The 576716-nt window shown below is 37.9% G+C and overlaps 2 protein-coding genes, 3 long non-coding RNA genes, 1 other non-coding gene and 2 pseudogenes across 9 annotated transcripts; 3 read left to right on the top strand and 5 right to left on the bottom strand.

Moving 5' to 3' along the window:
- Positions 1 to 47848: 47848 nt before the first annotated feature.
- On the bottom strand, positions 47849 to 79955 carry Txnl1 (thioredoxin like 1). Of its 2 annotated transcripts, XM_058571349.1 has the most exons (9): positions 79675 to 79955; positions 71391 to 71487; positions 66390 to 66563; positions 59909 to 60031; positions 57973 to 58042; positions 56424 to 56596; positions 53492 to 53596; positions 49477 to 49519; positions 47849 to 48083 (listed from the first exon to the last, which is right to left on the bottom strand). In XM_058571349.1, the coding sequence occupies exons 1-8, from the start codon at positions 79770 to 79772 to the stop codon at positions 49481 to 49483; spliced, it is 879 nt and encodes a 292-aa protein (XP_058427332.1). In that variant the 5' UTR covers positions 79773 to 79955; the 3' UTR covers positions 47849 to 48083; positions 49477 to 49480. The 2 variants fall into 2 exon arrangements, with proteins under 2 accessions (XP_058427332.1, XP_046275414.1); XM_046419458.2 differs by lacking the exon at positions 49477 to 49519 and having other exon boundaries at positions 79675 to 79954.
- LOC131423246 (large ribosomal subunit protein uL22-like) lies at positions 71496 to 79666 on the bottom strand (annotated as a pseudogene).
- Positions 79956 to 92580: 12625 nt separating the features above from the next.
- Wdr7 (WD repeat domain 7) lies at positions 92581 to 426342 on the top strand. 3 transcript variants are annotated; one of them, XM_046419459.2, is made up of 28 exons: positions 92581 to 92828; positions 112893 to 113064; positions 118429 to 118535; positions 120234 to 120312; positions 133449 to 133623; positions 136656 to 136732; positions 137625 to 137744; positions 140813 to 140958; positions 141528 to 141630; positions 143968 to 144109; positions 144319 to 144567; positions 145319 to 145539; positions 159779 to 159974; positions 169586 to 169800; positions 191773 to 192542; positions 193831 to 193919; positions 207176 to 207274; positions 209689 to 209807; positions 211761 to 211884; positions 253767 to 253880; positions 293382 to 293603; positions 327929 to 328115; positions 342804 to 342921; positions 345004 to 345153; positions 345763 to 345845; positions 363367 to 363466; positions 417822 to 417926; positions 423548 to 426342. In XM_046419459.2, exons 2-28 carry the CDS (start codon positions 112906 to 112908, stop codon positions 423749 to 423751), a joined length of 4473 nt encoding a protein of 1490 aa, XP_046275415.1. In that variant the 5' UTR covers positions 92581 to 92828; positions 112893 to 112905; the 3' UTR covers positions 423752 to 426342. The 3 variants fall into 3 exon arrangements, with proteins under 3 accessions (XP_046275415.1, XP_046275416.1, XP_046275417.1); XM_046419460.2 differs by lacking the exon at positions 207176 to 207274 and adding an exon at positions 200804 to 200836 and having other exon boundaries at positions 92582 to 92828; XM_046419461.2 differs by lacking the exon at positions 207176 to 207274 and having other exon boundaries at positions 92583 to 92828.
- Positions 130645 to 130755, bottom strand: LOC124075869 (U6 spliceosomal RNA). Its single transcript, XR_006846198.1, has one exon. It is a non-coding gene; the product is annotated as a U6 spliceosomal RNA (small nuclear RNA).
- A 30525-nt stretch (positions 426343 to 456867) lies between the features above and the next one.
- On the bottom strand, positions 456868 to 458772 carry LOC124075867 (uncharacterized). The gene is made up of 3 exons (XR_006846196.1): positions 458400 to 458772; positions 457993 to 458096; positions 456868 to 457069 (listed from the first exon to the last, which is right to left on the bottom strand). It is a non-coding gene; the product is annotated as an uncharacterized LOC124075867 (long non-coding RNA).
- A 9996-nt stretch (positions 458773 to 468768) lies between these two features.
- LOC124075866 (E3 ubiquitin-protein ligase Topors-like) lies at positions 468769 to 470279 on the top strand (annotated as a pseudogene).
- A 19390-nt stretch (positions 470280 to 489669) lies between these two features.
- Positions 489670 to 499962, bottom strand: LOC124075812 (uncharacterized). Its single transcript, XR_006846177.2, has 3 exons — positions 499859 to 499962; positions 494915 to 495514; positions 489670 to 490718 (listed from the first exon to the last, which is right to left on the bottom strand). It is a non-coding gene; the product is annotated as an uncharacterized LOC124075812 (long non-coding RNA).
- On the top strand, positions 495900 to 499996 carry LOC124075811 (uncharacterized). The gene is made up of 3 exons (XR_006846176.2): positions 495900 to 495939; positions 496710 to 496846; positions 499883 to 499996. It is a non-coding gene; the product is annotated as an uncharacterized LOC124075811 (long non-coding RNA).
- The last annotated feature ends 76720 nt before the right edge of the window (positions 499997 to 576716 follow it).

Here is a 576716-nt window from a genome sequence, read left to right on the forward strand (position 1 = left end):
GACTCAGTGTCACTGAGATACCTGAAGGAGGGGTGAAGTTGGTCTGACAACATAGAGAAGATATTAGCACTGAGAAAGGAGGGTCCAGGGTTCCAAGCAGAAATACTGTGGGCTGATCTGATATAGGGGAGGAAAAAAATAGTGGAGAGACACCCCGCATGACTCCCAAGTCAGTAGACCCCAAGGACAACTCAGACTTCCATGTTCTTACAGAGCTAAATTGCGAGGTCTGATTCCTGAAGGCATTTTCCCCTTTCCTACAAACAAGGGCCTCCGTATCATCCTGGACACACCCATGTTTGAAAGAAGAAAGGGAAATAACAAACAACTGGAAGATTTCATTAGATGATCAGTAGGGCCTGGTTTTGAACATTGGTTGGGTACCTCAAGAATGCTAGCAGGGCGGGGGCAGGGGTGCACACCTGTAATCCCAGCAGTTTGGGAGGCTGAGGCAGGAGGATCAGGAGTTCAAAGCCAGCCTCAGCAATAGTGAAGCACTAAACAACTCAGTTAGACCCTATCTTTAAATAAAATTCAAAATAGGGCTAGGGATGTGGCTCAGTGGCCAAGCACCCTGAGTTCAATCCCCAGTACCCCTCATCCCCCCAAAAAAGGATGCTGGCAGGGCTGAGTGCCTAGGTTCACATCCCAGCTCCATCACATCCTACTGTGTATCCTTGGGAATGTCATCCACCTGAGTCGCAGCGCACTTAGTTATAAAATAACAGGAATAACAACCTCCCCATTGAAAGAATGGGAGGTGTATGTGAGAGATGGTGAACAAAGCTCTTGTATGTGCACTGGGCAAATCCAAGGCTCCTTTATCAGTGCTGGCTGCCTGGCATCCACTCCTCTGCCCACACACACTGTCCTTATGATTTAATGGACCTGACTCTACTCCCAACTCCAGGGCAGGCCTATGACCCCCCTCTAAGCCAATCAGCACATTCCATTCTCCTGGCTGAAGGAAGAGCACATGAACCAATTCAGACCCAGGAAAAAATTAAGTCCAAGATTTCTTGGTTCAGACGGTTAGAGAAAAATAAGCTAATTTTGTTTCCCAGCAGTCAGGAATCAGGATGATATTGTCCTGGAGGAATAGGCAGCCATCGTACTAACATGTCAAGTTGAAGAATACAGCAATCATGGAGTACAGAGTGGATGGAAAAATCCATACCTAGAACCTAGCTCCAGATGCAGCCATCCCTGTAGTCAGAACTGCCCCTGGGCCTTTCTGTAAACAATAAATTCTATTTTTTAAAATCAGTTTGGGTTGGATTTTTCTGGCATTTTCTGCTCAATGAGCCCCACATTGATATTTTTCTCTCCTATCCGTGCTATTAGGTCACTACCATTTAAGTTCTTCTGTGGGAAAAGAAAAGGAGATTTTGTCTTCCATCTTCCCAGCAATAGAGCAACGCAAAGGAACAGCTTGCTGATTGCTCTGTCTCACCTTCCCCAAGGAGCACCTCAAGGAGCACCCGTTGGAGACAAGTCCACCTAGAGTCCAAAATAACCACCTGCTTTTCTCTTTTGTCATCTTGGACTGGGGAGCCATGTTTCTCATCTTCTCATCACTTTCTTCTATGGCACCCCTCCCCCACCGTGTCCCCAGTCACTGGGGCCCCCATATGGACCCACCGCATCTTCTCTCCCTCTGCAGTCTTTTCCTACGGCAGACTATGGCCTCCGTTGTTTCTACCATACGTTTCCTCTCCCCCTCCATATTACAGGGCCGGAAAAACACTTGTTAAACATTTGCTCCCAACACCTACCAGTGGATCTTCTTTATTAAGAAGGGAGCTCTGTGTGGTGGTGAGATGGTTTCAGTCAACCTTGAATTTATAAATAGCTAACACTCCAATTGGTGGTGAGCCTGGCAGAACGGGTAACATATGCATGCCCCCCATTTGAGTGGGCCTAGCTTATGTTATGTTGAGCAATTTTTTTTTCAAGAAAGGAATAAAAATTAAATTATGACAAAATGCCATAGTTCTCTATTATTCATCTCAGATGCTAGGCTTTAATCACGTATTCCATAACTTTAATTGAAATCCCCCTTATTTGAAGACAAATAGCAACTCTCTTTCTAAAGAAGGGAGCAGCAAAATATACTTGTGTGCCCTATAATTTGTTGCAACATATTAAATTGTAGGTTGGGCTTGCTTTTCCCCTCAAACCCTGAAATAAAAACAAAAATGTCAAAACATAAAGCAAAATGAACCCTCAAGAACTGAGAAAATGTTAACCAAATTTATTTTCTCTTTACCTTCCTTAAAAACATCATAAATCCTTTTGAAAGTCCAGCCAATCTTGCAGTAATCTCTGGTAAATAGGAACAGAAAGAGGCTGAACAAAAAAGATTCACCAATCCACCTCACCTTATCTGTCAATTTTAACCTCCTCTCAGACAAAAATTCATTAACTCCTGGGGGTAGCCAAATAGACTCACACTGGCTTTTTTCCTCCACTTCCAGCCTTTTGATAGAAGCAGTGGCATCAGAGAAGCAAAGAAAGTATGAACATATTGTGGGCACAGGCCTGGATAACTCACGAGTCTTCAAACTGAAAAATTGGTTCTGGGGTGGGTAACCTAGCTAAACTGAGTAGCTGATAAATCCAAACAAGAACATACATTCAAACTAGAGAGAAGCCACTGGCAAATCAAAAAGGTCCCATACCAATAGAGGGAAAAGTCACCACTCAGGGGAAAAAAATTATCTCTTCCTTTTTTTAAACAATTGCTCTACTCACAGAGAACTTTATACTTGTCCATGTGTTTTTATAACTACCTGAAAGTTAGCTATTCCTAAAATCAAGAGATGTTACGTGCCTGGAATCACCCGCTGGTTAGAGGCCAAGCCAAGTGTCTGGTCTCCAGAGCCTTTGCCAGTGGACCCCCTCCATTATCTGCTCTCTCCATGAAACACTGGCAATGTTTCCAGAGGTTATGTCTTGGGTATTGGGTAGAGCCATTCAAATATCTCTTTCAGGGAAGCCTCAGATTCGATGAAATTGACAAAAGGGAGAGAACTTCATGTTCTGGGGAGAGCACTGGCTCAGGAGTTGGAGGCCCCGGCTCCATCATGGTACCCCGGGGCTGGCTGAGCATCACCTTCTCATTGCTCTTCTTTGCTAGTCTTTAAAAGTGGCACTCTACCGTGTCAGCCCTATCTCATGAGAATGCCCAAGGACAAAGGACACAACCTTAGTAGACATTCCCAAAGCCATTCTTTAACTAATATTAAATATATGATTTAATAACTGGAAACTTAAGCCAAAGGGTAGTCTTTATATTCCAGAGCATAAGAATAAAGTTCACATGTAGGCTTACAGTATAACTCCTTATGAAAAGAAAAACTGCACGTCCTGCAATTATCAACACCCAGTCATATTTTAGGTTCATATATTTTAATGCTAAAACTATCAGTGTCCTTGTAAGATGATATATCCCCTAATTATGCTTAACAGGACTTCTGTTTACTTTCGTTCTCATTACTAATCATTTGCTTAATTAAGGCTCCTATCTCAGAGGTTTTAACACAAATGCAAAATTTGTGAAATTGAAATATATGCAGGAACTGTAATCACTCTTCAATGTATGGCTAAGTAATGACCAAGTAATGGAATAAATCTTCAAACAATTGACTTTAAAAATAATCATAAGTTTAAAAAATGTATATGTTGGGATGCAATTTGTGAATGTGCCAGGTTGTAAAAATTAGTGATATTCAGATTTTGGCCATAAGAATAAAATTTAAGAAATTAAGATGTTAAATCTAAACTACTTCAAATCCATTTGAAAAACAGACTATAAATAAGTACATAGAATGAGTTTAATATATCAAAACTAATTCCCTTAGAACTTGCCTGTTTCCATCCATTCTTTATTTATAATCATCCCTAATTACAATCTTCTCGCCTCTCCCACCTAACTCCCACCTACCACTTTATGTCCCCTCACCTCTTCACCTCCAAGTGTGCCGCAGTGCCTAACAGCATGTATTCTGGAGTCACATCACACTCATCGAGATTCTAATTCTGGCCCTTCTTTGGTGTGGCTTTGGTCAAAGTTAAATAGCTTTTCCAATCTCCATGTCAAGTGGAGTTGATGAGTATCTACCCCACAAGATCTTTGTAAGCAAATGTAAAGAACGTATTGCAGTACCTGATGTTAAGAAAGCATCCAAAAGTCATTATTTTTGTCATTGTGGAGGTCAGCCTCTGTCTATTCCAATATCTATGGGGCCTTTGGAGGGGGAAGGGGTACCAGGGATTGAACTCAGGGGCACTCAACCCCTGAGCTATATCCCCAGCTCTATTTTGTATTTTATTTAGAGACAGGGTCTCGCTGAGTTGCTTAGCGCCTCCCTGTTGCTGAGGCTGGCTTTGAACTCGCAATCCCTCCTGTCTCAGCCTCCAGAGCCGCTGGGATTATAGGCATGCTGCACCGAGCCTAGCTTCTATGGAGCATTCTTTTTTTTTTTTTTTTCAGAGTAGAAATTAGAAGTTTATTAAAGACTGCAGAAAAGACTTCTCCCCGAGGAAGAAGGGGACCCAAAAGGTGGAATCCGTGGAAGGGATGTTGTCTCCCCTTTTTATAGTTCTTTCAGTGATGGAATGTAGGTGGGAAGGACAGAGGGGTGGGACACAGGTGGGCCAAAGAAGTAATCTGGTCAGGAAGGACTTGAGTCAGCACCTTTTTGCTGGGGGCTGTTCATTAACATTTCTTTGAGGTGGACTTTGGCCTAGGGCCTTTTCGGGACTTCATTAACATTCCATGAGTTGTCCTGTGTTTTCCCTGAGTCATTCTCCGCACGGCCTCCATTTTAGATTTCACTCGATATTAGACCCGATTTATCTAACTACACTGACTACCTAACTTTAAATCTGGCTTCATTCCCCCCTCTAAGTTGGGAACTCCTTACTGCTGTAAGGAAGGGGGGCGAAGAAGATCTTTCTGGCTTCTTCAGGCTGAAAAGGGACGATGTGGGGCAAGCAGTTTGGAGTCCCCCTTTAAAAATCGGGTCTATCGAGTGGTCCATGATAGAAGTCTGATTGAGAAGTAATAGGCTGGAGGGCCATTTGAGTGATGGATGGTCTATAAGAGAAATAAGAATTCATTAGTACTGGAACCATATTGATGCAGCAATAAATGCCATAGCACAGGAATATGCCAATGAGTATGATGGCAAAGACAAAGACTAACAATGTTTTCCACCAGGAAGTACCAAGAACCAGGAGCTAAGATATTGTTTCCATGACAAAGTTGCTGAGGATGTGGCTTCTATCTGAGCACGTAAATCTTTAAGGATATTTGTCACATTGCGAGAAATGTCAGGGATGTAAACACAACATTTAACTTTTAGGGTTACAGATGTCCTTTTCCTTAAGATACAGTTTAATAATTTAATGTCATCTGGTCTTGCAAAATCCTTTTACTAGTATGACCTCTGTGTCTAATAGAGAAATCTTTAATTCTGTTACTTAGGGCTGGATAACCATACTAGCAAACATTAAGCCTACCTGTGTAGGTTAGAAATAAAGGCCTTACACTAAAAACTACTCTGGCAGTCCCTTTTGATAGTTATCAGGCATTCCTGTCTGAGAATCTCTTTTGTTAGGGTTAGGGTTAGGGTACATTTAACTATTATTATTATTTAAAATGCCCAGGGATAGCTGCATTTTGGCTTTGACTGTCTTTGCTAAGTGTTTAAGATGAAGCAAGTCAAACTGACTTGTTTCTATCTATTGTTAACAGTCAGCTGAGTTTCCCTGGGAGTCCTCGGGGAACTTACAGCAGCTTCTCAGTTCCGCTAGTGCCATTTGCGCTGCTAGTGCCATTTGCGCTAGGATGGGTCCAGGCCTTGCTTGACCATGTGGCTTTCCTTGGAAGCATCAGGGATGTCTCCCTTTTCTGATGACCCTCCTCTTCACAGCAAATGCACTGATTGGCTTTCTGTCCTCCACTGGTCTCATTAATCTCCCTGCTCAGGAGGTTATGTGGCCTAGAGTTGCAAAGCTCTTTGGAGAAGTCCCCTATTCCCTGATTCAGACTGACTCAGAGGGCAAGAGCCAAATTTTTAATTTTAAAACTTAATCTTAAACATCCAGCAAATAAGTTAACAGCCTTATATTAAGAGCACTGGGCTTTAATGTCTATCTCTCTATCCTGTAGGTGATAACTCCTTATCTTATGTTGACCCAGGTTGTGTTCTTAAAGCAGTACCTCTTTAAAACATTAACAGGCAATCCTTAAACCATCTATAAGCAAACTACAAAACAAAACTAACTAGGGTAAAAACATATTTAGCTTATATAATAGCTACCTTGAATTCTGGCAGGGTTATACATCATAATTCCCTGTTTGAGATCCTAGTAACCTTGGCAAAAAACTACTTTTGGACACAACTTTAACTGTACTGAAATCTGGCCTACTTCTTTCATAGTCACTTTCACATGTAGTGAGATGGGACAGAGCCTTATCTCAAGTAAGGCAGGGCTCCTCATAAATCTTAAGTACTGTAGTTCTGAAACTGATCTTTGCTTTTTAAACATCATTTTACAAAGCCTACATAAATTGTTGCTCAAGTTCACATGAATATTAGCTAACACAATATAATATCACACCTCAAACATGAATTAAAGAAAAGCTGAAAGCTTTTAACCTTTTGTAGAAAAGTAGTAATGTACTTTTGTGTTTTGCAATAAAACCTTCACACAGATTAGGCTCTCATTAACTTAAAAATACATTTAAATTGTATCTCAGTGTAAAAAGTAACATAGAACTTTACATATCTTATTGATAACAAGTCCAGTTATAGAACACAAATGATATAAATAAATCTCCAACATGTTTTTCTTTTTAAGCCTAAAATTACCATACAACTTTAGAACACCAGCTTGATATAATGCTCTTTTAAAACTTCTACCTTACAGACTTGTATACCTGGAAGATATGGACACATTAACACCACAATTACATTGATGTTTTTATATTAACCAAGTTTAGCTTTTAAAGAAATAACATAGCACAATTCTCTAAAACAACAGCACTTGTTTGACCAGCTGTTTAATTTCTTTAAGATTACTTGCTCAAAAACTTACACTTATAAGCAACTTACACAGACCTTTTTTATGTCATTTACTTAAACCCTCTTAATCATATCTAGAACCTTCTAGTTTCTCTTTTTTATCTGTTAACCTCCTTCTGTTCACATTTTGAAACAATACTTGTAAATTTTTGAATTTAAGCAGATTTAACATTTTATTAGGGCCTTTTTGAACATCTAGAAAAACTTATAAGCTTAATTTTAAAGACATCTTTACTTTCATCTGTTTACCAAATTTAAATTGAGCCATTTGAATCACATGAATCAAAGATATTTGGATCCATTTTTTAAAAATTTTTCATGAGCGCTCCTCATCTGTCAATTGTCATATCACTGCACAATATATGGACATACACACAGACATACCGACATACAACACGTAACACAAGTGTAACACAACACAATAGTAAAGGCCTTGTAGCTTTCTCAGGTGAAATCTCATTGCAATGTTTAAAAAAACTCCAGTTGATCAAAAATAGAACTTATCAGAAAAACATTAACTTGTCTGTAGGATCAAAATCACGAGCTCAAAAAAAAAAAAATACAGAATCTAAGAAAAAAGCAAAAGTCCTAGAAAAAATTGACCGGCCAGTAATTAGTAAATGCCATACAACTTACTCTTTGGTTTAATCTAGTTTGAGTGCCCATAAAAAGACACCTTTACTCTTTTTTTTTTCTTGGGCCTCAGATCTGTCTCCTACTGATTGCTCCAGGCTTCTTCTATTTGCATATCAACTTAAGTCCTGGCTGAGGTCTGGAAGGAACTGGGGAAACTGGAATTCTGAGCAGAAACCTCATGCCTAAGGCATTTTAACCATAAGTCACAATTTTCAGGTTTGGATGTTGAAAATTATGATACAAGTTTAAGATACAATTTACAAAATTTCATATCTTTACATTTTCCTACACTAGAAAAACTTGCTTACACAAAACTGAAAATAGGATCTCTACCATCAGAAGAAATTTCTTTAGGATCATTAAGTCACTTCCTTTGTTCTGAAGTTCCTAAAGTAGTATTAAGTTACATTAAATCACCTGAAAAAAAATCTTAAGAAAGAACCACACACTACCATGTATATCCAAAATTAAGCTTTAAAAATTTAAGACTGTTGCTATTCAATGTTATTTCAATAAGCCAGACCAACGTTCCAATTCAACATTTTCCCTAAATCTTACACACTGAGGGGAACAGATACCATATCATAATTTACTATCCTTGCCCAAGTTAATGCACTGGTACACCTAGTGAAATCTTCTCAGGCTACCCAGTTCAAAATAAAACTAAATGATTGGGAGTTACTTGCCAACTTGGAAGTAGAGTTCTTTTAATTTTCTATCCTAAGTATTTAAGTTCTCCGGCATGAATTATCTGGAATCACAAACTAAACAATTACCTAACCCCAACTTTTAACTGCAAGATTATGCAATGCTTCAAACTCATTTAGATACCAGATGTTACAATAAAAAAAATCATCTTTTAGACACACATTTAGCCAAGATCATCCCCAAGAAACAATCTATAATAACCTTTAAAATAGAGAGACCAGATAAGAGAAAAATCTCTCCAGGTTTTTAACTTCCATTTAATTATGACTCCTATCAGTGGCACCATAGATTTCCCATGAGTGGACCAGATGTTTTCACAGAGGGGCAACTATAGGTGTAAAATCAAGGGTCTCAGTGTGACTGACTTTACTGCATTCAGTGTCCCTTCTTTTTAAGTGGACAGAGATGGAGCAATCCTTACAGTGCAGGGAAGAATGAGGAAATTCCCCAAAGCGAAAATGGCTCTGGAAGCTGCTGGGAATCCTCAGTTTCCCTTTTACTTACAGGATTAGCTCCTTTGGATAGATCCAATCCCAGGCAATCTGGCATATCTCCTAACTTTCCAGTAGAGTCAGTTTTTATCTGCCTTAGGTCTTGAAGGGGGAAGGGGGTATGTACTTTGATCGGCCCAAATTTTTCTCTTGATTCTTTTTTCCTCAGTGAGTCCAAGATTTTCTCTCTTCATGGCAGATATCATAGCTAAGTCTACTTTACACTGTTGGCATAATTTAGTATTTTCCCTTAGAGCAAAGAAAAATCTGAACATACAGCACCTCACACCATTTCCTTTTTTGTAAATTTTATCAAACTGTAAAAATGTATTAAAATTGATATTTCCCTCTGGTGGCCAGGTTTCTTCATCAGAGAGTTTGTATTGAGGCCAGGCCAAGAAAATGAGGCGCTTTTTCTTGAGCATCTGAGGTTCAAATTTATCCCAATTTTTCAATACGCAGGCTAGTGCTGCACCTGGCGTATTGGAGAGAGAGAAGCTCCCGTCTGAGTGAGAACAGGACTCAGGCGCCCACGCCGCGCCAGAGAAAACTGTTCTCATTAGGGACGTCTCCCTAAGTTTGAGCTTCCTAAACGGTCCAGAAAACCCGTCTCTCACCTTGCTTTGCCAAGGGGTTTCTGGTACCCTTTAGCAAAGTGCTAGGGTCTCAGTTTGCCCTGTGTCAGAGACCCTGGGAGGATTCAGACTTAAGGGCATTACTGCTTATCCTCCCGGCCACTAAAAACCCATTGCAAAAGAGAAACATGCGCTCTTTGTTGCCTTTGCTCTGTAGACTAAAGGAGCCGCCTAAGTGTTAAGGGATATCTACTGGTTGTAAGGTAGCAGATTACCGGAGGAGTTGATTCTAAAAATGCCTCTCTAGTAGCTTAAAGAGAGCACAGCTCATTTTAAACATTGGGGGAGTAAAACAGACTAGTGAAATTTACCTATGCATCTTAGGGAACCTGGGCAGATTTTACTAATTATCTCATGCCTTTCTCAGTCCTACAACCTGAATTGCTAACTTTTCTGACCTGCGAAGGAAGGGGAGCATCCAGGAGGGAATGGATGCGGGGTTGGGAGTGGTGCATAGCCCATACGGAGGCAAATGTGATTGGGGCTTTCCCTCAGTGCCATTCATCTACCGATCACCCTAGATACCCCTGAGGGCTGTCGGAAGGGGGCTCAAGAGAAAGGAACCTTAGGAATCATCTGAGTGTAGCCCAGACCGGAATTCCGCAGTTGTTCCAAACTCCTTCCTCCACCTCCACGCATCCGAGGAAGATCAGGATTCGGGACACTGTGTACTCATGCCAATTGCTCTCCAAGCCCAGACAGAAAAGTTGGAAGCGGCTTTGGCAGAACCCAACATGCCTGCTCTGTATTGAACAGGTGATTGAGAGCTGCCTAGGCCTGGAAACCTCTCACCCGAGTCTTGAAGAGTGGCGGCTGCACTAATTGCGTTTAAGTAGCCGTCGGGTGCCCACCTTACCCTCCAGAAAGAAAGAGAGAGAAAGATGCACCTCAAACAGACATGGGGTGCGTGCACTCACCTCGGTGTAGAATCTCGGTCTGGGACCTCCAATATGTTACCGCTGTTGACCGGTGACGAGTCCTTGCTTCCCCAATGTTGAAGAATAACACCAAAGAAGCACGCCGAGGCAAGGTCAGAGTAGAAATTAGAAGTTTATTAAAGGACAGCAGAAAAGACTTCTCCCGGAGGAAGAAGGGGACCCAAAAGGTGGAATCCCTATGGAGCATTCTTGACATACTCTTTACCTTAAAAAACCTATGTTTCTTATCTCTTGGGCATCAGTAGGAACAAAGGGGATAACAATGGAACATCTTTGGTTCATCTCATGTCCCTGGAAGCAGAGCCAGTGAATTACAGATGACCTCAAGCTGCAAAGAATGCTGGGGCAGAAGCTGTCAAGGTAAACCTGAACCACCACTTCATTCCTCAGCCCACCTCTGCCCCGTGCTTCTCCAGCCCTATCTCAGGTCCCCAAGGACCTGTATCCTTCAGTTAGCTTCACAGCAATCAGCACAGCCTGTCACACCAGTATGAACTCGCTTTTAATAGAGAAGAGCTTATAAATAGTCATTTTAGGTTTGGCTTAGAACAGGAGGCATTCCAATCAGAAGTCTAAACTCTATGCATTTACAGCACTTTCTGAGTCTGTTTCTTTCTAACTACATCTGTGCCTCTGAACTATACCATTTCCCCAAAGGACAGTGTCACAGATTGAAAGGGTCACAATGCTAGAGTAGACCTCTTCTGGCCTTGTGTTTTAGGGATTAGAGGACTAATGCTGTGCTCTATGATTATGATTCTCTGGAGGTCATGGTAATTAGTCCAGGAAAAGTTCTTGATGGTCTCACACAAAAGACAGGTAGTTTCCATGTTGGTCATCCCCAGGAAGTGAGTATCTTGTATAAAAATTCTCTTTATTTTATAAAATAGTAATTATAGAATAAGGATCAGAATCCTTATCTTTTAGCTCTGTATTCTCTTTTGTTGTTGTTTTAATAGATTCATAGGGTCTAGCAGATTCTCCACCATTTTATTTACTGGTTATTATAGTATCTTTCTAATATTGCTACTTTCTCATTCTTAAAGTTTTAAGAGGTGCAGCTATGTTCATCAAACAAACTCTTCTCAAGTTCAAGAGTCTAATAGACCACCATACAATAATCATGGGAGACTTCAACACACCTCTCTCACCACTGGACAGATCTTCCAAACAAAAGTTGAATAAGGAAACTATAGAACTCAATAACACAATTAATAACCTAGACTTAATTGACATATATAGAATATACCACCCAACATCAAGCAGTTACACTTTTTTCTCAGCAGCACATGTTTCCTTCTCAAAAATAGATCATATATTATGTCACAGGGCAACTCTTAGACAATATAAAGGAGTAGAGATAATACCATGCATCTTATCTGATCATAATGGAATGAAACTGAAAATCAATGATAAAAGAAGGAAGGAAAAAGCATACATCACTTGGAGAATGAACAATAGGTTACTGAATGATCAATGGGTTATAGAAGACATCAATGAGGAAATTAAAAAATTCTTAGAGATAAATGAAAACACAGACACAACATATCGGAATCTATGGGACACATTGAAAGCAGTTCTAAGAGGAAAATTCATTGCTTGGAGTTCATTCCTTAAAAAAAGAAAAAACCAACAAATAAATGATCTCATACTTCATCTCAAAATCCTAGAAAAAGAAGAGCAAAACAACAGCAAAAGAAGTAGAAGGCAAGAAATAATGAAAATCAGAGCTGAAATTAATGAAATCGAAACAAAAGAAACAATTGAAAAAATTGACAAAACTAAAAGTTGGTTCTTTGAAAAAATAAACAAAATCGACAGACCCTTAGCCTTGCTAGCGAAGAGAAGAAGAGAGAGAACTCAAATTACTAGCATACGGGATGAAAAAGGCAATATCACAACAGACACTTCGGAAATACAGAAGATAATCAAAAATTATTTTGAATCCTTATACTCCAATAAATTAGAAGATAGTGAAGGCATAGATAAATTTCTTAAGTCATATGATCTGCCCAGATTGAGTCAGGAGGATATAGACAACCTAAACAGACCAATATCAATTGAGGAAATAGAAGAAACCATCAAAAGACTACCAACTAAGAAAAGCCCAGGACCGGATGGGTATACAGCAGAGTTTTACAAAACCTTTAAAGAGGAACTAATACCAATACTTTTCAAGCTACTTCAGGAAATAGAAAAAGAGGGAGAACTTCCAAATTCATTCTACGAGGCCAACATCACCCTGATACCTAAACCAGATAAAGACACTTCAAAGAAAGAAAACTACAGACCAATATCTCTAATGAACCTAGATGCAAAAATCCTCAATAAAATTCTGGCGAATCGGATACAAAAACATATCAAAAAAATTGTGCACCATGATCAAGTAGGATTCATCCCTGGGATGCAAGGCTGGTTCAATATACGGAAATCAATAAATGTTATTCACCACATCAATAGACTTAAAAATAAGAACCATATGATCATCTCGATAGATGCGGAAAAAGCATTCGACAAAGTACAGCATCCCTTTATGTTCAAAACTCTAGAAAAACTAGGGATAACAGGAACATACCTCAATATTGTAAAAGCAATCTATGCTAAGCCTCAGGCTAGCATCATTCTGAATGGAGAAAAACTGAAGGCATTCCCTCTAAAATCTGGAACAAGACAGGGATGCCCTCTCTCTCCACTTCTCTTCAACATAGTTCTCGAAACACTGGCCAGAGCAATTAGACAGACGAAAGAAATTAAAGGCATAAAAATAGGAAAAGAAGAACTTAAATTATCACTATTTGCAGGTGACATGATTCTATACCTAGCAGACCCAAAAGGGTCTACAAAGAAACTATTAGAGCTAATAAATGAATTCAGCAAAGTGGCAGGATATAAAATCAACACGCATAAATCAAAGGCATTCCTGTACATCAGCGACAAATCCTCTGAAATGGAAATGAGGACAACCACTCCATTCACAATATCTTCAAAAAAAATAAAATACTTGGGAATCAACCTAACAAAAGAGGTGAAAGACTTATACAATGAAAACTACAGAACCCTAAAGAGAGAAATAGAAGAAGATCTTAGAAGATGGAAAAATATACCCTGTTCATGGATAGGCAGAACTAACATCATCAAAATGGCGATATTACCAATAGTTCTCTATAGGTTTAAGGCAATGCCAATCAAAATCCCAACGGCATTTCTTATAGAAATAGAGAAAGCAATCATGAAATTCATATGGAAAAATAAAAGACCCAGAATAGCAAAAACAATGCTAAGCAGGAAGTGTGAATCAGGCGGTATAGCGATACCAGACTTCAAACTATACTACAGAGCAATAGTAACAAAAACAGCATGGTACTGGTACCAAAACAGGCGGGTGGACCAATGGTACAGAATAGAGGACACAGAAACCAATCCACAAAACTACAACTATCTTATATTTGATAAAGGGGCTAAAAGCATGCAATGGAGGAAGGATAGCATCTTCAACAAATGGTGCTGGGAAAACTGGAAATCCATATGCAACAAAATGAAACTGAATCCCTTTCTCTCGCCATGCACAAAAGTGAATTCAAAATGGATCAAGGAGCTTGATATCAAATCAGAGACACGCCGTCTGATAGAAGAAATAGTTGGCTACGATCTACATACGGTGGGGTCGGGCTCCAAATTCCTCAATAGGACACCCATAGCACAAAAGTTAATAACTAGAATCAACAAATGGGACTTACTCAAACTAAAAAGTTTTTTCTCAGCAAAAGAAACAATAAGAGAGGTAAATAGGGAGCCTACATCCTGGGAACAAATCTCTACTCCTCACACTTCAGATAGAGCCCTAATATCCAGAGTATACAAAGAACGCAAAAAATTAGACAATAAGATAATAAACAACCCAATCAACAAATGGGCCAAGGACCTGAACAGACACTTCTCAGAGGAGGACATACAGTCAATCAACAAGTACATGAAAAAATGCTCACCATCTCTAGCAGTCAGAGAAATGCAAATCAAAACCACCCTAAGATACCATCTCACTCCAGTAAGATTGGCAGCCATTATGAAGTCAAACAACAACAAGTGCTGGCGAGGATGTGGGGAAAAGGGTACACTTGTACATTGCTGGTGGGACTGCAAATTGGTGCAGCCAATTTGGAAAGCAGTATGGAGATTTCTTGGAAAGCTGGGAATGGAGCCACCATTTGACCCAGCTATTCCCCTTCTCGGTCTATTCCCTAAAGACCTAAAAAGAGCATGCTACAGGGACACTGCTACATCGATGGTCATAGCAGCTCAATTCACAATAGCAAGACTGTGGAACCAACTTAGATGCCCTTCAATAGACGAATGGATAAAAAAAAATGTGGCATTTATACACAATGGAGTATTACTCTGCATTAAAAAATGACAAAATCATAGAATTTGCAGGGAAATGGATGGCATTAGAGCAGATTATGCTAAGTGAAGCCAGCCAATCCCTAAAAAACAAATGCCAAGTGTCTTCTTTGATATAAGGAGAGTAACTAAGAACAGAGTAGGGACGAAGAGCAGGAGAAGAAGATTAACATTAAACAGGGATGAGAGGTGGGAGGGAAAGGGAGAGAGAAGGGAAATTGCATGGAAATGGAAGGAGACCCTCATGGTTATACAAAAGTACATACAAGAGGAAGTGAGGGGAAAGGGAAAAATAATACAAGGGGGAGAAATGAATGACAGTAGAGGGGGTAGAGAGAGAAGAGGGAAGGGGAGGGGATGGGAGGGGGGATAGTAGAGGATAGGAAAGGCAGCAGAACACAACAGACACTAGTATGGCAATATGTAAATCAATGGATGTGTAACTGATGTGATTCTGCAATCTGTATATGGGGTAAAAATGGGAGTTCATAACCCACTTGAATCAAAGTGTGAAATATGATATGTCAAGAACTATGTAATGTTTTGAACAACCAACAATAAAAAATTTTAAAAAAAAAGTTTTAAGAATGTTAATTGTGCCTTTACAAATATGTATATTAAAACATTTTAAAATCACCTGTGTATATTTTTGACACAGGAAGATATTCACACTACAATGCTAAAACAAGTCTATAAAATGAGATATATAGTTTGATCCTATATTCATTTGCTTTTGCATATTGTAAAATCTGAGAGAGTAATCATCAGAATGTCAACAGTGGATATTTCTCATAGGGTAAGATTACAGGAGATATTTTTTATATATTATATATTGGAGAGTTTGCCCAGCCAGAAAGAGACTGCCTACTAGTGAGTTCCCCGCTGGTGTGTAGACAGAAGAAGGCTCTCTGTGGTCAGATCCCGATACCAGCTTTAAGAAGCTGAAAGTATCCCCATACTCCAAACCAGAAAGGTAAGAGGATCTTGGTCCCATAGCCCTGAGGCACTATATTTGATCACCAACCTGAATCAGCTTGCAACCAGGTCTTTGACCCTGGAGATCACCTATGAGATCCTGTGAAGAGGAAATAGTCCTTTGAAGCAGCAGGACTTCCGACCTATGAACTAATCTGCAATCGCCCATCAGCCCAATCTCATGCATCTGCCTTGTCTCCATGGACCAAGCCTGTACATTATCCATAGGTGGGCAGACAAGTGTGTCCCCTGAGATGCCTTGGGGCCCTGGGGCCAACAAAACCCACAGAATTTCTATGTGGACTCAGAATAACCCAAGGACCAGTCAGGATGTCTCAGATGTATGCGCAAGTGAAAGGAAGACCCCAGAAGAAACCCCTCCACTGAAGTCCAAGCATTCAAGGGAGGCTGTTCAGAGGTTCAAGTCCAAGCGTCAGATCACAGAAAAAGTTATGTTTTAGCTTACACTTACAGAGAAAGGCCTGGCCACGAGATCAGTTTGGGTTCCAGTCTTCCTATGACAGGAGACTGTCTGCTGGGGCTTCCATATCTCAGTTCACCCTGGACTTAACAACGGTTGGGACATCCTTCTCAAACTTTGCCATTGGTCTCACCTTCATGAAGGCAGCAGCCTGTTTCACAGTCACTGTAACTAAGCATATGAACCTCTTAGGGCATGTCAAGGCATTTTTTCCTGTGCTTCCTAGCTGGGAGAAGAAAGGTACCTAGGTCTCGAGCACCCTGTAGACACGGAGCAGCTTTCAGAGAGAAACTCCCTCCAAGAACCTGTGACAGTTTCACTAAGTTGCTGAAGACCTGGGTATTTTGCCTATGTTTGGTCTTCAGAGAAGACACTGGCAGAAATGTTGTGCTCATAATGCCCCGGGGTTTCCAGGAGCCCAGGAACAGTTGTCCTTATACACATTTAAGATTCTCCCACAGATTTTCTTGTGTGCTCGTGAAACTATTGAACAACTTGTGGATATAAAAACATAATAACCAGGCATTCTTTACTCTAAAATGACTGGAGTTTTGTTTTGTTTTGGTTTGGTTTTGTACCAGGGATTGAACCCAGGGTTGCTTAACCACTGAGCTATAGCCCCAACCCCCTTTTATTTTATTTTTTTAAATTTTGAGACAGGGTCTCACTAATTTGCTTAGGCCCTCACTAAGTTGCTGAGGCTGGTTTTGAACTCATGATCCTCCTGCCTCAGCCTCCCAAATCACTGGTTTTACAGGGGTACACCACTGCACCAAGCTTAAAATGGCTATTTTGATTTTCTCATTGATAATGTTCTGTGTGAATGAGTAATCTTTGATGAATTCAGGAAGGTTGCATAGGCTAGAAGACTCTTATTAGACTAGAGAGGAAAACAAACCCCAGAGAAAGTGTCCATTCTCCATACTAATTTCCATGCCCTTTCATCCACTGAATTTTGCCCTAATTCAAACATTTTATGCCTTATGCCTGAAATTATTAATCTCCCTTGTGCCTCTCTGAAACAGAAATACATATAATAAACAACATTTTTACAATAGCTTCAGTATATAATATATAAAAATAAATTCCTGCAACGATAGATTTTAAGGTTTAAATATTTTCTTGAAAATTGAGTAAATTTATATTTACCCCAAACCATAATTGATCAAAATGACATAAATCTAAAAGTAAAAAGTACACAGTAAAACTGAGATGAACTTTCTAGTTTTCTGGCAGGTAAGGAACTTAAATGCTGTCACTCTGTCCTAACAGCAAGTGAAAAGCTGAATAAAGTGGAAGGCCAACATCTCTTCCTATCCTTTCAATTGTCGCAGTCCCAGGACATGGGGTGGACACAGTTACCAGCTCAGGAGATGCTGGGGATTGGAAAGGAGGGATAATTGGAGAGGCTGAGCACAGAGGATTTTGAGAGAGGTGACGCTGTCCATTTTGTTACCGTAACAGTGGATCGCTGTCTTTACACATTTCTCCAAATGCACAGAATGAACCCTAAAAATAACCTGTAGACTGTGCATGATGCTGATGTGTCTATGGTTCAGTGATTACAGCAAACACACTCTAGGTTGGGCTGTGGGCAGTTTGGGGATGTGAAGGAGGCTATGCACATTTAGGGGTAGTTGACACATGAAAACTGTATATCTGCCCAACTTTGCTGTAAAATATTGCTGAAAACTAAACTCCCATTTTGATTGTTATTTTGGCACCAGAGGCCCTTAACCACAGAGCCATAACTCCAGTTCTTTTTATTTTTTATTTTGAGACAGATAATGAGTTGCTGAGGCTGGCTTTGAACTTGTGATCCTCCTGCCTCAGCCTCTAGGGTTGTTGGGATTACAGGGGTGTACCATCACACCCAGCCAAAAACTCCATTTTTGAAAATGAGGACAAGTAAATTTACATGTATTATTTGATTAGTTATATAATTGAATACATATGTATTCTAATTTTTAAATAAACAAAAAGAATATTCCTAAAGCATGTTTCATATCACTACTTTACTTTCTCATTAATCTCTTTTATTTTTTTAATTGACAAATGAAAAATTATAAATATTTATGGTGTACAGCATGATGTCTTGATATATGTATACATTGTGGAATGATTAAATCAAGTTAATTAACATATCCATCACCTCACATACTTATCATTTTTGGTAATGAGAACATCAAAAATCTTCTCTCTTAGCAACTTTCAAGTACACAATACATTAATCTCTTTTTAAAGTCAGTTTGGAAGTATGAGTTTTGCCTACTAGAGAGAAGACCTCTGCAAACCCAGTGTTGTCAAGGAACCTGTAATAAAACCCTGTCACTGAGAATACCACCTTCTTTTCAAGTCCCTTAAAATGAAACTTGGTAATGGATTTGTCTGACTCAATTACTTCATGCTTTACGCCTGTAGGCACTTACCTGCAATGCTTTTCTCTGAAGAAGAAAAATATTTTCTAGCTCTAATTGGCAGTGATGCTCATTCACCCTGCACGCAGCAACTTCCCTGCCCTCTGCCACTGCTCCTGGCGCCGGCAGAAGTCACAGCTCTACTCAGCACTCACTTCAAAATTCTAGTGACATATTTAGCACAACTTGACTGTTTGTGTCCCTCATTCAAAAATAAGCCCCTTGAGGACAAGGCCTGGGTTGCTTAGATTGAGTCATTCTGTATCCTCCTACCCTGCTGGAGGTGTGACATGTGGCCACTCAGAGCTTCCCGGCTAAATGAATGAACTAGATGAATGAATCGATCCAGCAGAGCTTGATCAGCTCCCCAAGAAAACCTAGATACAGGAGGGAGGAGATTTAGATTCATTAAAGCTAGAATCATTAATCGTTAAAGTCACCCTTCAAAAATCCCTAAAATCTCCCCTAAAATCTAGTAATATGGCTTTGTGAGTAAAATTTTTAATACATATAATATACATATGAAAATACAGTTGTCTGGCATGTTGAAGAAGAGAGTGTACACTGTGCACAGATTGAGCCCCTGCTGAATGCCACATCCAAATCCCCGTACCTTTGTCAACACCTGGAGCCCGATTCTGTTGAGGCATGTTACAATACTTTATAATTGTCTACTTGCCTATCACCCCCATGAGACTCAGTGGAAGGAACCCGCTTCCCTTTTTGTCCTCAGGAGCTTAGCACAGACCCACCACAGCTCAATAATGACACCTAAAGCTTACTGAGGGTTTACTGAGTCAGGCACGGTACTAGATGTGGTCATGCACTTTGTCTCATGTTCTGCTTCAACAACCCTAAGAGGATCATTACCCTAATTTTACAGAGAGATTAATTAAATAGCCTAAGGTGACCCACATAATCTGAGCAAAGCCAGGATTCCTGTCCAGGTCTTATCAAACCTGCAGATCCTACTCTCATGACCATCATGTGATTCTGACTCTTCATCATAAAGAATTAGATTTAATGAACATTACTGCTTTATAATTACTTAACAGAGAAATTGGGAGTGGGGACACAGATAGACACATTAATAACAAAGGTGATCACTTTGACTAGAGGTAGAAGACATATGGAAGTCCAATCACAAATAAGAGTAATAGCAAAAATATAACCATGAGAAGACAATCAATTTAGAAAAAGGAAAAACACTGCTCACAATCCTTGGAAGGAGGTAAGATTTGTGTATATAAACAGCTAGTGTATAAAAAAAACCACACACACACACACACACACACAATTCTAAATATGTGTAAAATGCTAAGGTATGTTGGGCATGGCTGAGTGGTACAGCTATGCTGTATGTCTCACCACAACAGGAACGTGGGCAGTAGTGTCCGTCAAGACAGAGAGGAGCTGGGTGCTGTGGCACACGCCTATAATCCCAGTGGCTTGGGAAGCTGAGGCAGGAGGATTGCCAGTTCAAAGCCAGTCTCAGCAATTTAGCGAGACCCTAAGCAACTCAGAGAGAACTTGTCTCTAATAAAATATTTCAAAAGGGCTGGGCATATGACTCAGTGGTTAAGCACCTGGGTTCAATTCCTAGTACCAAATAAAAAAGAGAGGAAAGCATGAGGATACGCTATTAATGAGTTTTATTTTCCTACAGGGAAAGGCCCAGCCAGGAACTGGAAGTCAGACCCCTAGGGGCCCTTTCTGTTTCTCAAAAGCTAACTCCAAGACCTTGGGCACATCCCTGAAGCCAGGGTTACCCATCTGTGAAGCTGGGATAAATTAAAAGGTACAGGATGGTTTGTCAACAGCTACACGCTTCCTTTCTCATGTGCGTCTCGAATGGTCCTATCACAGGAACCACCGTCCAGTGCAGAGCACAGTGAACCGCAGCTGGGCTCCTTGGGCTCGGCTCACTGAGTGAAATCTATGCAGGCGTAATTGAGTTTTCCGGGAGTCAGACGTTGGCTAGCCAGGCCACCGTGGTTGCTGACTCCCATGCAAAGAGGGTGCATTGCACGAGCAAGCAAAAGTGAAGCCCCTTTAAAACAAGTATCCATATACTATGTGTGCTACCCCATTTGTTAAATATTTATGTTAAAAGTACATACAAGAGGAAGTGAGGGGAAAGGGAAAAATAATACAAGGGGGAGAAATGAATGACAGTAGAGGGGGTAGAGAGAGAAGAGGGGAGGGGAGGGGAGGGGAGGGGAGGGGAGGGGAGGGGAGGGGGGATAGTAGAGGATAGGAAAGGCAGCAGAACACAACAGACACTAGTATGGCAATATGTAAATCAAAATGGATGTGTAACTGATGTAATTCTGCAATCTGTATATGGGGTAAAAATGGGAGTTCATAACCCACTTGAATCAAAGTGTGAAATATGATATATCAAGAAATTTGTAATGTTTTGAACAACCAACAATAAAAAATTTAAATAAATAAATAAATAAATAAATGTTAAATAAAAACACACTTAACTTTTTAAAAAAATTAAAAATAAATAAATAAATATTTATGTTATAAGTAACACCCCTCGATGCTCTGAAGTACAAAATTTGCAGCTTCTTGTATTTTATACTTTGTATTTAAGGGAATTTGAAAATTCCTCAAAAGTAGCTTCTGGATCCACTGGAAAGGCGCTGGAGGTTTATAGTTGCCCAGGGCAGTGACTAGAAGACAGAAGTCTTTTTAGGGAGTCAATTAAGGAGCAGCAAGGACAGGGAAGTACTCCTCCATGTCAGGGTCAACCTGAGACTGCAAATCCAGTCTCCGAGTGTCTATTTGCATCAGTTTCTTTTGCCAGCTGCAGTCTCTGTCCTTGACTACTGGACTTCTCAGCATGACAGGAAGAGGGAAAAGAAACAAATTGAAAACCACATCGATCAGTGTTGCTTCTTGTTGGCAGTTGTGAACATTACTGATTTACATTTAAGAGCAGGAAAAAGAAGTTGACAGTTCTAAAAAAAATTACATGGATGTACATTCATATACATATAACCATATGTGTATATGATTAGAAGGCAGTTGAAGATTTTATGCTGCTATTACACTGTTGGTCCAGACTGCAAAATGGTAACTGAGACATCAAGGTTCCATGGACCCCATGACATTTGCTAAACATGTGATGGTTTAGTGTCACCTGTTTCAGGTAGACTAGCAAATGAATTGGAGGTATCTGAACACGTGACAGTTAAGAACATCTGTGAATGGGCCAATTTAAACTAGGAATTCTACAGATGTTTCTGGAGAGCTGACAAGACTCAGCTCCAGGTCTGTGGATTTGAGATCAGCCATTCATTCAGGCCTTGGATTTTTTTTTTTTTAACCAGCAAGCACATTGTGCCAGGCAGTGTGCTGGCACCACCTCATAGTGGCTTCCACCAGAGACACACCAGCTAAAGAGAAGCATAGAAAGCAGGCAACTTCCCAGTGACTCCTTATCCCAAAACTAGACGAGAAAACAAAATGGGCCCCAACAGCTGGAGCTCAAAGGGTCTTCAGGACTGGGAGAATTAGGCCAACCTGGGGACCATCCTGATCCCTGGGAATAGTTTACTGGAGCCTTGAAAAAACTGGGTCACTTTTCTAGCTTAGCTTCTTTATCTATAGAATTAGAGGACTCTTTTTATATATTTTATTTGTATTGAATACCTTGTAAGTACTAAGAACAAAGATTTCTGTTGGTTGATGGCAGAGATTCTAGAAAATGTATGTGAAAGCACTCAGAGAAGTGTACAAAGGTACTATCATTATGGGTAAATATTTTGACAGTTGGTTTCCAGACATTCTGTGCAATCTGAAGATATAAAGAAGAGACTTTGTGGCAGGGGAAACATCGTCAAAGCACAGAATCAGTGAAAAATATGAGGAATTTTACTGTTGATGACTTAAAGAGATGCTGACTAAGTTATCTCAGTTGGGATTCACAAAGCAGGGGACAAGAGAAGAGGACAAAGCTCAGAAGCTGGTAAGGGAAAGGAAAATAGAACCTCAATTGTCTTTGCACAGAAACCCTTACAACAGTCCAGCACCACCCTGAAACCACATGGAAACTTTTCTAGAGCTATGCAATTTCAATTATCAAATAGTCCAATTCCCTTACTTAATAGATAAGGAAACTGGAGGTCAGAAAACTAAAGTGACTGGCCCCGAGGACTGGTGGCAGAAACAGGCCTAGAATTCAATCATGTGTCCTGCTTCTCAGGCATCCTCTGCTCACCCTCCAATAAAAACTTGATACTCTTAGGGAGCTGATTATCATTTTACTATACACTACATTGCTAAGCCAGGATTATTGCCTAACCCAAGAAGGCACTTGTCTTCAAGTTTTAGAATAGAGAGAAAGAGAGCAAACTGTAAAATGATGACTACAGCCACACAAATTGTACAGATGACTAAAGAAAAGTTTTAAATTATTGAAATCTCTTAAAAAGTCACTTAGATGAAAGCAGGAAGCTTTCTGGCAGTTAAGAAGAAAAACTGGTATTGTAAATGCCACTGCTGTAGTTTTTCTTAGAAAAAAAATTGAGATGCTAAAATCTGGAATTTGGATTTTCTAATCTAACAGCAATCATTTTGTGATGCACCTTGGAGAAAGTGTGGTAACAAAAATGGAAACTGGAGAAAGCAGTCAGATGCTCAAAGATAAAATGGAAAGTACATCCGGAGCCATCAGTAAAAATGAGGGGGAAAGTACAAGGTACAAAGTACAAGTACTACCAGCCTTGATCGTGACCCTGCTGCCTGCTGGCCTGGCCAGAGGCAAGAGAGCAGATCCCTGCAGTCTTCCTCTTGCACCCAGGAGTCCCTGCCAGGTGCACAGGGTCCTCTTGTTTGAGAGAGTTTTCAGTACAGGCTCCTGCATCCAGATCCCAGCTCTGCTGCCTCTGCTGTGGGACTTCAGGCAAATCAGCTGCTTTTCCTCAACTGTGGAATGAAGATAATGATATTGCAAGCAAGAAAAGTTGTGTTGAGGGTTTTGTCCCTTAATGTGGATAAAACACTTGAACAGGGAACTTGGCATATAGAAAACATTCAATTAATGGTAGTTACAATTATTGCCTTTTGCCCTGTTCTGAGCATTTCTGCTACAAACAATAACAAGTTACAGTTCTTAAACCAGAATTAATTACATTATAGAATAAGGATACAACCATAGTTACATTGCACTTAGTGAAATTGAACATAGACAGTGAATTAAAGGATTCTCTACAGAAACCCATATTCTTATGGGTTGAATCACGAGTCCCAATTCCTCTTGGCAAAATAAGAGGCTCATGCCACATACTGCATCATTGCTTCCCACACGCATGCGCGGGCCTCTTTTTGCAGCCACTCAGTGGGCTGCTGAGCGCATCTTACTGTTGAGGCTCCGTGCTCCAGAGGAGCCTCCACAAATCTCTCCATCCCCACCCTCCACCCTCCATCCTCACGAGGAAGGACTGATTGCCTTCCTCGTGAATGCCTGTGCCTTCGCTTTCTGCTGTTACCCGCCCTCCCTCCTGCTGCCACTGCCGATAATTTCCACAACCACATCAGAAAAAAAGAATTGTTCCTGAGCCTTTCATTCTCCATCCCAAGGAACAAAATCTTGGAGAGAAGGAAGGTGGTGGAGGAGTTTCCGAGTTTCCCCACTAGACTGCGAGGTTTTGTGAGATTGTGGAGAGTTGGACGCCCTCCATACAATGCCATGATCAGAACCCCAGAAAGGAATGGCTTTGTGATCATCCCAGAGGAATAGGGGCTGAGAAGCCTGGGGTGAGCCAAGTTAGGCAAGAATGTCCAGTGAAACTGCCTCCCCTTGAGGGACCAGGGGCATAAATCTGGAAAGTCGTCCCCGACACATTGATACCACTTTCTAGCTACCTCAGATCCCAAATGTCTGGGATCATTCATGCACCTTAGGGTCCTGGGACCAACAGGATGGGTTCCTGCCCTCCTGAGTTTATGGACTTGTTTGGGGTAGAGTAGAGTAAACACACCCTGAAAGTCCTAAATGCTGCATAGGCTGGGGGAGACTTAGGGACTGGGGGAGGGTTTCCAGAGGAGGTGATTACTAAGCTGAGATTGAAAATAATGGATCTCCCTCAGCCAGCCCACCAACTTCTGTCCTTCTCTTTCTGGCTGAATGCATACCCCTGGCTTTTTGCATGTTATTTGGGCAGAAAAGATCTGGCTGGATTCAGGACAACTCAGAGGGAATTTCATGAGTGAAAAGGTGTTCCTGGACCTCCCTGACCTGTCCTGTTTAATGGTTCTTTTCCTGCTCTACTATAAGCAAAGTACCTGAATCAGGCTGTAACCAGAGCAGGCCCAGTGCTGATTTTGCACCAAGGACCACAGCTGCCCATGGATGGGAGCAGTAGGGTAACATGACTGATGGGGAGTTGGGTGCATGTGAGCACCGACAGATTGGGCTCAGTTCCCCTTGTGGCCTCACGTGGCTCCCTGGGCTTCTTCAGCCCAGTGGCCCCCTGTGGCTCCTACCAGAGTCCCACATCCCCCATGTGGGGCCCCAGATGTTCCTGTTCTATTTTTGACTATGGCATGAGAAAATGAAGGGGGACCAATGGGTTTCACCCTCAGGGTACAAGGACCTTGGCTGCTTCTGCCCCTGTTTCAGGATTTGAGGAAGCGTCCTTGAAACACTATAGAGCACTTTACAGTTTATAAGGCACTTATAAACTGTGACTCTCTTGCTGACTGCAAAGCTGGGTGCGTTGAGACCAAAGTGACCTGCCAAAGATCATAGAGCTGGTTGGTGGGTGCATATCAGGACTCAAACCCATGCTCTATCTCTCTTGGGTCCACTGCAGAACACTCCCCTGCCAGCTGAGCTTGAGGGCAAATGCTTTAGCAATCCATTTTAAAGGACGAAACTTTCGAAAGGTGTGGTTTCAAAAACAAAATGTTCATGTTACGTGTTATAGTTAAAGCTTTGTCCCAGGGTTTCATGAACTGACTTCCAGACTACTCACGTACAATCGAATCAAGCCTTTATTGAAGCACACTGGTGGCGGCTGACCAGAACATAAAGCTGTTCCCCTGATCAGCCCCGAACAGTTGCAAGGGCACTCCTTATAAGCCTGAAAACCGCAAAAGGGATGTTCAGGGGGTCTAGCCAATGCAAGCAAGCCAGGTTACAGAAGCAGGACAGTGCAGTCAAGCGGAGGGAAGCCTAACCAATCACAGTTAGCCCAGTCACCCCAGTTACAGAAACAGAGCCCCGTTACCCTAGTTACAGAAACAATACCCCATTAGGTAGTTCCGTGTTCTTAAAGGTTTCTATAGCAAAAGGAAAAGAACATCTTGCTCCAGTCATGACTCTTCTACTTGGCATGGTTGTTTTACAGGATGAAGTCATAAAACAAAATGGAGTCACATTTGCTCCTACTATATTCACAATGTATATATTACAATTACATTTTTTTCAGATCCTTAGGAATTTGTGGGGTAGAGACAGAGAAATAACAAAGAATGGTTAAGAAAGTAAAAATCCTACCATTTATTTGATGCTGAATGAGAGGTGTATCTACCACCCCCTCCCATGCTTGGTACATCATTGACACTCAGTAAATTTTGTTGAATGAATAAATGCATTCAACACATGCTGCATGCAGTTGTAGAACTAGCATATAGACTTTAGCATTTCTCTGGTCGTACGTGATGCAGAGTCACCATTTGTGCAGTCACACACGTACATTGGGTAATAATGTCTGTGCATATAGACATTTTGACCCAAGGCTACAAGGTAATGATGACCACAGGACAAATAGTCAATAAACTCAATTTATTGAGTTTATATAAAACAGCAATTTTCTACTTCTGGTTTTACAGTTCAGCTCCAAAAGACAGGGTATTTATATTTCACTCTACTCCCTCATCTACTCTTTTCATTTGAATTTTATTCAAATTTGAAAGTATCAGCTATGTTAGGCCACCTAGTTGAAACACATGACCCAAGAATCAAATATTCTTACTAATTACAAATATATTTATTCTCACTAATTATAAATATATTTTGATACATTAATGATCACTTTCAGTCAATAATCAAGACAGCTCTTTTTTGTTGAACAAAAAAAAATTTCCCTTTTCTTGAGGTCTAAGTGTAGGCTAACAAACAAATTTATTGTTTGTTCTCTGCTACTATCAGCATTTGGTCTTTAACTCTGGTGTATATTATAAGCTATTGTGTGAATGGTGTGTGTGTGTGTGTGTGTGTGTGTGTGAATATATACAGCTCAGATATTCATTACAGAGGTGCATACAAAAGCACAGAGCAAATTTTTAGATTCTGAGATCAGTATCATACCATATTCTTACACAGCTACTGACATGAAACACACATACACTAAAAATTTGTGCAGCTTCTCAGTGGGGGAAAGCTCCTGAAGCAGCATGAAAAGTCACTCCAGCTGCTGAAGGGAAGCTGTCTGGGCCTGGAAACTCGCTGCAACTCGGCTAATGTCTACTGATGTGAGGCTCTTAATAAAAATCCATCATCCCAACCTTATGTATCTGAGTCTCGTTTTTAAAGTGTGTTTTTATTTTTGTCCTCAGACTAATCTATATCTTGCAAATCTTGCTTAATTCTGGGTAAAAAGGAGAGAAGAAATGGGTCACTCCCCTGCTACCCATGGCTCTGAAACTTTTGGCCATTTTGTCTGGTTGAAAATACAGGCACTGGGGCCAATTGAGGAAAAGACTGCAGTGTGGCAGATCATAGCACATGAGAACACTTGGTAAATTATAAAAAAGACAAAGAAACAGGAAAACCAAAGAATCTCATCAGACCAGGTTTTGATGTGTGCAGTTTACTCTTCTTTTATTGGCAGCTAAAACTCATCTTGCATTTAGGACCATTTTGAAATTTGTCCCTGTAATGTTTTCAATTAGCTTTCATGAATGTGATGCATCGAGGGAAAAACAACACTTAGAGTTAGAACCAAGGTACTCCCAGAGACAAATATGATTAATGGGATAATCTTGTAGATTACAATAGTTAGAGGCAGTTCCTGCCATTCCCCGCTCTCCAAGGGCTGGGACTACTCACTCCAATACAAACAGCTGCACATTCCTCAATACCATTATTATCCAATGCAAGGCCGCGTTCAGCATGTTAAAATTCCTATAATATCCACATTTGGCAATTTCCTATTGTGCAACTTCAGTTTCAGAAGTTAAATCTTCAAGTTCCATGTGATTACTTGATAGAGTTTACAAACGGAATTGATTTTCTAAAGCACCATTAAAGGTTGCTCAGCAAGGAACCAAACAAAGAGTGCCCAACAAGCAAACCAGCTTTTATGTGGCACATTGAAAACATAAAGGGCAGTACTGTCATCTGCCAGTCAGGCCCCCAGCCTCCCCCTGAGGGCCGGGTGAATGTTTTTATTTCTGGTTTATAGGGAAGGAACAGCCACAGAGAAGTTAAGAGACTTGCCCAGGGCTTGTCTGAACCTACGCTGGAGTTAGGATTAAGCAAGCCAGCTCCCAAGTCTCTGAAGTTCCTGTTCAGCCCACCTGCAAGTCCTCTCCTTCTAAGACAATTGCCAGGCTCCATAGTGGCAATTTTTGATGAGGAAGATAAAAATTCCCCCCTGTCTCCAAAGCTCATGCAAGCTATATTGCTATTGGTTGAAACTCAGTTGTAACCTTTATTTTCTTTCCATGGTAAAGAAAGCCTTTGAAGAATTCATAGTAAACCCTGGACAATTAATTCTCCCTTATTTGTGTCTCACTCTATTTTCCATGTTAGGACATTTTCCTGGTTAATAACATTTGGGGGAAGCACTAACTCATCTACCATTTTTCCTCTCTATGCAGAGACTCCCCCTTGTTTAATATGTTGGATCCTTACTTTTTTTTTGCTGTTTGCCCCAAAGTTTTGAACCTTTTCATATTCCTCTGCAAATTGTCTCAAATGACCAAGATACAAAGCTTTCTCCACAACATTGTAACCCCAAAAGGGTGTTTAGTTAGTATCACACTCTCTTCTGGGTGCACCATATTCTTCTCAAAAGCCCACCTGAAGGTCAGTATCTTGAATCAGTTTTTCCAATAAAATCAGAAAAAAACGCTAAACTGTTCACACCAAGATATAATTGATGACAGCATAAAGTGCTTCTAGGCATTTGTCTTTTAAGATCCAAAGCTTTAAACAATAAAGAAGACGTTTCTCTGTGAAAAGTTCAGGTGTGTAACAGGTGGAAGGATGTGGCGTAATGGTGTGAGGGTCCAGTAGGAGGAGCTCCCCTGGTCCCTGAAATCATTCCTGTCATGGTTCCTAGCAGCTACTAGTGTCACATGGGGGGCTTGTTAAAACACAGATGGCTGGCCCTACCCCTAGACTTTCTGGTTCATCTCATGCAGGGTGGGGCCCAAGTATTGGCCTAATTAACAATCTCCAGAGGGATGCAGCTGGTTGGAGGACCATACTTTGAGTAACCCTGCCTTCAGCACTGTCTATGGACACAAACAGTCCCAGCAAGAACTAGTCATGATGCCCAGAAGTGAGTAAATTAAATTTTAAAGAAAGAGTTAGTCCCCCACCTGAAATGGTGCACTGACCTATAGGAAGCAGGTGGGTCAGATGGAGATTTTCGTTAAGTGGGTTTGCTTTGTGATCCTTTCTGACCCAGGCCAAATAGGAAAGGAGACTCTTGAGCTGGGGGCAGTTTATCAAGGACACCTTTTCAAAGTGTTTAGATTTGAGGATTGTTAGCCAGCACTCTAATTGACCTCAGCTGTCACAATGGTACACAAAGAGATGTCACTCGGTACCCAGGGACCAACCATCGGGGGTTTATAGATCAATATCCACACCTTGAACTGCACTTGAAAGCAAATTAAAAGCCAGTGCAGACTGCACAGTGTACAAGCCAAAGTGTAGGCAATGATTTGCAAAAATTCTTTAATTAGAGTCAATAGAAGCTGTCTCTTGCTTTTTTATTTTTTTTCCTTCCTTTTTACCTAGCATGCTAGTGATTTTCTTTTTCTTTCAGACATCTCAGCTGTTTGCTTGGGGGATGGTACAACACTTGACAATATAAAAACCCAAACTTTTACAACTATATATAAACCAGAACTTAGAACCACATGGAAAATATATGAGTTAACTTATGTATCCATAAAACTTAAACAGAAGAAACAGTTTCTAAAATCCAACTTCAACCTGGGCTTCAACATGGGAGTTTTGATGTCATTCAACATCAGTATGTAAAAGTATGTGTGTGTGTGTGTGGGGGGGGGGGCTAAATAGTGAGAATACATATACAGAGTGCCTCCATACTCTCACCTGTAAAAACAATAAAGAGCACATTTCTTCCATTGTGTGAAAAAAATGAAGAACCACGAGATTAACTTTCAATGTCTATATGATGTCCTTTGATATAAAATACAGGACAGCTGAATTAACTTTTTGTCTCCCCTGGACTTTGACTTTCTGATTTGGAAGAATACCTTCTCCCTACCCCTCCCCCTTCAAGAGAAAACTCCCTAAGAAACTTGAAAGCCAGGCTGGGTTATAACTGCTATTTAAATACACATGTAGACTTTCAAATGAAGGTAAACATCTTCATTACATTTTGTTTTCCTCTTTTATTCTAGTTACTTCAGCTGTGGTTTTAGACTTCTTGATGCCAAATTGTGGGCAATCATTTTCTAAGTGAGTTAAAAGGCCTTTAGGTTAAGCAGTAATTTAGACCATAATAGTTGTAGTCTGTGAGGTGGTTTCTGATATAGTCCTGCAGGAAAAAAGACACTTCTCTAAAAATTGGCTTCTCTGTTCAAGCACATTTTAGGCACTGTAAGCCATGAATGTCCCAGAATGATACAATTGGGTATAAAATTAGATGAATTCCTTTTTTACATATTGTTTGAAGTTCTGGAAACGATTAACTTCCTTTTTCTAAACTGGAAAGGGTACAAAATTGAGTGGATATGTTAGTGTGTTTGGGGTTAAAGTGTTAAAGTTTCCTGAAACTTGTAGATGTATAAATAAGAGTCAAAATCACCACCAGCAATTCGTTCTTATAGAAGTCCTTAAATGGAATCTCTTCCCCACCAGCTTCCCTAATCTAATATTCATTTCCTTTTGGAAGAGTAGGAACAGGATTTGACATGACTTGCAGGTCTAGACTTTCCAGAATGGTCATGTAGCAGCTTAACAGCATTTAGGAAACTGAACTCATTTAACCAAACAATTAATTGAGGACCCATCCCCAAAACAAGTCAAGGTTGTTTAGAGAAGCAAGATTGATACAAACACAAAGACCAGAGAATGATGAAAAATGGTATTTGATTAGGTACTATGTAGTGAGATGCTGATTGGAAGAAAATGACAGCTTCATCTTGTAAAAATTTCAGATTTTGTTTTAAGAATTCAGAATTTTTCTCTCTTATTTGGCTGAGAATGAATGAAAAGGAACTTCTCAGGAAAAGGGACAGTTGCATCCCCATCACCAAGCTGTCTGAACTTGGCTGAATTCCTTAACTTCTTGATCCGACTTTACAGATGAGCATCAGTATTTTGATCTACAAAACAGAGATCACAAAATCTCACTCATGGTGAGGTGAAGATTAAACAACCCAGCTAAACTCATAGTATAGATTTTAAAATAGGAAGTAACTTAAATGGTAGCTCTTGCCACTATCATACATGATCTGATCCTTCTCACCATTTGGCCTAACTTTTTTTGGTAAAAAAGTATTTTACCTCCCCAGGCACTACTGTGGGTTTCACAGCCATGTGGGTCAGAAATCTCAGCTCTCAACTTCCTCTTCTTCTAAATTATCTCTGTTTCTGGTTGTACCAGCAGAGTTTCATGCTTCTGTTCCCTTACTCCTTTCTCGATTTTTCCCTCAGTGCTTTCTACTCTGAATAAGCATTTTATCTTGGAATGAAGAATAACCCATGACATTTGAATGTCTAGCTCTTCAGAGTGCTCATATGCCTCACCTCATTGTTTTAGTCTTTTAAACTTTCTGAGAGCCAAAAGACCAACAGCCATTTTGCTTCTGTATAGTAGGACAAGAAAACACATCTGGTCAAAGGTGACGGTGTATGAGACTTAAACAGAGCCCAGATGACCACCCAGCGCTTCCCCAACCCCCTGTGGTTCTGGGTGATTGCCACTGAAACACTGCACCTGGAGCTTATCACGTATTTCATGACTTTGCTGAGGAAGCCCTGAGATCTTAGCCTGGTGTTGTGAGAAACCATGAGCTAGCTGACATCCACTCATCTATTCCCTGAGTGACTATGGAGTGCTAACTATGTGGGAAACACTCTTAGGCTCAAAATGCAAAAGTAAAAAAAACAGAGTAATTTCTATCCTCATGAACTTCACATTCTACGGGGGAAAGACAGAAAATAAATAAGTAAGATATTCGCATTCTTAGGTATTGATTTAAAAAAACAATTGAGAAAAATCAAGCAGAGAAGAGGTATGGAAAGTCCAGGGGGTGGGAGTGTTGATGACTTTGGGATGGTGATAGGAGTGTTGCAACTTTAGATGGGTTTGGCTGGGAAGAGGAGGCAGTAAGAAGATGACATTGGGTGAAGACTGAAGGAGATGAGGGAGCTAGACATTGGGACAACTGGAGGAAGAAAGTTGTAGGGAGCAGCTGCAGCCAGTGTGGGATAAGAGCTGGGCTGTTCTTGAACTGACTGAGAGGCAACAGGCTGTGGTGTAGTTCAGCCCCGGGAGCAGAACAGAGAAATAAGAGATAATCAGAAGAGTTGGGAGGGGTGGGTCAGGCCTCTGGGAATCATTGTAAGAACTTTGTTTTTGCTTTGAGTGAAATGTGGAGTCACTGCAGGGGTTGGAGCATGGAGAGTGTTCAATAACCCTAAGAGTTGCTCTTTTGAGCATGGACTCAAGAGAGATGGAGCAGGGTGGAAGCAATAAGATAGACAGTGAGGCAGCCGCCATGATCCCAGTGGAAAGCACCATTGCCTCACACACTTTCCACAGTGAGCCAACTGAACTCAAACATCAAGGCTGAGGAATCTTGTGAGTACACCTTGGTCAAATGGCCTGGAAGCCAACATGAGCTTCCAGACCGTTGAAATCAGCAGCTGGTTCCTGTAGTCAATATTCCTGAAGTAAATCTTGTGGAAGATGGCTTGGGTTAAAACATCGAGTTTCTTTGTTGTAGGCTAGACCAATATCAGTTCAAAAAGAACTTGGCTTTCTGTGCCCAAAGGTTGGGATTGATAGGAATACACATTTAGAACTTTTTTTCATTAGGGAATTGAATGCATAACAAAGGGAGTTTGTTTTTGTATATCTGATCTTTAAAACATGTCAGTCCTTACTGGTAAAATAGTAAGAACCAACCATTGAGAGAGATGATAGCAATAGATCTTATATTCACTCTTACTAGACTTCTTATTCTTGATTTCCTTCAGGGGCAGATAGGATGTGTACCAGGGACAGTGTAAAATAAACTTCTCTATGTCTCAAGCACACTGCCTTTAGGAAGGAGACAGTGTGGTGGAGGGACAATAAGCTGCCAGTCATGAAAAGCCGCTTTGGGCCTCAGTTTCTTCATCTGTGGAATTAAGAGATTTTTTGAATGATTCATGTGATCCACTATGGATCACTCCAGCTGTGAACATCAATGATACAGTAGGTGGTGAAGAATGGAGGAGAATGATTTCCTTTAATATCTGGTCAAGAACCCAGGTAATCAGTCCAGTTCCTAACTCTTTTGCACAGCTAGATTATGTGATCATGTGTAAATCCTTTCATTCTTGGCATCAGAACAATATATTAAACCCATCTTAAAAGCTACCCATGTGATAATTTATCAAACTCTAGTTTAGAAAAATATAATAAAACCTGGTTTTTACAGAAGGTATTTGGATAGAATTTACCCACTGATACATTAAGCTCATAGACTCTATCTCAAGGTCTTGGGGTGCGCTTATGCCATATCTTGGCTGTAGTACTCTTTCTAAGAGCACAAAGTATGTGGAAATGTTTTGTTTTGTTTTTATCAGTCTCTGAATTCACGTGATGTGCTTCAAGAGCCAGCCATACTCTGGGGCTTATCATCTTGGCAGCAAAGGCCACAGCTAGAAGGTCAAACAAGGGCCCATTTCCTCCCTTCCAGGCCAGCTGGGACCTTCCATTCCCAAACTGAGTCAGTTCCTTTAGTTTAGCTTTAAGGTTTCGTCCTCCAATAAACTGCAACATATTGTAAAGGTCTTCACTTAAAAAGTTACCCTTAGGTTTACTTTTTAAGGATTTAGTTGAGGTCAACTTTTGATTAGCAGAGGAGGGGCCGGTAAACATATCCCTTGGAAGTGAGGAGATATGCTCCTGGGTGGGGAGCATTTGGGAAGAGGAGAAGAGAAATCCTGAAGCCAACTGGTCTCTTCTCACCAGTTGTTCCCAGGCAGAGTCCCACATATAGCACAATCTCCCCAAGAGGCTTCTTTCAGAGCCTTATCTACATTCCTTGGTCTTCCTAACCTCAAATGTTTCACTTGTATTTACCTAGCACCAATCCCCAACTCTTTTCTTGCTGCCTTCTTGGTTGGTTGAATGATTGTCATCATGGAGTATAAAATTGTGAATCTGAGGATATTAGAGGTCACTTAGTCCACATTTCTACTCTTAGTATAGATTCTTTCTAGGATATCTCCCCACCAAGGGCCCCTCTACATAAGCCTCTCAGTAAGGCATTGTGTTAAATGGTGAACTATTTTCTTTTAGGAAGTTCTTCCTTTTATTGTACCAAATTCTAGTTCTCCAAGCTTCAATCCATCATGTCTAGTCTCCCAGAATCACTTTGACTAGTGAATTTCAAAGTCTAAATACAACCAGACATGGATGCCTACACCTGTAATCCCAGCAGCTTGGGAGGCTGAGGCAGGAGGATCATGAGTTCAAACACAGCCTCAGCAACTTAGTGAGGCACTTAGCAACTCAGGGAGTCCCTGTCTCTAAATAAAATATTAAAAAGGGGCTGGGGATCTGGCTCAGTGTTTAAGTGCCCCAGGTTCAATTCCCAGGACCAAAAATAAATCTAAATACAAACATTCTCACCTGGCCATTTAAATCCCCTCTCCCTTTTGTTGGTTATTTCACTGGTCTACTTTTATGAAAATTTCTATGAAGTCTTGGTGACCCCACATCTGACAAGTCCATGCCTATTTTAAAAGGAAAGAAAGGGGCAGTGTCCCAAGCTAAGGGCTTCAGAGCAGACCTTAGTACAGCTCTGACACTCAACTCAGCCCTGGACCTTCTCCTTAGAGAAAATTCCAATGCCTACGAGGTTCCTTTCCCAGCATTTGACAAGTGATCACATTTTCTAAGAGCTTCTAATATCCTGCTTAAAATTAATCCACAGTGAATATTTTGACACAAAATCCCAAAGGAAATAGCTTCCTATCCAAATTAACTACAAAATCAGGAAAAACTTTAAAAGTTTCTCTACTAGACTATGCACAAGCTTGCCTCTGGTATTTAACTGGGCTCTTCATGACATCTAGTGGTGAAACCTGGGAGAGCTTCTTATATTCTCAAAGCCAGTGGGAAGATGGGGGCGGAAATCTTAATCCTCTTTGATATTTGTTCTTTGAATATTTTATTTTGTCAAATTGCAAATTGAAATCATTTTTCAATCCATTATAATTATATACTCATATTTATTTTAGGCACCCTTGTTATTTTATTTTATATCTTTTATATTTGGATTTACTTTCAAATCAAGCACATCTATTTTTTCACAGATGTCATAGAGAAATAGCCCCCTCTTTTAGGGAAAAAAAAAACAAAACATTTTAGATGAGCATAAGTAACTGTGTTTTGATCTAGAAGCAGACCACAATTTCTTTTGCACAAATGTATTCATCTTCAAATGTGGTTTTAAGTTTTTCGAGTGCTGTGAAAGCTGAGTCATTTATAGCTAACCTTGAATGTATTGTTATTCACAATTAGAAGTAGATAAATTTCACAGGCAGAGAAGCTGACAAGTCTTTAAGACTTCACACTTAGTTTTGCAGGAAGAGCTGAAGTTAATTAGAAGTGATTATACATACATTGCCTGTGTGCGTGTGTATTTGTGTTGTTGCACGCAGACACCACAAAGGCCCTGGGAAGGTTGCATTTTTTTATGTTTTAAAAATAAACATAATCTCCTTCCCATGTGTTGCTATAAGCCCAGTAAATCTAGGAAGCTCAGCAGGGTTGAACAAGGTCATTTCTTGTCAGGACTCCAAGGGGGAGCAGGAAGAACCCTGAGCATCAGATGCTGGCATCCTAATCCCTGCTCAGCACGAGCTTCCCTGGTATGTGGGATGGTCGTGCCAGCACAGACACACTGGCAGACTGAGGCTCTGACGCCAGCCACCATCCGTCTCTGCACTGTAGCTCTACCTACAGTGCCCCTGTGTGACGGAAATACATCCTCACCCTCTAACAGAGGCAGAATTCCAACTGAGTTTGCTCATATCTTGGTCCTGGTAAACAGGAAAGTAGTCTTAAAACCATGTATCTAATCGCTCTCTCAAAATCCAGGAGGTTTTATCAATTTGCTTTGCTTTTTGTTGAATTTAAAGATACAAATTAACATACATGCACAAATAAATTTGGATATATTATTATGTTCAACTTTACATAACAAATGTATAAATACATACAAATATATTTGAATTCAACAAAAAATAACTATATATAGTATGTGTAATATATATATATATATATATATATATATATATATATATATATATATGTATATAGTGATCTACTGCTATAGAGATGAAACAGAACACATACTAAAAGACATTATTAACATGTAGGTAAACAATTTCTCCAGAAGGGCTCATGAAAGAAAAGAAGTGGTGGTTCCCTGTGGGAGAAGCCTGGAGACTGGGAGAGAGAGGTAGACAAATGGAGATGAGGAAATTATTCATATTCTTTGAAAACTACCTTTACCTATCTAGTAAGAAATGCATTTTAACTTTACGATACTATAAATAATTGTTTTCCAAAAGAGTTTGAAAACTGTGAGTCTTCACCTTGCTGTAAGGTGATGTAAACTTTGGATTTATGATCAGAAAATGAATGTGGTGACTTCAGGTTTCCCGTCTACAATGTAAGGTACCTGGGAATCACCACTCTGTGAGCTACAAGTGAAAACACTCAGTAAACTGAAAAATCAACAATTCTTCTTGGCTCCATCAGAGAAGCGAAATAACCTGGCAAAACATGGCTCCCAAAATTGGAGAGGCAGGTAATACAGAGAATTACAACTTATGAGGGAAGAAAACTCTTCAGGACCCAATGCCAAGATGAGAGCTTCTAAAATGTAATTGATAGTTGACAGAGGCTCACTGTGGGCAAGAGATAAAAACTTGGTGGGACCCAGTCACAGGAGGTCCCCATACTTTTTTTTTTTTTTTTTGTAGTTGTAGATTGACAGCATGCCTTTATTTTATTTTTGTATGCGGTGCTAATGACTGAACCCAGTGCCTCACACATGCTAGGCAAGCACTCTGCCACTGAGCCCCAGCCCCAGCCCCAGCCCTGGTCCACACACTTTTGTGAGTTTACTTCCCAGAGCTCTGCTGAGTTCTCAGAGAAGAATCCCTTTGTGATTCCTGCAGTAGGGAAAACTAACCATACTGAAACTTGCCACAGCATTTTGTTCTTAAGGTCTGCTTTAAGTAGAATCTATTTTAACCAGAGCTTAACCAGCAGAGGTTTTACCTGACCTGGAGAGGGAAATACCCGAACTGGGGCCCACTCTATCCAACCTCCCCCACCTAATCAGGTGAGCACTGAGAAGTATCTGTGAAGTTCACAGTCATAGACTCATTGAGACTGAGACCTAACCATGCAACTATAGGACAGGTCTCCTCCCCCTACATCTTACCATGACATTACCAAAAGCATATGTCCACGTGTCCTTGTACCCAGTACATCATGCCCACCTTCAATAAAATGTTACAAGTTGTAGTAAAAGGCAAAAAAAAAAAAAAAAATTTTTTTTGAAGAGACTGGATGAGCATCAGAACCACAGTCAGATATGGCAGAATTGCTAAAATTATCAGAGCAGGACCTTTTTTAAAAAAAAACACTATGATTTATATGCCAAAAGCTTTAATAGAAAAAGAAGTCATGCAAAAATAGATGAAGAATGTAAGCAAAAATATGGAAATTCAAAGAATCTAAAAGAAATGCTAGAGATCAAAAACACTAACAGAGCTGAGCAAGGTGACTCATACCTATAGTCCTAGAGGCTGGGGAAGCTGAGACAGGAGGATAGCAAGTTCAAAGCCAGCCTCAGCAACTTAGTGACCTTAAGCAACTTAGTGAGACTCTGTCTCTAAATAAATATTAAAGGGGTTGGGGATGTGGCTCAGTGGTTAAGTGGTCCTGGGTTCAATCCCCAGAGAACCAAACCAAACCAAATCAAACCAAACAAAATCCACTAGTAGAAATGAAGAGTGCCTTTGATGGGCTCATTAGTAGACTAGAAATGGGTAAGAAAAGAATCTCTGAGCTTGAGGATATAGGTTAGAATCTAAATAAACTGAAAAGCAAAGAGAAAAAGACCAAAAAAAAAAAAAAACCCAAAACAGAATATTTGAGAACAATGGAGCCACTACAAAATGTGTAACGTATGTGGATGGGAATGTCAGAAGAATAAAGAGAGAAAGGAACAGAAGCAATATTTGAAAAAATAATGACTGAGGATTTCCCTCAAATTAGTGTAAGACACCATAAACAGATGCAGGAAGCTCAGAGAGTTTGGTGGCTTTGGTAAGATAAATACCAAAAATTTTTTGGTATTTATATAAACTATGTCCAGCCTAATCAAACTTCAGAATGTCAGAGATAAATCTTGAAAGAAGTCAGAGGGAAAAAACAGCTGACCTACAGAAATACACCTGGCTTCTCAGAAATCATGCAAGCAAGGCTGTGGAGTGACACTAACCTAGACTTCTGTACCTTGTGAACTTAATCTTTAAAAGTTAAGGATAAAGAAAGGCTTTCTTAGACAAAAAAAAAAAAAAAAAAACAGAGGAATTTGTTGCCTGTAGATCTTGCCTACCAAGAATTTTAAAAATTTATTTAAAGAAAAAAAAATGAGCTAGGCACAGCGGTGCACACCTGTAATCCCAGCTACTTGGGAGGCTGCAGCAGGAGGATTCCAAGTTCAAGGCCTGCCCAGGGAAACTTAAGTGAGATTCTGTCTCAAAATGAAATAAAAAGGTCTGGGAATATAACTTAGAGGTAGAACATTTGCCTACCGTATACTAAGCCCTGGGTTTCAGTCCCAGGACCACAAAACTAACAAATAAATTTCAGTCATGAAAACAGAAAGATCACAAAGAAAGGAATATGTGAAGGCAAAATAAAAACTTTCATTTTTCTTATTACTAATTGATCTGTAATATTTTGTTCAAAATAATATCAGCTATAAAGGATTTTACATATACATGCTTATTTGTGTATGCTTATGTGTAAGTTAATGAATGGATAATGATATAAGGACAAGAAGAAGGAATTAGGATTATTTTATTTTACAAAGTACTTGTACTGTCTGTGAAGGAATATAGTGTTATTTGAAAGTAGACTTGCAAAATCAAGCACAACCACTAAAAGAGTAGAAAGAGCAGGGCGTGGTGGTGCACACCTGTAATCCCAGTCACTTGGGAGGCAGAGGCAGGAGGATCACAAGTTCAAAACCAGCCTCAGCAATTTAGCAAGGCCCTAAGCAATTTGGTGAAATCCTGTCTCAAAATAAAAAATAAAAAGGACTAGGGATGTGGCTCAGTTGTTAAGCACTCCTAGATTCAATTCCAATCCCCTCTTCTCCCCCAATAAAAGAATAGAAAGAAAATACACTTGATATGCTGAGAGAAAATGGAATAATATAAAAGACTCAATTAAAACCAGAAAAGAAAAAAAAAGTGTGAAAGACCAAAAAAAACAAAGATTAAGGACAACAAATGAAATATAGTAACAACTAATGGTAAATATTAATTCAATTTCAATACTCATTTTAAATATCAGTGGTCTAAACACATCAATTAAAAGCAGAGATTATCAGAGTGGATCAAAAATCAAGAACAACTATGTGTTGTCTATCAGATACATGAGAATTAAAGACACATGTAGATTAAAAGTAAAGGGATAGGCAACGATTGAGCATGCTAACACTAATCCAAAGAAAGCAGAGTAACAATATTAATTTCAGACAGAGCTGACTTCAGAGCAAGAAAAGCTATCAGAGATAGAGGGCCATTACAATATGAAAAAGGGGTCAGTTCTCCAAGAAAACATGACTAACCTTAATGTACATGCATCTAATAACAGATTAGCAAAACACATGAGGCAAAAACTGACATAACAACAAGAAGAAATAGATGAACCCACTATTACAGAGACTAACACCCTGGTATCAGAAATAAACATATCCAGCAGCCACAAAAGTGAGGACATTGTTGAATTCTACAGCACCATCAATCAACTGGATATGACTGGCATCTATAAACTACTTCATCCAATAGCAGCAGAGCACACAGTCTACTCAAGCTCACGTGGAACATATACCAAGTTGCATAATTTCTGTTACATCAACATTGGTATTGTATCTAAGAATCCTTCATCAAACCCAAGGACATGGTTTCCCCCTGTCAATCATAAAACACACCCTAACAAACTAAAAAGAATAAAAATCATACTATGTTAAGGTACTAGAGTATGGATTTTAGTATCAACGGGTGTACCAGAACAAATCGCCTGCAGATACTGAGGGACTACTATAATTTACAAATATTTTCCCCCATCTCTTTTACTTTCTTGATGGTGTCCTTCAGAGCACAAAAGTTTTTAAATTTTATGAAATTCCAATTTACCTGGGGTTTTTTGTTTGTTTGCTCATACTTTTGGTGCTATACCTTTATAATCCTTCGCCAAATTCAAGGATGTGGCTAATCCCTGTTTTCTTATGAGAGTTTTATAGTTTCAATATCACACTGTTTTGATTGCTGTTACTGTACAGCAAGTTTTGAAATCAGGAAGTGTGAATTGTCCTCCTTTGTTCTTCTTTTCTAGGATTGCTTTGGATATTTTGGATTCTTTGCAATTTCATATGCATTTTTAAATCAGCTTGTCAATTTCTACTTAGAATTCAGCTGAGCTTCTGATATGGATTGCATCAAATTTGTAGATTAGTTGGAATATGATGCCATGTTGACAATGTTTAAGTTTTCTAATTGGTGAATATGTGATTTTTTTCATTTATTTTCATGTTCCTTAATTTCTTTTAACTGTTTTATGATTTTCAGAAAGTTTTGCTTCTTTTGTTAAAAATATTCCTGTTTTATTCTTTTGATGTTATCATGAGTGGAACTTAATCTCCTTCCCAGGGTATTTATTTAAATGTGTAGAAATCAATTGGTTTTTGGATGTTGATCTTTTTATCCTGCAAACTTGCTGAACTTTTTTTTACTAATTCTAATAGTTTGTTAGATTCCTTTAGGATAGTCTGCATTTGAGATCACAACTTCTGTGAATGTACTTTCACTTCCAATCTACTTTATTTTATTTTCTTGGCTTATTAACCTGACTGAAACTTCCTGTACAATGTTGAAGTGGTAAGAGTGGAGTTCTTTGAGGGGGGCAAGTACCCAATCTTTCAAATTAAGTATGATATTAGCTGTGAGTTTTGTAAAATCCCTCTATCAGGCTGAGAAACTTTACTGTTCCTCAATTGTCTTTTTATTGTACTGTATTTAAACCTTATACATGTGCACACATACTGTTTATCAAGACCACATACTTTGGACTTATACCATTCTAAGGCAATTGATGATGTTTTTATCTAAATATATCTGAGATATTTTTTAAGGTGAGAACTGCTATAGAGAATGTTTTGTAAACCATCTAAAGGGGTCTATTCTAGTCTATCAAATTAACCACCTGTTTTCTTTACAATAAAATTGTATGTTCATAAAAATAACTAATGCCTGATATGACAGGCATATATTAAAAAGAATCCTGATAACAATTGCTTTAGGGCACTCTGTAAAATGAATACATTGGAAAAAAGATTTTTAGCATTATCCAAATTCAATGGATTTCATATTTTGATTGGTAAGAAAAAGAAAAAAAATTCATACAATGTAGGTTAAAAAAAATGTTGCTGGGTACTTATAATTCTAGCTGCCTGGGAGGCTGAGGCAGGAGGATCACAAGTTTAAAGCCAGCCTGGATAACATAGCAAGACCCTGTCTCAAAAAAAGAAAAAAAAAGTTGTTTTTTTGGTTGTTGTTGTTGTTATTGTTTTGTGGGATGTAGCTTGTTGGTAGAATGCTTGTCTAGCTCATGTGAGGTCCTGGGTTTAATATTCAGCACTGAGAGAAAAAATAAATAAATTTTAAATTCCAGGAAAAAAAATCTTCAAGTTAAAAAAATAAAAATGTGAACACCCTAATGTCTACCCCTTGGCATTGCTAGATTCGAAGAGACAACAAAAGAGGAGACATTTCTTTTTTCCGATAAAAGAAGGCTGATTCATAGTGGGCTGGGGAGGGGGAGCAAGAGAGGATTAGAGGAATTCTAGATAGGGCAAAAGGTGTGAAGAGAAGGGAGGAGGAATGGGAGTAGGAAAGACGGTGGAATGAGACGGACATCATTACCTTAAGTACATGTATGAAGACACAAATGATGTGAATATACTTTGTGTACAACCAGAGATGTGAAAAATTGTGCTCTATATGTGTAATATGATTTGTAATGCATTCTGCTGTCATATATAACAAATTATAATAATAAAAAAAAGAGGAGACATTTCAATGGACACCTTATCAGTTCTGCACAAGTTTATCCCAGTGGTTCCATTCGGCCTGATTTTGTGCCCAGGCCCCCTGACACTGTGCATTTTGAGTTATATATTCATTTTTAAACAAAAAAGTCACCTGGTCAAATCCATGGTGCACCATCCTTATGCTATCAGTGTGTCGACCCCTTTAATAGGATCCAGTGGTCAGAAAAATGAAACGGTGGTAATGTGTCTATTATTCTTGGTCACTGGGAGATGAAGTTTCTCGTTACTTAAAACCTCTAAAGAGTTGGGCTTTTTTTTTTTTTTAAACTTAGGCATTTGATGCTATCCTATAAAGTTTATTACTAAAGAAACTAAATGGCACATCTAGGACTCTGACACAAGAAATTCTTTGTGAAAGTATCATTTAAGAGAGCCAAAGCAGTCTTGAAAAAATGTTCTAGAATGACAGAATAAAAGTTATGATCATAAACAAAATAGGAGTAGCAGAATACAACAGTTACTAATATGGCATTATGTAAAAATGTGGATGTGTAACCGATGTGATTCTGCAATCTGTATTTGGGGTAAAAATGGGAGTTCATAACCCACTTGAATCTAATGTATGAAATATGATATGTCGAGCTTTGTAATGTTTTGAACAACCAATAAAAAAAGGAAAAAAAAACAAACAAAATAGGAGGAAAACAAAATCTGATAATAAAACTAAAGGCTTAAAATTAAATCTTCAAAGCAGTGTTTTACATTTTCTTATGGAATGTTGCCATCAATCTCCAAGCCTTGCTAATTGTCCTGTAAAACTGTTCAATTTGTAGACTATTAAAACTTTCAAAATTCTTTGCTGGAAGGGTTTCAGAATCATTCTATCTGCTGACAATTCCTTCAACCCAAAGATTATTAATACAATCAATGGTTCTCATAATTAAACACAAGACTGTTTTCACAATTTAATGGGCTGACAAGTGCACATCCCTGATCATTTCAATGTTCTTCATTTCTGATATGAGGGCTATTATTTCCTCATCACTACCAGATCATTCTTCCTCTACCTTACTGTTCCACAGTATTCCCTAATGTGGGCTCCTTCAGTTCATTCTGCCCCCTAAAAAACCCTCTCTGGAAGCCTCCATTCATATTCCCACTGTATCTCCAAATAACTCAGTTCCCTATGTCTAGCCCCAAATCATTTCTGCCTGTGTGCCTACTAGACATCTCCACCTGAAGGCCAAAAATGTGTTTTACACACTGCCCGAGACCTTATATCCAAAATCATGTTCATCTTCCCCTCCAAACTTTGTTGTTTCCCCAAATAATTTATTTCTCCACTCAATTGTACAAGTGAGAAACTGAAACTATCCTTGTCGACCCCACCTCACCCCCAATAAATTAAGGATAGTCCAATCTCTTTCACATGGCAAGAAGAGCCTCATATCATGGTTTCTACTTGTCTGCCAGCTTCATCTTTTTCCTCAACTCCTTGAATATTTTACACCTAATTCTCAATTTATGAACACACCACACACTTTTCCTTTCTTTGGCTAAATTCTCTTCCTTACCTTGCTTAACTGCAAGCATCTCAAGCAATTTCCTCCTGAAAATGTGTTCAACACTAACAATAACAGAGATCAAAGAAACCAGTTTGGTATTAGGCACAAAATCCTTGTATTACTGTTCATAGTCTAATAGGACAAATAAGACTAACAAATGATTGTAAGTTGTTGGATAAAAACCAAGATGGTATCACTGGATGGTGCTTTGACAGCAGAAGATGTGCACACGGTTGTTATGAGTGTTTGCTGTGTCTATTTTGCTTGGACTGAGTCTTGTAGATAAGTAGTAATTTGTCAGATGGACAAGTTAGGACAGAGGAAGGCATAAGATACCAGGGTATATTCCAGTAATTGCAAGTGGGATGCAGCATACAGAAGAAATGGGTGTTAGCCAGAGGCTGGCAGAGGGATCATTTTGAAAACCATGTAAAGGAAAGATAACCAGCAATCATATGGAAGATACATGAGGAAAGACCAAGTCAGAAGCCAGGAGACAATTAGGAGCCTATTGCTGTATGCTAAGCAAAAAATGATAGTCTAAAGACAATGGCATTGAGACAAGAAATCAGGGTATAGAAGATTACTATTTTCCAAGATACAAAGTAAGGTGCATTTAATCTTCAAAACAAGCCTAAGAGGTAAATGTTTCTATTTTCACACAAAAGGCAATTCAAGCTCTGAAGGAGATTACTTGCTCATGAGGCAGTTAACTAGTGCAGGAAGAGATTCAAACTTCAGAGATTTGCTCCTGAGTAGCATAATGAGCCAGTTTCTCCAAACACATGTCCAAGTATAAACCAAGAAATAATGTTTTCACAAATAATCCTGGAGCAGTAACTCCTAAGTAACTGAATTTCCTCCTCCCATAGAGAAGCATAGCAAGTATAGAGGAAGGAGAAATAATCTAGCAGTTTTAAGTTTGTATATTGTAAGACTTTAATATTACCCAAGTTGTGTACAATTTCAGTAACATATCCAAATTCTGGTTATCTCTTTTATCTTACAAAATTATCTGATTTAGTCACATTTTTCAATTAATGATTTTACATAGTGCATAAAGTTTAAAAGTGATCTTAATAGCCTATAAAATATCCAGTATGTCCACATACCTCTATGGTGCTGGGCATATAAAAAAAATTATTGATCTAAAAATAAACAAATTTAAATTTAAAAGCATGCTTAAAATGATATCAAGATTGCTCTTTAGGCAATATGGGCATAACTAGGGAATGGCCAGTATTTTTAAACTTATCTACCTACCAAACATGCTACATTTACATCATAAAGCACAGATAACTTGTGTTTAGAAAATTTTGCAGAATGCATTACTACACCTCTAATAATGAAGAATTAAAGGCTAAATGAATTCAATATGCCTGTTAAATTTCTTCAGTGGTTCACTTAATTTTCTAGTACAAATTACTTGTCTTAAAAAATTATTTAAAATTAGAAATGACCAATTACAAAAAGTAATTACCTTCATAAGAATTAACCTACTTAACTCATCTATATAAATATCAATATAAGCCATATATGTAAGCCCAAAATGTCATTTTTTGAAATTTTACAGGAGAGATATAACTAACTTAATCAGCCCTGGCACTTTACTGTTATTACAGTCTTAAATATTTTAGACATTAAAAGAAACATGGGAAGACCCTGTCTTTATTTATGACAGCCATAAATAAAAGACTATAGCCAAATGTACATTAACAACCGTTCCTGCAAACACTGCAAAAACTTTGTCCTCAAATATTAGGACAAGGATGGCAGAGTTTTCAACTCACTTATTAACTGCTAATGAATTGCTAAGTGCTTGTCTCTAATACTACATTGAGACTGGCAACAACTTGAGGTTTAATGACAAAGAGGGCCAAAATGGATTATAAAGACTTATCACCGACATAAAGTATGGTATCCTGTGCTATTCTTGTCCTTAGCCATCTGCTGATGAACTTTGTACTGCAATTCTTCACTTTTGCTTCTGTTGGACAGGGTATTTCACTGTTGCTTCTCAATCCGATGTGTACCCCAATGTAAAATACAACAAGGTATGCAAACAAAATACTCATTTTGCTATATGTGACAAAACAAGCAATAAACAATATTGGTTTTCTAGAAAGTACTATCTAATGGGTAGCTTTGGTTGAAATGAGGGGTACCTTTGTCTCAAACGTTTATTCATCTAGAAAATTCAGTTATTTATAAATGTTATACACATATATAAATATACTATTTTAGGAGAAAACAGCATTTCATCTTGATATTTTAAATGAGGTCAGTTAAGCATGTTTATTTGTAATAGTAAAACTCCCCATAAGTGAAACACATTACAGTTACCTATAAACATTTTCACTATTTACAATTTGAATTATTATGGAATGTCTGTATATTGCAACCAACTGAGTTATAGAAAAGTCACATAAACAATATAAACCTGATGCCCAATCCTTTACAAATATGAAATCATTTTTATGGGTTTTTAAACTGTCAAGTATAAATAGGATGAGGTCAGTGATACTTAAGATGAGGCACTTTAACAATTACCCAAAAAAGTTAAGTATACAAAAATGTAAAACAAAATCCTTGGTATTAATCTTATCTCTAATTTCAGGCGTGATTAATCTGAGATGGTCTATATTAGGAATGATATAAACTTTTATTTTTTGCCTTTCTGCCTCCACTTGACCCAAGGCAACAAAACTGTAAAATACATAAACTATAGACATCACCACACCACCAGGTACTGTACTCACATACAAATGAACTGAACATTAACTAGTAACACTTGGGTTTCAGAAAGTGACCACTTCAACATTAAAACTTCCACATAATTTTTCATAATCATATATAAACGTTAGCCTCCCAAGGGCAAACAGCATCTCTACCATACTTTTAGACAAGACTGCCTTCAAATGCATTTGCTGAATCACACTTTATGTCTTGGTATTCTTAAAACATTAAGTTTTAAAAATACTTACTTAAAAATTAAATTTATCACTATTTTCCAGATTACAATTTTAAGATTAAAAAAAATAATAACAAAGAACAGATGCTATATTTAACCAACCTTTTGTTAAAGATCTTTTAAACACAAACATTTGACCAACTAATTTTCAACCTTAAATCATGTTGTCTACATACCTATGTTGCATGTTTTAGTAATTCGGATAATTACTGGTTTACAAAGAATTCCTATTGTTTCAAAATTTATTGTACTGTATTTTTCCCAGCTGTCTGAATTTGACATTCCTTTATTACTACAGAAAATGAGTATCAAAATTTAAAGTTTATGCAGAATGGATTAAAATTTGGCATGGAAAAGGATTTGGAGACCCATCAACTGTTTTAGGTAAGAGTAATTAAATCTCCTTAAGCCTGTTTATTTCTGGCAGTTTATAATTTGAATAATTTCTAGCCCAGATACCAAATACCCAAATATCTTAAAAAAAAAAAAAAAACAGGAGTCAATACTCATTTGAACATGGTTAGCTATTCCAAGTCCATTCTCAAAACTGAGTGCTCTATGTGCATGTGTATACCTGTACTCCTTGATTCCCTACAACAGTTTTGATCCTCTAAAAAGAGAAATTAGGCTTCAGTCAATATGCTACCAGACATTTAAGTCTCTTCTAAAATCAGAAGCTGGCTAATTTTAAAATAAAAGGAAAGAAGAAATACTTATGTAGACTGACAAAATTTAAGCTTGGCAAAAGTAGTGACTTTTATTTACAATTGCATGTATCAAGATTACAACAGAAAGACTAGTGATACCATCTGAACAAAAGCAATGATTTATTGGTAATGGCAATGAATGAAACATTGACAGTCTCTGGAGAGAATCAAGCAATTATCCAGGAGCTGCAAATCTGATTGCAATAGGTCTTCCAGTATCTTTTGTACCTCAGTGGCTTTCTCCTTTTTTGCCCACTACCTAGAAAAACAAAAATAAAAAGTTCATATTTGTAACTTACTGATTTAGAAATATGTGGGTATTTTTCAAAAATACTAATGTGGTAGGTATTTTTGCACCTGGTATTAATTTTTATTCTTGAATTTCTGCGCATGCAGTGTACTTTCACTGTGGAAGCAAACTGTGACACCCCTTCCCCAGGCCACAAGGAATTAAAAATTAAACACATGCAGGCTATTTTTGGTTTCCCACCCTGTTTTAAGAAAAAGTAATATAATTTACTCAAACAAGGTTGACAGTTTAGAGAAGTTAATAAAAAAAGATGATGCTATATGAGTAAAACACATTTGGCATACTATTTTTAGGCAATTAGAAATCAAATGTCGATCACAAAATAATCTAAAATTAAAAGAGTAGCTAAATTCATGTCTTCATGCCCAAGATGACAGGTTTCTAGACTTTTCCTTCAATATGAGACATGCAATGAAAACAGATTAAAAATGACTACTTTTTCCCAGTTTCAAAAATCAAACACACACACACATCTTGGTTGCTACAAATTATTATAACCAAACAAAGAATAAACTTTGTGTCTGTCAATGATTAGAAAACTCTTCTATTGTGGGTTTTAAAACATGTCCTGATTGGTATAAATTTAGCATCATAAAAATGTAAAGAAAAAACTTGCCTACCAACCATTCTAGAAAACAAATTCTCTGTGGTAGAGTTCTAGGTTCTAATAGTAATTTACCTCAAATGTAGAGTTTATCATTAATTAATATATTCTCACAGACGAAATGCCTTTAAAGAAACCCACTTGCCAGATATTACATGTCATGTTTGTATAGAAAAAGACCTTATATATATTTATAAATGTAATTTTCATATTTTAAATCGAGTCTGTTCCAAGTCATAGTATATATACAAAGCAAAACTCATAAAGGTCATCAATACATGTCTGATCTAAAACAAAATAGCTGGGTCAATGTCTTTCAAGAGAAGATTTTAAAATTCTTTCCACTGAATTCCCAATCACATAATGCTGTTAATGTAGTCAGTCTAAAAAAAAGCAGTCTTATTATTTTGAAGGAATTTTCTCTGATTAAAAAAAAAGGTTAGAAAAGCTCAACAAGCCAGAAATATGATTAAAAAGATAGTGTCATAAACAAATGTAGATAAGAGTAAGAAAACTAGGATTAAAGAGACACTAACACTAGAAGGAAGGGGAGATGATACTATCTGTATCATAAATGAATTTAAGCTGATAAACACTGAAAGCATTATTGATCATTATATTATTTGGGAAATGCAAAACACTGAGCTATTAGATTAAGCAAAAGAAAACAAAAACAACTAATATTAAAAATTAAAAATTCAGCTGATGTGATACAGTTGAAGACGCAAATCTGCATACTGTTTCACAGGTTGATAACTCTCAACTTGCCAATATGTATTCTCTGTAAAAAAGAAAAAATTCAGCATTCCAATATGGATTTTTACCCCAAATATAAAGCTCTTTTATTATTCTTAAGTCTATATTAAACCTCAAACAAAAGTCTAGGTACATCAAAATTAGGTGTCAAAGACATTTATTCAGTAAAGAATCCACTGATCTTCTATGTTAATATTTCAGCCCCACCTATCATTTAGTCCGTAAGTCCTTCTACTGGCCTTGAGCTCACTTAGGTGGGCATAAACAGAGGATCACTACAAAATCAATCAACAAAAAGACTTTGGGGCCAATGTTCCAATGAGAAAAGAAAAGCTATTATTCTCAACTAAAGCGTTGATATACTAGCTCAAGTATAACAGAATTTATATTTAAGTGGCTCTTTAAAAATAAAGCTTAAAAAATTTAGAATAGATTAAAACATTATCCAACTAATTTAATCTAAAAACATTTATAACAACTTTAGTTTTATTTCAATATTACTTCTCAAAATGAAGAACAAAATTAAAAATGAAACAGTAGAAAGCAAAAACAAAAAGTTCAGTGAGCAACACAGTATGGTAATTAAATTAAAGCACCTAGTTGCAAGCCCAAAACAAAAAGGCCAATTGAGAAACATGGCTAGGATGAGATTTGAAGGAAGAGATGGTTGAGGAAATCTAGGTAACAAGAAGGCTGATCCAGATGACAGAAGCTGTAGAAGTCTTGCAGCAACAATGGAGAGAATATGGGAAGGGTGAGAGCGGGTAGGTGCTAGATGAGCAGAGAAGCAAGGAGGGGAGTAGAGTGAGACAAGGTCAGTCTGTATATTACTTCATTTTTAAAAAATCTTCTGGTTTTAGTTCATTTGAGTTGGATTAAAAAAGCTGAAAAATAAACAGATAGAAATGTTACAAAAATAGCTGATATGGTGAATGGCCAGTTTAGAAAATTCTATTTTTATTACAGTGATAAAAATCTGCTCAGCTTTTCACATGCGCCTCAATTCTGAAGAAGCAGAAGCCTCTACAATTTTCTCATTTTTATACACTTATATTTTAATATTAAAATAAAGCAATCTGTGTAAAGAGCATATTTTAGCAAAGAAAACATCTACTTCCAATTAAAATGGAAAGCTTTTCATGCTGCAACACAAAAGACACATTTACAACAAATAGCCAAAGTATATATCATATTTTGTGTATGATGCCTTTAAAAGCCTAAAGCAGACAAGTGGAAGATGTATTCTAGTCTATATATCTTAAATGTATAACCTCATAAAGTTGTGATAGCATGCAAGGTAGTCTAAGATTTCTATCCACATCCAAGATTCATCAGCATTACCTTAGCTTCTATCATCTTAGTGACATAAGGGGAACATCAGTGACATTTCTCTGAAAACTAAAATTATCTACAAATAACTCACACACATAAAAATGTAAACTGAAAATGCTAAACACTTCTTTATCATTCATTAAACCATTTTGTATAGTTTTTTTCACTACAAAGAGGATATCAAAACTTTCTTCCCTGTGCCTATAAAATACATACCAAATCTATTTTAAATTTTAATTACAATGCATAATCTCTTTTAATTTCAGACTGACTGAAAAGTAAAGGGAAAGAAGAGTCATACTTGACTTGTCCTTGAATGACTCCTGCACCTTCCTATTTTCATGTCCAATTCTCTACTTTTTCACTCTTAAGTGCCCATTACTATCTTCTCCACCCAAATTCTATTTCTGAACTTTATTTCAAATCCCTCTTTCTTCATAAAGTATTTTCACACTTTCTCAGTGATTGTTTGGAAGAAAAATACATCAGGAGACTGAAAACATATGAGAATATTTTATGAAGGAAGAGACCCTTGAATAAAATTTTGATTAATTTTCCATATGTCTGAATTATCCTACAAGAAGATAATCTCTGTGTAGACAGGAATCATGATTGAACTAGCATAGTACTACAGGGTCAAAAAGTACTAAACTGCTTATTATTTCCTTCACTGAAATCCAAACTCATTTATAATTTTTAATAAGCATCTCCATACAAGGACCAAATAGACCAATTTCAATTAAACTTTAAACTCTCTAATTTTTTACTTCATTGAAGTTGTGGCTTCACATAATATAAAAACAATGAAATACTAGCTTACTTTTGAGGAATAACCCTACAAGACAATGAATGACTATATGCATAACAAATCTCATCCAGAAACTATTTTTTTTACAAGGAAATGTAATATAATATTAAGAATTAAGAAAAACCACTCTACATTCATCAGACTTTAAAAGGAAAGAGCTAAGAAGCGCAGAATATCTATGAAGGAGAAACCTAAGAGTATTCAAAGTACTCTCATACCAGTTATCAAAATGTGGCCCAGCCTGGGGTCCCTGATACTCTTTCAGAAAGTCTGTGAGGTCAAAACTACTTTCAGAATAAGGCTAAACAGTCATTTGCCTATTTAATTCTCATTCTCACAAGGATACAGAAGAGGTTTCCAAGGGTTACAAAAGACTGAATGCAGAAGCAGAAATGAGAATAAGAAAACTCTATTAGGAGGGTAGACAGTGAAGAAATTCAAAATAAATTATAAAATGCTCTTTCTTATTATTAAATTTGGTTTTCTTTTGGAAAAATATATTCATTTGAATTAAAATATATTATTTAATTAATATGATGAGTTTATTGGTTAGAAATAAATATTTTTTAAGTTTCCAGTTTTAACTTCTAACAGATAAAAATACTGCCTATATAAACAAAAGTTCTTGGTCTTTGATCATATTTCATAGCTTAAAGGGAATCTGAAACCAAAAAGTTTGAGACCTGCTACTCTACAACTTTATAACAACTTTAGTTTTATTCTACAGTAATTTAAACAATATCAAAAAGGTTAAATTGACCAATGACTGTTATAAACACAAATACTCTCAAGCAAAAGAAATCCAATCCCTGTGCTAACTAATGACAGCCCTCAAAAGGGAATTTTGGCAGTCAAAAAAGAGAAAAGACTAGGCTAGAAGTGATATGAGGAAGTATATAAAAACAAAAAGGCAGAGTTAGATACTTAGATAAACAATGATTAATGCAAATCAGAAAAACTTTAATTAATGGCAAGCTGGCAAGAAGACAGAACGGTAACTATTTATAGGAGAAAAAAATGGAAGCCAAATACATGAGCTGAGGTGAAAAAGAGGAAACTAGATCCAAATTAATGGTAGGAAAAATAATGCTTACTGTAATAGGCCCCAGAAAAGAACAAAGCTAATGAAAAACTATGCAAGTCACAGTTAAAGCAAGTCCAATAGCATTTAACTCAAATAGGCAAAGCAGCAAAACAGCAAGCCCAAATGTCTTTGTTGCTCACACATTTCCCCAGGAAAACATTTCTCTTATAGTAAAAATGTAGATGATTAATCTCTGCTGCTTCTGATCTGGTATTATACATATCTTATAAATCCACACATGACAGATCTATGTACATAATTGTATAATTGTCCCGATAGCTTCCATAAGTTAATAAGTTATAAGAAAGAGAGTAGTTAAAAAAACGACCAGTTAAGATATCTACTGCAGAGGTTTTCAGTTTTGTAAAAACAATAATTTTATTATAAGACCATGCAGTATTACATAATTCAATTACTTCTTCTGTACCTGAATTAAAATCAGATAAGCAGATACCCCCCACAAAACATTACAGCTCCAATTCCCCAACACATCTCATTCTTCAGGAATGCACAGCCCTAGGACAACTCTTTTTCTCATGTCCTAGTGTGGCTGCCAGATAACAGCCGCAAGAAACACTGTGACACATCTCCTGTGCTGCTACACTCCTTTTAGATGGATATTTCAAAATGTGATTAAACTGTTCTACTTTAACTTTATGAAATTCCAGGAAATACGATTTTGGGTCTTTATGGTCAAAAAAGTATGACTACTGATAAACATGAAATTATTCCTATAAAACTATATTCTTCTAATTACATTTAAACAAACTTACTCGTTTGAAGTCATTCATATTTGTTGCCTGGACTGGAGTACCAATAAAAGTAAAATACGAAATTCTTGTTGTTTCTTCTTCACCTTGATTAGACTGAACAAATATCTGCCAAAAATTAACAAAAAAAAATTATCACACTTATAATTATAATCTTTTTTTTTTGATAAAGATGCTTTAGGTTTAATAGGTTTCCTTAGATTATTAATAAAAGTACCCTCCATTCTTTTTAAGGATTAATCTAAATTACATAACATTTAAACTAACACTCCTAAAGGTCTGTTAATTCCATTGTTTGCTCTGCTATTCTCACCTTCTCCAGGGGTATCATGGCAAGACACCCACATACACAATTTCATGGTAATTTAGTGTGATGGTATGGAGGAGTCATAATTAAATTCTTTACAGAGAATGTTGAAAGAGTATGAGATTCATGATTATAATAGGATAGACTGCTGTTGATTATTTTATTAAAATCATGGTTTGTCACTGAGGAAAATTCTGCAGTTATATTCTTTGTGATATTCATGCATCCATTCTATTCCTAGAATATTAAAAGAAAAAATAGTATTGGAAATCAGCTCCTAAAACTATACTATGCCCTCCATACTTTTAAGCTTCACATTTTGCATTTTAAAACTCTGCTCAGCATATGTTTTTGTTTCTGTAGTGCTGAAGATTAAACTCAGGGTCCTCACACATTCCAGGTAAACACTCTGTCACTGTACTACATTCCCAGCCCTACTTGCCCCATCTTTAAAACACAATACTCTGGATACTGTCTACTTGAAAATACTGCCTTTCTTGATCTGGATGACATATTTCTTTCATTCCATGATAGTACTCATTTGCTGGATTTTATTGTTGTTTTTATAGGCAAACATAGATTGATTTCAAACTGAGTTTACCATCAATTTAAAGACTATTACCAGTACACAGCTTATTTATACATAATGTATTTGGTTTTTGAATATAGCACAATTATTTCTTGCTTTTAAAATTCATTTGCTTTCTTTGAATAGACTCCAATCAAAACTATTATTTTGATTCCAGTTTCATAAAAAAAAAAGTGGTAGGCATGTCTTTTGTGTCTTCATTTAAGTCATTAAAATTTTGATTAAGAGAGTACATAAAAAGTCTTGAACCTATTACAAGATAACTATCTTCAGTGACTCCCAATGACCAATTACTCCAGAATCTCTGAGTCAAAGGACTTTTTCCAATAAACAAATATCTCCTCCCCACTGCTATTGTTCTGCTTGATCATGTCTTCACATTATGACTATGTAAACTGTAATACTTTTTGAAAATATGCTTAAAAAAAATTCATACTTGGGGCTGGGGATGTGGCTCAAGCGGTAGTGTGCTCACCTGGCATGTGCGGGGCGCTGAGTTCGATCCTCAGCACCCCATAAAAATAAAATAAAGATGTGTGTCCACCGAAAACTAAAAATAAATATTAAAAATTCTCTCTCTTTAAAAAAAAAAAAAATCATACTAGAGCATTCTTCTTTAAAAAAAAAAAGTGAACCCAAAGTGCTAGTCCTTTTAATTTTGAGACAGTGTCTTGCTAAGTTGTTAAAGACCTTGTACTTGCCATCCTTCTGCCTCAGCCTCCAGAGTTGCCAGGATTACAGGCCTGTGCTACTATGCCACTACAGTCTAATTTTTGCAGAGTTTGGTTTAAGTGTCGGCAAGTGAGCCAATGAAATTTGAGAAAAGGATGTCATTTCTTGATGCTACAACAAAAGACTGGGTAATTTATAAAGAACATATGCTTAACGCTCTCAGTTACAGAGGCAGGAAAATCCAAAATCAAGATACTAACAGCTTTGTTGTCTAGTGAGGATCTAGTCTATACCTCCAAGTTGACACCTTGTTATTGCATCTCACAGAGGGAAGGAACAAGTGTTCCCACAAAGTAGAAGATACAGAAAAGCAAAAAACTATAAGCATTCTTCCAATGAACCAGAACAGAATTAATCCATTAAATCTAGCATACCAGACTGATAAATTTGTCATAAATTTATCATAAATGGTATGCCTAGTTCTCAATGACCTTGTGCTGGTTTCTTTCTTTTTCTAAATATCCTTCTGCTTTCATTTCTAACCTCCTCTCCTCTGAAGGATGGGGAGGGACTGGTGGAAGTGAATGTGGTTGGTTTCAATACTAAATTCTCAAAAGCAATTAACAACTGCTAAAAAGCATCTGAACTTTTGTAACAGGTATGCATGTTCTTTAAAATCAACATTTAGAATATATCACTTAAAATTATCTCTGGTACTATATAATATTCAGCTGTACCTTAGGTCATTTTATAAAATGTAAGATAATGTTTTCAAATCGATATTTTTAGACAGAGAGTGGTGCACACCTGTAATTCCAGCAACTTGAGAGGTTGAGGCAGGAGGATTGATTGAAAGTTTGAGGTCAGCCTGGGCAGCTTAGCAAGATTGTGTCTCAAAATTAAAAATATAAAGGATATGGCTCAGTGGTAAAGTACCCTGTGTTCAATTCCCAGTACCCCCACTCAAAAAAAAAACAAAAAAGTTATTTTTACTGATACCATGACCACCACACTATTAAAATTCTGTATTCTAGAAAAGTAAATAGGATTCTAGAATTATATTATAACTCATTACCAGGTTAAGAAAGATAAAGCACAAATTTAAGTATAAATGTTGTAGAATAAACTTTTTAACAGAAGTTGATGTATATATGCACACATAATTAAACTGACAAACCCACAAATATTTAAAACTCAACCTGTCCTTCCTCTTTAGGGTACATAGTTACATTAAAAAGAAGAAATTTTATTAACCCATTTTTACTCATTTCAAATTGCTGGACAAACAATACTTTAAAGGATCATTTAAATCATCTAGCATTGTTACCACAAACCCATTAAATATATCTCACTGAAATACTACTTACAGTTACACTGTTAACATTCTGAAACTTAACATAACGAAGTGGAACAATGCCATCTTCTTTGATATCATCCTCTGTCAGTTCCAGAGCTTGAGTTGGTTCACTTCTTTCTGCCTCTTCAAAATCCATAGATCGGGGTAGGTTGATAAAAATTTTTACATATTTAGGACCCTGACCTATAAAATGGTAGAATAAAGTAAAATGCTAAAAATTATGAACATACTATACTTTCTTTTATCAGTATACTCACAATATACATAGACACACACACACACACACAAACGGGCACATGCATCTATGCACATACCCACATGTACATTTATTAGAACTCCACCATCACGAGTTATATAAGTCTGAGTATTTTGACAATCCCTCCCTCCCCAGTACATATTTACTGGTACCTTCCTGGCACAGCTAGCACTACTACAGTAAATATTAGGGATATAAGATTAAAATACACACATGAATGTGCATATATGTGTACACATACAAGTCAGTGTCCTTAACTACAAAAGACATGCTATGATAAAAGTAATAGCACTAATGAGGAGGTATAAGGAAGGTAGCAATGGATTCTGACAGTATATGCAGGTTAACAAATCTTCATAAAAGAAACAGCATTTGAGGTAGGTCTTGAGTTACCAACAAGTGATACATTTTGTCATTTAGGAGTAAAGTATTATCAAGTGATACCATTTAGCCAAAAGGGAATGAATCATAAAAAGTGTCAAATTCCACCTTAAGGACTAGATTGGAATGTGCTCATAGTAAGATCACAAGTGGGTCTTAATCTTTTTAACTTTAGGGTACAACTTAAGGTCCATATTTTGTGGCCAACTAAGGAATATTAAGATACATTTCTACAATATATACTTATATAAATATTCATAATAAAAGTATAATTTTACGAATGACAAATTATTAACATTCGAAAATTTAGAATAATACATGATAAGGAAATGCTATCTAATAAATGGGGGCCTTGGCTATTTCTCCCAATCAAGTAAATAAATCAACCAACCAACCTTAGATTCCCATTTCCCTAGGTTCCCCCTTCCCCGACTCAAAAAAAAAAAAAAAAAAATCAGTAATAGAAAAAAAAGGAAAGGGTGGGCAAGGAAAATGCTTTATTTTACAAAAGTGAAACAGCAAGTCTATACAACTACGTCAATGTACACAGACACTACTGACAGGGCACAAATAGGAAGATCTGAAGCCAAATTTTAGGAAGGGTTTAAAATCAATCTCATCTAGTTTTGACTCTAAAAAACAGCTGCTAAGAATATAAAGTTGGAAAGAAGGGTTCAGTAGTTTGTACACTAACGGGAAACAAATTTTAAAATAAAAGTTTAGAAATAAAAGTTCTATTTATTTATAATTCCAATTCCTAATAATTCCACATTTTTTGTCTATTCATTTATATTCTTCCAAAAACAATTCCACTCTTTCCCAAGACAAGGAATATCTATCTCAATGTAATAAAAAGTTTTAAATATGTGCTAGCAAGTCTAGGAAAGCAGGTTAATTTGAAGAAAAGCTGTCCTTTACTCACCATTATCTGGCCCTTGAAATTTCATGGAATAAAGTTTAACAGGTTGATTGAATGCCACAGTAATAAGTAGCTGTGGGGAAAATAGTTTCATTATAAAAGGGCTCTTGAACACCTTGAATACACAAAATACCTAAGCAGAATAAAAATAACAGACACAGAAAACACCAAGTTCATCTAACAAAACCTATGCAATATGGAAAATCAGTAAGTTGAAAGAAACTTGATTAGATTGACATTTGAGAAATACCACCATAAATTATTTATGTAAGTGAACGGTGAAAAACAAAATTAATGACGTAAATTTACTAAAATTATGCATTAGAACCTATGGTCTTGTAAACTAAAAACTGGCAGGCAATTTACTTCCCAACAAATCAAACAAAATCCACCCCCAAATTAAAATAAAATTTAAACTACACATGTTAATATGTAGTATACAGCTTTTATGGGATGATAATTTAGAGGCAATGAATAGATTACACAGAGAAACTAGCCCTTATATGGACTCCTACCCCAAACTCAAAAGAAAGAATAGGGCTCAAGGACTAGGGCATGTACTTGGCATGCATGAGACCCTGAGTCCAATCCCCAGAACAGAACTTCTATAGCTCAACAGTATACCTTCAAACTTCCATCTTAAAGTTATTTAACTAAATCTGGAAGGCCACATAAGAGAACTAGGGTACAAAACACTGCCAGGATGCCTATGTCTCAGAATGTGTGAGTCATTCATTCAACACTCTTTCCAGCCATAATTGTTTTTGACATAAGTACCTATGTTTCTAACCTGTAAGAAAGATTTCAGGGAGGCTGTAGGCAGTCCTGCTAATATATATCATGTTACTGTACCATTCACGAGGAACAAAATATGAATGACACTCTCAAAGCTATAATAAGGTGTCCCTCATTAATGAAAGGTTTATATTTAAGATTTGAATTTATAATTTCAGAATCATTTTGTGGTCTAAGAAAATGACTAGGCCAATTCCTTTGGTTATACCAACACTTTTTAAATTTTATCCATAATAATGTATCAAAAAATAGAAAGCATTACAAGTTTAGAGAACTGAGCTAATCTGTATTTGGGGTAAAATTGGGAGTTCATAACCAACTTGAATCTAATGTATGAAATATGATATGTGAAGAGCTTTATAATGTTTTGAACAACCAATAAAAAAAAATTAAAAAAAAAAAAAAAAAAGAAAAAAAAAAAAAAAAAAAAAAAAAAGAAGGATAAGAGACCAAAAAGCCAGAAACACATTAAGCCAGCAAGATATCTTCTTGAAGCCAGTGAACAATCATGTAATACTTTAAACACAGAGAAATATGCAGATCTGTACTTCAAAAAAATAACTTTTGTGAGCATATACAAGATGAACTAGAATGAGGACAAATCAGAGACAATGGCATAGAAAGTAAAGAAAATAATACCCAGGTGAAGTTAAAAAATGGCCCAATGAAGTTTGTTGTGTCCTACTTCTTCTGGATGAGGGTGTTGCAGGGAAGCAAAGAAAAAAACCAGTACAGGTTTATATGCGGAAATGAGGAGCTAGCCACATAGGGAGTGTTCATCTAATTAGTCTCTATTCCTCAGACACAAACTCATCTGTGTGGGAAAAATGTATAGAAGGGAAATGAAGGATTAAAAAAAGGACAAAAGAGCGGTGATGTCCCAACTGAACAGTGGGAGCAATCCAAGAGTTCTCCAATTTTTCTTAATAAGTCTGGCAGCTTATACAGAAGAAAAAAGTGAATCTGGATGGTCAAAGGATCAGAGTCAAAGAAACTAAAAGCTATAAAAAGGAAAGGAAGAACTGATCATCTGGAGGGGAGAGAGAGAGAGAGAGAGAGATGAACCACGAGATGGGAACATGATAAAGAAATAAATAGTAGGGATAAATAGTGACAATCCCTATACCTTCAGTCAAGCAATTACCTGTTCATCACAGTCAGATTCCAAGAAGGTCATGTCTTTTCGTAAACAGTTGTCAAAACCATGTTCATCGCTTTCATTGAGACATTCACAACCAGCCTTGTTAATAAAAGGCATTAAATCCATCTGAAAAAAATTGAAATCAAAACTTAAAAAGTATTTGCATTTGGTAGAGATATGTTAAAATTTTAAATCTCTGATTCTTTCTAGACTAAGCAATCTTAAAGAAAACATTTGTTGTAAATAGTTACTAAAGCTTTTATAATGGTCTTTTTATTTGAATTTCTGATTGAGAGCTACCACTAATTATTAAAGCCAAATGTGGGTTTTCAACTAAGTAAGATCTCAGAAACTAAGTCTTTAACACTAGAATTATAAAATAATTGACTTACACTTTTTAAATAATTGCTTTACAGTAGAGATTATACAAATTAAAATACCTGTGAGATCCAAAGAAAGTCTATCTTCCTATTAAACCCTGGACTCTTTAAACCTACACCTATAAAAAGTTAACTTTAGAATAAGTAACAAATAGGGACTTAATAATATTTTTATTATAGAAAACTTTCAATGTACAGAAATAGAATATAATGAACTTCACGTATCTATCATTTCCAGCTATAAAAATCACCAACTCATGGCAACTCGTTTCACCTCTACCCCACCCCGACAACTTACATGGCCTCCCAATTATTTTGAAGCAAATCCTAGAAATCTTTTCATTTCATTCTTGAACATTTCAGTATTTCTGAAGAGATAAATATTTCTAAGAGATAAGTACTATTTAAAAACACATTAATATCATTACCGCCACTAAACCCATAATAATACTTTAGTATTAAGTATCAGTTTTATAATTTCCTGGGCTGTTTATAAAATATTCTAGAATTGAAGTATTAAACTCAGAATATAGATTCCAAAAAGTATAAACATGGTCTTTGGTTAATGTCTCTTAAGTCTCTTTTAATCTATAGTCATTAAGCCTGTAGATCTCTTACTACAATGTATTCTGCTGCTTGGTTCCTGTGGTGTCAGTCACCATATTCCTGTCTCATGGATATTATGTTGACCAACACTTTCATATTTCCACCACAACACCAAAGAGTTGAATGCTTGAAATAAACCCAATTTTGTTCACGATAGTATTTTAAAATTCTACTAATAGATTAAAAGTTTGATTTTTGTTTACCAACATTTAAAATTTTTACAATACTCATCACTGAAGCTGATCTGTGGCTTTTCTTTTTGTCATATACTTTACTAGATTCTGGGATATTATATTTACTTCAAGAAGAAATTTGAAAGTTTTCTCTTTACCGTCTTAAAAAACAGTTGTAACATCAGATTACCTGATTTTTAAAGATTTGGAAACATTCATTTGTGAAGTTATATGGACCTTTATAGAAGAGCTATTTTACTGTTTCCTTTATTTCTCTATGCTAATTGGTCTATTTAGGTGTTCTGTTAAATAGTGGAGCTGGTTTTGGTAAACTATGCCTTTTTAGATATGTATCCATTTCACTTACCACAAGAACTATTTTTAAAGTGTACCAAGTAGTATAGATTATCAATCACTTGTTCAGCTTTCCATCACAAAGGACTTTCTTCATATTGTGAGTTTGAGTGTGTATGAATATATATTTGAAAGACTACATACATATAAATGTGTATTTATACATATATATACTATATAGTTTTGAAAAACTGAAAAAATATTTTTCATAGATTAAATAAAAATCAAAATGATAGTAATTCACTTGTATAAATCCCTATTTATTCATCAAATACCCTAAATGCTTTCAAGGTCAAAATGTTACATTAAATGTTTTACTCAGGGTAACATAGCCAATTCAAAAAGATGGTAAGAAGAAAAGGAAGGCTACAGAGCAAAGTTTTACCATAGTAAAATTATTCTGAACTTCATGAACATTTGTCTTGAAAGGGTAGTCCTGGCAAAATCTTTTAAATGCTGTCCATATCTACCTACATACCACTAGGATTAAAACCCTACATATGAAGACAACGTTGCAATCATACTTTTAATATCTTAATGGTGAACATTAACTAAATGAGTAAATCATTTAATATAACTTTTATTTTGATTTACTGTGGGGTACACACACAAAAAATACCACATGTAAATACTTGCTTTAGGGCTGAGGATGTGGCTCAATCGTACAGTGCTATGCTTAGCATACATGGGGCACTGGGTTTGATCCGCAGAACAAAAAAAAAAAAAGTAAACACCTGCACTGAAGTGTTTTCTTATATAATACTATAAGATATAATTATACTAGCACTTATGACATAACTGCAAAATGATACTCTAAAAATATGCAATAAAAAAGAAATATCTAACTATATGATCAACTTGCCAATAATGAGGACATATAAGAAAATCATATAAATTCAGATTATGGAATAGTCTAGCTACATGTGACAATTTAAAATTAGATAAAATTAAAAATTCATTTACTCAGTCACATAAATGAATGTTAGATCTACCCATGTGCCTAGTAGTTTCCATATTATTAGAATGATGTTGATTTAGAATTTTAAAATATAGTCATGAAAGGAAAAAAAGACAGGGAAAGGTTTCTAGACTGAAGAACACCAGAGAAATAACAAATGCAATTCATGATCTTTAATTTGATCCTAGATTGGGAAAAAGGACATTTTGGGGATTATTAAGGAAATATGAATGTAAGAAATTAGAGATGTTGGGTCAATATTAAATGTATTAGAAGTAATTATGGTACCATGGTTATACAGGAAAATGTGCTTGTCCTTAGTAGCTACATATTAAAATATTAAGAGATGAACCATCAAGCTTTCTATAACTTAACTTATACAGAATTCTGCAAAAACTGAAAGTGGGCAGTGAGGTAACACACAGGAAAGTCATACAAACCTTTCTATATTTTTGGCTCAACAAAGGTTTGTCTACTTACTACATAAATTAGGGTTACATAAATTTGATTTCATTTTGACGACTATGACAAATTTGTATGTCAAAATCCCTGAACAAGTTAAGTAATCAAAAGTTCCACAGTACTGAAATACACTAATATACCTAAAGATTCAGAACACAAGGCAGCACAAGCTCCATTCAAAAGTGCCTAGCATTCGAACTTCTGAAGAGAGGAAGCCCTAGCAAAGAGCATGAAGGGGATTATCTGAAGCTATACTGTCTACTACCTACTCTTTTAGCAAATGCAAGAGAAACAAGATACAATGCTTTAAATTTTTCCCAACCTTAAAAACCAATTTTAAGAACTAAAAGTCTTTTTCAGAAAAACATTTTCTTATATCTGATTAAGAATCTATTAAGATTTTTAGCTTTGGGGTATCATACTTACATCTTTGCAATATCTCCATACCCCAAAAGAGACACATGTAATTTCTCTTAAAAATTATAGTGAATTATATTTGTTCAGTCAGTTTTTAAAGAAATTCCTCATATCCTTTTAACTCTGGCACCTGTAAAATTAAGTTTCAAAATAGCTGGGGAGGTAGCTCAGTTGTTAATGCACTGGCCTAGCATGTACAAAGTTCTGGGTTCAATCCCCAATACCACATATAATAAATAATTAAGCACCACATGTAATAAATACTTAAATAAATGTTTTTTGAAAAGTTTCACAATAGAATTATAAAACCAATAACTGCAAAGCTTCTGAGTCTTAGAGCATAATGATTAAAACTCTTTAATCCAAGAAACCCACATTTTTATCAAAAAACTACTTAAGATACAGGTTTTCATTCAGTGACAATTATCCCTATTAATTATCTATTTGTATGGTAAGAATATTCCTAGGAACATATTACTAGCTTTAAATATTTAATAAACTTATAGGACCTAAATAGTTCAAAACTTTAATGTCCTGAGTGATACCTGATAGAAAAAATATGCATACATTTTAATAGCTTTGCACATTTTGTATACAATATTTGCATGAAAACTAAATTTTTATTCCTTAAAACTCATTCCACCACCCCCTACCTTAGATCCTACCTGAGACCAAAACACTGATATCACACTTGGTTGATGTAAACAAGTATCACTGTAGCTAAATAGCAGGACTGTCATATTCTTAAGACTTTTTTCATGCAAACACACTGAGCAATAAAGGAAAAAATAATCATATAAAAATACAAACACAACAGTTTACAAGTTAAGTGATTTCCAAAATTTTTTAAACAGTGTCACTGAAACCAAGTTCAACAGGCTACAACCTTCTGTTAAGCATTTACTAAAAAGGGCTTACAAATGTAAACATGTACCTCTTGCAGAATTACCTGAAACACAATCCCCAAAATGAAAGCATCAAAAGAATTAAGACCTCTCTTCTAACTTAAAACTGCCAGCTAACAAAGAAGCTGGCCTAATCTCATTTACACTAACCAATCCTTTATACTTTTTACTTCTGATTCTAATTTGCTCCTTTCTAACTGTTGTGTAAGATGTTTTACAGAACATGGACTCTGAGATACCACTAATTCTGCCCTAGGGAGGATCCCAAGCTGTATAAAACTAAAAGTCTCAGGCCAAGATAATCTTAGATAAAGGACATGAGCTACAAGGACTAAAATAAAAAATGAGAGGTGCTGATGATGAAATCAAAATATATTGTTAGACTATTTAACTTTGCTAGAGATAAAACCTCTGTAACGTGGATCAGGATAGTAACAGTTGCCTAAGTTGTTTTTCAGGAACTTGGAGGCAGCTTTTATCTAGCTTAGACCAATTTAAACCACTGAGCCTTCACTTGGTCCGGTGCAACTGTCCAACAGGTGATTTATTTCTCTGTCCTGAGATCACATTAACTTCTCTACTTTCCAAACATACACACTTTAGAAAGCCACAAAGTTACCTACACTTTTTCTCAAGTCTTAGACCACCCTGCTTGCTTGTTTGCTTTTCTTTCTTTCTCTCTCTCTCTCTCTCTCTCTCTCTCCCTACCTCCCTCCCTCCCTCCCTCCCTCCCTCCTTGGTGGGGGGTAGTACTGGGAACCTAACCCAGGGGTGCTTTACCACCAAGTCACATCCCCATAAATATCCCTAAATCCTATCTCTGACTGGCAGATTTGAGACTTACACTCCATATCCACACTTGGCTGCCTTGTGAATAAACTTTCTCTTTTACAAAACTTGTCATTTCAGTGATTGGCATGCTACATGACAGGCAAAATGGGCCCAGCTCAGTAATTATCAGCCCTGACTTCAACAACATGTTCATACTTTCTAATTGGATGTTACAACTTCAAATTACAGTTCTATTTTAAATAAACACTTACTGTACTTCCCGAACTTAAAATCATTAATGCCAGTATCACACGTTACAGACATTGTTTGACACTCCTTAAACACACACAAAGAATCTCTCCTATTTACCTGACTACACTTTCTCCTTACTCAGCATGAACTAAAAGATTTTTGAAAGGACTTACAGATAACTCTATCATATAGATCTGCTTTAATTTATCTGATATACATTTTAAAATATATTAGCTTTAACTTAAGGTAACATTTTTAAAAATTCATTGTTTGATCTACCAATACAGTAATACTGTGAAAAACATATACAAAAAAATTATGAAATTAATAAAACATATTAGTATGCAGAATTTACAAATTTGTATAAACAAATCTGCTACCTTGAAATACTTCTGAATTTTACTTCCTTTATGAATAGCTCTCAAACTATAAAAATACTGCATTACAGTTATTTAGACTAGTTTTCAAACACTATTCGTTAAGTTATTATGTAAAAAACGTTTTAACTTACTCTATCATTTAAAAAATTTTTTTTAGTTTTAGATGGACTTAATACTTTTATTTTATTTATTTTTATGTGGTGCTGAGGATCAAATCCAGGTGCCTCACACGTGCTAGGAAAGTGCTCTACTACTGAGCTATAACCCCAGCTCTTAACTTGCTCTTAAAACTTAGGAAAACATGATACTACAGTCACATTTGATTCTAAGACAAAATTAAACCAAAAACTAAAGAAAAGAAAAAAATGAATGCCAGAAAAGAGGTAATAATACATTTAAAAAGATAGAGAAAACTATAAGAAGTGGTGGCAAAGGGAGTTCAGAAGGTAATAGTCACATGTTAAAATTCACAAATTATTTTACATAATTATAAAAATGTGGAATACTTTCCAATACATATTTCTTCACTTCTGTGGGGATAAAGTATAAAACAAGTATTAGAATGTGGCTATTTAAATAGTTCAGGGAACAGATAAAACAAGTAGGAAAGAAATTTAGCTGGAGAAATTTAGGAAAAAGTAGTTTATGATGTAGTCTTAAGGTTATAACACAGACATACAGCCAACACTCAATAGTCAACTTCAGTTTCAAAGTTCTTACATGAAAATATTCTGAATTAGTAAGAGAAAAAATATGAACACATAGTCAATTTCATTTCATTTCAACCAAATAATGATATTATTATTTCATTTTTCTATCTACATACATAGCCTTTTGGAATATCTGTGTCCTCATTGCTTCCAGGGTCATTTTCTAAGTGTTGCTTGATTTTTTCTTCTAATCCAACAGCATCTGCTCCTTGATATTGATCAATTCTCACTTTGTTTCGAAAAAACAAAAACGTAGGTGTTGCTGATATATTGTTTGTGGCAGCAGTTCCCTAGAATTGGCAAATTAAACACTGTTATTAAAAAAAAATTAATCTTAACCATTTTATACCTTTATGAAAGTTAAATATCACAAGCTTTAACTAAAAAAATATGTAAGACAACATATTCCTAATTGTTAAAAAGAAGCAGACCTATTTCTAAGAGAGTTCCTACTGAGGCATAGCAATGTTACCTTTACCCACAAAAAAGAACAACCCTATTTTTTAAGTTTTACTGTAAAAATACTTCATCCAATAGAATAATTAGCTTGCAATACAGAAATTGTGCTTTATACCCGACAGTTAACTCATAATTACATAGTATGTATTTCTCAGAATGAGCAGCCACAAAGGGTATTGCTAAGTTAACACAAACCAATGCTACTAAGAAAAAGTACATATCTGAAAAATGTTGCCTATTTACCCATAAAAAGGAGGCAATGTCTTTTGTATTGCAACCCTCACTCAATTTCTACTTTTATAGAAACAGAGAATTCCAGTCATCCACAAATGTGCAAGTTATCTTTTAAAATTCTGCCCTAACTCAATTTTATACCACAAATAAATTAGCCATTAATAACTAGTAAGAAATATGATTCAAACTTTTTGTGGATAAGTATTAGAAAGTAGTTGGGGACTGGGGGTATAGCTCAGTGCTACAGCACTTGTCTAGCATGTGAGAGGCCCTGGGTTTAATCCCCAGCACCACAAAAAAAAAAAAAAAAAAGTAGTAAAGCAAATGTATTACTTTATATGTTCAAATACTATGAAAAGGTACCAGTAGATTGTTTAAAGAAAAAAACCTACAAAGAGAGCCTAGGGATATCTTCTTAGCCATGTAAGTGAAAAAAACAATTACTAACATTAGAACAGTGCTATCCAAAATAAATATACTAGTGTCTGTTACTAGTATGGCAATATGTAAATCAATGGATGTGTAACTGATGTGATTCTGCAATCTGTATACGGGGTAATAATGGGAGTTCATAACCCACTTGAATCAAAGTGTGAAATATGATATATCAAGAACTATGTAATGTTTTGAACAACCAACAATAAAAATTTAAATATATATATATATATATATATATATATATATATATATATCATGACCTATGAGTTATGCATGTAATTTTGAATTTTCTAGCATCCACAATAAAAAAGTAAGAAGAAACAGGTAAAATCAAATTTGCCACATTTCAAGCACTCAAAAACCACATGTACTAGTGATTACCACACCAGACAGCAGAGTTCCAAAGGAAAGCACTTTCAGATTAGAGATAGTGAATACTGTACTTAAAATAAGGGCTAGTAAAGTGATACAGTCCAATAACATATGACTTAAGTACAAAAACACAGATGTGTAATGCAGGACTTACGCCAAATCCCCAAACTTCTAACTATATGATATTCTAAAAATTTTCCATACTCAGAAATGTAGCAAATACAAAGTCTCAAAAAAAAAAAAAAAAAAAAAAAAATGAAGTGCTGCAAAGTTGTTCCTTAGAACTAAAAATTCTATAATTAGTATATGGAAGAACCTTCCAAAATTCTTTTTTTCCTTAAGAGTTCTACATATTTCTAAATATGCAAATACAGAACTGTCATACAGCCATTTCAATAAGTCATCAGGGCAATTTACCTACCTACAACACTGTGTATCAATCAAGAGTAATCAGTATTTTAAAATTTCTGCTGAATATATAGTTTCAGAGATAAGATTACTAACTGATCAATTCAAATCAAATATAAGAATTCTCTGTTATGACTTTATAGTCAATCAATGCCTTAGTAGAATAAATAAATCTAGATATTGAAAATATTTTTTTAAAAATGTAAAATATGGAACTAACTACCAGGTGATCTGTTACCCTTTTTTTCCCTTTTTTTAATTGGTACATTATAGTTGTACTTATTGGTGAGATCTGCTGTTATATATGTGTACATGCACACAACATAACAATATAATTTCGCCAATATCACTCCCTAGCACTTTCCCCATCCCTCCCCACATCTCTCACATATTGGTTCCTTTATTGATATCCCTTTGATTTTTAGGAAATCCACTCCCATCTTTGTTTTCCTTTCTCCTGTCTAGCTTTGTTTTCCTTTCTCCTGTCTAGCTTTGGCATATGAGAGAAAACATGACCCTTAAACTGAGTTTAACTGATTTCACTTCACATGATGGTCACTAATTACATCCATTTTCCTGCAAATACCATAATTTTATTTTTCTTTATGGAAGACTAAAACTCCATTGTGCATATATACCATGTTTTCTTTATCCATTCATCCACTGATGGATACCTAAGCTGATTCTATAGTTTGGCAATTGTGAAATATATTGCTATAAACATGGGATGCAGGGATTAGTGCAGTAAGATGACTTTAATTCTTCAGGATAAATACTCAGAAGTGGTATAGCTGGGTTATAAGGTAATTCCATGCCTATTCTCTTGAGGAGCCTCCATACAGATTTCTATTGTGGTTGTACTAATTTAGTCCCACCAACAGTGTAGAAGTGTTCCTTTTTCTCCACATCCTCTCCAGCATTTATTATAATTATTTGTATTCTTAATGACTGCCATTCTGACTGGAGTGAGATAAATTCTCAGTGTACTTTGATTTGCATTTTCCTAATTACTAATGATGTTGGACAATTTTTCATACATTTTTTTGGCCACTTGCATGTTTTCCTTTGAGAAGTATCTGTTTAGTTCCTTTGACCATGTATTAATTGGGTTCTTTGATTTTTTTGGTGTAAAGTTTTTTGAGCTCATTATGTATTCTAGATATTAATTCTCTATCAGAAAAGTAGCTAACAAAGATTTTCTCCTGTTCCATGGGTTCTTTCTTTACAATGTTAATTGTTTCCTTTGCTGTGCAGACACTTTTTAATTTGATGCTGTCTCATTTATTAACTATCAGCATTATTTCCTGAGCTTCAGGAATCCTACTGAAAAAGTTGTTAGCTGTGCCTAAAAGCTAGAGTTTTGACCCTACATTTTCTTCTTGAAGTTGCATAGTTTCTGATCTAATTGAGTTCTTAATCCATTTTGAGTTGATTTTTGTACAGGGTCAGAAATAAGGGTCTAGTTTCATTCTTCCTACAAATGGAATACCAGTTGTCCCAACACCATTTGTTTAAAAGGCTGTCTTTCTCCAATGTATGTTTTTGCCACCTTTATCAAGGATCAGTTGACTATACCTGTGTGAGTTTGTTTCTGTGTCATCTATTCTGTACCACTGGTCCGTGTATCTGTTTTAATGCCAGTATCTTATAGTTTTTGTTACTGTAGCTCTGTAGTATAATTTGAAGATGGTATTTATGAGGCATCCAGCATTGCTTTTTTGGCTTAAAATTGCTTTGGCTATTCTTAATTCATATGGCTATTATTCTTCTAAATGAATTTTAAGACTGTTTTTTCTAGTTCTGTGAAGAATGTCATTGGTATTTTGATCAGGACTGCACTGAATCTATATATTGCTTTTGGTAGTACAGTCATTTGAACAATATAAATTCTGCCTATCCATGAACATGGGATCTTCTGAGGTCTTCTTCAATTTCTTTCTCCAATGTTCTACAGTTTTTATTGTAGAGGGTCTTTCATCTCCTTGGTTAGACTGACTCCTTGGATTTTATTTTATTTTATTTTTGAGGCTACTGTAAATGGAATTGCTTTCCTAATTTCTTTCTCACCAGATTCACTGTTGGTATTCGTGTGTGTGTGTGTGTGTGTTTTAAGTTGTAGATGGACACAATACCTTTATGTTATTTATTTATTTTTATTTGGCACTGAGGATCCAACCCAGGGCCTCATACTTGCGAGGCAAATGCTCCGCCACTGAGCCACAATCCCAACCCAAGCTATGGGTTTCTTTTCTTTTTTAAAAATATCTTTATTTTATTTTTATGTGGTGCTGAGGGTCAAACCCAGTGCCTCACCCATGCTAGGCCAGTGCTCTACCTCTGAGCCACAACCCCAAGTTATTGGTTTTTTAATGTTGATTTTGTAACCAGCTACTTTATCACATTTGTTTATTAGCTCTAGCAGTCTTTTTGGTAGTTTTTTTGGGATCTTCTGGGAATAGGATCATATCATCTACAAAGAGTAATAATTTGACTTCTTCCGTTCCTATTTTTATCCTTTTATTTCCTTATTTTTCCTAATAGCTTTGGCTAGAATTTCTAGTACCATATTAAATAGGAGTAGTCTGAGTAGACAATCTTGTCTTCTCCCAGATTTTAAAGAAAATGCTTTTAGTTTTTCCCCCATTTACTATAAGGTTGGCTTTGGGTTTTCCATACATAGTCTTATGATGTTGAGGTAGTTTCTTTCTATCCTTAGTTTCTCTAGAGTTTTTATCATGAATGGGTGCTGAATTTTGTTGAAGGCCTTCTCTGTATCAATTGAGATTACTTAATGATTCTTAATTAATTCTGTTAATGTGATGAATTACATTTATTGATGTGCATATATTAAAACATCTTGCATCTCTGGAATAAAACCAATATGCAATCTTCTAAATATGTTGTTGAACACAATTTGCTAATTTTTTAAAAATATTTTTGCATCTAAGTTCATCAGGAATATTGGCCTAATCTGTTACTGTAACCATATCGTATTAATTTTACATCTGGAAAAAAATACAAATCCCAAACAAATAATGTGCTACCTTTCATAACTAATGTAGCCAGAATGACATTCATAAAAATGATAACATTTTCCTACCTGCTAAAGGACAAAGTACTATGTGCATAAAGATAAACAAAAGATATTCACATTGGATTTCAAACTTATTCAAAAGTAAAAGAAAACAAGGACTCCTCTCCCTTACCTGACACTGATGTACATCTACTTCCAAGAAAACAGCTTGTGGATATTTATTACTCATAGAACTGAAAGCTGGGGCAATCCTCAAACATGGTCCACATCTGTGGAAAAGAAAAAAACAGACATTTACTAAAATAACACCAAAGATTGTACTAATTTATATCTTAAAAGCACTTGGCAATTTGAAACATAAAATAAAAACAAACTAATATTCCTGGCTTTGGACACATTAGTCTTTTCCACTGGGCTACTTACATATACTTGTACCAATGCCACACTGTCTTAATACAAATATTTTATTAGTTCTCAGGTTTAATATTGCTAGGTCTTCCAACAGCATGGAAAGAAATTAAACAAAAACCTAAATAAATGGAGGGATATACTAAGTTCATGAACTGGAAAACTCGGTGTTTTCAAGATGTTAGTTTTCCTTTTCTTGATCTTTAGAATTAATGTAAAATTCCAGAAGTTTTCTTGTAGAAATTACCAAATTTAAATTCTAAAATTAATTTGAAAATACCAAAGACAAACTGAGCCATTTGGAGATTCAAAATTGAAGAAGTTACATTACCACATATTAAGAACTACTATAAAATTTATTAATTAAGAGTACACAGTACTGAGCCTATAGCTTAGCAAACAGGCTGAGAATCTTTAATTTTCATATTTTGGGCTGGGGATATGTCTCAATGTTGAAGTGTTTGCATGGCATACAAAGGACTCTGGGTTCGATTCTCAACATTGCAAAAAGTAATAATAATAATAAAGTTTTATAGTTTGAAATATTGTAGATTTTAGATTTTCAGATTAGTGATAACTAAATGGTAAAATCTATGCAAATATTCCAAAGTCCTGAAATTTGAAACCCATGTATTTTAAACAGAGGGTAGTCAACCCGTACAATGATAAACAAACTCATCAAAGTAAGAATGAGGTCCAGAAACAGATACCTCCTACATCTGATTGATAAAAAGTTGACTCAGTCGTACAGTGGGGAAAGGATGGTGTTTTCAGTAAGTAGTGCTGATCAACTGGCTATTCAGATGGGGGAGGGGGAATGAATCTGAACTCCTTACCTCACATCATATGCAAAAACCAATTCCAGATGGGAAGTATTAGAATATATTTGATAAAATATAAACATATATTTTTTGATACCAGGGATTGAACCCAAAGGCACTTAATCACACCTCCAAATTCTTTTTATTTTTTATTTTAATAGGGTTTCACTAAATTGCTTAGGATCTTGTATGTTGCTGAGGCTGCAGCTGGCCTCAAACTTGAAATTTTCCTGCCTCAGCCTCCTGAGCTGCCATGGGGATTACAGGTGTGCACCACCATGCTCCTGTATGTGAAAATACTAAGGTTAAGAACTTTCATTCATTAAAAGACACCGTTAAAAAAGTGAGAAGGCCAGAAGGGCAAGACGAGAAGGGAGGGGCCAGGGGGTTAGCAATGATGGTGGAATGTGATAGACATCATTATCCAAAGTACATGTATGAAGACATGAATTGGTGTGAACATACTTTATATGCAAACAGTGATATGAAAAAATGTGCTCTATACGTGTAATAAGAATTGTAATGCATTCCACTGTTATGTATTTAAAAAATAAAATCAATTAAATATTAAAATAAATAAATAAAAGTGAGAAGGCAATTCAGATTGAGAAAAAATACTCGTAAAACATATCTAATATGTAAAGAACTCTAATACATCAAAAAGAACAATAATGGCATCCAGAAAAAAAACTGTAACTTCTTGAGCAGTAACTTGCCAAATGAAATTATCAAAACAGTCAATAAAAATAAAAAAGGTATTCAACTTCAGGAGTTAGTAGGGAAATGCAAGTTAAAACTGCCTCCACCAAAATAAGTAAAACAAGAAAGAATGAACTGTTTTTAAGAATGTGGAGCAACTGAACTTTCATATACTGTTTGTGACAGTGCAAATTAGAATAAGCATCTTTTGGGGTTAAAAAAAAAAAAAGGAATTGGCATTATTTCCTAAGCTAGACATATACCTACCTACCAATGACCATTCCCAGAGTATATCACCAACAAAAATGTTAATCTTAAGGCACATGAGAAAAAAATTAATGATAGTAATATTCTTAGCAGTAAATAACAAGAAATCTACTCACATTCTTATCAGTATTAGAATGAGTAAATTAATTATAGTCATTTATACAATACAATACTATGCAACAATGAAAATAACTGATGTAAAATCTCAAGAGAAAGAAGAAATTTCACAAAAATAAAAACTACACAGCATATACTCTTATGGATCCCATTTACACACACTTCAAAATAGGCAAAATAATTCAATGATTTATAAATCAGGACAATGGTTACCATTGTGAGATTTAGTGACAGGAGGGAGATTTCTGGAAGCTAGTAATGTTTTGTTTGTCTGGGAGGTGATTACACACGTGTGTTCAGTTTGTAAAAATTCACTGAATTATACCTTTATAATTGGGCACTGTGCACATTGTAACTCAATAAACATGAGAAAAACCTTGGTTTTAGCAGACAGGGATGTTAGAAAAAGCAAATTCTACAGCACAAAATGAAAACAAATACTAACTCAAGTCACGATCAACCCCATTCTTAACATATTCAGCATTTTTGTCCTGTGTCATCATAAAGCCTCACATCAAAAAGCTAAGAAAATAACTATTCAATTCTTAAGCACTAAATTTATTGTTTCTGAAAAAAAGAATTTTTTGATCTAAGAATCCTCAGGCTCAGAAACACATATACAGAAACATGTACAGTCAACCAAAACTATCTCTATGATCATATTTTGATACTATATATGTATGAAAATGCAAACTATATATGTAAATACGTAGAAAAAATTAGGCAAGACATAACAAATAGTTAACACTAATTACTTCTGCAATGTGGAACTTGAAAAGAGAATTTAGATATGAATTTTTTTCAAATATCCATAATTCTGTTTCCTTCTTTTTAATGATAAAATGGCATTTTTATTTTTAAAAAAATTAAATGAGTTTAATGTTAAATTGAGAATTTAACATTAACTGAATTTAAACACATATTCATACTATGACACAATATATCCGTTTCTGAAAACTGCCATACTGCAAAACCATGCACTCAAAATATGAGGATTTATGAAAAAAAGAAACTTGAAGCAAAGCACTTGAAACTATGTAACTAGATCACCAAGAAAAACAGTAATAACTTGGACTCAGGAAATAGGTGGACATCCCAGCAGGTAGGCTACCTCAGAGGATATTTTAAATGAACAAAACAGTCAAGTGGAAATGATACTTACAGGTGTTGTGATAGTACAGGTGGAAATAGGGCTCTAAACCAGTGGGACTGCCACTGAGAGGAACAGAAGGAAATGCAACCCTTCTGGAGAACAAGTGCTCAGTATAGGTGCTCATATTTAATTTTATTAACTTTCTCAAGTTAAAGCTGAATGGGAAACTGCCTGTATGGCTGAGGGCTTTTCTTCTTTTAACCAAGTTTTATTTTTATTTCTGCTCTTCACTATTTAGGAAAAAAATCATACAGAAAACCAACACAATTTCCACATTATATACATATCACCTCTCAACTATTGATCAATCATCAATGAGCTAACCGTTGTTGAAGAAACATCCTGTAGCTGAACTGACTGTACTAAAACATTACCATTCAAATAATTATTTCAAGAATTAACCTGATTTAAATACTTTGTTTAATTTTACTTAGCCATCTTGGGTTACAACTTCAGTCAAAATTCAAAATAAGTAACAAAACAGAGAAGCACAAATATATACAAAAGTATACATGTATATGGCAGCATGTTTTCATGACAGTCATTCAAATAAATTGATTCTAAATAAGATGTTTGCCTTCTCTAACATGAGCATTCAAGAGTAAACAAATTTCAGGGTTGAGGAGCAAATTTCTGTAGTAGAACATGTGTTCAGCATGAGCAAGGCTCAGATTCAATTCCTAGCACCAACCTTCCCCGCCGCCAAAAAAAAAAAAAGGAAAAAAGAAATAAATTTCCATTATAGCTGAGTTCAGGAACAAGTATAAAATAAAGATTTGATTTTCCAAAAACATTTCCTAGTTCTAAACTATTGTATACCAGTAGGTTTGAATTTCAAAATTAAATTGCTCTCTTAACAACCTTGATTAGCAGCCCCGCTCATGGGTTAGGAGTTTTGACCTTGTTGCAAAAGGGTCCAGAGAGCAATCACCTAGGCCAGAGATTTACAAATGAAAAAAAAAAAAAAAAAAAAAAAGCTTATGTTTAGTCTGATACATAAAATGGATATGTAAGAAGGATTTTAATTTTAAATTATGCTTTTAGAGGGGAGAATACAGAAAATGAACTTCTAGCCTTCTGCAATATACAAAGAACAAATTCAAAAAACTAAAATTTTTAAAACTAATGTAACTTATAAGAACTTACAATCTTTTAAGAACTGAAGACCAGAAAAAGTTAAATATCTTACCAAGGATCCAACACCCTAGTTAGTGGCAGGGACACAATCAGAGCAGTCAATTCCTAAATCCAATCCAACATCAGCTTTCTTTGAAAGCACTATATTAGGTTCTTATTAATAAAGCTTTTCTTTACAACTATAATTCTATTTTATGAACTTGTTAACTATTCTTCCCTATTTGTTACAATAGCCCATGCTCTATCTTTAGCAATACAGCTTGTATAAACATACAGATAGAAATGGATAAAGGAAACTTACGTGCTTTCTAAAGTCATATTTAAAAGTATTATTTTTTGTCCTGGGTGTGGTGGCACAGGCCTATAATCCCAGCAGCAACCAGAAACTCAGGAGGCTGAGGCAGGAGGATTGCAAGTTCAAAGGCAGCCTCAACAATTTAGCGTGGGCTTATGTAACTCACTATCTCTAAATAAAATATAAAAAAGGGCTGGGGATATGGCTCAGTAGTTAAGCACTCCTGGGTTCAATCTCCAGTACAAAAAAAAAAAAAAGGTATTATTTATCTGGAGCATATAACTTCAAAATAAGCAATTTATAAATGTACCAAAACTAAGGGTTGCTATTAATTACATAAAATAGGTAACATTCATTGGGCACTTAACTATATTACAAAACTCACAAGATTCCTAAACTGCTATCACTTAATTTAAGATTTTCAACTCTCAAGACCATTGAAATATTGAGCCAAAATTTGATCCCAGATCCCAACTGTTAACCATTATTCCCAAAACTCCAAAATAGCAAAGTACAGGACGGCTTTCACTGTTACTTATAAATCAATTGCTAAGATCAAACTATTTATATGCTACTAAAAGGAAGCCACACTACAATACTGTATTTTTCATTTCTTATAAAGTTTAAATGCAGCAAAACTAATATAAAGTGTTAAAATTCAGGGGTGTAGGGATTTTGACTTGCTGATAATTATCTATATTTCATCTAACTGTTGGTTAGATAGGTGTGATCACTTGAAATGTCATCAAACTGTGTACTTTAATAAGTGGTACACATTTTTATATATACTTTAATTAAATTTTTCAGAAAAAATAAACCTTCAATTAAAAAGTTTACTTAAAGGCCTCAATATGTCTTTAAAGATTAGTCTTAGAACTTACCTACTTCACTCACTAACATTATGGGCCTGGTTCCTACAAACTGTCAAGCCTGCTAACATTTTCTTTTAGTTAACTACCTTCAGTTCTCAGCAATTTGAAAATATGCAGTATTTTATATTATATGTAACTTATACATGTGTGTGTCTGTCTCTCTCTCTCTCTCTCTCTCATTTGGACAAACTACATGACCACTACATCCTTCTTCCACAGTGACAATGATACCTAACTACAAAGTAAAGCCTGCTTTAAGAAAATTGAAACATTGTCTACAAAAGTGATACATCTACCATTTCAAGATAAATATCATACAAGATAAATATCATACATACATATCCACAAACTATAACAAAAATAGCACTGCTTATAATAATTTTCATTCCACTAAAATACTGTTTTTAAATATAACAGGTTTTGAACAACCAATGTTTTATAATTATGCTTACATAATGCCATTCTGGTAATGGAAGTTTCCTTAATAGATATGTTTCTCCACTTTTCTCACTCCAATTAATAAGTATTTATTACTTTCTCACCTCTTCCTCTGCTATGGTAAGGGGGAAAATATCACTTAGGACAAAAGTATAAAAATTCCAACTAACCAGAATTAGAAAAGTAAGACTCCTTGATGGAATCTTCTCTTCTTTTTTCTACCATGGCCTCTACACTTTAAAAATGTACAGGTATTCCCTTATTATAAGACAAAGGAATTACAAAATTGTTACAGCTAAGAAGACACATTTATAGAATTTAGACATTTCTTTTAGACATGTCTTAGAAATCATCTAACCATCATGAATCATCTAACTTCTTCAATTTAATAAAATGAAAGTTCACATATCATATGAGTAATATATACCACCCTAATAAATCCAACCTGCTATCCTTTTTTAACTCTGTGTGAGGCTGGTCCAAAAATATGTCCTAACTCGTTTGTTGCTGTTGTTTCACTTTTATTTGCATTTATTTTATGCTGCTGTGCCAATTGTTTTTATTTCTTCATTTTCTTTTGGGGTATCTTTTTCTTCTGTGCAACCTCCTCTTCTTGTTTAGGAACAATTTGTTCCTTTTCAGTGAGGATCATCTCAATGCGACAGAGGGAACTCACGTATGGGTTAATTGGACCATGAACTCTCTAAGTATAGCAATATATCCTGGGTGCTTTGTTCACCTGGATATTTTCAATGACCAGAGAATCTACATCTAAACCCTTAAGTTCAGCCATTACTTCGCATTTTTAAACATGTGCAGCAAAAATTCAGCACTCTTTTTGGGCCACTGGACCCTACGTTCAGCCCTTATGTTTGGCCTAGGCACACATCCCAACTCCATCACTGTAACTCTGGAATAGCACACATTGGTTCTTTAAAGTGATATCTTTCAGATGTTTGCTGGCTTTTTGGCTATGCATAGACTGTGATGGCCTTCACAGATTCCCGGGTGTCCTTAAAATGAATGTGAAGACTTGAACCTCTTGATTCGCATGATTTTGTGGAGTTTTTGGGTCAAGAGAATAACAAACCATTTTCACAGATCATCTCAGGCTGCTAATAGGAAGAGCTAACTTTTTTTTTTTTAAATCTATATGCAATGCTCATTCCCCTAAAACTGTCTAATCCTAATGTTACCATTTATATATTCAACAGTTGAACATTTTTGACATTCAAAATACTGCTTTATATTCATAAAATTACTTGGTTGAGAAAACATGTTACATAAACTGATACCAGGAGTAGACTTCTCCAGGCTAACATATGTATAAATAATGCCAGAGGTCAAGAGGAAACCTCTAAATACTGACATTCACGGTGTGTGGGGGGGCGGGAATCTATCAGTAAATATGAACACTAGCTGAATCTTGGTTCTCAATGCCTAGTTACAACCTGTCATTTTCACAGTACAACATTATCATACACCCAAAATAACAGATTCATCAGCTCTGTTACCTATACATTTTGTTGAGATCTACCAAAGACAGTTAACATCTTTCAAGATCCTTGTCATCCTAAATTATAAATTCCCAAAACGGAATTTGATCAAACTAGATGTCTGGTCACTCGTCTATCTGTAATATATATATTTCGAACTATAATTTATGTATCAATTATAAATCCAACGTAGTCAGAGGAGCCTAAGGCACAACCAAACAAGGAACAAAACGATAAGGACATTAAAAAGCATCTTAATCCAACATTAACTTAATGTAAAATGCACTACCGGAGCCTTAAAACCACGCATTAGTAAGATCAGTTGGAGAGCCCCATCTGAATCTGCCAAAGGCTTCACAAAGATGCAGGTGATGGAGGAAACGAAAGTGTTTGGAAAATTAAACTTCTAGAGAGTTGCTAAGATGCAAATGACAGCTTGCTCTCCTGGACAGGAGCAAATACCGAAGGCTGGAAGGCGTCGCGGGCCGAACTCTACTGAGGGTCTCTGCTCAGGGCAGGGATCTCCGGAGCTGAGGGAGATGGCCAGCCAGGGCTCCGGGCAGGCCTGGGAGGCCCCGGTGCATAAACAGAGGCTCCTATCCTAGGGCTGAGGCCTAATCCTGACAGGGGCCTGGGGCTGCGGCCATCATCGGACCCTCCAGAGCAAAGGACAAGGAAACTTGCGCCCGGGAAGAGCGAAAGGAAAGCACAGGCCGATAGACGCAGGCCCACGGTGCTCCCACCCGGTCTCACCCTCTCATGGTGAACTTGACCACGGCGAGTCTGGAGCCCGCGCCGCTCAGCTCCGGCTGGAAATCAGGGTCGCTCCCGACCGGCTTCACTCCCACCATCCTCACAGAGAGCTTGGCAGGGCAGCCGAGACGCCTCCGGCTTCAAAACTGAATGAGAAGACAACCCGGGAGAGGAAGGAGAGAGGTTCAGGAAGGCTGAGGCCTGGACAGTGGAGCTGACGACAGCGGAGTCTCCTCCCGGGGATCTCAGTGCCGAGTCACGCCAAGGAGCGGAGCGGCCGGGGGGGGGGGGGGGGGGGGGCGGGGACGGGAAGGGGGAGGGGAGAGGCGCGGAAAGGAGAGGCTGCGGCACCCAGAAGCCACCGCGTGGCCCGGCCGCGGGCCCTTGCGCCCTTGACGTCATTTCCGTTTAGGCGTCCATCGCCCAATCCTAAAACGCAAAGTATGGCCCCACCCTCGACTGAGGAGCCGCACGCTCTCCGAAAGGGGCAGGCGCAGGCGCGTAGCAGTCACGCACCTACCGCAGACTGCGAGTTAAAGAAGTTTGTGTTCCTACTTTTCCAGACGAGGAGATTTTATTTGGGTTTTGCGTGGAGTGGAACAGGAAAAGTATTGCCCCATTTTCTTTGGAATTTTCGTGGCAGCTGCCTAAGATCATAAGGCGTACTGAGGGTGTAACTGGGTGGCAGAGCATTTACGTAGCATGATCAAGGCGCTGTTTGATCCCCAGTACCAAAAGGAAGAGGGGAAAGCTCTTAAGGCCACATCGGGAAGAACTTTGAGGATGGTTCTTTCCTGTCGCGGGGCAGGTCACTACACACAAGACAGGTCAATTTACGGATCTCATTACTTAATGGCGCTCTCCCTGAAGTCATTCAGAAAGTGCGCCAGAAGGACGAAGACCTGTCAAATCTAGTGGGACAAACAATAGTTAACTAACAATATCGAGGACATTGAAGAGAACCGGTGGAGATAAATGAGATGGGGGGAGGGACTAGGTAAGCACTAGGAGACATGAGTTGAGTCTTTTTTTTTTTTTAATATTTATTTAGTTGTATATGAACAACTAAATCTATTTATTTTTACGTGGTGCTGAGGGTTGAACCCACTGCCTCACACATGCAAGGCAAACACTTTAGCACTGATCTACAGCCTCAACCCCAAGTTGAGTCTTGAAAAAAGGGTTTAATTAAGATATCAAGAGACTATAGGAATATGCAAGCAAAAGGGACCAACCAATGCAAATGTGTTGCTTGATTACAATAGATAATATTTAACACATGGACAGGCAAGATACAAGTTCTCTGTACTTACTAGCTCATTTAATTTTCATAGGATATCAGCACAGTATAATGACGTTAATAGACAAATTGGCAGAAATTTTCTTAATATATGCAACAGCACTATTTTATGGGTATGAACAATCCATTAACTTCTCCGAACCTCAACTTTCTTGTCTGTGAGAATTGTATTAACACCTGCTTTCTAGGATTGTGAGAATTGATGATTATAATTATGCACAGAAAAAGTGAAATATGAGATAGTAAAAAAATGTTCATAAACAATGGTGTTTTGTCAGCTAGAACTGTCATAGCATAGAATGAGTGGCTGAGTGGCTTAAACTTCAGAAATTTATTTCTCACAATTCTGGAGACTAGAAGTACAAAATCAAGGTGCTGCTAGGGTTGGTTTCTCCCGAGTTCTCTCTGGTTTATTTTTTGGGTGTGCGCACACTTGTTCATGTCATTGCGGGGATCAAACCCAAGGCCCTATGCATACTATGCAAGTGCTCTACCACAGAGCTACAGCCCCATCCCTTCTCATTGACATTCCATTTGCGGGGGCGGGGACTGGGGATTGAACCCAGGGGTGCTTTGCCACTGAACTGTATTCCCAATCCTTTTTATTTTATTTTGAAACAAGTTCTTACTAAATTGCTGAGGTTGGTCTCAGACTTGTGATCCTCCTACCTCAGCTGTCTTGAGTCCCTGGGATTACAGACACCGTGCTCAGCCTTATTAATGTTATATGGCTACCTTCTCGTTGGGTCTTCACATGATTCTTTTTCTGTGTGTGCTTATATACATAGTATTGGTCTCTTTCTCTTATAAGGGTACCAGTCCTATTAGATTAGAACCCTACCCTCATGACCTCATTTTAACCACAATGACCTCCTTAAAGAGGCATTTCCAAATACAGTACAGTACATTAGAATTAGGATTTCAACCTATGTTTTGGGAGGTTACCCAGTTTATAACAGGTGGATTATTATTGTTCTCAACTGTCCTTCCAGTTGTGTCTAAAAAACAAAAAGTGTCTAAAATAACAGTTATAGCAGATTTATGAAGGGGAAAACATAACTTATGAAATCAAAGCCTTAACAACCTATGGATTATTGAGAACAAATGTGAAAAGAAGCATTAAAAAAGGTATGACTGGGCTGGGGATGTGGCTCAAGTGGTAGCGCGCTCGCCTGGCGTGCATGCGGCCCGGGTTCGATCCTCAGCACCACATACAAACAAAGATATTGTGTCCGCCGAAAACTAAAAAAATAAATATTAAAAAAATTCTCTCTCTCTCTCTCTCGAAAAAAAAAAAAAAAAAAAAGATATGACTGGGGCTGGGTTGTGGCTCAGCAGTAGAGCACCTGCCTAGCACATGAGAGGCCCTGGGTTCGATCCTCAGCACCACATAAAAATAAATAAATAAAATTAAGCTACATTTAAAAAAAAAAGGGGGTTTGACTGAGGCATTACAATGTTTATTTTCCCTGTGTCCCACCAGATGTACTCTCAACTTTTCTCCACTCTGCTCTCCACCCTAGGAAGCTGACCTATATGGAGTGAACAGGATTTCTTTTTAAAGCTTCTTGTTAGAGGTTGGATGGTGGAAGAGAGTGAGATCCAGTTATTTATTTTCTCAACCCTGTTCCTGTTGTGTTGCCGCTGTTTTGCTGTTTTTCCACCAAAACGATATAGCTCCATACCATGTTTAGATTCCTATAGCCATGATCTTCTGTCTCTTCAGGCCTGGGAAGGAATCACTCCTGGCTGTTGGTAGCACCAAGGTAATTGAGAAATCTTGGCCTAGCCACCAGGGCTGCTGATGCTAGAATAGAACTGATTAAACCAGAGAATCCTGAATTGAACACCTCACACAAATATCAGAGACTATGGCCGCTATAATCCCAAGGTATTTATCCATACAAAGCAGAAGTACCTGGAAGCTGTGATTCCGGGATGGGCTTATAGCATGACCCACCTCTAGTCACCTAGCACTAACCTAAATAACTGGTCAGCCCAGATACTACCACTAATCAGCAACACTCAGAGACTTTACTCTCCTAATACCAAAAGAAGACATTGGGTTTAAAATAACTATCATTTTTTCCTCCCTTATTCTCACCTTCACTGAGCCTACTTGTGTGGTGGATCCTGTCCCTATCTTGACAAACTTCCACCCCGACTCCATCCTTGATGTCTTTATATTTTCTTTTTAAAAACATCATAGCCTTTTCATTCTCCAAAACTCTTTCTACAGATTTGTTAATAAATCTCTTACTAAATTATCCTCAATTACTCATTTTGATGTGTTTTTTTCTTTTTGTGACTCTACCTTGTATAAAAAATTTAAATGGTTAAATGCCATTTGGAAGCTAGAAGATTAAATAGCAAGCTGAAGACAAATATATGAGAGTTGCCAGCCTAGAAATCATGTTTGATATAACTAACATAGATAAGTTCATCAGGAAATATACAGAAAAGCAAAGGATTACAGTGTAAATTTGAGGAAAACTGTCCAGATTAAAATGATAAGTTATCAAAGAAACTGAGAGAAGGAAAAATCACAAAAGCCAAGGGTCAAAGACCAAGAAGGTGAAGGCTGGGAAAAACCTTTGAATATATCAAGGGAATAATTGGTTATCACCTACACCAACCACTGTGGGTCAGCAAATTAGAATCAGTTTAATGACAACCATAACACATTCATCAGGGCCTGAATCCTCAGAAATTAAAGATGAATATTGAGTGCACATTCTGGTGAAAGCTTTTCATAGCAATCCAAATATACAAGCAGAATGGTGGTTGTTATCCTTACTTCATTAATGAAAAGGTTGACATTCAGATATGTGTGCAATTGATTCAGAGTTATATAATTAAGTAGTTGTGTAGCTTTCTCTGGGTGTCACTCAGCATTATATAGAGACGGACTATGTATGTGCATGGAAACATTTAGCAGATGTTATTCTGAGGTAATGCTGTTCTAAATGTTTTTTTTCTTGTCTATATTTTCTAAGTTTCTTCAATAATTATAAAGCACATGTATAATAATAAAAAGAAGGGACAGCTGCAACAACAAAAGCAAAAAAGACCTACAAAAGAATTCTACAAAGATAATCTGAGTAGCAAAGCAAAAATGATATTCACAGTTAATTAGGCTCCCCATTTCACTTAATTACTGTTTAATATCATTAAATAAAAATAAACATTTAGTGAGTGGAATTTTCCCCCAGTTAATATTTTTCTTTGAAATTCTTGTATGCCACCCTGAAAATTCCATTTCCTGAAATTTCCATGAAAATTATAGAAAAATCTTGAAGACTCAAAAACCTCTGCAAAGATGGCTTGTGATTATTCTTAGACAGATGTGGAACACTTTCCCCATTCCCGAGAGTAACATTCAGAGGTGCCAAATGTGCTGCACATAAACTGGCCCCTCCCCGTTCCCTTGGCTTGTCCCTGGTGGATCTTTGAAGCCAAATTTCCCATGGAATCTTGCTTCAGACTCAGAATACATTCAGTGGATCCACTACCAGAGTCAACATTGTAGCTGAAACCTATTTGCATTCCCACACTTTACCATAAACGCAATATCCTGAAATTCATATTCTTGTCAGTTCACTAAAATGTAGGTTCCCAGTTGCATACCTAGAGATTCCAATTCATTAGAACTGGAGTTGATCCGGGACTCTGCATTTTAATAATCGCCCAGGGTACTGATGCAAGAAGTCTATATTTTGGGGAACATTTGGTAGTAATTTGTCTACCATACACATAACATTTTCAATGCACTTACTATATACATGGTATCGTGAAAATACTTTGAAACAACCTTCTTCATAGGAGTATTGAAAGAAAGACCAGAAACTTTAACAAAAGCTAGTTAAAATAAGTGCCATAGCAAAAGTATAGATAATGTACCATAGCAGCTCCAAAAAAGGAGAGATGATTTCCTGCTGGAATGAGTGGAGAAAGCCTATGAAGGAACATGTTTTAGAGAAACATAGGAAAGAAAAGCATTAATGACTTCACTTCAAAGAAGTGACTCCTGACTGTCTTCTCGACTTATCAAGAATATAATTTGCTGCAAAGTCACCCATTCTTATCAGGTTCAGCCAGTCACTAGAGCAAGGCCTTCTATCAGTTCATTATTACCATGGGTTCACTGTGCTAAGTGAGATATGTTGTACATGTATCTCTCTCCTATAGTCTTATGTACATAATAGGTCCAAAATACTGGTTGAATAAATGAATGACCAGTAAGCATAATAAGAGTATCAGTTCTCAAAATCATGAGTACAAGAAATAGTACTTTGTTTTCTGTCATTCAATTTTATTTTGACCCTGAATCTCCATTGTCCTGCTACATCTAATTAGAACAAAACCTCAACTGGCCTCTTCCTCTCCCTGATTCAGATATTGTGCCAATTTTCTGTGGTTGGGGTTAAGAGCAGGACATTAGAGTGCAGTTTTTAGGATTATCATCTGTCTCCTCTTGGAACATACTACAGAAGCTCACTGACAATTTCAAGAGTCAAGTAAGGTATTTCCCAGATATATAAAAGAGTGTTTCTTCTGAAATTTGTATCTGAGGTGAAAAAGTCATTAAACTGGAGTTTCTATTAGGAAGCCCAAATATTTAGAAATATATTTCAGAACACTTCAACCTCTGCAATAAAATGTATAATTTTATTTATTTTAATTTTTTGCAGTGAGGATTAAAATCCAGGGGAGCTTTAACTGAGCTGCCGCAGTCGGGCTGGCTGCAGCAAAATAAGGGGGGGGGGGGGTGTGACCAATAACTTGTGTATGTTGATACAGCAGGAGTGGCAGCCGTTTATTGCAGGACAGGAGCAGTATTTATACATTCCACAGAGCTTATCTAATTAGCATAAACTAGATACATCAGCCAACCAATCAGGAATCTCCACACTTAATGGCTTGCTTTTGTTACTTCTCAAACCACTCCCTCTGGCATTTTGCCAGGCACCATCCAGACTTGTTTACGAACTCTAACATTCCCCTGGCAAAATGCCAGGTGTTATTTTGACTTGTTTACAGACTCTAACACTGAGCTACATCACCAGCTCTTTTTTATTTTGAGACAATGTCTTGCTTAGTTGCTGAGCCTCCAACTTGCAATCCTCTTGCCTCAGCTCCCAAGTTAAAGGCGTGTATCACTGCACCTGGCTTCTGTGAATTTTTTAAGAGTATGTTCTGGATTTGCCTTAGCCAGTTCCCACTGTTGTAACAGAATATCTTAGACCTGGTGCTTAAAAACCAAACATATATTTCTTGCTGAACTGAGGACTAGCAGATCCAGCATGTGGCTCTGTTGCTGTTTCGCAGATGACTATCTTCTTTTATCCTCCCATGATGGGAAGAAAGAGAGGAAAAGCAAGCTTTCTCTGGTCTTTTCTAATTCCATGATGAGAGTTCCTCATGATGCCATTTGGGTACCTCCCAAACACCTCACACCCAAATGGCATCACATTGTGGGGTAGATTTTTAACATATGAATGGGGGCACAAAATTTAGTCTATTGTTGAAATTAACTCTTTAGAAGTAAAATCTCTACATAACTAACAATCCATGTTTCACTTGGAGAGCAGTTTTTGCTTGTGGCAGCAGCACAGTTATTGTCTAGCTAGAAAAGACTGACAGCAAAAGAAATGATTAAAATCTTAGTAAAGATTTTTATTATGTTCAAAGCCCTCTCTCAGGCTTGTCTTGGAGCAAATCCTTGTGTGTGCATATGTGCACACACCCCCTCATCATTCAGTCCATTCTTAAGTTACTTATCTATACGTCCAAAGGCTAGATACTGAAGAAATTCAATAAAAATAAAATTTTATCTTAATGGCTTTTCTACAATAAGAAGTGATTATTTACACAATGTTAAAAACAATATTTCCTACCCAAATTCAGAATATTAATATTGGAAGGGAAGTAGGAGGATCACACCCACAACTGGCAGAAAGTTCCAAGATAATCAGTTCTCACAATGGTGGTTGTATCTATGTCCCCACCAAAATGTGAGCAAATTGGCCACAAGAACCAGGTTTTTGTATTTCCTGCATAGTGCCTAAGCAGTGCCTAAGCAGATTGTCTATTGGTGTTGAATAAGTAACCCATTTCATCTTCGTGAATTACATTTAGGATAAGCAAAGTAAAATAAAAATTTTATGAAGATGGAAGTAAAGTTAACATGCTATTGTCACTATCCACTTTACCTCATATTACTGTGGCATAAATGCCAAGCATCATATAATTTCATCCGTAAGTATTTCAACCAGCATGTGTAGAAGGGATCCTTTTTAAAAATCATAATCAAAATGCCATTACTACATCTAATATATTTTAAAAACTTATTTTATATTATTACATTTTATATTTATATTAGTGTTAAAATTTCCTGTCTTTCTCCTGATTTACTTTGTAACTTATTTGAATCAATATCTAAATGAGGTATCTCATGTCTCTTTCCTTTCTTATGCCTCTTAAATCTCTCTTTCATTAAAATTTTGTTTAGTCTTTACTTTTGTCCAGTTTTTTAGGTGAAAAAAATGAAACTGAAAGAAAGGTTGCAAAAGGAAGTACAACGAAGACTGCAGATTTATCAGTTGTTAAGATTGCTCCATGGAACAACTTGGGAAGCAGACTCTGAGATGCAATGATGAGTCCAGAAGGTTTATTGGGGAATAACAACCCGAGAGGAAAGAGGGAGAAGCAGGATTGATCAGAGAGAGGCTATGGCAGACTCCACTAACCCAAGAGTGTGCTCCAGGGCAGATTGTTTATAAAAAGACTCCTTCTTGGGACAGAAAGAGCCAATAAGCCTTAATACTCTTCCCTTGCATATTGACCAGGGTTCCCCAGGAGAAGCATGCCTCTGGCCACCTTCTCTTGCTTCATTTATTCATTAACCTGCTTCTCAAAGTAAGGTGACCAGCTGAGGCAACACCAAAGAAAGAACAGTGACCAAAGTAGGTGGGAAGTGGCTCTTCCTTGACTGGGAATCTGGATAGTGCATCTCTGTGTTTCCCATGATCCTCTGTCTGCACTGTGTGGATCCCCTTCTCCATACAGATTTGGGATGTAGCTCTTCCAGGGTTCTACAGGTTCTCTCTTCCTGAAGGGAAACCTTGAAGAGCAGGGTGAATAGGACGGTCTCAAGCCCCTGTTGCTGCATTGGTGATGGACACTCATCACCTCCTTTACTATCCTAATTTCCCCTTGCAGATCCTGGAAGTTTGTTGAGGTAATTCCAAATTTTCTTTGGCTAGGACTTTTAGCACCCCCAATCTTCCCTCCTTCTACAAAGAAGGCCTGAATATGGAGCAACTAGAGATATTTCTAGAAAAAGGCAACATGTTACTTGGAAAGAAATGGTTTGATTCAGTAGAAGTCATGAGATAGGGAGAAAAAGAGAAGTCTTACCAGTGGATTTTCACATCATGTGAGAAAGTTCAAAGGGAAGCTCTTAATTACACAAGGGAGTTTAAATTACACAAAAATCACACAAAGAACATTTGTTAAACTCCTCTACTGCAACGTGATAAAGTGTGAGGACTCTCAGAGAGAGCATGAGCCCCTAACTGATGTGACTTTTAGGAGAATGGATAACCTAAGAAAAAGATACTATTAGCAAAGTGTGAAGCACTTTGGGGCACAGCAAATTAATTACAGTCTAGATGAGGAAGAAAAAGAACAGCATTGTGAAATAATCAGAAAATGACAGTAACAATGAGATCATTGTCACATTGCTGGGCCATGTGATCACCTCTCTTTTTTGAAATTTATAAGTGGAGGAACAAGTCTCTGCCTTTGGGAGAGCTAATTTGGAACCCAAGAAGTCCAGAAAGGCTTGGTGTGTTGTAGGGTGATTTGCTACTAAATTCTAAAGACAAAGTGATTCCTGCATTTTATTTAATGCCTCTAGTGTGATCAAAGCCCTATCCCTTACCTTATGGGTTCTATTTATTGTTCTCTTTCAGTGACAACTATACATTTTTGGTTAAAATGACAACGACAATAGGGGCTGGGGATGTGGCTCAAGTGGTAACACGTTCGCCTGCCATGCGCGGGACGCTGGGTTAGATCCTCAGCACCACATACAAATAAAATAAAGATGTTGTGTCCACCGAAAAACTGAAATATAAATATTAAAATTTTTTTTTAAAAATGACAAAACAATATCTCCCTTTCCTCCTTACCCCCCTGTGTTTCCCATTTAACTTACATGGTACATTGCTGCCAAATTAATATTTGTGGCAGGCATACCGTAAGATGACATACCCCTGACCCCAATAAGTCACATCTTTGTATGAACCTCTCTTCTGGAGAGTAGGTGAAACCTATTGCTTGCTTACCAGTAGAATATGGCAGAGCTACCAGGCTGCCCCTCTCTTATTTAGGTTACTATCTATATGTACGTTTATATATCCATATCGCTATCTGTACCTATGTCAGTATGACTCCTTCTTTCTTGGGTTCACTTCATTCTCCTTGCTGGCTTTGAAGAAGTAAGCTGCCATGTTGCAAGAAGGCTTTTGATAAGGTCATGTGTTAAGGAACTGTGGCCTCCAGGACCTGATGGCCACTTCCAGCTGATTTGTCAGTAAGAAGCCAGAGACCTTAGTCACTTAGCAACAAGGAAGAGAAGGAGACAGTATGAGTTTGGAATTAGATTCTTCTCCAGTTAAGTCTCCAGATGAGACTGTGGTGGTACCCTTGTGAAAGCATGAGGACAGGAGTTGTGCCTGAACTCTTTTTCTTGGAAGTGGAGGCAATAAATTTGTGTAGCTGTAAGTCACTGAGATTGTGGCAATTTATTATAAAGCAATCAAAAATGAATATAACATTATTAGGAAAAGTATTGCTCTATATATTGGTTGAAATTATCCAATTTTTTTTAGTGTCTTTGGAATAAAGTACAAAAAGCTTAAATCACTTTTTAAATTATTATTGGGTCTGGGCCCAACCTGATAAAGTCCCTACCAACCCAAAAGAGCATCAAGGCAAAGGTTGCCTGTTAGAGGAGTCCCCCACAGGGTGGAAATAGCTAGACCCTAGATCTACATTTTCCCATATGTCTACTTCATTCCCTGTACTACCCTCAAATTTAATTGTTGAGCATTTATAGCCATGTGTTACATTTCAATATTGGTGCCAAAGATTTCTTCTTTTACCAGTTTATCCTATCCTAAATCATTTCCATTTTTCTAGACCTTCATAAAATCTAATGTGATTACACTTCCTTACTCCCACCTAGGAGTATTTCATCACCTTTCTTCCCTATTCCTTACTTGTGCATTTTTCGTACTGTAGCGTAGTATAGCTTATACATCTTGGTGGACGTTTGTCATTCTTTTTAGCTGCCCAGCATCCAATATGCTTCCCAATGTTTAGGAAATTCCCTACCTCCTGAGTCTCAGAGAGAAGCAGGGCCTGATTCCGAATACGCCAGATTTTTGTTTTCTCAGTAAGATTTTTATATAATCCCTCTGGATTGAGAAGAATAAATGTTTTATCCAAATAAATATATTCAGGATCAGCTTACTGAATATACAAATCTTATTTTTCAGGAAGGTTATATTTAAAACTCATGTATGTATTTGTATGTGTAATTTTTCTGAACCAGAAATGTTTTAGTCATTAATATATGAATATTTATGTTAGCCCTGTAGCTCATTAGATTTTATATAAATATAGGTGGTGGTGATAAGTTTTGTAAACTTGGTAGAGAAGGATCAGAGTGATAATAATACAAAAACTTTTCATTAATCTTTAAATTATGGAGGATTATGAACTTAATGTTATAAATGTACTCATCAAAACAATAGAGGAAATGTGTGTACTGAAGCCAGCGGGCTTAGGAATTAACTTATTCTATTTAACATCATTTTTTCTCCTACAACTAAATGGTTGTAAAGCATTTAGTCAAAAGCAGAAGAAAATCACAGAATTCCAATTTTCAGCACAAGACAACTTCAGAATTATTGATTTTCAAGTACTTTATTAACTTCCCAGGTCAACAGTATGGCAGCAGATTTGGTCTCTAGAAATAAACAGAAGCAGCATATAAGAAAAAGGATACCTAAGACCTAAAGTACAGTGCAGAAGTTAGATGCTAAATGGTCTGGTGAAGGAACAAGGGTTATGACACCCAGGACACCGATGGGGCTCTAATGTGTTTTTGGGGAGAAGCTGTCTGCCTGGGGGGAAAGGGGAGGGACGATTTGCCATTAGCTGAAATAACAAACTGTAACAGGAAACTTTTTTCCCTCAGCATTGGGGACTGAACCCAGGTGCACCCTACCACTAAGCTACATCCCCAGCCCTTTTTATTTTTTATTTTGAGACAGGGTCTCACTAAGTTGCCCAGGCTGGTCTGGAATTTGACTGAAAGCCTTTTGACCAAAGCAACAGTCAGCACCCTTTGGCAAATTACTAAAAAAACTACCTGTGATTGTTCCTGCTCTGGTCCCCTAGTTCCATTCTCCAGGCCCTGTATCCAATAGGATTTTGCAAGTTAAAGTGTGATCCCAGGAGTGGCAGCGAGGGATATCACCTGGGAGCTTGTTGGAAGTGCAGAATCCCAGAACCCACCTCAGACCTACTGAATCAGAAACTTACCATAACAAGATCCTAAGGTGATTCATATATACAGGACCTTTTGAGGACTGCAATAGGATTCTTACTTATCCCATAAATCCACTAGTAAGCGTATACAGACAACAAAACAAAACAAACAACAATGACACCATCAAAAACCATATACTGAATCTCTTCCTTCTTTCTTTCTTTCTTTCCTTCTTCTCTCTCTCTCTCTCTCTCTCTCTCTCTCTCTCTTTAAAACAACAACAACAACAAACGGAATTGACCATTGGTCACCAGCATGCCACTAGTTTTCAACTTGGCTGTCATCCATTCATTCATTCAATCAACCAGTCAATATTTGGGAGGAAGATAGAGAAGCACAGTGTCATTAACATACATTGAACTCCTTTAATTCCCTATAGATTCACGAGGTTATTATCCTAGTTTTGTAAGTGGGAAAAATGAAAAGAGAATGCAGAGAAGCAACTCGCTCAAGATGACACTAACAATGTGCAGTGGAGGAAGTGAGATCCAAACACATGCCAGACTGCAGACTTCATGCTCCACTAAGTAGTTCACACAGAAAACATATATTCATTCCCTATTCTCTAAAAGAGTGTTGCACAAGGTCGGGCTTCCTCTAGTTGCAAAGGAGAGTTCCTTCTGCCTCGTGGGCAACAGCCAAGTTCTGAAGCCCACAGGAAAAGAGTAACATTTCCCAGCCCTCTGAACTGAGTCGTAGTGGAGCAAGAACAAACTCTCAATATCCGGGCCCCAGGGAAGACCTAGAGTTGCCACTCAGCCTCCTCTCAGCTCGGTCCTCCCAACGAGCAGTGGGAGGCGAGAGGACAGCCTAGAGCAGCCTTCCCACAACCATCATGGCGGCAGTTAGCTCCTAGCTCACAGCTGACCCTCGCGCCGCCTTCCGGTCTCCACGGTAACAGGCCGGCTCCTACGCGCTGACTTAGGCACGGCTTGTTGGGAAATGGTGAGCACTTCCCTCCCCCTCATTTTTGCGACAGTTGCAGCGAAAGTCACGGCAGTTGAGCCTGGTGTCAGCTGATTTACTGCGGCGGCGGCGGCAGCGGCACCTTGCAACCTCAGTGGGGAGAGGGCGATCCGCCGGCGCTTGCAGCTCCTGAGGATTTCCCACTTGGATTTGCGCACCCCAGCTTCTCCTTAGATACGCCCTCGCCTTGTCCTCTCTTGTTGGGGCTCCCACGGCTGATTGATCTGACAGACCACATCGCGGCATGTGATGAAGCTGTGACAGGTAGGAGGGCTGGGAGCCTCTCCCGGGTAAACCCCCGCACGCGGTTTGCCCGCACTGTCGAGGGTCAAGGGTCACAAGCCCGCCTCAACCCGGGCGGCGCCAGCTGTCAGATCGCTGCTGCTGAAAGCTCTGTTGGGTGCTTAGTCTGTAGGTTCAGGCCCGCGGCCAGGAGCCTTTATCAGGATCGTGGGGGGTCCCGCCAGGGGTCTGTGGGGCCCCATGCCTGGTGAGTGACATATGCGCTTGTGACAGTGGCTTTGGTTTTGAGATGCAACTACTTTGCCTCCAGGGACAATCTAAATGGGATGCGGTGATAGTGATGATCATGGATGGTTATTGACAGTGCTTTCAGGTAATGTGTTTGCTTCTGGGGTACAAATGATCTGCCTTTACCTGTTGGTACTGCTCTTTAGTTTGCCCTTGCCGGCGGTACTGAGGCGTCTGTTAGTTTCACCTTTTAGATGCCACTTGCCTGTTCCTATTCCTTTGCCCTAGGAGCTGGTCTGAGAGGATATCTGCAACTTCACTTACTAATGGGTCCTCGCGTTTTGAAGCTATGTTTGGAGTCACCACTACCTTTGTTTCGATTTAAAAATCATATTGTATCTTTTGTTCTGTACTTTATTGTGTGTTTGACCCACTTGCTGTGTCTCTGTTAGGTTCAATGCAGAATTTGCCTGTTCTTATACTGTGAAACTATGGCATCTTCAGTTGCACCGTGGGCTGCATTGGCATCTTGATGCTGCTGAGTTTCGGGTTTAGTCAGTCACAGCTACAGATTCTTTCTCCCTGACATTTGCCATGAAATCAAAAAGGCAAACTAACCTTTCCTAATGTTTGTTTCTTGGGATAGTGTGGACAAGATGGCAAGAATCTCCTGTTGTATGAAAGAAATGGAACTATTTTTGACATTTTGTTACATAAAAATTGGGATCTTTTTGCTTTATAAGAAAACTTGTGATAGTGGGGAGGTGGATGGCAGCTCAAAAATGAAAATAATCTATCGAAAATGTCTTATTTTGAAGAATTAAAGATGTCCTATTTCATCCAAAATAGCAGATCTTAGTTACTTTAGGTTGGGGATTGGTTTTTACTTGTTTGAGTATCACTGTGGGAACTTAAATTTGGGGGTAGTGACTCTTGTATCTAACAATTTTCTTTTATATTGGATGTTTTATTTTGAAATTCAAGGAAATCGGGTGGTTTCTTCATGTAATAAGTTTAGCACTGAAAACTTTTGAAATAGTGGTCTGTTTTTTGCATGCATATCTTGAGAAGAATAGGATAATATTTAGGTATAGAAGAGAGTCCTTAAAGACTGTTTTGAACCTCAGATGCAAGGAATTGAGTTAGTCTTATTCAATTCAGTCATCATCACTGGGCTGTTTAAGTCCTCTCCTCTTTTTTTTTTTTTTTTTTAATCATGCAATGACTTTTATTTCCAAATCTCACTCCGTTCTCTTGCTCATCCACCAGTGGCAACCATTCTAATGTGTGTGACATGCATTCTTCTGTTTGTGTGATTAAATGTGTGTGACTTTGGTATCCACATTTTAAATTTATACAGATGAGGGGCTGGGGTTGTGGCTCAGCAGTAGAGCACTCGCCTAGCAAGTGTGAGGCCCTGGGTTCAATCCTCAGCACCACATAAAAATAAATAAAATGAAGGTATTGTGTCCAACTACAACTAAAAAAGAAATTATACAGATGATGTCCTGCTATATAGCATATTAATTTCTTTCTTTTCCCGTTGTGTTTTAAAGACCTATTTGAATTGTTGTCCATTGCTTCTCTGCTGCACAGTATTTCAGAATGTACATCTACTTCCATTCATTTGCCTATTTGTGGATGCTCACATTGCCTTCATTTTCCTAGCACAGTGATGAATACAATACTGTGATAAATATATCACTTAGATTTCTGTGATGATATCTTTGAGACATACATCTAGGAATGTGATTATTGATAATACAACATTCGTGTATTTAATTGAAGCACTGCCAGATTATGTTCCAGAACAAACTTTAGTTGTCTCTACTCCTAGGTACTTCATGCAGATCTCTCTATCTTTATATCCCCTCCAATATTTGATGTTATACAGTGCCTTAATTTTTCCAGAATAATAGATAGAAAACAAAATGTGATTTAAAATGACGTTCCGCTATTAGTAATAAATTTGAGCATTTCTTTTTTTTTTAGAGTAGTCCCAATAGAGGGTTGCCACTCCAATTTATTTTTATTTTATTTTATTTATCTTTTATTTTTTATTTTTATGTGGTGCTGAGGATTGAACCCCGTGCCTCATGCATAGTAGGCAAGTGCTCTACCTCTGAGCCACAACCCCAGCCCTTGAGCATTTCTTCATGTACAATTTACCTTTTGGGGTTTTTTCTTTTGTAAAATTGCCTTTTCTTCCTTTTACCTATTTTTATTTTAACATTTTAGTTTGAGTGAGTTTATTTTCTGTTGAGTTAGCATAGTACCACAGATTGGATGAGTTGTAGCACAGAGTTTTATTTTGGCTCATGGAGGTGCAAGTTTGAGGGGATGCACCTAGTGATAACCACCACTTTTTTTTTTTTTTGTTTTTTTGTTTTCTTTTCAATACTGAGGATTGAACCCATGGGCACTCTTATCACTGAACTACATCCCAGCCCCTTTTATTTTTTCATGTGAGGCAAGGTCTTGCTAAATTGCTTAGGTGGACTCATGATTGTGATCCTTCGGCCACAGCCTCCGGAGTTGCTGGGATTATTGGTGTGTACTATCACCACAGGTATGGTGATAACCTTCTCTCTGGCTCTGTCCTGGGGCAGTGCAAGGCATCACGTGGCCAGAGACAGGAAATGCACACATGTGTATGTAGGTATCTTCTGGTTTGTCTCCCTGTTCTCATAAGGCCACTGATTTTCAGTCCTGGGGGCTGTATTCTGATGACATTATGTATTCTTCATCACCTCCTGAAGGTCCCACCTCTAAACATTATTATGAGATTAAATTTCCTCTCCCTAAATACATCACATAGGGATTAAATTTCAACACGGGAACTCTTGGGGAATACACTCAAACCCTGTCCAAACCAAAGGTCTCTCAAACCGGAGACCTTTCTTGATTTGCAGAAGTCCTGGTATTTCTTAGATGATAATCCTTTAAATATTACAAGTATATTTGTTGCCAATAAGCAATTTGTTGATAATCTTTTTAAAGTATACCTTTCATTGAACAGGCATCTTCAATATTTAAAGAAATTTTTTTTGCAGTTGTAGATGGACAGCATACCTTTATTTCATTTGTTTATTTTTATGTGGTGCCGAGGATCAAACCCAATGCCTCACTCATGCTGGGCAAGTGCTCTGCCACTGAGCTACAGCCCCAGCCCCAGACATCTTCAATTTTGACAAAAAACTTCTTCCCCATATGGTTTATATTTTAGAGGTTTTGTTTCAGAAGTTTCCCCTCAGTTCTATTACAGAGTTAGTCTCCTGTGTTATTTTTCACTAACTTCACAGTTTTCTTTTAAACTTACAGATTTTTAATGCATCGGGAGTCTGTCTTTCCACAGGTCACAAGTTTGTGATTCAGTTTCTTTTCCGTAGAATGTTTCCTAGTGGGCTTCTCCTTTTCCCATAGGTAGTGGTACTGTGTTCACTGTGTTGAGTTCTCACGTGTACCCCGAACACTGGATCCTCCTCCTTCTGTTTGACTGCTCTTGCTCTAATACCACGCTGTTGCTTTATAGTATATTTTTCCTCTATATTAATAATTCTTTCCATTTATTTTACTTTAGCTTTATGGTGATATAGATTCACAGGAAGTTTCAAAAATAGTGAAAAGATCTGGTTTTCCCTGATGGTTACATTTTATATAATTTCATTCAACTTTCTTCAGTGGTTACATTTTATGTAACTATAGGTACAGTATCAAAACCAAGAAATTGATGGTTGTTCAAGGCCTATGTACAGTTCTGTGCTATTTTATCTGTGTAGGTTTTTGTAACCACTGCCACAATCAAGATAGAGAACTATTCCATTTCCACAAAGATCTCCTTTGTGTTACCCCTTTCTAGTCTAGTGATTACTAATCAGTATTCTGTCTTTATAATTTTGTTATTACAGGTCTGATAAATAAATGGAACCTTATCACATGTAATCTTTTCTAATTAATTGACAAATTGTTGAATGAAACAATTCTTGAGATGCATCCAAAATGTTGCATGTATCCATAGTTCTTTCTTTTTAGAATTGTTGAATAGTATTCCACAGTATGTATGCTCCATAGTTTAAGCATTCACCTGAACATCTGTGCTGTTTCCCATTTGTGGCTATTGCAAATAAGGCTGCTAAGAATATTTTTGTACAGTTTTTTTTTGTAGGGACATAACTTTTCTCTTTTTCTGGGATAAATGCCCAGCAATATGATTGCTGGATGGTATGATAACTGTATGTTTAGTGTTTGAAGAAACTGCTAAAGTGTTTCCCAGACAGGCTGTACCATTTTACTTTTTAAACAGCAGTACATGAAATATTCAGTCTCTTGGCATCCTTACCAGCATTTAGTAATTGTCACTATTTTTTTTTTTAATTTTAGCTGTTCTATTAGATATGTAGTAATGGTCTGGTGGACTGTTATCCTAACTAATATAGTATGGATCTTGAAGTAATTTTAAAAGTTGCAAAGTTAGACCTAGAACTATGAAGTGTGTTTATTCCTGATTATCCATTTTACATCTCCCCCATCCTTTCTCCTCTTTGTGGTGCTGGGGATCAAACCCAGGGCCTTGAGCATGCCAGGCAAGTGCTCTACCACTGAGCTATGGCTGTCCTCCCAACCCCACTGCACCCCGACCTTATCTATTACATCTCAATATAATATTTATTGTTTGTTTGTTGGGACACATAAACTCAGTGGTTAGAGTATGGAGCTAGTGTGGTTTATAGATTTTGTTCCTATTTGTCCATTTAATTGTAGTACTTTATAAAGAATCAACACTTTACAAATGTGCAGACCAATATCATGGGCTGAATCAAATAAGAGGAAGGATGACATAGTGAAATTCTGCCATGCATAAGAATACTACTTATGTTTCCACTTATATATCCTATAATATAATATTAAATTAGAATTTGAATTCCATATAGATGGTTCATTTTTCTTGATCTATACCTTGTACTTAAAGCTAAATGGCTGAACCAAAAATACTTCTTTGAAAGGAAAAAACCTGCATCATTATTACATTCAGTAAATCCTAAGGGTCCAAGTGGAGTTTTTATTTCCTTCTATTAAAGAATGTATGTATGTATATTATATTCATATTAACTCTTAAGTAAGATTAGATTTCTAATCTTATTTAAATCTGGGTATGTTAACTTCAATGTGTTAGTGATGTTTAATGAAATTGCAGGGGTTTTTGGCTCATGGTTGCTTTGGTTAGTGGGAGCCATAAAATGATGGAACAATAAAATTTTAGGGCAGTGGTTAGTTCAGGGCAGAAAAATTTCTAAAACGTGGGGCTTATTCCTGGGCACTTTTGGAATAGAAAATTTCCAAAACATATGACTTTTAAACGATTATCTCCATTCAGCCTAGCAGTTGTAATTTATGGCTCTTCACTCTCACTGAAGATATTTTATGCATGCATATTTCTCTCTGAATGTTGATAGTATATGTCAGTGATAACAGAATGATAGAATGAGCTAGTTACCTTCTGTTCTTGTATTTAAGTTTATTTATTTGGCTACCTTCCTTAAAGGATCTTTTTTTCCTAACTATTTCAAAAAGAAACAAATAAACCACCACTTGTGGGACTGAAAACTTCATGTAAATGAATTATGACTCTATTTACTTTAAGAAACAGTTTTGAAATTCATTAACTGTGCTTAATTATGTCAGCTTATTTACTTCATAGGTCCTAAGATCTGTTTTATTGGTTATATGTCACATACAGAATAGAAAAGGTAAAGAAGGTAGACAAAACTCGTAGCTGGGGGAAAAACCAAGTAGTATGTTAAAAGGAATTTGATTAAGGAGACCTATAATGATCGATGAGATTATCATAGAGAAATTATTTGATGGGACAGTTCTATAAACTCAAGATATACTTTGCATGTAAAATCAAGATATGCTTTATTTATTTGTTTTTGTGGTACTGGGGATCGAACTTAGGGTGCTTTACCACCGAGTGACATTCCCGGTCCTTTTTATTTTTTGTTTTGAGAAAGGGTCTCCATAAGTTGTGCAGGTTGGCCTTGGACTTGAAATCGTCTTGCCTCAGGGTAGCTGGTATTACAAGCGTTACCTGCTTGCGTACAATTCTTTTTTAAAACAAGGCAAACATATATCATGTATTAGTTCATGTCTTCAACAAGTATTTGAATGTGTCTGATATGGCGGAAGTTTTAGGCACTGGTAATGCAGTAGAGAAAATGCAAAATTTCACCTTCATGTGCTTATGTTATAGCAGGAGAGACAGGTGATAAATAAATAAAACGTGGTGTGTTAAATGGTTGAAGTGCTTGTTTGGGTAGTGGATTTGATCCTGATAGGGAAAGCTTCACCAAAAAGGTGATGTTATAGCAGAGACGTGAAGTAGGTGAATGAATGTGCCATGAGGAAATCTAGGGTTCATTGTTCTGAAGTGAGATCCTCCTTGGTGTCTTTGAGGAACATCAAGGAATCAGAGCATGTGGAAAATAATAATCAAGGAGGAGGACAGCCAGCTCACTTACGAAGCATAGGTTGTTATGTAGGTGGCTTTTATTCAGCTTTAGATGAGAAGCTAAGAAAGAATTTGAGATGTGATCACAATGTATTTTTTTTTTTTTTTTTACATTAGCATCACTTCACCTACTGTGTTGAGACTGCAGGGTACTAGGATGGGAGGTGCTGGTGGTTCTGAATAGAGTGGTTGTAGTGAGGGTGTTGAGGAGGCTTTGGATTCTGAATACACTTTGAGGTATAGCCAGTAGCATTTGTTGAGGGATTGGAATGTGAAATGTGTGTATGAGAGAGGAATTAAAGATGATTGTAGGATTTTGGCCTTGGTAGGTAGCTATAAAAACAGAGTTGCTATTATTAACTGAGGTGGGAAAGACTGTAGGAGAACACACTCTTTGGGCAAGAAAACAGGGGTTCACTTTTGGACCTGTCGTCAAGTTGGAGAATCTTATTAGGTTATGTTGGTTGGGAGCTGGATATGTGAGTTTGAAGTTCAGAAGAGAGCCCTAAGGGAGAAGTTGGGAAATTGTCAATGTGTAGATGGTCTTTAAAGCTGAAAGACTTGAGATCAGTGAGGGAAGGAATGTTACTGGGGGAAAGGAGTGCAAGGACTAACTCAGCTCTGGGTATGTTAACATTTAAAGTTTAAAAAAAAAAAAAGAGGAAGAAGAAAAATAAAGCCAGTGAAGTAGAAGAAAAGTCAGGAAAGTATGAAGACTTGGAGGCCAAGTAAAGAAGTATTTCAAGGAGGAAGTATAAAGTTTGCTAAATGCTGCTGATGATTCCAAGAATATGAAGATTAGGAATTGACACTTGGTTTAGCAATGGGGAGATTATTGATGACCTGTCAAGAACAGTTTGTGAGGTACCTAGAACACTTTTCTATAGAATATAGGGACATAGGTAATGCTATAAATAAGAACACTCTTAACTGGGAGAGATTATATATTTCTTCAAAATTTACAGCCAGTAAATGGGAGAGCTGGGTCCTTCCTTAGTGTGACTCTCAAACCTTCACACTTTACCTAGCATATTTTACTGTTCCCCTGATTAATTTTGAGAGTTCAATTTCTAGTTTGGGAAATCATGTTTGTTTCTTCTTCTTTTAGGTAGTTTAATTCAGTTTATACACAGACATTTCACTGTCCAGTGTAGAATTTTGTGTGAGGGGAAAAGAAGAGAAATGTTTGGAGGTGCAGGTGAAATGAGAGGTGGGTCGCAGGAGAAAGTCACAGTTGATTGTGTCCTCAATAAAGTCTTGGAAGGCATAGTTTACTTTGAGCTTAATAACTGTTGAAATCCTTGTCGATTGGTAATGGATAGAGCTTAAGTGGAAGAGCTCAGACATCCTAATGGCAGCTGCAGAAGTTTAAAACATGATTTTTATGTCTCAAAATCTATGAATCACTTTGAAAATTGTGATTTATTTTTGACCAGCTAGCTCTGCAGTTCTTCAAATCCTGTAACTTATGTGCTCGGGGCTGTTTTAGCGATAAGAAATAAGTGTAGTCTCCTGTTACCATCTGCTCATTCCACATGTTCTTCTGAAACTGAATACTGGAACTTCCTTTAACAAAGCAGTTCTAAAGTGTCAGGTTCATTGAGAATGTATTATTTGCCACCCAAATAAGAAAGTATAATCCATTTTAGCTGCTTAAGTGTTCAGAAGGTTGTGTCCCTGACAACTGTTTAATTCCAGAAACCCTTCTTTCTTCAAGTAAGCAGCTGAATACTGTAATTTCTTCAGTACCATAACTGTGTTATGGTTTAAATGTGAGGTGTCCCTCTGAAGCTCCTGTGTTAATGCAGGAACATTCAGAGGGGAAATGATTGGATTGCGAGAGCTGTAACTGAATAAGTCCATCCTAGTTTGAGTGGGCTGACTGGGTAGTAATGTAGGCAGGTGAAAGTAGGTCACTAGGGACATGGCCCAGAAAGGTGCATGTTTCCTGAGGTCCCTTCCCCTTCCTCTCTCTCTGCTTGCAAGCTGCTATGAGGTGAGCATTGCTCCTCCACCATGCCCTTCTGCCTCATCTTGGGCCCAGAGCAATGGAATTGGTGGACCAGGGATTGAACTCTGAAACTGTCATCCAAAATAAACTTTCTTCTTCTAAGTTGTCCTTGTTAGGTATTTTGGTCACAGCAACAAAAAGCTGAATGAGACAGCATGTTTTATGGTCTAACTCATTGCACTGTAATAAACAAAGTCTTCATTATCGTTTCAGTTTTTTTTTTCACCAAATCTTCAATAAATTGGTGCCAAATGCATGAGCAAAACAAAAATTAGTAATCTTAATGACCACTTCCTTTATCACATCATACTGTGATCTTGACTTGGACATGTTGTTTTGACAAATGATGTTGGAATGCTCTCTGACCATTTGAATAAAGCTTTGCAAGCTTTTCTTCCTTCATTGCTGCTGTGGCAAGAACATGTAGCTATTTTGTTTAGTCTCTGCTTCTCTTATTCCCCAGTGGTAAGAGGGTAATTGAGGCCTACTCGTGGGAGAGGGTTTGAGTTTGTTTTTTTTCACAAGTCACAGGGGCCTGCCTGGTGCAGAGGAAGTACACAGACTGGGAAAATATCGATATTCCCATGAAAATGCTATGAACTTAGGATAGAAATATATCTTACTTTGCATTTGAAAGTTTGAAAAACAATGTGGAAAAATTAACATTGATCTGACACTGGATTTTTTAAATATAATCTTAAGTATTTTGTAGATTTTAGAAATCATATGAGATACCAATATCATGTGGGATATTGTGTAACAGAATAATCTTATCAGAATATTACTCCTTAGGTTATTGATAGTTTCAAAGGGAAAAACACTGAGTTACAGTGGAAATATCTGATAGCCACTACTTAAACAATGGTCAAGCTGGCATCACTGATATTAGGGCAGTGTGACATTATATGCTTCCCGTGGTGATACAGTGCGAAGCGTGTATCACCTGTGGAGTGTTCTTGCTAGAATGTTGACTTAGGCTTAATGAAGCCTTTACATTCAATTTTCAGTTTATAAGAAAAACAGATGATCATCATAAAAAGTCAGAAAAGTCTAAAATTTGGAAGATTGGACAAGCATTTGGCTTTGTATTCTTTTTTAAAGCTAATATTAAAGGCAGGCGTGGTGGCACACACCTGTAATCCCAGTGACTTAGAAGGCTGAGGCAGGAGGATTGCAAGCTCAAAGCCATCCTCAGCAATTTCGGGAGGCATGTCTCAAAAATAAAAAGCACTGGGGATGTTCCTCAGTGGTTAAGCACCTCCTGGTATGAATAAATAAATAGTTTTTTTCTGGAACTAAAGGGACATAACAACTGTTTTAGTGTGTTTGGGCTTCCATAACAAAATGCCATAGAATGTATGGCTTAAACAACAGTTTATTTTCTCATAGTTCTGAGGCTGAAGTCCCATATAAAGTTTTTTTTTTTTTTTTTTTTTCCTGGTGAGGGCTGTTCTCTTGGCTTGCAGATGACTGCCTTCTTACTGTGTCCTATGATGGTGGGGAGCTAGAGACCTCTTGTGTCTTTTTCTCTTATAAGAGCCCTGGCCCTATCACCTTAGAGTGCTGCCCTTTTGACCCATTTAACCTTATAACCTCCTGTCTCCAACTACAGTCATATTGGGGTTAGGCTTCAAAGTATGAATTTTGGGAGGACACAGACATCAAGTTTATAACAACCAACAAGTACCTAAAACCTGAGAATTTAAAGGTCTGGGAAAAAAAGTTAGAAAAGATATTTTGTAGATAATCTAAGGAATTTGAATACAGACTCAATTGTAGATGCTCTTAGAGAATTATTATAGTGTTGATGATGGGGACTGTGACACTTGTATTGTGTTTTTGAAGGAGAATGCCCTGTTCTTAAGTTCTGCATTTAAAGTATTTAGGGGTGAATTGTCATGCTATTTGTTGGTTATTTTCAAATGATTCAGTGAAAATAAATAAGTAAATCAAATGTCCGTATATACATGTGTGTATAAATATCCACATGCATGTCTGTCTACAAAGCATATATGTAGATGTTCACATTGACAAGGGAAATATGAAAATATATTTGTTGAATAATCTTTATACTATTCTTTGCACACTTTGTATAGTTGAGATTTCTCAGTAAAAATATGGGAGAGGGGAGTCGGAAAAAAGTAAAGTTTGTTTTATGCTTTTTTAAATGGCACAACTGGAAAAAAAAACAAACGTAAGGACAGATCAGAGTAAAAGATCTTTGTTTTGAATTTTTCTTAACGATTTTTAGGCATTCATGTATGTAGTGAAGAAAACTGAAAAAATAAGAGGAGGATAATTGGGAAATTACACTGAATCAGAAAAAAAAAAAAAAAAAGAGTGTTCAGGATGCACAGATAATCACCAGAGTCAAATTAGCACCTGCCTAGGCCACAAAAGATGAGTGAATGTGGGGAGAATAGATGTTAATAGTCAAGGGCAAAGCATCCTCTTTCCTCACTTCTTCTGTAAGGCATAGGGTCTCTACAATGTTGGAAAACTCTGTCCTGGAGTAAGTATCATTACAGAGAAACCGTTGATCTCTTCATGTAGTGGTGTATCTTGAGTGTCCTTAAATGATGTCTGTTTGAGGGTAGGAACTCTAGAGCATGGGAGGCTTTCTGTGGTAAAGAAATGGAAGCACTAGGTTAAAGATCACAAGTTTCAAGATGTGCATTGTACTAGAGAATGAATTATCCATGAGCAGGAGCAAGCGAAGGCAAATAACAGGTGCAAGTGTGTTGGACAAAAATGAGATGTCAATATTTTTGAAAGACAAAGACTCACTTAATAGAAATGGATTGAAATGATAATGAAAGCATGATTAAGGGAATAAGAGCCTTGACAGAGTCTTGGGGGGATTAGGTTTAGCAAACAAGAGGAGATGATTTTTCCTCTAAAGAATTAAACTAAAAATGTATGTTAAACCTTTAATATAGTTCTTGGCGCACAGTGGGAGCTTAATAAATGTTAGGTACTCTTCTTTTCTGTTTGTTCATTCAATAAATAATACATATTGACCCTTTTAAGTCAATAAAAATTTTGAGGTGCTATAATTACCTCATATTCTGGTGGAATGCAGTTTGCTTGATAATTAAATAACAAAGACTCTGGCCTTATATTTTATCCTGGAGGAACACAGGCTGGTGAAACAGATGAATTTGTAAACAGATAACTACACACGGGATGATAAGTATTTTGAATTAAACCTTTGGAAGGTGGAATAAAAATATGGTCGCTGGATGGGCTGGGGTTGTGGCTCAGCGGTAGAGTGCTCGCCTAGCATGTTCAAGGCCTTAGGTTCGATCCTCAGCACCATATACAAATAAACAAAATAAAAAACTATTGTGTCCAACTAAAAAATAAGTATTTTAAAAAAATATGGTCGCTGGAGTAGTGAAGCCCTGGGTTCACCAGGGGTACACACAACACCAGCGCTGGACATGGGATTTGTCAAAGCATCCACAGCACAGGGGCTTGCCGTGGGGTTTGCCAGGGTCCCCACAGCAGAGGGGCTAGCCTTTGCAAAGATTATAGACCTAAGATAATTCTTGCTAAAGTTAAATATATTTTGAAAACCTTATGGTGGGGGGTGTAGCTCAGAATAGAGCACTTGTCTCGCATGCCCAAGGCCTTGAATTCCATCTGCACTGCCAAAAACAGAAAATGAAAAACAAAAAAAGAAGACTCTACGTTGTGGCCATGTGTATAATTTTAAAACAGAATAAAGGAACCTGGTGAATCAGGGCCACTTTATTAACTGCATTTTAATAGAAAACACAAAGGCAGGGGAAAAACCAACAGGATCCAAGAATTCATCTTGGAAATTAAGACTTCATTCAACCCAGATCCTTCCTTCTATTCTCCCTCTTCAGAGATGGTCCTCATTACTGTTTTATGTTTGATGTTATTCAGAATTATTTGAAGTGTGCACTCGGGCATGGGCATACATCTGAATGTGTGTGTGTGTGTGTGTGTGTGTGTGTGCATGCACGCATACCCACTGTGTTTTGGAGATTGTCTTATATGGCAGTATTCCATTGTAGAACTTTACCATAATTTATTTAATTCATTCCTCATTGATGGATGTTGAGGTTCTTTTCTATGTGTCTTTTAAGAATTATAGGGGGCTGGGGTTGTGGCTTAGTGATAGAGCACTGCCTAGCATGCGTGAGGCACTGGGTTTAAAAATAAAACAAAATACAATAAAGGTATTATGTCTATCTTCTATCTATCTATCTATCTATCTTTCTATCTATGAAGAATTATAGAATCCTTAAACACACAAAAATAGAAAAGATAATGTAATGAACACTCTTGCACTAAAAGAGCTCCAGTATTTATTTTCACAGTTTAGGTTCATGGGTGAGTAAGTAGATTCTGAGATGGAGATTAGTACTTGGTTTAATAGGGAGTTCTCTTGGGATCAACACTCAGAGAAAGGAAGCAGGTTTGGCCCAGGGTGAAAGTTGTGTTTTTATAAGTTTCAAAGAAATCTCAGTTGACCCTAGGGGCAGTTCTGAATGTAGAATGAGCCTTCAGAGATATCCTGAATTGGTGAGGAGACTGGGCCTTTGTATTTCTGCATCAGTCCTTGGATGTGGGATGTGTCCTGAGGAAGGGGCAAGAGCTTGGGCAAGTCATCTCTGGTTGGCTGAGGCCATCGATTCATTGTGGGTGCTGATGACCCATACCTATATGCCAGGAGCTCTCTTCCTAGGTGGGTGGTAAGTCCTTCATTCCTGAAGAAGGATGTGTTTCATTTCCCTCCCCTCCAACAACTCTTGCCCCAGATTCTCTTCCCTCTCTCAAGTGCCACTGATTCCAGCCAGCATGTGACTTTATACTGTAAGCACTACAGTTCCACTTATATTTCAGTGAGCAATGTGTTTTGGTAAATTCTTGATTAACCAGATTGCCAGGATAATGAAATTTCTTGTAAATGGAATTTTGTGGCAAACAAAGACAATGTGGACTAGTGAGGAGATTTTCATTTTAGGAATCAGACGATCTGTATGCACCTCTGAACTCTGGCAGCAGTTTGCTGTGTGAGCTCAAAAGAGATTCTAATGGACCTAAATCCTAAATACCACCTGAATAAAAGTCTGCAGGATGGAAATGAGCTATACTTTTCTCCATTCGAGATTGGGAAACTGGATTTTTTTTTTATTCCAACTACAAAAGGCTTTCTTTTTCAAACAATTAAACATAAAAAACAAAAGCAAAACAGCACTGACCCATCTCATAAACTTTTGAAATGACTGGTTTGGCAAAGGCTAATTGCATTCCTGCCAGTCACATGGGACACTTGTTATTGAGATCTCTTGTGCCATGTTGGGACCAGATTTTCTAAGGTATAATTTCTTTGAGACTCTTGCCTCCTTCCATTCTCACTCTCCTTTCTCTTTCTGCTTCTGCTTCCCTCCTTTCTCTTCTCACTCATCTTGGAAGGCTCATTCTTGTCCGTGACCTTACATACTTCATCAGCCCCTGGAATTTATTGTTCTTTCTTTATGTCTTATTTTTTCTTTTACTGTCTTAGCTCTCATCATTTTAGTTAAGCTTCTTATCATTCTGCACCCAGGCTTATTACAGTAGCATTATATCTGGTGTCTCAGCAATTTTGCGTTAACCTAAGCTTTATACTGTCTTAAAAACAACATATTACTACTCTGTTTACATATATACTTATTGGACCATTAAATATCACAATTTGGCTTAGTTGAAAATCAATATGAATCTTTGTGGTATTCTCACCTTTCACAAACCTTATAGTTAGTAAATTCTGGTTAAGTATAGAATAATTTATCTTAGTATTAAGGTAAATTCAGGTATTAGAATCTGAATTTATTGAGGACTTCTATGGGAATTAGTATCATGATCATAGTACCCACCCATTTTTTTACTTAGAGTTGTTAGTATTTAAAAATACTTTTTCTTTTCTTTGATTCTGAGAGTACCATTGTATAAAACCTGTATCAAAACTCATATTGCATCCTTATCAACCTGATGTGTTAAACACCAAGTCTGTTGTATCTCTGAAATTATTTTCATGTTCATATTATTGTTCTCATTCTCACCAACAAACTTTATAATATATTTATTAAAGACATCCTATATGGCTGACACTATGTTAAGAATCATATGGTTGTGAATATATAGATTGTAGTTCTTGTTCTTAAGAAGCTTAAAGAGCAATATGGGAGAGAGCTCTTAAACAGAGAGGCTGGAATTAAGTAGTGAGAAGTCAGGTAAAATCCAGCCTCTTTAAACTGGCTTAGCCTGCACGTTATGTTCTGATGCATAAATAAGACACTGCCCTGTGGGTTCTTCTCTCCTCATTCTGCCTGTTCATTCCTATTGTGAGCCCTACTATTTTTTGTCAAGAAGGAATAGAAATCTTAACTCTGGGGCTTTCAACATATGATTCCTTGAGCTTCTTCCTTGATTCATTTCTACTCATTCTATTCATTTCTTTCTTTCTTTTTTTTTAATGGATCTTTCTTTTAATTTATTTATCATGTGGTGCTGAGTATAGAACCCAGGGCCTCACACTTTCCAGGTAAGTGCTCTACCACTGAGCCACAACTCCAGCCCTCATTCCATTCATTTCTTTTTTTAGACTTCCCATTTTGTTTATTTATTTACTCATTTATTCTAATTTGTTTTATATGACAACAAAATGCATTACATTTCAGATTACAAATATAGAACACAATTTTTCATATTTCTGGTTGTACATCAATTATAGTCACACCATTCGTGTCTTCATACATGTACTTAGGGTGATGATGTCTATCTCATTCTACTGTCTTTTCTACCCCCATGTCCCTCCTTCCTCTCCTACCTCTTTCCCTATCTAAAGTTTGTCTAATCCTCCCATGCTCCCTGGCCCCAACCCTATTATAAATCAGCATCCTTATATAAGAGAAAACATCTGGCATTTGGTTTTTTGGGATTGGCGAACTTCACTTAGCATTATATTCTTTAACTCTACCCATTTACCTGAAAATGCCATAATTTTATTCTGCTTTAATAATATTATTAAATTAAATAATAATAATATTGAATAATATTCCATTGTGTGCTTCCTTTATCCATTCATCGACTGAAGGGCATCTAGGTTAGTTCCACAGTTTAGCTATTGTGAATTGTGCTGCTATAAACATTGATGTGGCTGTGTCCCTGTAGTATGCAGTTTTTAAGTCCTTTGAGTATACACTGAGGAGTAGGATAGCTGGGTCAAAAATCTTAACACCAAAAAAACCCCAAATAACCCAATCAATAAATGGGCCAACGAACTGAACAGACACTTCTCAGAAGATGATGTACAATCAATCAACAAATATATGAACAAATGTTCAACATCTCTAGCAATTAGAGAAATGCAAATCAAAACTACTTTAAGATGTCATCTCATTCCATTTATTTCTTAGGGAAATCCTTCCTGGACACCTGAAATCTTGGTTAGGGAATCCATCTTTTGTGCTTTCATGTCTTAAGACGATGGTAGTTGTTAGTTTGCATGTTGTGTAAGCCACATTGGATTTTGTGTCACTTTTTATTCCTTGTAATATTCTACACCTACCACCATGTAGGCTTACAATGGAAACTTGGGAAATGCTGCTCTAAAATATATATGAATTATTGTTATTTTAAGATCAGAACTTAATTTGAAAGTTATTTTAGTATTGAGATGAAAGTTTGTAATATTTCTAATAAATCATGCAGAACAAATTGCCATATTTGCACTGTAAATTTCCATAATTTGAATTGCATTATTCAGCAGTACTTTTATGTTGTGGCAGAAAGTGAATGAAAGATGTTGACCTGTTGAAAAGTCCAACCTTACTAAATGTTAAGTGATAGTGCTGGAAGAAACCAGTAGATGTGCAAGCAGGGTGTAAACTAGCAAAATCTGTTTTTTAAAAAAATAATCTTTACTGAGCATCTGCCATGTGCTGGGTGTTATGCTAGTTGCATTTCATCTGTGGTCCCTAAATCTTCATCTTTATGAAAGCTTTCTGAGAGGAGCTGTTATTATCCTTCCTTGTGGGAAAATGAGTACTTCAGAGAGAATTTTGCTGAAATCACATTGAAGAGCCAAAAATTGAATATAGGTCTTCTGATTGTCAGTCTAATGTTTTTTAGTTATTATTTTTGTTGTTGACTGAAGTACAATTTTATTATTTCTATAAAGAACTAAGAAATATACCTGAAATTAAAGTCATCAAGAGATGACCAACATTTTCTCCCTTAAGATCCCTTTTTTTGATTTGATTTTTTTGACTTAAAATTTTTATTAGTTATAGTCTTGATGAGAAAACTAAGCCTTAGAAATAAGATGGTGTGATCAAAGACTACAGAATTAGTGGCAGAAGGAGAAAGTAGGATCTAGAACTCTTGATGTTTGACTTCGGAACTTTATCTTTTAAACATTTTTGGTAGACATCTCTAAGTGTAACATGATCCAGATTTTGATATGAACACAAATGCAAATGGAATGTTCATAGTATTCATCTGTTTTTAAGAAGCATTTAGTCTTAGAATATATCAAATTTGTTAGATAATGCTAAAATTTGAAATACAGCATTTCCCTGAATGTCTTAGTTATAAAATATAATAAAATATAGATTTATTACATGTGTGATTTTGTTTTGGAGTTTCTGTTAAAGTTAATACCATACATATTGTTTAGATTTTGGCTTGCTCATTTTTGCTTTTGTCTTTTTCCATGAAAATAGTTTTTTTTTTTTTTTAATTTCAGTGAATACTGTTCTGTGACTTATTTAATATAAAATTTTTTTGGGATATATCCAGTTTTCTTCAAACAATAGATGATAATGTTGGAAACATTGAGAATGGATTATTAACAAATAAATAGAAAAGTTGAATGTTGACATCTGAAAAACTACATGCTCCACATTTTCACTGACCTTTTTTCCCTTTAGGAAAAACTCTCTTACGGTGCCAATTTAGAATGTCTTGGCTTATTGGTTATTGAGAGAAATTCAAATTTAAATATCTATGCTCTAATCAATGATTAGATCCTGTCTAATTTGCCCATTTTGGGGTTACATTAGTTGCTTAGACCTAGGTTTAAGGGGCTGCTGCTTCACTGGTAGTCTTGTTTAATCCTTCTTGAAGCATTTATGCTGTCGTCATAAACTCTGTTATCCTTTATTTCACATTATTTCATTGTTGCTTCTGTGGATTTTCTAGTTTCAATTTTATTTTGTTATAAGGTTTTTAAAGTTTAAGAAAAAAATATTGTAGACATTTAGTGCCATATGCAGCTTGGTCCTGGATCCCTTGATTTCTCTTTCATCCAGGCAGAATGCCCTCCCTTCCAGTCCTCAGGAGCCTGGAGAAATGGTGTTCTTTGCAGAGCTCCCCAGGAGGTGTTCAATGCCTTGGGCTTGTTTATTTACAGGAGAGAAACCTTCTTTGGTGATGTAATTGAAAGCTGAGGGTTGTCACCATGGAAAAATGAGCTCCTTCCAGATTCTCTTTTCCAGAAAGTCATTGTTGGATGTGCTTCACAGCCAAAAAACATGCTGTTCCAAATTTATTAAAATTGGCTCATAGCTTAGTTCTGTTTTCTAATATCAAATAGAAATATGGAAATGCTTATTAGTGTGATGGTAGTTTATGAAACTGTCATGACACAAATAGGGCAAGTAGCGTTTTCTTAATAGGAAGTGGTTATTTTGAATAATAATAATAATAATAATAATTATTATTATTATTATTATTATTTGGCAGTATTGGGGATTGAACTCAGGGTTGCTCTACCTGTGAGCTACATCCCCAACCCTTTTAATTTTTTTAAAATTTTGATATAGAGTCTCACTAAGTTGCTGGTTTCAAACTTGGGATCCTTCTGCTTAGCCTCCTGAGGCACTGGGGTAACAGGCATGTGCCACTGTGCCAGGTGTATTTTGAATGTTTTCTTTAAATGTGTACCTTGTACTTGAGCAAAAATGATGAGTTGTTTTTTGGGGGGGATAGGTGGGAACCAAATTGATGAAAGCTATGCTTTTAACAATAGCAAAAAAGGATATAATATGGGTGGTTTTGGGTAAGCATTCCAGTGTTCTTCATATTTTTTTACTTGATTCATTTTCTTTTTCATGATCTTTTCTTTGGATTGACCATCTGTCAGACTGTAGGTGACTCCCAATAAGATCTGTCAGAGTCCACTTTTCTGTGGAGCCCTCTTTGTCTATTCTAGTCTTTCTAACTTCTCTGAACTTGTCTATTATTTTTTCCTTAATCACATAATTTATAACAATTAAATGTTGTTTTACCAATTAAATTTTAATTTTGTTAATGAAGGAATAATTCTTTCTGTTTGTACTCTTCTTTAAGAGGTATATTCTAGTATATGCTGGTTAATTATCTCAAATCTAAATCCTCTTATATTATGGAGATAAGAGTCTGAAAAGAAATTCTTTCCCCTAAGATTTAGGACTTAACATGGAAGATGTCTGTGACCTTTGGACATAACAGGTTTGGAATAAATGTGTCCAAATGAGTTTCTCACTGAGCATACTCTGTTGAATGTTTAGCACACTATAAAATGTCCTGAGTTCTTGGGCATTGCTATTTACTACTTTTTGGAAACATGGACTCCATCTCTTGTCACTTCATGACACTTTGCCTCAGTGACTCTGTGGAAGAAGAAGTGATCATAGTACTTATCTTATGATTTTTTGAAGGAATAATTGAAATCATTTTTATTTATATATATATACAATGCTTGGAAGAATTCCTGGCATTTCTAAAATTCTTGATAATTCTGGTCTGGCGGTGGGGATATAATTAATCTGTGTGGACTTGCTGAGCACTGTTTTTGTATTTGATTTGAATTATTTGAGGAGGCAGATGATTTGGGGTTAGAGGGCAGGATTTGCACTTGGGCTCCTTGACTTGCTGCTTCTGGGTTTTAGGGTGAATATGTTTATGCCTCATTTTCTACCCTGCCAGCCTGGAAAGACTATTTTGAGATTTAAAATGAAATATATATATATACACAAAAGTGTATCATCTATATAGTACTAAATATGAGTATTGAATCATTGACTTTTCACTAGCAAATTTTAAAAATCGTGAATGCCTACAGTGAAGATTTGTGTCTAATTTTTTAATTAAAGAATCTAGGATGTGATAAATTAGTCATATTTGTTTGGAAATAACACATTTTTAAGTGGTCAGAATATACTACCAGGAATATATGCTTATTTTCAAACTGTACAACTTGGCTTTGTAATAAAGATATATAACGTGTTTTAGAGGCTAATATTGTAATATCATATTATTCTTATAACATTTTCAGGTTTGAAAACACAATGGCAGGAAACAGCCTTGTTCTACCCATTGTGCTTTGGGGACGCAAAGCACCAACACATTGTGTCTCTGCTGTGCTTTTAACAGATGATGGGGCCACAATTGTAACTGGATGCCATGATGGACAAATATGTCTCTGGGATCTTTCAGTAGAATTAGAAGTGAGTATTGAATTGTCTGTTGTACATCCTAAATTCAAGAAGCTACTTATTAGAAAATTACACAGTACTGGAATTATACTTGAATTCGTAATACTTTTCTGCAAAATATGTTATGGTTAAATTACTTGTATGCAGATTATCTGTTTACATTATTATAATTGATGTCTGCTGGTTTTTAGCAATTTTTGAATATAATGTCTACTGTAAGTCACTTAATATTTATTATATTTAGGATATTTTAAAAGATTATAATACATAAAGAAAGAGATTTCTGGATGTATTGACAAACAGTATAAGGGGATGTGGCTTAGTGATAGAGCACTTGCCTTGCATATGTAAGGTTCCGGGTTCAGTCCTCAGCACTGTAGAAAACAACAGACAGACAAAAAACAGTTCGAAACATACCTTCTAAAGTAAATGTTTTGAAGATGGCATAACTTTTTTATAAAAATCACATAGGGATTTCTAAAATCACTATGTATTGTTATTCCTTTGCCCATTTAGAAAAAAAAATTAAGGCTTTTTCTTTGCTTATGTTTTAATATTGGTTATTTTTTGATTATTGGTTTATAGAATTTCTTTTTCTTTTTCTTCTGTTTTCAATGTTGCTAGGGATTGAACACAGGACTTCATGCATGGTAGGCAAGCACTCTACCACTGAGATATGTCCCCAGCACTGAACTGTAGGAATTCTCTATATGTTCGCGGTACAGATCCAGTAACAGATATTTAACTTGCAAATATCTTTTCCCATTTTGTGCATTATTTTTCACTTTCTGGATGTTATTTCTTTCTTTTCTTTTTTAAAAATATTTTTTAGTTGTGAGTGGATCTTTTATTTATTTATAGGGTGCTAAGGATCAAACTCAGGGCCTCAAATATGTCAGGCAAGCGCTGTACCACTGAACCACGACTCCAGCCCCTTGATGTTGTTTTTTAAAGCACAAAATATTTTAATATTGATGAAGTCTAAATTATCTAGTTTCCTTTTATTTTGTTTTTGTTAAGGAGATTATTCTCTCATTGAATGGTGTTGGTACTCTTGTGAAAAATAAGTTGAGTATAGATGCATGGATCTTTATCTGAGTCTCAATTCTATTCCATTGTTTTCTATGTCTGTTCCTATACCATGTAATACTGTCTTGATTATTATTGCTTTATATTAAATTTTGAAATTGAAATATATGAATTCTTCAATATTGCTCTTATTTTTTACGATTGTTTTGGCTATATAAGGGTCACTTGAATTTTCATACAGATTTTAGGATCAACTTGTCAATATCTATAAAGAAATCATTTGGGGTTTTGATAGGGAATATATTGAATTTATGTATCAGTGTGGGGAATATTGCCATATTAAGTTTTATGATGTGTGAACATAGGGTACCTTTCCATTTATTTAGATATTAATTTTTTCCGACATTATTTTGTAGTTTTCAGAGTATAAATTTTATACTTCTTTAATGACATTTATTTCTCAGAATTTAGTTTCTAATCTGTTACAAATAGAATCATTTTATTTTCTGTTGTTCATTGATAAGGTATAGAAATGCGATTGAATTTGATATTGATGATTGATGATTTTTATGAGAGAGGTGACAGTTGAAATGAAGTGCACAGCACTCAGGTTGATAAGAGCAAGAAACCATTCACAGTGATAGGGAACCTTAAGTGTATGAATGCAGGTAGGTTGGTTGCTCTTTATGTAGAAATGTGGAAATTTCTTCATGCTTCTATAATTTTTTTTTTCAGAAAAATAAACAAGGTCCTCAGTTGACAGTGAGGACAGGGGAGTTCCCGCTGGAGGTTTAAGGAGAGATAAGTTGCTTACCTGGGAGGTTTGGGAGTATGAATAGACTAGAGAAATTAGGCAGGACTGCTGGATAGCACTCAAGGATTCTGAAAAATTAGATGTCATCAATTGCATATGAAAACAGATGGTGGTGTAGTGTTTCCACCCACCTTCAGTTTCTTGGGTATAAGTCCCAGCCAAAGAGAGAGCCAGGTTTAACTAGGATAAAGTTTTCCTAGCAAGCTTAACAGGGGAGAGATTGCACTTAAGGCTTGATTGTTTTATGCAGGGTAGTAATTATGATGTACCGTGGACTTCTAAGTTGGGTAGTGGGGTTGAAGGATAATGGATAGTGCAGTTGTGGTAGAATGAGATGGAATTGAGGTTTTAGGGGGACTGAAGAATTGTTGGGACTTGAAATGGAGGGAATTAAAATGGCAGGAGGTAGTGATTAGAAGGAGAGGTGCCAAATAAAATTCTAGAGTAGTTCATTTATTAATGATCAGGGAACTTGAAGGCAGTACAGTGGGTATTACCAAGATCATTGGAGGTAAGGAGGTTAGAAGTGAGGCCTGAGTACTACTACAAACCTTTTCTGATAGTAAAACACCTAGAAGTAAGATACCAGAAGCAATGGAGAGTGAAATGGTGAGCCAAGTGTTAGAGGCCTCAAGAGATGAGGGTGAGTAACTGTTATTTGCAATGAATATAATACGGTAGGTGCTGATTAGTATAAGAAATCTTTTGCGTTTCTACATAAAGAGCAACCAACCTACCTGCATTCATACAAAAGTGCTAAGGGTTGGAGGAGGAAAAACCAGAAGTTCTGGAGCTTAGAATGAGGGGCAAAGAAGACAGTCTTCTTTCAGGCATTGTAGTACACGTGATAGAGGAAAAAATCACCACCAGTTGAGAGGGTTTCAGTGGAGGCTGTCCTCGGGGGAATTCCAGGTTTTGATTAGAACAAGGAGTTTGAAAGCTATATTCAGAAGTGCCGTTGACACTATAGGGAATTTTGCTGACCGTTGATTGTTCTTGTGTTTGGAGAGGCCAGGAAGGAGGAATTTGGGGAAACATGACTGGATCACATTGGCGAGCATACAGAACATGTGAGGATTAATATTGACAAGTAATATTCAGAAAGTAATCAGTTAAATCCAAACTTATTAGTTTAACAATAATTGGCATTTAAAATTCTAGGCACTTGGATACAAAAATAATATTATAAACCACATTTCTTGCACTTAGAAAGCTTGGCCTAATTGTTTTGGGAGGTTGCGTTGTATTTTCTGCTCTTGACTCATGAGAGAGGATATCAAGCAATACACCAGGTGTGGTAAAAGTATACTTTATAAAGGGTCTTGCCTATTTAACACAAGGTTGGGGTAAGGTTTGGGTGAGGGAATGTGAATTAAGCTGTTGTCATTAATCAATACGAAGGATTGATTAATGATTAATGAATGATAATCATAGCATCTCAGGTAGTAGGGAAAAAAAGCTAAAGGGAATTTAAAAAAAGAGAAGTGCAGAATGTTGGCTGAGTAGCCTCAAAACCTCTGACTGGAATATCAGTGTTATAATTTATGTTTAAGATCTGGCATGGCATATCCCATCTTTTTATTCTTGCCTTGCCAGTGATAACTTGATAACTTTTGCTTCTGAACTGTGTCGTCATTGAGGATGAATGAATAATCTTTATGGATTGGTCAAACATTATTTTATGATATTTCTTTGGTCTGATTAAGTGTGAAATATTTCATTAATAACTATGATGTAACAAATTTTTGTAGAACATGCTAGGATATAAATAAAAGGTACAAATGTAATAATCTAACATATTTTTTTCTCTAATAATGCTTATTTCCTCTGGAATTTTTGTTTTTTATTTTATATTGTTTTGTTTACTGGAGACAAGGTTTCACTATATGGCCCAGGCTGGTCCTGAACTCCTGGGCTCAAGTGATCCTCTTGTCTCAGCCTCCCCAATATCTGGACTCAAGGTGCAGGCTACTGCACTCAGCTCCTGGAAGTGTCTGGATGTTTGACCAAAGTAGTTGCGATCTAGCACTGATATTAGGCACAGATGTATTTTGGGGTGGTTATCTCCTTATCATGATTATTCTTCCTTTCTTTGCTATTTAGTGGTCGTTCAGAATAGTTTCTTAAAATCTTTTCTTTTTAATGCCCCAGAAAACTTTTGTTTAATAAATGAATTTTTGTTCTTTAAAGACACATTGATTTATGAAAATATTATATCGATGTTTTCTATTTTTTGGCTAACACTGTACTTACGAAAGTATGGTCAGATTATAGTTACATTTATATAACTTTTTGTTTTTATCTGATGATAGTAGAGCCATATGCTTTTGTTTTAGTGTACAATGATCTATTTTCAATTTTTAGCAATATGGTTGCTTTTTGGTATTTTTACCTTATGTATTATGACCATGCTATATTTTTAGAAGGATTTTCTTTATATCTGATTATGTTGTCTATGAATAAAGGTAGTTTTACTTTTTCCTTTATAGCATGTATGCCTTTTTAAATCCTTTTTATTGCCCCCATTGATAGACAATTACAAAATGGATACTATGGAGGATATTTAAATGGAGGGAATTTAAAGATATTGGTCATATTCTGTTTTTTAAACTGTGTGTTGGATGTTGCTATTCAGTTTATTCTTTGTATCCAATGTATGTTGTAAATATTATTTGCATGTAATAAATATTTAATAAAAATACATTCTGAAGTAACCTGAACAACTTATGACATTTGGTACAAATTTATGTCAATTTTGTATGACACATAAAAATTGTACATATTTATGGGTTATCATGTGATGTTATATTTTCTTTTTTTCTAATGTATTTATAACTAATAGCAGAATACATAGTAATCAGGGAGTTTTTTCTTTTGGAATATTTTCTTCCATTGTCTAAACTTATCGGAAGATATTTGAATTATGGTTTTAAGATGTGAATTTTATACTATTAGTGATTTTATAATACTTTTATTATAAATTTGGGAGCTGATTGCCCGACTGTTTTAGAATAGTAATATTAAGCCAGCCTTTCCACTAGACACTGTCTCTACACCAGTGCTTCATCAAGGTTCTTCTTCCTGACAGTTAATATTACTAGTAGCTTTTAGAAGGGTACCTGCCTTCTGTGTTGGGGGTTATGAATCCAGAGACTCTTAAAGCTTTTTCAGATCAGTGATATTTAAAAATAAGTGAGGCCAGATTATCCTGTTTTATATATTAATTTAGATTCTTAACCTCCTTTCCCAGCATTCTGCCTTAGTTTGAATCTTCGCTGTCTTTCTTCATCTGATCACATAGTATTATAGCCTCTTGTCATTCCAACTTTGACTTCAGAACTACTGTGAAAGGATGATTGTGAGCATTATATGGATTAGAGTTCACTGTTTACTCCTAGTTTTTAGTGTTTTGAGCAAATTTTTTCAAATCTGTATCTGTATGTGTATATCAAATATTTAACATGATTACTAATCAAAAGGTTGGTTTTTTTTTTAAATGTGATATTTACACCAGCAAATTTTTGCATTTCTAGGTTAATCCTCGAGCACTGTTATTTGGTCACACAGCAGCAATCACTTGTTTGTCTAAAGCTTGTGCTTTTAGTGACAAACAGTATATTGTGAGTGCATCTGCAAGTGGGTAAGTATTCTGTTTTTTGGTTTTGGTCAGCTTTCTCTTTTTTCTAAAATTTTACATATTTTTAAAAACTTGTTTTTTAATTTGCACAAAAGAATTGTACAATTTATGGGTTGCTATGTGATATTTATATTTTTTACTTATGTCTTTAGAACTAGTATTGTGTGTTAGTAAATAGGGAATTATTTTGTTTGCTTATTTGTTTGTTGTTTGTTTCTTTTGGAGTTATCTTCTTCCATTGTTTAAACATAAAGGAAGATATTTGAATGATGGTTTTAAGGATGTGAATTTTATACTATTAATTATTTTGGAATACTTCCATTGTAATTTATGATTCTTTCTTTGCCTTGATTTTGAGAAACTCAGAATACTATAAAAGTTAAAGTATGATCTCCATGGCATTGTTATTGAGTCAATAGACAACTTCAAGAATTTTTAAAAAATCCTCAATGATGCTAGACTGGAATATATTTGGGAGATGAAGCTATGATAAAGCTTATGAAGTTATATATAGCTATGATAAAGTTTATGAAGTTTATAATGTTTATGAAGTTATATATACATTAACTGTGTGTTCCTAAGTCTTAGAACATAACTTGCTTTTGGAGAAGTAGGTCATTAAATAATAATAGCATTAGGGCTCAGAGTTTGAGGAATTTAAGAAATATTTTTGGTACTTTGAAAATTGTATATTGATCCCATGTACTATTGAAGCAGGTTAGGGAATTTGAAGAAAATTAGACATTATTCTCCCTCTTTCCCCATAGTTTATGGATTAGAAGAGAACCTTGTGTAATTTTTTGGAACAAGAAGAGAAAATGTCAGACAACAATGTAGAACCTTTGGTCAATGAAAGGATAATTTACAGTAGAATGCTTGTTATAAATTGAGTGTTCTTTGAAAAATTATGTCAGGTGAGATGTAAGAAAATTATACTGTAAGGATATCCTGGTAATATCAGGATCATTGCATTTTATTAATACTTTCTTCTTTAACTCTTATTTCTTCAAAATAAAAAGCATATTGACATTTCTAATTTTCAACATTACATCTTTATTTTGTGATATAAATTTTGTGTGTGTGTGTGTGTATGTGTAGTGTGTGTGCACTTAATAAATTTGCAATTAATTCAGTATCAAAACTGGAATATTATATTTAATTTGCAAAGGTTGGAATTCAGTTGCCTTCAACTTTGCCTTGTTTTCTGTAGTGCTGCATTTCAAGCTGCATTTAACAAATGGCAGTGCTCAGTAGTTTAAATTAAAAGTCCATGTCTTGTTTTTGTCACTTACTTGTCATGTGAAGGCTGTGCCTGGCTTCATCATTGTCCTTAGTTTAGGTTGATGTCATAGCCATTATCTATAGCAGAGGCAGAGGAAAAACAGTTCTGAAGGGCCTTGCAGTAGTTCTGGCCAGAAATGCTCCCAAGACTCTGCCAACTAATAGGGAACCAGGAAGTGCATTCCTACTGTAGAGAGGATGTGGACTGAGGTGGGGTGGACAGGTTGGAAGGGGGATTGCGATGGTGAATGGGAGCACTGGAAATTTTGGCCAACAGCAATAATGAGTATTAGCTATAATCTGTAATAGATTAGTGTTATTACTTCTAATAACACTAATTAATTTTAAACCACTATAACAAATTGAAACAGTGCTTTTGGCAAATCAAATTTAAAGTTAGCTATTTGTTTTGTTTTATAGAGAGATGTGCCTCTGGGATGTGAATGATGGCAGATGCATTGAGTTTACAAAATTAGCCTGCACACATACTGGCATACAGGTTAGTATATATTTCTGTGACTAAGTCAGTACAATTTACAACAAATATGTAATTTAATAATGTTTGAAATATTGATCATGTATTTTTGTGTGGAAAATGCTGGGAAGGAATAAGACTAGAATTGTAGAAAAGTATTCCTCATAAGATGCTAGAGTTGGGTGGTAATGGTAATTTGCTTATCCTAAACCCAATGAAGACCACTTTTGTTTTAGGCATTCTTAGTTACCCAAATGAGATCTTGTGTTAGTCGCCTTCCTGATACTATAGCAAATACCTGAGATAATCAATTTATTATATCAAAGGCTTATTTTTTATTATGGCTTTATAAGTTCTAGTCCATAATTAGGAAGGCTCATTGCTTTTGGGCCTTTGGTGGGGATATCAGATGGTAATGGCGGGGAGTGTGTGGTGGAGCAAAACTGCTCACCTCATGGCCAGGAAGCAAATGGGAGGAAGAGACCGGGGCTCTACAATACTCTTCAAGTGCATGCCTGAAATGACCCAAAGACCTCCTACTGGGCCCTACATGCTAAAGAATCCACCACCTACCTGTAGCACCACCCTGGGGACCAACCCTTTATTGACCTTTGGGAGACACTTAGAATCCAAATTATAACAGAACGTCTTTACTACTTGGGCAAGTGCCCCAGATTTTAAAGAATGGAATTAATTCCTGCCAAAGCTGTTCCATTTGTGATTAAGGTAAGTTGATCCCCTTTTTGGGTCATGTCTCCTTTTTTGAAGTCAAAATATCATTTTTATTTTTTCCATATTTTTTTTATTGGTACACAATGGTGAAATTCATTGTTACGTATTTGTACATGCACACAATATAAGCATGTAATTTAGCCAATATCCTCTTTACCTCTCTTACTCCCTCTTCCTGGTTCATTTCTTCTGCTTTTCTGATACCTTTCAGTTTTCATGAGATTTCCCCACCCTTGACCTTTATTTTCCATTTTCCTCTCTAGCTTACACATATGAGAGAAAACATGCAACCTTTGATTTTCTGATACTGTGGCTTGTTTGCTTAACATGATATTCTCAAGTTCCATCTATTTTCCTGCAAATGACATAATTTCATTTTTCTTTATGGCTTAATAAAACTCTATTTTTATATATACCACATTTTCTTTAAGCATTCATCCATTGACAGATATCTAGGCTGGTTTCATAGTTGGGCTATGGCAAATTGTGCTGCTATGAACATGGGTATGCATATAATGCTAAAGTGTGATGACTGTAATTCTTCAGGATAAATACTGAGGAGTGGTATAGCTAGCTGGGTCATATGGTGGTTCCATTCCTACTTTTTTGAGGAACCTCCATGCTGATTTCAATAGTGTTTTATTTATTTACAATCCTGCCAATTGTGTAAAAGTGTTTCTTTTTCTTCGAATCCTTACAAGCATTTATTATTGTTTATATTCTTGATGGCTGTCATCTCACTGGAGTGAGATGAAATCTGTGTAGTTTTGATTTACATTTTCTTAATTGTTTACAGTGTTGAATTTTGATCTATTTTGAGTTGACTTTTGTGCAGGGTATCAGATAAAGATCTAGTGTTATTTTTCTATATATGGATAACCAATTTCCCTAGCACCATTTCTTAAGAAAGCTGTCTTTTCTCCAGTATATGATTATGGCACCTTTAACAAGGGTTGGATCATTGTCTCAGTGTGGGTTTGTCTCTGTGTCTTCTACTCTGTACCATTGGTAGCCTGTTTTTATGCCAGTGCTATACAGTTTTTATTAATATAGCTGTACAGTGTAATTTGAAGTCAGGTATTGTTATGCCTTCAGCATTGTTTTATTGGCTTAAAATTGCTCTGGTTATTCTGGGTCTTTTATTCATATCCCAAAATGAATTTTAGGACTGTTATTTTCCTAGTTCTGTGAAGAATGTCATTGGTATTTTGATGGGGATTACCTTGAATCTCTATGTTGCTTTTGGTAGTATGGCCATTTTATAATATTAAAATTTGCCTATCCATGAACATGGGGGGTGTCTTTACATCTTCTTGTGTCTTCTTCAATTTCTTTCTTTTTTCAGTATCCCAGTAATTTTCATTGTAGAGGTCATTCACTCCTTGATTAGATTTATTGTGAGCTTTGTTTTTTGAGGCCTTTGTGAATGGACTTGCTTTCCTGATTTCTTTCTAAGCAGATTCATATAAAAGCTATTGATTTTTGTATGTTGATTGTGTAACTTGTTACTTTGCTGAATTTGTTTATTAACCATAGCAATCTTCTGGTGGAGCTTCTTAGAGCTTTTAACTATAGGTGCATTCATTCACATTGATAAATTAATGTGAATTAATTTATCTTCTTTCCTATTTTTATTCATTTTATTTCCTTTTCTTGCTTAGTTTCTCTGGCTAGAATTTCTAGTACCATATTGAATAGAAGTGGTAAAAGTGGGCATTCTTGTTGTGTTCTGAATTTTATAGGAAATGCTTTCATTTTTTTCCCCCACTCACCACAATGTTGGTGTTGGGTTTGTTTTATATAGCTTTTATGTAGCTGAGGTTCTTCTATCCTTACTTTACTATTTTCAGTGGGTACTGAATTTTGTTTGAAGGGTTTCTTTGCATCCATTTAGATTACTGTGATTTTTGTGCTTGCTTCTATTTAAGTGATGAATTGACATTTTTAAAATTTGCATATGTCAAAACATCCTTGCATCTCTGGGATAAAACCAACTTGGTCATGAGGTATAGTCTTCTTTATATGCTGTTGAATATGACTTGCTAATATTTTATTAGGGATTTTTGCATCTAACTTCATCAGGGATAGCAGTCTAGTTTTCTTTCTTTGATGTGTTCTTACCTGGTTTTGGAATGGGTGATACTGGTTTAATAAAATAAATTTGTAGGTATTCCATCCCTTTCTAGTTCATAGAATAATTTGAGGAGTATTGGCATTAGTTCTTCTTTAAAGGTCTGGGAGAATTAGCTGAAAATCCATCTTTTATCACTGCTTCCTTCTCATTGTGAGTCTGTTTAGGTTTCCTCAGACCTCTTGATTCAATTTAGACAGGTCATAGGTATCTAGAAATGTATTCATTTCTTTTAAGTTTTGCAGTTTATTGGAGTATAAGTTTTCAAAATTGTCTCTAATGATCCTATGGATTTCTGTGATGGCTCTGGTGATTTCTCCTTTTTTACCTCTTATTTTATTAATTTGGCTCTTTTCTTTTGGTTAGTTTGACGAAGGGCTTATCAATCTTTTTTATCTTTTCAAAGAAATAACTCTTTGTTTCATTGATCTTTTGTCCTATTTTTTTAAAATTCTCTGTTGATTTGGCTTTGGTCTTGTTATTTTCTTCCTTCTATTGTTTTTGAATTAGTTTGTTTTTGTTTTTCAAGGGCCTTCATATGAATCATTGGTTATTTGGGATCTTTCTGATTTATTTATGTAGGCACTCATAGCTATAAACTTTTCTTTTAGAACTGCCTTTATAGTACTCCAAAGGTTTTGGTAGTTTGTATCACTATTCTCACTTGATTTTAAGAATTCTCCTGATTTCTTCTATCACCCATTCATCATTCAAAAGAGTACAGTTCAGTCTCCATGTGTTCACATAGTTTCTTTAGGGTATTTTGGTGTTGATTTCTAATATCATTCCATTTTGGTCAGATAAGATGAAAGGAATTGCATCAATTTTCTCATATTTGCTTAGAGTTGCTTTATGATTTAAAATATGGTCTTTTGGGAGAAGTTCCATGAGCAGCTGAGAAGAAAGTGTATTCAGCTGTTGTTAGATGAAATAGTCTATAGATGTTCATTAAATCCATTTATTTTTATTTTTTTGCTTCTGAAGAGCCTTTACTGAGTTTATGTATGAATGAACTGTACATATTGGTGAGAAAGTTGTGTTGAAATCTCACAGTATTATTGTACTAGAGACTGAGTCTTTAATTTGAGTAGTGTCTCTTAAATGATTGGTTGCACCAATATTTGGGGCATAAATATTTACTGTCATTATAATTTCTTGTTGGATTGTTCTTTTCATCATATGAAGTGACCTTCTTTGTCTTTTCTGATTAATTTTGGCTTGGAGTGTGCTTTTGTCAGATATGAGTCATTACTCCTGCTTGTTTGGGAGCTCCATTTGCATGGGATCCCAGTCTCCATCATTTCACTTTCAGGAGGCTGTCTCTGCCTGTAAGGTGAATCTCTTGCTAACAACATATCGTCGAGTCTTGTTTTTTATCTATTCTGCCAGCGTATGTTTTACAATTGGAGAGTTGAGACCATTTACATTCAGTGTTGTTATGGAGAGAGGTTTATTAATTCCTGCCATTTAAATTTATTTCTGATGTTTAATTTTGTCCTATTTCTCGTTTGATTAGCTATTCTTCAAGTGAGATTTGTCCATTTGTGAGTTCTGGGGTTTGTTTTTGATTTTGTTCTGTGTGAAATAGTTCTTTAAGTATTTTCTGTAATGCCAGCTTAAAAGTCTTGAATTCTTTTAGTTTCTACTTATTTAGAAAGGTTTTTATTTTCTTATCAATTCCAAAGGATAGCTTTGTTAGATGTAGCAATCTTGGCTGATAGTTATTTTTTTTTTCAGGTCTTGGAAAACACCATTCCAAGTCCTTGTGGATGTTAACAGTTTGTGTTGAGAAATCAGACTTAATTCCAATTACTTTGCCTCTAAATGTGACCTGATGTTTATCTCTTGAGACTTTAAAGTTGTATCCTAGTTCTGTATGTTAGGAATTTTAATTATAATGTGTCAGAGAGAGCTTCTTTTTTCATCTCATCTATTTGGGGTTCTGAATGCCTCCTGAATCTAGATGTCTTTCTCATTCTGAAGGTTTGGATTATTTTCATGAAGAGATTATCCATTGCCATTAACCTGAATCTTAGAATCCTCTTTAATTCCAATGATTCTTAAATTTGGTGTCTTAATGTTTCAGAGTTCTTGTATATTCTGATCATGTTTGTTTGTTTGTTTGTTTGTTTACTTATTTTTGAGGTACCAGGGATCCTCCTGCCTCAGCCTCCTGGGCTGCTGAGATTACAGGTGTGCACTGTGCCCAGCCAGGTTTACTTATTTTCTTTGCTTTAATACTATGTGAATGTTCAAGCCTGGCCACTTCATCTGCCAGCTCTGAAATTCTGTCTTCAGTTTGGTCAACTCTATTAGAGAGTCTTTTAACTTAACATTAAAAAAAAAAAAGATTATTGTTTTTTTCCCCAAGATTTCTATTTAGTTCTTTTTCAATATCTCTGTCTCCATTGCTGGGTGTGATGGTGTATACCTATAATCCCAGTGACTTTGGAGTCGTGACATAAGAGGATTATGAATTCAAAGCTGCTTTAGGAACTTATCGAGACCCTAAGCAACTTAATGAGACCCTGTCACAAAATAAGAAATAAAAAGGGCTGGGTATGTAACTTAGTGGTTAAGTTCCCCTCGGTTCAATCCCTGATACCAAGAAAAAAAACATCTCTATCATTTAATTTCTCACTTTTCAGTTGTTTTTTTTTTCCTGTGTTCTCTTGGAATTCTTTAATCATTTTTTATTGGTTCTTTTTATTTATATGTGACAGTAGAATTCATTTTGATGAACTTTACAGGCATGGAATATATCTTATTCTAATTAGGACCCCATTCTTTTGGATGTGCACAATGGTGGGATTTACTATGGTATATTTTATGTATGTAAATAGGAAAATTATTCTGAATTAATTCTTTTCTTTTCTTTTCTTTTCCTATACCCTTTCCCTTCCTTTCTTTCCATTTTGTTTAATCTACTGAATATCTAGTCCTCTTTCCCCTTTCTTGTGAGTTAGCTTCCACATATCAATGGAAACATTTGACCTTTGGCTTCTTGGGACTGGCTTATTTCGCTTAGCTTGATAGTCTCCAGATCCAGCCATTTACTGGCAAATGTCATAAAGTCATTCTTCTTTATGGCTGAGTAATATTCCTTTGTGTATATATATCAAATTTTCTTTATCCATTCATTTGTTGAAGGGCACCTAGGTTGACTCCATAGCTTAGCTATTATGAATTGAGCTGCTATAAACATTGATGTGGTTGCGACACTGTAGAATGCTGATTTTATTTTATTTTATTTTTTTAAATTTTTATTGTTGGTTGTTCAAAACATTACATAGTTCTTGACATATCATATTTCATACTTTGATTCAAGTGGGTTATGAACTCCCATTTTTACCCCGTATACAGATTGCAGAATCACATCGGTTACACATCCACTGATTTACATATTGCCATACTAGTGTCTGTTGTATTCTTCTGCCTTTCCTATCCTCTACTATCCCCCCTCCCCTCCCCTCCCCCCAATCTTCTCTCTCTACCCCATCTACTGTAATTCATTTCTCCCCCCATTTTTTTTCCCTTTCCCCTCACTTCCTCTTGTATATAATTTTGTATAGCCATGAGGGTCTCCTTCTATTTCCATGCAATTTCCCTTCTCTCTCCCTTTCCCTCTCACCTCTCTTCCCTGTTTAATGTTAGTCTTCTTCTCATGCTCTTCCTCCCTACTCTGTTCTTAGTTACTCTCCTTATATCAAAGAAGACATTTGGCATTTGTTTTTTAGGGATTGGCTGGCTTCACTTAGCATAATCTGCTCTAATGCCATCCATTTCCCTGCAAATTCCATGATTTTGTCATTTTTAAATGCAGAGTAATACTCCATTGTGTATAAATGCCACATTTTTTTTTTTTTATCCATTCATCTATTGAAGGGCATCTAGGTTGGTTCCACAGTCTTGCTATTGTGAATTGTGCTGCTATGAACATCGATGTAGCAGTGTCCCTGTAGTATGCTCTTTTTAGGTCTTTAGGGAATAGACCGAGAAGGGGAATAGCTGGGTCAAATGGTGGTTCCATTCCCAGCTTTCCAAGAAATCTCCATACTGCTTTCCAAATTGGCCGCACCAATTTGCAGTAGAATGCTGATTTTAAATCCTTTGGATATATACTAAGGGGTGGATAGCTGGATCAAATTGTTTTTCCATTCCTAGCATTTTGAGGAATCTCCATATTGCTTTCCAGAGTGGTTGCACCAAAAATTTGCAGACCCACCAGCAATGTATGAGTGTACCTTTTCTCCTTAACCTCACCAACATTTTGTTGTTACATGTATTTTTGATAATTGCCATTCCGACTGGAGTGGGATGAAATCTCAGTGTAGTTTTAATTTGCATTTCTTTAATTGCTAGAGGTGTTGAACTTTTCTTCATATATTTGTCAACCATTTGTATTTCTTATTCTGAGAAGTATCTGTTCACTTCTTTTTCTTTTATTGATTGAGTTTTTTTTTTAAGTTAAGTTTTTTTTTTTTTTACTTCTTTATATATCCTGGGAATTAATGTCCTATCTGAGGTGCAGGTGACAAAGATTTTCTCCCATTCTGTAGGTTCTCTCTTCATGCTCTTGTTTCCTTTGCTGTGAAGAAGCTTTTAGTTTGATACCATGCCATTTATCGATTATTGATTTTGCTTTTTGAGATCTACACTTTCACCACTTCTATTCAGCATAGTTCTTGAAACTGTTGCCAGAGCATTAGGGAAAGACATTAAGGGAATGTGAATAGAAAAAGAAGAGCTCAAACTTTCTCTGTTTGCCAATGACATGATTCTGTATTTAGAAGACCCAAAAAACTCCACTAGAAAACTTCTAGAACTTATAAGTTAATTCAGCAAAGTAGCAAGATAAAAAATTGACACCTATAAATCAGTTGCATTTCTATACTCCATCAACAAACCAGCTGAATGAGAAATTATGAATTCTTTGATCATTTTTATAAGTATGCTTTTGAATTCTTTATCTGATATTTCACTCACTTCAATGTCTTTGGAGTTAGTTGCTGTTGAATTATGAACTTTAGGTGGCATCATATTACCTTGCTTTTTCTTGTTTTCCTGTGTTGGGTTTTATACTTGTATTGGGATAGATTAGTCTTTCACTCTTACGTGTGGATCTTTCTAGGGCCTAGCCTCCTCTTGCCAAAGTGTTCTAGAGTTATGTAGATTAAGACCCCACTGCAGATGTGATGTCCACCACCTTTGTTTTAATTCTGTTTTTGTTGTAGGAATGAATGTCCAGGAGTAGAACCTGACACCTTCCCTTGCTGGCTGTTCCTATTTGGGGCCTCATCGTTAGTTTGGGGTTATGTTTCTTCTGTTCTTTCTATTAAAGTACAATTGACATTTGAGTGAGGCAAATTTGTATGTAGAACAAGGTGCACAGTCTTTTGGCTGGGTTTAGTTTAGCAGCAGAGTCTATACCCTGTGAACTTGTAGTATCCCTGCAGATTGCCAGCACTGCACAGAAAAAGGAGAAAGCAACAACAGCAGCAATCAAGGCAAACAATATACAGCATTAAAATAAATACCGGGTTCCCAACAGTGATTACCATGAAAATAGGAATGGAGGGTTTACCAATTGTTAGCAAAAAACAATAAATAGCCACGAACCAAATCTGGTAGTTAAATGCACAGCAGATGTCAACTGTGTCATCCACAGCACTAATAACTGCAACAACATGAGTGGGTGGGGTGGAGTAACATAGACCTAATAGTTCTAACAGATGATAAAATGAGTTTATTAAGAGAAAAGAAAATGTGATAGGAAGGTAGAAGAGAGTTTAGAGTGTTCAAAATATGAACAGAGATAATGCAGAAGAGATGTATCTGGTGTGGTTATAGAGAAGGAGGAGGGATAATAGAAAAACCAAAGTAAAGGAGAGAGAAATAGGAAATGAGAGAACTCGGGTGTTAGCAGAATAGTGGAGAAACAAAAAACAAGAGAAACAAAAAAACCAAACAAAAATGAAACAGAGTCAAAATAAATAAACCAAAAGCCCTAATCCTTAAAAGACAAGGAAAAATAGCTATTGTAAAAAACAAAACACAAAAAAATACTAAAACTGAGAAAGGAAAAAAAATAAATATGTATATACCTACAAACAAATCAACACAGCAAGAACACAAAAAGAAAAAGAGGAAAAAAAGGGATAAAAGATTATTATTATTTTTAAAAAAAAATTTTTTAGTTGTAGGTGGGCACGGTATCTTTATTTATTTATTTATTTATTATGTGGTGCTGAGGATCGAACCCAGTGAGTGCCTCACACATGCTAGGCAAGCGCTGTACCATTGAGCCACAATCCCAGCTTGGATAAAAAATTTTTGAGGAAAGAACTTTGTCCATTGCCCCGTGGTAGTCAAAACAGTTAATAAGGGTGGAGGGTCCCTGCTTATGCCTCTCCGTCCTTTCCATTTCTTCTTGGGCTATGTACAGAGAGAGGGAACGCAAGGGCTGAGGGTTGTTAATCCCTTCCTCTTCCTCTTTTTGTGTTGTTCTCTGAGCTGCTAGCTTGAGTGGCCTAAAACTGAAGCTGGTTGAAATGGCTCTCAGCTTCTCTTCTCACCAGTATAAGGTAGGACAGAATGGGAAGTCCTGTTGGTTGGAGTTTTGTCTCGACAGTTTAGACAGATGCGTTCCCAGGGTGGGCTGCTGCAGAGTTCTAAGAGAGAAGTTAAAACAGCTAGGACTTAGATCTATCAGGCTTAACTTTTTTTTTTTTTTTTTTTTTTTAATTTTTGGCTGGAGTGATGAGGGAGCCTAGCTCTGGAGAGATTAAATCAACATACCCCAGGGCCAGGCTGATGCCAATGTCTGTAGGGATTCTGGAACTCAAGAGCCTCCCAAGAATTCTACTTGCTCACAAATTCACCCCTGTTCTGACCTCCTGACTCTTCAGCAGGTCATGGGAGCCACCAGACTCAAAGGGAAAGTGAGTTGCACTCCCCTGTCTTTCTGGCTTGAATCCCCATAGGTACAATCTGGTGTATGCTTATTTCACTCATATTCCAGGTACACCCCAGGCCTCCTGTGAGGTGCTTGCAGGGGCAACATGGTAATGCTTGATGTGATGCAGTGTTGCTCCTGCAGCAAGAGCTGCACAGTGGCCACCTCAAGATGGCTCCCTCCTCAGCTCTCCACTTGCCAGTTGAAAAATGCAGAGCACTTTTCAGACACCACTTTGTTTTGCAGCTTGTGGATCCGCTAAGTTCAGGCTGCGTTTCTGATCTAAAGTGTTTTCCATGTCAAATTTGTCTGTTGTGTTTCTCTGTTATCCCTCCCGTCTGCGGTGAACCAGCATCATGGCCAGGGCCACTGTCGATTTGGCTCCAATGTACTTTCTTGTTCCTTGTTCAATGAAACTATATTTCTGAGTCTCCAAGAAACACTGACTGCCTGATACTGAATTCCAGTAAATTTTCCCTCTTACACCCACCTTGCTGAGAAGCAGTCCTCCCACTGCTTGAATCCCAAGCCTGGAGCAAAACATATGGAGTGCTTCAGGATTTCACGTGTCATCTTTGTGTAGGGGCTATGCTAATCTTCTCAGTATCATTCCAATTTTAGTATATGTGCTGGTTTGGCCTTTGAGCTCATTTTAAATACTTCCCAACTCTGTCAAAAGAAATGACTATTTCGTATACCTGGCTCAATTTGTAGAGTATTACACAGGAACTTGTAACTTCTGACATGCATTCCTGGTATTCTTTTTCATAATTGTAATATCTCTCTGCTTCAGTTTCCTTGTTGTTTACTATATTGAGTGTTGGGAATATTATGAGGTATATAGGAAATATGATCAATCATTTTCTCATTGGGGAAGGAAAGGAAGGAGAAGAGAACTCATTTCTTGAGGTAATACTTAGAGGAGTTTCCTTATTGGGTTTCATTTAATCTTCTCTGCATCCTTAAAAATTAAATTTGGAATGTATCATTTTATGTAAAAGGATGCTGAAGCCTAGAGATATAAAATGACTTGCCCACGCGTAACAGTGAGTCATTCCTGGCACTAAGATTCCACATCAGATTTGTCTGACTCTGGACACTGTGTCCTGCCCTTGCATCACATTGCCTCCCTTAAAACAAACTAACAAAATTAATCCTGAAGGTGCTCCAACAAAATTTAAAAGTAAAGGAAAATGTTTGTAGGGAGGTGGTGATCAGTGTGATATGGGGTCTTCCATGGCTATTTATTGCCCTGGCAAATTTAAGAAATAGCTTCATCAATGTTTTTAGGGTATGTGCTTTTTATTTAAAAGGCATATATTTATTTTTATCCTGTGAGGAATCGATAAGGTATGTAGACAGAAAAGTGGAAATAAAATGATGTAGATTCATTGATTTTATAATTTAGTTTAATTTTAACAATTATCTTGACTGTTGTACAGTTTTGATTTATGTTTTAAAAACTTTCATCTTACATATTATGGAAAATTATGTTTTGTTCAACATATTTTCAGTGCCTGCTATTTTTCAAATCCCATATTAGCCCTTCTATATTTAGATTGGCTGCCATCTCTAAATAGAAGACGCTTTGTGGAAAATTTACTAGTGTGGTAGCAGTTTCCTTTGCAATTCAGAAGAGAGTACTTTTTTTTATATCCTCAGAGATGATAAACTTTGGTGACATTGACACTTAACTGAACTCACAAGGCATTGCCAATTTATTAGATTACCATGTGGGATATTCTCTCTCTCTTTTTTTTTTAATGTGTGAAAAACTTGCTTCTCCATTTAGGATACTTTCTTTGCTAGTATCAAAGTGTTCTGGAAGTTGAATTAGAAGATCGAGTGTTTGAATTTGACTTTACAGCAAAAGGTGGGAGTTGTTTAGCCAGGCAATTCTAATAAAATATCCCACCCTCAGGAGGGAGTCCCTCTCTGGTGGCTGTAGTGACATCTCTCCTTGCTGGTGGTGGATGAATACTGACAGATTGCCTCACTGCACCTTGCCTTTCCACCTTGCTACTCCTCCCCTTATGGAGTTCAAGGCTAATTACTGTGGCATTTTTCTTTCTTTCTTTTCTTTTCTTTTTTTCTACTGTGGCATTTTTCTGTTGTACTGCTTGGCAGTCCCTGGGAATCTCCTTTGCTGTGTTGTATTTTGGATTGAACTTCTGAGATCTAGAGCTGCCTACTGTGGTAATCTGCATTTGATTAGCCACCACACCTCCATAACCTTACCCCTGTTTTAGAGATGCTACCTTACATTTAGTTGATTTGTTCCAGGATCAATGTTTACTCTTTTGTACAACGTCAGAGTTGTATTCCTTTGCATACAGGTACTCCACAATTAAGATAAGAGTGTATTCCTTTATATACAAGGTCAAGTTCTGAGAATAGGATTAAAGAGTGTGAGGCAGACTGGACCCAGGATTTCATAGTGTGGAGTAGTTACAACATTGGCCTCTGTGCTTTGCCTTGCTTGTGCTCCTGTTATTCATTTAGTAGTCCAGAAATGTCTTCACCCTCTAAAAATCCTCTAGGAGATTGAGTCCACTAAAGAGTCGCCTTTTTTTTGAGGCTGAGGGAAGACAGGTCCTTTGATATGTTTTGGTCTTGTTTTGATAGATATTCTTCCTCTACTCTGTGGTTGGTGGAAAACCATCTAGCCTCTTGAGTAGTTATTGCTAGTTATTGGTATTAGTGGAACATGGATCAGGATTATATTGGTTCTTCTGCTATTTTTTCTTCTACAAAGTGTAAGTGCATGCTGTATTTATACAGTTTTCTTATACACTTATCTGAAATAACACTTCGTCTAAATTGGAATCTAATTCTGATTATTAGCATGTCAATTATCCTTTACTTTAGATTTATTTAGTTATACTTAGTAATTATAAGCCTGTACTCACCTCTTACCATTCATTTAGAATTTGTGTTTTGCTTTTGTGACCCACCTGAGCTACTCTTGATTTGATTTGTGAAGCTGGAGTTATTCAGGTGCTTTGCAAGTTCACTCAAAAATTCTGTTTTAGATGCTGTATATGGGAATAAAAGAAAGAATTATCATGAATTCTGCCCCCAAACAGTTCAAAACAGAGGATACAAGGCTAGGAAAAGAATAAGTTTTGTTATATGTTTAAAATTATTAATAGAAATTGATGTATTTGTATGTGTGTACTACATACATTTAATATGAACTATATTGTACTTACATGAAAATGTTACTGGAAGAGTTTAGCATTTAGGAAAATATCATAGTAAGCTTGATGAATGCTATTAATTTAAGTATCTGAGCTAAAAAGGGACCTTTAAAAATCCTTTTTCCTTTTAACATGAATATAGTTTTACCAATTCTCTGCTGGAAATCAGCGAGAAGGAAGACTTTTATGCCACGGACATTACCCTGAAATCCTTGTGGTGGATGCTACCAGCCTTGAGGTGTTATACTCCTTAGTATCAAAGATATCACCAGACTGGATTAGCTCCATGAGTATTATTCGATCCCATCGGACACAAGGTCAGTGTGTTCCCTTTAGAGGTCTGCTTTATGACTTACTGCTTGGTTTACTGTCAAGTTCTATAATTTGTTAAAATTAATAATTTTGATTATATTATGTAAGAAAAAAGAAGAAAATTAAGAAATAATAGCTTTAATAATTTGTGGTCTGTTTCCTGCTTCATAAAGGAGAATTTGGTTTAATTAAGATTTAACATGTTACATTGTCTTCATTCTATGGGAGGAATCACTAGCTGTGGGCCTTAGCCACATGTGATTTTCTGACGTGGAGGAGGGGTATTGTAACCCTTTTTTTGGGTATGGTGGGAGAAACTGTGACTTAACCTGTATATTTATGGATTGTGGTTTTGTCACTTGCTAAGAGACACAGGAAGTATTTCTGTTTCATATGGAGAAATTGAAAAGGGAGGAGATTAATCAAAGCTCCTGGTAAAGACAAATGAGAAGTTATACTCCATTTATGTATGATGTGTCAAAATGCATTCTGCTGTCATGCATAACTTAGTAGAACAAATAAATATATTTTGAAAAAAGATCCTGTCTGGTACATACTTGACGTAAATATTACTGTCTTTTGTTCATTTGTTTTGAATTAAAAACCTTTCAGTAACAACCTTGAGAGCAAATATAAATTATTTAAGAAAAGAACATTGATAAATGCTGAATGTTGAGTGTATGTTATTTTAAGCCTATTGAGGAGCACTCTTTTTCTCCCAGTGGCTACATAGTTAGGTGTTTTTCTATAGAGATTGACTGTTAGCTCCTACCACCACAGGGACTTTATTTATTGAGTGCTTACAGTATCAGGTATAATATGCTAAACAGTTGTATTTGACCAAGTTTCACAGTACCCCTTGGGGTACTTGCTGTTGTTATTTCTCATATAAATGAGGAGACTGATGAGGTTTAGGGTGGCAGAGTCTTTGCCTAAGAACCCAGAGGTTCTTAGGTCTGGCTGACTGGTGGCCAGACGGACTCCAGATTTGTTACTGTGTTCCGTTGCTTATATGAAGGAAGTGTCTTCAACTCTGTGGGAGCTTGCCTTTGCTACCTCTTGAGTGGGCTGGAGTTGATCCATGCACTGTAGCTTGCTGGCTCCCACTCTAGATGATGAATAGTCTCTGCTAAGAATGCCCGAAGCGACGTGGGTTGTGATGTGTAGTGGAGAATTACAGCTATCTTCCTGAGCATAATAGTGAAATGAGATTTGATTTAATATTCCAGGCAATAGGGAACTCAGTTTTTGGATGCTTACCTCCAATCTTAGTTACAATCAATGACTTCTTTAAAAAGGGACTATTTTTGTGACCAAGCAGTTTGCATATTTTGAATTTTTACACTCTGTATGCATGTACAACTTTGGTCTAAATGGAATACAATGTAACTTTAATGGAAAATTTTTTGGAGTCCATGCAATTCTAGATGTTATCTGTTTATAATGTTACAAACATGCAGTTTTTAATCAGCAGTTTTCTAGTCTATGGGTATTTCAGAGTTTTAGATATATTGTTGTGTTACAGCTTTACTGTATAGGGGTCATGAATTGTGATCAGTGCATTCCAGTACCTTCTGTTGCCTAGGGAACCACTGCATGTGATATGATGAGGTTTTTTACTTAAAGATACAAACAATTATTTTAGCAAAAGCAGTGACTAACCTTTATTAAGGATTGGTATATACCAATGTTATACCTAAGGTGTATCTTAATTTTGATAACAGCCTATTAGGATAGGCCCTGTGGTTATCCATTTCTATTTGCTTTTAGGTAAGTATACCAAATTTAAGATAGGTTCGTTAAGTTATCCATAGTTCATTGGTTAATTAGTAAAGAAAAAAGCGATTTTGATTTTACCATACATCTCCCTAATTCTGAAGCCTTGTCCTCTCAAAAGTTTACATATATTTACTATGCTGTTGTGACTGGTCCCTGAACTGAGACTTATGTATTGAGGTGACCTCAAAAGGTTTGGGGATTTGACCCCACCAGCACGCACACCATCAGACCTGTAGAGGACATCAGCCAGCAGTCCTTTCAGTTCTGACACTGGCTGGGCATAGCATCGGATCCCATATGTTAAGGGCTCAGATGCAAGACTTCTTCCCTGCCCCAGTTTTGATGCCAGTCACAGGTCCCCGGGTTTTTTACCTGTGCTTTGTGTTGTGATTGACCAGCTACAAATAGGAGATTCCACACCTTCCTCTTCAGGTTCAGTTAATTTCGCTTGAGTGGCTCGAAGAACTTAGGAAAACTCTTATGTTTATTGGCTTATTATTAAGGTTATTACAAAGGGTACAGATGAAGAAATGCATAGGATGAGTAAAGAGAAGGGAGCATGGAACTTCCAGGCCCTCTCAAGGAGTAACACTTTACAGGATTCTCTGTGTGTTCAGCTGTTCCAAAACTCTCTCAACCCTTTCCTTGGGATGTCTATGGGGCAAGACACCTAATGGAATAAAGTCTTGTGATCTACTATCAGACAGCGTAGGTCAGAGAATTTCTTCCTGGCTGCCACCTGCCTTGGGGAAACATAATCTATTTGGTCTGCCCTGGGGAGGCAGTAAGAGCCAGGAGCCATGGATGACAACCATATAGTGTCACACATGTTTTTCTTTTGATCACAGCCTGTGGGTACTGTGCAGAAAAGTGACTGGAAGGCAGGCCAGTAGTAGAGGAAGGGGGAAGAATATGAGTGCCTTGCTTATCTGTGATAGCTAAATGAAAGTTGTGAATTTTGAATAATAAAATTTCTTTGTTAATCTATTAATCAAGAACAGTTGATATCATTAAGAACTTGGTGATTGGAAACAAAAAATTAAGTAACTAGAAACAATTTTCCTCGAATTATGAATTGTTGGTGATTTTTAATTAACCTATGTTTCAAAAGCTTATTTCTATTTCATGAAAGAGAATTATGTTTTTCTGCCAATTATGAAACTGCTATTGTTAATTTCATTAAAACAAACTGTTTTAACATTTAGAGAGAAAGCATGCTATGTTTGTAACCCGGATTTCTTGTCGCTTCTTGATTTAGACGACACTGTGGTCGCACTTTCAGTGACAGGCATCTTGAAGGTGTGGATCGTCACCTCTGAAATAAGTGGCATGCAGGTGAGACAAATGAGACTGGGATTGGTTTCTCTGGTCTTATTCTGACATCTAAAGTTTCAGTGGACACACTCCTTCCTTCCCTCCTTTTTTAAAAAGGGAAGGAAAAGGCTATTTCTTTTTTGTGGTTCTAGGGACATAGTATAAAAGATCTCTAGGGTGCTGCATGTGTGAGTGAATTATTTCTTTCTCTTTGCTGATGACATCTGCACCACCAAGATTAGGAAATAGAGAAACATATTGCACAGAACGTGAAGTAGAGGAATAGAAGAGGTAGAGTTTTCCTCTGTGGCTTTTGCTTAAATTAAGTTAAAAGGTAGTTTGCTTGAGGGAAAAGATAAAGCAATGCACTGTGAAAAGTACATGAAGTCAATTTTAGTCTCTGTCTCAGTATGATGGGCATGGATTCTTAGTTCTTTTTCTTTTCTTCTCTCTCTCTCTCTTTTTTATCATAAGAAGGGCAGATCAATTTTCTGACAGTATTGATGCTATTCCCTGGAGCTAGGGAAATTTTAGGCATGGGAGATCCTAGAAGAACTGATTGTTTTTTTTTGTCTCTCTCCTCCCTCCCTCCCTCTCTTCCTTCCCTAAAACATATATACTTACAGAAATTAGGATCAAGGCAAAATTTTATCATCTGCCTTTCTAGAGTGATGACACACTGTCTCATCAGGACACAAATCCTGGGTAGCTTTGTAGCCAAGATGTTTGTGCCCAGCTGTGTTTCAGAGTATATTTTTGCTGTTTTTTAATTACCTTTCTCCTAACCGCGGGGCTAAAATGATGAACGTATCAAGCAATGCCTTTATTTTATGTTGGTGTCTTTAGCGTTGGGTGATAATTTTAACTGACAACAAAACTATTCCTGAAGTTTTACAAATGTTTTTCTTTTCAGGATACTGAGCCAATATTTGAGGAGGAATCCAAACCAATTTATTGTCAGAATTGTCAAAGCATCTCTTTTTGTGCATTCACGCAAAGGTCACTTTTGGTTGTGTGCTCCAAATATTGGAGGGTAAGATGACTACATAAGTAAGAAACTCTATTTTTATCTTTTAAGATATTGGTTTATCAGACTTACAGAGATAGTCATAAAGAGTTGCTTGGTGAAAGACTTCTTTAGAATTTATGTCTGGTTTGATTTTTTTTGGGGGGGTACTGGGGATTGAACCCACATGTACTTAACTACTGATCTACACCCCCAGCCCTTTTTAAATATTTTATTTAGAGACAGGGTCTTGCTGACTTGCTTAGGACCTCGCTAACTTGCTGAGGCTGGCTTTGAACTTGCAGTCAGTCCTCCTGCCTCAGCTTCCTAAGCCTGTGGGCTTAGAGGTATGCGTCACTGTGCCTGGCTTGGTTTGATACTTTTGAGAAATACTTGGGACTTGGCTTTAGTTGTATTGTTTTGTTTTCATTCATGGAATAATTCGGTTAGTGATTTTATTGATCTTAATTCCTACATTTTGCTACTATTTTAGTTATTGTCTCATCTATACATAAAAGCAGTATGAGCACATGTTCTTCAGGACATATATTTCTTTGTAGGGTGTTGTTAGACCCAAATGCCATTTTTTTTTCCTGGCTTCTTGGAGTTGTGAAGGTCTTCTTCCAGCACCTCAGAGTTAATGATGGAGGGAGTATATTATTTCCATGTTTCCAGAATTTAATATTTCTGTAATAGAAAAGTGGTCATCAACATGTTTTGAGAACTTTTTTCTTGTGTAGCACTTTTTTGAAAGCTTTCTGTGTATTTTTTCTTTTAATCCTCAGAACTCTCTAAGGGTAGGCGTATTAGGTAAGTTATTTAGTCCTGCTTAATAAATTACTCTAGAATGTAGCATATTAGAATAACACAAAAGCATTATAACCCATCTTATCATGGGTTAGTAATAAACCATCTTATTAGTAATGAAAGAACTATGCAAGAGGATAAAGTGAAAAGCGAGTCTGCTTCATACCCTTTCCCTGGTGCTTCCTTTCCCCTCTCCAGAGGCAATATCTAGTAGCAGTTTCTTTTGTGACTATTATAAGCATTTTATAATTAAATGAAACAGACACTTTTCTTTTTAAAAATGCATACATAAGTGAAAAGGCAACACACATGAGAGAAGATAGAGCATTCGCGTATGATGAAGAACTTATTCAGTATTTATAGAAAGCCCGGTCCTACAAATCAAGAAGAAAAACACAGACAACCTAGCAGGAAAATAGACAAAATATTTCGCCAAAGAGGAAAGCCAGATGGCCAATAAATGTATAGAAAGGTGTTCAGCTTCATTAACATCAGAGAAATTATGTATTATTACAGACACTGAGATAGTACAACAACATGCCAGAATGGTATTTTTAGATATTGATTTCCATAAAGCAGTTTTTCATTTTAATGTAGTCCAATATCATCTTTTATGGTTTCTAGAACAATTGTGACATGTTTTTAAAGGGCTTACTATAAGTTGAGATTAAAAAATACTCAATTTACTTAATATTCTTATGGATTTACTTTACAGACATCTGATTCTTTTATCTTGAAATTATTTTGTATAAATGGTGATATATAAATACAACTCTATTTTCATTGCAGAAGGATGCCCTGTTGTTCCTGATGCCATATGTTGAACAATCCATTTACTTTTCCATTGTGCCTTGAAAATATGCCATTTTGCATGTTCCTAGACTGCTTAATTTGTCCATGCATTCATGCACCAATACAGTGCTGTATTATTTTAACTTTTATAGCTATATCGTTTGTTTTAATAGATCATAGTGCTGGAAGGCGGGTCTCCCTTCATTATTTTTTTTGGATTCTTCTTGGCTATTATTGTATTCCTAATGTTATATACTCATAAAAACTATTGCAAAACATTGGAAATTCAGCTAGGTTTATTCTAATTTCACGGGTTTGCACAGCCAACCTCTTATTTATTTATTTATTTTTTTAAGAGAAAAGTAAAACCTCTGGGCCATCAAGGCATGAGGAATTTTCATTTCTCCTGGGAAAGATTTGTAACAAAACAAAATGTACTTTCATTAAATATTGAAAGTGGTGGAAAGAATGATGCTGCTAGGAATTATAAGACCAGGGTTTTTAGTCTTAGCTATTTCATTTATTGGAACTGTGACCTTGAGTAAGTGATGTTACCCTTATTTGTGTCAGTAAACTGAGGTAGCAATAGTTGCTTGCATTTCTCCTGCAGTGATTTGAAGATTCCTGGGAAATTACCCTTGTAAAGGCACTTTGTAAAGTCTGATGTGCCTTATTTTACTGATGGAAGGCAGTGTAAAGTCAGTAACCTCTGTTGCTGGTGAAATTATAGTGACTTGATTTTACATGTAAGATTTACTAAATAAGCTGGGTGTGGTGGCACACACCTATAATCCCAGTGACTCTGGAGAGAGGCCGAGGAAGGAGGATTTTGAGTTCAAAGCCTGCCTCAGCAGTTTAGCAAGGTCCTAAGCAACTCAGCGAGACTCTGTCTCTAAATAAAATATAAAAAAGGTCTGGGACGGTAGCTTAGTGGTTAAGTGCCCCTGGGTTCAATTCCCAGTGCAAACAAACAAACAAACAACCAAAAAACCCAATTTACTAAATAATGAAACATACAAGTATGTTGACTTGTATTTATAATATTTTAGAACATTGGTAATCTAAGTTAAACAAGGAAATGCTCCAATGTCAGAGTTGTGGTTAGAAATGTTACCAGAAATACGCTAAAACAGGAGCCAGAGGCTGCATTGCAAAGGGTCCTCCCTACAACTTGCTGTTCTTTATGGAAAGGTAAGGGTTCCTGTTCCTGTGTAGAGAACACTCCTGCTCTATGGGTCCTACTCTATTGCCTGATGGCCTAGAAGCTGCACACAGCTGGAAGCCAACTTGTTTTTTTCCCTCTTAAAGGTGACCCAGCCACAGAGGGCTCACTGACAAGATGTCTTCATCTGAGTTATCAAACTTGAAAGGCCTGAGTTTACTAAACATATTTATAGAAGTTTGTTAGTACTTTTTGAAATGTTGCTGTATCTTAGCTATATCTTACTTAAATCATCAGAACATGGACTAGATGGTGAATTTCTTGTTCCTTGTAGGTATTTGATGCTGGAGATTATTCCCTGTTGTGTTCAGGTCCTAGTGAAAATGGACAGACTTGGACTGGAGGGGACTTTATATCAGCAGATAAAGTAATCATTTGGACTGAAAATGGGCAAAGTTATATTTACAAACTACCTGCCAGGTATGCAGTAAATAAGAGGTTAGGATTTGAATCAAAGTAAAAGATCAGAATTTGGGGTGTAACTGGAAAGTATGAAAACATATGTAGTATAATATTTAATTTAGGCCCAAAACTTCAGAGCTTTTTAAGTTAGATTTTTAATCCTGATTTAACTTTGGAGTATAAAAATTACATGGATTTTTTTATTTGAAGAAGGATATTTTTATTATTTATTTATTTAATTTTGTGCTGAGGATTGAACCCAGAGATGCTTTACCACTGAGTTACACTCCAGCCCTTTTTATTTTTTATTTTGAGACAAGGTCTTGTTAAGTTGCTGACAGTCTCACTAAATTGCTGAGGCTGGCCTCAAACTTGCAATGCCTTTGCCTCAACTTCTCAAGTCATGGGGATTACAGGTGTGTACCACTGTGCCCAGCTTGAAGGAGGATATTTTTGTAATGTTAATTTTAAAAATCTCTTTTTTGTTCATTGTTTAAAAAGAAAGAAAAACCCTTGTTATCACATGTAATGATAAAATAGCTAATGTCAGTATTTTAAGTGAATATTGTTCTTTTTCCAATTTTCAGTTGCCTTCCAGCTAGTGATTCATTCCGCAGTGATGTGGGGAAAGCAGTTGAAAATTTAATTCCTCCTGTACAACATAGCCTCTTGGATCGAAAAGATAAAGAGGTAAAATTCTTCAGGTATCATTTATAATTGATGGTTATATTGCAAAATTTTTACAGCTGTATTTTGGTAGCTAAGCATTTGAAAGATTTTTTTTTTTTTAATACAGTATCTTTATTTTATTTATTTATTTTTTGTATGAGGTGCTGAGGATTGAACCCAGTACCTCACTGCATGCGAGGCAAGTGTTCAACCACTGAGCCACAGCCCTGGCCCTGAAAGATTTAATATAATTCAAGGCACTGTGTTAAATATTATAAAACATTTTGATATGGTTAGTTACAAGCACATTCAAAATTTGCTTATTTTACAATACATAATGTGCCTATAAAATAGCATTCACTTTTCTCTAAGTGCATATGATCTTATGCTGATTACATATTGAAACTGAGCTTTTGATAAAATTCAGATATATATATTTATTTTACATTCTCATACAGTTAAAACACATGCTCAGAAGAGGTATACTGACTATCTACAGAGGTCTAAGGTGTTTTGAGAATTCTGTTACTCTGATGCTGAAGGTGTCTCTACACTGGTTTAACAAATATAATTGATTAGCGTAGTTGTTAGTGTACTATGTAAATTTAATGTGCAGGTAATAAAATATTGTGTCTATTGTTTGAATAAATATTGTGTAATGATTATAAATAAATATTTAGTTTTATCTCTTTGATATATATTGGTAGTTTCATTTTATAATTTTAAAAGGGCAAAGGTCCTTATGTAATGATTCTGATTAGTAACAGTTCATCACTTGACCAGTCATTGCAGTGCCTCCCCAAAGCCATGTAAAGATTTAACTCATTAGATATCAGACATAAAGAATAAAATATTTTTTTCTCCATAAAAATAAAAGCTTATTGTATTTTCTAAAATCCTGCTTAATTTTATCCATTAGCAGTTGAAATACAATAGCTTTTAGTACTAGATTCTTGACTCTGTTCTGTGTGCAGTAAGAAAGAAACTTTGGTTTTGGAATTAAAGTTTTCTATGATGATGTTCTGGGTCTCCACAATTCATGGTTCTGAAGAGTATGTTCAGTCTTTATGTGGTGGGGTAGTGAGGGGTAGGGAATTGTTTTTGTTTTTCAGGAATATTTTGGATATACAGAATGTATACACATAGGCACAATTAAAATACTCTATATCCTATCCATTCTTCACATAACATAAACTTCTGCTTACTGCTCTCTAACCTAGTTAGACAGTCACTACCAGTTAAATAAAGGGGTAGTGACTTGAATAAAAAATGCTGCACAAAACAAAACAACATATCATTTTTCTTTAAATATCAGTTCCCTAATACATTTTAAAATCAAATATGTATTGTGTGGTACGAGAGGTGCATATGTTGAAATATGGCATATGAGTATTTTTGCTGTTGTAGCAACTTTTTCAGTGTGTAGTTTTCAATTAAAATTCTCAATATTTAAGGAAAGTCAAATAATTGATTATGCTTAATATATCTAGTTTGTATAAGTTAGTGCTTTTTATGAAACAACTAATACCAAATACAGTAACTAGATTATTTGTTAACTGTAATTGTCAAAATGGAAGTGTATTTCTTATTGCTCTTCAGGCTAAGATTCTATTTGTGAATGTTCCAGTATTTGTAAATGAATACTCCAAATTTTAATTTAGTATTTAATTACTTATAAATAAGTGATTCACTAAAGACATAAAATCGTATGCTGAAAATTTGTTTGAAAAAGGAAAATGTACATATGACCCAGTGAATGGTTTTTGTTCCTAGTAGTCTGTAGCTAACATTTCAGGCTAGGTTCAGATTAATTATGTTAATATGACTCAGGTAAAATTACACTGCTTGTTGAAAAAATATACTCATTGAAAAAAATGGGGACCCATAGTTACACAAGACTGATGCTTTAATGTCATTCTTATTTTTGGTGACTTATCAGGAGTGAGCAAAAAAGGCAGGATTAGTGAGCTTTCTTTTTGACTTTTTAAGTAGAGACTTTTCTTTTTGGTAGAGTGGCATACCTCTGTATTAATTATTTAATAACAGGCAATTAGACAAACTGACTTATTGTGACTAGTAACCGTATTTTATAAAATAAAGAGTATAATTATTTATTTTAGAGAAAGACTGTATAGTTTGTTTCCTTGAACATTTATTTTATCCTGATTTGAATATTGGTCGACATACATATTAATGCTACAAAATTATATTAAAATACTGTTAAATAATCATGCTGCTGATACTTTTTTATCTTGTGTACTTAGGCAAGGTATTTAACATCTTTATTTGAAAAAAGGGTAATGTGTGAAATATTTTGATTAAAATATGATTAAAGATATTTGAATGATTTTTTGGCAGCTGCTAATTTGTCCTCCTGTTACTCGGTTCTTCTATGGATGCAAGGAATATTTCCATAAACTATTAATTCAGGGTGATTCCTCTGGAAGATTAAATATTTGGAACATATCAGACACTCCTGATAAACAGGAAGGTGACGAAGGTAATAGTAGCAATTTCCTCATTCTCTTAATTTAGCATGTTAAATCTTAAGCACTAAGAAATAAATTCAGAATGTTCATATATAATTTTCTTGTAAGAATTATATTTGGTGAATGTGATCTTTATTGATATATTACAGAATCAACTAATGATGTAATGTTTTTAACATGCATAAATATTTTTCTTTTATGCAAAATTAAATCTCTACAGGGCTGAAAATGACAACCTCTATCAGCTTGCAAGAGGCCTTTGATAAACTGAATCCTTGTCCTGCTGGAATTATAGATCAGCTGAGTGTGATTCCTAATAGTAATGAGCCTCTGAAAGTGACTGCAAGTGTGTACATACCAGCACATGGACGGCTTGTTTGCGGCCGTGAGGATGGAAGCATAATTATTGTACCTGCCACACAGACTGCCATAGTACAGCTGTTGCAAGGGGAACACATGCTCAGAAGAGGTATACTGACCATCTACAGAGGTCTAAAGTGTTTTGAGAACTCTGTTACTCTGATGCTGAAAGTGTCTCTACACTGGTTTTAACAAATATAATTGATTAGTGAAGTTGTTATAGTGTACTATGTAAATTTAATGTGCAGGTAATAAAATATTGTGTCTGTTGTTTGAATAAATATGGTGTAATGATTATAAATAAATATTCAGTTTTATCTCTTTGATATATATTGGTAGTTTCATTATTTATTTATATGGATTACCAACTATATTATCTGTAATAATGTAATCTTCTAGAACAGTGCTGTCCAGTGGAAACCTAACGTAAACTATATATTTAATTTGCTAATAGTCATGTTAGAAAGTAAAATGAAACAGATGAAATTAACTATAATATTGTATTTTATGTAACCCAATATAGCAAAACTATCAGTTCAACTCATAATCTGATATGAAAATTATTATTGAACTATTTAAAATTATTTCCTGAATTATTTTAAATTATTTTTGTGCTAATTGTTTAAAATCTCCTCTCTGTTTGATAGTCATAGACATATGAACCAAAACTAGCCCCATTTTAGGGGTTCAGTAATCTCATGTAGTCACTGAATTTGGACAGACCAGTTTTATATGATAAAATTGGAACCTTTTTATGTGATAAGACTTATAGCTCTTCTGACATTTCATGTTTACTTTCACTTGTTGAAACTTTCTAAGACTTTAATTTTTGCATTTTAAATCCAAAACCTCATTCACAGGTTGGCCACCTCACAGAACACTCCGTGGTCATCGGAACAAAGTCACATGTTTGCTATATCCTCATCAGGTCTCAGCTCGCTATGATCAAAGATACCTGATATCTGGAGGTGTGGATTTTTCGGTCATAATTTGGGACATATTTTCTGGAGAAATGAAACATATCTTCTGTGTTCATGGTGGTGAGATTACTCAACTTCTAGTTCCACCTGAAAACTGTAGTGTAAGTTGGTTTTTGTATTGATATCCTTGCATGGAGCCCTCTATATATTCTCATTTGACTTTAGTTGTAGGTGACTGGGTTTAGACATATAGCCTATGATATGGAACCTTCGTATGTATAAAAAAATATGATGCCATTCACTTACATTTAGAAGCATACAAATTGATTCCGCATACTTATACATGTGTAAGTAGTACAGGTGTTAAAATTGAATTGGAAAGATAAGTGCCAAATTGAGATAATGGTTTGATTTTGGGAGTGAATGGAATCAGTATGGACGAGAACAAAAAATAACTCCTGGAAGGGTCATGTTTATTTACTTTTAGTTAGTATGTATTTAATATTTCTTTCACATTGATAACTAAATTATCAGAGCTGTTTTTATATTGTTGGAACGACTTAGAACAAGATTTTTGAAAGAAAGTATTTTAAAATAAATTATTTAGTACTAAAATTATGCTTATGTATGTAGCATATTGGCTAAGTTATTTAATATATTAGCTAAAAAATGATAACTTTTCATTTAGTGTGTTTAAATTTTTACTGTCCCATACACTCCAAAAATATCCAGAAGGGGGCAGCATAGATTTGTGAAAACAGAATGTCAGGCATCTGTCCTAAGTATTAGATTGTGCTTTCATTTAACAATATTAGATTCCTAGATCTAGAGACAGGTGTGATGATATAAATGGTTTATTTGGTTAAGTGTGTGCTAGCATGACTAAGTTTCACAGCCAGTAAGAGCAATTAACAAATTAATTTTTCTTTTTAATAATTGTGCTTTTAGTCTGAAGAAATATTGAATACTTTTGCTCGAATTAGCTCTGATCTCACATTTTTGAGTCTGGGGTTTTCTTATTAACTTGTATTCTACATTTCAAAAGCAGTGTCTATAATTATACCATAGTCTCTGAAGCCAAGCAGAATAAACTCTGTTAATACAAATTAAACAAAAGCAGGAAACAGCTATATTTATTTTTCTAAAATATAATTTTTTTCTCTTAACACTTAATGATCTTAGATTTCGAGAGCATTTACATTTGTTTTTATTGTACTAGCAACATCTTTTTGAAATTAATTTCATTAAAAAAATTAAGAAATACATAGTAACAGAAAATACAGGCATTTTAAAAAGATGATTTGGTTGTTCTTCAGTGTCACTAAGTAAATTATGAGATCATTATTTTTAGTGATATTCTGTAACCTATTTAATTTTACTGGACATTTTAGAATGTTGCTTTTTAAAACTGTTTTCTTTCCTACCAGTGTGGGGGCAAGAATTACTGTAGCTAAGTATTTTTGTAGTTCCAGAATAGTTTCTTTGGATAAATTCTTAAGTTTGAAATTGATATAAAAAAAGAACATATTGATATAAAAGAGAGTACTTGCCTAGCATGTGTGAGGCACTAGGTTCGATCCATAGTACCACATAAAAACAAATAAATAAAATAAAGGTATTGTGTCCATCTACAACTAAAAAAGTTAAAAAAAAGAGAAGAACATGTTATTTTTTAAAGGTATTGAATAAATATTATGAAATTGCCTTCAAAAGATTAGAAATAATTTTGTGTAGCTACCATTGTACTTTCATAATTCTCTATCCTGTTTATAATCTTCCAAACTTTAATGATTTTCTAGACTTGTAGGTAGCTATATATAGAATGTAAGTAAGTATAGTTCTCATCTTATTTGGAAAGCACAGAAGTATTAAGATTGCAATACTATATTGGTTGTGCATTCTGATTAGTTTATATTCTTTATAATTTTATGTTTCCAGGATTTAAGCTACTATCAAAAACTAATGTATTCAAGATGAAAATTACTTTCCCGCTATATTATCTCTATGTTAAAATTTTATGATGCATCCTGTCTTATGTAGTAAGCTGAAAAAAAACTCAGTAGTGTGCCAAGGGACTGTCTGTGAAGGTCCTTTTTGTAGTAATGAGAAAGATGCATTCTTATTCTGGCCATGCTGATATTGTACAACATTTAAGAAATTTTAGAAATTCCTCTATTTGGGGAGGGTTTGTTTAGTTCTTACATTTAGATCTTATTATCTTTGGTAGTAAAATTCCATTGGGTATGAAATTTATTTTTTAGTAACAAGTGATTTGGTGTTAAATATTGCAAATAAAGTAGTTGCTTAAAGTTTATGTTTTAGTTTAGGGTGAAAGTATGACACAAAACAAACAAGTGATTTGGTGTTAAATATTGCAAATAAAGTAGTTGCTTAAAGTTTATGTTTTAGTTTAGGGTGAAAGTATGACACAAAACAAAGGCTAGTTTTTCTTGAGAACTTAATAATATGGCATTTTTCAACAGAAAGTATAATTTCTTTTAAAATGGCAAAAAAATTGTTAGTTAAAAGAAATTTTTTTCTAAGAATATTGTTCAGTTAGGTGCATCAACATAGTTTTGATTAGGATCAGGGATATCCTCATGGGTAAGCTAGTCTGTATTTGATAGAGTTTAGTCTATGAGTGACCCAGACTAGCACATAGGTGATTATTATGCAGCATGATTAATATTATGAAAAAGTGTTTTTCAGGGCCTTTTGGGAATAAATAGAAGGTTCACTTTGGAGATCAGCTTTGGATGGTTTTGGAAGACTTCCAAGAAGGGCAATATCTATTGTATTGGGGGATATTAATTTTGTGGGTGTATATAAAATTATACATGGTTTATGAACAACCTCTGTTTGCAGAGGCACTTAGTTTTATGTATATTCTGTAAAGGGATACTTGATGAGTTTTTCTGACTAACATCTGATAGATCTGTCTATAATAGATAAAGGCTTGCTTTTAGGCAAATGCTGGCAGGAATTTGACATATATACATTACTTTGAAAATAGCAGCTACGAGATCAGAGTAAAGGTTTTATATGTCTTGCAGACTAGCAGTATATGAGTATTAGGACACTTTATTTCATCCTACTGAGGAAGGATGTTTGAAAGATAAAAGTTAAGATAATAAAATATGAAACTGTATTGAAAGGTGAAATATTTAAATTTGTCTAAAGAAAGACTTGACAAGTTAGGAAAGTAAAAAGAAAGTGGAATGATACAAAGTTAGAAAGAAAGAATGTATATTAATACTAACAAGCATAGTTTTTATGATTGTTTTGAGTTATTATGAATGGTTTCTTTAGCCACTGGTAAAGACTTTCAAAATAAGTTGGAGAAGGGCTGGGGTTGTAGCTAGGTGGCAGAGTGGTTGCCTAGCACACGTGAGGCACTGGGGTAGATCCTCAGCACCACATAAAAATAAATAAATAAAATAAAGGTATTAAAAAAAAGAAGTTGGAGAAAACATTCTGCTATTAATCTATGGACAGGGAAATAACAGGGCTCCTGGTTAGTCAGGCTAGTGAAAAGGAACCCTTTAGAATCAGATAGACCTGGGTTTGTGTCTTCATCTTGATCAGTAAGTTACTTATCGTCTTTGAGCTCTAGCACCAGTTTCGGTGAAGGGTTTTTTCATATTTACAAATAAAGCCTCCTATAATGGGAACTCAGTAAATCATTACTATTGTTATTATTTGTTTTTTTGATTTGACTACATTCTTGTTTGGATGATAAAGGCCTGAATCTGGGCAGTATGTTCATTCATTTTCAGTTCCAGAATGACTTAATCATAGATGTGCTTTGTTCTTATGTCAGGAGCTGCTATTCATTTCCTTGTTTCCCAACTATGGCCAGTTGGTTTTAGAAAGTGTTTTAGAGATGGATCTGTTTTCTCTATCAGTCTGACTTTGAATCTTTTTTGGGGAGAAGGGGGATTTAATATTATTAAAAATTAATATACATTTTAATTGACACATAATAATTGTAATTTTCTGGGTACAATGTGGCATTTCAATAATTTTGTATCTTATTATCACATGAAATAAAAAGTTTTGGGGGCTGGGGTTATGGCTCAGCGGCAGAGTGCTCGCCTCGCATGTGCAATGTCCTGGGTTCAATCCTCAGCACCACATATAAATAAATAGTTATGTGTTCAACTACAAATATAAAAATAAATATTTTAATTAAAAAAAGAAATAAAAATTTTAAGTTAACAAGAGACAACAACTGGATAAAAGGATTTTACTCTCTCTTAATTCCTTGGAAACTATATTGCCAAGTACTGTGTCTTTCTGCTCATTTCCTGAAAATTGGAGTTTTTAGCTGTCTGAGAGGCCCAGACTAGCTCATTTCCTCTGTACGTTTGTGGGTGGGTTTTAGAGGGGCAAGCCTTTGCCAGTATGACCCCAGATGATGAATGGGGTGTTTGACTTCAGGTGTTTTTTTTTCTTAAGGCATAAATTACTTGCTTAATTATGGACTCTAAAGGTTAAGTTTCACTCTATTCTTTGATATAGCTTTAAAAAATAAGCAGACATTCTTTCAAAACAAAGAGATACTTTAGCATATATGTTCTGTTATTTACTACTGGAAAGAGACACATGGGTCCTTTCAGTGTCTCAAGTACTAACAATGAGGTCAGTATCTGTTTCCATGAGAAAGGAAAGCAAAGGTTTTCCATGGTTCAAGGAGATTTATGTAAGTTCAGTGTTTATTTCTTGTAAGGAAGCAGGTATAATGATAAATAGGTTAAGGTAAGGCAAGCAGATTTTAAATGGCTAGGAATGATATAGTACTATTCATGTTCTAAGTTGAGGAAGCAGAAAGTAGAGGATAGTCCCAACACACAGCCCTCTGGAATCTAAATGCACTTTTTTCCAAGAACTAAAGCCCTGTGTCTTGGAAGGTGATGATTCCTGCCATGTGTCAGGTCAAGGTTCTGGGACCAGGCAGATAAGAGACATTTGACTGGTGTGCAGAGTGAAAACGGACAAAACTTTTGAACTGCTTAAAAATAAAAACCTTAGAATATGTTCAGAGTCTGTAGATTTGGCCATCTTGTCCTTAAAACCCATAAATACATAATTTGAAATTAAAGATAGCATTTTTACATTTTAAGGTGTGAACTGAAAAGTAATAAAGTTCAGTAGAAAAAAAACATATAAAGAAATACTCAGAAAACAGTGGAAGGAATTTATTAAGTTGTTGGAATGAGTATTTTCATTGATTTATTATTAAAAATGTTATAAATTCATTAACCTAGTGTTAAGATAATATGCAAGTGGTATTGGTGAATATGATGATGGAATTATTCAGATTAAATTAAAGCAGATATTAATATAAGAAGAAAATATTGAAAAGGGAAAGTAATGTTTTTGAAGAATTATGGATGGTTTAGGTAGATACCTAAATGTTGGCAACACTTAACAACTTCTTCATAAAATAAATATAGTTATATTTTGAAAGAATTTATTGTATATAATGACAAAATGATGATGGAAGTCATATTAACTACTATCATATTTTGTATTCATGATGTGTTAGTCACTATGCTAGATTGTTTCTGTACATTATCACACAGCAGTTCTACAAGATATGATTCTTGTTGTTAACCACATTATACAGAGAAATGGGGCTCAGAGAAGTTAAATAACACGTTTAAGTCACACAGATAGCAAGTGACAGGGATGGAATTTGATCCTCAGTTGTCTGACTTGATGACCTGTACTGATCAACCATGCATATTACCTACTGGCATATTCAATAGTCTTTAAAATTGCATTTCTCTATTTTTTGACATTCTCAGCATTGATTTATGTAAGTGAATATTATTTTGATGCATACTTAAATATTCAGTCAATTAAAAACTAAAATTGTTCTTCAGTTTGTTGAACACCACCATTCTTTTCAGTTCCCAAATTTCTGTTTCCTTTAGAGAACTGCATTGCTCAATTTTCTTGTAATTTATCTTTTAGTTTTCCTTGGGTTATTCAAGTTTGGAGTCTTTTAATTTTAGCTTCCTGTCGGTATAGTTTTAACTCCCATTTAATTAATACATACACAACATTAAAAATTTTGAAAATAGAGGTAACTAAGAAGGTAAAAATTCAGCTGGTATCTTTGTACATATAAGAAAACCACCATTAATATATTTTGATATATTTTCCTCTGACCTTTTAAAATACATTTATTGTATACTTATGATTATACTATAGATATGTAGATAAGGTTATCTGTGCATACTGTATCTTCATTTAATATTACAACACATTTTTCAAAGTTTTGCTTATTCAGGAAAATAATTTTTAATGATTGCATAACATTTCATTGAGTAAACATAATATATTTACTTAGCCATTCCACTCTCTTGATATTTAATTGTTCCCACTTTTCACTATTATAAATAATACAATATTGAATATCTTTGTGTGTAAAATTTTCTTGCATTTAAGATTATTCGTTTGGATGGATTCCTTGAATTCTTTTTATATTAGAACCTCAGAATTTTTCTGTGGTGGGTTAGTAATATTTTTAAGCCTACCAAGCTATTTTCTGCTCACAGTTCCTATTGCATTGCCCCTCTCTTAAAAGATGTTATTTGCTTAAGTTTCCACAGTATAAGGGAAATAAAAGTAATACCTATTTCAGAAGGTTGTTGTGAGACTGTAATGGATTCCTGTCAAGCATTAAGAATATACTTACCATAAAGTCAGAAACCATCAAATGTTGATTGCTGTTTTTGGCTAAGTTGACAGGGGAAAATTGTATCGTATTGTTTGAATTTGCTTTTCTTTGGTTACTAAATATATTGAAAATTTTCTATGAGAATTTAGGCAATTTTTTAAGTTTTAATTTTTCTTGTCCTTTGATATATTAGTGCCCCCCACCTTGGGGGGGGGTGCAGATATTAGTCAATGAACGTGCTCTTACCTAAAATACTAAGTGTATGTGGTTTCTGTTGTTGGAACATTTTCTAGTTTGTTATTTATTTTTGGATTTTTAACATACAGATATTTTTGTTTTTTATGTTAATCCAATTTATATTTTTTTCTCTGTAGCCTCCATATTTTTGAAGCTTCAAATCTTGCTTTCTTCCCCCCAGAAATTTGGTAAAACTTGATTAAAAACAATGATTACATTAAAAACAAATGTAAAATTCTTTATCAGAAATTTGTTTATGTTGTGGGATGAGGTAAGGATTAAAATTGTTTGTTTTTTCCTAAGCTGACAAAAATAATCACAGTGTTATTTGTTAAATAAATCTTGTTTCTCTGATAGGCAGCAACTTCTTAATCATGTATTATATTTACTTGCTGTTTTATAATTAAGAAATAGTAGAAGAAAGGAGTTCTAATTAGCCCACTTTTTATTGTTATCTTTTGTATATAGTGAACAAAGGAAAATGTTAGAACAGTAAGACCAAAGACTTATTGTTCATACATAATATAATTATCCAATTAGTTGGTTAGTCAGTTGTTTTGGTTGGATTACATGGTCTTATTTTCTAAAGTAAATATTAAATAGCCCTTTACCTTTTCTTTTTTTAAAAGAAGATTGGATTTCTGAAACTTAAAATTTCATTGTAATCTAATTTTGTGGAAGTGTGGAAATGAAATTAACATTTAATTTTGTAGGCTCATTTTTCCCTTCAGGTAGAATATTTAAAAATGATAAATGATGCCTCTTAACGGCACATTTATGTTCCATAGAAAGAGTTCTGGGAAGTACAAGAAATAATGATTAAGAGAATAGTGGGATTGATTTATGAGCAAAAGAAGCTGGTCATTTATAGCTTGTCTAATGATGGGCATATTTAAAAGGAGAGACAAAAGAGTGTTCAGATATTTAGAAGATATTCACACAAAGGGAAAGATTGTTTGGGGTAAATATGAGATTGCTCCTCAAGTGATACGAAAAGAAAGAGCAATATAGTTTAGAAAACAAATTACAGAAGTAGAACATAAAAAATATATATTATTTACACTGGGAATTGTTGGAAAGTGGAAGCATTTCCCTGGAGAGCTAGGGGATGGGATAAACTAGCTGTCTCTAATTTCTGTAATTCATGGCAGATGCTTAGGAACAGGTTACATAAGAGGTTTCTGGGAATGGTTTAAAATGAAGTCTTGTAAAATGCGCAAGGTCAGACTGGATGACCTAGGTGGTATATTCTGACTCTATCAGATGCTATGATAGCTTGTGGCATTCTGCTGTTCAGCCTAATGTACTGTGAAGATTATTTACTGGCAAATTCAATGAGTCTTTATTTGGTTTAGGATTAGAATTCTTTGAAAAATAAAAATTGGCCTTGGAATGTACTTGTCTGAGTCCAGTATCCTCCTTCAACGTCTTGCCCTAGTTGTCTTAATTTTTTCATTTTAAAAAATAGACTTTTCACTTGATTCAATATTTTGTTCAGTTGCTTATGTTTAGACTTTTAGTTAGCATTTTGTGTCATTTCTATATGTTGTTTCTAGGACACGATTAATTTAATGAGTAATATTCACCTATAAAATACTAGTGAAGTTAATAGAATGCTCATTTCATGCTGCACGGTTCTCTACAACTATAAAAATTTTTAATAGGATTGTGTTTACACTCATAAGTCAGTTGATAGCAGTGGTTGCTGAAGTGGACATCGTGAGACAATCAGTGGGGGTATGAAGAGAAAATATTAGAACTCTAATTTATTGGATCTTTTAATCTGAGGAAATGGAGCTTTCTGAACATTTGCTAGATGGGTGGACACTGGTGTGCCCACTCCTATCATGCTCTGATGGGCATGTACTGCCGTGAGCAAAAGTGGGTGAGCCCCCAGGAGGTGCCAGTGACATTTATACCCCATGTGCTTCCAGTTAAAAGGTGTTGACTTAAGGAATCTGCAAATTATATTGTATAGTTCTTAACCTTGCTATCACAAAATATTAATGGAAGATATTTCTGATGAAAAATAAACATTTTTCATCAGCCACATTGAATTTCAAACAATGATGATCATTTGATAATTAAGGCAATAAGGCAGCCAAAATCATTTCGAATTATATAAAGTTTTTGTTTTTTTTTAGACTAACTTTGACTCATCCTTTTAAAATATACATGTCTATGTTTACAATGTCCGAGATATATAAGCAGTTAAGTACATATACAGAAGTATAAACACATGGAATACATTTTAAAATCTCTTAAATGAGTAAATGAGTGATCAAGAAAATTTGGAGCAAAAATACATTTCAAGTAAGTTCATTTGAAGATGTGAGGGTCACATTTTTTTTAGTTGTTGTATTACCATTTTAATTACACAATTAAGTGTTTTACACATTATCTTGTTATAATGACCTTGGTGTTTAAATCATCTTTAGGTGACTTTTTCAGGTTGGAGTAGAAAAAAGTGAAAAGTAATGGAATTAATCAAATTGTGGAATTAGTCATTGTAGATGAATTAGATGTTCACTAACTCAGATCTCTAGAATTTATTAATAAGGGAATTGTGCTAATTCAACCCATTTGTGGAGAAACTTGATCTAAATCAGTAAGAAATATGAATTATAAAATATTCTTTAAGAAGTGCTTCTTAAATAATTTTGAGGACAGATAAGAGAATACCAGGTTAATTGTGTTTTAGCAAATCTTTTAAGTGCTTCCATTTAACAGATGGCTGAGATTTATTTATCATTACTCTATTTATTGTTTGAATTAAAATTAATACCAAAGTGTGCTTGAATTGTCTTTTTTCCTTTTACTTTTAAATAGGCTAGACATTTGTTTTGCTTATACCATTAATGTGTTTTCACACAAGCTGCAAAGGTAACCATCAACTCAGAATTAATTAGTGGAATCAAAATTAATGAGGTTTTACTGCACTGGTTCATTTCCACTTTAGGCCAGTTCTCTTTATATGAGTTGGAGTAGCACTTTGTTGAAAGAAGAAAAATTAGACTTATTTTAATCCATATTTAAAAAGCAGAGAACCATCTTTTCTTGTGAGTTAAGTACCTCTAATAACTATGCTTTCTTGGGCTTAGTAATATTGATTTTTTTTTGTTTTCATTCTTGATTATTTTGGCTATTTCAATATGTTCTTATTACAGTAAAGCTAAAGTTAACTCTTCAGATACATATTATTATTTACAGAATAGTATGTGATTTTTATAAGTGACCAAACAAGCCATGCATGGTGGTGCATGCCTGTAATTCCAGCGACTTGGGAGACCGAGGTAGGTAGGAGGATTGCAAGTTCAAGACCAGCCTCAGTAACTTATCAAGACCCTGTCAGTAAATACATACATATGTACATACATACATACATACATACATACATACGTTATCTGACTTTTTTTTTGTGGGCAGAGCATGTTACTTGCGAGTTTCATCATTATTGCACTCTGAAAAGGAATAAAACCATTATTTAAAATGTATTTAGGTAAATATATATGTAAAGAGAGTGCATCTTGTGGAAATGAAAAGCTAGAGTTTTTGGAATTATATCTCTCTTTTTTTTAAACCTTTAGGAAATTATACCCTGTAATCTATTTTTTTAAAGCTGATCCTATGCTATTATTTTATGTTTGTTGTATGTATTTTTAATTTTTACAATAAAGAGTAATATGACAAAGAGCTTTTAAATATTCTTATGAAGATGGATTGCATTTCCTCTAATCTTTGAAATGATTCCGTGCCTATAAAGGGAAGGGTGAAAGTTCTGACAACAGAACTTTTCAGGACGGGTTGATCATGTTAAAGTTCAGGTTCCTCATAGGAATGGAAAAAAGCCTTTCTTGTTTGTTTAATGGCTCTTGTCCTCTCTCCACTAGAATATAAACTATGATAAGGAGATGTGTGCACAGCTCTGTGGTTGTCAGTAGCTTCAGTTCTTGAGAGCTACAACAGATTGTAATTTTAGAAACACCTAACATGATGAAGAATATTTGCAAAACTTCATATTGACTTGTGCTTCTTTTCTCTACTTTTTGAAAAATGAATGAATTGCATGCATATGAACATTAATGAAATGAATTTGGACTTGGGGACTAGCAAGTAGGCCAGTTGGGAGTGAGGTGCTATTTAAGGATTAGCTCTTTTTAAAGAGGAGTTTGGGGGGCTGGGGATGTGGCTCAAGCGGTAGCGCGCTCGCCTGGCATGCGTGCGGCCCGGGTTCGATCCTCAGCACCACATACAAACAAAGATGTTGTGTCCGCCAAATACTAAAAAATAAATATTAAAAAATTCTCTCTCTCTCTACCTCTATCTCTCTCACTCTCTCTTTAAAAAAAAAAAAAAAAAAGAAGTAATGAGCAAGTGCATGCTCTGAGCAAGGGCATGCTTCCTCTTCTATAAAGAGGAGTTTGGAGAGCTTATGAGTCGAAGTAGTAGAATCAAAATTAGAGAAGCATGTTTGAGTGTTGTAGTGGACCAGTGCCTGGTGAAAGGATATGAGTAGTTTGAAGAAAATGCTGTTTAGGAATCCCTTTTTTTTTTTAATTTATTATACCCAGAGACCCCTGGACACAGAGGTGGCACATGACTGTAACCTTGGCTACTCCTGAGACTGAGGCAGTGGGATTGAAAGTTGGAGGCCAGTCTTATCAACTTGGTTAGACCCTATCTCAAAGTAAAATAAATAAAACATGAAAAGTGCTGGGGATGTAGCTCAGTGGTAGAGTACCCCTGGTTCAATTCTAGTAATGGGGGAAAAAATCATATAAGAGAAAAAGATCACTGTTTCTCTCATGAAAGATATGAATGAAATGACCTCTTTTTAGTGATGCAAAATAGAAAACAGTAGTTAACCATTAAGGCTTCAGTCTTCCCTTTTTATAAAGTGAATAATAGATAATATTTGATAAATACAAAGACAGCACTAGTGACAATCTGTAGAAAATCAAAGCATCCATTGTATTAAATATCTAAAGTTAGCAATGCATGTTTTGTGTAGCTAATACTTTATGTTATGAAATAATTGAGAATAAAGATATCATAGGATACAAATGTGTGTTCTTGTGCATTTGTATATATATTTACTCAGTTGTATTCTGTAGTGCTTTAATTTAAATGATGTTAAATACTTTTCCACTTTTTTACATCTTTCTGCTAATTAAAAAAGTAATATTTGGGTGCCAGAATTCATCTGCCCCACAGTTCTTTGTACATCCTTTTAAAGAAAGAAATCATATTTTATATTTCAATTGAGTGTGTATCAAGATAAATGAAATAGCTTAACAAATGTTTAAGGAAGTTGTAATGTTTTAATAGAGGTTTGTAATATCTTTCTAAAGTTAGTTATCTTTCTTTCTTTTTTAAAATACCTTTTTAAAAAAAATTTTATTTTTTAGGTGTAGATGGACACAACACAATACCTTTATTTTTATGTGGTGCTGAGGATAGAACCCGGGCTCTGCCCATGCTAGGCAAGCACTCTACCACTGAGCCACAATCCTAGTCCCCCGCTACCCGGCTTTTTTTTTTTTTTTTTTTTTGCAGAACTGGGGATTGAACCCAGGGGCACCCTACCACTGAGCTCCATCCGAAGCCATTTTTATTTTGAGACAGGTTTTCCCTAAATTGCTCAGTTTGGCCTTTAACTTGAGATCCTCTTACCTTAGCTTCCTGAGTAGCTAGGATACAGGTGTGCACCACTGAGCCAGGCTTGAACATAGTTTTCTTAACTTTTAAATTAGTAAACCAACTGCTGTGCTCACTTTTTTGTCTAAATGACCATAAAACATAAAAAAGCTAACAAAGAATAAAATGATAAAACACTTGAATTTGAGAACAAATTAGATAGTTTAATCTCATATCTTTGTTTTATTAATGCCTTGTGTTATTCAAAATTGATTTTAAGTTGTTTATAAAAATAAACATTAAGGGACTGGGATTGTGACTCAGTAGTAGAGTGCTTGCCTAGTATGGTTCAATCCTCAGCACTGCATAAAAATAAAAAAAAATAAATAAAATAAAGGTATTGTGTCCATTTGTAACTAAAAATATATATAAAAAATTAAGTAAAATAAAGATAAAGCTAAATCATGATGAAGAGAAAATGAGAGAAGTGAATGAGACCATTGAGAATCCATGTTCAAATATGTATGTCCCAGGATCCTGCACTGGTATAGGAAAATTTAGTCTTAAGTTTGTTAGCAGCCACGATATAAAAGGAACCAGTTGCACCAGCTTTCCCTAAAATGTGACCTTTAAAAACTAGGTGTCATAGATAACATGGTCAAGCAAATTTAGAGATGAATTATATTTTATTTCCTTATAGGAATAATTATATTCACATCAGCATGCTAAATCATCCTGGAAATTCTATGGTTAAAAACATCAACAACTGCATAGGTTCAGTGTTTTTCATGCACATTCAGCCACCTCCCCCACCTTTTCACCTAATATCTTTCAACATTCCCACTTGGGGAATCAGTGAGATATTGATCTCTGGCTAAAACAGTCTGTTTGCTCAGAAGTTCAGCAGGCTGAGGTTTGACAAGTCCCTTCCGTTAGATCTCACTGAAAGGAGAGTATATGTACGAACTGCAGGGGACCTCATCCTTTAGAAATAGTCCCAATACGTGGAGTAATTCAGATGGTTGTTTTCATATGCTTTCCCTCAGTATGACCTGAGATCATCATCTATGTCAGCAAAGAGTTAAGTTTTAAATTGCTTAGGAATTGTATTATAGAAATTTAAAAACTTCAGTTTTTAAGTTTTCTCTGTTGTAGATTGAGTTCTTTGTTACTGGTGAAAATCCTTACAGTCCTTGATTATTTACATCTCATCTTGTTCTAAAAGGGAATTGAAAGGCAAAAACTAGATATGAGCAGAAAATGTTTAATTGGCTTATTGTGTGGTTAGCTAAGGTAATGCACCTGCTGGCATTATAGACAGAAGCTGGGAAGGAAGTAGGGATGTGAATCTATAGATAACATGAAATATACTTGACTCCAAAGGATGACTGGCAGGGGGACTGTGAGGGTATTGTTTCTGAGCAGGGAGGAGCAGGGGTTTAAAATGACAGAGTCACAAACAGAAGGAAGGACTGCAGAAAGCAGCTCTCATGGCAAACAAAGGAAAGTTCATACTGTGGAACGGGAACACAGAAGAACAGATCAATTTTTTTCCACCTTTGCCTACTTAGATATAGCAACCATTTCAGGGAGCGGGCATCTGCAAATTTGAACAGCAGATTTTCCAAGGCTTCCTTTCCTGTTTAGTAAAAGTGTTTTGATGGTTGAACTGAGTGTTTTATGTATAATATAAAGGAATAAATTGTTCAACATTTAGTTGTAGTTGATTTTTGGTGGTAGTGAATGTATGAATAACTTTCATTTCAGTTATTTGAGAACAGAATCTGTTTTACTCTAAATTTAATCTAAATGTAATGAAGGTGCATTCTTCTTTTCAGGCAAGAGTGCAGCACTGTATCTGCTCTGTAGCCAGTGACCACTCAGTAGGACTTCTAAGTTTGCGAGAGAAAAAATGCATCATGTTGGCATCTCGGCACCTTTTCCCTATTCAGATAATCAAGTGGAGACCCTCTGATGATTACCTGGTCGTGGGTTGTTCAGATGGCTCTGTGTATGTCTGGCAAATGGATACTGGTAAGAATTAGCTTGAAAAGAAACTAGAAAATTAATGGGTATATTTGGTTTCCTAAAAATTAAGTTTTGCAATGTATAAAAATTGCTATTTTTTTCCTCATCACTGCTTTTCCTAAATATTCTCGTTGTTATCAATAAAGAAATATTTCAGTGTCCTCTTATTTGTTGTACTATGCCAAATACTTGTGGATCAGTTCACCAGTCTTTAAAAGCATATAATTGAAAGTAACGTACAGATGAGGACAGATTTACAGATGACAAAGTATACGTGATTTCTGTATAATTCATGAGATAAATTGTGAGTGGGATGAAGGAACCATGTTTGTCTCAGGTCAGAAACAGCAGAAAAAAATAAAATCATCTTTTATTGAATAGCAGAAAGGCAGTGCTGGGCAGAAAATCGTAGGAAGTAATCTACATCAAGGTTTCAGGTTCTAGTGGGGCACGTAAAATTCCAAGTTTCAAAAATGTGATGTATGGAGTTTATAATGTGGACAAGTAATGCTTAACTTAAAAGCACAGGTAAAGATATACAGTGTTCATACACACACTACCATGTGTTTCCCTGGGAAATACTTAAGCATGCAACAATGTTTTGCATTAATCTGGCTTTTTTGTGATAACATTGGATTCAACTTTTACGTTGTTAGGTTTTTAATCACTGATAGATAATCACTTATCTTTAGACTCCTACTTGAACTACATAATATTTCTACCAAATATTTTCTTTTTCTTCACCTTTTGTTGTTTGTTTTAGTCTTTTTAAAATCAGACTATATACAGCTGCTTGCACAGTTATCGGATGGGAGTTCCCATAAGCCTTTTTGGGATAAGTAGCTATCATCTTCAGTAGCCTTATTGATCATCCTCAGTTTAACTGTAACATAGGCAATTTTGACAAGAGGAACCTTCTGGAAGTCTGTCAGATTTCTTTACTTTTGCATGTACCTTTTTTTTTTTCTCTTGTCTGGTTGTAAAAGAAATTAATACTTTTGGTCAAATTTTAAAAGCACAAACATTAGAAGAGAAGAAAGGCAAAACCAGAGCTCATTACCCAGTTGTAAATATTAACATTTTGGCATATTTCTTTCTTATTTGTTCCCGGACATTTTTAAAAACAGAATTACTGCCATCCTATATATGCAATTTTGTATTTTACTTTTGTGTTCCTTAATGTTATAGTCTACCTGCTTATCATGGTCTTGCTTGTTGGTTTGATCCACTTCACACACTAAAGATACCATCTGTGGCTGGAATCAGATTGTTTGGTTTGAACTTAGGATCGACAATAACTTGGAAGCACTGTGATTTATCTTAGCTCATCAGACTTTTGCCCTTTGGTGTTTTCATCTGTCAAATTAGGATAGTATTTCCTATTTTACAACAGTATTTTATAGTGTTGTAGGAGTAAAATGAGATAGTTCCCTGATGTGATAAATAGAATGTATGTATAATGTATGTGTGTGTATACTTTTTAGTTTGTGTGTATATGCAGAAATGTGTATTTCCTATAATTATTAAAGAAACATTTTGCTGCTTAACTTATTACCTCGTGGAATTTGGCAGAATGACTTTACCTACATTTGGAAATATTTTCTTTGGGAATAAGTATTGAAGAAAGTTCTTAGAACAATAGAACTATATTAAAATATTGTAAATACTGTAAAATTAATTGGTATGTCTTAAAATAGAAGATATGATAAACTTGTCTAGGCCTTTTTAAATAAATAAAGGAAAAGAGTATCATTGTCTTGAAAGATTGAAATTTTTAAATGTGTGGTGCTTGAATATTTAAGAATATTTAATCTTAAATATTAAGATTAATATTTAAATGTTTGTAAATAATACAGAGTAAAATATGAAATTCTTTCTAGATGAGATCTTACTGAAAAACAAGGTAACTTTCATAGTGATTTTTTTAAAGGGAAACAGTAAATTGCCCCTAACTATAGGGATATTGGAGGATGTTCTGCTTGAAATGAATTTAGTATAATTTAACCCGATTTAGATTAAACACAATATGTAATATTAAAATTTTAGTTATGCTCTGACCTTCAGGAGGACCTGAGTAAATAATCAGTTACTGACATTCTTAATTAAGGTACAAATAGAGAAACAAAATTTGTTTTGGATTTCAGCTATAATAGGAGGTATATGTTCTTTTTCTCTCTTAGCAGTATGTGCTGTAGCTAGTGATATATAGGTCTCTGGGGAGTCCGTAAGGTACATCCTGAAGGTATTGACATTATTTATTTATTAAATTTATTTATTTATTAAATAAATTAAAAATGAAGCTAGATAAATCTGATGCAGCCAGGGTTTGATGTATGAAATGTATTTAAACTCTGAGGAGATACTTGATCTTCGTGTTTTGGGAATGTATTTTCACAGATGAAGCTGTGCCATATAAAACCTGCTTATACGTATCGGGCATAGTTTGGTATTTTGAGTTTTACTGATGATTTCTAGGTTAAAATACTTAAATTTTCTTTATTTTGTACTTTTATGTGTCATTTGTTTTAGTTTTTTTTTTTTTTCTTTTCACATGGATAGATTTTTGTCTTCAGTGTTTATTGTGTAATGAAATTAAAGCTAGGTAATATAAATATAATTAGGGAATTTGAAGTCCAGAATCTGTTATTCTTTTATCAGGACATTTTATTAGATGAACTAGCCACTTCATAGTGATGAACAGGCCATGAAGATATTCTGGTTAAACAGTCAAACACTAGCAACAAGAATGGGCCAGATGAACCTTTTGACTCCCATTCATGAACTTATTAAAGGTTAGCCACTGATGTAGATGGTGACTGCTTCCACCTGGAGCTCTTTATGTGCTTCAGGGGTCAACTGTCTCATTCTTCACATTTGATATTCCAGTAACTGTGCTTGTCATTCCCACAGGCCTTTGACAAGGTCAGAATCCTATTTGGCCCACAGTGGCATGCTTTAAGCCATAACTGGTGCCATAAAGTGTTCTTATGTAATCATTATCAAGCCTAAATAACATTCTCATTTGCTCATTTTTATCATCTTTGCTACTTGGCAAAAGTGATTCCCACATCATATTCCTATTTTAATAGGTTTAATTAGGTCGCCTTGTACAAATGCAAATATCATTAATGCTTGCCGAACATTATTAGAAATTAGCATATGAGTTCTTGTCATTTACTTTGTTGTGTTGCCTTTTTTCTTTTTATTCATTTTCTGCCCCTCTGAGTTTTTTAAAATTCCAATTTTTACATTGACTTAATTAAATATATTCATCTTTTTGAACTGAATTACCTAATCAAACATAGCATAAAATTATGAGTTAATGTATATTCAGGTGTCTGCTGAAAATGTCTATAAATTATGGATAACCAAAAATATGTCAAGGATCAGATTTTTATACAAGTAAAGTCTAGTGTCATTCTTAAGACTAATTTCAAAAATATTCCTGGGCTTTTGTTTTCATTTATTTAAATTTATGTTTCTGAACTTTTACTAAAATTGCTGTTGAGAGGTTTTAGTGGCAAATATTTTCTTCACATATTTGACCTTTTTCCAGCAGTATCTGACATACTAGAGATTTGACCTTACCTTTCTGTTTTATAATATATTGCCACTACATTATTGACTCTCTATGTCTTTTACATTTTTTTACTTTTTTTTTAGATGTTGATGGACTTTATTTTATTCATTTATTTATATGTGGTGCTGAGAATGGAACCCAGTACCTCACACATGCTAGACAAGAGCTCTACCACTGAGCCACAACCCCAGCCCACATTTTTACTTTTTTTTTTTTTTTACCCTTTATTTTGTTTATTTATTTTTATGTGGTGCTGAGGATTGATCTCAGTGCCTCACATATGCAAGGCAAGCGATCTACCTCTGAGCCACAACCCCAGCCCCAGATTTTTACTTTTTATTGTGTTACAAGCATGGAATAGAATAGGGGGGAACACAAAGAATGAATTTAAAAAGGTACTTGGTAAAATCAAGTATAATTAGAGAGTATCTTTTATCCCTTTTGATGAATGACTATAAAATATGAAATCTTACTTACCTATGTAGTTAACATAGGTAACTATAGTTAACATAGGTAACATTGCTTCCCTCTTGGAAGGAAGAGGTATCAGAGCAGAGATGTGATTGACTTTACCACTACCTCCTCACAACCCCTCATGCTGTTAATTACTAAGTCTTTCCCATTAGATTTCCCCCAGCTCCTCTTTTTTTCCGGTGTATTATTCTAATTTAGGGTTTTATTTCCCCTTACCTAAGCTATCTTTATTGGTTACTCTGCCTGCTCTTTCCCTTCTAATCTATCCTGTACTCTGCTTGTTAATTAATCCTAGGATAGAAGACAGCAGTAACATTTGGTTCATGCTACTGTTCAATGAATGAACTCTGAACAATGTCAGTTCACAATACCTTCAAAACAAAATCTTCCTACCTTTCTGTCTTTACTTCTTATTATTCTTTTGTTGTTGTTGTTGTTGTTGTTTTTGGTGGTGCTGGGGATTGAACCCAGGGCCTGTGCATGCAAAGCAAGCACTCCACCAACTGAGCTATATCCCCATCCTTCTTATTATTCTTTTACATGACCATTTGCTGTAGTTAAGAATAATAGACTCGCTCACTATCACTTCTTTTAACTTGCATCATCTATATTCTCATGATTTTCACTTACTCAGGACATTTTTTTTTCTTTTTGTTTTTTGAAAAGTCTATTGTATTTTAAGGAAATTGGAATAATTTGAATGAAGTAATATATTTACCTACGCATAGTTATCATTTCTATTATTCTTCATTGCTTTGTGTAGGTGCAGATTTCCACCTGAAATCACTTTTCTTTTTCTAATATTTAATTTTTCTTGTAGGTCTGAGGCAATGAATTCCTTCAGCTTTTCCTTGTCCGAAAAAAAATTCTTTATTTCACCTCCTTTAAATTTTTTTTGTTTGTTTTAAATTTTATTTTAGCTGTGTCTATTTGCCCAGGCTGATTTTCAACTCATGAGCTTAAGTGATCCTCCCACTTCTGCCTCCCGAGTAGCTGGGACTAGAGGCATGTGCAGCTAAGCCCAACTTCACCTTTATTTTTAAAAGATATTTTCTATGAGTGTAAAGTTCTAGGTTCACAGTTTTTTCTTTCTTTCAATTCTTTACTATCTTCTTACTTCGTTGTATCCAGAGGGAAGTCTGCTGTAGTCTTTAACTTTCTTCTGTATATAACATGTTTGTTTTCTTGGGCTGCTTTAAAACTTTTTTTTTCCTGGTACTGAGGACTGAATTCTGGGCCTCATACATGCCAGGCAAGTGTCTAACATCAAGCTAGATCCCTAGCCCTAAAACACTTTTATTACTTGTTTTGATTGTTATTTTCTTCATTTTGCTTGGGCTTGGGAATCTGTGAGTATGGATTTCTATCAGGTTTGGAAAATTTATGGCTATAATTTATTCAAATATGTTTTCTGTCCTCCATTCTCTTTTCTTTCTTTGGAGACTCCAATTATATATGTTAGGCCATTTGATATTGTCCCACAGCTCACTAATAATCTTAATTTTTTTTCTTTTTTAATTTTTTATAGTTTCTATTACTGTGTCTTCAAGTTTACTGTTCTTTCCTTCCACAATGACTAATCTGCATTATTCACATTTAAATGTAAGTTTCATGACCTATGTTGTAGTTTTCATTTAGTAATTTTTTATTGGACAGCAGATGTTATGAATTTTATTTTCCTGGATGTTGGATATTTTTGTGTTCCCACAAATCTTTTTGAGATTTATTAAGGGACATAGTTGATCCCCCTTGGGTCTTGCCTTTAAGACTTGTTAGGTAGGGATGGGAAGTGATAATTCTGGAGCTAATATTACCCGTGGTTGAGGCAATACCTTATAGAGTACTCTGCCCAATCAATTTTTCCCTGTGAGTTAGGAGACTACCTTCTAACTGGTGAGAACAGGCACTATTCACAGTAGCATCTGCACCCCGAACTCCTTCCACGTGGTTCTTTCTTGAGCTTTTCGTGGATTCCTCACAATCATGAACTTCTCAGTCTTCTGGCAAAGATGTGAGGAACTTCTGCAGATTTCTATGTGGGTTACTCCACTCTGGTATTCTGTCCTGCAAACTCTAGCAGCTTTGGTCTCCTGGCCTCTCAGCCTTTGCTCTTCAACTTATGGAATCTGTTAGTCTCTACTTGGCTTCCCTCTTCTTGTGCTGTGGTCCTAGAGACTCATCTTGAGGGATGAGCTGGAGTAATTGAAGACTGAACCTTGTTTGTTTCCATCTTTCAAGCATCACTGTCCTTAAGTGCCCAATGTCCATTGTCTGGAAAATCGTTGTTTTCATATATTGTGTCTTTTAAACACACACGAGCGTGCACACACACACAAGCACACATACACACACATACATGTGAATGTGAAGGGTGAATTTAGTACCTGTTACCCCATATTGACTGGAAGCAGAAGTCCTTTCTGCTTATTTGAATTTTAAAAATCATTAAAGATACAAGCAGAATATACTCTCCTTCTAAATTGATTGTTTTTAAATAGATTTTCTTTGGACTGAATTTTTTTTCTCTTGAGTCTTTTCAGTATTTCCTTTTGGCTTGTGTTGATTACTTTTTTGTGTGCAAATGTTTTGAATCTTGCCATGTCATATAAATTTTCCTCCACCTTGAAGTTTATTACCATTGATATATTGCTACCATCTAATCTTTAGACCCTATTCAAATTTCTCCAGTTGTTCCACTAAAGTCTTTTATTGCAAAAACATCTACACTGGAATTGTGCATGGTATTTAGTTCTATGACTCTTTCAATTGGGAATAGTTCCTTAGTTTTTATTTTCCTTCAACAACTGAAACTTTGGAATCTGATTGGTCAGTTGTTTTGTAAAGTGTTTCCCAAGTGATGTTTTCTCATGATTTATTTTCAGAGTATGTATTACAGAGTCACATCCCCAGCCCTTGTTTTTATTTTGAGCCAGGGTCTTGTAAGTAGCGTAAGGCCTCACTAAGTTGCTAAGGCTGGCTTTGATTTTGCAATCTTCCTGCCTCAGCCTCCCAAACAGCTGGGATTACAGGAGTGCTCCATTATGCCTGGACTGAATATATATCTTTGGCAAGAATATCACAGATATTTTTCTCATTGTATCCTGTCACATGATAAATGATTTTAATTTGTTTCATCACTGATATATACTTATATCTTATATCTTATTTAGGTGGTGTTTTTTTGGCTTCTTCACTGGAAAATTATTCTTTATTTGGGGGGGGCAAGGTACTTTGAAACCATGTAAACATCTGTTTTCAAATTTTTAATTTAGTCATTTATGTCATAAAGAACTTTTGGATTCCCATTTTATTTAGTGGATTATAATCTTAAACTCTTAATATGATGTCCTAGGAATCCCTTCAAGCTGGACATGGTTTTTGTTGTTGGTGGTGATGGTTTTGATTACCATTTTGCTGTCCAGCACAAACACATAGTATTGCACGGGCATCTTTTGCATTCTGCCTGGTTCTGATATACTATTCCTGGCCTGTCTTATGCCCAGTGTGGACATCTGCTCTTCCTTCTAGGGATCACATATCTGTGCAAAGCTACCTGCTTATACAGATGCTCTCCTCACCTCTCTCACACCTCAGACCATTCCTGCAGAGCATGTGGATGCTCTTCTCATACCTGTCAACACCCTGTGCCAGATCGCCTTCATGCCTAGACTTCATCCGCCCTCCCTCTATGGGTTCTATGCTGGGGTGCCTCTCTGGGTGAACTCCCTTCTCTCTCTTCCAGGGCTCCAACAATATCTTTATGCTAATGCTTCTGAGACTTTAGCCCCTGCACCAAGTTGTTACCTCCACCTTCCTCTTGTTAAGCTGCTTTTTGACCCTCTCAGCCTCGAACCTCCTGGCTCTGAGCCATTGCAGGCCCTTTCATCACCACCATGGCTCACACCTACCATGGACACATACCTTTGCTCGTTCCCACTTAATGACTTTGGAAATAGTTGTCAAAAGCAAGTAGTAAGTATAAACTTGACAAAAAGAGGCAAATTAGATATTTGGTGCTTGGCTTATAGTGTATGTTTATTTTGTTGATTAATAATTCTGTTTGGGATAACAATAACTGTCACTTAAGTCTTTTCTATTATAACTACAGATAACATTTAATAAAGAACTGAGGGCTAGAAAAGTAAATTCTAAATTCATTCCTGTTAAACTTTAAGACATTTGAAAAAATATAAGTATTTTTTTCAAAATCTAATTTTAACTTATTTAAGTAATCTTACTCTTCCCATGATATTTAAAAACATAATAAAATATCAATATATTACAAATGATCATATAGAAGAACCTGAAATTCCTAGTAATTCAGCTATGTAAATATACCCTGTTAATCACTTTTTACTGTAACTATAGGATTCCTTCTCCCCCTTTAAATTATGAAAATTGTTCTCAACCTTGTTTTTTTTAATTAACAATATATTGTGGCTTTTATTCCATGTTGACACAGCTGAACTTCATTTTCTTATTGTTTCTGCAGATTCATGTGTACAAACATGCATGTACATATAAACACACATGCTCTCACACATATACACTCTCTACTTCTAGTGGAGTTTACAGTTCTGGGTAGGTAGAAGCAAATCAGAAATTTTAAATAAACAGTGTGTTAATTGGCATTAGTGTTATAGAAAAAATAAAGCAGAAAAGGGAGAAATTAAAACAATCAGAGAACAGCTGATTGGAAATGTGACATTATGTGAAGGTTCAGAGGGCTTTGGTGAAAGAGGTGACAACCCTGCATTATCTAGGAAGGAGAGGTCTGTGTGCTAACTTATATAAGAATTGCATAAATGGAGGTAAGTGGAAAGGAAGGCCAAATGAAGATTCTGAAGTAGTTATAAGTAGTAATTATTTTCAGAAATGTTTGGGAAACATTTGGGTGGTGAGAGTAAGAATCAAAAAATTTCAGAGGCTGGGTTTTAGCTCAGCGGCAGAGTGAGGGCATTGGATTTGATTCTCAGCACCACATACAAATAAATAAAACAAAGATTCATCAATGACTAAAAAAATATTTTTTAAAAAAATTTAGACTGGGGGCTGGGAGTATTGCTCAGTGGTAGAGCACTTGCCAAGCATGCATGTCTGGATTTGATCCCCAATACTGAAAAACAAGAATCAAATGAACAAACAAACAAAAAAGAAAAAGAAAAGACAAAACAAGGAAATTTGCAAACTGGTTTGCAAAAGTATGCATTTTAGTAAGATATTTTTGTTTAATATTGATGTACAACTTGGGGGACATTCAGGTCATCTTATTTAATGTTTATAATAGTGTAATGATGTGGGAGTAATCAGGGAAACCTGGGAAATAGGAATAGAGTGGAAAAAGCCTGAAGGAGGTTGTCAAAATCTTGGCTCTGAACTTGACCTTGTTGGGAAGTTGTGTTAGACTGAGGTAATCTGCATGGAAGATTATTAAAGAAAAGAAAAGCAAGAAGATATTTCTAGAATTCACTGCTACTACATATCTCTACATATAAATTTTTCTTAAAAAATAAAAAAAAAAATTTACAGTCTTGTGTGACATGTGAACGTATTTGCCTCCCAGGTGCTTTGGATCGTTGTGTGATGGGGATAACAGCAGTAGAGATACTGAATGCTTGTGATGAAGCAGTTCCTGCTGCAGTAGATTCACTTAGTCACCCAGCAGTCAACCTCAAACAAGCTATGACAAGACGTAGTCTTGCTGCCCTTAAAAATATAGCCCATCACAAACTACAAACCCTTGCAACTAACCTCTTGGCTTCTGAGGCATCTGACAAGGTGAGTTTTGTTGTGTGTTCATCAAGTATGTAGACCCCATTTAACTGCATTTAATAACATAGCTATAGTATGTCTTAGAGAATAATTTTTGAGAGATAATATTAATGGAAAATAAACTTCTGATTTTTTAAGTTTGTCCAGCAAAATTTTGGAATGATTCAACTATTTTACATTTTGAAAAAGTAAATGATTTTTACTCTGTAAATATTTAAAAATTATTTCTGCTGAGTGAAGTAACTTGGATTTCTGAAATTAGAGCAAACATTATATGTATCATCTGTCTTATTTTCTAATAGTCTTTGATGAAAGGTTGAGCACTAGTTAATGTCTCCAGTGAGAAGAAACAATGGGTACAACTAAGACGTATATAACTGTGATGTATCATTTCTTTTAAAATTACAGTTGGATTTTAGTAAGGTTTTGGTCATTAGAAACGATTTAAGAAAATGTTTGATAATAAGTATGACAGAGTTGCACAAGTCTAGAAGTTTTTTTTTTCCTCAGACCCAAGCTCAATCACACTTTACCAACTGACATTTTAAGTACTTACAAAGCAGAAGTTTCTACTTCACCTAGCAGAAGATTGTCCTATTAAAAAACAATAAACAATCCCAGCTCATTAATTGCATACCTGTCTTTAGCTTTCTAGAAACTAGCCACTATTTGGTTTGTGGGATTTGTGTTCTGTGGTATTATTAGAATGAGTTTGTCTCTAGTAATGGATAAGTGAAACTTACAGTATTTCATCTGAATCACCACTTGAAATTCTAATCCCATCTAAATATTCATTGGAATTATTTATGGATGGTACAAATATGTTTAATTGTTACTTTTTCTTTTTTCCCTGGGGGTGGTGGGTGGTAACAGGGATTGAACTCAGGGGCACTTAACCACTGAGCCACATCCCCATCCCATTTTTGTGTTTTACTTAGAGACAGGGTCTCACTGAGTTGTTTAGCACCTTGCTGTTGCTGAGGCTGGCTTTGATTTCGTGGTCCTCCTGCTTCAGCCTTCTGAGCCGCTGGGATTACAGGCATGTGCCATCACACCCAGCTAATTCTATCTTATTCATGATTCTCATTTTTTAAATGGTTAGACAAGTGAGTCAATAGTGAAGGGTTGAAAGGCTCATCAGCAAACTTGACAGGCACACGGAGTAGTGGACAGTTCCACTGATCCGCATCCTCCAGTAACTTCCAGTAATATCACCCTTTGATCATTCTTTTCTTCCCCAGGAAATAAATGTTTTTTTGGTTCTGTTGTATTCTATATTTCATAGATCGGATTGTGAGATCCATCTATTTGTTCTTCATGCTTTCAGCTCTGTGCTCTAGAGTTTGAGGAGAAATCACAGGTTAAATGCATTTGTTGTGCCCCTCATTTCTTTCAAGGAACTACATATCTGTCCCTAGGAACTCAGGGGTTGTAGCATATTGTCTGGCATGCTATATGATTTTAATTTTGAGCAAATGTATAAAACAATGTATTCAAGAGCATGTGTGTATGTTAGGAAGTTCCAAAATATATTCTTTTTCCTGATGGTGTTCCTAGAAATAAAAATTCAGAAAAATAATTGTATAACTGGAAAGTTAAAGAAAAGAGAGTGGTACAGTAACATTCATGAATGCCTTTTGTAAGTGGTCATGGTCCATTATGTGATTTTTACAATCTTGTTTGTCCCTGTTTTAATAGCGCATTTTATAGTGCAATTAGTGATAAAAGCACCAGATATCAGAGACATTACACTTATGTATTGTAAAATATATTGCTTGTGAATCTCCTCAGTTTTGTAGCAGTGATAATTGTTGCCTGGCCTACCAGGAAAACAATTATGGAAGGGGGAAAAGGCTTAGGAAGCTGAGGCTGCAGGAGGATAATCACTTTATGAAAAATGTATGTTGACTGGACCATTAGGGATTTCTTTAACTATTTTCTCATGTTGAGTTTGAGACTCCCTCTGAGGGGAATATTTAAAGAGCTGTCCTCTGGATGGCTTTCTAACCTCAGGAGAAAAAACCCACCCAATTTAAAAACAAACAAACAAACAAACAAATCATCACCAAGAGCCCTAGAAAAATTTACTCTGTGATATTGGATCTTATTTTTTATGTGTTTTTTTCAGTGGAAAGTAAAGACTTTATTGGGAAACCCTATAGAAAACATCCTGCTTTTGCCTTGTTAGAATACTGTTAGCAATCAGGCCTATTTAAAAGTAACAAATATTTATTTTGCTAATTATGTTGATTATACTGGTCGTACAAAACTTTGTAACCAGGAATGAATAATTTGCAATATTATGATTTTTTTTCTCACCAGAAGACCAAAAGGGTATTATGTTATTTTTATTACTGCATTGAATCCTTGCAAGATTGTGTACGTTTGAACTCCTATCTATCTTTCTTAAGACTGGACAGAATTAAGTGTTTCTTCTTATTATTTTCAGTGCTTAATGCATTATAACTACCTAACATTAGTGTTACTACATGTCTAATTACATACAATACTGTATATACTAGAGAAGCATGGGAAGGGCTCAGGAAATTTAGTGGAAGGTCTGTTTGGAGGTGTAGATTGGAATCATATTGTGGAAGAACTTCATGGCAGAGCTGAGGATGTATCATTGGGTGATGATAGGATGTTGAATAGTTTGAAAGGAGTGTTTTGTTGTTGTTTAAGAAGTATTTTGTCATGTCTAATATCTTTAAGAAATAAATGTTGATATGGGAAATTAAATGGAATTATATGGAGAGAAGTAATGGGACTGGAAATATGATTCAACGGTTGAAGTGCAAAAGAGCGAATGGCTTATAAGGTATTGTGTAAGTTGAATGAATATGTCTCCACAAATGGGCAGCAGAAGATCTTGACATTCAACATGATTTCAGAGATGCAAGCTGGGCTGAAAGGAGAATGGCTGATATCAGAAATGTGCACACTGTGGAACAGACTTTGAGGATGATTATAATAGGAAACACCCTACTTCTTCTAGGTCAGGATTGGGAGGTGGTGTGTGTTCTGGGGGAGCAAAATGCCTCCAAGAAAGAAGTGACACGATGGTGAGATAGAGCAGGGACAAGATTATTTTTTCATAGAAAAATGCTGGAGTGCAGAGCATTTATTAGACTGCAGCTTACATTTTGAAGTACCGGCTGTCATGAGAGTTTCCCAGATATACTCTCTTCCTTAACCTCCCTGTAAATATGTGAGTTATTGCTGTCCCCAATTTCTAGAAAATGAACCTAAAAACAGCTGGATAGAGCAAGGATTGACCTACACTTTCTATAAAGTAAATGTTTTAAGTTTTGTGGGTTATCTCTGTCACAGCAACTTAATTCTGCATGAGAGTGTGAAAGTAGCCTTAGACAATATGTGAACAAATGCTTATGGCTGGCTTTTCCCGTAAAGTTCTTCATAAAGGCAAGGAGGTGGGCTGGACTTGGCTCATGGGCCATAGTTTGCTGACCCCTGCATCTGAAGACGACATTATTAACTTCAGAATTGTGGGTATAGTTTTCCTGTGGAATGGCCTTAGCTTCATTTTTGGAAAGCAGTTAAAAGGAGTGGTTAAGAGCTTGGGTTTTGGTGAGGGGTATGTTTGTGTTATGTAACTTGCTGGCTATGAGGGAACTTGGGAAAATAACCTACTAAGACCTCCTGTCACCTTTAAAACAAAACCCAAACTTCTTACATGGGCCTATAAGACTCTCTGTTCAGATGTATACCTCCCTTATTTTATTTCATTCTTTATCCCTTGATTATTCTATTAGCCAACTGAATGCTTTTAAATAGATGTTTGTTGAATAGATTAATGAATGAAAAGAAATGAATGAATAAATTTAATTTAGTATATTTTTACTATTGCTAACACATTGCAAAGCCTTGGGAAAAGTTACAGGATAAAGAGTGTAAGTTATATGTAAATTAACTTTTAAGAGTTACTTTAAAAAAGCTGAGTGTGATGGAACACACCTGTAATTTCAGCTACTCAAAGACTGAGGCAGGAGGTTGTAAAGTTTCAGGTTAGCCTTGGCAACATGTTGGGGGTGTTGCTCAGTGATAGAGTACACCTGTGTTCAATTCCAGTACCACAAACACACACAGAAACCCCTGTCAGAAATGCTTTTTGTGTCCTGTGTTCTGATGATTATATCACTGAGGAACACACGATGGAAGGTGAATAAATTTGAATATGGTATATTTGTTTTGGTGGCAGGAAAATGAGCCTGTGAGAGGTAGAGAAAGAAAAATTACAAAATTCTAGATTGCACATATAATCGAAAACAAACCTTTGTAAAGGTAGTAAAGTCAGTAGTTGAGCAGAGAACTGAAATAATATTAAGAATTGGCGGGGCTGGGATGTGGCTCAAGCGGTAGCACGCTTGCCTGGCATGCGTGCGGCCCGGGTTCGATCCTCAGCACCACATACAAAGATGTTGTGTCCGCCGATAACTAAAAAATAAAATATTAAAATTCTTTCTCTCTCTCTCTCCCTCTCTCTAAAAAAAAAAAAAAAAAAGAATTGGGAACCACACAGGGTATGGTAGTGCATATCTGTAATTCCAGTGACTAGGGAGGCTGAGGCAGGAGGATCACAAGTTCAAAGCCAGCATCAGCAACTTAGTGAGACCCTGTCAATAAAAGAAAAAAAGGAGTATGCTGGAGATGTGGCTCAGTGGTTAAGTGCCTCTGGGATTGATGCCTGGTATCCACCCCCCTCCAAAAAAAAAAATTAAGAACTACAAAAAGAGTGTTTAGATTTAGTAATTAGGAAAACCATTGGTGATCATTGGGAGAGCTGTTTTGGTAGAGTTGGTTGGGTCAGAAATCGTGAGTCTCAAGTGAAGGGAAGTAGACTGAAAGAAATTTCCTTTTGGTGGACAAAGACAGGGTGGTAGCTTCAGTGAAGGTTAGAAATACAGTTTATATTTTGTCAAGGAGGCCACTGAACATCTTTGTTTCTAGAGACATAACTGGTAGAACATTGTACAAGCACTTGGTGTGGTTGGGGAGTTCACCCTAACTGGAGCGTGTTTCCTTGAGGTTGGTAATGATGAGAAAGGGAGGTGACCATACTAAGTTATTTTCAGTGGAAGAGGATAGAAGCAGGCAGTGATGTCTGCTAAAAGGAAGGAAGTGGCTGTTATCTCTTGAAGGCAGAGCCATCTTCTTTTCTTAATCCTCACAACATCTGGCCTAAATAGTGCACTGGATTGGGAGAGAGAAGATTTTAAAAGAGAAATAACTACATAACCATAGGTTACACATGGTAGTATTTGATGACTATATAACTGAATAGAATAAGAGGACGGTCTGGGTATATCAAGTGATCTTTTTGACAAGTCTTCTCATGAAACACTTGCCACAGACACTGGTTCTTGGGAGGAGATATTGGGAAATGTCTGGGTCAGAAGGTTTAACAGTGAAGCTAGAAAGCCCTACTGCTGTGGAAACTCATTTCTTAGCCCAGGTGTGTGTGATTTTCTGTTCATCACCTTTATATCTTGGGCATCGTTGTACTAATCAGAATCACCCTAGTTGTATGGAAAAATGACAAGATTGAAGAAATTGAAAAATGACTAGGATTTTTTCTCTTTCACCTTACATTTCTTTCTCTGTTGTCTAATTAGTCAAAAGCCTGAAAAAAATGAATGGGCTATATTTTCAAAGGTCAGTAGCTTTGTATTCTATGTAACTAGGTGAGAGAATGGAATTTAGAAGTCAAATGTAACCTACTAAGAACATACTTTGTGTTTTATGCTTGCAAAATTCATTTTGTAAAAAAATTTTTACTGATGGAATTGACTTTTTGATTCACTGTGAAAAGGGCACTGTAAGGTACAGACAGGGACAAGGCAAACGACATTGTGTATAGGATCCCAGGCCTTGTCTACTGAACTGTTTTTGTCCTTAGTAGAATTCTTATGATACGCATGACCTTTGAAGAATCAATTAAACTTGCTTAACATTCTACCCCCAAACTTTAATGAATATTTTAATAGAAATATGAGTGTGTTGATCATATATGCATTATAGGCTTTTTAGTATATATAAATTCAGTTTTGGTTGCTCCAAATGGTTACTAGGACAAAATTTTATATTATAGTAATCATTGTCTAATCTTTAATAAAGTTAGGAGACTTGACTAACCAGTCTTGAGAAAACATCTATGACTGTAAGAGAAGAAATACATTTCTTCTGTCAAATCATTTATCACCTTCCATTCTGTGAGAAATATTGAGAGATATTAGAATATTCCAGTAATAAAATTATCATGCTCTTCTAACATGCAGGATATTTATTGTTAGCTTAGGTGATTATTTGATATAGAGATGCTTAAAAATTCTGTTAACCTCTGACATAACAACAGATATGACACCCCAAAAGAGAAATATTGTGTGGGTCTTTATAATTAGAACTTGGATTACTTTCTGAATGCTTGCATCTTTAACCTGAGAATGGCAACCAGAGATTTTTGTCTTTTCTGTTATTATTAGCCTATGAAAGTATGTGTATTTCTTGAAATGTCCAGACCATGTAGATAGTATTAAATTATTTTTGTGGGGTGGGGAGGAGACAATGTTTTTAAAGTTCAACTTATAAATGGGAAACTTTGCATTTAAGGATATATTTAATGTTAATCAACTCTACTGTGTTTTTAGATTTAGCTGTAAATAAAACATTGTATGCACATCTTCTTCCTTACTAAGCTACTGATTTTTTTTTTTCTAAATTGTTTCTTATAAGCCTCTTGTCTCTGCTATTCTTTGGCTAACTGCTGTGGCCACTGCCAATCTCTGCTATCCTTTCTATATTTCTCTTAAAATTAATATATTTGGGTTTAAATCTACCATCTTGGCATTTGATTTTTTTTTTTTTTAAGGTGATGGTGCCAGGGATCAAACCCAGGACCTCAAACATGTTTGGCAAACATTCTATAGCTTTTGAGTTCTCAACTGTTTTTGTATCTCTCTCTCTCTCTCTCTCTCTCTCTCTCTCTCTCTCTCTCTCTCTTTTGTGGTGCTGGGGATTGAACACAGGGCCTCACTCATGCTAGGCAAATGCTCTACCCCTGAGCCACATCCCTAGGCCTCTATTTTTTATCTAACCCTTTTTTATATTAAAAAAATTAAGTTTTTAATTTTATTTTCTCCTTGCTAATTATTTCTAGTTACTCTGGGAGCAGTTTACCTGGTGAGCTTGAATCAAATTGTGTCTACTGCTATTTTCAGGACTTTTTTATTTTTTTGGTGCCAGGGATCGAACCCAGGGCCTTAGTGCATACAAGGCAGGCACTCTACCAACTGAGCTATAATCCCAGCTCTCAGGACTTTTTTAAAGAAGCTTATCTGGTGGCTGGAGCAAGAATTGATGGGATTTCTAATAGGACTGTTGCTATAGCCATCAAATCCCTTATCCTCTGTCACGCTAGTTATCACAAACACAGACTAATAAAGTAATATACAAAAACTCATTAAAAATTACATTAAACCACAACACATCTTCTGGTTTAACTCAGAGCAGATATCCCGAAGAGGAGAGCCCATATGTTGGGTGCTGCCTGGCAAATTAAGAAGAATAAATTATGAATATGAATTACATATTTAAAAAATTTGCCTTAGCTTGGTATCTACTATGGGCTTTTACCCCAGATGCCCACTCAGGGGTTTCCTTCTTTCCCACTTTCTGGATGAGATAAGTGTGATGAGATCCAGCTGGTCAAGGTTATCCAGAGGTAAGAAATATTTTAATGAGAAGTTTGAAAGTTTTTAGAAGACCATTGCAAAGGATGAGAGGAAGCCATTGTTTGAGACAAAAGAAAGTGCAAGGAAGAGAGACACAAACAAAGGACATCATATAAATCCGCTCTACCAGAGAACTGCAGTCTGTTCCCACTGGGGTTCCTCTCACCTTTCCTGGAGTCCTGGGTTAGGCTCCTTATTCCAGATGTAAACTTGCAGTCAGGTTCTTCTCTCAACCATTTCTGGAGCTCTAGGTCAGCCTTCCAGGGTGAAACCAGTGTGAGTATACTGGCTCCTCACCCTCTTCCACAGGTGCTTCCTGTCATGGCAACTGGTAGGTGTGTCACTAGTTTGGAAGTTGGGTTACAATGAAGTTGCTTATTGTCTGGCTGTCACTCTGGTAGCCATCTCTAGATCCATCTGGTTTTGGCTAGCCTGCCTGAAGAGGAACTTCTAGCCTTCTGCTCCTGTCCTCAAAGATAACTTCATTGGGATTGAACTCTTAATTTTTGGATCCTTCCATTCCACATTGTTCTGCAGTATCTAGAGTCTGCAAATAGTAGTTTACAAGTCAGTGGGGCCCTTGAGCTTAGGATAGTGTTTACATTTTAAGTCAAAAAAAACTGAGTATAGGGCTGGGGTTGTGGCTCAGTGGTAGAACACTCGCCTAGCACGGGTAAGGCCCTGGGTTCGATCCTCAGTACCACATAAAAATAAATAAATAAATTAATGATATTGTATCCAACTACAACTAAAAAATAAATATATATATAAAAAAACCAGAGTTATGTGACAGAAACCTTGTATGACCCTCAATCTTTATTTGGCATGTGACTCTACAGAAAAAGTTTGCTGGCACTTTCTCTGTCCCAGTAAATGTCACCGTTTGTTCCATTGTAGATGTTAATAATCATAGGTGTTATCTGATCCTTTTCCTTTGGAAATCAATCCAAAGTGAACTTTTATCATTTTTATCTGCTTCTGAAAGCAGTCTTCTCTTTGCCTTTACCATCCTAATTCATAATCTTTTTCTCAGATGATACCTTGTAACTGATCTTTCAGCATTCATTTGGCCCTCCCTCCACTCATCCAAGTCAGACACCTGCTCCAAATTCTCCATTAAATACAAATTCACTTTTATAGAACTCTCACACACATAGAAAAGTATGCTGCACACAGGCTGCTAGAGTGCTTGTGCTCATTTACATGTGTTTGCTCATCATTTGTGTATATTTCTTAGAATTAGGGATGAGTACTTTGAAAATTTCCAACTCAAGTTAACTGTCCACCAACTTTTTCTTTAGTTTGAAGGTAATGAGTTTTAGGTTACTATGAATGTAAAACCAGTTATTCTACTAAGCAATAAAACTAAATTCTCAAAACTAATTAAATTTTTAATTTGTATTGGGGGGGGCTAATTCCAGGGGGTTTTAAAGGATCCTTGAATTAGACATAACTGGATTTATTATGATGATTGAAAAACACCACCAAATATCCAAGATGACTATCCTTTCTGAAACTTAATAAACCCCATAATTGTAGTGCTATATTGGCCCATGACTTGGACATAATAGTTGTTTGTAGTTCATATTAAGTATAATTTTCTGTGTTTTGAGCCAAGGAAAAGTGGTCTTCTGCGATGGTTTTAAATTCAGATCAGTTCTGCTCTTCCTCGGAAATTCATTATTAATAGAAACACACTATACTATGAAGAAATTTAGATCGTTGTAGAATGTATGTGAGACACAGCACAGAAATTTCTCTCACCATCTCACCTTATAAATCAAATAGTAGATTGCTTTGAGAATGGGAATACAGGTAGATTAAACCTTGTGACCTTACCTAAGCAGCTGGGTCTTTCTAGCCCTGATGTATAACACTTTAACTCCTATTTAGGAATTTGAAGGTATTATTAACTAATCTGATTGAAATACAAAGATTTGTGACTAAATGTTAATGTTTTAGTACTTTGAGGAGAAAGCAATTTCTTCTCTTTTAATGTACTTGAAAATCTGCTCTGTATTAAACCATATAAAAGATTTTGAAACTTCTTGACTTTTATAGTCTCTGTTAGAAAATAATTGAATCAGTCTAGTTCAGTAAACATTCATTGACTCCTGGGTACTGTGTTAAGGCCTGGAGAGCCAAATGGGTATGATATGACACTACTCTCAGGAAGTATGAACAGGCACACACAGTGCACTACAGGAAGTGGGGTGGCTGTAGGATGCAGAGAGTATTGCAGAAACCCGTCTTGGCTGGAGGTGATCAGAACTGGCTTCTGGGAGGAGAGAACATTAAAGAATGAGTAGAATATAGTCAGGTGGCTGATGGAGATGGGTTGCAGTGTGTTCTGGGAGGCATGGGCAGCATAAGCAGAGAGGGAAGTGGAAAAGTGTAACTAGTGTTGCTGGAGGGCTGGCTGGAAGGCAGGTGTGGGGAATGAGGCAGGGTCCCTATACCATCGGAGGATACTGAAACTTGATCTTTCACCCCATTGGCCTTCAAGCTATTTTAAAAATTAGCTTTACAATTCTGTTCTCACAAGGAATTTTATATGAAAATCAGTATATAAAGCTGATAAGAGGGAACATAGAAGAGAGATTAAATTCAAGAGTTATTTATGAGTCACATTCCAAGGGACCTAATGATTGATTGGGTATAGAGGTAAGGTCGGTAGATTCACAGGTTTTGAGTGATTTTGAATGCCAGAGGCTTCTGTGTGGGATAGTGATGAGTGGGTTAGAATATGATGAATATGAGGTTCCTCTGTACTATCTGTGTCAACATGTCTGTCAGGCAGTTTAAAAGTGCAACTTGAATAGAGGGTTATGATAGGAGATATGGATGTCCTTATCAACATACAGATGATACTTAAAAAACTGTAGAGGTGGACAAGATCATTCAGAGATAAACTCTCAGGAACACAAGTTTAAAGGGAAACAGTGGGAGTCAAATCTGCCAACAAGGAATCAAAAGTTGCAGAAAATGTAGAGAATCACTGTGTCAAATGTAGTAGATGTTGATTGAGTCTTCCAAGGGTTGAAATGTGTTTTTCAATGAGGTCATTAGTGTTCCCTTTTGGAACTATCTTCCCAGGACATTGGTAGCAGAAGCTTAATTGTAAAGGGCTAAAGAGTGAATGGGAAGAATGTAAATAGAAATGACAAGTGTAGGATGCTTGTGAAAAGTCTGTTTGACAAGAGAAGAAGGGAGAAAGAGAGCAGCTAGTGCTAAATGCAGTTCTGAAGAAGTTGAGGAAGTGTGCTGGGTGTTAGGGCCAGTAGAGAAGGAAGGTTAGGATCAGAGCTGAGCCATCCAGGGAGGTATGAGGGTCACTATGGCTCAGTCTCAAGTGGTACAAAGCCCTATCAGCCTATTCTTCCAGTCTTTTCTCCTTGCCATGGGGTGAAGAGCTTGGGATGAAAATGTAGTGTCATTTGGTGGACTGATTCAGGAACAGTGATTGAGCATATGGTCTAACTCTAGGGCTTGAACATGCCTGTTCAAGTGTTTTGGAAAATATAGTTTAAAATATTGTTGATGCAATCTGGATGTGGTGGCACATGCCTGTAATCCAGGGGCTGGAAAGGCTGAGGCAGGAGGATTGTGAGTTCTAAGCCAGCCTCAGCAATGGCGAGGTGCTAAGCAACTCAGTGAGACCCTGTCTCTAAATAAAGTACAAAAATGGGCTGGGGATGTGGCTCTGTGGTTGAGTGTCCCTGAGTTCAATCCCTGATACCCCACCTCCCAAATAAACAAACAAATAAAATATTGTTGATACAAATAAAAAACCCAAACTGCATGATGAAACTAATAGCAGCGTATAATTTAAAAGCAAGAATAGCAGCATTTAAAGTTCATTGGATTAGACAAAAGGGAATAAAGGGAAGGGAGGTGGATGGGAATAGGAAAGACAGTAGAATGAATAGGACATAACTTTCCTCTGTTCATATATGAATACACCACCAGTGTGACTCCACGTCATGTTCAACCACAATGATGGAAAGTCATCTTCATGTAGGTAAAGTATGTCAAAATACACTCTACTGTCACATGTATCTAAAAAGAACAAATTTAAAAAGGTGGGTGGGCGCTGAGGCTGTGGCTCAGTGGTATAGATTGGATTAGACAAAATGGAATGAAGGGTAGGCACATGTGAGGCACTGGGTTTGAGCCTCAGCACCACATGAAAATAAATAAATAAGATAAAGGAATTGTGTCCATCTGCAACTTAAAAAAAAAAAAAGCAGCATTTGAAAGCCAGCACTTGAATGCACTGATATCAAAACATTGCATCCATGGGATATTCATATGTTCATGTGCAATAAAACCTTTGTACCATTACTCTGCATTTCAAATAGCATGACATTTAATTAGAATACTGAAAGTCTGCATAAAACTAGTCATATGCTAATTTACAGTTATAAATAGCAAAATACAAAAATAGTACCTCTAGCATAATTAGCAAATTTAACCTTAGCAACTCCCTTTGTTACTGATTCGGTGTTTAAATTGCACCATTTGCCCTCCTACTTTGATTCCTTTTATAAGCAGCTCCCCTGATGAGCAAGGACCTCAGACCTGAACTTGAAAATCACTGGACTCTATGAATGGTGAAATTTTCTAGAATGATGGATGGCCAGGAAGACTTTGAGCCAGTGGCAATGATTGTGAAGTTTTAAAATTTTTCCAATGTGAAGATGGTTTGATGATTTATATGACATAGTACTATAGACCCTAAAATTAACCTTGGAGGGAAATGTATTAGTCAGTCATCCCAGGGAGACACTTTATTGCAGTATTCAAGTAGAGGTAGTATAATTCGTATGTAGTGGTTGTGCTTAAAATTCTATATTGTGTCCTCAGTAGGTTGGAATAGGCAAAATATTCGAAGATCTTTCCACTAATATCTCCACTCATTTGTCTCTTTTTATTTAGTGTAAAAATACCTATTTTTCTTAATCATATTCAAACCTTGGTCACAATCACACTAGGTAGCAATCAGTCTTGGTGAGAGTGATATCATATCAGGCAGGATGGGTGGAAAGGAAGAGGAAGGAAAAACAAAAGGGGATTTGTCAGCACAAACAGGATTTTAGTTTTTTTTTTATAGTGAAACAACTTGGTTCTCCAGTCTCCTTCACACGTATTTTCAGAGAACATAGAACTTGCTGTTTGGTGCATCTGGAGTGCCATGTCCCCTTCCTTCACTTGCCTAATTATCTCATGAATCTGACTTTGGTGACCATTGTCCCTATTAATAAAGCCGAGTCAGGCAGGGTCCAAGGATGTTCCTCTCTGATTCTCTGGCACTTGGTTTATGTTTCTGTCCTAGTGTTTATTCTGTTGTACCAATAAATGTAAGTGAGTCAATGTGTGTTTTCATGTCTGTCTATATCAGGTGTTTCAACCTCAGCGCTGTTGACATTTTGGGCTAGGTAATTCATTGTTGTGGGGACCATCCTGTGCACTGTAGGATTTTTAGCAGCATCACTAGTCTCTTTCCACAAGATGCTATTAGTACCCCCTCCCAGTTGTAACCAACAATGATACCTCCAGACATTGCCAAATGTCCCTGGAGTGTGTCAGAATCACCCTGGCAAGAACCTTCACTCTGTATTTCACTAAGAGCTTCTCAAAGGACTATGGGATATTCCTCTTGGTATTTCCAGTGCTCAGCACAAGGTGTGCATTGACTTTCCATAAATAACCCAGTATTTGAGGGCTGACTAATGTGGAGTGCATTCGCCCTTTCTCTTTCCACCTTCTGGGTCTCAAATCTCTGTAGAACTCAGGCTGAGAACCTCTTGATATTAAAAACATGGGAAATATGAGGCAGACATAGGGGGAACCTGATTTCTCCCATATTGTCACCATTGACTTGCTGTGTTACCCTGAGTGACTGACTTGCCTTTTAGTTTCAATTTGATTTTAGCTTTAAAATTGGAATAATTGTGTTGTAATGAAGTAAAATAGGATGTTTGAAAACATTTACCACAATCGGTGTTCATCACATACTAGTTTTAATACTCTTGATTGGTTGATTCATGCATTTGTTCCACACAGATTGAGTGCATACCATAAGCTAGGCCCCAAGCTAGAACCAGTTGCAGAATGCATTAATCATATCCACACCCAGCAGGCCCTGGCACTGAGGAATTCCTGCTCTGTGTGGGACACAGGTGTGCAATTCATCCTGGTGAACCTTAAGGTATGAACCACATGGGACACAACCATGAGGACATGAACTAACCTCAGGAGTTGTTGGGAAGGCCTTTCTTAAGAAACAAGGCTTGACAGCAGGAGGAAAAGTGTGGACGGATGTCTTAGGCAAAGGTGGCACCATGTGCAGATGTGAGTGGGCATGGTGAACTGGCATACTGAGAAGAGTGAGATGTGGGCCAATGGGGCAGGGAGAAGAGGAGAAAATTAAAAGTGATTTAAATCCATGGAGTGTCAATATTTCTGAAGTTAGGGGTTGTTCAACAGTGACCAGGGTAGATTAGAGCTGTATTTTTTTTTTTTTTTTTCATTTTAGTCTTATACTTTTCCTTACCAAGTGAGATTCCCAGAATCTCACCTTGTTACCATTTACAGATTCCTTTACAGATGCATGCAGGGATTTGGCATACCCAAGAAGGTATTTTATAATAGACCTTTGGGATTTTACAAAATCAATCTCTTCTATGCTACTGTTTTACAATTTCTATTGTAAATGAATTTCAGTTGGTTTAACACTATTTTCATGTGTACTTTTAACACATTCAAGATAAAATGAGCCAGGTTTTATTATCTCCCTCCAACCAGTGAAAAGAATACTGCTTGCATTATCTATTATCTATTTGTAAAACCTCTCTGAGGTAGGTAGCTTTTTTTATTGGAAGATAGAGGAATTGATGCTAGGGAAGTGAGCCGATTCATATGAAAGTCCATGGAGTAGAGAATGGCTCCTAGCCTTGTTGCTTTGGTAACTTGGCTCTTTGGGAAGAATTGAAATCAGGCTGGGCACTGTGGCGCACGCCTGTAATCCCAGTGGCTTGGGAGGCTGAAACAGAGAATTGCCTCAGCAGTTGTGAGGTGCTAAGCAACTCAGTGAGACCTTGTCTCTAAATAAAATACAAAATAGGGCTGGGGATGTGGTTCAGTGGTCAAGTACCCCTGAGTTCAATACCAGTACCAAAAAAAAAAAAGAAGAAAGAAAGAAAGAAAAAGAAAATCAATCTCTTCTATGCTACTGTTTTACAATTTATATTGTAAATGAATTTATAATAAGAAGACTATTAATATATTTATACAATCTGGATGTTATTCATGCATTATTATGCAGTAAGATATGGCTGGTAGAAATAGCTTTGGAAGATATTTTCTTTGTAAAAGGCATGATCTAAATTTTTATATTTAATACTTATAATTTACTTTTATGGAATGATTTATAAATAAATTTTAACATTAAAATCCTTTAATATGTTAAATATCTTTTTTTAGTTTATTTGTATTTGATATTAATGAAGAAACATGAAAGGAAGTGAACTAACATGAACTATATGACTACGTTGTCATTTATACCCAATTGTGGAATCGTATCTTATTCAAAAGCAAATAATCAAGATAAGTGAATAGTATATGATCTGATTTCAGTGTGAATGGATTCTCTGAAAAGAACTCCCTTCATTTACCCTCACAACTGGTGTTAACTAACAGTAGTACAACAGCAGAGGGCACCAAATATCCACTTCAATCTTACACATTTTCTTGATAATTCCTAGTTTTTAATGTTTCCCTCTCCAGTCTCTCCTCTCTTTCTCTTCCTTCCTCCCTACCTTTCTTCCATTTTTCCAAAATTAAAACAGTCATTATTGAAATTGTATTGTAAATACTTTTTAGGAGATGGGGAGGTTTTTCCCCATGTAATTTTTAGAATATTTTAAAAGCACTTTAAGACATCAGTTTGTTTTAATTCAGTGTACCTTTTATATTTATCAGTGTGCATCAGAATTTCAGAAATTCTTCTAAAGGATTTTCTTCAAGAAAATATCATATACAAAATCCAAGGGGAAAGTTATTATTTTTTAAATTATTGTTCTTTTATTTTTCCTAACAAAAGATCATTGAGTAATAAACAAATTTTTCTTACAATATGTAGGAAATAAAAATTTTTAGAATATGCATTATAAGTGTGATATATATATATATGTATATATATACACATATATATGTATAATGATTCATTTTGCAAAATAGAAAATTTATGATTTGCCAAGTACAAATTTTCTTTTGTTCTGTTTTAGGACTCAAGATTGACAATTATAGAGGGGTGTGTGTGTGTGTGTGTGTGTGTGTGTGTTGGGACATTTTTTTGCCAGTTCTTTGTATCCTTAATCTCTGCTTTCAAAGCAGATTCTGATTAAAAAATAAATAAATAAAGCCTTCTGGTATAAATCAACTCTATTTTTATATGGAAATATGAACCATATATATCATTCATTATATGTTGAACTCAGTACTTGTTCATGAAAACAGTAAATTATTGTACAAGATTACTTAAAAGGATAGTCTTGAAAATTATGATATTAAGTAAGCTTTGAAATCAGGACCATTGAATTGAATGTTGAATGAGTAAAATTATTGCCAGTGTTTTAAATTTCTTTTAGTCATTGGATAAATGAAGTGCACTTAAAATATTAATCCTTGTTAAGACTTTTACAACATTATGATATTGGTTTTAGGGGAGAAAGCTGTCAGGTGTTTCAGCAGACATGATTTAACCTGAATGTATTCAAACTTATTATGGTGATAAATGTTATAACAATGAAACATCAACATTTTTTCCTCAGCAGATTCAAAATTATTGCTTTTTGTTGCTGGGGTATATTGCATCTAGTGTATGTTTGTTTTGTATGTATACTAAAAAATATCCATGCTTAAATAAAGATTACTCCTATCATCATGGTGCTGTTATTTTCCTGGGGTTTTTCACTTGAGAAACAATTTTACCTTGTATCCTTTGCATGATTGCCTGCCATAGGTTTGATTTTCAGTGGTGAGGAAGCAACACAATACTGTTTTCCAACATTGCATTTCTGTTGTATTTTAAGTCAGAGTTCTTATTTAAGATCTGAAGTGACAGATCTGTATTTTCCTCATACAGAAAATATAAAGTTATAACAGACTTGATATTTATAATAAAGATGTCAAATATATCTTTCTTATGAGCTTTTTAAGTAGGTGTTGACATATGTGTGTATTTTGCATTTATCATTGAGTTTTACTGGTATTTTGAGAGCTTTTCATTTGTGTGAACCTTATACCTTATGATTCCTTGTTGGATCTTTTTAAGTAAGTTTTGAAACTATTTCATTAATGTAAAAGGCTTTATTTTCTCCCAAGCATCTGGGAGATAATAGGCACTCCACAAATATTTGTAGAATTGAATTTAATCTTTCTTCTATGATAAATTAAAGATGAATTTGAGAGCACACATTTCAGAGGTTCTTAATAAAGGTGACAGAGCAAACATTCCTGTTAAATATTTCCTGGATCGGATAGCCTGTATTTGAAATTATTAAGAATATACAGTGATTTGAAGGAATTTGTCTTAGTGCTATATCTATAATTAAGGTGAGACCCTTGGCATTTGATAGATACTTTTTTCATTTACCTGTAACTAAACTTTACATTGCTAGTTAGAAAATAAGATGGGTCAGTGGTTAACTTTGCTGGGCATGTGTATTTTGTTGTAGTAAGATTTTTACATTAGAGAAGCCACTTGTCAGGTAACACAGGCTCTGCAGGCCTTGGTGATGTCAGAGATTACAGCTCATCTACTTTTTTCTCCTGTTTTACTTTGGTTTTTCCCTACTTTCAGCTGTTTCATTTTGGTGGCGTTTTTCTTTTCCTTACTCTTCCTGTGAGTTACTGGTAAGTACAGGGTTTGCACAATGACACAATCAGTAGCTCTGAGAATGATAAGAGGACTCTTGCACAATCACATGCAGATGTCATGGTACCAGATGTTAGATAACTTTCTAGTAGTCCAAGCACATGACTGTCTGCTGGAGTACCTCCAGAAAGACAGAAATGGGAAAATCTGGGGGTGCCGAAAGGGGCACATGTGTGGCTGACATCTCATGAGAAAGTTTGAGGTCTACCTTGTGTCCTCACTCTTGCCTTCTTTTTACTTTAAGCTGCTCTTGCTGCTTCACTAATTTCTTTACCAAGCATGTTTACTCTTGCATTCTTTGTGCCACATCATCCCTGTCTCTTTGCTAAAAGAATTTTGCAGATCTTTACTGGGAAAACAGTATCTGTTAAAGCACTGTGGAGTTCTCCTTGTTTCATCTAGTTGTTCCTACCTCATGTCAGGTCTGTCTACTTAGCAGTGTTATAAGGTAGTATTTTACCTTTTGCAGTGACATAAGCTACCATCATATCTAGCTTGGTGCCTGGGCTGTAGCAATGGTTTAGTATGTAGTAGCTATCATTATTAACAATAATTTTTCATATCACTGATGTTATATTAGATATGATACACTTATTGTACATAATTTTATGTGTTGTTCACTGACATTAGTGTTGGAAGGTACAAAGCATTAAGAGTAGCTTACAGGTCCAATGTTTGAAAAAGCCAGTATAAAGCACAGTGCTGTGAGAAAAGGTCAGCATCTCCTTCCATCCCACAGTTTACATTTTCATCTCTACTGCACACTTTCACCTGGATGGCTTCTGTTGCCTCCATTTCATATTCCTGTCGCTGCTGTAGCTCCTTTTTGGTAATCATTGCTGGTGGAAGACTTTATATGATTGAATTTGATCATATTACTCCATTAAAGGGTTTGGATAGTAGTTTTCAAACTTCCTTGCATCAGATCATCTGAGTACTCATTATACAGATTCTGGCACATTCTTAGACATATAGATTCAGGTCTGATATCAGGCTCAGGAATCTGTATTTCCCAAACACCCCTGATGATCCTGAGAAAAGTTGTTTAGTGGCTCCCGGGCCTGCAAGATCAAGTTCAAAAGCCTTAATGTGACCCCGATACTCCAGGGAAGCATTCCTTGCATTCTTTATATTGATCACCTGTGGGTTTTATCAGTGTCTATCCTGTGATGTTTCCGATCCTTGTTCTTTTTCATATCCTGCTACCTTTCTGCCAGGAGTGCTCTTTCATACCGCTTTTATGAAGTGCTCTTGGTCACTCCAGGTGGAGTTGGTACTTTTTCCACTGTGTCCCTTTCTTGTGCCTTGCAACCACCCTCTTTTTATAGTACCATTCATACTACCCTGTTATTACATGTCATTCTCTGTTATTCGATTCAATCTGTTACTTAGGTTCCATGACTAGAAAAGCCATTTCTTACTCTTCTTTTTGTCCTCAGTGCCTTGCACAAATATAGAACATAATAGGCCCTGAGGTGAGTGTAGAATGAGTGAATTAAATACAGGAGTAAGACTCAGAAAGCCTTGATTTTTTTTTTTTACTTCCTATATGTAACTTCATATTTACTAATATGCAGCATAAATTCATCGCATTACTTAGGTTGTTTAAGTGTTTTATGAAAATATTTAAGCCAGGCATGGTGGCGTATACCTGTAATCCCAGGAGCTTGGGAGGCAGAAGCAGGAGGATCGCAAATTCAAAGCCAGCCTCAGCAACTTAATGAGATTCTAAGCGACTTAGTGAGACTGTCTCAAAATAATAAATAAAAAGGGCTTGCGGATATGGCTCAGTGTTAAGCACCCTTGGGTTCAATCCTTCGATTAAAAAAAAATTATATGCCATCCTCCTTTAAACATCAGTTCAGAAAAGTTTATATAAAGGGGTAGTGATAAGATCTACTTGAAGAATTCTTTATGGTGTAGGAGCCCATTGATTAAAACTGGAAAAGTATTTTATCAAATCAATGGTCTTGAACTTTATGCATTTTATTTCAGAGCATATTTTTCTAGTTATGAAAATAATATGCATTATTTATAATGTAAGAATTAGAAATACAAACAGAATGTTCTATAATTCCACTACAAGATATTACAATTAACATTTTGTGTGCTGTTTCTTTCCAGTCTCTCTTGCTATACTCATATATTTAAGTGTTAAATAAGTGAAATTGGGACTATACTCTGCACATGCACGTGACTATGTAGTTTTATTTCACTTAAAAGTGGAACATAGGCATTTTGCCATGTGATTAACTATACCTAGAAAGCATGATTTGTAACGATTGCAACATTCATTCTTACATATGGCTATGCTCAAATTATTTACCTATTTCCTTATTATATATTTAGGTTGTTTCCAATTTTTAAAAAACAGATGCCAAAATTAGGATGCTGCTTCACTGAACATCCTTGTATATAAGTCCTTGTCTGTATTTCTGACTTAATATTTAGGTTAGGATCCTGGAAATAAACATATTGTATCAAACAATGTTTTAATCTTAAGGGTTCACAAAGTATTTTGTCAAATTACTGTTCCAAAAGCTTGCACATCTGCTGTGTGTTGATTTGATTTTCACTATACAGGTTTTAGTGTTTCTTGTTAACAAATTTTTTAAGTGATGTGGTTATTTTAACTGCAATTTCCTTGATAACTAGTTTGAGCAGGTTTTCCATGTTTTTATTGACTATGTTTCTTTTACTGTGAATTGTCTTTGACCTTTATGTTTTTTCCCTTTTTCCTTTTATTTGGGCATTAGTATTCTTATTTACTTAAAAAAATTTGTATAGATTATAACTTCATTAGTATTATTTCCAGCATAGTTTATTTCTATTTCTTACTTGCCTTTTAACAATTGTTTTTACAGTAGAGAATTTTAAGCATGCTTATCATTTCTCATCTCAAGATCAGACATTCATCTATATTTTGATTTAGTTTTCAGAATTTGTTATTATCTATTTCTCTTAATAATATATGATAATGGAATGTTTTTTGGCAGAAGAGTGACATGATTAGATTTGTGCCTCAGAAGGAAGTCTGTGGCTCTGTGTGGGTGGACTTGGGGTAAGGCAAGATGAATGCCTGTGCAGCCTGACTTGAGCGGCAGACCCAGGGTCTGAATTTCTGTGGTGAAGGTGCAGTAAGAAGGAGTAGTGGTTCTTGAGGACTAAGAAGACACTGCAGGCTTAGTGGGAGGGTATAGGTGACACGTGTTAAATAGGAGGCTGGCTCCGTGGGCCATCCAACTACTAGCATGTGGAAATACAGGACTGGAATTACTTTCAGAGGCCGGTCTGGCTGGAATTTGGGAGCAGCTACTTACAGGTGATATAGTTCTAGTGCCAAAGGAATAATGAGCCAGCAGGTGGCTGCCGAGGAGGAGGAAGGGTCAGAATTAGATAGCTTGGCTCTCTGGGGGCAGTAGATGGGGATTCAGGGATGCTATAAGGTGGTTTTTTATTCTTTCTCTTTATTTATATTCTCAGTCTCTCAGGAATAACAACAATAGCAATAACTGCAAAGATTAGGAAGGTCAAAGACTGAAGAGTTCCCACTGGATTTACTGTACTAGTTTCACTAAATTTGACTAAAAGGGACAGTAGAAGGGGAGGGGAATAGAAGGGGAATGGTCAGACTAACATTTCAGGATCTGGAACAACAACAAAAAAGACTTGAATATGTTCTCTATACTGAGGGAAGGGAATCTGTGAACAGGGAGGGACTGTAGGCAAATTAGCTGAAGAAAGGATTTGGTGGTACAGCAATGTCAAAGGATTGGAAGTCAGAATACTCGAACTCTTTAGGTAGAACAGTAGTTCATTCATAGACACAGAATTTGCCTATAAGTTATTGAAACAAATTTTAATCTCTTCTATGAGCAAAGAGACTCTTTGCTTCAATAAGACACTTTTTCTTTGATTTTTAAAAAATCTTTTTTTTTAATTTTTTTAATTTAGTTGTTGATGGACCTTTGTTTTATTCATATGTGGTGCTGAGAATTGAACCCAGTGCCTCACACATGGTAGGCAAGCACTCTACCACTGAGCTACAACCCCAGCCCCTGATTTTTAATTAATGACATTTTATGATTGTTTCAGCATACAGTTCTAATTGTATAAAATGGTTCTTTAACATGCTGCTGCTGATTTGCAAAGTTAGTGTTATTTTTAATGAGATAAACCCCTGAAAAGACAGCTTAAGAAGCATTTTAATTCTGCTATTTATTGTTCATTAATGAATAGTAAAATTAAATACTTTTAATTATAACCATTTTTTAAAAATATCTGTTGCAGGGGAATTTACCTAAATATTCTCATAACTCCCTGATGGTTCAAGCAATAAAGACAAACCTCACAGACCCGGACATACACGTGCTTTTCTTTGATGTGGAAGCGTTGATTATTCAACTCCTGACTGAAGAAGCCTCTAGGCCGAATACTGCGCTTATTTCCCCAGAGAATTTGCAAAAAGCATCTGGCAGTTCAGACAAAGGGGGCTCTTTTCTAACTGGAAAACGAGCAGCAGTTCTCTTCCAACAAGTGAAAGAAACTATCAAAGAGAACATAAAGGAACATCTCCTTGATGATGAAGAGGAAGATGAAGAGATAATGAGGCAGAGAAGGGAAGAAAGTGATCCTGAGTATCGGGCAAGCAAATCTAAGCCCTTGACCCTATTAGAATATAACTTAACTATGGACACTGCAAAATTGTTCATGTCCTGCCTTCATGCCTGGGGTTTGAATGAAGTTCTGGATGAAGTTTGTCTTGATCGCCTTGGAATGCTGAAGCCACACTGTACAGTATCGTTTGGCCTTTTATCGAGAGGAGGTCATATGTCACTGATGCTGCCTGGGTATAATCAGGCTGCTTGTAAACTACCACATGGGAAAGCAGAAGCAGGAAGGAAGTTGCCAGCAATGGAGGGAGTAGGAAAGGGGACTTACGGAGTATCCCGAGCAGTCACCACCCAACATCTCCTGTCTATCATATCTTTGGCAAATACTTTAATGAGTATGACCAATGCAACTTTTATTGGTGACCATATGAAGAAGGGTCCTACCAGGTGTGACCATGATAGTTTGATTTTATTTTTAAGTTTTTAAAAAAGAAACCTATTTTTGTTATTGTTACTTTTTTTGTTTCTAAATACTTAGACCATTTCAGTGTTTCCCCTTTAAATTTTAAAACACAAGTCTCTAAAATGCTTAGTTTAAGATATATATATATATATATATATATATATATATATATATATATATATATATATGTAATTATATATATACATAAAAAACATATAAAAATTACATATATATATATATATATGTAATTTTATATATACATAAAAAACTTACTGGCTATTAAAAGGGGGTTTAGAATGTGGGAATTGATCATATAGACTAGCTCTTGAATAAATATGATTTTAAAATTGTGTACTAGTTTAAAATGCTTCTCAAACACAGATGCAATGAATGATATGTTTTCAGTGACTGGCTTCAGAATTTTGTAAGTATAATCTGAATTTTTCAGCAGGGAAAGAGAAAACAATTTTTGAAAACCAGAGTACTGTATTAATGTTTTTAGAACATCTAGCTTGCATGCTGGTTTCTATTTTCCCCAGGTTATGAAGACAACTTTTTATTATATTTTATTGAGAGTTGACCACCATATCAAGAATTTTTTTAAACAAATAATTATATAGCACTTACTCTGTGTTAGGTTTTGTTGTAAGTATTTTACAAGAACTAACTCATTGGTGCTGTTAACTCTATAAGGTAAATGGTTTTATCATCCTTTCATTATAGTTAAGAAAACTCAGATAAGTGAAGTGACTTGTACAAGGTCACATCTGCAATCAGTGATAGAGCCAGAATCCAAACTAAGATCTTCTGCTTCTGGGTCCAAGATTTTGTAATGCCTTAATGCCTTTTTTTATATGTTAGGACTGAGTACTTTTAAAATCCAATATATTGTTCCATGAATTCATTTGCACCAGTGATAATGGGTTGGCTGAAATCTTAGCATGCTAATATTGAAGAATGGAGAATTAAGAATATTTACCCGTCAGTGGTAAATATTGGAATGTTCATAAATATTTCTTGAACTAATAGTATAAATTGTAGGTATAAAATTTTTACTTGCTACTTGCTTTGTTTTATCATATTAAAATTTGAAATGGAAAATGTTAGTGCATATAAAATTCTTAAAAAGCCATCTTTTTGGAACAGTAAATTGAGAATGTTTTTTATGTTTCTTTGCAATTAATTTGAATCTAGAAAACAATATTTTAAGTAGTTCTAGAAATATGAAAATGTGAAAGAATATATACATGTATTTTTTTCTTCTATTTAAAGGCCACCTAGACCAAGCACCCCAGACCTTTCTAAGGCAAGGGATTCTCCTCCAACTTCCAGTAATATTGTGCAAGGACAGATTAAACAAGGTAAAATTAAATCTTATTAAGTAATTGACATGACATTTCAGCTGTAGAAACTGAGGAGACATAGCTAATGTATAATCATAACATTTTGTTTGTCTCAGGTTGTTAAAAGAGAGAAAAGTTGTTATATTCCAGATGTAAATATGGATAATTAAGATGTCAGTTAAAAATAAATCAAATTTATTTGGAAATTGATAAATGAGCATATTTCACATAATTTTATTATCCTGTCTTTGCCCTAATTTTTATGCATTAGGGGCACCTTAACTTGACAACACTAGTGTTTAATTGTGTGTATCTTGATTTTAAAAGCTATACCTATTTTTAAACTACATTTAAGAATATTTAAATTCATGGTTCAATACTATAACTAATTTGCCACTTGCCAGTAGTTTATACATTGTGACTCACAAGTGGATATCCTTGTTAAACTATTCTTTTTATCTCTTTATTTAAATCACTATATACCATCATTTTCATTTTAACTTTATCTTTCATTAGTATACATACAAAAAAGTTCACAAAACAAAAATATACAGCTCAGTGATTTTTACCAGCTGAGCATTCTTGTAACTACCTTCTTGCACAAGGAATACAACATACCGAGAGTTCAGAAGCATCTTACACCCTCCCACCCTGTCATCATACCTTCCCTTCCCTTCCCTTCCCTTATAGGTCGATCATCCCTAATCAAAAGTCTGAAATCTGAAATCCTCCAAAAATCTGAAAAATTTTTTATTCTTTTTGTTCAGCTACTTCTTTGCTTTCTTTTATAGTTAACATCACCTAAGTTTAAGTTCCTAAACGTTATAATTCAGTTTTGCCTGACTTTTGAGCTTTATGTTAATTCAGACATAGAGTATGTATTCTTTTGTGCCCAGCGTTTTTTGTGAGATTTGTCAGTGTTGCATTTGATGGTTCATTTTTATTACTGAGATTATCCTGAAGAATGAATAGATCACAATTTACTCATTTTGTTTCTATTAAGAATGGTGTTAGCTTTAGGATTTTCTAAGATGCCCTTTATCAGGTTTAAGAAGTTCCTATATGTGCCTGGTTCATTGAGATATTTTTACTATTATTATGAATGGACATTAGATCTAGTCAGATGCTTTTTCTGCATCTGTTGAAATGATTATATGATTTTTCTCCTTTATTTTCTTTATAAGACAAAATATATTGACTTTTTTGTACTTTTTTATTTTAAAACAACTTTGTAATATAGACCATAGTTCATCATGATGAATTATTTATTTCGTAGGTCATTAAATACAATTTGCTAAGTTTTTGTTGAGGTTTTTTTTTTTTTTTGGTGTGTGTGTGTGTGTGTGTGTGTGAAGGATTTTGATGTGTGATTTTCATTTCTGATAATGGCTGTGCAATTTTGATAACAGGTAATGCTGGCCTACCAAATGAGTTAGGAGGGGATTCCTTTTCTTGTGTTTTCTGGAAGGATTAGTGAAAGCTTACAGGCCTGGATTTTGCTTTATGGTAAAGTTTTTTAACTACAGATTAAAAATACTTAAATTTAAAATATAAATAGATGTAAAATATAAATATATATTCATGTTTTTCAAAATTCCCCTTGAGCAAACTTTGATAGATTATGTCAAATGTATCAATAAAAAATTGTAGGACTTGAAATTTTCTCTACTTTTTCATTTTTAATTTTCATAATTTTTGTTTTTTTTTTCTGTTTTCCAAATCAGTCTGTCTAGTAGATTAATAATTTTATGGTTTTTCTCAAAGAAATAATTCTGGTTTCATTGATTTGAATCTGTTAATTTTGTTTTCTACTTCATTGATTTTTTGCTTTGATATATGTTAATTCATTATTTTCTGTTTTTAATTTGCTTATCTTTTTTAGTTTCTTAAAGTAGGAGCTCAGGTGGTCATTTAATGCTATAATTTTCTCCCCAAGAATTCATTCCTTTAGTGGTATCCCACACATTTTTATATGTTGTGCTTTTTCTTTTTGTGTGTTTCATTTATCCATAAGTAATTGAGTAATGAGTTTTTAAAATTTTTAAACATTTGGGGATTTTGTAATGATCTGTCTGGTTTCTAATTTATAATAGTCAAATTATATTTTGCATTGTTTTAATCCTTTGCTATTTTTTCAGTTTATTTAAAAAATAGAAAGTATATTTCGAGTATGTAATATGATGTTTTGAAACAAATGTACATTTTGGAATTGCTAAGCTCATTAACATGTCCAGTTCCTCTTATGTGTATCATTTTTTTTTCCTAGTGAAAACACTTCATCTTTACTCTCTGAGCAGTTTTCAAGTATGAATATGATTGTTATTAACTCAGGTCACCATATTTTGCAATTGGAATCCTTTTGAATTTGTTGATACTTGTTTTACGTCCCATAATATATTGGTACATATATTGCATGCACTTTAGGAGAAGCGTGTATTCTACTGTCATTGAGTGGAGTATTGCAAAAAGTCAATCTGGCCAAATTGCTTGACAGTATTTAAGCTTAGTGTGTGTGTGTGTGTGTGTATGTGTATTTGCTGGCTTTTCTGCCTAAATGTTTTTTTATCAGTAGATAATGACACTGACCTCTGCATCTATGAATTTGTTTATCCCTCCTTGCATTTCTATCAGTTTTTTGTTTTTTTAATCTTCCTTATTACGTGCATAAAACCTCTGGGGCTGTTATTTCTTTCTGAGTTTTTGACTCTTTTGTCATTTAAAATGATCTTTCTGTTTGCTGTTATTCTTTGCTCTCAAATCTGCTTTGTCCATATTATTGTAGCCATTTTAGCATTTTTGGCTTCTATTATTCTGGCTTATTCTCTCCCATCCTTTTTATTTAAAGTATGTTTCCTGGAAGCAGTGTGTAGTTTAGTTTTACTTTTTTTAAAAATCCTATCTGACCTGCTTTCTAAATGTTTAAACATTTGCATTTAATATAATCATTGATATGGTTAGATTTGGATATCATTCTGCTATTTATTTTTATCTTTGTCCCATTTATTCTTTATTCTTTCTTTTCCTTCTGCTGTCTTTTGGATGGATGAAGTGTATTTTACTATTTCATTTAATCTTCTTTGTTAGTTTATAAGCTAATTATTTTATAATATTGCTGGTCATTTTAGAATTCATAGTCTACATCTTTAACTTACCACAACATACCTTTCTGTGATATTATACTACTTGATACTTTTAATATTGTATTTGCATTTCTTAACTCTTGGTCTTTATGATATGATTAACTGTGTTTTACTTTTACATATGTTATAAATCTCACAAATCATTGTTAAGAATTGTGTGTAATAGTCAATTAAAGTTCAAAAAAAGAAGAAAAAGAAATGCATATATGCATATTTACACATTTGGTTACTGTCTTGATGTTATTTATTCTTTTGTGTAATTCCACATTTCTATCTGCTGTAATCTTCCTTCTGCCTAAATGACTTGCTTTTCTTGTAGAGGGAGGACCTTCTCTTTTTTAGCTTTGTGTGTTTGAGAACATTTTTATTTGCTTTTTTTTTTTTTAAAGATTTTTTTTTTCTTGTACCATGATCTGGGTTGACTGTTTTTGTTGGTCAGTACTTCATGGCTTGCATTATTTCTAACAAGAAATATGACTTTTTCTTAAGTTTGTTCCTCTGAATGTAACATTACTTTATTATTCTTGCTGCTTTAAAAATTTTCTCTTTATATCTGGTTTCTAGAAAGTTGATTATGTGCTGCCATAGTATTTCTCATATGTCTTGTGGCTGGAACTTATTGAATTTCTTAATTTTATAGTTTTCATTAATTTTGAAAAAATTTTAACCAATTGTTTTTCAAATGTCCTTTCATCTCTCTCTCTCTCTCTCTCTCTCTCTCTCTCTCTCTCTCTCTCTCTCTCTCTCCCTCTCTCTCTCTCTCTCAAATATCTTTATTTTTATTTATTTATTTTTATGTGGTGCTGAGGATCAAACCCAAGACCTCACAAGTGCGAGGCAAGCGCTCTACCACTGAGCCACAACCCCAGCCCATTACTCTTTTTTCTAGTGGACTCAAGTAACATTAGGTTGCTTGAAATTGTTTCATAGATCACTGCTTCTCTTTTATTTTGGGGTTCTTTTTCTTCCTTGGGTTTTGGTTTAAATTTGGATGATTTCTATTGCAGTGTCTTCAATTTCATTAGTCGTTTCTCATTAAACTGCCACTAATCTCATCTCAATACTTTTTCATCTCAGACAGTATGCTATGTATTTCCAGAATTCTGACTTGGGGCTTTTTAAAAGTAGATATAAATTATGGTTATAATAACTATTTTAACGGCCTTGTCTCCTAATTCTGATATCTCCTTCAGTTCTGGACTGGTTTTGATGAATTGTTTTCTTCTTTATGTGCCTCTCAGCCTCTTGGCATGCCTTATAATCCTTGATTAGATAGCAAATGTTTGAATTTTACTAAGTTGGATTCTAGATATTTTTGTTAATCTTTTGAGCTTTTTTTTTTTTTTTTGGATCCAGTTATGTGGAAACAGTTTGACTTTTTTTTTAAGTTCTGCTTTTATGATTTGTTAGGTAGATTTGGAGCATTGCTCCTGTAAGGCAGATTACTTCCTATAATGGAAGCAAGATGTTCCTGAACACTCCTATCAAATGCTTGGTTAGACTGGTGGGAACAGGCTCTGTTTCTGGCCTTTCTCTAGCCCAGAGTAGTCTTCTTCCACACAAGTTCTGATTGGTGCTCTGCTGAGCAATCCAAGGGGGCTTCAGTCTTTTTGGTTCTCCTTTCTCTGTCCTGTGAGTCATAGCTGCCCTGGTTTCCTGAAATTCTGAGCTTTGTCTACTCAACTCAGGGAGACTGCTTCACTTCTCCTCAGTTCCTCTCCCTGTTGTCAAATCTCTCTCAAGGCTATAAGCTAGACCTATCATAGAGCACACTTGGTCTCCCATGTCTCAACCCTTTATTGCTTTCTTTCTTCCTTTTTTAAGATAGGTTTGTTCTTACTCCATTTTGTTCACAGGTACAAGTGTCTCTTCCTTCATTTGAAAATAGGCTTCATACACTTTTTTGAGGGGAAGAGGTTGGGAATTGAACCCAGGGGTGCTTAACCACTGAGCCACATCCCCAGCTCTTTTTTTTTTTTAATTTAGAGACAGGGTCTCATTAAGTTGTTGAGGCTGGATTTGAACTTGTGATCCTCCTGCCTTACCCTCCTAAGCCACTGGGATTACAGGTGTGCACCACAATACCAAGTAGTGCTTCATGTACTTTATTTAGTAAGATTCTTTAAGTTTCTCCAAGTTTTAATGGTTTTAGAGCATTGTTGTATGGAGAAATGAAAATAGGCTTTGATTCAGGCACAACCAACATTTTAAAATTCCAGATCTTGTGTATTTTCTCCAAGAGTATCTATGTATTTTTCTGAATTCACTTGCAGTATCTTCCATGGATAGATTAAGCAAATTGGGCAGCACATGTTTTCCTTCATTTAGTTTAGAGATGTTTTAATGATCCTGTTAAGGATATTTTGTTGTTGCTGTTGTCGTCATCATCATCATCGTCATCATTGTCATCATCATCATCATTATCTTTGTCATCATTCTTAGCAGTTGATTCTTCTTGAATTATATCTCCCTGCGTATAGTAGAGAGAAGCATTCAGTATAATTTGTGACATGGCTGTACTGCATTGTGTATCTACCACAGTAATATTATTGGACTTGTTTACATGCTGCAGACTGAGGATTTAAAGTGACATGTTCTAATATTGCTCCTCTCAGAAAAGCATTGAGTGTAAAGAGCTGTAAACAGGCACTGAAAATTGAGTCTATTTCTAAAGCATCTATTTTAATCAATGAATTTAAGAATTTCCATTTGTTAAACACATAATGTTTGTCTTTTAAAGTCAGTGAAAGTCAGCAGTCTCTATTGAGAAAGCTACATAATAAAATACTTCAGGATGGCATTATGAAACTTACTTTTTATTTTAATATTGACATGAATATTAGTGTCTTTATTTCTTCAACAAATATTTGACAAGCACTTTTTTATCTCCTAACAACTCCATTTGCTAGTTTAGAAAGATTAGTCTGTATGCTATCTTGAATAGTTTCTATATGTCTAGTAGATAACACAAGAACATAAATAACCAAAATAAAGTGGGAAGTGGGAAGAGAACATACAAGGGACTCTGAGTTCTCAAAGTCGAGCAGGGCATTATAAATTCTTATTTTTACTCTAACTTTTATTTCCTTGGTTTTCTTTTCCTGATTGTTCTACAGTGCACAATGATTGATAATTGATAATTGATAATTGCAAACACAAAAATGCTTATTTTTTAATAAATTATAATTTATATATTGGCTTATACTTGTTCAGCTGCAGATAACCTACATGAAGTAAAGACTGGCTGGGGATAGAACTTTTCATTGAAATTGATGTTTGATAATAAAGATATGATAGATAGTCTATATAATATTTCATAAACAATTCATTGAAAAATAATTTCTTTATTAGAGTTTTATTTTGTCTGATAGTAGATTCATTAACTCAGTGTTTATCTGCAAATAACATTTACTGAGAGCCATCCATTTTTTGATATAATATTTACTTATTAGATACTCTTCTGCAATTTATGAAATATACTACTTGAGAAAGGGATAAGAGATTTCAGTCAACCAAGTTTCTGTTCACAGTGATGCAGTGCTAAATCTATGTTTGGCTTAAGGCACTTGTCTTACATTCTGGCCTACGGTATTTCTCTTCATGATTCTCATAGCAAAAATCTGTGGTCTGCATCTCTGGTGCATCTCTGAATTTTATCTGTATGTTTAGTTGATGCCTCCCTACCCTGAGGAGGTGCATAAGAAGGTCAGACAACTCCAAGATTTAAGGTTATATTGCATTCTTTGCAATTTTGTTTTACAGATATGGGTCAACATTGGTTGTCTAACCTGAGAGGTAAGAAGTTGTCACTGTTAAATTATCTCAGGAAACATTAATAAATTAACCAGTAGTGTAGCAATATCCTTCCTTTTCCAAGATCTGTGGCATAAAAACTGAACTTAACCTGGAGTACATATTTCAAGTCAATGAATGGATCTGAGAATCCCTTAAAACTCAGTGTGTTTGAACTTAAATGCCTTTCTTTTTTTAACTGGCTAATAACTTTGATCTGCTGTGGGAGCTGGAATGGCAGGGACATTTTTTTCCATTTTGTTTACTGATTTATTGTAAGTGCTTGGAACAGTGACTGATTCATAGAGGGAGTGTATTAAATATTTCTGGAATGAATGAACATATAAATACCTTTCCTTTATTTTTCTAGGGTCAGTATGTCAATAACTCCGTTCAGAGGCTGAAGGGTTGACAAAATAAATTCCTCCCCTCAAGGAGTTTATGTCTATTGGAGGAAATACAAGGAGTGCAGTTTGTGATAATATTTTAATTGGTTACTAATTTGCCTTTCTCTTGGGCTCAGTGCTTTGAGGGAAGAAACTTTGTCTAATCTTCGTGTGTTTTTATATGCTTAGCTCAGTACCTGGTCCATAGTAATAAGCACTTATTTAGTGTCAGTTAAGTGAGATAGGACATGTTGACAGCTTTCTCGTAGCTAGTTTGTTATTGTTTATGATGTTATAAATTTATTTTTTACTTCTTAGAGAAGCCATTTATTTATTCTGGATATTAGTAATGACGGAAATCTTTATGAGATTTTTTTTTTGGAAAAAAAAAATTTTGTTTTGTGTTTTGTTTTGTTGACTCTTTAGCTGTAGTTACAGGCCAAGGAAAATCACTGTCACATCTAGATTTACTCTATTTCTAACATAATCCAGTGGTGATCTAGAAGTTAAATAGTGTTACTGAATTTTTTAAACATTATGGGCACTTTCATGTGCTGCCTTGATGTGTGTTTGTCAGAATGCCACCTTGGGCAGGGCCCTTATCCTTGCTATTGTCTAGAAGTTTACTCTGCTCTATTTCTCGTTATTTGTAGTCTTCTTTTCAGTGTTTTAAGGATGTCCTTTTTTCCTAGGAATGTTTGACAGTACATTTCTCAATTGCTCCCAAATGTGTTGTTCATTTAGTGGTTCCATATCTGAGTGAAAGGTCTAAATTATTACTAAACCCATCACTTAAGTAAGGTTTTCATGCACAATTTGTATAGCACCATGATGAATAGTGTGAATAAATTTATAATATGAATAAATGACCTACTTAGTACATATCATGCACCTTCCTTTGTACTTTTCATTTATTCCTCATATCTACTGGCCATAACAATTATGGCCATAATTTCTAAGAACATCATAATGACTTCTTTATTTCATTTTTTTACTTTTTTAAATTTATTTATTTTTTATTTATATATCACAGCGGAATGCATTACAATTCTTATTACACATATAGAGCACAATTTTTCATATCTCTGGTTGTATACACAGTATATTCACACCAATTTGTGTCTTCATACCTGTAATTTGGATAATAATGACCATCACATTCCACCATCATTAATAACTCCATGCCCCCTCCCTTTCCCTCCCACTATTCTGCCCTATCTAGAGTTCCTCTTTTCCTCCCATTCTTCTGCTCCCTATCTCACTATGAATCAGCCTCCTTATATCAAAGAAAACATTTGGCCTCTGGATTTTTGGGATTGGCTAATTCACTTACATTATCTTCTCTAACTACATCCATTTACCTGCAAATGTCATGATTGTATTCTCTTTTATTGCTGAGTAATATTCCATTGTGTATATATGCCACATTTTTTTTAATCTACTGAAGGGCATCTAGATTGGTTCCACAGTCTAGCTATTGTGAATTGTGCTGCTATAAACATTGATGTGGCTCTGTATTTTTTTATATTATTATTTTTTTCAGTTGTAGTTGGACACAATACCTTTATTTTATTTATTTATTTTTTATGTAGTGCTGAGGATTGAACACCAGGCCTTGCATGTGCTAGGCAAGCGCTCTACCACTGAGCCACAACCCCAGCCCCATAATGACTTCTTAACACAGGGATTTATTTATTATATAGAGAGTATCCAAAAATACCAGATAGATTTAATAAAACTCCAACTTAGTGTAAATAATATATTTGAAATTATAATATCTGCTGTAATATTTGCTTTTGTCTTTAGTCTCCAAATACATCTTCTTATTCTTGATCATATTATATGATATTTATTTTCGCTATGTAGTTTCTTGTACCATTTTTACCCACCATAATAGTTTTATTAGTTATAATTCAGGAATAAACATGTTATTGAACTTTACAACAGTAACTGAAAGCTAGTGAGAGGATAATGAAGTAGTTCTTTAAAAATGAACCAGAATTTTGCATGCAAACTACCAATCAAATAAAAAAGCATACTATTTTCAGGCATTCATGGTGTCAAACAATTACTGTATTGTGTATCTTTTCTGAGCAAGATATTAAAAGATATGCTTCATTCAATTAAAAGTGTAAAATAATTTAAAAAATAAGAGAACACTGAAGGAGAATTTGCAGGATGATAGTGAAGGGAGGTCTCAGGATGGCAGACTTGCAGCAGTGATACAAGAGGTAGAAAAGAGATGGTTGGTGGAAAAATGAAACTGGTCTGTGAAAAATCATTGAGAGCTTCAAAAAGCATAAAAGATAAAGGAATAGGTATGTATAAAAGAATGGAAATGGAAAAAAGGTAATTTTTAAGTTACTATTTTTTAAATAGTAGTTTCTCAGCAAAGGAGGTGTGATGTTAATAAGCTTCAACATTGAACAATATTTCTATGGAAATAATGTGAACACTTAATATTTATAAAACCTCAAAGTATGATATAATTGTTTTAGAAAGTTGGGGATAAGGAAAGGGAAATTTATTAGGGAATGTGGCTTGTCAGAGTGAAAACATCATCTTCCACAATATTGGTAGAGAGCAATAGCTGGTATTGGTGAATCACGAAATTACAATTAGCAGATTATTTAGTGATACAGAAGTGAATGCTGGAAGAAATGCTTAAAAGGTTTGAAAGTAGTTGCTTTTCAGGAACTATACTTTGGTTTGGCATGGGTTAAGGGAATCTTCCATCTTTTAAGATGAGCTTTTCAATATGTTTGACTTATTTAACTGCTTTATTATTATCCTTCATATTGAAGGAGCTGCTTTTTCTGTTAGTCTTATTAAAATATGCTGAACTGCAGTGCAGTTGCCTTCTGTTTTTTTTTTAAAGAGGAGAAAAATAGTTTATTTACCTAGATACTTATCATATTTGTTGCTTTTTATTCATTCTTGAAGTTTGAAGTTCCTCTCCAGTATCATTTCTTTTTTGCAGTTGACTGCTTGTGTAATAATTATTCATGTATATCTCATCAGGCCTATTTGACAGATTAATCTAAGGAGCTTATTTCAGCAGAGAAGTAGGACTCCATAGGAAGGCACTTTTACATCTACCTGAATCCAGTGTTATGATACTAAAGGGTAGCATTGTAGCCATGTCCCAAGACACAGTCTTTATGGTTACTACACATGTATTCAGACACACACAGTCTGAGACTTCCATTTTTAGAAAGAAACTTTTTGGATCATAATTATGAATGTATTTTTTCTAACTTTCTGATTATGATAATAGATTTATTTATTTGGTATAGCTTTTTGTTATCTCATTGTCATTAGTAAATATCATTTAAAAGATATTTTACCCTCTACCTAAGACATAAAAGAGTAGACCTGAAGGAGGTCTACTAGTGCTGAATGCCTTTATGTTCTAGAATATAGTGATTGGCTCTACAAAGTTGCCTAATTTCTAAGTGTTTCATGTTTCCTCTTCCTCCTATGACTCTCCTCCTCTTCCTCCTCTCCCCCACTCATACCACACAAGTATCATTGTCTTATAACACCTTTGTTAAGGTGATTCATCATTTAATATTTTTATTCATTTTTTTAGTGTTACACTTTGAAAAACTTCCTTTCTTTAAGCATTGCATTTTTGTTTTCTGTGGTTTTTAGATTTTTTTTCTTCTGAAAAATGCAAGGGCTATTTGTGTTTATATACTGGAAGGCTAATAAGATTTAGACCAATAAGTAAAGAGCACTCATCACTCACAATATGTTAACTGTCATACACGCACACACACACACACACACTCACACACACACAATATTGTAATGGGAGTAGAGAAAAATGGAGATAAGGATCACTCAAATGAAGACTGAAATGCACCTGTTTAAAAATAAAAAGCATGGATATTATAAATGTGAGGTCATAGATATGTGCTGTTTAAAGGGAAGCCAGAGCAGGCAGATATTAGTCTGTCTGTCTGTCTTTTTATCTATCTACCTATCTGTCTATCTATTTAGATATAGAATAGAAATACACCACACAAGTTTTTTTTTTTTTCATCTATCTTTTTATGTAATAGTAAGTAGTTGAATAGGCTCTTAGCTGCTAAATTACTTTCTTAAAGCACACTTCAGGTCATACAATAGAAGTGTGCCTTTTTTGTCTCCATTTTAAACCTGTATTAAACCTGTTTTTCCTTGTTTTGCTAATCATTAGTAAGAGAAGCCAATTGTAAGGTGACATTACAGCTTTTCTGTTTTAAGAAATCAAATGATTGATTATGTTTTATGGTATAAATCTTCAGTATTCAGTGCTACATATAACTTCAGATTTATTACTTTTCATTAAATAGGGAGCATTGTATTTTAGGAAGTAGTATTTTTTTTCCTCCTAATTTTTGTTGCTGATTTTTCTATGTAAGTACAGTTGTAAAAGCTGTAATGGAGTTTAATTTCTCAATTGATTGTGAAAGTAATTTTAAATTCTGCATTCCAGTTGTGAGGTGGTACGAATACAGTTTTTTTTTTTTTTAATGATAGTGATGCAAGAGATTTTTAAAGATTTTAAAGGTGAATATTTTATAGGTCATAGAACTAAAATTATAATTAAATATGCTGATAAAAATAAAATTATGCAATGGAATACAGAAATATTTGTGATTTCTTTGCAATATTATAAAGAAGTTCTTGGATCTTATGACACATGACTGAAAGCAACTGTTAAGTTTAACATTATAAAATAATCATAATTTTATAAGAAACAAAAACTAAGTCTGTCATAATAAAAAAGAATCAGTTTCCCAGATAAAATCTTACGTGTGCATAAGGTGCTGCTTTGGTGTATGGAGTTAAGTTTCCCTCCTTTGTTACTGTTCACAGACTTCTTTTAGTTCTACGTTTACCTCACACGTGCCTGATTGACATTATGATGCATTCGTGTGGAAATTATGAAAAAGTTGTTTTCATGCAGCTGTCCTATTGTCACAAAAGAACTTCACCGCATGAAAAGCAAACATATCATTCAGCAGACAATGCTTAATCTGTTCAGGAGCCCAAACCTATTGCTGTTCAATGACAGAAGAAAGGAGAGGGATTAATTTGAAGATGCTTGTGCATGACATATGGTAATTTCTCCATAGGAAGGAAGTGTCAAATGGTGACCTCTAAATCTTAACATTGACCTCCAGTTGTAGAATGTGTGTGCCATGTGGTCCTCTTGCTTTTTCATATGATAATTTAAGCTGAAACATTTTCCTGGCAACGTAACTTTTTTTTTGCTTTTGAGGGGGATGGGTTTGGTTCATCTATTCTATAAGAATGATAAGTTCACAAGTATTATTTTTGTTGTGTTTATTTTATCATAAAAATTTTAAAACTCCAGTTAGTGAAACTATAATAAAATTCTTTTAATGAGTAAACATAATAATGCAGTATGTATATTTTTATGGTATATGGTAAATCAAGTTTTTATACAATGAGTAGGAAATTGAGATGAAATCATTTGAGTATTGGTTTGAGATATTTAAAGATAATTCACACAAATGTTAAGAATAAACTAGAGAAATGCTATTGACAATGTGAAGATCAACATAAACTTTCTGATTATGTGATACATTTCAAAAAGTGTACTTTTTTGTTAAATCTTAATATGTTGTCTTTTTTTGTTATAACCTTCATTGTGTCAGAGCTATGTGTTGCAATATTTGATATACCATTTGTCTATAATATTAAACATTTTGACTTTAAGAGGAAGTTGAGCTACACTATGATTGCTATTCGATAAAATATATCATTTCCCTGCTATTATCTTTTATGATCATGCTCTTCTGATTAAAACATCATTTTTCAGTTTTATCTTCATTATATTTTGCCAACTTTGTTTCTCATTCTTCACTAATATTGAGCTTTTTTTCAGAAACTGCTGTACCTCAATTCTCTCCTCTTTATTTCTTCTATTTTCCTCTGCAAGTTGCTGCACCTGTCGTTTCCGCTCGGTCTGACGCTGATCACTCTGGCTCTGACTCTGCTTCTACTCCTGCTTTACATACCTGTTTCTTAGTAAATGAAGGTATTCTCTCTCAACTTTCTAACAACTTTCATTCAATCTATGCTTTATCCTAATAGACATGTTCCTTTTATCTAATTTATACATTCATCTGCTTTGTTATGTATGAAATCCCAAAGTTCCCATTTTATAACTTTATTTGCTAATGTCAATAAGAGCTAGTTATAAAAATGTTATGTTACTCCTGGCTGTCATAAACCATGTTACGTATTATCTAGAATGCTGCTAGAGGAGTGCAGAGTTCCTACTTTTGATGTGAATTTAACGTAAAAAGGTGAATTCGTTTTTATAGTGGTATTTGCCATGTTATCTCAAGTATTAGTGCTAATGAATTTGTTTCCCATGTATCATTAGTCTGTGACAGATATACTTTGCTATCTTTACTCAACTGTATGTTCTGGTGAGAGGGGGATGTGATGGAGTCTCCCAATTTACATTCTAATTTGAAAATTCTTCAGATTGATTATAGATTGATGGGAGTTCACCTATTTTATCACTATTTTTGCTTCAGGTTATGGCAAACATTCTTAATTTAAGGGTATAAATTTAATTGGGTCACTGTATTATTCCTTTCTAGTGGCACAATGGAAAGTAATTTTGGAACTCTAAAAATGTGAATGGGATCTGCAAACCTTTGTTCCCCAAGACACATCTAGTATTATTTATAATGCCTGGGAAGTTAATGGAACTCATGAGTTCTGTATTGTATTCACTGTGTCTGTTGGGGTCTCAGTCTTTATCAGATTGTATAATACAAAAAAATTCAGAAAATCTAAAATATAATTCAGAATGATTCTGATTCTAAACAGTTATATCACAAGCCCATTTGAATGGAAGGAATGTTGCAGTACCTGTGAAATACAGAGCCCTTGTTGCAGGTAGCTCTCCTTTGGAAACAGAATATGGGCACTTAACAGTATAATTTCATTTTTTGTTTTTGATTTCCCTATCATAAAACTATATGAAGCTTTGTATCTTAGGACTGAGTTTTAGTAAAAATAATTAGGGTTATATTTACTAAACTATTCTGAAAAACATTTATTTGTTAATTCTAAAATGATCTGTTAGACTTTGGGGCTTGGGAGAATCATGATATTAAAATTTAGCTCATCAATACTTCTATGAAACATACTAATATGAAACATTAAATTAATTCAAGAAATTAATAAGTAGTAATATAGGTATGTATATATATACATATACACACATATTCCTGTGTTGTAAAATAAATTATTATCCCAAATTCATGGGCCTATTACTTAAATTAATGTTATTATGTATTTTCTATCAGTTGATGAGAATTTCCTCACTGAAAGGCTAAATCTTTAAATAGATAACTTGTCTATCTCTCTTTCTCTCTCTCTCTCTTATTTGAATAATCCCAGTGATCATTTTGAGATTTATAGGAAAATATTTGTCATTATTTTAAAGACTACAGTTTGGATTGTAACTCACATTGTGAGTTATAATTAATCCATTCTTTATTATTTGTCTTTAGATGTTACCATTATCAGGAAATAATGGTAATTATTGTGGATTAATAATGGCCTCCTACATAATTTTGGAAGAATGAGGCACTTATTGTATGTACAAAAATATTATAGACATTTTGAAAATAGATAAAAGTAATTGAGAAATTTGTATACTAGTACTTTAAAATAAAATATTGTGGTATATATAGTGTTTGATAAAATCAGATTCTATATTGTGAATTAGAATTTTGGAAAATATAACTTTTATTCCTATAGCCAGAGTTAATGATGTTTAAGACTTTATACATTTTGGATTGCAGATTTTTATTTTGTGGAATTTCTGAATTCATTTTTCCTCTCAAAATTGGCATTACGTTGCTTATTTCAGTTATGATTGTGATTAAATATCTGATCCATTTTGTAAGGAGTCTGATCAATAACTACCTTAATTAAAGGCCCTCAGACAGGGAAGGGAAGACATCTTTCTTGGCTGACACAATGGCAGCACAGATGGCCATGCCCTAAGTGACATAAACCTGTCCTTGGATATCTGCGATGCCCTTTTAACTGACAACAGTTTCACATATAGCTCTTATATGTATTTATTCGTGTCCTTTCCCATCCACTAATACATGTTTTATTTTAGAAAATCTGTTTAGAAATGTGTTTTTTTCTTGTGAATCTGGTTATACTTTTTGTGGAAATTTATTTTTATTTGTTTTAAGATGTTGAGAGTTACAGGAGCCAAGTATATGATTTAGGTATAAAATCCATTTGGTATCATTCTTTATATAAAAACATCTAGTATTAAATTTAAATCATTTATAATATAACTTAAGGGGACTACCTGTTGTTTTGTTTTTGATATATGTATATAAAGAAAAACTTTTGACTTTGGGAATTCCAAAATGTTTAAAGTATTTGTAACATGTCACATTTTAACAGGATGGAGTCAGTTAGCTGCTATGCATTGTGTTATGCTGCCAGACCTGCTGGGATTGGATAAGTTTAGGCCTCCTCTTCTAGAGATGCTGGCTCGAAGATGGCAGGATCGTTGCTTGGAGGTAATGTTGAGGGAATAAGAATAGAAAACCAAGATATTAAAAAGTCTTGATCAAATGTAAATTCAAAACAAATAAATGGTTGATATTTATCTCATTTATCTTATTACCTGTTTATTTTGTGATAGAAAATCTGGATTCAGAATTTCCATATTTTTTGTCTTACTTCATAGACTAAACTGTAATGTTACAGCTTGTTTGTTCATTTGCTTATTTTTTTTTTAATTTGTCGATGAGCACAATGCCTTTATTTTATTTATTTATTTTTATGTGGTTCTGAGGATCAAACCCAGTGCCTCACACGTGCTAGGCAAGTGCTCTACCAACTGAGCTACAACCCCAGCTTGTTCATTTGCTTCTTTTTGTAATTTTGTGATTATTTGATAAAAAGTTTCATAGCCTTTATAGAATTGTTTCATAAGTATTAGTTTTTATTATAGATCATGAACACATGTACACAAATAAATACATATAACCACCTCCCCCAAGATCACACATTCAGTATAATCATATCAATCAAATTCCATTTGAATAGCTGTGGTCCAGTGGAAGGTACCATGTATAATAAAATAAGAAGGTCTTTAAAATTAGAAGAGAACTGGGTTTGAATATTATTCCCAATAAGTATTAACTGTGTGGTCCCAGACAATTTACTTTACCCTATTTGAAGCTCATTTGTAAGGTGGGGATAAGAATGTAGCCCTCATGGGTTCGCTATCAGGATCAAATAAGGTAATGCAAGTAAAATGGTAAGAGCTGGACACATGGTAGGATCTCAGTAAATGGTAGCCATTATTTTGTGTTAATTGACTTACTCATTATTGGATATTACTTGGAGTATAATATCACCAGAAACTTGGAAATGTTTTGTAGAAATTTTCCTTACTATGCCACTTGACTTATATAGCTCTAGCAGTTTGTATCATTCAAGATTTTTAATTTTCCCAATATAATTATGGTCATTCATTGCATAATAATGGGGATATATTCTGACAAATGTGTCACTAGGTGATTTTGTCCTTGTGTGAACATCTTAAGATATACAGACTAAGATGTCAATGTTGTCAGTAGATATAGCCTTATGGGTCACTGTCATTATGGTCTATGGTCTTTTGTTGTCTGAAATTTCACTGTGCAGTGAATGAGTATAAAATATTTGTGATTCCTAAACCTCGTACTAACATTTTCATAGGTTTGGAATTCCCTTCAAAAGCCAATTATACTTAAAAACAACTTTTTTTGCTCAAACCCTTATTCAGATGCTGCTATCATTCTTTCAAAATTAAATAGTTAATATATCACCTAATAATTGATTAGCTTCTTTGACCTTATACCAAAGAAGCAAAAGTAAACTAAATTAAAACTAAAAGTTGTATACTACAATGAAAGAGAAATGATATGATTTGAAAACTGCATTTTCAGTTCCATCTTTAGAACTTACAGAGGTTATATTCTTACATAGGAATGTATTGGACTATGTTATTCACAACCTAGGTAAATGTGAATCATGTGGGCTTGTACATGTTTGTATCAACAGCCCCTATTTAATATATATGGTATAAAGACATTAAGTAGATATCATTAAATTTCTTCAGGTTATGAGAGAAATTTAATGGTTTTAATTGTGACTTTTAACAATATTTATATGAAAATGTAGAATTTGAAAATGCTAGATTAGAATGCAAGAATGTTTTAGAAAATGAATATTTTAAACTCAAAGCCTGATTAAATAAATATACTTACAATATATTTTAGTCAAATTATTAATTACACTGTCATACAATTTATTGCACCTTAGATAGCTAATTCATTATTTGATTAGTTGTTTTTCTCATGTAAATAAATGTGATTTCTGGTTTATAACTTTATTTCCTAGGAAACTTCTAATTTATAGGCACTCACCTCACCACCTGACCTTTTTTCTTTCTTTACACTTATTTTTGTGACCTCCTTTAGGTAAGAGAAGCTGCCCAGGCCCTGCTTCTAGCAGAGCTGAGGAGAATTGAGCAGGCAGGACGAAAGGAAGCCATCGATGCCTGGGCTCCTTATTTACCTCAGTATATGGACCACGTCATATCACGTAAGAGTTCACATGCTTTTCTACAAAGCTTTGCAGGCACATGTAGAAAGAACATTTACAAATATATTTGCTATTACTTATCAACAAAAGTGAGTAGTTCACCTGAAAGTGAAAAGAGAGATCCTCAGATTCTGCTATTTAATTTTCTGAATCTGCTCAGTTTAATTTTCTGAATCTGGATTTTGGTAATTAAAAAAAAAAGCACAAGTTAATGTCACTATTCATTAATGAACTGACTACTATAAAATTAATTTCCAATTTAAAAAATCCTAGTCTGTTTAACACTAGCGTCTTTCACTGCCATTGTATTATTATTTGTGTGAATGCCAACTTGGTCTATACTGATTTGGTATGCAATGGCAAGATAGCTTGCAAGTTGAGATTGGAATTAGGAATTCTTAAAGTAATAAATATCTGGTAGAGTTAGAGCAGTGTTTAGTCAGCTTTTTTGAAGCTGTAAACAAAAGACCTGACCAGAACAATTTTTGAGGAGGAACAGTTTTTTTGAGCTTCACAGTTTCAGAGGTTCAGTCCATAGTTGGCCAACTCCATTGCTTTGGGCCTGAGATGGGGCAGAACATCATGGAAGAAGTGTGTGGCTCAGAGCAGGGCATCAGGAATTAGAGAAACACAGAGACAGAGACATAGAGACAGAGAGAAAGCTCCCTTCACCAGGACAAAATATAAACCCGAAAGACATGCCCCCAGTGACCCACCTCTTCCACCCACACCCTATCTGCCTACAGTTACCACCATTAATCCTTCTCAGTGGATTAATACAGTGATTAGGTTGAGGTTCTCATAACCCAGTCATTTCACCTATAAACTTTCTTGTATTGTCTCTCACAATAACCTTTAGTGATCACTTGTATCTAAACCATAATAAGCAGTAAATTAAAAAAGAAGAAATTAGCAAAGATTTTGATTGATAGATCTTTCAAAAGAGTATAATTTGAAGAATTGGCAAAATTGTTGAAGTTTTAAGTTTTTTTTTTTTTTTACAAAACAAAACAGGTAGAATCATATTATATAAGGTCTAGTGGAGAAAAGTTACATTTGCTATCATAATTTTTTTATTCTCAAAGTACACTTATCCCTGATTCATCATTTCATTATACATGTCAAGATACTGTATGCTTATTCAAGAAGGAAAATGAAAGCAAAATTCAGGAAAGGTTATAACTATTATAACTGGTCTAATCCTACCAGATGTTTGCAGTGGTGACTGTCATAGATGTTTCATTAGGGATGTAACCTTGGGTACTTTTCTTAAGCTTTCTTAGCCTCAATTTTGTCATTGAAAGAAATCAATATGATAGAAGTTTTTGTAGGATTATAATGAGTTAATGTTTGTTAAATGCATAGAATAATACCTAGTTCAGTACCATTAATTTGTTAAGTCAATAAGTACCGTATGAAAACGCAAATACAGATTTCATATATAGCCAAAATATCTGGCAGTAGCAGCTCCAGTTAAAATTCTTATCTTTTTGAGTACCAGAATATTTACTGAGTGAATATTGGTTTTTATTTGCTTATTGGGAGTTTTCTCTATTCCAATAAAAGGAATGTGTGTATAAAATCACGCATAATAATAAAAGGAATTTGTGTATAAAAACATCCAAGTGTGGTGGCACTTGCCTGTAATCCCAGTGACTTAGGAGGCTGAGGCAGGAGGATCGTAAGTTCCAGGTTAGCCTGGGCAATATAGCAAGACCCTATCTCAAAACAAATATAAAAAGGGCTGTGAATGTGGCTCAGTGGTAGAGCACCCCTGGGTTCAATCCCCAGTCCCCACCCCACCCCACCCCACCCTCCAAAAAACTCTAGGGCTTCATGTACTCTAGATAAATGTAAGATATTAGGCTTAAGATTCTTTTAAAACTAGAGATTTAAAAAATAAATTTCCAGAATATAAAAGTGTTACAAAAACAAAATTGGAATGATAAAGCTCTGCTTTTGAGTATTTGAATAATCTGGAATATGTTCTTTGTTTATAAATTATGGCCATAAAATTCATATTTCAGGAAATAGAGTTCCATGATAAACTCATCATAAACCTTATTGAATAAAAGATCCCCAAAAGCAGGATTAACTCTGAGTGCGGTGCTGTTGAATCATTGAAGGTAGAACTACATAGTAACAAATCACTAGGGATTCTTTTAAAAAGAAATGGTCATTGTGAAAATATTTAGAAACATTTTCAAAGCATTTTTATTTAGAATAGATTAGGGTAAAGTGGGGGAATGAATTAAAGTGAAATATTTAAATATAGGATAAGGTAGAATAGATCATTTCTAGGCTTTGATTATTGATTGCATATAAAGGTCTAAAAAGCCCACCAAAATTAGTAGTACAGTGTTGTAATCTTAACATTTTGGGAGGAGAGGTATCATTAGTAATTGTAGCAGATGTCATTTTACTTATTCCTGGAAACAAGAAAATAAGTTAACTGGGCTGGGGTTGTAGCTTAGTAGTTGAGCGCTTACCTAGCATGCGTGAGGCACTGGGTTTGATCCGCAGCACCACATAAAATAAATAAAGTAAAACAAAGATAATGTGTCTGCCTACAACTAAAAAATATTTTTTTTTAATTAAAAAAAATTGTTAACTACGAGGTAAATACATAGTGTGGTCCCAAATTACTGTCTGAAACAATGATAGAAATGCATATGTTATAGGTAAGAGGTCTGTTGGTGGGTACAGAGAGTATAAAGCATAAGTAAAATAATGACAATAAATACCAGTAATAGGGTACTTCTCTGTCAGGCTTTTGCTGTGTTATTTTATTTAACTGTTGCCATAAATTTGTAAAGTAAGTACTGTTGCCATCATTTTCTTTCATGAGTTAACTGAGGTCAGGAGAGATTCAAGAATTTTCTGAAGGTGTCTCAGATATTTAAGACTCCAAAACTCATTCTCTTACCTAATGTTTATTCTACCCAGCTTGCTCCAGAAATTTAGATCTTAAATAGGGTAGAAAGGGAAGACTAAATAGATGTTCATCTTAACTAATGCTTTCAGACATGTCCTTGACAGTCAAATTATGTTTAACAACAGCACAAAACGGGGCAGAAAAATAACTGCTAGAAAATTATTCTTTGATGGTTCTTATCATTGTTTAAATAAGCATTGTTTAAAAAAGCACTTTATTTGTTTTTTTTAGGGAAAGAATAAACAAACATGCAACCTACATATAAATAAAGCATATGTTCCTTTGAAATAATATATTAATTGATTCTGAAACTTTTACATTGACTAAGTGTAAAATTACTTTTAGCTTGCTTTACTGAGAGTTTTCTGTTTTAATAAAAGGATGTCAAGCCAAAGGAATAGGGATTCTGAATGTATTAAAGGAGAAGAAAGCATACAACAAATGAGGAATGACCACATAGTGCTGTTGAACAGATTTGCCATCCGAAGGGATCAAAAGGTTATAGAGCCAGCTGGTGGACAGCCCACACCTGCCATCCACATGCTTGTAGTGAAGTCGCCTCCGCCATTGTCATTAATGTTTGAAGAGGTGATCATTATAGCAAGTTACATCATAAAGCTTTGTTTTAGAGACTTAAAGCTTGTTTCTAGCACAGGAATCTTAATCACTAACGTAGGCAAAATATTAAACAATATATCTGGTAAATACACTACTCATCAGAAATGTTCTTATAATGTAATTATTTTAAGCATTTAAAAATATGTAGTAATTTTCTGTGTGATATTGGTAACACCTAATTTATGACTACTCTTTGTCTAAGAGTCCCTTTATTAGTACTGTCTGAAACTCAAAATAATGCTCTTACCTGAAGAGCTGACTTTCATACTGGGCTCTTGGACTGTGATAGCCCTTCATCTTCTGAGATGGGGAGTCAGGGGTTTAAAAGCAGGTGGTAACTTTTTCTGAGTTCACAGTGAATGAGTGAGTGAGCTGGGACTGAAATGACCACTCAAGTCAACTGACCATATTGAGGGGATCCTCTGTATTTTGTTTAGATGCATTATGCAGTAAAAAGCCTTTTGCTGGTTTGTCTGAGAACTAAGGAAAATAATGGGCCCAGGCCAGCTGCTTTTCTCAGGACTCTCAAGAGCGTTAAATAGCAACTTAGCAAAGCATCCAGCACAGTGAATGATATGACTAGTGAATACTGGCTGCTTTCCCCCTTCTCTCCTGTACTGATTTCTGTAGTTTTGTTTTCCTTATTGACACTGCCTTGGAATTCACTTTAATTTACTGGGGAAGAAAACAGGAGACATAGTCTGTTTTCACTGAAAAGACACAAATTTCACTAAGAACCAAGTCTGCAGTTATTGAGCAACATGAGAAATTTGCTTCAGTTAATGGAGCTCTGTCCTTGAACTAGTCAGGATTATTATTTTATTCTTTATAAAGTAACAAAAATGTAAATTTTTGATGCCTAATTTCTGATAGAGAAATTTAAGGATAAGTACATTGTGATCCCTGTTCAAATGGTAATGGGACTCAAATGATCAATACTGCATACATTCCTCAATACTAACTTACAGAACTATTATAAATCTTTTCTGAATTATCACTCATCACATAGTCACTTTTATGTTCCAAACACTTCTAAAGAATTCTGCTAATTATTTTTTTTTACTAAATAGGTGTTAGTACTATTTTGTGAAATTGTTGTGTTACAATTTGGATGAAGCTGAATGTTACGAGTTATCTCAGATTTATTTTAGAGTGAAGATGTTTTGCAGAACCCATTTTTATATATTTCTTATTTGTGACATTCTACATGTCGCGTTTTAATAATTGACTTTTTTATGAGGTCAAGCACCTGCTAGTTTATGAAATATGCCCACACTTGCCCTTCATTTCTCTCAGTGACTTCTCTGAGGTAAATGCTGATAGTTCCTGATTTCCTTTGGCCTGCGATGCAGAATGACCTTATAGGGCATGAGGTCACAGGCGTAATTATTTCTTGTACATTGTATTCTGCTTGCTCACAGTGGCTCATCTCCTCTTTTAGTTTCAGAAACATTAAACACATAAAAGTCACTGCCATTATATAAATCAAAATCTCTTCTAAAGAAAGTGTTACTATAATTTTATTCATTATAGCCAATGTAGTATTAATTTGCAAATTTATCTTCTCAGATATTGATAGAAGGATGTGTAACACATCGTGTTTAATATGTATTGATGTCATCAGAAAGCACAATCCTTTGTTCTTATCGAGTCCCTGCCTTTTTAGCTTCCTTTTGTGTTAAGGTTACCAGGGTTAGGCTCGTCTTTTTATCCCACTTGGAAACAGAATAGAATTTCTTTGTTCAGTGAAAGACATTCCTAGTAAATGTTTTGGGTTTGACTTTCAACAAGCCACACTCTAGTACCTATTTTAACCTGGAATTGAAGTCACTTTTCTGATGATTATAAAGTAGTGGTCATTCTGAGCACAAATGTGGATGGACCAACAATATACAAGAAGGTAAGATGGAACTGTATCTTACAGAGGTAGTACAAGAGTATATCATAGCTGGTAAAAATAAGTTAAATATTAGTGTATTCTCTAGGAGTAGATATTTTCAGGGTTTGCGGTGGGAATAAGATGGGGAAAGGTTAGGGAGGGTGCTTGATAATATGATTTAAGTAAGCCTCTGCCCACCCATCAAAGGCTGTAACACTACACATCATCCCTTCCTTCCTTATTTTCTTGTATGTGCCTCAGTTATTTGGAACCTTGAAATGGTCATTTATAGAGAATGATTTTCTGAATAACTGAGGATTTTAAAAATCACTAGATGCTAAGGTTTTTTTTTAATTTCTCCATTTTTTCTTAATATATTTAAAAATCTCTGGTTTTTAAGCATCTTTTCAATAACCAGCATTGTTTTGTTCCATGCTATAAAATTGCCTCCACCTGCTTATTGAAGAGAATGCATCTCTTTATTTGAATGAATCCCCAGGTTGATGTGCCTTTGCGTTTCATACTGGGCCCTTTAGAATTTGTGTTCCTCCTCTTTTTATTGTCTAGTAATTAGTACCAATTTTATTGCTATTGGGCTGTTTCATCTTACCCCTAGTGACTTCTGTCCTGATTTCTAATTTGCTCTATCCAGTGTTGTGGGTTTATGGATGCTATGTATACAAGCTTATTTGAGTTACAAATAAAATAATTGGCTAAGAAGACGGGCTCTCTGATGAAAAAGTACCCAAGCTTTGGTGTATGCACTTTGGTGTCTGGTAGGCTCTTCACTCTCTGCTTACTTGACAATTTTCTCAGGTCTCTTGTGGTATTTTGGGTGTGTCTTTCTTTTTGAGCAAGAATATTCTAATTAAAATTGAGGAAAAAAAGAGACGATAATTTGGTTGCTCCTGAAGAACTGAATCAGCTGAAATTCAAAGATGACTTTGCCTCAGGGACATCTGTGCTGGCTGCCCTTCCTATAGTGTTCACAAAGCCAGTTGGAGATGATTGTGCATTGTGATTGGAAAAAGTATTAAATTATGACTGGATGATATAGATAAAAACCACTCTGTTCTGTGTGAATTCTTGTATTGGGAGGCAGAGAGGATTTGTCTCAAGATAAACTATGGTATGAAGAGCACACATGTGCACCATGTCTGTCTGCAGTGTTTCACTGGGACTTAAGGTATTCATCCCTCTTTTTTCTTCCAGAATATCAGACCTATTGAGCTTAATTTTAAGTGTTCTAGACTGATCATGTATTTAATATCATTAAACTGTTCTAGTTACCTATAAATGGCCACAGACCTAATGAAATAACAATGAAATTTGTTCTTAATTAGTCACAACTATCCAAAAAAAAAAAAATGCCTTCTATGTGACTTGTGTTCTTTGACATAATATTTAATGTTCTTATGATTTCTTTTGTACTTTTTTAAAATTGCAAATTAGAGTAGTAAAGAAGCAAATTAAATTAAAGTGAAAGCTTACTGAATAGATTGGTCATTCAGACTTTACTTCTAAGTAATAAAACAGAAAACTCTGCTATCAAATAATACTGTACATTGGAACTTTACAGGGTTAAATAACTATGCTCCCATTGAATTCCTCTGTATAAGAGATACTCTAAGAATAGAGCCAACGTCTGCTTTTAGGTTATCAGTAGGAGCCCCGTAACAGGGTGCCACATTGTGGAACAAAGCAAAGAGTGGACTGTAGGGAAAATCAACCACTTGTTCCTTGTAGGGCAGTGAGGAACTGGGGGTGGAGGGTTCCATCTTCTGCTGCCTCTGTCTAACTTATCCCACTTAGGGGACACTGGTAATTATGGGGCTTCTGCAACAAAGCTTCTGGACCTTAAATGGCTTGGAATAATTTTATTTGTTTCTTCATTTGTTTATCTTTTCCACTAGTCTCTCTCTATCTCCATCCATTGCAGAAATTCGTTACCACTCCTAGAGTTGTAGTTGGTGGCAAGGCCCCTAGGAGGCATAAGTGGCTTTCTTTGCAATGTTGGTATGCTTCTCTGCTTTAAGAAGTTGAAGGTACTTAAACCTATGAAGACTGTTTTATAATAGAAAATCACCCATTCAACCTGTGATACATTCTTAAAAAAAAAATGGTGTTCAAATGGAAATGCCTGATAGACCTTTAGCTGAGATTCTAGTGGCCTTTGCTATAATAAATGACCTAGTATTACTTGGTATGAAGAGTATGATATTGATTTGTGCCATTATTCTCTTACTGATTTGCTGAAGAACAAAAATTTATAATGCTAATGGAAATAAAGCACTTTACAAAACACTGCACATGAATACTGGAACATGTTTTTGTAATAGAACAAGTGTCTAGTACACTTTTAAATATAAATTTTCATTATTCTAGTATAGAGGATCTCAGTACAGATATACGGAGTCCTGTTCAACATGTTTTTATAGAGCAAAAAGCTGATTTTAATTTTGTAATGTTTTAACTCTTAGGCATACATAAGACCAATGGTTGTGAGGCTTTTATAATTCATACTATATTTTTAAGTTTCTTATCTTTGTATGTTGATTGGATATTATATGCATTTGCATTGTTTTAGTGTATTATGTTGAAGCCTTGTTGTAATCTGCATGTGACGGAATAGATTTTATAGTTTGGAAGGAAAACAGAATTATTGCAAGAAAGGTATATGAAACAATTTTACCTGTACTATTTTGCTTATAATAGCTAATGGTAGATTTTGTTCTAGGGTTGTTTATAAATTCTGGGATTAAAATGATCAAATTACATTAACATATCTTTGTTAATCCATTCTCCCTCACTTTCCTCTTTTTTTTTTTTTTCCAAGTATGGTGTTTTTTATCTAATTTTTCTCTAGTGACTTTGGCCTAATGATTTATTATATTTGCTATTTTTATTAAGCAGATTTTGATACAAATATGTATGTTAAAAATGCATTTTAATATTTATAAATTGTTGCACTGTGCATGACATTTTCAGACTTGGTTAATATTTTAGCACCTTTAGTATATGACCATAAAGAAAAAAAATTGTTTTATTTGTTTGAGCACCCGAATTGACCCCAGCAAGATTGAGATTGATCTGGTTTCTTTCAGCCTGTTAAATGCCAATCCAGTCATCTGTAACAGTACTTAGTATTTTTGTAATTTTTCTGTACATATTTTCTGTTTGTTCTGTAAAACCTACCCATCACATGAGATTTTCCTTGCTTGATTTAGACATGAAAACAACCACGACCACCTATTTTATTGCTTGTTGTTTCTAAAAGCCATTCCTACAGTCAATGCCAGTGCTATAATCACAGTTCATTTTTTGTAATCCTATGAAAGGACTTCACAATTTACTAGGAAAAGATGGTAAGACTTATGTTTGAAATGTGTACTTGGATTAAAGAACATCCAATTCTGAGGAATGGAAGTGGTAGAGGAGAGAGATGGTTTTAAATACTTGAAGGTTCCTGCTGATTTAAAAACAATCAAATTATATCTTTCTAGCAATTAAACGCTATTAGGCAACTTCCAGCATACTTGGTGGGTACAGAGCTACTACCTGAGCTTATGTTTTTTTAATTTTTTTTATTTGTTGATGGACCTTTATTTTATTCATTTATTTTATATGTGGTGCTGAGAATCAAACCCAGTTCCTCACACATGTGAGGCAAGCCCTCTACCACTGAGCTAGAACTTCAGCCCCTGAGCTTATTTTTAAGAGACCATCATATCTAAGGCATGAAGTAAAGGCTTTTTCTTCAGTAACTGTTAGGGGGTGACTAATGTGTCTTGCTCAGGTTTTGTTTTGACTTTTACTCGTTTTTGCTCCTTAAGCAAGGGTCGCTCCTCAGAGCAAATAAGATCAAGATCAGAGAAACTAAATTAGAAATGAATCTCTGAATTTTGGGTAATGGGTAATAGATTGAACATTTACAGTCTTAGTCATGGTACTTTTTATAAACTGTTTACTTAGGGCCACTTCAATTGACCATGTAGTCTCAGATGTCTCCTATTTGTCAGATGTGATTGGGATTTTGAGTCCATTCCAAGCCTTCCCCTACGAAGTGATGGGTATTTGGGATCAGGAGCCTTTCTTACTCTGTTTTATCACTGAGAAGGGGTCTAGCACAGCAGTTCTCAAAAGGCAAGTGAGAGGGTGGAGGGAGGAGGGGTTTCAAAAGGTGATTCTCCTGAACCTTACCTCTCCTCAAGCTCAGATCTGTCCTTCTCCCTCCCCCTCTCTCTCTTTCCTTTTAATGTTAGTTTCCAAATCAAATGACAATAATTAGGAATAAAAATACTGTTTTTAAAAGAGTTTTCTGATTAATGTATAAATAACTAATTTACTGAAACAGATTATTGAGGGGGGGGGGAGACCAGATCTGCACTTTGTCTTCTTCACCAGAGAGATCACTTATTATACTTTCTCTCTCTCTCTCTCTCTCTCTCTCTCTCTCTCTCTCTCTCTCTCTCGAACAAATTGTTTTTCAAACATTTTAGGTAGTAATCTTATATGTAAAATCTTAACTAAGGGCCCAATATATAAAAATATTTTTAAAATATTAAGTAGTTTCTTCAGGCAATTTAGGTCTTTGTTATTTTTTTCCCCATGAAAAATATTTCTTCTGCAGTGAAACCCTCATGCCATTCTTTTGTCTTCTGGAGTTTTTTTCCCAGCATAATTGAAAACTGCTTAATTATGTGCTCACTGAATGCCATCTTGCTCCAACAAATCATTTTCTGTATTACACACCTGCCCACATACATGCACACGCACACAATATGATTCAGGGTAGAACTGGTAAAGTCAGTACAAACCTTATTATATAGAGAGCAGTTACTAGAATTTGTTATCTTGCAAGAAAATGTTCACTTCCTCTGTAAATCTTATGGTTCTGTATGACAACTTGGGGAATATACTCTTGCTACTTCTCCAGCAAATGATTGTGCTTTTCAGAGAGCTTCATGAGAAGTTACACCTAGCAGCATCATCAACAGAGAGCCTACTCAGGATGTGTCTAAACATTACCTGAAACAGCTGTCTTCTGGAAGCACAGAAACAATTTTGAATATGCTGTATTAATATTTGATGCATAGTTTTTAATTTTGATTTATACTATGCTTACCTGTCAGGTATGGATTGGCCAGTGGTCTGGTTTTAGAACCTATTTTTGCTTATTTAAATGTATACTAAATGTATAATTTGATTGTAGATTCATATATAGCAAGTAATTTTGAATAGCCATGATCCATTTGACAATCCTCTATAATAATCACTTTTGTCCATTTGACTTAGTGAGTCATCGACTGAGGCTAAATCTGTTAATTTGGGTATTCTTTTTCTTTTTTTCCTAATGCCTAGTAAGTTTAATAGGTTTCTGTGACATGTTCTTTGTGGAATCAGTAAATTGATTTGCATACCTTTCTAAGAAGCACACTACTTGAGTTTTGATTTATTTTCTTTCATGTTAAGTATTTACAATATTTTCTATTAGATATGATTTTTGGTGGAGTAATTCTTATGTAATTAATTCTGGATATACTTTCTTCCTCTTTTTATCACGATCACACATGTTTTGTGGCCCTGTGGTATTCATGGGATGATCATGGCGAATTATAGAAACATTTATTTTTGAGATTTATTTTTCAAGCACATGGATATAATGCTTTTTTTTTTTTTTTTTTTTACATTTTGGTCATCTCTAGTAATTTTTACCCTAAAAAAGAAAAGAACTGCAAAAAAGTAACAACAAATAAATACAAACAATACCAACACGTTTAAATATATCTTTTGAGAGCATCCTTACTGCTTTCTGCTTTCTTTTCTATTAATTGTTTGCCAAGCATCCTTGTTATATGTTTGGTGTAATGTTGGAAATTTTAGAAGAAAACAAACCCAGCAGAGATCATTTCAAAGGAATTATGTTAACCTTCAGTACTACTCAGTTAACCTTTTTTTTGATCTTTTTCCTTTTGGAATTGCTGCATAGAGATGTTAGGATAGTTTATTAAATGATCTGTTTTGAATGCTATGGTATCATTTTGTAGACTGGTTTTGGATAAATGCTAAGTGAAGTTAGCCAATCCCTAAAAAACAAATGACAAATGTCTTCTCTGATATAAGGGGGGTGACTCAAAATGGGATAGGGAGGAAGAGCATGAGAAGAAGATTACCACTAAATAGGAAAGAGAAGTGGGAGGGTAAAAGAGGTAGAAGGGGGTTGCACGGAAGATGGAAGGAGACCTTTATCGTTACACAGAATACACATATGATGTTGTGAGGAGAAAAATAAAATAAAAAAAAGAAGAAGTCACATTAGATTGGGTAGAGAGATGTGATGGGAGGGGAGAGGGGCGGGGAAGAGGGAGTAGGAAGGGCAGCAGAATAAAATGGACATTATTATGGCTGTATGTATATAGGTGACTGTATGACCAATGTGATTCTGTAACCTGTACACTCAGAAAAATGAGAAATTATACCCCATTTGATTCAAATGTATGAATTGTCAAGATCATTGTACTGTCATGTGTAACTAATAAAAATATATTTATATATATATTTATATATACACACATATATATTTATTATATACATATATATTATATATGTATTTATATATAATAATATATATTATATACATATGTATATTATATACATATATATATTTTTGTTCAGTTTAAAAAAAAGTCTTGTCTATCTATGTCTGTCTGTCATAGTCTATCTATCGCTATCTAGGGTAAGGTAATGAACATCCATGTATCTACTGCCTTGTCTCAGTCATTTCTAACTCATGGACAATCTTATTTTATTGGTACCCTTTACCTCTGTACCTATTATTTTGAAGTCATTCTGAAACACAAGATCACATAATTTATAAATTATTTACAAATATCTATTTGTATCTTAAAAGATAAGTACTCTTTTAAAACAAACAAAAATCTTACAAGACCATTAGAATGGCTAAAAATTAAAAAAAATTCTTAATGTTATTCAATAACTCAGCATTTACATTTCCCCAGTAAGTTTTATAATTGTTTTCCACAGTTCATTTATTTAAGATTCAAATAAAAATCCATATATTACATTTGGTTGATATATTTCATAATATTTCTTAATCTGTGGAATTCCTGTCCAACAGTCAATCAAACAAGCAATCATCTATTTTTTTCTAACCCTTTCTCCGCTTGCCTCCTTTTTTGTGTGATTTATTGTGGAAGAAATTAGGAAGTTTGCATTATGAAACTCTTTTCCTTCCTTTTAATTCACAGCAAATCCTGACATTCTGAATTCTACCATGCCTTCTTTGTTAGCTACCAGACTTCTCTAAGAGGATCTTACCTTACTATTTTGTATCCTGAACTATATTTTAGAAAAGCCAGAACAAAGATGAGGTAATTTATAAAAATTTTATTTATCTTAGTATTAGTGTAAGTTCATGGATTGAAATACATTTAGGTTTTGATCAATTTTAGTAATTCTTACCATTGTCCAAACTGTGATCACATCAAAGATAGATGTGATCTATCTGTGGTCAGTGGGAGCCTCTTCAGTTTACTTCTGAATCCTTTTGATAAGGCTGTTCTGGACTCCAGTAGTCTATTTGTTGACAGGATAGTTTCTGCTCGCCTTGTGCATTTCCTGACTCAGCACTGAATCAGCTCACACAGGAACCTTGATCCTTTTGGTGGGAAATGGTATCTTAAGATCACAAACAGTGCTGGTCGTGTTCTCGACATGTGCTTGTTCATTGTTGCGGGGCTTCTGATAGACACATACATAAACACTTGCAATTGGATATAAAAGTATATATAATACTTGAGTTATGTTGATTCTTTCCATGAAGTGGAGGCCTAGAGATTGTTGACTTTTATTTCATTCAGATTACATCAATGTCTAAGATCTCTTATCGTCTTTTTTCTAAATGATGTCTATGTAATTATTCATTTGCTTTTGTCCCACAGTATGCATCTAATAGTTCAGAATACTACCAGCACTACCACCAACGTGATCACTAAAAACATTGTGTTGGTATTGTTTGTATTTTTTTGCTTATTGTTACTTTTTGCAGTTCTTTTCTTTTTTAGGTCACAAACTACTAGAGATGAACAATTAAATTACTACAGTGCTTAAGTTGCTGGGAATGACTCCTTCTTTGATTAATCACCAGTTTGTTACACATCTATGTTCATTTGTCTCATTCTTTTCATTTTAATTTCCCCTTCCCCTTGGTACCAGGGATTGAACCCATGACACTTATTCACTGAGCCACATCTCCAGCCCTTTTTATTAATTTTTTTTTATTTTGAGACAGGATCTTGCTAAGTTGCTTAGGGCCTCACTTAGTTGCTGAGACTGACTTTGAACTTGTGATCATCCTGTCTGACCCTCCCAAGCTGCTGGTATTACAAGTGCTTGCCACCATGCCTAGCTTGTACCAGATATTTTAATAAAATATTACCTTCCAAGTTGCTAGGATTATAGGTGTGTGCCACAAAGCCCAGCTTAATTGCCCTATTTGAAAGATATTTTTAAGGTTATGTAAGGCCCTTACATGATTTCAAAGCCAAGATACAAAAGAAATTATACTTAGAGAAATTCATTTTCTATTCTTCTATGTACCCTTTATTCGATTCCCTTTCTCTCATTATACTTCTTTTTAGTACAGGAGTTTTATTCTTGCTTCCTCTCTTTAAAAAATAATTTCAATCATGATAAATTACATATAACATAAAATTTACCATCTTAACCACTTTTTTTTTTTTTTGGTACTGGTAATTGAACCCAGGGGTGCTTATCTATTGAGCCACATCCCCAGCCCTTTAAAAAAAAAATTGACATAGAATCTCAGTAAATTGCTTAAGGTCTCACTGAGTTGCTGATGCTATCTTTCAGCTTACCATCCTCCTGCCTCGGCTTCCCAGATTGTTGGGATAATAGGCATGAGCCACCACACCCAGCCCATTGTAACAATTCTTAAATTCACATTTCTATATGTTAAGGATATTCATGCTGTTTGCAGCCAATCTCCACAACTTTTTCACCATGGAAAACTGCAACTCTGTATCCATTAAATAAATTCCTGTCCCCTATCCTCCACCCTAGCCATTGGCAACCATCATTCTGTTTTCTGTTTCTATGATATGAGTTGACTACCCTTCATATGTCATGAATGTGAAATCACACAGTATTTGTCTTTTTGCACCTGGCTTATTTCACTAAGCATAGTTCATCTATGTTGCAGTGTGTGTCAGAATTTAGACTGAATAATACTCCATGTGTCTGTATTTATTGCATTTTACTTATCCTTTCATCAGTTAATGAAAATTTGGGTTGCTTCCAAAATGGAAGCTTGTAGATACTGTCTAGTTTTCCAAGCGGGTTTGTTGAACTGACTGTCCTCTCTCCTTCCCCCCGCTTTTTTTTTTTTTAAAGCAAATGCATATATTTATCGATATCCCTCTTTTCTCTAGATAAATAGTAATTGCCTAATATATTTACCTAACTTTTCTCCTTTAACGTAACCTGATGATTAGGGCATTTCCTATCCCTCCCTTTTCATTTTGTTGGTGGACCACATTTTATTGAGTAACATTTGAATTGGTGGACATTTGAGTTGTTTCTAGTCTTGGAATTGTAGATATGGCTGCAGTGAATAGATCAGTTCTTATGTCTTTTCTCGTTTTGATAGGTGTGTCATGGATACATTCCTAGAAGTGGCTGTGCTGAGTTTTAAGGATAAATGCATGCATATTCTGTTATATATTGCCCAATTCTTTGTTGTAGGCTTTGTACCATTTTTCATTTTGAGCAGCAATACATGTGAAGGCCTGTCTCTCTACCTCTTTCCCAGTGGAACACTGATATGCTTTTGGAATCTTGTGATTTTAGGCAAGAAATGAAATCTCATTGTTTTTCTTTTATTGCTGGGATTTAGTATTTTATCATATGACTGTGTTTTGAAGATTTTTTCAAAGTAGCAATTCATACCTCTAGCTCAGTTGTTATTGGGATTAACCCTCTATCTGTGGTGGAAGATTAAAATATTTTTAAATCTGCCATATTCTTATTTTGCTTGTGGTGTTTTCTCTTTTGTTTCAAAGTGAGGACAGTTTTTCTTGTTATAGGATTTCTCCATATTTTTTTCTAATATTCCATTTCTACTTTTGCTTTCCTAAATGACAGTTAGAATTGGTTCTGCTTAATGGTATGAAGAATGGATTATTATTTTTTTCTTGTGTGGCTTATATCTGGTTCTCTTAAAAATCAATTCTGTATGTTATTTCTGTATGTAGTTTTATGTATTTTGGGGTCTTCCATTTTGTTCCATTGGTCTGTAGCTATTTCATATCTTAACATTTAGTGGTCCCCTTCCTGAATGCCCTTCTTTTTTGAGGGTTTTCCTGGTTTATTCTTGCTTGTTTGTTTTTCCAAATTGACTTTTTAATTACCTTATTTAGCTCTGGTAGGGGGACTCATCATGGCATTTTTTGTGGGGATTTGTTTAATTCATAAACTTACTTAGGGAAAACTGACATTGTTATAACATTAACATCCTGACAAGAATAGGATAGGATAACTTTCATTTAAATCCTTTTTGTCTTGCAGGAAATTTAAATTTTTTTTCATGCTGTTTTGGACATTTGTTAAGCTTTTGCTCAGGTAGTTTATTTTTCTTTGTTAACTCCTTTCAGTTACTTTTTGTTTATATATATGAATGCTATGAACTTTTTGATAGTTCCATAACCTGATATTATTATAATTTTTTTACTCCTTGTCTACATTTTCCATTTATTCTTTTGAGTTTTTTTTCACACATAGAATCATATCATTTGTAAGCAGAGACAGTTTTGCCTCGTCTTCTAAATTGCTATGCCTCTCACTGCTTTCTCTTGATCAGCTGTATTAGCCAATATCTCCAACATAGTGTTAAATAGAAATTATAAATAATAAGATATTTATTATAAAACACTGATGACATAATGAGTTTCTGTACATTGAAGGTAAAATTTTGTAGTTTGAAATTAAACTGAATCATTTAGTTAACTCATTGATTACATTTATAACCAGAATCATACAGATTACAGGATGTATGACATTCAGGTAATTTACATAGAGATGTGATTTGTCCCCTGTAATTCTCCTGGTCAGGAAATTTGTGGGAATGCTTTGCACATGGCACTTGGTACCTCATATTCTGACAACTAACGTGTTTTGCTGTGAAGTTTTATTTCTTCTTCACCACCATTTGAAAGTTTTAGTTATTACCATTCCAGCATAACCCCTCCCATCTCCTCACTTAGGTAAATGCCTTAGTTTGGGGAAGTTAGTTATTTTCATTTAAAAATGAGAGTACCTTGAACTGGAGACATGAGTTCTTTAAAGCAATTCTTTAGTGCTGGCGTTTTTTGGTAGAGTAGTTAATCTACTTTTGTTAATCTTTACAAGTTTCTTTAATGATAATTTATTTGTAGTAATACTACACTTCTTTTCCTGGCGTTCTAATCCCACTCTCATCCACACCAGACTAGGGCAGAAGATATAGAGTTCCAGTGTGAGAGCGGCTGCCTCCTTTACACACTTATTTTGTCCTGTTTTGTTGTTTGTTTTTTGAGGGTTTTTTTTTTTTTTTTTTTTTTTTGGTGTGTGTGGGGAGTTACTGGGGATTGAATCCAGGGGCATATAATCACTAAGTCATAGCTCCAACCCTTAAATATTGGTTTTTTAGTTGTAGTTGGACACAATAACTTTATTTAATTTATTTATTTTATGTGGTGCTGAGGATCAAACCCAGGCCCTTTTATGTGCTAGGTGAGCGCTTTACCACTGAGCCACAATCCTAGCCCCACCACAACTCTTTTTATTTCTCATTTGAGACATAGTTGCTTAGGGCCTCCCTGAGTTGCTGAGGCTGGTTTTGAACTTGTGATACTCCTGCTTTAGCCTTTGGAGCTCCTGGGATTATTGGTATGAGCCACCACATCTGGCTTGTTCTGGTTTTATTTGTAGAATGGGATTTTAAAAAATGAAACTTTATACATTTTAATATCTCTGTTATGTTAGTACTTTCCTGGCTCATTTTTCATTCTTTTATAACTTTATTTGCAAGCTAATTCTTTAAAAGCTCTCCCAGAGGCAATGATTGGTGCTCCTTTAGTTAATTCAACTTTTCATTTTCCTCTAAATCATTGGTTAGCTATGAATAGTCTTTAAAATGAATTGTGAGATTGAATCAGTGTAATGCAGTGGAATCGTGATGTGCTTCTATAGATGCATTATGCTCATTACAGTGTATGAATGTCTGTGTCTTCTGCAGATTGTTTCCACTTTGTCATGTTTCCAGGCTGAAGTAAACATATTTCATGCACCTGCTTACCCAGTTTTCTCTGAGGCTTACCATTTTACTTGTTTCTTTATATTCCATCTATGAATATATATTTACATTTGGAAGACATAATTTGTATTTCATTCTGATCCTGAAGCAACACAATCTTCATAAAAATAAATATACCTGGTAAACACTCTATTGAGATCTGTCCTTGGGACCATGGTTCAGGACTTTGTTTTTTTTGTCCCCAAATGGCCTAGCATAAAGCGATTTGCAGGCTCTTAATAACTATTTGAATAGTAGAATTCTTATAATGCCATTTTGTTGCTCAGGTTTTTCTAGCATTGACCAAAAGAAGCTCTTTGGAGTTGGCTCCAGTGTCAATTTGATATGGTTTCGTCTTTTTAAAAGGCATTTTCTGATACATGTTCTTTGCTCATCTTGTATTTTCTCTGCCCAACTCCTAAACTCAGCCATTTCTCTAAGGACGCTTAATTCTTTTTTAATGAAGGTATTAGAAACTAAGATCTGGGTGCTAGGCATGCTTGCTGCTACTGGGGTTTTGCTGTTTCTAGATCATCTTAGTGGGCAGAACTTGGAAACAAATCTGTAATTACTTCAAATTTCTGTGTGTGTGTGTGTGTGTGTGCGCGCGCGCGTGCACATGTTCAGGAAAAGGAGAGAAGTAAAATCAAACTTAGTTCATACTCATATCTCCTGTTTTTATTCAACTCCACTAGATTCATTCTGGTCTTCCCCTTTCGTTCCTCTTTATTTCTTTCTCTGAATATGAGAAAACTGACTCTCATTATCTACCATAGATTTATTTATTCTTCAATCTAGTAGACACAAAAAGTAACATAGAATTGCTAACCCATAGCCTATGAGAAGCCTATTTACCAATTAAAGTGCAGTATGTATACAGTTCTTTGTCTTTGGGTTTACATTCACCTGTCTTTTTTCTGGACCTGTTTTTCCAACATTTTTAAGGCAAAACTCCATTTTGCCTTACACCCTTCAGTGAAGTTAAACCATACATTTGTAATTCAGTATAATAAATCTGTCAGAGTCTGCAGTTCATTCTGGATTGATTCCCCTATTCTTCCAGTTAATTAATTATTTTCTTAAACATTTATGTTCAACAAAGTTTACTATTTGTGGAATATAGGTCTTTGTGTTTTGACAGATGGATGGAATCAGGGATCTACTACCACAGTACCATACCTTAAATTTCCTTGTGTAGCCTCTTTGAAATTAGCCCCTCTGCCTTTGATCTCTGGCAACCACTTACTGATTTTTCATCGTCCTAGTTCTGCCTTTTCCAAAATTTTATATAAATGGAATCATATAACATGTATCTTTCTGGATTTGGCTTCTTTCACTTAGCATAATACATTTAGATTTGTCCGTATTATTGCATATATCAATAGTTCTTTTTTTTTTTTTGGCTAAATAGTGTTTCATTATGTATCTGAACCTAAGTTTGTTTATGCTTTTATTTGTTTAAAGACATCTGGGTTGTTTTCAGTTTTGGTTGATTATGAGTAAAATATCTCTCTCCTTCTCTCTCTCTCTCTCTCTCTCTGGGTGTGTGTTTGTGTATAAACATGTGTATGTATACAATCACATACATACATACATACACACACATACATACATACATACACACACATATACAAATAATTGTTATAAAGAAATCTATAGTTAGTCAACTCTTATTAGTGTGATTAAAAACACCCAACAGGAAAAACTTTTAAGGAGGAAAAGTTTATTTTGGCTGTTTTAGTGCTTCAGGCCATAGTTTGTACCCAGTGTATATAAGAACATAAGAAAACAATGTTGGCCAACTTCTTAGCTCTGGGCCCAAGATGAGCTGAAACATCATGGTGGAAAAGAGGTGCTCAGTTCATGACATCCAGGAAGCAAAGAGAATTCTGCTGGCCTAGAACAAACTATAAACCCCTAAGGCACACCCCCAGTGACCTATTTCCTTAAGCCACACCCCCACTGCCTACCCAGTAATCCATTCAAATTATCAATCCACCAATTAGATTATGTTCTCATAATCAATCCACTTCTCTCCTGGACATTCTTCCATTGTGTTACAGGAAACCACAAGCCATAGTATATAATTTGTAAATATATAAATGTATTTGTATTTATATTGTTATTATAGTTTTACTCAATATATAACTACTATATATATTATAGATAGACATATATAGTTTTATATATAGAGACTATATATATATATATATATATATATATATATATATATAGAGAGAGAGAGAGAGAGAGAGAGAATGAATTTGTATGAACTTAAGATTTAAGTTTACTTGAACAAATAACTAGGAATGGAATTGCTAGGTTGAATGGGAAAGTGTAATTTTAAAACATCTGCCAAACTCTTTTCCAAAGTACCTATATCATTTTGCATTCCTACCATAAATGAGTGATGCTCATCAATGAAACATCCTCACCAGTTTTTGATATTTTTAACTTTACATGTTCTAGTAATTATGAATATGTATCTAAGTATGATTTTAATCTTCATTTCCCTTTTAACTAATAAAGTTGGACATATTTTCATATGGTTATTCATATATTCCTTTTAGGGAAATGTCTGTTTAGATTCTTTGCCCAGTTTTAATTCTACTGTGTCATTGTTTTCTTTTGTTCTTATATACTGGGTACAAGTCAGTACTGGTATATATAAAGCAAATATGCAATTTTAAAATATCTTTTCCCAGTCTGTGACTTGTCTTTCACCCCTTCAGTAGTGACCTTTATGGTGCATAAGTTAAATTTTGATAAAGTTCAATTTATCAGTTTTTCTTTTGTGGCTCAAGACTTTGGTATTATGTTTAAAAACTCATTGGCAAACCCAAGGTCATGCTGATTTTCTCCTGTGTTTTCTTCTAGAAATATTATAGCTTTATCTTATGACTTGGTCTCTTCATTTATTTCTATCTGCAAGTAGCATGACTTAGAAAATATGTGCTAAGGAAGAAAAAAGAAAGAATGCTAAGCTGCTCAGGGCCACACTCAGTTGCTAGGACTGATTTTGAACTTGTGATCTTCCTGCTTCAGCCTCCCGAGCCACTGGTGTAACAGGGATGTACCACCACACCTGGCTAGATAAGATTCTTATTTATTTATTTTCAAGTCAATCACTCACTGCACATGAATAATTTAAAAGTCAAAAGCTTCCCTGTGTATGTATGTATATACATATCAGAAAATAATATATTTGGCAGTCAAAGATTAACTAAATATTCTAATTTTTTTAAAGTTTTAAGTGCCTTATGTATAAACAGGTGTCATAAAATGTTTGGAAATATAGCCAAAAAAAGGAGGGAAATGGTGTTTAATAAAAAGTTCATAATGCAATAGGTTCACATGGAGAAAAAGTAAAAGTTGAAGTGAAGTACTTCCTTGGGAAAAACTAAAATAATAATAAAGAAAAATAGTAATAACAAAAGCAATGGTAGTGATATGAATGATTAATACTGCTATTTATTGAGTACTTCTTACTACATCTCAGGCACTGTGGTAAACTCATCCTCTTATATCCATCATTGAATTTAGTGTACAAAATGTCATTGTATTTGATCTTGTGTTCATCAGGTTGTATACAGGACAGCCTGACTGGGTTGCCAGAAGTTACTGCTTTTCATTGGTTATCTCTGTGGGACATCTGGCAGTTTAGGTCAAACTCTCAGCCTTGATATTTGTTGTCGCGAAGCTGCTTGTGGCTTTATCCAAACTGTAATCCCAAACTATTCTGGTCACCAGAAAGAGAAATGATGTAATTATCCTATGACTCCCCTAATCTTTGGTATTAAAATTCTTGTTTATTGTCATTCCAGAGTCACCAACCCTAGTAGCCCTGTGATGACATTTACCAACTACTATTCTCAACCTATCACCCTGGAGCCAGGTGTCTTCCTTAAAGAACACCAACATATTCCTTCTCTGACTCAGATTTTCTGTTAGTGCTGTTTCTCTCTTTTTCCTGGGGGCTCTGACATCTAGTGTCCTGTCAGTCTCATTTCCCCCTCTCCCCACACTTGTTTTGTTCCTGCGACCTCCTTCTGTAGATACATCAGGGACTCTTTACATAGGCCTTTGCCCTTTCTTCCTGGGATTTTCTTCACTTAGTAGCATTCCATCATAACTTCTACCTCATTCAAGATGTAATTCAAATATTTTCTTCTCATGAAATGGTTTCTTTTATGTTCTTTTTTATCCCATTCTAAGAAGAGTTAATTGATTTTTCTTTATATGTATACTATGTTTTCACTTATGTATATATAAATCTGTATTTCTCACGTAGCTATTAGTTTTTCTAATGTGTAAGTTCTTGTGCTACCCTTCATTTTTATCCCCTTTTCTTAACATAACAATCATTCAGAAAAAGTTAAATGTATGAAATATACTCTCCATGTCCTTCCTTATGTGCTGAGAGTCCCCCTTTTGTGTTTGATTGGGAAAAAAACTTGACTTTCTTCCCATTCATTTTCTTTATTTAAAAAAATCAAGATGAGGGATTTTCAGATATTTTTTAGAAAGCAGTTACCTATTCTTCAAATGAAAATGTGTGTATATATGTGTGCATTCACCCACTATACACAGCCTTGTATAATGAAGTAAAGATGGGTTCCCTTCTAGGAAGTTCCTAGGGCTTCAAGAAGTATGGTTTGAAAATCACTGGCTTCAATTGCTACCTCAATTCTGGAGCCTTCCATGTCATTCTTTATATTGCTACAGAAGAGATTTTTTTTCTAAAACAAATCAAATCAAAGCTATCTCACATTTCTCCAGTGACTCTCGTGGTCTCAGCTCACTTGTGAGCTTCTTGGCACCTGAGATGGTGTCTTTTTGTCCTTGTGTCTCACCTAGTTTGTGGGTGAGACACAGTTGCCTGAGTGCAGCACGAGTGTGTAAGACAACATGAGAACTCTAGTCGCTTTGCTTTCCTCAAATTGGCAATGACATCCTCTCTCTTATTCAGATCCCTCCCATCCTTCAGCCTTACCCAAATCTCAACATCCCTATTTTTAAAACCTTTAGCCTTAGCAGCCTCCATCCATTTTTCTTTCTTTGGCTTTCAAGGCTACTTACTGTGATTGTAAAGGAGAACACACTTAGTGTACTGTGTGCATTTAGTACACTGTTGTTACCACTTGGTGGTGTAACTTCTGCCAAGGTAATGCTAGCCAAAAGAAAAAGGAAATAAAATCAGGAAATACAAGAAAGTTTTAATGTACTTTCTTTATATGCAAGAGAACATACATTGCACAGTTCTGAGATATTTAATTTTGCTTATAATTTGGGTTTATTTATTTATTTATTCATTCATTCATTCATTCTGGGGATTGAACCTAGGGTGCTTTGCCACTGAGCCACATCTTAAGCCCTGTTTATATTTTATTGTATTTTGAGACAGTGTCTTACTAAGCTGCTGAGACTGGCCTTGAACGTTTGATTCTCCTGCCTCAACCTCCTGTGATTGGAGTTTTCTAATCAGCCAGAGATTAAAATGTTAAGAAAGAGTGTGTCAAGACAGTTTTGCTTTTGTTTTACAACACTTCATAGGTTGAGTACCATAGGTCTTGGCTTCATTTGTTCTTTTGAAGCCAAAATTAAGTCAGCTCATGGTCTGTGAATCAAACCGAAATCTTTGGAAATGTACTTGGAGTGAAGCAGACTTGTTAGATATGATTTTTTTCCCATAGATCATTTTCAGATTCTGTTTGGGAAGAGAAATAATAAAGCTTTATGCTCTCACATTAGTATTCTGTTGATGTAGTACACTACCTGTAGTTTCTATTCTTTGTGTATTTTTTCAGAAAATATGTTCTTTTTGCTGCTGTTAGAATTGGCTGTAATAGCATTTTATATGAAAGCAGTTATCTGAAAAATATTCAAAATACTAGTTAGGAAAAGATGTATTTTATTTTTTAAGAAATAACCATCAATCCTCATATTACTAAACAATTACTATATTTTTATTCAGGAAGACACTTTGCTTATTTTTAATTACGCTTATATTTCTTTAATTGTGTTGTGCCTTTAATTGCATGATACCTTTAATAAGCTAACTTGTTTCTAATAAATTGAAATGATTTTCATTCAGCATAAGGGATAAATAACTTCACTATTTCCTATAGGAAGTCATTTCTACAAGACAACATCTATAGTGTTCTATTTTATATTTTTGATGTTACCGCAGAAGGAAAAGTGGATACTGTGTCTTTAATGGAAAGCAAAAGGTTATCTTTCTGTGGCCTTTGTGTGTATGTGCTGATGTGGAGGGAGGCAGCCAGACAGGCAATGTGTGCAGAGAGACTAGGGAACGGCTGCGGATCGATACAAGTGGTGTGAAGTGAATTAATGTGAGGCAGGCCGTCTGTCTGTCATAAGGATTGTGGGGAATGTGGGGCAGTGTTGGTCAGTCACTGCAGAGATCTGCTTTCAATAAATCCCTGCCTCTGCCTGAAAAGAAACTGTGGATATTCACGTATTCCCTTTCTTATCGTTAAATTTTACTTCATTCAAAGTAAATGTGCACATCAAATTATTGCCTCCAGTGTCCTTTAATTGGACCGCTGGAAAGCCACAGTCGTGAGAAACTGATGAAACAGAAATACCCACTTATTATTTTGGACACATTTTTCAGTCTCCATGAAAATCTATATGATTTTGAGAAGGAGAAATATAATTTTTATATTTTGTGTATTTTTAATTTTAATCCTACCAGTATTATCACTTCCCTCTAACCTTCAATAAAATAATAAAATTATAATGAACTGATGTGGTTTTATATTCCAATATTGAATAAAGTGCTATATTTTACAGTTTACTATATTAAAATCTTTATTTTATCCTCGATTAGCAAGTTAATCACATGGTGCTATAGAAGTCTCCCAAGTTCATATTATGTATTATTACTTAGATCTTATTAGCCAGTTGGAAAAAATGTTTACAAAGGTAATATGTAAGCCTGTGAAAGGTATGAATTTTATAATAATATATCTGATTTTACTGGTGGGGATAGTTAAGTGTAGTTTTATACTGTTAATTTTAAAGACTGCATTTCCATATTTTTATTTTTTCTAAAGTGAATAAAATCTTATATATAAATGGATGATTTTATGTGATTAAAATCTTATCATATAAATGGACGATTTGATGTGTATTGGTCTCTTAACAGTGCAAAGCAACCTCAGGATCTGGAATCAGGCTGGTGTAGAGATTTTCAAATAGTCCCTCCTGTGACTACCAGCCACAACCTGCCTCTTCCTTCTTCTGATCATGTCCAGACTCACTCAGACAAATTTTCTGTTCCATTTTTCTCTTTTCCCTCCTGATTCATGGTCTAAAAACAGTATATGAAGACATGTTATCAGGTGTAACAGTTTTTCATTTTTCATTTTGTGAAATATGGATTTGGGGACTTACTCATTTTATAAGGAACGTCTTTCCATTAATTTATATTATCTCTTTGTATTTCTTTCCTCCAAACATTACTCTTATCTACCAGTATTTAATATTTAAATAATATAATTTATATATTATCTAATTTTTTGGGATTGAAGGTATTCTAATTCTGTACTATTCAGCCTGTATTTGTTGAGCAATTATAAGGTATTCATCACTGCCAAATATTTTGGGGATACTCAGAAAATAAGTCTTCTTAGATTTTATAGTGTAATTGACAAAATAGCTTACTTACATCAAGTGCATAGAAAAAAAGTCTCGTATAATTAATTGATAGAATCTTGTTTAAGAACAACAAGAAATTGAAGTTTCTACCTAAGGATTTTCCTTTTTTTAACATATAAATTTTTAATACTTTTATTTTATTTATTTTTATGCGGTGCTGAGGATCGAACCCAGGGCCTTGCATGTGCTAGGCGAGTGCTCTACCACTGAGCCACAACCCCAGCCCCTCTACATAAGGATTTTCTAAAGATACTTTTTCTATATTTCCCAGGATATTTCATCTTTTTTGTTAGTAGATAGTGAGAAAGTCATTTTTATTCTTTGAAAAGCTTAGGCTTTTCATATCAGGAAGAAAGCAAGATAATTTTTCTCATCATTGTTTTATAGAAAGTAGTATGGTATTCTGGCATAATCTTCAGTTCTCTTTCATGACAATGTATATTACCTTCTAAAAGAGCTTTTGAAAAAGCAAGTTCATTGAGGTATAATTTACATATAGTAAAAGTTGCCATTTTTTATTTATAGTTTATAGTGAGCTTTAAACAAATATGGATAGTCATGTCCCCACTTCCACAATCAGGATATGGACTATCTTCATCCTTTTAAAAAATTTCTCTACCTCTTTACAGTCAACCTTTTATCACAACCCCTGCCCCTAGCTTTCTCTCCTATCGTTTTGCCTTTTATAGAATATCTACATTAATGTCTATAGACTTTAAGAGAGTTAAACAACACATAACTGTAGTGATTAGATATAATCAAGTTCTGGTTTAGAATTTTAAAAAATGTTATTTTTTCTTTTGTAGATAAAGATTACTTAGAATCATTAAATAATGTTTTTAAATAGTCTTTTACCATAACTGTGTGGTTAAAAAGTTTAACATGAAAACCATCTATCACTTTCTAAAAGCAAGCTGTTAAGTTTGTTTTGATTGAGCTGTGACATTTCAGGTTGAGAATTGAAAGGTAGTTGGTCTGTCCATTCTCAGTACTTCTTTTTTCCTTTTAATTCTTTTATTAGTGCATTATAGTTTTACATAATATTGGGGTTCATTTTGACATTATCTTACATGCTGAAAATATAATTTGTTCCACTTTAATCCCTAGTACTTTCTCTTTCTCTCTTCTCCTCCCCCCTGCTGTTCCCCTTCCTCTACTCTTGTGGTCTTCCTTCCATTAATTTATAGTTTTTAAAATTGGTGCTTTTTATATGTACATAAAGGTGAAGTTAACTGTGGTATATTTATATATGTACATAGCAAAATTTGGTCAATTTCCTTCTACTGTTCCTTCCTTTTCCCATCCATCTTTCTTCTCTCTTAATTCCCTTTCTGAACTCCACTAATCTCCCTTCTCTTTTTATAGGACATCCCCTGCCCTCCCCCCACCCCCCCTTATTTTGGTCTAGCTTCTGCATTTGATATAAAATATTCAACTTTTGACTTTCTGAGTCTGGCTTATTTCACTTAGCATGGTTTCCATTTCCATCAGTTTATTAGCAAATGCTATAATTTCACTTTTTATATATGAATAAAGTTCCATTCTGTATATATATACCACATTTTCTTTATTCATTTACTTGTTGACAGAAACCTGGGATGGTTCCATCACTTAGATATTGTGAATTAAGCTGCTATAAACATTGATGTGCTTATATCACTATAATATACTGATTTTAGTTCTTTAGTAGGTAGTACGCCATGACCAGATGGGTTTCATCCTAGGGATGCAAGGTGAGTTTGACATACACAAATCAATTCATGTAGTTCAGCATGTAAATAAAGTTAAGAACAAGAATCTCAATAGATGCAGAAACAGTTCTAGACAAAATCCAGCACCCATTCATGTTAAAAGTACTGAAATAACTAGGAATAAAAGGAATTTACGTCAGCATTGTAAAGGCTATATACAAGAAACCCAAGGTCAACATCATACCAAACACAGGAAAACTGAAAACATTCTTTGTAAAATCAGGAACAAAACAAGAATGTCTATTTTCACCACTCCTATTCAACAGAGTTTTTGAAACTCTAGTCAGAGCAATAAGCCAAGGAAAGGAAATTAAAGGGATACAAATAGAAAAAGAAGATGTCAAATGTTCTCTGTTTATTGATAATATCCTATATCTAAAGACCCAAAATATTCCATCAGTCAACTTCTAGAGCTTGCAAATTCAGCAAAGTAGCAGAATGCAAGATATATATATATATATATATATATATATATATATATATATATATATATATAAATCAATCATTTTCCTATACTCCAATAATGAATCTGCTGAGAAAGAAATCAAGAAAACTATAAGCTTCAACACAAAGAACAAACTTGGGAATAAATCCAAACAAGGAGGTGAAAGAACTCTACAATAAAAACAATAAATACTGAAAAAAAAATTGAAGAAGACTTTAGAAGATGAAAAGTAGTACACCCATGTTCTTGAATATGCAGAATAAATATTGTCACAATGGCCATAGTACCAAAAGTTTTACACAGATAAACTCAGTCACCATTAAAATACTGACAACATTCTTCACAAAACTAGAAAACTAGTTCTAAAATTTATTGGAAAAATAAAAGACCCAAAATAGCCAAAACACTCTCAGAACTTCTCACCTTTACTATATTATATAACACACTGTGAGTCTTAGGTAGTTGGTTACCATCCTAGGGTCCAGTCTAATGAGAGTTTGGACATTTAGTTTATCTTGAAAACATGAAATATATATAATTTTTAAGTAACTCAAAATATCCATTTACTGATTGGTTACAAGATAAAAGAAATTGTGACTGTGAAGATTAACAGAATGAATTACAGATGGTCCAAATCAAGAATATAATTCAATAGCTGGGTGTGGTGGCGCATGCTTATAATCCCAGTGGTACAGGAGGCTGAGGAGAAGGAACATGAGTTCAAAGCCAGCTTCAGCAACTTAGTGAGACCCTAAGCAACTAAGCAAGACCCAGTCTCTAAATAAAATACAAATATTGCTGAGGGTGTGGCTCTGTAGTTAAGTGCCCCTGGTTTCAAAAGTGATGAAAACATTTTAAAAACATAATGCCAAAGAAAATACTCATGGTGAATTTTGCTTTCTTCTTGTATATATATATTCTCTTTTTTTTATATATACAATATGTTCTTATTGTATATATTTTCTTTTTTTCTCTACAGCTTTATGGCAGGAAAAAGTACCCAGAGTGTATATAGAAGTGTCATGGGTACCTAAGTTGATCTGGAATGTTAGAAAATTTTACAGCTATATTGGGATGTAGTTCATTAAATTCACCTTAAAATTCAAAAAAATTTAGGTTAGAGTTGCATAGACATTACCACAATCAATTTCAGAACATGTTCATCACCTCTAGGTGAATCCCAGTACGCATTGGCCCTACTTCTTACTCCTTGCACCTCTCTCAGCCCTAGGCTAAATTGCTAATCTACTTTCTAAATCAATAGAATTGACTGTTCTGGATATTTCATATAAATGGAATCATATAATGTGATATTTTGTGACTGGCTTCGTTTATTTAGCATAATCTTTTTAGTGTTTATGTTATAACATGTAAGAGAAGGTCATTTCCTTAAATTGGCATATAATATTCTATTGGCATATAATATTTCAGTTTACTACTTAACAGTTTATGACTATTTGGATTTTGTCTACTTTTTAGGTTTGTGGATAATGCTGGTATGATTATTGGTGTACAAGTTATTTTTGTGTATGTGGACATATGTGTTCATTTCCTAGAAGTTGTTGGGTCATATGATAACTTTACATTTAATGTTTCAAGGGTCTACTGGACTGCTCACTGTTAAGTTTTGAGGGTTTCTTACATGGTCTAGGGACTAGTCCCATGCGGGATATCTGATTGTTGGCTAGTCTATAGATTATCTTTTCATCCTCTTAGCAGGATCATCCTCTTGTACAACAAAAGATTTTTAGTTTTGATGACATCTACTTTGCCATTTTTTCCTTTTATGGATTATATTTGGTAATAAATTTAACCATAGGTATCAAAGATTTATTCCTAGTTTATTCCCTAATGGCTTTGTAGATTTATATTTTGCATTTAAGTTCATGGTTCATTTTTAGTTAATTTTTCAAAAGATGCATGTTATGGTTAGGATTTAGTTTTTCCCCAAAGGCTCATGTATTGGGAGTTTGGTTTCTATTATGGCAGTGTTGAGAGGTAGACCTAATGGGAAGTTATTAGATTACTGGGGTGTCTTTGGAAGGAATTAACCTAGTTCTTATTGAATTCCATTTTCTTGCTCTGGTTTCCTGTTCCACCATGTGACTTTTCCTTGTGTATATTCCTGCCATTGTTACACTGTCCACCATCTGTCAAGGAGTGTTGAGAGCCACAGTTTAGTCAGAACGGTGCCTGGCATTTTTGCCAGAGGGAATGGTTGAAAGGTGACCCTGCTCCAGGAATAGGGCGGCTCCGGGATTAGGGCGGATCCTGCTGCCACCTGCTACTTTTGAGTTCTCACAATGGTGGAGGAAGTGTGTTCCTGGGAAGTGTGTGTAGAGTGCCGGTGAGAGTTCGGGAATAAAGAGTTGCTGTTTGAACCTACAAGGCTTTGTGGCGGCTCGGTTATTTTGTGCCCAGCCAGACTGCGGCAAAGGAGGTCCTCCCCAGAGTCCAGCCAATGCCAGCACCATGCCCTTGAGCCTACAGCTCTGTGAACTAAATAAATCTCTCTTTATTTTAAAATACTCATACCTAGATATTTCATTACAGTAGCAGAAAATGGACTAATAACAACTGTGAACCTTAAGTCAGGTTTTTTTCTTTCTTCCTTTTTTTGCCTATGGATGTTCAGTTGCTCCAGCCCTTATTATTAAAGAAATAATATTTCCTTCCTTAATTGCTTTGCACCTCTGTCTAAAATCAGTTGAACATATGGTGTATGTCTATTTCTGGGTTTTTGATACTGTTTCATTAACCCATGTTTTCATCCCTCTGTCAAAGCCTTTAATAACTTTATATAGTAAAGCCTTAGATTCAAGTAGACTGACTTTTTCTGTTTTATTCTTTTTCAAAACTGTTTTATTCTAGTTTCATTGTCTTTCAGTATAATTTAAGAATAATTTTATCCTTATGTCCAAAAAAGAAAGTAAAGGGAGGTGGTCTTGCTGGAATTTTAATAGGAATTCCATTAAGTCTGTGTTACCAGTTTTTGGAAAGTTGACATGTTAGCTATTCTAATATTCTAATCTATGAATGTGGTGTATTTCTTCCTTTAATTTATTTAGATCTTTCTTTCATCAGTGTTTTGTACTTTGTAGTTTTGTGGTCAATATGCAAATTCTTTGTATGTTTTTTTTAATTTGCATGTAAGTATTTCAGTCTTTTAAACTTATTTTTTAAATTTAGATCTCCATTTGTTCAATACTAGCATATAGAAATAGAATTGATTTAAATTATTATTATCATTATCATCATTATTTTTGGTACCAGGGATTGAACCCAGGGTCACTCAAGAACTTTTTAATTTTTATTTTGATACAGGGTCTCACTGAGTTCCTCAGGGCTTTGCTATAAATGTTCTATCTTATATTCTGAAACCTTGCCGAACTCACTTGTTAGGTTTTTTTTTTTTTTTTTTTTTAGGATTTATCTGTGATTTTCCATATAAACAATCATTTTATCCTTAAGTAGGTTTTTCAGGGAGAGAAAAACAGTTGATGAATGGACAGATAACTAGCTAAGTAGGTAGAGAGAAAGAGGAGAGGGTATTTATTAGGGGATTGGCTCATGGAATTGTGAAGACTGAGAAGTTCTACAATAGAAGAACTTCTACAGGGAAGCCAGTCTCCCAGTTCAATCCAAATCTGAAAGCCTTTACCAGCTACCTAGGCATCTCTGAATCAAGTTACATTAACATCTAGAATTAACCATCACATAGGGGCAATTGCACTATCTTTCCAAGCTGCATGTTTTGTTTCATTTTATTGTTTTGTTGCATTGAGTGGAACTTTGGTATTCTGTTGTAGTGAGAATGGACATCTTTGCCTGTTTCCTTTGTCTTAGTTATCCATGGACACAATATCATTACTTTGTTTATTTATTTTTATGTGGTGCTGAGGATCAAACCCAGGGCCTCATACATGTGAGACAAGCACTCTGCCACTGAGCCACAACCCCAGCCTTGCCTCATTCTTATCATAGGGTGAAAGTATTCAGACTTTCACCTTGAAGTATAAAGGTTAACTGTGCGTTTTTAAATATAAAGGTTAACTGTGAATTTAGAGGAGGAAGATGGCGGCGAGGGGAGTGCATTGCCCCCGTGTGCTGCTTCACTGTGTGGGAGTATGACAAGTCAGGACGCCTAAAGGATATCTTGTTAAGAATTTCCAGCAATAGTGGGGTGCTCCGGAACCTGGAGGAAGGATTTCCATCGCACGAGGATCAGCTACGGGAACTCAAACGCGAGAGGTTTGTCGCACGGAGGGTAACACTGCTTATTCAGCAAATCGCCCCGCGGCTAGAGTCTGCAGCGCGCGCTGGGATAGAGACGCAGGGTTACAGCGCTGCAGTTTCTGCCAGCCGCGCAAGCACCGTACTCAGGGCTGAATTCTGGGTTCGAGACGGGGGAAGGAAGCGGTCCATCTCGGTTCTCCACACCGGTCAGACCACAGAGGAGGCCAGCAGCCACCATGTTGGAAAGCTGACGTCACCATACCTGTTTTTGACTGACCGCAGCTCATTCAGCCATAGAACAGGTAATTTCAGGCTGCAATTCCCCTGCGGCTTGCAGACAGATTGCTAGGGTTCAGCGCCTGGGTGCTTCTTAGAATCTGATCTTATCGGAGCGAACACCGAGCGCGGGGCAGCCGAGTTCTGGCTCCCGGAACAGTCCCGGAACCGCCCTGGCCCAGGGCTGCGGAGCCTGCGGAGGCTGCTTCTTGGACCCTGCTACTATCAGAGCATACACCAAGCACTAAGCAGCCGAATTCCGGCTCCCGGAACTGAGCCCGCGGGGACTGCTTCTTGGAGCTTACACTTATAGGAGCTTACACCGAGCACGGAGCGGCCGAGTTCCGGCTCCCGGAACTTCCCTGGACCGGGGCTAGGAGCCCGCGGAAACTGCGTCTCGGTCCAGGTTCTGCTGAGGGCCGGTCAGGACTCACCCGTTGCTTTGGTTGCCCGGCAAGGGGAACGAAATGCGGCCATTCGCATAGGATACCAACATGGCAGAGATCTCATGTCAGCAGAAAGCGGCGGAGGAGAGAACTTCATCAATACCAGCGGTGACATAAGCAGTTGGTCTCCTGGTAGGGGGGGTGAGGCACTGTCACCCGAGTCTCCTCAATTTGTCCTCGAGCCAGAGGGGAGGAGCCGGGCCGCCGCCAGCGCCCGGAGCAGGCCCAGCGGCTCGCCAGCGTGGTGACCGCGTGACCCCAATTGGAGAGGGGGTGGAGCGGAGCCTCCACCCGCACCCGCAAGGTGGGCAGACCCGCGACCCAGTGGTACATGGGCGTGGTAGGAGGGGCAGGGCAGAGCCGCCCTTCGCACTTGCAAGGTAAACAGACCTGTGACATCCTGGCGGGTCAGGCCCAGTGGCCTGCCAGTGTGGTACACACGTCACCCCAACTGGAGTAGGGGCAGAGCAGATCCTTCTCCCATGCCCGGATCAGGCCCTGCCGGTGTGGTGGTCACGTGACCCCAAATGGAGTGGGGGCGGAGCGGAACCGCCACCCGTGCCCGCAGGGTGACCAGACCAGTGATCAACCTGCAGATCAGGCCCAGGGGTCCGCAGGCGTGGTAGGAGGGGCAGGGCAGATCCGCCGCCCGCGCCTCCAAGGTAGGCAGACCTACAACAGACAGGTGGATCAGGCCCAGGAGCCTGCCGGCGTGGTACAAACACCACCCTAATTGGAGTAGTGACAGAGCAGAGTCGCCGCCCGTGCCAGGAACAGGCCCAGCGTCCTGCAGGCGGGGTAGTCACAACACCCCAATTGGAGTAGGGGCAGAGCAGAGCCTCCACCCGTGCCCGAAAGGTGGGCAGATCTGCGACCGACCAGCGGGACAGGCCCAGTGGCCTGCCGGTACGACAGACACGTCACCCCATTTGGAGTAGGGGCAGAGTAGAGCCGCCGCCCGCGCCTGCAGGGTAGGCAAACCTGCAACCGACCGGCGGATCAGGCCCGGTGGCCTGCCGGTGTGGTACACTCGTCACCCCAATTGGAGTAGGGGCAGAACAGAGCCGCCGCCAGCTCCCAGAACAGGCCCAGTGACCTGCCGGCGTGGTAGCCACGACACCCCAATTGGAATAAGGAGAGAGCAGAGCCGCCGCCCGCACCTGCAGGAAAGATACGCAAGCAGTATGAAAAGACAAGGAAAGAAAGGACCACAAGCAATGCAGGTCAACGCAACTTTAGAAGAGGTAACAGCTGCAGCAGATGGAATGTCAGATAAAGAATTCAGGATATACATGCTTCAGATGATCTGGAGTATCAAGGAAGACATTAAACAGCAAAATCAGACAATGAAAGATCACTTCGACAACGAATTACGCAAACAAATCCAGGAAGCAAAGGATCAACTATACAGGGAGATAGAGGTTATAAAAAACAAGCAATCAGAAATCCTAGAAATGCAGGAAGCAATAAACCAACTTAAAAACTCAATGGAGAATACTACCGCAGAGTAGAACACTTAGAAGATAGGACATCAGACAATGAAGACAAAGTATTTCAACTGGAAAAGAACATAGACAGCTCAGCAAGACTGTTAAGAAACCATGAGCAGAACATCCAAGAAATATGGGATAACATTAAGAGATCAAACTTAAGAGTCATTGGGATACAGGAAGGTACAGAGCTCCAAACCAAAGGAATGAGCAGTCTATTCCATGAAATAATACAAGAAAACTTCCCAGACTTGAAGAATGAGACAGAATCCCAAATCCTAGAAGCCTACAGGACGCCGAATGTGCAAAATCATAAGAGATCCACACCTAGACACATTATAATGAAGATGCCCAACATACAGAATAAGGAGAGAATTTTAAAAGCTACAAGAGAAAGGAAGCAGATTACATTTAGGGGTAAGCCAATCAGGATAACAGCCGATCTTTCAACACAGACTCTGAAAGCTAGAAGATCCTGGAATAACATATTTCAAACACTGAAAGAAAATGGGTTCCAACCAAGAATTGTGTATCCAGCGAAATTAAGCTTCAGGATGGAAGATGAAATTAAAACCTTCCACGATAAACAAAAGTTTAAAGAATTCGCAGCTAGAAAACCATCTCTTCAAAACATCCTCGCCAAAACATTACAGGAAGAGGAAATGGAAAATAACAATGAAAACCCACAGTGGGAGGTAGGACAGTAAAGGGGGGAAAATAATCAAAGAGGAAAACAAACCATGTTTAGTAACAGAAATAAACAAATATGGCTGGAAGAACAACCCATATCTCAATAATAACCCTAAATGTTAATGGCTTAAACTCACCAATCAAGAGACACAGGCTAGTAGAATGGATCACAAAACAAGACCCAACAATATGCTGCCTACAGGAAACGCATTTGATAGGAAAAGACATACATAGGCTGAAGGTGAAAGGTTGGGAAAAATCATATCACTCATACGGACTTCGGAAACAAGCAGGCGTGTCCATACTCATATCAAATAAAATAGATTTCAAGCCAAAGTTAATCAAAAGAGATAAAGAGGGACACTACATACTGCTTAAGGGAACCATACACCAACAAGACATAACAATCATAAATATTTATGCCCCAAACAATGGTGCAGCTATGTTCGTCAAACAAACTCTTCTCAAGTTCAAGAGTCTAATAGACCACCACACCATAATCATGGGAGACTTCAACACACCTCTCTCGCCACTGGACAGATCTTCCAAACAAAAGTTGAATAAGGAAACTATAGAACTCAATAACACTATTAATAACCTAGACCTAATTGACATATATAGAGTATACCACCCAACATCAAGCAGTTACACTTTTTTCTCAGCAGCACATGGATCCTTCTCAAAAATAGATCATATATTATGTCACAGGGCAACTCTTAGACAACATAAAGGAGTAGAGATAATACCATGCATCTTATCTGATCATAATGGAATGAAACTGAAAATCAACGATAAAAGAAGGAAGGAAAAAGCATACATCACTTGGAGAATGAACAATAGGTTACTGAATGATCAATGGGTTATAGAAGACATCAAGAAGGAAATTAAAAAATTCTTAGAGATAAATGAAAACACAGACACAACATATCGGAATCTATGGGACACATTGAAAGCAGTTCTAAGAGGAAAATTCATTGCTTGGAGTTCATTCCTTAAAAAAAGAAAAAACCAACAAATAAATGATCTCATACTTCATCTCAAAATCCTTGAAAAAGAAGAGCAAAACAACAGCAAAAGAAGTAGAAGGCAAGAAATAATTAAAATCAGAGCTGAAATTAATGAAATCGAAACAAAAGAAACAATTGAAAAAATTGACAAAACTAGAAGTTGGTTCTTTGAAAAAATAAACAAAATCGACAGACCCTTAGCCATGCTATCGAAGAGAAGAAGAGAGAGAACTCAAATTACTAGCATACGGGATGAAAAAGGCAATATCACAACAGACACTTCAGAAATACAGAAGATAATCAAAAACTATTTTGAATCCTTATACTCCAATAAATTAGAAGATAGTGAAGGCATAGATAAATTTCTTAAGTCATATGATCTGCCCAGATTGAGTCAGGAGGATATAGAAAACCTAAACGGACCAATATCAATTGAGGAAATAGAAGAAACCATAAAAAGACTACCAACTAAGAAAAGCCCAGGTCCGGATGGGTATACAGCAGAATTTTACAAAACCTTTAAAGAAGAATTAATACCAATACTTTTCAAGCTACTTCAGGAAATAGAAAAGGAGGGAGAACTTCCAAATTCATTCTATGAGGCCAACATCACCCTGATACCTAAACCAGACAAAGACACTTCAAAGAAAGAAAACTACAGACCAATATCTCTAATGAACCTAGATGCAGAAATCCTCAATAAAATTCTGGCGAATCGGATACAAAAACATATCAAAAAAATTGTACACCATGATCAAGTAGGATTCATCCCTGGGATGCAAGGCTGGTTCAATATACGGAAATCAATAAATGTTATTCACCACATCAATAGACTTTAAAATAAGAACCATATGATCATCTCGATAGATGCAGAAAAAGCATTCGACAAAGTACAGCATCCCTTTATGTTCAAAACTCTGGAAAACCTAGGGATAACAGGAACATACCTCAATATTGTAAAAGCAATCTATGCTAAGCCTCAGGCTAGCATCATTCTGAATGGAGAAAAACTGAAGGCATTCCCTCTCAAAACTGGAACAAGACAGGGATGCCCTCTCTCACCACTTCTGTTCAACATAGTTCTCGAAACACTGGCCAGAGCAATTAGACAGATGAAAGAAATTAAAGGCATAAAAATAGGAAAAGAAGAACTTAAATTATCACTATTTGCAGATGACATGATTCTATACCTAGCAGACCCAAAAGGGTCTACAAAGAAACTATTGGAGCTAATAAATGAATTCAGCAAAGTGGCAGGATATAAAATCAACACGCATAAATCAAAGGCATTCCTCTATATCAGCGACAAATCCTCTGAAATGGAAATGAGGACAACCACTCCATTCAAAATATCTTCAAAAAAAATAAAATACTTGGGAATCAACCTAACAAAAGAGGTGAAAGACTTATACAATGAAAACTACAGAACCCTAAAGAGAGAAATAGAAGAAGATCTTAGAAGATGGAAAAATATACCCTGTTCATGGATAGGCAGAACTAACATCATCAAAATGGCGATATTACCAAAAGTTCTCTATAGGTTTAATGCAATGCCAATCAAAATCCCAACGGCATTTCTTGTAGAAATAGAGAAAGCAATCATGAAATTCATATGGAAAAACAAAAGACCCAGAATAGCAAAAACAATGCTAAGCAGGAAGTGTGAATCAGGCGGTATAGCGATACCAGACTTCAAACTATACTACAGAGCAATAGTAACAAAAACAGCATGGTACTGGTACCAAAACAGGCGGGTGGACCAATGGTACAGAATAGAGGACACAGAAACCAATCCACAAAACTACAACTATCTTATATTTGATAAAGGGGCTAAAAGCATGCAATGGAGGAAGGATAGCATCTTCAACAAATGGTGCTGGGAAAACTGGAAATCCATATGCAACAAAATGAAACTGAATCCCTTTCTCTCGCCATGCACAAAAGTGAATTCAAAATGGATCAAGGAGCTTGATATCAAATCAGAGACACGCCGTCTGATAGAAGAAAAAGTTGGCTACGATCTACAGTCGGTGGGGTCGAGCTCCAAATTCCTCAATAGGACACCCATAGCACAAAAGTTAATAACTAGAATCAACAAATGGGACTTACTCAAACTAAAAAGTTTTTTCTCAGGAAAAGAAACAATAAGAGAGGTAAATAGGGAGCCTACACCCTGGGAACAAATCTTTACTCCTCACACTTCAGATAGAGCGCTAATATCCAGAGTATACAAAGAACTCAAAAAATTAGACAATAAGAGAACAAACAACCCACTCAACAAATGGGCCAAGGACCTGAACAGACACTTCTAAGAGGAGGACATACAGTCAATCAACAAGTACATGAAAAAATGCTCACCATCTCTAGCAGTCAGAGAAATGCAAATCAAAACCACCCTAAGATACCATCTCACTCCAGTAAGATTGGCAGCCATTAGGAAGTCAAACAACAACAAGTGCTGGCGAGGATGTGGGGAAAAGGGTACACTTGTACATTGCTGGTGGGACTGCAGATTGGTGCAGCCAATTTGGAAAGCAGTATGGAGATTTCTTGGAAAGCTGGGAATGGAGCCACCATTTGACCCAGCTATTCCCCTTCTTGGTCTATTCCCTAAAGACCTAAAAAGAGCATGCTACAGGGACACTGCTACATCGATGTTCATAGCAGCACAGTTCACAATAGCAAGACTGTGGAACCAACCTAGATGCCCTTCAATAGACGAATGGATTAAAAAAATGTGGCATTTATACACAATGGAGTATTACTCTGCCTTAAAAAATGACAAAATCATAGAATTTACAGGGAAATGGATGGCATTAGAGCAGATTATGCTAAGTGAAGCTAGCCAATCCCTAAAAAACAAATGCCAAAGGTCTTCTTTGATATAAGGAGAGTAACTAAGAACAGAGTAGGGACGAAGAGCAGGAGAAGAAGATTAACATTTAACAGGGATGACGGGTGGGAGGGAAAGGGAGAGAGAAGGGAAATTGCATGGTAATGGAAGGAGACCCTCAGGGTTATACAGTGGAGGAGGTAGAGAGAGAGGAGGGGAGGGGAGGGGAGAGGTGGGGAGGGGGGAGGGTGGAGGATGGGAAAGGCAGGGGAGCACAACAGACACTAGTATGGCAATTTGTAAATCAATGGATGTGTAACTGATGTGATTCTGCAATCTGTGTATGGGGTGAAGGTGGGAGTTCATAACCCACTTGAATCAAAGTGTGGAATATGATATGTCAAGAAATTTGTAATGTTTTGAACAACCCACAATAAAAAATTAAAAAAAAAAGGTTAACTGTGCATTTTTAAATATGTGCTCTTTTATTAAGCTGAGGAAATTTGCTTATATTTTTGTGTTTTTAAAGTTATTTTTTCTTCATACTTGTATGTTAAATATTATCAAATAATTGACATTATATTATATTTTTTCTTTAGTCTTGGATTATATTGACTGACTTTTGAAAATTGGACCAGATTTGCATTTCTGAAATAAGCTCCACTTGGCTATATGTACACTTCTCTTTTTATGTGTGAATTATGTTTGCTTATATTTGGTTAGAAATATTTACAGCTACATTTATGAAAGATATGGTCTGTAGGTATTTTTTTTTCCAAAAGATTTTATAGCCCTTACTTTGTTTAAGGGCTTTATAGCCTTTCTTTGTCTAATCATCTATCAAAGAACAATTTCAGTTTAGCTTTTCATCTTTCAATCTCAGATAGTTTAAGATGTATATGATTTCTCTTTAAATTCTACCCCAAAATACTAAATACTGTCAGTTAGGTACCTGCCTGGCACAAAACAGGGACTAGGTGGATAGATTGTGTTTAAATTAAATCTTGTATGATTACATGGTGTCCATGGATACACTGTTACGTTCTGTAATACATCCTACCCTGTCCACAAAGTTTCAGTCCCCATAAGAACTTGGTGGTAAAAGGATATTGAGGTTTGACATCAGAAGACCTGAATCTCAATCCTAGTTTCTGCACTAACTATGTTGTGTTGAATGATTATTTAGCCTCTCTGACTAAATAAGATAAATGTAAATTAATTTGTAAATATCTTACAAAATAAACCCCCACTTTATTTCATTGAATATTCTGTTTTAGGAAAGTACTATTAATAGTGATTGCTACTATGCAAACTGTTCATTAATACTTTTTTCCTGTTTCTTTGATAATTTTAAAAATCATTAAGTGTTAGCAAAGAATGAGACTAAGATATTTCAAAGATTTATGCTTTAATTTAATTATATGGAAAAAGTGATCTTTTACTTTGTATTTAAACAATGCCTCTATTTAGGAATGTGGTATTTGCCTCTCTACCTTTTCTTTGTGACTGTTCTCTACTGGTAGATATCTTTAATTAAGAAATTATTACTATTTTTCTAGTTAATCTCTTTCATGTTAAAATTTATCTTAGAAACCCACCAATGAAAAATGCTTCTGTAGGGAGAGGAGTAGAGTAGAGGAAGGGGCTAGCTGGGGAGGGAGAGGGGGTGGGACAGGGGAGGACTGCAGAGTAAATGACCAAACGATGCTATGTGCACCTGTGAATATATCACAGTGAATTTCACTTTTATTTGTAACTATATGATGCACTAATGGAAAGATAAATTAATGGAAGAACAATAGAGTAAAGGAAGGGAACCCGGGGAGGGAGGAGATAGTACTGGGAAGTGAGATGAAGCAAATTACACTGTATGCATATACTATATGCATTTATGCTTATGTCACAGCAGACCCCAGAAGAATCATGTACAACTATAATGTACTATGAAAAAATGCTTCTGTAAAGTGTTTTTGTCATTTTCCATCCACCAGGGATCATTTTTTAGTAGTGGTCTTTTTATGTGGCTGGTTTGGTTTTTTAGGGGTACCTCTGACCAAGTAGTGATGCTAAAATTATGTTTTATTCTCCGTATTAAATCATAGGGCTCGGCACTGCTTGGTGGTAGGGCCAGTTCTGAATCATTCATGGTGGTTAGTGACCAGGATTTTTTTCTTTCTTGATGTCTTTCTTTCTTTTCTTAGGAGAAAAGAAGCCCTTGAATATTTACTTTGTTTGGTTTTAAAATATTTTATAAATCCTGTATGGGCCAATAATAAAGTACCTCTCAATAAAAATGGATTAGAAAGTTCAACTCCTAAAACAGCTTAAAAAAATATTTTTAATTAATGTGGTGCTGAGGATTGAACCCAGTGCCTCACATGTGCTAGGCAAGTACTCTACCACTGAGCCACAACCCCAGTCCCTGAAGTAACTTTTAATGGTGAGATTTTTTTTATATTCCATAATTGAGTAATACCTGTTGATAATCATGTGAGTAACAGTCATACATCCTACTATCCATTGCCAGATTAAAAATAATATGAGAGATGCAAATTGAATACAAAATATATCATCAAAAATAGAAAGAAGGACGTGAAGGGCAAAGACATTTGTGTGCACTGGCAAATTCTCAGATTTTTTATAGAATGGAATTTTTGTCTCCTGGTCTCTTTTTCTTGCCTCCTTTCAGGTGGTTTCTGTCAGTGTGATGCTATGTGACCTCATGTGTAATTCCTTCATAGAGGGAAATGTTACACTCTTTGGGGGCCTTGCATTTCAGGTCTCTTTCTTAGACTGAGGGGACAAATCACTTTTTTGTCAGCATCCTTTCTACCTAACCCCTGTCTAATGTCAAAGAGGAGCAAATGCTTTAAATTGTCCACTTTCTAGGTTATTCTGTCTTTGTTGCCTAATTATGTTTAAATCCATTAAATACTTTTGTAGCAAAAACATTGATAAAGAAATCAAGTGGACATGTAATTTACTTAAGAATCCAGTTTCTGTTTCTCCTGGATCTTGGTTAAAAGTACCACCCATGTACACATATACATGTAAATGAATAGAGCACATGTGAATGTTTTGTTTATTGATTTGTGTCTCTTCCATTTGGGTAAATATATTGTATTTCTTTAAATGTATTATATTTGAGTTCAGTAAGTAAAAAGCTTTAAAAGTTTCTTTACATTTTTAAAAAATGAAACCTGGTTTTTCCTATTTGTTTTAGCTGGAGTCACAGCAGAAGCCATGCAGACTATCACCACTGCTCCAGATACCTCAGGGTCAGAAGCCAAAGTCCAGGAGGAAGAGCATGACCTTGTGGATGACGACATCACCACTGGTAAGTGTGGGCATCTTTATCATAATTTGTTTGGAGCTAGTGCAAAATGCTTTCTAGATCATTTATATTGGGATTAAATATTCTTAAGAAAAGGATGGAAACATATTGATGGTATATTTAGTTTTGTGAAACTTTTTTTTTTTTTTTTAATCTTAGGGTGAAAATAATTGGAATTGTTTATTTGGTCCGGGTTGCTCATTGTTGCTTTAACAGTGAATCTGCTAGCTGTGCACTTGATTCTCTGAGACTTTTAAATTGAGAAAATGGATCATTACTAATGCCTGGGAACATGTAGAGAAATATACACAACCATTAGATTATGAAAAGTTTCGCAATTATAAGGCACACTCAAGAATACTGAAGTTGTAATAACAATACATAAAATATAGGCTTCATAAGGAAACTTATAGAAACTCTTTATATTTATACAATAGAATTAAATGCTGCCCTTTAAATTTATTTACCCTATGTGGATATTGAACATTTTTATCCATATTATCTGTCATACAGCCAGTCACAAAGTAAATTTTAAGAAACTTGCACGTAAGATATATGCATATATTTGAATTACTGAATTTCTCTATTCATTTACTTCAGCTTCTTTGAATGCAGAGGATTAAAAACAGTCTGAATAAATAGTATTATTGGAATTAGGAATACTAAGCTTATTTTGGTGCAGATTAAAATTTAAAATCTATCTAAAATCTATAGCCTGTGCCACTCTTACAAGTAAGTATTGCATAAGTTGGCGATCATCTAATTTTTAATACAAGTGTTGAATAACCACCACCATGTATTAATGTATTTGTGTCCAGTAAGTAAAAAGCTTTAAAAGCTTCCATTCTTCTTCTTTTTTTTTTCCATTTTTTTTAACTGCGTGGTGGTGGTTATTACTTATTAATTCTTTTTAATGTATGGGTTCTTTGATGACAGATAGCATACAACTTAAGTATAAATGATTTCATGAACCACCAATATTTGTGAAATCATTTAGTGTTTCCTAATTATGGGATTTGTTTTAATAGCTACTACATAAAATTCATTTGAATTTGCAGATTTTTTTAACTAAGACATTTTTTACTTCTTGTTTTCATTGTAATGTTGTTAATAACCTACTTTAAAAAGTAGTTTTTTAAGTCATTATAAAAAAAATTTGCTTTTGCAATAGTAGGTTAACTCTATATTCTGTAATATAAGTTTAATTTTTGAGCAGTCCAGTAAGCATTACTAATCAGTACCCTGAATTTTTTAATTGTATATTACTACCAAATTTATGAGGTGACATATATAGCACATTATTGTGTTCTTATTTTATTGTTTTAAAAATCAAGAAGCTGAAAATCACAAGCCTAGTTGAAGTTAATTAATGCTGCATATATTATAATTTTAATCTGTAAGAGATTTGGTTAAACATGTGTCAATGAATGGCTCTTGTGAGTTGATTTGTTCACTTCCTTCCATGGGTACCAAAAACATCCATGTTCACTCTCCAAAGAATTTAAATGACTGAAATAGGTTTCCTTAACCTGTGTGAAAGTAGCTAGCATGCTGCGGTTGGTGGGTCGTTCGGCTTACCTTTAGATTGTGTGACTTGATTAAGCTGTGGCGTAGATTTTTGTGAAACTTTAGAGGAATACAATATTTCTTTTTATTGACTAAAATCCTGTATAAATTGCATTATGAAAAATGTGGTAGATGTGCTGGGAAAAACCTGTCTCAGGCACAATAATCTTATTCTGGGATAGCAGGCAATGTAGAGTATGAGTGCTACAAAAGGAAAACTGGCCATTCTAGACAGCCCCGCCAAGAAATCCTATTCGTTTTTCAGTTATTTAGAAGGAATTGTTTTAATATCTCTTTGTAAAATAATTAAAAATTATATCATGACAGATATTTGCCTATATCTTGAATGAATTCTTATTTAGAAACTTTTTTAGGTTAATATGTATAGTTATATTCATTTTGTTTGTGCAATAATCTAGTACTTGATCAGATCAAAATACTAATTGAAATGTGAAATATTATCTAGTGTTTTTGCTAGAATAATAATAATATTTTGGTAGAATAATCCTTTCTGGAATGTTTCTTTTGGCTGAGAATGAATGAGATCTGAATGCTATCTTAGGATGCTGGCATCTGAGCTGAGCAGTCTTTGTTGGTATTTGCTGTGTAAAAGTGAAGAAGCATAGATAAAGCTGCGTTGGTGTTGCCTATGATCAATTGGAACTAATTAAATTTATTTGAAATGAAGAGTCTTAACTGGAAAAGAACAGTGGGAAAAACTAGGAGGAAAAAAATTGAGTCTTGATTGAGACAATTTAAACCTTAGCCCTGTCATTTAAAAAATATGCTGCAGCTTCTTTCTATATCTTTCTTTTTAAAGCTAATATCTATTGATCGGCTCTACAAAGTAATGCCAGTGGACCTTGGTCAACACACTCTCAGATTTACTTAGCATTACGTCTTAAGGCTCATCAAATTCTTTCCCCAACCACATGTTTTAAATTATATATCACAGATGTTTTAGCCATTTTGGTGGATTAATACTATTTTTATATTGAAAAAATATTAAAATCTATTACACATTTTTATATTGTACACTATACATGGGAAATTAACTTTATTTTTTAATGAAATTGCTTCAGATTTTGCTAAATTCTGTATATTTAAAATCTGTTTTAACATTTTCTGTGAACAATAATATTATTATAAATATAAGATTATTTCTAGATTATTTGTATATTCAGAGTTATAAGGATATTACCCTACTCCTGTGTTTGCTTTTGTATGTCTACTTTTATATTTAGCATTATAACTTGAAATTTGAATAGATAAAATATGTAATCAATACTTATAAATAATGTGTTCTTATTCACATTCTGATATTAATAGGACACAATGATATTAATGGAGTAAATCTCAAAAAATGACATACATAGAAACGATTATGAAGTAATAATAGTCTAATTTTATAAAAGTAGACCTTTATGTGATTTAATTTCCCTTTGTATAGCTTTCTTCACTGTATAAGATGGCATTTTAATTGAGGATGAAGAGGTTGGAGATATAGCTCTGTTAGTAGAGTGCTTGCCTCACATGCACAAGGCCCTGGGTTTGATCCTCTACACCACATACACACACACACACACACACACACAAATTGAGAATGAAACAATAGTATAGTTCCTTCAAATGTTATGTTAGAATAGCCTTCCCATCATTTCAGGATAAAAATAATTTTAGAAGGATTTCATTCATAAACCTGCATGTATTCCTTTAAGAAAGTCACTGTAGTCTTCTGAGGGTTATACTTGAGTGTACTGCTTCTTGTTCAATATTAGGAAGGACACAGACTGACCATATAACAGTGATAAAGGGTCAGGAGTCACTGACATTGTCAAAAATACAGCTTGTTCCTAGATCAGCAACTAGATAGTTGACAGATTCAACTGTTTACAACAAAAGCAGGAATAATATATGGATCTAAATGGATCTGTTGGCTGCGTTTTACTTTTTGATGCATTTTTTTGTAAAATCATAATTATGTATATTTTAATTACTGATTTAAGTGAAAATATGTCTCTTTTACTGATTAATAGATGCTCAGAAAATGCATTTTGCTATGCTGTCTGTTTAGTGCTACAGAACTCTTGCCTGCCTGTCTGCCCCAGTCGCCTTCTGCACATGTGTTATTTTAAATCTAATTCTTAGCAGATGTGTATTTTACTAATTTAAAGTTTATATTTCTTGGAGGATATCCTATTTAAAGGTGAATGTAGTTTTTTATAAATATGCCTTTGTTTTACCTTGGCTTGTAGAATCAAAGTTTTTTTTTGTTGTTGTTGTTTTGTTTTGTTTTCATAGGAAGAACCCTAAGAACCTTAGAGACTGTTTTAGTGTACTCTCTTTTTTTTATACTCAAATAAATTAATGTCACTCCTTATTAAAGAACTTACATGATTGATGCCTAGTTCATAAAACATGTTATTTGAGCTCTCAGGTAGAATGTGAGTAGAATGATTTAATGTGAAAAATGTGGCAGTGGTTAAAGGTAGTATTACTGTGTATGTTTTATTCTTCCTATTGTGTGGTCATTTTAGTGTCCATACAGTCATTCAGTAAATATATTTTGAATAGTACCAGACACTGTTTAGGATACATCATGGAATAAAATAGGTATCAACACTTTTCCTCATGGAGCTTATATTCTAGTTGGGGGAGGTACACAAAAATAATTAGAAGTAAAAATACAGAATGTTAGGAGATGAGACATCTATGGAAAGAAGAAAAAGGAAGGATAAGAGAAATTGGATGTAATATCAATTTCCAACTTCTTCTGTATCAAGCATTTTATACCTTTTACAAAGTTGCTTTGAAACAGACACTAGCATGTTCCTAAACATGCAGATGAAGAAAAAAAACTCACAGAGGGAACTTTTATAGAAAAGATGCCACAGTTGATGGTGTCACAGGTGACCTTTATACTTGTTACCATTATACTTATTATTTTGCGGGATATCCACCTTATTTTTTTTAAATCCAAATTTTGTTATTCTAAATTTACACCAAGAAATTATCTCCTTTAGAAAAAGAATCATCATGTATTCATCCTAAATAATTTTTCTTTCTCTGTATTATTTTAAATATGGAGTAAGAAAATATAAATTAAAATATTTCTTTATTTAATGTTTAATGCTTTGCCTTAGTTGTATAGTAACAAGGATAAATACAGTACTTCTAAATATGGCATTTGAGAGTTTCTGACATGAATTTAAAAATATAGCAAATATGCTGCTATATACAACTGACACTCATTTTCTTTTCCCATATTTCTTCTTTGGGTGATTTACTTTCCTTGTTCATTAGTTTCAAGTACAGCTAATGATTTTCAATTCTCTATTTGCAACCTAGGCTTCTCTTCTCAATACCAGATTCATATATCCTCCTTTTGTCTGAATGTCCTGTAGATACTTAAATATGAAGTTCAAAATGAGTTCATGTTCCTTCCTAAAACTCATCGCCTTTCATATCTATACCTGCATTAAATACATCACTAATGGTGTCATTCATCACCCATCTTTCCAGTAATGTCCACGGTGTAGTTGATATGAGTTCTTATAAACTGTTCCTCTTAATTATCTCCCAGTGAATTTTCTCTTCTCTGTTTCCACAGAGAAGACCTAGGTCCAGACTCTTTTTTTCTTCTTTGCATTATTGTATATTCCCCTATAACCATCTCCCTGCCTTTATTCTCTTGCCCCCGTCCAGTTCATGTCTTCTGTTTCTCTGAAAGTGTTAGTAGCCATTTCATCACACGTCGTCACCCTTATCAACTGCAGTTTTACAGTCATGCCAGTGACTAAGCAGAAAATCCAAACACCTGAGTGAGAGTCCTAGGGTCCTTCAAGGACTGCCACCCATCTCTCACATCATCAACTACTAAGCAATACTTAGTTTTCCTGGTATAAGTACCCTGCTGTTTCATGATTCATACTCTGCATGTGCTCCTCTAGATGGTTGGTGTGTCTCAACTTTTTCACACATGGGGTGGAATTCTAAGGAGTTCCCCTCAAATCCAATTTGAGTGTCACCATCTCCATGAAACCTTTCTCTTATGAAAGATCTCCCAGTTTGTTGTATACACTCCTGCTATTGCAGAATATTGTGTAGCAATAATAATACAATGCAATATTGTTAGCCGTTATCATTTCACTTGCTCTGTGGGAGTGGGCATGTAATTTTTATCTCTGTCTTTCTAGCACTGGATCAATGCCCTGGTACATGGCATTTCTCAATAAATGTTTATTAACTGAATGATTGCATTAGTGAATCCATATGTTACTTGCATTTCAAATAGCACTTCTTATATATTATATTACACACACGCATACCCATAAATGAATATTCCTATATTTATATGGCATATATCTCCTTAACCACCCCCCTTCTTAGTGGTGTTTATTTATTGGTACTGGGAATTAAACCTAGGGCCGCTCTACCACTGAGCTACTTCCCAGCCCTTTTTATATTTTGTATTTTGAAATAGGGTCTTATTAAGTTGCTGAGGCTGGCCTTGAACTTGAACTTGAACTCAGCCTCCTAAGTCCCTGGTGTTACTGTCATGCGCCATTGTGCCCAGCCTTAATGGTCATTTAATGGCTCAGAAAGTGTTTGTGACATATTAGTAACAGAATGCAGCCTTATTTCCAGATAATCTGTGTTTCAGTGTCATAAAGGTGAGAATTGGAACAAATCTAAGAACAGAATAGTGCTACTGAACTAGTCATTGCTGATTTTCACTTTAATGTGTATCTTTTTTGCTTGGAAACATTGTGTTTTCAAAATGAGAAAAAAATAGGAAAAAATACCTGGAATGAATTTAAAAGAGAAAATATAGGAAAAACACCTGAAATAATTGTGTTCTCTGGCTGAAATCCTGACATGCGGGTGGTAGGTGGGATGTGCTGTGTTGTACAAAAGATTCCTCTGGGCTTGGGGTGGCCACTGCAGGAGAAGCAAGGTGATTTGTATAGAGGAAGAGGTGGGGAAGTGCTTTGTTCTAGGAAAAGATGCAGTTTTTCCATGAAGCCTGAAATTTAAACACACAACACTGAAGAGGAGAATGTGGGATTACACTGTGTTCCTGTGAGTGGCTGTAATCAGTTATGTAGCACTAAGGAAACTTCGCTTATTATTGTCCACTGAAAACTATAAGTTACACGCCCATATTTCACGTGTTCAAACCTATTTGTTTAAAGGCCTGACCTGGGGAATCCTGCCTGAGAAAAAGTGCAAAAGAAAGAAAGAAGAGCAAGGACCAAAGGTGGCTATTAAATACCATTTAAACATTCAATTTCTCTTTAAACAAATATTTAGACTTTTATAAGCAAGGAATTTACTTAATATTGATGTATTTTGACTAAAAAGTATTTGTGTATTTAAACAAATTAAATGTCATAAAGTATCAGAGTGCTTTAACAAATTATGTTAATCAATTGTTGGCCTTAGCACCATGTCTTTCTTAGTAATATTTTCCAGTAGGAGCTCTTTTATTTTTTTAAATATGTATATATAGGTTGTTAGCATGCAATACTTTTGGAAAGGGTTTGGAAAACAAATAATAATTAAGACAGTTTTAGCAAACTCATGTAAAAGAACTCACTTTTAAATTAAGGACTTAATAGCCATGGCAAAGACTCACTAGTGTGAATTGATTACATAGTGTGTGTCAGACTCTGCACAACAACTCCCGTGATAAGCCCTCATCATCACTGCCATTTTACAATAGGGAAGATTGAAGAACAATGTCCAGTCCACAGACAGGAAATGGTGAAGTCTGGGTTTAAACCTAGATAGCTTGCCTCTAGATCTTATGCTTTTAAGTAATTTGTTTGAAACCAGATCATTTAAAAATTCTCACAGAGAAAAAAGAAACAGATATAGTCATTATGTCATATCATTTTCTTTTTGATATAGAAACAATTCTATTTTAATTTTAATCCAGTTTACATAGTACATGAAGTATTTTAAATGTGGGGAAAAGATTTACAGTTTCTTAATAGGTTAACATAGATATTCAGTATATGAAAATAATTATATATATATATATATTTTTTTTAGCTAAATTAGAATTTCTATTTTATGTTTGTTTAAAACCACACACATAAATGCACCAACACACACAGTGGTGAGTTTAGAGAATTAAGGTTTGATTTCCACACTTAATATTATATCTTATTCTTGCTAAATTTAGGGGGAAAAAAAACCCCAGAAATTTGTACTTGGATAAAAAGCTTTTCCTGTGAGTGAATAACCTTCAGGATGAACTTAAAGTTTGGTCTTTGTAAGCTGTATGGTAAAACCTCACAGATAAGAATAAATTGCATTAGATGTAGCACACTATTATGTATCTGTATATTACATGAATTGCCATTATAATTGATATCAAACCCATATGACCAAAAGTTGTAATTCACAAAAGTAATGACAACAATGTCTCATAATTCACAGACTTTATGTCATACCTGGGAATGATTACTTTTACTGTGCAAACAATGTTAAAGAGGAAAATCAGGTTTTAAAATGGATGTTGGGCTTTGAAGAGTCCTTCTTCCCAATACTTTATAGTTGCTTTTAATACATGAAAAGATCATCAAAAGTACTAGCATCTTTGAATTTCCCCCATGATTTCTTGGATGAAAATCAGTTGTCAAGCACAAATACTTTTAATTTGAAATTTTTAATCACAAATGAAAGGTAATATTTGATATTTGAAGTGTAGATAATCATGAACCTGAATGTATTTTTTTTTTCTCATACAATGTTCTAGAAGGAGGAGACCTACTCACTGATAGGGTGATAATTAGTGAAAATCTTTCTCATCTTTTGTTATTTTTGCAACTATATATCCTAAATAAAAATGATTGAATTAAATAAAATAATTCTAATTTAAAAGGATTGAAGGAATCTGAACCAGGATTCAGGAAATCTGTTTTCTTTTTAAAATATATTTTTAATGTGGCATCACTTAAAAGAAGTATAAAAAGTATTCCATTTTATTCAACACCAATGTTAATAAGCAGCTTATATCTTCTTTCAGCATACTCTATGGAGAATATAATAAAAGAAGCCTCTAGTTGATAAGTTGATAATTTAGACGTAGGCTGGGTAGTCACACATGTCTGCACACATGCACATGTGATGTGCATGGGCATGTAGACGACTTCACATAGATCAGAGCACTGGGACCTAGTGAGGGGTGGGAGTTAGGTAAGAGGTCAGCCCGCATTTGTGGAAAGATATGGGAAAAGCTTCCGTGCTAAAGCTTGTTGGTTCATTGACTTAAAACAAATTCTGTGTGAAGGGAGTGAGGAGACTGACTTTGCTAGAGCTGACAGAAGGACTGTGTCATCAATGGATGAGGGTCTACTATCAGCTCATCTTGTTGGATTGGGAAACTGATCTTACATCCTACACTTTATTTTAAAGCAGGTTTATCATTAAACAGAAAGAGAAAGCATGTGGAATGTTGATGGAATGTATTAGCTAAGGCCTGATGTGCTTAATTCTACTTCTTTGGTTAATTTTGATCACCTCCTAGATATGGAGCCTTTAGAGAGAGTGAGATCTCCCTCTATGCCTTCTCTTTGTCCTCAAACATTTTATGTGATACTTTCTAGACCCCTTTGTCCTCCATTTAAACCTACCTCATTTGGTCAGTGATATTCCTTAGAACTTGGCATCCAGAACCAACCATGCTACCACTAGCTGACCAGTTTGGAACTCTTGCTTTCCTTTTTCTAGATACTGTAATTTTAAATTTAAATTAATTTTCTTTATTGAGATGTGCAGTGTGTTAAATAGACATTAGATCCCAAAGGATTACTAGGACAAACAAAATGAACATGAAATATATTACTAACAATTATTTTCTTTGCAAATTATGTTGGTAATCCATTGGGTTAAATGAAAATATATTAAAATTTATTTATCTATTTGTTTTAAAAAAAAGAAGTAAAGGAGAACAAGGTAACATTTTCTATGTCTTGACTGCAGTACTATATATCCATATCTATGTTGTCATTTTTTTTATTTGTGTTGTCAAAATTCATATAATTAGAAAGCAAATTGTATCATATATAAATTATATCTCAACAAACATGACTTTAAAAATAAATCTAGTTCATGAAGTGTTTTAACAGTATTGGGCACATACTAATCACCTGATAAATAATGGCTATTCTTATGGTTCATTAAAACAATCAGCATCAGGCTGTTTCATAGTGGGGAAGGGAGGGGGAGCATGGGGAGGAATAGACAAACTCTAGAGAGGGGAAAGGAGTGAGAGGGTAAGGGAGGGGGCATGGGGTTAGAAATGGTTGTGGAATGAGATGGACATCATTATCCAAAGTACATGTATAAAGACCCGAATGGTGTGAATATACTTTATATATAACCAGAGACATGAAAAATTGTGCTCTATATGTGTAATATGAATTGTAATGCATTCCGCTGTCATATATAACAAATTAGAACAAAAAAAGAGAAGGCATTCCATATCAGTTGCCTAAGCTATCAGTTTTTACATGAAGTATGTTACTTCAAGTCTTCCCATTTAGGAGTAGGACTTGATATTTGTCCTTTTTGATTTGTATCTTGGTTTTAGCTCATCATCAAGTCTAGGAGTCTTTTTTCTTCTAACCTCTATATTAGCTATTCCTGCCACCTTTATGTCCTCTGTAAATAGTGTTCAGGCTTTTCATGTTGTCCATGTTAACTAGTGAATTGCTGACCAGCCCCCCGCCCTGGGTTAGGGAGCTACTCCACCTAGTCATCAATCCTGATATCAGTCTCTAGGTATGATTTTAAAATTCAGTCCAAACGTTCCCTTTGCAGTGTTTCCACCTCAATTTTAACCAACTTGCTTACAATAATTTTCCAAGAGATTTCTTCAAATGCTTCACTGAAATCAGAATACATTGCATTTATGGACATCTATAGGTTGAAGATAATGGGTTTTACATTTGTGGGTTTGTGCCTAAACAACATACACATAAAAAGTTTTTTTAACCATTTTTTAAATGCTTTGAGTTACAGTGGAAATATATAATTTTCAAATTAGTAGCCAATAACATTAGTCATCCTAAGGATTTTGGGGTCACTTGGAGAGTTATTGCCTGGATTGTCATCTGATAGAGCAGATGGAAGTACCTGCTCCTGGTATCTGGATATTATGCATATCTCCACAGTATGTAAAATCCAGTGTTGCTGCTGCATCTGCTCTGATTTTCATGGCAAATACTTATCAATGGTATATTTATAAGAATATGTAAATCTTTGTTTAAAACTTACTCCTTGAGTTACTATGTTTTTAAAGTTGACAAAAGCCATGTAAAAAAAAGTAGCCATAGGACCATTTATGTCCCAGGCATGGATACTTTAGAAGCAGAAGCAGGAGAATCATCAAGTTCAAGGGCAGCCTGAGGACTTCATTGAGACTGTCTCAAAATAGAAAGTAAAAACGAAGAGTTGGGGATGTACCTTAGTGGTAGAGCACTGGGTTCAGTCCCTAGCAAAGCACACACACACACACACACACATTATTCATACATTATATTATTTTTAAATATCATGCTAGGAAAACTTGGCTTGGAATAAAAAGTAAGAACTCAGGTCCCTCTGGTGTTAATATTTTGATTCTTGATTTTTAGATACTTGCACTTGATTATATGTGATTCATAAAGCAAGTCAAGACCTTGCACATGTATAAATGTAATTTGTACTTTTCTGAGAATAATTTTCTTCAAATATGGGATGCTTTAAGCTTTATGAATTTAATTTGAATTAAAAAAAAAAGATGAAAATGTAAAGGCTATTTGAAAGCCTGATATAACCATACACAAAGTAGTTTTATAGTCTTCTTATAACATTCAGTTGTCAAGGCCAAATCTCATAGTTTTTATGTGATTTCAGTGAACTGAAGTTTTTTTTTTTTTTCCCCAAGTAAAAGTGGCAGGTGCAGTAATAGTTCTTTCCTTTCACTTGTGGCTGGGATCCACCTAAATTTTGGTGAAGAGTGAAAATATACAACAAATGAAACCATCTGCCACTCCCAACCAACTAGCCTGTAGCCCACTGTTGGGCACAATGCAGGGGCCCCCATGAGTCATTCCCTGGACAGGGCTCCTGCTGGGCCTCATTTTAGAGGGTTAAGGCAGATCCTGTCAGCACACATTTTGGGATGTGATTCCCTCACCAGTCAGTCATATGGAGATCAAAGAACCTTTTAATTTGCGTTTAATTATTCCTTGAAAAACTATTCACAATATCCAGCAACAGCTATTGTATAAAAAATAACTACATATGTATGTACTCTTTTGAAATCTGAAACAAACTTAACCCTTTCAAAGGCTAAATATGAAAATATTCATTCTTTCTTGTTTCTTTCTTCATCTCTTTTCCATAAAATTATCAGTAAAAAAAGATGGTATGAACAGAAAGAATCATTATATTTTAGATCATTGATGCTTTGCAACAATTTACATTTTTTGAAAGATTCATTTCAACTACAACTTCTAAGAAAATGGTTTAGCCCGTTTGTCAATTTTTGTATCAGCATATAATTTCAAATTAAAATAATGTTGTATTTTTAGTGTGATGATTTTTATTGAAACGTAAAAAGAATTTAATTTTTATTGCATTCTTTTCTGAATCATGAAAGTTTAACAACACGAAAAAAATTCTCCAAGTATCTTATACTCAAAGGTGACTTCTCAGAGCTGTGACTTATAAACATCTGTCACACAACAAATTTACATAAACAATTTGTTCTCTGTCAGGTTTATGAGTTGACATCTATTTGAATGACAGATGTCAGTGAAGGTAAGATGCAATTTAATTTGAGAGGTTTAATCTAAAAGAAGATCATATTTTAATCATTTGCTTTTGAAAAACAGTTGGGGCTATTGCCATTAATGTAATTGACTCCTTCTTTGGTGAAGAAGCATGAACACACAGAACTAATAACTATTTGGATCAAGCTTTTTATGGGTATGACCTGTAAAGAGATCTCAAAATTAGTCATTGTGACCATTTTGTGAGCTATTCTGACCAGTCAGAAAAGAAGTCTATTGATTAGCAATTGCTGACATTTCAAAATAGCTGTGTAGAAAAATGTTATTGGATTTATTAATGTTTCTCATCAGCTGTAATCACTAGCAAATTTAAGTAAAAATGTCAAAAGCTGAGTCTGTTTAATAATTTGCTATTATAAAATTTTAAACAAGTTTTGTAACCTCTAATTTCGATTAGTTCATTAAAATGCCACTTTATCAAATCTTTATTAAAGGATGTAAGTAAAAGGGAAGAATAAGAGGGAAAATAGATTGAAAATTGGTTTAAATATTGAAGAATTTTTTTATTGAGGTAAAATTCACATAACATAAACTTATCCATTTTAAAGTGAGAAGTTTGATTAGTTTTTAAAAAGATAAGGAATTTGAGGGCTAACATACTACTGTCCTATGAGTGTGATGGCTATTTATCAATGTAAAGAAAATAGTAAATTTCTATTCAAAAATAGTTCTGAGATAAACATTTTTATCTTAATAACCTTATTATGTACAAAAATAAGTATATTATAAAAACTATTATGATGATGATATAGATATATAACTTTGGGTTTGTATGAATTCTGAAGAAATCAATAAGCAGTCAGAATAGGTGTATGTTGTAAACTTTTTATATCATTATAGCTTATTTTCTTTGCCCTTTACTTCTTTGTATATGAAAATATTTTCTTTATTCTTATTTAAGTTCTTAGGCCTTTTATGCTAAAATAGGGGTACATAGCTCAGAGAATTTTAAGTCTAGATACTTGGCAGTTTGCTTGAATATAATAGGCGAACTGTACCAAACTGAATGATTAAATTGTGTGAGGAAGTTAAACATAGTTTTCTATAATGTTTTTTGGATATCTGCTGATACAGTGTGAATATAAGATCTTTAATGACTAAATTTAACCTACTTTCAATTTGTCTATTTTATATTTATTTAATTTTGATCCTGGGGAACCCAGCCGTGGGAATACCAAAATTGTACCTATTGCAGAAACTTTTTAGTATTTGCTGCTTAAATTACTTGACATTGATTTTAATTTTGCTACATGTACTCAAATTCGAAAACAGACATATCCTGTGTTTTAAGGTAGAAATAGATTCTCTTGCCCTGAAGCTAGAATGATAGTCACTGTTCTACTTTCTGTCTCTGAATTTTTAACTAACATAGATACTTATTATATAAGTGGAATAAAATAAGTGTCTGGCTTATTTCACTTAGCATAGTGTTGTCATGGTTCATCCATATTGTAGCCTATGTCAAAATTTCCTTGATTTTTAAGTCTCAATAATATTCCTTTGTATGCATATACCACATTTTCTTTATCCATTATTCTATCTATAGACGCTTGGGCTCTGTACCTTTTGGCTGCTGTGAAAAATGCCACTATGAATATTGATGTATAAACATCCATTCAAGTTCTTGCTCAGTTCTTTTAGGTATATATTTAGGGTTGGAATTATTGAGTATTTGGTAATTCTTTCTTCAGTTTTTTGAGGAATCGTCATACTGTTTTCCACAGTGACTGCAGTTTTTCATTTGACTTGCATTTCCCTAATTACTAGTGATACTGAGAAAAAAGAAGATTTTAGTAATTATTGGTCAGCATTTGAACTTCTGCAAATGTAGATACATTATTCCTGACACTATGTTCAGTGCTATATGAATCATTTTGTCCCTGTTGTCATACTTCTTATCTTCATTTATATGAGAGTGGCTGTTTTAATGATTCATGGTGCTTATTGTATTTCAGCCCACTATGGACATTCACAAAAAGACTAGACTATAAATTGAAATAAAATTATTATTTTTTTTTCATATGTAGTTTAGAAAATGTAATTTGGGACCCTTAACCTTGTAATTCATTGTTTAAATTTTAAACACTTATGTTAGGAGAAAAAAAGAGTTACAGCTCTGTCTGTAGCCACAGAGAAACCCGCAAGAGTTCAAAAAAGGAGGGCCTCACAAGGCCAAGAACCCCTGTTCTCTGTGAATGAATGATGTATCAGAGACAGAACATCCACATACAGTTTGGTAGAGGGACTGAGGATTGAGGACCAAGCAAGGCCTAAAACTGTCATGCTATTGATGTTGATTTTAAGACTTGTTTTTCCTGGTGTATTTTCATCTAATGTAGGTATAATGATTTGGGCTTGGAGTGAATTAATCCGATGTGTCCTGGCCTGTGCAATTATCCAAGGTACTTATGAAGAGGGCTTTTTGACAATGAAAATATTTTCTTAATAATACTTCATACTTGATTGCGTATGAAAGATTGCAAAGTTCTTTAGTGTTTCTGTGCATACGACTTAGTTTTAATTTTAGTATTCTGAGAATTTTCTAATTTTATAGACTATTGTTTAATTTTTAAGTAGAAAGTAAGATAAATGAAATTTTATTCATTTTTATTCCTTTTCCAGAGATTTGTAATAGTATCTATGAAAAGTAAATGATTAATACTTCTATATATTCATAAATCTGTTTCTCAACAGTGCTGCTTACAAGCAGGAAAAATATAGTGTTTTTCATTGAAGCTCAGCCATACTGTATCACTGTTACATTTAGTAAACATGTTAAAATCATGATTCAAACTGTTAGCTCTAATTTCCAATTTAAAATTTACCAGCTCATTTTGTTATGTTTTACATATTCATAATTAAGTATTTGATACATATTTTTTTGAGAAGCTGCATGCATGTGCATTTTAAAATAAGAATCTTGAAGTTTTTAAATGAAGTTATTAAATACACCAGAAATTTGGCTTGATAGTCTTTACCCAAAAAGTCTAAGCAATTATTTAATTTCAGGTTCCACTAAAATTTAATTGTATTTGGAACAATATTTTTATCATGCTTATTAATTAGATTGGTAACGTGGGATCATTAAAACTATTGTTTATTTGATAACTTCCTTTCAACATTTGTGCATTTTTAATTAACACTGCTTTTCATACAATATTAACCATTTGGAAACAACATTTTATACTGTGGAATTGCATCATCAAGGAAATAGTTTTAAATTGGGGTTGTATGTAACCTAATTTGGCGAGATTTGTCGATGAGATTTTTCTTTTCATATTTTTGTGTAAGAAAAGTTTCCTTTGAAAGAAACCTTTGAATCATTTGATGTTTAAGAAAACCTAAACCTAATTTATAGAATAAATCTCTATACCTGTAAATGAAGGTACTTCTATTAAAGACTTAATTGCTAAGTAGTATCTAAGCAAATAGTGTGAGTGGCCTCTGTTAGTCACTGGTAGAACTTCAAACCACAAGCCCACTTTACTTTTCACATGATTTATTCAAACCCCAATTGGGTAATCGCTCACACATAGTGGTGGTGATTGCAGGTTGTTTGCTTTTCTTTTTCCACATTCTTTATTGAGGCTCTAGTTGTTGCAGATACTACATCAAGAGATACTTATAGCTTGCAAACAGACATGAAGTGTTTTCTATCAAAGCAAGTATACAGATTATTGACTAACAAAAGCAGTTGCATTTTCTAATTTTTCCGAAGAGATTATCTTAATGTTTTCTTGGTTGCTAAATAATTAAATGGTTCCTCCTCAATGTTTCTGAGACTCATGGCTCTTTCCTTCTAAATCAGACACGTATCTACCAAAATTTGCAATGTCTTCTCTTAACCCTGTGTACCCTTTAAATATCTTCTCTCACTTCTCTCCTTCCCAGCCAGGGCATGTGCTTCCTCAAGAACCTTTAAACCCACTGCCGTCTGGTCTTCTGCCTGAGATTCCATTGTACAGACCCTTATCTAACTTGCTGGGACCTGGTTGGTGCTCCTCAATTCGGTGACTAGATTGAGACTATTAGTTCTTGGCCCTTCTAACTACTTTTGTTTTTCGTTGTTCATGGACATTTATTTATTTATTTGCGGTGCCTCTAATATGCTAGGCAAGAGCTCTACCACTGAGCCACAGCCCCAGCCCCTTTTTACCTGAAACCCCTTCACTCCTAGCACATGGTTCTTTTGCTTTTTTTTTTTTTTTTTTTAATCCCTCTTGCTCTGGTCCTTTTGTAAACTTCTTTTATTGCTTTTTCGTTTAAAGTTGGCATTCTTTGGGATTTTATCCTTTGTCCTTTTCTACACATCCTTATGACCACTTGTCATTACTGATCACCACTAAATTTTTAGCTCTGGGATCATCAATTTCTATTTTTTTCTCTCTCCTTTTAAAACAGTTACCTAATTCTCCTTGTTTCCCACTTCTCTTCAACTCCAGGGTTACCATCCTAGCCTACATAACTTTCTAGCAATTTCATTCCTCTGCTGTTCTTGTGTCTACTTTTGGCTTCCTATAACCCACTTTCTATGCAGAATGACTTTTTAAAAATGTAAATCAAATTGTCACTTGCTGCCTGAAAACTTCCAGTAGCTTTCTATCCCATTTGAGACTAAGTGTTCAATTCCTGTTGCTCACAGATCTTCTACTGGATCTGCTCTTGCCTCTTTCCATCCTGAGTCATTGAGCATGCCCCACTGACTTTGAACACACTGTATTAGTTCCAATTTCAGGAACTTGAAGACTGGCTGATAATGTGGCTTTCAGCTCAGATGCCTTTTCCTCCAGTTTTCTCAGACTGCCAATCTAAAGCACCCTTCCCTGCAGTCATTTTTTTCTAGTACATGACCCACTTTTATTTTCTTCATTAGATTGAGAATGATCCAAAATTATTGTCTTCATTTATTTGTTTACTTCTTTTTTTTATATAAATGACATATGAGCAGGACCACAGGGTGTCTTGTCAATAATGGCTATGTAACTGCATTGCATACAGTAGTACATGAAAAATAGTAAGTGTTCAATAAATATTTTTTGAACAGTTGAACAAAATAATAGTCCAGCTGCCTCCTGGACATCTATAAATAGGTTAGTCTTAAATGCAGCATTTTGAAAACAGAACTGATGCTCCTAAACCCCAAACTTCTATGACCTGTGTTCTTCACCTAAGGTACCACCATTCACCATTGGTTCAAGGCAGAATCCTGTAAATTATCCTTGACCACCACATGCTTCCTCCTGCTTCCAAGCCTAGTTGAACATTCTAGCACTTCTCCCTCTTAAATGTTCCTGCAGCCTAATCTCTTTGACCACTTCAGTACTCCCTCACTGCTTGTGATGTAGCCACACCACCTTCAAATTCTCACTACTGTCAAAATGCTCTTTAGTAAAGAGAAGTTATCACCATTATTCTGTTGCTTAAAATTTTCAATGCCTTTGGGATAAAATGTAAAATTTCTTAGAGTGATTTCTATACCCTTCACAATATGACCCTCTGCTAGCTGCCTGGCTTCATTGCTCAACCTCTGCCCTTCTCTGTTGTTAGTTCTCCAAATACATTAGTTTTTCACTCCTCCTTGCCCGTTCACAAGCTTTCCCCCTTGAAACATCCCCCTACAACCTCATCTTCACCCTCTGTCACTGAGCTGTCTTCTGGTCATCTTCTAATACTAGGCTCTTAAATATATTCTGAAAACATATTCTTGTCTATCCCCATGGCACCCCTCCTCCCCCACTAGGCTGGCTATCTCTAGCTTAGTTAGATGTAAATATATCATAATTGACTATTCGTTTGTCATCTTTCTAGATTTTGATCTCCTTGTAGTTTGACCACCTAGTAAAGCTCCTGAACTGTAGCCGCTCAACAGTCATCTGTTACATGGTTTAACATTCACCTCATGTCCAAGGGTTGTGAACTGGAGGCTTCATGATGTCCCCAAACACTTGTAATGCTATGGAAAATGTTGGAGTTATGAGTGTGTGATTTCTCTGGAGAAGTTGTGCTTCACTAAGATTCTTTTTAAAAAAAAATTTTCCATTTTTTCTTTTTAGTTATATGTGACAGTAGAATGTATTTTGACATATATACATGGAATATAACTTCCCATTCTTGTGGTTGTACATGGCTTACAGTTACACTGGTCGTGTATTCACATATGAACATAGGAAAGTTATGTCCGATTCATTCTACTGTCTTTCCTAATCTCATCCTTGCTCCTTCCCCTTCATTCTTCTTTGTCTAATTCGATGAACTTCTATTCCTCCCCCGCATTGTATGTTAGCATTCGTATATCAGAATATTTGGCCTTTGTTAACTAAGATCCTTAATGGAGTCTTTTTCCAACAATTTTTTTTGCAAAGATTTGTTTATGTAATGCATATGTATAATTAAACAATTTTTATTGCTTACTAATAGTAAATAGTAAAACCACGGTTTGTCCTTTTTTCTGTCAATAGACATTTGGATTATTAGGATTTTTGCTTTTATTTTGTTTTACAAACGCTGCTACCATGAATGTGTTATCTGTGTCTTCTGTATCCATTACTATAATTTTTCTGTATATATAGGACTGAAATTGTTTAGTATATGCAAATGATCAACTTTATAAACTACAAATTCTTATCCAAGGCGTATGAGAGAGTCTATTGATTTACATTCTCTTCAACACTTGCCATTTAAAATATTGCTAATTTAGCTGGGCATGGTGGCACATGCCTGTAGTCCTAGTACTCAGGAGGCTGAGGCAGGAAGATCATTTGAACCTGGGAGTTCAAGATCAGCCTGAGCAACATTTCAAGACTCCATCTCAAAAAACAGGAAAGGTAAAATTCTGCCAATTGCTAAAGTGGAAATGATGTCATACTGTGCTCTTGGCTTGTATTTTTCTGCTTATTAATGAGTTTGAACATATGTATTTCCTCTTCCTGCAAAATGCCCTTTCAATATTTTTGCCCATATTTTCCACTGGGTTGTTTGTCTTCCTAATTGCAGAGTTATTATTATTTTTTTTTATTTCAAACTAGTACTAGTACTAGTACTAGTACTAGTTTGTTATTTATATACCTGAAAAATAATTCCTCTTAGTTAGAATCTTATATTTTTCTTTTAAGATTCTTTTGATGAAAAGGGTTTAACTTTTATGTCATTGAATTTTATACATCCTTCCTTTTATGGCTGGTCCTTTTAGAATCTTAAGATATTTCTCTTTATATCATCATCTATATTTTCAATTGAAATTTTTTAAAAAAAATTTTATATATTTATTTTTAAATTTTGAGATACCATCTCACTAAGATGCTTAGGGCCTTGCTAATCACTCAAAAGTTTTCAAGTTTTGCTATAGACATGTAAGTTCTTAATTTACTTGTAGGTGATTTTATATATAATGTAAGAATAAAGTTCAATTTTGTTTTTATTCATATAAAAACATTTTTTTTCATGATATTTGTATATATCTGAACTCTAGGGTTTTTTTTGTTTTGCTCCTCATTTATTTTATCTACTTATAAAATTTATCTATTTATAAATTTATTCCTGCACCAATACCATGCTGTTTTAATTACAGCAGTTTTATAATTAGTCCTTATATCTGGTAGAGCATGTCTTTCCTTTCGACTTCTTCAGAAGTGTTCTGGTTATTCTTGGCCCTTTGTTCTTCCTTAGTACATTTTACAGTCAAGTTAATTATTCATCACAGGCTGTACAGGAAAATCACTGCCTTTCTCCTTTGTGCACCTGCTTCTATAAAACACACAACTTTGAGAGCCGAGCAGAATATCTGCTCTTTGCAAGTAAATGTATCCCTTAAGAGGGAGGGGCTGAGCTGCTCATGACAAATTTTCATATCCTAGACTCATCCATTAGAAAAGTCACTCTAGTTCCTCTGGGGAACACTAAGTGAGGGGTGGGCCAGGAAGCCAGGAGAGCTTAGGAGAAAACTCTTCAAGGAAAGTAGAGGAGTGGTGGATAAGACCTCCCCAACCTCCAAAGGTTTTCTCAAATTTCAAGACTGCTTCTGTGGAACCAGCAGTGTGCCCGGACATACTCTGAGCATTTCGACTCTTAGCAGACATTCCTTTGCATATATGTATTCTATGAAAGAAATCAACTTCCATTATGTTTAAGAACCTGTAGTGTATATCTCTGTGTGTGTGTTTGTGTATAAGACAGAGACAGAGAAAGAGACAGAGACAGAGTCTCACCATGTTGCCCAGGCTGGTCTCAAACTCTTGGCCTCAAGTGATGGGCCCACCTTAGCTTCCCAAGCAGCTGGGACTACAATAGGGCAGCACCCTGCCTGGAAAAAACCTGTAACTTCTAAAAAAAATTCTGTTAAGAGTAAGTCACATTTTACTTGAATAAAAGATTTGTTATTGTAGTCTAGGCTATTTTTCTAGAATGACTAAGATTGCTATATTGATGCCCTATGTAATAAAGTATTAAATAGCTGTTTGTATTTTCTGAAATTCCTTTGAGAAAAAAGAATAATACGTTGAAGCAAAAGTTTAAGGTCATTTTACTGTTCTTTCTTTTTTTCCCCCTAGTACATTTTTGAGAAGTAGGGATTATTAGCTGACTTCACAGCTAATCTGAAATATTTGTTTCCCCTTCCTTGTATAATTGTTTTTATTATCTAGAAGGAAGAAATTGTGCAACACGAGGGGCATGTCTGCTTTTATTCCTTCCAATTACTTCTCTGTCAGTGTAAGCCAGCACTGAAGAACCTGTGTGAATGTGTCAAGTCCCTCACTAGAATGAGACGTAAATTCTATGAGCGCTGATGTCCCTGCAATGCTGAAGTTCTCTATTGGTTCAATATAAATCATTCCAGAGTAATTACCTTCCTTTGAGGTAATATATAGGGCTCCTTTTTTTTTTCTTTGTTTAATACTATAGAGGAAGAAAAGTAGTAAGTAGTGGCTTCTGATTTGGTGTCTTTCCCTGTGAGCATGGAGCTTTTAGTGCACGAGGAGCATATTGGCAGCGTGATAGTTTAGGCACAGGCTCTGAAACACATGCATACATTCATACATACACACATGCATGCATGCATATGGCAGCATGACATCTTAGCAGACATTCAGATGTACATTGACACTCATACATACCTGTATGAATGTGTGCATTTGTATGCGCACATCCACCCTGACGCACCCTGGATTATGTGCATGGGACATGACAGAGGTAAGACATGGCAAGTCTCAGAAAAACCTGTGAGGGCTTCCAAGAAACCTTACTCTAGGCAGTGTGCAGCCAAGAGGACAGCCAGATCACAGAACTGATGTTCCAGCTGTGACCCCCAAAGGCCTAGTCAAAGTTGTTTAGGTGAACACAGCAGGAAAGGAACCACCCTTCCTGTGTTCTCTGTGGTTCCTTTTGTCCTCTTAGACTTAGGACACAGCCGGGTCTCCCACCATCCTCTAGCCTTCTTCTTTCTTCTTTTCTTGGTGAGTTCACTCACTGCATGGCCAGGACTAATTTCCAGCTCTCTCTGGATCTCATCTCTGCTGAGCTCAGGCTTTGATTTTCAGCTACTTGCTAGACCTCTCCACCTGTGTACCCTTAAGGTATTTAAACTCAGTTTTATCTAACCTAAACTTACCTTTATGAGTTGCCCCATCTACCCAGATTTGAAACCTTAAAATTATGTGGTCTTTTTAACCTCTGTGTGTCTCTTAGGTCATTAGACACAGAGACACAACACAGTTTTTATTGCTGTGTGGTATCTCTTATCTGTTTTCACTACCCTGATTTGAAGCTTTTGGTGGCTATTTTCTCTCATATATTGAATCTCTTAAAGGTACAGTTGTCAGATTAATCTTCCTAATAATCACTATATGATTCTAAATCTTCACTTGCTTTTATAATATCATTTAATCTCCTTGGTCTGGTTACTTCACATCTGGCTTTTGCTTCTACTTATGCTTCTATGAGCTCTTGGGCCCATGTAAACTGGTTTCTGTTTCCCATATATGACTGGAGCTGATTTGCTTCTGTGCTTTATTCATTCATTCAACAAATATTCAGTAAGCTCTCACATGCCAGGCATTGTTCTAGATCTTTGAGCAACCTCAGTGAACAAAGTGCCAGAAGTGTCATTCCCTGTTTTCTCAGCTGCATTCTAGCAGGGAAAGAGGCCATAAATATAATAAATTAACATACACTTCATAGTATGGAAGGTGCTGTGTGTCCTGGGAAAAGAACAGAGTTGGGCAGCAAAGCATGGTGGTTTATGCATATAATCCCAGCAACTCAGGAGGCTGAGGCAGGAGGATTGCAAGTTCAAGACCAGCCTCAGCAATTTAGCACGGCCTTAAATAACTTAGTGAGATACTGTCTCAAATTAAAAAGAGCTGGGACTGTAGTTCAGAGGTAAGGTGCCCCTGGGTTCAATCCCCATACCAAAAATTCAAATAAATAAATAAATAAATAGAATGAAGAAGGAGGAAAAGAATAGAGCAGGGTAAAGGGGGAAAAAGAGAAGGCAATGGTGGGGTGGTGGTCAGGATGGGACTCTACCTTGGCTACAGTTTGTTATTCTTTAGATCTATCCCCATTTTTTTTTCTTGTTAAATCTGAATCCTGAATTGCACCGTTACCATGAGACTTTCTTTCTCCCCGTGGAGACCGACTTCCTCTGAATATCCATGGCTTTCTTCTTGTTGTTGCCTTTGAATGATGTTAAGTGTTGCTTTCCTCCTTGGATTTTAATTATTTGTTCATGATTTATGTTTTCCTGTAAAGTTCTGAGGCCTTTGAGGAAAAGGTTCATCCTGATTTTTATTTTTTCTTTAAGGTGGTAGTTAAAAGCATTGACTTTGGAGTTAGTCGGCCTGGGTGCATGTCCTGGCACCTCACTTGCTAGCTGTGTGACTTAGGCTACTTACCCAACCGCTGGGCCTCAGGTTTTTTACCCTGTTCCCACTTTGTGAAGTCGATTGTGTTCAGGCATATTTTCTCTGACACTCTCCTTTGTCTTTGTTAATGCCCTCTAGTTTGTCTTTGTGTGGATTTACCTGCCTTCCCTGAGTTCTAGGTACAGGACAGCAGGACCCATTGTCTGTATTTCTCCTCATTGTGTCTTCCCTCCCTCTTCGAATGAGTGGATCTTTGTATGAGTAAAATGAAAGTGTTTGAAAGACTTTGTGTCTTCTACGAATATTTAAAATACACAGATTTAAGAGGAGATGCACAGTAAACATATGTGACTATTGAATACCAAGAAGTCTATAGTAATTCTTTTTAGTAATGATGTAAAATAAGAATATCCCTTCTTGTCATAGTTTCTGCTTTGCTTCATCCTAAGAATCCTGGCTTTTATACTGAACATGCTCCCTCCTTGGTTTCCCTTGGAAAGACTTAAATGTCTTTATATTTATGGTTTTAGTAGCATTGATTTTCATGAGAAGTATCTGGTAAATGATTATATTTTGTGAATATAAATGCAAGCACAGTATTTTATAATAATGGATGGGTGAAGAGGGAAGGAGAAAGGGTTTCCAGACTCTCAGCCAATGGCAGCCCTTGGGCATGTGGTAGTTTCTGGGGTGGTGGTTATACTGATTCTCAAGCCTGACACTCTGCTCCCTGGAAATGCTGATGGATGGGGCCAGGCTTCTAAGAATATGGGGCTATTTTTGAGGGAAAACTAACAAAAATTAACCTGTATTCTGTCCAAATTTTTATAACCATGAGTACTTTATAGATTTTCATCTCTGTATGATCAGAACTTAATTTCCTAATATAACCATGAATGCAAGGTTGTACCCTGAGTAACCAGGAGTACATGGCTCAGTACATTTACTGTTGAAAGACTGATATGTAAAAATGTAAGAAAAACCACTGCTTATCTCAGCCAAAGCAAAATGGTTCAGTTTCACCATCCCTAAATTTGATCTATGTTTACATCTGTTTACAAAATCTGAGCATTCCCCCCCCCCCACTGAACTAATGCTTCACTGCTCTCTCCTAATAAAAAAATCAATACATGCATCCAGCACTCATGAGTAACCCTATAATAATAAACCGGAGTACATGCAATTGAAAAAAATAATTTCAGGGAAAAACTGTTTAGGATTGTGACCAACCACAGTCTTTCTTAAAAATAGATGGTATATGGTATTATGAATATAATAATTCACTTAATTTGATTATCATTCTTTTAAGATATTCTTAACCTTTATTTTAAAAATCTTTTTTAAAATGAAGTGTTTGGTGTTTTTTTTCCTTCTCACAGTTAATGTAAGGAATTCTAAATTAAGATGTTTTAAAGTCCCTGAATTCAATTTTATAATTCTTTTTCTGACTTTCTTTAATTAATGGACAGTTATAATGTGAACATTTATAGAGGAGTATATGCATTCTAGATCATTGCTTTTGTATTAAATAAGATGAAAATACTGTATGGTAAAAATGTATCTTTAAAAAAATGTGTATATTTATTTTTCTAGAAAAACACTTTCTTTATTCCTATGTTACCTGCTCTGACAATTTCCACCTCACAAATTTTACATTAAAAAATTAAATGCACTTTTAAAAAATTGAATTCTTTATATTTTGCAAATACATCAATCTCTTATGCAAACTAGTGAGTGTACAAATCATATTGTTCACTCTTTTACTAATCTTTGATGGTTGTACTTTGATAAATAAATAGATCATCTAAGATTCAATAGGCCAATTGCAGCATATAATAGCTATTCAGAGGCAATTAAACTGCCTTTTTTCATGCCGGCATGTGAGCCGCCCTTTCACAACCTTCAACTTGATTCGTGGTGATTCAAAATTAACTTAAAAGTCTTGTTTGCTGACAGCTTAAAGCTTAATTGACTGAAAGCCAAATAGAGTGTGTTCTGTATTCAGCACTAAGGCTATTGATAAAGCCATGTGTAAATTGTGCATGGTGAAAGACAGCGATTGGGCCTCCTGTTCCTGTATTAGTCCACAACTTAGCATTGCTGCGCAGTCAGAACTGCTTTGTCAAGTCTTTTATCACACCAGGTTAGCTCTCTCTGGAGTTGCTCCAGAAGCAGAGCAGTCTGAGTATCGAGCTTCTGTGATACTGTGGGGCCTGCCATAATTCTGTTACTTATTTGTGGTTTCATTTTTTTTCTTTAATGTAGTATTGGCCTTTCATTTCTGAACAGGACCGCTGGTGGCATATTTCAAAAACCTTCTGATTTTCTGTATTTGTCACTTTAGGAATAAGCAATCTTTGGTTCGAGGGGTTTTGAAACATATTTTAAGAAAAATAAGTATCATAGTATTGATTTGTCTCTCTTATGAAAATTAAATTTTGCCATTTTGAACACTTGATTAGGGTAAGGAATGCAATGTAACTATTACATTCCAATAACAATTAGACCATTGTACTCCTTCAATACTTCAACACAAAAAAAAATTCCAGTGATTATCATACGTTATAGATGAGTACATTTCTTTCTTTAAATTGAGGTTTAAGGGGGTGAGATTATTAATATAAGTAAGAATATTCTATAAAATTTCATGGTTATATCCTTTTACAAATGAACCTAAGTATATCCAGTTGAATAGCAAATCAAAGAAAATTTACATATAAATTTTCATTAACAAAGAAAAACAGAAGCAAGCTAAAAATTATTAAGAACACTGTACTATTTATTGTCAGCTGTTTGTGCTATACATTTTTGAACTCTCTAGACTTTATTTTTAAGAGCAAGATTTTGATCTGATATTGATTCAATAACTTAAAAAATTGAATTCACCACGTAGTATTATTCATACTGTAATATTCATACTGAATTTTGGTTTTATAGATTAGTTGTATATGAATGATAAATATGCTTGTAAAGAACTTCCTTCTGTTTTTTTGAGTTATCTTAATTTCATACAATCTTCATTTAAATTCAACAATGCAGATTCACCATATTTTTGAAGAATTTTCTCATTTATGTATGTTGTCTATACTAAATAAATATTAAAAGTGTGATATAATTTAAATAGCCTATTTTATGATTCTCCATTTTAGTATAGTTTCATTTTTAGAAAATTCCAAATGAAAATATAAAATCCAGTATTAATAATAATTTTGATAATGAAATAAAGATAATGAAAATGTATTGTTTCATGCAGAAAGTGTAGTTTGCTGCCCTTTTTTTTTTTAAGCATAAGACTTGGAATTGGATATTGCTGTATCTCTTATTGATATTCTGGTAACCATGGCTATCTAATTTTACCTGCCTTCCCATTGATTTCCCATAAAGACCTAGTCTATTCATAAAAAATCAGGATAAGTTGCAACTTAGTTTCAAAATGACTATAATTTAAAATACTGTGTTACTTCTATATACTTTTCAATAAAATAGTAATCATGCTTCAAAATGTAAAATCCAGAAGAGTACAGGTTTTATTGAAGTTTTACCTATACCCAGTGAGATTTGAGAGTCAAGAATGAATTGCTTTTATTGATTATGTTTTGTATTAACAGTTAATCTAACATATCTTTAAAAGCATGCATTATTTGAAAACAACATCTTGTTTCTTATTTGTAAGGTACTTGTTTAGTATATACAAAGCGATTGCATTGTTGGGACAAATAAAATCTACTTTCTTATTACAATTGAAAAGGCTAAATTCAATTGTAAGGATAAAAATTCAATTTTATTTAAACTAATTAAGCAATTGTAATGATAAAGAAGCAAAACAGTTCTTAAAGTATAGGAAAGATGGCATAAATAAATATTGATTGTATGGTCAGTAAGAGAGTCTTGGTACAAAATTTGAAAGGGATGAGGAAAGGCCTTGGCCAGGCCCTGCTCACTTTGCCAGTGCTATTTTTTTATGTTAAAAAATGAGAATTTACTGAGGTCCTGCGAGAGTTTACCTCCTCAAGAAGGACAAGGCTCCAGGCATGTTCAGGGGTACTAATTCTATGAATTACATATTTTCTTAAAGTACATTTTCTGGTAAATTATAATTGTAAAGCTTTAAATTTTTGATTTATCACCAAAGTATATTTTCAAAACTTTTGAGTTTGGGGGCTCTTATAGGAAAGTGAGAACTTTTGTTCACAATAGTCTTTCTAACTCTGCATAGTCACCTGTTTTCTTTTTATCTACATAGTATACATTTAAATAAGTAGATTGTTGTAGTTTTATTATTTTTTTGAAATTTTTTTGAAAGAAGTTTTTCCTTTTCATAGTGACTACTAATGTATTTTGTTTTAGTTAAACACTTGATCAATTCAGTAGATCTGTAGATGTGCCTTCACAATTGAAAAGGACTGGCCATTTTATATTCCATTGTGCATTGACAGAGCTCTAAAAATCTCAATGCTGCATAGAAAGGGACAATTTTACCATAAAATGAAATTTTGGGATGAGATTTGATTTTATGTTAACTTTTAATTTCCAAATCTTAAAATCTTTTATAAATTGAATACAATTTATAAAAGATTTTAAGATTAAATATGATGTTACATTTACCAAACTTGCTCAGTAATTATACTTGTTCATATCTTTGCAATTGAAACTTTGTTAGGGTATTGAAAGAAAAATTTAAAAAGTCATAGATTGAATGGAATAATAATTAGAATATTAGAAAGTTTCCAAATATTGCAATTTATACTACACAATATATATTTGGAATTTTAAATTACCTGATGACTAAAAGAATAGTTTTATTTTGTACTAAGTTACCTAAATATTCCTGGGAAAATATTACATGTCATCCAGTTAAATAAAATGTTCATATAATGTCATGGCTCTCATTTAGGTTGAAATCTATATTAAATAAATTGAAAATGATCAGTTGTAAAACTGTAGATGAGATCATAAATATCTGGCCATATACTTTTATTTGAGCTTTTAAAAATGAAGAACAAATTAATGTCTTGCAGAAATGACATTTTCATTAATATTATCTTGAAACTGAGAAGATTAGTCTAACAGCATACAAGAATTAAGTACAAAGAAAATTACTTTGACCATCAAATTTTCACATTTGGGCCAATAACGTTACTAAATAAAAATCATTCTGTGTTATTTATTTAATCTTTCAAGTAATAGATAGAAGATAAATATATCTTAATTTCAGCTACTTAATGATTATCTAAAATAATGCAGGGTCCATTAAAATAGCTATTCAGTAGTTGAGATGATCATATATGAAACTGAATTATGAATTGGATTGATAAAGGAACCATCACTTAAAAATACATACAGGATCAAAACCAATATTGCCTCTCAATGAATTCTCCATTGTGATTAACTTAGTTTTATTTGACTTCTGTATGATACTGAATAACATAATGCTGAAAGGTAGGAAAGACATTGGATTTTATCTGCATTGAACAGTCAGGAAGGAGTTGCTTGTAGCTTGTGAGGTGGTGTGGTGTTATTCAAACAAGACTGATCATTGCATTGATGTACTAATCATTTGTATTTACTAATCACTTGTATCCATTGTACTCTAATTCAGTGGTAAATATGAGTTAATATTTTGGGAGAATTTTTGATAAGATGATGCATAGTTAAACAGAGTGACTGAAACATCTCTAAGTGCTAATGAGTACTTACTTGGTAGTCTATACTAATGCTTTAGTGGATGCTGAACAAGTTTAGATGTTAAGCTTTTTAGGAAGAGTGAATGATGGCTAATGATTATTTAATGACAGATCTCTGGACTGAAAGGCATTTAGCACTCAAAGTATACTGCAAAGCCTATTTCTCAAAGCTTCAGACAGGTTTATTTGGTCTCACCTTGAATAGAACAGTGCTGTATTGATTTCATTGGTGTGGATTTAAACACACTATCGGCTTAGAATAGCACTAGTATGCAGTAGAAAATGATTGTCTTAACCCTTATGGTGACTTTAGCTATTCTTCCATATTACAATGTGAGCTTCAGAAATGATTATGAATTTATTTCTGCTATTTGGAGTTCAGTTTGTGACTTTGGAACATACATGTGCATGCATACTTATAGTTGACATTAAGGTTTATGTAGAAGTAACTAAAATTTAAATTTATATTTTGAATTACTGTTTTTCACCAATATTGTATTTGAAGAAACTTTCCTTGTATGGAAAATGTAGCTGTTTCTGTGGATGAAATGCTGATTTTATCACTGTTAAATTATTTAGGTGTTTGGTGTCTAGATGATATTTATGCTTAGTATTTTCTTGTTGTTTTTCATGTTTCAATGTTCATATGGATTTTCATATAAAACTAATTTGATATACTTATTTTATATGCTTGATAAAATCTCTCTCCTCATTTTTTTTGTTTTTAGATTGTCCAGTAAAAAATGTATATATAACATTATATACTATAGACCAAAACTTAATTTTAAGACTTTTTCTAGTTATGAATTTTGTTTGTTCATATTTCTTTAGGAAACATTTAAAATTGTAAGAATTTGTAGATACCTAATAAAGATTCATACTGCAGCAGATGCCAGTGAAGATTCAAGAGACCCATGTTGATATTATTTCCATGAATGCCCACTCTATGTGTCCTTCTCCTTGTCACCTGAACACTTAACCCACTTAACTTTTCTTATCTATAAAATATGGGCACTGGTTTGGTTAGAACAGTTCTTTGATCCCTTTTCCTCTAAAATTTTCCCTACGCTGTCATCTTATTTTGGACCTAGGAGCTGTTTTATGTGCTCTGATAAGGATTTTTTTCTTTGCAAATTTTTATAGTATTCATGTTTTGGTGAAAGAATTTGGAAGGTGGTTGTGAGCAGCCTGTAATCATATGATTAAGGCATATGCATTAGTGAATGTGGGAGGTATCTTAACTGAGCAGATGGAACTTGTGTGAACCTAGTATGCTTTAAAATTACTGAAAACACGGATTTCAGGTTTTTCTGTTGGTATTTTTAAAATGGGGAACCTTTTGTCCTTAACGTTTTGAGAGGATTTTTTTTTCTATAAGTAAATACAATATTATATGAGTATTTTGTAGAAATCAAAAGCACTGGATAAAGTATTAGAAAAGTTATTTATGTTTTTGTTAATGAGGAAGTAAGTTATATTTAAAAGAAACGGGAAGTAGGTGTTTAACCCTTGCTTTGGATTGTTTTCATGTGCCTGTATTGAACCTTCTTGTGGCAGTTTCTGATATCGACATCAGCGGTCTGTGGTAATAATTAAAGAGTTTTCAGAAAATTTTATCTTCTCTTAATTCTGTACTCCTTTTTTTTTTTTCCTGTCCAAAAGTCTCTGATTAGTTAGGTAACAAAAAGAGCCATCTTTGAAATGTGTGCTTATCCAACATCAATATACATGTATTTTGTAGATTTTTATATATGGGAATAGTCTGTCTTAATAAAAATGAATTAAGGTAAGATTAGAAAAATATCTTTTCATAACTCCTAAGTAACCCAATGAGTTGAATTAGGGAGAATTTTGAGTTAATAATTATGTTTTATTATGTAGCAGAAATGTTTTTAAAGCTAGCCTTTTAAAATTGTGTAACATTAAATTTTTGTTTATTTCAGGAATGGGAGCTTTTCCAACCCTATGGTGATAACACATCAGCAAGTTAGCTATCCCTTGTCCCTTGTGGGAAGGACTATGTAAAATTTTAAAATTCAAGCCTGTTTTAGTTTGCTATATGCAAGATAGCCAACCCAGATGCAAATTCTAAATAGGACTAACTAATTAATAGGAAAACATATACAGTAGTTACATGAAAGAGAATATTAGTAAATTTTGATGTCTGTACATGCTTACTTGAGAAAGTATATAGTTAAGTATATCAAATTTATAGGCAAAAAGTGTGAAAATTTTTTGCCAAATAATAAATTGTCAAGTTGTTGACAAGCTAGTTATATTTCTTATAAAATGAGGAAATGCAAAATAATTTTAAAATCATCTGTACAAATTTCATAAGCACACAACTCACTTCTCTACATGTAGTTTAACAATGGTGAAAACCCAAGTATGTAACACAATTAAAAATGAAAATTCTCTGTATTTGTCTACTAGCAATTCAAGCTTAGTACTTCTTCATGCTCTATGGAGCTACTTAGAAACCTCTGGAAAAATGAGAATTAGTCACTCACCATCATGCACCTTCCTTTGATTAGAGTCAGACTACATTTGGTAGAGCAGAGTGCTAATAATGAGAATATACTGAACATTTTTGGGTCTGTGCTTTACATTCTCAGTGGCCTTTAGACTTTCAGCATGGATTCTTGGTTTAATTTTATTTACTTGTCCTTTTCTGTTTCAAAGGTTTGCTTTCTTGATTACTAATATAATTAGTAAACTTAAGTTGTCTTTGATCTTTTTATTTCTCCTTTATTTTTTGCTCCTTATTTTTTTTGTTTCTCTCTCTCTCTCTCTACATTTCTCCTTTAAATTTCTTCTTATTTCTTTAGTTTTTTGGAATTATACCATAGGTTAGCCTCAGTTGAGCATAAAAACTAACAATACTAAAAAAATAAATAAAATAAATTTTAAGAAATCTCACGTACATCTGCTATTGGCTTATGTATCTCTGTGTTTGGGGACTGTCAAATGTTTACTATGAAACTTTGGGTTTGGCTAACACACTTCTGTGCAGATCTACTATTAACACACAAGTGTGGCCATTACTTTCCAAGATACTATCTTGAGGCTAACTGTTCCATTATTTCTATTTAATATTTCACTTACAGTGAAGAAAGCAGAAGAAAAAATAACATGTGAAATAAGGTGATCATTTTTCAAAATCAGAGATAGTATTATAAAGTAGTCTGAGAAAAATAAAAAATGATAAACCCCTTAAAACTGCTGTTTTTCTCCCCATGAACATTTAAAAATGATAACTTTTAGTCAAATCATTGTCTCATTATCATGACCAAATGTGTAGTAATTCAACAAAAGTGAATATTGGAAATACTACTTACATATGAACAGATATATTTGTTAACTCCTCAGAGGTGGAGTAAGGCAATTTTCCCCTTTGATCTCAGTTTTATGTCACTTTGTAGATGGAAATAATTGCCGAGACGAGAATGTTTTTTAAGTGAATTCAATAAATGATTTGTCATTTTATGAATAAAAATGACCTCAGATATAACAGTTCATTTCTCACTGTGCTGTAACTCACAGGTATAAAATTTTTGTAAAGTTCTCCTACCTGTCTTGGAGTATTGTTTCATCTGTTTTGTGTGGTCTTACCCAGAAACACCCTATGGCTATTCCAGTGTTTTCATAAGTAAATCTCATTGCAGGAGTTATCTTTTCAGAACAAAAACTGCATGAGAAAAGATTATGAGAATGATTTGTCGTGTTTTCAGATTTATATTATTTTATAAGCAACTTACCGTTTTCTGAAATTTTTCTTTCCCATGAAAAAGCTAATAATAATCTTCTTAACGTTACAGCTTCTTCCATTTGATATATATATGAAATGTGATATATATATATGTGTATATATATATATATATATATATATATATGTATATGATTCCCCTTGAAAGGTAAATTGAAATAAGAAGTAAACATTTTCAAAGATAAGTATTACCTATAAGATTTCTGATTACCTAAATGTCTTAGGTATTTGGAATTTTAAAAATCTCTACTTTCTCCCAATTTGAAAATGTTTGCACTAAACATACAAAGAAAAACATTTGATTTTTTTTTTGATGTTTAGATAGAGAATATAGTGAAAAATAAGAATGCATATTATGGAAAAACAAGTATAAAACAGTACCTATGTGAAGAATAAGAATTTTTACATGAATTAGTTAAAACAGGCAAGTTGCTCTCAAAGATAAGATTTCTAGTTACCAAAGTTATTGATACACCACTAGGATAGTGGTTACATTGAATTATCTTTGAACTGGATGCAATGGTGCACACCTGTAATTCCAGCATTAAAAACATACTTTAGTTGCCTGTGACACATCTGCCAGCACTGCCCTCACATCTACTGACAAAGCATGTGGAATGTGCTATCAGTCTGGGTAGCTTTTACTGTTGCTGCTACTGCACTATTTGCCCCTTTACTTGAAAAGTGAAATAAGAGAAACATGCTGTTAATTTGTATGCATGCACTTAATAGTCCTCTGCTGGAACAGGACTCAGGAGGTTGAGGCAGAAGGATCGCAAGTTCAAGGCCAGGCTGAGCAAGTTAGTGAGACCCTGTCTCAAAGCAAAAAAATAAAAAGTGCTGAGGATGTAACTCAGTGGTAAAGCACCCCTGGGTTAGGTCTCCAGTACCAAATAAATAAATAGATAGATAAATACATAGATAAATGAATAAAGTTCTCAGATATTTTGCTTTGTTCTGATTTAGTGTGAAATGGCTTGGTGTATTTTGTCAAATGCACACACATATACATAATACTAATTTGTGCAAAGAGGTGTTGTTTCAGAATGGCTTAATCAGCAGCAGCAGAAAGGAATATGCGTTTGCAGAACCCCTTGTGTTCCAGCAGGGGGCTATCGTGCATGCATACAAATTAACAGCATGTTTGTTTTACTTCACTTTTCAAGTGAGGGGGCAAATAGTGCAGCAGCAGCAACAGTGAAAGCTGCAGAGATTTGGGAAGCACATTCGAGGTGCTCTGTCCCTAGATGTGAGGGCAGTGCTGGCAGATGTGTCACAGGGCAACTAAAGTATGTTTATAATGCCCCAGTGGAAACTCCTGTACTGCTAACATCCTGCACAGACACCTGCTTTGATAATGTTAGAGTCTAAAAATAAAGGCAGAAGTGCTCCATGGCAGTCTTAGTTAATCAGTTGTATCTTTTTCTTGAGGAGGTGGAGAGGAAAATGTTGAAAACTATATAGAATTTTATTTCCTTCAGGTGCCTTTTGGCCATATAACCATCTGCAGTTGTATATATTTGTTTCCTATCAAAATTATTTGTCATATTTTTTGAAAAAATTATAGAGCTCTAAGTTATGCCAGTGAATGAAAGTAACTTGTATAAATGCACTTATTTAGAAAACAAACTCAATTACGTCATTTACAATGGCATAGATCCTCCTTGAGACCCTTTGAAACCTGGATTCATTACCAGGACAGTGAGGTCTCTGCATCCTTTCTCTCACACTGGCTTGTCCCTGATCTATACCATTGTGTGTTTCCAATTAGCAAATTTATCTTTGAAGTATTTGTCAGAGAATTGTGATATGTTGAATAAGTGAAATTTGACTAGTCAATACTGTAGCATTTTAAAATTCTTTTAAACTAGATTGTTTTAAAAAGTGAATTATTAAAATATTATTGCTTAAAGTTTTTTTTTTTTCTCTCTCTGTTGTTAACACACTTATTTGGAAGACCACTTTTACATATCTGGTAATCTTTGACATTTTTATGACATTGTTCTTTATCAGTTTCAAGCAACACTCAGAATAGTAAGTAGATATGGATGATGTTTGGGCCAAACATATGCAGAAACAGTTACTCCTCTAAGGTCCAACATTACTATTATTCTAAAACCATGGGCATTACATTTTAAAATCTCAAAAAGCAGTTCTGGCTCTTTGTTATATATTTATATGAATGGGTACAATTATGTATATGTAATATAGAGAGACACTTAACATTTCACTAGCAGCATATAATGATTATTAAAATATGTCTCAAAAATTAAAATTAATATTCCATTGGTAACCAAGTATATTAACTTAGTAGTCAGTCAGGAGAAAGATTATTTTGATGAACGTACTTCTGAAAGACCATTTGAACTCAACTGTTTTTTAAAATCTAGTTTAAAATGTTTTTTTTAATTTTAATTTTATTTTTTTTAGTTGTAGATGGTCACAGTACCTTTATTTTAGTTATTCTTATGTGGTGCTGAGGATTTAACCCAGTGTCTCACACATGCTAGGCAAGTGCTCAGCCACTGAGCTATAACCACAGTTCTTAAAATATGTTTTGATTGGGCAGTTTTCACAGCCATGAATTATCTTAAAATCATCTTTACTTAGTATACAATTTTATATGTGCTTTTTATCATCAATATCTGCTGATAGTACCACAGCAAATTTTAAATATCTTTGGGGTTGATAAAATAGAAATAAATAAAATTGCTAATTTTAGAAGGATATGTTATTGGTCTGAAAAGTAGACATCTTATGTAGTTTTATGAACTAACATTTCTAGAACTTGAATGATATTCTGAGACTACTATAGATATATGCAGATATTGTAAATAGTATATCACATGCTTTATTCTAGAGGTTTTCTTGTCCTCCAGATTGCCGATATTAACAAAATTCACTTTTCTAAGTTTACTGTTCTTTAATAATTAATCAAAGCCTAATATTCACAAATGCAGCTTATTGCCCATAAAACAAGACTGTAAAGAATTGTAATAGAAAGTATTTCTAGGTTAATCTAAATTATTTTAAATAATCTCTATGTTCTGTCCTTTAATTTTCTGCTATGAGATCTTGCAATTCATTGTTTTTCATATCCTTTTTTTTGTTTTTGTTTAATAAAAACAGTTATTTTTCCAATGTTTATTCATTAAAGGTTAGGTTTTTTTTTTTTTAAGTCAGAAACCATGGTTTTTGATAAACATATAGTGTATATGTCTTATTAAATACAAATTATTTTCACTTTGCTAGGCAGCACATATTAAATACTATCCCATACATATGATTCTGATATTATTAAATATTAAGAACGAAGAAAAATACCTAATATCATTTTATTTTAATTTACCATGAGCAAATAGGTATTTCTGAATTTCCAAAGTACCCTTTTAGGGTATATTGAAATGTATATCAAACTCAAAAAATATTCACAGCATTGTGAATGTTCATTGGATCTTATAGCCTGAAATTTCCATCCTAAAATTGGTATGATAAGACCTGTCTTAATAAAATGTATCGGTCAAATAATAAAAAACCCAATAGTGTGTTTGCATTATGGGATATGTTTTAAATATAGTTGTAACCTCTAAGGGACTTCTGATTGAATTCAAGCACATTATTCATTAATTTTTTACTAGAAATATGCTTACATATGTCAAATATAAAAAGCATTCTGATACTCAGTCCTAAACAAAGAATCACATTTTGAAAACTGTTTTCCAGATCAAATCACACAGTTCTTTAAGTATTTTCTCAGAGTAGTAAATTGGTGGTACCTACTTATCTAAGGTTTTAATACCTAATACAATAGCAGAGCCCCATCAATATATGGCTAATTGCAGATATAAAGTATCTGCTGGTAGTCTATCTCTCATAAAACCGCCTTTAGCCTTAATTCAAATCTATTGATTCCTATTCCAGTTAAAACTGAAGAACTTAATATGTCTTTTAATCCTTTTATTGTAAGCTAGGATAAAATTAATTTTACCCTAGAACTGCACAAAGCCAATTAACATGATCTTTAGAGTTATTTAGTAAAGTGCTTCAAACTGTTAAATTTATCTTGACCTCTTGGTTGCACTCTCTGACTGCTTTTTAAATGAAGTAATCAATATCTCATAGCCCTTTAAATAGCTTAAACTTCTCAAATATTTTACCTGTGCTCTAGTTAAGCTGTAAGTAAAGTGTTTACTCCTGTTCGTGTAAATCTGGAGTCAATTATGCTAAATCTAAAGACAATTATGTACTTTTGAGGAACACCATATGAATTAAATGGTTGTTTTAATAAAATCAAAGCCTCATATTTTGTTAAAAGTAACCCAATAATGAGGAAACATTATTTTCTCACAAAACCTGCATTCAGTTTGCAACTTAAAATGTAGAACATTTATGTCCTTTACTATTGCAGGCAGCTTCTGTTTCCCACACAGAGTTGGTTGAAGGTATTAATTTTCTTACTGTGATAGGGTGATCAACCGTCCTGTCAAGAAAATGGATCTCCATGTCACCCTTTAGCATGATTAAATGGAGCCATGTCTCTGTGAAAAAATACCAAATTTTCATGAGACAAATGAAACTGTAGAAAGGTTTACTTTTACAGAATTATTTTATTTTTAATACCTCAAATGTCCTAAATAATTGTTAGTTTATTTGTAGGAAAGTATTGCAGCTAATTACATATTCCTTTTATTATTTATCAGAAAACATAGGCCAAAACAGTAATTTAAAGATGTTTCCAATTTGAGAATCTAAAGAATAGAAATTGTTGTGCTACTTTTAGAACAGTGGTAGGGGTGGGCACCTGACTTTATGCATGGACTAATCAGTCAGTGTCTTTTTTAGGACTTCCTTGCCTTTACTTCTTTCCTTGTTAACAAAGAGCTATCATCCTTTCAGATCTGAGTGATGATAAAAATTGCTTACCATAGAATTTCAGCATCCTTAGTGTTAATAGCCAATTGGGCAGTATTATTATGAGACTATACACATGCCAAACTTTAAATTACACCAAGTGATGTACTTGACAGCTAATTAAGATTTCATATTTTGGTCACTTAGCAGAGGGCACCTGTTACAATTCTTTCTATTAGTGTAGGGATAAAATGTACAAATGGCTGCTTGAAAGTACATTATTAGAACTTCCAAGTCTTAATTCCTTCCCCAGGAGTGGGAGTTAAGACAAGATTGAGGTAATTAAACAAAAGGAACATAGGGAAGGTGGGGGGCCAGGGCTGGAGGCGGAGCTCTCCAAATGCCCCTGTTGTTTAATTTCCTACTGGAAGCAGCCCATGTGTGCTTCTGTGCCCCCTCCCCCTTCAAGCAGTGGCCGTTGCAGAGGCTGCAGGCTGGGGTCAATGCCTTGCCTATTGATCAGTATCCCTGCAGTCCCCTGCTCCAGCAGCTGCTTCATTGGCTTCTTTCAGGGCCTGCTTCAGTACATTAGAATAGAAATCCATAACCAGAGCTGTGCTCATCCAAGCAAGGGAAGAAACTAAATTAAATGGTATAAAACAATCTTGGATCAGGAGTTTGTGCCAATTCATCTTGATCTAAGATGTCACACCGGGCTCTCTGTCTGAGCACCTGGGCTAGAGGCAGCCATAGTGAAAATAGATGGAGCTGCGATCATTCATTTGTCAGCTAAGGAGCAAGGCAGCGGTTAGCAATTCCCTTCTGCAGAGGTCAGCTGACAGAACAATCAGTGCAACTGCAGAATAGAGCTTTCCTTTGAACTATTGTTATGGAGCATGCTCTTGCTGAGACATGGGGGGAGGGGAGCTTGGTTTGCTTCCTGTTTCAAGAATACTATGTAAAGAGTAAAATATCTAGTACTGCAGTCGGTGAATTTAGATGCAGTACACCGAGCTCTTACTCCTGTGTCTGTTCTTGTACATAAATAAAGTTGGTCTTAAATGCATGTACTGAGATATAGATTATCAAACTGTTAAATATCACTTTGTCTAGAATTAAGGTCCTTTTAAACATAGAGGCAATGATTATTGATTTTTTTTCTTCTGAGTATGGTTAAGCTTTTAGGTGTTTTTTTTTCCCCCTCACTTTAGTTACCTTACCTATCACAGATCAGTGTCATACTTTGAATCAGTAATAGCATGTACTTGCTAATACTTGTTATTAACATTTCTTGTCTTCATAAAACAAAAAAATTTCATTGAGAGGGAGAAGTGATGCTCTGTGATGTCATTAGAAAATATTATTGGTACAAATTAAATATCTTTAAACATTTAAATCTAGGGTTTTTATAAGAAATGTAACCGATGAAATATGGTTTATCATGATGTTGGAAATTATAAAATAATTTTTTAATATTGGAGAAGCACCACACATTGTGAAGCTGCCTACATATGATCTAAAATATACTGTACAGAACTGCATAAATAAGGAAAATGGGTAATAACTAAAATTTTATATGAAAGAATTAGAGTATTTTTAAGGATAAATCTATTCTTGTGGACATATTTAAATACTTGAAAATTTAATGATAAATTTCCTGAAGTAACTTAAAAAACAATAAAGTATGATACACCGATTCTCGATATCATACAGAAACTATTGCTGCAACCACAGCCAATCTTTTTTGCATGATATCTACCATTTCTTTTTCTTAGACTTCAACTATCTTTTTGCCAGCATCCAGTTGTCCCAGTGCCATTCACTGAAAACACTATTCTTTCTTAAATGTCGCTTAAGGATGTATTTCTAATCATAATTTTTTTTTGTATTGATAAGCTTTTAATGTATATTTCTGTTGTGGTTTTTAGGTTGTTTATCGAGTATCCCACAAATGAAAAAAATTTCAACATCCTATGAGGAAAGACGGAAGCAAGCGACAGCTATTGTTTTACTAGGAGTAATAGGAGCTGAATTTGGTGCTGAAATTGAACCTCCTAAATTGTTGACCAGACCTCGAAGTTCTAGTCAAATTCCTGAAGGCTTTGGTTTGACTAGTGGAGGATCCAACTACTCACTGGCCAGACATACTTGTAAGTTTTTAAATTCCTAATGCTGATCTGTTGCTTTTTAATACATATTATTTGTCAAAAAATTTTTCAGAGTATTGAATATAACCTGAGGGTTAGCTCATCTAGAGTGCTTGCAGTGAAATTAGAAAGTGGTACAATCTGTTAGACATGTTGCTCTCTAGTTATAGTTACCTGAACTTCTTTTTAAAAATTAAAACATGGTCTTTTAAATGCTTTTTTTAAAATAACATATTTCTGAACTTTGTGTTTTTGCATTTTTGAACAAGATTCTTGCCAAAATTTATCCAAGCTAATTTCAAGTTAAAATTTCTAACTTCTGAAATGATTTCTAAACTATGTAACTTTTCTTGCATCTGGTTTGAAAAGTTAGGGATGGTGTGGAACATTCTCCCCAAAGAAAAGTGTGAATGATGGATGATGAATTACCTCTATAATTAAAAAAAAAAAATTCCCCAAGCTCAAAGGGCGTGTGTCACATAGCCACCCTAGGTTCTGTGCCAGGTATGTGAATGATAGATTAGGGTATTTTATAATGAGGTCTTTTAGTTCTTTACTCTTAGAACTCCTTTAGGTCAGGTCAAGGTGTGCCTACCATGTAGTGAATTGTGTCATATGTAAGCATCAAATGTAATTCCACTAATCACATCACAAGATATTCTTTGTAGAAAACAACTCAATATATTCTTTGAGGGGTTTTATCCCGAAACAAGGGGGAAAGGTGAATGCTATTTTGTTAGTTATGGCAGCAGAGCACTTCACTGGATCATTAAATTATAGTTTTGCTGTAAAACTGAGAGTCATGTTAGTTGCTTTTATTATGCAAGCTTTTCAGTTGACTTAACTGTCCCTTCTGCTATTCCTGTAGCAAATCGCCATTTTTGTTGCTCATGCTTTCACTATTATGCAAATTGCTATATTCAGGGGCCCAGTTGAAGAGAGCTAAATGACTAATGTGTGCTATAACACTATAATTGTGCTATAACAATGCATATAACAGATGTGCTATAACAATATAATAAAACACCATTTTATTTTCTATCTTCTCATTTGATTTTCAAAATAGGCTTTTATGACTTTTTCAAAGTTGCTCAGCCAAAAAGTGGTGAAATCTGAACTTGAATTCTAGCTTCTTGTGATCTGAAAACTTATGCCTCTTCCATTCTCAACCTGGCACATCTCCTTCCCTGTCCTGCAGAGGACTGCGTAATGTGGGTCCTCACTTCTCAATTCTAGCCTGTTCAACTTTTCTTGAGTTCAGATTCACTGCTTTCTATTAATAAGGCCCTGATCAAATCTCATAACCTCTACAAAGGACTCTTTTAATTAGGCTTACTTATTATCTGTGTCATTGCAGACAGCCCAAGGCATACATTATAATCTTGGAGTTAGAGTATTAGAGGGTAACAAAACTTTTACATGATTTAGTCTGGTGATTTTCAAACTTTTTTGCTTTCAAACACCATCTCCCTAAAGAGTATCAAGGAATGACTATACTTTGCTCATTTTTTGTTGTTGTTGTTGATAGTTGAAACTTTTAATTGTAAGCTTGAACATTTGCAAAAGTTATAATTTTGACCACATTGATGTTTAAACTAGAATTCTTGTTCTTTTTAGTTTATTATTAAGCAGAAAATTTACCTTAACTATTTGATATCCATCATTATCCATTAAAAAAAACATGAACAAACTTTCCTTTAAAAGTGAAAAATCTTACATCCTTATTATTTTCCTTGAAGAGAAAATTTCTACCCTCAAAATTAACTACTTTGTCTTAATAACATTTGAGCTTTTAAAACTATTTCTTGAAAGTGAACATAAATCCTACTTTCTTTGGAATTTTCCCATAGACTCAAATAAATATGCACATATTATAAATATAGGAACATAGTAGATTAATGAATTGCTGATTGAATTACTAGGCAGATTAATTTACATCACCTTATCCTAGTTATGTAGACTACCACTGTTACCATCACTTTTCTATTTACCATTATCTTCACACAAAATTCTGGTATTCATGAATTTGCTTCTGGATATTTTTTAACTGTGATGATTCCATTTGCAAATTGTTGCTATTGCAACTCAAAAAAGAGGAAAGGTTAGGAGAAAAGAGATTTAAAAACCTATGATAGACTACAAAGACATATATTTCAAAGATGTCCTGGGAATTAATAAAAGAATTGAAGGGCATTAGAACTGCCCTTTTGGCTGGGTGTAATTCCAGCAGCTGGGGAGGATGAGGCAAGAGGATTGCAAGTTTGAGGCCAGCCTCAGCAACTTAGCAAGGCCCTAAGCAACTTAACAAGACCCTGTCTCAAAATTTAAAAATAAATTAAAAAGGGGCTGGGGAATGTGGCTCAATAGTTAAGTACACCCCTGGGTTCAATCCCTGGTATTTAAAAAAAAAAAAAAAAGCCAGAACTTCTCTTTTGATTGTTAAAAAACAGGGAACATGTGAAGGCATCCCAAGGTGTGTTTGTAGCATGAGGGAAATCCTGGGTCAACCTGTGCTATGGGGAGGGACTTCCACACTGTACCTCCTTGGGTTTTCTCAGCAAGGTAAATAAAGTTACTTGAACATACATATCTATCTATTTATTTAAAAATAAATTAAAAAGGGGCTGGGGAATGTGGCTCAATAGTTAAGTACATCCCTGGGTTCAATCCCTGGTATTAAAAAAAAAAAAAAAAGCCAGAACTTCTCTTTTGATTGTTAAAAAACAGGGGAACATGTGAAGGCATCCCAAGGTGTGTTTGTAGCATGAGGGAAATCCTGGGTCAACCTGTGCTATGGGGAGGGACTTCCACACTGTACCTCCTTGGGTTTTCTCAGCAAGGTAAATAAAGTTACTTGAACATACATATCTATCTATCTATCTATCTATCTATCTATCTATCTATCTATCTATATGAGTGATTTAACCTAGGGGTGCTTTACCACCAAGCAACATCCCCAGTCCCACCCCCGTTTTTAGAAAATTTTTATTTTGAGACAGAATCTCACTAAATTGCTTAGGGCCTCTGTAAGTTGCTGAGGCTAGCCTTGAACTTTCAATTCTCCTGCCTCAGCCTCTCAAATTGCTGGGATTACAGGTGGGTGCCTCCACAAGTGACACCTGAACATTTTAAAGAGCTAAATGATTCTTTGAGAATCTTGGATTAATAGTCTAGATATGGAAATGAAACAAGGCAGTGCTTCTTAGCAAATTGTATTCATGATTATTTCTTTGAAAGAGAGATTCTGAGAGGTTTCTAGCAAGCAAGGAGTAGTGCATCAATGAAATGAATGTTATAGTACCTATTACAGTCAATTAAAATATCTTTGATACTTACCTCTTTTCTTATGCTTATTCTATTTTATTGCAATAATATAGTATCTTAAAGGTAATCATACATTGGCTTTTTTCTTCCTTCCTATTACTCTATTTTTTTTTTTTTAATTCAGTGGCTTACCTTCATTGGTAGTAGCTTTGCCTCCCACAGGGAGTTTGGGGACCTTTCTTTCTTTCTTTCTTCATTTTTTTCAGTTTAAATCTTGTACTCCTGATTGGAAGCAGTCATGTGTGTGCTGCCCACTGTGTTTTACTCAGCTCTTTTCAGTCAGTCATGTGTTGTATTAACCTGTTATAATTAATGCTCACCTGCCAGAAGCTCAGCATGTGCTGCCATGTTTGTTTATGTGGCATCTGGAATGCATTGCTACCACTACATATTTACTCTTTATGGCATCGTATTGAATGAGATAACAATTAGTATCCTAAGTTTGAGATAAGACCATTAAGATACAATATTTGATGATCTTTAATTGCTAACGTAGTTAGAGGTGTAGATAGTGAGTTCTACCTTCCTCACAGAGCTATTCTGTGAAGACTCATCATTTTTCACATGGTCAAATCCAAGTTGTCCACATTGATGGGAGGAAAAAATGACAGTAATACATAATTCAAAAGTCACTTAGTTTTTTAATGCACTTTATATTTAGATTGAGTCTGGATAAATTTTCTTTAGGACTTAAACTTTACATATATTGAAATCATAAAAAAAGCTGAAAGAACTCTGAAGTTAACAAGTGGTGTAGATTACGCTACTCTGTTAACTCACGTCCTTTGGGGAAGCTAGCCATCCCTCTGGGTTATAGTATCTTCTCATAAAATAATTGATAGAAAATATTTTGACTTTAAAGCCCCTGTTTTAGTTTCTGTTTCTGAAGTGAAATACAAAACATCCCAAGAAGTTTACCTCCTTCATCTCCTTCCCATTTTTCTGCCTGAGGAGGGGTGGATATTTCCTTGTTTCACGTGGAATGAATTCAGTAGAGATCTGTCTTCATTTTTATTCCAATCCACAAATGAGACATTAGTAGGGTGTTTTAGAATACTATTTATAGTTTTAACTTGTAGGTCTTTTGGTTCATTTGTTCATTTGGCCTCTTCTTCTCATTTTATAATTGTAGGATTATGCTGGCACATCTGTAGTAAATTCCATTTTGATCTCTCATTAGCTTTTTGACTTTGGGCAAATGTCATAAGTCGTTTCCCCAAGCAGCAGACTTGGAGACAGATTTGTGTGAGTATTCCCAGGATCAATAGCTTGAGGGGAATGAAAGAAGCAGGATTGGACAGGGGAGAAGTTGATCTGAGTTTTAGTTGCATACAAAACCTCCGTTAATCTTGGGGAACTTGGGGACTGGGATAACCCTTTGGGCTTACCCCAATTTGAGCCTCAATTGGGACTTGGGGCTCAACTTTACTATCCCCATGTCGGACAGTCACTGGATCAGGGTGCCCTGAGAAGGAACCGACCTTGGATAAGACAGCCTTCCTTCTCCTGCTGCAAAGCCAGACATAGACTCAGCTGAGACTCGCCAGCCACTAACATCCCCAGACTTTGGGAACACAAGTCCTTCTGGAGGGGGAGAGGTGGACTGCCTCCCCAGCTTCTGTGGGAATATGTGGCTGCCTTGCATGTTCCAGTTCACCTTTCTGTCATAACAGAAATGGACTGGGAAGGGACCACCATTTATTTAGGTTCCTTTTAATTAATACTCTGCACATATCTTTCATTAACTTTCAAGACAGAAATTTTTATCACACACCTGACAAAATATGAGACCCATAATGACAGTTGAGTTGTGACAGTTTACCACCAGGCATTTAGCTATGCCCTTTACATGTGCTATCTTATTTAATCTTCTAGTCCTTTCAAATAAGTACTATTTCTGTTCCTGATTATCAGAGGAGGAAATGGAAGCTTTGCCTCGTACTACCGCACATACTTACTAAAGATTTGTGAAATTTGTGAAATTGGATTAAACTTCCCTTCTGCAGACAATAAGTTGAGGCCTTAGACTATTTTTATTTTTCAGATTGTACTGCTAAAAAGTAACTAAGCATGAACTTAAACACCTGGGTTTCAACTCTAGAGCAGCATTTTTGCCATTTCACACAGCTTTCCTATGTCTTAGACACATAGGCTTCCAAAGTGCTGTTTCAAAAGAGAGGGAGGTCAGCACATGCCGTATCACCCATAAATATGAGCATCTTTGAATCTTTCATTTAGGGATGTGCCGATGCTGGGGAGGCACAAACACATAGAAAATCCACTCCTCTGAACTTTGGAAATGGCTTTCATCTGTGGCATAAAATACTTAAATGAGAGAAAATGAATTTCCCCCCATAGTGGATATTTAGAAACAATCTAATGTGAGGGTTCTTCAGCTGGCTAGGTACATGGTCTTACTGACATTGCATTGAAAATGCCACACTTATGCGCTTCATGTTTTGTTCTGGAAAAAGGCTCCACAGAGTCCATTAAGTTCTCAAAAGAAAGTCATTAAAATAAAAACGAATAAGGATCACTATAAAAGTTTGTCAAATAATTGCTTATCGGTTATTATGATTTTAAAAACTAACAGAGAGCTACATCCCTCTTGATGAGTTCAGCTCAGTACCACCAAATGGAAGCATCAATTAGATGCTGCCTAAGGGATATTTTATTTTTATGAACCTGTATTTAGAGTTGTATTTGTTCTGAGGCTCTCTGTGTTTGATGTTGTTTTTTCATAGCTTACTTTGTGAAAATATTTTTCCTCCAACTCCCTGTACTTTCTAATCATACATATTTTGCCTAATTACTAGTTAATATAGGTCGAGATTGATTTTACAATGAATTTATTTCCTAAGTGTTATTTAGCTGTTTAAATTAGAATAAAGTTAAGCCAAATCCCCAATACATGGTATATGTAATTGTGTGGGGGGGTTTTGTTTGTTGGTTGGTTGGTGAAGATGGGGTTCAACCTCAGGACTTTGCAGGTGCTAGGCAAGTGAGCTACATCCCCCATCCCCAGTCGTCATAGATTTGATCAGCAAGATTAGGACAAAGTCAGTGATAGTTGCAAGTTATGAAGAAAGTAGGAACAATGACAAGAAGAGTAGACAACCATTTTCCATAAGCAGTGGCAAGAGAATAGACATCTTCATTGTGTTGCTGAGCTGTTGCTGTGTCTCTTTTTCTTCACATTTCCAACCTGGCCTTCCTGGTACTCAGAAGGAATCGGACTTCCTATCTGGCTCCTTCCTTCCCTCCCTGCTTTCTTCCTTCTTCTTCTCAGCCCGCTAGCTTAGCATTCCATTTGTAATTTTATTTTGGAAAACCGTCCCAGTACTAGGTGCCACTTTCCTGGCCTTGCCATGACATCTTCTGAGTTTAGATAGTGATTCTCCACTCTGGCTAGGCACTCAGTCATGAACAGGTTTTTATAAGGCAGGTGTGTGAGTGAGATTCACAAGGGTTATTTTTAAAGCTTCATATGTAATTTTGATATGTAGCCAGAATAGAGAGATTCTATTAGATGGAATAGTAGAAGATGGAATCCGTTACAGTTATTTTAAATTGAGTGTTTTATGGTAGTTCTGATCATTAAACTACTTTAATGCATGAATTGTACATTTTTGTTATATTCTCAAGTGGAAGAGATAATGGGAACTAATCAGAATAAATAAATGACATTTTTACTATTCTCAGCTAATTTCTTAGGTAACTTAGACTTTCTGTTGCAATTTCATGACTTGGTGCAGGTGATGGTTGGCCATCATGGCTTAAGAGGTGTGTGACCTTAAATATTCTGTGACCACAAAACTATTTCCTTAACTAGGAAACAGGAATAATCATGGCACCTGCCTCAGAGTTATTGTGAGGATTAGGTAATCAGTGTGTGTAAAATACTTAGAAAAGTGCCTCACACATAAGTGCTTTATAGATGTTTTCATTGTTGTTTCTAGAAATGTTTGCAGAGTAGGGAAAAAAATGGCTCTTTAAAAATGTATATGTACTGCTTTTAAAACCTTCCCAAAACCCTTATGAGTAGGTTTTATTACCAACATTTTGTATATAAGTGAACTGATACTCATAAAATTATGTAACTACCTTCAGGGTTATCTGCCTTGGAAGATATTGAATCCAGATGTGTTTCTCCCAAAGCTCATGATTTTCTTTTCCTATTAATTCCCACTGTTTGTGGAACAGTACTTTAGTTCTCAAAGGGTTTATGTAAAAATACACTTTTCTTTGGTCACATTATTGTTTAAAGAAAACCTTAAGTATGTTTATAATTTTTTTATTTATATTTGGATGAATTTCTATGTTTATTGCCTTCTCATTTTAACCACATCAGCATACTAAGTTAAGATCAAATAGAAGTTTTGACTCATTTTGTTTTAAACTTGTAAATAATTTATGTTGCATAACATCTTTATCATTTTTAACTGCATTCTGACACTTGCATTATATACTCTAACTGTCCTGATGATGTAACCTCATCCGTGTTTTCCAAAAATAACTTTAATTTGCTCTCATTTTTTGTTAATTCACTATACTGTATGGGCTTTTGGTTCCTCTTCCATAAAATGACTAAGTTGGACAAGGTTATTTCTAAGGTCACTTCCACCGAAAATAATAGAGTTCTATGAAATTATTAATGTGATATATTATTATCCTAAATAGAGTGCTTATATTTATTGATGCTATTGGAACTTGCCCAGTCTATTTTGATTGCTTTATACCAGATATTCCCTATGTTTTTGCATGTGTTTGAAGCTATGTAACTTTAAAGCATTTTTCTACCCTCCCTCTATAAGACTTAGTTCAGCTCCCTAAATAATGTCTATTTCTAAATAATTTATTCTCCACTCATCTCCAGATTCATGGACTTTTGGTAATATTGAATATGGTTGTACTGTATTCTATTCAGCACAGATCAACAAACCATGGCTATAGACCAAACCTGGCCTCCTATGTTTTTGCAAATAAAGTTTTATTGGAACACAGCCATACCCACCTATTTGCATAGTATCTCTGACTGTTTCACTGTGCATCATCAGAGTTGAATAGTTGCTATAGCAATTGTATGGATGGCAAAGTAAGAAATATTACTGTCTAGCTATTTACAGAAAAAAAGAAGTACAACTGTCATCTGCTATACATCATTTAAAAAACTTGCTGGTGTTCCCTTTTTGCTCTTTAGTTTACAAAAGGACTTTGAAATGACTTTAATAAAAAGATTTCAGTTTGTAAATATAACAGCCATGGAAGAACTATATCCTTATAGGAATCTTAAGGATATAAAACAAAGATTTATAACAGTTTTTGTTCTAAAATGTGATGTAACATTGGTGTATGACTCTTTTTTCCAACCACCTAATGTGCTACTTTGGTTAAGTTTTCAATTTCAATTTAATTTTCAAGTGTCTTAATTCCTTGTCACTCGTGCTTGAGGAGTAGATTTAATGGCAGGCTTTAGCATTGTACTGTCAGTGAACACCCCCACCCCCACCACCCCGCACACACCACACCTAGGACATTGCTAATTCTAGTTTTAAAATAACCTTGATCTGATGTTTTCTTGACAGTGCTACAGAGTGATTTTGGGTACTTTACAAATATTAGCTAATTTATTCCACCTTTTAACTCTTGAGATAGGTAATAATAAAAAAGTTAGCCTATGTACTTCTGTGGGAATATAAAATATGTAGGGATGAACTTGACAAATTACATCTAAGATTTATAGAAAAAAACTTGAGATCTTACTGGAAGAGATCTTAAAAGACACAGATAAATAGCAAGATACACATTTTTTATGAGAGCAGCATACAGTACCATAAGGATATCTCTGATTCATCCACACCAACAAAACACCAGTAGTGTCTCTGTCGTTATTGTTTTCATAAATAAACTTTACGTACTGATTTTCAAATGCATATGAGAGAGCAGTAGAGGAGAAGAATCTGTGGCATTCATTGCTAAAGAAGATGAACAAGAGAGAGGTATTACATTTACCTCATATCAAAAGCTGTTATAAATTTATAGTTGTTAATACGGTATTAACTTGGTGCAGGAGAGACCAGAAGATTCATGAAACAAAATAGCAGAGAGGATTGCATACATACAGAAGAATTTGATTGTGCTTATATCTAGCATTACAGATCAGTGAAATAAAGGATAAACTGCTTAATAAATGGTATGATTACCATTTGCTAACATAAGAAAAAAATAACAAAATTGGATTCCTAATATTCATCACCCCCCAAAACCAATCCATGTGGATTTAAAGACTTATACATGAAAGACGAAAGCATTTCAAAACTATAGAGATGATATGGGGAAATATGACCTAAGAAAGGTAAAGAGTCCATAAACAGTTGATAGAAAGTCAAAGTTTTAAACTTATGTTAATTCAAACTACCTTAAAGCAAGTGAGAAGTGAAGCCAAAGACAGAAAAAAGTATTTATAACATAGGTAACTGACAAGAAAGGGTTAAACACCTTTATATAATTAACTTACAGTAAGTAAATGATAAATGCATAGGAGAGAAGAGGGTAAAGGTTGAGAAAAAGTACTTCTTAGAAAGGAAAGGAGTGGCTGATAAAATTGAAAAGGTGCTAAGCTTACTTATCAGGAAAATGCAAATTAAAAGCATTGAGCACTATTATTTCTCACCTGCATCAAATTTTAGTGAGATGTTTGAACCAGAACTGTTTTTACACTGAGTGTAAGTTGGTTTAATAACCTCAGAAAATAGCTGCCTCTACTTTCTTGTGAGCCTGCCCCATGCTATGTCTAGAGAAGCCCACTTGTGACCCATGCAACATGTACATATGCATGTTCTTAGCAAACATGCAAATGTATACTTATATATATGTCAGTAGGATTCCAAGCTTAAAAAGTGAATGGTTAAAGAATGAAACATTGTCTTTTGAAGTTTAAAAGCATTTAAAATTTAATGATTCCATTTTTACTAAGATAAGCATACATGTTAAGAAATTAAAAGCCAGTGACCTAGGAAATAGTAATGAGTCTCTCAGTTACAAATAAGGAAAGGGAAGAATATTGAATAAACCTTGAGGTAACCAGTGTGAACTCATGGCTTTTGGTAAACAGAGAGAGAAAGAGAAATACATATAGATACAATCAGGTACACTGATTAGTAAGTTTATGTGGGTTCCCTAGCTCTGACATCTGAAAGGGCCTAAGAGTAACAACACAATGTCCATACCTAGAATTCCTTGGAGAAGTGGTCGATTCCAGGGCTGTGGCAGGGAAAGGAAAGATGAGTCTAGAAACTTGTGTCAAAACACAGAGGAACAGGTTAAAAAGGATTGGTGCATGTCAGAGGGTCATGAGGCCAACCTGATGGTGCCTCCAATAGACAAAACTAGAAGAATTTGAGCAACAAAATAAGTGATATGTTTTATGGAATTATAATCCATACCAATGTAAGTCAGTAAATAAATGTGGAAGAAGGGAGAGCTCTTACCAAAAAATTCCAGTTAATAAATAGAGGAGTGAGAAGGAATATAAAATCTCTATCAGGTAAAGACTACAGTAGTAATTGTTGCAGATCATATCCACTTATGGATGCTGAAATCAGTTATTAATGTAGCCTTAAAATATCTTTTCCCAAGATATTTATCAATTACTAAGGGAAAATATATCCCTACACTATATTTGATTACCTTAACCAAGTGATTAGTGTTATTGCCAGTAGTAAGGGATATGGACATCATATTTCCCCTGAGATGATATACTGGGGAGGGCATAGAATCCCTTCTGTGATAATTCTGACAAAAAGTACTAGTCAAGAGAAAACATCAACAATCCCACCCAAGAGACATTTTACAAAATGTAATTTCTATAATTCTAAAATTATTCCAAAATAAAAATGGGCTGGGGTTGTTGCTCAGTGGTAGAGCACTTGCCTGGCATGAGTGAGGCCCTGGGTTCAAATCTTAGCACCACATATAAATAAATTTTAAAAAGGTACATCAACAAGTAAAAATACAAAAAATAAAAATAAAAAAATTTCTTTTTTTATAGAGTTAAAAACATAAGCCCAATGATAGTATATGTCATTGCATTATTGAATAGAATAGAAAGATTTTCCACACTCACATTTATTCCATTGTTTCACATGTTTCTTACCTATCATCCTGTGTTTTAAAACTGTGTATTTTTTGTGGGGGAGTGATATTGGCCAAATTACACTGTTATAGCGTGTGCAAGTACAAATATGTCACAATAAATCCCATCATTGCATACAACGATAATGCACCAATAAAAAAGGGGAAAAATAAATAAATAGGTGTATTTTTCCTAGGGTATTAAATGAAATAAAGTTGAGACAAAATGTCAGAGCAGATGTTTCCATATACTGAATTTTGTGTATTACCAATTATAAGGAGAAATTAAAAAAATGTTTCCTACTATTGTCAAGAAAGTTTTAAAAATTCTTACATTAAAAGTATAATAAGGTGTTTCTAGGGTATTGCCCTAAACTTCAGGCATGTTTTGTTTCTCAGTTGTTTCCCTTCTGCATGTATCCCTTGCAATTGTTTTGTTCCTTGAAGGAACATGAAAGAAAGCTGCCAATGGAAATCAGGTCCCCATATAACATGCTTTTTATTTATTAACTTTTGTTTTGTATTTTACTATTTAAAAAAAAATTCCATGGCTGGGGATGTAGCTTAGTAGTAGAACATTTGCCTAGCATGCACGAGGCCCTGGATTTCATCTCCAGCATCACTGAAAAAAGAAAAAAAGAAATCATTTTAGGTTATGCAGAATTGATCTTGATAGTACCTAATATGAATACATCTAATGCTTTTTGTGATAATGATTTCTGACTATCATGTAAACCTTAAGAATAAATGAGTTTTTAATTTCCATTGAAATAAGTATTGGCATATGCATAAAGAAGTCATTTGGGAAATAATCCCTGAGAATTCAATATGTATTTTAAACTTTTAATTTGTGTGTGTGTTAGGGGGTGCATATGTGTGCACACATCAATCTGTTTATATGATTTTTGCTCCAAATCTCTAGGTTTTCTACTTTAGGTAAATAGGATTAATCTCATGACTAATGAGTGGTCTCTGAACTGAACTCATTGGACATATATAAAAAATAAACATCATTAATTTTGCAACTGACACATTGAGCATTTTAGTAAACTTTTACTATCAGAAATTTCATCATGTCATCCATAGATTAAATTGGATGGGGCACTTTAGAGAATTTTCATAGGATCTGAATTGTACTACTTCTCCATTTTGTGAAGAAATGAAGACACAGAATCTTCTTGAAAATTGTCAAAGCTTTATAGGTCAAGTAGTCTCTACCCAGAGCAGTTAAAACAGTTCCTTTAAGATAGCATCACATTGTATCCTGAAACTTTTGATGGCAGTGGGGAAGAAAGGAGATATATACATCAAGAAACACAAACTACATCGGGTGTTTATATAGGGAAATTGAAAAAAAAGAATTTCTTAATAGTAGAAAGTGGTTAAGTATTATAAAATAAGTCAGAAAGAGACTCTTAAGCATCCAGAAATAGTGGGTGTAAAAATATCAGCTATTAACTCATCTAGGGTAAGATAAAGTAAATAATAAAAGAACCAAAGACAGAGAAAGGACTTCTTGGAAGCTGAAATTAGACTTCTTCAAGGAAGCAATGGCTATTAGGGGAACACCCAGACCTTGGGTGATGAAACTTGCCAAAGGACAGAGCCTAAAGTGGCATACTATTGGCTGAGAATGTGGGATGGGAGCTGGAGCTGCTCAGAAGCAGTCCACTGTTGTTGAGGGTGTCCCAGTGGTCCAAGCTGGTCCATTGAAGCAGCCTGCCATGTCCCAAGGGCCAACCAGAGCTGCTCGGAGGAAAGTCTCTTTCTCTGTTGACAAGCCTAATGTTCCACTAGTTGGAAAAGGAGAGATTTACAGAGTCCTGGTCCAGTGTTACAAAGAAGGGGGAAACACAATGGATTTGGAGATATTATAAAATGTCACTGGACCAGGAGGAATAATTTATTATTATAACTGTCAAATATGGTCTCATAAGGTGAGAACTTTTGATCACTACAATTTCATTCTCCACTTGGTTCTTTATAATACTGTTTATATTCTCCATAAGTTTTGAGCAAACCATAATGAAATTGTTCACTATTTTGTTTTTTCTGAGAAGTACCCTTATCACAGGTGCATAGTCTTGTAGCTACTGAAGGGGATAGGTTAAAACAGAAAGAAATAGGCCAGGCCTCAAAAAAAAAAAAAAAAAATGAATTCTGCCTGTGTGTGGTAAGCACAACTAACCCCATTTTACATTTACAGATAAATAAATGATGGTTGGCAACTGGTTCCCCCAAATTTGCATTTCAATGGCCTAGTAATGTCCCATCACTTACTTCCTACTTCAGAGGGATGTTAGTGATAAGGAATAATTAATGATTTGTTAACAAGATCAGATCTTTGATTATAATGTACAATAGATGTACAAATTCTATATTTAACTTTTATTTGGCTTTTAATTGCTATGGATTTCTGGGCCTGCTACTAGGTACTTTATCAGACTGGAGAAATGGTTCCTATAATCTCTTATCCTCAGTCCCAGTGGACATTATAATGTATTTTCTCCAAAATAGAAAAGGCAGTCCAGTACCATTACATGTTGTAAAATGTTGCAGTGCCATCCATTTTAGCAGTGTTGTCAGTTCACTGGGACAGCATTCGGGAGTTAAGAAAGAATAAAAATGGCAAGCTGAGGATTTATTAGTGTTTTTGTGTTGAATGCTTTACAGAGAGAATACTATTGGCAGGTGGAAAATTCTTTGGACTTTTTTTTAAGCACTGGAAAAGAGTTTCAAGCCAAGAGAAGTAATGTATTAAGCTCAAGCTCATTTAAAATTCTACTTTGTTTGACTGACTGTCACATTACAGGGCAGTCTGCTCCGAATGTCTCCAGTGTGGGGTTCTGTGACCTCTCATTGCTTTGTGCAGCAGTTGGCTGTAGTGGAACAGGCCCCTCTGCTTCTGGGAAGAGAAGAGTTCTGGGCAGAAGCACAAGTCCTAAAATATTGATGCAGCCAGTCCTAAAGCATAGCAGTATTATATAGTTGTATGCAGTATGTCATTCAGTCTGTTTTCTTTGCCCAGAAATCGTAATGCTGAACCTATAGGTTGTCAATCAAGTTAATTTTGGTAACTGTAGAGTTTGCTTTTGTGAGCACTAATATAGTGTATGTATATATAATTGTGCTTACTCAAAAATGTAAAATTTTTAAAATGCTCAACAAGATGGAAAAGTTAACCACCTTTCTTTAGTACCTTCTTTAAATCATATATCTAGTAACCTGAGTGCACACAGATAGAAGCCCTGTGTGATTAGTCCCTTTGAATGCATATGATGCAGATGAATTGGTCGTAAGGACTATGAAGTATCAGCTATAGTTTGTGCCATATGAATTTACAGTTTTGAAAGTCAAAGATGGTTAAGTATTGGCAGTTTTACACAGCTCAGCCAAATAGTGAAGTATCAGCTGTGCTAGGATTTGAAAATGTACCAAGTCATTAAAGCAAATTATATAAACTAGAGCCCAAATTAACAACAACTGGACAGGTGACAGACAAAATTATGTTAAGGGAAGTAAAAGCGCATGAGTGATTTATTTATGGTTCAGTCCATGCTATAGTAATTAGCATCAGTGAGGTATGATGTGGTATTGACTGAAAATATGTTGGTCAACAGATAACAATCTCTGAACAATGTGTTAGGATTATATAAATCCTTGCTGATTAATTCTTTCTAATTTGCTTATGAGTTTGCCTTCCCAACACCTCACATAATACTAGAGTTTTATTTCTGAACTCTGTTGCCTTCTGATTTTAAATATCAAGATGATTGCCAATGGTGGTATTGTATTTAGTGCCTAGGGTGGCAAATATTTGCTTTTATTTAAAACTTAATGAAAACCTTGCCAAAAATATTTGAAAGTACATCATACACTGTTAAGGTTATGCATCTGTTTTTGTGTGTGTTGTTGGGGGTGGTGGTTATTAGGGGTTGAACCCAGAGCTCTATCACTGAGTTGTATCCTTAGCCATTTTTATTTTGAGACAGGGTCTTTCTCAGTTACCCAGGCTAGCCTTGGACTTGGGATCCTCCTGCCTCAGCCTCCCAACTTGCTGAGATTACAGATGTATACTGGCTATTTGGTACTTTTATATCCTGACATTTCTAAAGGTGGTGTTTCATCAATATCTTTAAATACAATGAATGAAATTGTAATTAGTTTGATTATTTTTAATAATCTTCATTCTTGTGCAATGATGTTTTTATTTTTATTTTTTAGTCAAGCTATATAAAGTGAATATCCATTAATAAAGCAACGATCAGTTGACATTTGTTTTTCCATTTTTAGTGAAAATTGAAATTTAGGTTATTTTCTCAACAAAAAAAGACTAAGGACAGCAGGTGGCTCCCAGTGCCACCTCACTGGTAAGAAGTAGTCATTTTATTCTGTTATCCAGACATGAAATTATTTAAAAATGTTGGTTGTGACCTAGTCTGACTCCAGCTAATGGTGGTCAACAATACATCTAAATTAAAATGTGTCATCCAGAGGATTATTTACTGATTCACAGCTTTACATTTAAAGTGCAGTTAAAGCAATGTTTATAAAGTTGATAAATTTGCAGAACAGTTTTATCTTGAATATAAAAATAATCAACTAGTTGTTAATGCAGTGTATTTTTGAAAAACAAACAAAAACAAAAACCTCTGCCTTTAACATGGCTGTTGATTAAAATGTTTTGCCCTTAAATTTAATTGCCTCTAAATTCATTTTAAAGGTAGCCTGACTTGGGACAATAATTTTTTTTTTTTTTTGTAGCCTTTTTATTTAAAAAATGCTGTATGATTTTACCCTGGATATTATCAGGCTTTTACAACTCCTACCAATGTGTAGAGATTGACAGTCATTTTGGCTTTCCACATGAAGAGATCAAGTAAGGAATATAGTTCATTCCTGAGAGAAAGAAAGAATCCAAGGAACTGCACTTTGTTCTCACTTAGAATTACTAATTGACTCTGTGTAAGTCTGTGTTCAAGTGCACCATCGTGCTGAGCAGACGTCCCTTTCAGATATTCTTTTCTTTAGCTTCTGTCTTCAGAATCTCCAGATAAACTACAGAACTTTTAATTATTGTATGTTTTATAGGGCAGTGAGAGAATGGGAGGAGATGAAGCAGATTGAAGTAAATATTAATATAAGTATTATGAATGCAAATTATTAAAGTGAAGTTATTTTCAAGTACAAGAACATATATAGATAGTCTCACAGACGTGTCTGTGACTTAGTGTGTAAAAGGCAGAACTTTGCTGAAGACTAAAAGCTAAAATGAAGCCTAAAATCTAGGGAATATCTTATCCTCCAAAGAAACAATGGAGGTATTCCTCCATTGTATTAGTTCCCCTTTTTAATTATAATAATTATTAGAAAATGTGTTAGTTTTTAACTACTTTTATTCTTTTATTTAGAGATACAAGTGTTAGTGCCCTGAAGACTTACAGTTCACGAAATGCAGTCTGTTTTATTTTTAGTAGTAATGATAGCTAGTTGAAATTTTATTTAAGTTTATTATGAAGTAAGCTATATATTACACAGTTATAGAAGTGCTAAAAGTGTTTAAAATGTCATCTGATGAGGCAGTACCTCAACACACGGTGACTCAATCCAGAGCAATTTATGTATTTATATAAATATTGTAAGTGAAGTGAAAAGACAATAATAACTGCAGTGGATGGAAATAGAAACCCCGAATTTGCTTTGTTTTTTTTAGGTTATTGAACAATTGGACAATAGTCACAGTTGTTTCTTTTTTTTCATTGTTGGTTGTTCAAAACATTACATAGTTCTTGATATATCATCTTTCACACTTTGCTTCAAGTGGGTTATGAACTCCCATTTTTGGCCCATATACAGATTGCAGAATCACATCAATTACACATCCATTGATTTACATATTGCCATACTAGTGACTGTCGTGTTCTGCTACCTTTCCTATCCTCTACTATCCCCCCTCCCCTCCCCTCCCCTCCCCTCCCCTCCCCTCCCCTCCCCTCCCCTCCCCTCTTCTCTCTCTACCGAATTTGCTTTGATTCAAGGATTTAAAATGATGTGAGAGGGGAATCATATCAACCTCAACCTCACTTTTGAATTATGCTAAGGAATTACATTGTTATTTTAAAAATTGGTAAATAAAGGAAAGTAAGAATTTATACTGTTTTTTAAAAAATATATATGTACTGCATGATTGAGGAGAGGAAATTCTCCTTCAGAATTGTAATCTAGCCAATGAATGAAGGAGGGTTGATACAGTATCACTACTTGTCCCCCCAAAGGATTAGGGGACCTGGGCAGGATCTCCTAATATCCTCATAATGGAGGCAGCAAGCATTACACACTTCTCATGGAAGTGCGTAGAACATCTAAGAAAGTCAGCACTTCAGACCTGAATCTGTTCAACCAAGTTATATGAACTCCAGAGGTCAGAACACTTCAAATATTATCATAGAAACACAAGCAGCAGAATCCAGATTTTAGGAAACTCAATGAGATAAAGAACTGCCTGGGCAAAGGGATGTGAACTGTAGCTTAAGAGACAGATTTGGATTCTAATTGGAAGAGACAAATGTAAATAAGTGAAGGAAAGAAAGAAAAAGGAGTGAAAGAGACAGTCAAGAGAGGGACAGTCAGATAAAAATGGGGGCAGAAAGAACCAATGAAATGTTAAGGCTGACTGATTATTTAACAATTTTTAGAAATTATCATTTTTTAAAGATGTGATAATAAATGTTCCAATATTTTGGGCATATATGCTGCAGTATTTATAGGTAGGATTTGCTATAAAGTAATTCAGAGTGCTGGGGAAGTGGGTAAGGTAGAGATAAAGCAGGATGGGCCATGAGTGTAGTCAATGCAATGGTTATAAAGTGGCTTCAGTCAAAATGGCTGAAGTCAGATAATGCATACTGCAAGGTTTATTACACAGAACTCTTCTTTCTGCTTTTGTTTATGTTTGTAATTTTACATGATGAAAAAAAAAAGATGTCTAAAGATGGAACTTCCTGTCTGTCCCACAAAATAGTGAACTCAGGCCAGTGGACTGAATTCAGATTGTGTAGATCTATGGTAGAGCCAAGAATCTGCTTTCATTAAGCTCATCAGAAGATTATACACATCAGCCAGGATTAGAAATCTCTGAGCCAGATCATTCTAAGGTCCCTGCTAATTCTGAATTATCTTGAGTCTGTATTTCTTTGAATGGCATAAATAAGAAGTGACACAGAAACCTGGAGTGACCAGCAAATCTTGAAGTGACCAGCAAGCCTTGGTTTAAAAAAAAAATACTTGGAGTGACCAGCAAGTCTTGGTTTAAAAAATAAATAAAATTTGACTAAGACCTCGAAGGACAGGTAAAGTATAAATGAGTAATGTGAATAGAATCCATTCATTCATCCCCCCAATTTTTTTTTTTTTTAGTGCTTCCTTAGTGCCAGACAATGTGTTCAGCGTTGGGGTATGAATGCCATATACTATGCAGGCTGTGTATTACAATAAAGGGAATGCTGGGTTTTGATATGAGAGCTTTGGCTTCTTCAACTGCTCTGGTACCTGCTCTTTAGTGTGGATTAAGCCATGATAACCTTTCTGATCCTTGGTCTTCTGATCTGCAAGATGAAAAATTTGGACCATTCTAGCTTTTGACTTTTATAAAAATATGATGCATAAAACTAGTTTGTTCTGTTCTTTAAGTATCTTCTTATTCCCTTTGGACTAGTATAACAAAAATACCTTAGACTGGATAATTTATAAACAACAGAAATTTATTGCAGACTGTTTTGGAGGCTGGGAATTCCAAGAGCAAGTTCTAGCAGATTTGGTGTATGATGAGGGCCAGTTTCTCGTCAGTGGCTCTGTTTGTTATATCCCCACATGGTGCAAAGGATGGAACGAGCTCCTTCAGGCCTCTTCTGCATGGATGCTCATCCCATTAGTGCCCATGACCTCATGACCCACCAAAAGCCTCACCTCTCAATACCCTGGCCTTGGAGGTTAGGTCTCACCATATAAATTTTAGAGGGACATAAATACTCAGATCATGGCATCTACATATGTGGACAGTGTTGTATGTGGAACAAAATGATTTTTTAAACTATCAGTAACCATGAAATTTACTTGTTGCAGGGAAAGGGGTATGTTTCTCTTTTTCCTGCCTCTCTAATATAGTTCTGTAAATGCATATTTTAGTTCATACAGTTATATTCTCCCCATAAACTGAAATAAGTCTGATGTTAAGCCCATTTACTGTCTTAGGATAGAATTGATCTTGCTCTCACATTTGATACACCCTCTACAGATTTCGAGAGAAAGAAAAATAGCATTGCTACCTCAGTTTAACTAGGCCAGAGTTAATAGTGGGAAGGCTGGGACACCAACTGTTATAATATTTGCCTGCCTCTTTCTGACTTATTTTCATGTTAGTGTATGTAGAGCAGTCCAATGAACAATTTCAGCCACCCACATAGGCTTTTCACTTTTCATACATCTTACAGTAATTTCTGCACTTACTATATTGTTAATCCAGCAACTGTAAAGTGGGTTTTATCAGGAGGAAATAATATGATGCATTTCATTTGCAACATTACACATAAAATCCTCTTGTAGATAGTACCTTTAGTGTGGTACAGAACAGAGACTGACTTGTAAGTCTATATTGTACATAGTATACACAGAACAGAGGAGTTAGGTTACCCTTATTCTAGCAATACGAACAGCATGATCTAGAATAAGTTAGTTAAGGTTTCTGAGAAGCACTTTTTCTCATCCTCAAAATTGAAACTAAGGGCTGGAGTTGTTGTAGCTCAGTGGTAGAACGCTCGCCTAGCAAGTACAAGGCGCTGGGTTTGACCCTCAGCACCACATAAAAATAAATAAATAAAATAAAGGTATTGTTTCCAATTATGACTAAAAATATTTTTTAAAAATTGAAACTAATATTATATTCATCACAGGATGTTTTCAGAGTCAAATGAAATGTCACTTGTAAACAGCCAGTATAGTACCTGCCACCTACCAGAAAGTAGACAACTTCCTTTCTTCCCTCTTTCCTTCCTTCCATTTTCATTTTGTTGGGTTTTCTTATTATTTGGTTAAAAATCTCAATAGTATTTAAACTTAAGTATAAAATTAGGTTGAGCAATAAATATACCACTTATGGTAACTTCAAAATAATATTTGTATTTATTATGTTCACAGAATTGAAAACTTGGGACTTTATGGGTTAATCCTTCTATCAATTCAGGAAAAGGTCTTGCTCATATCCCATTTATCTCTTAGGTGAAGAAACTAGTACTCGGTTTATACTGCCCCAGATCAAAGTGTTATCAAACTGTAGGATTAGAATTAGAATCCAGATCTTAGTTTATAGCCCTCTACAATTATCCATAGATATGTAGCCACCAGCAAGAGGGAAGGGTCACTTTTGCTGTCTAACTAGAAGGGGGCTAGGATTAAGGTGTGGAGTGGGGGGGATACATCTAAATTGACTGGAGGACTTTAAGATAATACTCATAGAAATGTGTTCCCCTCTCTTATTGATACCTTCATGATGGCATTGTAAGACATGATTTGGTAATTTGTCATATTCCCTAAGTATGTTGAGATAGAAAAAAAGAAGCTGTTGTTCTAAGAGATACTGGCCTAGACATGAAATCATGTGATTATGTCAAATTAAATCCCTACATGTTATAAAGCCTTAAAATATTTTGACAACCTTTATTTTTCTTTATCACTCCTAGACAATTTAGGATATAGGCATTTTTTTATATGTTCTATATGTAAGAAGTAAATATCCTAGTATGTTGTTTCAGTTATGCTTAACTGTCAATGATAGCAGATTAACAGAGAATATATTTCTCATTTTGCCTTACAGTATTATTTCTTTCTTTATTGGAAATGAAGGCTGTGTTATAGTACTTTTTAATCCAAATTTGATTACATAAAATAATTATCTAATGAAAATTAAGGCATATAGAGCTATTTTGCAAATTTAATAAAAAGGAGCTACATTTGAAGGAAAAACATTTTAAATATATTAAAACCATACACTAGCCAGTAAGGTATGAGGCAGCTAATTGCTTCCTGTTCCTTTTGAAATTACTCAACCTGAAAAAAGATAGCACTTATTGATTTACTGTGTAGTAACCGTCCCATTGTCTCTTCTCTTACACCCCGCTCCACACACACACATACACCTACGTACACACCACACTTAGGTACACTGCAGTGGTGGAACTGTGTGTCTTGCCATTTCCTTTCATCAAATTTATGTAATAACAAAATCAGGATGGAATGTCTTCTTTCTTTGTGAAATGAAATGACATAAAATTATGAAAACACAAAATGATTGGCAGTGTCATGTTAGCTTGAATGTATGACATGTTAATTTGTTTTAAAGCTCAAAAGAAAAGCAAGTTTCCAAAGGAAAAACAATTTTTTCCTGATAACATAGTGTCAATCTATTTATCTGCATATGTAACGTTTTATCTATTTTATAGATGTGCATATATGGTATTAGAAGCAATGTCGAAACAGTATATTTTGATAATTTGTGCAAGTTACTATGAAGATTATGCAAATCAATTTGTACTCTCTAGTATAGTGTTTTGATTTATTTTAGGAGTGATCCACTAACCTAGAAAATGGGAATTTTATTCATATAATATGTTGTGGTTTACTTTTGTATAGATTTTTCTCCTACTATTTGTGATTTTTCTATAAGCATCTGATTTTTTTTCCAATAGACTTTGAAATGCTGATTTTAATTGTCCTAAAGGAAAATCAGTAAAATTAGCAAAAAGTTCAGAAAAAAACAGATTTTATACAGCAAGCTGCTCTGAAAGGCAATTACATGTAAACATACAGATTTCAGAAGTATAGTAGTATATAAACATTTATTTTTTGTCTTAAATAAATACAGATTATTAATTAAAATTCTTAATTGTAATCTTGGTTGCTTCTAAAGCTCAGTCATCATGTTGTTGTATCTTGTACTTTATCTTGGAAGGATCACAGCATCTTTATTTACAGAAAAGAGAGTATCTTATGATTGAAATGACCTATTTTGGGTCATATTGTATGTTATTAGTTTATCGATGTATATTCTTTTGTTAAAAAATTACATATAGCCCCAAATATTTCTTTGAAAATCTGTTTGTCCCCCATCTTGTTTAACATAGTGTCTATTCCTGTTTGGGATTTTTGTAGTGCTTCCTAGATGACTTTCTTTTAAACACCCTTGCCCCCTTGCTGTAGGAAGGCTACTGTTTACTGGCGAGTTCCCATTAACATAGCCACCACTCCTGGGTTAGATAATGGACTCAAAGGTTAAGAGCAGAGGATCTCAACAGCTCCAATCAGCAGGGCTTTTCCAGGGCTAATTACCTCTTTACTGCGCTGACTCTAATGTGACATGTTTATTGCCTTAACTAACAACTCATTAGCTTAGTTGATGTTTTTGTCAATATTAATTCGTTCATTTAAGCCAAGTCAAAGCTTAAACAAAGATGTCCAGACTGAGAAACGGGCAGCAGAGTGACTTTTGTTTGCTCCTCTTTTTTTCCCCCTTGTTCAATTTCAATAAAATAAATGTGTAGAAAGGAAACATTTTAAAGTGCTCAAATTGAGAATGTTGGTGTTGTCCATTTCCCAGCATGTAGAACAATTTCAAATTTACTTCTCCTGTGCCTATTCTAGTCACCATATCACAGATGACTTACTATGTAAGCGTCTACTATGGTATACCGTTGCTGCTCTTTGACTACACATCTGTAATGGGTTAACATCCAGCAGTTCTTTATTCCAGTTAATGCTTTATTGTGGTTATTAGAAAAGGGATCAAGTAATTTTTCATGTGCTTTTAATCTTCACTCTACTATCTATAAAATTACTTTGAGATTTATCTTTTAATGATAGCTTAACTTACTTAATTAGCCTGTGTGGATTATTTAAAAGAAGAGGCAGTTATGAAATTATAACAAGTATTTCATTTACTTTCAGGGTTTTTTTTTTTTTTGGTCATACTTTTGGTTAACATCCATGATGTTCCTTGGAGAAGGTCATTGTTTTGGTTTCATGTGCTTTTTAATAATAAGTAACTTGTTAATGCTATAAAATAGTGAAATAGCTGAGTGTGTGCCTTAGACTGAGTAGTAAGTTGATTACTTTGGGCAGGTACATCAGTATCTTCAGAGCCCTAAAATCCATTTGGCAAGGCCCCTCTCCCAATATGTTTAACGGTGTAGGGATGACTAGGAAGGGTGCAAGTGTCTTCCTATCAAAATTAAATCTGAGTGACATGTCAGTGCTAAGGGGATTCTGTCCTCAGAAAGGCCAGCCTGTGCTTTGAAGTGAGGCTAGAGACTCACTCTGATGCCTTGTTTCTGGGAGGTGATCAGATCCACAAGACTATAGAAGCTGTACACAGGACATGATATGCCATTTTTAGTGAGAAATGCATGTCACATAAGCCAGAGATTCTCTGATCTATTTCATCCATCATTCTCTACCTACAGAAGTTTACATGGACATCAAATTATTATCAGCAGTCACAAGAAGTCACTGTCACAGGAAAGAAAATAATTTAATCTGTAGAATTGTATATATTCTTTACTAAAAACACGGACTGCATTTAACTTCCTTGCTTTCTCAGCGACTGTTCTTTCTTGAATTGGCTTCAATCTAGTTTTTCTGTCTCTCCACTAAAACCTTTCCAATAGGCCTACCAGTGACTTGTATAGTGCCAAATCCAATTAGCAATTCTGAGCCCTCATCTCAGTCTCTTGGTAGCATATGGTAATTTTAGCTAGACTAAAACTTGCAATTTCACATCGTCATCTCCTGCAGTTCTCATGACTCAGCAGCCACTTGTGCTCAGTTCTTGCTATTTCTCTTTCCAACCTGTAAATGTTCTTTTGTACCTACATTGATTGTCTAGGTGTGCACATCCAGTTCCATGGCCCCAATGACATCGGCACATGGATAATTTCCAAACGTTTAATTCTTTCCTGGTGTTGACACCTATCTCCAGGCTCTCATATCTAATAACTTAGCTGACTTCCAGCCTTTGGTGTGTGGTATGTACATCAAGTTTGAAATATCCTGAACTAAGCTGAATTGCTGTCCTCCACTTAAACCAAAAAGCTTCCTTTTCTCTGCTATTACTCATTTTAGTAAATGTCACTGCCATTCATCTAGTTGTTGGTGCCAGAATTCTTGGAATCATACTCCTTCTCTTTCTGTCATGATATATCCCATCCCTAAAGAAATCCTGCTTGTTCTATCCTTTTAAAAGTTTGGTTTTTTTTTTTTTTTTTTTTTTTTTTTTTTTTTAATCCAGAATTGACACAATTCTTACTACTCCATCACTACTCTGATGGCCTGAGCCCTCATTATTCCCTGAATGAGCCAGGCCTCCCTGATTCTTTCTTGCCCTCAGCACTGTCTATACACAGCACCCAGCTACTTTCTATATCTAAAGCAGACTGGGCCACCCTCTTCATGTGACCCTCCCATAAGTTCTTCATAGCATTTAAATAAAACCCCACATTCAGAAGGCCCCACACAATCCATTCGGTGGTTACCTCTGTGACCTCATGTCTTACCCCTCTCCCTCTTATTCACTGCCAGGCAGCCTGGACTTTTTGCTGTCCTGTAGATGTCCCAGGCAGTCTCCCTCCTCAGGACCTTTTGTGCTTCTCCCACAATTGTCCACGTGCCTCTCTAATTCCATTCACAGAGCTGTTACTCAGTAAGTCCTCCATGAATAAAAGATTCATTCAGCTAACAGGTGCTGCAGCTGGAATGGAAGCCCTGGTGTTTGCCTCTGTCTCTTCCTCTTCCCCTCCTTCTCACCCACCCGCCCTTCTGTCTTTCTTATGCCATTCACCAATCCTTCACCTTCTGGGAAGAAGGTATAGAAATATTTGGATTATTCACTGTTTAGTAGATTATAGATTTTTTAACACCTCTTTGACCTATTAAACATCTACTTGTATAATTCTGCTTCTTAGTTGCTGACCCCCAGATTATCAAACAATCATCACTTTTTATCTTCCTTAGGCAGAAAAAGGTTGTATGCATAAGCAATATCCTTTGTTTATTTATAGGAAGGTCAGACTATCTCATATTTTAGTCTGCCATCCAAAATGCATTATATCAAAAGAAAAATGACAATAAATTTCCCTGTGTTATACAACTTAGTTTGGAATTCAAGAGAACAGGAACAAAATGTGTTCAGAATCAAGGAGAATTTGGATTTTGTACTTTCCTGATTATAGGACAGGAAACAGCTAATTACTTTGAGTTAGGACTATTTTGATTAAGCTAATACTAGACTAATGGGTTTTTGAAATATCTTTGATAAATTAATTCCCTAATTTAACAAAGTTCCTTTATGTTTTTATTAAAAGAAATGCTGACTCATTGTTTATGCTATATAGGAAGTAAAAAGTTTCAAAAGTTTTTAATAATTGCATTGATTCAAAGCACCTACTTATAGAAATGTTTTTTAATTATTTCGTATTCATTATAATGTGCACTACATTGGAATTATTTTTAATCAAATCAAGTACCTGTATAAAGCAAAAGAATAGAATTCTAGATGGCACTCTGCCATCCTTGTTCTTTGATGGACATTAGCAAGTGGGAAAAGGCTTCATTCACTTGGTTACAATTTGAAATAAGTGGCCAATCATTATTAATTCATTTTGCACTCATTGTAATGGCATAAATCATCATAAATTCATTTGGTTTAAAGTGCATATAATATGTTCTCCCATAGGAATGTCCTTGTAATTGAGCTATTAATTAAAGTATTTTTTTAATATGACCTTTTTTGCCCTTCTCTACTATTTAGAGCTAAGAATGGTTAGGGGCCATTTCTTCATTCATGATTTTTTTCTAAGTATGAGGAATGAGATTGTTATAACTAGGCCTGTTGACTGGCATAGGAGTGACCAAAGCCCAAGAAAATGGTTGTGTAAGTATATTTTCTACTAGCAGTATAGCAGTATTTCAGTAATAGTTATGGCTGATCTCTGAGTGCTCTTTGAAAAACTCCCTGAAATGCTATGGTTTTTAATAATTTCAGTAAGAAAATTTCCTTGCTAAACATGGTTTGACTCTGGCTTCTGTTTTAATTTCTAATTCTTAAAACTCCTTTTTCTGATGATTTTCCATTAGCATTGATTGCCATAAAATCCAAGTTTCCTTGCCTCTGGCAAGGAGCTGCTCTGAAATCAAGGCCTCCTTCCCCTGTTATGCAGTTCTTCCTGGTTTCCCTCCTTCCTAGCCTCTTTAGTTACCCAGCGCTAGCTGTCTTCTTCTGTCAGGGTTACAAGTTGCTAAAAAGCAATGACAACGGATTCTAGAATCTGCAGGTAGGGTAACCACAGGATTCTTATGCAGGCTTCCAGGGAAGCTTGAGCAGGAAAACTTAGGCAAAAATATAATATTAAGGAAATGAAAACTCTGAAAAGAAAAGCTTGAAAAAAGTCACCAATTTTATAACTTTAAAAATGTTATTTTCTTATTTATTGCCATTATGCACAAACAGAAACTGGGGGAAAATACTAACCCATGTTCATCTTTCAGTGGGATCCAAGAAATTAATTGTGAGAAAACAAAGATATGAGGCAATTCTGATGTTCTGATAGTGTATGTAAGTGGCCGTTGGCTGTGCAGGTGTGTATGAGTGTGTGTGTGTTTGAAGTCTGTGTTGTGTGTGTCTACTGCTGTGTATCCAGCATGCTGTGGAGAGCCGAATGCACTATTGTCAGGTTCAATCCTTGTTCTTGCACTAGGAATGCAAGAAAGAAAGGTGAAATAGCAACATAAAGCATACTTACTATTCAACAAAAATACTGAAAATGATCCACGATGCTTGCAGAAATATATAACTATAGTTATTTATGGTTAATAAAGTGTTCTTATATGGTAGACATTCAATACATGTGTATGTTAATAAGTTGAGTCTGTGCTTTGTGATAAGGATAATTAAATGTCCCAGAATACAAATTCATTAAGTAATCCTAAGTAATAACATTAGAGCACAAATGCACATGTGTATGTTATGTTAGGGTTTGTAAGCTGATCTTTTAAAAGGGCTAGCCATCATGGCTAGCCAGATATGACAGAAATTTTAAGCATTGGCATTTTTTATTGGTCAGTTCATGATTGGACATTCATCTTGCCAAACCAGCAAGTTAGCCATACTGTCATGCTGCTGGCTTTTTAACCACAACTTATATAGGCTTCATTTTGCTATCTTTGTCTCAATTCTTTTCTCATTTTTAGCTTTTTGCTTTTAGAGCAAAATGTAAATATTTTCTTTGCTCCTCTGTAGCACTTAAAAAAAAAAAACACTGAGATTAAAGTCGATACCCTTTTAAAAAATGAAAAACTTGAGATAAAATGCTTGAGATAAAATAAAATATGAGCTATTGTTATTACTCTTGACTGCATGACAACAGAATTAGTTTCTCAACAGCCAGAGGGTCTAAGTTAATTGTGATTTATCCAATGCTGGGCTTTAGTGCTTCTGCTTTTTAAAGGACTTTGTTTTGGTTTGGTTTGGTTTTCTCTATTCTGTGACTGTGTTTTCATAGATCATTTTGCATTTGGCTAGACAGAAGTAGTAGCTCACTATGAAGCTGCCACAGTATCTGTACTGCTCACCTATCTCATGGGTAGAAAGAACAATAAGTTGATAACTTAGCTTTGAATATGGCCCCAGATTGACCTGAATAATGCTGAAACACATCCTTTAATAAGTTGAATTAGGAGCCCCTTGGCATTTGAAGTCAAGATCCAGTGACCAACCAGTAAGTAATAGGACTTACTAACTGTGACTCTTAGAATGAGATAAGATACTTTTTTTCCCCCAGGAAAGTAAATTTATTACAAAGAGCAGTGATTCATAGGTAGATATTATGGACCAGTAAAATTTCCAAAAATAAAATGTGAGGGTATTTAGTAGTATTTCTATTTTTTATTTTGCTTGATACGAACATTAGAAAATATCATGTACATAATTTATTCAAAAACCCTTTTATTTACCAAAAGATTAATAACATAATCTCACCAAAAAAAAGGATTAAGAAAGACTATAACCTCAGAATAAGCACTCCTTTAAATTGAATAAATACACTTTTATGAAAAAGATTTACCACATTGTTTGCATCTTTCTCATGTCTGCATGGAACCATGGAAACTTTGCCAGAGGCCAGAACGGGTTTTAGGAGACTCTTGGAAATTTCTGATCTGTGGATAATTTTTCTCACTGTGCTAGGCACATACAATATAAAGGAATTTTCAGTATTTGCCAAAACTTAGGGAATATAAAGCTGTGTATTAAATCTTAGGATAACAGAAAAGCATGTTCTTAAAGTTTCATGTTCCCAGGGAATTTAACTATTTAACAGAGTGAAAAGGTAAATAAATAAAATTAGCATTAAACAATAGAATAAATATCAAAGATAGTATATTATTGTTTGTTAGAAGTTTGGACTTTAGTTGCTATCTTAAAGTGATGGGGCTAGGGTTGTAGCATTTAGCATGTGCAAGGCCCTGGGTTCAACCCCTAGCAAACAAACAAACAAACAAACACACATACACACATACACACACAGAGAAAGAAAGCAAAGCAAAAAGCAGAGGTTTTATTCTAACATAAACAGAGAAGATCTGGCAGAAATTCAGAAACTGCCAACACTTATACATGATTCTGCCCTTCCACATGAACAAAAATCTCAGTTTTGTTAAAAATGACAAAAAATATATTCACTAATGAACTATAATGGACTACTAATGAACTCATTCCTTGAAACTAAGGAAATATTCTATAATTATGACCCATGAAGAGTAATCAGACTTCAAAGCAAAAAATACTTAACTATTACATGTCCTTTATTCCTTCACCATTCTTCTTCTTCCTGCCTGTGAAATGGTACTGGGCTGGATGAAGAATTAGTCATTTTGTGCCCATAATGCAACTAAGTTAGAACCAAGACAATAAAGGGGCCCTGATATGATTGTCTTTAGCTGTTGAACCAATGAAAAAAACCTCTTTGTGTGAGAAAAGATAAAAACCTATAATTGATTTAATCTGTTTTGGGGAGATACTGGTTACTGAAGCAAAAATTAATTCAGAAGGAGGAGCAGACAGAAGTGAGATAGGTTGTAGAGGATGCAGTTCCGAACCTGTGGTTGAGTAAGTACCATGAATTCAGCATGACTCCCTGACGCATGAGCGTTCAGAGATGCATTCTGGTCATTACACATGGTCTGGGCCACAGAAGCTGGACTCCTTATTTGGGCTATAGCTAACCATTTGCATCCTGTGGTTCTCAGCTGTCTCTTCTAAAACATAGAAACACACCAGATCTTTCTACAGTCCTTTTTAATTCAGAAATTCTGTTATTAATTAATTAATAATCTCATTTGGCCAGGGATGAGATCAGAATTGAAAAGGAACTAGGTCGTTCCAATCACAACAACTCAAGTGTTGATCTATGATGAAAATCATCTCTTTGCTTAACATTTTCCAATTGTTTCCTGTTGTTACTACAATAAACAAACTCCTTAGCATGGCTCTAAGAACTTTTTGCCTTATATCTACTGCTATACTTAATCCCCCTTACCCTTTACTTCCAATCCCCATATACAGTTTTCAGCCATGTTGAACTATGTGTAGTCTTTTGATCTTGCCACATTCTCTCCCATTTCCTATTTTTCCACATGCTATTCCCTCTGCCTAGAATATTTCTGTTCTGATCTCCCCTGTATTTGGCTAATTCCTAATAGTTCTTCAAGTTTGGGCATGGAGGTCACCTCTCCTAGAAGCCTTTTTTGTACCCCTAAAGATGGAGTTAAATGCTTCTGTTCAGGTCTGTGTTAATAATTTGTGCTTATAAACATTATAATATTGTTTATAATATATTCAAACTGTTAACTCACCTGTCTCTTGAAAGAGAATTAATTTCTTTAAGGAAGAAACTTAGTATTACTCTTTTATGTTTCTCAAGCACTTAGTATAGTATAATAATATCCAATAAATAACTATTAGGTGATGGATGGATGGATGGGTTGGGACCAAATTGTGGAAAGTCGTGAATGAATGTCAGGCCAGTCACCTGAATGTTTTGATGCTGTCATTGGAGATCCTTTTAGGAAGAGCTTACTCATGATGGTAGATGGTAGCATCATTTTCTACCTTACTTATTATTCAAGGAGATGCTATGGAACAGTGGAGAATTTACATAAAATAAGTAAATATGTACTTTTGCACAAAATTAGAATCCATCTTATACAAGATAACATAGACAACTTCTGGGAATCGGGGTTCAGCTCAGTGATAGAGCATGTGCTTAGCAAGAGTGAAGACATGAGTTCAATCCCCAGTACAAATCACACACACGCATGTGCGCGCGCACGCACACACACACACACACATACACAAAACCTTTACTGGGTGGCAAAGGTTTAAAAAAAATTAAAATTTTTTAAATCATAAAATTCTGTCATGAGACTTTTTCTATCAAGAGGTAGGATACTATCTATTAGGATAGGGTACCGTCATTATCTTTATTTTACATCACTTTGGTCTGTATTTGCAGAGATGCAGTTTAAGCTAGAAAATCCTAAATGAGAGAGTACAAAGTAAGTTGAGAAAAGAATATCTATCCCTTCTTGTTTTCATACAACAATATTTTAAGGAGTAGTTCCATAGTATCAGCAGAAGGAATATCTGATGAAGTGTGAAATCAGGCATTCTCAGTTGTTTCTTCAGAATATCATTGTTATTGCTGCAGCCATAGTCATAAGCATGCTGCAAATTAATATGGCTAACAAAGCAAAGGGTCTAACTCAAAAATCCTTTGTAACTTCTTAATTTATATAACAGTAAGATATCAGAGACAAATGTGGAATTTTATCACTTGTATGTTTTCATAATTCTAAAAGAGCTTGTTAGAAAAAAGCATACTTTTTTAGATGTAAAATGTGTGTGAAATTAACCATTTTTCTCTCTTCTTCTTTGATGCCCTCCACATGTCCTATAAGAGCTGTGAAAACTGCCCTGCCAAAGTGGTCGGAATCTTTGCTTTATGTTATCTGGAGACTATAATTTGAACTTCGGAAGGAGAGATGCTGTAGGAGAATTTTACTTATGAGATCATTGAGAGGAATAGAAAATGATTTAAGGAAGGGCAGCAGTGCTCCAGAGACCCTGTATTTCCTGCTGTGCTGCGATCCTCACCACCCGTCGTGGGTCACACTGTGTAGGGGAGCAGCAAGGCAACCTGGTGGGCCACTGCAGGGCCAGGGGTCTTCTGGAGGACACTTGCTGAATTCCTGTTTTCTGTCATTTCATCGGAGGGCCAGTGATCACATCTCCTAGGCCGTCCTTCCTATTTCCTTAGAACAGTGATGAAAAATACCAAGAATTCAGCCACTTACTGTTTATTTTGGCTCTCAGGGAAAAAAATGTCAGAGTGGTGAGGAAGCTGCCTCCAGAGTTCCTATCACAGAGGCCCTTAGAAGCCAGCAAGGTCCCTAGCATTGCCAGAATGTTCCTACCTGTAATGAATACTGAGATGGTAGAGTGCAGTGAAGGAAAATGATGATTGAAAGGCTATAAAACATTGTACTCAGGAAACCTTCCTTCCCCTTTGCCATATTACTTACTAAGAATACTCCTCCAGGGAGCCCTAGTGCTTAGATTGGAAGCCATTGCGGCTGGTGCTTCAGGATGTCTGCAGAGAGCAGCACTTGGGGTTTCTCTGTTGCTCTTACAACTTCCTGGAAATAAACAGGAAAGTGGTACATTTCTTGACATTTTGTAATATTCTGGCACTGGAGCTGGGAGCCACATTAGGAATGTACGTGTTAGGGCAGGCAGATCCGTTTTCTGTTTTAGGCCCACAGTGAATGCAAAACACAGCGTTTTGGGGTTTAGAGATACAGAGTTACGTGAAACACAGGTCCTAGTCTTATGGAGGTGACAGGCGTACTGAGGAAAAGGGAAATGCACAGAAATGCTCATGTTTTAAAATATCAAAAGGTGAGGCGCATACAAGAGCAGGCAGAAAAGTGAGAACAGTGGTCACTTTTTTAAAAAGGAGTTCATTAATTATTTTTATCCAAAAGCAAAACAGGAGGCTTTCATATGACATTAACATGGTTAAAAATGAGTGTAAAATTTATACAGACACATATGAAGTATGAATTTGGGGGTATTTCCTCAAAGAGACATTTTATATGTACCCGAGTTTTTAACCCAAGGTCGTGGCCTCCTTGAAATATTTTGCAGAATTTGGTGGATGTGTATTTATGTATGTAGTTTCCTGGGAAAGGGGCTGATGGCTTCAGTATATTCTTCAAGGGTTCTATGAGAAGAAATTCAAAACCACCAATTGACACAATGTCTCTGTAGATTCTTGGCCTTACAGTACCCTTCCCTTCTCTTCACCTCTCCTTCACCCTTCTCACTTACCTGTTGACTCTAAGGTAAATGTGATTAAATGCTATTATTTGTTTGGCAAATTAAAGTTTATATGCCATGTTCTTATTTTGGAAGACATACAGGTTCAAGGTGTTATTGATAATGAGTGCTGCCTGCCGTATTTTGAGCACTCACCAGGTGCCGGGCACTCCACGGCCATCAGTTCACTTCACACTCAGAATCTTCATGTCAGCTCCCCTATGTTATCAGCATTTTGTAGAAAAGGAAACTGTGGCTCTGTGAGTAGCCTCCTAAGCCAGGCCCTACAGGGATCCTCCATTCATGTACCTGGCCATCTCCATCTTCAGTTGGAAGCCCCTGCTCCCCTTATTCACTATGCTATATTGTTCCCTGATTTATGAAGTTTTCTCTCTTTCCCTCAAAATACAAACAAAAAGAGCTCTTCTAAATTACAGTTTGTTTTTCAGAATCCCTAGTGTTTTTTTTTTCTTTTTTGAATATCAACTGTCAGCATAATCTTCAACATAAAATATACAATTAAAATCTAGGACCGGGTGCAGTGACGCATGCCTGTATCCCAGTGGCCTGGGAGGCTGAGGCAGGAGAATCATGAGTTCACAGTCAGTTTCAGCAATTCAGAGATGCCCTAAGCAACTCAGTGAGACCCTAACCCTGTCTTTAAATAAAATGAAAAAAAAAAGGGGGGGTGGGGAGCTAAGGATGTGGCTCAGTGGTTAAGCACCCCTGGGTTTAATCCCTGGTACCTCTCCCCCAAATGTAGGTAATTTCATCAGATTTAGAACAGTTTTGCAATTGTGCTGTTTTAAAATTTATCTAGTAAACTTATATGAAGAACTTACCATTTGCTAATATCATCGTCATGTATTGGTACTCAGCAAGAGAAAGTGGAGGAACCCATTCCGGGGAGGGAAGCATTTTGAGCTTCACGCCCTACCTTCTCCGTCCCTGTCCCCTCATTGCCTATAATGAGAGGAGAGGTGTTATCCCTGGGAAGCAGTTTACAAATGAACTGCAGTAGATACAACAGGAAGTTAAGAAATATCATATTATCTTATTTGAAACCATCTCCATTTTGTAGAATGCTGAGTAGGAAGAAACGCTGTTTGGAATTTAAGATCACTCACAATATTTAGAAGTTATATATGCATATTTACATATAATTATTATGTCATTAAATACTTTAATATTTTGTATAAAATAGTGAAGTCTTAATATTTTCTCTTGATAGTATATGACTGAACAAACTCTTAAGTTCAAAATCTTTTATAATTTTATTGTTTACAACTGTTTTGGTAAAAAAAAAAAATGGTTTATATTTTGAAAGTATGCTTCAAAGAAAACATCACAAAAGTGTAATTACTTTATAGCTCTGCATTTTATTTTGTGATTTTAGGTAAGGCTCTGACATTTCTTCTGCTTCAGCCACCGAGCCCCAAACTTCCTCCACACAGCACTATCCGTCGAACAGCCATTGACCTGATTGGGCGAGGATTCACAGTGTGGGAGCCTTACATGGATGTATCTGCTGTTCTGATGGGGCTTCTGGAACTCTGTGCTGATGCAGAGAAACAACTTGCCAAGTATGTGCTGAATTCCAGTGAATTTAATTTGTTGTTATTTGGGGGGATTTTTTGTTGAGGTCATCAATTATCCTTCATAAATTATATGTGTTTCATAGACATTATCTGAATATAAGCAATTTGGGGTATTGGTAAATAAAAAGAAGCACGTTTCTGTAATGTTAATACAACTGAGATTCAGCCCTGAGTCAGTGACTGATTAAACTTTGTTTATTTTACCTGGAGACATTCCGAGCTAACAACAGCATAAAGACATTGTTTATAAGATCTGAAATGCATTACTCAGACATAGCCAAACAGTTTGAAGAATTAGTCCTCCACACTCGTGTTAACTTTAAAATCAGCTTTATCGTTTGCGCACAGTAAAAGATTAGTCATAAAGAGGTTGCAGTGATCCAGGAAAACAATGATCACATAGTGAAAGGGAGAAATGAGTGCAGCAAGTTGCCAACACGAGTGGGAACGCAGCTGGTGTTCTAGGAGCGACGGGGTGAAGGTGCAGGTGCTGGTGGAGATAGAGGGAGATTAGTGTGGACTGGAGAACTCAGCCTCCTGATGCCTGGAAGAGTTTTTTTTTTTCCCCCTCCCTCTTTCTTTTGTTTTTGTTGGTTTTTGGTTGTGTGTGTATGTGTATTATACACAACTTGAAATTTACCATCAATTACATAACCATGGTCTAGACTGTTCCCCATTAGTTGTCACCCCAAATAGACACCCATGCTCATTAAGCAATCTTTTCCCATTCCGCCTCCCACCAGCCCATGGTAATCACTAACCTGCTTTCTATAAATTAGTCTATTCCAGATATTTCACATAAATGCAACCTATGGTCTTTTGTGACTGACTTCTTTCACTAGCACAGTGTTTAGAGTCCATCCATGTTGTAGCATGTATCATTACCTCATTTCTTTTCATAAGTGAACAACATTCCATCTGTGGGTATACCACCTAATGTTTGTTTGTTCATGGACATGTGGCTTATTTTTACCTTTTGGCTACTGTGAATAGAGTTGTTGTGAACATTTATATCCAAGAATTCCTCTGAACACCTGTTTTCATTTGCTGGCGTGGAATCACTGTGGTGTTAGTCAGCTTCTCGTTGCTGTGACTGAAACGCCTGGTAAAAACAACTTAGAGGAGGAAATGTTTTATTTTGGCTTGTGGTTTCAGAGGTGTCAGTCCATCGCAGCCAGTTCCAAGGCAGAAACATTATGGCATACAGGAGGAACAGAGGAAAGCTGCTCAGGTCTTGGCAGCCAGGAAGCAGAAGATGTAGGGAGATAAACCCTTCTAGGGCGTGCCCCCAGTGATCTAGTTCCTCCAACTAGGCCAACCTTCCAGTAATCCATTCAGCCATCAGTGGACTAATCCACTGATGAGGTTACTGTCCTCATGATCTAAACGTTTCCTAAAAGTCCTGCTTCCGAACCTTGCTGCGATGGGGATCATGCTTTCAACATGTGAGCTTTTTGGGACATTCCAGATCCGAACCATAATACTGGGATATATGGTAATTCCATGTTTAACTGTTTGAACAGCCAACAACCCATTTTTCACAGTAGTTACAACATTGCCATTCCCACCAGCATTGTACAAGAGTTCCATTTTCTCCTCATCCTCACCAACACATGTTTTTCTTTAAAGTGTAGTCACCTAGTGGGTATAAAGTGTAGGAATTCTTGAACTGCCCCATGGTGCCTTCCTTCATGAAAATGTTACTACCTCTTTGATTTTCTCAGTGAATGACATTTTATTATTGTCATCATTAATCTTTTTAAAAAACTAGAGTAATCTGTTCTTTTCTTCATGGTTACCATTCCCTGCGCCCCAGTTCTCTTAGGTTCCAACATGCTTTGGACCTATAGTTTTTCTGCTGACTGCTTTAAGCTCAGAGAGTGGAGACCAGATAAGCAACTGAAGGCTAGCCACTCTGAGAGGGGGCATTCCCTGCCCAGTGTTCCAAGATTGAGTGGTAGGAGGAAAATATTCATTTCAAACCTAAGCAGCTGCCTTCCCTCTTTACCTTCTATCATACTGCCATGCTTCTTAATTTTCACTTTAGATGGAGCTAGTTAAAGTACCTGTTTTGTAAGGTTGATGCTAGATGAGTTTATATTTACAAATGCTTAGAAGTGTAGTTAGCACATCTTGAGAAATTAAATGGTTGCTATGGTATGGTGATAGTATAAGTAGTGAGGTTGTGGTATGAACCCAGTGTTCAACAGCTCAGTAGCTGTTGAACCCATTTCTGGAATGAGCAATTTGGAAGCATGGTTGACAGTGTAGTTTCTGGATATAGGAGTCTAGATGATTTGCAGTAGACTTTAGAGAATGGAAGGGAATGTGAATCCATAAGTTTATGCTAATAGCACAAGGTATCTGGCCTTTGTGCAAAGCTCTGGAACATATCTACAACTTTTGGTCTCCGTCTGGCATCATTGCTACACATACCCTCTGGGGAGACCACAGTACGGGCCCCAGCTACCACCACTCTCCCAGTTTATCCCGGGAAGCCTTTGGCATATTCTGATTGTCTAGAATTTCCCTTAGCCTTGCATAGCTTATTTTCAAATCTGAGCTAAACACAGTTTCAACAGTATGTTCATTATTTTGTTACCTGGAAGGAGCAGTGAGAGGTTTTTCTCTTAATTTTAGTATTTACAATTTTATTTCATTTTCAAATAATTTTAAATTAAGCTATATCATTAAAATAAAGATACACTTACATTCTATCTGCATGTATGTGCCTACAGACACAAATGCTGTAGCTTTCAGTGGTAATTTAAATCTTGCTATTACATCCTTCCTGTCATGAAGATTAGTATGACTTTCTATACACAGCTCTGAATAAATGAATGTATCAGCATGTAGCCTTGAGGAGTCCAATGTAATTTTCATCATGATAAATTGCATAATAAGCAAGAAAATGTTTGCTTATTAATCTATAACAAGATTTAGATTGAAAATGGCCTGTTACTTCCATGACACACTCGGTACCAGCTGCGGAGGACTGAGATGGGGAGAAATGGAGCAGCATATACACGGGGGCTAAGTGTGCATCTTTCCCTCCTGGTGGCCTGCTGCGTTGCCCCTTTTTGTGCCTGATTTACTGTGTACACAATACCCCCACTCAGCTGCCTTGCTTCTGTCTGTGATGTTAAGCTTGCTGTATAAAAAAGCTTCTGTGGTAGGCTGCTGCTTTTAAATGTTAGTTCATGTTTATGGAAAGAGAATAAAATAGGAACTGTTTCCTTCCTCATTCCCATTCTTGTGAGTTTATGAGGATGGGTTTGGCAGAGGGACTGTAACCCAGCCCCCATTCTGGAGAACATGTAACACAGCAGGGTTCCTTTCTGCCTCTGCCTTGTAAAAACATCCCAACTTAAATTTTTACACCTAAAATCACAACATCAACCATTGTTTTCTAATGTTTTTAGCTATTTTACCAGAATATAGACTGATTATTAATTAAGCAAGCATAACTAATAACTTTTTGCATAACTAATATGTGAAAGGGACAATGTTAGGTATTTGTAGTTATAAAGTAGAATCAAAGATCCTGTCTCTAAGATGCAGGAGAGATAAGATCTTTCCAGAGATAACCATGACACAATGAGAGGTGAGTGAAGGATGGACATCCAGGGCCTGGTGGGAAGAATATTAGCTGGGTTCCAGAAGGTATGCAATGAGGAGTTCCATTTGAATTTTCATTTGAATGATTATGACTGAGGGAGGAGAAGAAGGATGAAAAAGAATACCGAGGTAGGAAAGCACAGGCATGCCCAAAGCTGATGAGTGGCTCCTTAAACAGATGGCAAGGGAAGAGTATTGTTTTCCACTAATTTGATTCATTAATTCCTTGCCAAACTTAAAGTAGGATGCTTCCATCTAAAACTAACAATCTCCTTCCCAGTTATCTTTGATAGAATTAGGGTCAGAGGAAGGATTGGTGTGAGCCTTTGTTTTAGAAGCAGATTCTCACAGGGAGTTTTTCTTTGCTTTTAGCACTTACAACAGTACCTAGCCATTCAAGGGATTGGGCAGTCCTTGTACTGAACCCTTGCTACCCATGTCTTTGTGTGTTGTACAAGTCGCAAACATACTCATCTAGTTACACAGAAGCTCAAGAAAATAGGCGTGGTTACCCCAATTTTGCACATGAGAAAAATAATGAAGATGGCTGAGAGAGAAGCCATCTCTTGTCCACAGTAACACTGTAGTCACTGAAAACTGCAGGGTCCAAATCCAGGTCCAGTGGACTCCAAATACCAATGCTGCTAGCCCTAAACTGTCCTGCATTCAAACGTCTTAACACCTCCCCCAGAATTAAAACAGCTTTTTAAAAGGCTATAAAATTGGTCAAGTCAGAATTTCGGTGTACTTTCAGAACTAAACATATTTAATGAAATTGTCTTCATCAAGGATTTTGTGTCTTCTAAAAATTAGGAAACTTGGGGCTGGGGATGTGGCTCAAGCGGTAACGCGCTCACCTGGCATGCGAGGGGCGCTGGGTTCGATCCTCAGCACCACATAAAAATAAAATAAAGATGTTGTGTCCACCGAAAACTAAAAAAATAAATATTAAAAAATTCTCTTTCTCTCTCTCTCTCCTTCTCTCTCTCTCTCTCTCTCTTTAAAAAATAAAAATAGGAACCTTATTTGAATACCAATAAACTCCTTGAGTGCTTGGGCCCTGTAGTAGATGTTCATTCTTATTTATTGAGAACATCTGGCAAGTGATTTGCATGCATTAAAATTTTAGTAAAGCCATAGAATTTTAGAGATGCAAATCTCCTTTCACCACATGTGATCCACACCCTCAGTATGCTATATGAGGTAAAAAGAAGGTACAGCAAGATTTTGTGACTTGTACCCTAAGAGCTAAGACTGTCACTCAGGTCTCCCACCTGCCATTTTTTTGACCTTGTCCCATGTGCCTATGCCCCCTTTGCATGTAAGTGATCACAGGTAAAATCTCATATAAGGGATTTAAAAATTTTTTTATTCTAATTTATTATACAGACAGCAAAATACATTACAATTTATATTATACATATAGAGCATAATTTTTCATATTTCTGGTTGTATACAAACTATATTCACACCATTTGTGTCTTCATACATGTACTTAGGGTAATGATGACCATTTCATTCCACCATCTTTTTTACCCCCTTACCCCCTCCCTTCCCCTCCTTCTCCTTTGCCCTATCTAGAGTTTGTCTAATCGTCTCATGCTCCCCCTCCAAACCCGGCTATGAATCAGCCTCCTTATATCAGAGAAAACATTTGGTATTTGTTTTTGGGGGGATTGGCTAATTTCACTTAGCATTGTATCCTCCAACTCTATCCATTAACCTGCAAATGCCATGATTTTATTCTCTTTTATTGCTGAGTAATATACCAGTTTCTTTATCCACTCATCTACTGAAGGGCATCTAGGTTGGTTCCACAGTTTAGCTATTATGAATTGTGCTACAATAAACATTGATATGGATGTGTCCCTGAGTTTGCTGTTTTTTAAGTCCTTTGGGTATAGACCGAGGAATGGGATAGCTGAGTCAAAAGGTGGTTCCATTCCCAGTTTTCCAAGGAATCTCCATGATGCCTTCCGTATTGGCAGCACCATTTTGCAGTCCCACCAGCAATGTCTAAGTGTGGTCTATTTTAGAGAAGGATCCATGTGCTGCTGAGAAGAAAGTATATTTGTTCTTGAAGGATTAAATATTCTATATATGTCTATATTAAATATATAGAATATATTAAATATTCTATATATTTAATATAGGATTAAATATTCTATATATAAGTCTAAGTTATTGATTATATCATTGAGTTCTGTAGTTTCTTTGTTCAGGTTTTGTTTGGAAAATCTATCCAGTGGTGAAAGAGGTATGTTAAAATTACCCAGAATTATTATGTTGTGGTCTATTTGACTCTTGAACTTGAGAAGAGTTTGTTTGATGAACGTATACACTCCATTGTTTGGGGCATATAAACTTATTGTTATGTCTTGTTGATGAATAGGTCCCTTTAGCAGTATGACATGTGGATGTTTTCTTATGAGATGAGTCTCTTGGAGGCAGCATATTGTTGGGTCTTTTTTTCTTTAATTTAATCTTGCAGTCTATGTCTTTTGATTGGTGAGTTTAGGCCATTAACATTCAGGGTTATTATTGAGACATGATTTGTATTCCCAGCCATTTTTGTTTATTTTTGGTATTTAACTTGACTTGGTTTCTCCTTTGATTAGTTTTCCCTTTGCTGTTTTTCATTGTTGTCTTTCAGTTCCTCTTCATGGAATATTTTGCAGAGGATGTTCTATAGTGCAGGTTTCCAAGTTGTAAATTCTTTAAACTATTTTTTATCATGAAAGGTTTTTATTTCATCATCAAATCTAAAGCTTAATTTTGCTGGATATAAGATTCTTGGTTGGCATCCATTTTCTTTTTCTTTTTCTTTTTTTTTTTTTTTGTAGTTGTAGTTGGACAGAATTGCCTTTATTTTATTTATTTTTATGTAGTGCTAAGGATCGAACCCAGTGCCTCACACATGCTACGCAAGCTCTTTGCCACTGAGATATAGCCCTAACCCAGCATCCATCTTCTTTCAGAGCTTGATATATATTGTTCCAGGATCTTCTAGCTTTCAGGGTCTGGGTTGAAAACTCTGCAAATAATCTAATTGGTTTCCTCCTATATGTAATCTGATTCCTTTCTCTTATGGCTTTTAATATTCTCTTCTTATTCGGTAAGTTAGGCATTTTCATTATAATGTGCCTTAGTGGATCTGTTGTGATTTTGTAACTTCAGCGTCCTGTAAGCTTCCTGAATTTGGTTTACAGTTTGGTCACAATGTACAGAAATGGTGAATTCAATTATTATCTACAATATACTCAGTAGGTTTGTAAAAGGGTTTACAGTTTCTGATGGTGGACAAAAAAACCAGGGCTCAGGAGTAGCATGATATGCTGAGGAGGTAGGAGGTGAGGATATAGAGTTGTTATATCATAAGAAGTGTGAAAGACAAATCTAAAGAGGAAGATTAGTAGCAGGCAAACGGAGAGGAAGTAATTTTGGGTAGACCAGTAAGTGGGAAGACAGTAGAGAACATAAAACAAACACACATATAGATTGAGAAAAATAAACAATGTTAAAATAGTAGAAATTGGTGGGAAAAAATAAAAGAAAAAAGAATGTACAACACAACTTCAGACGTACCAGTCCTCAAAATCCTAATTTATGCAAAGTACTTGGTTTCACATATGTTGAGGATGTGAGGGCGGGAGAATAGAGAGGGAGATGGAAAAAAATCTTGAAGGAAGAAACAGGATTGTTTTGGTTGAAGATCAGTATCTTTCCTGCCTCCCTTTTCATCCATTAGGTAGGGTTATCTATTGTTAGCTGGTATCTCTGCCCTTAGGATGGTTAAGGTAACCAGGTTGTCACTGTGCCTGGTTAGTGGCTGCTGGGGAGAGGGGGGAGTTAGAAACTGGGTACCTGGCCAACTGGAATTCCAAACTGGAATTTGACCCCTATTGAAGATGGTGATAAAGGCTTCTACTTTCAGCATTGCGGTGTCGGGTCAGGTGGGGGAGCTAGGCGATGGTGTTGGACAGTGAATTCAGAGAGGAGCTCTGTGGTGTGCAGTGTGTGGCTGTTACTGACTTCAGAGCCTGTGTGAAGTTTTCAGGCAGGTTATAGCACATAGGGGAATATCTCTGCTGCTGCAGAGTCCCAAGATGGTGATGACTGGGGAACCCCACGTTGGTAGATGGGGGTCCACACGGGAGTGGCGGCTAGAGTTCCTGCGTGTGGGAAACTGCCGGGTGTCCTGAGTGAGAGCAGCATCAGTGATTTCTGCTTGGGTGGGTGGCCGAGAGTTCTGTGTGGGTGCTGATGGTCCCACTCCAGTACCAGTAGTCCTACCTGGGTGAGTAGTTGGGAGACCTACTCTGAAGCTGAGGCCTGGAGCCCTCAATGGGCAGGGTGGCCGTGATTCCTGTGTGGGAGCAGGAGTATGGCTTGCAGAGAAGCAGTATTCTCACTACTTTCATCCCAGCTCATGGAGCAACACAGAATGCTGCCTCCCTCTGGACAGCCATCTTGGAATCCCAAGGGATTTCTTTTGTTGAGTGACGACGGACTACTTATTTATGTTGAATGGGTTAGTAGAAAATTGAGGCTACACTTCATTGAAATCACAATTTTGAGAAAAATAGAAATATACAGAAGTATTTTTTTAACAAATCCAAAATTTGTTAGATCTGAATGGTTGTGTATATATTTATAAAATATTAGAAATAGTAGAAAATTCTACCTTATAAATGAGTAGAATATCCTTGTGTCCTTGGAAGGCTAGAGCTAATGTCTGTTTTTATGGTCTGCAATTTTGACTCCATTTGCCTAGTTCATGATGCAGGGCCTTTATTGTGTGTGAGGAAAGTGGAACAGTGCTGGTCCAGTTGCTTAAGGGGCTGGTTTTTCATTGTATACTATCACAACTGAAGGACATTGGTGAATGACAGAGAGCCTATTGCTTTTAGGGGATCATCATGGCTTACGAGATGTTAAGGGAGAGACACTGTTGCTGGAAGTCACACATGCTTTAGTATATAGATAAGTGCCATAAACTAGAAAGATTCCTTTTGAACAATATAGAGTTGGAGGAAAGAATTCTCTATTTAACAGGAGTATAGCCATATTTTTTTTAAATTGGAAGGGTGGGAAGTGGGAAAAGCAACACATCTTTCAAGTGCTAGCATGCTTTGGGATTTGACATATAGACTATTCTTGTTGTGATGAGATTTACTTATAATCTGAGGAAGCCATTTATGTTAATCATGTTAGCATAGCTTTCATGCACTGTGAATAAATACAGAATTTAGAATATAGTTCTTTTTTAATATTTTATTTTAGTTTTAAAAGATGGGCATTTGGAAGAGAAAGAATTTCTATCTTTGGGTTTAAGAAATGAATGCTACCTATGAGTTATGATATTAAGGTCCATGTTGAATGAAGAATTGAAGATTCCAGACTACCACTAAATAGGGAAGAGAGGTGGGAGGGAAAAAGAGGGAGAAGGGGAGTTGCACAGAAGATGAAAGGAGAACCTCATTGTTATACAGAATACATATATGATGTTGTGATGAGAAAAAGGAAAAAAAAGTGTGTCACATTAGATTGGATAGAGAGAAAGGATGGGAGAGGAGGGGAGGAGTAGGGAGGATAGGAAGGGCAGCAGAATAGAATAGACAATATGATTGATGTATGTACATTCCATGTAAGTATTATATATCAAAATGCATTCTACTGTCATGTATGACTAAAAAATAAATAAATAAAATTAAAAAAAAAAGAATTGAAGATTCCATATTAAGTTGAGGACAAATACTAACACTTACTTTATCAGGAAGGATGAAAATCTGAACTGCTATAATATTAAGTATGCATTTTGATCTTCTTTGTTTTTGGTGGGGAGTGTTTTCAGTGCCCTTTTGTGACTGACCAAGATTTGCAGGCTAGTTGATGAATGTTTAAGTGTTCTTCCCTCTGAATATTCCCTTATATTATTCCTTTCTTTGACAAATGGTGAAGTCTTACAATTTTATATGGTGACATTTGACTGAAGTGTTCTTACATGTGACTTTCAAAATACTTTTACCATGATGGAATGAGCCCCAGAACAGGATTAATGAGCAGTCAGGTGAAAGAGTGAGCACAGCTTGAGTGGACTCCTTTTCTATTCATGTTTTTTATTTATAATATCTATCATCTCTGATATTTCATATTGGATGTGTACACTGAAATGCTGAGCAAAATATAGTCTGTCATGTCCAATTTTTTAAGAATAAAGACTGAAACTAAAGGCCCATCCCATAAGGCTACAAAACAAATGATCTGTGTAACAGCCACATAAGCAGGATCAGAAACAAAGTGTGTGCTCCCTGTTCACATAGATTCCAGAACCAGACAGAAAGCCCCTTCCCTTTCCAGCCTCTCATCCTCTGACCGTTCTTTACTCAGGTAGAATCCCACATTAAAATAGAGCACACACACAGTGCAGACTTGACTTCAAAGATGACTACGTGTAGAATTAGACTTTGTCTATTGGGACCACCAGATCAATTACTTTGACTTCATTGCCTGGTCAATCCAGTCCAATAACTGGCTTAAGCGATTTCCTTTTCTCCTGCTGAATTTGCCAGCTGGCGTCATTTAGTGCATAACTATTGAGCTTCCGCTGTGTCCAAGGGCTGTACTAGGCACTTTGGGGGGATACACAGGATTAGAAGGCATGCTCACAATCTGCACAGAGTTCATAGAACAAAACTAATTTCTAAGGCCTGGCAGAATGGGATTCTGTGTATTAAGGGCCCCTAATGAATGGGCTTTGTTGTTGTTTGTTTCAATAGAAGGTCACAGAATGCTGAAGCAATTGCGGAATACCATGTGGGGAAGACAGGAATTGATCAAAGGGGAGGGAGAAGAGTGTGCCAGTAGGAGGGGGCAGAGGAGCAGTGTTAGCAAAATCCTGGAGTAAGTAAAAGAACAGAATTTTCAGGAACAACTTTGAAATACAGTAGCCTGATGTTGAGAAGACTGAGTTGAAAATTAGTGAAACTAGATTTTGAAGGGCCTGGGAGTTTAGGGTTTTTCAAAATTCAAGCCAAGGAGTTAAGATTTTTCTTAGACGGATGGGAAGCAACTGGAGATTTTTAAAGCAGGGTAACCATTAAATAAAGTTGATGCTCTGTTGAGTAGGGGGGAGAGTCAGCTTTCTCTTCCTTCCTCCCCTGGGCCTTGGCAGCCTATCCGCTCTCACACTCACAGCCCTCCCACTTTGCACTGAGGGTGCCCTCAAGGTGACTGCAGAACCCTGACGTCATTGCAGTAGATCTGTTCACATTCTGTGATCCTGTGCTCAGGTGGCCAGGTGCTGACAAGGAAGTGTCTACATGACTTTGGTTCCCTTCCTTCTACCTTGCCCTACAGCTTATCATCCAGATCCTGCCACTCCATGGTGAACTTTGCCACGTTTTTTTTTTTATATAAGGAGCATACTGATTCCCCCAATTCAAAGGTCTTTTTCAGGAGGATAGGAGATAGGAGGATAGGAGAAGGCAGTATGTGGCTAGGCCTTTAAATTGAAGCCAGTGACCTATTGTTGGTTGACTCATTTTTCTTTCCCTCTGTGTGTGGGACCTCTTTGCTCAGAAGAAGCATCTGTTGTTTATATGATATAGGCTCTCCTTTGCTTACTGTCTCTGCCCCTTCTTCCCTCTCCCTGTGTCTCCCCTTTCCACTAAACATTTGTCCTCCATGCAGAGAACAGAGAAACAGTGGAAGTGAGGACTTAGTAATGGGTGGTAAGTGTGCTAGGATTCTCTTTTAAGTGCCTAAAACTCTGGTTTCTAGCTATACAGCTTGGGGACTTCTCTGGACTCCACAGGTATTCTGTAGCTCTTATCTTTCAGAAGCCACCCCTTTCTCTTAGCACCTAGGGAGCTAGAGGAGGATAGACAGGCTATGAAGTATACAGCAGGAATAACCCATTCCCCAGAATTACATCCCTCCATATAAACTAATCCTGTTGGCAGCTATATCACTAACAGACATATTTATGTTTAGTTACAATGCTCAGCAGTTCACAAGCTCAGAATAGTGTGTATTTATCCTCACATAAGATTTATTATTCAACTAAAGTTGATCTTTTTGAGGACTTTGTGTATCCCAGTTCGGTTACTTAATATGATTGTTCTCCATTACAACTTTATGTCCATGCCAGTTGATAAGAGTATATCCTGTATCTTCATTCAAACCACTGTTGATATTGAACAAAACAGCTGACGTCCAAGTATTAACATATCACTAGACTCCTCTCAGGGATGCAATTTAACCATTCATCTAAAGCTGCTGAGTTCAGTCATGTTACCAATTCATCAATCCAATCAACCATAGTATCATCAGGCCCCTCCAAAGGTCAGCTGTGCTCAAAGACATTACATTAATCCCCCCTTATCTGCAAGGGATATGTTCCAAGTCCCCTAGTGAATGCCTAAAGGGTGGTACCAAACCCTGTACATGCTGTTTTTTTTATATATACATACCTGTGATAAATTATAAATTAGGCACAGTGAGATTAAAAGCAATAACTGATAATAAAATAGAAGAATTATAATAGTATACTAAAATAAAAGTTATATGAATGTGGTCTCTCAAAATGTCTTTTTGAACTGTACTCTTCTTATAATGTGAGCCAATTCAGTGCCTATGTGAAAAGATGAAGTGAGGTGAATGATGTAGGTACTGTGACATAGCATTCACCTATTATGAAAGGGTTATCTGAACATAAGCACTGCTATATGACGACCCTCTGATAACCAACATGACTACCAGTGGGTAGGTAGCATATATTGCATGGATGCTCAGGAGAGAGGGATAATTCACACCATGGGCAAGATTTAACAGGAAAGTATGAAATTTCATCATGCTATTCAGAATGTCATGCAATTTAAAACTCTTTAATTACTTTTGGAATTTTCCATTTTATATTTTGGAAAGGGAATACAAAATAATAGATAGGTGGGGAACACAGTGTACTGCTGCCTTGGTTTCAAATTTAACTTATGTGGACCTGATTCTTCATTTGTGAAATGACTTTATCAGCTACCTCCTAGAGATATTGTAGGACAACTACAAAAGAACATGAAATAGCACAAGGAAGACTGGTTTCAATCCTAGACCCTGGGTCCAACTCCAACATTCTGTGATTTTCTTAATCTTGAAAAATTTTATTTGGATTTGTTCAGAGTTATTCAACTGAAATAAAAATTGGTTTGTCCCAGCCTTTCAATGTAATCAACCCATATTCACCCAAATTGATTAAAGAAAGGAAACATCATAGGATAACTAAAAAGTTTAGTTATTTTGTTTTTAAAAACAACCGAAAATATGGTATATAATCTAAATTTTACAATAATTATTAAGCAATTCAGCCCAAGCACTACTCACATAGTGCACATTTCCTTTTCTGAATTTTCAATAGTGAAGTTTAATCCAAAAAGGGAACTAGATAACTGCTCATCCTGCTGAACACTTCTTTCCAGCTGCTGCTGGGACCCAAGGGCACAAGACTTTTGAGGGAGAAACTATATCCCATTTGTTTGTTATTCAGTGTGTGTGTGTGTGTGTGTGTGTGTGTGTGTGTTTTCTCAGCTCACATTTGTAAATGTGATGTATTTGTAAACATCAAAGAAATACTCCCCTCTGAGTTCCTGCTTTGCATTTATCCTCATTTTGGAAAAAAGATGAAAGACAGTTATATATTATCAAAGATTTAAGCTGTATAAAAGTTACAAAAAAATTGTAAGCAGAATTTTTCAGGATCAATTTAGCTCCTTTAATGGTAACAAGAATGCCTATGTCATCTTTATTTACAACTAAAAGTTCAAATACAAGGATACCTGTGAAATTTCTGAGAATTTTTAGTAAACATAATCCAATTTACACATGAACCACAAAGACATATATAATTGGAGTAGGATAAATCTTAATGTATCTTCATATGAATATTTAAATATGAAAACTACTTAATTAGAAAACTATAACAGGCTCCATTTTAACAAAACTATTTGTACGAAGTTAATATGCAGATCACATGTCACATTTTAATTTAAGGTCTTAATACTTTTCACAGTGGTTTATATGTAATATAAAGTACAATTGGAAGTAAGACTATCATTATTATGTGTCAGGTGGGAAATGAATATAGCACCCTATCCACCAGGACCTTTGTACTCTCAGTTTGGAAGGGTTTATTTCATTGAGTACATAGTTTTATATGTCCTGTCACCTGTTCTTTATATAAGGAGAACCAGTATTAGTTAATTTAATTTTATATCAATACTAAATAAACTGTCAGTAGAGCATGCCAATTAGTAGACTAGTTCTAAAAGTACTAAGTGTGGGGTAAATAGTAGTATTGAGGCTATTTCAAACTAAGAATAAAATACAAACTAAAAGCAATTTTGTCATTCTCAGTTCTTCTGATAATTTTCTAGATTAAGAATGAATTCTAGTATTGCTGTATGTATATATGTGGCCGTATAACCAATGTGATCCTGCAACCTGTACGCGTGGAAAATTAAGAATTCATACCCCATTTGAATCAAATGTATGATATGTCAAGATCATTGTATTGTCATGAGCAACCAAAAAAAAAAAACTAAATAAATAAATAAATAAGAATGAATTCTGCTTCCTGTCACACACACACACACACACACAGCCTAAAATAGTCTTTTAAGGTGAACTTATAAATAAATTATTACCTTTAATTTTTTTAGGCCAAAATTTGAAAATACCCAGCATGATATTCATTCTTGCGTTTTTCTGAGCTTTGTGATATGTATTCAGTACTAGTTCTTGATAATTTGTTAACAAGGCATTTTTAACACTTTGGACAGATGCGCATACTGTTTTCAATCTTCACGGTTAATTATTCGATTTTGTATTTGATGCCAGAACACCCTGACTCCTAATCACTGCTCATTGTTGCAAGTCCATTATATTCTAACTGTTTGAGTGCTCCCATTGACCTTGAACTGACATTATAAGCTGTGTCTAATCTTTTCACTCTATATTTCTAATGCTTCTTTTCTTTTTTCCTTTTTTCTGATCCCTGTTTAGCATCACAATGGGGCTGCCTCTGAGCCCTGCAGCTGACTCCGCCCGCTCCGCAAGGCATGCCCTCTCTCTCATTGCCACTGCCAGACCACCCGCCTTCATCACCACTATAGCCAAAGAGGTGAGGGGACTCCACAGTGTGCTGCAGTTTCCCATTTAAAAGAATTATCTGACACTGTAAACTGAGGGTTCATACCCACAAATGATCCTTCCAACTTGTTCTAAAACAAAGCAAGTTAATGATTTAGTACTGACATGAATATATTCGTGTTTGTGCATGCACTCTGAATTCCACAGCTGTGCATTCATTACTTGTGCTGTGGTATTCACTTCTGTTCTCAAAGCTAATTCACTTGCAAATATTTGACAATAGTTTTTCAATCTGAAATATAGCAGGGGTATGCAAATTAAAGCCTATTAAAGGTATTCACATTTTTCAAGTGTAAGTACCTACTTGTAATCAAAGTAAACTTCTTATTTAGCACTGGTTCTCCAACTGTAAACAAAAAATGTAAGTCATAAACGTGCTAATTGTTTTTCCTATTACATGTCACAGATAAAGACTTGAATGCCAATTGATTCCCACATTCTTAGTGTTCTAACTAATTGCCCACATCTAACTGAAAAACTAGTAAAGAACAATGAACCAATTATAGGATCTTTCTTATAGGTCTTGGTGATGGGGAGAAAAGAGAAAGGATGATAAGACCCTAAATTTTTTTTTAAAGGTTTGTTCCATTTCCACATGAATAATGTGCAGACGGGGTGTCCATAGGGCATGGGCTCTGTCTGAGTTGTTTTTCCTGTAGCTATGATGAATTTTTAAATTATGGAATAAATACTTCTGAGTCTATTCTGATAACCTGAAACCTATTGGGCCTGTGTCTGCCCCACAGCCATCCTTAATAGGCATGCTGTAAGTATTTCTGATGTAAAGGTAGCTAGAAGGGAGGAAAGAAGGTTCTAATAGCAATTTGTATAGTTGATTATGAGGCAGTGGAACTGTAGATTTACATCAAAAATAAATTTAGGACTAGATGTATATCTTTCTAAAAGTGTATGGTCTTATGTAAGGTTCCACTACATTTAAATTATACATACATATATATTTGGAACAAAATATTATAATGTATGTATATATAAATAAACAGTTTAAAAATTTTTTTAGTTGTTAGTGGACCTTTATTTTATTTTTATATTTATTTATATATGATGCTAAGAATTGAACCCAGTGCCTCACACATGCTAGGCAAGCACTCTACCACTGAGCTATAACCCCAGCCCAAATAAACAGTTTTTATAAGTGTTGAAAATTCTTTACCAATTTTTCCCATTCATGGAGTACACAAAGGTAGTTATATTGACTATACTGAATAAGGGTCATATTAATCTAACAGGTTCTTATATTAATTGTGATTTCAAACTTAATTTGTACCATTTGCTTATGAGTCTTGTTAATTGAACTGTTAGAACACCCATGCTTTGGATTCTCTCTCCTTTAGCTTTTGGCTAGAAAGGTATTTTAAAATATTTTGATGTAACAGCCTGTATTATCTTTTAAAACCAAGTTTTCCAATTAATCATAAATTATTCAAGTAAAATACTAACATATTTCTCATTGTTGCCACTGTTTCCTATCCTTTCCCTGTGTCTACTGCTCCATGGCTAGTCTAGGACCTGTTAATATTCTGTCTCCTCTGAACTGGAAAACTTACAATTTGTATGGGAAAAATCACACTTGGATTTGTTATTTGCTTTGTTCATTTTGATTTCCTAATTTGATGATAAAGCGCTTAAAATAGTCTCTGGAACACAATGTTATATAAATATTATTTACCATTAATTCTTGAGATCAAGGATCATATCTCCTTCTGGGTGTTTCCTAACCACACTATATACTTCAGTACCAAATATACTGAATCCATAAATCTTCAATCTTCAATATGTTTCTTTTCTTAAATGTCATGGTAATATTATATTAAGATCTCAAATAATACCCAAGAATATATTGAATTTTTAGACAATATTTATTGAGTTGTTATCTGATTTTGGGGGGGGGGGATCCAAAGTATTTCCTGAACCACCCCATGATTTGCTTTTGTGCTCATTTTTTTTCTGTAGAATTAGTAAGTGAAAAATAACTCAAAAATGTAAAATTATATTAAGTGGCAGTTATATCTACAGCATGGAAATATTTTTATAGGTACACAGACATACAGCTCTTGCAGCAAATACCCAATCACAGCAGAATATGCACACTACAACCCTTGCACGAGCTAAAGGGGAAATCCTGAGAGTCATTGAAATTCTCATCGAAAAGATGCCTACAGATGTTGTGGATCTTCTTGTGGAGGTAAGAACTGTCTTGTTTAATGATATGTCAATATCCTAAATTAAATATTCCAGGGTATTAATATAAATTGGTACCTTAGTTTCCAGAATCTCTAAGATAAAGAGAGAAAAGAAGGGAAAGAAGGTAAGAGAGTGAAAGCAAGCAAGAAAGAGATAACTAAAATGAATTAACTTTTGTGACATTTCTAGAGGCTTTAATTAAATTTCCTCAAAAACCAAAATGAGTGCCATGTCCTTTTCCCATTCACATTGAATTGGTCTATATTAGAGTATTTTTTAAAGGTTATAGAAATTCTCCTTGACATTATTAAAACAAGTTGTATAATGTGCTTGAATGAAAGCTATATGTCTTTTACATAAACATGAGTAGATTCAAAGTTAACAAGTCTATTCTGTTTACTTCACTGTCATTAAATTTTTATCACAAGTAAGACAAAGGATAGCCTGTAGTATACAAATGTTTAAAAATAACTACTTTTGGTTTTGTTTTAACTATTAAAATCAAACTATCTAGAATTTTCATGGGCAAATGAAGCCTAATGTAATCATTTAACTTTTTGAAAATTAAGCATTTAAAATTAATTTTTCATTCATTCCTTTTCCTCCAAAGGTTATGGACATCATTATGTACTGCCTAGAAGGATCTTTAGTTAAAAAGAAAGGTCTTCAAGAATGTTTTCCAGCTATCTGCAGGTAAAGATGCCTTCAGCAGCATGTAAAATAAGTAATTTTCAATAACAAATAATCTTAGTAGATTGTTTACAGAGATTAATTGGAGGTCTTGCCTCTTAGAAGGCCAAGTATTAGTTAATATCTGCTTACCTTCTAAAATTATTTAGGTAGCTTTTAGGCAAAAATGCAAATATAGTAGAACCAGCTATGTGAAATCGGGTCATGAAGACATCTTGTTCATAAGATAAAAGATGAATAAGAGATGCATGCCTAGATGTGTCTGTATTCTTCCATCAGTTACTCAGGGTTTTATTACATTACAAAATAGGATTTAGGAAGTTTCTGACTTAGGGAAGAAGCTGTACTTTCAGCCAACAGAAATATTATGTTACCTTTTCACCAGTGAATTTTATTTTTAATATAATGGCCAATATTTATATTATATCCTGTTACTATAGGTGTTTTCCTTTGAGAAAATAATAAACTTTTTAAAACAGTATTAAATATGTAAAGTGTAACTCTAAGTATTACATATATTTTGTGTAGCATTGACATGCTATGAAATTAAGATTATTTTAGTGTTAAAGGTAGTAACATGTTTTTTAAGTGTGTGGATCTCAAAATGTTCATAGCCTGAGACACCTTTTGTTAAAAAAATTTTTTACCTCCATATAGGGAGTAGAAGCCGTATTTAAATCTGTTCAAGATAATTGTTTTTGTAAAAAACAGGACCACCTATTACTTGTGGTTGCTTAACATTTTCTTTTCATAACAAGTTCATTAATATCCTTACTTACTTTTGCTAGTTGCTTTTTAGTATAAAGTTTTGTTGCAGATGGTAAGTTTCCTGAGAACAGTGACATTATATGGTACCACTTTCTGTCTTGTGTATTTCCTGGTACTTCAGCAAGTATTTGCGGAATTGATTGTACTCCATAAACCTTCCCATATATTTTTCTATATTTGCAGTAGACCTTTATATATTAGTCTCTTCATTTTGCAGTTTCTAACTTATGCCACCTAACAGTTAAAACATGAATACAGATTTTTAAAAAATTATATTGTAGCATGTATGTGTACAGATGCACATTTTCTTATGATAAGATTGATAAATTAGAATACAGTTAATTTTTAATGTGTTGCATAATCTGGATTATGTTCTTCTTGTTTAAAACATTATATATATTAAATTTATTGTGTGATTGATTTTTAAGAATACATTGAGCTGTTATTTTCACATTCTATTGTTCCTAAAGAAGTGTCTAATTGGAAATGTGCATTTGTCTATCACTTAGTGGAGGTGATGAGGAACAGCTGGATTAGGGCTGATCTCACTGAATGTTAACAGAGTGTTTCTTGTAGCAGCAGCTACTGCTATGTAAATAAGTTTTCTGGGGTTAACATGAGTCAATGGCTCAGTGTTTGAAGGGCCTGTTGTTCCCCTTGGCTGCGAGCCTGCCTCTTCCCCAAGCAGCATCCTCAGTTCCTGGAGTCCCAAAGATGACTTTGGGTTCTGGTTATATGCTGGAGTAGAGTACCTGCCAGGAACTGAGCTGGGCAATAAATGGAGTGCCTAACTCGGCATATGGGAATCTGAGAAAGTTTCGCAGAGGAGAAGGCAGCAAATAATAATATCTGTGAAAAATGCTTTCATAAAAGCAGTTGCCAAATGGAAAAAGGGATGTATCCTCTGAGGGAATTGGGGTGATGGCTGTGGCAGGAGTGTGGTGGGTTCTGGGAAAGCTTCAGAGTAGAGTTTGTTGAGGTGGGTTATGCAGAGTAGATGGGAGTATGTCTTCTTGGACTGCAGAGAGAACCAGACCAGCAAATGTGTAGAGGCACAAAAATGTACAGTCAGTTCAGGAAATGCTGTGTGGTAGGGTGGCTGGAAGGTTGGTGGAGGATGGGAGTCTAGTATAGTGCCCAAATGTAGAACTTCAAATTTCATACAAAAGAGTTGATTGCTACTTGGTAGGTAATGAGGAGTCAAGAAAGTTTTAAACAAAAGCATGTAATCCTTTTACCAGAACATAGTTGATAGGACATAAGCTTACAAAAGATCAGATTTATAACAAATATTGTGTTAAATGTTATTAAGGCTGTGAAGATAAAAGCCACACAGGCCCATACATTTGAGAGTCAGCCCATAGATATAGAAGGATGATGAACAAATAAGTTTATAGCTTATGCTAAATGTTAGACAAGAAATTATGGAGGACTTCAGAGAACACTAAAATTGGAAAGGATCTCAAAAGTGTTACAGGTTGATGGCTATTCTACCTATTGACTGAATTTTACTAGTACTAGGTTAAGACATTAACAATAACAAAGATAACACAAAAGTTAAAATTATTTTATTGAATATCTGCCCTGTTTGTGGCATTGTAATATGTTTCTTATAGTACTTATGAGCCTTCTGCTTATCAATGCCTTTTCTTAAATATGAAACTCCAATTGAAGTTGATGGCATGGATATCTGTGTGTCCAGCGTGTGACATTTGTTTTTAAAACCTTGATATGGTTTTGTATTCTTCCCTCCCCGCTTTCCTTCCTTTTGCCCTTTCTTAAAGGTGAGGTGGGTTTTAGCTTAGACTGGTTTCTATAATATTCCTGTATGCTGCTATTCAGTTGCTGTGGTTGAGAGATCATAAATGGTGTGAAGCTTCACTTAGTGCTTTTTATAAATGAGTAACATTTGTGAAAGTACCTAGAAGAATGCTTTTAGATGCTCAGAAAATGTTAGTTTCCTGTGGGTCTCTCTACCTTAATATTATTTGAAAAGCCAAAATATATATCAAAATAAGTTAATATATTTGATAATATTTTGTATGTATAAAAATTACATGATGACATTGTCTTTGATTATTAGAAAAACGGTGTCTCTTTTCCTCTGCTGTCAAACCACAGTCAACACAAGGAACTTCTGTGACTCTGTAAGGTGTAGAGATTTCTCCCCAACTGCAAGCAAGCAGTTCTGGGTCTCCTCTAATTCAATTCAGTTTTAACTGTACCTGAAGATAGTGTCAGATCTTAGAGGTTGAAGACTCAGTCCCCAACACATCCCTCCATACACCCTTCAGATGCCAGTCATAAGCCCTGGATTGTTTTACCTATTCTTCTGATTGACAGAGTACAAATTCGAGTCTCCACAGTTCCTTCCTTTGGTTTGAATAATTTGTTCAAGCAGCTCACAGAAGTGAAGAAAATACTTACATGTTTAACAGTTTAATATAAAGTACATTTCAAAGGACACAGATGAAGAGATGCAAAGGGCAAGGTACAGGAGAAGGGGTATGAAGTTTCCATTTCATTCTGGGTGTCCCACTCTACAGGAACTTGCGTTTGCTCACTGTGCTATGAGCCTTGTCCTTTGGATTAAGGAAACTTCATTGCACAGATGTGATTGCTAATTGTCTGGGCAGGGAAATTTGACAAGTCCTGTCTATTCAGATTCTTGTTGGCCTCTCTGAGCAACATTCTTTCCTCATGGGTGTGGGATACAACCCTTCTAGAATGAGGGAGGTCTTATGACCCACTATCAGACAAGGGTGGGTCAGAAATTTTATTTTTGGCCAGTTCCAAATAGAAAGGAAGAGGAAGATTAGATTTTTTTTATGGTCCACGGGAGGGAGTTATGAGCCATGGACAAGAACCAAAATAAATAAATAAATAAACATCACAACATTACGTTATCACCTTCACATCTATGAAAAATTAAATAATTTTAATCAATGTTATAAGTGTGATCTTCCTAACTAAAGTTGTATTAGTTCAGTTAAGAGTTAATGTAGTATCCTGAAGTCACTAAATATTTAAAAATAGAATGTTAATTTTTTATCTGAGTCCCAAGATGAAATAGCATCATAATACTAAATAATACCGAGTTAGGTTTCCTTTATTTTATTTTTTTTCCCATCTCCACCAGTGGGTTTGTGATTCTGATGTGTATCTAGATTTATAGTTTCAGGTTCAGTATTTTAAAACTTGAGTGAGGTAATTTCTCTATGATTTTCTTTTTACAGTTAATTCCCAGATTCCCATTTTATTGTTATTCTGAAAGTCTCTGGTTTATTAATTATTATATAATGCCTGTAATTTAATAAGTTATGCATTCATTCACCCAATCATATTGTTAACTGAATTTTTTGTTCATCAACATCTTCATTCAAAATGTATTTAAAGCTACAAATTGTTAATTAATTGAAAGGATTGATATAAAAAGTTTAGTTTCTAAAATTTTGTTTATATAATAGCTTTTCTGTCAATTATTAAAACTTCTAGTAATATCGTCTGCTTGAAAACAGAAATGGATTATAATATATGCCAGTACAATTTGTTAGACATTCTTTCTGCATCACTGATCAAAACTCACTTGCTGATGTTAAAACAGGTAGTAGTGCATGATTAATAAAATAATACAATCATCTTTTTCATGTATATAGCCATTCATAGGGTACTAAATGTTTTAAACCACCAATTCTCAAAATTTTTAAGAAGGACATTTTATAGATTTAAATAGAGGGAATTGAGGCAAAGGGACATAAGAGTAGGAAAGAAAGATGAGACCAATGTGAGGTTAGAAGGCCTATGTATTTGACAATCTGAGACCCCAGGCTTGTCTTTAAACTCCGGAAGAGCCAGTGTACACAGCAGGACAGAGCTGAGTCACACTGTTGATATGATAGAAAGAGATCACCTGTTCAAGAGAAATGTACCTTTTGTAGAAGTAAGATCAATATGAAATTGTAGGTTCTTATAAAGAAAACTTTAAATGTATGTCATTGATAGACTATCAGATAGTTAGAGATTCTATAATTCTCAAGAACATGCTAGGAAGGAGCTAAATGTTAAACAAAGTACATTTACTGTCTCTTATTTGATAGACTGAGGATACACATAAGAAGGTAAAATTCAAAAACATTATGAGAAATCGCTCCCCATTAGGTACTATGGGGAATAATGATCTCCGATTATTATTCCCAGACCACTTTTAAGAGAATAATCTGTTTTTAGGCTACACTTAGGGCCCCTACACTGGGAAGCTGCACTTAGCAGCCTCACTGGTGATTCTTAGGCACACTAAAGTTTAAAAACAAGCACTCTAGCCATCTAAAATCAAGATAAACAAAACCTGTCACTGTGCTTTGTGGCCATTTTCTCTTATGTCACACTTTGGACCCTTGAATGCGTTTCAGTTATACAATGAATACACTCTGATTCTCTAAAGAAATACCTAAAGACATTCCTTCAGCTCATGTAATTCCAGTGAGGCCCTTGGTTTTTCAGACTTGCTCTTAGTACTGCAGAAGGCCTGCGGGGGACTTTAAAACCTCTATGGTCTGTTTATTACTCTAAATATTCTAATTTAATCCCTAGATAGAGTTAAACCATCAAAGAGCTGCATGTTATGCCCAAGTCGACTGGTTTCCTCCAGTCATCCTCCCACCTTCACATTCATATGATGCCCACAGTTTGCACTGGGCGCCTTGGATGAGAGCAGAGAAAGCCGCCAGCACAGGGAGTGTGCGGCTGTCACGTTCATGGCACTTAGTATGTTGTTGACTGTCCTATGAAGGCTTTAGACATCTCTTTTCAATCTGTTGACAGTTATTTTCTGTTATATTTTTTTTTTGTCCCAAGGAACCTAGATTGTATATTGAGTTTTGTTTTATTTATTTATTTATTTATTTTTATTGGTTCTCAAAACATTACAATGATCTTGACATATCATATATCATCATTTGATTCAAATGGGGTATGAATTCTTATTTTTACCATGTGTACAGATTGCAGGATCACAATCCACGTTTATACATACTGCCATACTAGTGTCTGTTGTATTCTGCTGCCTTTCCTATCCCCTTCCTATCTTCCTGTTTTTTGTTTATTTTCCATGTAATGAGTAGTAATTTAAAAACTTTGCTTTAGCCATTAGGCAAATTTTCTGCTTCATTTTAGTAAAGTATGGCTTCATCTCCCATACTGTGTACCTCATCATACTCCCACTCCTGTTTTCCTTTCCTTATTACTCTATTATATTCTATCAGCTTCCATAAGTCCTTGATGAGGTGTGTATATGTTATATATGTGTAGACATATATATGTGCATATGAAATACACACAGTTTCAATTTTATTTCAAAAGCAATGAAAGCAAAAACAGTCATTGTAAACATCATATCAGCTATGGTTATTTTCTAAAAATAAAAACTTCCTTGTACTAACTGAAAAATTCTAGATCTTCCTGGAGTAGTTTATGTAGCTGTAGATATTTTCCTATAATATATCACCAATAAAAGATATAAAAATCACGTAATAATAACTGTTATATAAACTTTATAGTCATAGACTTAAATATTTCCTAATAATTCACAATTGAGCTCCAGGGATATAATTAATAACTTAGTGGCACCTATTAATAATACCAGAAAAATGACTGAGATTTCACTGCCCTTGAGAGAATATAGCATGTGATTCTTTCAAAACAAAGTTATACAAAATAGTTCTATTGTCAGATTTTTCATCGCCATTACAAATAAGACTTTATTATTATACAGGAATTAAACTGCATCCTTTTTAGAACACAGATAACAGCATGTCAGAAATGACTTCCTGCAGATTCTTTGACATCTATCTCATTGGCCTTTGCTTTACCTTCATCAGTCTCTGAGGTGATCTTCAGAAGGCATCATCCAGTACTCTAGATAATTACTGTAGAGACAGAATGACAGAAGGTTCTGAGTAATACACATTTAATTGCCTGGAATATAAATAATACAGCATCTTCAGTTAAAAATACCCTAGACAATAAGACAGTAGAACTAACTCTTCAAGGCTTGAAGGAGAAACATCACTGAAGTTTCATCAGAGTTTGTTGTTAAAAGTGGTTATGAGGTGCTGTATTTCTGAATTTAAATCCCCTTGTGAAGCTTGTCACCTACCAGGCCAGTTGACACCAAGCATGCTATCTTTGACTCAATTTGATGTTTACTCCCCTCTAGGTCATCATACCACCCTGACTCATTTTTGGCCACTCTTGTTTGATTCAGTAGCCTAACATGTGAAAATATATAGTGAGTATACTTTTGGTACACTTTACGCAGATGATACTGAAGTAAAAGTACTCGTGGAATTCCAAAGGAATTCTTAGTATTCATGTTGCAAAAGTATTCTTTACTGATGGTGGAATACAGAGATTTGAGCTCTTGTAAACTACTATCAAAGTTTAGTTAGAAATAAAGATAGGGCTGGGGCATTGCTTAGTGGTAGAGCACATACTTAGCATGTGCAGTACCCTGGGTTTGATCCTCAGCACCAAAAAGGAAAGGAGAGACGAGGAGGAGGAATGGAGAGAGAGGGAGAGAGGGAGAGAAAGGGAAAGAGAAACAAAATACTTCTGTAGGTATGACACAAGTAAGTTTAAGGCTTTTTTTATTATGTTCTTCAGGATTAGTAGTGTAATAATGAACAACCAGAAAAAGAATAAGGGATTTTTAAAATGAAGTACAAATTAATGGGAAAATAAGATCACATTTACATAAGCTCATATTTGTGACTTTGAGTCACTTAGAACTGCACAGTCATGCACATTATAAGTAGTTTGAGAAAGGAGGCCCGTGCCTTCATTTCTTGCCCAGTGCCCTATAGCAACTTGGAGCGGGCTCCATCTGGCCAAAGACCTATGCTGCAGGACTCCCCATTGGTCCCTATATCATATACTCATGTTGTTTTAGGTTGAGGCAATTTATTTGATGTGTAACTTAAAGTGATTTAATTTTCATGCTTTTAAAAGACTTGCCAAATAAATAAATTCACAAATACAAAAGAAAACCTTTCTTAGGCTCTGTCCCAATTTTTAGTTCAGAAAATATGAACACTCTACATAGAACACTCAACTCCACAACAGTGGTTGAATAATGACACCAGCTATTTGGCTCCATATGTTCAGTCCTTAATTTGTTTTACTAGATCTAGGCACCAGTTTTTGCACTGAAGGAGTAACCTTGCTGCAATATTTTCATAGAATTGCAAGTTGCAAAATTTTAGATCTGGAAAGCACCTTCTGTAATGAGTCCCCTCCTCCCATCCTTCCTTTTATGAACAGGCAAACTGAAGGCTTTTTTGTGCTGACAGACCAATGGGAAGCTCAGCTCTACTGAACAGATCTCACACCTGCCGTGTGTTCTGCAGGATGAGATGAGTGTCCCCGCCCAGGCATGGACGTGTCAGGGGACGCACAGAGTTGTGCCCGCCCATCAGAAGATGACTGTTGATTTGTCCAAGCCCAGGCTCCTCCTCTCTCACCTCCTCTCTCACCTCCTCTTGGACCTTGCTCTTTAGAAAACCCTTCTCTCACTTTTACCCAAGACTTCTCTGTGGCATCTCTTTCTCATCCCAGGAGCATGCTTATTATCTCTCATTTAAAAACCTTTCTTTCTGTCCACATCTTCTCTCCCTACTGTCTAGTCTCTCATCTCTCCTCTTCCAGGAAGAGGAGTCTGCACTCTGGACACTTTGTCATCTCTCCTGCTGTCTCGATCTGCTGGAGACTAACTTTTGTCTCCAATATTTTGCTAATCTCTCCCTCCCTCTCTTTCTCTCTCTCTCTCTTGTGTACTCACTCACTCTCTCACTCTTTCCAAATCTGAACCATTTTTCGATTTCCACATGCTTTTCACTCTTCAAAGTAGTGGTTCTCCTTTTGGTCTCAGGATCTCATAAACATGAAAAAATCTAAAGAGATTTTGTAAAGTTTCTACCTATAGATTCTTAGTGTATTAGAAATTAAAAGTGAGTGATTTAGAGAGTAATTACAGATTAATTTAAAGTTACTATAATAGACTTGCTTCATGTTAATAGAAAACATTTTTTGTGACAAATAATTACTTTCCAAGACAAAATAAACAAATACGAAGAAAAGTAGCATTATTGTACATTTTCATAGAATTTTTAAATGTCTGGTTTAGTAGAAGTCAAGTACAATTTCATACCTATGCATGTTTTTAATTAGTTGCAGCATGTAGTTTTAGTTGAATTATATGGTGAAAATTTGAAAATTTGGCCTCACAAAAATATCTAATTGAAAAAAGGAAGAATGCTATAATTTAATAGTCTTTTCGGATAATTTCACATCTTTAACACTACACCCAAACTCAACATGTGGTTATTTTTAAAGGTTAGTTCCAGTGGAATCTGCAATCATGTAAGTTTTTCATACTGTTAAATTAAATCCATTGGTGTGTAGAACACTTTGACTCTTACACCCATGCATAATTTTGCAATATTTTGTGCTGGTCTTTGAAAATGCCCCACTCCGAGGAACTTCCTTATGAAAAGCTCTCTAAATCCTGTCCTTTTAAGTTTTTATGGAGACTTCATTGCATAGGTATGATTGAAGCATGGATGACCATGTAGAAAGGTGATTGGGCACAAAAGTTGTTATCTGATGTTTATAGACTGGGAAAACGCTGAAGGCTGTGGGCAGAGCATTCCCCCATGGTAGAGCACTTGCCTAGTATGCATGAGGCTGCATGCATGCTAAGCAAGTGCTCTATCATGGAACTTCATCTCCAGACTCTGACCTATGGATTGGAGTGATAATGCTCTGTCAGTGAAGGTTCATTGATTATAGCACAGGTGCCACTCTGGAACAGGATGCTGAGGGTCGGAGAGGCTTTGTTTATGGGGGGGTGGGGGAGTAAGGGAACCCTCTGTACTTTCTGCTCAGTTTTATTGTGAACCTAAAACTGCACTAAAAAATAAAGCATTTTAAAAAATAAAAGCATATCATCCACTCAGTATACTGAGTCAGGAAGTCAGTGTGAATTTCATTGTTTAGTTTTTATTTTTAATGAATCAGTATGTCATTTTTAATCACCAAATGAGAACTTGTAATATTGCTTAGTCCATTATGGATTATAGCATCCAATTATTTGGAATACAACACTAAATGGTGTTTATTTTTAGAATTGAAAACTAATATGAACAACTATTTTAGTTGACTGGTTTTAAATATATAAATAGCCAATCTCAGTACCAGATTACAAAATAAGGGAAAAAAAATCACTCAAGAAATAGGAATGGAAAAGATGGAATGCAAGTGATTTAATAAGGTTAAAGTTTTTAAGTACTCCTTTGACTTTTCTTAAACATTCCTGAAAGTATTTTAGAATCCATTTGTTTGTTCCACACGCATTACTGGGCATCTGTCTTGTGTGCCTTGCTGGATCTGTGCAGGCGGCTGGGCCACATCAAAATAGTCAGGCAGTCCCTGCCCTCACAGGACTTGAATTGGGCTTAGTAGAAACAGAGAGGTAAAAGCAGTGAAGTATCACAAACACTGGGGAAAAGGAGGCCCAGGACAGAGAACCAGATGCTCTGATGGAAGGACAGAATGGAAGGAGTGAGGAACTGTGCAGAGGAGAAAAGAGAAGAACTGGTAATGATTCAGAGGAGTTTTAAAAGATGAGTAGCATAGACATTCTTCAGGCACACAGGTCCTGATTTCAAAATCTATGCTTATTTTAGTATCCCAAATTGACTCTCATTGAAGGAAATATTATATTAAATGCTATATTGAATCTCTGAATAAATGAACACTGATTACTTTGCAAAAATTATACTGGATATTCTCTTACAATGCATATTTTACTTCCAAGAAAGAAGAAGTTTTTTTGTTGATAGAGGCATTCTGTACATAGAACTGAGTAGTACATTTAATGGCTTGACTACTTTGACTTCTCGGTACATATTAAAGATGTAAGTAATGGAAAGATGGGAACTAACTTTAAAGGTCTTGAGGCAAAAAAAAAAAAAATATATATATATATATATATATGATTTTTCTTCAAATGGATAAACCACCCAACTTTTAGTAGTATTGATATTGAAATTTAAAAGTGTTTTGTAATTGTTTTCCTGGATTTTCAGGTTTTCTGTGAATTGATCTTCATTGGAAGGCATATTAATAGTTTTTATACATAAAATGTGCTTCATATCAAAACATTTTCCTTCACCTGTTTTCTATAATTAAAATATGCTTACCAATTTCTGCTTGCATTAAAGTATGTTAGAACTGTGGTGCCCCATACAACCATTATAAACATGAGGTCAGTCCATTCCTATTCATGTGGGAAAAAATGTTATATAAAAGACATTTAAAGAGGGACTAGCCAAGTTGCAGAAGAGTACATAAAATAAAATCACATTTTAAAAAGAAAACTGTAAATCTAGATATTCATGCATGTACCTGTATATATACAAAGAAAAAAAAAAGTCTGGAAAAACGCACTCCAGTATAGTTCTGATGGTTATCTGGGAGGGGGTGGTGATGCATTAACTGGTAACTTCCACTTTTAACAATTTTACAAAGTTTATGGGTTTTTTTTCCTCAATGTACATTCCTAGAAGCATATATAAAACATGTGCACATACATATGTGTGCATATATATATATATAAAAATTCAAATGAAAGAACTAAAAAGTAATCACTGGGAAAATATTAAAGCTATAACATAGATAAGATACAAAAAAGTCAAGGTAAAATAAGCATTTATACTTTTCAACTGAATTAAAAACCATCTAATCCAACAGAAAAGTAAAAAGTTTATATTTTCAGAGATGGTGTACCTTTTCTTAAACTTTGTTATTATGTAGACAGACTGATTGATTTTGCTTTTCAAGTGAAAAGCTGAATCAGCCTTGTTCACCCTAAATGGGCACTTAAAGTCCAGTAAGGAAATGCACACAGTCTGCTTTACAACAGTGCATGAGCTCATTTTTAAAGAAACTTCTCCAAACCTGTGGTTTGTTCTCATCCCTTATGGTGATAACAATAATGCAATATAAAACAGTTCTATCCTAACTTCCAGTAAAATCCTTAAACTAGTAACCATTTTACAGTATACTTTTGATAATAATTGTAGATAGTACTCTTGTACTCACAAATAGAATTCCCTCTAAAATCATTCTAATTCATTTTCCCATTCCTAAAACCTCCCCAACAGATGGCTGTCTCTCATTATTAAAGTTCTTCATATTAAAATAAAACAAAACAGGGATGGAGGTATAGCTCAATGGTAGAACACTTAACTTGCAAGAGCAAGGGCATGGGTTTGGTCCCCAACACCACAATACATAGATGGGTAGATAGACTGAAAGAAAGAATAAAGCAAAACAAAATTCTAGACCTTCCAGGAGTGTTTATTTCATTGAATAACAGGAAGAATATTTACTTTTGAGCCTTTTTAAAGTGCTGCAGAGAAATAAAATCCATATTATTTATATTAGCAAATATAGATTAAAACTAAAATTATCTGTACTTTTTATCAGGTTATACTTATAAATCATAACTATTTAAAAATATGTAAATATTTAGGGTATTTGTTTCCCCTAATTAATTAGCATGTTATAAGCACTTACTTGCCTTAGGAAAATAGCATATTAAGTACATCTTGTTTATTCTTTCTGTAGTATATATTCAGAGATGCAGATGGCAATGATGATGATAGTTACTAAAGTTAACGTTTATCATAGAAAGAGCTTACTGTCTGCCAGGTACTATTCTGAGTACTTTGCTAATATGAACTCATTTTAAGTTTCAACAACCTTAGTAAGTACTATTGTCATTCCTATTTTATAGATGAGGACACCAAAACGTTGATAATTTAAGCAGTTTGCGTATGCTTACACAATTAGTGCAGAACCAGGTGAGACCAATTTCCCATCCATTGTGTCACACAACCTAGACATGCATGATATTTTTCCTTGCAGAAATTTCTGCTCTATGGACAGTCCCAGAAGCATTTTCAGTCCTTTCTTCAACACCCTGGCTACAGGGTGCTATGCTAAGTGATTTTTTTTTTCTCAAAAGGAAAGTAATTCACATATTAACCACTCAGCAGGAAGTATTTTTGACTATTCATAGTATTCAAAATCCTATTTGGGAAATAGTAACTATAGTTACTATAGTATCACCATCACAGATTAAGGGATTTCCATTTGGTCTTTTGAACTGGTGCTCTCCACTGGAATAAAACACTTCTAGAAAGTATTTCCTCATATTTGCATCCTCCAGAACTAATAGCATCTCCCCGTGAGCTGATGCCTTAACTGTAGACTTTGATATATATAAATCTTCCAAATGCCTGTCCACAGAGTCCTGGAATTCTGGGAGGTAACTATGAATGTGTTCTGTAAAGGGCTTTTTCCTCTACAAAGTGTTCCCTTGAAGGCAGCTGTGGCATCACTGAGGGTGCTGACCAAGGCTCTGAGGACCTATTCCTCATCTACTAGGCTAAACTCTTCATATGCATGGCACTCACCTTGTACTGTCCAGCCAAAGGGATTGGGACAGTTGGTAGTCACTGGTATTTTCTTTTTGGTCAGAGTGAACTAAATGTTGCTGCCATACAGAAGTCCTTTCATTCTTCTCTGCAAAACCAGATTGCCTGTGATTTGGGCTCAAGTCTTTCTCCATGGTATATTGGGACCATATCATGGATATTTCTGTTTCTAGTATGCATAATGAATAAAGGACATGGTGTGTTGTTGATTCGATTTTCAATAATTTTTAATATTAATAATGAAATCCGCATATACATCCTTCAGAGTATAACCAAGTGAATCAATCCAATTGGCAAAAAAGTAGGAAACCTGATAATACCAGAAGCCGTACCTTGTTGGTGAGAATGTAGAGCATTTTGGCATTTTCTATCAGAATTTAAAATGTGCATATTCTTTGATCCTGCTCTGGTGAATTCATCCTATAAAAATAATCACTAGGTATCTAAGATTCCCTATACAATATAACCTAACCACACATCAGAAAAAAAAAATGAATTCAGGTGTGAGAAGAATTACCTGAGATCCATAAGAGAGGCCTAAGATGAGAGAGAATGTCTCATGAAGTCCTGAGGGAAGACTACTGCATTGTAGAATAACTGTAATATGATATCATTCCTATATTAAGTTAGAAAAAGCTCTCCAAATTCTTAACAGCAGTTACTTTTGGTGTGAGAAGGAAGATGTACTTTCTTTTTATATATATATAAGTAATTATTATGTTTTAAACATGGTGACCTGTAAAGGCATCCTTTATCTAGATTACCTAGAAACAGGGCCCCAGTGAAGTGAGGCCTTTGAGCAGTGGAGATATTGGCCCAATTTTCAAGCAGAGGGAGCAGCAATGTCACAGCCCTAAAGTGGGAACCATGTGAACATATCCAAGAAAGTGCAAGGAGATTTCTATGAATAGTGAGCCAGAGGAGGAGGAGATGAAGTCTGAATGGTGTTAGGGTTTTGAGGGACAGCTGTGAACAGACGAGAGAGGGAATGGGATTCATGGTTGATGACAAGGATCACCCTGGCTGCATGTGGACAGCAATGGAGGTTGGAGATAGTGACTTTAAACTGTTGGGATGAGACCACATCAGTCCCAGGCCCAGCAAGAGATGTTTTACATCATCACTCCCATCAACTTTCTTCTCCACTTGCTTGAGTACTAATGTTCTCAGGTGTTCTTTTGGCCACAAAATAGAAGAAAACAGTTATTCTAACTTGAATGTAACAAAAGGATTCTGGCCAGCTTATTACCCATGAAATTCTTCACAAGTGACAGATTATCATCATAGAGAACTGGAGACTAAGCATTTTCAGAAGGCTTATTAGCACACATAAAACCCCAGAATTTTAGAAGAATTTAGACTTTACTGGGGAATTAAGTCAAGACTAGCCTAATCATAAAAACTATGATGGACCTCCCTTTTCAATCCATTGATACCTTCAAGGGAGGGGGCAGTTAATGCATATCTCACCATCCTTAATCTCATCAGCCCCCAAATGAGAAACTGGCTTCAGGAAGAACTCTCCTCTAGGGGTATGGCGGGCCATGGAACCCTCTATAGTGATTGACCTACTGCAGCCAGTTCCCAGAGTAAGCTTTGTGAAGTGACTGTGTTCATGCCACAGATTTCTTCTCTTAAGAGAGCCAGCTATAGCCGTGCAGTAATGCACACCTATAATCCTTGTGGCTCAGGAGGCTAAGTCTGGAGTATCGAGTTCAAAGATAGCCTCAGCAACAGCGATGCACTAAGGAACTCAGTGAGACCCTATCTCTAAATAAAATATAAAATAGGGCTGGGGATGTGGCTCATTGGTTGAGTGCCCCTGTGTTCATCCACAGTACCTCCCCCACCCACAAAAAAAGAGCCAGGTATAAAAAGTTTATTAGAAATCACAAGATAAAAACAGGCCATGAGACCTTCACTGTCCAGAGTTCTTTAAGATATTGTTTAGGAGTCTTAGTCTAGTAGTAAATTGCAAAGAATGAAAAATGCAGACCTATAATATATGGTCCTTTCAGGCAGACTAAAGATTTGATACCAAGAATAGATTTGATCTTTTTTCTCCCATAAATAATAGTGTTTGAAATGATGTAGAAGGATGAGGTTGATATCCAGAACATAGAAAATGGGAAATGTAACAAAAACTTTTTAGAATCTGGCTTGAATAAGATTTTGTCTACAGAAATGTATTTTACCCATGTTTTGTTTAGAAAAGGATTATTTTAAGGGTGATTATATATTCACTTTTGCCAAAGGATTGTGGCAATATAGCTGTTAGATCTGTGCAAATAATAGATAAAGCACTGCTGCAAATTTTATTTTCCTATGGCCATTAGCTTACACAGAATAAATATTTGTTAAAACATTTGTCAGATATTAAATTTCATGTTACCCTAATAGGATATAATTACATATAAGTGTTTTTTTTTTTACAGGCAGAGATGTTGATATTGACATAAATGTAGATTCAGTAATAACTAATTCTTAGACCACTGTAGTTATTGAATTACAAAACAGTAAATGTTTTTAAACTCTTCTAAATCATTTTCATTTTCAAATATAACAGCATTAGATTTTTAATGTGAATTTCCACTCTCTGTTGAGGTAGAGTAATATAATGTTTTCTATTGGAAAAGTTTAAAGAATTGAACTTTTTATTAACCACTTAATCGCGAGGAAAGCTTCAGAGGTTTCGGGAATTTTCTTATCCTTCCTTCCCTCAAACCAGTGTATAAGGAGGACAGTGCTATTCCTAACACAACCCCACAGGCATTCTGAAGTAGTGTCTTCCATGGGACGAAAGTGAAGCCTTGACTTTCTACTAAAGGGAAAAGAGTTGGTCATTGGGTGAGGCTTGGGCATGGGACAAAAATACTGTGTTTCATCCATTACTTGGTAATAAGTAACAAACAAAAAGTTTTAAAACTTTTAATAGTTTGTTTACCAGATTTACAAACTATATATGAATGTCATGTCTGCAAATACCAAAAGGGCCCTATCAGAATGCTCCCATTCTCATGTTCAAACCTGTCTCTCTCAGCCTCTCTTCTATAATTTCAGAAATTTCTCATGTCCTAATAGTTTTTTACTCTACACCTACTTCAAGAAAGCATTAGACAAATGGTATTTTTTTCCTGTCCCGTTTTATCTCCCCCTCCTCCCTTTCAACAAAATAGAAAACTTAGTTTAGGTCATATATAACCAAAGGAGGAAATGACAAGTAATGAATTCAAAAATTAATGCAAAATTCTCATAAATTTTTAGGGTAGGCTGTTTGTTCACCTTGACAACTCACACTGAGACCATAGAACTGGATAATGTGATATATATTTAAAACTCTTTGCAGATATAGAATCATACCTGATTTATACTGCTAATAATTTTTATTCTTATATTCAGACCCTAGCTATAAGAACTTGAAATCAGTATGATAAAGCATAAATCAGGAATTCATTAATATAGCCTTGGAATCTAATCTGGGTAAAAGAAAAACAAATGATAAAACAACCTCTTAAAGCCTTCAAAATCTTCCTAAATACTATTTTTATGTAGTACAAAATAAATAAATATCAAATATTTTATTCATACCACCTCTAGCCATAGTTATCATTTAGATTAACTGGTAATTGTAGAAAATCTAAAGAATTTGCCAGGTAACTTTTTTGCCAATGGATAGCTTTCTAACTTCATTCTAAATTACTAATGAGAACTTTAGACATAATTTTATGTAGCCTTTTGTGATTGTTTTGCTAGAAAGTATATTCCACTACTGAATAATGTTAATACCCCATGAAAATATAATTGAATATGTAAGCCTTTTCAAAATTTTCCCCAATTCTATTCAAATGAAAATGTTTGCATAAGTCATTGTTGCAAAATTGGATTTTCAGAATTAATCTTAGTTTGTATTTGACTTATTGTTTGAGAAATTCAAGAGTATTTATGATTATAAAGTTGTTTTCTATTGAAGATACCTAATAGGCCTAAATGATATTGTGCGTCAGTTTTCTTTCAAAGGATTTCCATGAATTACTAAAATTAAACATTCTTGAAAAATTTAACATTTATCATAGATGTGTTTCTTTAGAAATATATATCAGACGTGGCTTTAATCTCTGAAATGTGATGCTGTACACTTCCATGTGCAGGTCATCTCACCTGGCTTTTTGTTTCTATTGTTGTGAAAATGTTCGATTCAGGTTCTACATGGTCAGCTATTATGAGAGGAGTCACAGAATAGCAGTTGGAGCACGCCATGGTTCAGTGGCCCTGTACGACATCCGGACTGGAAAATGTCAGGTAAATAAATCATCGTGACTTCCTCTCCATAAAGTGTGGAAGTTATTGAAAGGAGAAAGAGACCAGCACTTCACCAGTTGACGTGCTGAGCTGCTGGAACATTATGGATAATGCTAAAGGGATCAATAGTTTAATGAAGGACTCAAAGCATATAGAGCCCCACTGTCTTTATTCACTAGGACTGAAGGGCTGCCACAGATGGCTTCAGGATAGAGCCCAGAGTGAGGGGGTACTGCCCTCCAGCAACTTTGCAGTACACCTCTTCTTTTTTAAACAAGGTTTTCTGGTCTCCTTAATTTTGTCATGAGTTTTCTGAAAAAAAGTTGATGATGCACGGGTATGATATAATGGTTGAACAAAAATTTATTCTCTAAGTTAAATGATTTATTTACATGGTAACAGGTGTTTATTTAATTGCAAGATAGTAATCTAGTCAGAATTCATAAAAAGAAAAAGCAATTTCATTTAGTAAAGCTTTATTAAAAAATAAAGTAATGCTGTCTTTGAAATAATGATATTACTTTGTATACTTTTATAACACTTTTTATGTTGTTATAACATATTACTCTTTATTAAAAATTCATCTTGGTTTTGATCTTGATCACCTTATTCTCAAAATATAACAGTTAGATAGACAGGGCTAGTCTAGCCCTACTTTAGATATAAGGGAATTGAAGCTCAGAGCTTTAGTAGCTTTATCCCAGAGTCACATTAGTGGCTAAGGGCAAACCAGACCTAGGCACCATTGAGATGGCAAAATTATACCATTCATTGATAAATAGTGCCAAAACAGCTTCTCGCCCCAATCCTCTTCCTCCTTCTCCTCCTCCTTCTCCTTCTCCTTGTCCTCTTCCTCCTCCTCCTCCTCTTCCTTTTTATTGATTCTTTTTAGTTCTACATAACACTAGGATTCATTTTGACACAATCCTAAAAGCACAATACATAGCTTCTTATGTTTCATTGTAGTGTTTATTAATGCTGATATATTTACCTGTCTTGTAGTGTAAGGAATTTCCAGAAAGAGTATGAAAAAATTAATGAGGAGGTGACTAAAATTTTAGGCTGTCTCTTAAATGCAATAAACTGTTCATTAATCCTCCAAAACTTCCCTGTCAGCTTTCAGTGAAATAGTTCTAAGAGATGGTAACAGGTGTTGGGGTAAAACATTCAACAGGCAGACAAGTTTGGGAGATCTGTTTGAATATTAAGCACATTTATTTGTTCAGACTCCTGAGATGGTCATGTGTGAATGTGCTTTGCACATAGATTATGCACCATTTGCTATACTTATTAACTGTTGGATTGTGTTGGCATGTGTAAACCTCTTATCCCATGACATATTCCTTTATGCTAGGCTGTCACTGAAATCACTCTGAATGCTTGTCTAAAAATTAAGTTACACGATATTTATAATATTCTTTCAGAAGAGAGATTCTTCAAAGGGCATTTTCAGACTCTTTTAAGACAAATATTTTTCTCTTTTTAAACCTAATTTTTAAAACAGATATATAAAAATTATATATATTGATGGAGCGCCATGTGATGTTTCAATACATGTATATGTTGTATAGTGTTTAAATCAGGTTAAACATCTTTATTTCCTCAAACACTAATCATTTCTTTGTGGTAAAAACATTCATATTCCTTTTTTCTAGCTTTTTAATTCAGCACATTGTTATCTATAGTCACCTTACTGTCCAGAACACACCGGAGCTTTCTATTTCTATTGAACTGTAATTTAGTACCCATGGATCAACCTTCCCCAATTTTCCCCTGTCCTCTACTCTCCGTAGCTTCTGGTAACCACCTGTTTTTAAAACAGTGTGAAAAATTGGAGTTTATTAGACTTTGAGAGAAATAAACCACAAACATCTGCAAGGTAAAGATGGGGAAAAAAATAACAGGAGACCTTGTAAAGCTTCAAAAATGAACTGAAGAAATTCTAGAGAAGATTCTTCATTATCAGATGAAATGCAGTTGCCACTGGCAGACAGCCAAGTGAACCAGTGAGTGCAGTGAGCTAACCAAAAGTAAGCTGGAGGACAGCAAGTGTACACTAGTGACCAAGGACCAAAGTGCACTGAAGTATACGTTGCTTTCCATTTCTCTTCCTACGAAGTGGTCTCAGTGATGAATTCAGTAATATACTGAAAACGTTAATGTTTTGAATACCTTCTTCTTTTCAACTGGTTTACTTGAGATGCACTTACCAAAGTCATTCTTTCTTCAAAGGAATTTGAAATACCATATTTTCTGTACATTATTTTGATGCACTATTTTAGTGTCCCCATGATTTCTTTGTACTTCATCTTCTTGATTTTAGTACCTAAAATTATCATTAGTGTTGCTAGGGTGAATAGCCTTTACTTTCCCATTTTGTATGAAGGGAAAACCTGCCCTTTTCTCTCTCATCATTCTGTGAAAACACAGCTAAATCTTCAAGATTTATCTTAACTACTCTTGCCAGCTATCATTTATATCCAGTGACAATGAACCTTAAAAAATTCTCTTATTTCTTTTATTAATGTTGTAAGATTTAAGATAAGTGAGTGAACATCTGAAACAACATATAATGTAGGTAGCGTGCTTAAAAAAGGTGTTTTAAGAAGTGAATCATAGGATCATTTTGAACTAGGAATGCAGTAAAGCATTTCTTGAAAAATATTTTGGAATCAGTTACAGGGACAGTGGGGTGATTTTTCTAGTATGAGCAAAGACACAGAGATATAACATAAAAAATTTAGAAGGGATATTTAAAAAATTTACCTGATTATAGGAATAGGGTCCCAATAGGTAGAAATATAAAGTCTAATGCCTTAGATGGAATAAGGGTCAGATATGTCTCTTGCTGTAATTAGATTTGCTGGTACAGAAAAAGGAAAAATTAAGCCCCTTTATCTTACCTTTTGACTTAAAAAAAAAAAAAGAAAAGAAAGAAATCAATGTTCTTTTGATCTGTTCCTCCCAGACTTGAAGAGGAGGTTATACAAAGCCATAGGATGAATATGATGTAACTATCTGGAACATGAATTTTACAGAAGTTAAGAGTTGGCAAAGTATGGCCCAAATCTGTCCTGCTGCCTGTTCTAATAAGTAAAGTTTTATTGGAACACAGCCACACTCATTCAATTATGCATTGCCTACCACAATGGCAGAATTGAGTAGTTGGCAACTGGCAAAGAACCTTTGTGATCTGAAAGCTAAAAGATTTACTATCTGCCCCTTTATAGAAAAGGTTTCCTGACTTCTAACCAAGGTGATTGAGGAGGAAGAGTTGACTAATTTAACTAAAAGTGATTTAGAACATTATAGTGTAATGTTAAGAATAATTGGAATAGTAAGAACAATTAGAAAGATGTGTGGGTTTGAATCCCATATCCACCACTAATTAGCTTTATAACCTTGAGAAAGTCTCCTAACTTCTCAGAGCTGAAATTTCCTCATCTGTAAAGTGGCAGTAGAAATAGCACCTATTATTGGGACAAGTGTTAAAGAATTTTTTCAAAACACTTGTTGAAGATGGTGAGGCGGTCTTTATCAAGGAGGACCATCCTGATAGGTATGGGGACCACTGCAACAGGGTCTTGCAAAGCAGAAGGATTGGTTTCTGACTTTCACAAGGAGCAGATTGAGGTCCATAAGTGGAAAGTTACTAAGAGGAAGCACGCGATGTAGGGGCTTTCTACTTAAACTTGCTTAGTAGCATTTGTGACCAAGTGTAGGCTAGAGTGGTGAGATACTAAGGGTGGGGGGTTTTCTCTAAACTGACTTAGGGGATTCTTTCTTAAATGAATTCAGCAAGAAAGACAAAGAGGGAACCCCAAGGTCAGGCCTAGTCAAGCAGAGGACTCCAAAGAACCTAATTCAAGTCTCTGCCAGAAGTAAATAAGGTAATTTATATAGATACTTAGCTATCTTGTAGTTAGTATCCTGTAAGTGTGACTGTTATCACATTAAAATAAATTCAGAAACATACTACATTATAATTAAATTTCATTAATACTAGAGAGAACTTTAAAGAAAAAAAAAAGTGCTAAGAACTCACTCTCCTGACTTAGAAGTGCTTTGGTGGCAAGTGGAGGCAGCTGCATGAGGCCATGTGTGGGTGTTTTTCCAAAGCCTCTCCTGCCTGCGGTGTCAGGATCTTACAAAGCAGGAGAAGGATTGGATTCTGACTTTCACAAGGAGCAGAGTGGGGTCCATAGTGGAAAGTTACTAGACCCCAAGGTAGGGGGTTTCTACTTAAACTTACTTGGTAGTATTTGTGACCAAGTATAGGCTAGAGTGCTCAGATACCAAGGGTGGGGGGTTTTCTCTACTGATTATGATGATCAGAAACAGATGGGATTCAATAGTTAAAATTCTGCTGTGCTGCTGACTTCAAAACTGCTAAGCAATTTAGGAACGTACCTGCCTCAAATTTCATTGAATTAAAAAAAAAAATCTAGGACCCTTTTAAATGCTTAAATTTTGTTGCCAAGTTGCTAAGCAGGCAGATTAGAGCCCATGCCTCCCTTGTGCTCTGCAAATATGTATTTGGTTAAATCGAGACTGAAAATCCCCTCTGGTTTGACAAACGTGATCTCCTATCTCACTGATGTCCAGTCCTTTTTGAATCCACCATTTGTAACAACTGCTGACTCTGTGCTGGGTTCTCTTGGGTTCACGTTAGCTGGTTTTCCTTATGAAGTTTGCACCGTGTCACTTGGAGGTGCCTGATCCACTTTGGTAAATCCAGGCTCACTTTCTTACCGTGCTTTGGCAAAGCACTACAAAAAAGCAGTGATGTTTGAGAGAAAGAAAATAAGCCTGAAGGCTTCTCCTTATCTGAAATTATGTTTTAAAAAACTTTGTTACTGAAAAGTTTGAGTAAATGCCTTAGAAAACCTATTCTTAAAATCCCATATTTATCTAGTGTCTGGTACATAGGAGAAATACAATGAAATACACGTTGATCAGATTTTTAAAATCCTAACTCTTCAAAATAAAAAACTATATTAAGAAATATATTGTAATATGATAAATGAAAACAAAGTGTGCCTAAATTATATAAAAATATCAATTTGGTATAGTTTTATTTCAGTATGTTAGAAACACTCATTAAATTGTTTTTCTTTAGGGAGAATATCCTATCCTTTTAGAAATAGCATAAAAAAACCTTTCTTTTGAGTCAAAACAGATATATTTCTGTAGTAGACCATGGCCAGGCCTGCCATGAGCCAGATAATGAAGGAAAAAAAAATAGAAGCTAAGGTTGATTTTATGTGTGTAACTGTGGCAACTGTGGCCTCGTTGTAATCCCTCAGAGAGGACATTAAATTCTGGAATGTTGATGTGTGCCCCATCACATAGCCTGATGTATACCAAAGCAACAATCCTACAGCTCAAGCTCCTGTGACCTTGAAGATTACTCCATGAGGGATGAATGCACTCCTCTGCACTTTCCATGTACCTCCATGAGAAAAGGCGGGGTGGGAGGGAGCGCGGCAGAATACTGAATCCTTTTAGTTGTACCCTTATCCCCCGAATATCCTCTGTCTGTTTCTTTGATAATTCAGTAGTACAGAAGTGAAATCAACCCTGAACTCTGCCCACATCTTTTTTCACCAGTCTATGAACTCTGGCTTACCCAAATTTGGCTCACTTTCTCTTCTCAGCCAACAAGATGTCACAAGTAGTCCACAAGGTCACTACATCTGCTAAGCATGTACTTAAACGCAAGAGAAGACCAGAACAGGCACAGCCACATTAAAGTTCATATGGAAGATGAGGAAGAGTACCTTAATGTTTTATTAAACTCTTCTTCCCTTTTTCTTGTTTGGTTTTTCCCTCAAATACAAAGTAATTTTGATGACTGGTTTTCTTGGCCTTTTTTGACGTCTTATTGTCTCAAATTCAATGTGTCAGCAATATCTCTACTTTCTACCCGCATCCCTTCCACCTACCTTTTTCTGTTAATTGCATAATAATATAATGACACCACACTCACCCTGCCTTTTCCTTCACCCACTCATATCTGTTACTGAGTTTAACTTTTTCTTAGCGCAAGCCTGGAATCTGCCTCTTTCCTCTACAAACACCGTAACTTGGGCCTTGGCCCGTTTAAGGCCTTTGAGCCTCTAGTTTTGATCACCATATGTGTATACCCCCTTCCTTCTTTGATCTCTGTTTCATTCAATAGCACCCTCTTCTTCTATTGTTCCCTGTCCTGGTCTTCTTGCAATTTACATAGAAAGCATTGAAAAGTATTGCTTGGATAATTTCTTAGAACCACAGTCAGAATTTCAGGAGATGCCCCTTTCCAATTCTAAGTGTCTTAGATTGTATCCAATGTCCCACTTTGCCAAGAACATACCACATACTCAGGTGAAGCACTTCTAATGAGCAAAAATGCTGAAGTATCCTTGTTAAATTAATGATTTTTGCCTCTATTTTCATTGACATTTTTATTGAAATTTATTTTGCTCATCTTTTGAATTCTCTACACCTCTTGTAAGTTACACAGCTTTCTTAAGCTCTGTCCACTTGTATCCACTATTTCTTACACAGAGCAATTATTTGTTTCTGACATGATACATTTATTCTTATCTCTAAATTTAGTTACCAAGCTATTTATTTCCTTTTACTTACTAGGTAAGGCAGTGTAGTGGAGCACCTGCAAATAGATTCTGAAACCAGACTACCTAGATTCTCATCCTTGCTCAGTTTATTAGCTTTGTGGTTTTGTGCAAAGTATTTAAAAACTCTTTGTATTTGAGTTTCTTCATCTATAAAATGAACATAAGAACATTTGTCTCATTGGGTTATAAAGATTAAAAATGCTCAAAAATTCTCAAAAAGTGTTAGCCATCATAATTATTATGTAACTGTTAGTTTAAATAGGCCAAAATTAATCAATCCCATCCTGTCCCTTCCTGCTGCCATATATCCTACTTCATACCTGATAGATCTAATTTCTTATGTTTTTTTTTTCACGTTCTTTTCCCCAGGACTGTTTGAATTACTCTTTTAGGTAGGGCCAGTAATGTATCAATTAAGTAATTAGCAAATTTTAAGATTTCAGACATACTGATCTGTCCTTATCCATCTGTGTTTAGTAATTATCTGTCTTTCCTGATTTTTTCCTATAACATTAATCTCTTTTCCTACTACTATTTGATTCTTCAATGATTTTTTGAAATTATTATAAATATGAATTTTAATTTTACTTCAATATTAGAATCTTTCTGAGTAAAGTAATTAAAATTTGTAAACAGACTTTTTTTAAAAAAACAGTTTTAACTTTACAGCAAAATTGAGTAGAACATACAGAGAATTCCCATGTACCCTTTGCACCCGCACATGCGTATCCTCCCCCATTTTTCACATCTTCCCACTGAGTGGAACATCAGTCTGTAGGAAAGTTTACACAAGCTCAGATGTACTCAGGGTGGCATGGCCATACACAGTAATGTAGGAAAGTTCAAACTTTTCCTCTGAAAGTTGAAACAAACTGGTAAAAAAAGCCTACAAGTTTATTAACATGTACATGATTCATACAAAATATGAAACTCACAGAGGAGCCAGGTGATTCAGGTTTAAATGCTATTTTCTGAGGGGAGAGGGGAGTGGGAGGCTGTAGGCAATTTTAAGGAGGGGTATTATTTGAGGCGGTGGGGAATAAGCCTGGAAAATAGACAGTGGTCAGGGACAATATTCCTCTGGGATGTAGGTGTGATTGCTTGACATTCAGTCTTCTTCTGTGTGATATGAGTTAAATCTTCCTTGGATAGTGCAGTGTCTATGAGAGTATTTGAAGGCGTTCCTCTTAAGGATCTGGTTTTTAGGAAAATAAGGGAACCACAAGGAAAGCCCTTCTCTGTATTTGCTGCTCTCCATGTGTCCTCAATGGGAACGTCAAAGCAGCAGATTTTGGTGCATCATTTTCTGAGCCCCACAGAAAATTGATGAAGGTACACTCACCTATCCTCACCCAGAATCGATAGTTTGCATTGGAGTTTAATCTTGGTGTGGCAGATTCTATGGTTTTGAACAAATGCATCATAACATGTATCTGCCATTACTATATCAAGCAGAGTAGTTTCACTACCCTAAAATCCTTATTTATATAACTTTTAATGTGTATTCTATTATTTTTAGTGTAAATTCCTGTATATACAGTGCTCAGACAAAAGACTTGTGCATGTGATGACCAGAATGCTCTGAAACTCTTGCATACATTTTATGAGCATTAGTTTTTCATGCCCTTCCCAGTATTTCTGGTAATAACAGAATGACCTTTGAACCATGGTTATTATAAAAAGTGGAACTCCACAGTTGGCCTTTTTTGCCTCCTATATTTGTCCTCTTAGACAACAGACTGTTTCTTCATTTATTCCTGATTTAGTACCCATTTTGTCTATTTAAAAAATATATAATGATGGCTCTTCTCTATGCCAAGAAGTATATTATATATAAGAGATAACAAAATATGAACCATGTTATATGCAAAAGATCACAAAATCCATGAGTATATCCCTTAATGACGCACTCTGGTATGGAAGATAATCTTAAACCCCCATTTGAAGTAATATAACCAGCTCTGAAGGACGGCAGCCTTCCTGTGGGACACTGCGGAGTTGGTCAGGAAGAGCTTCCTAATGGGAAGAGTATCTGAATAACAGTGAGGAAGTAAGCCAAGAGAGGGGGAAGGAAGGGAGAGTGTACCAGGCAGACAGTACAACCTGTGCAAAGCCTGGGAGACCAGGAAGCACAGGAAGGCCTGCTTGTCAGATGCTTCAGATGCTGGTCAGATGCTTCCTTCATACGCGGGAACAGTTCGGTTTGTACTACAGCAGCTTTCACATTGGCTTTATATTGGGAATTGCACAAATCCCACCTGAGAAACAGTTATTCCAATACATAAGTAGAGACATTACTTATTTGTGACTTATTAAGTGCTAAATCAGCAACTAAATTTTGTAAGTTATATCGTGTTAGCAAAGTGTTAAAGAAATGACTAAATGCTGACATATTTTGTTAACTAAAATTTTTTTTTAGGGAAAGGGCTTGGCAAGATATGCAAGTGTTTTCACCATGGGATTTAAAGTGTTTTATGAAAATAAACCAATGTAGTTTTCTGTAATGCACTTAATTCTGGAAAGCACTCTAAAATACTAGGTATCAAAAGAAAGCTAATATTCAAGACTAAACAGAAATGTCAGCAAACATAGTTATATTAATAGAAGTTTGGAAAACAATGTGTTCTTTTCTCTAAAAATAACAAAGATTTTACTTCTAGTTAGGAGGAGCAATGGACCTTAGGGATCTTGTGGACAGTAAGATTGATGTTTCTTTAAGGCAGAGTTTTAAGCTTCGGGCACAGTTTTCACTGAGCAGAAGTCTATAACGCTTATACATCAAGGGCACTTATGCGGTGATTGCAAAAATTGCAGTAAGGATTGACTACAGTACTTAGTCAGGCAGTGACATTTTAGGTATTTTCTTCCTGCTCTTTTCAGCAGCTGGTTTTATGGCAGGTGCTTCATGTGACATTCTGGAGCAACAACCAGAAATATGGCATCAGGGGTGATAATAAGATAAATGGTTGGAGAAGACAATGGTTTCCTGACACTGTTGAGGAATTACCTAATGAGCTTCCTGTTTTAAAAGTGAACTGCTACTTAGAGAAGAACCTCCAGGAAAAGGCACAGATACCTGAAACAGTGCTTGAAATCAGACCATCATTTATTCTCAAAGTTTAAAATTTTAGAATATTCTTAACTATGCAGAGGAATATTTTCCGTTATTTGTTCCATTGCTTATTGAGCACTTCTTGTATTAGTGTGATGTTTTGAATGTCAGTATTCAAGACTGTTGCTCTGAGAAAGAAAATTAAATCCTTCATAAGATCTACAACTAGAAATACATAAAGCAGAGAGTTCTATATTTATAAACCCAGTAATTATAAATCTATAATTATAAACCCATTTCATCATTCTTACAAAGGCATTAAATAGGCTAAAAATTATTTTCATTCTCAAAATTTCCATCATTTCATTTATATTTCTCAGTGCAATCATTTTCCTACCTAGCCATTCTCTCCCTGTCCAAACACATTAAAAAAAAGAAAGTTTAAATATGTATATATATGTTTGCATACATATATTTTTTCCACAAATGTAGTTCACAAAATTAGGAAATATTAGGTAGGGGAGTCATAATACAGTCATCCATTGGTATTCATAGAAGATGGTTCTGGACCGCCCCCCTGCCCAGGGTTATGAAAATCCACAAATATTCAAGTCCCTTAACATGGTGTAGTATTTGCATATAACCTACATAATTCTCCCAGTACTTTAAATTATCTCTAGAATACTCATAGTATTTCATAAATATGTAAATAGTTGTTATACTATATTGTCAAGGAAATAATGACAAGGAAAAAAAGCCTTCATATGTTCAGTACAGATAAAGTTGTTATTTTTAGAATATGTTCATGCCACGATTGGTTGAATCAATTGGTGCAGACCCACTGGTATGGAGGGCCAACTGTATATTGAATTCATGCTGGACTCACTGCCCTTTATATTTTATACCCACTCTTAATATGTAAGGGACTTAAAACAAAGCCTGGTATAATCATTCAATAAATATGATTCCTAAGTACTCTAAAACGTATAACAATGACATGAGTCTACTTCATGATAGGTTGTACAGATGTTGATATCAAAGCATCTTGACAGATCTGGCAGGTCCTATTTCTGGATGGAATTTGAGTGTAGGCACACATGCAGGTACCTAAAAGCCCTGGATCCCACATAGTCCACCCCACAATTAGTTCGGTTTATCAAAAATGTTCATCAAGTGTAAAATATAAAATGACATATATCATAGACATTCTTTTTAATTTAAATCTTGTAAAGATAATTTTATTTCTCATCTATTTTGATATGGGACCAAAGACTTTTCTTTCCATATTGATCCATTGATTTTAGTTTTTTTTTTTTAAGTTGTAGATGGGCACAATGCCTTTATTTTATTTGTTTTTATGTGGTGCTGAGGATCAAACCTAGTGCCTCAAACGTGCTAGGCAAGTGCTCTGCACTGAGCTGTAGCCCCAGCCCTTGATTTTAGTTCTTTCTTGTGAAAGCAGAACAGTTTCTGTTTCTTTAAGTGGACTGAGGAATTAAGCATACTCATAAAGCAAAGTCAGAGTATAAATCTAGATTTTAATGCTTTTCCCAGTCTTTTGCAGTTGTCTCACTTAAGCCTAATGTTGTGTGTGTATATATGTGTCTTTCTAAAAGCCCTCTTGTCACTTTTACCATATAATTTTATTATATTTAACCCAACTACATTTACATCAGCAAGTTCAACTAGACTTAGCTCTGGTTAACTGTAGGTCGTAGAGTTCAACTGGCAAGGGCAATAGTGCATGGACTTACCTGAGAGAAGCCTTCCAACCACTGACATGTGCACACTAGGTATTCAACAGAGGGAACGGAGAGCCTCAGTTACCCCCAGAGGCGGTAGGGATCCTGTCTTGCTGCCCCCAACACAAGACACCTGGAAGCATGAACAAACAGTCTTAGGAAGTGCAGGAGAGAGTGACTCCTGGTTTGGGCAAGGTATTCACAATCTGGATACAGAGATGAAACAGGTACAGTAGAGGGTCCCAGTGCTGCAGTGACGTGGCAGGCCACCTTGGAGGAAAGGGTGAATCCAGTGAACACAGAGGATAAGAGCAGGAAGAGATTCATAAGGAACATGATGTTTGCGCTGTTCCTTGAGCAGATATCCTGTGGGCTCACATGGAGGAAGAGGATGGTGTCAACAGAAACATTTAGCCGGTGATGCCTTCTAGAAACTGTAAGGTTTTGGTTCCACTGAAGGAAAGGTACAAGAGTACAAAAGTGTGATAGAGCAGTAGGGATAAAGCCTAATAGTTAGGAGGCTGAGACCATGGCAAGCCTCCCCCGACAGAAGCTTCCATCTGGAGTCTCAGGGTCAGCATTGACAAGCTCTCGTCCCTACAGAGACTAAGTAAGTAGCACAAACTAACACGATAAGCCTTTTTGGCTTCTTTTCATTTTTGATAGCACCATCTAAGAAATATTTTCCTTTTTAGTTTTGTCTGTGACTTGTGTGGTGTGCCTCAGTGTTGGTGTTGAACTTGGAGGGGTGGAATTGTGGCAAATTGGAGAGCGCATCTCTGTGGAGAGACCAGCCATGCCTCAGATCCTCCATCAGTACTGTGTGCAGATGTGGACCTATTGTCACCTCCCTCTGATTTTTCAAGATAGTTCAAAAATCTGTTTTGTTATTGTTGTTGTGTTTTTGTTTTGTTTTGTGGTGCTGGAGATTAAACCCAGGGCCTTCTGTATGCAAGGCAAGCACTCTACCAACTGAGCTATTTTATTTTTAAGTGTTGATGACTGATACCGAAATTTTTTAGAGTATATAAACTGATACTGTACTGAGTGCATAGTTTTGCATTCACAGATTTAAAGAGTTTCAAGCAGGGCAACGACGGGATGAGTGAGGTAGTCCCATTTTGGAAGGTCACTGTCGACACTGTGGAGGATGAAATGAAATAGGCTTTCTCTGTGAGGCTTTGTAACAATCCAGACAGCAATTGATTGGGGCCCAATAAAGTGAGAATCATGACGTACAGCAAGTAGATTCAGTTGAGCATTAATGCATGCTGAGTATATACTAAGCAAAAATATAAATTGATACAATAATAAAGAAGTAAAAGTAGTATTTTCTGAGAAAAATGATAAATAAATGGTTTGTGAGCTGAGGGAATACTGACATATAAAAGAAAAAATTTAGATATAGGAGGGAATTTAAACATACGAATTGGAGAATTGTTTGGAAAGATTCATTCATTTTTTAACATATTTTATATGCAAAGGACTAGAAGCCATAGAAGAGGATTTAAATCACAGACTTTATTATTTCATGCAACAAAACATCCAGAGGTAGCTAGTCAAGTGAGCAGCTTGGTATTTTGTCACATACCCTGGTCTTCTGGGGAACTCTGTTTCATTGGGCTTTTAGGTTGGGCTGCCTCAGGGTACAAGATTGCTGCCACCAAGCCAGCAACCAATCCTGAGGCAGAAAGAGGAAGTTTTAAAAACAAATATATCCTTTGAGAAATCCATTCTTTTGTCCACTTGGCCAAAATGGCATCTATTATAACCCATTTTTAAAACAATTGAGAATGGAATTACTAATGAATAGAACTATCAAGATTGATTAATCAAGATTCCCTCCTGAGACACTAGAACAACTCATCTTCCCTGAGCACAGGGGTCGGCCTGTAGAAAGCAGCCAACTCTTACCGTCCACGGGAACTTGGTAGCCCAGCACCCTGTCGCATTAAGAGGACAGGCTTGCCCTGCTCCTCACCCTGCCATGTCCCTCCTGTCCAACTGATTGTGCTCCTACCTTGGAGCAAGCTGTGAAGCAGCCACACTTGACAACAAAGTAGATTCTCAGAAATAATTTGCTTTCATTCCTTTGAAGGTTTATTTATGCGGTTCTGCCGTTTCTCAAAGTGACATCTTAATCCAGAATATTTACTAATGCAGAGCAAGGTATGGAGGACATAGTTTACTTTCAAAGGAATGACAGAAGCAAGAAAACATCTCTATAAAGGCCACCACACCAAATTAAATGCTTCTTTCTTGCATGTACTGAAAGCAGTCCTTTGTAATAGTAAGAAAGCCAGATCCCATTTGCCTCTTGAATTTCTCTGGGTGAGAGTCCTAGCATATGGCATTGTTACTGTGTTGCAGTAATTTATGTAAATGTGTTGTCAGAGATGAATTAAAACTTATAGTTGTAAATCTACAAGGACATAGCTATAACTCACACAGATTTATTACTTATAGACATGTATATCAAACCTTTGGAATTACTGCCTCTACACCAGACAGAGGTTAAAGAAGAAGGTAACAACTTACACGCCATTATACAGATACAGCAGTTTGTCATTCATTGGTTGGGGATGAATACAAAATACAAGCATGTGGAATGTCCTTCACCCAACACAATCTCATCTGGAAATTTCAACAAGAATGCTGTAAAAAGCATTTTCAAAGAGCACCAAATGAGGAGTCAGGAAATTTAGTATTAGATTTATTTGTTTTAGTTACTTAACTTTTCTGACCCTGGTTTTACTAGTTATAAGACAATATTTTAAAACCTAGTAACTTATGCAGTGTGGCTTTTGTGAGGTAATCATGCATGCATTCGTTCATTCAACAAACATTTGTTGAATGCCTACTATATGTCAGGCATAAAATTATTTTTTTAGACTGAAAGAAATAATTTTATCCAATATCTTTTTTTTCCCCCTTGCAAAACAAGAAAATGAGGCCAGAAAGGTGAGGTGCTTTATGGAAGTACGTGAAAGGGCTTTTGAAAATTGCAAAGTCCATTCAAGGGGAAATAATCATTAATTGTAATACAAAACCAATATCTCCTTTATATGATGATGTATGTGTGTTTAATACTCCATGAATATTTCCATCTGTCTAGGAGTTCCTTTTATATTAATTCACTGGGTTTTGTCGTTTAGCATTGTTCTTTCCAAATCAAGTGACATATCAGAATCATATAGAAAATTTCCAGATTTTCTTCTACCTCAGGCTTTCTGAGTCAAAATCCTGAAGACAGAGACCCAGACATCTGCATTTTTATAGAGTGTCCCTAGGTAATTCAAAGGCAGACTAGAGGTCAGAAACTAGGTTTACTGAATAAAACAGCAGACTACATGAAGAAAAAAATAACATGCAAATTTTTGTCAATTAATATTTGAGTCATTGAGGTCTATGGAATTAAATAATTTAAAAATAAGGAAAACTATTTCCCTTTAGATCTGAATCATATGGACTGAAGTAGAGACCTAGCATGAGTGGTATTTAACTCCCACTTCGTTTGGTATTATCTTTGCAAATGCCATGTAGCAACAATATTGCAGGAGGGTTTAGAAGGGAGAAAACCCATCACAACCCCAGCAATGTATATTTTGTTTATATGTTACTCAATTACTCACACAGGGAATTGTAGACATTTTTAAATTGTGGTATATGCCAGGTATGGTGGCGCATACTTGTAATCCCAGTGGCTCCGGAGACTGAGACAGGATTGCAAGTTCAAAGCCAGCCTCAGCAATGGCAAGGTGCTGAATAACTCAGTGAGACCCTGTCTCTAAATGAAATACAAAATAGGGCTGGGGATGTGGCTCAGTGGTCGAGTGCCCCTGAGTTCAATCCCTAGTACCCCGCCTCGCAAAAAAATTATGGTATACATATCTTTATATTAGTGTTAGAATATTACCTAAAAACTACAAAAAGTTAAGAATTTTTTATTTACTCCTTTCCATGCAGAAATTTTTTTCTGTCCTGAGCTGGTTTGAGGCTAGGATCCCTAAGCCTCTGCACTGCACTGGAGGATTTTCCTGGGGGTTACACTAATCTCCCCCCACCCAGAGCCTTTGCCAGCACTGCTGGGAACACACACAGCCTCCTTTTCTTGCCTTATTCTCTCTGGTGCCTTTTCAGTTCTTCAAATTACAACAGGAGGGAGCTTCTATCAGATAAAATCACTAATAGAAAATGTGCTCACAGAAGTCACCAATATCTGGTCAGCTACTTGTAGTTTTGTCTGTCAGTGGGACTTTTTCTCCAGTTACTCAGATGCAGCACAGAATTTAAGATTTTCGAGTCTCTGGAACTCGATCACAATTTGGTAGGATCTTTTCTCTTGCTGCAGCACCCATTCAAATAATTTATTAATTTTATAAGTATTAAGTATTAAAATAATATTTCTAACTAAATATTGTGAGGAATCTAATGCTTCCTCTGTAAATGGAGGACATTTTTGGCTGCCTTACTTTTCCAAGCTCCAAAGCCTGTGAAATTTCCAGACATGAGCCACTTCCATACTTGGGGAAAAGACTAAGTGTTTTGCTTGTTTCCATACCCCTAATGATATCCTAAAAGAAATCTGACACCAAGAAGATTTACAGTAGAGCAGTAAGACACACTCCCCAACCAGCCACCAGAGCCCTTCTCCTGCTAAGCCCCAGAGCCTTCAGAGATCTGTGTTAAGTCTCCTCTACCCAGAGGCTGGTTGAGCACACTTGCTCCAGAGCGCATGGGGGAGCAGGGTTCAGGTTAGCCTCCATCTGAAAGCTCTTTCCTGGCTTAAAGTCATGATGGACATGGAAGCACTTAGGGTTTTTCCCCCAGGTACTCCAATTTCAGAGATAGACTATTCAGGATTTCTGAGCTATCTTGTTTTCCTCAGCCATTTTTAACATGAAGGGGCATCTTGTAATGACTCCCTCTGGGAGCTGCTGCTCCCCACTTGTGATTTGTGGCCAGCACCCCAGACTGCTTTAAAACCCCAGAAGCTCTGGCAGCAGCCCTGAGCCCTGAGTAGTCCAAGGCATAATGGAGTGTGATTTTACAAGGTGTGCTTACTCATCCACTCTCGTTCATTCTATAGATGTTAGTGCTCGGTTCTGTGCCAGGCACTAAGGTAAAATGATGAGAAAAGCAGACAAAGAGAGAGTCAAGCAAATAATCATCCAAATAAATATATTAGATTTTTAAATAAATTCTGTGAGGAAGACTGTGGAGTGTGATGAAGGAGTATAAAACAAGGGGAACTCAAGAGGATGTCATACCTTTTTGAGGAAGTGACATTTCTCTTGAAGCTGTTTATAGTGAGTAAGCACTAAGGAGTCCTCAGGTGGATAAGGTTGAAGGGTGTGTTCAAAGACTTGAAGAAAGAAAGATGTTCAGGAATTTGAGGAACTGCACAGAGTGACTGGAGGAAGGAGGGTCTGAGACAAGACTGGACAGATGGGCCACAATTGGGCAGGCCCATGCAAGTCATGATGAGGAGTTTTGATGTGCTCCTCAAGGCAGCAAGAGACCATTAAGGGTTTTAAAGTGACATGACCTGACTTAACCTTTTTGAAAGATAATGCTTGCTGCTACGTGGGGAATGGATTGGAAGAGGACAAAAGTGGAAATGAGGAGACCAGCTAGAGGCTATTTCAGAAGTCTTCAGGCCAGAGAGAATAATAACCTGGACTGGTAAGAGGAACATAGAAACAGACCAATTGGGGATGAATTCTAAAGGCAAAATTGGCCGAACTTTTGATGCATTTTGTATGGTAATTAAGAAGGTGAGGTGCTGAGAATTATTCTCAGGTTTTTGACACGAGCAGCTAATTAGATGAGAAACGGGAAGAGGAATAGATCTGCCCAATAAGAGGTAGTAGAAAATTAGTAGGGTTTTTTGTTTTGTTTTGTTTTGTTTTGTTTTTAGTACCAGGGATTGAACTTAGGGGCACTCAGTCACTGAGCCACATCCCCTGTCCTATGTTGTATTTTATATAGAGACAAGATCTCACTGAGTTGCTTAGCACCTTACCATTGCTGAGGCTGGCTTTGAACTCATGGCCTCCTGCCTCAGCCTCTCGAGCGGCTGGGATTATGGGCCACCACACTCAGCAATAGTTCAGTTTTTGATATTAGCTTTGAGATACAGCATAAACACTCATGTCAGGTGCTATGTATGTAGCTGTTTGCACAGGTCTGGAGCACAGACGACATGTCTAGATTAGAGGTAAAAACTTAGACATTGTTGATATACTTAGAGCAACAGCCATAGAAGGATATAAGTAAATGAAAAGAGGTCTAGGACAAAGTCCTATGTGAACACCTTCGACATTTAGAGATGGAACAGGAGAGGTGCATCTGGCAAAAGTGTGAGAATGGATGATTTCAGGACATGAAGAAACTCAGGAGACTGTCTTACATATCAAAAGAAGAGTGTCTTGTGGAAGAAATGCTGCAAAAGGGTCACCTGAGATAAAATTTAGGAACAATCTACTACTCTCGTCAACAGAAGTTCACTGGTGACTTTAACAGCAGTCTCGGTGCAATAAGGGGTGGAAGCCTGGCAGTGAGGGAGCCATTGGAAATGCAGGCGGTATAGACCACTCCTTAAAGATGCTTGGCTGGGAAAACAGAAGACAGAAGAGAGTCTTGCTTTTCAAGATTCATCTTTTTAAACATGCTATATTTGACTGCTGCTGGGGAGTACCTGACCCCTGGTTTACCAAGGTGATGCCAACAGCAGTGGAAAGGGGTTTAGAACAAGTATAATAGATATTACTTTAAGATTTGCCATGAAAAATATACCTCTGCATGTTTACTGCATATTGATGTGTGTGTGTTAGCACTATTTTTCTGAGCCACTTTATTTTAAATTTTTTTTTTTTTAGTTGTTGATGGACACAATACCTTTATTTTAATTTATTTTTATGTGGTGCTGAGGACCAAACCCAGTGCATCATATGTGTGAGGCCAGTGCTCTGCCACTGAGCCACGATCCCAGCCCTTGAACCACTTTAATATCAATTTAATGCCAACTCAAAGAATCCAGGAGGCATTAAGGTTTATGCTAATTAGAGTAATAAAGAGGCCATCGAGGTAGACTTTTGAAATCACAGATGAAGACCAAGAGCATTACCCTAAGTTTGTGTCAAAAGGCCATACCTGACTTTAATAAGGGGCATTTGTCCAGGGGATTTTAAAACATGTATTAATTTGGTGGATTTCTAAAGCACTCAGCTTCTGAGTGTTCATAAAAGAAATTGTTCAATAATCCTATGCTTATAGGATTAAGGGGTGTGTCTTCTTTTTGCTGGGAATGGAACATTACTTGCTTCCTGACAAAGACATTCTTTTCATATTAGCAAAAAAGGTCTCACCTTTGGTAATCCTAATTTGTGTATGTGTGAACAAGAGAGATTTAGGTACCATTTGCATCTGAATCCCTACCAAAAAAACACAGATAGCCTCATGATCTTGAGCTGTTTTCCTATGGTTTAGGAATCTCACCAAAAGAAGGGCTATGCTCTCATTTTTCACCTTTTCCATAAGGCAAATAGAGAGCTGTTTACAGCAGCCTTTGTCTGGCTTTGGCATTGATTTTAAATCACCTGGATTGATCATGTGGTTATGGGACTTTAAAAAATCCCACCAAACACCAAAGCCTCTAAACTCAATTAGAATTGAGGGGTTTTTAATCTGCTAACATTATGTCCATAGAAGCACATTCCAGATCATCCTTAACTTCTGTTCGTGTTAAGTGGAATAAAAGCACCATCCTCATGTGTGATATTTGGGGTTCTGTGGCTGCTCCCTACATGTGTAGAAATGTTTCTAGTTTTCAAAATGAGGAAGCTTCTAAAATCCATGTCTGTCTGAGTGTGTCTCACTGCAGAGGCAATTTCCTCGGCCAATGAGAGAACAGCATGCAGATCAAGCAGCTGTCAGGTCACACAGTCCTCAGTTGCAGGACAACAGCAGGACTCAGGCAGGCTGATCTCAACCAGATTTGACAAAGAGGTGGAAGGTCTAAAATTAAATAGGTCAACACAAATTCCCTAATAATAGGTAGATGTGAAGGGACAACAAGGGATCCCATAGGAAAAGTGCTTTTTAAAGACGGCTGATATTATTTCTTTTCATTTCAGACTTCCCATCAGTAGTGGCATCAAAGTCTGAACTGTCTTATTTCATAAGGAAACAGTTTCTATTTTTCACCAATTATTCTTAGATTATTTCTAAAACAGTGCTGTTTTAATGAAGTAAATATTTATAAAGCTTCAAGTTAGCTTTATTTTATTTTTAAAATGTTTTTCAAGTTAGTTTTAGAGTTTCCTCTTTTAAAGGCAGTTGTTTTTCTATGGCTCGCTATAGCGCCTCAATTTTGTTGTCATGGTGACCAGATAATATAACTTTTTAAAAATAAAAACCTGGTTTTAACTACATTGCACTGACCTCCCAGTCATAAATGTGGAGTTCAGAGTGAATGATTTGTACTAAAGTGTAAGTTGACTTTATAGACATCTGATTTCAAAAATTAAACACACAAAGCACCTGTCATTCTCCTAACAGTAAAACACAATAAACATCAAAAAGGAATTATTTTTAATTCTTGTTCCTTATTGTTCAAAAACATGTCCCCAGAATAATTATAATTTTGCAGCATTCTTATGGTAGTACCTGACTAAACTATATAGAGCCAATTTCCTCAATACTTCTAAATAATTGTCAGTGAATAAAAAAAGAAAGAAAGAAGATAGTCTCTTATTACTAGTCTGAACAAACAGATAACATGCTTATAAAATGCAGTTAAAAAGCTATAAAAGATCAGTGCTTTGTTTTCTAAATTCACTCATGTGCTATTTTACATAATTAGAATTTTTAAAAATATTCTTTGGATAGTATTAACAGTAGCAAAATACTGTGTTCATTCTATAACACTGTTGGAAGACAGTTCAAGCTTGGGCTAGGATACATTTTAATGCTTAAAATATTGTGTTCTGGGCTTGGAAAAACACTTTAATTTTGAAAACTAGGAATTAAGCCTTAAAATATTTCCACTCTTCTTTATTTCTTCAGGCACATTTTCTTCATGTTTCAAGAAAGATGGCTTTACGTAGCTACTTAGAAATAGCACCTAATGATTAACAGGATGATGGATGTGATGAATCACCTTTTTCTTGAGAAATAATAAATCAACATATTCCTACCCATAAATTTTTACAGAAAAATGTGAAATGTTAGCATCATATATTTAACAAGGTGTCAGATACAAAAACTGTCAGCAAAAATGTTGCTCTCAGATCTAATAGAATACATTAAAATGTTATTTCTTTTATAGAAACAAAGTAACTCAAATATAATTTACAATTTCTAAATTTTAGTATGATTTTCTTCTTATTTTCCCTTCTGATGATAAGCCCTGCATGATCTGTTTGAGCATTCTCAGTACTAGATCCACAATTAAGAGGGTACAGTCCCCATGTAGAATTACTTACAAAAATGTTAGTTAAACTTTAGTTGTAGGATTGTAAACCCACATGTTCCATAAGCCCATGTTGCCCTATTTCTATTTAAGCACCTCTGTCCTGGCCCCTGTGTATGTAGCTCTTTTCCCTTGCTTTGCCATTATTTTTAGACAGACTTTATATTGAATTCTGTTTGGATTTTTTTTTTTTTTTTTTGGAAGCCTAGTTGAAGGATGGATTTGTGATTACATTAAAAGGTTAGTTGATTGTTAGTTGCCCAGCTAGTTGGCTTTATTTTCATCTGGGGGTGTTTTCTTTCCTACAGTCACCATGGTGTATTGTGGGAAGTGGAGCAGGGCAGTGTCCTTCCCCTGGCTGTATTGATTTGCCCTTCAGCTGTGTGCAGTGCAGAGAGAACCTCAGGCCTTGTTGTTGATTATCTACACAGTGTCTCTGGGAGCATTATTGACCCATTGCCGCTGACTGCCTGTGGCTCTTGATTTTTCACACCGTCTCCATGACACTCATAATAAAACATACTATCTTATTGCTACTCAGCTCTGGGAGCCAACTGCTTCAGCCTCTGAACATCACAATATTTCTGGAGAACATTTATTATACGTGGGATAAAGCGTTGTAGCAATTTTAGGATTCCGTCTTGTGCAATTTCAATAGCTATCTTTATACAAGACACCTCACACACTATTTGTGTTGCTTTTAAAAAGCCAATTCTAGGTTTGCATATGCTGTCAACATGAAATTTTGCATGATTAATATAAGATTAATTTTAAAATGCTAAGCTAATGAAAAGAATATTCTGCATTAATGTTAAGTTTGACACATTGCCATAACATTTACAAAACTAAATTTTAAAATATGTTAAAAAGGTTTATGTCATAATTTGTTACTGTAGTATATATTTATTACAGTAAATAATAGTTTGGGGGCAAATTTCTGATTGTATTTGATTAGCATGTTTTGAGTTTGCTGTTGTCAGAATGTCCTCCAAGATACATTTTAGCTTCTGATAACAATATCAAGTTACATGACATCAAGTAAAGTCATTCTTAGTTATCTTGAAGGATTTGTTTTCTATTTAAACCATAATTACTAGAAAATGGGTTTCTTTGAGCATATATGTTTTTTGTTTTATATTGGAGGTTTCCTATATTTTATTAATATCAGGTTATTATAATCTTATTATTTCCCAATCTAATATATTTCCTAATTCACAATTAGCATTAATAATTCTTTTGTTTCCTAAGCATTGATTGGTTATATAATATTTCAAAAGGAGCTCAGAGGTCCCTAGAAACAAGATTTATTCTTGTTTAAATATTTTAATACACTAATTTTTATCATAATATCAAAGGTAATATAACTCAATAAAGAGCAGTCACTCTATTCTAATGTCAGACATTTTTATAGAAATGATAAGTCAATGCAAGAGTCACAAGCAGGGTAATATTACTGTTTTGTTTTTTTTTTTTTACTGAAATTAATTTAGAATGTTTTCATTAATCAGAACAAACATTTCTTTAACAAATCTATTTGAATAAATTCAGCTGATTTCTCTTTATTGGTAAGTACTCAACTTCATGAATGCCCTGAACTCGGTCCTGCTTCCAGAAAGTCTGCTGTAATACTGGTGACAATATGTCCAAAGGATTTGTAGCTTACCATCTGAAAATGTTTAAAGTCTGACAGTTTTGTCTGTGAGGTTTGCTATTTGAAAGAAAATGGGGGGAAAGGGGATCTTGTTTTTCAACCATCATATTATCAAACTACCAATAATTTTTAGCACTTTATAATAATAATTCCTTTATGTTGGTTTGTGGTTCAGTTTTGATGTTTTACTAAATTTTAGAGGGGGTAGGTTTTATATTTTTAAAGAATATATCATTTTTTGAATGTATGCTTTTAAGAATATCAACCCATGATAGAATAAGAATGTTTTAATGAAACTTTCAGCAAGCACTGCTTTGGGGTTGAAGTGGTACCTAGTGTATCCTCAGGACATATCTGTTCAAGTCCCAAGCACTGCAGTTGCCTCCAGCTTGGAGCCAGTTATTTCTCAGCTAATTTACTTTGAGTTTATGTCCAATTGATATAAATAAAACACAACGACCGAAAAATCAGAGGAAAGGCACTCCACTTGTCATTCCCCAAATCTGGCTCATTCCTTTAAATTAAAAAATTAAATCCCATCATTATTTTTTATGCCATAACCATGCAGTGGTGGTATGCAGTAAGGGAAGATGCCATCAAACACTTCTACCTCTAGCTGAGACTTTTCAAGTCTAGGTACACAGGATTAAGCAACAGTTCGATAATCTCTGGGAAAAGTAGCTGGGTACATTTTACCCATTGTTATGCAAACATTGTTCTTTCAGAGTTGACCTTTACTTACTTACATGGATTTAGCACCCACAGTAAGTCAGGGTCTCAATTCTCTGTCTGAATTGAGTATCAAATTTACAATAACCATGTTCACAATTGTTTTGAGCCCTCCCACCTGATGGTTTTTGATAGCATAGGGTTTGTGTTCCACTTAAGCCTAAGTATTTCAGTGTGTCTTTGGACATTCAGAAGCACTTTAAAGTGTACACAAGGCTTCCTCTAACCGAGGTATAGTTATCAGGTATTGCAAAGGTTAAGCCTTATCATCTGAACCAAAAAGAAAAAAAAAAAGGTGAGGTTTCATCAAAAACTTCCATCCTCACAACCTTTCGACCACAATTTGATGATTATTATTGATTATTTCACAGCCTTTCACTCACGCTCTGCCACTTCGGCCAGCCCTGATATACAGATAGGGCTGTAGTCCAGCTGAAATAAGACTCCATCTTGATAATGGACTGAGATGAGATACTGTTATTTGATAAAGATAATTGATGTTTCACAGTGAATTGAAAAGCAGCTTCAAGTGCACCGTATCTGGAGCTATATTCAGTCCACAAATATGGCAGTTGTTTATAAAAATAGAACAAAAGAACTGAAGTTAAATATTCAGGCATGGCCTTTTTAGGACGTTTTGATACTAAGATTTTTTTTTTCTTTTCAAATTTAGTTATTTTAAGGTCTAGTGCAGAAAAAAAAATAAGAAAAGGTTTATCATTTTATTTTTAAACTTGGACTTCAGGTTACTTTGTTAAAACCTTACATGACATGGGGGTTATTGATCAGCCCCCTTGCAGATTTAATGCCTAAATCCCATGTTTGGATTATGATGAATCACTGTCATGCATAAGCCGGGTATCTTAAGTCAAAGTTAGATTTTATGTTATCATTAATTTCTTAAGCATTTTACATACTGTATGAAAACAATTTAAATTATTGATCATAAACATCATGTCTCCTGGCAAATGCAATTCAAATAATCTGTGAATGCAGATTGAGTTTCTTCTCATTTATTATTAACAAATTTTTCTAAAAATAATCTGTAACTCCCTGTATGTGTCTGTTGATCACGCTTCTTCAGCCACCAGGTTTAAGTTGATTAAGGTATCATTCACCTTAGGTACTGTTCATCCGATTTCTTTTAGTCTTATCACCTTCGTAACCCCTAATTAAGCAATAAGGCTTGACAGGGAGTATGGTTATCATGAGATAATGACACCCCAAGTGTGTTGTGAGGCACAAGGTTCAGCTGAGTGCTTCTAAACCTCTAGGGGTGTGATTATCTCATGATAAACATGCCACGTCGCTGCTCATTGATACCATTGCTGCATGCACACACCACTCGAGTTGAGGGAAAATTGACATTTCCTTGCTCACTTTCTCTTTATAAACTAAAGTTGGAATCTATAAGCTTTTATTTTGTTGTTTAAATGGTATCAGTTGAACTTGCAAGTGCAACTCTGAAAACCATAAACTCTGTTTAAAGGTTAAACTTCCACAGAACATGGGCCTGATGGAAGGCAAATATATCTTTTTCTAATACAATTTTGCAGCAGTTAGTAGACCCATTGTAATGAGTGGCAAAAAAATTAGGCATTCCCACAAAGTCAGAAAAAACATGCGTGTGCTTTCATGCAAATGATGTTAACAAATAGTTTGAAAGTTCTGTAGCAAATATTAATCATATTTTGGAGGAATTATTTAGAACTCTTGTAACTGTCACAGTTAAAGAGAGTATGAGGATGAGGATACTAGTTTTTTAACTTTTTTGGGGGGTTTAGATTATTTGTGAATTAATATTTTAGGGTAGAATAATTTGTATTTTATATGTTGACTTTAATTTGATATTTTAAGGGAAAAATTGATTATGTACAGTAATTTTGGCCTAACTATTCATAGAAAGAAGAAACAAACTTTAGATGACATACATCTCAGGAGTGTGTGTGTGTATGTGTGTGTGTGCGGTTGTTGTTGCTGCTGCTGTTTAAGCAAATTAAAACCAAATAGAAAATCACAGCCAGTTTTTGAATGTCCTCTGCATGAAGTTCTCTGTGTATTCTATAGCAATACTGTAGAATATTGCTAGAACCATTGGTAAAGATGAAAGTGTTTTGTTGTTTGCTGTTAGGTTATGGTAGTCTCTAGTCATGTGTAGCTAGTGAACCCGAGGAACTGAATATTTTAATGTATTTAATCTTAATGAATTTACATTAAGTAGCTATATATAAGTAGTGATTGACATATTGGATAGCCTAGTTGTAAAAAGAAAAAAAAATCCCTGCAAGTCAATTTTTTAAAACTCCTCTTGCAAGATTACTGAGAAATGAATGACTTTGTGGCTTAAAATAACATCTCCCAAGCAATTAGTCCGTTTTATGGTTTTATTTTTTGATGTTCAAATAATTTCTGAAAAAGTCTATCAACTTTATAAAGACTTAAAATTTTCCTTAGTGCAAGGAACTTCTGCCATTGTGTCTTTATTTCATATTTTAAACTAAAGTGCTTAGCACAACCCAGTCCATAGTGTCCTCTAAATGAGCCAGCCATACCATGTAAAACTAATGTCTTTCTTTAAGTGGATGGTAAACATTTTTTAAAATATCAGCTGACTTATGGAGCTGGGGATGTGGCTCAAGCAGTAACGCACTCTCCTGGCATGTGCGGGGTGCTGGGTTCGATCCTCAGCACCACATAAAAATAAAATAAAGATGTTGTGTCCACCAAAAACTAGAAAATAAATATTAAAAAATACTCTCTCTCTCTCTTCTCTCTCTCTCTAAAATATATATATTTTATATATATAATATTTATATATATATCAGCTCACTTATAACTCATCTGTGCTATTTTGCATTTGCTTTAATTTCATTTTTAATAACATTAGGCTACCTAGGCAGAAAACTGTGGACAGCATTTCCAGTATATGAGAGCATATAATTTGTATCGACTCTGTGGAAGCAAAGGGCATGTGAGCTCAAGACCCAAGGAGTCACCTTTCAGCACAGAAATGCATCACCAGTGTGGCAAGTGAGCCTGTATTTGAAGCACAGTTCTGATGGTGACCGTGGAAGCTACTGCCATTGTCATCTAGAGGAACAGCACCCTTTCTCCTGTGCCTGTTGCACTAAGAGAACCAGGAGTGCTCACCATGGGCCAGAGAATTGGGAAGTCCTTGTGATTTTGTAGGTCCTCAGTGAGGACCACCACACTCAGCACCTCCACATTTAACTTTAAAGCTTACCTCCTCCCCAACACAGAATAATAGGAAGTTATTTTAAAAGCAAATGTCTATAGATGAGATCATGTAATTTCTCAGATTTTCTTCAAAATAAAAGATGGGTCTAGATGGAGCAAAATTAACCATAGTTTGATAATTATGACAACTAGCTAAAAAGTATACAGAGGTTAATTATACTCTTCTACTTTTGTACATTTTGAAAATTTATGTAATTTTAAAATGCAAATACGTAAATACTGGATTGATGTATGTGCTGATTTCATTACTGATAACACTTACGTTTGGTGAAATTTACTGATGCCATAGTTTTCTACCTTAACCTCTTATTTACTACTCTAGCCTCATCTCTACCTGCATCTCTGTGCTCAAGCTGAGTCTCTTCCAATCTCAGCTTCTCTCTCTCCTCTCTGGACCTTTGCACATTCTGTTTTCTCAATCACGACCTGTCTTCTTGCCTCCTCTCATATCCTGTCTCTTTTACCTAACTATTGTCCTCACTTGTTCCTAAACCCAACGGTCACTTAGTATACTTTACTAGTACCCCAAACTCTAATTGTTGGGTATTACATGGATTCTTATTGCAGTCAGTTCCCATTCATATTCAGTTGTTTACTTCCTGTTCTCCTGACATGAAAATCAGGGCACCTGCCTTTCTCAGCTGTGAATGGGACACAGGAAGACTGCATCACTTTTCACATGCCACCCTGTCCCACCTCCTGCATTTTATAAATACTTGGGAAGAAACTGGTCAGATGAGATTTGAACTGACCTTGAAGAACCTGGTAAACTGGCCTGGAGCAAGCTACCCCACTAGGTCTGGGGAGAAAACTGTAAAAATATTAGACATCATGTGGGCCACACTGGCCCTCTGGGCAGTCCATAGATACGGATACAAGCAAAAGTGATTATCAGATGGAAAGGAAAAAGAATCTGTTCTTTGTTGAACTCTTACTAACTTATGCTTTTATTTGACATGGATTACTAGCAACAGCACAAGGTGTTATTTAAGATGTGAATACAATACCCTGCTTTAGAATGTTATTCCCAAGATCTCTAAGAAGAACAAACTATTAGCAGAGATAGGAATCATCTGGAAGTTAAATTTTTATTATTAGTTTGTGTATAATTTAATGAAATGTTCAGACTATCCATGCCTTTCAAAAATACTATCATTTTTGTTAAAAATATATTTCGTTCAATTTTTAACATTTTCCATTTCTTCTTCTAATTAATCATATTAACCAATTAAAATTGAAAACATGAGGCCTGCTCAGTGTAATGTAACCTCACCCTCATGCTGTTTAATTTTATAAAGCATTCATAATGAAAAAGAATAATTTGCTAATCAAATAACAACTTCCTTTTTCCTTACCTATCTTAATTGAGACAGCTGGTCTTCTGTAATCACTCTGTCAGGCTAAGAATCCGTTCCAAGCTAGCATGTCAGTAGCAAAATGCATTAATGGGACTGCTTCAGACTTGGGAAGGTAGTTGTGTCTGCTTTCTTAGTGGAACTAGCCAACAGTACACAATAACTCAGCATTGTGAAAATTAGAATCTGTCTATAGAAAGAAACTATAGAATATAAAGTTGTCTTTGTAGAATGTCTCTTCAAAAACTAAGGTATCTAAAACATGGTAGTGTCAAATAGATGTGGGATTGCATGGAAACTTCACACACAGAGATTATTCCCAGAGGAGTGACATTCTTATGCTAATTTTAAAATTAAAAATAAAATTTGAATTTTTTTTAAAAGTAGAAAAAATACATTTCTGAGAATTTTAAGCATACTCATAGTAAACTCTGAAAAAGTGTAAGGTCTTAAATAGGAGTACGAATTAAAAGTTTAAGGTTAGGGACAAATGATACATAGATGGTAATAGAGAACTATTCCCAGTAATGGATAGTAACTATTTGGCATCACACATAATGCAAACAGTCAAACAACAACAAGGCTGTCTTCTCCAGTCTTGTCCTGTGATTCAGATATTTGATGGCACACACCTGTGATCCCAGCAGCTCTGCAGGCTGAGGCAGGAGGATTGCAAGTTCAAAACCAAGCTCTGCAGCTTATCGAGGCCCTGACCAACTTAGTAAGACCCTGCCTCAAAATATAACAAAAAAATAGCTGGGAATGTGGCTCAGTGGTTAAGCGCTCTGGATTCAATCCCTGGTACCAAAAATAAATAGATAGATAGATAGATAGAATAGAAAGAAAGAATATCTGATAGCAAGAATTTGGAATTTAGAAAAGAAAACAGATTTTATCAAGTTTCTACTTCATACTTAGCTTTTCTCGAAAAATGATTTGGCATGTGAATGCCAAGGTTGACTGGTAATCAATTTAATTTTTTTTGTTTTATTTTCTGTTGGCATGAAGCCAGTTGCTATCATGAGATGAGGCTGCCTGGAAAAATAGTAAAGTTGCTGACCACTCTGAAGCCACATCATCCAGGACTGTGATTTTAAATTTTTATTATCGTAAAAAGTGTGACGTCGTGTCTAGGGTAAAGGCTCTTAAAAAAAATTGAATTTGTATCAGAAGAAATGTAGAAATGTATCTAATTTACCTCAGTCTCCCTGGATAGGCCTTTTCAGCTTTTAACTGTGTAAATGCTCCTTTTTAAGTGTGTTAGTGAAGCACCTTTGTTTGTTTAGCCTGTCAGAAGGAGCTTCTGTCTAGGGAAGAGGGCGGGATGTGGGGAGGGGGGGTTGTGTGTTTTCCCTGTTCACCCTAATTTATAGGAAAGCCTTTCATAGGACTGGTATTTTCCTGTAAAGTGATCAGTTATCTCCCAGGATAATCTTCAGATTACTGGATACATATCTGGCAGGAATCAGGCAAATAAATTGTTGTCAATCAATTGTATGGCAAGTGCTTGGGGAGCCAGACTCTTCCTAGCTGGTATGCTGCAGACTTTGTGTTGTTGATTAAAATGGAACAAATATGACTGCACATTACTATTGAAAGGGGCATTTTCAGGGTACTCTGAATGTGCCTCTATAGAATAAATGGAAATCCTTGGAAACGCATAAGTTTTGATATGCTTATAGAATTTCAGACTTTTTTCTTTTTCAATATTTTATTAATTTTTGATCATTCCGTTTCTTATGTTCTTAAGAGTGGGAATTTGATTACTTAAGCCCTGGTAATATTTTCCTTTTTTGTGTCTTCCCTGAATAATTATAATTATGAACTCTAGGACCCCTAGCTGCATGTTTTATTGCAAGTCCTCCAAACCCTGGAAAGCATAGCCTCTCTTCAGTCTAGCATCCACCAAGTTCTAGGCTTCACATCAAGGAAAGGGATTTTATCACTGAACACAAGCTAGATCATGTTAAGCTTCTAGGAGGTGGCTGCAATTTGTTAATACATTCAGCAAGTATTTTAGGGACCAGTGGTACATTTCTCAGGTGAATCACATCTCAACGTGCTTGTTAAAATTGCTAAAAACAATTTAGGTTTCTTTTAGCTACTCATCAAATATCTGCTGTGTTGGAATAATTGAAGCTAGAATTTGAAAGACAAAATAATTTTGTATTGAAATTCATACTTCCGTACTTTCTGAGCCTGGAATAAAGCTCAGGGTTAGATTCTAAAGGCCACAGCTGGTGTATCTGCCTGTAGTTTTAGGGTAAATGAAGATGGAGAGGGACCTGAACAAAGCTGCCCTTGGTAAAATTCTGCCAATTTCTCAGAAACACACTTGTGCCTGAATCTAGAGAAGGAGTTCCTTTTCAAAATGTTTGCTCCCTGGGTTCCAAGCAAAAAATTAGTTTAAGGCTATGAAATTTGCAAGTTTGTTTAAATATGATAGAAATGATTGCAGAATGTGTAGCCCCTGCTTCAGGGATAGGGAATTAACTGGCAGCCAAAACCACATACTACTGGAACTAGATCTACCATCCACTTAAAAAGTATATTTCAAGCATGACTCATGCTGTCTATAGTTAGCACTATTGAGATTATTTGAAGTCACAGCTTTCTTCGAAGTCATTTCCATATTTGTTTAGTTTTGAAATGTGCTCACTTTTTTCTGAACCCATAGGTTTCTCTTCTTTTATCCTCCACCTTCAACCATTCACCTCAAACTCCTAAAATGTAGTGCTTTATACCAGAGAGTGTTATACCTGGGATTTCACAAGAACTGCTAGGACCTACTCGGATGGTCCTAGTCTCTGATGTCCCACCTCACCGCACCTCCTGCCTGAACTGGATGCCCAGGATAAGCCAGAGCATCCACTCCAGAACAGGGTGCCCTGTTCACATGCCTGCAGTTTCCTTTGCCAAGCACTATCATGGAGCTAGAACTGGATCTGCAAGTGAAAAGGTATTTTGTCCAATGTGTGATACATGTGGACTTGGCTCCTCCAAGCAGGCAGTTGGAATTAATGTGTATTTGGTAGCCGGGCCACTTGCTGCTTTTAAGGCTTAATGATTTTACACGAAAGAATGAAGCAATAATTTGAGTGGACTGCCAAAGGGGCTGGAGCATCAGCACGTCCCAGTTTTTAAAGTGTGACCAGATGTATTTAATAGGAAGCTGACTGTGATTCCTTCCCACCTCATTTGTTCACCCATGTATAAGATAATTCCCATAATACAAATTGATTGTTTCTGCTTATAAGGAGCTGGGCACCAAGCATCTACTCTGCATGGAGGGCCAGGGCTGACCATGCTCTTTTTATTTTTTTTTTATATTAACTTTAAAAAAAGATTAGATCCTATGAACACAGTTATCTTTTGTGCATTTAGTGACAGAGAAAAGAAATAAGGGCTTCTCCCAGATGCTGGGCCTTTCAGAGAGACTTTCTTTTTTAATGGCTCACACATTACTGAAAACATTTCAAAATTAAATTTTCAGAAAGAAAATTAAAATAGCTAAAACCATATTTACCAGAGATTAAATTTCTTAATGTGGAAATATAAAATGTGTAGTAGTTTTGACAATTAGATGCAACCAAGACAGTATAAGCTAGGATACAAATAAAATAGGTTACTTGGCAGATTTTTTATTATGGGCTGGGGATGTGGCTCAAGCGTTGAATGTCCTTACGTTCAATCCCTGGTACTCCCCTTCCCTCAAAAAATAAAGGTAAACTGTGGAATTGAATGATGCTGTGGTAAAAATTTATTATCCCTTCAACTTTGAAGCAATTGGTTCAGTAGGGAGGAGAACCCCAAGGGACTCAGGAGTGCCCAGACTGGAAAGGAGGTGACAGGAGAGCCTGGCTCCTTTCTTCCTTCAGCTGGGCAGCCAGTGCACGGTGGGGCTTGAGGTCAGGTCTTCCACAAGCAGCAGGGTGTTCGTCATCTTGCTGTAAATATTCCTTATTCTTTTTAGACAATAATGGTCAGATAAGTTTTTCAGTTTATTTTTAAAGACTTCTGTAATATTTCACTTGAGAAGTAGAAAAGAGTATGCAAATATACTAAAAGAAAAAAAAAAACTAGTTCTTTGCCAGATTTAATGCCAAAAGAATAACAAAGAAAGAATAACATTTTTTAACCAGAAAGAATGTCACATGAGCTTAATGTTAACAAAAGTTGTAGAATATTTCAATCTTTAATTTTCTGAGAATTTTATAAGAAATTGTGACTTGCATTGACCTAAAAAAAAATCAAATTTTAAACAAACCTGGGTAAACAATGAATGGTTCAGAGGAAAGGAAGCAATTACTTTTCAGAAACAACATATATTCTTCTCCATGGTCTCTGGCAGAGTGTTTTCAAGTATGATGTGATCAATAACCTCACAGTAGTGGCAGATATAGAAAAAGAATAAATGTTTATCACACTTGTAAACATCTGAGGCAAAGCCGAAGTATTTGCTGGAAAGACAACATCCATTCTTGAATTTCCCCAAGGGTCAGATCTAGGGGGCATTTGCTATTAGACTTGTAAGGTTGGGTATTAATGACTAAAGCCAGAAGTTACACTAACAATGCATTTTTATTATAAATATCTGTGTGTTGTTTCCTGGCAAAGTGAAATAAGGAGTGGCGTGGAATTGTCCAGAGGGTGTTCTATTTCTGTGTGGACAGACCTTGGCAACCAAAGGGAGCTGGAGAAAAGCTGCTTGTTGGGGACTTCTTACAAACAAATATAACCAAGTCTTTAAAAATCATTTAGTCCTTATAAAAAAATATTTCTTATTTAATTCACCTTGGGATATAATTTGGCACTTAGATTAATCTCTAGATTAATCATCTTTTTCAGAAGAAAGATGAATAAATTACTTAGATTATCAGCAGATGATCAGCTAGCTCCTGAGAAGAGTGGGCCTTGACATGTTTATAGCACTAGCTAAGAGGCTTGGGGAAGGAAATCAACCTTCCTTCTCTCCAGTTTGCTTATTTTTTCATTTGATCTTGTGTCCCCTAATTAAATAATGAATACACGTGCAACTGTGTTTGCAACTTACCTTCATCCTGGTTCTGGTCTTACAGGGCCGTTCTCCTGTAAATCTATTCAGAAAAGATGAAGAGCAGGGCAGAGCCCCCCTTCATACTGTGTTGCTTTCCTTACATTCTGTGGAAAACAAAACAAAGGAGTGATGCAAAGTCAGAGGTACCTTTGAGCATCCTGAATCTCCTAAAACCTGGCAGGAGAGTGCTAAGGTCATTTCTCAAAAGAGGTGTGATGTCAAAGCCCCCAGGTGTGAGCAGTGAAGACTTAGGTATCCTGGATTTTATGTCCTTCCCTCCACATGAGGACCTGTGACAGATGGGATTTCAGTGTGGGTCCCTTGGGAATTGTGCTTTTCCCCCCGGGACCCTTACTGAGCAAAGTCAACTGTTGCCATATCTCTGTGTGCATACTTAACACTACAGTTGTAGGCATGATGTGGATTTTTAATGGATTCTGTAAAATAAAATTGGATAGAAGACCATCCTAAAACATGGAAGTGGGCGTTTACTTTACATGAAACAAAATGATCTACAAGGAAAAGTTGAATTGTTCATCAGCAGACTTAAAACCAGTGACTTCAGTGATTTTGAATTAGTCATTTAAGTTCCATATTTTTTTTACAGTGCTGCTCACTATTTATAGTGCCTCCCACATAGAGTTCTGTTAAATGAGTCAGTCATCAAATGATGCATGCAATAACTGTGAAAATCTTTGTAAAACGTCATTATACAAAAGCAAGTCACGAATAAATAAAATTTACTAAATTGTTTAAATAGAAAGACATCTTTCCAGGGTGGTAGAGGACACCTATAATCCCAGCAATTCAGAAAGCTGACGCAGGAGAATTGCAACTTCAAAGCCAGCCTCAGCAACTCAGTGAGGCATTGTCTCCAAATAAAAAATAGGTGGGGATGTGGCTCAATGGTTGAACACCCCTTGGGTTCAATCCCTGGTACCTAAAAAAAAAAAAAAAGAAAGAAAGGCACACATCTTTCTTTGTTAAGGAATAGTATTTTCTGTGGATTTGAGTGATCATTTACAACAAAGAGAGTGTTCTACTTAAAATGAGAAAATTTTTTTAATATTTAGAAGTATTGAATATTTGAGAAATTGCAGACCTCATTTTTTATTGTTCCATGTTCTGGGTAGTATATTACAGCACTTAATAGCTGAAAAAAAAAAATAAAGCTCTTAGCAACAATTTCCCAACTACTAGTATGAATAATGTGTCACAGAGAAGGGATAATTTGTCTCATGATTTCCGGTATCTGGAGATGACCTCTTCATGAAGAAGTCAGAGTTATGAGAATATTCATAGAGTTATACTGGAAAGCACAGTATAAAGAAATTTGCAGAGAATGTCAGTGAGCCAAAATCCTGACAATATGAAGTAAGATTTCATAGCAAATAATAACAGAGTTTCAAGTCCTTTCATCTTCCACAGAATCTATTGGATCTCCTTGTTTTATATGTATTAGAAAAAACCTAGTGAAGAATTTAGCTTTACGAGGGGATTTTTTTAAATGCAAAGATATAGAAAAGCATTTGTTGAATAAGAAGAGAGATTAGAAATAAATATTTAGTAATCAGTAAGCATTAGGAAAGAATATGTATGAAATGGTGATGATGGGTTGTATATTAAATTTCAAAAGGGCAGAAAAAGAAATCCACAGAATTTTAAAAAATTATTTATTTTTTAGTTATAGGTGGACACACCATCTTTATTTTATTTTTTTATGCAGTGCTGAGGATTGAACTCAGTGCCTCATGCATGCCAGGTAAGCACTCTACCTCTGAGCCACAACCAGTGGAATTCTTTTTTTAAGACACTTATTCCAGTGTGACTAACAGAAAAGGGAAGTAGAAACTTTTTCTACCTTTCTCCATGAGGTCATCCCTGAGTCAGTCTGGGCCATCCAAGTCTTTGAAAGATACCTAGAAAAAGTGGCTCAGAAAATGAACAAATGTTGAGAAAAATTATTTAGAACAAGGGAGGAAAAACTTATCAAGGGAAGATTTTTTTTGTGTTGACAGCCAAGAGAAGATGCAGATACATTATGGTAGAGAAAACAATCAAGGAGAGATATCCAAGACTAATGAGGAACGTTTAATGCTCTTGTAGTACTATCATCATATACAGTAAATTCCACAGTACCAGAGGAACACAAGGAAGGATGGCAAGAAAAATAGAAAATTGCAGATTACCACCTGGTAGGGCAGAAGCAAGACTGGCAGAAGCCCTCCCCACACAACAGTCCTGCCATTGCCTTGCCAAGGCAGTTCTCTGAACAGAAGGGCTCTCAGTTTTCTGGCCCCCCTGAGCTTCTCTTTCTCCCTTTGGCTAAATTCCCTCTATATCACCTGCACTTGAGGCAGAATTCTCTGTGGCAAATTCCTCCCTTCTGGATGTGCGGTAGCGCTGTAGCTGCTAGCAGACCCAGACTCCCTGAGCCCGGGGTGGTCTGGACAGGAAGCATTGGGTGCATCTCCACACTCTGTCCTGTATTAGGAGATATGGTATGGAAGCATTTAGAGAGAATGTCAGGAAACTAAAATCTGGATGATAGAATCCTTTTCTTCATAAAGTTGTTTTAAGGAGATTCATTCATATTTGAATTTAATTAACTAGAACTATATTTACATTTTTAAAAGCCTGTCATAAAACAATTAATTCAATGACCAAGAAGAGAAGGCTTAATGAATACTTCTCCTGCTGTTTTTTTTAATGATTTTACCGATCTGTGTGATTCATTTCCTATGTTTCTTAATAATCCGTGAAGGAGGATACAAAAATATTAATTTTATCTCTCCCTCCATTGATATCTTTTGTTTTCTTTGCTCCTTTATTGGGTACTGCTTTAACTGTATGTACTATATTTTCCTGTAGACAGATTTGTTTTTCCTTTTGGGCCCTACTCATTTGGTTTTTTAGTGGTCTTGTAATCTTCCTTTTTGGAAGATGATTATTTTGTTGCAGCTATTTAAGTATCTGTACTCACAAGCTCAAAACAGCAAGGAAGACCTTTTTAGAACTGTACCTCAACACCCACTTGGAGTTTGTTAGTTTAATATTTTTCTTAAAATTTTATTGTTCTGGAAAATGTTCTAAAAATTTCTTTATATAAAAGCTTGATTGTTCAAGCACTGTGCTATTTATTAAATATAGATCTCTTTTTTAAAGAGAGAGAGAGAGAGAGAGAATTTTTAATATTTATTTTTTAGTTCTCGGCGGACACAACATCCTTGTTTGTATGTGGTGCCAAGGATTGAACCTGGGCCGCATGCATGCCAGGCGAGCGCGCTACCGCTTGAGCCACATCCCCAGCCCAAATCTTAATCCATTTCTGGTATAAAATCTATAATGCATAGAAGTTTATATTTGTAGATTCTGAAATTTTTAAAACCTACTTCTAGATCTTTACCTTTTGAATGGAATACAGATGTAACTTGAGGTTTAGGGATTAAAAATATAAATTAAGAATGGTTTGGACAAGCAATCTTGAATGATAGCCAGTATTATACATTGAGCAAAAATGTACAGCTTATGTTAAAAAGGAAGAACTGTGACTTGTGGCAGACACAAATCTACTAGAGACTGATGAACCACAATTCAAGGAAGAGAACACTTCCAGCTGACTTACAGGAAAGGTGCCCTTGCTGAGAAATGGTGGGTTGTGGTTGAAGTTCCCCGAGAGACATAGTGGGAGCACTCTCCACAGAGACCTGATATAAACTCAGAGGCATCCCAGGAAACAGCCTTCTGCATGTGCATTTCTCAGTGCTGCCAGGCAGTAGTAACAAAGCATTTCACAACTCACTTTGTTCTAATATGTCTGTTTTTCTATACATACATTTTCTAACTGCTTTAATGAGGCACAATGTACATATAATAATAAACTTGCTGCTTATAAGTGCATAGTCATATGAATAATAAGCAAAAGTGTACAGTCACATCACTACCACCAAGACAGTCAGGATCCGAATATCACTCCTAAATCACCCTTCTGCCCCTTTGCCATTAGTCCTGTGCCCCTGGCAACTGATCTTTCTGGCACAGAGGTTTTGCCTTATTTAGAATTTTATAAAATTAGAATCATACAGTATATAATTTTTTGTCTCTGGCTTATTAAATTTAGCTTTCTGTTTATATTCATCTACTAACCTATATTTCAGCCTGTTTCCTTGCTAATAAATAATAACATTCTTCTAAACACAGAATCCCAAATATGAACCCTAACTAGAAAACCAGATCCATTTACACTAGAACAGAAATTGTTTAGACATATTAAATGAAGAAAAGACAACATCTATTATTGAACAAGTCATTATTTAGAGTTTATTTCTATACATTATTGTTATTCTTTGGAGTTTCATTCCTTTTTTCTTTCCCCTCCTGTGGTGCTTTCTGTTATCTATATTTTTTAAATTACAAGGAAAACTTTTTGTTTTTAATATTTTGTGATAATTTCACAGCTCTTATAATGACGTACTGTGCCATGAGGTATCTCAAACCAGGATTAGAAATCACTGGGTTAGAAAATGCTTATATGAAAAAATTAAGCACAACTTAAACATTTCACTCTACTATAGTTTTCTTTATAGATAGGAATGTATCTACAATAAAAGTAAAGTAAGTAAATGTATCTACTTCTGCCTCCTAGAGAAGGGTAAACTGTGTTTTGAGACTAATTAGTTATCACAAAAAATACAAGACAGGAGGCAGTTTTTTCCATATCAGACTTTATACAGCTGTATACTTTGTTCTTAAAAAATAGTATCCAAGAGCTTGTTCTACAGTGTGTCTCTAAATTAAGAGTTTATCTGCATCCTAAAGCACAATTGCTGAATTAGAAAAATAGACTAAATGGGATATAGAAGTCATATGCAAAAAATATTGTTTCTGAAATATTTCTTCCCACTAATAGAGAAAGAAGGCAAGGTAACTTATTGGCTGTCACATTTAGTGATATAATATTTAGAATATATAATCATGCCTCTTACAAACATGTGTACAATGTTCTGTAACACTTGAATAGCTGCAGCTGTCATCTCATTTTTTTCTGGATTAAGTTTGGTCAAGAAAGAAGCTGCCTCATTTTCTAGTTGTCATTTGCCCAGGAAGTAAAAGCAAATTGTAATGAGGGAATCACAGCAGGAGAGCCTCCTAACAAATGAGAGGCATATATTGACTGGCAGCCAGCATGCCATTTCAGTGATAAATGTATTTTTATACACTGCTGTTCAAGGTCATTCACTGTTGTCCTTGAATGTGCAGCCATCAAAAGTCATGCAATTCACATTCTAAGCAGTTCTAATAATCAATGCAAAGAGGCCTTTAAAAAAAAAAAGTCATTAATTGTATATATTATTTATATAAGTAAAACATTTACATTTTTACTGCAATTTCATCTTGCTGTTGTTGAAAATTGATGAGAAATCAAAGAAAGTATAAATGTATGAGACATTTGTGAGTTGAATTTGTATAGGTTTATTATAGTGCTCATAGGAGCCAAGCTTGAACATGGATGAACTTTAGTAATTAGCCCGTCTGTGTTTTGTGGTTCTTCAGTGGTTAATATTGGTAAGAACTTTTAGAACCTAAGAATTCCAAAACAAAACTATTTTTATTTTAGAACTTCTATATATTTGAGTTGAGTTTTTTTTTTTTTCCTTGTGTGCTGAGGATGGAACCCAGGGCCTCATTCATACAAAGCCCACACTCTGCAACTAACTGCACCCCCAGACCAAGATTTCTGTATGTTTGAAATATAGAGTATATACTAAAAATACAGAAAGAACATTTTGCTTTTCTCCCCAAATTAAAAGAAAATATTTTCACAAACTTTAAGAATGTTTTTTAGCACTTTAATAAGTACTCTGTAATTACTCAGAGAGAATGATTTATTCACCATTTTTATTCAAAAGGAATCCATACTTACCTAATATAAATAACCAAAACCAGTTTTTAAAATCTCAGAATTCATAAATACAGAAAATGTTTGATTATCAATCTGGTATTAAATAACTAACTATATCTTAAAAGTTAGATTATGTGGAAAATAAGGTAGTTTGGTTCACACAATGTCTTCAGTAATTTTTTTTTTAATATTATCCTTGCTGCATTTAAGGATCCCTCTCACACTATGGCTTCACAGTGAACCTTGCATTCACTGAAAACCCCCATCTGTCTTCAGCCTGACAATGCCACCCACCCTGTGTCTCACCACTTCATCCCCTGACCATAAAGCCTAACCATTCTGAAGGGTTTTAGTTTTTCTGACAACTCCCATGCTCCCTTTCCTCTGGCCTTTGATTATATACACTCTCCACCTGGAATGCTCTTCTAGTCTCGCTGTCCCTTGCTTTACCCCAACACATACATGTGTGCGCACATACCCCTTACCCCTTAGCGTCATTCATATCCAGAAAACCAGCAAATCTTCCTACTGGCCTTTCAGTTAATGCCCTAATTCAGTTTCTCTCTGAGGTGTGTGTTTAGGGAGGTAAGTGAGCGTCTCCCTGACTGGAGTTTAGAACTTTGGGAGAATCTGGTGATGGGACTGCAGTCAAGACTGTTAATCCCATCCTTTTCTGTGACATGCCACACAGACTCCCACTAGCCTAATAACATGTCAAGATGCCCCTATATATCTAGAGGTGTTAGAAGTTTCTGGTGTCTACAGAGATTATTAAATCCTGGCATCTGACTTGGACCTTGAAGTGCTCTTTTCCATCGAACCTGTTACAAATGGTACTTAGGAGATTGAACAGGCACAATAAATTCTCAGACATTAAGAATTCTATAGGCTTTTGGAAACTGGCCTAGAAATCTACTATATGTGACATTGTTTCTGTGGATAAATGCGTTCTGAGTTCCAACCAACTGAACTTGAAACTTTAGGCCCTCTTAGGCTTGGTGCCTGCTTCTGTAGAAACCCTGCGACATACTACAGGTAAAATGTCCCCAGTGGCATGATTTAAAAAAAAAAAAATTACCAATCTGCATATGAAAGGGAAAGGAGTAACATAATAAATACACAGAAATACAAATAGAAGGATTTCTTGTGCCTAAAGTATTTAAAGTAAAACTATCTATTGTATTCATTAAAAGTAAAGCTGTATTTCCTTGTAAAAGAACAGTCATTTTTAAAAGAGCACCTGCTCTTTATTATTTTATAAAAATGATTAATCTCTATCTTTTCTAAACTATAAAAGCAACTTAATATGTGTTAAATGATATTTTCTAAAGCACAGTTTGGGGAGAGACATCCATTCACCATGTGACATTACACTTACTGTGGTACTGTTAAGAGTTTCTATTTTAACATTTAAAATAATCTGACAACTGTGAATCTTGTCTTAGAACAAACGAAATATTTTTACAAAAAAGTAAAATAGTGCAGAGGAATTGGTCATTCTAGGAAAATGGATAAACCTTGTGATTTTAAAGACAAGCTAATAGAAATTCTGAAAGAATATGAACCCAGTCAGTTTTATTGTAAGTACTTCCAAAAACAGTTGGTAGGATTGCAGGTAATTTTTAGTTTACTTTCTTGTGTCTTTTCCTGTATTTTTTCAAAGAACAAAATTAAATAAAAATCATACTTGTGCTATAAATTATTTTTATCAATGCAAATTTCTTATGTGTAATCTATTAAGACTTCAGAAGTGTGTCCGGACTGCCTTCTCCATACACTTACTCCTAAAAGAGAAACATTATGTTAAATGGAAAGCTTTTGGTTGAGTTTTGCAGGTTTTGTCCCAAAAGTGAATAAAATTAGCAGGCATAATGTTAAACTGTGCCTTTAACAGTATCTATAGCAAAGCATATAATGTTCTTTAAGTCACACATCTGTGGACTACACACACAAGAGCAATCATATGCATATTACTAACAAAGTGCAACCTGAGCTATAAGCAAGCAGACAACCTCACAGGAGTCCTGGCTGCTGGGAGGGAACTTAGTTCAAATATCAAAGCAGTGGTCTCCCTTTAAGGGCTGTAGTTACTTGGACAGCCCTCAGGGGTAGAAAGGGCAACAAGTGGGTTATTGATTTTCACCTTGTGTTACCAAAACATTCTTCATTGACAAATATTAATTGCTTATTAAGTGCTAAAGAGTTTGATGGTCCAAATATTGAATTTTGTAAAGAATTGGCCCTTTAGTTTTGCTCATCATTTGGCAATGTGATTGCATTAAAGATATAGAGGTTTAAACCAACATATCTCCTACTTTAAGAGTATTAAATAGACATTCCTCTGGAGTTTAGTCTCAGTGATAGGATATTTAATTCACTTTCGTTTGCACTGAAGTGATTTTTTTTTTTTTATTACAAAACTGTAGGTAATGCTGGCTTAAATATGAAGGGTATGGCTGGAATCCACAGCAAAGCATCCAGTGTGTCTTACGCTGTTTTAGTTTATAAATCAGTGAAAGTTTTATCAAAACAAAATTGGTGACTGTGATCATTAATATGGACTTTAGTAAATCTTTAGTTTGGTGAAAATATTTTTTTATTTTAGAGGGCATCTCCAGATCAAAGTGAGTAATTAAATATATAAGCAAATGTGTGTATATACAGGCACAAGTTCATTTTGACTGCTTTCTGTTATCTTTCCTCACTTTTAATAATGTCTTTTTACTTTTTATAATTACAATTGGGAAAGTCTTAAGTGTATTGTGTAATGACCTTTCTAAAATATCATAATCTGTGGATAATTGATGAAATTTAAATGAAATAAAATTGGAGAAATTAAACTGTCATTTTGACAGTTCACTAGTTTTTTTAGTTTGCAAATATAATTCATATATATGTTTTTGATCCTAGAAATTTGGTTCTTTAATCATTTATTATCTCTGAGCCAATCAGTTACTAGTTGATAAAGGGTTATTATTTAAAAATTAAAATATTATCAAACTTTAAGGTAATTTTTTTACTAACTACCTTCTTTGCAAAATTATTTCTACTTAAAAAGTGATTTGTATGTTGGAAACAACTTTGAAATCTTTTATTTAAACATAAAACCAGGCATGGTGGCATGCACCTATAGTGCCAGCTACTCAGGAAGCTAAGGCAGGAAGATTGCCTGAGCCCAGGAGTTCGAGTCACTCTAGGAAACAGTGAGGACCACTCCCCAGCCCTGGTTCAAAAGAATGAAACAAACAAAAAATCCCCAAGATTTCAAATCTACAGTTTGTAAACAGACCCAGCTTCCTTTTCTGTCCCTGGATGCTGTTAGTGTCCCCTGTTGTCTTATCCTGACCTTTTGCCGTTTTGTGGTCTATGCTGTGTGGATTTTCTCCAACACCTTTATTTGATCCTTTAGCAAAAGCTCCTGGAGAGACTGCTGTGGACTAGGATCAGTGCTGAGTGCAGGGCCTGCACCTTCAGTGTCCATCTATGGACTAAGCACTGGAAATGGCCAGGTGCGGTGGCACACGCCTGTAATCCCAGCAGCTCCGGAGGCTGAGGCAGGAGGATGGCAAGTTCAGTCAGCCTCAGCAATTTAGCAAGGCCTTCAGCAACTTAAGGAGCCCCTGTCAAAAAAAAAATACGGACCTGGGGATGTGGCTCAGTGGTTAAGCACCCCAGGGTTCAATTCAAGAGAGAGAGAAAGAAAAGAAGGGAAACCAAGAACTCCTGGATCTGGTTTTCTTCTCATAAACCTATTCCTGAGCTTCATCTTTCTAACTCTCGTATTTTCAACTGCCTACTCAGAGACTCCACCATAATATCTATATGCCCCAAACTAAGTGCATTATTTCCCTTGACAACTTTCCAGCCCCCCTTACACCCTCAGCCCCAGATCTTCCCATGTTGTCTTCCATGTCCGGGGAATCTTGTCACCACCTTACCCAGTTGTCCTCTCCTTCCTGTCTACATCCATTTCCCCATTGGTCTCCTAACTCATCTATCACGTTAGTTTCCCAACCAGCTCTTCCTTTCCCTAGTTTCTTTTCCCTGTGCCTTTTGCTAAAATTTGCTTGAAACTACTCTGACCTTACCTAAAAGCTTTAGAAAACTCACTGTTGACTGAGAACCAAGTCCAGATCTTTGAGCACAATTGAAGGCAGTATAAACTGCCTGGCCCTGGCTGCCTTTGTCATCACTTCCAAGCTCGTCTTCCTGACTCCCACACTTCCTTAAGTGGAGTGACTCAGGAGTCCTGATTGACTGTGTGAACCCCTCTCACGTCTTCACCCTGCACATGCTGGCTTACATTCATCTATCTGCTTAGAGTTGCCTTCCACTTCTTGTCCTTCTGGCCAACTTCTGATCCAGATGCCACCTTCTCCCTGGGTGTGGTGGTGCACACCTACAATCCCAGCTACTCAGTAGGCTAAGTGAGGCAGGAGGATTGCAAGTTGGAGGCCAGCCTGCATGACTTACATAAACCCTGTCTCAAAATAAAAAATAAAAAGGGCTGGAAATGTAGCTCAGTGGTTAAAGCCTGCCTGTGTTCAATCCCCAGTACAGCAAAAACAAAACAAAACAATACTCCATGTCTTGTTCTGACATCTCCTACCCCTGGCAGAAATTATTGTCTATTCATCTGTGCTTCTGTTTCTCTGACACCTTACGTGTGTTTTCTATTGGGCTGTTTATTACATTTATAATAGTTGTATGTTTCCATTATGCTATTTATTATGTGACATAAAAGTTGTTTACTGTTAACTTATCTAGCTTCTCTCCTAGATTGACTGGAAGGGATCATATCTCCTTTGTGTATTCTGATGTCTACCATAGAGCCTGGAGCATAATAAGCCCTCAAAATATTTTTAATACATTTGTCCTAAAAATACTTAATCCTGTGAGGTAGGGAAGACAGACGTTAGCCCTATTTTACAAATAGAAAATGTTTCCCATTCATAAAACTAGTAAAGACAAGTTATAATAACACTAAGTAAATGTGGAGTAGTCTTAAGAATAAGTCAGAGGACTGACAAATAACGTCAGTGTTATTTGCCATGGTAACTGCTCTGTGATATTTGCAAATTAAAAACTATATGTTATTGCATTATTTATGAATATTACTATTTTAATACTAAGAGAAACTTGGACATTATATGAAAACTAGGAGAGTAATTCTATATTTTTATGTTTTATAATTTGGTATTTCTTGAGAAGCAAAATTATCCCTGTAACACAAAACAGTAGTAAACAGGTTTGTGGCACGAGGCACGATACCAACTGAAAGAGAGGTGGTGAGGTTGGAAGGGACTTTTTTGAAGACCTGTCCTCTGTTCCCACCAAGCCATCTCCTGGTGGCCTTCAGCAGCTCAGAAACCACAGGAATGTGGAAGCATCACAGCGGACACTCACTCAGGAGTGTGATTGTTGTCCGTGAGTGAATGTGACGTATGTCTGCCGGAGCCCTGCCAGAGGAATCATGCAGTGTCTGAGAGGGCGCCAAGTTCAAGGTACCAAGTTAGATGGGATAGTCCCTGCGCCTGAGGAGCTCTATGTAGAGCAGCAGCGGTTTACGTAGTCAGCGCTGTATTACCTTTCACTGGACTTTTTCCTGTCTGCTTTCATAGCCATTTTTTAGTCTTTTTGGTTTTTTTAGGAATCTTTTGAATATTCACAGAATTTTCATAGCTCAAGAATCCAATAACAAAACTTTGTTCATTTTAAGACTTCTAGTATGTGCTTGAATAGACATCTATTAAAATACTGGGGAAAAAAATTAGCTTTTATATCTGCCCAAATGTGAAAACATTTTTTCTATTAATGTTAAATATACGTAAGTTACACTTTCATAAGTGTTTTTTAATTATTTCATATCAGTAGTGTGAAGAGTTAATAATAATTTATTAAATATCATTTTATTTAAACCTAACAATGTTCATGCATTTATCTAAATCACATTACCAGTCAGTGTTTGAGCATCCGTGAATAATCTTTAAATATGGCTCTATAATTATATTTTAAATGTTGAGTTATATGGAAAAATGTTGTTTTAAATTATGTCCTTAACTAGAATTTTTTCTTATGTTATCATTATTAAGTTGAAGAGTCTCATAATGTGAATCTCCTGCTATTACCTTATTAGCCAAAAATTGGCAATAATCATATTATATAATAAGTTGGAAAGTTGTGAAGTTTTGGACTTAGGGCAAACCTGATTTTTGAAATATGTTCTATAAAATTCATCATTTCATCAAAGGATTTAGCATATATAGTTTAACTGGGTGTTATAGAGTTATAGCATTGAAAATATTTGGTGTAATAAAGCAAAATAGGTGTGTTTGTGTGTGTGTGTGTGTGTGTGAGAGAGAGAGAGAGAGAGAGAGAGAGAGAGAGAGCGCTCACAATTATCTGCAGCAAGAAAAGGAAGAAGGGGACTAGATATTAATGGGTGAATTAATGTCTAACTTTCTTCTTTGAAAGTTTCTTAGTTGAATAGAAGGGGAAAATTAAAAATAAAAAATTGCTAAAACTAGCACATGTATTTTTACAGAAATGATATGAGGGCTACAGTGTTTGAAAATTGATAACCTACTAATGACATATTCATTCTCTATTTGTTTATTCATAGACTTTTCTTTTTAAAGTTAGTGTTTATACTTTGATTATTTTAGTGAAAACATAAGTCTCAATATTTTAAAAATGTGAAATGACTAGTAATGCCCAAATTATAAAACTATACTGAGCATTTATGTTGATTCTCCCTTTTCCTAAATAATGAGGGACTATAATCCCCCACAAAAGAAATTTCAAAACTGTGTTGCTTGTATCATAGGGTTATCAATATAAAGGTACCAAAAAGCTTTTTAATTTTTCAGTGTCTGTTTGTCCTCAAACAATATATAAATAACTTTTAATACCTGAAAATGAGCAATAAATGTTGTAGCCTTTTTAAGGAAAAAGAGAGTCTGTTAACTTGAAGCATTATATCTTATAATAAAAAACTTAAGGTTTCTCACTTTATTATATTTATCCTTAAATCTATTTTCCATTAAGATGTTAAAATGATACCAAATCTACTTGTTTTTCTCCTAAATACCATATATATACCACCCCATTAGGTGGTGGTAGAAAGTAACTCACTGAGTAGCTCCAAAGCCTCTTAGACTGGAATATGCCATAACAGGTTGATTCTCATTACATGGAGTTGGCATAATGTGAATAAGAAGCATTACTTCAGCCTTCCAACAAGGAAAGAAATTATAGAAATGAATAATCCATTTTCAACCCTCAAATTTCTTTTCAAAGTCATTGTGCACTTGTCAAATGGGCAGATCTAGACTTATGTGCTTATCTGTAGGAGATAACAGGGTCACAGAGAAAAGCCAGGCTCTCTTTAAGACTCAAGAGTTTTAGGATTCCATTTACTGTGTACTTGCATTTTGATCCATACTTTCAGTTTCTATATTTTGTGTCCCCAGTTAAAAAGAGGCAGGCTCCTAATTTTATACTTAATTCTTTTCTTTAAAAATGTATATTTATAGTACTTATAGATAGATTTTGCCCCTTTGGGACACAGACCAGCTAATAGGAAAATGAAAACCTTCAGGCACTGAGGACCAGGGAAGGAGGCTGCCGATGAGCGAAATGGAGCCGCAGTCCCCACTGGGCTGGGTGTCTAGCCTCCTTCCTGGCTAAGGTAGAATGTCAGGGCAGCTCTGTTTAAAGGGTTTAAACTTCTGTAGCTAGGTCAAGGAAAAGCTCTTTTCTTCATCTGACATTGTTACGTGGGCCAAGGGGTCCTGCCTCTTCCCACATGACTGTAGGACCACTGGGTGCCTGAACTTCCTTGGGAGATGGGGCTTCCCCTGGGCCAGGCTTCACAGGATGGTAGGGCAAGGGGATGCAGCGGGCCGGGACAGCCCAGGGTGTGAAGGGGGATGAGGATGCACCAGGCGCATTCTCCTGGATGCAGAAACCCCCTTTGTGCCATTGGGGTTGACAGTCTAGGTATTTGTGAGGCCCCTGGTTGAGTAGGGCCTGCAGGGTCGGGCAGGCTGATTGGCCTGTCCATGACTTAGGAACAGGCACTTCCACCACAAACTCTTGCTGTCAATAGTCCAGCTGCATCGGCCTGGGCATCCCTTGAATTCTTCATCAGTTACACAGGTAAAAGTCACTTAGGAGTGTTAATGTGTAATGTATGTAATGCCAGCTACATGAAAATAAATTATTTTACTTAGTTTTTTCATTGCTGTTACCAAAAGACCTGACAAGAACAACACAAAAGAGGAAAAGCTTATTTGGGGCTCACAGTCTCAGTCAATAGTAGCCAACTCCATTGCTCTGGGCCTAAGGTAAGGCATGGCAGAGGAAAGCAGCCCAGGACATGGCCACCAGGAAGCAGACAGAATGCTCTGCTCATCAGGCACAAAATATAAAAACCCCAAAGGCACACCCCCAGTGACCTACCTCCTCAAGCCACACCCTACAGTTACCACTCAGTTAATCCATATCAGGGGTTTAATCCACCGACTACGTTACAATCCTCATAACCTAATCACTTAACCTCTGAACATTCTTGCATTGTCTCACACATGAGCTTCTGGGGGACATCACATATCCAAAATGGAAATGGAAGGCTAGTAGTTCTTTTTTTTTTTTCCTTCACCTGATACTCTGTTAGACAACAGACTCTGGAGCCAGACTGCTGGATTCTAATCAAAACATATTATTATACCTCCCTGTGCCTCAGATTCCTCATCTATAAAATGGGAGAAATAGAGTCTCCTCTATGAGGGATAAGGATTAGGAAGTTTATGTAAAAGTGCTTAGAATGGTGCTTGACACATAGTATGTGCTATAGAAGATGGACTTCTTATTATATTTTTAGATTCCCCATAATGCCTAGCCCACTAATACACACATAAATACCCTCATAAATACCCTTCACTATTCAGTTTTAAAACTTATTAGAAGGATGACAAAAACTCTTTGGTAGTTGACCCTTGCTAAACCCATGTTTTTGTTTTAAAGCATCAAGTGATATGATGCATTTTTATACTACAATGAAATAGAAGCACCCAGGTGATATGACCTAAGTGTTGATGATTGGTAAATGAAAGAAAGTAAACAGAGGGATAGGAGAGGATTGAGGAGCAATAAGCAAATGGATGTATGTGACTTAATGAAAATAAGCAGTCAGAATGCAAGTTAGTGTGAATGGCCTTTGGAGAGGGTAGCAGAAAAGGACGTGGAGCAGGGGCTGACAATCTGCATTTGTCCATGTCTACACTCTGGGCTTTTGTCCCCTAGGGCTCAGCTGTCCACATCTCAGTCCCCTAAAATTAACTGGGAGCATTTTGAATGTCAACCAGCTGCATGCCAACAACTCCACCAGCTTTTCCTCTTCCCTTCCAAGGATTTGTAATAAATTATCTTCTAATGATAACCATCAGCCATGATTGCTATTTTCTGATAAAGTATGCATGGAGCTGGTCTGCCTGCATGGCCCTAGGAGAAAAACAATACAGTGACACCCAGGCTCTCTTCAGTACTGTCTGGTTCGAAATTTCACATTTTTAGATGGAATTGAACAAGGTGACCTAAGGTACCATCCAACTCTAAGATGACATAATTAGAAAGTTTAAGAAAAAGCAACCAAAATTACTTAAAAGTTGGAAGATGAGGCTTGAAAGGTTATGCTCACCAGAATGTCTTTTTAATCCCCAAAATAAAGAAGGAAGTAAAAAGAGGGACATTGCTACAACCGCCCTCCAGTCTGTAAGGGATGAGTGCACTGGAAGCGCTGGGCAGCAGCGCTGGTTCTCCATCTCCACTGAGGACAAAGAACAAGAGAAAGCAGGCCCAAGCTCAGCATTTGGGATTTTGATTTGATATCAGGAAAATTTTCCTGACAGCACGCATTGTTAAACACTCAGAGGGGTCCTTGGGGGAGGTTTTGGAAACTTCTCTAGAGTTATTGGAAAACAAAATGATTTTCATCTGTTTGACCTGCTTAAAGGCAGCCATAGCCACACACAGCAAGAATGGGTGACCTTTCCAGGCTCTTGGCAGCATCGTGTGGTCCTGAGAGCTTACACACAGGAAGGCTTGCAAAGGCTTAGTGCACGGCGATAATTAAATTTCACTTGAGCCTTTTAATCGGCCATAGATGAGATTATCTATTTTTTAACGGTGTTATTATCTGCGTAAATTATTTGCTAAACCTATAATTTGTTTCCTTGAACAGCGAACCTTAAATATTCAATAAAATTTTCATAAATTGGTTGCCTGGGAGAAAAGAAAGACATACTTTTTTTCTTGAATACAATTAATTCTTAACTTTTGAACTCTCTTGAAATGGCTCTCTTTTGATGAGACTTCCCTTGCCTAACAAACAAAGCTGTCAGGCAGAGCGATGTCTTTGTCTTCTCTGTGCCATGAGCGGTTACCTCCCTGCCAGCCAGCCATGAAATCTGTGGCCTGGATTGGGATGTCAGGAAGGCATGCAAATCAGGATTGGCTGACTTGGGCTGCTGAGAATATGTAGGAGATGGCAAATTATGTGATGAGGGCTGAGTGTAGAGGTACCCGCAACCTAAGCCTCACGTGCTTTTGGTTGTCATTAAGTGGGACCAGTACTAGGAAAATGCTGGTAGTTGTAGGTCCTCGGAATCGCCTTTCCTTTTCAAGGACCCATCCTTGTTCCCTGGTCACTCACTGCCGTAAGTATCTGCCTTCTCCAGTACACAAATGGATACTTCTTTGGTTCACCCTAAACTCAGGGCATCTGCCATGATTGTACCTCATGAGAGTGTATTCACCCTGTTTGCTCTCTGCAGAGCACATCTAGGGAAAACGCCTCTGCTTAAAGGCATAGTTGTGTTTCTAAAGATTTCAGAGGACATGTGCAGCCAACTGGGGACATGTTTTCAGCCCAGCAGACCTTTCAAGTGCCCCTCAAATTGCACCTGCCTAATTTAATCTAAAGTCAGCCATGCTGCTCCTGGAGAAGGACCATGATCAACGCTGCACTTCCCTCTCACCCTAAAGACCTTGGTACTGTCAAGACTCGCTCCATGTTATTTTACTTACTTATTTATTTTAAGTCTATTTTAGTATTATACAAAATACGTGAGTCAGTACTTAATAAATCTTTCCCTTTTGGTGATATTTTTGATAGCAAAATTTTACCTACTTTTAGAAATCTTCCCTTCACAATTTATGTTTCAAGTAACAAAATGATTTGATTGGTTAGGGTTTTTTCCTCCTCCCCTTAAAAATATAATGTGACCTGAAAATATATATTAAATATTCTCTTTAATCCTGTCTGTTCTTTAAAATGGATCTAATAGAGTCCTACATTTGGGTTTCCAGTTTCAAACTTGTAATTTGGAAGATGAATATCAGGAAGGAACTCCAAGAAGAGACAGGCGGTGTGATGAGAAATGTTAAAGAGAATATTCTAGATAGTCATAGCTTCTGTTGACACTGACCAAACCATTTTGGAAATTCTGGTCTCTGTTTCCTTCCCTGTACAATAGGGTTAATTTTATTTCTTTGCCGAGCACACTGAAAGTAACCTGTTAAAAACTAGTATGTCAGTGTAAGTATTGCTCATTATTAATCCTGCCTCTCAGACCCTTTCCTTTCATTAGACAAGGGGTTGGGGTGTTTAACAGTTCAGCACTCTGTCTCCTACCAGGAATAATTGCTTGATTTCTCTCATTGTTCGTAGCACTTCCTGAATTAGATTAATTTCTTTATGTTCTATCTCTGTCTTTTTATGACAGAAATTCCTTTAACTAAAAATATAGCAAGACATGATACTATTTGCATACAAAAAGTCGATCAAACCTCTTTTTATTTGAAACCTGTCATTTTGAAATGGCCTTTAGCATCTAGCATTTGAGACCTAAACCATTGGGTCTGCCTCATCACAAAACTTACAAGTTTGCTGTGATCACTGTGCAGCTGTTTGCCTAATGCCTGAGTGAAGGTTAAAGTCAGTTGGGGTGGTGCCTGCACAGATCTTAGAAGTTCAGAGAGTCTGAACAAAGACAATGGCACATTTCCATTACATTGAGGGCTGAAGCACCTCTCAGACTGAGATGATAATGAACTCACCAGATGTACAAAACCATTAACATAGCAAGCTTCCCCGCTCTGCCCCGCGTGGTACTTGCTTCTTATGAGACAACAGACCTGTCTATCAACTACAGTTAGTGCTCTCTGGGTTCAAAAGACAGCCCTGTGGGGCATCTAGCAGTATCTTTGTGCAAGTGTGTGTATGTGTACACGTGTGCGTGCCCACACACAGGTGCACATATGCATCTGATCTAAAGCATAATCCTCCTTTGTTCAAAACACACTTTTCAGAAATTTACAAAATCAAACTCAGGATATGTTTAGACCTCAGCAACAACAGATGAAAACAGCGATGATTAGTGAAATTAATAGGAAGTATTTATTACTAGTCATGGAATGAACTTAAATTCAGTTCTGAATTTCCCGGTACAAAAGCGAAACACACGTTAGCTTATGTAATCATTGTTACAGGATAAAAGAAAGCAACAAAATCTTCCCGGAAAGAGAAAAACTTTCCAGGTAGAAAATTCCAGAATGAATCCATTTTACTGGATCACCTGTTAGACACTAGATAACAGTGGGCAATGTCCTCTACTGATGTAGGGGGATCCGTATGGTGTGCTCTAAAGGCAGCCCTGGGAAAAGGTGAAGAGATTGTGTGAAATAGTTAGTGGAGATGATCTGAAGGAGCAGGCATGGTCCCAGCATTCTAGGTTTCTGCTTTACCACAGGACTACCTTGGAGAGCCTCACAGGAAGTCATAGTGAGGGTGCCCATTTGGTTGTGACATCTTGGCCTGCTGGATTAGAGTCAACTTGCGGTGGCACTGTTAAATGAAGTGCAAATTGGTTGCTGATTAAGGCAGGTTGCTAATCTGAAGGAGGCAGGCCTTGTTTTAGATTTTAGAAATTTTGGAGATCCATTCTCCAGGAACATCAGCCAACTTCCAGAGTTCAACTTTGAGGGCTTTCTAGAATGACTAGTTTATCTTGGTAGAACTTTTAGTCTGCTCACAATTTTAGATGGATACTAGGATTCCAGAACAAGCAAGAAATTATTTTGAATCAGATGGTCATAATGGAAAGCATTACATTCAGTGTCGTGAGGGCCCAGGCTAGAGACCTGTGAGCCAGGCAGTGTGGTGCACAGGACTTCTCTCAGGTTTTGCTGGGCTCATGGAATGAAGAACAATTTCTTAGACCGAGTGGCTGCCTCTACTCGGCCCTGGCTGATGCTGCAGCAGGTGAACAGAGGCCTAGTTTTGCCCAATCTTCCAGTTTTCCAGGAGAGGCTAAAAATCTGGCTTTTTACATGAGCTCTGATGAATTAGAAATGTAGTCTTAAATTTTTTAAGAAACATTTATGCAGGCCAAACCAAACACATCTACAATCTAGTTTCATCTTAAGGCCTGGTCAATGATCTTAATCAAAAACTAGATTCAGATTGGCACAGTAGAATTTCAGATGTTTTGCAGAACTGAATATTGATTTTAAGAAACAAAAATGAGTTTATTACACTGGCCCAGTAAACGGGAATGGCCAGTTTTTCCCATGTAATTAGTTGGGGTCCTCCTCCCACCCCCACCCAGAATCAGTTTCATTCTAGTGAACTGAAGCTACTCTGGTTTCTTGATTCACCAGGCATACCGTTACTTAATTTCAGCATATGTGTGGGTCAGCACCATGGATAGGTACCATACATGTTTAATAAAATGTCATTGTCTGAAATCTGTTTCTAAGCAACCCAGTATGCTGAATAATGCTGATTTGGGGATAAATGGTCCAGGCATTATTTATTTATTTATTTATTTATAGGGAGATGTCTTTAAAACAGTATACTTAAGTAATTGAGTTTTGTGATTTTTCCCCCATCGGTCATGTCTAAGCAAGCAGTAGAAACAAAAATGTCAGTGGTATTTATTGAACGCTTATTATGTACCATGCATTGTGCAGAGTGTTATTTATATTTCATTTAATTTTCACAAAGCTCTTTGAGGTGGATATAGTCATTATAATCATCATTCTCCCTACATTGTAGGCATGGTACTCTGAGGCTAAGTACCTTAAGCAACATGGCCCTAAGTTCCACAGTCAATAGTTAGTGTAATGGAGCCCAGATTCAAACCCAGACAGTGTGACTCACATCAATGCCCTCTGCCTGCCCAAGCCCAGGTCTCCAGTATAAGTATGACATTTTTTTCTTTGAGTGTTGAAAAACGTGTTATTTGGGATCCCACGGTGTCTTGGAAGTCAAGTAACAGGAAAGAACAGGTTACAAAGGGCAATAAGGAATGTCCGATTGCCTTTCTCCTCACTTTCTCATTTCAGTCTTCAGATATGAATTATGAATAATTCTTACTGAAATTTACAGTATGTATGGACTGACTCACACAGCAAATCTGAAGCTTCCAGTGAGCCTCAGATTTCACAATTCTTCATCAGAAATTACAGATGAATACAAACCGTCTGATCCTGTCTAGTTTAAGAGCACACATTTCCCATTTCCTCTCTAGACAAAGGGAGGGAGAGCAGCTGAGAGCTTGTACACCAGATCTGGTACTGGTTAATGTAGTAGAGGTATGGCTTTTAACAGTTGAATGTAGGGAGTTTAATACAATATTGTGCCAATTTTCTTAGTACACAGTGTTTTCTGTAATTATTAATATCAAACTTGACTGTATTTTTTTTATTAGTAAAGACCTTTTAGCAAAGGCCTACTCTAAAATACAATCTCCTTTTTATTATTCATGGCTAAATCAATGATAGCTATTGGCAAAGGTTCAAAACTATCCCTGTTAACTTGTTTTTAATAGTGTTTGATTTATATGTGTGCCCGAATCTCCAACACATGAGTGTATCTGTGTTTACTAATTGCAGTTATATGCATTTAAACACAGTGTTATTGGTGGAAAATCAAGCATAAAACATGAAAAATGTGTGATTATTAAGGAGTTCAAATTATAGTTTCTCCTTCCAGCACAGGGATATCATGATGCAGTTTTGATTGTTTTTCGTTTCTGGATAATTTTGATGATCTGTTTCTTCCCTTTCTAATTAATTGCAAAAGTCTTCCCCCTAATGGACACAAATTAATTAAAACATTGTTTTACTCATTAGTATATGCTTTTTCTTTGGGCCCATACTGTCCTTCCCAACTGGAAGGACACTACTAGGTAGTGTATCCAGAAACTAGACTCGTAGTAGTCTGGTCTACTCCTCAGAACAAGATTGAAGCCCTTGGATATATATAATGAGAAAAGTTTGGTCACTTTTCCCATTTTTCTAACTCAATTCACAAACAAAGAACATCATAGTATCTAATATCTGTGATATCACTTGTTCAAAATCGAATGCATTTACATGTGTCCTTGAAATGTATCTTGTGTGTGTTCTGTGGAATGTATTCCATTAATGACCTATGAACTTCATTTTAGACAATCCATGGACACAAGGGACCAATCACTGCAGTGGCCTTTGCTCCTGACGGGCGATATCTTGCCACCTACTCAAACACTGACAGCCACATTTCTTTCTGGCAGGTAAGAGTATATGTTATGGGTCTTAAAGTATAAGCTGCATGGTGTGGGTGCCGTGGTGGGAATACCTTCCTGTGGAGCGCCCCTCTGAGCCCTACTCCCTGTGCTTCCTCCCCTCCTTCAACAAATGGCAAGTGTTTATTGATTGCTGATTACGTGTCAGACACTTGTGCACAGGGCACTGAGGACACAGTTAGCAATCTGGAAAGGGGGCATCTGCTGTCACAGAGCTTTCAGCATAGGGATACAGGAATAAGCCCAGCATTCACAGTGCAGGGGAGAGTCTGAGCATGAAGTATGGGAAGCTTTTCCAGAGGAAACCGCATCCAGACTGAGCTGTGCGGGATGCTGAGGAGGGAGGCGCAGTCGCTGGGAAGCAAGGACATGGCATATCGCAGGGCCAGCCCAGCCTGAAAGGAGCTGGGCAGGGAAGCCTTGCTGAGGCTGGGAATTCACACAGAGTTCTTGGGTCTGTGACTCTGAGTGGGCACAGGACACAAGACATCGAGGTGCTTTCTGAGTATTCACTTTATGCCCCCTTCAAATGATCTCACTTTTGTTTGAATTATGAATTTCCCACATAATGTTATTAATTCCCCAGCTCTTCAAAACATTTTAAAAAACTTGAGTATCTATTTCTGGAAATTCATAAGAATGCCCATATTTAATTCTGACTTCAATGATTAGTGACTTGGTGATTAATATTCACTAATTTAAGTGAATACTGATTTTTACACTAGAATGTGTTTTGTCCTCAGTGTTTAATTGTTATCCATCTTCTTTTTTAATGACATTACTCTTTTAGTCCTGATAGTTTTAAAAAATTACATATCACCAAGCCCCCCAAAAGAGTTAAAATTTTGCCACCTTTATTTTCCTAGGATGCAAGTTATATTTTATAAGATTCTGTGTACTGCTTTGAAAGCTAAAAAATAAAATAAAAGTTTAAACAAGGAAGGCTTCAGCACAGCTTGATGCCGGTTTTAAAAAATCAATAGCTAATAAAATGTAAAACGGATACAATAAATTGCTTAATTAACAACATGCTATTAAAGCGTGACAACTTCCAAATCTGTCACAGACTTCCACTTTTTATCTAATTTAGTTTTCCAGTTTATTTTCTCATTATCCTTTCTTCTAGAATATATCTCCAGCATCTTAATTAGCTCATATTAAACTCCTTTCATCAGAGATCTCATCCACGTTTCATTCTTCCCAATGGGTAACCTCAGGACTGGCATTTTACTAAAATCCGATGTGAGTCCTCTAGGTATCCAGAAACTAGACTCGTGGAACAGTGATTCTTTTAAGAGTGAGCTACTGATGGCTTTTATCTTCTCATTGACACAATGGTCTCTGTGCCACTATTTCCCTTTATTCCCCGTTCTCTTGGAATCGTGGAGGAGTGCTCCCATTCATTCAGCCTCGACTGGCCGTCCAAGTGCTGGGTGCTGGCTGCCCTCTGGAAATGGAGATCAGCAGGTCACAGCCTCTGCTTCCAGAAGCTTCTCTTCTGTCCATGCTTTCTCCTTTGGAGTAAACAGACTAAACCTTTTCCTTTGTGTTAAAACTTTTGTTCTGCTAAGGAAATCTATGATTTAAAGGATTGCCTCCCAAAGTATCCAGATTTGACACTTTTAACAGTATTTTCTTGAAATTTCCATTTTCTTCTTTCCCTTCTCTAGGTCTTTAAGATTTTATTTGCATGTGTTTGTTCATCTTTTTCTTGAGAACTCTTTCAGTCACAGTCTCTGTCCAGCATGTTGGTGGAATTGTGGTTAGCCTCCTCTCTTACCCGGGAGGTCAAGGTCATTCACAGGTTGTTATCTTTCTGAGATCCCTCTTCCTCTCCAGTTCCTCTCTGTAGCACCCACTGTGTCCCAGTACTCTGTCAGGTCTAGCTAAGCCTGTGTGCCTGTGCGTGTGGCTCTGTCCACAGAGGGGGTGCAGTACCGTTGGTTAGTCCACAAGCTCTGTCTGATGTCCTGTGCACATGGCAGAGTGCCCCAGCAACCAGAGCAACACACGCGCCTTTCTCGCCTCTAAAATCAATGTCGGAATTTAAGATGTAGCCCATTCCTTGGATGCTTAAATTATACCCAGCTGAGTCTTGAAAATTAAATGGAAGATACAGAAACACATGATTTCAGCTTTATCAAGAAAATATAAGGAAAAGTTTTCTAGAAGTGCAGTGGTCTTGTGTTTGAATTACGGAGAACCCAGAAGGCAGAAAGCAGCATTGGATCTACTGTTGCTCTCCCCAAATGAGCTTGACTGATTTATTTAGATTCATGTTATTTATTTCTAATGATGTACGCGAATACTTTTATATTATTCCAGTAAGTGTACTGTAATACATTTTGAAAACGTAATGAAGTCTTATTAATACAGAGCCTGACTAAGGCTATCAACTATTAAAATCTTTGCTGAGAAGTGAGTGTTAATGAGAAATATTGGTTGGATAATTACTCAAGTGAGACTTAGTAAAAGGTTTGTGTACAGCATTACTTATATAAGGAAGGCAGTAAAACATTTCCTGTTTTGATGAATTGTATCTGTGTTTCTGTATTCTGAAAATAATCTCCATAGAACTGGTTTTGTGCTGCATGTTTTCGAAGGGACGGGAAAGGCCAAGTTGGCATGTTAGTTTACACATTCAGCCATCGAATAATGTAATTCAGCAGTCTTTCAAACCTTTTGATTCTCTCACTTCATTTTCCTACAATTTGAATCCTTCACTTCAGTGTATCTCTTGATATTTGAACAAGGGGAAATCGGTGATGAAATATATTTGTAATTCTCTTACCTAAATTTACCACCACCATCCAACAAGTAAATATCCTCTTTCAGAAATGCTATAAAAAATCTGACTGACATTGGCTTCATTTATTTTTATTTCCTCCATCATACAGTAGGATAATACTATTCAGCAATTTTAAAAGAATGATGTAAATCTACAATCATTAACATGCAAAGATTGCCCTCAACATTTTGTTGATGAAAAAAGCACATTGCAAAACTACCTTTTAATATGAATCTCTTGAAGTCCATTTCTCCCCCAGCGTGTCTATACTTAGAGGTCTGGAAGGTTGTTTACGAAACGTCAACACAATTGTCTCTGGGAGTGAGATTCAGGGCATTTTGCTTTCTTTTTTGTAGTTCTATTATTTGAGTTTTTTATAGTGAGAGTATTTATTATCTTTATAATCAGGAAAAATGCAATATTACCCAATCTGGTAATTCCATGCATTGTTTGTTCAGGGTTTAAGTTGCCCTTAACTTTAGCCTAGTTTAATCAAGAAAAAAATGATGCTGCATAGCCAAATGGTGAATTATTTCAGAGAGAGTTATTTGGTTAAGCTTATTGGGAAAATTAATACACACCTTTCCTACTTGAAATCTGTTCCTCATTTGAAGAGGTCACGGGGAAAGGATGGTCTGAGGGGCAGTGGAATTTAGTGAGTATGATGTCCTCATCCTTTCAATGGGGTGCAGCTATGGCAATTCTGGACCTTACAGAACCCCATTCTGAGGCAGAAAGGCTGTTTGACACTAGTGACAGCATTTATCAAAGTAGAGATGACTCATGCCATAAAAGGAACCCAGATTAATAATGTAATTTTCTGGAAATCTTTCCATCTAGAGAGCTCTCGTAAGATATTTTCTTCCTCTCCCCTTTTACCCTCAACCTTTTTCTTGTACATAGCTGGATTTCAAGGAAAGAATTAAAAGTAGGAAAGCATCTGAGCACATTATATATCTTTGCATTTTGAACCACAAGCAGAAATCAAGCTTCATACATATTTTCATAGAAAATCCATAATAAAAGAAAAATACTTTGTAGTTATTTATCAACTGAGAAATTAGATTTTTTTTTTTGAAAGTATAGTTTGCCTATTGATGCCAGTTAATTTTAACCAGCAATTTTCAGGATCATTTGGATCTGTTCTGTAAGAGGACTAAATTATATACTGTTACTTTTTGTAGATGTGAGACCTATCCAGTCAAGCTTACTATTATCATTCATGTTTGAACTATTTGGGAACCTCCAAAAGGCAATAAGGCATTGATTTTTCTCTTTATTGGTGTTTTTGGAAACAGGAGGGAAGGAAACAAGAGGCTTTTGGAAGGATGACAGTGTGATACTTCCTGAATGTGAACTGAACTTCAACAGAAAGAGTTAACGATAACCATACATTTGGTTTTAAAATGTGACCTCGTACACTAGTGATTTTTTTTCACCTCTGTGTTGTGTTCGGCACTATTATTAATGCAGGAAAATCAGTAACATTAGTCATCTTAAAAGGGTTATTACTCAAGATGATTTAAATTGTGAAAATGTCAGTGGAGCCTGCGCGCACTCTGCTAGAGATGCCATGATTTACGCCCTCTGACACCATCCTGCTGCTGAGAGAGGCTGGCAAAAGGAATGGCTTGTATTTTGCTCTGATCCAAATGCAGAGCATGATATCAGCAAAACACATCTCAAATGTCCTAGGACTCGCTAGGGTTTTATGTAGCAACCATTTGTATAAGCTGGACCATAATCTGCATGCTTCCTCCAAATCCCTAGCATCCTATGCATGTAGATGGAGACTTTACCAGCAAGAAGAACCAGAAATGAAAATTAGTGCAAAGAAAAAAAAAATTATTTCCAAGGCATCTTTCCTGACTTTCAGTATGCTTTCCATGTGATTTATGATAGTGCAAATGATGCATTTGCAAACATTTTAAGAAATATTTAAAATCTAAAGAAAGCTTCAGATTCAGTTGCTCCAAAAACAGTTCACTTAGAAAACTGTCATTCAAATGTGAGAACTTTGACCTGAATACATAGTTGTTCATGATTTATAATTTCCACGTTATTTTTCATTCTGTGAATGGAAGAAGAAAACTATAGTTGAAATCAAATCCAGAAAAACTACTTTTTGCAAAAATCACCAACTGATAAAGAGGAAATGTCCATCAATCATGGAGGGTAAACTCTGTTTAGCAGGATAGCAAAACAATGAAATGGAACTGATTCTTGTTTCTTCCTTCAATATAAGTAAAGGTTTTTCAGAGCCTGTTTTCAAAAAGCAGGTGAGGAATGAAGGTGTTGGCAAAGGGATAGGGATTAGGGTTCATGCTTGGTTGCAGTCATCAGTCACTCATGACTACAGCCTCACTTGGCTTCATTTTCTTGAACTAATTATAGACCCTAAAACTTGTCTTTATTGACTCATCCTTCAGGAGATGCAGCTAATGTTATTGTCAAAGAATACAAAGATCTGCAGTTTTAAATACCTACAACTTCCAGATATTGTCTAACTGAAGCATTTTATTAACAGCTGTAACTTAGCTTCCTTCCTAAAGATTGATGGACTCACCTGCTGACAGATTCCGCCCACAAAGTAAAATTTCTCCAGTCTTACATGTTTACAGTACCAGCATCAGAACAATTTCAAATCCACCCAAAGAAGTGCTTAAAGGTTAAGAATAAGAATACAAGTTAGATAAATATAGATAGCCATTAGGGAGTAGAAAATGACCAGAAGAGATGAACCAGTCTCTTTGGAAGGAAAAGGGAAAGGGAAAGGGTCCTTTAATTGACACTTGTGCTCTTCTGTCCCCTGTCCCACCAGATGAATACGTCACTCTTGGGAAGCATCGGCATGCTGAATTCAGCCCCTCAGCTGCGCTGCATTAAAACCTACCAGGTGCCCCCAGTGCAGCCAGCATCTCCTGGCTCCCACAATGCCCTCAGACTGGCTCGGCTCATCTGGACTTCCAACCGCAATGTCATCCTCATGGCGCACGACGGGAAGGAGCACCGCTTCATGGTCTAGCGCTACCTGCTGCCCTAACTGCGTTTTGTTTCTCTCAGTTCTCTAGGCCGATGTTGCTCTGTCCCTACAGCGGATCATTCCTTGGTGCCGGCCCACCCCAGTGTCATCCAGGGGCGCGGCTGGGTCTGTGTCACTCGTGCATGCTTCTTGGGGGCAGACTCCCGCACGGGCCTCCTATTGATTCAGAGGCATGCACACACCACTCGACAGGATGTGGCCATTCTGTCACTAGGTGGTTTTTCCCTGCCAGAGATGGGAGGGGTAAGCCAGCGGTTCCTGGGAACACTCTTCTTGCTCTGTGCAACAGAAGCCCAAAAATCAATAACCACTGTGATTGCACTCTCAGCCCGATCAGCCTTCCCAGCCATTGAAGCCAGCCCTGAGTGCTGCTTGAATCTGGTCATTCTGACGCTGGCATTGAGGTGATGTGGCAGTCCTCATTATTGAAATTACTCCCCTTTGGATTTCCTAAAACATACTGTTGTTTACCAAAAAGATTCTGTGTTTACATGTTTTTTTTTCCCATTGGTAATTGCTAGGAAATTACTCAATTCAATTTCCTAGGATTTAGCCGCCACCTTCTTCAGTGACACTTAGCTGATTTGAGATTAATGAGAAAATATTTAAATATATTTTCCTTGTATAAAAATACATTTTCCAGATACCTAGCTTTCTGTAGTGCTCATTTCCTGCTGAAATAATGGTATATGTAGTAGTTTAAAATAAAAATCATTCACTATTTATTATATAGCTAATATAATTATCCAGTCACTGTAACTAATCTTTTGAGGGGACTCTTGTGATAATGAAGCAAGTTTGGAAGCATAGAATATACCTAAAATGAAGACTCTCCTTTATCTTGCTCTAGACCTTTTTGTTCAGGAAAGAGATTGCTTCTTCCTTCTGGAAACTTCTCAACCTGCAGATCCCATGTGTATGACATGTCAATTATAATGCTAGAATTACATATCAGCATTTCAACTACTGATCAGTTAAAGGAAAACTAAGGAAGGATTTCTTTTAGACAAGTACACTTGAAAATTAATATCGATGGCACAAACGTTTAGGAGTGGGGGTTCTCGGTTTGTTTGAAAAGGCACTGCAGCACCTGTGTTCTTCAGGCTTTTAAGGAAGCTTCAGCTAGCTCACTTTCTCCTGATGTCGAGTTATGCTGGTCTGTCTTACAGTAATGGAAAAGTCCATCAGTTAATATTTTATATGAATTGCTTCTAACAGGTTTTATCTATATATTGTTCAGGGGAGTGGTTGTTGATTGGTTGGCTGGCTGGCTGGTTGTTGATTGGTTCATTAGTTAGGTGAAATGGTTTATTTAATGCAAAAATATGAAATAATTTATTAAATTCAGAGAAAATATGCAAAGTTTGCAGAGGAACCAGAACATGATGGAAGCAATTAATCTAAAAAGCTTAGATTGTTCCATAATTCACAGAAACATAGGATCAAGGTCCAGAAACAAATATATCTGTTATTTTATTGAAACAGATTTTTAAAGAACATATTAAAAAATTAAGCCCAGTAGAACATACCTTTCATATTGATATAAAATGTTATTCCCATTGATGGCAAATATGTACTATTTCTTGGTTTCAGATGTTGGGTGTTCTTTCAAAAGTGAATTTATGCTACATGCATGTACATCATATTTATAATGATTATATATGTAGTTTTCAAGAAAGAAACCACGAACTACACAGTGTAGACTTTGTGTGGTGAATGTGCTGTTGTGTTTGTGGTAGAGAAATGTGGGGTAAACTAACAGGCACACTGTGTTTTTCCAGTGGGCTTCTGAGTCTGCTCTTTACTCAGCACATGTTTACTTTCTGAACTTAAATGGAAATTAATTTATTCTAGACTACAAAACTATTTGGAATGAGGAGGTAAACATAAACCTTAGATTTTTTTTTTTCTAACAAAACATTCTGTGCATCAGAAAAAAAAAAGTGTGGGACTTGTAGGCAAGCCACCACACTGCACACGTGGTACCCACCGTGGAGGCTGAGGACAAAGCTGTGAGATCTGGGGGAGCAAAAACCCTGGTCAAGGGGAGAGCTAGCCTCTCCACATCCCATGTGCCCAGATACTGGCTGTGATGAGGCAGTAGAATATGAGGACTGTGGAGCTCCGTAGGGGGTTATGTTGATGATTAGATGACATCTCTAACTGCTGAACTAATATTTACATTCTTGTTAACATAATGCTCTCCTTTGCTATTTGACACCCACAGTCCCAAACTTCATCCCAGCTTATGTTTCTCAGCTCTGAGGTAAACTTTGTATTGTCATCCCAGTGTACACTGTTAGTATTTTATTGATTTTTGTTAGCACTGCTTTTGGACCTGTCCTTGTAAATGTAGACACATATGTGGCTCCACTGGTAATTTACAAGCAAAAGATGACATGACGTGACATCTGTATGAAAATGTTGTAATGATTGAACTTACTATGTACAGCAAGTGAATTAAAATGTCTGCCTCCCAGGACATTTCTGGATAATTCCACTTAATAGATTCTGTATGTGCTGAATGTCCCTGTGTACATAATGTGTGTTAAATAAAACTGAATTATACTGAAGATGGTTTTCCTGATATTGTTGATATTTTCCTGATATTTTTCCAGTGTTTACCCTTCTTAAACATTCTCAGTTGAAATCCATGTGCTCTCCTCATTCTTTTGTTTCTGATGACTTATTTCACTGGAGAGCTGGATTCCTGAAAGACAGACTTATTTCAACAGAGCAGTGGAGAAGGAAACCTCACCCACACTGCCCCAGAGGAAGACAGCCAGAGGGAGGAAACTCAACAGTGCCCGCTGTGGCGTGGGCACGGGAATTGCATGCATGCTGCTTTATCTCCACCCTAAGTTGCTCCCAGATTGTTAATTGTACCAAATTGTATCTTGTCAGACATGACAACATAGGTTGGCTGTCTCGTGGGAGCTGGGCTGACATCATTAAGTTTATTTCATTTAGTACTCAGTTTGAAGATGAGTTTGAATCCCTGAGGTAAAAAGTGTATAATTAGTTCTCAGAAAAAAACAAAAATCACAAAATAGGCCCTCAATGCTCCCAGAATATAACGTGAAAGGAGAAAATGGACTTTTATTTTAATACTTTCAGATGAGAATACAGAACAGTTGGAATTTGGTCAATCATCATATAATAGTATATTCTTCAATAGGAATTAGATAAACATTAAAGATTTGACTGTGGACCTGTCAAATGCCCAGGGATGGCCCTAGAATTGTTTAACACATCCTGATGACTTAAATTTATCTTTATAGGAAAATAAGAGCAGAAACAGTTCTGTATGATTGGTGATCACATAAACTGATCAAATGTGGAAAGGGCATGACATTAATAGGAAGGTAAAGCCAAGCAGTGCTGAGTGAACTTTCACCTTTCACCCCTTTGCCTGACTGACAGAGCTGAGTGTTGAAGAAAATCAATACTTTGGAGCCAGGAGGGAAATATTTCCACCCTCTAACTAGAGAATGTATTTTGACAAGGCCAAGATAATCCAAGCTGCACAGGAGAAAGAGAAAAGAAGACTCATTTTTAAAGCTTGACACTTCAAGGTGTTTTTGTGCAATGGCTTAGAGATCGTCAATACATACAAATACCAAAGGTCAAAAAGAAAAGCCAGAAGAATTTCAAAAATTAGGTGTTCCAGTTTCTTTTTACTGTTTACAAACTAAAAAAAGACTACAAAAGGGTTTGTGCTTGTAATTGTCATTTAGATGAACTGAGCTCATAACTGGGTTTCAAGATTATCATCCCTCTTTAATGATACCTTAAATTTCATATTTATGTGAATATCACATGCCAACAATGTATTCAGACTTACTAGAGTCCATTTTGGGGGGACATGAGTTGGGTTTTGAGTGATGATGTCATTTTGCCTCCCATCTTGAAATATGGTTGTGCAGTTCATTTTGATGCTGCTGCGTTGGCATCATAAACCTTAGGCCCTCTTCACAGTTGGTTCAATTGTTGGCATGAGAAAAGAGTTCATGTGCCTCTAGAGTTTAAACCGTTTCTCATTTCCCAAGTCCCTTTAAACACATCACTTATAAAGGTACACTAATGGGGACCCTTCTAAGTGAGAAGCTTGAGCACCTCCAAGGAAAAAGGTAAGTGGGTTCACTCCATTGTCGCCAGTAAGACTGCTCATTCCTTCTGTGGACAAATACCTCCAGCCAACAGATATAGATTCTTTTCTTTCCTACAGATAAAAGAACAAAGAAGTCAAAATTGTGTCCTTACCTTCAGAGAAAGCTTAGAAGGACAGAGGAAATTCTCAAATGTAATAAAGTGGTCCTCAAAAGTGTGCTGTATCAGTCCCAGTGAAAATGCGTATTGAAATTATAGAGAAAACAAAGCCTCAAATTATATGCCCTCTTTCTCATTAATAAATTCCACTCTGTTCTGAGAAGATTGCTTAGGCTGGAGGTTTTGCTCTACTTTGCTTCAAAAGGAAAATGCAGCCAGCCAACACTCCTCAATATTCTGAGATTTCTCAGAGAAGGCCAAGAATATGTCATGCAAAATTTGTAGTAGGTATCAAATAAATATATGCTGTATTTGCAAATTCCATGAGCTTGCACCTGTAAAATGCTTGGAAGTTCACCACCTGGTAAGTACTCAATAGAATGTTAAGCTCATGTTTTCAGTAGACATTTAGAATTCCATGTGGAGCATGTATAAACAAGGTTACCCATGTCCTTTGGAAAACATGGTTAACTTTTTTTTGTTGTGTGCTGTTTTCATCTCTATCTGTACTCTAGCATAGGTCTGAACAACTTACCCAAAGCAGAGCTTCTGTTCTGCTTGGATTCATCAGACTCTTCTGGATTGCTCTGTGCATCCATCTTGTTTTACCCCCAAATCTGTAGACACAAAGAAATGTACAGGCATATGCCAATGGATTGGACAGCTTGATTATGGCTAAAGTTATGACTGATTCCTCAAGAAGAAAGTAGATCAACATATAACACTTAGAATTCACAATAGAATAAGTAATGATTTTGAGTTGCTTAATGAATATCTTCCAAAAAGCCATCAAGATTGAACAAGACTCTGGACAAAGTTTTACAGAGTGGGTTTCACAGAAATCATCAAAGCAAGGGAAAACAAATATGTAGGTTCTGTTACCAATTGCTTGTTTTGACTAGGATCAAAATGATTTAGCACTTAAATTTACCCAAATAAGAAATGTATTCTTTAAAACTTGACACACTTTAAGTTTTAGTGAAAATGTGTGAATAATTTACAGATCTGGCAATGAAATGTTATTTTTATTCAATCAGCAAGTATTGATTGAATCTTAGCATGTGACAGGCAAATGTTCTGTATTTTCCTCTGGTGGATGAGCTCACAATCTAACACTATGGAATAAGTGCTAAAAACAGATGGGTGAAGAGCTAAAAGGGGACAAGAGAGTGATCAATTCTGATGGGACAGTGGAAAATTAGGCAACCCAGAGATAAATCATTTGGGCTGGGCCTTGAAGAATAAATAGAAATAGGAAGATGGGAATGTTTTAAGGCAGGAATTTATGGAAGCCCAAATCTTTATGTGGTCTGAATGGATCTAAACTCCACCAGACCTACAACTTGAAGGACATTGGTAGGTACTGCCCAAGGTCCAGACAGCTCTTCACTTGCAGCTTGAACTGCAACTATGGAAAACCAGAATCCCTTATCTAAGAACACTTGAAATTTACATGGCAAAGACCTTAATTAAAAATTTATCTGACTTCAAGTTCCACATTTATTTTTTTTAATTCTTTTTGTTTTAAAAATAAATTGTGCATCCTCTTTATTCCAGTCCCAGTGTGTAGCAGACACAGGAGTTGGATGCAGGCCCTGCACTGCCCAAATCCTCCCACCCCAGGATGGAGGCAGTTATTTCCCTAGCTTCTGGGAGCATTGACATCTAAGTGGCTCCCTGCTGAATCCCTCTCGATATTTTTTCCCAGCCAAATAAATTGTCTTACCCAACATCATATTCTCTTTCCTGGGGGGCAACCATATCCCAAGATGGGCTAGGTATTAGGGCCCTTCCCTGTGTTGCATTTCTAAATAATTGTGAGGGGCCCTCTTAGCTCTAGAACTTTCCTGAAGGCTGGCTGAAGCCTTCATTGAATGATTCATGGCTCAGCCTCACCCTCTGTCCAGTCCGGTTTCCCTCCCTTGTGGCTGTTCATCCTGAGAACACTGCTCCATGAACTTCCTATAGACAGATCTCTCTCACAGTCTATACCCCAGAGAACCCAACCCATGACAGTTGGTACCAGGTGTGTGGTTCAAGAAAGCAGCTTTTAAAACAGGACTTGGGAGTTGGGTCACTCCCTCACCCACAGCAAGGAGGAGCCCATCACTGGTGGGAGGTGATCAGGGATAGTCTGTGGCATGCTGGAGCTATGCAATTGTTAAAACTTTCATTGATAATGACCTGAGTTGGCATATTGATGGAAGGAGGTGTGCTGGAGGGCACAATACAGCAGGCATCTGAGAAGCATGGGGAAATAGAAATTATAAGGACAATGGGCTTAGATGACTGTTCTGGGTGCACTGGAAAAAGACAAGAGAACGTGGAGGATGATTAATCACCAATCAAAGGCTGCATGTGAAAGCCAGAGAGGCTCTTTGACAATGTCTAAGGAGAACCTCTCTCTAGCCAAAGACAATCTAAGAAGGATGGGGCCCAGGACTTGCATTGAGAAGCAGAGCTCCAGAGAAGATGGAACTCAGCCGTCTAAGGTCTGCTGCCCCACAGTGGGACCTGGCTGCTGAAATGCCAGGTCTGCTAAGACAGCAAAAGAACCATATCTCCAAGGAGTCCACTACTATTTCTAAGCTTCCCCCAGAATCTTGGAGTAGCTGATCCTATAATTTATTAGAAGCAAGTGAGTCTCAGTGGGGCCAAGTGTAACAGTAGTGGATGTGGCGGTGTTTGCGTTTGTGACCCCAGAGATTGGGTTATTGACAGCTGGCATCTTTCAGCTGAGTCCTTCTCTGAGAACTGCTTGAGCTGAAGAGAACCACATTCTCCTCAAGGTCACACCCTTCTTCCTACTGGCAGCTGCATCCAGTAATTGGTCATGGAAGTACAAAGATTCCACCCTCCTTGCCTCAGTGTGGGACATCTCTGAAAGGCCACCCAACATCCTAGCTCCCAGTGGGTTTGGAGAGAGTTGGACATCACAGTCTAACTCCTCTCTCTCCCTGTTTTTGCTTCTTTCACATGGTCTTGACCTCAGGAGCACTCAGGAGCACTTCCCAATACATTTCCTTCCAGAAAATTTGTCCCAGAATCTCCTTTCCAGAAAATGTACCTACAAGGTTTAAATCTGGCTCTGCCACTTACTAGCCAATTAGCTGTCCCCATACCCCTGTTACTTACATCTCCTCATGCCCATTTCTTCATCTGCAAAATGGGAATATTATAATCATACCTACTTCTAAGGATGAAAAGAAGAAAGAGTTAATACATGGAGAGCTCTCAGAATATGTTGCATATGATAAATATTCCAGTACCTGCTAACTGTACTAACTACTCTTGTCCTGTTAAGGGATAATTGTGAGATTTTTCAGGTTTTCATTTCTTGCTTCTGTGTTATGGAAAGATATACTTTTCCATTAATTATTTTCCTATCTTTCTTTCTTCAATCAGATAAAAGTGTTCCTTTAAAAAAAAAAAAAACGAGCAGGAAAGTCACAAAGAAATTGACGTTTCTGAATACTTACTTTGCACCAGACACTGTGCTAGGTCATTGCTCTCTTAATTCTTACTCCTAAAAGCCATGAATCATCTCCATGAAGAAAACTGCAGATCATGTAGATAAATGGCCAGGATCACATAGCTAATAAAAGGCAAGTCTGCTGTGGAATCCCAGACTCTGTTAGCAAGGTCTGTCTTGCTTGGTTCTTCCACTGTCCCTTGTGATAGGAGATGAGGATTGAGCCATTGGGGACTGGACAGCCACCCCCTTCAGGAGCAGAGGAAATGTGGTAGAATAGAAAATCGTTTGGCTTCATTGAAGCCATTGTTTCCCTTTGTATTTTTAGCCATTATGTCAAATTTTTAAAGAACTGAAATTATGTTGATTGTCAGTTGTAAACAATTGGGCTAGTTTATCATGAAATAGTTGAGTTAAAACGTGAGCTTCAAAATGTACTACATTCCGTGGAGTGATTTTATTATAACTGAGGAACAAATTTTATCCCTCTTAGGAAATGGATGTCTTTTGGAAAGGAGAATTGGACTTGCAGCCATCAGCCCCGTAGCATGTGGTGCTGCTGCCCATTCCTCCCCTGCCGGGCTGCTCTCTCCCTCTGCCTCCTGGGTGGCCATGTCTCTCTGACCTCTTTTCTGGGTTGCTTTTGCTGGCACCTCCTCTTCATTTGGATGCTCTTCTCTGTAGAAGCATTGGTTTTTAATAAGTTGAAAATCAGTGACACAAACTTCAGAGATTAAAAATAGGATCAGAAAGCAAGCTCCTAGAGTTCACCTCCCAGGTGACTTGAACTCCCGTCTAGACAGGAGATGACAAAACTTATTTACTCCACTTGGTCAGCACTCCCCAAAGAACTCTTCCTGCCAGGACAGGGGCCACCCCAGCATTCACTGTCACATAGGGGTTTACATGGCCTTAGCTCCTCTATCCCTGATCATCCATTCCAGAGAATATTGGAATGAATCAGAACTTTCTTTCTTTTTTGGTCCCAGGAATTGAACCCAGGGGCACTTTACTATTGAGCCACATCTCCAGCCCTTTTTATTAATTAATCAATTTATTTATTTATTTATTTATTTTTGAGACAGGTTCTCACTTGCATCAGAACTTTCTAGAGTAAACCAGAGCTCACACCATCACACTCATGTTCCTTAGTGTCAGCTTTGGCCCTGTAGCATATTCCCTGATTCCATGATATACAGATCTCAGGTCTCCTTTCTAACAAGAAAAGGGGTCCCTCTTTGAGGGTCCAGATATGCTTTGAGACACATGAAACATTTGAAATATGTGGTTTCATTTAAACCTCTGGGTAATTCTATGAGTTAGCTATTTTCTACACTTTAGAAGACTGATAACGGGTTCAGTAACTGGCCTAAGGTTATGCCAGCTTGTTTAGTGGTAGAGCTAGGATTAAAATCCAAAGTGCTCTTTCCTCTCCATCAATGGACAATGTCTTCAAGGCCAGTTTTATAGTAGCTGGAGAGACATGCTTTATTCTCATATTGACCTCAATAAAAAACCAAGGACCTCAAAATTCAATCTTCATTTATTTATTCCACAATGACTTATTGAGTGCCTATTATTTCCCAGGCATTTCCAGAGAGGGCTAAATTAATAGAGCCCAGACACATCATTTATGCATCTCAAATTCTCTGTAGCTCATGTGGCGCATTTTGTGAAGCCCACTATACATACTGCACACACGAAGCCCTGCTTCTTAAGGTTGAACTTAGAGAGATTCTCATGACCACGCTTAGCCACATGACCCCTCAAGTGTGCATGGGCAGTGGGCTCGATGGCCTCCCCAGTGGCCCAGGACTCTGTGGGCTTCCTTAAGTGCTTCCACCTGTTTCCTTGGATCCCAGCTGCCAGTGCCCTGCAGATTCCTCTCTTCATTTCTCTTTTCTTTCCTCTTCCCATTCTTGACTCCAGAGCCTTCATTCCCCAGATAGGTGACCAGAACCTGAAGGAATCACCAAGAGGAGGAAAGGACAGAGAAAGGAAACGAGGGCACGGCCTGGGAATGAGGAACAGGCATAACACAAACACCCATCCAAACATACACATGGCAGACTCCACTGAAAATCAAGCTCATTCATTCATTTGGTAAATACCTAGTGGACGTCTCCCATGTGCTGGGCAGGGAGCTGGGCACTGGGATTGCAGAGGTGAAGCACTGGCCTCATGGGGCTGACACTCTAAGACCAAATAACTCAGAGGTAATGGGCAAAGCCAACAGGGAGTCTCTGAGGGAAGAGAAGGAGCCAGACATGTGAGCAGCAGAAGGGAGTGGGAAGACCCCAGACAAGGAAATACGTGGGCACAAGGTCCCTGAGGCAGCAGGGAGCACAGTGCAGGTAGCAGGCTGGACCTTGTGCCATGAGCCGGGAGTCTCATAGTGTTCAAGGGCATTGTATGGGGGGGACTCGGGCGCCATTTAAATGTTGTAGGTTGAGAGTCTGATATGATTTAGCTAAAAAAAAACCCACTCAACTCCTCTATGGAGAGTGCATTGGGAATGGTTTGAGGGCGTGGCAAAAATGGAAGCAGGGAGGCTATTATGTGTGACAAGATGGCCCCAGACAGAAGAGTCTAGAACAGCACACATTTGTTACCTGATAGCCTCTGGACTGGGAATCCAGGCCTGGCCTAGTGTGGACCCTCTGCCTCACAGTCTCTCTCAGGCTGCAGTCGAGGTGTTGCTGGGCTCACCTCTGAGAAAGAATTCACTCTCAAGCTCCTGTCGTTGTTGGCAGAATTCAACTTCTTCCTCTTGTAGGGCTGGCAGTCCCTGGACACTCTTGCAGGATCTTGGTGGAGCTGCCTTGGGCTCTTAGGCGCTCCACACAGCACTTAGCCATGTGGAGCTTCCTGACACTGCCACACCGCAGAGATTGATGATGGTTGCACTTGGATGGATAAGTGGGAGTTTCCTGGAGTGGAAGGAAATTTAAGGGACACACTGACAGAAGGCACAGAAGAGACACAGTGGGTGGTGTTTTCAAGGTGTAACAAATACAGCCAGTTGCTTCTCAGAGTCATTTCCCCTGGATCCCAAGACTAAGCCTGGGTTTGGTTCGGCCCTACATACCATGTGACCATGCTTAGGCTGAGGTTCTCTCACTGGCCTTGGAGATTGAAGCCTGAGAATCCAAGCCAACAATGCTGATCCAGTTCCTAGTTGTGGTTAGGCAGGGACTTCAATGCCATTCTGGCCAAGGAGATGGGAGGGCTGATTGGGAAGGAGGTGCTATTAGGAAAGGTGGTCCTCCCATATAGAGAGAGAGAGTCAAGTGGCAGTTTCTATATGGTGAGTACTTGATATCCAGGACCACACACACTCTCTCAGGCCCCTGCCGGAACCCCCAAAGGCCTGAGCCAACCCATTGAGAATGGAGAGAGGAGAAAGATGGAGAATACCCCTGGGCTTCAAGAGTAGCCAACACTGCAGCCACTCACCTCCACCTCCTTGTCATAGGATGGTCATCTTCCCCATTAATTATGCCACTTGCAGCCAATGTTTGAACCAATCTGGGCAGTGTTGAGTGACATAGCGAGAAATGAATCCTGAAAGGATTTTCCCTGCCAGGTCTGAGCAACTCATTTTAGAAAGAAACGATCTTTCTAGAAAATAGAAAGAAATGTGGCAAAGAGGCCAGTAGAGATGCCAGCAAGTCTAAAATGAGATGCTGAGGACTCAAATTGTAGCAGGAGTGATGACGCCAAGAAGAGCCAAGGGACAGTTGGGACAGATGCTTGAGGAGTCAATGAGCTTAACTTCAGGAAAGAGGGACAGAATTGAGATTCCCCAGAGGCAGAAACAAGTGCCCTATAGCATCTCCCCGCCCAGCTCCCTCGCCATTCCTGGAAAATACCATCCAAGGTCACAACCCAATGCCTGTGCTCTCACTATTCCCTTTGCCTGTGGGATCTTTCCACAGCAGATTCCCATTCACATCATCCCACATAATAGCATGGCTGCTGTGGGGAAATCAGATTCAATTTACACCATTTGGACTTGCAGTGCCTTGATTAGGAACATATCCCCAGGAGTGAGAACCACTTGTACACACTGTGTTCACGTGACCCTCTAAACACCAACACCCCACACAACAAACTGTGGGGTGAGAGGTGGGCAGAACTACTTCTGATGCGTTGATGAAAAACTTGGCCAAAAAACAGAAAGCTAGAGTCTCACGTTAGACCTGCTTCTTGAAGACAAAGGCAGTGCTTCGTTGCTGGCTCAGAAGAGCACCCTGGGCAATGATCGCTGTGTTTCACCTCCCAGGACCCATCATGTGCTGCTGTTGATAAGATGCAGTATTAAACAGTGAAGGGCCTGGGCATAAGGGAGTGGAGGCTACAGTCCTCATACTGAAAACTTGCTTAGAATGACTTCTCCCTTATTAGTTACTGTTAACCCTCCCCATAAAAGAACTTCAGTCTTTTCTTGGGGCTGTGACTCCGTGGTAGAGCGCTTGCCTAGCATGTGTGAGGCACTGGGTTCAATTCTCAGCCCCACATATAAATAAAATAAATAAATAAATAAAGGTCCATTGGCAACTGAAAAATAATTCAAATTACTCCTAAACAAATTATGAACTTTTCCAGTAAAAAAAAGTGTGTAAATTTGTTTTCTGTTTTGTTATGTAAGTGATTGATTTTCTTGATTTTGCCTCTTGGCCCACAAAGCCTGAAATATTTATTATCTGGCCCCTTTTAGGAGGAAAAAATGGCGGTTTTAGTTTATTTGGGCTGTTATAAAAATTATACACTGGGTGCTTATAAACAACAGAAATTTATTTCTTATAGTTTTGAAGGCTGGGAAGTCCAAGATCAAGGGTCCGGTAGATTCAGTGCCTGATGGACCTGCTTTCTGGTCATAGAAGGTGTCTTTTTACTGTCACAACATGGTGGAAGGGATGAGGCAGCTGGATGGGTCTGTTCTACAGGGTTCTAATCCCATGAGGGCCGAGCCCTCATGACCTAATCACCCCACCTCTGGATGCCATCACAGTGGTAGGTTTCAACATGAATTAGAGGGGACCTGAGACATTCAGGCCATGCCAATGAGTGATGGCTGGGTGGCAGCTGTGCCACTCAAGGAATGGTCTGGCCACCGGCAGCATCAACATCCCTGGAAGCTGATAGAAATGCAGAATCCCAAACCCTGACCTCCTGGGTCAGAATCTGCATTTTGACAAGCTGCCTGGGTGAGTCCTGTGCACCCTAAGTTTGAGAAGTGCTTCATTATATCATTGTGCAGTCTCACAGGGATTGCTGAGATTTCGTCAGGCACTAGGTAGGGTCAAGGCCGGGGTGGGCTTCACCCTTCAGTGTACATCTCAAGCTGGAAGCCCTGACCATTCACACTGGGGTTCACTGGTATACTGCTTCCCCAGGAAATGCCCAGAAGCTGGGAATCAAAACTGAAGGCAGGAGGCCCAGAGTCCAGCCCTGATCCTAAAAGCAGCCTGGTAGCCTCTTAGGGGCCTCAGTGTTCCCATCTGTTCAGTGGGAGGTATGAAGAACTGACCTCATGAGTCCAGAATGGTCTTATAATAAGGCTTGTTTTTATTGTGTTTCTGTTTGTGTGGGGGGAGTAGCGGATGACTGGTTCTGTGAACGTTGCAGGTTGTATTGAAAAAGGCAGAACAAGAGCCACAGTAGCTTCCAGTTGAAGGTGGTATGTTGAGACACAGGATCTGGGGTGTCCCGTTTTCTATAGAATGTATTTTGTAATGTTCTCTTTCTAGTTATATGTTTTGTTAACATCATAGGTGGTTCTTGGGGCATCGGGTATGGAGAAAATTCTGTTTCGCTGGCCCTGAATGGCTTGAAGGGCTTTATACCTAATCCCTAAAATGAGGATGTCTGGACTACAAGGAATTCACTAGTTCAGCTCTTCTTGATTGATGACTCTTAGTACTCAGCAGCTATGAACCAGACATGGCTCCTCCCCGAGTGGAGCTTCCATGCCAACAGGTAAGACAGACATTGAGTGGTAGTTACAAACAGAAGGGGAAAGGGGTAGAAGCACAGTCCAAGCCCAGGGAAAGCATGTACCAAGTCTTTGTGCCAGGAGAGAGTAGGGCTGTGCTGGTGAGGAAGGGCCAGAGGCCAGCACATGTGAGCAAAGGTAGGGTGAATGGGAAGAGAAGGTCGAAAGGGGAGGCAGGGCGTGAAGGTGGTTTGTAATAGGGGAGAGGCCACGCAGGGCTCCCAAGGAAGGCTGTAGACGGGCTGTTCAGCAGGAAGACTCAGCCTCAGAATCATGTTCTGAAGAAAGCATTGGCTGACTTGTGGGGTTGGAGAAGAGGATGGGACATGGGGAGACCACCCAGGAGTCTGCTGTAACTGTCCTGAGATGACCCAGGTGAAGCAGCTTTTTCCAGTGAAGGGCGTGAGGCTGAACCCAGAGAAGGCAACAGGGTGAGCCAGAGACCCAGATGGAAAAGCACCACCCCTACGTTCCAACCAAAGTGGTTAAACTGATCACACTGAGGAGCCTGCTGCTGAATGCCATGGGCAGGTCACTCCATCTCTCTGAGCCTTTCTCTTTCCCGGAGAAATGAAGAGGGTCAACTAGATATGCTCTGCATGTGGTGATCACATAGCTTGTGGTCCTAATGGTAACAACTCTGAGGGTGAAGGGAAATAATTAATCATCACCTCAAGATAGCAGGCAGAATCCAAGTTAGTCCTGGCGTTTCCAGATTCCCTGAAAATCTGGGCTTAAAACCCAAGTGTCCTCCAGTGCTGTTTCTCAACAGTTCTTTCACAGATCAGGAGCTGGAGCCAACACACTGGTAACTAGAGTTATATGGATCGGAAGTCCCTGGTGAATTGAGCTCCTGGCCAGCTGAGAGCACTGCAAACAGTCTCTTGTGCTTCCCGGTGTGTCGTTCAGCTCTGTGGTGGTAGAAGGAAGCCCTGCTTCAGCCTCGAACACAAGGGTGGCCGAGCCTTGATCTCTCTCTGATGGTTGATGGTGCTGTGGCTGCTGTGGAATCGTGGCTCAGGCCCAACTCCTGTTAGTAAGGACTCCTCACACTGGCTATTATCTTTAATCAATCTCAGTTGGAAAAGCAAGTGGGATTTGGAAATATGAGATTCAGATTAAAGTCTCAGGTCCACATACCAGTATGAGACGGTGACCTTGGACATGGACTTTACCTGCCTGACTTCTCATTTTCTTGCCAGTGAATATAGATAATGCCACCTATTTGAGAGTCTATAAACAGGATATAATCAAATCAGTGATATGGAAGTATTCAGTATATTGTGACTTTTTTAAAAAAAAACTATTTTGAAATAATTTCAGATTTAAAAGAAAGTTGCAAAAAGAATTCCCATGTCCTTACTCAGCATCCTCAAATGTTAATGTTATTGGACATAATCATAGTTCAATAATCAAATCCAGTAAATTAACATTTAACAATTCAATTAAACTAAGCTATGGCCCTAAAATTTTACCAAATGTCACAGTGAATATTCTTTTTTGGTCCAGGATCCCCCAGTGTGGGATCCTGATTTCTTTGGGTCTGTTGCCAATTTAGATTATTGCAAACCCTGACAGGGCCTCAGTCTTTTTTTGTCACTTATTACCTTGACTCTTTGGAAGAGTACAGGTTAGTTATTTTGTAAACCGTCCCCAAATTGTGTTTGCTTGATATTTCATCATAATTCGATTCAGATTGCATTTTTGCAATAGGAGCACAAAGTGAAGACGTGACCTTCTCAGAGGACTGTATACGATGGGGTGCCTGGTGGCTGAGTGTCATTCTGGGTGGTGTTCTCCTTTGTATTTCATAAGTACCTTGTGGAAGATGTCTTGGGATACAATTTCCCATCAGACTTTTGCCTACTATTTCAGCAGCATGGATAATACTTGCCTTTGAAAATCAAAATGGTGGTAGCTTTCTGGGACACTATGTGATAAGTATTGTGAGGTCAGTTTTCTTACAAGACAGTGTGCCTGGTGTGGAGAGCAAGACAGGTGCCATATTGGTAATTCCAGAAGAGATCCGCCTCTTTTGACAAGTAGCTCTTGCCCACTAGGTCTCCTTTGGGACAACTTAATTCCTCTGAGTGGCTGAGCACCAAGGTACCATGATCTACATTGTTAGTAACCAAGTGTCAGGACATTTACACCAGAAAGGGCCGTTTGTGTCAGGCTCCAGATTAGCAGGGCTGGGGCCATACTTCTCTCCTCCCATCTTCCTGTACCAATATTAATATCTCCGCCAAGATCAGCATTGGAGCCAATTGCTTGCTGTGGTCCAGGAAGGCTTCCCAGGGGAGGTGGCTGCTGGACCTTGAAGGGTGGGAGAAGTTCACTGGTGGGAGCCAAGGGCAGATGGAAGGGCATTATTGCTTCAGCAGAACGTGCTCTCTTCTTCATGAGCTGTATTCATTTTTCTGGGTCTCCCATTAGATCAATTTCTTATTGCTGCTATAACAAATTACTCCCACTTAGTGGCTAAGGGCAACACAAATTTATATCTTATAGTTTCAGAGATAAGAAATCCAAGATCGTTTTCACTGTACTGAGTCAGCGTGGGAGGGCATGTTCCCTCGTGGGACTGTGGTGTGGGGGGCTCTCTCCTCGCCTCTTCCAGCTTCCACAGGCTGCTGCACTCTTTGGCTCATGTCCTCTTCCTTCATCTTCAAAGCCAGTGGCATAGCCTCTTCTCCCTCGGATTCTGCTTCTATTGTCACATTGCATTCTTGGTACAGCTGACCCTCCTGCCTCCCTGTTGTGATTACATTGGGTCTCCTGGGACAACCCAAGATAATCTTGCTATCCCTAGATCCTTAAATCAATCCTATCTGCAAAATCCCTATTCCTGTGCAAGGTAATGTGTTCATAGGAGAGGAGCATGTGGACTCTGTGACAGTTCATCACTTGAACCTACCCCATCCACCGTGACCCACATTGTCCTGAGCAGCTTCATTCATGTTTGATGCTATAATAGAGGATAAAAATAATAGTGACTTAAACACAAGAGAGGTGTTTAACTCTCTCTCGTAGATAAGTCCAGGCATGCAGTCTAGGACAAGGATGATCTTCCAGACCCCCTTAACATCAGGGACCCAGGCCCCTTCAATTTTGAGGCTCTGTCATTCTCACCATGAAACTGTCTCATGGCCTGATGTGGCTGCTTCCACTCCCACCATCAAATCTGAATTCCAGACAGCAGGAAGATAGATGAGAAAAAGTACTTTCCTCCCTTTCAAAGCCAAACCCATGTGTAGCTGGCATCAAGTCAGCTCACATCCTGCTATTCACGTGGCTGCCCTGAGCTACAAGGAAGTCTGGGAAGCAAAATCCTTGACTAGCGCTACGTGTCTAAGATGTTACTACAGAGGAGGAAGGGAGGACAAGACTTGGTCTCTCCAGGAAAGGTAAGAAGGCAGTGAGGGCTTCTGCCTGAATTGATGGACATAAAGGAATAGACCAATCCAGGATGCTCAGTATGTGTTGTGAGCTGGGCTTATCCACCCTGAAAGTACAAGGTCTACTCCGAGTGGGACAGACAGGCAGAAACAGCAATGACATCCCATTGCCATCCCAATGACACCAGCTCAGCATGGGGAGTGGCCAAGTGGAAAGAGCCTGCCCTCTAGAGCCAAGTAGACCGACTTGTATTTGGGCACGTCCCCTTGATAGACATGTGAACCTCTCTGGGTCTGTTTCTTATTAAATAAAGAAGGACAAATGGACTCTGGAGCTGTATGAAGAATCAATGAAATAGCTTTTGTGAATAACCTAGCCCAGGGTCTGGCACAAAGCAGATGCTCAGACAATGGAACTAGGTGTCATGTCCACCCACTCAAGGACGTTAGCTGCAGCCTTCCAGATATTACAGACAGACAGGTGTGATTCATATCCTCTTGCCGGGGCCCCTCAGAGCAGAAGGTCTTTGAGAAATGGCAGGATGATTCGGCTCCGTTATCCTGCTATAATTTTTGTGTTTGGAAACTCGTTAAGAATTCATTTTGATGAATCCCAAATGCATGCACCATGAAAAACAATTAGCATTAAAAGTGTAAAAGAAGGAAATCAATAAATAGATTCATTTTTAAACTGTAATAATTTATTTGCTTCCTGACTTTTGGGAAATACTGCATCTTCGGGTGACGCATCAACCATTAAATAGCCCAACTGCGATGATTTGTGAAAGGAAGTTGATTTCTAGGAGGCAGATCCAGCCGGAAAGGGCCAACACCAAGGGGAGCAGGCCAGGCGACCACACAGCTCAGTGCAGCTCCTCAGGTGTGTCTCATCCTTGGACACCACCCAAATGCATCACAGCAGGTGGGAAAAATCCATAGGACCAACGCACTAGAGATGGGGAGGGTGAATCTGCCACTTGTCAGACTATAGGGGGGAGAGGGGAGAACTATTGACGATGAGCTGAGGGGCTCCAACAGGCAGCAAGTGCTGCTCCGGCATTTACGCAGAGCAGAAGTCAAGTCTGGGTGAAGAAGCAGGAGGTCATTCTAGCATGAGGAAGGAGGGAAGGGCCGAATGAAGGGAGAGAGCCCATGATCACGGAGGGGAAGGGAGAGAGGAGTGAAGGCACTCACTCCTCACCTCCTCACTGGCTGGGGGAACAGAGGTTGATGGCCATCATTCTTTGTCACCATTACAAATGAAAGACAAAGCTACCTGAGGCACAGCAGCCACTCCCAGCTGGAGGAAGTGAGGGTTTGCTTAATGACTGGGGGCGAAGGGGTTGAAGTGAAAGATCAGCCTGCTGTGTGGGATGTCACGGTGGCAGGTGTAGGAAGGGACGGGAGACTTCACACAGCGGCACCAGGGGCTAAGGAGGATGGACAGATAGACCATGTGGCCAGGAGACCTGAAGGCCACCTTCCAGGCTGCCGGCTGAGAGCCGCCTGGCCTGGTGGACGGCTACAGATGGTCGCCGGCCTCCTCCCACCAGGCCCCAGGCTGGGGGCCGGCACAGATTACATTTTAAGGTGATAGTCATCTTTGACCTTTGGGACCTCCAGGGCCACTGGTCATCCATCTTAGAGCCGCTGACCAGTAACCTCTGGGCTATTTTTATGGCCAGCAAACACTGCCCATTGATTGCATTGATTGAAATCTGCAGCTGCTTCGTGGGGAGAGAACGTGGCAGCCTCACAGCCTGGAGTTGGCAGCTTCATGTTCTGCTATTGTCTCCAACTCTCTCCTCTTCCCACCTCCAGGGCAAAGTGTGTGGAAACAGGGCACACACAGAGACACACACATCTTGAATACAAACAGCACACTCCACCAGGAGCCTGAGTACAGATACAAAAAGAAAAAAAAAAAAAACACCATATCTAGTATTTTTTCAAAAAAGCATACCTGGGTGATTTTGCAATATGTCACCTGGCTAAGCTGAGCAAGGTTCTCCATATTCCCTTTTGGGTGTGGTGAGGCAGGCGACTGAGGCGGAAGGGAACTAGAGCGGTGCTTGCTCTGCAGGGTCCGGGAAGGCTCTGTTGCAGCTGAGGCCGGGCCCATTTCAGGCGCAGAGACCGCACCACCTCCCCACCTTCCTCCATGGAGAGGAATCAAGACTATATTGAGCAGCCCTGCAGCCATGTGAGGTCAGATCCCTGCAGTGGGCTCTTTAGTCTGTATCACTCCTGGTGGTTCCACCTCTCTGGCTGAATCCTGGCCAAACAATGTATCCCAATAGGAAGCGGTTTAAACCGGGAAGTGCTTCCCAGTTTGCTTTCCCCCCACGTCAGCCTCCAGAACTGAGGGCACCAGGCTGGGGTAGGAAGGTCCCACGGCGCCAGGCAGATGTCATGCAAACCCCAGGCCTGGCTGAATGGATGGGCCGTGACTCTGGTCATCGTCCTGCACCCTGTACCATTTCAAAGTCTCCTTCTCCAAATACAGCAATGATTCCCCTCTGGAATGCGTCTCCATCAAGGGCTTTGAAAGCAGATGAGTGTGTCCTAGATGTGGCACTTTGCTTATCACTCCAAGCCCATGTGGGATGACAAGAGTGAGAAAGGAAGGGCCCCAGTGCCATTAGGAGAGGAGCCTGGCCTTTGGGCGGAGTTGGGAGAGAACAAAGGCCCCTCTGACGCCTGTATGATGGCCTCCTCTCTCCCCCTGACTTAATCACCTGCTGTGTGGGAAGAAGGGCGCCTTGTCTAGATCTGCCTCTCTCCCCTGTCAGTAGGCCCTGGGTACTGGACTCACTGCACAGCCCACAGAAGGCTCAATAAATGTCCCCTCACAGATAAACCCTATGAAGGGATGCCAGCAGGCAGGTGCTACCATACGGTCCCTGGAAGTGACTTTTCTGTAGGAATCTATTTTTTTTTTTTCTGAATTGAAAGGAAGGAATCCCAGATCTCTTCACTTCCTGTTCCAGCCCATGCATTCAAGGTGAGGGAGGCTCCTTCCAGGCCTTGACCTGGAGGGAAGGGGCACAGTGAGGACAACTGGCCAGGCCTGGGAAGCCCTTTAACAGGATCAGCTGGGCTGGGCAGTTGGGAGGCTCCGTGGACCCTAGGTTAGGGACAAAGGTGGTAGATTTGACCCCAGAAGCAAGGCTGTCACCAGAAGATGGTCTCAAACTAGATGAGTCACTGAGGTCGCCGCACAAGACACCAGAGATCAGCCCCAGCTTGAAGAGGGGAGCTTCCAGTTCAAGCTTCTGATCTAGTGCCAGGCTGAGGACAGACTGCTGAGGATCAGCTCCTACAAAACAAAAAAACCATGCGATGAACTTCAAGGCTATTCTCTCAGTTGGAAACTAGGCCAGCTGGCTGGGCAGGCTGGCCCTTGGGCAGGGGGTCTGGGGGACAGCAGAAAAAAAAGGCCCCCAAATCTGATGGAAGATGGTGTTCTGCACTTCTCCAAGTTGCTTCCTACCAGGCGCCATCCCATCCCATCCCATCCTGTCCCCCTGTAGGGCCACCTCCTGTTCAATCCGATTCTAGTCTCCTGGCTCTGAGATGACCAGGAGTCTCAGTGGCAAAACTGTGGTCGCTTGGAGCTAAACAGGTGTGGTTCAAATCCCAGCTCCATTTGTTTCTAGTTATGGGCACCTTGGGCATCAGTTACCCTCACTTTTCCCTCTGTAAAATGAGTCTATTCATCTACCACGGGGCTTAGAAGAAATAAACAAGTGCTAAATACGGCCACTCACGGTCCTTTGGTGAATATTCATCCCTGCCCTGCCTCTGCTCCCAAACACAGCACTGTTGACATTTTGGGTAGATCATTCTTAATGTGCATTTTGTAATTAATTTAGCTGCATCCCTAGCTTCTACCCACTAGATGCCAGCAGCACTCCCAGTTGTGACAACCCAAAATGTCCCCAGACATTGCTAAGTATCCCTTGGGTTATAAAAATGTGATGATCAAGGCCAAGCAAGTCTCCAAGAGACAACCTGGTGGCAGAAGGCACTGCCTTCTGTGATCTGTGCTCCCCCTATAAGCTTCTAGAATTTGCACAAACCTTTCCCATCTGTAAAATGGGTATGATGATAACCCAAGGAAAGGCTGGTGGAATCACTGGGTGACTGCCACGCGACCGTGTCTGTAAGTCAAGTGTTATTTGAATCTGAGGCCTCATTACCATCTGGAACAGTGGCCCCCGAGGACAGGAATTTTGTCTGGCCCATGTGTTCTCTGCAGTCCTAAGATGCAGCATCCAGGTGAATGGAGGAAATGGGCCCTGCAGGAGGGACTGAGGATTCAGCATGCTGCCTGGGGCCTCCTGAACTGGGCTGAGGCCCCATGACTCCTTCAGCTCTAAAAGTCAATAAAATTGATTTGTCCATAGCCCTTTGACCCCTGAAGCAAGGCTGTCACCAGAAGATGGTCTCAAACTAGAGTGTGTGTGAATCCCATTCCAGAGGTCAGGGAGGCTCAGGGGTTTCCCCCTATAATCTCACTCAGCTACTCAACTACCTGCATGTCTTAGAATCTCTGCAAGTGCCCAGGACAGGGTCCCCCTAGAGGTGAGCTGACCTCCCAGCAGGCTCAGACTCCCCCACTTCTCCCAAGGGGCAGATGGGTGCCAGTGGTAGGCAGGGGTCCAACACCATGCGTCAGAGGCCAGTGCCTTGGGCTGGCCCCGTGGCTGTGCAACTCTCCCTGTGTCAAGGACAGGCTTTCTGGGTTGCTGAATTTGTTGTATTGGTTTTGAGAAAACAGAGCCCCAGGGCCATCATGTGTTAGGAACAAAGGCTCTGCTGTGAAGGCCGCCAGGAGAGGGCTTTGGGTCTGAGATCCTCAGATACAAAGGCCCCTCAGGCTCCATTTTCACTGCCGGGTCCTCTTGGCAAATCAAGCTTTACTAAGGCAGAGCCCAGGCCTAGCAGGACCTCCGTAAATTTTGATTTTAAATAGAGTTCTGGAAACTTGTTAGCTATCTCTAAGTTTCCCCCACATCCTCAGTTTCATGTAAAACCCTGACTATTTAAACCTGCTGAGGAGACACCTCTGCCAGATTCTAAGGCCCCAGAGACTCAGCAAGGCCCTGGAGCCCTCCGAGCCTCCTTAGTCCTGCTCCTTTAGCAGGAACATCCCAGTCTCCATGGGAACACACCTCTGAGGATGCAGTTTCAGAACGCTACTGATTTTTTTTTCCCTATTTGAAAGCCCTAATTAAACTAATTTGGCTTCTTAATAGCTTCATTTGCAACTACTGTTTTGCCCCAAGACGTACTTAGGGTTCAAAAACAATCAGCTGCGCGCCCCCAACAGCAGCTGTGAACTGCCGCCCCCGCCTCCACATACACAGCAGTCCAAGCCGCTCTCCGGGCTGCAGGAGACGAGCTGGTGGGAGGAAACCCACATGGAATCGGGCAGCAGCCTGGGCAGCTGCGTGTCACCAGGCCGAGGGATTTGACCCCTCCAGGGTCACAGTACGAGTTCAGACCCTCTGATTTCCAGGCTCCTTCAGCCTTCTCCTTAACCGACACCTCGTCTGGCAGGAAGCTGGCCACTCACAGGGGCAAATTGGCTTCCTCATTTTCCACTTTATTATTGTCTTTACTCAGTAACCATCTTTCCAGGCATTTGTGGAGATTTCCAGAAGCAGTGGGTAGAAAAGGGTCCCTTGGATGGGGCGATTGCCCTGTTCCTCTCTGATGTTGTTGCCTAAAATCCATGGCAAAAGAGAAGGGGATTAGGGTGAGGGCTTGGTCACCATACCTGGGGAGGGGTATGGTGCAAGGGGTCCTGATGAGAAGTCCTTCCTACCTCTGGTCCACATGCTCTTGTCCTGCCTGTGTCCCGCCCTTGGCCTGGGCTCTTGGTGTGACTCTTTCCCAGTGGGCAGCACAGAACATTGAGCAAATTCTCCTTCCTTGTTCTTTGCCTCCTATGATGTTCCATTTGTCTTGACCCCTCAGCCTGAGAGGTCTGACTGAACACAGAGTGTCCCCAGAGGCCTGACCAACCAACATGCTGCTCTCTCCAGATGCCCAGCTGCTGTCCTCACAGGTGAGGTGACTATGGCTGATTCACAAGGAGGTTTCTGCTCACCCCAGCTCTTCTTCGTACAAGATGTGAGGTCCCCTGGCACCCCCAGCAATCACCTGTGCTATCATTTGGGTAGAAGTACATCCGTTATAAAACATATCCTGTTACCTCAGGCTATAAGATAGATATTTTTCAATCCTTATTTTATTTACCAAACAATTGGTCATCTATATGCCATTTATTATTTACTTATTTAAATTATGGGAAAATATGTAGAACATAAATTCAGCTTCTTAAGCATTTTTAAGTATACAATGGTGCTAGGCAGCTTCACATTGTTGTGTAAATAATCTCCAGAACTCTCTGCAGTTGCAAAATTGAAACTTTGTACCCATTAAACAAGAACTCCCCATTCCACCTCCTCTTAGATTCCAGCAGCTTCTGTTCTACATTGTGACTCTGAATTTGACCCTTCTATGTACCTCACAGAAGTGAAATCAGAGGGTATTTGTCCTTTTGTGACCTGCTTATTTCACTTAGCGTAATGTTCTTGGGGTTCATCTGTATTGTAGCATGTGTCAGAATTTCTTCTTAGAGTGGATAGTCTCCATCATACAAGCCTACCACATTTTGCTTCTCTATTAATTTGTCAATGGACACTGGTAGCTCCTACCTTATTGGCTAGTGTGGATACTGCTGCTCTGAACACCTTTTTGCAAGTGTCTCTTTTGAGAACTTGATTTCAACTCTTTTGGGTGTACAACTAGAAATGGAACTGCTGGATCTTTGGGGATTTTTATTTTTTTATTTTTTGAGGGATCTCCATACCGTTTCAACAGTGGCTCCATTTTACATTCCCACCACTAGTGCACAGGGATTCCAATTTCTCCACATCCTCACCAACACTCATTATTCTGTTTTTTATTTGAGTTTAGTAGCTCTCCTAATGAGTATTAAGTGATGTTTCATTGTGGCTGTGATTTTGCAACTGCAGAGAGTTCTGTGATTTGTGTTTATCTGATGATTAGTGATGTTGAACATCTATTGATAAATCTGTTGGCCAACTGTCTTTCTTCTTTGAAGAGATGTCTATTGAAACCTTGTGTCCATTTATGAATCAGGTTGTTAGTTTTCTATTGTATTCACCTTCTTTTGTTCATCCAAGTCTTTGATAAAAATGTAGGACTGGTGGGCCTGAGACAGAGCCTGTAGCATAGCAGAAAAACAATGCTCTGGTTTCCTGGAGTTGCACAAATCATTCTCCAACTCAGACCCCCCTGGTGGGGCTCTGAGTCTGGGTAGTTTCCTCATTGACCTGGGACAGAAGACTCTAAGTGGCCCAGTTCTCTGGAGACTTCCCACTGTCTCAGGCTTTCTCTCCTGAGAAAGAGGAGTTTGGTTTGCTCTTGTCAGACTGCGGGAGGAGATAAGGGAGTTGACTTCCCTTGTGTCCTTAACCCTGAGATAAGAGTGAGGTTAGCATCTGGGACCTGGGAAAGGGGTCTAGGTTGCCTTGAGGAAGATGCTTCATCTTTCTAAGCTTTGTTGCTTATTCATAAAATGGGATACCAGTCCAGAGACCAGAATGATCATTAGCAAAGTGGACAGGAGTCTCACACCTTCCTCCGACCATGCCAAGAGGGGCACTTGCTGCCCCATGTGTTTTTCATGGATTTTGAAGTCTCTTCTTTGGGGCTTTTTCCTTTCCACAGCTGATACCCAAGCCTGGGTGCTCCTCTTCTCCGTCTGAGCCCGCCAGAGAGCTCGGCAGACTGCTTTAGAGATGCCTTCTCTTGGCTTCCTCATGGGGGGTATTTGTGGGTAGACTGACAGTGGTATCTTTAGAAGGCTTCCCAACTCTCCCTGGCATGTTTTTCTCGCACTTGAAAGAACTCCGTCTTCTGGAAGCCAAGTGCCCATGTCCAACTCTGCCCAGACTTTCCAGTTATCATAAAATTTGAAGTGGAATGAGTCACTCCCACAACCCTTGTCTCTTTCACTCTGCCAGCCCTTTCCACCTTGTTGGGCAGAATTGGGTCCAGAGAAGGGAGGAGTCAGGAGAAGGTGCTAGAAAGGTCCACTGAAACTGGAGGGAGAGTTCTGGGAGGCAAGGAGGAGCCACAGAGGGTTCTAAGCAGAGCCTTGGAAGAGTCATCATCTCCCGAGTGCAAGGAAGCAAGAGGAGGTGGGAGGGGAACTGACAGATGGCTAGAGGTGGCCAGTGGGGGAAAATTGGGAGGGAAGGACAGTCCTGAGACCCTGTGATGCCACTCCTGAGACCCAGGAGGATGGAAGTACTGTTGACACAGACGGCAACACCTGGCCTGCTGAGTTGGCTGAGACGGTGCAGTGCGGGGAAGGCGGGTGGGGTGGGGCAGTGATGGGAAACAAGGGGCTCAAGTTAGTTTTTGCAACTTTCTATCGAGATAAAATTCATATGAAACACAATTTGAAAGTGTACAATCCATTGGGTTTCAGTATTTACAATGTGGGGTAACCATCACCCCTGTCTAGTTCCAGAAATAGTTCTGTCCTCCTCCCTCCCCAAAAAGCAGCACCTGTTGCTGGGCAATGCTAATTTTCCCTCCCTCCTACCTCCCAGCCCTTGGCAACCACTAATCTCGATGGCTTTGCCTGCTGTGGACACTGCATATAGACAGAGACCACAAGATTCATCCACGTAGTAGCATGCAGGAGAACTTCATTTTGTTTTCTATGAAACTGTCCCATAAACCTGAATGTAGTGACCCAAACTTGCCATTTCCCAGGGATCAAAAGAACTCTCCACCCCAATCCCAGAGAAGCAGGCTGACTTGCAAACCTCCTGCCCTCCAAGGAAAGACTTCCAGCTCCTGCCTTGGGGCCTGGGCCTCAGCTCTTGTCTTTTCTGACAGTTGGGTCCAGGAGTAGGATCAGAGGGGTTACCGGGAGGAACAGAGACAGGGGTGGTCAAGGTTTCCAGGAAGCTGCCACCCTGGAGGCAAGATACAGCAAGTAGGGTGAGGGTCAGGAAGCACACAGGGAGCCAGGACAGGTCTGGGGGCAGGCAGACACCTGCAACCAGCCAAGAGGTCCTTGTGGGCCATGAAGGCAGCCATTGGGCCCCATGATGGGAACATGATTTTGGAGTGGAATCTAACTCAGGTGGGCACGCACTCATGCCTGCCAGTCTTGGGTGGGTTCAAACAACAGAGGAGGATCCTTAGGGGAAGCCCACAAAAACTAAAGCAGGTAACATCCTTGTAAATCATACCTCAGGGTGGCAGAGCCATAAAACACTCCAGGGATTATCTCATTTGACCTCTTGATTCCATGGAGAAGAAATCAATGCCCCTGGAGACCAATGTATTGTCCACCAAACACGCTGACCAGAGGCCAAGTGCCAGTCTGAAGCACTCTCTGCTCCGCCAGGGTTTTTCAGCATCATCAACCACAGTCCCCCCTCTACATGACAAATATTTTGTAATGCCATCTTTACTATCTTGGTATTACATTTATAGATAATATAACCTGCCTATATACATAATAAAAAATCAATATAATGCCCCACATGTAATATAAGGGAGACTACAAGGGAAGTCATTTATAATGAAGTAGTTCAATAAGTAAATACGCAGGCACAGCTACAGTGGTGTGAATGCTGCGGCTGCAGACGCAGACAGATAGAAACTTGTTACACTGGTGACTTCAATATCCTAAGTGTTGTCGCCATGGATTGTGTGATTTTTCTGAAATGGTAAACAACAAACACTTGGTAAAGTTGCAGCTAATACAAATTACACTCTTCTTTCTGTAGGGAAATTTGAGCCCAATTTGGAGCCTGTATTACTGTAGTAGGCGGGGATGGGGAGGTGATGCTTCCCCCAGGGGGTGCCACCTTTGGGCGGTGGGGGGGGGGAGGTGGGAGATGTAGTGAAGTGGAGAGAGCCACACCCACCGGGTGCTGTGGGGGGCTGCTGCTGGACACACTGGTGTGGTAAGTGAGCAGCCATGGCCATACAGCAGGTCTCTGGCAGTCCCTGGGGACTTTAGAAGAGTCTACCGGGAGAGGAAAGGGACTGGAGATCTAGATGCCCATGGTCCAAAGTTCATTCCATGAGGAGGTAGCACTGCTGCTCTTCTGAGTTATGTCATTTGGTGCCTTGGGTCACTGCTAAGGGGCCAGACTGCAGACTCTCCAGAGTGACCTGTCTGAAAGCAACAGAAAAATCCCAAGACCCGGGGCACAGGGTGCACGGGCTGGGACAGTGTCACCACCATGCCTGGCAGAGGCAGATGGATCAGGAGACTGAGGGCCCGGGAGGCCCTGGAGCTGCATCTGGTGCAACGTGGTAGTGGCCTTCCTAGAAGACTTAGTTATGCAAAAAACTTAATAACATTGTGTTTGTGTTTTAAATAAAAGGGTTATTTCAGACTCAAATAATTTATAGAGCCAGTTTTAAACCCACTCCAATGCTTATCAAAACATTTGACAGTCACGTGGAACACAGGACAATTATTAATTCTGTAAGACTGCCCCTTAGATTATAGGACAATGACAACTGATGTTGCATAAATTGCAGCCCCCATGTTCGGATTAACTCACCACATGTGCACAACATCTTAGGAAGCAGGTACCACTATTATCTCCATTTTATAGATGAGGAAACTTAGGCCAGAGGCATTTACATGATTAGCAATAGAATAGGAATTGGAAAACAGGCATCTGGCTCTCCAATAGCTTCTGGAGAGCATTCTCTAAATGCCAGTGGTGTCTCCCCCAATCATGGTGATAAGGAAAACGCTTATACACACACACACACACACACACAAGCTCATGCACACACACCATAGGACCCGCAACACACTACTCATGGACACACAGCCTCCAAGGAGCTGAGCTGCTCAGGTGAACTCCAGGTTTACTGACCTGAACAGGATGTGGATGGGGTGGCGTGGAAGGGGCCCTGCAGGAAAGGGATGGATGAAGCCAAGAACTTGACACTCCTGAGAAATCACGTTCTTCTGGACAGGGAGACAGGCTGGGCCGTCTGGCTGAAGCAGAAGCTGAAGATTTTCAGGAATTTTAACTGTCATCACCCAGACTCTGGGCTGGCACCAGAAAAAATAAAAAAGACAAAACCAAAACCCCAAACCAAACTGATCTCCTGCTTCTCTTTTCGTACAGCTCAGTCATTGCCCTCTGTGACCAAAGCCACTGGGCTGTCATCAGGTCCATGCTGCTCCTTCTGGGTCAGTTGGAGCCCATCTGAATCTCGATTCCAAACACACCCGCTGCCGAGCATGCCTGGCGGTTGTGGCTGCGCAGAGCCCCAGGGGTGGGTTTCTCCCCACAGAGCTTCTGACAGGCATCTGCACGGGAAATCTAGCTCCCAGCATCCTGGCGGGTGGTCTCAGATCTTCCAAACCGCCAGGCGAGTGGTGCCCAGGCCAGTGGAAGTAGGTTGGGGGGTGGTGGTAAGGGGGTCTGCCAAATAAGCTCTGGCATCCACAGCTGGCGCAGCCTCTGGCTCTGGGGGAGAGGGATCCTGCTTTGTTCTGGGACCAAGAGTTGCTTTCTGTTTTCTGAACCAGCCAAGATATCATCTGAGATGGCCACCCTCTTACTCCTGTGATAAGTAAGGGAACAGTAGTAATGATGATGGCTGTCCTGTATCAGGCACCCACTCCCGCTATGCCCTGTACAAGGTGCTTAGCACTTCACATGTATTAACATGTATACGCCCCTGCAGCTGTGCTTGTTTATCGCCAGCCACACCCACTTCACAGATGAGGCAGAGTGACCTGCCCATGGTTGTGCATCCAGCGACTTCTGAGTGTGTGTTTCTTACTCTTGGATGGAGCTTCGGGACTCCTCTCCTACCTGACTCTTAGCTTCCTTCGATAGACAGGGCACAGTATATCAAGTTGGGCAGCCAATGCTTAAGACTGATGGTCACAGTCTTCTTTAGTTGATCAGCCTGTTGGGCACTGGCTTCCATGCTCCCATATCCGCCCTGCACCTGGGGCAGACACTTCCAGGGGATCCTGGGCTCACTCTCCTGCTGACATCAGCCTGGGTCTCAGGACTCCAGTGTTCTTCAGAGGATGCCAGAGCATGACTGAGTCCCCCGTAGCACTGTCTCCAGCTGACTTTTGCTTTCCCCCACTCCACTGTGGGCCTTGGGGTCTCCTTGACCTCCTTTATTCCTGAGTTCATCCCTGGGCCTCTCCCCCCAACCTACTAGGTCTTGGCACCTGCTCCTCTTCCTTCAATGGACTCCAGTGCACCAACACTACTCATGGCCCTGGAATAACAGATCTGGCCTGTCTTGAATTTCCTTGACATTGGACATACGAGGGGAGATGGTTAATGACATATGACTAATAAAGAGCACTGATTCTCAGGGTAAAATGAGCACTATTTAATTTCATGCCAACTCATGATGACAAGAGATAAAAAAGAAGGCAGGTTTGTGTTTAGAATCAGGTATGTCTGTATATATCTGCCTTGAAATTCTGGCATTAAGGAATTCCAGGCCTCAGTGGTGGACCGGGGGCCCTCTCTTCCTGTTCCTGATGGTGGTGGGGTCTCTGGGATGCAAGCACCACCAGCCTTGGCTCTGGCCCAGGTGTGCAGGGTGTGGGCACAGAAGTGTTGCAGCCCTAGCTACGCCCAGACCCTGCAGTGCTCCGTGCACCGCTGCCCAGGAGCCCAAGAGCCCCAGCAGCCCTTTGTCACTTGCTGCCCAATGTGCATTCTCCAGTGGGCACAGCAGGCCACCCTGCTGCAGGGCCTCTGCCCGAGCCTGGGATTATGGGCCTGCCTGCAGCGGCAGATGGTAGCGCTTAGAGCTAAACTGCACTCGGCTGCTTTGAACATCTTGAAAAGATTTCTTTAGAAGTTAAACTTGGCCTGGGAGTGACAATATGGTTCAGTCTGTGGCTTTGAAAAGGCCTCCGGTGGGGCGGGGTGGGGTGTTTCATGTCTCCCCGCCTCCCTTCGGCTCTTGTTCTGGGACCTGTTTTTCATGCGTCCCTTGGCCATTGCAGCTCGTGTATGTCAGCTCCATTGTTTGGGAGTCACATTTGCTTCTGGTGCCTGGGCTGCAGGAAGGCCACTGTAGCTGTGTTGGGCTGCCCCACAGGGTGCATTTAGATGCCCCTGGGCAGTAGCACAGGCCTGCATCTTTTTGGTACCTAGGAGTCAGGGGCATGTCTGTGCCGTGGAGCTGTTTTTCTGTTGCCCCTGCTTTAGTCCATTGAGGGGCTGCTGAGGCAGAGGTTTGGGTCCCAAACCCTTTGGCACCAGCCTGGACCAATCGACAGCTTCCTGAATCCTGGAACGCCTGGCTAATTGCCCTGGAATAATACCCTCCAAATCTCTATCCTAGGTTTGTCCTGCTTAACGAATCCATCCAGGGACAAAGGGTTAGATCATCTCTGGGCTCAGACAGCATCTCCCCTTCCCCACCCTACCATTTTCCTGCCCTTGATTTGGCCATTCTAGACTCCATCAGGGAAGACCCAACCTGCCCCACAAGGAAGCCCCCAGAAAAGTGCCACCAGGGAGAGAGGTCTTTCAATTGGCAGAAAAGAAGCACGGTGCTCCGCTCCTGGCCAGGCTGGCCACTCTCTCGCAGGAGCTTCAGCGGCAGGAGCAGGCTGCATTGCCCATTCATGAGACGTCAGGTGGTCTACAGATGGGAACACTGGTTATTGATTTTTACTAGCCTGCTAAAACTGAAGGGAAAAAATCCTTCTTAAAAGCTCCCGGTGAAGCTTTGTTTCCTAAACGATGATTCCAGGGCTCCAAGTTTGTCAAAGGCAAATTTAAAATATTGGGGCTGTTGGAGATATAATAAAATGAAATCTTCTTACAGCCATTAACTTCAGAGAGGAGCAGATCTCTGCTCAGGCTTGGGGGCTGAGTGGGAGGGGGCGAGACCTACTGAGGGGGCGGGGAAAGGAAGCCAAGAACAAAACCCACATCTCCGCCCCTGCCGCTGCGCGCAGCTCCTCTGATAAGATCCGATGTGGATATGAAGAAATGATTTCAAAGGGCTCTAAATTGACAACAGTTCCCTGGCTAAGCAACTACAGGGAATGCAGTGGGGGTGTCAGCCCGATGGGCTCCTGACTTGACAATGGGAAAAATTAGGATGAGCTCAGGGGGAGGAAGCTGGAGAGAGGAGGCCCCCATCGACCCACCCGGTTACTTATTTAGACGTTGTTCTCTTGTCTGTCTTCCCAACAGTGAGGATTCCACCTGCCCTGCACCCTCTCCAGCACAGTCACATTGCAGAGGTGCCTGTACTTGCTGTGGGCTTGCTGGGACTTAGGCAGTTCTTGGTGCCATCTTGCAGCTCATATGCGCCCATTGGGTTGTTTTTCAAGGAATATTTCGCATTAGGTAAGGCCTCAAGATGCCCCAGCAAGTCCACCAAAGGGCGGGACTCATGAGATGGCTCTTAGAAATGAGTGTTCTGCCTTGTGACTGAGCCACTATATCCTTAGTGTGTGTGTGCGTGTGTGAATGCACGTAATGAGTATGTACAGGTGTGTACATGTGCATGTGTTTGCATGCATGTGTGCATAAGTGTGCACATGTGTGCACATGTGTTCACATGCATGCATGTGCAACCGTCTCTCTCTGCCTGTTGAATCAAGATGGGAGTGCCATTTTCTGGTTCTGACTCCCTTCCAAACTGCACAGTGTCACTGCGGCATTGTAGACAATACATTGATCGATTGATTGACTTTTTGAAATTAAAAGAGCAAGGAGCTGGGAGTCATGAGCCCTGGGATCTGACCAATGGATCGATCAACAGATAGCTATTGAGCCTAGGAAAGCACTGGTCTGGGTACCATGGAGGATTCAGACAAACAAATAATATACTCTCTCTCCCAGGGTAACAAAAATGTGCTGGGAGCCACCAATTTCTATTGGGTCCTCAGACTATAGGTCCTGAGATCTTTGGGGTTGGACAAGAATTTGGGAATCCTCTGGTTCCAATCTCTTATTTTGTGGACGAGAAACCCAAAGCTCAAGGAGCTGAGCTGACTCATGTCAGCACCCACTGGCAGGTCCTGAATTCTAGCCTGTAATTGTCGACCCACTGACACCTCTGCTTTTCCTAACAGATACCCAAGTTACCAGTGGATCCAGGCAAGTCAGACCTACCCATCTTCAGGCTTTCTCTTCTGTCATGTGGGTGGGGTAATTGCTGGAAAGTGCTGAGAAACTCAGCAAAAATGACCTTGGTCACCTCCTTTAGTCCATTCATAGCAGAGGCCATTTATACAGTGATCACACAGCAACTAGCTATTATTCAGGAATAATGCAATTCCAGGTGCTTTGCCAAGAGCTCTATCTTTATCATCAGTTTTAATTCTTGGAATGGCTTCATGAAGTAAATACTGGTGAGGACACTAAAACTTAGAGAGGTGACATGACTTGCCCTTGGACACACTGCACACTGATGGTGTCAGGATTTGCACATGAACACCAGGTTCAGTGGTCAAAGTGCAAAAACTTCAGCAACCTAGTTGTGTTTGTTTCTATGGTTCCCAAGGATTGTCTGGCATTTATTTAGTGCTAAAACACCCAACAACTTCAATGTAGACAAAATATGGGCCAGCACCCATTTATAAAGCTGAGATTCAGTGGCTAGACTGATATAGGGACTAACCTTATTTCATTAAGGGCTGGCAGCATGTTGCCAGACTTTATAAGCATATGGGAAAAGGGGCTGTAATTAAGTCTGTGGAACAGCAGGCTAACACAGAAGGCTAGATTATCAGGCTTGTGGTTTGAGGGAATCCTTCCTCTCATCTCCCAGAAAGACAAGTGGTTTTTTCCCATTTTAGAAATTTTTAAAGAAACAGATTAAGATTCTAATTGCCCATCACATGCCTTGCAAACAATTTCCAGTGAAAATCAAATTCCTTTCTTTTGTAGCAATGAAGTCTGCTTATGGTCAGAGACCAGGTGATCAGTCAGAAAGATGCCCATACACTTGGTACTTCCCCCACTGTAGTTTTGGTAGAAGCATGATATCACGATTGAGTTTGATGTTGGACATGCTTTTGGTTTGTCTTGACCTCTTCAGGAATAATCCAGTATTACCTACAAGGAAATATTCGCAGAAAGAGCAAAAGGAAGTTAGCTGATCTTTGAGCAAACTGGTTTTACTCGGGCTCCATTTTGAGAAAGTGTAACAGAGGCTCTAGGAATTTCAAGGGCAACCTTTCGTACACCCTTCTCTTCTCTGCCCCTGCCCTTGCCCTTCAATGAGGCTGTTTGGTTAGTCTCTGACCGTAACCACGGTAACCAGCCTGTGCAGAAAGGACACTTCTTGGTCCAATCTCTATAAGAGGATGGACACTCTGCAAGGGTTAACCCCAGAGGGGACCCTGGTGACCAGTGGTGCAGAATCTCCGTCTCCAGAGCTATTGGGGCCAACTGACAACTGCAAGGCTGAAAGTGTCACCGAGAGACAGAGGAGGAGAGGGCCCTGTGGATAGGTTTTTATCACTTTGGTGAACACTTCCAATTCCAGGCATGAGTCCTGAGGCTGTGTCTGGCCATCAGTTTTCGTTTGTTGATTTACATGGATGCATATTGTAGCTGGCTTCCAAAGCACATCATTTGGGTCAAGGGGTTGTTTTTGTTCATGGGAATTCTTGAGGGAATGTGGGAGGATGCAGACATCCGGGGAGTACACCGCTTTACCAAGTCTCATCAGTTGGGGTGGGGGGCAGCATCTGTGTTCTCACAGGCCAGGGACAGGCAGCAGACGGGTGACTGCTGCACTCCCCATCCTGGCCTGGCCCCATGCTCTGGGCAGCCTACCTCAGCCTCTGCAGTATTGACATTTTGGGTAAATTGGTTTTTGTTGTGAGGGGTGCTGTACACGCATCCTTCCAGGCTGGGCATCTACATACCAGATACCAGTAGCAGTCCTTCCCCTGGCCTTAATAACCAAAAATGTCCCCAGACATTGCCAAATTGAAAACCATTGGCTCAGTGTAGCCAGAGAGTCAACTCACCTAGATTTGCTACCTGCTGGGGGAACTCCCAGAGTTTAGGATTCCTGGAGATTCAAAGGTATGTGGGGCTGGGAGAGAGGATGAAGTTGGGCCAGAATCACCCTCTAGAAAAAAAATAATCAAGTTAGCCAACCCTCTGCAGATCCCCCAGTAACCCAGCACTTCACGGTTAGGATCTCACGCAATTTCCACAACAGCCCCATTGGAGAGTGATTCTCATTCTTCTCATTTTGCAAATAAGGAAACTGAGGCCAAGAGAAGTTAAACAGTCTGTCTGCAGCCAAGGACTAGTTAGAAGCAAAACTGGGATTCAAGCCTGGGTCTTGCTGGCACCACTAGATGTTTAAGAGCTACGAGAAGTCGGGAGGAGCCCTGCTCCCACACATGGCCCCCCTGGCTTTTATTACCTTTTCTGCAGCAGTGCCCACTGTCAGGGGTGCCTCTGGCTTGCTGCCTGCGTGACAACGCTCACACAAGAACAAAGAATGGCCCTGCTTAGCCGCACCTAACTTGGGCAATACTCAGTCTCTCCTGGAGGCACACCAAGAACCTTCCTTGGGGACACAGGGCAGAACCTGGCAAGTCCCAGGTGGCACTGACCTTCCCAGCCCCAGTACTTCCTCAGCCTGCCACGTTGCCCTGGGAAAACCGTGGCTTTGTACAAAGGTGCCGCTCCAATGTGCTGCTTTACCCTCCCCCACGGTGTTTACTAAACAAAGCTGCTGCACAGATTCGGGGCCTCCAGGGAACGTGGCAAGGTGGAAGGCCAGGGGTCAAGGAGCAGGGTCAAAGGGCTGGGGCCCTGGGGAAAACGGGAGATTAAACATCCTCCTTTTCAAATCGGGAGGTTTGGATAATTAATTGGTCTCTGAACATGAAAGCTCTCACTGATTGTTCTGGGCGGCAGCAGCCACTGGGTCTGGCTGCTCATTCTTTCTGCCCTGAGCCCTTTGTGTAGCACCCATGCATGCTAAGGCCCCAGGGAAGCTTTGCTGGTGCTGGGCCCACATGGTCCTGTCCTCTCCAGTTCAGCAGAAGTTGGTGTCTCATGCAGAAGGTGGACCCTGAGGGACCTGGCTTGAGAGAGCAAGGAGAGTTGGGGAGGGGTTTGCCCCCATGCGGGGCCACCCTGGAATCTCTGGTCGGGAGGAAGCAGCTGGGTGGTCCGGCCTCTGGTTTGCTCCTTTCCACTGGCAGAAGAGGAGACATCAGGGTGACCATTGCGGGTGGGGTGATAGCCTGCCTGTGGGAAAGTGAGATTCGTTCCTTGAAGTCTTTTAAAATCCCCCTTCGAACCCATCCCCCACCCCTGCTGTGACAAGCACCACAAGCATGAAGACACACCAGTCGGTCCACAGGGATTCACCAGCTGCCACAGAGACCTTGCTCATCAGCGTGACCTCGTTTTACAGATGAGAAGACGGAGGCTTCTTAGGAACAGGACAGTGGAGCTGGGTCTCTGCCCCAGGGCTCCTGCCTGCATTGTCATTCTCTAGGGGTTGGGGGAGACCCTGAGCCGGCAGCTTCTCTACCCTAGAGAGCAACTTGCTAGGTCCTGGGAGCAGCCATTTAGGGCAGGACCATGCTGGGCTGAGGACACCTCTAGTAGAGTCAGGATCTCACAAGAAGGTCCTAAGAGGCCTGTGCTGGTGACACCTTGGTCAAGGATGGAGCAGAAAGTAAGGGGACAGGCTCCAGGTGGGGGTAGGCTGGGGGGCGTCCTGAGCGGCTGCTAAGTGCCCTAGAAAACGAAGCTTAAAGGGCTCTTAGCTTCCCTTTCTTCTTTCCTGAAAGAATCAATCGGGTTGCTCTGTCTTTGTGTGTGTGACGGGCCTGCTGTGAAGTACACTTAAGGAATCAAGTTTTCTAAAATTCTATAAATCATTATTCTAGCCTTCTCCCCTCCCCCTCAAAATCATTCATCTGCTGAAATATTTAGCGATGGGCTGTCTGGGGTGCGCCCGCTGTAGGCCAGTGTGAGGGGCTGTGGGCAGGAGAGTCTGCAGGGGTATCCCTGTGGCCTCCTATCTGCTTTCTATGGACTGTCATCGCAGTGGCCTTTTGGTCCCCTGATCTCTCGTGACTAGGTGGCAGAAACCCAAGTCACATGGTGGTGATTCCTCAGCCCCTCTTAGAGGGCTGCAGAGAGGACAAAGAGGGAGTACCTGGAGGGTACTGGGGGAGCAGGCCAGCAACTCTCCTGGGGGTTGCATTGAGGCCTGCAAGGGGCAGGGGAGGTTGGGTGCACAGGGCAGGGAGGCAGCTGGCGATGGAGGGAGGATGAGACCCCAGGAGTTCCTGCTGCCCATCAGCACTGAGGGCCTGCTCAGCAAGGGTCTGCAGGAGCAGTGGTGACTGAGGGTCTCAGGTGTCCTGTGGATTGTGAGCTGGGCAGGGGAGATGGAAAGCACTGGCCTTTCCATGGATTCAGTTCTTTGGCAGTGAGGGCTTGGGCCTGCTTCTTCTAGCCTGGCTGGAAGCTCCGGCACTTTCTAGAATTTTCCACCCCTTACCCCCTGTACACACACACCCTGACACATGACAGTGCTGACTTAATAGCCACAGTGAATGTCCCTGAAAGGCAGGCAAGACCTGATTGATTCGCCGTGGTTGATCTGTTTAATGTCCCTTCTCCCCAAGCGCCCATCTCGCCCACAGAGGTGCTACATTACCTCGCAGGCCTGGCTGCTGGCCGCTGACACCCTACGCCTGGAGGATGCTTGGGGAGGTTATAGGTGCAACAAGCAAAATGAAAATCCATAGTTTTTAAACCTTTATGAATTGAGAATGTAAACCTGGAAAATGGATCTGGAGTTACTAATGGACAATTGGTCTGCCCAGCCCATCCATCCTCCACACTCCGGCCAAGGCCGTTCACATTATGCCTGGCTTCTGAAAGGGGAGCCCCCCTGCCCACCACCTCTTGTCCTTCCCCTCCACCTCTCAGGATAAAAAGGAAAACAAAGCAGGCTTAGGAAACAGACCTGCAGGGGGCCCACCAACCAGACCCCCCACCCACTTACACTATGTGCCTAGGTGAGGCCCCAGGAAGGTGCTGGCAGGAGGGAGTGACAGTGGCTTTGGAGAGAGGCCACAGTTTCAGCCCAGTGGCTGTCAATGGGTAAAACAGAAAGTCTCATCCCTACCTCTAAATGCTGGCGTGGATCCAGATCCAGCATGGAGCTACCCCTCCCCCCAAGGTCCCCTCCCCACCATGCACACGCACATAGCTGCACTATGGGGTGGGAGGGACACATGGCCCTAGGTCCCCTCTGGTGCTAGCCATCTGCACATACTGAGCATGCTGCTCTTTCAGGGCTTGGTAACATGCTGTCCCCTCTGCTGTGTCACGAGCCACTCACCTCAGGGACGCTTTTCCTGGCAGTGCTCCTATTTGATGTTGCCCCAATCCCACCTGCTGTATTTTCTCGGCAGCAGTAGCTGCCATCAGACATTTTTTTTTAACCTATTGTTTTGTTGAATACCTGACACTCCCTGGTAGGATGTAAGTTCAAGAGGGCAGGGATTATTGTGTTTTGGTTGCTATTTTTTTCTAAGCATCTAGAGAAGTGTCTGGCACAGAATAGGTGAATAATAAATATGTGTTGAATGAATCAATTTGGACATCTTGTGGGCACGATGCACTTCCTCATGTGAAGCCTCGAACTCTGGCTCTACCCACAAGAGGGACAGGGTCTCCTTTCTGCTCCAGAAACTCCCCCCTTGACTGCCTTCCAGTTCTTCCTTCTTTTGCCCTGCTCTGCTTAATTCACATGCTGAGTGACAGCAATTCACTGTCATGCCCACACCTTTGTCTGCTCTCTTTTTTTTCTTTTTAATATTTTCAGTTATAGATGGACACAATATCTTTATTTATTTTATGTGGTGCTGAGGATGGAACCCAGTGCCTCACAGTGTGAGGCAAGCACTATACCCCTGAGCTATGGCCCCAGCCCCAGCCCCTCCTCTCTTTTCTTTTAGGATAAAGTTCACTAATTCACTGAAGAGACTCAGCCCCCTCTTCCCTGCAGCCCCCATCTTTCAGCAGCTGCCCTCTTTCACCCCACTGAGAATACCTGCCCACAAGTGATGCTGAGAAAATTCCCTAAAAGACAGCCTTTCCCTGCAGCCAACAGGAGACACCCCCTCACCTCTGCCCACATGGGAACAAGGAGACTAGCTCAACCCTCTGAGGATCAAACTCTGAACTCAGCCCATGATTCATGAGAGCAGAGAGACACAGCCTTGAGAAGCAGAAAAAGCACAAAATAAGTGATCTATAAATGGTAGTTTCCTTCTGCTTTGGTCTAAATGTTTGTGTACCCCCCCCAAAGAATTTCATATTTTAAAACCTAATCTCCAGTGAAATGTTATTAAGAGTTTGTGTCTATAGAGAGGTGATTAAGGGCAGTTATTCCCTTATAAAGTAGGTCTGAGGAAGCGTGTTTGCCCCTTCTACCATCCATGGATATAGTAGGTGCCATCCATGAGGAATAGGGTCTGTCCCAAACACCACATCTTCTGGCTCCTTGATATTGTATATTTCAGTCTCCAGATTGTTGGCAATAAGATTCTTTTGTCTGTAAATTGCTCAGTCTAGATTATTATATTCTAGCATCCTGAATGTACTAAGATTTTTTTTTTTTTTTAAGATTCCTCTGTATTTTTCACTGCACAAGTCTTGGGCAATGTTAAATCAAATGATGTATTAGTCAGGTTGAGCTAGGTTGTGCTGCAGTAACAAAGGGTTATTTCTTGATTATTCTATGGTAATGAAGGCTTATTTCTTCTTCATACTACATGTTCCCCGTGGATAAGGAACTTTATCCTTCCCTCCACTCTGTGATGCAGGCTGATAGGAGAGCCACTATCTTTAACATTCCCAATTGCAGAGAGAAAGAGAAGATACCATGAATTGACACTCTCTTAAATATCCTACTCAGAAGTGACACAGTTATTCCCATTGGTTTTTGGCTTGAGCAAGTCATGTGGCTACATATAGCTTTAGCAGAGTGGGAAGTACAATTTTGCCATGTGCCTGGAGCATGAGCCAGAAATATTTGCAGGATAGCACTGACTACCTCAGGTGAGAGTTCTTCTGAGAGGGCCACATCGGACCACTGCCAATCCTTTTCCTACCTGAAGACTCTGCTTTCAGGCCAAGCCTGCTGGAGAGACCCTTAGATTCTGCATGGGTCCCTCTACACTTACTCTGAATGTAGCTCTGGCTGCTCACCTCTCACAGCTGCCCTGATGCCTCCAGAGGCCAGCATCTTGTGATATGGCTGCATCAGGATTGTTCACATTGGATGGAGGCTGATCAGCCAACCAGCCCACACCTCCTGCCACTCACCTTCAGCCCTGAGCTCTGATGTAGGGTGCAGCCACCTGTCGAGTGAAGAGGAGGGCAGCCCTGTACCTACTTCCTCCAGTGCTGGACCAGAAAGAACTAATTCTGCCTGCATTGTCACAGAACTGGCTTCAGAGGCTCAGGGCTCAGGGAAGGTAGCGAATGTCTTCTAAGCGTCAGAGTTGGCTTTTGAGTTTTGCCTCTTTTCTCCTTTGTTAAAAAAGAAAAGACTGCCATGGCACATCATTTCAATAACCCCCTTTTCAGTAGCTCAAACTCTCTGGTTCCTCCGTCTTTTCAATGCTTGCCAACCTTGGATGAACCCAATTATCTGCTAGCATTCAAGTAGCTGAGGACTGTTGGGACAGTCTCTTAGTGGCACAGACTGATACCACTGTAATTTACAAACTCCAACTCAAATGAGCCCTCGCAGCACCCAGCAGTCCTGTGATGTTTCTCAGCAGACACTCACTCTTTCACGCTCCAAAATTACACGTTCAGAACTCCGCCATTTCTTTCACCCTTTCAAACTCTCCTACCCTCATCTTCCCGACAGTACTCCTCGACACTTTTATTCTGGAGGAACTCTGAAATAATTTGCAGGTCTTAGGTAACTACTGTAAAAAAAAAATTTAATCTACAGCTTGTGGTACGTTAGTATGATCAGTCAGTTGAAGTTATTGTAGCCCAATAAAATTGTCGTTGCACTGTGGAGTATAAAAAAACAGAAATGGCAGAGGCCCACAGATGCTTTGGGGATGTCAAGTTCCTTTCAAGTCAGTCTTAAGAGAAGTGAGAATACAGCAGATAAATAAGATGTATGTGCAGGGCAATTGTGTCTTGGGAGGTGCATTTTCTAAATTGTCAATGATACAAAAGCCCCTGTGGAATCTGTTTCCTGACAAGACTTCTGATGGCCTTAAACTCCTTAGCATTTCAAAATGGAGACAGGAGGGAGCACCATGAGTGATGTCAGACTTGGGACACTGGTATAAGTTACCAAGTGGGAATGCAATAATAGTTTCAAAATTAAAAATGGAGCACCACTCCTTCCTGACATAGGAAACAGTTCATTAAGGATTTTAAAAAATGTTCTATTTGACTCTTTTCCCCCTTATTTCTTCATCTACATGACAGAAAAGTTACACAGGATACACAAAGTGGCAGATATTCCTTGGTTGATCTAGCATGTTAGAAAAGCAAGCTTAAAAAAACTATATTGATATATAATTCAGTCAAGTCACCAATTTAAGGTGTACAGCTCCATGGCTTTCAGTATGTTCATAGAGTTGTGCCTCCATTAGTTTTAGAACATTTTCATTACCCCCAAAAGGAACCTGTACATTTTAGGTGTTATCTCCTAATTTCTTTATCTTTTATCCCAAGGAAACTCATGAATCTATTTTCTGCTCCATAGATTTATTTATTTATACTGGGTGTTTCATATAAGCAGAATCATACCATATGTGGTCTTTCGTGAATGGTTTCTTTCATTTAGCACGATGAGTTCAAGGTTCATTCATGAATTGGTACAGTATTTCCTCTTATTGATGAATAATGTTCTATGGAAATAAGATACTTTCTAATGAGTTTTAAAAAAACAAGTATAAGAAGGAAAAAGATCCCTACAGTTAAGAAAAGAAGCTTATAGGCATTTTAATGCCATCCTAAAGTCCTCCAGTTTGTAGGTTGACCTATAAAAACTTATGGCCTCCAGAAAATATTCATGGAAAATTAAAAAAAAGCATTTGGCTCAGTCTTGTTGATAAGATGGGAGCTAGGGTTGTACAATATAGGAACCACAGAGATTTGTTTAGTACCATGTTTTATTAATATACTTAGAATTATTTATTCATTTGAAGAGGAAAGGAAGAAAATATATTTATTTCAGTGTTAATTATTAATTTTCTTAGGACTGGTTGGCTGCCATCATGACTTCACCTGTCCCCAGAGAGAACACACCTCAGTGTTGAAGGGAAGGGTATTGGGAACACTGAGACAACAATACGAAGCTATAAAGGTAAATCCATAATGCTACTGTTTGACAGTGTTGAAAAAAATTCATGTGTTGGAAATCTAATCCCTAATACAATGTTAAGAGATGGGACTTACAAGAGGTGATCAGGTGAAGCCTCCTCCTTCATGGATAGATTACCATTATTATAAGAGTGTGCTTGTATATAAGGAAACTTGGCCCCTTCTTGCTCTAAAGTGCTCTTTCCTTTGTGCCTTCCACCATAAAATGATGCAGCTGATGGCCCTTGCAAAATGCCAACATCTTGACATTAGACTTCATAGCCTCCAGAACTGTTAGAAAATAAATTTCTGTGTTTTTTTTTAATAAATTCACTAGTCTTGGTCCATTTTGTCCTATAACAGCACAAAATAGACCAAGATGCTCAATCTCTATGAAAATGTCATTACTCTTGGTGTCTGCAATCTGTTGGCATATTGCATACTAAAGTCCAGACTCCCCAGTTGTACAATATGTCTGTGCCCACCAAGGCTATAGAAAATGACCATGTTCTTAGACCTAACCCAGAGTAAAAAAAAAATTAGAGGCTAAGAGTGGTGTTAACTGTTGATGAAGCAGGTGCTCTCAGCCTTTGTTAAGGGTGATTGCCATTAACAGTTGTACCCTTTGCCTTGTAAATTTGAACACCCTCCCGCTGCACTGAAGGCAGGGGTGACCTCCAAACACTTTACCACTGGCCTCAGTCATGTGACTTGCTTTGGCCAACTGGATGTCAGCAGATGCATGAACAAGCCAGCTCAACTTCAGTGCCTGGGTGAACCCAGCTAAGATCAGTAGATAGTGAGCTGACCCTGAGTGGGGAGCTAGTAGCAGTTCCACAGAACCTCATAGTTGGTCCTTTGCTGACTCCAGACATTTGTGCCTGAGCAAGTGCTTATTGTTGAATTCCACTGAAGCATGTGGTTATCGGTTACCAGCATAAGGTGATAGATAGCTGATACAGGACCTTCACAAAATCATTCTTGAGTTTACTGAGTAACCGAATTTTTACTAGTAATTCTAACATCCACATTCTCCTTCCCTCATGAAACCCAACGTGGGTTTCTGCTTTTCTCCAACCACATGTCATGTTCTAGTTCCGCCTGTGTTCTGCCCACAGACTCTTCTCTCCTGTTTTATATGCCAGTGGTTCATTACACTAATTTGCTCTCCCAATCTCTCATTCCTTCATTATACAGTATGAACAAGAGAGCAGGAAAACGAAGAAAACAGGGCGTCAGTGAATCGACTGTTCAGCTGGAAGATTGAGATATGGGATGAATGAATGAACTAGAAAATGGAAAACATTGATTGCTTTACATTTTCATCTGCTCCACTTTCATCATAGAGTGCCCTCACATCGTGGCAGGACAATCATTAACCTGTCTTAAGTACTCCCGGAGAACCTCTCAGTGATTGCTCTCATTAAAGGGTATTAACAGAGGCTGCCCAGCCGAGGGCAGGACATTCAGGAAGAAGGAAGCAGAGGGAGAGGGAGTGAGGGGCTTCCTGCCACAGCCAGCTGGGGCCCCTGGCGTTTTCACAAATGAAACTGTAAATACACTCAAATTCAGGATGTCACCAGGAGGTGATGGCTGCCTTGCATGAGGTCAACTGTGTCTAGATGAACTTCTGTCCTGTACCCTGAGAAGGAGGACAGAAACAAGAGGCTGAACACAATCAAGAGAAAAGGAAGTGACTGTCAGAGAGAAAAGGGAAGACGGAGACCACTTCTGAGCTTTGGTTTGAAGAAGAGGTGCACCCTGCCTGTGGAGACCTGGCCAGCCTCACTCTACTTCCTTGAGACTTGTTTCTGACTGTCACTGGGGACAACGAGGCTGGTTAAGTTCTGTTTCCTACAGAAGTCTCTGCACCATGTGCTCATATGATGCTAAGAGCTGCCTGTTGCCTGATCCACAACGGGGAGCAGAAAAAATGGGGGACGAAGGCGGGGAGAGAGAAAGAAATGAAGCATCGGGAGAGAGAATGCAAGCTGGAGAGGTTCCTAACCAGATTCCAGGCCCTCAGGAGAAGGACCGGGGGTCTGCTTCACCCTTGGTTGGGTTCTAAGAGCCACGCTGTATCCTCATAATGACCTCCTCCCCTCCCCTGCTGCTCCTATTTTGAGTTGTTTGCTCTCCCAACTAGAGAACCTTAGTTAAGACAAGGGGCGTTGGGATCCAATTCTTCATCTAATTATCTATTTTGCTTTCTTTTTAGTTTCTTTTCCATCTGTCTCCAACTCCACTTTCAGAGCTCAAGATACTGAGATTCCCCTCTCTCAATGCTACCTGGTTGCAGAGTGGGCAGCATTACTCAGAAGTGAAATCTGTTGATACTGAAGGAAGGAAAATATTGGGGTGAATTAGTAAAAATAAAACAAGTCTGGACAGTGTGGTTAAGAAAGAAAGTGTAAGTTGATGCAGGCTGACAAGCCACAGATGGGAAAGGCTGAACTGCAGGGAGGTTTGCAATCTTCCAGAAGGAGGACTGAGGGGTAACTAAGGACACTGTTCAAGTATGACCAAGCAGAATGAAGTTTTGACTAAAGGTGGCAATGCCCATGTACTGACCAGGATTGCCCAGGCAATGAGGTTCAAACTGTCTCAAGATGATTCTATGAGGAAGTTCATACATAAATGAAGTCAAGAGTAAGTAAAATAAGTAGAGGCAAAGTAGTATGTGTCCCAGTAGGTCCACCTGGGGGAGGGCTGGTGTTGGGAGGGTCAATAGAAGACACAGAGACAAACCCACACAGATACAGCCATCTGATCCTTCATAAAGGCACCAAAAACAAGTTGGGGAAAACCCAGCATTTTTTAAAACAAATGGTGTTGGGAAAACTGGATATGCATATGTAGAAGAATGAAACTAGGTACTATCTCTCACCCTGTCCAGAAGTCAACTCAAAATAGACCAAAGACCTAAGAGAAATTAGACCAGAAACTTTGCAGCTCCTAGATGAAAACACACAGGCAACACACGAACATATAGGCACAGGCAATAATTTCTTAAATAGACTCCCAAAGTTTAGGAAATAATTAATGGGATAACATCCAATTTTTTTTAAAAAAAAACCTCTGCATAGCAGAGAAAACAGGAACATAAAGAGAGAGCCTACAGAATGGGAGAAAATCTTTGCCAGCTATTCCTCTCACAGGATTAATGCAAAGGATTCAAAAAGTGTAACACCAAAAAACAACAATGAAAAAGCAAATAACTCAATTAACAGATGAACTAAATAAGCACTTCTCAAAAGAAGAAATTCAAACAGCCAGCAAATATATGAAAAAAAATGTTCAACATCCTTAGCAATAAGGGAAATGCAAATCAAAACTCCATTGAGATCTTATCTCACTCCAGTTAGCATGGCAGCCATCAAAAATACAAATAATAATGATCTGCATCATTGTCATCTGCTGGAGACCTGAGCTCATCTATGAGAGGAGACAGAGTATATTCCTCATAAAACCATAGACACAGAAAGAGGGGAAGATCCAGAAGTTCAGATTCACGTTCCCAGAGTAGAAGCGGGCACAGTCAGAGGAATCATAGAAAGCATCATGGGAAAAAAAGAATAAAGAGCAAATGACCTAGAAGCAGGGAGAATAGCAGACCTAGAGGAAGAAGAGACAAAAAGAGATCAAGAACTACAGATAGCAGTTGGTCAAGAAGAAGCCAAACTCATTCTCTAAGTGGTGAAAGCACAAGCAGATCAAAATCTCACAGCAGTGATCATGGCAAAAGAAGATCACGGAGCAGAAATAGAGGTTGTTGTTACTTAAGAAATAATTATGGAAGCAGATATAAGTGGGAGTATACCTATTACAGTAGAAACAAGGACAGGGACGGTTGTGAATCTTCTTAACTCTGTCCAGAGCCCATCATTCTAGACAATCTTCAAGTCCAGATTTTGGAGTTCAGTCCTTTTTTGAAAGAACAAATGCTAGGAAAGAGAGTAATCACAGTGAAAGGAAGTATTATTATTATGAAAGGCACAGATCGGGGAGACTGTCTAGTAATAGGTCAAGAACTGCATCTACAGGGCCGGCCGGGTGAGAAATGAAAAGCCTGGAGGGAAATGAAAATATTCAACACGGCATTTGGAGGGCACTAATGAAGTTGCTCAACCATCTCGCAAATTTGCTTCTAAAGTAAAGGACAGTCATTACCAAAAATCTTCATCAAAATTGGGTGGAAATTACAAAAATGAGAGTGACAGTTTTTTAGACAGCCGATCATCAGAGAGAGAAACAAAACCCGAGAAAAGAAAAAGAAGAACCCGGAGTTTAAGTGTGGAGATAGTTTATGAAGGGAAAGCTACTGATACAACTCAACATCATAAAAAGAAAAAGAAGAAACATGAGAAGAAGCATAAGAAACATCATGGAGATAATACTTCACATTCCCAGTTGTTATTTCCATTGACAGTGATAGTGATAAAGATTCTGAAGTGAAGGCAGATATGGAGTGTGACAATAATTGTCCTCAAGACCCTTTACAAAATGAGTTTTTGGCTCCTTCCTTGGAACCATTTGAAATTAAAGACCTAGTCACAATAGAAGATGAATTTGGTGTCCTGGACAAGGAGTGAGATATCACCACACTTAATCAACAACTTGAATAATGCCAGTAAGACTGTGGAGAATATCCCGCCCCAACTTCAGTCGAACAAACTCTTGATATAAGAGAAGAGAGCAGCTTTGCCTCTGACTTGGAGAACCAGCCCAGTAGTGTTGTGTCTATTCAAACTGAGCCATCAAGGCAATTGCCATCTCCACGGACATCATTAATGTCATTGTCTCTTCATAGAGACTGATATGCCTTAAAACTGCCAAAGCATCTCATTGAGGATTGGATGGTATAGAAAGGAACTTTGTCATCTACTGCAGTCTATTTAAAGATGACTTTTGGTGAAAACTCTTTTCCCCTTTAAAATATTTTAAGTGATTTTTTTTTGTGTGTGTTGATTTGTAAAAATCATTATTTGTTCTAAAAGTATGTATGTCCCATCCTCAGAGATAAGTAAAGATAATGATATTGCTAGCAGTTTATTTAAAACTTTGGATCCTTTTGAAATAAAAATGTAAATTTTAGAAATTATTTCATAAAGCCATATGGTATTGACATATTTTTAAGGTATTCAATGAGTATTTTTGAATTTTTTTGGAAAATTATTCTGGAAATGTGTTATAAGCTAGGAGAGTCCCTTTGGACAGTCTTTATTTTTCCTCTTAAAAATTTGTATGATTCAAAACATTTCTTCAGGCTAAATTGAAGCACTTTAATCTGCAGTTTATCTTGAATTCTGCCAAAAGAAAAATTTAGTATTTCCTTTATATACTTGCTTATCTGGACTGCCAGTAAAATGTGTATTCAACAAAAGAAAATAAAACAGTAACACTTTACAACAACAACAACAAAAATATATAAGTAATAAATGTTTATGAGGATGTGGGAAAAAAAGGAATTCTTATATGCTGCTGGTGAGATTGCTAGTTAGTACAAACACTGTGAAAATCAGTATAGAGGCTCCTCAAAAGACTGGAATGGAACCACCACATGAACCAGCTATACCAATCCCCGGTATTTATAAAAAAAAAAATTAAAGTCCACATACTGTAGTGATAGACCTATACCCATGTTTATAACAGTTAAGTCATGGAAACAGCCCAGTGTGTCTTTCAAGAGATAAATGGATAAAGAAAATGTGGCATATATACACAAAGGAATTTTATTCATTCTTTTGAATATATATGCCACATTTTCTTTATCCATTTATCTGTTGAAAGACACACCGGGCTGATTCCATGACTCAAAAAAAGAATGAGGGCTGAGGTTGTGACTCAGAGGTAGAGTGTTTATGTAGTATGTGTGAGGCACTGGGTTTGATCCTCAGCATCACATGACATTCTTGAACCATGTGTTTGCATTTTGCAAAAGCAGTTGGAGAGAGCAGTGGTTGACAGCATAGATGTCAGTGGAGGCTCCCAGGGGACACACATGCAAGTGGTCTCACCCTCAACCAGGTTCTCTCCTCTGGGCAGTCCCACCATGTGGGCATGTGGGGAGGGACGGGGGTGGAGTGGAGAGTGAAGATGTCCTCCAAAGGGGACCTTTCTGTTGAGAGCAGGCTTCAGGATGAGAAGGGGAAGGAAAACTAAGCCTCACAATAAGATGCAAATTAGTCAAAGCATGAATACACACACACACACACACACACACACCCTTGCATATACACAAACATGCACCCCCCCCCACACACACACACACACTGAAAATTGCTACCAGGCACCTTTTTTGCAAAAAGGAGATGAAAAGATTGTCCCCAGGAAAAAGGTGCTCTTGTCCCCTTTGTACCTGGTTCAGGGAGTTCAATCATTTTCATGGAGAAGAGATGAAACTAAATGCCACTCAGGAGGAAATTGGAGGTGACATCTAAATCACAGTTGTTCCAGGATGAAACCAAAAAACAAAGGAGTGGTAGGGGAGGGGGATGGAGGAGAATGGAGGGTGGGGAGATGGGGGAATGAGAGGGCAGGGTGAGACGGGAAGAGAGACTAAAGGGAAAGAGAGAGGATGGGAGAGGAGAGGATGGGAGAGGAGAGGCGAGACATTTGCTCTGGCTTTGAGAAAGCTTCTTCTCAGGACCCTCGGCCCCCAGGAGTCTTCTTTTGCTCCAGCAAGAATGTGGCCCTCTCAACAGCACCAGTTGTGGGTCCCCAGTCATCTCCAGAGGGCCTGAGAGAGGTCTTACTCAGTGTCCCTTCCTCATCAGAGGCTCTCAGGGCAGGAGGGCACGCCTCAGCCCTCTGACCCCTGCTGATCTTTCTGCCCCTGGGCTCCTATAGTTGGCCCCCCACTCTGTGCCCAACCTCGTGGGCCTGTACATTCCTCACCTCTGAGGGGCGTCTCCTGCCTGACTCCAGCTACTCCCCTCTCCACCCACAGCCCAAGGTGTCTCCACTCCAGAACACCCCCAGTCTCCCAGCTTTGGGGTCAAGGTTTTGAGCTCCGGCTGTCACCTCACTCTTCATCTCTCTCATTCTCCTTGGCTCAGACTCCCATCCATAGGGTCAAACTATGTGCAGCTTCCGGAGGGAAGTTTTCTAATTCTGGAAAGTTTTCACCAGGTATTCCTTATCTTCTTCTTTTTTTAAAAAAGTTTTTATTTGTTCTTAGATATACATGACAGTAGGGTGTATTTTGACATATCATACATACAGGGAGTATAACTTCCCATTCTTGTGGCTGTACATGATGCGGAGTTTCATTGGCTGTGTATTCATATATGAACATAGGAAAGTTATGTCTCCTTGATTTTCAAAATGAGAAAGTAGGAGTGGATGCAAAGAGGGAGGCCCAAGGAGTTAGAACCTGGAGCTCTATACAAAGGCTCTGCCACTAATAGCTCAGTGGCCTTGACAGCTTTTTTATAAAATGAGGAGACCAGAACTCCAGGGCCTTCCAGTGCCAACATGCATGATTCAGAGAAGTAGCAGACTCTTGCAATTTGACTTAGCAAGATCAAATCTTGGTATTTGCTGACTTGCCGCTTTTCCTGAGAGAAACCAATTAGCCCTTCTTCGTGTTACTCCTCCCGTCTTAAATTTTGGCACCGGGAAGAATTAAATGTTGAGAGTCTCACTTACGAGAATTTCTTTTTAAAAGTGCAAAGTAGCATTTTCTTCACAAATAAGGCACCTTGGGTCAAAGCAACAAAGCTCTGTGGTAGGACTTCCACTTAGCTAGACAAACACAAAGGTTTTGCATGACTGTAAAACCCCAAATGACACAAAGACAAATCTGCCAGTTGGTGCAGTGCAGCTTGGGATGAGGAGCCTCATGCCCCCCAGTTCCTTTGCTCAGTTTTGCTCTCTCTGGGTTGTTTCTGAGTATTGTTCAGGCTGGGATGCCCTTGAGGATGGCCGGTGACAAGCACATGTGCGGATGGAACTAGAGTCTGAAGGTTTCTTGGTTGCTGTGATATGCATTGAAAAGATGTCAGCCTTCAGTTAGAAGTGAAATCTGAGGCTTTGGTTTCCTGCAGAGAGCAAAGGGAGAAGGCAGAAATGTTGAGGCTAAGAAGTCAGACAGTAGGAAACAAGACAGAGTGATTCATGGGGGAGAAGAGAGCCTGGGAGCAGCGATAAGAGAAGGAACAAAACCACACATGCAGGCTTATAAAAATCAAAGGAAAATGATTTGTGAGACTTCATGAGGCAGAGATGAACACATGCTTTGACCTCTGGCCAAGTCCTCCTGAGAGGACTTGGGATCAGGGTTGTTCTGCAGGAAGGTCTTAGCTCAGGATGGAGAAAGCCCACAACATGGATGAATTGCTTGAAATACAATAAAACCACTTAAAACATATTTTGGAGGAGCTGGTCCTTTCCTTTCATCTTTTCATTCTTAGAAAGGATTTCTGGATTTTTTTTTAACCTGATATCCTCAGGGGCCAGAGCAATTCCCTGCAGGAACTGAACAGATCTGTATGGACCCAAAGCCAAATTGTAAAACTAATGAAGCCAGTCTTTGCTCTCCGCCTCTCTTTTTTGAGACTGTCTCTCCCACCTCCATGTTTTTGGTGCGACATCCTCTGTCTTTACTTTTACCACCTTCTCTCTCTCCCATAAGATCCTCATGACTACCTTTCTTTTATAATTAGCTTCTATCTGGCAAAATCATTAATAATGTGAAGTCCTTGTTCTCTTCCCTCCAAGGGATTAAATTACTAGTCACAGTGCTTTTGACACTTAAATCTGGCAATATGGAGTAAGCCTTTTCTCCACCCTGTGTAAGGACTACTGGGTACAAAGTCTGTGGGAAAAGTCATGTTTGTGCCCCTGCCGGGCATCAAAATGACTTCTTTAGGAGATGACCCAGCATGGTGGTTTGAATTCTAGCTGTGTGCTGTGGTGCATGTGGACTAACCTTTTGGAATCTCATTTCCTTATCTGAAAAACAGAGCTAAAGAATAGAAAGCCCCCATGGAGTTACTGTGGGGTTGAGGCAAAGTCCAGCACAAAGCAAAGTTTCATTATAGGGTGCTCCTCTGGACCCTCTGGGAATGTTAGATAATAAGTAGTGCATACAACTGTGTTGTCTTTCTAACAGAAACTCATCTGGCCCCAAGGCTTTTGAATAAGGAAGTATGGACCCAGGAAGTATTATACCAATCATGTGAAGGAATAATTTACATTCTCTAAACTTCCCTTCATCCATCTCCCACCTGTCAGGTTTTTAAAATGCTCCCTTCTCCCTTCTCCTGAGATCCTACGGCACATACATTTAGAGCCAGAGGGTGGATTTCCCAAGTGTTGGTCAATGGAGAGGCATCAACCTGGTTGCACCAGAACCGCTTGGGGAGCTTAAAGCACATGTCCAGGCTCACAGGGTTTTAATTAAAAGAGACTGAGGTAAGCTTTACAATTTATATGCATTAAAAGCCTTCCACATGACTCTTTTAGCAAAGCAGGTTTGGAAATAACTTATCCAGTACACAGTGGCAATAAGTCAGTGGGTTTGTACAAGCAACTGATCTTATGAGATCCTGTATTATTTATTGAGTATAATTCATTAAAACTTCTATAGGACCAGATTGTATGCTCTGGTCCTATAAACCAATCTTCTGTCATTTAGAAATAGATAATGGGGCAGGAGCCTACTCTCTCTCTTCCTGTTTCCATCAGACCAGAGCCCTGTTGGATTAGGACCCTACTCTTAACATCTCATCTAACCTTAGTTATCTCCTAAAAGGTCTATTTCCAAATATTGCCATGTTGAGGATTAAGCCTTCAGTAGATGAATTTTGGGGGAAAATTATTCAGGCAACAGCTGACTAAAAGGTTTCAGTCATTTCTTCCTGTGACTCTAAAGTTCAAAGCTTGAAAGATGCCTTGATTTCTGCTATATGGAGAAATAAGTGATGAGAAAAAAGGGGGAAAATAATGCATCTGACACTCAAGTGAAGCAGACATAAGATACAAACATTTGAGAGCAGTTTGGATATTGTCATATTCCTGGTATCAACTGTTCCTGAATCCCAGATGAATCTTTGACCTTCTAGGGTCTTGGTTGGTCTGTGAGGTGCCATCAGTTTCCTCCCAATAAATGTCTCATTTTTCCATTTCAAGTTGGTTTCTTCCATTTTTAACCAAGAGATAATCCTGACCACTATCATTTCCCCAAAATCAAAATAGGTTTTTAATAAAAGAAGAACTGAAAATAGAGTTTTTGCAATGTAATTTTATCTGTGATTACTGAACAAATCTTAACAGACTACCTGGAATTTTTTATATCAATACTCAGTTTCAGAGCTGAGAAGATCAAGTTACAGGGCACACTGTGGGTATATGCCTGACTGTGCACCATTAAGTCAACTTGATGTGTCCCTACCCTATCCATCTGCAGACACTGAGGACAGACTCCAAAACGTTTTACAATACCAAGCTCAAGTTTATCCTAATATATCCCTGATTTTTCAAAATAACTCCCATAACACTGATCATATTTTCCTTTTAAGACCTGTATCTGCCTTGCTGGGTTGGAGATACATACTGTTCTCTTGGCTTTATAGATATCACTTAAGAACTTTACCTCAAAAACACTTTCCTCCAGATATTTTGGCTCTAAACCATCTTGACATGTCACACCTTGGGTAAGTCCTAGTTTTGGTAACCTGAGACATGGTTTTGCGCTATAGCCAATGATATGATGAAAGGAACTTGCACTAGCTCACTGGAACTTTCAACATCATATGCAGCAGTGTCCCATATGAAACATGAAGTCATTCATTATGGAAATACTACTTATCAAGAAGATTGGAGATTGAAAAACACTGAAAATCTTGCTTTTTTCACAGGAGACCCATTTGTTAAACATTTCCCAGTACATCACAAACTATCATCCCCTTGAATTGATAGTCCCTTTCTGGAGAGAGATTGGAATTAAAAAAAAAAAAAGACAACCAACTTTGGATGTCTGAATACATATTTATTAAGATTTATAAGTTCTAATTATTATTTTACTTTATTTAATTATTTATTTTTTTGACCACAAAACCCAAGCAGGTATGTTAAGAAAAATCCTTAACCACTTTCCCCACTCAGAGTGTATAGTCGCTGCTGTTGCTAAAATCAGCACCAAGGACAGCGCCAACAAATCCTTAAAGTGGCCGAAATTACAAGGACCAAAAATTCCACAAAGATAAGGATCTGTGGAATTTTTGGTCCTTGTAAGATGTTGTGTCCGCCAAGAACTAAAAATAAATAAATTAAAAAAAAAAAAAAGATAAGGATCTGGAGTTAGTATTGTGTTGAAAATGAGAGGGTGGAAAGGAATCTCTAATGGAGAATCTATGATGGAGAAACAAGCAAATTAATATCTACCAATATCTAGAGTGTCTGTTAGGTGAGGCGTATAGAAGAGGAGTACCTGGGTAAAAGCAGAGACCAACCACCGTGGATATAAACTTTGACATAACAATTCAGGAAGGCAGGAGTGGGAAATCAGGTGAAAGATTAATGTTTGATGGAAAAATGGATAGCCAAAATACGAAATAGACGGTGAGGAAACAGCCAAATCATAAGAAGGTGGAGAATGAGGGAGAGAAATTAGAATAAGCAGGAGCCAGTAGCAGCAGCAAGCCAGTCCAGGCCCTGGGCAGAGAGCATGGCGTGATAAGCAGTGACCGACAGGCCTTGCCTTGGCTCTGCTTCTGACTTGCTGAGTGACCTTGGTTAGATCCTTTGTCCTCTCTAAACTTTGATGTTCTCATCTGTGAAATGAGGACACAGAGTTATATGATTACTGAGTTCCCTCTAGTTCTATGACTGCAGTGTTTTGTCCAATGAGGGAAAATTCTTATAGGACTTTAGGGAAGTTGGAGTGGAAGTTGGGACAAAAAATTCTTCAACTGGAGTATAATTTAAAATGAGGTTTGCTTTTGTTCTGACATTTGTTGTGATAATATATGGAGATAGGCTTTTGTAAACAACAACAAAAACAAAAACACCAGCATCCCCAAAAGACTCAAACTTCTAACCTAGGGATGTCTCCAACTGACCATTCATCATGTGACTCAGAGCTGAGACACACTGATTATACTGTCTAATGCCTTGGCATCAACCAGAATCTAGCTTCACCTTTTCAATTATTTTGGGAGTAAGCATTACTTATCTACCAACTTTTAAATCTAAGGTTTATCCCAAATATACAGAAGAAGAAAGGGCATTCTTAGACACACATAGTTGAGATACACATACCCTGGTGAGAAGCTCAGGAAATATGCATAAGGAGAAATATCTTTAGCTAAAGATTAGTGAATCAAAAAATGGGTCAGTTAAGCTGGGCTGAGTGGTGCATGCCTGTAATACCAGTGGCTTGGGAGGCTGAGGCAGGAGTATTGCAAGTTCAAAGCCATCATCAGCAATGGTGAGGCACTAAGCAACTCAGTGAGACCCTGTCTCTAGATAAAATACGAAATAGGGCTGGGGATGTGGCTTGGTGGTTCAGTGCCCCTGAGTTCAATCCCCAGTACCTAATAATAATAATAATAATAATAGGGTCAGTTAATTATTAGAATTACTAGAAAAATGAAGCTGAATTTATTATTGGATTTGTATAATTGATGATCCCCAAAATCATTTAGGCAATAAAGGAACTACATAGAGTTCAGCTCTTTCTTTTAAGAGTCATCACACTGCCAATAAATGATAGGTTAGAATCAAATACCACCTTTTTGTGCAGTTTGAGCACAGGGGCAGGTAATGTGTTCTGAGGAGATCATGCATTGATGTATGATCTAACCTGTGGTCTGGAACATGAGCAGACTTTTAAGGAGCTTTGGTGATGGCACTGAAGATGCCACTTAGCACGGAGATCTACATAAAGGATTATTTTAGTCCCTGATAAATTAAAGTCTAACTGTGCTAAAAGACAGGGACACGTGTCTGGAGAACATAATCCTGGGCCACTTGTTGACTGGCTTATAGACATCAATTTTACCCAAAGCATATAACTTTTTCCTTAAACACTTGTCTAATTTAAAGCTGACTGCTTGAGCATGCAGAAATTCAGAGTGTAACGTGGGATCGATGCCATGGTCCAGAAGTGGAACCGTGATTCTTAGTTCCTTCCTTAATGACTATCAGCTTAGCATCAAGAGATTGTGCTGGTCCCAACTTCTATTATAAAATTATCAGCAAGAAACTTTCCTGTTTCCAATAAATTTGGATATAATCTGATCTTTAGATCATCACAATACTTTAATTCTTAGAGCTTGACGGAACCTAGAAAGATCATCTGTTCTGACTATGGATAAAACAGTGACATGATTATATAAATGTCTGTAGAAGAATTGTCCTGAAGTATCTTCAAGGCTTGCAGACAGTAAAGATAATTAGCAAATTGCTGATCCCATTGCACATGGGAAGTCAAGGATTGCGATTTGGGTTTGACTTGTGTTTTCCATTCATTAGCAACCCATGATCTTCTGCCCCCACCCTCTCTGTTGCTCTTGGTCCTCACTGTGCTAGGCACTTCACAGTTAGTGGTCACACAGCTTGGCTCATGCTCTAGTCAATGCAGGTGTGAGAACACATGCACTAATTTTCCTGTGCTGCTCAGCAGAGAGTTTTGTGCACTGGAGTTGCCTGATCTGGGGGGCGGGAATGGCTCCCATTTCCTCCTCCAACCCCATGCAGCCGAGATTTTCGGTTCCTGCAGAAGCTGTGCCAGGGATCATCCTCTTACCCATCTTTCCTCAGTACCTCCGTTTCCCAGATCAGAATTTCCTTCTACTTCAATTTTCCTTTGAATCTTTTGGATTTAGCTGACTTGCCAACTAAGTGCTGACGTATAGGTGCTAGCAAATCCCTTAAAGGACCTGTTTAAACTTTGTAGAACTTCATCATTTGCTTGTCATGATTCCAAAAGGGAGATGACAGTAAATAGTGTGTGACAGGAAGTAATGAATTTTCCCTGACCATGAAATATGGCTTTTACCAAAGGCCCTACTGAGTTGCTGCTAGAAGAGATGGGGGTGGGTAAGGAGGAAATTAGCAAGACGTCACTGGTGCCAAAGAATAAGCCACTTTGTATAGTGACACTCATGTTATGGTGTCAGTTGGTACAGATTTTTCAGTGATTCATATGATGAAGAAGTGGTCACAATTCAAAGCTGTCATTGTGGGAATATTCAATGCTGTATCAATAGCACACTAGTCATCTGCTTTAATAGGATGCAAACAACCTTGTCAGGTAGCAGATAACCTGGGCTGGGAGTCAAGCTGTCACACTCCAAGACAATTGAACTGATTTGTGTTTGCATTCTCATTTTATCTCTAATATGTGTGGAAAATCTAGAAAGAAAAAAAAAAGGATGCTTGTCTATTTCTCCCATCTACAAGGCACTACCTATTGCATTCCACAGTTTTCTGGGGTTTGTATAAATTATACAAAATTGTATAAATTGGCTGTAAGCTTTGACTAGGAGCTAAGTATTGGCCTGTCTGACCAGACAGTCCTACCAAGAAGTTTGTATCCCAGTTTCAGTGACTCCAGAAATCCACAATGTGCTGCAAAATACTTTACAACAAGCTCCCTGAGTGGGGCAGGGGGAGTTCAGATTTGTAGCAGTTAGTGGTTTCCATGGTGTAAATACCCCTATCAGTGCCAGTTTCAAGTTACCACCATGGCCTCACCTAACACAAAACCAGACAGAGATGCTCTATTTGGACTGGTACCAGCCAGTTCCTGCACAGTACTGGCAGCAATTCCAAAACAATCCACTGAAAGGTGTCCTTGTAAATTGGGGACAGAAATGCCATCCTGGTTCCCTGGTACTTTTAAGTTCAGAATAGGAGTATGTGTGCACAAGTCTTTCTTTCAGTGTCTTGGGGACAGGTATTACATACAGCAAACCTGAGTAGCTCTATGAATTAGGAGGACTATATACTTTAGTAACTTTTTAAAAAATGTATTTATTTACTCTGATTTGTTATACATGACAGCAGAATGCATTTCAAGTCATAGTATATATGGAGAGTATACTTTAGTATCTTAACAGGGGCACTTTTGAGATAGAATGGGGATGTTATTAACAATTATACTAGGACAACTAAGGCTGTGCCCAGACAAAACTGGACACTGTGGTTATACTTTCATGAAGGCAAAGTGTGGATAAAGAAGGGAGAAAACATTGGATCCATTTGAAGTCTGCAAGCATTGTGCACCTCTGTGCCTAGTTGTCTGCCCTTCTGAGAGAATTGTGCTGAGGTTCCCACTTAGCCTGGGACTTCAGCCAGCCTGGGAGGGGCAGGGTCTGCATTGCTCATAAAACTGAGTATGCTTTCAGGCTTACAGCTTCCCTCAATGCATATTTTCATCCATTGCAAATGTCCCTTTCTGACCAAGCAATTGTTTCAGCAGCCAAATGCTTCTCTTGTTGGTCCCGGGCCAGCTTCCTGATTTCTCATAAAAAGTAAAAAAAAAAAAAAAAAAGTGATTCTTTGGGAGAAAGAAAGAATCCAAGAAGTAATCCTCTAGACTGACCACACTAAATTTGCTTCTAGTTCTTGCTGACGAGTGAGCAGACATAATTATTGATGGAGTTGTAATCAGTATGTGCAAAGTATTGGGTGTTTTGCTTGTTAGCATTTAACATTATTTCATATACTCATTTCCATATATTGACATGATCCTCATGCTTATTGTTTTTTATGGCAACATAGTACTCCATCAATTTCACATCCTGCTCTCCAAAGACAAAATGTCCTGGCTTCCTACAAACTGGTTGTCATCATGCAGGCTGGTAGGGAGAGCTCCATCTGGCTCACACTATGGGAGGCACAGACACAATGGTGTGTGGGAAATCAAGGGTTATCAGCAACTGGTGCTTTCAGTTTGGGAAGTGAATCTCTAATAGGTCACCGTGACATGTGCAGGCAGAGGTGGGGGCACTGAGACAATGTCAATGTCAGTGTTAACACTTTCCAGCCTTCTGCTTTATGACCTTCAGCTTTTCTAAGCCCCAGATACCACAATGAGCCACACATCAATAAGCTCATTTAACCAAGGGGCAAACTAACACTATGTAGCCATTGGGGCAACTTCTAAGTGTGTAAGAACACAGGGATTTTAATTATTCAGCAAAAGATAAAGTCTGCTAACTTCTGCATGCTTCTGAAGGACATCTTGCTGCCTAGGTCTTTAAAGGTCATAAGAGCTGCAGGTAGACAGTTCTGCCCCAGAGGTCCAGCCCCTGGTCTGAGGTCTTGGCTTAGGGCCCCAGGGTTTATAGCTCATGTCCTCTCCGTTCTGAGTCTAGGCCCAGATTAGGTTATTGATTTGAACAAGTGTTGCTTCGGTTCCTGGGGAAGATCGATAAATAGTAAAAGGGAAGAGGGTTATGCTTAAGTGAAACCTTTGGCCTTGAACCTAAAACTGAGTTAGTTAAATCTGATTATCTTCTTGTGGGGGTTAAAGTCTCATCTTTTGTGTAGTGAACTTGCTTAGTCAGGGAATCTAAAGAGAGCTTTGATTCACCCCCTTTTGTAAAGGCTGTATGGCAGTCTTTGATCTAAGCACTTTGGTTGTATCAACTCATTGATCCTCACTTTAATTGTGCAAGGTATGCATAATTATTATCTCCTTTATCAATAAGGAAACTAAGGCAAAGAGAGGTTAAGTAACTTGTTGAAGTCAGGAAGTTGGCATGTGGCAAATCTGGGATTTGAACCCATACAGTTTGGCTCCAGGGTCTATGCCACACTCTTCTACAACTGTCTTCTAATGAAATCCCAGTGGTGGGCCTAGTCCCCTTCCTTCTGTGGCCTCCTTCTGTCCCAGGCCAGACCAGGCCATCTCAGCCTCAGAGGAAGAGCCACAGACAGGATGGGCTGATCACATCTATCTGAGCCTTGTGGGTTGAACAAAAGAAAACACAGCTAAAAGGATTAACCCCAATTTTGCCTCTAATTTCCTTCCTAAGTAGATTTTTCCCCTCCTGATGAAATCCATCTCAATCTGGTGGGGGGTGGGCAGGTGAACTGATTTGGTATCAGAAAATCTCACATGTCTGCAGGGAAAAATATAGGGAAGGATTACACTCTCCATATATGGTGGGAAACCATAGCTCCTCACATGGTTTCTCTGTCATTCCATCTATCTATCATTCTATCTATCTATCCATCCACCCATCCATCTAGCTATCTATCATCTTTGCAGGAGGTTGATAATAACAGTATTGAGGCCACTGATCAGGATGCTGCCCGGCATGTCATTCCGCCACAGCCCTGTTTATGGCCATCATAAAATGTCTGTGGATAGTCCAACGGCTGATTTTCCAGAGTCTTTTTCTACTGTCTGAAGGATCAGAAAAAAAATCTATCAGCTGGAGAAATTAAGCCATTTTTCTTCAGGGGAGAGAAATGGTGAAGCAGACTTTCCACATTAAAATGCTACAGTGGATTCCAGATGAATGAAAAATTGGTCTGCATAGTAATGAGACTAGAGGAGATTTGGAACTGGCTCCTGGCAGAAGCCCCAGGGTGAAAACCACATAAATCCTGGTGGGGTTAGGCAAGCTTGGCTCTTGGGACTTCCACTCTGGGGAGCTGGTCCCAAGACATCATCTGCTTCACTTTCCCTGACATTTATTTTTCTGAAAGGCTAGCTGTCCAAGAGGTACAATGGCTGGGCTCCTCCTTCATTACAGTCCTTTGTCCCTGCTGGTGTTTGACAGAAGCCCTCTTGCTCCTCAAAACTCACACAGGCTGTGTCTATCAGAAATAGGGGTTCACCCTTCAGAGGATGTGGATCCTGTTTTAGGCAGAGGATATCACCCCAGCTTGGAGTGATTAACCCAGATATGATTCAGGTATAATGCAGCTGGAAACCAAATCAAGGTCCATCTTTGGGTCTTAACAAATAGGTGCAGCTGCTTGGATGACAGTAAGCAGGTTAGCAGGAAGCCACAAAAGCAAGAGAATCCACTTAAGGGTACTTACTCAGTTCTCGCCCTTGCTAGGGGTGAGTCTCCAGAAGGGTCTGGATGCCTGACCTTCCTGATTTGCCCTGGAATTCCTGGCTTACAAAGGCCATTTCTCACCCACGTGGGCTTTGGGGACAGAGGCTATGTTGTCATAGCCTTTTGGGAATGAGTCTTCAGTCTACAGCCAGTTTTCCATTCCCAATGAAGGGATCCTCCCTTGTAAGAGAAGAAAGATTGCCCGGACAGCCTGAATGGAAACCTTCCCTTTATGGTGATATTGGTCACTTAATTGCTCAAAGGGTCAGTTTGGTCATTAATAAGGTAGAGATAACAGTGCCCGTTCTGCAGAGATGCTGTGTCCACCTCATAGGTGCTCAATAAACAGCAGATGCTATTTTATTATTATTGCCTAGAATGAGTTCAGGGGTCTTGGATTTCTGCTATTCCCAAACATTGTCTGATGCACAATATCTATAATTCTATCATTATTTTCATTTATTTATGTCAGTTTCATTCCAGAGAGACTTATGTACTCTTGCTTCAAGGTCTTCCTAAAGGGCAAGTATTCGTGGGTGAGGCCATTTCACATTTTTTTTTTCACAAACATCTAATGATAGCAAGAATGTATGAGTATATCCTGGTTGGGGGTGTGGCTGGGGCCATATGGCATAAGGAAGAAATTTATTTGATTTTTTTTCTTAAAGTTCATGTGAAATTTGAAGTATATTCTATAACATAAATTCTTTATTTAGAAAAAAAGAAAAATTTGGTGCTGCAGGAAGATGAGTAATGATGAACTGGGGCTTGGAGTGGGGTGCCCAGACCAGCTGCTTCAGACTCAGTGGGACACAAAAATGTATCAGCTGCTCAGACCACACCAAATTCTGACCACATGTCTGGGCGAGACCCTGAGAATTTAAACTTAAGAAATTGTCCCTATGTGATTTTGACTTGAAGCTGGGTTTAGGACCATGGTATAATGAGCACCCTGGCCTTTGCCAGATAACCTGTAGAGAAAGGCATGTCCTGAAAGGTATAGGGGCACAGCAGGGGGTTGGCAGGAGCAGAAGCCTGCAGAGAGGGTACCAGACAAAGAGGAGGGGCTGGAGCAGGGGAGACCCATTGGATGGGCCTTCTGACAGCAGTTTCTGTATCTGTGTTGCCTTCAAAGGCTCTGGGCTTGCCTTAGTCCTTTCAGGCTGCTATAGCAAAACATTTCAAACTGAATAATTTCTTTCTCACGGTTCTGGAGGTTGGGAAGTCCAAGACCAAGGTGACAGCAGATCTGGTGTCTGGCAAAGTCCCCCTCTGCGTTCCATGTACCGCACCCTGTTGCTGTGTCCTCACATGCTGGAAGGGGCAAGGCAGCTCTCTTCATGATTCCTGATCCCTCATGACGTAACCACTTCCCCAAAGCACGCCCCCTGAATGCTATCACGCCAGGGATTAAGTTTCACCATGTGACTTTTTAGGATTACCAATATTCATAATGTGGCAGTACTGAATTCAAATTCGATCCAAGCTTTTGGCTTCTTATGAATCCAGTCTGTACCTGAACATTGCTTAAGGGACCAAGGCACCCGGGCTGGACTCTGACCGTGCCACCCTACCCTGTCCACCCCAGAGCTGATCTGAACTGGTCTGCACTCAACATTTGAGTCAGGCGCAGTGCAGGTTGGTCAAAAAAACCCAAAAAACAAAAACCACAACAGCTGTAGCCCATCATAGCATGTGGCATGTGCTCTGACTACTGGGGAGAAGAGGCACAGATGTTATTGGCTTTCAAAAGACAAAGCTCTGGAAGTTTCTCTAGACTCTGTGACTGGGACAGACCTTCCTATAATCTGGGCCACTGATTATGGCTGCACTGCTGAGGGCTTCATGGACCTGACTCCTTCAGGTGCCCCTCTCATCCCCCAGTCCCCACGAGGCAGTGGCCCTGTGCACTGGCTGCAGCTTCTCCCTGCTGTCAGACTGAAGGGAGAGCGCAGCCGCAGACAGGCTGGCCAGGAGCTTGCCACTTCAGGTTTTCCAGTTTGCCGACCAGCCAGGCCCCAGGCCTGGATTTCTGCTGAGGCAGGTGAACCCCTGGGACTTGACCTCTGCCCCCTTGTCCCTCGGCAGGGCCAGTTGTCAAGGAGATGACAGGATTGGATTCCGAGTTAAGGGAACCAATCTTGTCTTTCTAATTTTATCTTTACTCTCTCTTCCTCCTGCTGTCCCTTCCTCCCTTTCTCATCCTTTATCTTTTTTGTTTGCTTTTATTGTTTGCAGCCATTAAAAGAATGGTGGTCATTTTCTAAATTGTGACCGAATCATTATTTTATTTATTTTATTAAAGCAAGACCTTCTGTGGGCTTTTAGGTTTTATTTTGCATATAATAAACTCAGAGCTGCCTTAGGTTGCGGGCAGCTTAAAGCATTTAGACAAATTCACCTGCAGTCATCATAACATCTGAGGAAGACTTTATTACCTCTTATTGTTTGGTGTAAAAATTAGAAATCAAAAGGCAAGGTCCACCGCTAACCAGTGACTGGCCTGTGCTTACGTCCAATTCAGAGCTGGCTAGGACTTAGGACATCTGGCTGTTCCTGGGCCCCTGAAGCATTACACCTCTGGGGATGGGTAAATATACTCAGTGAGCTGCAAACAGCTGGGCTTTGAGCTCATTTTCATGCCTTATTCAGACAATGCTGATGCCGATGCAGATGATGCTCAGCTTATGGGATATGACATCATCTGCACCATTTGTCAAAAGCTGTCAGCATTTCAGGACAAACCTGGCAATGGTGCTTCTTGTTTGTCCTTTCAACACCCACTCATTCTTGTTTGCTTCAGGACAATAAAAATAGGTGGTATTTCTAAAACTCCACTCATCAGGGATCTTAGAAACTTGCAAGGAAATGAAAGAACCCAGTGGGGTAGACTTACTTTCTTCCTATTGGTGGGTGATGTGGGAATCAAATTCACATTGCTGAAGTCCTTTTCTGTTCATCTGGTACCTACAAAGACTCTTCTAGAATGATCTCCACCTTATCCATTGTCTTCCCACCGTGTAACCCAGAAATATTTGTGTTTGTTCTTATTTCAATTTTAGCAGAAAACAATCACCTGGAAATTGCTGAGCTTACCCAGAACCCAGGCCAGTGGGCCAGACCCTGAGGACACCGGGATTGGCAAAGTTGATGGACTACTTCTTTATTGTTCCCATTCAAATTTCTTTGCCCCAATCTTCCCCAGCTGTCCATCATCCTCTCAGTTTCCCTCCTGCTCTGGAGGGACTTGGGATCCTCGCCTACATATATCTCCTTGGCAGTTGTCTTCTTTCCATTCATGGAGACTTTTCCAACCTATATCTCAGTTATATTGAGGAACACAAAGAAACTTCTCTGTAGGAGCTGTCACTGTAGAATGATTGTCATTTCAGCATAATCCTGAATAACATATTCCTTTTCTCGAAGAGTGTCCTTACTTGAACAATAAATTGCATGATCGCCCAGTTATCGGGCTCTTGAGGCATGGCAACTTCATTGGCGTTACATAATGTGAGTGGTTCTTCATGTGACATTATAGTAAGTCCTGTGGAGAGGGAGAGGAACCTCAGGAGGAAACTTTACAGGCCTCTTGTCTAACTTGCCTGGTTAAGCTATAAGCTCATTTCTCTTGGTGTCCTCAGAACTGAATGCAACCTGTACACATTTTGGGGGGTTCAGAATTCCTTTTACATTACAAATGTGTTGAGGGCTCCAAAGAGATTTTGTTTATATGGATTACATCTCATATATTTACTACTTAAGGAGTTAAAACAGAAAATTTTAAAATACAGTAATTCATTTAAAACAACAATAAAAACACATTAAATGTTAAAATAAATATTTATGGAAAAACTGTATTATCTGATAACAAAGAAATGTAGCAAGGAGAATGACCTGATTTAAATTTAGTGAGAAGAGCAGCAGTGATTTGCATTTCTGAAAATCCCTTTGATGTCTAAATTAATATCAAATAGCTAGATTCCCATATCTGTTCCTGTATTTCATCTTGCATCTCGCCCATCATGAAGCTTCTAAAAAAAGAAACTCTACTGCAAACTCAAGAGAGCACAAGAAAGGCAGAGAAAGTCTAGTATCGTTATGAATATAGTTTTAACCTTGTGGACTCCCAGCAGCATCCCAGGAATTTTGGGGGTCTCTAGACCCTGCTTTTAAGCTGCTGCACTGGATATTCAGTTAGTACCTGTTGAATAGAACAAAGTTCTTCTTCTCCTCCTTCCCCTCCCCCCCCTTTTCCTCCTCCTTTTTTGGTGCTGGGGACCGAATCTAGGGGTACTTTACCACTGAGGTAGGGTCTTGCTAAGTTACTGAGGGTCTTGCTAAATTGTTGAGGTTAGCCTTGAACTTGTAATTCTCCTGCCCCAGCCTCCCAGCTTGCTGGGATTACAGTTGTGCGCCATTGCACTCAGCAAATAGAACAAATTTTAATGTGAAAAATCTTTGACAGAATGTGGCAGTTCCTACTGGATTATTCTGATGGGATTTAAGCAGCTACTTTAGATGTTGCATTATGGTTTAAGTTTGAGGGGACTGAGTGGTTCTGGGTTCAAGTTTTGGGGGACTGGTGGTTTATCATAAAAAAACACTATTGAGGTGGGGGTATAGCTCAGTGGAAAAGTACTTGGCTAGCATCCAGAAGCCCTGAGTTTGAAAAGTGGCTTTTCCATGGGGAGAAAAATAAAAGGTGAAACAAAGGCCAAGTTTAAAACAAAAGCAAAATTTTGAGCTTATTTGTGTTTGTGTGAAAGGGTGAAAGGGATGCCTGCAATTCTCAAGTCATTGGAGGGTGAAGAGAGCGATGGTTTGTTTCTTCTGATAAAATTATAAACTCCCCAAGGTTAGAGTTAGAGTTTTTCTTTCTTTTGATCTGGGGGGCGAGGGCGGGGGCGAGCCTTGGGACTATAGACCACTTGAAAGGTGACAAGCCAAGCTAAGATGTGAGATTGATCTATCTATCTATCTATCTATCTACCTATCTATCTATCTATCTACCTATCTACCTATCTACCTATCTACCTATCTCCTTGATTTTGAAAACAGTATGAAAAAAGAAGGTAAAATATCTCAGTAAGTTTTAAATATTGATTGCACGTTGAAATGATGTTTGACTCTCTCGAATAATAAAATATATTACTAAAATTAATTTCCCAACCAAAATATCCTTTTATGGTTACATATCTATTTATAAATGGGAGCATGTTTATACCAAAGGATATTATTCAGGGCTAAAAAGAAATGGGTTATCAAGCCATGAAAAGACATGCAGAAATCTTAAATTACTATGCGAAAGACGTCAATCTGAAAATGCTACATGCTTGAAGAGTCTGATTATGTGATAACTTGTGAAAAGGCAGAACCATGGAGATAATAAAAGATTAGTGGTTGCCAGGGGCTGGGGAGGACTGGAGAGGGAGGAAGGGGTGAACAGGTGGAGCACAGGGGGAATTATTAGGGCAGAAAAGCTATTCTGTATGATACTCTAATGGTGATACATGGCATTAATACTTGTGTTGAAACCCCCAAAACATATAACACAAAGTGATGGGGTTTAGTTAATGATAGTATATGAATATCGGTCCACTAATTGTGACAAATGTACCACATGGGATGGGTTCTTTGGCCTCTCCCATGGCACCCTTCCTTCACCCACAAGCTCTGGGACAGAAAGAGTGCCCCCTGCTCCCTGACCCTCGGCGTACAGTACTTCTGGAAGGGCAGATGGGCTGCTGCACAGGACCTGAGCGGAGTCGCTTGATGGGAGCCTGTCATGGTCCCCCATCCTGTGATCCCATCATGGAGATGCCCCCCCCTCTGTCCTACTACGGCTGGGTAGTCCCCATCTCCAGAGGGGTGTCCAAGGCCTGGCTCCACTTTGTGAGCAAATCTTGAGTGCCCAGGGTCCCTGAGGGACAGAAATTTCTGAGTGGCTGCAATATGCAGTGGTAGCTGGCCTCTTGATTGCCTGCAATTTTGCAGAGAGGTCTGTGAGTGGTAGTTTTTTGTACATCCTAAAGTAACAGTAGAAACAACCTTAAAGTGGCACCCTAAGGCACAGCCACCTGCTGAGCCAGTGGTTCAGCCAGGCTGATTTTCTGAGGAAAGGTGAGTCTCTGCGACTTGCCCCTCCCCTGCTGCTCATCTCCGCAAACAAAAGGCCTGAATGCAGATTGTCACCCCCTGTACACTCTGTCACCTTTAATCAGAGCAGTGGTAGGTGTTCAGGTGTGGAATGGGGCAGCCTCCAGACCACACAGGGGGCTCAGAGGTGCGATCAGAGGCCCTTTCATTCTGCAAATACCTTCCTTTATTTATTTTTATTTAAAATTATGAAATACTCCAAACACACAGAAAAGCACAGAGAATACAGACTCCCAGGCACCTGCCACCTGGATATAACAACCATTAATGTTTTGCATAAGGCTTCCAGACACATTTAAAGACATGAACCTTTATAGGTGGATGGCACCATTCCCACCTAACCCCATCCTTTGCCACCTCTTCCCACCCAGAGGGAGCCTCTGTCCTGACATACCTGCATGTGTTATCTATGACATAGCCACAAATCATATGCATTAAGATTTTTACCAACATCCAATATATATCTGTTGGGTGCTTCACATCCAGGAGCCATGGTGCTGGCCAGTGAGGATGGGACGGTGAAAATCCAGATCTCAACAGCTGAGCTTAACTTCAAAGGAAAAGCAAGAAGATATGAAGGTGCTCAGGAAAAGAAAAGCCAGGAAGCTAATCAGGGGTGCTGCTGCTGTCCTTCTGGGGCTGGGCTTGTCCTCACGGTTTGGTTCATCATTGTGTCACTTGCCCTCTCCCCTGGGGAGCTTGTTTCCCTGTGGGAGTCCCCTTGCCCTGGGAGGTGTGCAGAGACAGAAGTTTTGCATTTGCTTCTGCTGGGGGCACCAGGGCCTCGTTGGTATGTGACTAGTTTTGTGTAGATATCTTGGATTGGAACTTGACCTCCTCCATGGGAGTGATTTGCATTCTGGTGTCATCTCTAAGGGGAAATGGATTTCAGATGTCAATGTCATTTGGGAGGCTTTTTTTCCCCCTGGGATCCCAGGCAGATGGCATCTTCTTTGCTGCTTCCCTGAATCACTGGGAAAAATCTTCCAGTCTTTCCATTGCTTGCTCCCTGATTCCAGAAAGCCTCAGTCCTAGATCCTCTGCCATGTTTCTGCCAGTCACAAGAGCCACATCCAGGGTCAGTATCCCCCTGGGTGCTCCAGCACTTGTTGGTTCCATTTTGTAATCTCCTATATCTCTGTCATTTGAGGAGGTTCCTTTCTTTTTCAGCGTGGCTATAAATTTAAAACATTTTTTGGTTATATTTTATCTAGCATTTCTGTGTGTTTGGAGCAGGAGGGGATCCATGTCTGCACTGACCGCTTTGCTGCCAAGAATACAAACCACATCTTTATTGACTTGTCTCAGGCCTTTAAATCTTCCCTGTCTTCTCTAACATTGTGCTCAAAAGCACAGAACCGACTGTCAGATATGCTAGGTGCAAATTCTGGCTCCCACACTTGCTAAATGTGGACCTGGAGAAAGCTAATTAACATTGGTTTCCTTATCTGTTAAGAGAGGACAATCACTTGTAATACTGTAATTACTGACTTCTTTTCATTGTTGGAGAGATTCAATGAATTTTTGATAAAATACTTTGAACTGAGAACGAGATAAGTACTGGTTACTATTAGGTTTGGTGTAAAGTCTTTGTTAGTTGGCTACTAATAAAATATTCAGCCCTTATACCATATACTCACTGGGTTATTACTATGCATCCATCAGCTAGTATTTTATTTGGTTAGTTTTTGCTTGTCATTTTGGGAAAAAGAGATGAGGAACCTGTAGAAATTGTAGCCTGGATGAACTTGGAGGCTAGTTTGTCCAGGGATGGCCTGGGAAGGCAAAAATCTTACCACCACAGGGCCTGTATTTCGTTGATTAAAATCCGTAACTTGAAAAAATGTGTCTTGGGGCTGAGTTTGTTGCTCAGTGGTAAAGTGCTTGCCTAGCATATAAATAAATAAAGGTCCATTGACAACTAAAAGAAAAAAAAAATTTTAAATGTGTCTCACCTAGCAGGCACAAGGCCCTGAGTTTGATCTTCAGCACACACACACACAAATAAAATGGTGTTTCAGATTTTGCCTCTTTCCCGTGATTTCGAGGAAATGGGTCTCCTTTTTACTGGAGTCTTAGGGCCATTTTTGTTCGCATATTTTACTGAAGCAGATGTCATTTCCCACTAGATGGTGTCTAGGAGACATTTTTTTAAAAAAAACATTTATTTTTTAGTTGTAGTTGGACACAATACCTTTATTTTATTTATTTATTTTTATGTGGTGCTGAGGATTGAACCCACGGCCTTGCAAGTGCTAGGTGAGTGCTCTACCACTGAGCCACAACCCCAGCCCTCTAGGAGACATTTTAAGTGTTCCTGTGGGATGCAAATATGGTTGGCAAGGGTCTTCCCCTGGCATTATGAACTAAATGCTCCAGCCCCAGAGGCTGGGACTTTTCTTGCCTTGCTATGAACCATTTGAATGTGTCAAGCTGCAAAGATGTTGCTGCAGATGGACATTCCCTCCATAAAGCCTGGGAATCTTGGCCCGGGCCCTGGTGTTGATGTTGGTGGATAAGAATAATTTGACACATGGACTACTGTTTTGTGCTTGGTGAAAAGCCAGGATAGGCTAGGAAAGACTCTGTTCCTCCAATAAGTACTCACTGAGTACTACTGCAGTTTGAACATTAGCACCCCGAAGGAAATTGCTGTTTCCAGTGTCCTAGACATCCTCTAGAACTATTCTATATAGGCAAATACAAAGTCTTAGACACACACACACATACACACACACACACACTTTGCAAAATTGGCAGCATACTACACTCACTGTTGTATCCTTTGCACAACATTTTATCTGTTTATCTTTCATATCACCACATATATTTAATTATAGCTGCTTGATTCTTTTTAACAATTTCATAGTATTCTACTGCATGGGCTTACTATAATTTATATCAACAATCCCACACTGGTGGAAATTTAGGTTATTTCCAATCATTAGTCATTACAATGAATGCTGCAGCTATACTCTTATACACACATTTTTTTTTTTACAGATATGAGAATGTATACAGATGTGAGAATGTATTAGCAGGATAACTTCCTAGGAAAGTTATGTCTTCCTTTTTGAAAAAAAATGCACATATATCCTTTCTGTAGGTAGCAAAAAGCTGAAATGCACTCTAAATGAGCAAATGGAATATGGGTGCACAGGGCAGTAGAGGACACTGGCCTGGGGATGGGATCCCGAGACCTTTATTTCACTTAGTTAACTAGCTGGGTGATGTTGGGCCAGTCTTTTAACTCCGCTGAATCATGGTGGTTTATTTATGAAATGAATCTTTGTATCATTCAAGGCTAAGGGAGAAGCATTCAGGAATCTAAGCACCAATCTTGAAGTCCAGTGTGGCTTTCTCCCTTTATTCAGGCTTCTCCTTGCCCAGCTATGTGAGGTCTTGGTTTTACTTCTAGTATGTTCTGCCAGGGCAGCACACACACAGCCAGGTTCCGTTTTGTCAGAATATACTGTGCAGTGAAAATGAGCCTGGAGAGTGGGGAGTCCACCCTGGACTCCTGCCCCAACTGCATGATGTTGGGAAGTCCCGTCTCTTGCAAACCTCATTCCACTGCTGAATAGATAAATTCAGAGTGAGGTTTTGGAGTTCCAAAGAAGAACAAAGCCTCCTTTCCATCTTTCACACATGGGACATTCTCCAGGAAACAGAACATGTCTTTGCTATGTTTGGTTTTTCAATTGACTGAGTCTCTCTAAAATTCCTTCCTTCCTGTGGTCAGTGTTTGCTTGGGAGGGTGGTAGGCTGGCTGGGGAACCAGGTAGACAGAGGAGGGAGAATTGCTAGTGGAAAAGAATAGACTAATCCCCATAAGCCAAAGGGCTGTTAGGGTCAGGCCGTGGTGCTGTTGTGACAGGTAACCATTTACTACCTGAAGTAAACCTGAGCTTTTTTCCAGAGGTTGTGCTGCTAAGGAAAGACTGGCCAAGCACAGCTTCCAGTGTGGGAGATGAGCAGTTTGGCCAGGAACCAGAGTTGCATGATCCTTCAGTGATCAGCATTAATGACCAGTGGTAAAAAAGGGAGAACTTAGTTAATGAAAGACTACTGTTGGCGATAGTAAACACAACCTTAATTAATGAACTTTGCTAATAGTTTCTCCCTATAAATATTTTAGCTTCAGTTCAGGCTTGAGCCCAAAGGGATTATAAGGAAGGGGTGGAGGGCATGTACACAGAGAAAGGAGCAGGGTCTTAGCAAGGGGATTTGAGTGAGCAAGATTTTACTAAGCTGAAAAACACGGATGAATAGAAATGACAGTGGTATGGAAGTGTCTGGCCTCACGCAGGTTAAGTCCCCAGCTTTTAACTGAACTTGAACTAATTTGTCCTTGAACTAATTTGTCATCATGGCTATTCTTGTTTTCCTGAATGTTCAAGCTAGGGAGAACTCCATCCCCGCAAAATCCCAGGCTAGGAAAGGTGCTTAGCTGGCTCTAGAAGTTGGATGCACATTCCACCTTCAAGCATCTGAGGTAGAATGCTCCCTGGGGCTAGGCCCTGATGGATCCCTGGCAGGATGGCCGCCATCTTGGTTGGATCTTATTCAAATCAAGAGGTCAGTGTCACCTTGCTGGTTGACTTCACTTTCCATGGGGCAGCATGAACAACCCACAGCCCTTTATCTGTCAAACCTTCTCTGTTTTCAATTAGTATCTAATTTTACAGCTGGGCCCTTTTTACATCCGCTCTGAGCACTCAAATAGCCTTGCCTTGCTTCACAGGTGTCTGTGAGAAGTAAGGAAACATTTGTCTCCTCTTCTTCACATTTCTCTATAGCAGAAAAGTACTGGAGAGAATTCTCATCTGATCTCTACCTCCTCAAGGCTGTTTGGTGGGATCAGCTGGAGTCCATATGCGTTAGGCCACTGTCACCTGAGGCGGGATCACTCCATGGAACAGCAGGTAACATGGGCTCACCTTTCCTGCTCTCCCATAGTCCTTTCCACGCTCTGCTGCACACTTCTTCCTTTTCTAATTTCCAATCTTTCTGCTTAAGCCTGAGAACATCAATTCAAGTTGGGATGGCAGACAGGAGGCCCTGTGGGCCTCTCCCGACCAGTTTTCTTGGCATCTTAAACTTTAGATTTAATAGCTAGTACTATGATCCTTTCAGGCAATTTGGATATAGTTCTTAGGTAGGCAGAACCTGAAAGGGAGGAAGAACTAAAAAAACAGACCTCCTCACTTCCAGTAAATATCAAGTAATAAGATGCCACTGCTCACTTGCCTGTTCTGCTGTGAATCTCCAGAACCATCTTTGCTTAACCCACTCTGATAACTTCCCAGCCACCAGGAAAATGAACTCTGCTTTATGAACCCTATTTCCTCCCTAAGGAAGTCGCTGTTACCTCTTTGGACCAAGGACCTCTCCCAGGTCCACGTACTGGACGTTGTTGCTCGGTCAGCATTTACAACAGCACAAGAGTGATGCCTTTCTTCCTTCCATTTGCCTGTGCCTCCAGGGAAAAAGGCACCAGCAAGTATCCATATTCTGGTCACAAGGGGCATGCCATCAATGCTGTAGTGCTGATTTCGTCACCATCCTGCTGGACTAGGGAAACGCCAGCGCCTCTGGGCATTTCTTGTACTTGAAGGAGCAGGTGAATCAACCTGGGAAATCTGGCTGCCAGAGCCATTGGGCCGCAGCCTGCCCTGTGGTGACCTTTCCCTCTGTCTTTCTGCAGACACAAAGGGAGTGTCCCCAGAGACTGCTGTCAACTCCAGCGGCCACCACATGAAACCAGGTTCTGGTTTGGCCGAGGAGATTAACCCTGCCTTGGTGCTGTGGTCAGGGGAAGGTTTTCAGGGACCAGACAATGCCTTTCTCTGTGTCCCTCTTTTCCATCTCTTTCTACTTTTCCTTGACTTTGTTCTTTGTTAGAAAGGTCCAGAGTGGCAGAACCGTGGCTGCTGTTGTGCAAGGCATGTAATTTTGACCCCCTCTGCTCCTAAAAAAAAAAAAAAAAAAAATCAATACTCCTTTTGATTCTCTGTGGAGAGTGTTTTATAGACTCCCTTCTGAGCAGCACAATCTGTAAAAGCTGATATTATCTGATGACCCTTCTCATACTTACACAATATTCTTTTTACAAAATATTTCCAGAACCTCCTGTTCCCCTGTAACTGGGACTTTACTGCACATATCTGCTTTGTGACATGCAAGTATAGTCCATCTTATCTATCCAGCTTGATAAGAAAAGCTCCGCATTTGCATACTCAAAGGCACTGGGGTATGACAAAGGTCATTGGCTGACACATAGGCCTCCAGTGGGAGGGGAGCATGAAGTGTCCAGCTATGTTAAATGCAAGATGATGAGCTCAGTCAGATGTGGACATGGTGTGGAGTTAGAGAGAAGTTCCTCAGCTGGAGAAGGTCTGACACCTGTTGTGTATCTAACCTTCAGCAGTGTCACCCAAAGAGAGAAAGCACCTATGTTGGTCCTTCCTGCGGTACATCTCACATCAGAGAAGGAGATATGAACAATCTCCATTTAACTGCAAAGTTCCAGAGCTAGGAGAGAAGTCAGAGGTCACATCAATCCAGATGTTGTGAACTGGTGGCTAGATGGGTCTGCATAATGGACAGATCTTTTCTTACCTGCCCTGTTTGACTCTTTTTTAGCTTGCATATTCTTTCATTGTCAATATTGAACCATCAGGTGGTTTCAAATAAAATAAAGTTTGAGAATTTTATTGAAAAATCAGAATCTCTGGCAACTTCAGAATCTGTTCCTTCTTGGGAACAATGGAGAGACAGTGGCCCCCTTTTACTCTCTGGAGGGTGACGTCCTCTGGCTGCTTCATTTATTTATAATGCATCCAGATGCTGTAGGCACCTGGGTCTGTGTTTCATGTCTAAATTTAATCCTCCCCAATTTCCTATATAAAGAAAGAGGAAAAATGGATGATGAAGTGACTTCCAAGACCCCAGGGACAAAGAGGCAGAGTTCTCTCGAGACCTGGGTCTCTTCCACCAGGCCAACATGGTTGTTCTTGTTTCTAAGCCCCATCTTTAAAACTTTCAGCTGAATGTCCTCTAGAACTGGATTTTCACTCCTAAAGTTGTCCCCAGAAAATGGGGGCACTCAAGTCTCTGGCTTCTGTGTTTTCCCCCCAAAATATTATTTTTTCCCATGCTTTCAGAGAGGAATGCTACAAGTTTGTTACCATTAGATCTGTTCTGTGAGAAATGCTAATGGGAGTCTGTCCTTCCGGTCAAGATGTAAAGAAGCTAAAAAGTCATTTGAAGGTGTATGAAGAAATGCAGATCTTCAGTAAAGGTAAATATATGGGCAATTTCGAGGCTGGTGTTACTGCAATTTTGTTTTGTAAATATACTTTTTATTTTCTACATGATTTAAAAAAGTAGTTGTAATTTATCATGGAAAAGGTTGGGGACCAGAGAAAAACCAGGAGAAGAAAACCAATCTCTCATAATTCTATCATCCAGAGAAAGCGGCTTGCCAAAACTTACGGGTCATTTTCACATCTGATTGGGAGCTTATTCTTTGAACTCTTCAGTCCCTGTCTACATACGGAAAAATAGTCCTCACTACATGGGGACTATTTTTCCATATCACTAAATGTTCCCAAGTGCTGTTAAGGCTTCTGTAGCTGAGCAGCTGATTGGCTTGTGTGGGGTGCTATCCGCTGTATTGGAAGGATGGGCCCATCACGGGCAGTACTGTGACCCTGTTCTCTCCCTCTCCCATTCTATAGCACCTGCCCCCATATCTCATTTTAAAAGTTCTATATGGTGCTTTGACACCTTTAAGTCTCCAGGGCTTCAAAGACCTACCTGTGAATTCTCTTGTTCTCATCTAACACCCTCCCCAACCCCGCCAGAGGAAAGGCTCCCTGCCCACTGAGTTCCCCTAACTGCTGGGCCAATTGCCTCTCACTTTGTCCTCAGCCTAATACATTTCACCCAGCTGCCAGGCATGACATTATTCAAACATGCCAGTCATCTTCCTACAGACCAGGGCACCTCACCCCTGGTTACTACAAAGCTTGCCCCCCACAGTCCCGGAACACAATTCCTATGTGAACCTGCATGGTATATATGGTAAAGGTAAATATATGGGTATATATAACCAGCCCATGTCCCCTGCCCTGGGCTATGACTGTACACAATTAATAAATTGCTGTTGATCTCATCTGTCCAGTCTTGGTGACCTGTGTTTGGCTATCCCTGGAATCTTAGGGTAGGAATCTCTCCAGCAAAAAGGTAAAGAGAAGGTGGACAAGACCATCACTCTGCTCTTGGTACTAGTAATACAAGGCTTTCGACGAGGGGTGAAAGTTTATTCCTTCTAAGGAGAAGCTTTTAAGAAGTTCACATTTTCATTCTTGTTGTTCAGGGGTGCTATATTTTTATAGAGATCAATACTGATTAAAGTCAGAGAGCTAAGGATTCTAGTAGGGCCTTGGAGGGGAGGAGTAGAGAAATCTCAACCCAGGGGTTTCATGTGCTTCCTGAATCTACTCATTGACTGGTACTTGGTGTTTTCTTCAGTCAGACTGTGTTCAGGAGTTGGGTGGTCTATTTCTGACACTGAATGATTTGGGGCAAAGGACCTCATATTTTTGGACCTCATCTTCCTATTCCTGAAATGGCAAACCTAAGGCTTGCTTGATGCCCAGGGTGCTGCATCTCTTGCATCCTTTTCCCTTTCTCTTGTTTCCGTGGTATCTTTCCCCTGCCTCATTCAGTAAATATTTGAAGAGCACTCACAGTGTGTCAAGGACTGTTCTAGGTGCTTTGCTTTAGTTGAAGTGTGTACCGAGGAAGTTTAAAAAATGCAATCAAATGCTTACCTTTCAATAAAAGGAAAGTAACCTCTGTGTTGGAAAGAGCATTGTGTTGGACTTCAGACACACCTGGGTTTCCGGTCCTGATGATACTCAGAACGTAAGCAGCACTCTGGGCACATGAAGCAGTGAGTCAGGCAGAGAGAAAACATCCTTGGTTCTCATCTGCACACTGGTCCACCTGCTTAGTACCTACAGACATCTTCTTTGTGCTGCGTGGACCTTCAGACCGCTATGCCTGCACTAGGCACACAATTGCATTTGTTCCACCAGGCTGCAAATCCAGACACTGGAGCCCAGCACTTTTGTTTATAATTCCAGCATGTGACACTTAGTAGGCACTTTTGAATGTCTTTTGAAAGCCCCTGGTGCAGTTGCTGCGATTTTCACAACTAGAACATAGGAATGAATGTGTCCAAATCCAAGCCACCGACCAAGGCACTCTCCTTGGCAAGACAGTGGGGCCAACACTTCTCCAAGTCGAACTTGGTCTTTGCTTTGCATTTAGATCATTCTTGAACCACCTTCCAAAACCTAATTTTTCTTTTGTTGTCATGTCAAATTTTCTGCTCAAATGATATTTACCACCTTCGTTAGTCATAAATTTTAATACTAAAGATGTCATAATTCTCTGAACCTGTAAAAATGCTTCTTTAGACATTGAATTATTATTATTATCTGGCCAAATAGCCATGGCTAAACCCTCTCTCAAGGATAAAAAATTGCCACTATTAAGAATAATCCAAAAGAATATTCAAAAGGCAATGGGAGAAACTCCTAAAGATGTATCAATCTCTTTTGAACAATGAGGATGTCATTGGAAAAGGAAAGTGATTTGAGCAATTCTTTTTTTTTTTTTTTAATGAACAAAAAAATAAATCAGTCTCGTTGCTTGAGTTACCCTATGCCTCAGGGAACAGGGAAAGGAAGGAGAGGGCCAGAGAATTTAACAACACAGTGTTTAGAGACAGGGATCCAAGATGGCTTACATGACAACTATTGTCTCACATTATCTGATTCTTAATTTCTTCCACTTATCGTTAGGAAGACAAACAGCCCTTTGAGGGGTCTTGGTTTGGCCCCCATGCGAATGATGTGTGATACAAATACCTTCTTCCACTGGACTTTCCCCAGGAGTGGTAGGTGTAGTCACATGGGCAAAGGTGTGTGCATCCCTGGACCAGGGCCATGGTGACTGCAAAGTGGGCCCAGGGATGGAGGAGATGAGCTAGCTGAGGTGAGGGACTATAGAGAAGCAGGAGCAGCCTTAGAAAGGCACCTAGCGCCGGGGGAGAAGGTACTTCCTTGGGTAGGTCTCAGGAAGGAGGAAACAGCGATTCCTCGGGTTTTGACAGGGAGGGATCCCTGGGAACGTGTGGATGGAGCAGAATGCACAGGGAAGAGGGCCGTGTCCAGCAGAAGGAGTGGACTCAACCCAACACATACACAACCAAGAGCTGGTTTGTGGACAGTCTACTTACCCCACTTCTCACGTTTCCTTCCAGGTTGGAAAGAGCATCGTGGGTTCTCATTAGGTGCTTCTCATCTTCTGTGCAGCCAGCCCTGGGATGTCATAGGCTCCTTTGCCCCTCAGTTTCACCTCTAATAGAAAAGGGAGGATCACACGACTGGCCTGCCTCACTGGGTTGCCCTGGCGATGGAATGCTGTATTCTGTGTGGAAAAAAAAAAATCATTCATTCGTTCGTTTGTTCATCCAAACATCCATTTATTTATTCCTTTGGGCTTCCGTCTAGAGCAGAGGAGGAAAGGCATGGATATGGGATTTCGATCACATCAAGAGCTGTGACTGGCTTATAAAGAGAGAGAACTGGAGAATAATGACTGGAGACACGGGAGCTTTGGCTTTGGAAATGTTCCCTTGGTCCCTGCACTACTGGTAATTGTGCCTTTTCTCTCTTTTCATTAATGGCTAAAAGGATGAAATCTCGATACTGACAGAGCAGCGTCTCTTACAGACAAGTCAGTGGAGGGAAGAGTCCGCACAGAGCCACCCCTGGGTCTGCAAGGCCAGGCTGTCCTGAGCACCCCCTCACCTGTCATATGGCTTGCCCAACTGCCCTTTCCTCTTTTGCAAACACAACACTGATCAAACACAGGGGGTTCTTGACTTGTCACGTCTCTGGGCAAAATGGAAGCACAAAGGGATCTGAAGGGTGGACATGCTTTGCCTCCGTGCTGGGTCATCCCTGGCAGGATGTGTCCAGTAATACTCCTGGGAGTGAGCTGCTTCTTTCAGGAAGATCCTAGAATGAAGTCTCCAGCTGGCCTCTGGGTTGACATTGGTCAAATGGCCTAGTGGCTTTGCCTGAGTTCACGCCCCTCCACTTTTTACCTGGGTTCTTGGGGCAGGACAGTTGCTAGGAGCCGTGACAGGAAGATTAGGAAGAGGTGAAAGGTGAGGTTGGGAGTAGTGTTTACTCTCCCACGGTCCCTGCACGACCCAGGATGAATGCGGAGACGGCAGATAAGGTTAATCAGAGCAACAGGCTGCTTGCTTCACAGGGACAAGGCTACAATAGTATGAAACCCTAAGAATGGTTTTGATAAAGAGAGAAATCATATGTTGGTTTTCACTGTTAATTCCTTCAGAAAATCAGGCCTTTGCAGGAGATGGCTTGATATTGTCTGTAAACACAATTAGTCTGGGGTCCCCGCCACATGGTAGTAAAGATGCCTTCAAAAAAAAAAAAAAAAAAAAAAACAGGAGGAAGATTAAATGATTACATTAGTAGAGCAAATATATGTCTGATAAAGTTTTATGAGCTCTCCTTCCAAGAAAGGGGCTCCACAAAAGCAATATTTTATTATCCTTGTTCCAAGGCTCAGGGAAATGCAGCCTCCCTTATTTACCTTGGTGGTTTGTGACCATATTCTATTCGTAGAACATATATAAATTAATATATCTATTAATGACTTATCTCCTTTTTAATTATTATTTTTCAAGAAAATTCAGACCAAGCATCAAATCCTTGTTATTAACATCATTCAATGCTGAATCTTTAAATATGTTCTTTTACACTGTGTATCCTTCTCTACTAGGAAATAGCTCAAATTTTCTCTTGTCAAATAGCAAAACTATATCATAGAAAAGTAGACATTAAAATATGGATGTAATGTGATCTCCTGCTCAGATTGTGAGATTTCCTTGAGGAAAAGGAATTTAAGAGGTGGTTTAAAAAGGAATTTAAAAGGATTTTAAGAGGTGGTTCACTGACTCAGGGACCAGAAGTAGAGTTGATAGGTGGGCACCACTGTTACCTTTTCCATAAGCACAACCCTTAAGTAAAATGAGAACTTCTGACCCAGATGTCCTAGGTATTAGACCTCACAGCTAGGGGTTGAGGCAGGCAGGTAGTTGGTGTAGGTAACGTCACATTGTTCTCTCTATAAAGCTTAATCAGTGCAATCAAACTAACTTTATCAGGTACCTTCTCCACTGGAGGGGAACCAAGTTATGGGAGTCACATGTTAGTGCTAATCACTACTGGTCTCTCTGTCAATTGGGGAAAAACATCCCAAAGGAAATGTCTTTGTTGTGTTCCATTTTGCTGAATGACAAAAAGACAGAATCTAGAAGGTTAGGGAGGGGATGTTCTAGGTCTTCTAGACTTTTGTCCTAATAATTGGGAGGGAAATATAATGGCTAGAATGCCATTGTTCTTCATTTCTAAAAGGTATACACACACACACACACACACATACACAAGCCCAAATGCTTGTTACACTGAGTCATCATGGAAACTCTGCTTAATTATATTAATTACCTATTGATTTATGACAAATGACCCCAAAACTGAATGGCTTAAAGCAACAATTAACATTTATTATCTCACACAGTTTTTTTGGGTCAGGAGCTCAGGAGTGGCTTAGCTGGGTAGTTCCAGCTCACAGACTCTCATTGGGTCAGATGATAACAGCTGGCACAGCAGTCATCTGAAGACAGGACTAGAGCTGGAGAATCTGATTCCAAGATGACAAACTTTCGTGACTGTGGACTGGGTGAGGCATCCCAGGTCTTTACCACGTGGGCCCCACAGGGCTGCTTGAGTTCCTCATGGCATGGTGGCCAGCTCCTCCCAGAGTTAATGATCCAAGAGAAAGCAGGTAGAAGTTGAAATGCCTTTTATGACCTAGCCTCAGAAGTCACACTCTATCATCTACCATACCCATTGGTCATGTAGGTCAGCCTTACCTGGGAAAGGACTACACAAAAATAGGAATACCAAGAGGGGAGAATCACTGGAGACCATCTTGGAGGCCGGCTACCATATTAACTTCTCTGAATTTTCTATGCACTGTAGCAATATTTTTCCAAATGTTATTCTGTGGTTTTCCAAAAGATGTTAATAGACATTTGGCAAAACCCACTATGTACTTTTACATCACCCTTACCACATACATTGTTTACCACCACTACTAACAACACTCTTCTGTGGTCCGAAAAAAAAGGGCAAACTACACTCAGAGAGTCATAATTCACTTTGCATCATACCAGCTCTGAAGTGCACTCCTGTAAGATGTCTTTAAATTTGATCCAGCATTTCTCAAACCCCTTTGACCTTGAGTTCACTTTTAAGAAATATATGGTAGTGGCTTCTAAAATGTGATAATCAGAAAGATACCATTTGAGAAACACCTTTCTGGAATTGTTCTACATTAGACTCACCTGACTTCAAATTTTCCAAGAAGGTTTCTGTGGCTCTATGGCATTTGTGAAGATTCGAGCAGGGTGAGAGGAGATCTGCCTCTGAAACCCCTGTTTTTGCCCATTGATGATTCAGTCTCAGTATGAATCCTTCCTTGGTTCCAACAACCATAAGACTCCAGGAAAAGACTTCATAAAAAAAATGGGGAATCATCCTACCAGCCATTTTATACCAGGAGTGTTTTCATCTTGGTTGTTACATTAAGATGTATTTGTTCTTAATAAAGAAAAGAGAACATGATGTTACCAATCTTCTAGAAGCACTTTGGGTTTTAGGGAAGAATAGCACTGTGGTCACGCACACAGGCTCTGGAGCCCTCCCTTCACAGCCATGCTGCACCATGCATGATCTGAGTAAGCTTGGGTGCGTCCCTTTAACTTTTTTATGGTTCAGTTTCTTTGTCTGCAAAATGAGAACAATAAGAAAACGCATCACACAGAGTTGTGAGGAACAAATGATATGAAGCTTATAAAGTCCTCAACCCAGTACCTGGTCCATAGTGAGCATTTGATAAACATGAACTCCTGTTGCAAGGGAAGGGGATTATTTGAAAAGTTAGTGGTTCTAGGGTCCCTACCAAAAAACCACCCCCCTACCCCCCAAAAAATCCACATCTCTGAGTTGCCAAAATAATAAGAAACCAGGTGAGAAAGAGATGTCACTAGAAAACAATTCAGAAAAAATAAATAGATAAAAGAGATGGAAGAGGAATTCAGGAAGCATGGATGGGCTGGTGAAAGGGCACGCATGCGTCAGGAGTATACCAGATGTCACTGGCACTCAGTTTTCCAGTGACCTGGTAACTTCATCAGCACATAGGAATGGTGCAGCCTGATTATTGAGTTGCAGAGTTAAAGAGAAAGTTACAGATTAGCCAGTCTGGAGCCTCCCTTGATAGTTAAAGGGACAGAGAGTCACAGAGAATAAACATGCAGCCAAGATCCCCTGGGCTGTCAGACACAAAACCAGGCTCCTGGTGCTGGGTTCTGGCCCATTTTATGTGAGTAAAAAATGTCTTATGTGAATTTTAAAAATTCATTGAAAGATAAAATTTTTCCAACAATACAGAACCTAAAGCATTGTTCTGAGTTGACGTGCTGTATTTGCCATTCAAATTCTCACAAATATCATGGGCCAATTATCAACCTCACTGACATATCAATTACATACCACAAAATGTAGATTTTAATTGTATTGTTTGGTGGGTTTAGGAAAATGTACACACCCAGGCAACCACTACTCAGTTAAGAATCAGAACATCACCATCGTCCCAGAAATCTCTCCCCTGTGCCTTTGCAGTCAGTCACCTGCCTCTGTCCCCAACACATGCTCCCAATAAATATCGGTCAGATTTCACATTCAGGTTTCAGCCAGTGCAGTTGGAATGGGTCTGGCTTGGTCCTAGCACTGTGTTGGTGCCCTGGGGAAGAAGGGGAAAAGCAGCGTCTGCAACCCATGAGCTGCTTAGGAGATGGCCAGAGGAAGCAACTTGAGTCACACAGTTCCCTTCTTATGTCATCTGGGACCAAAATGACAAGGGATGAGGTGATTTGACAGGTCTGGGTATCATAGGCCAACCTTCAGGGGTCGGGGTGGGGGGGTAGGGAGGGGTGGGGGAAGGGAGGACAGGCATCCCCATAGGAGGTGGGATGGCCAGGGGCTGGCTTCCCACGATTGCTGACCTTTCGTGGACCCAAGAAAAAGTCCTTGGCTAGAGGGGGGATGCAGAACTCCCGCTGGGCAGCTGCAGAAGACAACTGAAGTCTGGGATAGGAAGACCAGGCCTTCCATAATTATTGCATAATATAGCATATGTTGCATTAACATACATTATTTACTAAATAAATGCAGGTTTAAAAAAATGTCGGACCATGATCCTGCTGCCCTTTTGCTTTTGAAAATGGCCTTGGAGCCTCTCAGCCCTTGGCCAGCTCTCCGGGGCTTTGAGGAGCTCCAGAGTGGGAGCGTTTGCCAAGCCTCTAATGACAGGGGCCCATTAGAGCACATGGCTGGATTCCTGGAACCACTGAATAGATTAAGAAATGGAGCTGGAGAATTAGCTTGATGCATGCCCTGCCAAGGAGGGACACATGTCCCCCGCCATGGTGGCTCCCTAGAGGGCGGGGCAGATGGGAAAGATGTGACTAGGTTGTTATGGCAGCATTACTAGTAGCAATGGAGGTGCCCAGCGTCCCTCCCTCCCAAATTCCCTCTGCCCAATACCCACTCTGGGCAACTCAGGGACTCCTGTGACCCCCAGGGCTCAGGCTGTCAGGAGCAAGAGCTACAAAAGAAAGAAAAGAAAGGGAGGAGCAGGATGTGATATTGAGAACTACCCTATGCCCAGACTCTGCTCCTGGATGGGTGGGGGGCTCAGAAGAGTAATGAGGCCTGTTAGTATCTTTAGGTGTGAAATGAAGAAGGCTCTGTTATGGGGCTGAGTTTTGGTCTCCCCAAATCCATCTGTTGACATCCAAACCATCAGTACCCCAGAATGGGACAGTATTAGGAGATTGGTAATAACAGAAGTCACCAGGGTAAAACGAGCATTCAGGGAGGACCCTAATTAAATATAAGTGGTGTCCCTGTACAAAGCGGAAGTGTGGGTACACAGATATGCATAGGGGGAAGACGCCAAATGAAGACCCAGAGAGAAGACGCCATCTGCAGTCCAAGGAGAGGGGCCTGGAACAGAGTCTTTCCTCCCAGCTTTCAGAAGGAACCGACTCTGCCAAGACCTTGATCTGGGACTTCCAGTCTCCAGAACTGTGCGAAAATACACTTCTGTTGTTTAAGCCAACTGTCGGGGTATTTGTTATAACAGCCCTCGATACCTAATAGCAGCCCTAGCAGAGAACACCGATGCGTCCCTTAGAGCAGAATGCCGGGTTGAAGAAGGTTGTGTTCCTGAACCAAGGAATGTCTAGGCTAGGACCTAAATGGAAGAGAGCCGAGAGGAGAAGAGGTGGTGTGGAGGGAGGAGGGGGGAAGTCACATCTGGGCAGAGGCACAGCCCATCCAAAAGCCCTGTGGCAGGTCAATCATAAGTCTATGGAACTGCGAGCACCAAGTTGGGTATTGAGCCAGAACCTAGAGGTGGGCATCAAATGCCAAGCTAGGACACAAGGCAAGAATAAACAAGAGCATGAAGACTGCCCAGCCCGGGGCTCTGGAAATTGGATTCTTAGAAATATCCCTGGTCTTCTATAGGCAGCTTCCTCCAGATTCCCACCTGAGATCAAAGTTGTAAACCCAGATCCCTGACCTTGTCTACACATTTGCCACTGCAGATCGAGAGCAGATCCTGCTTTTTTTTTTTCTTTTTAATTCAGTGACTGGTTGATATGGGTCTTTTGGAAACCAGCTTAATCGTCAACAATAAGGTGACAATAAGGTGAGTTTCTACTGCAAGACTGAAGGGGGATTGTCAGCAGCCTGTGTTACTCCCAGTTCTTCAGACTGAGCACTTCAGATGAAGCTACCCAACCCTGTGCTGAAGGGGGTCTGGCCCTGCAAGGCGGTTGGGCTCAGCTGCCCACAGACAAGGTGTGGTGACTTACCGCCTGTCATCAGTAATCAGCTTGACAGGGAGTCAGTCAGATTAGGGGGTCAGGTAACTGGTGAGAACTTTGGATTTTAATTCATTGTTGTCTAAACAATAGAAACCTTTTCTGAGTAGAAACAAGGCAAAGTATTTGGCTTTAAAAAAATCCTTTCTGGGAGCATGGTGGGGGGTGTTGTGGGGGAGGACGGGGCCCTGGGTAAAGCTGGTGGGTGAGATTTATCTCCATGGAGATGCACAGAGGGAGGCATCCTGGGGTGCTGGAGGGCAGTACTTCCTTGGCAAATGAGTAGGAGCAGGAGACTGTTAGATCGTAAGTTCGGGCTTGTGGTGTTTGTGTCTCAGGAAGGTCACAGGAGAATGAACGATGAACTTTCTCAGGGCCAATTTCTGGACAATGGATCCTGTTTTATTGTCCAGAGAAAGGCAGGGGCTATTCTCTAACATTTTGTAGGCTGTCAAGAGACAGGATAAATCTGGGACCACTTTTAAATACTGAGTTTCAATTGCTTCCTCCTTCCCTGGGCAGATATATGGTCTTCCGGTATGATTTAGTGCCCAAACCTCAGGGACTGGTGTGCTTCTTTAGGCTGGAGATGTGAATTTCCAATTACTTTTGTGTTCTCTGCCGAGGACAAGCTCCACCCCGCTGTAGGGGGGACACTCAGGCCAGAATATTTTCTTAGGGAAAGCAAGAAAAAGGCCTGGACCATTGCTGGCCTGGTTCCCTACTGTTTCTGGGATTGGGAGAGGGTCCCCATAATAATAGTAACAATATTGCTATTATTGTGCTTGAAAGGTGGATATGCTGAGTGCTTATACTTTGTGCCCTCTTGGTTCTAACCAATAAGGAGATACATTAGATCAAAGTTTCGATGATATTCCCTGAAGCGTTGGGCTCTCTGGTAAAATTAGACATCAGGAGATTCCAATTGGCTCTCCAGTCGGAACGTACATACTGAGCAACTCACCCCATAAAGAGAGATGGATTACCTCCCTGGGGTAGGGACCAGGAAGGGAGGGCAGCCAGCTCCTGATAAAGTCAGCCAGGTGTGAGCATTGGCAAGATACATCCACGTTCCTTTTGGAGACACGGTTCCTGGCAAATGTAAGTCAGTGGATTTACCTGGTTCTCTGAAATCTCACCAAGTGGATGAGTCAATCTTCCCCAGGCTGGAGCAGCCTGTGATAGGGGAATATTACTTTCTTCTGGCTATGGGGCAAAGTAGACTGTACTTATAAGGAACAGGATCATAAGCATGCCCCTTGAAGAATAGCACACCTGGTGGGTTCTCTCTGTACCAGGTGCTTGGATCAGTTTAGTGCATATTGTACATTACTCACTTCGGGTGGTTTTGCTTTCTGACAAGGAATCAGAAACCATGGATTTGCCACTTGTTCTAAATAGTCACTGGCCTCCCTAGGTCAAGCTTTGGGCTAGCAAAGTGCTTTCACTCTGTACAGTCAGCAAGGTCCATGACTGGCCACAGGTTGAGTCTACTTTGAGTATTGGGGATCAGGAGTCTGGGCAGGAGAGGAAATTTCTGGGCATGTGATTTTTCCAAGGATGCAGATGAATTCAAGTTTGACCAAGAGACACACTCTTGAGATTCTTGCTGGAATTCCTCTTTCTCAGGTCTAGGTGCTCCTTTGTCATTAGAAGTCACAACTCTGTGGGTAACATACCCCCAGGGATATTGGGACAGCCCTTGTGGAGGTATCCAACCTGGGAGGAAACCAGAGGGAATCAGAGATTGAGCTGTAGTGACTGTTCTAGCACCCGGACCCCACAGTGTCTGAGCAAGGTGTTCCTCTGGTTTTTCAAGTGAGTCTGTACATCTTCCCTGCTTTTTTGAGCTGTGTACAATCAAAAAAGTCTTGGCTAATAGCAGGAGAGAGCACTGAAAATATAGGAAGAGGTGATGGTGAAAAATACCAAAGGTTTTGTCTGTAGAGATGTCACAGAAAGTATTTCAAAAACAATCATCCTGAGTTGTGCCTTCGACCATGGTATGAGGCGCCCAGGTGATACATCAGGAAAATCAATACTGATAAAGACGGCTGGTGTGACCTGAGTCAGTCATTCAGGTGACTGTGTGTGTGGGTGTCATGGGTAGGAAGAGGAAGTGGACTATGTGATTGTGAGTGGGTGTGACGAGAGTCAGGCTGTGTTTGTGTGCATCTATGTATGTAGTTGGGGGTGGAAGGTGCTGGTGAGAATCAGTAATGGGCTTGGTTTGGCCGACAGGCAGCTGTCAGCCAAAGGGCGCTTCCAGTTGTAATTGAGAAATGGCAGTGAGCTATCTCTCCCGGAGCGGGATGATAGTAATTAATTGTTCATTGATCCTGCAGGTCAGCTAGAGGTCAGTGAAGTTACTCCAGTGGCCTGCTAGTTCACCAGGCAGCCAGGAGCAGTAGTTTGAGACCTCAGCGGGGACTGTCCTGTGCCCTCAACCCTGACGCAAGGTGATGAGATAATTATGGTAACCTTAATGTCTATTATTACAAATAATACACAAGTGAGCCATTCAGAAAAACCATGTCAGCATACTATTTAAGATGGGAGGAGGAGAAGGAGGGGGATATGTGTTGGGCAGTGGGCATTTTGTAGCACAGAATGGAACACCGCAGTGTGCCTGTTAGTACTACTACCATGGAAGGCTTAGGTAAGTGTCCACCTGGGTATGACACTGTCCCTGGAGAACCCCCCAGATCTCACTCCTCACCCATATAAGCGACTAAAGTTTACGACAGAGAATCTCTTATGCCATCTGAATGACACAGAGGGTGAGTGAGTAAAATAAGACTGAGTTCTACTCCAGTTCTTCTGCAAGGCCTTCCCCTGTCTGATACATCCTCTCAGTTCCTCGTGCCAGGTACTGTGCTGGGTGCACATGTCTCACTTATGTTCATGTCACATCTCTGGAGCCTGCATACGTCCTGAATTATCTTCCCTCCAACTAGAGTGTAAACTTTTTAAAAAACTGACCACACTGGGTATCTTAGACAACAGCCCTAGCCGGCGTTTATTGAGTGTTATATTGGGCTGGTCATGTAGTAAGCTCCATAATGCTTGGTACAGGTCCCCATGAATACTAGTCCCTCTAAACATACTGACAGATGAGAAAAATGAGTGCTAATTGACTTGGTAGATTCACTGTTTGTTCTCATCTCACTTTGGGTTGTCCCTTCAGTAGGACTTTCTACTTGTATGTCTGTAGAGATGTCACAGAAAGTATTTCAGAAACAATCATCCTGAGTAGTGGTTAAAAGGCAAGATTACTGGTAGGGTCTTGTGTGGATTTTTTGGGTGAAATATTGCTTTTGTAGTTATGCTGGGGCTCAGAGAACAACCTTAGTGTATTGTGGTGAAATCCCGGATCTGCTTTTCTTTTGAAATGCTGAGTTTTCTTTCTGTGCACCTGACATCTCTACTGGACAGGGCTGGACAAAGTCACCCTTTGAAGTTCTTAGTGACAACTGTTGGCAAGAGTTGGAGATGCCCACTGATCAACACCTCCGTTGTAGGGTCACCAGTGACCACCAAATCTAAAGGACACGGTGGAACTCAATGGGGCATCTGAACCCAGGGTCCTCCTGGCCTCTGTTGTGAGCGATGGTTCAGGGCTCCCACCTCTTTGGCTGCTATTCTCAGTCCCTTCATGGGGTCTCCAGGTGTTCCTCCAAGCCATCCATTGCAATTACCGCCTATATTCTCTATTTCCAGAGAGAGAGAGAGAGAGAGAGAGAGAGAGGTCTCCCTCAGGCCTCTTGTCCTCATCCTTTGGATTTTGTAGGCAGATGTCTCCACCGGAATACCCCATGTATACCCCAAGCTCAGTAAAATTAAAGTGGGATTATGCTGTCACACTCTCTGTCTTCCCATCTTCATCTCTGAGCCTGTTTTCTATTTAATAAATGGCGCCTCCACCGTACTGCCCCAGTCGACCTTCACACTCTCCTCTCCTTCACCTCTCACTCCCCGTCAGTCCCCAAGTCCTGGAAGAGTCTGTTTTTCGGTGCCTTTTGTGTTACTATTGCCTTCTTCACCTGCTGGACCTCCAGTGTCCTCCACTCCACCTTCTCCTTCACTTCTCCTTGACACGGGTGCTTTGGTGGCCCCCAGCTGTCCCTCCTGCTTACTCCCCATTCATTTCCCATTCAGTTCCTGGAGGCCTTTTAAGAAATGCAGATTATATCCCAGTCCTCTTTAAACTCCACCAGAGTTTTTGCAAATCTCTAGAAGGTCAAGCCCCTGACATGGTTTATGAGGCCTATAATCCTTGGGTCCTTGGTCCCCTCTGCTGACCCAAATTCTGTTAATCCTCGTATCACAGCCATGCCACCCGACGCTTGCAGATGTCTTGTGCTATTTGCATCACCTTGAAAAAAATGCCCTCAATTCTTTCTGCTTTAAGATCCAGGCCTGCAAAAGTTGCCCATAAGCCCTGCCTCCGCGTCCACAACCAGGCAGTGCCAGTCTCCTCGCTCTGTGCCCCCACAGACCCCAAAGCTCTGCCGATGCGGTAATAGCAATTAAGACGTAGGAAGTGCTTCCCAGTGGGGGCCATGTGCTGAGCCTGCTCTCCCTTATCACAGTTCATCTGCCGACCTAGTGAAGGAGACCCACCTCCATTCTCATTTGATACGCGGGAAACCAAGAACCCAGGGCTCAGACTCCACTCGAGTGGAGCCCATGTCCCAGCACACAGCACACATTGTTACCTTGTCACAGTAAACCAGGGCTGCTGAGAGGTCTGCGTCCCTATGTAAATGTGAGCTTTCTTGACTGTAGGGATTGGCTTTGCTTATTTTGTCCCCTCTTAACCCCTGTGCAAGGCACCTCACAGAGGCTCAGCAATTTGTAGACTGAAACTACTTCACACCTGTCATTCCCAGAACTTATTTGATTTTTCAGATCGTGGCTTTTATAATATAAAAGGTGCAAAAAATAATTTTAACCTGGCATCTATGTGTTCAAGCAAAGAAGACCTTTCTTACCCCTGTAGGTGTTTATCTGTAATGTTTACTTGTGAGTAACGTCATCAATGATTTTCAAAATTTGGAGTCCTGAAGGCAGAGTGGCTGGCCAGAGAGCACGGCACGTCCTCTTTGAAAATGTCCCAGGTGCCAGGCTTTTTTTTTTTTTTTTAAATTAGCTCCTGAATATGAACAAGCCAGCTCTTTAAAGTTTAATGTCCCAGCCATTTTAATTGTTTCTTCCAAAGTACAAAAGAGCAGCCGGGCCACATTGGCACTATCCACTTGCCAACTTTCCTTTTTGCAAAAACAGCTAAGCTCTTTCTGAGATTGAAAATCACTATCTGGGACCCCAGCTTGGCACTTACCTTTGCACTAACATAAAAGGAGCCTAATTTCTGCTTTTAGGAAATGTGTTGCAGAAGAGATTCTTGGTTTTTTAATAATGTAATAAAGTGTAGTAAAAACTTAAGTTTTCCTCAATCAGTGTCTCTTTCCCCTTCTCCATTTAATGAGGTTACCATTGAAAATATAGGACATTCATTGTCTTAATTTTATTGCCATTGCTGTCACAAAATACCTGAGACTTGGTATTTTACAAAGAAAAGAGGTTCCATTAGCTTGCAGTTTGGGAAACTGAAAGTCCAAGATGAGGTGGTCCCATGGATTTGACCTCTGGTAGAAGTTTTCTTAGAAGATGGTATCATGGTAAGAGTGTATGTGAGAGGGAGAGATCACATGGCAAGACAAGAATGGAGAGGAATCAGGCTTGCTCTTTTATAACAACCCTTTCTTGAGAACTAACTGGGTTTTCATGGGAATGGCATTTATCCCTACAAACGGTGTCACCCCCGGTGACCTCCTACTAGGCCCCATTTCTTAAAGGTTCACCACTTCTCACATTGCTGCATTAAAAACCAAGCTTCTAATGTGAGAATTCTGGGGGGCATATTCAAACCCTGTGCAAACCACAGTACTCAGTGAATCTGGATTTCAGAGAAGCAACCAATTTTTCTTAGTGGACATACTGTCACATGCCTTTTTTAGAGCATATTTACATTTTTAAAAGTTGTATTTTGCTGGTTCACTGGGCTCTCTAATTTGCTAAATCTGGTGACCTTAGTGTGGGCACTTCCTGTTTCCTCCACATGAGTGTAGGAAATGGAGAACGCTAACCTATATGAGAGAACAATATTCTGAAAATGAATAAGGGAACAAATAAATAAGCCCTATCACTTGGGATATCGGATCCTATGCAAACCCAGATTCACACACATGCACTGGTTCCTGATGAATGATTCCTTTCTTGCAATTCAATAGGACGAATGGATGACATTTCTGTAGTCCTACACATTCCTATCAATAAACTTAAGGTGTTTATTGGAAATGTATGTTTTGGGGGTACTTGGGAGCCCAAAGGGCAAGGTAGCCTATCCCTGTCCCTGGGGTCACAATTGAACTTTCATGAAGCAAAAACGAAAATGAATTATTGTCACGGCGATCCCAATTATGAATGGAGTGATTTTCAGAGAGGGGACAGAGCAGTAGTAACCAGCGAGGTAGAGACAAACAGAGGTAGTGAGAGAGACAGACAGAGGTGTGTGTGAGACAGACAGAGGTGTGTGTGTTCCTCCTTCAGCTGCGGAGGGCCCCTTCCCCTTCCCCCTCCTCCCTCCCCCACTGCAGATCTCAGGGCTGGGTGGGTCCTGGGAGCACCATTTGGCCCTGAGCCTGCATCGATTCTTTTTTGGGTTGCAGGGCAGCAGCAGCAGGCAGGAGCTCGCCTGTCACTCCAGGACTTTTGGCTCCCTGTCTTTGGTCTTTTGTATTCTGTTGGTGTTCAGCCTCTGATCCACCTGGGGAGGGCGTGAAGGGCCTGCAGGGGAGGGCCTGCACATGGTCCGCATGACAACAGGACAATCCTAGGGGGAAACTGTGAGCATGGCCCCCTGCCCCAAGGTGTCCCCCTTTTTTACTTACATGTGTGCTCTTGGAGGAAAAGCTTTCTGGCCCTCTACCTTGGAGGCACCCAGGGCTGCAGGGCGATACAGCACCTTCCAGGGCGAGGGCTCTTCCCCAAAGGCCTTTTGGGGAAACGAGGGTCTAGCTGGACAGGCAGCGTGGGACGAGAACTGCTGCTGTTAGTGCTGTGGCTTCAGAGCAGGTAGCAAACCTCAGGGCTGAGATGGTGCAGGGGTCTTTGAAGGAGGAGAGTCTTGAGTAGGACTTTGGAAGAAAGCTGGGGTTTCAGTTAACTTTTCTCCACTATGGCCGAGATACCTGACAGAACAATTTAGAGGAGGGAAAGTTTATTTGGGGTTCATGATTTCAGAGGTCTCTGTCCGTAGATGGCTGACTTCATAGTTCTGGGTCCGAGGTGAGGAAGAACATCACGGTGGAATCGTGTGGTGGAGGAAATCAGCTCAGGACATGGCAACCAGGAAGCAGAGAGAAAGCTCTGCTCACCAGGGACAAACTGTAACCCCAAAGGCAGGACCCCAGTGACCTACTTCCTCCAGCCACACCCAACCTGCCAGAGTTTAGACCCAGTTAATCTATATCAGTGGATTAACCCACTGATTAGGTAATCCCTCTCAATCTAATCACTGAGGTTTTGGAGGACACCTCATAGCTAGATCTTAACAGCCGAGGAGACAGAGATGATGTCCCAATAAGGCAGCCCAAGGGAAGGAATAGGAGAGAGAGAGAGGCATGAACAAGGGCAGCGGAGGTCAAGGAGTGGGCCGTTGGGGGGTCTTTACACTCCACTCTGAATGGTCCCCAGTATGGGAAGTGGGTACATCTGTCATTCCTCAATGACAGTTTCATCTGGAGGATGGTACTTGTTGAAGTACACATCACTCAACCAACCCTTAGAGTTTTCAACGCAGCAGGTCTGGGACAAGGCCCCAGAATTCACATTTCCAGCAAGTTCCCCATGCTTCTGGTGCTGCTGGTGCTGCTGGTGCTGCTGGTCCAAGGAGCACACTTTGAGAACCTCTGTGCATCTGTCATTGCCCCGAGGACCACAAGGACCCCTCCTAATGCACTTGCTCCCCACATCCTGGAGATGACTTTTTTTCCAGACACTTATTAAACATTATTGATGATATTGGTTAATTACTTACGTTTGTTTTACTCGTTCACGGGGATGGGTGGAGGAGGAAGAGAACTTGCACCTAGTGTCTACCTACTCAGCCTTTGGAGTTCCAGCCGTCATTTCTTGGCGGCCACTTCTTCTCCTGGTCCAAGTCATCCCCTGTCCTATGAATAGCAAATTACAAATATTCAGCAGGCCTCAAATATTCACACCAGCCTTTCTTCCTCTGTGCCCCTCTAGGGACTGGACAATGGTGGATGGGGACACCGGATTTGGGCATTGTTCTTAATGAGGAGAGCTCAACAGGCTCTTCCTGCTCCACGCCCTTGGGAATGACTGAAATCAGTGAACTCCAGATAGAAAGAGCAGCATGGGTCCAATTAGGGTGGGAGGTTTAGCTCTATCACTGGTTGTGGGCAGGCATGGAGAGAAGAGACGGGTTTTGTGACTGAAAAACTAAAAATCTCCTCAGACCAAGGAGTCCAGAGCTGTGTTGTTGCGTGGCGAGAGTCTCTTGAAGAGGTACCTGTTCAGTGACATTCTAACTGAATATTTCTTGTTGCTTCCTCTAATCTATTAAAAATTAGTTGTTATATGAAGGCCCTCATGTCAATACACTACCTAAAAGTGGTAGAACAAACGATGCTAAGGTTTGGATATGGTCAGAGCATGCCTTCCGAGAATTTATGTACTGGAAGCTTGGTCCTCAGTGTGGTAGTGCTGAGGAATGGAATGTTTAAGAGCTGGGGTGGGGTAATGATGTCACTTGAGTGTGGCCCTCAGAAGGTATTAATATAATTCTTGTGAGACCCCAATTTGTTCCCGTGAGACTGGGTTGTTCTAAAAAGTGGAAACATGGCCTTTGAATTTCTCTGGCTTCCTATCTCACCACGTGATCTCTTCCTCTCACCACCACCCCCACTGTGAGGCCATCATCCATTTTATGATGTAGACTGAATACCCTTAACCAAGCCCAGAAGATGCTGGCACCATGTTCTTGAGTTAAATAAACTTCTTTTCTTCACAAAGTATCCATCCTGAGGTACTTTGTTATAGGAACACAAAACAGACTAATAGTGGGGGAAAGACTTCTGCTCAAAAGTTTTCATGGTCTACAAACCACCCACTGGGGCTGCAAATGGACAGAGCTCATCTGACCTATATAAGGATGACTAAAAAGAAGGAAACAACATTACAAGAAGCATTAATAGAAGAGAGGTGAAAAGATCTCTGAGAGGCATTAGGAGCACAAAAGACAAAGGTTGGAAGGGTTGGCAACCCACAGAGTCTGGGCATGGATTTCAGGTCACCCAGCACTCCACTCTCAGACCACAGTCACCTCCCTGCCTAAGGCAAGATAGGACAATTTGTCACCAGCCTCTGAAGGGTTTCCAGCAACCCTCCTCAACCTGACCAACAAGAGAAGAAATCCCCACCCTCAGAGCACCCATTATTCCATATGCATGGTACACAGTGGGTGCCGCTTGGCACTCTTCGGTTTCAGCTCCTACCAAGACTGTTTTCTCCCTCTTGCCGACTTCTTCTCTCACTTACAGCTCTTGATCCAATCTCAGAAGCCAAGCACCCTCCCACTGCCTGGTGGGTTAGTAGCAGGATTACAAATGGGCTTGGGAGGGTTCTGTTTGCTTTAGGGCTGCAATTGATTGTTCCTGTGTTTCTTGCACACACCCTCTTCTTCTATTCTCTTCATGGACTGTGGAAGGAACACGGACTGAATGTAAATGGCAGGGGACCACGCTCATTCTCAGATGGGAAGAGCCCTGTGCTGAGAGGCGGAGATCCGAGTTCTGGTTGTGATCATGAGTGCAACCCGGCATTTGGCCTGAGGCAGCTTACAGAGCCTCCTCCGTGGGCCTCCATTCCCTTGTCTTCCTGAAATGCTCACCTGTGGCTTCACACCAAAGGTGGAGACTGACTGAAGACTCCACTATGGAAATCTACCACAATGTGGACGTCCTAGGTGCATCCTCAACTCTCTCTTAGTAGAACATGTGGATTTCTTAAGTTGGATCATTGTATCCTGGGCCTGAAGAGATAAGATCATGGTAACCAGTGGCTGGGCTAATGGCTATGCATCCTCCTGGGACACAGATGATGGAGGTTGAGTCGGGTAACTGAAAAGATCAGGGACCAGGAAGCACCTGAGACCCAGCTGAGGAAGGAGGTGCTGGATGGCTGGTGAATTCAGCCCCTCTCCCTCCTCCCTGTGGCCCCACCTGGGACGACCCCTTCCTGTGTGAAAGATTTGTCTACCCCATGAAATGCATTGACTCAGAAATACTTCATGTTCCTGGTTTATATTAGTCAGCTTAGTGAACGAATAATTTCAGACACACTTAAAAATTATGTTTTGGTGAACCTACACCATGTAGCTGGATGAATAAATATATGACTTCTTTTTTCTGCTTTCAAAGATTAAAAATGGGTTGTGAACTCTGGCCTTGAGCACCTCCAGGGACTAAAAGGAGGGATTACTAAACTAAAAAAGCAGGAAGAGTGCTCAAGAATAGGGAAGGGTAGACTCCTGTTGGGGTCAGCTCTCCAAGCTTCCTGCCCCCACTGTCAGCTCAAGGAGGGGGGATTTGTGCAAGGCCACCATGTAGGTCCCTCTCAGCAGCCGGCTTCCAGAAGCCCTCCCACTTAGGCTCTTCCTACCTCAGCCTGCCTCGGCACTCAGCTCATCTCCCCAGATCACATAGGCTAATTGCTTGTAACAAAACTTGGCCTTAGAAATGTCAGGCATAATGGGAACGGGGAGGAGGAAGAAGAAGGGAATCGAAAACAACAAGAGGAATTTGGCAGAAGCCACTGCCGAGCACGCAGCCTTGGGGCTTCGGGGGCCAGTAGGTTTATTAACTGATCTGGATTTAGAAGGTCACCACCTTGGACAGGCAGTTGCTCCAGCCCAGTAGCCCCCAGGTAGCAGCTGTCATGAGAACACCTTGGAAAGGGCAGGGAAGTGTCAGCGGGCCCCACAGCACTTCCCAGCAGCCCTGAGGCCTGGCCAGGGCCTGCCCTCTTCCAAATGCCAGGGTAAAACATTTATTAAGCTAGTTCCTTTCAGTCCACTGGGCCCATCACTGACAGAAGGCAGGCTTCTTCAGAGGCCCGGCCTTGACTCGGGGAGGCCACAGAGACCCTCCCCATCTCTCACTTCCTGCTGCAGTAACTTTGGGTGGGGATGAGCTAGAATCTGGGAAATGACAAGCATGACCTTGGGCTTGTTTTCAGGACCTTAGAGGTCTGTGTTTTTAGAGCCCTTGTGTTCACAGTCTCCCCCAAATTGGATAAGGCTGATCTGCACTAAAGCATTCACAATGGGATTGGGCTTCTGAAGGGTCTGGCCAGGGGCACTGCCCCAGTTGGGGGGATGCGACTCCCTAGCCCAGCCTGAGTCTGTCCCCAAGCAGGGCAGAGTGTATGTGGGGAGCGGGGAGGGGTTTCTGGTCCTCTGTGTCCAAATGTCAAAGTCAGTGACTTCGGATGTCAGCTCCTTGCCTCTTTGCTGAGGTCTGTTGTACATTTAGTCAGGACCTTGGCACACAGCTAAACGCACAGGACGTGTATTCAGGGTCCCAGGCAGACAGACTGCCTGGGTTCTCTACCTGCCTCTGCCTTCTAGTTGGCGAGGAACTTCATCTCTCTGTTTGTAGTTTCCTCACCTTTAAAATGAAGAGTATGGAACCAACCTCATCTGGCTATTGTGAAGATTAAATAAGTTTATACAAAAAACAGACACAGTGCCTGGCATATGATGAATTTGATATAATTTTGTTAGAAGATACTTTGCCAATTTTCTGTCTGAAATATTTGCACTGCAGCCATTAAGGGTAGCTCTCCTTCCCCTAAAAGCTCACTCTTAGGAGAGGATCTGTGTATAGGGCATCAGCCAGTGGGATTTATTGAGCATCTACAATGTGGTTTTAACTTCAGCACATGCAAAAATGAGCAAGACCCACACGCATGCCATTATTTATGCTACCTCAAAGGAAATAGGGTTTGTACTCGGGCTTCCAGCAAGCATGTGCTCAGAGCTCCCTGGGAGGCAGATGGTGCCAAGGGCCATAGCGCAGGGGCTGTGAAGAGCTCAGACCTGGCTGCTATCAGGGGCCCATTTGCTGTCATTGCAAAGGTGATGTTTTGGTTGTTTTTTTTTTATAAGAGTGAAAGAGACTTACTATGCATATCAACTAAATCCAGGATGTAGACATTGTCTGAATCTTGTTTTGAATAAACTAACCTTAAGACCCCATTCTAAAGATGATTGGGGAAGGTTTGATCACGGATGGACATGTTGCTAGGTTGGACAACGGTACCAAGTGTTTCAAGTCTCTCGTGATTAGAGATGCACACAAGTGCTTACAGATGAAATGATACAACTGCAATCTACCTTAAAATACTTCTGAGGGGTGGGGGGGGGGGTGAAGAATGTAGACAACACCAAACTGACCACACATGGCTAACTGTCAACGCTGGTGACACTACAACAGGGATTTGGTCTCTCTTTGAAAATTTCCAAAATAAAAAGCTAAGACAGGAGAATGCATTACAAATTAGAATTTTTAAAAAATTAAATTAAATTAAATTAAATTAAAAAGCAGGAAAAATAAAAGCTAAGACAGGAACAGTGCAAATGCAGGGGTCCTGGCTCCGGGGATCCCTGTGCTCACAGCAGGGCAGTCAACCTGAGCCTTGTTTCTATGGCTGCAGCCTCTCCCTCCCCTGTGTCCTTGCCTTGGAGAAAGTAAACAGAAGCCGGTGGGTGGTGGGGGGCTGGCTATAGAGACTGAGAATTCAGTTTTGAGGGAGGCCTGCATGGAAAACATGGAAGCCTGGAGAATCCACCGGGATTCAGCTACCCAGCTGACCAGCTTCCTTCCCCCGCGCCTCTGATCTGGTTACGGCAACGGCTTTGAGGGCCAAGGACTTGCTTTTCCCAGCCTCGCGGCACACACAAGGAGGCTTCTACCACCTTGAAGGGTCCCAGCGTCCCTCAGAGCCTTGGCTGTGCCATTTCAGGGAAAGCCTGCTGCTGTCAGGAAAAGCCAGTCCCCCCAGGCCCGTGCACACAGTCACATCTGGGCAGCTGAGCTTGAGGGATCCTTTCCTGGGAGGTCACTGCCACTTCCCGACTGCTCCCAGGCAGATTAGATGTGGCTGCTACGGTGTGGATGTGGTTTGTCCCCTCCCAAACTCACATCCATATGTAATTGCCAGTGTGACATATTGAGAGGTGGTGGGACCTTCGTGAGAGCCTGGGGGCTGCCCTTGTGAGGGGATTGATGTCGTTCCCATGGCAATGGGTTGTTACAGAGCAAGTGTGGCTTCCTCTGCTCACACTCTTTCTTCCTTTCTTGTCATGTGATCTTTTTCATGTGCTCCTGAGCTCTTCCATGTGGGGACCAGCATGTGGCCCTCACCAGTAGCTGAGTAGACGTCAGTGCCACCATGTTCTTAGACTTCTAGAACCATGAGCTAAATAAACCTCTTTCCTTGACTGATCACCTAGTCTCAAGTATTCTGTTATAGCAAGAGAAAACAGAGGGAGACTCAGGGTCACTCTCCCAAAACGTCTCCAGAAAGTCACCATAGTTCCCCACAAAATTCCCCCACCCACCACCTCCGTGCCCTCTCCCTGCCCCTACTTTGCCAACCCTGCTCCATAGCTCCACTTCAGAGCATTCCCCTTGCATAAAAGCAAACTGGCCCTGACTGGGTGGAGCGGGACATTGGATTACAGATCAGGAACTCTAGAATTCAGAGGCAGCTCTTCTGTGACCAGGTTTGAATCAGCCTGAACAATTCCTTTCATCTCTTTTGAATCCAGATGTTCTCATTTGAAGAGCTATATTGGAAGAGAGCTTCTAGTTCCAAAAGTCAAGTGTTTCTTTCTGAGAATAAGTGGCATGTTCCCTCTTAGCAAGACACCATCTAATGGATGCTAATGATGACACCAGCCTCAACAGACCCCGCCTGTCCATGCAGTGCCCCAGTGAATGGCCTCAGTGTCTCCCAGAGGGGCAGACCACAGGCTCCTGGAGAGCGGTCCTAGCCCCCTTGATTTCTTACCACTGCAGTTCTTTGGGAGTGGGACATGAGTGGTGGCCATATTAAAACCACTGCTCATGCTCCTGAGAGGAAGAGAGGGGATTTTTGTCAGGTTTGCAGGAGCCTGCATTCTAGAACCTTCCCAGAAACCCTCATGATGTCAACTAACCTATTAGCAAGCCCTGTTTAAACCTGCCACTTTCCAATAGTGAGCTATATTTCTGGCCACCTTTTCCCATTAGTAATTCTGGTCTCTCTTGTCACACTGGCTCCAAGCAGAGGAGGGAGTGTGACAGGAGGGAGTCCAAGTTGTCCGACCAGAGTCTTTCCCAAGTAGCAGCTGGCACTCTGGCCTTGAGTGTGGGTCTCCTGGGTGTCGGGGCATGGTCATGTGGTGGTTAAGACGAGGGCTCTGGAGCCCCTTCCAGCTCAGCTGCTGACCGACCCTGTACAATAGGGCCTGAGGCTATTTAAAATTTCTGGGCCTCACTTTCCCCATTTATTGAGGGGGATAATAATATCCCTTACCTTAGTGTTTTGTTTTTGTTTTTATTTTTGGTGATAATTGAATGAGTCAAGCTCTCAGGAAAGTGCTTGGCACACAATGAGGGCTTGACAACTATCAATTATGGCCGTGGCTCTTCAAATTGCTGCCACCCATTGCTGTGTGATTTGTCACTAGCTGGCTCTGGTGGCTGGGAGTCTGGGGTGGAATGTGGAGTTATTACGTGGTGGGGGAAGAGAGGGAGGAGTCTCCATTATTTTATTAGATCACAAATCAGAGAAGAGCCTCTGTCCTCGGTTCCTTGCAGCACCCAGGGAAGCAGCTCAGTCTTGGTTTTGCTTTGGAGGATGGTCCCTTCTCCTCTCCTTGGCCAGGAGCCTGCGGGCTGAGTCAAGGGCAGGTGGGAAATTTCTGCTTCTGAATCAGGTCCGTCACCCAGCTGCTGCCACCTAACTTCTTCCCTGTGCAAGTAACTCAGGAAAACTGCCTGGAGGTGGACACCTTTCTTTGAACACCTCATTGGCTGAGTGTCTAGTTTGACCTTGAATTTGGCCAGATGCTGGTCCACTGTGCAAGACCCAGGCCCACCGTGTTTCTCCAGCCTCAATGCCCCCGGACCTGGCTGCGCTCAGCCTCCTCAGCTCTTCCTCTCCACCCCAGGCCTAGACCAAGCACCCTCTTGCCTCCGAGCCTGCTTTCCCTGAGCTGGGAACCCTCTCCCCACCCACATATGCCCAGGAGCACACATGGGACTCCCTGCCCAGCATCCTGCAGGTCTGGGTTCAGATGTCACCTGCTCCAATAGCATCCGCTGATTTCTCTGTTTAAATCAACCCTCTGGTCTTTTCTCTGCCTCTTGGTCTTCACTGCACTAACTTGGCACATTTCATTTTGGTCGTTTAATTTCTTCACATCTGTGTCTCCCAGACTTGAGGCCACACGTGCTATTCTCAACCTCTGTGTGATCCACGGCACTGTCAGTAGTAATATTATCGAACATGTAATATTACAAAGGAAACACACTAGATTGAAATATGGTTATTGAAATACAAAAGAATTCACAAATTTATGAGACAGATATTTGCTTTTCTTCATTAACAAATAAAGTAAAAGTATCTAAAAGTGAACTATTGACTTGCTAATTTTGAAGTAATGCTCCTTTTTCTTTCTTTTTTTCTTTGGTACTTGGCATCTCCCCATCTAGTATAAAAAAATTTTTTTTATATACTAGAAATTGAACCCAGGGGCATTTAACCACTGAGCCACATCCCCAGCCCATTTTATTTTTTATTTTGAGACAGGGCCTCCCTAAGTTGCTAGGTACCTTGCTAAGTTGCTATAGCTGGCTTTGAACTTGCAATCCTCCTGCCTCAGCCTCCTGAGTTGCTGGGCTTATAGGCATGTGCCAATGCACACAGCTCTATTTTTAAATTTTGATACAGAGTCTTGCTAAGTTGCCCAGACTGGCCTCCAACTTGCCATTCTCCTGGAGCCTCAGACCCTTGTTGTTGGGATTATAGGTTGTGCCACTGCATCTGGCCCTGAAGTAATGCTATTTTTAATAAATATTTCTAGATATTTGTGATAACTATAATGTGATAGGAAAAATCTTTATTTCTATTGAAAAGCCACAGGTACAAAGTGTGGTTTGTCGCCTACACTTGTAATAGAAGGAAAGGACGGGAAAAATGTTTAATTTTAATTAGGTTGGTGAAGATCAGGATGCATTTTTCCCCAACCTCATTCACAGATTCTCCTGAGTTCTTAACCTCAGGGTGCTGTCTGGCCACAGACATTGTTTTCTCTTCTATTAGCACTGAAGAACCATGCCTGGTATATTATGGGGCTCAATGAGAATTTCTGGAATAAGCAAATGCTTTTGTTACAGCCTTGTCATTAAAGGGTTAAAATATTATTATCACATTAATAATATTATGATAACCACAGCTACTACTCAGTAATTGCTGTTATGTGCTGGATGGTACTTCGTGAACATCAGCTCATTTAATTCTTCCAACAAGGAACCCTGAGGTATGCACTATTTGTACTCTTATTCTTTGATTATAGAAACTCAATCCGACAGTTTAAGGAAACCGTTCAAGCCCACAGCTTGTATGAGAACTCAAATCCAAGTCAGAGCCTGTGTTCTTGGATGTTAAATAGGTTTCTTTGGATGTAACAGCTTTGGGGACTGGCCCTCAATTCCAACAGGCCTTGACCTGGTCCCCTTCCTTGGCTGAGGTGCTGACCTGCTCTTATTCACCCTCATCTTCTCAGCCTACCCATGGTGTCTAAGATCAGGGGGATCTTAGCCATTCACCCAGCATCACACACCTGCTCAAAGATAATGACCACCAGGCTGGTATCTCCAGGGCAGATTACTGTTCTATTTTCCAAATCTAGACATCCACTTGCCCACTGGATACCTTGCTGGATGTTCTTCAAGTCATTCTTTGCTAGTGGAAAGGTCACTTTCTCTCCCGAGGACTTTCCTGCCCAGCTCGCATCCTGTTGTTCTCTATACACCCACTTCCCCCAAGGTGTATAACCTTGTTTGTTTACATACCTACCCCTCTTTTACCTCCTAGAAGCTCAGGTACTATGTCTAGTCTATCCCCAAATCCATGAGACTTAGAACAATATCTGATACAGGAGGTGACTGTGGGTGTTTGTTCAGTGGGTGAATAGACAAATGAATGGATAAATGATGAATGAATTTGAGTATGAATGAGTATGGCACCAACCATACTTGACATTGGCTGTTGTGCTTGTTTTTTGTTAAACATAACCAAGTGTATAGTACCATTAAATAATCCAAGAGAAATGAATTCTGAAGACTCAAGAACAGGGTTCTCCTTTATTTCCAAGCCTTAAGTCAATCTGCAATAGAAATATATAGAACTAGATCACAACAGCATATGATATCTATTTGCTTTGGTTCCTCAAATCAATTCAAACCCCGTTAATACTAAATTTAATTCATTGTTTTTTTTCTAGAACATTAACAGATATATTATTAAGCTGTGGGGTCATTCATAATTGGTCATCTCTCTGTGAATTAAATTTTAAAAAGGAAAAGTAAGATCAAAGAATAATCAGATTTCCTATTTATGCAGGGCAACCAAGTGAAATTATATTTGCTTTCTAAATATAGATTATTTTCATAAGAATCAAACATTTATTTTGATCTCAAGTGATCTCAATATATCTTATGTAGAATTAACAGAAATATTCCAGATAATAGTATTATACATTTAATAAATTTAGCATGTATTGAATGCTGTTTGAGTGAAAGGCACTGAATTGGGTCTTGGAGGGAAACAGAGATGGGTGGAACATGTTTTCTTCCTTAAAAAGGGGCTTGTGAGAAATAGAAGGGTGTGAGTCTTGAGGAGAGGGCTGAGTGAAGCTGCCTTTGGAATCTGTGCTTCAAGACACCAAAGTGAAGCTTTGAGGCACTTTGAAGTCTTGGCCTAGTGACATGGCTAATTGGTAGAGGGGCCTATGATGTCTGAAAAGAAACTTGTGGGATAAAAGGTGACTCTAAGACCACATTGTCTTTATTAATTTCCTGCTATGAAGGGCATGCGTGGACCTCAATTGCCAACTGTTTCAAAAAAACTGTGATGAGAACACTCATACATGTGTGCTTATGGGAACTCTCCACATAAGTACCCAAGATTGCTGCATCACCAGAAATGACTCTATGTGTCTCCGCAATTCCTTGGGTTTGACATAGGCTAATGGTTCCTAGCTGGGGACAGTCTCTGCCCCCTCTGCCCAGTGGTCATTTGCCAATGTCTGGACACATTCTAATTGTCATGATTGGGGTGTCTAATGATGCTGCTAAATATCCTGCAAGGCAGAGAACAGTTCCCAGAACAAAGAATGATCCAGCCCAAAATGTTGAGATTGAGAAATCCTTGTCTAGGCCTCTTAGTTTGCCCATGCTCCTTTCCATGACATGTAGGTAGATTGAGTGATACCACAAGTCTCCCAAAAGAAGCGTGTGTGTGTGTGTGTGTGTGTGTGTGAGTGTGTGATATAGTGGATTGAATAGGGTCCTCCCTTCCCAAATTCATGTCCAACTAGAACCTCAGAATGTGATCTTATCTGGAGATGAGGTCTTTGCAGGTGGAATTAGTTCAGGATCTCAAGAAGAAATAAGATAATAAGAATTTAAGATAATCTTAAGTTCAGTGACTGGTGTCCTTAGAAGAGGACACTGAGATAATGCACAGGCTAGAAGTCTTTGTGAAAACAGAGGAGGAGCTTGTAATAATGCTGCCACAAGCAAGGTGCCAGGAGCCACCAAAAGTTGCAAGAGGCAAGGAGGGGGTTCTCCCCTAGAGCTTTCAAAGACAATATAGCCCTGCCAGCACCTTGATTTGGGACTTCTCCAGAATTCAGAGAGTGCAGTAGTGGTTTGTTAATGGCAGTCTTCACAAACTAGTGCAAGGTATATATATTTCTGTTGGGCAAAGATTGTATGTTTTGCCCACCTGACATTCCTTTTCCTTTTGGTAATAGCATCCCAACTTCCTCACTGCTTGAATAACCTTTATATTGCTGTTTGAAATGTGTGCAGTGCTGTCCTTAATAGGAACTTTGTATGACCACAGCAGAAACAGGACTTTTCAAACCCAGAAATGGGGTCTCTTTGGTTAATTGGATTTGGGGTCTTACGTTTTATAAGTTCCAAGGATTACAGAACATTTTAACTGAAAATTATATTAGAGATTATCCTGATGTTTTTGTAGATAAAAACCTGGAGGAAGAAGATAAACATTGGCAATCCAGATCATTAGAAATATAATTTATCTCAAGGATTCTTTAAATAAGCACTTTTTCATTGCACATCTTAAATAAAATCTATTCAGAAAAATATTCCTACATAGTAATTTTGGGACTCATCTATTATATAAAGAAAGATGAACCTGTAAATGACACAATCATATATTAAAATGAGAATTAAAGGGGAATATTAAAAATCTATTTGTTTTGGTCACATCCCCTTTCTGAGATGTCTGTGGCTGGTCTGTGATTCCCCTAGTGCTCTTAGAAATCCCTCAATAAATGAGGTGGATACTTCTCCATTGTTTGCTCTTCCTCTCTCCTCTGGCCACCCCTCTTTGAGCAGGTGCCTGTAACAGCCATCAGCAAAAATGAAAATAACTCAATGTGTATATCACAGTTCTGCACAGAGTCCCCCATGCAGATTTAGGGATCCACTCATTCTTGGTGCGTAAGTAGATGGTTGTGTTTCATTTTCCCGTCTCACCTCACTCACCGACATGAGGTGTTGGCAAGAGTCCCTCATCTTGTGTTCCAGACGGTGGCCTCATCTCCCTGACCCCTCTAGCATTGCAAAACAGAAGCGGCAGCATCTGTCTCATCTGCTGTAATGAAGGAATAAGATGTAGCAGCCAAACCCCTCCATCCCTTCTCCCCCCTCTCTTCCTTAACATGGAGATATTTGATACTCTCTTGGGCAGATCTTAGAAAACAGACTTAAGTAACACCAAAGTCACTATTCCCCCGCCTCCACATTCTTCTGAAGTATGACCTTTAGATTCTGAACAGGCTGTTGCATGATTATGTCTGGTCCTTGGGCTGGCCAGCCTGAGGGAGGGGATGGCAATATAACTAAGCCTGCATCCCAATAGTTAAGTTAAGCTCTGCAGCCTCTTTGGAACTCAGGGGGATTTATAAAATAGACCTAAAACTGCCATAGAGCTAAATAAGCCCCACAAGGACATGGATTTCAAATATGTGTGAAGGAATCTCAATACAATATTAACCATTAAGGAACAAAGACAAAAGTCACAGAGGAGTTTCCCTGAACTCAAATGCCCTGTTTCTCTGACTGGTGATGTGTGGACACAGGATCAGAGATCTTTAGATAACAATGAGACTCAACTTCCCCATCTTGTTTGAAAAAACTCAAGACTAGCAAGGTAATGGTGTTTCTTCACGATGACACAAATTGTTGCAGAGCAGCCTAAGACAGGCATTCTCTTTGTGGTGCTGTTAAAAGATGGTCCCCAAGTTCTTAAGACCATTGAGAATGGGTCCTTGTCTTCTTTCTTTGAACCTGGGTTCTGTGATTGACCAATAGAATGTGTCAGAATCAACACAATAGCAGTTACCCAGTGTAGGGCTGTAAAATAATGGCAGCTACCATTTTGTATCTTTTGGAACTTATACTCTTGGAACCAGCCACAAGGCTTGAGGAAGCCCAAGCAGCCCACGGATAATTCCACAAGCATAGGAATGGAGGTCTCTGGCAGTCAGGCCTCACTCATCTCCCTGACAACATCTAGTATTGATCACCAGCCATCTTGGAAGTGGATCCTTTAGCTCCACTCCACCCAGGACACAACTGGTATTCCCTGGAGCAAAGATAGGCCTTCCATGTAAGCTCTCCTCTGATGGAAGATTGGTGAGTTGAATCATGTTTGTATTTAGACATGTGGTGGTCTTAAGTGACTGTTTTGGGGTGATTTGTTACACAGCAAGAGATGACTAGAATCTTCCCTGATATACTTCCAATTCAATCAGCATATCTTTGGGAATGGGAGATTCCCACTAAGGAAAGTCCTATATTCATGATTCTCAAACTTGACCTTGGAAGCTTTGAAAATGCACATCACCTGGCTATTTTAATGGATCTGGGTTAGGTCCTATAACCTGCATTTTTAGCATGTGCCATAGTAGTCCAAAAATATTATATGGTCATCAGTTAATTAAATTTTAATTACTCTAATAAAAGAGAAAACTCACCAGCCAAAAAGGCTTTGAGATAATTATAGCCCTTCTTTTTATCAACCTCTGTACCACATTTCAAAGAGACTGTAAGCAAGCATTCTACAAAGAAGGACAACATATAATGTTAATCCACTCAGTCATATGAGCTAAAGCCCCATGTATCTGGAAGTAGGAGGCCACTTTCCTTAAAACTCTTTTATTCAAAATCTGCATATTCAGAGCTGCCAGCCCATGGCTGTTCCCTGTATCCTCCTGGATGCCCATTGCTTGCCTAGGGCAGTGTGTCATAGTGGTAAAAGCCTATTCCTCAGAACAAGGCAAGTCTGGTTCAAAACCTGAGGCCTCTCATTGGGTGTGTAACCTTCAGCAAATGACTTCATTTTTCTTAGTCTCTGTAAGGTAATGATGATCATGTTGCCCATCACATAGGATTGCTGTGGAGATTAAATGACTAACAACACACATTAGGTACTCAGTAGGATGCCCGGCAAATGATAAAGGCTCCATAAATAGTATGTCTCACAACTTGTCTAACAAAAGATACAGGGAGGGGCCACGATACACATCATCTTTTGCCACATTTATACCAAAATATCAGGAAATGGATAAATTCAGTAGCATCTAAACATTGCTGGGAACTAGAGTCAAATCTCTTTGTTAAAAAACAAGGATTCCCAGGCCTGGGCTCACCAAATTCTGATTCAGTAGAGGTACATGAGTCCAAGAATCTGTGCAAACAATTCTGAAGAACCATCAGGTTTGGGACCTGGTGGAGCATTCAGAGTTCTTTGCTGCTAAACATGCTGAATCCTTTAGATAGCAAAATTATCTGTACCTTATGCACTCCACCAACAGAAATGAGCTCTGTTGACAAACTCAAACAACAGGTCACTACAGGTTAGTCCTGTTTTTAACTTCCAAAGAGGACAGGACTTTAGTCTGTCCAGGGCACAGCCTCAGAGGGAGGAAGACCCAGGAACCTGACTGTCCTAACCTCTCAAGTTTCCTATCAGCCACTTGCACACCTAACCCAGTATCTGCCCAAGGAACGGAAGATGTCACTCTCAGAGATTTTAATTAATCGTCTTCCTATTTTTTTTTTCCTTTTGGGTCAGACTCCTAAATGTCTATCATGTTGACAGCCCTCTGGGGAGTCTTTTGTTCTGAATAGGTGAAAAATTGTACCCACAAAAAGAATTCCCCATCCGATCAATTCTCTCTAACAACTTTATTGATTAGTTGCAGGAACATTTTTCATTTATTAATTATGAAGAAGATGTTTCAGAGATTTCTTAAAGTTAACTATTGTAATTTTCTTAAAAAAATACTGAGTTAACATTGACTGACTTGACTCAAACTGCTTAACAAGGCACAGCAACATAAAAGCAAGGATTTAGAGTCCTATCAAGGGAAGCTCTGAGTGCCTGTGAGCTCAGGCAGCGGTCTGAATCTTCATTTGGGGCTGATTAATTGATTACTTGAAAAAAAAATGGCTTGTCCTTTTCAATAATGTGTTAGCATCAAAATATCATCCCATTATGATGTCCAGGCTAGTGATGGTTAATTAATTAATTGCTGCCAGTTAAAAACAATGTTCGACCCAGGTAAATCTTTCACTTATTAAAATCAATTTTGATAATGGCTTTGCAAAGGGATTTGGGAGTGGAGTCAGGAATCTTGGCTGGTTCCTCCTTCCCTCCCTCCCCCCACCCCCTACCCCCATCCTCTTCCCCTCCCCCACTCCTCAGTTCCATTCCCCACTGACCCTGGCAGTGCAGGTGTCTGTTAGAGCCTCATTCAGCAGAGCAGAGCTCCCTGGGCTGTGGATATTCTCTGAAGGTCCCAGATTGGCTGCATCTTCCTGAGTTACTCAGAAGAAAGCAGACTGACAGCAGACATCCTTGCCAGCTTGATTCCCAAGGCTTCCTGAGAAGGAAAACTAAGCTGATGGGAAATGAGGCAACTGGAGCAGGAATACAAATTCTTACCCCTCAACCCCCAGCAGCATCTCCAGCCTTGTTCTTCACCAAGCCCATTCTAGACAGTTCATGGCAAGAAGCCCCACTCCTGGGTGAAAGAAGGAATGCACACTGTTATTCACCTTGTCCTCAAGAGGCACAGATGGGCCCAGGTGGATCAGGTTGTGTGTTAGGCACAAACATGACCAAGGGCTGAGCCATACTCTCGGGGTAGTTTCGGTCTACAGAAGCAGTCTGCTTACAGTTCTGGCAGAACTATGGGCTATCTGGGAGGAAAACTGGTGGTGGATGAGAAAGATCAAGACAGGAGACCCACTTTACCCCGAGCACCTCAGAGGAAAATTGGGTTTGAGTAAAAGATTATAAAGGTAGGTATTCCTTAAAAGAAATAGAAGAGGGCAAAATCAATGGGACTCTTGAATGTGAAGGAATCCTGTGAAAATGAAGAGAGGCGAACAGGACAGAACAATCACCAGACCCTTGGGACTTCTCAGAAAGCCCAGGGCAGAGTGTGAGTGTCAGAGTCCTGCAGCAGAGGAGCAGGCTGCCCAGTGGGGTGCAGAGGACTGGGCAGAGGGAATCTGCCTTCCCAAGAGCTAAAGAGAATAGCAAAAGCTTCAAACTCAATGTTTGGTATAAAATAAATGGGGGAGGGAGGGAAGGCCCAGGCTTGAGAAGATGTATGAGGGATTACTGGGCATCTGGGTTCTGTAAAAAGAATCAGCCTTCCCAGTGGTTGCGGGGAGCTCAACTGAGGAGGTTGTGAAGGACAACAGAAAGCATGTCTCAAGTGACACAGGCTAATGTCTCTACAAAAATTGCACCCCTACGCCCTTAAATGCAATCTAAGTAGCAGTAAGTACTGCTTTGCTAAGCAAGTGAGGAATGAGGATATGAAAATAGGTATTGGGAAGTACTTATTCTCAAATAAAAAGATAGATTAGATTCTGGATCATACCCTGCCACCATGCATGCATAGCTCCATGGTAAAATTCTGGAACAGATTTTTTAAAAATATTTTTTAGTTGTCAATGGACCTTTATTTTGTTTATTTTTATGTGGTGCTGAGGATCAAACCCAGTGCCTCACACATGCTAGGCAAGCACTCTACCACTGAGCCACAACCCTAACCCTAAAAAAAATAATAGATTTTTAGAAGAAAGATTGGGAGTTTATAGAAATGAATCACATAATTCTTCATGGGTAACATGAAATTGGTAAAAATAAACCAAACTAACCACATTTCATTTCTGACTTGTGTACCAAAAGCATGACCTAATCTAGATCATTCTCCATCTAGCAAAGCCACTGGACTGATCTTGCCTGATATTCTTTTGGACACATTTGTAAAATCTGGCTTGAATTCCTGCAGATAGTTTGCATCACTAACAATGAGGATTCTTATTGAAGGAATCTCAATTAGAGAACCGAGGGGGGAGTTAAGTTTAGCTCTGTTCCTAATTGTACCTTGTTCAACATTTTTCTAAAAGAAGTGAATGAAGGTACAGAAGACATACTTATCAGATTTCCAAATATGACTCATGTCTGGGAGGGATAGATAACACAGCAAAAGAACAAATCAATATTCAAAGTTATTCTGTTAGGTTGGAATATGGAAATAGGCCAAGAGTATAACAGGAATAAACATAAAATCTGAGCTCAGGGTTACAAAAAAATCAATAGCAAAGGCACAGCATTGGGGAAATATGACTTGGTAGTGGTTGACATGAAAAAATGGCTGGGATTTTTATGATCATAAGATCAGGAAAACAAATAGCATAATACAAACCCTAACAAAGCTAATGGAGTGTTTTAGTTTGTGTACTCTCAGAAGCAGAACTGAAGGTAAGAATTCTAGAACAAGTAATTCCCTGGGGAGAAGCCTCCTCCTATACTGAATAGGGGAAGTGAGACAGCAAAGGATCCAACAACTGTAACAACAACCATTGTCAAGCCAGTGACCATGATAGAGCAGAAGCATGATGCCCCTGGGGAACTTAGAGAAAGGTGGGGGACATAAATCTTAGGGTTATCCCAGCTGAGAGGGAGAGGGCTGTGGCATTTATATTCCAACTTACCTTCATTGTTGGTTGAAGGTTCTTCTGGGGAGTATTGGTTCTTGGCACCTCTGACTGTGCACAAAGTGGGCTCCAGTAGCAGAGAAAGACCTCAGGCAAGACATAGGTGCTCACAGATAGAAGTGAGTCTTGAAGATACCAAAATGGTAAGATTCAAAGGAACTGTTGGCTGGGCACTGATGATATCTGCTTCAGTTTCCAAGCTCTAGAGTAAACATGTCCAGTATAATTATCTGATATAATATATTAAACTATGGGTGCCACATTCAAGAAAATCCTTGAAAAACTGGAGTGCCTCTTAAAGCAAGAGCACAAGATGATAAGTAGTTTGATAATCATGTCATCTGAAGATAGAACTAAAGAATCCCAGTTTGGAAAAGGAAAACAGGAGCAGAAGATATCTCTGTGAATCTCATCTTGGTTGTATAACAGATGTCTTCAACTTCTCATGTCCAAATGGGAATTCAATTTTCTCCTCTCAAAACTGGATTACTGTGTTTGAAAAAAATAGTGGATAAATACAGAAAATACCATATGACACCTATAGCTGCCTCCAAATGATGAGGTTCCTGTTTTAGAGAGATGGTGGGAAAGGGGAGCCTAATAAATGTGAGGACCAAAACCTATCTGCCAAAAAGTTTACACACACACACACACACACACACACACACAGAAGTGAGTTTAAAGATTTTGACCAGATTTTGATATCAAAGCAATTGACAGAGAACTATACAAAACTTGAACAAATTCTTAATCTGAGACTATGAAAGAGCAAAAATTTCATTTTAAAAAACTAAATAGAACACTATACATGAAAAACAAATAAGAAATTATTTAGTACTTATGTGAGCATATATTAAATGAATAGACAGCCTTACACATAGATTGATTTGTGGTTACATAAAGATGTATTTGACTATTAATTGTTTACTCATACATACATGGAAAATTATAGCTGTATATGACAATACTGTGGTCTTGGTATTATTATCAAATTCTCCCAGTTGGTAAAAATAAGTTATGGCACACCCACACTACCAACCACTCATTTGCAAAACCCTATATTGAAATGGAATAATCCTCAAAACCATTTTCTCACAATGAGCAGGGTATACCCCGTACCACATGTATTAGTCATCTTTTTTTTTTTTTGCTGCTGTCCCCCAAAACCTGACAAGAACAACTAGAAGAGGAAAAGTTTATTTGGGGGCTCACAGTTTCAGAGGTCTTAGTCCATACAAAGCTGATTCCATTCCCTGGGGCTCAAAGGTGAGGCAGAACATTATGGAAGAAGAGTGTGGCAGAGGAAAGCAGCTGGTGACATGGCACTGGAAAGCATAGAGAGCTCTCTTCTCTATGAAAACATATAAACCCCAAAGCCACACCACTAATGACCAGCCACACCCTACCTACCTGCAGTTACCACCCAGTTAATCCCTACTGGGGGATTAATGCACTGGTTAGGTTGAGGTTTTCTCATAACCCAATCTTTTCACCTCTAAACTTTCTTGCATTGTCTCACACACATGCTTTTGGGGACACCCAATATCTAAATCATAACATTCTGCCCCTGGCTCCCAAAAAAACATATTGCAAAATACATTTAGTTCATTTCCAAGAGTTCCCATAGTCTCAGTAGTTCCAGGATTTCCCAAAAGCACAAGTTCAAGGTCTCCTCTGAGATTCAAGACAAGCTCTCAACATGAGCTCCTGTAAAAGTCAAAAGCAAGTTAAGTGTATCAAATATATAAATAAAGGTACAGAGTAAACATTTACATTCCAAAAGTTAGAAACAGGGGCATAGAAAGAAGGGATGGGACCAACACAAGACCAAAATAGAGCTGAATAAACAAGTTCTGTAGACTCACATCTAGCATCTAGGGCACAGGGCATCCTGATGTTCTCTGCAAAGGGCTTCTGTAGCTCCACCCCTGTAGCTTTGCTGGTTGCAGTCCATATGGTCTCTCTCTTGGCTTATCTGTGCTTGATTCCTGCAGTTTTCCTTGGCAGAAGTCCCACATTACTGGCATTTCTTATTGTCAGGGGTCCCCACCGCAGCTTTGGCTTTCTTCTCAATTCTCCACCCATTACCCTCTCAACAAGGACTCCAACCCTGCTGCACTTTGCTTGGTCTCCAAGGCCTTCCTTTGGAATTTCAGGGAAAGCCTCTATGACCCCCTAACTCCAGTGTCCTGCACTCCTGTGGATCCAGCACTTTGTGGTTGCCACTAAGGTCTGCTGCCATATTGAGCAGTAGCCAAGCCTGTAGGAACCATGGCTGCAGTAGCCCCCCTGTGCAAGCAGAGTGTCCCAGTGAATTCCCAAGGGAAGTTTTACTTTTTCACCCTTGAGCCTGAAATGGGTGTGATCTTGCCAATAGCTGAGATGTCCTAAAGCCATCCTTCCTATTGTTTCTGGGCAAAGTAGTTAGTAGTGTCTCTTTAGTGGCTGTATGATCTTTAACAACTACACCTTCCTTAGACCCAGTTTTACTTATAATTTTCTGACCAAACTGTAAGTTTTAGAAGTCTTTTTCTGTTTTGCTTTTTGTTCCTGATTATCACAATAAACTTGGCTCAAAGCTGCCAGAAATATCCATGCCACTGCCCGAATACTATGCTACCTAGAAATTTTTTTTCACCAGATTAAGAAGTCCATTGCCTTTAAATTCAGCCTCACAGAAAGTCTCAAGACACAAGGAAAAAAATGCAGACAACTTATTAGACAGGATATAACATGAATGACCATTAGTCCAATTTCCAATAGAATCATCCTTCCCCTCTGAAACCTCATGAGCCTTGTATTTACTGTCCATAGTCCCATTGACATTCTGGTCTTCTGAGCTCCCACCAGAATTACCCATTAAGGTCCACTTACTACAGTCTAAAGCTTTTCCAGCTTTCATTGCTAAACATTCCAAAATTCCTCCCACAAATTCCAAAAATCTCCAAAAGCTTCTGAACCACATGCTCAGGTCAGTTACAGCAATGACCCCACCTCTTAGTTCCAATTTCTGTTTTAGTCAACTTGTTTTTCACTGCCTTTACCAAAAGACCTGACAAGAATAATTAGAGAAGGAAAAGTTAACTTGGGGGCTCATGGTTTCAGAACTCTTAATCCATAGACAGCTGACTCCATTCCTTAGGGCTTGAAGTAAAGAAGAACATCATGGCAGAAGTGTGTGCCAGAGGAAAGCAGCTGGGGACATGAAACGAGGAAGGGGGTCGGGGAGAGAGAGTCTGCTTTTCTCTGACAAAATATAAACCCAAAATGCACACCCCCAATGACCCACCTCCTCTAGCCACACCCTACCAGCCTACAGTTACCACCCTGTTAATCCCTATCAGGGTAATTAGTTCACTGATTATGTTAAGGCTCTCCTAATCCAATCATTTTACCTCTAAAGTTTATTGCATTATCTCAAACATGAGCTTTTGGGGACACTTAATATCTAAACCAAAACACCACACAGGCTGGCCTAGTGTTGCCCTTAGTTTCAACACTAAGTTCTCAGGACACTGGCTTTTCATTGTTCCTGGATCCTGGTCAGGCTACTTACTAACCATGTGACCTTGAGAAACACTTTTTTTCACTTCTCAGTATTTTGGTTTCCCTAAAATGTCTTTTTCATACACTTGCTATAAAGGACAAAGCAGAAAAGGAATAAGTTTGGGGAACTTAGAATTTTATTTTCTTTTGAGTTGGGGAGAACTAAAACAAAGCTGTTACAGAATAAAAGTATTTATTTTTATTTTCATTCAATAATATTCTGATTTAGGACAAAATACTTATTCCCCTGAGTCTATTCAGGATTCAATGACCTCACCAATAATAATAAACATGTATATATCAGAATAAAAGTGGGATTAACAATAGAGGAATGAAGAAAGAATTACATCCAAGACATCCTGGTTGTACAATTCAGGAAGGAAGCTCTGGCCTAGAATCCTGCAGGAATCCCATGTCAGCAAGAAGGGAAACTATTACCTCCCTTCTTGGCTGCTGCAAAAGGCTTCTTATGACTCTCAGGATTCCACAACAAATTGAAAGATACAGTGTGAATATCAGATACAAGAAAGGTTTCCTCAAAAATTAGGGAGAACTGATAGGATGCAGAAAACTCCTCCCCATGTCCAGAATTTATAAAATAAAATTCAAGTCAAATATCTATCTGTAACAAGAGAATTTTCTACTGTACAAATCCAAGAAATTGAAGTTAATTTTGAGACAAAGTGAAAAAAATGACCTTGAAGATGTGACCTTGAGAGCGTCATTGGTTTACTGTTTCTATTAATGTGTTCTAGAGACACTTAGAAAAATTTTGTCTTCCTTCCTTTTTGCCAACTGTCTGACCTGCAAGATGTTGGCAGTCTTGGTAGCTTAGTGATTTGGACTCTGTGGAAGAAAAGCAATACCTTGTACCTGAACAAGACTTTCCTGGTTGTAAAGCACTTTCTTATCCATTATCTTAGTTGGCTTCAACATCACTGTTAGAAGCATAGTATGAGGAAACTTAAGGTCTGCAAGAGCCACCCTTTTTTCCTTAAATATCTCACTCCTGATTCACCTTGAATGGGAACTTCCATCCCTAAAGTATCATTCTTTTGGCAAAAATATCTCTGTAATTTCTATACCAAGACAAAATGTCTCTAGGATCATTGTTACATTGATGGCATTATTGCCAGTGAGGATGAGTTTAATAGGACCCTTGGGAGACAGAAGGCAAGACAGATACGTACCTGCCTGAAATCTGGGAAGCAGAACACTGTTAAATAAAAGAGAATCCAGGCCAAGTGCCCAGAAGAAACTTTGGGGAGCCAGAGAGCATTTTGAGGGCAAGAAATGGCTTAGATAAAAGTGGGTAGAAAGACTCTAAGATAAGTGTAACCTACATGGTGGTTTTATCTGGAGATGGTCCATATCATACAAATTGTGCTAGGTCTTGAGCTTCAGTATGGTGGGCCAGCTCAGAGAGGTGAAGAGTTGGATTCAATTGAAGTAGAAAAAGAGCCTCGAAGGACAGAGATGACCACTAAAAGTAAGTCAGTGTTGAAAAAGATGCTCAAGAAATGTAAATCTAGGCAAAGAAGGTTATCCCAAGATCTAGAAAACAAGACTGTATAGAGGGAAAAAAAAAAGTTTTTTGCTCTCTTCAATTGCAGAAGTCTAAGTCTCAGAGGTTGAGATGGTGCCCGGTAGGGAGTTTATTGGGTAGGTGAAGGTGAATGGACTGGTGAGACCCATTAAAATGTTCCTGGAGCATCTGGTCCCAGGAAATTAGAAAACCAGGTTAGAGATTTGGGACATAAGTATACAGAGATCTGTGCTGTTTCCCAGGTTGCCAGGGATTATAAACTTGACTCAGAGAGGACAGCAAATCAGAGTTAAGAAGCATAAAATACCTGTTGACCTACCATTCCACTTCTGTGAATTTTATTCCACAGATATCCTCATACATGTGGGATATGACATATATAGAGGAACACTCACTGTGTTGTTGTCAGTCGTAGCCAAGGGTGGAAAATACCCTGAATATTTCATCACAGGAGATGGCTGAAATAAATTATGGCAGACTCATGCAACTGGAGAATCAGCTGTAGAACTTTTTTATGCACTGATTTGGGACAATTTTTAAGATATCTTTCCCACAAAATAAGTAAAAATCAAAATGGAATAAATAGTGAGCTATCATTTATATTTCTTTTTCTGAAACATGTCTGGGATCCTTTTGAGGATGAGGCCTGAGTGCTGGCTGATACGGTGGGAAGAAAACATTTATTAATAATCTTTGTGTAACTCTGGAGATTTGTGTTTGTGTATATGACTTTTATTTTAGAAAATACAGACCTGGAAGGATGACATGATAGGAACAGGAAACCAGATTCCAAAGTAAGGTAGTGAAGATGAGAGTCCAAGCAGAGACTGGACGGTGGGGGCGGCGGGTGGCCCAGAACTGCATCAGTTCATTGTGGCTATGATTTCCCAGCCTGGGTCTGGGTGGGTGTAGCTGATCCCAAGGAGACATCAAACTATGAGGTCAGAGAGGAGACAAATGACTAAACACTTCCCCAAGCATCTTCCTCCATGGAGTCTTGGTTCTGTAAGGGAATATTAGGGTCATTCAGTTTGGTGGTTACAAAATACCAGTGTGTAATTTTTCTGTTTCAGAATCATCAAGGACCTTGATTCAGATTCAGATTTGTGGCCCATCCCAGCCCCCTGAATCTGAAAGTCTCAGGAGGAAGGGGAAACCTGGTGGTTCTCATGTTCCTGTGGTTCCGATGTTCAGCCTGGTTGGTAATCACTGAACTTGACCATCCATCTCTCACAGTGGAAGGGGATTTCCAAGATAGAAGATGTGGGTGAGGCCCATCTGTGGATCTGTGAAAGTACCTAAAACAGTGCAGTCTAGAGTACACTGCAAGGTCAGCTAGAAGCCACAGAGACCTATGCTTGAACCCAGGCCTGCCATTTATTGTTCATGTCCTTGGAGATGAGTATTAAGTCATCTTAATGAGTTTAATATGGGTTTAATAATGCCTTCCTACAGGTATGATAACAGTCCCCAGCTGTTAACATTACTCTTCTATTATTGTTGTTGCAACCTGCTATAAGGTAAGAATCTTGCAAATAGATAAAGGACTCTTATCAAAGGAAGAGCAAGAAACTAACAAAATGACTTTGGCAGCATTCATTATAGCATCAAAGGGGAGCTCCAACAAAAGTAGGCCTGGACTATGAACTGTTTGCTGCAAGGACCATAATCCTAAAACCACTTGAGTCACTTAGATTTCAGTTCTGGTGAACACTTAGTGCTCAATATCCCCCACAATATAGTCTATCAGGCTTGTAGTGGGATTGCCTTGGGCTTATGCAATGAGCCACACTAGAAACAAAAGTAGGTGAGTTCTGGATCACCAGAGAACCCAAAAAGTCCTATGTTTTTGCCTTTCTAGGGTTACAGAATGGAAGTTGGAGGTATTCATTTGATCCTCTTTCCCTTGTGTGCCTAACTCCATTAATGTCTATAGAGGCACATTCCCAGCACATTTAGTGGGTTTGGACTCCTAGAGAATCATTTCAATTTCTCATTATGCCTGGGTGGTTGGCAGAGGCCCTAAAAAACAGAATACAGGAAATCTGTAGAGGTTTAGAAGCTCATCTCAGCCTCTCTTTCAGAAGCAGGGATACACTTTTCCCAAAGGCCAAGCTACAGACACACATTTCTTCAGATCCCGAACTTTGAGACGAGGCTTTATGCACATTGTGGTGGTTTAGTTACAGCTGTATTTTCAGAAATTCCTTTTTCTACCTTTGCAGCAGCTGAAGGGGATGGACCAATGACTGAGGCTCCCTAAATCTGATATCAAGTCCAACTGTGGCTTTTGAATTCCTTTTATATTCTTCCTCAGGGCTACCTCAGATTAGTTTTATTTAATTTCCCCCAAATGTTAATATCTTAGTCTTGGAGTTGCTATATAAAAAGCAAGGAGGAAAGAAAAGTAGGAAAACACATAGAGGGAGACACAGTGAAAACCTGATCTCTGAGAGGCCCAGGCAGTGGTCAGCCCATGGGTGAGGGGATGGGTGTTAGGAGGGGCTGAGCAAAGACCTGGTGGTTATGTCTACTCTCCTTTCATAAAGAGGAAGAAACTGAGGCCTGGAGAGGCAGGGGATTCTCTGGTTAATCAAGGGCCAGAATCCAGGTGTTTGGATCTGACTAGTTTGGTCAATGTTAAGGGGAAAAGACTGGGGAGGGAAGCAGGAATTAAAGTGAAAGAGTGAATGCATAAGTTTGTTGGTAAACTCATCTCTAGGATTTATTTAAATGTAGTTTTTAAAGTATCATTACATACAAGGATTATTTTCTATTGCTAAGCAGCAAATTAAACCCAAACTAAGCAACTTGAAACAAACAATTATTACCTCTGTTTTTGCAGGTCAGGAATAAGGCACAGTTTGGCTAGATGTCTGTGGCTCCAGAAGTCTCACAAGATGGAAACCAAGAATCAGCAGAGGCTGTGGTCGCATCCAAAGGCTCATCTGGGGAAGGGTCTACTAGCATGTTCACTTGTGGTTCTTGGCAAGATTCATTTCCTCATGGGCTACTGTGCTGAGGACCTCAGTTTTTTCCAGTTGTTGGCCAGAGGTACCCAGAATTCCTTGTCTTGGAGACCTCTATAGCATGGAGGTGGGCATCCCTCAAAGCAGTTTTTACATCATAGTTTCATAAGTGAAACCCCACCAACTCTTCTGTACTCTCTTCTCTAGAATCAAGATATTAAAACCAGCTCAGAGTCAAGAGGAGGGAATGGTCCCAGGGCATGAATACAATAGGTGGACATCACTGAGGGTTATCTTGGAGACTGTTTAACAGCAATTCATATTTTTGGTAGAAAATTACAAAATGCAAATATACTACATTTCATACACAATTTTACCATGAAGATCTTGACTAGTTACATATTCTTTTGTGAACATTTTTATAAAGATATTTATTTTTAAAAAAGATGGTTCAAACTATACCTACTCTGGCTATCTGCTCTGTTAACCCAGAAGTATATCACAAATTGGTGTCTATAAATATTGTTCTATATCATGAGTAGAACTTGAGAGAAATAGGTTAAAGAAAAAAAGGGGGGCTGGGGTTCTGGCTCAGTGGCTGAGCGCTTGCCTTGCACATGTGAGGCACTGGATTCGATCCTCAGCACCATGTAAAAAAAATGAATAAATAAAATAAAGATATTGTGTGTCCATGTATAACTAAAAAAAAAATTTTAAAAGGACAGCATAATGTCAAGTTGATGCCAAAGAGGGAGTGAGTGTTCATTTAGTAGAGCAAGTAAGAACTTTGCCTTCAGTATATACAACAGACCTTGGATGGTCAAAGTATTCCAGCCTTGTAGGAGATGGCATATCATTCAATAGCACGTGACAATAGAAAATTATAAAGGCACTTGTAGGTTATATAAAAATAAGCTGGTGCCAGTTGTGCTGTGCCAATTGCCAGCTCATCAGTGTTAATTTGTCTTTGAATCACTTCAAGCATGTTCTCTGGGTTCAAAAGTGTGACACAAACAAGGAAGACTGACGACCACTGGAATAAGGTGACAAAGCCAATACACTGGGGTGAGGGAAAGAAAGATCCAACAGGCTTCTTGGCACCATCTGATTGGGCTGGAAAGAGATCAGTAAACTCAGTGGTTCTCAGCTACGGTTGAACATGGCAGTCAGCTGAGCAGTTCTGCTCTCCTGAATCCCACTCAAAGAGATTCTGGTTTAATTGGTCTGGGGTGGGAGTTTTAAAACCTCCCCAGGTGGTTAAAATGTGCAGCCAAGGCTGAGAAACACTGAGCCAACTACAAGGCATTGGCTTGGGAGAAGGAAATTCAGCTTTACTTCAATTTCCTTTGCAGGCTACTAAGTTTGAAGAGTAGCACTGATAATCCCACTGCTTTAAAAAGAAGTAGTTGTTGTCTTAAAATTGGCATAGGAGAATTTCAGCTGAGTGGAAGAACAGATTTCCCCACATTGGTACCTTCTGGAAGGGCTCTCCAACTTTCCAGTCTCATCCTTTTGATAATTTAAAACTGAACTTAAATTCTAGGAAGATGTGCACCATCTATTCTATGTTGGCAGGAGTCTTAGTCTGTGCTGCTATCACAAAATAGCATAGACTGGGTAACTTATAAAGAACAGGAATTAATTTCTCACAGCTCTACAGGCTGGGAAGTCCAGGATCAAGGCCATGTCAGGTTAGCTTGTCTGGCAAGGGCTGCCCTCTGCTTTCAAGATGGCACCTCATTGCTGGATCCCATAGATGGGGAGGAACACTGTCCTCACCTGGTGGGAAGTGGGAGAGCAAGCAAACCAAGCATTGAACGAAGGCTCTTTCACAAAGACCTTAATCCCATTCACAAAGCAGGAGTCCTCCTGGCTTAATCACTTTTCCAAGACCCTCCTCTTAATTCTATCATGTTGGCACCACCTGAGTTTTGGAGGGACACACACAAATCACAGCAGTGTGGCTCAGATCAAGCCACTGTGTTGGGCCTTCCTCATCTTTCTTTAATATTTTCCATGGTTTACCCTCTAGCCAAATGGCACTTATGGAACTTGTCCATGATCCTACTTTTAAAATTTCTCATTTCTCTGCCCCCTTTTTCAGAATCTCAAGGACTGGCTCTCTGATACTTTTCTTACCCTGACTTCACTTCCCTAGGTGGCACAGAAGATGACAAATTTCATCATGGGTCATCAGAATTTACTTATTCATGCCCCACTTCTTTAGTCCTCATGGATGATTTCAAGTTAGTGGTTTGGGGCATGATAGTAACTTAATGAGTCAATGAGGTCCACTGACTTCTGAGGACTAGGTGCTTCCCCAGAGGATGGTACTAATTGAGGAAGGCCATGCAGTGGGAGAGCACAGAGAAAAGAGTTGTAAGAGACAAGCAGAGCTTTTAATATGCCTCGGATCTCATGAGTAAATTTATTTGCCTAGGATCAGTGAGAAGAAATTAAAGAAGGAAAAACGGAAAGTTTTTTAAAAAGGGGTTGGGTAGGAGACAGTATTGGAAAGAAACAAAGCTGGAAGGAGTATTTTGCCCCAGTCTGGCTGGGCACAAAATCACGAGCCACTCAAGCAGGAACAAACTTTATTTCCAAAACTCCCGCGAATGCCACACACACGTGGCCTTCTCCTGGGACACACTCCACCAACAGGAAATCCCTCCTCCGGAATTCCCTCCTTCCGCACTTCCCCAACCAATGGGAACTCTCCTGGAGTCCCGAGAGCTCCAAAGTAGCAGGCCTAGGCAGACAGCAGGGGTCTAATCTCCAGTTGAATGCACATCTTAACATAATCATTATCATCTCAATGGCTTGCTGGCGTCACCTTTCAACCAAAAATGCCATGCGTCAATCCTACTTGGCTATGGCTCTCAGCAGTATTTAGCTGTGGTTAGAGTTTCTTTATTACTTTGAGGGAAAAAGAGTTTACTCCCTTTAACAAATGCACAGCATACAGGTAATCTGCAGATCTATGGGCTGATGTGGAAAATGGAATCCTTGAAGAAATGCAAGTTTGGGATTTTGGCAGGATGTGGGTGGTGGTGGTGGTGGTGGTATGTGTGGTGTGTGTGTGGCTTTGGAGCAAGAACATATCTTCTGCTCCAAATCAAATAGGTAAAGAAATATGATAAATAATAAGTGCCCATTAAATAACTAGCTCAGGAAACTAATGAAAAAACACCGAAACATGGAAAAGAGAAGCAAGATGGCTTTGTAATCAGGAGCCTACACATGGGGGAGGTTAGAGAGTTGGGGGTGGGGAAAGGAGAGAGAGCAATGGGAGGAGAAGAATAAATCACAGCAGCAGAAAGTGGCTGATCTTGTAGGCACAGGGCAGAAAGGTCAGACAGGCCTTAGTGAAATTTTACCGGAAGTATTCTTCATTTACATTACCCAAAAGAAAAACCAGGAAAATACCATTCCCGATGGACAAAGAGGGCAAGCAGGTAACAGAAGAATTCAAAATAGCAGAGATTTTAATGTGTGTTTTTTACTTCTGTCTTTATCAAAAGATGTTACATTTTGATGCAAGGTCTGTGGGTTATACTCATAAAGCAACCACAAGCAGACATTTTGTCTCACAGGGAACCAGTTCTCAATAATTCTCATGATTTCTGACCCTCTTTCAGCCCTCCCCTTGGCTGACGTACAATAGAATATTTCTTCTTTGTCTTCCTCTGTTTTTAACTCTTGGGCTTGTTATCCAGGCATATAGTCCTGTCCCACCCCATGTGACATGGTGAAGGCCAGTAGACTTAAAATAGACCCAAACATCCTTTGAACAAAGCTTCCTGAATCAAAACCCAGAGGGACTCACAGCACTCAGGAGAATGGACATGGGGACCTGGCAGGGAGCATTGGGCCGGAACCAGCAACTATTCTGAGCATTCATAGAGAAGGGGCATTACCCCAGAGGCTTCACAAAGATCAAACATGATGCCCATTTTTAGGAAGCAGAAAAAGATGACCACATACCTTAGAGCCTGATAAGCTTAACCTGGCTTCTGGGGAAGATGCTAGAACAAATCATGAAGCAATCAATGTGCAGTCAGCCAGAAGGGGGAAAGGCCTGGGGAACTTATGGACACAGCCGTGTAAGGAGTAAATCAAGTCGGACCAATTTAATTTCCTTCTATGATAGAGTGACAGGCTATGTAGATAAGGTGGAAGCAATAGATGTAATCGACCTGAGACCTCAGCAAGGCATTTGCTTCTGCACCACGTGATGGGCTCAGTGACAAGCTACTTGCTACGGTTCAGGCCAAGGGTCATCAACCCCAGAGCTCTTACACAGGATGGCAGGGGGTCCAGTTCCCATCACACACTCCAGCTCTCTGCTCCATCACTGCAGTGAGTTGGTACCATCCTTACACCATTCTATTTAACAAATGTTTGTTTTGTGCCTATTGGTTTTATGCACTGTTGGCACTTAATAAATGCTTAGTGAATGAATGCTTAGGCATGTGACAACAGCATTCGGAGATTGGCACAGGGAGCTTTATCCCAACCCAGCCCCTCTACTGCAAACAGATAAATCCTCAGCAACGTGCTCCCCCATCCATTCAAAATGCCAGAATCCACTCTCGTATTTATGCGAAACCGAGATTGGGTTTACGCAGAGTTGAAAGCAGGATTTGTTTCCTAATGTTTGTCATTTTCTAAAAATCAAGGGAAAGAATGTGGGGGAGAGCAAAGGAGAGTTCTCCCATTGCACATCTTTATCTACAGCTTAGATGACAGGATTTTAATAAGGCCAACTGTCTACAGGTCACCCCAGAGAGGACTGAGTTGAACAAAGCACAGAAAGCAGACTGGTGGAACGGTGACACATGAAAACAAGACTCAGGAGTGACACTGAGCTACTCAGGCACGGAGTCGGTCTTTGTCAACATCGTAGGTCAGACTAGACCCCTGGCTGGCAGAAACCAACTAGCTTCAATGAATGGCACCAGGAAAACGTCACCAGGCCAGGAAGTCAATGTTCCTCAGTGTCCCACAGAGCAGATCTTATGGGGTTTCCAGTCCCGTGTTTTGGGAAGGATGAAGAGAACTGGAAGGAGCACAGAAAAAAAAAATAATAACAGAAAAAAAATGATTCAGTGGATGGGGAAATATCTAAGGAGCAAAAGAGACAGCTAAGGCAGTCACACTGAAAGGAAGGCTGTCAGGTGTGACAACTGTCATCGAGGATGGAGAAGCAGAGAGTGGGCACAGATGCTCCTTTTCCATCTCCCTCTGGGTAAGGAGAAAAGAGATAGAGGATTTTAGGTTTGTCTTTTTTTCAAGATAAGACTTTGAAATCAGAGTGCTGAAAGACATCAAAATATAGCTGGGCCCTCACCCTAATCCTTCCCATCCCCAAGTCTTGCTTCCTGAGCAGCCAGTTCTTAGAACTCTTCTAGCTGTTTCTTCAGTTATTTACCTTCAAATAATATGCTTTGGCTGCATTTTTTGCTTTTATTGATTTTTCATATTGCCTATTGATTTTCATTATGAGACAAGATAATTTTACCTCTCAGCTGCATCCTCCTTTCCATTGTCCCACCCTCCTGAGTAGCTGTGACGCAGCTATGGCTGGCTAAGTCAATACTCAGTGTTGTGATTTGGTAGCTGCTGGTTTCTACGGAGCCATATAGTGGGCTGTAATTGCTTTTCCTTGTTGTGTCTATCTCTGGAATGAATAACTGTCTCCTTGACTTGTTTTTGGATGTGGGTTCTTCTTGCTTAGTTTTCTGTATAGCTATCATTCATTTTTTCTCCACTCTCCAACAGGATCATAAATCTTTCTATATTCCCTTTCACTTGGGAAAAATAAGGAAAAATAATCTCTGAGCTTCATTTGCCTCTTCAAGACACCACTTCTGGAAGTCTTTGTCTTTCTGCTGTAAAAATGGATGGGTCACACTCTTGGCTTGCCACCCTGCTGTCATTTCAGGGCCACTATCTGTTGATGTCCTTTGGCCTCTTTTGTATTACTTTACTATGATTGTCATGACAAAGGGCCACAAATAAATGGCTTAAACAACAGAAATGCATTGCTTCACAATTATGGGGGTGAGAAGGTGGAGGCTCAGATGTCAGGATCACGCTCCCTCTGAAGGTGCTAGGAAAGGATCTGGGCCAGGCCCCTTTCCCGGCTCCTGGTGGTTCTTTGGCTTGTGACAGTGTCACTCCAGTCTTCACAGGGTGTTCTCCTTCTGTGCGTGGCATTTGTTTTTTGGAACACTGGTTTATTAGATTCGGATCCCACCCTACTCCAGGATGACTTCATCTGAACTAATCACATCTGCAACAACTCTATTTTCAATATAATCATAGTCTGAGGCTGCCACAGAAAGAATTGAACTTAGAGATGCAACCCAAGGATCAGGACACTGTTCCAACTCATCTCCATCTCAGTAGTCATTCACTTCCCTCAAAGCTGGAGACGGCTTCTGGGAAAACTCCTAATCTTTCCTGCCAGCCAAGAGACAGCCCACAGCGTCTGGAAGAGGGTCTCCATCTCCCTTCCACTGTCCTCAAATGCCAAGTGCTTCTTACTGATACAACCAAATTCTCTTCTCTTATTCTAGCTGCAAAGAAGCCTAGGATGTGTAGGCTTTAGTTTTCCAGGTCTTAGAGTCCAGAAAGCCAGAATGCAAGGAGGTGGACTTGGAGTTCAATGCCAGAGCACTTCATCAGAGACCCGGGTGATCTTGGCCTATTCATTCATCTTTAGAAGTATCAGAAAGAACAGATGCCTTTCATTTGGGGGTGGGTTTCCTGAATGTTATTAAGGATGATCTTTTCTCTGGACCTTTTTGTTGAGGGCCACAGCTGAGTCGGGATGACGCATGGCATTTTTGCCAGAAGAAGTGGTTGAGAGGTGACACCAGCGAGCCTTTTAGATGATGACTTTTGAGTTCCCGTTGAGTTCCGGTTGAGCTCTCAAGCGGGGATTCCTGAAGAGTTCGCATTGGTTGGGGAAGTGCCGGAGGAGGTAATTCCGGTTGGTGGTTCCTGGAGGAGCCGCGTGGCATTCGGGAGAGTTCCTGGGGAGCGTGTGTGGAGTGTGCTGGTGGAGTTCAGAAATAAAGTTTGTTCCTGCTTGAGTGGCTCGTGATTTGTGCCCAGCCAGACTGCGGCACCTTTTAGCTTATCCAAAGAAGAAACCCTCGATCTCCAGCCAGAGTTATAAGCTGCTTACAAGCATTTGGGGTGCTGGAAAGGCCAACCTTAGGTATGGGTCCAACTTACACTACCTCTCTCTACTTGAAGTCCTTAACTTAAGAGTCCTGTTTTTGTTTGTTTTAACCTAAAAAGTCCTGATAATCTAACAAGCAACTTCATAATAAATCTTAGTTTCCTTGAATATAAAAATATTCTTTGCTGAATCTTTGGGTGAGATACTTCTCCAGAAAAAATATTCCATGTTTAATATGTATTTGAAAAACTGCCTCCTGATACAGGCTATAGAAGCCTCCACCCCCAGGAAGATGGATCCTCCAGTTTGAGAAATACAGACCTGGGTTATTTCTCTAATATTCTAGGATCCTAGGACTATTTTTCTTTTCTAAGTAGGAAGGTAAAAATGAAAAACAGCAAAGGAAAGGAAAAGAAGCTGGAGGAGGAACGACCTGCCTCCTCTTTTAAAAATAAATCATAGCAGGAAAAAGCAGGAGTGGAAAATTCAGAACAGTGATCAATACTTAGAGAAAAGAAACCAAAAGGCCACGTTTTATTGCATGCTCTGTGCACTGTGAGCAAGAAAGTAGCTGGCTGTGACACAGGTTTCCAGGGCCAGGAGGAGGTGAAGACGAAGCCTCTTTTCAATGAAAGGAGCCAGTCAGAGCCTGCTGAAAGTGAAGTCAGTGCTTCTGAAAAATGCCCTATCCTACTCTGGGAAGCCCACAGCCTACACTTTTTGCTGCATGGAAACCAGAGACATCAAATCAGAATGGCCAATGGTGACAACATCCAAGACACCTACCATGGAGGCTGGGTGTCAGGCTGGGCAAAATCAGTTGGCATAGACCCATGCAAGCCAGTGACCATTGGCTCCAGCCTAAAATAAGAGTCTCCTCATTGAACCATTTCCCTCCCCAAGGTCTAGATCAAGTCCCCCTCATGCTCCAGCCCTCTACAGACAAGATCCCCTTCTCTGAAAGGGCAAAAGCTACATCACTAGGGCTAAGCCTTAAACCACACTGCATTTCCCTCATTTCTCACCACCCATCACCCATCTAGCTGTGGAGATGCAGTTCATGATCCCTGGCATAGTGGACCTAACCTCAGGGAAAAGTCATTTCCTCCAAGTCCCTAGAGATTAAGATAACAAATAAAAGGAAAGTAACGTGTATACTCTAACCAAGGCTACCAGACATCTGTACTCCTTTTAATCATTATAAAAGTAACACATGTTTGTTTTAGCAAATTTGGAACATACAGAAAATTATTTTTTAAGTCATGTGTATTTCCTGCCAGTGCAAATAGGCACGTATTTTTAAGGAAATTGGAATCATACCACAGAGTTTTCTATGCTTCTTTTTCCTGTATTGTTTTACGGGGACATTTGTCATGTTGGTATATCTTTCACAAGTGTAAGTTTCCATGGTTGCAAAGTGTGCCACCATGTGATGTCCCCTGCTGTTTTAACCTATTGTTGGACATTCTAGACATTTCCTGAACCCCAGGGATCCTTGGAGAACCCCACCCTCTTCAGTCACCTGCAGGCCTATGCTCTGCCATGTATGTGCATGATGTGTCTGTGCAAAACATTCTCAGATCCTGCCTGACCTTGAGCAGCCTCTCCACCAAGGCCCTACCTCCTCCTCTCTCTTCCTCCCTTAGTTCTCAGCCCTGAGAGACGAAGCTATGCCTTAGGATTCTCATCATACTCCCTCTGTCCCCACAATCAGACTCACCCACACTATTGCACCCAGCCTGCCTTCCCAAAGGCCCCAAGGGCTGAGCCCTCTTCTCAGTTTTATCTTTCTTGCTCTCTTTGCAAGTATTAGACCTTCAATCACACCCTCCTTTCTGGACCCCTCCCCCCCCTTGCTGCCATCTTTCTTCCTCTCATTTTCATCTCCACCACCAAAAGGAGCATGCACTTCAGACCTTGTCCTTAACTCTCTTTTCTCTTCTTGACTACCCTTGTCATATCCTGGGAGTTGACCAGTGAAAGCTGAGTACGGTGATGTCTAGGGATAGGAATCCCCTACATGGTATAAGTGGCTCAAACTCACCTATCCTCTCCAAGAAGCCTGAACTGAAGCCTTCAGAGCCTCTTCTATCTTGGGTGGTGTTGAAGTTTAGATGTGAGGTGTCCCCCAAAGCTCATGTGTTAGACAATGCAAGAAAGTTTGGAGGTGGAATGATTGGGTTAGGAGAACCTTCACCTAGTCAGGCTATTAATCCAGTTGAATGATTAACTGGGTGGTATCTGTAAGTGGGCGGGGTGTGTCTGGAGGAGGTAAGTCATTGTAGGCATGCCTTTGGGGTTTATATTTTGTCCCTGGTGAGTAGAGCTCTCTCTCGGCTGCCCTGCTATCATGACATGAGCTGCTTTCCTGCACCATGCCCTTCCTCCTTGATGTCCTGCCTAACCTCAGGAACCTAACCTCCATCCTGAGGAATGGAATTGGCCATCTTTGGACCGAGACCTCTGAGACCATGAGCAACAAATAAACTTTTTCTCTGGTCACAGCAACAAAAAAGCTGACTAAAACACGTGGGCTTACCTGGACTGAAGCAAGTTTGTTTTTATTTGCAAAGAATGAGTTTGCTCTCAAGGGATGTTAGGGGGCTAGATAGAACCAACTAATTCCAGAGCAAATGGCCAAAGCTTTAATTTCTAAGCAGGAATAGCTACTGGGCTAGACTGCCTGGGTTCACTTTCTAGATAGTTCTCTAATTCTTTGTGCTTCAGTATCTTCTCTTGGAAAATGGAGATGAAGATTAGTGAGTAATGCGTAAGGCATGTTAGAAAACATTTAGTAAACATTTAGTAAATATTAGATATTTTACCGACGTTCAAGTCCTTCTCAAAGGAAATAAGGAAGCAAAAAAGAATCTCCAACCCCTTCTTCTTCACCCATGCCGCCAGAACAGAGGGATCTCAGGGGATCAGGGAGGAAAGTCATAGTCCAATTACATCAAGGAAGGCAAGGTTTAGACAGTTTCTTTCCAAACCTTAAATCTTTGAGTTTAAAAGTGTGTGACTGTGGCCTGTCCATCACTGACACTGGATTGTGAGATCCTTGCAGACCCAATGATGCTGTACTCATCTTTGCATCTCATGCACAAGGTGACCTGTGCAGAACAGGTGCTCAACAAATGCAGCAAGTGCAATATGCTGAGGATGGTGTTAGAAGAAAGAAAAATAAAACCAAAGGAGAGGAGGGTGAAGTCATCAATGATTAAAATTCTTCAACAACCAAAGAAGTTTGCTTCCTGATATGCGTGGAGCTACAGCTGCTTGAGCTGGAGAAAAACAAAGAGCTGTGCATTCTCAAAACCTCCTTTTGCTTTCTATGCCCTTGCTGTTGATGAGAAAGGAAGTGGGGGTGTGGGGAGAGCGGAGTTTATTTCAATGGACAAGATTTTAAGATGTTGAAAAATGAGTACCACTGGCTCTTATTAAATCAAGTACAACACTCCAGTGATACCTCAGCACTTATCAAGTGGTTAGCTGTGCGTTAGCTGGGCAGAAAGCATTAGAACATTTCTGTAATAGGTGAGCTGGAATTTGTGGAAAAACATCTCAGGGTTGGCCTTGGGGTTAGTGAAAGGGGGAAAATGATATACCTTGTTTATGAGGTGTATAGGGCTGGCCCTCAGCCAGATGCTGAAGTCAGTGAGGGTCTGCTAGCCTGCCTTTGTGGATCCCTTGCCCTCTTTGATGTTGACCCCTCCCATTGTTGTCTCCCCCAAAGACATAGTAGTTCAAAAGCCCAAATTCCCAAGAGACCATTCTCCCAATCCTTGGTTTCTTCGGTAGGTACTGGAGCAATTAATTTTAATGTTGACTGGGTTTCCAGACCCTTCCACATGAGATAGAAGAGTGATGCTGTGTCATGAGGAAGGGAAAGGGTTTGAATCACCTGGAACACTCTCCTCCAGGATGTGGAGCTGAATGGCACGATTAACTCTGAAATAAGCACCCGGGCCCCATATTGTCTCATACTTCCCTTCAAGGACCAGCTTCTTGAGGCTGTAAATAGCCAGTTTTCTCTGCCAAACAAAAGAAAGAGTTTTTGTCTAATTCTAATCTTGTCCACTGATGCCTGCCAAAGCCTTTCACGAACATTCTGGAGTTTTCAATATTCTCTTGGAAATGCTAACAGAGCAGCTGGTGGGGCAAGCGATGGGCAGGATGTCATGAATTTCCCTTTGAAACTTAGGGAGGCAAAGATGGCCTCCCTCCTGATAACCCCACCTCCAAGGCAGAGAAGGCTCTGACCTTATCTCATTCCTGCTAATGAGTGGGGTTTGGAAGGCAGATTATACCTTCTATGTCTACACCTCAGCTGTGTATTAACAACTTCTGGGGAAATGCAAACATCTCTGAACACCTAAGCCCCCCTCCTGATCAATTATATCAGAATAGCTGCAAATGGAACCCAGGTGTCTGCATTTTTGGAACTTCCTGTGTGATTTCTATGTTCAGACAAGATTGAGAACCACCTCCAAGGGTTCCAACATGGCCTCTACTTTTGAGACCCTACAGTTGGGACCTGAGCTCCTAAAATCTCTTTTCTTCCTTAGCTTCCATCTCCTGGGTGTAGATATTGTCCTCAACAAATGCTTTATTTATTCAAGAAAGATTTATTGTCCTACTGTGTGTCCAGATGTGGGAATATAAAATCATTCATCACATCCAGTCCTGGCTGTGCAGACGACTGGCTGTGGAGAGAGAAGACACACCAACATAAAAGTTAAAACAGTAAAGAAGGAAATAAGTAGGATCTCAATACATTTTGCTGCAGCCACTTGTCCAATGTACACTTAGTGTGGGGTTTTAGAAGAAAGAGCGGTTGTTGGACACAGTGGCATATTCCTGTAATCCAGTAGCTCTGGAGGCTGAGGCAGGAGGATCACAAGTTTAAGTCCAGCCTCAATAACTTAGTAACTTAGACCTTCTCTTAAAATTGAAAAATAAAAATAAAAAAGGGCTGGGGCATAGCTCAGTAATAAATAAAGTATCTGCTGGTTCAATTCCCAGTATAAAAACAACAACAACAACAACAAAATGAAGAACAAGAAGAAAGAAAGGTGTTATGGTTTGGATGTGAGGTGTCCCCCAAAGGCTCACATGTGAGACAATGTGAGAAGGTTCAGGGGAAAATGATTGGATTGTAGGAGTCTTAACCCAATCAATGATTTAATCCCCTGATAGGGATGAACTGAGTGGTAACTGTGAAGTGGTAGGGTGTAGCTGGAGGAGGTGGGAACTGAGGCATGGCTATGAGTATATATTTTCATCTGGGGGGTGGACTCTCTCTGCTTCCTGATCACCACCTAAGCCATTTCCCTCTGCCACACTCTTCCGCTATGTTGTTCTTGTCTCACCTGGAGCTCTGAGGAATGGAGGCAGCTATCTAGGGATTGAAACCTCTGAAACTGTGAGCCCTTAAATAAACTCTTTCTCTTCTACAGTTGTGCTGGTCAGGTCTTTTAGTCACAGCAGAAAAAATCTGACTAAAACGAAAGGAAAGGAAAAGAAAGAGCAGTTATTGTGGTGACCCTAGGAGGTGTCAGTAAAGATGTGGGTATTGAAGATGTGGAAGACTTGAGTACTAGAAAGAGAGACAAGGGGGAAGACAGAGGCCTGGAGATGGCTCCCCGAGAGGCCCAGACAAGTCTTCATGCTGGGCTTCACTGTGTCAAGGTCCTCCTCACTTCTGGAACATGCTGTCATTTTAGAGTGAGATTATCTAGCTCTCACCTTCTGAGAATCCAGAGACACTTGGAAAGAGAATTGCACTGTGGGTTAGGAGACCGGATGAGGATGGACAATTCTCAGTCCCTCTGGTCCTTGGTCTCTTAAATGTGAGGCAGGAACTAAGAAAACATTAAGGTTCTCTTTCCACCTGAAATTTTCTAATTCAGGTCAAAAACCATCAAGCACAGAGTCTACATTTAAAATAAACTTTAATGGAGTAAAACTTATATACAATAAAATGCACTTAAATTCATCAAAGTGAACACTTTGATGAATTTTGACAAGTTTATATACCCATCCATCACCACCACAATCAAGGTAGAGGACATTTCCATCACCTGAAGTCTCTCTGTGCCCCAGTTGCCACTTCCTGCCACTCCCATATTAGGTAACCACTGATCCACTTTTGATCAGATTTATCTGATCTCTCAGATTTATCTCTCACAGAGTTTAATAAATGTAATCTCACATAGTCTTTTGTGTTTGTATTTTTTATTTAACATAATATTCCAAAATCCATATACCATGACCATATTGGACAGGAGGGAGTTGGGGGAAGGGAGCAGGGATGGGAATGGGAAAGACAGTAGAATGAACTGGACGTAACGTTCCAATGTTCATATATGAATACACAACCAGGGTAGCTCCATATCATGTACAACAACAAAAATGGGAAGTCGTACTCTATGTATGTATGGTATGTCAAAATACATTTTACTGTCACATATAACTAAAATAAAAACCAAATAAAATATTTAAATAAAAATTGGGCTGGGGATGTGGCTCAAGCAGTAGTGCACTCGCCTGGCATGCACGGTGCGTTGGGTTCGATCCTCAGCACCACGTAAAAATAAAATAAAGATGTTGTGTCCACTGAAAACTAAAAAATAAATATTAAAAAATATCTCCCTCTCTCACTCTCTCTCTCTTTAAAAAAATTTATTCACCAGTGTTTATTAGTCCATTCCTTTTTAATGTTGAAGAATATTCCACTGAATATATATACCACACTTATTTATGTAAGTCTTCTGCTGATGGGTACTTGGGTTGCTCATAGTTTGGAGCTATTTTGATTAAAGCTGCTATAAACTTTTATGTATAATTCTATGTGTATATATGTGTTTTCATTGCTCTTGAGGAAACACCTAAGAATGGAACTATTTGTGTGTGGTTGTCTGATATAGGTAGATAGATAGACAGACAGAGGGAGTGTGTGTGTGTGTTTTAACATTATTAAATATTGCCAAGCTGTTTTCTTAAATGGTTATTCCATTTTTCATTCCCAGGATTAATGTACCATTTGCTCTTTATCATTGCCAACACTTGGTATTGTTGTTGATTTTAGCTCTCTATATTCTGTTTTGATCTTAGCTCTCTACATTTTGTTGTGGGTTTTGGCTACAGAGAAAGGGACTGAGGTGCCCTTGGAGTATTTAGCTATTTCATGCTGTTTAGGTCCACTATTGGTTCAACCTTATGGGATACATGACCTGGTGTTCTTTCAGGTCCAAATGTGCTGGTTGGTTTCACTGGAAGTCAAGACCAGCTGAGCCAGATGAGTTGACTCAACATTCACCACCCTCAATGGGGAAAGCTTTAGGTCCCTTTGCAGCCTGATTCCCCAGTCCCAGTATCCTAGCCAATGCCTCTTGGGCTCTCCTAGGACTGCTGACACATTTGTAATGAAGAGAGGCTTACTCTGGGCTCCAGGATGTTTTTCTTCCCACTCTTGCCAATGCTTTTATTTTGTAACATGCTTTAATGAGGGAGGATGAGAAGAGAAAATGAGTGCCAGATGTATCTGCAATGGGTCTGAACAATAATTACATTCTGCAGTGAAATTAAAGAAATGCTCCATTCTGTGTGCTTCTGAAAGGGCTGGCAGGAAAGAACTGTGTGTCCCTGAAAGCATTATTCAAGGAGCACAGCTCAAGATTCTAGCAGGAAAAGTTGCCTTAAAACACGCAAAGAAAGCCAGAGTTTTTATGTGCCCTTGTCTTTTGGAAAAGAAAAGAAAATTAAAGCTCAACAGGGTGTGAATATTCACATTTGTCTCACAATGGATTCCTCCCCACCCTGGATTCTAAAACTATAAGGGAAGATGATGTGGGACACCCAACCTCCTCAGCCTTGGGAGAATTTGAATGGGGCATAACATTCAAATATACATATATGGGTTGTACATATATGGGATATATATCTTGTATACTACTAGTGACAAAGAACTGGAGCTGAATTTGAGCTGCATCTCTGGTCTTAGAGGGTGATTACCAGATGGCACAGTGCTGTTGACACTCCCAGGGAAAACCAGTGTACCCATCTGGTCCAGATGCTCCCCTGAGAAGGTGTATCCTCTGCCTTAACAGTCCTATATTTCATTTGTACTCCTCCAAATGGCCACCTCTGTCAACCTTATATGTGGGCAGCAGAAGTCAACCTGAAGTGTCCATTGGCTGCTGCCCATCCGCCTCTACACAGAAGTCTTATCTCTGCCCTGATACTTTGTGTGGACAAAACATCCCCTGAAATGATGGACACAGCTTCCAGGACCCGGCATTCCTTAGGAGTGACATAGAAATGTCCCCTCCCCACAACCAATGCCTATAGACCCCTAAAAAGATGTTCTGTGCCTTCCATAAAAAGCAGAAAACACATTTTTTAAGGACCTATTCATAATCAGATTTTCTGAGTTCAAATTGTATGACTTTCATATTCAGATTCCTTACAGAAACATAACTAGTGATATGTACTATCTATGTATTACAAGAAATTGGCCGACATGATTATGAAAGCTGAAAAACTCCCCAAACTGCAGTACAAAGGCCCAGAACCAGGAGCCCAGGGTGAAATTTCTAGTCAGAGTGAAGGCAGGGCACCAGGAGAAGGAACTTTCTGTGGCTCGGCTTCTGGTTCTATTAAGGCCCTCAGTGGATTGGACGACACTCCCCTCTCCATGACAATCTATCTTCTCAGTCTACTGATTCAAAGGTTAATCTCACTTGGATGTACACCCCATCCCAGCACATACCCAAAATAACATTTAACCAAATGTCTGGCTACCCCAAGGCCCAGTCAAAATGACACATAAAATAAACCTTCACAACCTTGAGCAAAGTTACTTCATCTCTCTGTGCCTCGGTTTTCTCATCTGTGAAATGGGCATGATGATGGCAACTTCCTTCTCACCTGATTGGGGAGAAGTTTAAGGAGGCCAAATGTACAAAATACCTAATGAATGCTTGGAATATAATGAGTACCCCAGCTCCCAGGGAGGGGAGAAGAAGGAAAGGAGCAAGTGGGAAATAGAGAAGCACTTCCTGGGCTAACTTACTTCTACCTAAAACATTTTTCCACCTGTGACTTTGGTGCCCCTTCTTTTCTTACTCTGTTTCTCCTTTACAGAAGCTCTAACATCGACAGGTAGAGAGGGCATCAGAGATTTCCTCTGGGCCACATTTGCTTTACCTTTCATTTTTGTTATCTTTCTTCATTAAAAATCTTAGTGTTCCACTCAGACTTTCTGATCAGACCAAGACGGAGAGAAATAGGAAGGTCATCGGGACCTTGTTGTGGGCGGCCTGGGTGTTTGATATTGTGGGGATGGAGTGACTGCCTCCAAAACCATCTAAATGCTGTTGACAAAACAAGGAGCCAAAGGCATTGCCCCCGTGCTCTTGGAGCTGCTGTGCTTATTCAATGACGATGGCATGAAACAGCCCCGTGAAGACAGTTATGCAGGAATATCGCCGGCGGCTGGGGATCGTGCCTTTGAGGCAAGACAGGGAAGCAAGAGGAAGCAGTGGAGGAAATGGTTTATGTGAAAGAGGTCTCCCCTTTACACACAAATATCTAAAAACTATTAATTTGGGGCAGCAGCAAGGAGGAAATACATGAAAGGGAAATTGATTTCTATTTAAATGGTATGTTTTCATCACCTTTCTTCGGAGTCCAAGCATTCATCTTTGAGTACCTGTGTTAATTGATTTCAAATGCAATTCAAAGAAATCACTGTAGAATAATAAATCTCAGGGCAAAAGGCTAAAGGAGGAAACCTGAACAAGAAAAGGTTGTAACATGAGGCATTTAAAAGGTGTGTCTCTGTCATCCCGAGGTGAACTTGGGAACAGTCCTCTGATGGGAGGTGGGAAAGTCTAGGCGCAGAAGTATCTTAGTTGTTTGTGTCATGGATACTGCCTTGCAGAGAGTGCCAACTTCTGGGTCACAGCCTGGAGCTCAGGTGGCCTATCCCCATGCATGCTGTGGGACTCTCTAAAGGAGGAAGGTGCTCGTGTGGCTGTATTCCTTCTTCTTTGCTGTCCCAATGCCTTCTTTCCTATGGGTCCCCACAGGCCTGGCAATCCTCTTCTTCCTAAACTCGATGTCCATTCTTCCCTAGGGGGAAGGCATGTGGTCGAGTGAGTCCTTGGAAGGTATGACGGAGTCATGCTAGAGACCCAGATCCCTACAGTGACCAGAGGAATGAATTTCACAGTGGTAGGAATCTGAGCTTGGTGGCTGGCCAGAGTGGGAAGGTGGACCATTTGGGTTTTATCCAGGAGATCCCCTGTGGGTGCCTGTGCTAGAGTCTAACCATTGATCATTCCTGGGAGGGCTTGAGAGGTGGCATAGGAACTGGGCTGCAAGATTGTACAAGAAGAAAGGGCTCATGAGGGCTCTTACTCAGTAGCCATGCAGTGGCTTTCAATGTTCTTTTCCTGGGCAGGAACACAGCAGATAAAAAGGAGAACCACAAATCCATCAAAATGCCTTGTGCAAAGAACCTGAATAATCAAAAAAATAAAACACAATGTGCCCACTCCTGAAAAATAATTCATGAAAGCAAGGCTCAATCTCTGAGCATTGGGTCAGCAGGTGGCGTAACTTGGAAGGAAAGAGCAGATGGTGTGGTGAACCTGCCGGAGCCCAGAGGATCTGGATTTGGAGTCTCACAGCCCCTTGGAGACCAACGGTGTCCTGGTGGGCTTGTGCCGTCGCTGGCTACCATGTTCATACAGGGCACGATGCCATCTGCATCAGCATCAAATCTTTATAATTACCCACTCAGCATTCCTGGAACTCTGTGGTGGCAGAACTACTCCCTGAGCAGGACAGAACACTGTCCAAGGGTTTATCTATACATGATTGAGAGCAGGAGTTTGATTCTGAGAATTAACACTTTTATCCAGAATGGATCTACTTAACCCAGAAGCAATATCCATATAGGATCAAAACACAAAGCCATTTCAGTCTGTTTGGGCATAAAAGCAGTTAATCCAAATTTCCAATGCATAGACAAAGTGTCCCAAGACAGACTGAATTATTAATGAACCCGATGGTTTATGTTTTGTATAGATATCAATTCACTCTTTATGGCAAGCATTTCAGTAAATATATTTTAAAATAAAATAATCATTTCTGTATTATGCAACATGAAATGAACTGGGTCCTCATGGCCCACATCTCTCCCCTTGCTACCTCATTCATTCATTCATTCATTCATTCATTCACAATCTCTGCCCTCATGGAGTTTACTGTTTGGTAGAGGAAGGCAAACATTAAGCAGCTAAGCATGTCTCCCTGTGTTGTAGGGATATAATAAGAGAGATTTAGAGCACAAATCCTGGTCCGCTGGCAAAGCCAAGTCCAGCTTTCATTTGCCCCTAGACTGTTAAGACGTGGTCTCTGTTTCCCTCTGTCTCCCACCTGCCAACCGCCCACGTGGCCTATTGATTTCTGACCTGCCGTGATGTAAAATGACACAGTAGTGATATCATTTGCTGGAATGCTGACAAAGGTGAAAGAAAAGCCCTCTAGCTCATGCTGAGAGTCCCTTCTCTCACACCCACTGTCCACTGTATCGGCAGAGACACCCCACGGAGGGAGGAAGATAAATAAAATTTCCATCAGACCCATTGATCTCCCCTCTGAGCAATTTAATAGGAAGGTGGAGAAGCGACAGGAAAGAGCCTGCTACCCTTTGCTCTTTGACTAACTTCTGAGGGATGTAGACATCCCTAAGTAAATATGGGACTAGCTGAAGCCATACTCCCTGCTTGAGAGTCCTTTGGTGACAAATCCCTGAGTCTCTAGCCCCAACAGAGAGAAAAAGGAGGCAGGATACGATCTGAAGGCATTAAGAGGCAGGACTTGAACGTATCCACCGGGTGATGGCGGAGAGGGATGTGGCTGGTGTGATTTGTGCAGCTTCTCCCTTCTGAGCACTAGCAAGGGGGGTGAGACTCACAGCCAAACTCCCGTCAGGCAGCCAGGAGAGACATGAACAATGGCTCATCCTCCTCCCGGCAAAGATCAGCAGGCACCCGGGGATGTTTGCCAGGCTTCCCTCTGCATCGTGCAAAGTACAGCTTCTCTTAAAATGAAAACTAACCTTTCCCCTGCCGCCAGTGGGTTCTGTCATCTCATTCCTTCACTCCAGGGTCTGCACTGGGAGGATGGCTGAGCTCTGAGCTTGTATCCTTGGTTTCTAGTTCAAAATTTTTATCACACTTTATAAAACTCCAGTGGGAAAATCCTCTGCCACTCTACATAAAACCTGGGAGGGAATCGGGGGATGGGGAGGGGAGGTTCTGTTCTTACCAGAGGGCAGGGAGTAACGTGGACCAAATGTCACTGAGTTCCACAGAGGCCTCTGTGAGTAGTCAGGACTGGCCCTCACAGAGAGGACAGGGCTTTGACCTTGTTCCTTATGGACTCTTTCCTCCTCCCTTGCAAAAGCTCCTCTCCTCTTGCCCCTGTAGCCACAGCCTCCCGGAGCCTGATCTTGGATCTCTCATTCGTCCTCCAGCAGGCCACCATCCAAGGGCAAATTAGGCTTTAGCTATACTCCAAGCCTTGAGATGCAGGGAGGAAGCTTAACTGAGGGATCAGCTTGTGGATGCCAGAGGACATTTTTGGATGCTGGCGCCTTCTGATGGTGCTCAAAACACACAACATAGCTGACCAATCATGAGCATCTTTCTCGGGGCCCTAACTGTGTTAGATATTGCTGTACTTGAAACTTTCAGGGCTCCTTACTGCTTGTCCCTAGTGAGGCAAGGGAGCATGCTTGCAACCAGTGGTAGAAAGTACCAGAATGGTTCCCCCTCATTCTAGGTAGCCACATCATGGTTCTCAAAGCTTACTGTTGGTGCAGAAAGCCCCAGAGTAAGTTTCCCATGGCAGTGAAACTTTAGAGATTTGCACACAGTTCTCCCACCAACCCCGCGGCTGCCCTTCCCTGGGCTCAGACTTCTAGTCCTTCCACTGGTCTTCAGGTCCTGTTTACTCTGAACCTCCAGGTTTGCTTCAGGTGTCACATTTAGGATGATATGACCTCATCATGCTAGCAGGGGTCATTTCATGAGCAAGTCAAGAAAACCAAGGAGCTGGTCTCTCCACTTCTTTCTTTATCTTGTTTGTTTATTTTTATGTGGTGCTGAGGATTGAACCCAGTGCCTCATATGTGCCAGGCAAAGGCTCTGCCACTGAGTCACAACCCCAGCCCCTTCTCTACTTCTTTCATCTGGGGAGAATGTGGTTTCTATTTTGAGGATTTGGTAGTCATCCAAGTGGTACTTTTTTCTCCTTTGGTGCAGTCATATCTTCAATATCATCCAATTCAATTACTTCAACCGATATTTGCTGGGCATTTGTTATACGTAAGGCTCTGAGAAGACAGCTATAAACAGTCTGATCTAGTCCCCGCACCTCATGGAACAATTCATATAAAGGATGAAAGGGGATGCAGGCAGGAAAACAGAACCTTCTAGTACGTTGTGATAAGGACATTGGTATGGAAGGCAGAGGTTGCAGAAGGACTTAGAGCTCCTGGTGGAGGTCAGTGAGTAAGAAGTGATGTCCAATCTCAAGCCTAGAGTATGAGCTGGAGTTAGCAGGCCAAGGGAAGGCGAGAAAGACAAGTGAGCAAAAGGCTACAGGCAGAAGCAGGAACATAGGCAAAACACCATGAGGCACTGCAAAATGTTTAGGATGGCTGGAGCTGGGACACGCGATGAGGGAGGAAGTAGGGGCAGGGGAAAGCCTGGAGAGATTGGGGTGCAAATGACAAAGGCCTAGAAAGATTGACTGAGGGACTGGACTTCATCTTCTCCAGATTAAGGGGAAGTTTCAAAATTAGGGAACAATGAACTTAGGTCTGTACTTGAGAAAGATCTTTCTGGCTGCAATAAGAAGAGGGGGTTGGAATGTGGAGTGAGACAAAGCCTCTCAACTGTAAGGCTAGGTGCTGATGGACCAGGCCCTCTGGGACAGGCCAGGAGATTTTATAGACACTGAACTCCTTGTCATTGGATTATGTGTCTTGCTCTCACTTTGTATCCCCAGCACCAGTCACATAATAGTTGGGTGAAAAGTGTTTTTTACAAGCATACATGAATGAATGAATGCTTTTAATAAATGAATATAAGACCGAGTCTGTAACTTCAAAGTTCTTATAATCTTATTGCAAGGCAAGATTATCCCACATCAAACAATTAAAGAACAGCACAAGATGGAACCTAATTAAGTTCTAAATCATCTAGTTCAGGCTATAGTGCCAGAGTTTCAGAGAAGGGAAAGATCAATGTGGGCTAGAGGAGTTAAGGATGGCTTAAATATAATTCCCTGACATTACAGTACTGTGGAAACAGCAGTGCTGGTCTTAACACTAAAGAGATGAGAGCCAACAAGCAGAGCCTTATCTACCCACTGCTGTATGGCAGACCACCATGATGCAGGGAGCTGAATTAATAACATTGGCCTTGGGGGTTAGCACTGTTCAAGTGGACTTATCCTTGTACAATTAGTAATGGGCTCTGATATAATTAATTCTCATCACATTAGTTTTCTGAGGTTTTTTTTTTTCTTATTGAGATAAAATCCACTTAATGTGGAGCAGTCATTTTAAAGAATAAATTTCAGTGGCATTTAATACATTCACATTGTTGTGTGTCTACCACATCATGAGCCAAAGCACATTCATCACTCCAAGGGAAACCCAGTTTTCCTGACCTAGTAATGCAGTGTGACAGGCTGGATAGAACCCTGGAGAATAGGGCCTTGAATTCCCATCTGAGACCTGTGAGGAGTTACCTCAGATTTGACTCTGAGCAAGTCACCAGTGATTTTTCAACCTCAGTGTCATCATTTATAAATTGAGGGAGTTTAGCTAAGATGATACCCAAGATGTCTTCTAGCTTTATGCCCCTGTAATTCTGAGTCCAATTAACATAAAAAATAGACTTGTAGATTTATTACAGTATGCAAAGCATCATAGTGAGAGTGTGTGTGTGTGTGTGTGTGTGTGTGTGTGTGTGTTTGGGGTGCATGTATGTGTTTTAAGGGGCAGGGATGGGAGGAAGGGGCAAATAGCTGAGACTCAGGTGGGACCAGAATGATGCCTCAGTAAGGAGAGTGGAGCTGAGGGAGATAAACCCACAGGCTTTCCCATTTTTTGTTCAATTGTATATGTTAATGTTTACATCCTTATTGGACTATGGTTGGAAGGGCTTGTTCCAGAGCTGCATGAGATTCTGCTAATAAGTTGTTTATTTTCTAATTTCATATGTAGTTCCATCTTTCTTTTTCTTCCTGCCCCTGATCTTTTATTAGAACTTATATCAACTTCTCTTTAAATATCTCATGGAAATAACATATTCCCAGTTCTTCAAATAGTTTCAAACTCAAGGCCTTATAGTCCAAGCAAATGCCTAGAATCTTAAATCTAATGGAACAAAAGAGGGACTATCATGTGCTAAGTCGTCTGGGTTCATGAGGAGTCTTCTTAAATTCAGTTACTATTTAGAAATAATCCTGGGCTGTGATGGTTAGTTTTCTGTATCAACTGGACTGGGCTAAGGGATGCCCATAGGGCTGCTAAAAAATTATTTCTGGGTGTGTCTGTGAGGGTGTTTCTGGAAGAGATGAACATTTAAATCACTAGCTCAGTAAAGATTTGCTTTCACTAATGTGGGTGGACATCCTTCAATCTGTTAAGTGTCTGAATAGAACAAGAAGGTGGAGGCAGGGAAAATTTGCTATTTTTTCTTCAGCAAGGACATCCATCTTCCTTCTCACACTGGTGTTTCTGGTTCTCAGAGTTTGAGGTAGATTCAGATGCAGACTTACACCATCAAACCTCATGATTTCCAGGCCTCCAGATTTAGAATGAATCACACCATTGTCTTTCCTGTTCTCCAACTTGTAGATGGCAGAGTGTGGAACTTCTCAGCCTCCATAACCATGTAAGTCAATTCCTACAATAAATCATATATGTACATACATATATATATATGATTATATACACACAGACATATATACATATATAGTATGTATGTATCTATATGATTTAATCATATATAATTTAAAATATATATGATTTAAAATATGTCTTATTATTAGTTCTCCTGCTCTAGAGAACTCTGATAATACACTTGCAAACATCTGAAGCTCCAGATTTGAGAGACTATCTCAAGATAGAACTACCTCTACATGCTAATTCAAAAATAGATCTAAAACTCTTGACCTAGGAGCCACGTGGTTATTTCACTGGTCCTCTAAATTATAAGAGAAAAAGTACAATTGAAAGGCAGAACAAATGCATACATAGGTGATTAACAGGACAAATTCTGGTATAAGACTGCCTGGATTTGAATTCCAGTTTATCCACCTAACCAGATTATTTAGGGTGACTTAGTCTGCTTTGTGATAGTCACTTAATCTAAATTATGCTGCAGTAACAAACATTCCCCAATCCTCAGTAACACAAATAAACACTCATCCCAGCTCAGAAGGCTGAGGCAGGAGGATCACAAGTTCAAAGTTAGCCTTAGCAATTTAACAAGGTCCTAAGCAACTTAGTGAGACTCTCTCTCAAAATTAAAAAAAAGGGGGGCTAAGGATGCAGTTCAGTACCCCTGGGTTCAAGTACCCCCTCAAAAAACAAAAAACAAAAAACAAAACCCTCTGGTACAAAGAGGTATAAAAATCCTAAAGGAATGAATTATCAAAAGTGAATATACCTATGTAACAGCAACCCAGATCAAGAAATGGAACATTACCAGCACCTTGAATTCTCCTTTATGCCTCTTCCCTGAAGATAATCACTATAGAGTAGTTTTGCCAATTTTATAGCTTTTAATCAATGGAATTACACAATATATACACTTTTGTTTCTGTTTTCTTTTCTACAAAATGTTTTGAGAGCCATTGTGTGACTGTAGTTATTGTTGATTCATTTTCATCAATCTCTAGTATTCCATTGAAGAGTTACACTCTAGGACTGGGGATGTGGCTCAAGCGGTAGTGCGCTCGCCTGGCATGCACGGGGCGCTGGGTTCGATCCTCAGCACCCCATAAAAATAAAGATGTTGTGTCCACTGAAAACTAACTAATTAACTAAATATTAAAAAATCCTCTCTCTCTCTTAAAAAAAGTTTGTATATATATATATATATATATATATATATATATATATATATATATGAATTACACTTTAATTCATTATTCATCCATTCTAATGTTGATGGGCAATTGGGTTTTGGGCTAATACAAATAATGCTGCTGTGAACATTCTTATATTTATGTCTTGTGGTGTATATACACTCATGTCTGTTGGATTTTCCACATATTAGTCCTTTATGCTGCATGATAAATTGCCCCAAATTTAGCAGTTTAAACAACACCCATTTATTAGCTCCCGTTTTGGTAGATCTCTGATGTCTGGTGTCACTGGGTTTTTTGCTCGGGATATTACAATGCGAAACAGTGTCAACTGGAATTAATTCTTCAGTTTTAGGAAAAACTCCACTTCTCAGCTTCTTTTTGTTGTTGGCAGAATTCAGTTCCTTGTTATAGGTCTGAGGTCTCCATTTCCTAACTGACTGGCAGCCGGGGGTGTTCTCCACAACTGGTGGCCTCCCCCATTCCTGCCACCAAGGGCCAGCAATGGCAAGTTGAATCCTTCTGCTTTGAATCTCTGTGGCTTCCCCGCTGCTGCCATCAGAGCAAACACTCTGCTCAGGTGATTGGATAAATGCCACCTGGATAATCTCTTCCTCAAGGTCAACTGATTAGTAACCTGAAATACACCTTCAAAATCCCTTTGCCATGTACCGCAGCATAATCACAGATGTAGGTCATGATATCCCATCATAGTCATAGTCCCTGGATTAGGGTAGGAAATCTTGAGGTTGTCACTTTAGGATTCTGCCTATTTTAGGATATATACCTTAGAATAGAATTGCTATGACATAAGGTGCACCTGTGGGTTCAAAGACAGAACGTTGTGACAGAGATTTTTCCAAAATGGTTACACCAGCCTGTCCTCCAACCAGCAGTGTTAGTGTTCTCGTGTCTCCCCATCCTTGCCAAGGCTTAATATGGTCAGTCTTAATATGGTCAGTCTTTTGTTTTCCTGGATGGTACACAGTCCTGTCACATTGTGGTTTTAATTTGCATTTCTCTGATGGCTATTAAGTTTGAGTGCATTTTTATATTTATTGACCATTTGGATTCATCCCTGGTGTACAAACAAGTGTCTTGTCCCTTGTACCATTGGGTCAACTGTCTTTTTCTTGTTGTTTTGTGAGACTATCTTTATATATTCTAGATATTAGATCTTTACAAGAGTTGCAAATATTTCAACTGTGATTTGCCTAGTCATTCTCTTTTTTTTTTGGGGGGGGGGGTGAGGGGGTCCTGGGGATTGCACTCAGGAGCACTCAAACACTGAGTCATATCTCCAGCCCTATTTTGTATTTTATTTAGAGACAAGGTTTCACTGAGTTGATTAGCACTTTGCTTTTTGCTGAGGCTGGCTTTATATTCGCAATAACCCTGCCTCAGCCTCCTGAGCTGCTGGGATCACAGGTGTGCACCACCGTACCTGGCTGCCAAGTCACTCTTAAAGATGTCTTTTGATGAGCAAAATTGTTAAATTATGATGTAATCCAATTTATTAATATTTTATTTTGTAGTTAGAATCCTTTATATCATCCTGCTTTAGAAATCTTCACTTATTCTAAAATAATGAAACTATTTTTCTGTTATCTTCTGGATGATTTTTTGTTTCCCAGTTATGCCTATAAACTCTCTGAAATTGATGCTTTTTGCCTAGTTTTAAGGTTCATGTTTTCACCATATGAATATCCTGCACCATTTATTTTAAAATGATGTCCTTTCCTGCTGGTTTACAGTGCCATCTTTGTAAAAACTGCAGTGTCTGTATATGTGTGAATCGGCTTCTGAACTCCCTATTCTGTTACGTTGGTCTATTTGCCTATTCTTTTTGCAATTACACACTGTCTTAATTATTGTAGCTCTGTAAGTCTTGGGATCTAGCAATAAAATTTCCACTTTGTTTTTCTTCTTTCAGTGTTCAATCCTTGCAAGGCTAGTATATACTTGGTTCACACTTACTTTGAAGGTTGAGCCCTTTGGGTTCAAACTCCAAACATGGGGCGGGGATTAATGGCCTCCATGTACTTGCTAGGCCCTGAACCCCTACCAGCCTTGAGGTTTTATTCAGCTTCTTATCCTTTGTCTCTTCTGAAATAAGCAGAGACTCTAATCGTCAAACTTGCCCTTCATTTCCTGGTACCATTCTAGACCTTCTTCTCTCAGATCTTGGCATCATGGTCTTTAGTGCCCCTTTCAAACTGATGTATTTTAAGTTTTGTTGAGTTTCTCTAGTTCTAAGTGAGAACTTTATTCTGAATGATCTATCCAGCTTGCTATTACCAAAGGCAAAACTCCTTGTCCTCTTTAATGATTTAGTACATTCAGATATGTTCATAACCAAATCCATTTTTTAAAAAAAAAATTACAAAAAAGGCCTCTCAAGTCTCCATTCACTGGGGTCATCATGTAATTTCTGAGTCATACAATTAACATGACTGATTCCTGATGGGAAGCCAACAGAATGTCCAGTGGCTGGCAGAAGTCCTCTCCCCACCTGCTCTAGAGCAGAGGTGCCTTGGAAACCCATTCAGAATCTTGGGCCCACACAGGAGGTGGAGCAACCCACACCAGAAAGTTCTGTATTGGACCAGCCCGGACAAGAGAAGCAAGTTGGTTCTAAGTTTATGGAAGAAAGGAGAGGAGGAGAAAGCTCACTGACTACATTTTTCACTTTTCAAGGCACATCTTTGAGAAGCACCTTATATAGATACTCATGTCATGTGGGCTCTTTGATGTTCTTCTGAGTAGGCTTTTATGTGCAGAAGAGACTTTCAGGTTTGGTTTTAGAAATGATATTTTCAACTTATTAGTATGGAATGAGTTCTTATTATGTGGCAGAAACTATTCTAGTGGTGACATGAATTTATTATCTTATTTAGGGCTCTGTTAATACCCTGTTAACATCAGCACTGCCTCTGTACATGAGGAGGCCGGGGAACAGCCAGGTTAATATACCTGCTCAGGATCACACAATAATTAAACAGCCATGCCGAGTGCTAAGCCCTGGAAGACTGGCTTCAGCTACCAAGCTCTTAACCACTCTATGCTACTATTTCTCCTTAGAGAGCCAAATTTTAGAACCTATTTCTTCCTTAAGCTTTTATCTTTAACTTATATATCTCATTATTCCATAAGCCTAACAAATTCTAGCAACCACTTTAAGGGCACCTTTGATTCATGGTTGGTCCCATTTATTAACGTGGTTAATTAAATGCCTTAAAACATTTTAATCTGTGGTTGTAAATTTAATATGCTTTGCTTTCTTTTTAAGTACCTCCCTTGATAAACAAAATCTTCCCAAATACTTAAATTCTTATAAATCTAATAAATTAAACTTAGAAATAGGGTGACTTTAAGATCTCCTACATTCTCTAATGTGATGTTAATTTTGTAAGATTTCCTCCTCAGATCACAAGTGTCATGAATCACTCAGATCACATTTTAAGCTGATATCACAAGACTGAACTGTTACTGCACAGGATAATTCTCTTACACATTAAAAACTAAAGATACCAAATACACACAGAATTCCCTAATCCAACAAAACCAATGCTATTTTTGGCTTGATACTTTTAAACATTTATATTTTTAATTTATATTTTTAAATGCTTATATGTTATTTAATTAAATGTTTAAATAACTATATATTATTAAGTTATTTAATATACTTTTAATTTTTTAAAACATTTTTTTGGGTTAAAACATAGTTGCACTGTAAGGAAACAATTTTGTCTTCCTGAATAAATTTGGATGTTACCTTCCAGATTTTATTTTCCTCTACTAGTTGAGGTTTCTTTTTTTTTTTTTTATTGTTGGCTGTTCAAAACATTACATAGTTCTTGATATATCATATTTCACAATTTGATTCAAGTGGGTTATGAGCTCCCATTTTTACCCCATATACAGATTGCAGAATCACATCAGTTACACATCCATTGATTTACATATTGCCATACTAGTGTCTGTTGTATTCTGCTGCCTTTCCTATCCTCTACTATCCCCCCTCCCCTCCCCTCCCCTCCCCTCCCCTCCCCTCTTCTCTCTCTGCTCCCTCTACTGACATTCGTTTGTCCCCCTTATATTATTTTTCCCCTTCCCCTCACTTCCTCTTGTATGTACTTTTGTATAACTCTGAGGGTCTCCTTCCATTTCCATGCATTTTCCCTTCTCTCTCCCTTTCCCTCCCACCTCTCATCCCTATTTAATGTTAATCTTCTTCTCATGCTCTTCGACCCTACTCTGTTCTTAGTTACTCTCCTTATATCAAAGAAGACATTTGGCATTTGTTTTTTAGGGATTGGCTAGCTTCACTTAGCATAATCTGCTCTAATGCCATCCATTTCCCTGTAAATTCTATGATTTTGTCATTTTTTAATGCAGAGTAATACTCCATTGTGTATAAATGCCACATTTTTTTTAATCCATTCATCCATTGAAGGGCATCTAGGTTGGTTCCACAGTCTAGCTATTGTGAATTGTGCTGCTATGAACATCGATGTAGCAGTGTCCCTGTAGCATGCTCTTTTTAGGTCTTTAGGGAATAGACCGAGAAGGGGAATAGCTGGGTCAAATGGTGGTTCCATTCCCAGCTTTCCAAGAAATCTCCATACTGCTTTCCAAATTGGCTGCACCAATTTGCAGTCCCACCAGCAATGTACAAGTGTACCCTTTTCCCCACATCCTCGCCAGCACTTGTTGTTGTTTGACTTCATAATGGCTGCCAATCTAACTGGAGTGAGATGGTATCTTAGGGTGGTTTTGATTTGCATTTCTCTGACTGCTAGAGATGGTGAGCATTTTTTCATGTACTTGTTGATTGATTGTATGTCCTCCTCTGAGAAGTGTCTGTTCAGGTCCTTGGCCCATTTGTTGAGTGGGTTGTTTGTTCTCTTATTGTCTAATTTTTTGAGTTCTTTGTATACTCTGGATATTAGGGCTCTATCTGAAGTGTGAGGAGTAAAGATTTGTTCCCAGGATGTAGGCTCTCTATTTACCTCTCTTATTGTATCTTTTGCTGAGAAAAAACTTTTTAGTTTGAGTAAGTCCCATTTGTTGATTCTAGTTATTAACTTTTGTGCTATGGGTGTCCTATTGAGGAATTTGGAGCCCGACCCCACAGTATGTAGATCGTAGCCAACTTTTTCTTCTATCAGACGGCGTGTCTCTGATTTGATATCAAGCTCCTTGATCCATTTTGAATTAACTTTTGTGCATGGCGAGAGAAAGGGATTCAGTTTCATTTTGTTGCATATGGATTTCCAGTTTTCCCAGCACCATTTGTTGAAGATGCTATCCTTCCTCCATTGCATGCTTTTAGCCCCTTTATCAAATATAAGGTAGTTGTAGTTTTGTGGATTGGTTTCTGTGTCCTCTATTCTGTACCATTGGTCCACCCGCCTGTTTTGGTACCAGTACCATGCTGTTTTTGTTACTATTGCTCTGTAGTATAGTTTGAAGTCTGGTATCGCTATACCGCCTGATTCACACTTCCTGCTTAGCATTGTTTTTGCTATTCTGGGTCTTTTGTTTTTCCATATGAATTTCATGATTGCTTTCTCTATTTCTACAAGAAATGCCGTTGGGATTTTGATTGGCATTGCATTAAACCTATAGAGAACTTTTGGTAATATCGCCATTTTGATGATGTTAGTTCTGCCTATCCATGAACAGGGTATATTTTTCCATCTTCTAAGATCTTCTTCTATTTCTCTCTTTAGGGTTCTGTAGTTTTCATTGTATAAGTCTTTCACCTCTTTTGTTAGGTTGATTCCCAAGTATTTTATTTTTTTTGAAGATATTGTGAATGGAGTGGTTGTCCTCATTTCCATTTCAGAGGATTTGTCGCTGATATACAGGAATGCCTTTGATTTATGCGTGTTGATTTTATATCCTGCCACTTTGCTGAATTCATTTATTAGCTCTAATAGTTTCTTTGTAGAGCCTTTTGGGTCTGCTAGGTATAGAATCATATCATCTGCAAATAGTGATAATTTAAGTTCTTCTTTTCCTATTTTTATGCCTTTAATTTCTTTCGTCTGTCTAATTGCTCTGGCCAGTGTTTCGAGAACTATGTTGAACAGAAGTGGTGAGAGAGGGCATCCCTGTCTTGTTCCAGATTTTAGAGGGAATGCCTTCAATTTTTCTCCATTCAGAATGATGCTAGCCTGAGGCTTAGCATAGATTGCTTTTACAATATTGAGGTATGTTCCTGTTATCCCTAGTTTTTCTAGAGTTTTGAACATAAAGGGATGCTGTACTTTGTCGAATGCTTTTTCCGCATCTATCGAGATGATCATATGGTTCTTATTTTTAAGTCTATTGATGTGGTGAATAACATTTATTGATTTCCGTATATTGAACCAGCCTTGCATCCCAGGGATGAATCCTACTTGATCATGGTGCACAATTTTTTTTATATGTTTTTGTATCCAATTCGCCAGAATTTTATTGAGGATTTTTGCATCTAGGTTCATTAGAGATATTGGTCTGAAGTTTTCTTTCTTTGAAGTGTCTTTGTCTGGTTTAGGTATCAGGGTGATGTTGGCCTCGTAGAATGAATTTGGAAGTTCTCCCTCTTTTTTTATTTCCTGAAGTAGCTTGAAAAGTATTGGTATTAGTTCCTCTTTAAAGGTTTTGTAAAATTCTGCTGTATACCCATCCGGTCCTGGGCTTTTCTTAGTTGGTAGTCTTTTGATGGTTTCTTCTATTTCCTCAATTGATATTGGTCTGTTTAGGTTGTCTATATCCTCCTGACTCAATCTGGGCAGATCATATGACTTAAGAAATTTATCTATGCCTTCACTATCTTCTAATTTATTGGAGTATAAGGATTCAAAATAATTTTTGATTATCTTCTGTATTTCCGAAGTGTCTGTTGTGATATTGCCTTTTTCATCCCGTATGCTAGTAATTTGAGTTCTCTCTCTTCTTCTCTTCGCTAGCATCGCTAAGGGTCTGTCGATTTTGTTTATTTTTTCCAAGAACCAACTTTTAGTTTTGTCAATTTTTTCAATTGTTTCTTTTGTTTCGATTTCATTAATTTCAGCTCTGATTTTAATTATTTCTTGCCTTCTACTTCTTTTGCTGTTGTTTTGCTCTTCTTTTTCTAGGATTTTGAGATGAAGTATGAGATCATTTATTTGTTGGTTTTTTCTTTTTTTAAGGAATGAACTCCAAGCAATGAATTTTCCTCTTAGAACTGCTTTCAATGTGTCCCATAGATTCCGATATGCTGTGTCTGTGTTTTCATTAATCTCTAAGAATTTTTTAATTTCTTCCTTGATGTCTTCTATAACCCATTGATCATTCAGTAACCTATTGTTCATTCTCCAAGTGATGTATTCTTTTCCCTTCCTTCTTTTATCGTTGATTTTCAGTTCCATTCCATTATGATCAGATAGGATGCATGGTATTATCTCTACTCCTTTATATTGTCTAAGAGTTTCCCTGTGACATAATATATGATCTATTTTTGAGAAGGATCCATGTGCTGCTGAGAAAAAAGTGTAACTGCTTGATGTTGGGTGGTATATTCTATATATGTCAGTTAAGTCTAGGTTATTAATTGTGTTATTGAGTTCTATAGTTTCCTTATTCAACTTTTGTTTGGAAGATCTGTCCAGTGGTGATAGAGGTGTGTTGAAGTCTCCCATGATTATTGTATGGTGGTCTATTAGACTCTTGAACTTGAGAAGAGTTTGTTTGATGAACATAGCTGCACCATTGTTTGGGGCATATATATTTATGATTGTTATGTCTTGTTGGTGTATGGTTCCCTTGAGCAGTATGTAGTGTCCCTCTTTATCCCTTTTGATTAACTTGGGCTTGAAATCTATTTTATTTGATATGAGTATGGATACTCCTGCTTGTTTCCGAAGTCCATATGAGTGATATGATTTTTCCCAACCTTTCACCTTCAGCCTATGTATGTCTTTTCCTATCAAATGCGTCTCCTGTAGGCAGCATATTGTTGGGTCTTGTTTTGTGATCCATTCTACTAGCCTGTGTCTCTTGATTGGTGAGTTTAAGCCATTAACATTTAGGGTTATTATTGAGATATGGGTTGTTCTTCCAGCCATATTTGTTTATTTATGTTACTAAACATGGTTTGTTTTCCTCTTTGATTATTTTCCCCCCTTTAGTGTCCTACCTCCCACTGTTGGTTTTCATTGTTATTTTCCGTTTCCTCTTCCTGTAATGTTTTGCCAAGGATGTTTTGAAGAGATGGTTTTCTAGCTGCAAATTCTTTTAACTTTTGTTTATCGTGGAAGGTTTTAATTTCATCTTCCATCCTGAAGCTTAATTTCGCTGGAAACACAATTCTTGGTTGGAACCCATTTTCTTTCAGTGTTTGAAATATGTTATTCCAGGATCTTCTAGCTTTCAGAGTCTGTGTTGAAAGATCAGCTGTTATCCTGATTGGCTTACCCCTAAATGTGATCTGCTTCCTTTCTCTTGTAGCTTTTAAAATTCTCTCCTTATTCTGTATGTTGGGCATCTTCATTATAATGTGTCTAGGTGTGGGTCTCTTATGATTTTGCACATTCGGCGTCTTGTAGGCTTCTAGGATTTGGGGTTCTGTCTCATTCTTCAAGTCTGGGAAGTTTTCTCGTATTATTTCATTGAATAGATTGCTCATTCCTTTGGTTTGAAACTCTGTCCCTTCCTGTATCCCAATGACTCTTAAATTTGGTCTCTTGATGTTATCCCATATTTCTTGGATGTTCTGCTCATGGTTTCTTAACAGTCTTGCTGAGCTGTCTATGTTCTTTTCAAGTTGAAATACTTTATCTTCATTGTCTGATGTTCTGTCTTCTAAGTGTTCTACTCTGCTGGTAGTATTCTCAATTGAGTTTTTAAGTTGGCTTATTGCTTCCTGCATTTCTAGGATTTCTGTTTGTTTGTTTTTTATAACCTCTATTTCCCTGTATAGTTGATCTTTTGCTTCTTGGATTTGTTTATGTAATTCATTGTTGAAGTGATCTTTCATTGTCTGATTTTGCTGTCTGATGTCTTCCTTGAGACTCCAGATCATCTGAAGCATGTATATCCTGAATTCTTTATCTGACATTCCATCTGCTGCAGCTATTACCTCTTCTAATGTTGAGTTGACCTGCAATGCTTGTGGTCCTTTCTTTCCTTTTCTCTTCATACTGTTCGCGTTCCTTTCTACTTGGTGAAACTGTTGTGCTATTGAATTTTCCCCCTATATATTTATATTGGTCTTGTATAGTTGCAAAGTCTCCCTCACAGGCGCGGGCGGCGGCTCTGTCCCTCTGCGGGCCGCTAGGCTTGTTCTGTCGGTGGTCACAGTTCTGTCTACTTTGCAGGCGCAGGCAGCGGCACTGCCCCTCTGCAGGCCTCTGGGGCTGTACTGCCAGTGGGTCGCAGGTCCGCCTACCTTGCAGGCGCGGGGGGGGGGAGGCTCTACCCTTCCTCAGGCCACTGGGCCTGTTCTGTCTCTCGGTTGCGGGTCTGGCCTGTTCTGATGGTGGTCACAGTTCCGTCTACCTTGCAGGCGCGGGGGGGAGGGGGCGGCTCTGCCTCTCAGCAGGCCACTGCTCCTCTTCTGCCAGTGGGTCGCAGGCCCGCCTACCTTGCAGGAGTGATTGGAAGCTCTGTTCCGCCGCGGGCCACTGGGCCTTTTCTGTCGGTGGTCACAGTTCCCCTACCTGGCAGGCGTGGGGGGTGGGGGGCGGCTCTGCCCCCCAGCAGGCCGCTGGGCCTGCTCTGTGCGTGGTCACAGTTCCCTCTACCTTGCCGGTGCAGGGGGAGGGGGCGGCTCTGCCTCTCAACAGGCCGCTGCTCCTCTTCTGCTGGTGGGTCGCAGGCCCGCCTACCTTGCAGGAGTGATTGGAAGCTCTAGTTGAGGTTTCTTAAATGACTAAGGTATAAACCATAATTTGACCAGATTCTTGTCTTCAACCCCTAAAGCCACTTTCATAGTCACTATGTTATGATTTTCCAAACTCAAGAATCAGGCTGTCACTTAGCTCTGCTCCCATGCCCACCTCCCCCAGTCTGAGTTAGGAGTTTAGCTAATTTTTAAGTCACAATGTCTATAACTTCTCCTCAGGTAACCACAGACTTGATTGGGTTCAATAATCTATTTGCCACTCTGTTCCATTCAGATTTATTTTTTCTTCTTTTTCTCTCTTAGGTCTATGCAACTTGTGTGGATATTAATATAACAACTGAGTGGATTCTGCCCATCTCCTTTGTATTACTGAACTCGAATTATAACTTCTTCCAGCAATAGTCACACCACGTACATGACGGTCACCTACACGCCCACAGCAATTTTTAGGCCCACCTGGTGTCATAGATAATCTATTGGCCAACTTGAAACAACTCTTAGATGCATAAATCTCAACATTTGCCTAGGTGAGTTATAAGAAGGTTGAATAAGAACATTTGCACAAGTTAAATATTGCAGTGTTTGCTAAGGAAACATGTTGGATTGAAATACAATTCCAGACGAGCTTGGGGATTATAAATGAGTCAGTGGTAAAATGTCCACCTTTATGTCCACTTCACCAGGAAAATATCCCCTTACCTTTTTTATTTTAAGATTTAAAAAAAAAAAAAGGTAAGGGATTCTGAACTTCATTCCCTTTTCCTTCAGACTCAAGGCTTAAGCCCCTTGTACTTGAATTATCATAAAGCCTTGGTAATTGCTTGAACATGTTAATTTATCCTGCAACTCACTGGCTTTATCTGACTGTATTTAAAGGATTTAAGGGGTGACAGGGAATAGCTGAAGAGAGGGTATTTGTTCTGTAAATGGGGAAAGTATGAGTTCAGAGATGGATGTGTTAGGACTCAATTTGCTTGAAGCAAAGAGATGAAGTGGCCCCAGGCATGGCTGGTGTCCAAACTGGCCTGAGGGCCCCTCCTGTCTCTCCTGCAGCCCTCCTCCCTAATGGCTCCTCCTGGAGCTCAGTCTCTCCCTCCCTCCCTGCTTCCCTCCTCTCTGCTCCCTCCCCTCCCCTCCCTCAACCCTCCCTCCAGACTGTAACCTAGCCAGAGAGGTAGATCACCACCTCTGCACCCCACCATCTTATTATCTTTTCTACAGTCAGAGCCAGAAGTGGTTTGAATGCACATATTGATAGTCACAGTTGGGACTGCATAAGCAGAATAAAACCAGTAAAATAAGAGCTAGTGGACAGTCAGAGACCACGGTAAACCCATCGATTGTTGCTGCCGTTGCTGCGGCTTCCTTCTGAAAGGCAGAAGGAGTGCAGAAGAGCTGAGCTCTGGGTAATTTCTAGCAAACAATGTGCTGTAGAGTGTTATTTGTAGGTCCTGAAAATCGAAGTGGAACCCCCAGCTCCCTGTAGAACATGCTTCGTTAGTGTGGAACAAAGGGCTATTGCTGGCCGGGTGCAGCAGTTCCTGCCTGAGGCATCGTGGGGGGATTGAGGGGGAAACAGGTGCAAAAGAAGCTCAGGATGCTGTGCCCATGAAGACAGAGGGGCCCCAAGACAGAGGAGAGCCACCCGCCTCCTGGCACTAGTTAGGTCAAAGATGCCATCCTACAGGAACTAGCTGTGGGACTTTCAGTAGCTGTTGGTCCCAGAGTTCTCAGTTTTCTTCCTGTTTCTTATGGGGATCCAATATGATAAAATATGATAAAATGATACAAAATCATCTATTTTGTATGCATTGTATGACTTTAGAGATTTGCCCAGCATCGCCATGGGGCAGAAGTATGTCTCACGGACAGCCTGGCCACATCCCAGAGGAAACAAGTGGCACATTCCACCAGGGTACCTGGAAAAGAGCTTGATGAAGGGACTCTTATAAAGTGGGGATGGACTAAAGAAACCCAGCAAAGGACGACAAGGTTATCCAGTTCTCTCCCTGGGCTAACACAGTGGAGAGAAGTTCCCTGCAAGGTCTATAGGGCAAAGGAGGAAGCAGGTTCCAGAACTTGGAGAGAGCTGAAGCTGCAGCTATGGAAGAGGGCTGCCTTGCAAAAGCTGTGGCCATTGTTAGAACATGGCCACTCTGAAGAGCCCTTGCAAGAAATAAGTGACAGTGGCAATGCAGAGTGAATAATGCCCTGACCTGGCTCTCCCCCTACTGCCTCTCATCTCCTGGCAGAGACTTG

The sequence above is a fragment of the Marmota monax genome, unplaced genomic scaffold, assembly GCF_021218885.2.
Source record: "Marmota monax isolate L192 unplaced genomic scaffold, Marmota_monax_Labrador192_F-V1.1 WCK01_AAM20220418_F8-fsc00088, whole genome shotgun sequence".
In the NCBI taxonomy this organism is placed as follows: Eukaryota; Metazoa; Chordata; class Mammalia; order Rodentia; family Sciuridae; genus Marmota; species Marmota monax.

Bases quoted from the DNA above. Each gene is read 5' to 3' on its own strand.
- Txnl1 (XM_058571349.1), bottom strand. From the start codon at position 79,772: ATGGTGGGAGTGAAGCCGGTCGGGAGCGACCCTGATTTCCAGCCGGAG. The intron at 60,032-66,389 runs GTATGTAGATAG...AATTTTTTTCAG, and splicing joins CAGATATTCCAAAAGGCTAT to ATGGATTTAATGCCTTTTAT. The intron at 53,597-56,423 runs GTAAGTAGTATT...AATTTTTGGCAG, and splicing joins AGAATGTTAACAGTGTAACT to ATATTTGTTCAGTCTAATCA.
- Wdr7 (XM_046419459.2), top strand. From the start codon at position 112,906: ATGGCAGGAAACAGCCTTGTTCTACCCATTGTGCTTTGGGGACGCAAA. The intron at 118,536-120,233 runs GTAAGTATTCTG...TTTGTTTTATAG, and splicing joins GTGAGTGCATCTGCAAGTGG to AGAGATGTGCCTCTGGGATG. The intron at 120,313-133,448 runs GTTAGTATATAT...ACATGAATATAG, and splicing joins GCACACATACTGGCATACAG to TTTTACCAATTCTCTGCTGG.